Genomic DNA, 576,716 nt, shown 5'->3' with positions numbered 1-576,716 from the left:
ACGATAGGATAGGATAGAGGATAGGATAGGATAGAGGATAGGATAGACGATAGGATAGGATAGAGGATTGGATAGGATAGAGGATAGATGATAGGATAGGATAGAGGATTGGATAGGTTACAGGATAGGATAGGATAGAGGATAGGATAGGGGATTTGATAGGATAGAGGATAGGATAGGATAGAGGATAGGATAGGATGGAGGATAGGATAGGATAGAGGATAGGATAGGATAGAGGATAGGATAGACGATAGGATAGGATAGAGGATAGGATAGGATAGAGGATAGGATAGGTTAGAGGATAGGATAGACGATAGGATAGGATAGAGGATTGGATAGGATAGAGGATAGATGATAGGATAGGATAGAGGATTGGATAGGTTACAGGATAGGATAGGATAGAGGATAGGATAGGGGATTTGATAGGATAGAGGATAGGATAGGATAGAGGATAGGATAGGATAGAGGATCTGATAGGATAGAGGATAGGATGGGATAGAGGATAGGATAGGATAGAGGATAGGATAGGATAGTGGATAGGATAGGTCAGAGGATAGGGTAGGGGATTTGATAGGATAGAGGATAGGATAGGATAGAAGATAGGATAGGATAGAGGATAGGATAGGATAGAGGATAGGATAGGATAGAGGATAGGATAGGATAGAGGACAGGATAGGATACAGGATTGGATAGGATATAGGAAAGGATAGGATTGAGGATAGGATAGGATGGAGGATAGGATAGTATAGAGGATAGGATAGGATAGAGGATAGGATAGACGATAGGATAGGATAGGGGATAGGATAGGATAGAGGATAGGATAGGATAGAGGATAGGATAGACGATAGGATAGGATAGAGGATTGGATAGGATAGAGGATAGATGATAGGATAGGATAGAGGATTGGATAGGTTACAGGATAGGATAGGATAGAGGATAGGATAGGGGATTTGATAGGATAGAGGATAGGATAGGATAGAGGATAGGATAGGATAGAGGATAGGATAGGATAGAGGATAGGATAGGATAGAGGATAGGATAGGATAGAGGATAGGATAGGAAAGAGGAATAGGATAGGACAGAGGATAGGATAGACGATAGGATAGGATAGAGCATAGGATAGGATAGAAGATAGTATAGGATAGAGGATAGGATAGTATAGAGGATAGGATAGTATAGAGGATAGGATAGACGATAGGATAGGATAGAGGATATGATAGGATAGAGGATAGGATAGGACAGAGGATAGGATAGGGGATTTGATTGGATAGGATAGAGGATAGGATAGACGATAGGATAGGGTAGAGCATAGGATAGGAGAGAGGATAGGATAGGATAGAGGATATGATAGGATAGAGGATAGGATAGGATAGAGGATAGGATAGGATAGAGGATAGGATAGGATAGGATAGAGGATAGGATAGGATAGAGGATAGGATAGGATAGAGGATAGGATAGGATAGAGGATAGGATAGAATAGAGGATAGGATAGGATAGAGGATAGGATAGGATAGAGGATAGGATAGGAAAGAGGATAGGATAGGATACAGGATTGGATAGGATACAGGAAATGATAGGATAGACGATAGGATAGGATGGAGGATAGGATAGGATAGAGGATAGGATAGGATAGAGGATAGGATAGCCGATAGGATAGGATAGAGGATAGGATAGGATAGAGGATAGGATAGGATAGAGGATAGGATAGGAAAGAGGATAGGATAGGATAGAGGATAGGATAGGATAGAGGATAAGATAGGATAGAGGAATAGGACAGGATAGAGCATAGGATAGACGATAGGATAGGATAGAGGATAGGATAGGATAGAGGATAGGATAGTATAGAGGACAGGATAGGATACAGGATTGGATAGGATAGAGGACAGGATAGGATACAGGATTGGATAGGAAACAGGAAACGATAGGATTGAGGATAGGATAGGATGGAGGATAGGATAGGATAGAGGATAGGATAGGATAGAGGATAGGTTACACGATAGGATAGGATAGAGGATAGGATAGGATGGAGGATAGGATAGGATAGAGGATTGGATAGGATAGAGGATAGATGATAGGATAGAATAGAGGATAGGATAGGGGATTTGATAGGATAGAGGATAGGATAGGATAGAAGATAGGAGAGGATAGAGGATAGGATAGGATAGAGGATAGGATAGGATAGAGGATAGGATAGGATAGAGGATAGGATAGGATAGAGGATAGGATAGGATAGAAGATAGGATAGGATAGAGGATAGGATAGGATAGAGGATAGGATAGGATAGAGGATAGAGGATAGGATAGGATAGGATAGGATAGGATAGAGGATAGGATAGGATAGAGGATAGGATAGGATAGAGGATAGAGGATAGGATAGGATAGGATAGGATAGAGGATAGGATAGCCGATAGGATAGGATAGAGGATAGGATAGGATAGCGGATAGGATAGGACAGAGGATAGGATAGGGGATTTGATAGGATAGAGGATAGGATAGGACAGAGGATAGGATAGGGGATTTGATAGGATAGAGGATAGGATAGGATAGAGGATTGGATACGATAGAGGATAGGATAGGATAGAGGATAGGATAGGAAAGAGGATAGGATAGGATAGAGGATAGGATAGGATAGAGGATAAGATAGGATAGAGGAATAGGATAGGATAGAGGATTGGATAGACGATAGGATAGGATAGAGGATAGGATAGGATAGAGGATAGGATAGGATAGAGGATAGGATAGGATAGAGGATAGGATAGGATAGAGGATAGGATAGGAAAGAGGATAGGATAGGATAGAGGATAGGATAGGATAGAGGATAAGATAGGATAGAGGCATAGGATAGGATAGAGGATAGGATAGACGATAGGATAGGATAGAGGATAGGATAGGATAGAGGATAGGATAGGATAGAGGATAGGATAGGATAGAGGATAGGATAGGATAGAGGATAGGATAGGATAGACGATAGGATAGGAAAGAGGATAGGATAGGATAGAGGATAGGAAAGGATAGAGGATAGGATAGGACAGGGGATAGGATAGGGGATAGGATAGGATAGGATAGAGGATAGGATAGGATAGAGGATAGGATAGGATAGAGGATAGGATAGGATAGAGGATAGGATAGAATAGAGGATAGGATAGGATAGAGGATAGGATAGGAAAGAGGATAGGATAGGATAGAGGATAGGATAGGATAGAGGATAAGATAGGATAGAGGAATAGGATAGGATAGAGGATTGGATAGACGATAGGATAGGATAGAGGATAGGATAGGATAGAGGATAGGATAGGATAGAGGATAGGATAGGATAGAGGATAGGATAGTATAGAGGACAGGATAGGATACAGGATTGGATAGGATAGAGGACAGGATAGGATACAGGATTGGATAGGAAACAGGAAAGGATAGGATTGAGGATAGGATAGGATGGAGGATAGGATAGGATAGAGGATAGGATAGGATAGAGGATAGGATAGACGATAGGATAGGATAGAGGATAGGATAGGATAGAGGATAGGATAGACGATAGGATAGGATAGAGGATTGGATAGGATAGAGGATAGATGATAGGATAGGATAGAGGATTGGATAGGTTACAGGATAGGATAGGATAGAGGATAGGATAGGGGATTTGATAGGATAGAGGATAGGATAGGATAGAAGATAGGATAGGATAGAGGATAGGATAGGATAGAGGATAGGATAGGATAGAGGATAGGATAGGATAGAGGACAGGATAGGATACAGGATTGGATAGGATATAGGAAAGGATAGGATTGAGGATAGGATAGGATGGAGGATAGGATAGTATAGAGGATAGGATAGGATAGAGGATAGGATAGACGATAGGATAGGATAGGGGATAGGATAGGATAGAGGATAGGATAGGATAGAGGATAGGATAGACGATAGGATAGGATAGAGGATTGGATAGGATAGAGGATAGATGATAGGATAGGATAGAGGATTGGATAGGTTACAGGATAGGATAGGATAGAGGATAGGATAGGGGATTTGATAGGATAGAGGATAGGATAGGATAGAGGATAGGATAGGATAGAGGATAGGATAGGATAGAGGATAGGATAGGATAGAGGATAGGATAGGAAAGAGGAATAGGATAGGACAGAGGATAGGATAGACGATAGGATAGGATAGAGCATAGGATAGGATAGAAGATAGTATAGGATAGAGGATAGGATAGTATAGAGGATAGGATAGTATAGAGGATAGGATAGACGATAGGATAGGATAGAGGATATGATAGGATAGAGGATAGGATAGGATAGAGGATAGGATAGGATAGAGGATAGGATAGGATAGAGGATAGGATAGGATAGAGGATAGTATAGGATAGAGGAATAGGATAGGATAGAGGATTGGATAGACGATAGGATAGGATAGAGCATAGGATAGGATAGAAGATAGTATAGGATAGAGGATAGGATAGGATAGAGGATAGGATAGGATAGAGGATAGGATAGACGATAGGATAGGATAGAGGATATGATAGGATAGAGGATAGGATAGGATAGAGGATAGGATAGGATAGAGGATAGGATAGGATAGACGATAGGATAGGATAGAGGATAGGATAGGATAGAGGATAGGGTAGGATAGAGGATAGAGGATAGGATAGGATAGAGGATAGGATAGGATAGAGGATAGGATAGGATAGAGGATAGGATAGGACAGAGGATAGGGTGGGGGATTTGATAGGATAGAGGATAGGATAGGATAGAAGATAGGATAGGATAGAGGATAGGATAGGATGGAGGATAGGATGGGATAGAGGATAGGATAGACGATAGAGGATAGGATAGACGATAGAGGATAGGATAGACGATAGGATAGGATATAGGATAGGATAGGATAGAGGATAGGATAGGACAGAGGATAGGATAGGGGATTTGATAGGATAGAGGATAGGATAGGATAGAGGATTGGATAGGATAGAAGATAGGATAGGATAGAGGATAGGATAGGACAGAGGATAGGATAGGATAGAGGATAGGATAGGATAGAGGATAGGATAGACGATAGGATAGGATAGAGGATAGGATAGGATAGAGGATAGGATAGGACAGAGGATAGGATAGGACAGAGGATAGGATAGGGGATTTGATAGGATAGAGGATAGGATAGGATAGAGGATTGGATAGGATAGAGGATAGATGAAAGGATAGGATAGAGGATAGGATAGGGGATTTGATAGGATAGAGGATAGGATAGGATAGAAGATAGGATAGGATAGAGGATAGATGATAGGATAGGATAGAGGATAGGATAGGATAGAAGATAGGATAGGATAGAGGATAGGATAGAGGATAGGATAGGATAGAGGATAGGATAGACGATAGGATAGGATAGAGGATAAAATAGGATAGAGGATAGGATAGGAAAGAGGATAGGATAGGATAGAGGATAGGAGAGGATAGGAGAGGATAGGATAGGATAGAGGATAGAGGATAGAGGATAGAGGATAGAGGATAGAGGATAGAATAGGATAAAAGGATAGGATAGGATAGAGGATAGGATAGGATAGAGGATAGGATAGGACAGAGGATAGGGTAGGGGACTTGATAGGATAGAGGATAGGATAGGATAGAAGATAGGATAGGATAGAGGATAGGATAGGATAGAGGATAGGATAGGATAGAGGATAGGATAGGATAGAGGATAGGATAGGATAGAGGAATAGGATAGGATAGAGGATAGGATAGACGATAGGATAGGATAGAGCATAGGATAGGATAGACGATAGGATAGGATAGAGGATAGGATAGGATAGAGGATAGGATAGGACAGAGGATAGGATAGGACAGAGGATAGGATAGGGGATTTGATAGGATAGAGGATAGGATAGGATAGAGGATTGGATAGGATAGAGGATAGATGAAAGGATAGGATAGAGGATAGGATAGGGGATTTGATAGGATAGAGGATAGGATAGGATAGAAGATAGGATAGCATAGAGGATAGATGATAGGATAGGATAGAGGATAGGATAGGATAGAAGATAGGATAGGATAGAGGATTGGATAGGTTACAGGATAGGATAGGATAGAGGATAGGATAGGGGATTTGATAGGATAGAGGATAGGATAGGATAGAGGATAGGATAGGATAGAGGATAGGATAGGATAGAGGATAGGATAGGATAGAGGATAGGATAGGAAAGAGGAATAGGATAGGACAGAGGATAGGATAGACGATAGGATAGGATAGAGCATAGGATAGGATAGAAGATAGTATAGGATAGAGGATAGGATAGTATAGAGGATAGGATAGTATAGAGGATAGGATAGACGATAGGATAGGATAGAGGATATGATAGGATAGAGGATAGGATAGGATAGAGGATAGGATAGGATAGAGGATAGGATAGGATAGAGGATAGGATAGGATAGAGGATAGGATAGACGATAGGATAGGATAGAGGATTGGATAGGATAGAGGATAGATGATAGGATAGGATAGAGGATTGGATAGGTTACAGGATAGGATAGGATAGAGGATAGGATAGGGGATTTGATAGGATAGAGGATAGGATAGGATACAGGATAGGATAGGATGGAGGATAGGATAGGATAGAGGATAGGATAGGATAGAGGATAGGATAGACGATAGGATAGGATAGAGGATAGGATAGGATAGAGGATAGGATAGGATAGAGGATAGGATAGACGATAGGATAGGATAGAGGATTGGATAGGATAGAGGATAGATGATAGGATAGCATAGAGGATTGGATAGGTCACAGGATAGGATAGGATAGAGGATAGGATAGGGGATTTGATAGGATAGAGGATAGGATAGGATAGAGGATAGGATAGGATAGAGGATAGGATGGGATAGAGGATAGGATAGGATAGAGGATAGGATGGGATAGTGGATAGGATAGGTCAGAGGATAGGGTAGGGGATTTGATAGGATAGAGGATAGGATAGGATAGAAGATAGGATAGGATAGAGGATAGGATAGGATAGAGGATAGGATAGGATAGAGGATAGGATAGGATAGAGGACAGGATAGGATACAGGATTGGATAGGATATAGGAAAGGATAGGATTGAGGATAGGATAGGATGGAGGATAGGATAGTATAGAGGATAGGATAGGATAGAGGATAGGATAGACGATAGGATAGGATAGAGGATAGGATAGGATAGAGGATAGGATAGGATAGAGGATAGGATAGACGATAGGATAGGATAGAGGATTGGATAGGATAGAGGATAGATGATAGGATAGGATAGAGGATTGGATAGGTTACAGGATAGGATAGGATAGAGGATAGGATAGGGGAATTGATAGGATAGAGGATAGGATAGGATAGAGGATAGGATAGGATAGAGGATAGGATAGGATAGAGGATAGGATAGGATAGAGGATAGGATAGGATAGAGGATAGGATAGGATAGAGGATAGGATAGGACAGAGGATAGGGTGGGGGATTTGATAGGATAGAGGATAGGATAGGATAGAAGATAGGATAGGATAGAGGATAGGATAGGATGGAGGATAGGATAGGATAGAGGATAGGATAGACGATAGAGGATAGGATAGACGATAGAGGATAGGATAGACGATAGGATAGGATATAGGATAGGATAGGATAGAGGATAGGATAGGACAGAGGATAGGATAGGGGATTTGATAGGATAGAGGATAGGATAGGATAGAGGATTGGATAGGATAGAAGATAGGATAGGATAGAGGATAGGATAGGACAGAGGATAGGATAGGGGATTTGATAGGATAGAGGATAGGATAGGATAGAGGATTGGATAGGATAGAGGATAGATGAAAGGATAGGATAGAGGATAGGATAGGGGATTTGATAGGATAGAGGATAGGATAGGATAGAAGATAGGATAGGATAGAGGATAGATGATAGGATAGGATAGAGGATAGGATAGGATAGAAGATAGGATAGGATAGAGGATAGGATAGGATAGAGGATAGGATAGGATAGAGGATAGAGGATAGGATAGGATAGAGGATAGGATAGGATAGAGGATAGGATAGGACAGAGGATAGGGTAGGGGATTTGATAGGATAGAGGATAGGATAGGATAGAAGATAGGATAGGATAGAGGATAGGATAGGATAGAGGATGGGATAGACGATAGGATAGGATAGAGGATAAAATAGGATAGAGGATAGGATAGGAAACAGGATAGGATAGGATAGAGGATAGGAGAGGATAGGAGAGGATAGGATAGGATAGAGGATAGAGGATAGAGGATAGAGGATAGAGGATAGAGGATAGAGGATAGAGGATAGAGGATAGGATAGGATAAAAGGATAGGATAGGATAGAGGATAGGATAGGATAGAGGATAGGATAGGACAGAGGATAGGGTAGGGGATTTGATAGGATAGAGGATAGGATAGGATAGAAGATAGGATAGGATAGAGGATAGGATAGGATAGAGGATAGGATAGGATAGAGGATAGGATAGGATAGAGGATAGGATAGGATAGAGGAATAGGATAGGATAGAGGATAGGATAGACGATAGGATAGGATAGAGCATAGGATAGGATAGAAGATAGTATAGGATAGAGGATAGGATAGAGGATAGGATAGGACAGAGGATAGGGTAGGGGATTTGATAGGATAGAGGATAGGATAGTATAGAAGATAGAATAGGATAGAGGATAGGATAGGATAGAGGATAGGATAGACGATACGATAGGATAGAGGATACGATAGGATAGAGGATAGGATAGGATAGAGGACAGGATAGGATACAGGATTGTATAGGATACAGGAAAGGATAGGATTGAGGATAGGATAGGATGGAGGATAGGATAGGATAGAGGATAGGATAGGATAGAGGATAGGATAGACGATTGGATAGACGATAGGATAGGATAGAGGATAGGATAGGATAGAGGATAGGATAGGATAGAGGATAGGATAGGATAGAGGATAGGATAGGATAGAGGATAGGATAGGATAGAGGATAGGATAGGATAGAGGATAGGATAGGATAGAGGATAGGATAGGATAGAGGATAGGATAGGATAGAGGATAGGATAGGATAGAGGATAGGATAGAGGATAGGATAGGATAGAGGATAGGATAGGATGGAGGATAGGATAGGATAGAGGATAGGATAGGACAGAGGAAAGGGTAGGGGATTTGATAGGATAGAGGATAGGATAGGATAGAAGATAGGATAGGATAGAGGATAGATGATAGGATAGGATAGAGGATAGGATAGACGATCGGATAGGATAGAGGATAGGATAGGATAGGATAGGATAGAGGATAGGATAGGATAGAGGATAGGATAGGACAGAGGATAGGATAGGGTATTTGATAGGATAGGATAGAGGATAGGATAGACGATAGGATAGGATAGAGCATAGGATAGGATAGAGGATAGGATAGGATAGAGGATAGGATAGGACAGAGGATAGGGTGGGGGATTTGATAGGATACAGGATAGGATAGGATAGAAGATAGGATAGGATAGAGGATAGGATAGAGGATAGGATAGGATAGAGGATAGGATAGGATAGAGGATAGGATAGGATAGAGGATAGGATAGGATAGAGGATAGGATAGTATAGAGGACAGGATAGGATACAGGATTGGATAGGATAGAGGACAGGATAGGATACAGGATTGGATAGGAAACAGGAAAGGATAGGATTGAGGATAGGATAGGATGGAGGATAGGATAGGATAGAGGATAGGATAGGATAGAGGATAGGATAGACGATAGGATAGGATAGAGGATAGGATAGTATAGAGGACAGGATAGGATAGAGGATAGGATAGGATAGAGGATAGGATGGGATAGAGGATAGGATAGGATAGAGGATAGGATAGGATAGTGGATAGGATAGGTCAGAGGATAGGGTAGGGGATTTGATAGGATAGAGGATAGGATAGGATAGAAGATAGGATAGGATAGAGGATAGGATAGGATAGAGGATAGGATAGGATAGAGGATAGGATAGGATAGAGGACAGGATAGGATACAGGATTGGATAGGATATAGGAAAGGATAGGATTGAGGATAGGATAGGATGGAGGATAGGATAGTATAGAGGATAGGATAGGATAGAGGATAGGATAGACGATAGGATAGGATAGAGGATAGGATAGGATAGAGGATAGGATAGGATAGAGGATAGGATAGACGATAGGATAGGATAGAGGATTGGATAGGATAGAGGATAGATGATAGGATAGGATAGAGGATTGGATAGGTTACAGGATAGGATAGGATAGAGGATAGGATAGGGGATTTGATAGGATAGAGGATAGGATAGGATAGAGGATAGGATAGGATAGAGGATAGGATAGGATAGAGGATAGATTAGGATAGATGATAGGATAGGATAGAGGATAGGATAGGAAAGAGGAATAGGATAGAACAGAGGATAGGATAGACGATAGGATAGGATAGAGCATAGGATAGGATAGAAGATAGTATAGGATAGAGGATAGGATAGTATAGAGGATAGGATAGTATAGAGGATAGGATAGACGATAGGATAGGATAGAGGATAGGATAGGATAGAGGATAGGATAGGATAGAGGATAGGATAGGATAGAGGATAGGATAGGATAGAGGATAGGATAGGATAGAAGATAGGATAGACGTTAGGATAGGATAGAGGATTGGATAGGATAGAGGATAGATGATAGGATAGGATAGAGGATTGGATAGGTTACAGGATAGGATAGGATAGAGGATAGGATAGGGGATTTGATAGGATAGAGGATAGGATAGGATAGAGGATAGGATAGGATAGAGGATAGGATAGGATAGAGGATAGGATAGGATAGAGGATAGGATAGGATAGAGGATAGGATAGGATAGAGGATAGGATAGGATAGAGGATAGGATAGGATAGAGGATAGGATAGAGGATAGGATAGGATAGAGGATAGGATAGGATAGAGGATAGGATAGGATAGAGGATTGGATAGACGATAGGATAGGATAGAGGATAGGATAGGATAGAGGATAGGATAGGATAGAGGATAGGATAGGATAGAGGATAGGATAGGATAGAGGATAGGATAGGATAGAGGATAGGATAGGATAGAGGATATGATAGGATAGAGGATAGGATAGGATAGAGGATAGGATAGGATAGAGGATAGGATAGGATAGAGGAATAGGATAGGATAGAGGATAGGATAGACGATAGGATAGGATAGAGCATAGGATAGGATAGAAGATAGTATAGGATAGAGGATAGGATAGGATAGAGGATAGGATAGGATAGAGGATAGGATAGACGATAGGATAGGATAGAGGATAGGATAGGATAGAGGATAGGGTAGGATAGAGGATAGAGGATAGGATAGGATAGGATAGAGGATAGGATAGGATAGAGGATAGGATAGGATAGAGGATAGGATAGGATAGAGGATAGGATAGGACAGAGGATAGGGTGGGGGATTTGATAGGATAGAGGATAGGATAGGATAGAAGATAGGATAGGATAGAGGATAGGATAGGATGGAGGATAGGATAGGATAGAGGATAGGATAGACGATAGAGGATAGGATAGACGATAGAGGATAGGATAGACGATAGGATAGGATATAGGATAGGATAGGATAGAGGATAGGATAGGACAGAGGATAGGATAGGGGATTTGATAGGATAGAGGATAGGATAGGATAGAAGATAGGATAGGATAGAGGATAGGATAGGATAGAGGATAGGATAGACGATAGGATAGGATAGAGGATAAAATAGGATAGAGGATAGGATAGGAAAGAGGATAGGATAGGATAGAGGATAGGAGAGGATAGGAGAGGATAGGATAGGATAGAGGATAGAGGATAGAGGATAGAGGATAGAGGATAGAGGATAGAGGATAGAGGATAGGATAGGATAAAAGGATAGGATAGGATAGAGGATAGGATAGGATAGAGGATAGGATAGGACAGAGGATAGGGTAGGGGATTTGATAGGATAGAGGATAGGATAGGATAGAAGATAGGATAGGATAGAGGATAGGATAGGATAGAGGATAGGATAGGATAGAGGATAGGATAGGATAGAGGATAGGATAGGATAGAGGAATAGGATAGGATAGAGGATAGGATAGACGATAGGATAGGAAAGAGCATAGGATAGGATAGAAGATAGTATAGGATAGAGGATAGGATAGAGGATAGGATAGGACAGAGGATAGGGTAGGGGATTTGATAGGATAGAGGATAGGATAGTATAGAAGATAGAATAGGATAGAGGATAGGATAGGATAGAGGATAGGATAGACGATACGATAGGATAGAGGATACGATAGGATAGAGGATAGGATAGGATAGAGGACAGGATAGGATACAGGATTGTATAGGATACAGGAAAGGATAGGATTGAGGATAGGATAGGATGGAGGATAGGATAGGATAGAGGATAGGATAGGATAGAGGATAGGATAGACGATAGGATAGACGATAGGATAGGATAGAGGATTGGATAGGATAGAGGATAGATGATAGGATAGGATAGAGGATTGGATAGGTTACAGGATAGGATAGGATAGAGGATAGGATAGGGGATTTGATAGGATAGAGGATAGGATAGGATAGAGGATAGGATAGGATAGAGGATAGGATAGGATAGAGGATAGGATAGGATAGAGGATAGGATAGGATAGAGGATAGGATAGGATAGAGGATAGGATAGAGGATAGGATAGGATAGAGGATAGGATAGGATAGAGGATAGGATAGGATAGAGGATTGGATAGACGATAGGATAGGATAGAGGATAGGATAGGATAGAGGATAGGATAGGATAGAGGATAGGATAGGATAGAGGATAGGATAGGATAGAGGATAGGATAGGATAGATGATAGGATAGGATAGAGGATAGGATAGGATAGAGGATAGGATAGGATAGAGGATAGGATAGGATAGAGGATAGGATAGGATAGAGGAATAGGATAGGATAGAGGATAGGATAGACGATAGGATAGGATAGAGCATAGGATAGGATAGAAGATAGTATAGGATAGAGGATAGGATAGGATAGAGGATAGGATAGGATAGAGGATAGGATAGACGATAGGATAGGATAGAGGATAGGATAGGATAGAGGATAGGGTAGGATAGAGGATAGAGGATAGGATAGGATAGAGGATAGGATAGGATAGAGGATAGGATAGGATAGAGGATAGGATAGGATAGAGGATAGGATAGGACAGAGGATAGGGTGGGGGATTTGATAGGATAGAGGATAGGATAGGATAGAAGATAGGATAGGATAGAGGATAGGATAGGATGGAGGATAGGATAGGATAGAGGATAGGATAGACGATAGAGGATAGGATAGACGATAGAGGATAGGATAGACGATAGGATAGGATATAGGATAGGATAGGATAGAGGATAGGATAGGACAGAGGATAGGATAGGGGATTTGATAGGATAGAGGATAGGATAGGATAGAAGATAGGATAGGATAGAGGATAGGATAGGATAGAGGATAGGATAGACGATAGGATAGGATAGAGGATAAAATAGGATAGAGGATAGGATAGGAAAGAGGATAGGATAGGATAGAGGATAGGAGAGGATAGGAGAGGATAGGATAGGATAGAGGATAGAGGATAGAGGATAGAGGATAGAGGATAGAGGATAGAGGATAGAGGATAGAGGATAGAGGATAGGATAGGATAAAAGGATAGGATAGGATAGAGGATAGGATAGGATAGAGGATAGGATAGGACAGAGGATAGGGTAGGGGATTTGATAGGATAGAGGATAGGATAGGATAGAAGATAGGATAGGATAGAGGATAGGATAGGATAGAGGATAGGATAGGATAGAGGATAGGATAGGATAGAGGATAGGATAGGATAGAGGAATAGGATAGGATAGAGGATAGGATAGACGATAGGATAGGATAGAGCATAGGATAGGATAGAAGATAGTATAGGATAGAGGATAGGATAGAGGATAGGATAGGACAGAGGATAGGGTAGGGGATTTGATAGGATAGAGGATAGGATAGTATAGAAGATAGAATAGGATAGAGGATAGGATAGGATAGAGGATAGGATAGACGATACGATAGGATAGAGGATACGATAGGATAGAGGATAGGATAGGATAGAGGACAGGATAGGATACAGGATTGTATAGGATACAGGAAAGGATAGGATTGAGGATAGGATAGGATGGAGGATAGGATAGGATAGAGGATAGGATAGGATAGAGGATAGGATAGGATAGAGGATAGGATAGGATAGAGGATAGGATAGGATAGAGGATAGGATAGGATAGAGGATAGGATAGGATAGAAGATAGGATAGGATAGAGGATAGGATAGGATAGAGGATAGGATAGGACAGAGGATAGGGTAGGGGATTTGATAGGATAGAGGATAGGATAGTATAGAAGATAGGATAGGATAGAGGATAGGATAGGATAGAGGATAGGATAGACGATACGATAGGATAGAGGATACGATAGGATAGAGGATAGGATAGGATAGAGGACAGGATAGGATACAGGATTGTATAGGATACAGGAAAGGATAGGATTGAGGATAGGATAGGATGGAGGATAGGATAGGATAGAGGATAGGATAGGATAGAGGATAGGATAGACGATAGGATAGACGATAGGATAGGATAGAGGATAGGATAGGATAGAGGATAGGATAGGATAGAGGATAGGATAGGATAGAGGATAGGATAGGATAGAGGATAGGATAGAGGATAGGATAGGATAGAGGATAGGATAGGATGGAGGATAGGATAGGATAGAGGATAGGATAGGACAGAGGAAAGGGTAGGGGATTTGATAGGATAGAGGATAGGATAGGATAGAAGATAGGATAGGATAGAGGATAGATGATAGGATAGGATAGAGGATAGGATAGACGATCGGATAGGATAGAGGATAGGATAGGATAGGATAGGATAGAGGATAGGATAGGATAGAGGATAGGATAGGACAGAGGATAGGATAGGGTATTTGATAGGATAGGATAGAGGATAGGATAGACGATAGGATAGGATAGAGCATAGGATAGGATAGAGGATAGGATAGGATAGAGGATAGGATAGGACAGAGGATAGGGTGGGGGATTTGATAGGATACAGGATAGGATAGGATAGAAGATAGGATAGGATAGAGGATAGGATAGAGGATAGGATAGGATAGAGGATAGGATAGGATAGAGGATAGGATAGGATAGAGGATAGGATAGGATAGAGGATAGGATAGTATAGAGGACAGGATAGGATACAGGATTGGATAGGATAGAGGACAGGATAGGATACAGGATTGGATAGGAAACAGGAAAGGATAGGATTGAGGATAGGATAGGATGGAGGATAGGATAGGATAGAGGATAGGATAGGATAGAGGATAGGATAGACGATAGGATAGGATAGAGGATAGGATAGTATAGAGGACAGGATAGGATAGAGGATAGGATAGGATAGAGGATAGGATGGGATAGAGGATAGGATAGGATAGAGGATAGGATAGGATAGTGGATAGGATAGGTCAGAGGATAGGGTAGGGGATTTGATAGGATAGAGGATAGGATAGGATAGAAGATAGGATAGGATAGAGGATAGGATAGGATAGAGGATAGGATAGGATAGAGGATAGGATAGGATAGAGGACAGGATAGGATACAGGATTGGATAGGATATAGGAAAGGATAGGATTGAGGATAGGATAGGATGGAGGATAGGATAGTATAGAGGATAGGATAGGATAGAGGATAGGATAGACGATAGGATAGGATAGAGGATAGGATAGGATAGAGGATAGGATAGGATAGAGGATAGGATAGACGATAGGATAGGATAGAGGATTGGATAGGATAGAGGATAGATGATAGGATAGGATAGAGGATTGGATAGGTTACAGGATAGGATAGGATAGAGGATAGGATAGGGGATTTGATAGGATAGAGGATAGGATAGGATAGAGGATAGGATAGGATAGAGGATAGGATAGGATAGAGGATAGATTAGGATAGATGATAGGATAGGATAGAGGATAGGATAGGAAAGAGGAATAGGATAGAACAGAGGATAGGATAGACGATAGGATAGGATAGAGCATAGGATAGGATAGAAGATAGTATAGGATAGAGGATAGGATAGTATAGAGGATAGGATAGTATAGAGGATAGGATAGACGATAGGATAGGATAGAGGATAGGATAGGATAGAGGATAGGATAGGATAGAGGATAGGATAGGATAGAGGATAGGATAGGATAGAGGATAGGATAGGATAGAAGATAGGATAGACGTTAGGATAGGATAGAGGATTGGATAGGATAGAGGATAGATGATAGGATAGGATAGAGGATTGGATAGGTTACAGGATAGGATAGGATAGAGGATAGGATAGGGGATTTGATAGGATAGAGGATAGGATAGGATAGAGGATAGGATAGGATAGAGGATAGGATAGGATAGAGGATAGGATAGGATAGAGGATAGGATAGGATAGAGGATAGGATAGGATAGAGGATAGGATAGGATAGAGGATAGGATAGAGGATAGGATAGGATAGAGGATAGGATAGGATAGAGGATAGGATAGGATAGAGGATTGGATAGACGATAGGATAGGATAGAGGATAGGATAGGATAGAGGATAGGATAGGATAGAGGATAGGATAGGATAGAAGATAGTATAGGATAGAGGATAGGATAGGATAGAGGATAGGATAGGATAGAGGATAGGATAGACGATAGGATAGGATAGAGGGTAGGATAGGATAGAGGATAGGGTAGGATAGAGGATAGAGGATAGGATAGCATAGAGGATAGGATAGGATAGAGGATAGGATAGGATAGAGGATAGGATAGGACAGAGGATAGGGTGGGGGATTTGATAGGATAGAGGATAGGATAGGATAGAAGATAGGATAGGATAGAGGATAGGATAGGATAGAGGATAGGATAGGATAGAGGATAGGATAGACGATAGAGGATAGGATAGACGATAGGATAGGATAGAGGATAGGATAGGATAGAGGATAGGATAGGACAGAGGATAGGATAGGGGATTTGATAGGATAGAGGATAGGATAGGATAGAGGATTGGATAGGATAGAAGATAGGATAGGATAGAGGATAGATGATAGGATAGGATAGAGGATAGGATATGATAGAAGATAGGATAGGATAGAGGATAGGATAGGATAGAGGATAGGATAGGATAGAGGATAGAGGATAGGATAGGATAGGATAGAGGATAGGATAATATAGAGGATAGGATAGGACAGAGGATAGGGTAGGGGATTTGATAGGATAGAGGATAGGATAGTATAGAAGATAGGATAGGATAGAGGATAGGATAGGATAGAGGATAGGATAGACGATAGGATGGGATAGAGGACAGGATAGGATAGAAGATAGGATAGGATAGAGGATAGGATAGGATAGAGGATAGGATAGGACAGAGGATAGGGTAGGGCATTTGATAGGATAGAGGATAGGATAGGATAGAAGATAGGATAGGATAGAGGATAGGATAGGATAGAGGATAGGATAGGATAGAGGATAGGATAGACGATAGGATAGGATAGAGGATTGGATAGGATAGAGGATAGATGATAGGATAGGATAGAGGATTGGATAGGTTACAGGATAGGATAGGATAGAGGATAGGATAGGGGATTTGATAGGATAGAGGATAGGATAGGATAGAGGATAGGATAGGATAGAGGATAGGATAGGATAGAGGATAGGATAGGATAGAGGATAGGATAGGAAAGAGGAATAGGATAGGACAGAGGATAGGATAGACGATAGGATAGGATAGAGCATAGGATAGGATAGAAGATAGTATAGGATAGAGGATAGGATAGTATAGAGGATAGGATAGTATAGAGGATAGGATAGACGATAGGATAGGATAGAGGATAGGATAGGATAGAGGATAGGATAGGATAGAGGATAGGATAGGATAAAGGATAGGATAGGATAGAGGATAGGATAGGATAGAGGATAGGATAGGATAGAAGATAGGATAGACGTTAGGATAGGATAGAGGATTGGATAGGATAGAGGATAGATGATAGGATAGGATAGAGGATTGGTTAGGTTACAGGATAGGATAGGATAGAGGATAGGATAGGGGATTTGATAGGATAGAGGATAGGATAGGATAGAGGATAGGATAGGATAGAGGATAGGATAGGATAGAGGATAGGATAGGATAGAGGATAGGATAGGATAGAGGATAGGATAGGATAGAGGATAGGATAGGATAGAGGATAGGATAGGATAGAGGATAGGATAGGATAGAGGATAGGATAGGATAGAGGATAGGATAGGATAGAGGATAGGATAGGATAGAGGATTGGATAGACGATAGGATAGGATAGAGGATAGGATAGGATAGAGGATAGGATAGGATAGAGGATTGGATAGGATAGAAGATAGTATAGGATAGAGGATAGGATAGGATAGAGGATAGGATAGGATAGAGGATAGGATAGACGATAGGATAGGATAGAGGGTAGGATAGGATAGAGGATAGGGTAGGATAGAGGATAGAGGATAGGATAGCATAGAGGATAGGATAGGATAGAGGATAGGATAGGATAGAGGATAGGATAGGACAGAGGATAGGGTGGGGGATTTGATAGGATAGAGGATAGGATAGGATAGAAGATAGGATAGGATAGAGGATAGGATAGGATAGAGGATAGGATAGGATAGAGGATAGGATAGACGATAGAGGATAGGATAGACGATAGAGGATAGGATAGACGATAGGATAGGATAGAGCATAGGATAGGATAGAAGATAGTATAGGATAGAGGATAGGATAGTATAGAGGATAGGATAGTATAGAGGATAGGATAGACGATAGGATAGGATAGAGGATAGGATAGGATAGAGGATAGGATAGGATAGAGGATAGGATAGGATAGAGGATAGGATAGGATAGAGGATAGGATAGGATAGAAGATAGGATAGACGTTAGGATAGGATAGAGGATTGGATAGGATAGAGGATAGATGATAGGATAGGATAGAGGATTGGATAGGTTACAGGATAGGATAGGATAGAGGATAGGATAGGGGATTTGATAGGATAGAGGATAGGATAGGATAGAGGATAGGATAGGATAGAGGATAGGATAGGATAGAGGATAGGATAGGATAGAGGATAGGATAGGATAGAGGATAGGATAGGATAGAGGATAGGATAGGATAGAGGATAGGATAGGATAGAGGATAGGATAGAGGATAGGATAGGATAGAGGATAGGATAGGATAGAGGATAGGATAGGATAGAGGATTGGATAGACGATAGGATAGGATAGAGGATAGGATAGGATAGAGGATAGGATAGGATAGAGGATAGGATAGGATAGAAGATAGTATAGGATAGAGGATAGGATAGGATAGAGGATAGGATAGGATAGAGGATAGGATAGACGATAGGATAGGATAGAGGGTAGGATAGGATAGAGGATAGGGTAGGATAGAGGATAGAGGATAGGATAGCATAGAGGATAGGATAGGATAGAGGATAGGATAGGATAGAGGATAGGATAGGACAGAGGATAGGGTGGGGGATTTGATAGGATAGAGGATAGGATAGGATAGAAGATAGGATAGGATAGAGGATAGGATAGGATAGAGGATAGGATAGGATAGAGGATAGGATAGACGATAGAGGATAGGATAGACGATAGGATAGGATAGAGGATAGGATAGGATAGAGGATAGGATAGGACAGAGGATAGGATAGGGGATTTGATAGGATAGAGGATAGGATAGGATAGAGGATTGGATAGGATAGAAGATAGGATAGGATAGAGGATAGATGATAGGATAGGATAGAGGATAGGATAGGATAGAAGATAGGATAGGATAGAGGATAGGATAGGATAGAGGATAGGATAGGATAGAGGATAGAGGATAGGATAGGATAGGATAGAGGATAGGATAATATAGAGGATAGGATAGGACAGAGGATAGGGTAGGGGATTTGATAGGATAGAGGATAGGATAGTATAGAAGATAGGATAGGATAGAGGATAGGATAGGATAGAGGATAGGATAGACGATAGGATGGGATAGAGGACAGGATAGGATAGAAGATAGGATAGGATAGAGGATAGGATAGGATAGAGGATAGGATAGGACAGAGGATAGGGTAGGGCATTTGATAGGATAGAGGATAGGATAGGATAGAAGATAGGATAGGATAGAGGATAGGATAGGATAGAGGATAGGATAGGATAGAGGATAGGATAGACGATAGGATAGGATAGAGGATTGGATAGGATAGAGGATAGATGATAGGATAGGATAGAGGATTGGATAGGTTACAGGATAGGATAGGATAGAGGATAGGATAGGGGATTTGATAGGATAGAGGATAGGATAGGATAGAGGATAGGATAGGATAGAGGATAGGATAGGATAGAGGATAGGATAGGATAGAGGATAGGATAGGATAGAGGATAGGATAGGAAAGAGGAATAGGATAGGACAGAGGATAGGATAGACGATAGGATAGGATAGAGCATAGGATAGGATAGAAGATAGTATAGGATAGAGGATAGGATAGTATAGAGGATAGGATAGTATAGAGGATAGGATAGACGATAGGATAGGATAGAGGATAGGATAGGATAGAGGATAGGATAGGATAGAGGATAGGATAGGATAAAGGATAGGATAGGATAGAGGATAGGATAGGATAGAGGATAGGATAGGATAGAAGATAGGATAGTCGTTAGGATAGGATAGAGGATTGGATAGGATAGAGGATAGATGATAGGATAGGATAGAGGATTGGTTAGGTTACAGGATAGGATAGGATAGAGGATAGGATAGGGGATTTGATAGGATAGAGGATAGGATAGGATAGAGGATAGGATAGGATAGAGGATAGGATAGGATAGAGGATAGGATAGGATAGAGGATAGGATAGGATAGAGGATAGGATAGGATAGAGGATAGGATAGGATAGAGGATAGGATAGGATAGAGGATAGGATAGGATAGAGGATAGGATAGGATAGAGGATAGGATAGGATAGAGGATTGGATAGACGATAGGATAGGATAGAGGATAGGATAGGATAGAGGATAGGATAGGATAGAGGATTGGATAGGATAGAAGATAGTATAGGATAGAGGATAGGATAGGATAGAGGATAGGATAGGATAGAGGATAGGATAGACGATAGGATAGGATAGAGGGTAGGATAGGATAGAGGATAGGGTAGGATAGAGGATAGAGGATAGGATAGCATAGAGGATAGGATAGGATAGAGGATAGGATAGGATAGAGGATAGGATAGGACAGAGGATAGGGTGGGGGATTTGATAGGATAGAGGATAGGATAGAATAGAAGATAGGATAGGATAGAGGATAGGATAGGATAGAGGATAGGATAGGATAGAGGATAGGATAGACGATAGAGGATAGGATAGACGATAGAGGATAGGATAGACGATAGGATAGGATAGAGGATAGGATAGGATAGAGGATAGGATAGGACAGAGGATAGGATAGGGGATTTGATAGGATAGAGGATAGGATAGGATAGAGGATTGGATAGGATAGAAGATAGGATAGGATAGAGGATAGATGATAGGATAGGATAGAGGATAGGATAGGATAGAAGATAGGATAGGATAGAGGATAGGATAGGATAGAGGATAGGATAGGATAGAGGATAGAGGATAGGATAGGATAGAGGATAGGATAATATAGAGGATAGGATAGGACAGAGGATAGGGTAGGGGATTTGATAGGATAGAGGATAGGATAGTATAGAAGATAGGATAGGATAGAGGATAGGATAGGATAGAGGATAGGATAGACGATAGGATGGGATAGAGGACAGGATAGGATAGAAGATAGGATAGGATAGAGGATAGGATAGGATAGAGGATAGGATAGGACAGAGGATAGGGTAGGGCATTTGATAGGATAGAGGATAGGATAGGATAGAAGATAGGATAGGATAGAGGATAGGATAGGATAGAGGATAGGATAGGATAGAGGATAGGATAGGATAGAGGACAGGATAGGATACAGGATTGGATAGGATACAGGAAAAGATAGGATTGAGGATAGGATAGGATGGAGGATAGGATAGGATAGAGGATAGGATAGGATAGAGGATAGGATAGGATAGAGGATAGAGGATAGGATAGGATAAAAGGATAGGATAGGATAGAGGATAGGATAGGATAGAGGATAGGATAGGACAGAGGATAGGGTAGGGGATTTGATAGGATAGAGGATAGGATAGGATAGAAGATAGGATAGGATAGAGGATAGGATAGGATAGAGGATAGGATAGGATAGAGGATAGGATAGGATAGAGGACAGGATGGGATACAGGATTGGATAGGATACAGGAAAGGATAGGATTGAGGATAGGATAGGATGGAGGATAGGATAGGATAGAGGATAGGATAGGATAGAGGATAGGATAGACGATAGGATAGGATAGAGGATAGGATAGGATAGAGGATAGGATAGGATAGAGGATAGGATAGACGATAGGATAGGATAGAGGATTGGATAGGATAGAGGATAGATGATAGGATAGAGGATAGATGATAGGATAGGATAGAGGATTGGATAGGTTACAGGATAGGATAGGATAGAGGATAGGATAGGGGATTTGATAGGATAGAGGATAGGATAGGATAGAGGATAGGATAGGATGGAGGATAGGATAGGATAGAGCATAGGATAGGATAGAAGATAGTATAGGATAGAGGATAGGATAGGATAGAGGATAGGATAGGATAGAGGATAGGATAGACGATAGGATAGGATAGAGGATAGGATAGGATAGAGGATAGGGTAGGATAGAGGATAGAGGATAGGATAGGATAGAGGATAGGATAGGATAGAGGATAGGATAGGATAGAGGATAGGATAGGATAGAGGATAGGATAGGACAGAGGATAGGGTGGGGGATTTGATAGGATAGAGGATAGGATAGGATAGAAGATAGGATAGGATAGAGGATAGGATAGGATGGAGGATAGGATAGGATAGAGGATAGGATAGACGATAGAGGATAGGATAGACGATAGAGGATAGGATAGACGATAGGATAGGATATAGGATAGGATAGGATAGAGGATAGGATAGGACAGAGGATAGGATAGGGGATTTGATAGGATAGAGGATAGGATAGGATAGAGGATTGGATAGGATAGAAGATAGGATAGGATAGAGGATAGGATAGGACAGAGGATAGGATAGGATAGAGGATAGGATAGGATAGAGGATAGGATAGACGATAGGATAGGATAGAGGATAGGATAGGATAGAGGATAGGATAGGACAGAGGATAGGATAGGACAGAGGATAGGATAGGGGATTTGATAGGATAGAGGATAGGATAGGATAGAGGATTGGATAGGATAGAGGATAGATGAAAGGATAGGATAGAGGATAGGATAGGGGATTTGATAGGATAGAGGATAGGATAGGATAGAGGATAGGATAGGATAGAAGATAGTATAGGATAGAGGATAGGATAGGATAGAGGATAGGATAGGATAGAGGATAGGATAGACGATAGGATAGGATAGAGGGTAGGATAGGATAGAGGATAGGGTAGGATAGAGGATAGAGGATAGGATAGCATAGAGGATAGGATAGGATAGAGGATAGGATAGGATAGAGGATAGGATAGGACACAGTATAGGGTGGGGGATTTGATAGGATAGAGGATAGGATAGGATAGAAGATAGGATAGGATAGAGGATAGGATAGGATAGAGGATAGGATAGGATAGAGGATAGGATAGGATAGAGGATAGGATAGGACAGAGGATAGGATAGGGGATTTGATAGGATAGAGGATAGGATAGGATAGAGGATTGGATAGGATAGAAGATAGGATAGGATAGAGGATAGATGATAGGATAGGATAGAGGATAGGATAGGATAGAAGATAGGATAGGATAGAGGATAGGATAGGATAGAGGATAGGATAGACGATAGGATGGGATAGAGGACAGGATAGGATAGAAGATAGGATAGGATAGAGGATAGGATAGGATAGAGGATAGGATAGGACAGAGGATAGGGTAGGGCATTTGATAGGATAGAGGATAGGATAGGATAGAAGATAGGATAGGATAGAGGATAGGATAGGATAGAGGATAGGATAGGATAGAGGATAGGATAGACGATAGGATAGGATAGAGGATTGGATAGGATAGAGGATAGATGATAGGATAGGATAGAGGATTGGATAGGTTACAGGATAGGATAGGATAGAGGATAGGATAGGGGATTTGATAGGATAGAGGATAGGATAGGATAGAGGATAGGATAGGATAGAGGATAGGATAGGATAGAGGATAGGATAGGATAGAGGATAGGATAGGAAAGAGGAATAGGATAGGACAGAGGATAGGATAGACGATAGGATAGGATAGAGCATAGGATAGGATAGAAGATAGTATAGGATAGAGGATAGGATAGTATAGAGGATAGGATAGTATAGAGGATAGGATAGACGATAGAATAGGATAGAGGATAGGATAGGATAGAGGATAGGATAGGATAGAGGATAGGATAGGATAGAGGATAGGATAGGATAGAGGATAGGATAGGATAGAAGATAGGATAGACGTTAGGATAGGATAGAGGATTGGATAGGATAGAGGATAGATGATAGGATAGGATAGAGGATTGGATAGGTTACAGGATAGGATAGGATAGAGGATAGGATAGGGGATTTGATAGGATAGAGGATAGGATAGGATAGAGGATAGGATAGGATAGAGGATAGGATAGGATAGAGGATAGGATAGGATAGAGGATAGGATAGGATAGAGGATAGGATAGGATAGAGGATAGGATAGGATAGAGGATAGGATAGGATAGAGGATAGGATAGGATAGAGGATAGGATAGGATAGAGGATTGGATAGACGATAGGATAGGATAGAGGATAGGATAGGATAGAGGATAGGATAGGATAGAGGATTGGATAGGATAGAAGATAGTATAGGATAGAGGATAGGATAGGATAGAGGATAGGATAGGATAGAGGATAGGATAGACGATAGGATAGGATAGAGGGTAGGATAGGATAGAGGATAGGGTAGGATAGAGGATAGAGGATAGGATAGCATAGAGGATAGGATAGGATAGAGGATAGGATAGGATAGAGGATAGGATAGGACAGAGGATAGGGTGGGGGATTTGATAGGATAGAGGATAGGATAGGATAGAAGATAGGATAGGATAGAGGATAGGATAGGATAGAGGATAGGATAGGATAGAGGATAGGATAGACGATAGAGGATAGGATAGACGATAGGATAGGATAGAGGATAGGATAGGATAGAGGATAGGATAGGACAGAGGATAGGATAGGGGATTTGATAGGATAGAGGATAGGATAGGATAGAGGATTGGATAGGATAGAAGATAGGATAGGATAGAGGATAGATGATAGGATAGGATAGAGGATAGGATAGGATAGAAGATAGGATAGGATAGAGGATAGGATAGGATAGAGGATAGGATAGGATAGAGGATAGAGGATAGGATAGGATAGAGGATAGGATAGGATAGAGGATAGGATAATATAGAGGATAGGATAGGACAGAGGATAGGGTAGGGGATTTGATAGGATAGAGGATAGGATAGTATAGAAGATAGGATAGGATAGAGGATAGGATAGGATAGAGGATAGGATAGACGATAGGATGGGATAGAGGACAGGATAGGATAGAAGATAGGATAGGATAGAGGATAGGATAGGATAGAGGATAGGATAGGACAGAGGATAGGGTAGGGCATTTGATAGGATAGAGGATAGGATAGGATAGAAGATAGGATAGGATAGAGGATAGGATAGGATAGAGGATAGGATAGGATAGAGGATAGGATAGGATAGAGGACAGGATAGGATACAGGATTGGATAGGATACAGGAAAAGATAGGATTGAGGATAGGATAGGATGGAGGATAGGATAGGATAGAGGATAGGATAGGATAGAAGATAGGATAGGATAGAGGATAGAGGATAGGATAGGATAAAAGGATAGGATAGGATAGAGGATAGGATAGGATAGAGGATAGGATAGGACAGAGGATAGGGTAGGGGATTTGATAGGATAGAGGATAGGATAGGATAGAAGATAGGATAGGATAGAGGATAGGATAGGATAGAGGATAGGATAGGATAGAGGATAGGATAGGATAGAGGACAGGATAGGATACAGGATTGGATAGGATACAGGAAAGGATAGGATTGAGGATAGGATAGGATGGAGGATAGGATAGGATAGAGGATAGGATAGGATAGAGGATAGGATATACGATAGGATAGGATAGAGGATAGGATAGGATAGAGGTTAGGATAGGATAGAGGATAGGATAGACGATAGGATAGGATAGAGGATTGGATAGGATAGAGGATAGATGATAGGATAGGATAGAGGATTGGATAGGTTACAGGATAGGATAGGATAGAGGATAGGATAGGGGATTTGATAGGATAGAGGATAGGATAGGATAGAGGATAGGATAGGATAGAGGACAGGATAGGATACAGGATTGGATAGGATACAGGAAAGGATAGGATTGAGGATAGGATAGGATGGAGGATAGGATAGGATAGAGGATAGGATAGGATAGAGGATAGGATAGACGATAGGATAGGATAGAGGATAGGATAGGATAGAGGTTAGGATAGGATAGAGGATAGGATAGACGATAGGATAGGATAGAGGATTGGATAGGATAGAGGATAGATGATAGGATAGGATAGAGGATTGGATAGGTTACAGGATAGGATAGGATAGAGGATAGGATAGGGGATTTGATAGGATAGAGGATAGGATAGGATAGAGGATAGGATAGGATGGAGGATAGGATAGGATAGAGCATAGGATAGGATAGAAGATAGTATAGGATAGAGGATAGGATAGGATAGAGGATAGGATAGGATAGAGGATAGGATAGACGATAGGATAGGATAGAGGATAGGATAGGATAGAGGATAGGGTAGGATAGAGGATAGAGGATAGGATAGGATAGAGGATAGGATAGGATAGAGGATAGGATAGGATAGAGGATAGGATAGGATAGAGGATAGGATAGGACAGAGGATAGGGTGGGGGATTTGATAGGATAGAGGATAGGATAGGATAGAAGATAGGATAGGATAGAGGATAGGATAGGATGGAGGATAGGATAGGATAGAGGATAGGATAGACGATAGAGGATAGGATAGACGATAGAGGATAGGATAGACGATAGGATAGGATATAGGATAGGATAGGATAGAGGATAGGATAGGACAGAGGATAGGATAGGGGATTTGATAGGATAGAGGATAGGATAGGATAGAGGATTGGATAGGATAGAAGATAGGATAGGATAGAGGATAGGATAGGACAGAGGATAGGATAGGATAGAGGATAGGATAGGATAGAGGATAGGATAGACGATAGGATAGGATAGAGGATAGGATAGGATAGAGGATAGGATAGGACAGAAGATAGGATAGGACAGAGGATAGGATAGGGGATTTGATAGGATAGAGGATAGGATAGGATAGAGGATTGGATAGGATAGAGGATAGATGAAAGGATAGGATAGAGGATAGGATAGGGGATTTGATAGGATAGAGGATAGGATAGGATAGAAGATAGGATAGGATAGAGGATAGATGATAGGATAGGATAGAGGATAGGATAGGATAGAAGATAGGATAGGATAGAGGATAGGATAGGATAGAGGATAGGATAGGATAGAGGATAGAGGATAGGATAGGATAGAGGATAGGATAGGATAGAGGATAGGATAGGACAGAGGATAGGATAGGATAGAGGATAGGATAGACGATAGGATAGGATAGAGGATAAAATAGCATAGAGGATAGGATAGGAAAGAGGATAGGATAGGATAGAGGATAGGAGAGGATAGGAGAGGATAGGATAGGATAGAGGATAGAGGATAGAGGATAGAGGATAGAGGATAGAGGATAGAGGATAGAGGATAGGATAGGATAAAAGGATAGGATAGGATAGAGGATAGGATAGGATAGAGGATAGGATAGGACAGAGCATAGGATAGGACAGAGGATAGGATAGGGGATTTGATAGGATAGAGGATAGGATAGGATAGAGGATTGGATAGGATAGAGGATAGATGAAAGGATAGGATAGAGGATAGGATAGGGGATTTGATAGGATAGAGGATAGGATAGGATAGAAGATAGGATAGCATAGAGGATAGATGATAGGCTAGGATAGAGGATAGGATAGGACAGAGCATAGGATAGGACAGAGGATAGGATAGGGGATTTGATAGGATAGAGGATAGGATAGGATAGAGGATTGGATAGGATAGAGGATAGATGAAAGGATAGGATAGAGGATAGGATAGGGGATTTGATAGGATAGAGGATAGGATAGGATAGAAGATAGGATAGCATAGAGGATAGATGATAGGCTAGGATAGAGGATAGGATAGGATAGAAGATAGGATAGGATAGAGGATAGGATAGGATAGAGGATAGGATAGGATAGAGGATAGGATAGGATAGAGGATAGGATAGGATAGAGGAATAGGATAGGATAGAGGATAGGATAGACGATATGATAGGATAGAGGATAGGATAGGATAGAGGATAGGATAGGATAGAAGATAGGATAGACGTTAGGATAGGATAGAGGATTGGATAGGATAGAGGATAGATGATAGGATAGGATAGAGGATTGGATAGGTTACAGGATAGGATAGGATAGAGGATAGGATAGGGGATTTGATAGGATAGAGGGTAGGATAGGATAGAGGATAGGATAGGATAGAGAATAGGATAGGATAGAGGATAGGATAGGATAGGATAGAGGATAGGATAGGATAGAGGATAGGATAGGATAGAGGATAGGATAGGATAGAGGATAGGATAGGATAGAGGATTGGATAGACGATAGGATAGGATAGAGGATAGGATAGGATAGAGGATAGGATAGGATAGAGGATAGGATAGGATAGAAGATAGTATAGGATAGAGGATAGGATAGGATAGAGGATAGGATAGGATAGAGGATAGGATAGACGATAGGATAGGATAGAGGGTAGGATAGGATAGAGGATAGGGTAGGATAGAGGATAGAGGATAGGATAGCATAGAGGATAGGATAGGATAGAGGATAGGATAGGATAGAGGATAGGATAGGACAGAGGATAGGGTGGGGGATTTGATAGGATAGAGGATAGGATAGGATAGAAGATAGGATAGGATAGAGGATAGGATAGGATAGAGGATAGGATAGGATAGAGGATAGGATAGACGATAGAGGATAGGATAGACGATAGGATAGGATAGAGGATAGGATAGGATAGAGGATAGGATAGGACAGAGGATAGGATAGGGGATTTGATAGGATAGAGGATAGGATAGGATAGAGGATTGGATAGGATAGAAGATAGGATAGGATAGAGGATAGATGATAGGATAGGATAGAGGATAGGATAGGATAGAAGATAGGATAGGATAGAGGATAGGATAGGATAGAGGATAGGATAGGATAGAGGATAGAGGATAGGATAGGATAGAGGATAGGATAATATAGAGGATAGGATAGGATAGAAGATAGGATAGGATAGAGGATAGGATAGGATAGAGGATAGGATAGGATAGAGGATAGAGGATAGGATAGGATAGAGGATAGGATAATATAGAGGATAGGATAGGACAGAGGATAGGGTAGGGGATTTGATAGGATAGAGGATAGGATAGTATAGAAGATAGGATAGGATAGAGGATAGGATAGGATAGAGGATAGGATAGACGATAGGATGGGATAGAGGACAGGATAGGATAGAAGATAGGATAGGATAGAGGATAGGATAGGATAGAGGATAGGATGGGGCCCGGCCCTCCCAGGGAGGGGACTCTGCAGAGCCCATGTTAGAGTAGGTACTTTTAATCCTATTCCGGTTCTGCAGGCGAACCTCAACCACTCGCGCGCGGCACAGGACCTGTTTGTCCAAGCCGTGCGCGAGTGGGGGGCTGGGCTGGCAGTTGCGGCGGAGCCGTACGCAATCCCCGAACACCCCTTCTGGGTGGGGGACGAGATCGGCTCCGTAGTAATAGTGGCGGGAAGCCGCCCCGGGTCCCCGTCGGTCGCCCTTCTGGAGCGGGGCGAGGGATTCGTGGCGGTGCAATGGGGGGACATCGCGGTTGTCGGGATCTACATCTCGCCGAGCTGTGGCCTCGATCAATTTCGGGGGTTCCTGGGTGGGCTGAACAGCTGCATCGCGCGGTGCAGCGCCCGCCCGGTTCTCGTTTTGGGAGACTTCAATGCCCACGCGGTATCGTGGGGGAGTCCCAGGACGACCACTAGGGGTAGCGAGGTGTTAACCTGGGCGGCCGGCCTGGATCTCCGGTTGATTAACCGGGGATCCACGCCGACGTGCGTGCGTCCGCAGGGGGTCTCGATAGTCGACCTGACATGGGGGACTCCCTCGGCCGTGCGCCGGGTGTCGGGATGGAGGGTGGCCGAGGAGATAGAGATTGCGTCAGACCATACGCCCATCGTCATGGACGTGTGGCCCACCCTCCACGCGCGGGATTCCCGGCCGGGCCGGGGGGACCGACGGCCGCGATGGGCCTTGAAGCGGCTAGACGCGGACGCGTTCGGGGCCGCTGTAGCCGCGGCGACATGGACGGGGCCGGCCCTGTCCGAGCTGGCGCCTGCGCAAGGGGCGAGGCGGCTGCGGGAGGTAATGACGGCGGTGTGCGACACCGCCATGCCCCGCAGCCGGTTCGCCCCCAGGAGGGCGGCGTACTGGTGGTCCGCCGGCATTGCGGAGCTCCGGCGTGCCTGCAATGCCGCGCGGCGTCGGTACGGCCGAGCGCGTAGGAGGCGCGACGACGAGGAGACGACGGCGAGGCTCGGCGGGGAGTACCGAGCCGCGCTCGGGGTTCTCCGCAGGGCTATCGCGCGGGCCAGGGCCGACGCGTGGTCGGAGCTCGTCGGCATGGTGGACTCCGATCCATGGGGGCGCCCGTACAAGCTTGTCATGAACAAGCTGCGCGCGTGGGCGCCTCCGGTGACGGAGTCGATGGACCCCCACCTGCTCGAGGGAGTGGTGGCGTCCCTCTTCCCGCGAGAGGGGGGACAACTGCGCCGCTCCCATTGGGAACAGGAGCCTCTCTCCTGGTCCGCAGAGTGGGAGGTGTCGGCCGGCGAGCTGGGTGAGGCGATGGCCAGGGCGCGGCGGGTGGGCCGCAAGGCCCCGGGCCCGGACGGGGTGCCGGGCCGCGCGTTGGTCTTGGCCCTGGAGGGGGGACTCGCCGCCGAACTCCGGCAGCTGTATAACGGCTGTCTGAGGGAGGGGGTGTTCCCCACGGAGTGGAAGTCGGGCAGGTTGGTCCTCCTTCCGAAGGGGGGCAAGTCCCGGGACTGGCCATCAGGGTACCGGCCAATTTGTCTGCTGGACGAGGCGGGGAAGTTGTTCGAGCGCGTACTCGTTGGACGCCTCGTCCGGCACCTGTCGGCGGGAGGGGTCCCCGATCTGAGCGGGGTTCAATTCGGCTTCCGGGAGGGTCTCTCCACCGTCGACGCTATTCGGCGGGTGAGGGCTCTCTCGGAGGCCTGTACGAGGGGGGGCGGTGTTGCGTTGGCGATATCCTTGGATATCGCTAACGCGTTCAACACCGTCCCCTGGGATCGGATAATGGAGGCCCTGGTCTTCCACCGGGTGCCTCTGTATCTCAGAAGGGTGATCGGGAGCTATCTCTCCGACAGGGGTATAGAGTATCCCGGCCGGTACGGGATGGTGCGCAGGGGCGTCGTGCGCGGGGTTCCGCAGGGCTCGGTGTTGGGCCCGTTGCTGTGGAATCTTGCGTACGATCGCGTCCTGCGGGAGGAGATGCCTCCCGGGGTCAGCCTGACGTGTTACGCCGACGACACGCTGGTATTGGCCACCGGGAGGTATGCGAAGGAGGCCATCTGCCTGGCGGAGCGCGGCGCGTGGCGCGCGGTGCGCGCGATCCGGTCGCTGGGCCTAGAGGTGTCCGTCGAGAAAACCAGGGCCATGTGGTTTCTCCGCTCGGCCCGGTTGGCGGCGCCTCCCCAGTGCTGGATCTGCGTGGGGGAGGGGATGGTCAAGGTCGGGTCCCAGATGCGGTACCTGGGACTCGAGCTTGACGGCCGGTGGCGTTTTGACCGCCACCTTGAGTCGCTGGCGCCCCGGGCGGAGAGGGCGACCGCTGCGCTCGGTCGCCTTCTCCCGAATCTCGGGGGACCCTGTGGACGGGTGCGTCGTCTGTTCGCGGTGGTGGTGCGAGTTTTGGTCCTGTACGGAGCCCCTGTGTGGGCGCGCGATGTCTTGGCTAGGGGGCGCAGTGGCGGCACACGGTCGCTGCTGCGTCGCATCGAGCGCAGGCTGGCCATAGGCATCGTGCGGGGGTACCGCACCATTTCATACGCGACGGCGATGGTGATGTCGGGGCTGATCCCCCTCGAGCTGGAGGCCCGCGTGTTGGCGGATGTGCATACGCACTCCAGGGAACTCCGGCTCCGGGGGGTGGCCCCGGATCAGGCGCGGCTCATGGTGGATGAGCTCAGGCGACATGCTCGGCGGCACGCAGCCCGGGAGTGGCGCGATAGCCTTCCCGGGACGAGGGAGGGCGAGAGGCGGGCCGTTCGGGCCATCCTCCCGGTGTTCGATCAATGGAACGGGGGATGGATGGGGCATAGGGTCTCCTACCGTGTGACGCAGGTGATGAGCGGGCACGGGTGCTTCGGCGACTACCTGTGTCGCATCGGGAGGGAGACCGAGGAGGCGTGTCACCACTGCGGCGAGCCGCGGGACACGGCGCAACACACTCTGGAGGAGTGTCCGGCATGGGGGGGAGAGCGCCGTGCCCTGCGGCGCGCGGTGGGCCACGACCTCTCGCTCCCGGCTGTCGTCGCTGCGGCAGCCGGTGGCGAGGAGGCGTGGAGGGGGTTCGCTTCCTTCTGCGAGCGGGTTATGCTGCGGAAGGAGGCTGCGGAACGGGATCGGGAGCGTAATCACGATCCCGGCCGAAGGGGGGGGAGGCGGCGCAGGGTACGCCCCGGGGGCGTACCCCCGTTGCGACGCCTCTGACGCGAGCGGGGACGCCCTTGATGATCTCGAGGCGGGGGATCGGATATCCCCTTACACTCGGTCACCAACGGCGTCCCCGGAGGCCGCCGGGCATCTCGAGCGGGGGCTCGGATGCTCATCGGGCGGCCTAACAGGGGGGAAGGCGCCACGTCGTCCGTTGCGTGGTGCCTTCGGATAGAGTAGGTACGGGAGGGGGCCGCGTCCCCCCCTGGGTGGTATGCTAAGGCGGGGGCACACCGGATTGACATGCGCGCGCAGAGCACGGGTGCCCCCAGGAGTCTAGGGACGGACGGGGAGGAGTTAGTGGGTATACTCGGCGTTGCACCAACCAGCCGAGGAGTCCCACATAACCCGGACCACCCCCCCCGGGGGGGTTCGGGTATCCGTAACGAGATTACCTCCTCGGAAAAAAAAAAAAAAAAAAAAAAAAAAAATAGGATAGAGGATAGGATAGGACAGAGGATAGGGTAGGGCATTTGATAGGATAGAGGATAGGATAGGATAGAAGATAGGATAGGATAGAGGATAGGATAGGATAGAGGATAGGATAGGATAGAGGATAGGATAGGATAGAGGACAGGATAGGATACAGGATTGGATAGGATACAGGAAAAGATAGGATTGAGGATAGGATAGGATGGAGGATAGGATAGGATAGAGGATAGGATAGGATAGAGGATAGGATAGGATAGAGGATAGAGGATAGGATAGGATAAAAGGATAGGATAGGATAGAGGATAGGATAGGATAGAGGATAGGATAGGACAGAGTATAGGGTAGGGGATTTGATAGGATAGAGGATAGGATAGGATAGAAGATAGGATAGGATAGAGGATAGGATAGGATAGAGGATAGGATAGGATAGAGGATAGGATAGGATAGAGGACAGGATAGGATACAGGATTGGATAGGATACAGGAAAGGATAGGATTGAGGATAGGATAGGATGGAGGATAGGATAGGATAGAGGATAGGATAGGATAGAGGATAGGATAGACGATAGGATAGGATAGAGGATAGGATAGGATAGAGGATAGGATAGGATAGAGGATAGGATAGGCGATAGGATAGGATAGAGGATTGGATAGGATAGAGGATAGATGATAGGATAGGATAGAGGATTGGATAGGTTACAGGATAGGATAGGATAGAGGATAGGATAGGATAGAGGACAGGATAGGATACAGGATTGGATAGGATACAGGACAGGATAGGATTGAGGATAGGATAGGATGGAGGATAGGATAGGATAGAGGATAGGATAGGATAGAGGATAGGATAGACGATAGGATAGGATAGAGGATAGGATAGGATAGAGGATAGGATAGGATAGAGGATAGGATAGGCGATAGGATAGGATAGAGGATTGGATAGGATAGAGGATAGATGATAGGATAGGATAGAGGATTGGATAGGTTACAGGATAGGATAGGATAGAGGATAGGATAGGGGATTTGATAGGATAGAGGATAGGATAGGATAGAGGATAGGATAGGATGGAGGATAGGATAGGATAGAGGATAGGATAGGATAGAGGATAGGATAGACGATAGGATAGGATAGAGGATAGGATAGGATAGAGGATAGGATAGGATAGAGGATAGGATAGACGATAGGATAGGATAGAGGATTGGATAGAATAGAGGATAGATGATAGGATAGGATAGAGGATTGGATAGGTCACAGGATAGGATAGGATAGAGGATAGGATAGGGGATTTGATAGGATAGAGGATAGGCTAGGATAGAGGATAGGATAGGATAGAGGATAGGATAGGATAGAGGATAGGATGGGATAGAGGATAGGATAGGATAGAGGATAGGATAGGATAGTGGATAGGATAGGTCAGAGGATAGGGTAGGGGATTTGATAGGATAGAGGATAGGATAGGATAGAAGATAGGATAGGATAGAGGATAGGATAGGATAGAGGATAGGATAGGATAGAGGATAGGATAGGATAGAGGACAGGATAGGATACAGGATTGGATAGGATATAGGAAAGGATAGGATTGAGGATAGGATAGGATGGAGGATAGGATAGTATAGAGGATAGGATAGGATAGAGGATAGGATAGACGATAGGATAGGATAGAGGATAGGATAGGATAGAGGATAGGATAGGATAGAGGATAGGATAGACGATAGGATAGGATAGAGGATTGGATAGGATAGAGGATAGATGATAGGATAGGATAGAGGATTGGATAGGTTACAGGATAGGATAGGATAGAGGATAGGATAGGGGAATTGATAGGATAGAGGATAGGATAGGATAGAGGATAGGATAGGATAGAGGATAGGATAGGATAGAGGATAGGATAGGATAGAGGATAGGATAGGAAAGAGGAATAGGATAGGACAGAGGATAGGATAGACGATAGGATAGGATAGAGCATAGGATAGGATAGAAGATAGTATAGGATAGAGGATAGGATAGTATAGAGGATAGGATAGTATAGAGGATAGGATAGACGATAGGATAGGATAGAGGATAGGATAGGATAGAGGATAGGATAGGATAGAGGATAGGATAGGATAGAGGATAGGATAGGATAGAGGATAGGATAGGATAGAGGATAGGATAGGATAGAGGAATAGGATAGGATAGACGATAGGATAGGATAGAGCATAGGATAGGATAGAAGATAGTATAGGATAGAGGATAGGATAGGATAGAGGATAGGATAGGATAGAGGATAGGATAGACGATAGGATAGGATAGAGGATAGGATAGGATAGAGGATAGGGTAGGATAGAGGATAGAGGATAGGATAGGATAGAGGATAGGATAGGATAGAGGATAGGATAGGATAGAGGATAGGATAGGATAGAGGATAGGATAGGACAGAGGATAGGGTGGGGGATTTGATAGGATAGAGGATAGGATAGGATAGAAGATAGGATAGGATAGAGGATAGGATAGGATGGAGGATAGGATAGGATAGAGGATAGGATAGACGATAGAGGATAGGATAGACGATAGAGGATAGGATAGACGATAGGATAGGATATAGGATAGGATAGGATAGAGGATAGGATAGGACAGAGGATAGGATAGGGGATTTGATAGGATAGAGGATAGGATAGGATAGAGGATTGGATAGGATAGAAGATAGGATAGGATAGAGGATAGGATAGGACAGAGGATAGGATAGGATAGAGGATAGGATAGGATAGAGGATAGGATAGACGATAGGATAGGATAGAGGATAGGATAGGATAGAGGATAGGATAGGACAGAGGATAGGATAGGACAGAGGATAGGATAGGGGATTTGATAGGATAGAGGATAGGATAGGATAGAGGATTGGATAGGATAGAGGATAGATGAAAGGATAGGATAGAGGATAGGATAGGGGATTTGATAGGATAGAGGATAGGATAGGATAGAAGATAGGATAGGATAGAGGATAGATGATAGGATAGGATAGTGGATAGGATAGGATAGAAGCTAGGATAGGATAGAGGATAGGATAGGATAGAGGATAGGATAGGATAGAGGATAGAGGATAGGATAGGATAGAGGATAGGATAGGATAGAGGATAGGATAGGACAGAGGATAGGGTAGGGGATTTGATAGGATAGAGGATAGGATAGGATAGAAGATAGGATAGGATAGAGGATAGGATAGGATAGAGGATAGGATAGACGATAGGATAGGATAGAGGATAAAATAGGATAGAGGATAGGATAGGATAGAGGATAGGATAGGATAGAGGATAGGATAGACGATAGGATAGGATAGAGGATAGGATAGGATAGAGGATAGGGTAGGATAGAGGATAGAGGATAGGATAGGATAGAGGATAGGATAGGATAGAGGATAGGATAGGATAGAGGATAGGATAGGATAGAGGATAGGATAGGACAGAGGATAGGGTGGGGGATTTGATAGGATAGAGGATAGGATAGGATAGAAGATAGGATAGGATAGAGGATAGGATAGGATGGAGGATAGGATAGGATAGAGGATAGGATAGACGATAGAGGATAGGATAGACGATAGAGGATAGGATAGACGATAGGATAGGATATAGGATAGGATAGGATAGAGGATAGGATAGGACAGAGGATAGGATAGGGGATTTGATAGGATAGAGGATAGGATAGGATAGAGGATTGGATAGGATAGAAGATAGGATAGGATAGAGGATAGGATAGGACAGAGGATAGGATAGGATAGAGGATAGGATAGGATAGAGGATAGGATAGACGATAGGATAGGATAGAGGATAGGATAGGATAGAGGATAGGATAGGACAGAGGATAGGATAGGACAGAGGATAGGATAGGGGATTTGATAGGATAGAGGATAGGATAGGATAGAGGATTGGATAGGATAGAGGATAGATGAAAGGATAGGATAGAGGATAGGATAGGGGATTTGATAGGATAGAGGATAGGATAGGATAGAAGATAGGATAGGATAGAGGATAGATGATAGGATAGGATAGTGGATAGGATAGGATAGAAGATAGGATAGGATAGAGGATAGGATAGGATAGAGGATAGGATAGGATAGAGGATAGAGGATAGGATAGGATAGAGGATAGGATAGGATAGAGGATAGGATAGGACAGAGGATAGGGTAGGGGATTTGATAGGATAGAGGATAGGATAGGATAGAAGATAGGATAGGATAGAGGATAGGATAGGATAGAGGATAGGATAGACGATAGGATAGGATAGAGGATAAAATAGGATAGAGGATAGGATAGGAAAGATGATAGGATAGGATAGAGGATAGGAGAGGATAGGAGAGGATAGGATAGGATAGAGGATAGAGGATAGAGGATAGAGGATAGAGGATAGAGGATAGGATAGGATAAAAGGATAGGATAGGATAGAGGATAGGATAGGATAGAGGATAGGATAGGACAGAGGATAGGGTAGGGGATTTGATAGGATAGAGGATAGGATAGGATAGAAGATAGGATAGGATAGAGGATAGGATAGGATAGAGGATAGGATAGGATAGAGGATAGGATAGGATAGAGGATAGGATAGGATAGAGGAATAGGATAGGATAGAGGATAGGATAGACGATAGGATAGGATAGAGCATAGGATAGGATAGAAGATAGTATAGGATAGAGGATAGGATAGGATAGAGGATAGGATAGGACAGAGGATAGGGTAGGGGATTTGATAGGATAGAGGATAGGATAGTATAGAAGATAGGATAGGATAGAGGATAGGATAGGATAGAGGATAGGATAGACGATACGATAGGATAGAGGATACGATAGGATAGAGGATAGGATAGGATAGAGGACAGGATAGGATACAGGATTGTATAGGATACAGGAAAGGATAGGATTGAGGATAGGATAGGATGGAGGATAGGATAGGATAGAGGATAGGATAGGATAGAGGATAGGATAGACGATAGGATAGACGATAGGATAGGATAGAGGATAGGATAGGATAGAGGATAGGATAGGATAGAGGATAGGATAGGATAGAGGATAGGATAGAGGATAGGATAGGATAGAGGATAGGATAGGATAGAGGATAGGATAGGATAGAGGATAGGATAGGATAGAGGATAGGATAGGATAGAGGATAGGATAGGACAGAGGATAGGGTAGGGGATTTGATAGGATAGAGGATAGGATAGGATAGAGGATAGGATAGACGATAGGATAGGATAGAGGATAGGGTAGGATAGAGGATAGAGGATAGGATAGGATAGAGGATAGGATAGGATAGAGGATAGGATAGGATAGAGGATAGGATAGGATAGAGGATAGGATAGGATAGAGGATAGGATAGGATAGAGGATAGGATAGGATAGAGGATAGGATAGACGATAGGATAGGATAGAGGATAGGATAGGATAGAGGATAGGATAGGACAGAGGATAGGATAGGACAGAGGATAGGATAGGGGATTTGATAGGATAGAGGATAGGATAGGATAGAGGATTGGATAGGATAGAGGATAGATGAAAGGATAGGATAGAGGATAGGATAGGGGATTTGATAGGATAGAGGATAGGATAGGATAGAAGATAGGATAGGATAGAGGATAGATGATAGGATAGGATAGAGGATAGGATAGGATAGAAGATAGGATAGGATAGAGGATAGGATAGGATAGAGGATAGGATAGGATAGAGGATAGAGGATAGGATAGGATAGAGGATAGGATAGGATAGAGGATAGGATAGGACAGAGGATAGGGTAGGGGATTTGATAGGATAGAGGATAGGATAGGATAGAAGATAGGATAGGATAGAGGATAGGATAGGATAGAGGATAGGATAGGATAGAGGATAGGATAGACGATAGGATAGGATAGAGGATAAAATAGGATAGAGGATAGGATAGGAAAGAGGATAGGATAGGATAGAGGATAGGAGAGGATAGGAGAGGATAGGATAGGATAGAGGATAGAGGATAGAGGATAGAGGATAGAGGATAGAGGATAGAGGATAGGATAAAAGGATAGGATAGGATAGAGGATAGGATAGGATAGAGGATAGGATAGGACAGAGGATAGGGTAGGGGATTTGATAGGATAGAGGATAGGATAGGATAGAAGATAGGATAGGATAGAGGATAGGATAGGATAGAGGATAGGATAGGATAGAGGATAGGATAGGATAGAGGATAGGATAGGATAGAGGAATAGGATAGGATAGAGGATAGGATAGACGATAGGATAGGATAGAGCATAGGATAGGATAGAAGATAGTATAGGATAGAGGATAGGATAGGATAGAGGATAGGATAGGACAGAGGATAGGGTAGGGGATTTGATAGGATAGAGGATAGGATAGTATAGAAGATAGGATAGGATAGAGGATAGGATAGGATAGAGGATAGGATAGACGATACGATAGGATAGAGGATACGATAGGATAGAGGATAGGATAGGATAGAGGACAGGATAGGATACAGGATTGTATAGGATACAGGAAAGGATAGGATTGAGGATAGGATAGGATGGAGGATAGGATAGGATAGAGGATAGGATAGGATAGAGGATAGGATAGACGATAGGATAGACGATAGGATAGGATAGAGGATAGGATAGGATAGAGGATAGGATAGGATAGAGGATAGGATAGGATAGAGGATAGGATAGGATAGAGGATAGGATAGGATAGAGGAATAGGATAGGATAGAGGATAGGATAGACGATAGGATAGGATAGAGCATAGGATAGGATAGAAGATAGTATAGGATAGAGGATAGGATAGGATAGAGGATAGGATAGGACAGAGGATAGGGTAGGGGATTTGATAGGATAGAGGATAGGATAGTATAGAAGATAGGATAGGATAGAGGATAGGATAGGATAGAGGATAGGATAGACGATACGATAGGATAGAGGATACGATAGGATAGAGGATAGGATAGGATAGAGGACAGGATAGGATACAGGATTGTATAGGATACAGGAAAGGATAGGATTGAGGATAGGATAGGATGGAGGATAGGATAGGATAGAGGATAGGATAGGATAGAGGATAGGATAGACGATAGGATAGACGATAGGATAGGATAGAGGATAGGATAGGATAGAGGATAGGATAGGATAGAGGATAGGATAGGATAGAGGATAGGATAGGATAGAGGATAGGATAGGATAGAGGATAGGATAGGATGGAGGATAGGATAGGATAGAGGATAGGATAGGACAGAGGATAGGGTAGGGGATTTGATAGGATAGAGGATAGGATAGGATAGAAGATAGGATAGGATAGAGGATAGATGATATGATAGGATAGAGGATAGGATAGACGATCGGATAGGATAGAGGATAGGATAGGATAGGATAGGATAGAGGATAGGATAGGATAGAGGATAGGATAGGACAGAGGATAGGATAGGGTATTTGATAGGATAGGATAGAGGATAGGATAGACGATAGGATAGGATAGAGCATAGGATAGGATAGAGGATAGGATAGGATAGAGGATAGGATAGGACAGAGGATAGGGTGGGGGATTTGATAGGATACAGGATAGGATAGGATAGAAGATAGGATAGGATAGAGGATAGGATAGAGGATAGGATAGAGGATAGGATAGGATAGAGGATAGGATAGGATAGAGGATAGGATAGGATAGAGGATAGGATAGTATAGAGGACAGGATAGGATACAGGATTGGATAGGATAGAGGACAGGATAGGATACAGGATTGGATAGGAAACAGGAAAGGATAGGATTGAGGATAGGATAGGATGGAGGATAGGATAGGATAGAGGATAGGATAGGATAGAGGATAGGATAGACGATAGGATAGGATAGAGGATAGGATAGTATAGAGGACAGGATAGGATACAGGATAGGATAGGATAGAGGATAGGATAGGATGGAGGATAGGATAGGATAGAGGATAGGATAGGATAGAGGATAGGATAGGATAGAGGATAGAGGATAGGATAGGATAAAAGGATAGGATAAGATAGAGGATAGGATAGGATAGAGGATAGAATAGGATAGAGGATAGGATAGGACAGAAGATAGGGTAGGGGGTTTGATGGGATAGAGGATAGGATAGGATAGAAGATAGGATAGGATAGAGGATAGGATAGGATAGAGGATAGGATAGGATAGAGGATAGGATAGGATAGAGGATAGGATAGGATAGAGGATAGGATAGAATAGAGGATAGGATAGGATAGAGGATAGGATAGGATAGAGGATAGGATAGGATACAGGATTGGATAGGATACAGGAAAGATAGGATTGAGGATAGGATAGGATGGAGGATAGGATAGGATAGAGGATAGGATAGAGGATAGGATAGGATAGAGGATAGGATAGACGATAATATGGATAGAGGATTGGTTAGGATAGAGGATAGATGATAGGATAGGATAGAGGATTGGATAGGATAGAGGATAAGATAGAGGATAGGATAGGATACAGGGTAGGATAGGATAGAGGATAGAGGATAGGATAGGATAGACGATAGGATAGGATAGAGGATAGGATAGGATAGAGGATAGGATAGGATAGAGGATAGGATAGGATAGAGGATAGGATAGGATAGAGGATAGGATAGGATAGAGGATAGGATAGGATAGAGGATAGGATAGGATAGAGGACAGGATAGGATACAGGATTGGATAGGATACAGGAAAGATAGGATTGAGGATAGGATAGGATGGAGGATAGGATAGGATAGAGGATAGGATAGGATAGAAGATAGGATAGGATAGAGGATAGATGATAGGATAGGATAGAGGATAGGATAGACGATCGGATAGGATAGAGGATAGGATAGGATAGGATAGGATAGAGGATAGGATAGGATAGAGGATAGGATAGGACAGAGGATAGGATAGGGTATTTGATAGGATAGGATAGAGGATAGGATAGACGATAGGATAGGATAGAGCATAGGATAGGATAGAGGATAGGATAGGATAGAGGATAGGATAGGACAGAGGATAGGGTGGGGGATTTGATAGGATACAGGATAGGATAGGATAGAAGATAGGATAGGATAGAGGATAGGATAGAGGATAGGATAGAGGATAGGATAGGATAGAGGATAGGATAGGATAGAGGATAGGATAGGATAGAGGATAGGATAGGATAGAGGATAGGATAGTATAGAGGACAGGATAGGATACAGGATTGGATAGGATAGAGGACAGGATAGGATACAGGATTGGATAGGAAACAGGAAAGGATAGGATTGAGGATAGGATAGGATGGAGGATAGGATAGGATAGAGGATAGGATAGGATAGAGGATAGGATAGACGATAGGATAGGATAGAGGATAGGATAGTATAGAGGACAGGATAGGATACAGGATAGGATAGGATAGAGGATAGGATAGGATGGAGGATAGGATAGGATAGAGGATAGGATAGGATAGAGGATAGGATAGGATAGAGGATAGAGGATAGGATAGGATAAAAGGATAGGATAAGATAGAGGATAGGATAGGATAGAGGATAGAATAGGATAGAGGATAGGATAGGACAGAAGATAGTTTAGGGGGTTTGATGGGATAGAGGATAGGATAGGATAGAAGATAGGATAGGATAGAGGATAGGATAGGATAGAGGATAGGATAGGATAGAGGATAGGATAGGATAGAGGATAGGATAGGATAGAGGATAGGATAGAATAGAGGATAGGATAGGATAGAGGATAGGATAGGATAGAGGATAGGATAGGATACAGGATTGGATAGGATACAGGAAAGATAGGATTGAGGATAGGATAGGATGGAGGATAGGATAGGATAGAGGATAGGATAGACGATAGGATAGGATAGAGGATAGGATAGGATAGAGGATAGGATGGACGATAATATGGATAGAGGATTGGTTAGGATAGAGGATAGATGATAGGATAGGATAGAGGATTGGATAGGATAGAGGATAAGATAGAGGATAGGATAGGATACAGGGTAGGATAGGATAGAGGATAGAGGATAGGATAGGATAGACGATAGGATAGGATAGAGGATAGGATAGGATAGAGGATAGGATAGGATAGAGGATAGGATAGGATAGAGGATAGGATAGGATAGAGGATAGGATAGGATAGAGGATAGGATAGGATAGAGGACAGGATAGGATACAGGATTGGATAGGATACAGGAAAGATAGGATTGAGGATAGGATAGGATGGAGGATAGGATAGGATAGAGGATAGGATAGAATAGAGGATAGGATAGACGATAGGATAGGATAGAGGATAGGATAGGATAGAGGATAGGATAGACGATAATATGGATGGAGGATTGGATAGGATAGAGGATAGATGATTGGATAGGATAGAGGATTGGATAGGATAGAGGATAGGATAGGGGATTTGATAGGATAGAGGATAGGATAGGTTAGAGGATAGGATAGGATAGAGGATAGGATAGGATACAGGATAGGATAGGATAGAGGATAAAGGATAGGATAGAGGATAGGATAGGATAGAGGATAGGATAGGATAGAGGATAGGATAGGATAGAGGATAGGATAGGATAGAGGACAGGATAGGATACAGGATTGGATAGGATACAGGAAAAGATAGGATTGAGGATAGGATAGGATGGAGGATAGGGTAGGGGATTTGATAGGATAGAGGATAGGATAGTATAGAGAATAGGACAGGATAGAGGATAGGATAGGATAGAGGATAGGATAGACGATAGGATGGGATAGAGGACAGGATAGGATAGAAGATAGGATAGGATAGAGGATAGGATAGGATAGAGGATAGGATAGGACAGAGGATAGGGTAGGGCATTTGATAGGATAGAGGATAGGATAGGATAGAAGATAGGATAGGATAGAGGATAGGATAGGATAGAGGATAGGATAGGATAGAGGATAGGATAGGATAGAGGACAGGATAGGATACAGGATTGGATAGGATATAGGAAAGGATAGGATTGAGGATAGGATAGGATGGAGGATAGGATAGGATAGAGGATAGGATAGGATAGAGGATAGGATAGGATAGAGGATAGAGGATAGGATAGGATAAAAGGATAGGATAGGATAGAGGATAGGATAGGATAGAGGATAGGATAGGACAGAGGATAGGGTAGGGGATTTGATAGGATAGAGGATAGGATAAGATAGAAGATAGGATAGGATAGAGGATAGGATAGGATAGAGGAAAGGATAGGATTGAGGATAGGATAGGATGGAGGATAGGATAGGATAGAGGATAGGATAGGATAGAGGATAGGATAGACGATAGGATAGGATAGAGGATAGGATAGGATAGAGGATAGGATAGGATAGAGGATAGGATAGGATAGAGGATAGGATAGACGATAGGATAGGATAGAGGATTGGATAGGATAGAGGATAGATGATAGGATAGGATAGAGGATAGGATAGGATAGAGGATAGGATAGGATAGAGGATAGGATAGGATAGAGGATAGGATAGGATAGAGGATAGGATAGGATAGAGGATAGGATAGGATGGAGGATAGGATAGGATAGAGGATAGGATAGGATAGAGGATAGGATAGACGATAGGATAGGATAGAGGATAGGATAGGATAGAGGATAGGATAGGATAGAGGATAGGATAGACGATAGGATAGGATAGAGGATTGGATAGGATAGAGGATAGATGATAGGATAGGATAGAGGATTGGATAGGTTACAGGATAGGATAGGATAGAGGATAGGATAGGGGATTTGATAGGATAGAGGATAGGATAGGATAGAGGATAGGATAGGATAGAGGATAGGATAGGATAGAGGATAGGATGGGATAGAGGATAGGATAGGATAGAGGATAGGATAGGATAGTGGATAGGATAGGTCAGAGGATAGGGTAGGGGATTTGATAGGATAGAGGATAGGATAGGATAGAAGATAGGATAGGATAGAGGATAGGATAGGATAGAGGATAGGATAGGATAGAGGATAGGATAGGATAGAGGACAGGATAGGATACAGGATTGGATAGGATATAGGAAAGGATAGGATTGAGGATAGGATAGGATGGAGGATAGGATAGTATAGAGGATAGGATAGGATAGAGGATAGGATAGACGATAGGATAGGATAGAGGATTGGATAGGATAGAGGATAGATGATAGGATAGGATAGAGGATTGGATAGGTTACAGGATAGGATAGGATAGAGGATAGGATAGGGGATTTGATAGGATAGAGGATAGGATAGGATAGAGGATAGGATAGGATAGAGGATAGGATAGGATAGAGGATAGGATAGGATAGAGGATAGGATAGGATAGAGGATAGGATAGGATAGAGGATAGGATAGGATAGAGGATAGGATAGGATAGAGGATAGGATAGGAAAGAGGAATAGGATAGGACAGAGGATAGGATAGACGATAGGATAGGATAGAGCATAGGATAGGATAGAAGATAGTATAGGATAGAGGATAGGATAGTATAGAGGATAGGATAGACGATAGGATAGACGATAGGATAGGATAGAGGATAGGATAGGATAGAGGATAGGATAGGATAGAGGATAGGATAGGATAGAGGATAGGATAGGATAGAGGATAGGATAGGATAGAGGATAGGATAGGATAGAGGAATAGGATAGGATAGAGGATAGGATAGACGATAGGATAGGATAGAGCATAGGATAGGATAGAAGATAGTATAGGATAGAGGATAGGATAGGATAGAGGATAGGATAGGATAGAGGATAGGATAGACGATATGATAGGATAGAGGATAGGATAGGATAGAGGATAGGATAGGATAGAAGATAGGATAGACGTTAGGATAGGATAGAGGATTGGATAGGATAGAGGATAGATGATAGGATAGGATAGAGGATTGGATAGGTTACAGGATAGGATAGGATAGAGGATAGGATAGGGGATTTGATAGGATAGAGGATAGGATAGGATAGAGGATAGGATAGGATAGAGGATAGGATAGGATAGAGGATAGGATAGGATAGAGGATAGGATAGGATAGAGGATAGGATAGGATAGAGGATAGGATAGGATAGAGGATAGGATAGGATAGAGGATAGGATAGGATAGAGGATAGGATAGGATAGAGGATAGGATAGGATAGAGGATAGGATAGGATAGAGGATAGGATAGGATAGAGGATAGGATAGGATAGAGGATAGGATAGGATAGAGGATAGGATAGGATAGAGGATTGGATAGACGATAGGATAGGATAGAGGATAGGATAGGATAGAGGATAGGATAGGATAGAGGATAGGATAGGATAGAAGATAGTATAGGATAGAGGATAGGATAGGATAGAGGATAGGATAGGATAGAGGTTAGGATAGACGATAGGATAGGATAGAGGGTAGGATAGGATAGAGGATAGGGTAGGATAGAGGATAGAGGATAGGATAGCATAGAGGATAGGATAGGATAGAGGATAGGATAGGATAGAGGATAGGATAGGACAGAGGATAGGGTGGGGGATTTGATAGGATAGAGGATAGGATAGGATAGAAGATAGGATAGGATAGAGGATAGGATAGGATAGAGGATAGGATAGGATAGGGGATAGGATAGACGATAGAGGATAGGATAGACGATAGGATAGGATAGAGGATAGGATAGGATAGAGGATAGGATAGGACAGAGGATAGGATAGGGGATTTGATAGGATAGAGGATAGGATAGGATAGAGGATTGGATAGGATAGAAGATAGGATAGGATAGAGGATAGATGATAGGATAGGATAGAGGATAGGATAGGATAGAAGATAGGATAGGATAGAGGATAGGATAGGATAGAGGATAGGATAGGATAGAGGATAGAGGATAGGATAGGATAGAGGATAGGATAATATAGAGGATAGGATAGGACAGAGGATAGGGTAGGGGATTTGATAGGATAGAGGATAGGATAGTATAGAGAATAGGACAGGATAGAGGATAGGATAGGATAGAGGATAGGATAGACGATAGGATGGGATAGAGGACAGGATACGATAGAAGATAGGATAGGATAGAGGATAGGATAGGATAGAGGATAGGATAGGACAGAGGATAGGGTAGGGCATTTGATAGGATAGAGGATAGGATAGGATAGAAGATAGGATAGGATAGAGGATAGGATAGGATAGAGGATAGGATAGGATAGAGGATAGGATAGGATAGAGGACAGGATAGGATACAGGATTGGATAGGATACAGGAAAAGATAGGATTGAGGATAGGATAGGATGGAGGATAGGATAGGATAGAGGATAGGATAGGATAGAGGATAGAGGATAGGATAGGATAAAAGGATAGGATAGGATAGAGGATAGGATAGGATAGAGGATAGGATAGGACAGAGGATAGGGTAGGGGATTTGATAGGATAGAGGATAGGATAGGATAGAAGATAGGATAGGATAGAGGATAGGATAGGATAGAGGATAGGATAGGATAGAGGATAGGATAGGATAGAGGACAGGATAGGATACAGGATTGGATAGGATACAGGAAAGGATAGGATTGAGGATAGGATAGGATGGAGGATAGGATAGGATAGAGGATAGGATAGGATAGAGGATAGGATAGACGATAGGATAGGATAGAGGATAGGATAGGATAGAGGATAGGATAGGATAGAGGATAGGATAGACGATAGGATAGGATAGAGGATTGGATAGGATAGAGGATAGATGATAGGATAGGATAGAGGATTGGATAGGTTACAGGATAGGATAGGATAGAGGATAGGATAGGGGATTTGATAGGATAGAGGATAGGATAGGATAGAGGATAGGATAGGATGGAGGATAGGATAGGATAGAGGATAGGATAGGATAGAGGATAGGATAGACGATAGGATAGGATAGAGGATAGGATAGGATAGAGGATAGGATAGGATAGAGGATAGGATAGGATAGAGGATAGGATAGGATAGAGGATAGGATAGGATAGAGGATAGGATAGGATAGAGGATAGGATAGGATAGAGGAATAGGATAGGATAGAGGATAGGATAGACGATAGGATAGGATAGAGCATAGGATAGGATAGAAGATAGTAATGGATAGAGGATAGGATAGGATAGAGGATAGGATAGGATAGAGGATAGGATAGACGATAGGATAGGATAGAGGATAGGATAGGATAGAGGATAGGATAGGATAGAGGATAGGATAGACGATAGGATAGGATAGAGGATTGGATAGGATAGAGGATAGATGATAGGATAGGATAGAGGATTGGATAGGTTACAGGATAGGATAGGATAGAGGATAGGATAGGGGATTTGATAGGATAGAGGATAGGATAGGATAGAGGATAGGATAGGATAGAGGATAGGATAGGATAGAGGATAGGATAGGATAGAGGATAGGATAGGATAGAGGATAGGATAGGATAGAGGATAGGATAGGATAGAGGATTGGATAGACGATAGGATAGGATAGAGGATAGGATAGGATAGAGGATAGGATAGGATAGAGGATAGGATAGGATAGAAGATAGTATAGGATAGAGGATAGGATAGGATAGAGGATAGGATAGGATAGAGGTTAGGATAGACGATAGGATAGGATAGAGGGTAGGATAGGATAGAGGATAGGGTAGGATAGAGGATAGAGGATAGGATAGCATAGAGGATAGGATAGGATAGAGGATAGGATAGGATAGAGGATAGGATAGGACAGAGGATAGGGTGGGGGATTTGATAGGATAGAGGATAGGATAGGATAGAAGATAGGATAGGATAGAGGATAGGATAGGATAGAGGATAGGATAGGATAGAGGATAGGATAGACGATAGAGGATAGGATAGACGATAGGATAGGATAGAGGATAGGATAGGATAGAGGATAGGATAGGACAGAGGATAGGATAGGGGATTTGATAGGATAGAGGATAGGATAGGATAGAGGATTGGATAGGATAGAAGATAGGATAGGATAGAGGATAGGATACGATAGAGGATAGGATAGGATAGAGGATAGAGGATAGGATAGGATAGAGGATAGGATAATATAGAGGATAGGATAGGACAGAGGATAGGGTAGGGGATTTGATAGGATAGAGGATAGGATAGTATAGAGAATAGGACAGGATAGAGGATAGGATAGGATAGAGGATAGGATAGACGATAGGATGGGATAGAGGACAGGATACGATAGAAGATAGGATAGGATAGAGGATAGGATAGGATAGAGGATAGGATAGGACAGAGGATAGGGTAGGGCATTTGATAGGATAGAGGATAGGATAGGATAGAAGATATAATAGGATAGAGGATAGGATAGGATAGAGGATAGGATAGGATAGAGGATAGGATAGGATAGAGGACAGGATAGGATACAGGATTGGATAGGATACAGGAAAAGATAGGATTGAGGATAGGATAGGATGGAGGATAGGATAGGATAGAGGATAGGATAGGATAGAGGATAGGATAGGATAGAGGATAGGATAGGATAGAGGATAGGATAGGACAGAGGATAGGGTAGGGGATTTGATAGGATAGAGGATAGGATAGGATAGAAGATAGGATAGGATAGAGGATAGGATAGGATAGAGGATACGATAGGATAGAGGATAGGATAGGATAGAGGACAGGATAGGATACAGGATTGGATAGGATACAGGAAAGGATAGGATTGAGGATAGGATAGGATGGAGGATAGGATAGGATAGAGGATAGGATAGGACAGAGGATAGGATAGACGATAGGATAGGATAGAGGATAGGATAGGATAGAGGATAGGATAGGATAGAGGATAGGATAGACGATAGGATAGGATAGAGGATTGGATAGGATAGAGGATAGATGATAGGATAGGATAGAGGATTGGATAGGTTACAGGATAGGATAGGATAGAGGATAGGATAGGGGATTTGATAGGATAGAGGATAGGATAGGATAGAGGATAGGATAGGATGGAGGATAGGATAGGATAGAGGATAGGATAGGATAGAGGATAGGATAGACGATAGGATAGGATAGAGGATAGGATAGGATAGAGGATAGGATAGGATAGAGGATAGGATAGACGATAGGATAGGTTAGAGGATTGGATAGGATAGAGGATAGATGATAGGATAGGATAGAGGATTGGATAGGTTACAGGATAGGATAGGATAGAGGATAGGATAGGGGATTTGATAGGATAGAGGATAGGATAGGATAGAGGATAGGATAGGATAGAGGATAGGATAGGATAGAGGATAGGATGGGATAGAGGATAGGATAGGATAGAGGATAGGATAGGATAGTGGATAGGATAGGTCAGAGGATAGGGTAGGGGATTTGATAGGATAGAGGATAGGATAGGATAGAAGATAGGATAGGATAGAGGATCGGATAGGATAGAGGATAGGATAGGATAGAGGATAGGATAGGATAGAGGACAGGATAGGATACAGGATTGGATAGGATATAGGAAAGGATAGGATTGAGGATAGGATAGGATGGAGGATAGGATAGTATAGAGGATAGGATAGGATAGAGGATAGGATAGACGATAGGATAGGATAGAGGATAGGATAGGATAGAGGATAGGATAGGATAGAGGATAGGATAGACGATAGGATAGGATAGAGGATTGGATAGGATAGAGGATAGATGATAGGATAGGATAGAGGATTGGATAGGTTACAGGATAGGATAGGATAGAGGATAGGATAGGGGATTTGATAGGATAGAGGATAGGATAGGATAGAGGATAGGATAGGATAGAGGATAGGATAGGATAGAGGATAGGATAGGATAGAGGATAGGATAGGATAGAGGATAGGATAGGAAAGAGGAATAGGGTAGGACAGAGGATAGGATAGACGATAGGATAGGATAGAGCATAGGATAGGATAGAAGATAGTATAGGATAGAGGATAGGATAGTATAGAGGATAGGATAGTATAGAGGATAGGATAGACGATAGGATAGGATAGAGGATAGGATAGGATAGAGGATAGGATACGATAGAGGATAGGATAGGATAGAGGATAGGATAGGATAGAGGATAGGATAGGATAGAGGATAGGATAGGATAGAGGAATAGGATAGGATAGAGGATAGGATAGACGATAGGATAGGATAGAGCATAGGATAGGATAGAAGATAGTATAGGATAGAGGATAGGATAGGATAGAGGATAGGATAGGATAGAGGATAGGATAGACGATAGGATAGGATAGAGGATAGGATAGGATAGAGGATAGGGTAGGATAGAGGATAGAGTATAGGATAGGATAGAGGATAGGATAGGATAGAGGATAGGATAGGATAGAGGATAGGATAGGATAGAGGATAGGATAGGACAGAGGATAGGGTGGGGGATTTGATAGGATAGAGGATAGGATAGGATAGAAGATAGGATAGGATAGAGGATAGGATAGGATGGAGGATAGGATAGGATAGAGGATAGGATAGACGATAGAGGATAGGATAGACGATAGAGGATAGGATAGACGATAGGATAGGATATAGGATAGGATAGGATAGAGGATAGGATAGGACAGAGGATAGGATAGGGGATTTGATAGGATAGAGGATAGGATAGGATAGAGGATTGGATAGGATAGAAGATAGGATAGGATAGAGGATAGGATAGGACAGAGGATAGGATAGGATAGAGGATAGGATAGGATAGAGGATAGGATAGACGATAGGATAGGATAGAGGATAGGATAGGATAGAGGATAGGATAGGACAGAGGATAGGATAGGACAGAGGATAGGATAGGGGATTTGATAGGATAGAGGATAGGATAGGATAGAGGATTGGATAGGATAGAGGATAGATGAAAGGATAGGATAGAGGATAGGATAGGGGATTTGATAGGATAGAGGATAGGATAGGATAGAAGATAGGATAGGATAGAGGATAGATGATAGGATAGGATAGAGGATAGGATAGGATAGATGATAGGATAGGATAGAGGATAGGATAGGATAGAGGATAGGATAGGATAGAGGATAGAGGATAGGATAGGATAGAGGATAGGATAGGATAGAGGATAGGATAGGACAGAGGATAGGGTAGGGGATTTGATAGGATAGAGGATAGGATAGGATAGAAGATAGGATAGGATAGAGGATAGGATAGGATAGAGGATAGGATAGACGATAGGATAGGATAGAGGATAAAATAGGATAGAGGATAGGATAGGAAAGAGGATAGGATAGGATAGAGGATAGGAGAGGATAGGAGAGGATAGGATAGGATAGAGGATAGAGGATAGAGGATAGAGGATAGAGGATAGAGGATAGGATAGGATAAAAGGATAGGATAGGATAGAGGATAGGATAGGATAGAGGATAGGATAGGACAGAGGATAGGGTAGGGGATTTGATAGGATAGAGGATAGGATAGGATAGAAGATAGGATAGGATAGAGGATAGGATAGGATAGAGGATAGGATAGGATAGAGGATAGGATAGGATAGAGGATAGGATAGGATAGAGGAATAGGATAGGATAGAGGATAGGATAGACGATAGGATAGGATAGAGCATAGGATAGGATAGAAGATAGTATAGGATAGATGATAGGATAGGATAGAGGATAGGATAGGACAGAGGATAGGGTAGGGGATTTGATAGGATAGAGGATAGGATAGTATAGAAGATAGGATAGGATAGAGGATAGGATAGGATAGAGGATAGGATAGACGATACGATAGGATAGAGGATACGATAGGATAGAGGATAGGATAGGATAGAGGATAGGATAGGATAGAGGATAGGATAGGATAGAGGATAGGATAGGATAGAGGATAGGATAGGATAGAGGATAGGATAGGATAGAGGATAGGATAGGATAGAGGATAGGATAGGACAGAGGATAGGGTAGGGGATTTGATAGGATAGAGGATAGGATAGGATAGAGGATAGGATAGACGATAGGATGGGATAGAGGATAGGGTAGGATAGAGGATAGAGGATAGGATAGGATAGAGGATAGGATAGGATAGAGGATAGGATAGGATAGAGGATAGGATAGGATAGAGGATAGGATAGGATAGAGGATAGGATAGGATAGAGGATAGGATAGGATAGAGGATAGGATAGGATAGAGGATAGGATAGGATAGAGGATAGGATAGGATAGAGGATAGGATAGGATAGAGGATAGGATAGACGATAGGATAGGATAGAGGATAGGATAGGATAGAGGATAGGATAGGACAGAGGATAGGATAGGACAGAGGATAGGATAGGGGATTTGATAGGATAGAGGATAGGATAGGATAGAGGATTGGATAGGATAGAGGATAGATGAAAGGATAGGATAGAGGATAGGATAGGGGATTTGATAGGATAGAGGATAGGATAGGATAGAAGATAGGATAGGATAGAGGATAGATGATAGGATAGGATAGAGGATAGGATAGGATAGAAGATAGGATAGGATAGAGGATAGGATAGGATAGAGGATAGGATAGGATAGAGGATAGAGGATAGGATAGGATAGAGGATAGGATAGGATAGAGGATAGGATAGGACAGAGGATAGGGTAGGGGATTTGATAGGATAGAGGATAGGATAGGATAGAAGATAGGATAGGATAGAGGATAGGATAGGATAGAGGATAGGATAGGATAGAGGATAGGATAGACGATAGGATAGGATAGAGGATAAAATAGGATAGAGGATAGGATAGGAAAGAGGATAGGATAGGATAGAGGATAGGAGAGGATAGGAGAGGATAGGATAGGATAGAGGATAGAGGATAGAGGATAGAGGATAGAGGATAGAGGATAGGATAAAAGGATAGGATAGGATAGAGGATAGGATAGGATAGAGGATAGGATAGGACAGAGGATAGGGTAGGGGATTTGATAGGATAGAGGATAGGATAGGATAGAAGATAGGATAGGATAGAGGATAGGATAGGATAGAGGATAGGATAGGATAGAGGATAGGATAGGATAGAGGATAGGATAGGATAGAGGATAGGATAGGATAGAGGAATAGGATAGGATAGAGGATAGGATAGACGATAGGATAGGATAGAGCATAGGATCTGATAGAAGATAGTATAGGATAGAGGATAGGATAGGATAGAGGATAGGATAGGACAGAGGATAGGGTAGGGGATTTGATAGGATAGAGGATAGGATAGTATAGAAGATAGGATAGGATAGAGGATAGGATAGGATAGAGGATAGGATAGACGATACGATAGGATAGAGGATACGATAGGATAGAGGATAGGATAGGATAGAGGACAGGATAGGATACAGGATTGTATAGGATACAGGAAAGGATAGGATTGAGGATAGGATAGGATGGAGGATAGGATAGGATAGAGGATAGGATAGGATAGAGGATAGGATAGGATAGAGGATAGGATAGGATAGAGGATAGGATAGGATAGAGGATAGGATAGGATAGAGGATAGGATAGGATGGAGGATAGGGTAGGGGATTTGATAGGATAGAGGATAGGATAGGATAGAAGATAGGATAGGATAGAGGATAGATGATAGGATAGGATAGAGGATAGGATAGACGATCGGATAGGATAGAGGATAGGATAGGATAGGATAGGATAGAGGATAGGATAGGATAGAGGATAGGATAGGACAGAGGATAGGATAGGGTATTTGATAGGATAGGATAGAGGATAGGATAGACGATAGGATAGGATAGAGCATAGGATAGGATAGAGGATAGGATAGGATAGAGGATAGGATAGGACAGAGGATAGGGTGGGGGATTTGATAGGATACAGGATAGGATAGGATAGAAGATAGGATAGGATAGGGGATAGGATAGGATAGAGGATAGGATAGACGATAGGATAGGATAGAGGATAGGATAGGATAGAAGATAGGATAGGATAGAGGATAGGATAGGATAGAGGATAGGATAGGATAGAGGATAGGATAGACGATAGGATAGGATAGAGGATAGGATATGATAGAGGATAGGACAGGACAGAGGATAGGGTAGGGGATTTGATAGGATAGAGGATAGAATAGGATAGAAGATAGGATAGGATAGAGGATAGGATAGGATAGAGGATAGGATAGGATAGAAGATAGGATAGACGATAGGATAGGATAGAGGATAGGATAGGATAGAGGATAGTATAGGACAGAGGATAGGATAGGGGATTGATAGGATAGAGGATAGGATAGGATATAAGATAGGATAGGATAGAGGATAGGATAGGATAGAGGATAGGATAGGATAGAGGATAGGATAGGATAGAGGATAGGATAGGATAGAGGATAGAGGATAGGATAGGATAGAGGATAGGATAGGATAGAGGATAGGATAGGATAGAGGATAGGATAGGATAGAGGATAGGATAGGATAGAGGATAGAGGATAGGATAGGATAGAGGATAGGATAGGATAGAGGATAGCATAGGATAGAGGATAGGATAGGATAGAGGATAGGATAGAATAGAGGATAGATGATAGGATAGGATGGAGGATAGGATAGGATAGGATAGAAGATAGGATAGGATAGAGGATAGGATAGGATAGAGGATAGGATAGGATAGAGGATAGAGGATAGGATAGGATAGAGGATAGGATAGGATAGAGGATAGGATAGGATAGAGGATAGGATAGGATAGAGGATAGGATAGACGATAGGATAGGATAGAGGATAGGATAGGATAGAGGATAGGATAGGATAGAGGATAGGATAGGACAGAGGATAGGGTGGGGGATTTGATAGGATACAGGATAGGATAGGATAGAAGATAGGATAGGATAGAGGATAGGATAGGATAGAGGATAGGATAGACGATAGGATAGGATAGAGGATAGGATAGGATAGAAGATAGGATAGGATAGAGGATAGGATAGGATAGAGGATAGGATAGGATAGAGGATAGGATAGGATAGAGGATAGATGATAGGATAGGATGGAGGATAGGATAGGATAGAAGATAGGATAGGATAGAGGATAGGATAGGATAGAGGATAGGATAGGATAGAGGATAGGATAGGATAGAGGATAGGATAGGATAGAGGATAGGATAGGATAGAGGATAGGATAGGATAGAGGATAGGATAGGATAGTGGATAGGATAGGATAGAGGATAGGATAGGATAGAGGATAGGATAGACGATAGGATAGGATAGAGGATAGGATAGGATAGAGGATAGGATAGGACAGAGGATAGGGTGGGGGATTTGATAGGATACAGGATAGGATAGGATAGAAGATAGGATAGGATAGAGGATAGGATAGGATAGAGGATAGGATAGACGATAGGATAGGATAGAGGATAGGATAGGATAGAAGATAGGATAGGATAGAGGATAGGATAGGATAGAGGATAGGATAGGATAGAGGATAGGATAGGATAGAGGATAGGATAGGATAGAGGATAGGATAGGATAGAGGATAGATGATAGGATAGGATGGAGGATAGGATAGGATAGAAGATAGGATAGGATAGAGGATAGGATAGGATAGAGGATAGGATAGGATAGAGGATAGGATAGGATAGAGGATAGGATAGGATAGAGGATAGGATAGGATAGAGGATAGGATAGGATAGAGGATAGGATAGGATAGTGGATAGGATAGGATAGAGGATAGGATAGGATAGAGGATAGAATAGGACAGAGGATAGGGTAGGATAGAGGATAGGATAGGATAGAGGATAGAGGATAGGATAGGATAGAGGATAGGATAGGATAGAGGATAGCATAGGATAGAGGATAGGATATGATAGAGGATAGGATAGAATAGAGGATAGATGATAGGATAGGATGGAGGATAGGATAGGATAGAAGATAGGATAGGATAGAGGATAGGATAGGATAGAGGATAGGATAGGATAGAGGATAGAGGATAGGATAGGATAGAGGATAGGATAGGATAGAGGATAGGATAGGACAGAGGATAGGGTAGGGGATTTGATAGGATAGAGGATAGGATAGGATAGAAGATAGGATAGGATAGAGGATAGATGATAGGATAGGATAGAGGATAGGATAGACGATCGGATAGGATAGAGCATAGGATAGGATAGAGGATAGGATAGGATAGAGGATAGGATAGGATAGAGGATAGGATAGGGGATTTGATAGGATAGAGGATAGGATAGGATAGAAGATAGGATAGGATAGAGGATAGATGATAGGATAGGATGGAGGATAGGATAGGATAGAAGATAGGATAGGATAGAGGATAGGATAGGATAGAGGATAGGATAGGATAGAGGATAGAGGATAGGATAGGATAGAGGATAGGATAGGATAGAGGATAGGATAGGACAGAGGATAGGGTAGGGGATTTGATAGGATAGAGGATAGGATAGGATAGAAGATAGGATAGGGTAGAGGATAGATGATAGGATAGGATGGAGGATAGGATAGGATAGGATAGAAGATAGGATAGGATAGAGGATAGGATAGGATAGAGGATAGGATAGGATAGAGGATAGGATAGACGATAGGATAGGATAGAGGATAGGATAGGATAGAGGATAGGATAGGAAAGAGGATAGAGGATAGGATAGGATAAAAGGATAGGATAGGATAGAGGATAGGATATGATAGAGGATAGGATAGGACAGAGGATAGGGTAGGGGATTTGATAGGATAGAGGATAGAATAGGATAGAAGATAGGATAGGATAGAGGGTAGGATAGGATAGAGGATAGGATAGGATAGAGGATAGGATAGGATAGAAGATAGGATAGACGATAGGATAGGATAGAGGATAGGATAGGATAGAGGATAGTATAGGACAGAGGATAGGATAGGGGATTGATAGGATAGAGGATAGGATAGGATAGAAGATAGGATAGGATAGAGGATAGGATAGGATAGAGGATAGGATAGGATAGAGGATAGAGGATAGGATAGGATAGAGGATAGGATAGGATAGAGGATAGGATAGGTTAGAGGATAGGATAGGACAGAGGATAGGGTAGGATAGAGGATAGGATAGGATAGAGGATAGAGGATAGGATAGGATAGAGGATAGGATAGGATAGAGGATAGGATAGGATAGAGGATAGGATAGGATAGAGGATAGGATAGGATAGAGGATAGGATAGGATAGAGGATAGGATAGGATAGAGGATAGATGATAGGATAGAGGATAGATGATAGGATAGGATGGAGGATAGGATAGGATAGAAGATAGGATAGGATAGAGGATAGGATAGGATAGAGGATAGGATAGGATAGAGGATAGGATAGGATAGAGGATAGGATAGGACAGAGGATAGGGTGGGGGATTTGATAGGATACAGGATAGGATAGGATAGAAGATAGGATAGGATAGAGGATAGGATAGGATAGAGGATAGGATAGACGATAGGATAGGATAGAGGATAGGATAGGATAGAAGATAGGATAGGATAGAGGATAGGATAGGATAGAGGATAGGATAGGATAGAGGATAGGATAGGATAGAGGATAGGATAGGATAGAGGATAGGATAGGATAGAGGATAGATGATAGGATAGGATGGAGGATAGGATAGGATAGAAGATAGGATAGGATAGAGGATAGGATAGGATAGAGGATAGGATAGGATAGAGGATAGGATAGGATAGAGGATAGGATAGGATAGAGGATAGGATATGATTGAGGATAGATGATAGGATAGGATGGAGGATAGGATAGGATAGAAGATAGGATAGGATAGAGGATAGGATAGGATAGAGGATAGGATAGGATAGAGGATAGAGGATAGGATAGGATAGAGGATAGGATAGGATAGAGGATAGGATAGGACAGAGGATAGGGCAGGGGATTTGATAGGATAGAGGATAGGATAGGATAGAAGATAGTATAGGATAGAGGATAGATGATAGGATAGGATAGAGGATAGGATAGACGATAGGATAGGATAGAGGATAGGATAGGATAGAAGATAGGATAGGATAGAGGATAGGATAGGATAGAGGATAGGATAGGATAGAGGATAGGATAGGATAGAGGATAGGATAGGATAGAGGATAGGATAGGATAGAGGATAGATGATAGGATAGGATGGAGGATAGGATAGGATAGAAGATAGGATAGGATAGAGGATAGGATAGGATAGAGGATAGGATAGGATAGAGGATAGGATAGGATAGAGGATAGGATAGGATAGAGGATAGGATAGGATAGAGGATAGGATAGGATAGAGGATAGGATAGGATAGTGGATAGGATAGGATAGAGGATAGGATAGGATAGAGGATAGAATAGGACAGAGGATAGGGTAGGATAGAGGATAGGATAGGATAGAGGATAGAGGATAGGATAGGATAGAGGATAGGATAGGATAGAGGATAGGATAGGTTAGAGGATAGGATAGGACAGAGGATAGGGTAGGATAGAGGATAGGATAGGATAGAGGATAGAGGATAGGATAGGATAGAGGATAGGATAGGATAGAGGATAGGATAGGATAGAGGATAGGATAGGATAGAGGATAGGATAGGATAGAGGATAGGATAGGATAGAGGATAGGATAGGATAGAGGATAGATGATAGGATAGAGGATAGATGATAGGATAGGATGGAGGATAGGATAGGATAGAAGATAGGATAGGATAGAGGATAGGATAGGATAGAGGATAGGATAGGATAGAGGATAGGATAGGATAGAGGATAGGATAGGACAGAGGATAGGGTGGGGGATTTGATAGGATACAGGATAGGATAGGATAGAAGATAGGATAGGATAGAGGATAGGATAGGATAGAGGATAGGATAGACGATAGGATAGGATAGAGGATAGGATAGGATAGAAGATAGGATAGGATAGAGGATAGGATAGGATAGAGGATAGGATAGGATAGAGGATAGGATAGGATAGAGGATAGGATAGGATAGAGGATAGGATAGGATAGAGGATAGATGATAGGATAGGATGGAGGATAGGATAGGATAGAAGATAGGATAGGATAGAGGATAGGATAGGATAGAGGATAGGATAGGATAGAGGATAGGATAGGATAGAGGATAGGATAGGATAGAGGATAGGATATGATTGAGGATAGATGATAGGATAGGATGGAGGATAGGATAGGATAGAAGATAGGATAGGATAGAGGATAGGATAGGATAGAGGATAGGATAGGATAGAGGATAGAGGATAGGATAGGATAGAGGATAGGATAGGATAGAGGATAGGATAGGACAGAGGATAGGGCAGGGGATTTGATAGGATAGAGGATAGGATAGGATAGAAGATAGTATAGGATAGAGGATAGATGATAGGATAGGATAGAGGATAGGATAGACGATAGGATAGGATAGAGGATAGGATAGGATAGAAGATAGGATAGGATAGAGGATAGGATAGGATAGAGGATAGGATAGGATAGAGGATAGGATAGGATAGAGGATAGGATAGGATAGAGGATAGGATAGGATAGAGGATAGATGATAGGATAGGATGGAGGATAGGATAGGATAGAAGATAGGATAGGATAGAGGATAGGATAGGATAGAGGATAGGATAGGATAGAGGATAGGATAGGATAGAGGATAGGATAGGATAGAGGATAGGATAGGATAGAGGATAGGATAGGATAGAGGATAGGATAGGATAGTGGATAGGATAGGATAGAGGATAGGATAGGATAGAGGATAGAATAGGACAGAGGATAGGGTAGGATAGAGGATAGGATAGGATAGAGGATAGAGGATAGGATAGGATAGAGGATAGGATAGGATAGAGGATAGCATAGGATAGAGGATAGGATATGATAGAGGATAGGATAGAATAGAGGATAGATGATAGGATAGGATGGAGGATAGGATAGGATAGAAGATAGGATAGGATAGAGGATAGGATAGGATAGAGGATAGGATAGGATAGAGGATAGAGGATAGGATAGGATAGAGGATAGGATAGGATAGAGGATAGGATAGGACAGAGGATAGGGTAGGGGATTTGATAGGATAGAGGATAGGATAGGATAGAAGATAGGATAGGATAGAGGATAGATGATAGGATAGGATAGAGGATAGGATAGACGATCGGATAGGATAGAGCATAGGATAGGATAGAGGATAGGATAGGATAGAGGATAGGATAGGATAGAGGATAGGATAGGGGATTTGATAGGATAGAGGATAGGATAGGATAGAAGATAGGATAGGATAGAGGATAGATGATAGGATAGGATGGAGGATAGGATAGGATAGAAGATAGGATAGGATAGAGGATAGGATAGGATAGAGGATAGGATAGGATAGAGGATAGAGGATAGGATAGGATAGAGGATAGGATAGGATAGAGGATAGGATAGGACAGAGGATAGGGTAGGGGATTTGATAGGATAGAGGATAGGATAGGATAGAAGATAGGATAGGGTAGAGGATAGATGATAGGATAGGATGGAGGATAGGATAGGATAGAAGATAGGATAGGATAGAAGATAGGATAGGATAGAGGATAGGATAGGATAGAGGATAGGATAGGATAGAGGATAGGATAGACGATAGGATAGGATAGAGGATAGGATAGGATAGAGGATAGGATAGGAAAGAGGATAGAGGATAGGATAGGATAAAAGGATAGGATAGGATAGAGGATAGGATATGATAGAGGATAGGATAGGACAGAGGATAGGGTAGGGGATTTGATAGGATAGAGGATAGAATAGGATAGAAGATAGGATAGGATAGAGGATAGGATAGGATAGAGGATAGGATAGGATAGAGGATAGGATAGGATAGAAGATAGGATAGACGATAGGATAGGATAGAGGATAGGATAGGATAGAGGATAGTATAGGACAGAGGATAGGATAGGGGATTGATAGGATAGAGGATAGGATAGGATAGAAGATAGGATAGGATAGAGGATAGGATAGGATAGAGGATAGGATAGGATAGAGGATAGAGGATAGGATAGGATAGAGGATAGGATAGGATAGAGGATAGGATAGGATAGAGGATAGGATAGGACAGAGGATAGGGTAGGATAGAGGATAGGATAGGATAGAGGATAGAGGATAGGATAGGATAGAGGATAGGATAGGATAGAGGATAGGATAGGATAGAGGATAGGATAGGATAGAGGATAGGATAGGATAGAGGATAGGATAGGATAGAGGATAGGATAGGATAGAGGATAGATGATAGGATAGAGGATAGATGATAGGATAGGATGGAGGATAGGATAGGATAGAAGATAGGATAGGATAGAGGATAGGATAGGATAGAGGATAGGATAGGATAGAGGATAGGATAGGATAGAGGATAGGATAGGACAGAGGATAGGGTGGGGGATTTGATAGGATACAGGATAGGATAGGATAGAAGATAGGATAGGATAGAGGATAGGATAGGATAGAGGATAGGATAGACGATAGGATAGGATAGAGGATAGGATAGGATAGAAGATAGGATAGGATAGAGGATAGGATAGGATAGAGGATAGGATAGGATAGAGGATAGGATAGGATAGAGGATAGGATAGGATAGAGGATAGGATAGGATAGAGGATAGATGATAGGATAGGATGGAGGATAGGATAGGATAGAAGATAGGATAGGATAGAGGATAGGATAGGATAGAGGATAGGATAGGATAGAGGATAGGATAGGATAGAGGATAGGATAGGATAGAGGATAGGATATGATTGAGGATAGATGATAGGATAGGATGGAGGATAGGATAGGATAGAAGATAGGATAGGATAGAGGATAGGATAGGATAGAGGATAGGATAGGATAGAGGATAGAGGATAGGATAGGATAGAGGATAGGATAGGATAGAGGATAGGATAGGACAGAGGATAGGGCAGGGGATTTGATAGGATAGAGGATAGGATAGGATAGAAGATAGTATAGGATAGAGGATAGATGATAGGATAGGATAGAGGATAGGATAGACGATCGGATAGGATAGAGCATAGGATAGGATAGAGGATAGGATAGGATAGAGGATAGGATAGGATAGAGGATAGGATAGGATAGAGGATAGGATAGGATAGAGGATAGGATAGGACAGAGGATAGGGCAGGGGATTTGATAGGATAGAGGATAGGATAGGATAGAAGATAGTATAGGATAGAGGATAGATGATAGGATAGGATAGAGGATAGGATAGACGATCGGATAGGATAGAGCATAGGATAGGATAGAGGATAGGATAGGATAGAGGATAGGATAGGATAGAGGATAGGATAGGATAGAGGATAGGATAGGATAGAGGATAGGATAGGGGATTTGATAGGATAGAGGATAGGATAGGATAGAAGATAGGATAGGATAGAGGATAGATGATATGATAGGATGGAGGATAGGATAGGATAGAAGATAGGATAGGATAGAGGATAGGATAGGATAGAGGATAGGATAGGATAGAGGATAGAGGATAGGATAGAATAGAGGATAGGATAGGATAGAGGATAGGATAGGACAGAGGATAGGGTAGGGGATTTGATAGGATAGAGGATAGGATAGGATAGAAGATAGGATAGGATAGAGGATAGGATAGGATAGAGGATAGGATAGGATAGAGGATAGGATAGACGATAGGATAGGATAGAGGATAAAATAGGATAGAGGATAGGATAGGAAAGAGGATAGGATAGGATAGAGGATAGGAAAGGATAGAGGATAGGATAGGACAGAGGATAGGATAGGGTATTTGATAGGATAGGATAGAGGATAGGATAGACAATAGGATAGGATAGAGCATAGGATAGGATAGAGGATAGGATAGGATAGAGGATAGGATAGGACAGAGGATAGGGTGGGGGATATGATAGGATACAGGATAGGATAGGATAGAAGATAGGATAGGATAGAGGATAGGATAGGATAGAGGATAGGATAGACGATAGGATAGGATAGAGGATAGGATAGGATAGAAGATAGGATAGGATAGAGGATAGGATAGCATAGAGGATAGGATAGGATAGAGGATAGGATAGACGATAGGATAGGATAGCGGATAGGATAGGATAGAGGATAGTATAGGACAGAGGATAGGATAGGGGATTGATAGGATAGAGGATAGGATAGTATAGAAGATAGGATAGAATAGAGGATAGGATAGGATAGAGGATAGGATAGGATAGAGGATAGAGGATAGAATAGGATAGAGGATAGGATAGGATAGAGGATAGGATAGGATAGAGGATAGGATAGGATAGAGGATAGGATAGGACAGAGGATAGGGTAGGGGATTTAATAGGATAGAGGATAGGATAGGATAGAAGATAGGATAGGATAGAGGGTAGGATAGGATAGAGGATAGGATAGGATAGAGGATAGGATAGACGATAGGATAGGATAGATTATAGGATAGGATAGAGGATAGAGGATAGATGATAGGATAGGATAGAGGATAGGATAGGATAGAAGATAGGATAGGATAGGATAGAGGATAGGATAGGACAGAGGATAGGGTAGGGGATTTAATAGGATAGAGGATAGGATAGGATAGAAGATAGGATAGGATAGAGGATAGGATAGGATAGAGGATAGGATAGGATAGAGGATACGATAGGATAGAGGATAGGATAGGATAGAGGACAGGATAGGATACAGGATTGTATAGGATACAGGAAAGGATAGGATTGAGGATAGGATAGGATGGAGGATAGGATAGGGGATTTGATAGGATAGAGGATAGGATAGGATAGAGGATAGGATAGGATAGAGGATAGGATAGGATAGAGGATAGGATAGGATAGATGATAGGATAGGATAGAGGATAGGATAGGACAGAGGATAGGGTAGGGGTTTTGATAGGATAGAGGATAGGATAGGATAGAAGATAGGATAGGACAGAGGATAGGATAGGGGATTTGATAGGTTAGAGGATAGGATAGGATAGAGGATTGGATAGGATAGAGGATAGATGATAGGATAGGATAGAGGATAGGATAGGGGATTTGATAGGATAGAGGATAGGATAGGATAGAGGATTGGATAGGATAGAGGATAGATGATAAGATAGGATAGAGGATAGAGGATAGGATAGGATAGAGGATAGGATAGGATAGAGGATAGGATAGGACAGAGGATAGGATAGGGGATTTGATAGGATAGAGGATAGGATAGGATAGAAGATAGGATAGGAAAGAGGATAGGATAGGATAGAGGATAGGATAGGAGAGAGGATAGGGTAGGATAGAGGACAGGATAGGATACAGGATTGGATAGGATACAGGAAAGGATAGGATTGAGGATAGGATAGCATGGAGGATAGGATAGGATAGAGGATAGGATAGGATAGAGGATAGGATAGACGATAGGATAGGATAGAGGATAGGATCGGATAGAGGATAGGATAGGATAGAGGATAGGATAGGATAGAGGACAGGATAGGATACAGGATTTGATAGGATACAGGAAAGGATAGGATTGAGGATAGGATAGGATGGAGGATAGGATAGGATAGAGGACAGGATAGGATAGAGGATAAGATAGGATAGAGGATAGAGGATAGGATAGGATAGAGGATAGGATCGGACAGAGGATAGGATAGGGGATTTGATAGGATAGATAGGATAGGATAGAAGATAGGATAGGATAGAGGATATGATAGGATAGAGGATAGGATAGGATAGAGGATAGGGTAGGATAGAGGATTGGATAGAGGATAGGATAGGATAGAGGATATTATAGGATAGAGGATATGATAGGATAGAGGATAGGATAGGATAGAGGATTGGATAGGATAGACGATACGATAGGATAGAGGATACGATAGGATAGATGATAGGATAGGATACAGGACAGGATAGGATACAGGATTGTATAGGATACAGGAAAGGATAGGATACAGGAAAGGATAGGATTGAGGATAGGATAGGATGGAGGATAGGATAGGATACAGGATAGGATAGGATAGAGGATAGGATAGACGATAGGATAGGACAGAGGATAGGATAAGGGATTTGATAGGATAGAGGACGGGATAGGATAAAGGATTGGATAGCATAGAGGATAGATGATAGGATAGGATAGAGGACAGGATAGGGGATTTGATAGGATAGAGAATAGGATAAGATAGAGGATAGGATAGGATAGAGGATAGAGGATAGGATAGGATAGAGGATAGGATAGGATAGAGGATAGGATAGGATAGAGGATAGGATAGGATAGAGGACAGGATATAATACAGGATTGGATAGGATACATGAAAGGATAGGATTGAGGATAGGGTAGGGGATTTGATAGGATAGAGGATAGGATAGGATACAGGATAGGATAGGATAGAGGATAGAGGATAGGATAGGATGGAGGATAGGATAGGATAGAGGATAGGATAGGATAGAGGATAGGATAGACGATAAGATAGACGATTGGATAGGATAGAGGATAGGATAGGGTAGAGGATAGGATAGGATAGAGGATAGGATAGGATAGAGGATAGGATAGGATAGAGGATAGGATAGGATACAGGATTGGATAGGATACAGGAAAGGATAGGATTGAGGATAGAATAATATGGAGGATAGGATAGGATAGAGTATAGTATAGGATAGAGCATAGGATAGACGATAGGATAGTATAGATAATAGGATAGGATAGAGGATAGGATAGGATAGAGGATAGGATAGGACAGAGGATAGGGTATGGGATTTGATAGGATAGAGGATTTGATAGGATAGAGGATAGGATAGGATAGAGGACAGGATAGGATACAGGATTGGATAGGATACAGGAAAGGATAGGATTGAGGATAGGATAGGATGGAGGATCGGATAGGATAGGATAGAGGATAGGATAGACGATAGGATACGATAGAGCATAGGATATGATAGAGGATAGAGGATAGGATAGTATAGGATAGGACAGAGGATAGGATAGGGTAGAGGATAGGATAGGATAGAGGATAGCATAGGACAGAGGATAGGATAGGATAGAGGATAGGATAGGATAGAGGATAGGATAGGACAGAGGATAGGGTAGGGGTTTTGATAGGATAGAGGATAGGATAGGATAGAAGATAGGATAGGATAGAGGATAGGATATGATAGAGGATAGGATAGAGGATAGGATAGGATAGAGGATAGGATAGGATAGAGGATAGGATAGGACAGAGGATAGGGTAGGGGTTTTGATAGGATAGAGGATAGGATAGGATAGAAGATAGGATAGGACAGAGGATAGGATAGGGGATTTGATAGGATAGAGGATAGGATAGGATAGAGGATTGGATAGGATAGAGGATAGATGATAGGATCGGATAGAGGATAGGATAGGGGATTTGATAGGATAGAGGATAGGATAGGATAGAAGATAGGATAGGATAGAGGATAGATGATAGGATAGGATAGAGGATAGCATAGGGGATAGGATAGGATAGAGGATAGGATAGGATAGAAGATAGGATAGGATAGAGGATAGGATAGGATAGAGGATAGGATAGGATAGAGGATAGAGGATAGAATAGGATAGAGGATAGGATAGGATAGAGGATAGGATAGGATAGAGGATAGGATAGGATAGAGGATAGGATAGGACAGAGGATAGGGTAGGGGATTTAATAGGATAGAGGATAGGATAGGATAGAAGATAGGATAGGATAGAGGGTAGGATAGGATAGAGGATAGGATAGGATAGAGGATAGGATAGACGATAGGATAGGATAGATTATAGGATAGGATAGAGGATAGAGGATAGATGATAGGATAGGATAGAGGATAGGATAGGATAGAAGATAGGATAGGATAGAGGATAGGATAGGATAGAGGATAGGATAGGATAGAGGATAGGATAGACGATAGGATAGGATAGAGGATAAAATAGGATAGAGGATAGGATAGGAAAGAGGATAGGATAGGATAGAGGATAGGAAAGGATAGAGGATAGGATAGGACAGAGGATAGGATAGGGTATTTGATAGGATAGGATAGAGGATAGGATAGACAATAGGATAGGATAGAGCATAGGATAGGATAGAGGATAGGATAGGATAGAGGATAGGATAGGACAGAGGATAGGGTGGGGGATTTGATAGGATACAGGATAGGATAGGATAGAAGATAGGATAGGATAGAGGATAGGATAGGATAGAGGATAGGATAGACGATAGGATAGGATAGAGGATAGGATAGGATAGAAGATAGGATAGGATAGAGGATAGGATAGCATAGAGGATAGGATAGGATAGAGGATAGGATAGACGATAGGATAGGATAGAGGATAGGATAGGATAGAGGATAGTATAGGACAGAGGATAGGATAGGGGATTGATAGGATAGAGGATAGGATAGGATAGAAGATAGGATAGGATAGAGGATAGGATAGGATAGAGGATAGGATAGGATAGAGGATAGAGGATAGAATAGGATAGAGGATAGGATAGGATAGAGGATAGGATAGGATAGAGGATAGGATAGGACAGAGGATAGGGTAGGGGATTTAATAGGATAGAGGATAGGATAGGATAGAAGATAGGATAGGATAGAGGGTAGGATAGGATAGAGGATAGGATAGGATAGAGGATAGGATAGACGATAGGATAGGATAGATTATAGGATAGGATAGAGGATAGAGGATAGATGATAGGATAGGATAGAGGATAGGATAGGATAGAAGATAGGATAGGATAGGATAGAGGATAGGATAGGACAGAGGATAGGGTAGGGGATTTAATAGGATAGAGGATAGGATAGGATAGAAGATAGGATAGGATAGAGGATAGGATAGGATAGAGGATAGGATAGGATAGAGGATACGATAGGATAGAGGATAGGATAGGATAGAGGACAGGATAGGATACAGGATTGTATAGGATACAGGAAAGGATAGGATTGAGGATAGGATAGGATGGAGGATAGGATAGGGGATTTGATAGGATAGAGGATAGGATAGGATAGAGGATAGGATAGGATAGAGGATAGGATAGGATAGAGGATAGGATAGGATAGATGATAGGATAGGATAGAGGATAGGATCGGATAGAGGATAGGATAGGATAGAGGATAGGATAGGGGATTTGATAGGATAGATAGGATAGGATAGAAGATAGGATAGGATAGAGGATATGATAGGATAGAGGATAGGATAGGATAGAGGATAGGGTAGGATAGAGGATTGGATAGAGGATAGGATAGGATAGAGGATATTATAGGATAGAGGATATGATAGGATAGAGGATAGGATAGGATAGAGGATTGGATAGGATAGACGATACGATAGGATAGAGGATACGATAGGATAGATGATAGGATAGGATAGAGGACAGGATAGGATACAGGATTGTATAGGATACAGGAAAGGATAGGATACAGGAAAGGATAGGATTGAGGATAGGATAGGATGGAGGATAGGATAGGATACAGGATAGGATAGGATAGAGGATAGGATAGACGATAGGATAGGACAGAGGATAGGATAAGGGATTTGATAGGATAGAGGACGGGATAGGATAAAGGATTGGATAGCATAGAGGATAGATGATAGGATAGGATAGAGGACAGGATAGGGGATTTGATAGGATAGAGAATAGGATAAGATAGAGGATAGGATAGGATAGAGGATAGAGGATAGGATAGGATAGAGGATTGGATAGGATAGACGATACGATAGGATAGAGGATACGATAGGATAGATGATAGGATAGGATAGAGGACAGGATAGGATACAGGATTGTATAGGATACAGGAAAGGATAGGATACAGGAAAGGATAGGATTGAGGATAGGATAGGATGGAGGATAGGATAGGATACAGGATAGGATAGGATAGAGGATAGGATAGACGATAGGATAGGACAGAGGATAGGATAAGGGATTTGATAGGATAGAGGACGGGATAGGATAAAGGATTGGATAGCATAGAGGATAGATGATAGGATAGGATAGAGGACAGGATAGGGGATTTGATAGGATAGAGAATAGGATAAGATAGAGGATAGGATAGGATAGAGGATAGAGGATAGGATAGGATAGAGGATAGGATAGGATAGAGGATAGGATAGGATAGAGGATAGGATAGGATACAGGATAGGATAGGATAGAGGATAGAGGATAGGATAGGATGGAGGATAGGATAGGATAGAGGATAGGATAGGATAGAGGATAGGATAGACGATAAGATAGACGATTGGATAGGATAGAGGATAGGATAGGGTAGAGGATAGGATAGGATAGAGGATAGGATAGGATAGAGGATAGGATAGGATAGAGGATAGGATAGGATACAGGATTGGATAGGATACAGGAAAGGATAGGATTGAGGATAGAATAGGATGGAGGATAGGATAGGATAGAGTATAGTATAGGATAGAGCATAGGATAGACGATAGGATAGTATAGATAATAGGATAGGATAGAGGATAGGATAGGATAGAGGATAGGATAGGACAGAGGATAGGGTATGGGATTTGATAGGATAGAGGATTTGATAGGATAGAGGATAGGATAGGATAGAGGACAGGATAGGATACAGGATTGGATAGGATACAGGAAAGGATAGGATTGAGGATAGGATAGGATGGAGGATCGGATAGGATAGGATAGAGGATAGGATAGACGATAGGATACGATAGAGCATAGGATATGATAGAGGATAGAGGATAGGATAGTATAGGATAGGACAGAGGATAGGATAGGATAGAGGATAGGATAGGATAGAGGATAGCATAGGACAGAGGATAGGATAGGATAGAGGATAGGATAGGATAGAGGATAGGATAGGACAGAGGATAGGGTAGGGGTTTTGATAGGATAGAGGATAGGATAGGATAGAAGATAGGATAGGATAGAGGATAGGATATGATAGAGGATAGGATAGAGGATAGGATAGGATAGAGGATAGGATAGGATAGAGGATAGGATAGGACAGAGGATAGGGTAGGGGTTTTGATAGGATAGAGGATAGGATAGGATAGAAGATAGGATAGGACAGAGGATAGGATAGGGGATTTGATAGGATAGAGGATAGGATAGGATAGAGGATTGGATAGGATAGAGGATAGATGATAGGATCGGATAGAGGATAGGATAGGGGATTTGATAGGATAGAGGATAGGATAGGATAGAAGATAGGATAGGATAGAGGATAGATGATAGGATAGGATAGAGGATAGCATAGGGGATAGGATAGGATAGAGGATAGGATAGGATAGAAGATAGGATAGGAAAGAGGATAGGATAGGATAGAGGATAGGAACGGATAGAGGATAGGATAGGACAGAAGATGGGATAGGGGATTTGATAGGATAGGATAGAGGATAGGATAGACGATAGGATAGGATAGAGCATAGGATAGAATAGAGGATAGGATAGGATAGAGGATAGGATAGGATAGAGGATAGATGATAGGATAGGATGGAGGATAGGATAGGATAGAAGATAGGATAGGATAGAGGATAGGATAGGATAGAGGATAGGATAGGATAGAGGATAGAGGATAGGATAGGATAGAGGATAGGATAGGATAGAGGATAGGATAGGACAGAGGATAGGGTAGGGGATTTGATAGGATAGAGGATAGGATAGGATAGAGGATAGAGGATAGGATAGGATAGAGGATAGGATAGGATAGAGGATAGGATAGGATAGAGGACAGGATATAATACAGGATTGGATAGGATACAGGAAAGGATAGGATTGAGGATAGGGTAGGGGATTTGATAGGATAGAGGATAGGATAGGATACAGGATAGGATAGGATAGAGGATAGAGGATAGGATAGGATGGAGGATAGGATAGGATAGAGGATAGGATAGGATAGAGGATAGGATAGACGATAAGATAGACGATAGGATAGGATAGAGGATAGGATAGGGTAGAGGATAGGATAGGATAGAGGATAGGATAGGATAGAGGATAGGATAGGATAGAGGATAGGATAGGATAGAGGACAGGATAGGATACAGGATTGGATAGGATACAGGAAAGGATAGGATTGAGGATAGGATAGGATGGAGGATAGGATAGGATAGAGGACAGGATAGGATAGAGGATAGGATAGGATAGAGGATAGAGGATAGGATAGGATAGAGGATAGGATCGGACAGAGGATAGGATAGGGGATTTGATAGGATAGATAGGATAGGATAGAAGATAGGATAGGATAGAGGATAGGATAGGATAGAGGATAGGATAGGATAGAGGATAGGGTAGGATAGAGGATTGGATAGAGGATAGGATAGGATAGAGGATATTATAGGATAGAGGATATGATAGGATAGAGGATAGGATAGGATAGAGGATAGGATAGACGATCGGATAGGATAGAGCATAGGATAGGATAGAGGATAGGATAGGATAGAGGATAGGATAGGATAGAGGATAGGATAGGATAGAGGGTAGGATAGAATAGAGGACAGGATAGGATACAGGATTGGATAGGATACAGGAAAGGATAGGATTGAGGATAGAATAGGATGGAGGATAGGATAGGATAGAGTATAGTATAGGATAGAGCATAGGATAGACGATAGGATAGTATAGATAATAGGATAGGATAGAGGATAGGATAGGATAGAGGATAGGATAGGACAGAGGATAGGGTATGGGATTTGATAGGATAGAGGATTTGATAGGATAGAGGATAGGATAGGATAGAGGACAGGATAGGATACAGGATTGGATTGGATACAGGAAAGGATTGGATTGAGGATAGGATAGGATGGAGGATCGGATAGGATAGGATAGAGGATAGGATAGACGATAGGATACGATAGAGCATAGGATATGATAGAGGATAGAGGATAGGATAGGACAGAGGATAGGGTAGGGGTTTTGATAGGATAGAGGATAGGATAGGATAGAAGATAGGATAGGATAGAGGATAGGATATGATAGAGGATAGGATAGGATAGAGGATAGGATAGGATAGAGGATAGGATAGGACAGAGGATAGGGTAGGGGTTTTGATAGGATAGAGGATAGGATAGGATAGAAGATAGGATAGGACAGAGGATAGGATAGGGGATTTGATAGGATAGAGGATAGGATAGGATAGAGGATTGGATAGGATAGAGGATAGATGATAGGATAGGATAGAGGATAGCATAGGGGATAGGATAGGATAGAGGATAGGATAGGATAGAAGATAGGATAGGAAAGAGGATAGGATAGGATAGAGGATAGGAACGGATAGAGGATAGGATAGGACAGAAGATGGGATAGGGGATTTGATAGGATAGGATAGAGGATAGGATAGACGATAGGATAGGATAGAGCATAGGATAGAATAGAGGATAGGATAGGATAGAGGATAGGATAGGATAGAGGATAGATGATAGGATAGGATGGAGGATAGGATAGGATAGAAGATAGGAGAGGATAGAGGATAGGATAGGATAGAGGATAGGATAGGATAGGATAGAGGATAGAGGATAGGATAGGATAGAGGATAGGATAGGATAGAGGATAGGATAGGACAGAGGATAGGGTAGGGGATTTGATAGGATAGAGGATAGGATAAGATAGAAGATAGGATAGGATAGAGGATAGATGATAGGATAGGATAGAGGATAGGATAGACGATCGGATAGGATAGAGCATAGGATAGGATAGAGGATAGGATAGGATAGAGGATAGGATAGGATAGAGGATAGGATAGGATAAAGGATTGGATAGCATAGAGGATAGATGATAGGATAGGATAGAGGACAGGATAGGGGATTTGATAGGATAGAGGATAGGATAGGATAGAGGATAGGATAGGATAGAGGAAAGAGGATAGGATAGGATAGAGGATAGGATAGGATAGAGGATAGGATAGGATAGAGGACAGGATATAACACAGGATTGGATAGGATACAGGAAAGGATAGGATTGAGGATAGGGTAGGGGATTTGATAGGGTAGATGATAGGATACGATAGAGGATAGGATAGGATAGAGGATAGAGGATAGGATAGGATAGAGGATAGGATCGGACAGAGGATAGGATAGGGGATTTGATAGGATAGATAGGATAGGATAGAAGATAGGATAGGATAGAGGATAGGATAGGATAGAGGATAGGATAGGATAGAGGATAGGATAGGATAGAGGATAGGATAGGAAAGAGGATAGAGGATAGGATAGGATAAAAGGATAGGATAGGATAGAGGATAGGATATGATAGAGGATAGGATAGGATAGAGGATAGAGGATAGGATAGGATAGTGGATAGGATAGGATAGAGGATAGGATAGGATAGAGGATAGGATAGAGGATAGGATAGGATAGAGGATAGGATAGGACAGAGAATAGGGTAGGATAGAGGATAGTATAGGACAGAGGATAGGATAGGGGATTGATAGGATAGAGGATAGGATAGGATATAAGATAGGATAGGATAGAGGATAGGATAGGATAGAGGATAGGATAGGATAGAGGATAGAGGATAGGATAGGATAGTGGATAGGATAGGATAGAGGATAGGATAGGATAGAGGATAGGATAGGATAGAGGATAGGATAGGATAGAGGATAGGATAGGACAGAGAATAGGGTAGGATAGAGGATAGGATAGGATAGAGGATAGAGGATAGGATAGGATAGAGGATAGGATAGGATAGAGGATAGGATAGGATAGAGGATAGGATAGGATAGAGGATAGGATAGGATAGAGGATAGGATAGGATAGAGGATAGGATAGGATAGAGGATAGGATAGGATAGAGGATAGGATAGGATAGAGGATAGATGATAGGATAGGATGGAGGATAGGATAGGATAGAAGATAGGATAGGATAGGATAGAGGATAGGATAGGATAGAGGATAGGATAGGATAGAGGATAGAGGATAGGATAGGATAGAGGATAGGATAGGATAGAGGATAGGATAGGACAGAGGATAGGGTAGGGGATTTGATAGGATAGAGGATAGGATAGGATAGAGGATAGAGGATAGGATAGGATAGAGGATAGGATAGGATAGAGGACAGGATATAATACAGGATTGGATAGGATACAGGAAAGGATAGGATTGAGGATAGGGTAGGGGATTTGATAGGATAGAGGATAGGATAGGATACAGGATAGGATAGGATAGAGGATAGAGGATAGGATAGGATGGAGGATAGGATAGGATAGAGGATAGGATAGGATAGAGGATAGGATAGACGATAAGATAGACGATAGGATAGGATAGAGGATAGGATAGGGTAGAGGATAGGATAGGATAGAGGATAGGATAGGATAGAGGATAGGATAGGATAGAGGATAGGATAGGATAGAGGACAGGATAGGATACAGGATTGGATAGGATACAGGAAAGGATAGGATTGAGGATAGGATAGGATGGAGGATAGGATAGGATAGAGGACAGGATAGGATAGAGGATAGGATAGGATAGAGGATAGAGGATAGGATAGGATAGAGGATAGGATCGGACAGAGGATAGGATAGGGGATTTGATAGGATAGATAGGATAGGATAGAAGATAGGATAGGATAGAGGATAGGATAGGATAGAGGATAGGATAGGATAGAGGATAGGGTAGGATAGAGGATTGGATAGAGGATAGGATAGGATAGAGGATATTATAGGATAGAGGATATGATAGGATAGAGGATAGGATAGGATAGAGGATAGGATAGACGATCGGATAGGATAGAGCATAGGATAGGATAGAGGATAGGATAGGATAGAGGATAGGATAGGATAGAGGATAGGATAGGATAGAGGGTAGGATAGAATAGAGGACAGGATAGGATACAGGATTGGATAGGATACAGGAAAGGATAGGATTGAGGATAGAATAGGATGGAGGATAGGATAGGATAGAGTATAGTATAGGATAGAGCATAGGATAGACGATAGGATAGTATAGATAATAGGATAGGATAGAGGATAGGATAGGATAGAGGATAGGATAGGACAGAGGATAGGGTATGGGATTTGATAGGATAGAGGATTTGATAGGATAGAGGATAGGATAGGATAGAGGACAGGATAGGATACAGGATTGGATTGGATACAGGAAAGGATTGGATTGAGGATAGGATAGGATGGAGGATCGGATAGGATAGGATAGAGGATAGGATAGACGATAGGATACGATAGAGCATAGGATATGATAGAGGATAGAGGATAGGATAGGACAGAGGATAGGGTAGGGGTTTTGATAGGATAGAGGATAGGATAGGATAGAAGATAGGATAGGATAGAGGATAGGATATGATAGAGGATAGGATAGGATAGAGGATAGGATAGGATAGAGGATAGGATAGGACAGAGGATAGGGTAGGGGTTTTGATAGGATAGAGGATAGGATAGGATAGAAGATAGGATAGGACAGAGGATAGGATAGGGGATTTGATAGGATAGAGGATAGGATAGGATAGAGGATTGGATAGGATAGAGGATAGATGATAGGATAGGATAGAGGATAGCATAGGGGATAGGATAGGATAGAGGATAGGATAGGATAGAAGATAGGATAGGAAAGAGGATAGGATAGGATAGAGGATAGGAACGGATAGAGGATAGGATAGGACAGAAGATGGGATAGGGGATTTGATAGGATAGGATAGAGGATAGGATAGACGATAGGATAGGATAGAGCATAGGATAGAATAGAGGATAGGATAGGATAGAGGATAGGATAGGATAGAGGATAGATGATAGGATAGGATGGAGGATAGGATAGGATAGAAGATAGGATAGGATAGAGGATAGGATAGGATAGAGGATAGGATAGGATAGGATAGAGGATAGAGGATAGGATAGGATAGAGGATAGGATAGGATAGAGGATAGGATAGGACAGAGGATAGGGTAGGGGATTTGATAGGATAGAGGATAGGATAAGATAGAAGATAGGATAGGATAGAGGATAGATGATAGGATAGGATAGAGGATAGGATAGACGATCGGATAGGATAGAGCATAGGATAGGATAGAGGATAGGATAGGATAGAGGATAGGATAGGATAGAGGATAGGATAGGATAGAGGATAGGATAGGATAAAGGATTGGATAGCATAGAGGATAGATGATAGGATAGGATAGAGGACAGGATAGGGGATTTGATAGGATAGAGGATAGGATAGGATAGAGGATAGGATAGGATAGAGGATAGAGGATAGGATAGGATAGAGGATAGGATAGGATAGAGGATAGGATAGGATAGAGGACAGGATATAACACAGGATTGGATAGGATACAGGAAAGGATAGGATTGAGGATAGGGTAGGGGATTTGATAGGGTAGAGGATAGGATACGATAGAGGATAGGATAGGATAGAGGATAGAGGATAGGATAGGATAGAGGATAGGATCGGACAGAGGATAGGATAGGGGATTTGATAGGATAGATAGGATAGGATAGAAGATAGGATAGGATAGAGGATAGGATAGGATAGAGGATAGGATAGGATAGAGGATAGGATAGGATAGAGGATAGGATAGGAAAGAGGATAGAGGATAGGATAGGATAAAAGGATAGGATAGGATAGAGGATAGGATATGATAGAGGATAGGACAGGACAGAGGATAGGGTAGGGGATTTGATAGGATAGAGGATAGAATAGGATAGAAGATAGGATAGGATAGAGGATAGGATAGGATAGAGGATAGGATAGGATAGAAGATAGGATAGACGATAGGATAGGATAGAGGATAGGATAGGATAGAGGATAGTATAGGACAGAGGATAGGATAGGGGATTGATAGGATAGAGGATAGGATAGGATATAAGATAGGATAGGATAGAGGATAGGATAGGATAGAGGATAGGATAGGATAGAGGATAGAGGATAAGATAGGATAGTGGATAGGATAGGATAGAGGATAGGATAGGATAGAGGATAGGATAGAGGATAGGATAGGATAGAGGATAGGATAGGATAGAGGATAGGATAGGACAGAGAATAGGGTAGGATAGAGGATAGGATAGGATAGAGGATAGAGGATAGGATAGGATAGAGGATAGGATAGGATAGAGGATAGGATAGGATAGAGGATAGGATAGGATAGAGGATAGGATAGGATAGAGGATAGGATAGGATAGAGGATAGGATAGGATAGAGGATAGGATAGGATAGAGGATAGGATAGGATAGAGGATAGATGATAGGATAGGATGGAGGATAGGATAGGATAGAAGATAGGATAGGATAGAGGATAGGATAGGATAGAGGATAGGATAGGATAGAGGATAGAGGATAGGATAGGATAGAGGATAGGATAGGATAGAGGATAGGATAGGACAGAGGATAGGGTAGGGGATTTGATAGGATAGAGGATAGGATAGGATAGAAGATAGGATAGGATAGAGGATAGATGATAGGATAGGATAGAGGATAGGATAGACGATCGGATAGGATAGAGCATAGGTTAGGATGGAGGATAGGATAGGATAGAGGATAGGATAGGATAGAGGATAGGATAGGATAGAGGATAGGATAGGGGATTTGATAGGATAGAGGATAGGATAGGATAGAAGATAGGATAGGATAGAGGATAGATGATAGGATAGGATGGAGGATAGGATAGGATAGAAGATAGGATAGGATAGAGGATAGGATAGGATAGAGGATAGGATAGGATAGAGGATAGAGGATAGGATAGGATAGAGGATAGGATAGGATAGAGGATAGGATAGGACAGAGGATAGGGTAGGGAATTTGATAGGATAGGGGATAGGATAGGATAGAAGATAGGATAGGATAGAGGATAGGATAGGATAGAGGATAGGATAGGATAGAGGATAGGATAGACGATAGGATAGGATAGAGGATAGGATAGGATAGAGGATAGGATAGGAAAGAGGATAGAGGATAGGATAGGATAAAAGGATAGGATAGGATAGAGGATAGGATATTATAGAGGATAGGATAGAGGATAGGATAGGATAGAGGATAGAGGATAGGATAGGATAGAGGATAGGATAGGATAGAGGATAGGATAGGACAGAGGATAGGGCAGGGGATTTGATAGGATAGAGGATAGGATAGGATAGAAGATAGGATAGGATAGAGGATAGATGATAGGATAGGATAGAGGATAGGGTAGACGATCGGATAGGATAGAGCATAGGATAGGATAGAGGATAGGATAGGATAGAGGATAGGATAGGATAGAGGATAGGATAGGATAGAGGATAGGATAGGGGATTTGATAGGATAGAGGATAGGATAGGATAGAAGATAGGATAGGATAGAGGATAGATGATAGGATAGGATGGAGGATAGGATAGGATAGAAGATAGGATAGGATAGAGGATAGGATAGGATAGAGGATAGGATAGGATAGAGGATAGAGGATAGGATAGGATAGAGGATAGGATAGGATAGAGGATAGGATAGGACAGAGGATAGGGTAGGGGATTTGATAGGATAGAGGATAGGATAGGATAGAAGATAGGATAGGATAGAGGATAGGATAGGATAGAGGATAGGATAGGATAGAGGATAGGATAGACGATAGGATAGGATAGAGGATAAAATAGGATAGAGGATAGGATAGGAAAGAGGATAGGATAGGATAGAGGATAGGAAAGGATAGAGGATAGGATAGGACAGAGGATAGGATGGGGTATTTGATAGGATAGGATAGAGGATAGGATAGACGATAGGATAGGATAGAGCATAGGATAGGATAGAGGATAGGATAGGATAGAGGATAGGATAGGACAGAGGATAGGGTGGGGGATTTGATAGGATACAGGATAGGATAGGATAGAAGATAGGATAGGATAGAGGATAGGATAGGATAGAAGATAGGATAGGATAGAGGATAGGATAGGATAGAGGATAGGATAGGATAGAGGATAGAGGATAGGATAGGATAGAGGATAGGATAGGATAGAGGATAGGATAGGACAGAGGATAGGGCAGGGGATTTGATAGGATAGAGGATAGGATAGGATAGAAGATAGGATAGGATAGAGGATAGGATAGGATAGAGGATAGAGGATAGGATAGGATAGAGGATAGGATAGGATAGAGGATAGGATAGGACAGAGGATAGGGCAGGGGATTTGATAGGATAGATGATAGGATAGGATAGAAGATATGATAGGATAGAGGATAGATGATAGGATAGGATAGAGGATAGGATAGACGATCGGATAGGATAGAGCATAGGATAGGATAGAGGATAGGATAGGACAGAGGATAGGGTGGGGGATTTGATCGGATACAGGATAGGATAGGATAGAAGATAGGATAGGATAGAGGATAGGATAGGATAGAGGATAGGATAGACGATAGGATAGGATAGAGGATAGGATAGGATAGAAGATAGGATAGGATAGAGGATAGGATAGGATAGAGGATAGGATAGGATAGAGGATAGGATAGGATAGAGGATAGGATAGGATAGAGGATAGGATAGGATAGAGGATAGGATAGGATAGAGGATAGGATAGGATAGAGGATAGGATAGGATAGAGGATAGATGATAGGATAGGATGGAGGATAGGATAGGATAGAAGATAGGATAGGATAGAGGATAGGATAGGATAGAGGATAGGATAGGATAGAGGATAGAGGATAGGATAGGATAGAGGATAGGATAGGATAGAGGATAGGATAGGACAGAGGATAGGGCAGGGGATTTGATAGGATAGAGGATAGGATAGGATAGAAGATAGGATAGGATAGAGGATAGATGATAGGATAGGATAGAGGATAGGATAGACGATCGGATAGGATAGAGCATAGGATAGGATAGAGGATAGGATAGGATAGAGGATAGGATAGGATAGAGGATAGGATAGGATAGAGGATAGGATAGGGGATTTGATAGGATAGAGGATAGGATAGGATAGAAGATAGGATAGGATAGAGGATAGATGATAGGATAGGATGGAGGATAGGATAGGATAGAAGATAGGATAGGATAGAGGATAGGATAGGATAGAGGATAGGATAGGATAGAGGATAGAGGATAGGATAGGATAGAGGATAGGATAGGATAGAGGATAGGATAGGACAGAGGATAGGGTAGGGGATTTGATAGGATAGAGGATAGGATAGGATAGAAGATAGGATAGGATAGCGGATAGGATAGGATAGAGGATAGGATAGGATAGAGGATAGGATAGACGATAGGATAGGATAGAGGATAAAATAGGATAGAGGATAGGATAGGAAAGAGGATAGGATAGGATAGAGGATAGGAAAGGATAGAGGATAGGATAGGACAGAGGATAGGATGGGGTATTTGATAGGATAGGATAGAGGATAGGATAGACGATAGGATAGGATAGAGCATAGGATAGGATAGAGGATAGGATAGGATAGAGGATAGGATAGGACAGAGGATAGGGTGGGGGATTTGATAGGATACAGGATAGGATAGGATAGAAGATAGGATAGGATAGAGGATAGGATAGGATAGAGGATAGGATAGACGATAGGATAGGATAGAGGATAGGATAGGATAGAAGATAGGATAGGATAGAGGATAGGATAGGATAGAGGATAGGATAGGATAGAGGATAGGATAGACGATAGGATAGGATAGAGGATAGGATAGGATAGAGGATAGTATAGGACAGAGGATAGGATAGGGGATTGATAGGATAGAGGATAGGATAGGATAGAAGATAGGATAGGATAGAGGATAGGATAGGATAGAGGATAGGATAGGATAGAGGATAGGATAGGACAGAGGATAGGGTAGGGGATTTAATAGGATAGAGGATAGGATAGGATAGAAGATAGGATAGGATAGAGGGTAGGATAGGATAGAGGATAGGATAGGATAGAGGGTAGGGTAGGATAGAAGATAGGATAGACGATAGGATAGGATAGAGGATAGGATAGGATAGAGGATAGTATAGGACAGAGGATAGGATAGGGGATTGATAGGATAGAGGATAGGATAGGATATAAGATAGGATAGGATAGAGGATAGGATAGGATAGAGGATAGGATAGGATAGAGGATAGAGGATAGGATAGGATAGAGGATAGGATAGGATAGAGGATAGGATAGGATAGAGGATAGGATAGGATAGAGGATAGGATAGGATAGAGGATAGGATAGGACAGAGGATAGGATAGAGGATAGAGGATAGGATAGGATAGAGGATAGGATAGGATAGAGGATAGGATAGGATAGAAGATAGGATAGGATAGAGGATAGGATAGGATAGGGGATAGGATAGGACAGAGGATAGGGTAGGATAGAGGATAGGATAGGATAGAGGATAGATGATAGGATAGGATGGAGGATAGGATAGGATAGAAGATAGGATAGGATAGAGGATAGGATAGGACAGAGGATAGGGTAGGATAGAGGATAGAGGATAGGATAGGATAGAGGATAGGATAGGATAGAGGATAGGATAGGACAGAGGATAGGGTAGGGGATTTGATAGGATAGAGGATAGGATAGGATAGAAGATAGGATAGGATAGAGGATAGGATAGGATAGAGGATAGGATAGGATAGAGGATAGGATAGACGATAGGATATGATAGAGGATAGGATAGGATAGAGGATAGGATAGGAAAGAGGATAGAGGATAGGATAGGATAAAAGGATAGGATAGGATAGAGGATAGGATATGATAGAGGATAGGATAGGACAGAGGATAGGGTAGGGGATTTGATAGGATAGAGGATAGAATAGGATAGAAGATAGGATAGGATAGAGGATAGGATAGGATAGAGGATGAGAGCGATTTGAACTTCCAGCCGAGTCACATCGATTAGTAAAGTTTCAAGTAGCATCACGGAATTTTTTCTACGGATTTTCACTAGTTGTTTCGAGCGTGCTAACAGGGAAACCTGAAGTAAAAAAAAAAAAACAAAAATTAGAAGTTATATTAAATTATAAATATACTTACCTGAGAGAAAGATCGGGAATATACCGCGGAGTGCCGGGCGTGAACCGTCGCGTTCAGGGACAAGACCGTTAGCCTCCGCGTAAAAAAAAAAAAATCTGAAAAAGTGTTTGGAAAGACTGTGAATTTAACTTAACCGGAATCCAAGCAGAATTAAATTAGTTTGGGTTTGGGTTAGATTTAAAAAAAAAAAAAAAAAAAAAAAATTTAGCTACGAACAATTAGACAAGTGAGTGAATAATTGAACTGAGCTGAATATTAGTGAGAACTGTGGAAAGAACGGAAAAAACAGTACGAATAATTGGAAGAAGCTTGGGAAGAGACCGGGAAAAGAAAAGGATTCGATTAACACAAGGGGTCGGTCGAGTCCGCTACTTTTTTCGCACCTCTAAGGGACAGTAACTAGAATAAGGTAGGACAAGGTGAAAATCTCTGCTGAGTGTCATAGCATTCCTTCCTTTTCTCATGTTAAACCCTGCACAAGCTTGCGGAACCTAAAAATAGAAATAGAGAATTAAAATAGTGAAAATTAGGCTTACTAGAAGAGATTACGAAAAAGTACCTTGGCGAAATTGTAGGGCTAGGCCGTGGCTTCCGAATGAGCCGTAACACGTCTTTACCGGACCATCGATTTTGTTAGGCGATTTCGTGGTTATGGCAGTAGGCCAAAGTTAACCGATCGAAGCGAAATTTAGAACCCAACTATTATCGAGGACGGCGAGTATTTTAGGGTGGAAACGGAGAAGTATTCTCCCCCCTAAAAAACTTCTTTCGATTTGCCCACCCATTTCGGAGATACAGAGAAAATTACCCTAATTTTCAAGAAATTCGAAAAAGTAACACGGTGAAAATTCTACACGGATCAAGACCTTTCCAACGAGCCGTCGCTCGGCTAAATCGGATAAAGTTTAGTTTTCAAAATATACCGGGTGTCGAAAAAGTTTTAGAGAAGAAAAAAAATTCTGAGCACGTGGGGGGGCAGGGGGGGTAGCCCGTAAGCTACATTGGTCTCCGAAGCCGTGCTTCGGAGGTTGTCACAAACTCGCGCCCCCCGGCAACAGCCGAGATAGCAGCATCTACAGGTAGATAGGTGCATGCTACGAAAAAGAGGTACACAGGAAAGGTGCTAGGTATCCTCACCTCTATCCATCCCGGCTATAAAAAATAGGGGTCAACTAGGCTAAAACACCTAGTTTACTCTTGGGTTCAAGGTCAAATTTTCAATTTCCTTGAATTTCGAGAGACCCTAAGAGTTCGCTAGGCCCTTAGAGGTCCATCCGTTAGGTTAAATAGTTTGAGTTGAATAATAGGGAATAATAGTAGATTAGGTGTACTTAGGTTAATTTTTGATAAGCGTGCGATATAATACTTGCGAAATAGATCTAGACTTAGAGTAGTTTTATATGTGTTATATATGTGATGTATGTTTTATACGTGTTATAAGATTAGAATACAACGTAATTGATATATGTATAATAGAACATAACTGCGGAGAATTGCTGTAAACACCAGTATCTAAAATATAGGCAAATTTCCATTAAAAAAAAAAAAAAAAAAAAAGGATAGGATAGAGGATAGGATAGGATAGAAGATAGGATAGACGATAGGATAGGATAGAGGATAGGATAGGATAGAGGATAGTATAGGACAGAGGATAGGATAGGGGATTGATAGGATAGAGGATAGGATAGGATAGAAGATAGGATAGGATAGAGGATAGGATAGGATAGAGGATAGGATAGGATAGAGGATAGATGATAGGATAGGATAGAGGATAGGATAGGATAGAGGATAGGATAGGATAGAGGATAGGATAGGATAGAGGATAGGATAGGATAGAGGATAGGATAGGACAGAGGATAGGGTAGGATAGAGGATAGGATAGGATAGAGGATAGAGGATAGGATAGGATAGAGGATAGGATAGGATAGAGGATAGGATAGGATAGAGGATAGGATAGGATAGAGGATAGGATAGGATAGAGGATAGGATAGGATAGAGGATAGATGATAGGATAGGATAGAGGATAGGATAGACGATCGGATAGGATAGAGCATAGGATAGGATAGAGGATAGGATAGGATAGAGGATAGGATAGGATAGAGGATAGGATAGGATAGAGGATAGGATAGGGGATTTGATAGGATAGAGGATAGGATAGGATAGAAGATAGGATAGGATAGAGGATAGAGGATAGATGATAGGATAGGATGGAGGATAGGATAGGATAGAAGATAGGATAGGATAGAGGATAGGATAGGATAGAGGATAGGATAGGATAGAGGATAGAGGATAGGATAGGATAGAGGATAGGATAGGATAGAGGATAGGATAGGACAGAGGATAGGGTAGGGGATTTGATAGGATAGAGGATAGGATAGGATAGAAGATAGGATAGGATAGAGGATAGGATAGGATAGAGGATAGGATAGGATAGAGGATAGGATAGACGATAGGATAGGATAGAGGATAAAATAGGATAGAGGATAGGATAGGAAAGAGGATAGGATAGGATAGAGGATAGGATAGACGATAGGATAGGATAGAGGATTGGATAGGATAGAGGATAGATGATAGGATAGGATAGAGGATTGGATAGGTTACAGGATAGGATAGGATAGAGGATAGGATAGGGGATTTGATAGGATAGAGGATAGGATAGGATAGGATAGAGGATAGGATAGGATAGAGGATAGGATAGGATAGAGGATAGGATAGGATAGAGGATAGGATATGATAGAGGATAGGATAGGACAGAGGATAGGGTAGGGGATTTGATAGCATAGAGGATAGAATAGGATAGAAGATAGGATAGGATAGAGGATAGGATAGGATAGAGGATAGGATAGGACAGAGGATAAATGATAGGATAGGATGGAGGATAGGATAGGATAGAAGATAGGATAGGATAGAGGATAGGATAGGATAGAGGATAGGATAGGATAGAGGATAGGATAGGATAGAGGATAGAGGATAGGATAGGATAGAGGATAGGATAGGATAGAGGATAGGATAGGACAGAGGATAGGGCAGGGGATTTGATAGGATAGAGGATAGGATAGGATAGAAGATAGGATAGGGTAGAGGATAGATGATAGGATAGGATAGAGGATAGGATAGACGATCGGATAGGATAGAGCATAGGATAGGATAGAGGATAGGATAGGATAGAGGATAGGATAGGATAGAGGATAGGATAGGATAGAGGATAGGATAGGGGATTTGATAGGATAGAGGATAGGATAGGATAGAAGATAGGATAGGATAGAGGATAGATGATAGGATAGGATGGAGGATAGGATAGGATAGAAGATAGGATAGGATAGAGGATAGGATAGGATAGAGGATAGGATAGGATAGAGGATAGAGGATAGGATAGAATAGAGGATAGGATAGGATAGAGGATAGGATAGGACAGAGGATAGGGTAGGGGATTTGATAGGATAGAGGATAGGATAGGATAGAAGATAGGATAGGATAGAGGATAGGATAGGATAGAGGATAGGATAGGGGATTTGATAGGATAGAGGATAGGATAGGATAGAAGATAGGATAGGATAGAGGATAGGATAGGATAGAGGATAGGATAGGGGATTTGATAGGATAGAGGATAGGATAGGATAGAAGATAGGATAGGATAGAGGATAGATGATAGGATAGGATGGAGGATAGGATAGGATAGAAGATAGGATAGGATAGAGGATAGGATAGGATAGAGGATAGGATAGGATAGAGGATAGAGGATAGGATAGAATAGAGGATAGGATAGGATAGAGGATAGGATAGGACAAAGGATAGGGTAGGGGATTTGATAGGATAGAGGATAGGATAGGATAGAAGATAGGATAGGATAGAGGATAGGATAGGATAGAGGATAGGATAGGATAGAGGATAGGATAGACGATAGGATAGGATAGAGGATAAAATAGGATAGAGGATAGGATAGGAAAGAGGATAGGATAGGATAGAGGATAGGAAAGGATAGAGGATAGGATAGGACAGAGGATAGGATAGGGTATTTGATAGGATAGGATAGAGGATAGGATAGACGATAGGATAGGATAGAGCATAGGACAGGATAGAGGATAGCATAGGATAGAGGATAGGATATGACAGAGGATAGGGTGGGGGATTTGATAGGATACAGGATAGGATAGGATAGAAGATAGGATAGGATAGAGGATAGGATAGGATAGAGGATAGGATAGACGATAGGTTAGGATAGAGGATAGGATAGGATAGAAGATAGGATAGGATAGAGGATAGGATAGGATAGAGGATAGGATAGGATAGAGGATAGGATAGACGATAGGATAGGATAGAGGATAGGATAGGATAGAGGATAGTATAGGACAGAGGATAGGATAGGGGATTGATAGGATAGAGGATAGGATAGGATAGAAGATAGGATAGGATAGAGGATAGGATAGGATAGAGGATAGGATAGGATAGAGGATAGAGGATAGAATAGGATAGAGGATAGGATAGAGGATAGGATAGACGATAGGATAGGATAGAGGATAGGATAGGATAGAAGATAGGATAGGATAGAGGATAGAGGATAGGATAGGATAGAGGATAGGATAGGATAGAGGATAGGATAGGACAGAGGATAGGGTAGGGGATTTGATAGGATAGAGGATAGGATAGGATAGAAGATAGGATAGGATAGAGGATAGGATAGGATAGAGGATAGGATAGGATAGAGGATAGGATAGACGATAGGATAGGATAGAGGATAAAATAGGATAGAGGATAGGATAGGAAAGAGGATAGGATAGGATAGAGGATAGGAAAGGATAGAGAATAGGATAGGACAGAGGATAGGATAGGGTATTTGATAGGATAGGATAGAGGATAGGAGAGACGATAGGATAGGATAGAGCATAGGATAGGATAGAGGATATGATAGGATAGTGGATAGGATAGGACAGAGGATAGGGTGGGGGATTTGATAGGATAGAGGATAGGATAGGATAGAAGATAGGATAGGATAGAGGATAGGATAGGATAGAGGATAGGATAGAGGATAGGATAGAGGATAGGATAGACGATAGGATAGGATAGAGGATAGGATAGGATAGAAGATAGGATAGGATAGAGGATAGGATAGGATAGAGGATAGGATATAATAGAGGATAGGATAGACGATAGGATAGGATACAGGATAGGATAGGATAGAGGATAGGATAGGACAGAGGATAGGATTGGGTATTTGATAGGATAGGATAGAGGATAGGATAGACGATAAGATAGGATAGAGCATAGGATAGGATAGAGGATAGGATAGGATAGACGATAGGATAGGACAGAGGATAGGGTGGGGGATTTGATAGGATACAGGATAGGATAGGATAGAAGATAGGATAGGATAGAGGATAGGATAGGATAGAGGATAGGATAGGATAGAGGATAGGATAGGATAGAGGATAGGATAGGACAGAGGATAGGATAGGGGATTGATAGGATAGAGGATAGGATAGGATAGAGGATTGGATAGGATAGAGGATAGGATAGGATAGAGGATAGGATAGGATAGAGGATAGGATAGACGATAGGATAGGATAGAGGATAGATGATAGGATAGGATAGAGGATTGGATAGGATAGAGGATTGGATAGGTTACAGGATAGGATAGGATAGAGGATAGGATAGGGGATTTGATAGGATAGAGGATAGGATAGTATAGAGGATAAGATAGGATAGCGGATAGGATAGGATAGAGGATAGGATATGATAGAGGATAGGATAGGACAGAGGATAGGGTAGGGGATTTGATAGCATAGAGGATAGAATAGGATAGAAGATAGGATAGGATAGAGGATAGGATAGGATAGAGGATAGGATAGGATAGAGGATAGGATAGACGATAGGAAAGGATAGAGGATAGGATAGGATAGAAGATAGGATAGGATAGAGGATAGGATAGGATAGAGGATAGGATAGGATAGAGGATAGGATAGACGATAGGATAGGATAGAGGATAGGATAGGATAGAGGATAGGATAGGATAGAGGATAGGATAGGACAGAGGATAGGATAGGGGATTGATAGGATAGAGGATAGGATAGGATAGAGGATAGGATAGGACAGAGGATAGGATAGGGGATTGATAGGATAGAGGATAGGATAGGATAGAGGATTGGATAGGATAGAGGATAGGATAGGATAGAGGATAGGATAGGATAGAGGATAGGATAGACGATAGGATAGGATAGAGGATAAAATAGGATAGAGGATAGGATAGGAAAGAGGATAGGATAGGATAGAGGATAGGAAAGGATAGAGGATTGGATAGGACAGAGGATAGGATAGGGTATTTGATAGGATAGGATAGAGGATAGGGGAGACGATAGGATAGGATAGAGCATAGGATAGGATAGAGGATATGATAGGATAGTGGATAGGATAGGACAGAGGATAGGGTGGGGGATTTGATAGGATAGAGGATAGGATAGGATAGAAGATAGGATAGGATAGAGGATAGGATAGGATAGAGGATAGGATAGAGGATAGGATAGACGATAGGATAGGATAGAGGATAGGATAGGATAGAAGATAGGATAGGATAGAGGATAGGATAGGGGATTGATAGGATAGAGGATAGGATAGGATAGAGGATTGGATAGGATAGAGGATAGGATAGGATAGAGGATAGGATAGGATAGAGGATAGGATAGACGATAGGATAGGATAGAGGATTGGATAGGATAGAGGATAGATAATAGGATAGGATAGAGGATTGGATAGGTTACAGGATAGGATAGGATAGAGGATAGGATAGGGGATTTGATAGGATAGAGGATAGGATAGGATAGAGGATAGGATAGTCGACAGGATAGGATAGAGCATAGGATAGGATAGAAGATAGTATAGGATAGAGGATAGGATAGGATAGAGGATAGGATAGGATAGAGGACAGGATAGGATACAGGATTGGATAGGATACAGGAAAGGATAGGATTGAGGATAGGATAGGATAGAGGACGGGATAGGATACAGGATTGGATAGGATACAGGAAAGGATAGGATTGAGGATAGGAAAGAGGATAGAGGATAGGATAGGATAAAAGGATAGGATAGGATAGAGGATAGGATAGGATAGAAGATAGGATAGGATAGAGGATAGGATAGGATAGAGGATAGGATAGGATAGAGGATAGGATAGACGATAGGATAGGATAGAGGATAGGATAGGATAGAGGATAGGATAGGGGATTTAATAGGATAGAGGATAGGATAGGGGATTTAATAGGATAGAGGATAGGATAGGATACAAGATAGGATAGGATAGAGGATAGGATTTGATAGAGGATAGGATAGGATAGAGGATAGGATAGAGGATAGGATAGGATAGAGGATAGAGGATAGGATAGGATAGAGGATAGGATAGACGATAGGATAGGATAGAGGATAAAATAGGATAGAGGATAGGATAGGAAAGAGGATAGGATAGGATAGAGGATAGGAAAGGATAGAGGATAGGATAGGACAGAGGATAGGATAGGGTATTTGATAGGATAGGATAGAGGATAGGAGAGACGATAGGATAGGATAGAGCATAGGATAGGATAGAGGATATGATAGGATAGCGGATAGGATAGGACAGAGGATAGGGTGGGGGATTTGATAGGATAGAGGATAGGATAGGATAGAAGATAGGATAGGATAGAGGATAGGATAGGATAGAGGATAGGATAGAGGATAGGATAGACGATAGGATAGGATAGAGGATAGGATAGGATAGAAGATAGGATAGGATAGAGGATAGGATAGGATAGAGGATAGGATATAATAGAGGATAGGATAGACGATAGGATAGGATACAGGATAGGATAGGATAGAGGATAGGATAGGACAGAGGATAGGATAGGGTATTTGATAGGATAGGATAGAGGATAGGATAGACGATAAGATAGGATAGAGCATAGGATAGGATAGAGGATAGGATAGGATAGACGATAGGATAGGACAGAGGATAGGGTGGGGGATTTGATAGGATACAGGATAGGATAGGATAGAAGATAGGATAGGATAGAGGATAGGATAGGATAGAGGATAGGATAGGATAGAGGATAGGATAGGATAGAGGGTAGGATAGGATAGAGGATAGGATAGGATAGAGGATAGGATAGACGATAGGATAGGATAGATTATAGGATAGGATAGAGGATAGAGGATAGATGATAGGATAGGATAGAGGATAGTATAGGATAGAAGATAGGATAGGATAGGATAGAGGATAGGATAGGACAGAGGATAGGGTAGGGGATTTAATAGGATAGAGGATAGGATAGGATAGAAGATAGGATAGGATAGAGGATAGGATAGGATAGAGGATAGGATAGGATAGAGGATAGGATAGACGATAGGATAGGATAGATTATAGGATAGGATAGAGGATAGAGGATAGATGATAGGATAGGATAGAGGATAGGATAGGATAGAAGATAGGATAGGATAGGATAGGATAGAGGATAGAGGATAGGATAGGATAGAGGATAGGATAGGATAGAGGATAGGATAGGACAGAGGATAGGGTAGGGGATTTGATAGGATAGAGGATAGGATAGGATAGAAGATAGGATAGGATAGAGGATAGGATAGGATAGAGGATAGGATAGACGACAGGATAGGATAGAGCATAGGATAGGATAGAAGATAGTATAGGATAGAGGATACGATAGGATAGAGGATAGGATAGGATAGAGGACAGGATAGGATACAGGATTGGATAGGATACAGGAAAGGATAGGATTGAGGATAGGATAGGATAGAGGACGGGATAGGATACAGGATTGGATAGGATACAGGAAAGGATAGGATTGAGGATAGGAAAGAGGATAGAGGATAGGATAGGATAAAAGGATAGGATAGGATAGAGGATAGGATAGGATAGAAGATAGGATAGGATAGAGGATAGGATAGGATAGAGGATAGGATAGGATAGAGGATAGGATAGACGATAGGATAGGATAGAGGATAGGATATAATAGAGGATAGGATAGACGATAGGATAGGATAGAGGATAGGATAGGATAGAGGATAGGATAGGACAGAGGATAGGATGGGGTATTTAATAGGATAGGATAGAGGATAGGATAGACGATAGGATAGGATAGAGCATAGGATAGGATAGAGGATAGGATAGGATAGAGGATAGGATAGGACAGAGGATAGGGTGGGGGATTTGATAGGATACAGGATAGCATAGGATAGAAAATAGGATAGGATAGAGGATAGGATAGGATAGGGGATAGGATAGACGATAGGATAGGATAGAGGATAGGATAGGCTGGAAGATAGGATAGGATAGAGGATAGGATAGGATAGAGGATAGGATAGGATAGAGGATAGGATAGACGATAGGATAGAGGATAGGATAGGATAGAGGGTAGGATAGGAAAGAGGATAGAGGATAGGATAGGATAAAAGGATAGGATCGGATAGAGGATAGGATATGATAGAGGATAGGATAGGACAGAGGATAGGGTAGGGGATTTGATAGGATAGAGGATAGGATAGGATAGAAGATAGGATAGGATAGAGGATATCATAGGATAGAGGATAGGATAGGATAGAGGATAGGATAGACGATAGGATAGGATAGAGGATAGGATAGGATAGAGGATAGGATAGGATAGAGGATAGTATAGGACAGAGGATAGGATAGGGGATTGATAGGATAGAGGATAGGATAGGATAGGATAGAAGATAGGATAGGATAGAGGATAGGATAGGATAGAGGATAGGATAGGATAGAGGATAGAGGATAGAGGATAGGATAGGATAGAGGATAGGATAGGATAGAGGATAGGATAGGATAGAGGATAGGATAGGATAGAGGATAGGATAAGACAGAGGATAGGGTAGGGGATTTAATAGGATAGAGGATAGGATAGGATAGAAGATAGGATAGGATAGAGGATAGGATAGGATAGAGGATAGGATAGGATAGAGGATAGGATAGACGATAGGATAGGATAGATTATAGGATAGGATAGAGGATAGAGGATAGATGATAGGATAGGATAGAGGATAGGATAGGATAGAGGACAGGATAGGATAGAGGACAGGATAGGATACAGGATTGGATAGGATACAGGAAAGGATAGGATTGAGGATAGGATAGGATAGAGGACAGGATAGGATACAGGATTGGATAGGATACAGGAAAGGATAGGATTGAGGATAGGATAGGATGGAGGATAGGATAGGATAGAGGATAGGATAGGATAGAGGATAGGATAGACGATAGGATAGGATAGAGGATAGGATAGGATAGAGGATAGGGTAGGATAGAGGATAGAGGATAGGATAGGATAGAGGATAGGATAGGATAGAGGATAGGATAGGATAGGATAGAGGATAGGATAGGACAGAGGATAGGGTGGGGGATTTGATAGGATAGAGGATAGGATAGGATAGAAGATAGGATAGGATAGAGGATAGGATAGGATAGAGGATAGGATAGGACATAGGATAGGGTAGGGGATTTAATAGGATAGAGGATAGGATCGGATAGAGGATGGGATAGAATAGAGGATAGGATAGGATAGAGGATAGGATAGGATAGAGGATAGGATAGGATAGAGGATAGGATAGAATAGAGGAATAGGATAGGATAGAGGATAGGATAGACGACAGGATAGGATAGAGCATAGGATAGGATAGAAGATAGTATAGGATAGAGGATAGGATAGGATAGAGGATAGGATAGGATAGAGGACAGGATAGGATACAGGATTGGATAGGATACAGGAAAGGATAGGATTGAGGATAGGATAGGATAGAGGACAGGATAGGATACAGGATTGGATAGGATACAGGAAAGGATAGGATTGAGGATAGGATAGGATGGAGGATAGGATAGGATAGAGGATAGGATAGGATAGAGGATAGGATTGGATAGAGGATAGGATAGGATAGAGGATAGGATAGGACAGAGGATAGGATAGGATAGAGGATAGGATAGGATAGAGGAATAGGATAGGATAGAGGATAGGATAGACGACAGGATAGGATAGAGCATAGAATAGGATAGAAGATAGTATAGGATAGAGGATAGGATAGGATAGAGGATAGGATAGGATAGAGGATAGGATAGGGGATTTGATAGGATAGAGGATAGGATAGGATAGAGGATAGGATAGGATAGAGGATAGGATAGGATAGAGGATAGGATAGGATAGAGGATAGGATAGGATAGAGGATAGGATAGGATAGAGGATAGGATAGGATAGAGGATAGGATAGGATAGAGGATAGGATAGGATAGAGGATAGGATAGGGGATTTGATAGGATAGAGGATAGGATAGGATAGAGGATAGGATAGGATAGAGGATAGGATAGGATAGAGGATAGGATAGGATAGAGGATAGGATAGGATAGAGGAATAGGATTGGATAGAGGATAGGATAGGATAGAGGACAGGATAGGATACAGGATTGGATAGGATACAGGAAAGGATAGGATTGAGGATAGGATAGGATGGAGGATAGGATAGGATAGAGGATAGGATAGGATAGAGGATAGGATAGACGATAGGATAGGATAGAGGATAGGATAGGATAGAGGATAGGGTAGGATAGAGGATAGAGGATAGGATAGGATAGAGGATAGGATAGGATAGAGGATAGGATAGGATAGAGGATAGGATAGGACAGAGGATAGGGTGGGCGATTTGATAGGATAGAGGATAGGATAGGATAGAATAGGATAGGATAGAGGATAGGATAGGATAGAGGATAGGATAGGATAGAGGATAGGATAGGATAGAGGATAGGATAGGATAGAGGATAGGATAGGATAGAGGATAGGATAGGATAGAGGATAGGATAGGATAGAGGATAGGATAGGATAGAGGATAGGATAGGATAGAGGATAGGATAGACGATGGGATAGGATAGAGGATAGGATAGGATAGAGGATAGGATAGGATAGAGGATAGGATAGGACAGAGGATAGGATAGGGGATTTGATAGGATAGAGGATAGGACAGGATAGAGGATTGGATAGGATAGAGGATAGAAGAAAGGATAGGATAGAGGATAGGATAGGGGATTTGATAGGATAGAGGATAGGATAGGATAGAGGACAGGATAGGATACAGGATTGGATAGGATACAGGAAAGGATAGGATTGAGGATAGGATAGGATGGAGGATAGGATAGGATAGAGGATAGGATAGGATAGAGAATAGGATAGACGATAGGATAGGGGATTGATAGGATAGAGGATAGGATAGGATAGAGGATTGGATAGGATAGAGGATAGATGATAAAATAGGATAGAGGATAGGATAGAGGATAGGATAGGATAGAGGATAGGGTAGGATAGAGGATAGAGGATAGGATAGGATAGTGGATAGGATAGAGGATAGGATAGGATAGAGGATAGGATAGGATAGAGGATAGGATAGGACAGAGGATAGGGTGGGGGATTTGATAGGATAGAGGATAGGATAGGATAGAATAGGATAGGATAGAGGATAGGATAGGATAGAATAGGATAGGATAGAGGATAGGATAGGATAGAGGATAGGATAGGATAGAGGATAGGGTAGGATAGAGGATAGAGGATAGGATAGGATAGTGGATAGGATAGAGGATAGGATAGGATAGAGGATAGGATAGGATAGAGGATAGGATAGGACAGAGGATAGGGTGGGGGATTTGATAGGATAGAGGATAGGATAGGATAGAATAGGAGAGGATAGAGGATAGGATAGGATAGAATAGGATAGGATAGAGGATAGGATAGGATAGAGGATAGGATAGACGATAGGATATGATAGAGGATAGGATAGGATAGAGGATAGGGTAGGATAGAGGATAGAGGATAGGATAGCGTAGAGGATAGGATAGGATAGAGGATAGGATAGGATAGAGGATAGGATAGGACAGAGGATAGGATAGGATAGAGGATAGGATAGGATAGAGGAATAGGATAGGATAGAGGATAGGATAGACGACAGGATAGGATAGAGCATAGGATAGGATAGAAGATAGTATAGGATAGAGGATAGGATAGGATAGAGGATAGGATAGGATAGAGGACAGGATAGGATACAGGATTGGATAGGATACAGGAAAGGATAGGATTGAGGATAGGATAGGATGGAGGATAGGATAGGATAGAGGATAGGATAGGATAGAGGATAGGATAGGATAGAGGATAGGATAGACGATAGGATAGGATAGAGGATAGGATAGGATAGAGGATAGGATAGGATAGAAGATAGGATAGGACAGAGGATAGGATAGGGGATTTGATAGGTTAGAGGATAGGATAGGATAGAGGATTGGATAGGATAGAGGATAGATGATAGGATAGGATAGAGGATAGGATAGGGGATTTGATAGGATAGAGGATAGGATAGGATAGAAGATAGGATAGGATAGAGGATAGATGATAGGATAGGATAGAGGATAGGATAGGATAGAGGATAGGATAGAGGATAGGATAGGATAGAGGATAGGATAGAGGATAGGATAGGATAGAGGATAGGATAGACGACAGGATAGGATAGAGCATAGGATAGGATAGATGATAGTATAGGATAGAGGATAGGATAGGATAGAGGATAGTATAGGATAGAGGACAGGATAGGATACAGGATGGGTTAGGATACAGGAAAGGATAGGATTGAGGATAGGATAGGATAGAGGACAGGATAGGATACAGGATTGGATAGGATACAGGAAAGGATAGGATTGAGGATAGGATAGGATGGAGGATAGGATAGGATAGAGGATAGGATAGGGGATTTGATAGGATAGAGGATAGGATAGGATAGAGAATAGGATAGGATAGAGGATAGGATAGGATAGAGGATAGGATAGGATAGAGGATAGGATAGACGATAGGATAGGATAGAGGATAGGATAGGATAGAGGATAGGGTAGGATAGAGGATAGAGGATAGGATAGGATAGTGGATAGGATAGAGGATAGGATAGGATAGAGGATAGGATAGGATAGAGGATAGGATAGGACAGAGGATAGGGTGGGGGATTTGATAGGATAGAGGATAGGATAGGATAGAATAGGATAGGATAGAGGATAGGATAGGATAGAATAGGATAGGATAGAGGATAGGATAGGATAGAGGATAGGATAGGATAGAGGATAGGGTAGGATAGAGGATAGAGGATAGGATAGGATAGTGGATAGGATAGAGGATAGGATAGGATAGAGGATAGGATAGGATAGAGGATAGGATAGGACAGAGGATAGGGTGGGGGATTTGATAGGATAGAGGATAGGATAGGATAGAATAGGATAGGATAGAGGATAGGATAGGATAGAATAGGATAGGATAGAGGATAGGATAGGATAGAGGATAGGATAGACGATAGGATATGATAGAGGATAGGATAGGATAGAGGATAGGGTAGGATAGAGGATAGCGGATAGGATAGCGTAGAGGATAGGATAGGATAGAGGATAGGATAGGATAGAGGATAGGATAGGACAGAGGATAGGATAGGATAGAGGATAGGATAGGATAGAGGAATAGGATAGGATAGAGGATAGGATAGACGACAGGATAGGATAGAGCATAGGATAGGATAGAAGATAGTATAGGATAGAGGATAGGATAGGATAGAGGATAGGATAGGATAGAGGACAGGATAGGATACAGGATTGGATAGGATACAGGAAAGGATAGGATTGAGGATAGGATAGGATGGAGGATAGGATAGGATAGAGGATAGGATAGGATAGAGGATAGGATAGACGATAAGATAGGATAGAGGATAGGATAGGATGGAGGATATGATAGGATAGAGGATAGGATAGGATAGAGGATAGGATAGGATAGAGGATAGAGGATAGGATAGGATAAAAGGATAGGATAGGATAGAGGATAGGATAGGATAGAGGATAGAATAGGATAGAGGATAGGATAGGACAGAAGATAGGGTAGGATAGAAGATAGGATAGACGACAGGATAGGATAGAGCATAGGATAGGATAGAAGATAGTATAGGATAGAGGATAGGATAGGATAGAGGATAGGATAGGATAGAGGATAGGATAGACGATAAGATAGGATAGAGGATAGGATAGGATAGAGGGTAGGATAGGATAGAGGATAGGATAGGACAGAGGATAGGATAGGGGATTTGATAGGATAGAGGATAGGACAGGATAGAGGATTGGATAGGATAGAGGATAGATGAAAGGATAGGATAGAGGATAGGATAGGGGATTTGATAGGATAGAGGATAGGATAGGATAGAAGATAGGATAGGATAGGATAGAGGATAGGATAGGATAGAAGATAGGATAGGATAGAGGATAGGATAGGATAGAGGATAGGATAGGATAGAGGATAGGATAGGATAGAGGATAGGATAGGATAGAGGATAGGATAGGATAGAAGATAGGATAGGATGGAGGATAGGATAGGATAGAGGATAGGATAGGACAGAGGATAGGATAGGGGATTGATAGGATAGAGGATATGATAGGATAGAGGATAGGATAGGATAGAGGATTGGATAGGATAGAGGATAGGATAGGATAGAGGATAGGATAGGATAGAGGATAGGATAGGATAGATGATAGGATAGGATAGAGGATAGGATAGGACAGAGGATAGGATAGGATAGAGGATAGGATAGGATAGAAGATAGGATAGGATGGAGGATAGGATAGGATAGAGGATAGGATAGGACAGAGGATAGGATAGGGGATTGATAGGATAGAGGATATGATAGGATAGAGGATAGGATAGGATAGAGGATTGGATAGGATAGAGGATAGGATAGGATAGAGGATAGGATAGGATAGAGGATAGGATAGGATAGATGATAGGATAGGATAGAGGATAGGATAGGACAGAGGATAGGGTAGGGGTTTTGATAGGATAGAGGATAGGATAGGATAGAAGATAGGATAGGACAGAGGATAGGATAGGGGATTTGATAGGGTAGAGGATATGATAGGATAGAGGATAGGATAGGATAGAGGATTGGATAGGATAGAGGATAGGATAGACGATAGGATAGGATAGAGGATACGATAGGATAGAGGATAGGATAGGATAGAGGACAGGATAGGATACAGGAAAGGATAGGATTGAGGATAGGATAGGATGGAGGATAGGATAGGATAGAGGATAGGGTAGACGATAGGATAGACGATAGGATAGGATAGAGGATAGGATAGGATAGAGGATAGGATAGGATGGAGGATAGGATAGGATAGAGGATAGGATAGGACAGAGGATACGGTAGGGGTTTTGATAGGATAGAGGATAGGATAGGATAGAAGATAGGATAGGACAGAGGATAGGGTAGGATAGAGGACAGGATAGGATACAGGATTGGATAGGATACAGGAAAGGATAGGATTGAGTATAGGATAGGATGGAGGATAGGATAGGATAGAGGATAGGATAGGATAGAGGATAGGATAGGATAGAGGATAGAGGATAGGATAGGATAGAGGATAGGATAGGATAGGATAGAGGATAGGATAGGATAGAGGATAGGATAGACGATAGGATAGACGATATGATAGGACAGAGGATAGGATAAGGGATTTGATAGGATAGAGGACGGGATAGGATAAAGGATTGGATAGCATAGAGGATAGATGATAGGATAGGATAGAGGATAGGATAGGATAGAAGATAGGATAGGATAGAGGATTGGATAGGATAGAGGATAGAAGATAGGATAGGATAGAGGATAGGATAGAGGATAGGATAGGGGATTTGATAGGTTAGAGGATAGGATTGGATAGAAGATAGGATAGGATAGAGGATAGGATAGGATAGAGGATAGGATAGGATAGAGGATAGGATAGGATAGAGGATAGGATAGGATAGAGGATAGGATAGGATAGAAGATAGGATAGGATGGAGGATAGGATAGGATAGAGGATAGGATAGGACAGAGGATAGGATAGGGGATTGATAGGATAGAGGATATGATAGGATAGAGGATAGGATAGGATAGAGGATTGGATAGGATAGAGGATAGGATAGGATAGAGGATAGGATAGGATAGAGGATAGGATAGGATAGATGATAGGATAGGATAGAGGATAGGATAGGACAGAGGATAGGGTAGGGGTTTTGATAGGATAGAGGATAGGATAGGATAGAAGATAGGATAGGACAGAGGATAGGATAGGGGATTTGATAGGATAGAGGATATGATAGGATAGAGGAAAGGATAGGATAGAGGATTGGATAGGATAGAGGATAGGATAGACGATAGGATAGGATAGAGGATACGATAGGATAGAGGATAGGATAGGATAGAGGACAGGATAGGATACAGGAAAGGATAGGATTGAGGATAGGATAGGATGGAGGATAGGATAGGATAGAGGATAGGGTAGACGATAGGATAGACGATAGGATAGGATAGAGGATAGGATAGGATAGAGGATAGGATAGAGGATAGGATAGGATAGAGGATAGGATAGGATGGAGGATAGGATAGGATAGAGGATAGGATAGGACAGAGGATACGGTAGGGGTTTTGATAGGATAGAGGATAGGATAGGATAGAAGATAGGATAGGATAGATGATAGATGATAGGATAGGATAGAGGATAGGATAGGATAGAGGATAGGATAGAGGATAGGATAGAGGATAGGATAGGATAGAGGATAGGATAGGATAGAGGATAGGGTAGGATAGAGGACAGGATAGGATACAGGATTGGATAGGATACAGGAAAGGATAGGATTGAGGATAGGATAGGATGGAGGATAGGATAGGATAGAGGATAGGATAGGATAGAGGATAGGATAGGATAGAGGATTGGATAGGATAGAGGATAGGATAGACGATAGGATACGATAGAGGATACGATAGGATAGAGGATATAATAGGATAGAGGACAGGATAGGATACAGGATTGGATAGGATACAGGAAAGGATAGGATTGAGGATAGGATAGGATGGAGGATAGGATAGGATAGAGGATAGGATAGGATAGAGGATAGGATAGACGATAGGATAGACGATAGGATAGGACAGAGGATAGGATAAGGGATTTGATAGGATAGAGGACGGGATAGGATAAAGGATTGGATAGCATAGAGGATAGATGATAGGATAGGATAGAGGACGGGATAGGGGATTTGATAGGATAGAGGATAGAGGAATGGATAGGATAGAGGATAGGATAGGATAGAGGATAGGATAGGATAGAGGATAGGATAGGATAGAGGACAGGATAGGATACAGGATTGGATAGGATACAGGAAAGGATAGGATTGAGGATAGGGTAGGGGATTTGATAGGATAGAGGATAGGATAGGATAGAGGATAGGATAGGATAGAGTATAGGATAGGATAGAGGATAGGATAGGATAGAGGATAGGATGGGATAGAGGACAGGATAGGATACAGAATTGGATAGGATACAGGAAAGGATAGGATTGAGGATAGGATACGATGGAGGATAGGATAGGATAGAGGATAGGATAGGATAGAGGATAGGATAGACGATAGGATAGGATAGAGGATAGGATAGGATAGAGGATAGGATAGGATAGAGGATAGGATAGGATAGAGGACAAGATAGGATACAGGATTGGTTAGGATACAGGAAAGGATAGGATTGAGGATAGGATAGGATGGAGGATAGGATAGGATAGAGGACAGGATAGGATAGAGGATAGGATAGGATAGAGGATAGAGGATAGGATAGGATAGAGGATAGGATCGGACAGAGGATAGGATAGGGGATTTGATAGGATAGATAGGATAGGATAGAAGATAGGATAGGATAGAGGATAGGATAGGATAGAGGATAGGATAGGATAGAGGATAGGGTAGGATAGAGGATTGGATAGAGGATAGGATAGGATAGAGGATATTATAGGATAGAGGATAGGGTAGGATAGAGGATTGGATAGAGGATAGGATAGGATAGAGGATATTATAGGATAGAGGATATGATAGGATAGAGGATAGGATAGGATAGAGGATAGGATAGGATAGAGGATAGGATAGGATAGAGGACAGGATAGGATACAGGAAAGGATAGGATTGAGGATAGGATAGGATGGAGGATAGGATAGGATAGAGGATAGGATAGGATAGAGGACAGGATAGGATAGAGGATAGGATAGGATAGAGGATAGAGGATAGGATAGAGGATAGGATAGGATGGAGGGTAGGATAGGATAGAGGATAGGATAGGACAGAGGATACGGTAGGGGTTTTGATAGGATAGAGGATAGGATAGGATAGAAGATAGGATAGGACAGAGGATAGGATAGAGGATTTGATAGGATAGAGGATAGGATAGGATAGAGGATTGGATAGGATAGAGGATTGATGATAGCATACGATAGAGGATAGGATAGGGGATTTGATAGGATAGAGGATAGGATAGGATAGAAGATAGGATAGGATAGAGGATAGATGATAGGATAGGATAGAGGATAGGATAGGATAGAGGATAGGATAGAGGATAGGATAGAGGATAGGATAGGATAGAGGATAGGATAGGATAGAGGATAGGGTAGGATAGAGGACAGGATAGGATACAGGATTGGATAGGATACAGGAAAGGATAGGATTGAGGATAGGATAGGATGGAGGATAGGATAGGATAGAGGATAGGATAGGATAGAGGATAGGATAGGATAGAGGATAGAGGATAGGATAGGATAGAGGATAGGATAGGATAGGATAGAGGATAGGATAGGACAGAGGATAGGATAGGGGATTTGATAGGATACAGGATTGGATAGGATACAGGAAAGGATAGGATTGAGGATAGGATAGGATGGAGGATAGGATAGGATAGAGGATAGGATAGGATAGAGGATAGGATAGGATAGAGGATAGGATAGGATAGAGGATAGGGTAGGATAGAGGATTGGATAGAGGATAGGATAGGATAGAGGATATTATAGGATAGAGGATATGATAGGATAGAGGATAGGATAGGATAGAGGATTGGATAGGATAGAGGATAGGATAGACGATAGGATACGATAGAGGATACGATAGGATAGAGGATATAATAGGATAGAGGACAGGATAGGATACAGGATTGGATAGGATACAGGAAAGGATAGGATTGAGGATAGGATAGGATGGAGGATAGGATAGGATAGAGGATAGGATAGGATAGAGGATAGGATAGACGATAGGATAGACGATAGGATAGGACAGAGGATAGGATAAGGGATTTGATAGGATAGAGGACGGGATAGGATAAAGGATTGGATAGCATAGAGGATAGATGATAGGATAGGATAGAGGACGGGATAGGGGATTTGATAGGATAGAGGATAGAGGAATGGATAGGATAGAGGATAGGATAGGATAGAGGATAGGATAGGATAGAGGATAGGATAGGATAGAGGACAGGATAGGATACAGGATTGGATAGGATACAGGAAAGGATAGGATTGAGGATAGGGTAGGGGATTTGATAGGATAGAGGATAGGATAGACGATAGGATAGGATAGAGGATAGGATAGGATAGAGGATAGGATAGGATAGAGGATAGGGTAGGATAGAGGATTGGATAGAGGATAGGATAGGATAGAGGATATTATAGGATAGAGGATATGATAGGATAGAGGATAGGATAGGATAGAGGATTGGATAGGATAGAGGATAGGATAGACGATAGGATACGATAGAGGATACGATAGGATAGAGGATATAATAGGATAGAGGACAGGATAGGATACAGGATTGGATAGGATACAGGAAAGGATAGGATTGAGGATAGGATAGGATGGAGGATAGGATAGGATAGAGGATAGGATAGGATAGAGGATAGGATAGACGATAGGATAGACGATAGGATAGGACAGAGGATAGGATAAGGGATTTGATAGGATAGAGGACGGGATAGGATAAAGGATTGGATAGCATAGAGGATAGATGATAGGATAGGATAGAGGACGGGATAGGGGATTTGATAGGATAGAGGATAGAGGAATGGATAGGATAGAGGATAGGATAGGATAGAGGATAGGATAGGATAGAGGATAGGATAGGATAGAGGACAGGATAGGATACAGGATTGGATAGGATACAGGAAAGGATAGGATTGAGGATAGGGTAGGGGATTTGATAGGATAGAGGATAGGATAGGATAGAGGATAGGATAGGATAGGATAGGATAGGATAGAGGATAGGATAGGATAGAGGATAGGATAGGATAGAGGATAGAGGATAGGATAGGATGGAGGATAGGATAGGATAGAGGATAGGATAGGATAGAGGATAGGATAGACGATAAGATAGACGATAGGATAGGATAGAGGATAGGATAGGATAGAGGATAGGATAGGATAGAGGATAGGATAGGATAGAGGATAGGATAGGATAGAGGACAGGATAGGATACAGAATTGGATAGGATACAGGAAAGGATAGGATTGAGGATAGGATACGATGGAGGATAGGATAGGATAGAGGATAGGATAGGATAGAGGATAGGATAGACGATAGGATAGGATAGAGGATAGGATAGGATAGAGGATAGGATAGGATAGAGGATAGGATAGGATAGAGGACAGGATAGGATACAGGATTGGATAGGATACAGGAAAGGATAGGATTGAGGATAGGATAGGATGGAGGATAGGATAGGATAGAGGATAGGATAGGATAGAGGATAGGATAGGATAGAGGATAGGATAGGATAGAGGATAGGATAGGATAGAGGATAGGATAGGATAGAGGATAGGATAGGATAGAAGATAGGATAGGATAGAGGATAGGATAGGATAGAGGATAGGATAGGATAGAAGATAGGATAGGATACAGGATAGGATAGGATAGAGGATAGGATAGGATAGAGGATAGGATAGGATAGAGGACAGGATAGGATACAGGATTGGATAGGATACAGGAAAGGATAGGATTGAGGATAGGATAGGATGGAGGATAGGATAGGATAGAGGATAGGATAGGACAGAGGATAGGATAGGGGATTGATAGGATAGAGGATAGGATAGGATAGAGGATTGGATAGGATAGAGGATAGGATAGGATAGAGGATAGAGGATAGGATAGGATGGAGGATATGATAGGATAGAGGATAGGATAGGATAGAGGATAGGATAGACGATAAGATAGACGATAGGATAGGATAGAGGATAGGATAGGATAGAGGATAGGATAGGATAGAGGATAGGATAGGATAGAGGATAGGATAGGATAGAGGATAGGATGGGATAGAGGACAGGATAGGATACAGAATTGGATAGGATACAGGAAAGGATAGGATTGAGGATAGGATACGATGGAGGATAGGATAGGATAGAGGATAGGATAGGATAGAGGATAGGATAGACGATAGGATAGGATAGAGGATAGGATAGGATAGAGGATAGGATAGGATAGAGGATAGGATAGGATAGAGGACAGGATAGGATACAGGATTGGATAGGATACAGGAAAGGATAGGATTGAGGATAGGATAGGATGGAGGATAGGATAGGATAGAGGACAGGATAGGATAGAGGATAGGATAGGATAGAGGATAGAGGATAGGATAGGATAGAGGATAGGGTCGGACAGAGGATAGGATAGGGGATTTGATAGGATAGATAGGATAGGATAGAAGATAGGATAGGATAGAGGATAGGATAGGATAGAGGATAGGATAGGATAGAGGATAGGGTAGGATAGAGGATTGGATAGAGGATAGGATAGGATAGAGGATATTATAGTATAGAGGATATGATAGGGTAGAGGATAGGATAGGATAGAGGATTGGATAGGATAGAGGATAGGATAGACGATAGGATAGACGATAGGATAGGATAGAGGATAGGATAGGATAGAGGATAGGATAGGATAGAGGATAGGATAGGATAGAGGATAGGATAGGATAGAGGATAGGATAGGATAGAGGATAGGATAGGATAGAGGATAGGATAGGATAGAGGATAGGATAGGATAGAGGATAGGATAGGATAGAAGATAGGATAGGATAGAGGATAGGATAGGATAGAGGATAGGATAGGATAGAAGATAGGATAGGATAGAGGATAGGATAGGATAGAGGATAGGATAGGATAGAGGACAGGATAGGATACAGGATTGGATAGGATACAGGAAAGGATAGGATTGAGGATAGGATAGGATGGAGGATAGGATAGGATAGAGGATAGGATAGGACAGAGGATAGGATAGGGGATTGATAGGATAGAGGATAGGATAGGATAGAGGATTGGATAGGATAGAGGATAGATGATAGGATAGGATAGAGGATAGGATAGGGGATTTGATAGGATAGAGGATTGGATAGGATAGAGGATAGATGATAAGATAGGATAGAGGATAGAGGATAGGATAGGATAGAGGATAGGATAGGACAGAGGATAGGATAGGGGATTTGATAGGATAGAGGATAGGATAGGATAGAAGATAGGATAGGATAGAGGATAGGATAGGATAGAGGATAGGATAGGATAGAGGATAGGGTAGGATAGAGGATTGGATAGAGGATAGGATAGGATAGAAGATAGTATAGGATAGAGGATAGGATAGGATGGAGGATAGGATAGGATAGAGGATAGGATAGGATAGAGGATAGGATAGACGATAGGATAGAGGACAGGATAGGGGATTTGATAGGATAGAGGATAGGATAGGATAGAGGATAGGATAGGATAGAGGATAGAGGATAGAGCATAGGATAGGATGGAGGATAGGATAGGATAGAGGATAGGATAGGATAGAGGATAGGATAGACGATAAGATAGACGATAGGATAGGATAGAGGATAGGATAGACGATAAGATAGACGATAGGATAGGATAGAGGATAGGATAGGGTAGAGGATAGGATAGGATAGAGGATAGGATAGGATAGAGGATAGGATAGGATAGAGGACAGGATAGGATACAGGATTTGATAGGATACAGGAAAGGATAGGATTGAGGATAGGATAGGATAGGATAGAGGACAGGATAGGATAGAGGATAGGATAGGATAGAGGATAGAGGATAGGATAGGATAGAGGATAGGATCGGACAGAGGATAGGATAGGGGATTTGATACGATAGATAGGATAGGATAGAAGATAGGATAGGATAGAGGATAGGATAGGATAGAGGATAGGATAGGATAGAGGATAGGGTAGGATAGAGGATTGGATAGAGGATAGGATAGGATAGAGGATATTATGGGATAGAGGATAGGATAGGATAGAGGACAGGATAGGATACAGGATTGGATAGGATACAGGAAAGGATAGGATTGAGGATAGGATAGGATGGAGGACAGGATAGGATACAGGATTGGATAGGATACAGGAAAGGATAGGATTGAGGATAGGATAGGATAGAGGACAGGATATAATACAGGATTGGATAGGATACAGGAAAGTATAGGATTGAGGATAGGGTAGGGGATTTGATAGGATAGAGGATAGGATAGGATAGGATAGAGGATAGAGGATAGGATAGGATGGAGGATAGGATAGGATAGAGGATAGGATAGGATAGAGGATAGGATAGACGATAAGATAGACGATAGGATAGGATAGAGGATAGGATAGAGTAGAGGATAGGATAGGATAGAGGATAGGATAGGATAGAGGATAGGATAGGATAGAGGATAGGATAGGATAGAGGACAGGATAGGATACAGGATTGGATAGGATACAGGAAAGGATAGGATTGAGGATAGGATAGGATGGAGGATAGGATAGGATAGAGGACAGGATAGGATAGAGGAAAGGATAGGATAGAGGATAGAGGATAGGATAGGATAGAGGATAGGATCGGACAGAGGATAGGATATGGGATTTGATAGGATAGATAGGATAGGATAGAAGATAGGATAGGATAGAGGATAGGATAGGATAGAGGATAGGATATTATAGAGGATAGGGTAGGATAGAGGATTGGATAGAGGATAGCATAGGATAGAGGATATTATAGGATAGAGGATATGATAGGATAGAGGATAGGATAGGATAGAGGATTGGATAGGATAGAGGATAGGATAGACGATAGGATAGACGATAAGATAGGATAGCTGATAGGATAGGATAGAGGATAGGATAGGATAGAGGATAGGATAGGATAGAGGATAGGATAGGATAGAGGATAGGATAGGATAGAGGATAGGATAGGATAGAGGATTGGATAGGATAGAGGATAGATGATAGGATAGAATAGAGAATAGGATAGCGGATTGGATAGGATAGAGGATAGGATAGACGATAGGATAGGATAGAGGATAGGATAGGATAGAGGATAGGATAGGATAGAGGATAGGATAGGATAGAGGATAGGATAGGACAGAAGATAGGGTAGGGGTTTTGATAGGATAGAGGATAGGATAGGATAGAAGATAGGATAGGACAGAGGATAGGATAGGGGATTTGATAGGATAGAGGATAGGATAGGATAGAGGATTGGATAGGATAGAGGATAGATGACAGGATAGGATAGAGGATAGGATAGGGGATTTGATAGGATAGAGGATAGGATAGGATAGAAGATAGGATAGGATAGAGGATAGATGATAGGATAGGATAGAGGATAGGATAGGGGATAGGATAGGATAGAGGATAGGATAGGATAGAAGATAGGATAGGAAAGAGGATAGGATAGGATAGAGGATAGGAAAGGATAGAGGATAGGATAGGACAGAAGATAGGATAGGGGATTTGATAGGATAGGATAGAGGATAGGATAGACGATAGGATAGGATAGAGCATAGGATAGAATAGAGGATAGGATAGGATAGAGGATAGGATAGGATAGGGGGTAGGATAGAATAGAAGATAGGATAGGATAGAGGATAGATGATAGGATAGGATAGAGGATAGGATAGACGATCGGATAGGATAGAGCATAGGATAGGATAGAGGATAGGATAGGATAGAGGATAGGATAGGCTAGAGGATAGGATAGGATAGAGGGTAGGATAGAATAGAGGACAGGATAGGATACAGGAAAGGATAGGATTGAGGATAGAATAGGATGGAGGATAGGATAGGATAGAGTATAGTATAGGATAGAGCATAGGATAGACGATAGGATAGACGATAGGATAGGATAGAGGACAGGATAGGGGATTTGATAGGATAGAGGATAGGATAGGATAGAGGATAGGATAGGATAGAGGATAGAGGATAGGATAGGATAGAGGATAGGATAGAGGATAGGATAGGATAGAGGATAGGATAGGATAGAGGATAGGATAGGATAGAGGACAGGATAGGATACAGGATTGGATAGGATACAGGAAAGGATAGGATTGGGGATAGGGTAGGGGATTTGATAGGATAGAGGATAGGATAGGATAGAGGATAGGATAGGATAGAGGATAGAGGATAGGATAGGATGGAGGATAGGATAGGATAGAGGATAGGATAGGATAGAGGATAGGATAGACGATAAGATAGACGATAGGATAGGATAGAGGATAGGATAGGGTAGAGGATAGGATAGGATAGAGGATAGGATGGGATAGAGGATAGGATAGGATAGAGGACAGGATAGGATACAGGAAAGGATAGGATTGAGGATAGGATAGGATGGAGGATAGGATAGGATAGAGGATAGGATAGGATAGAGGATAGGATAGGATAGAGGATAGGGTCGGATAGAGGATAGGATAGGATAGAGGATAGGATAGGATAGAGGACAGGATAGGATACAGGATTTGATAGGATACAGGAAAGGATAGGATTGAGGATAGGATAGGATGGAGGATAGGATAGGATAGAGGACAGGATAGGATAGAGGATAGGATAGGATAGAGGATAGAGGATAGAGGATAGGATAGGATAGAGGATAGGATCGGACAGAGGATAGGATAGGGGATTTGATAGGATAGATAGGATAGTATAGAAGATAGGATAGAATAGAGGATAGGATAGGATAGAGGATAGGATAGGATAGAGGATAGGGTAGGATAGAGGATTGGATAGAGGATAGGATAGGATAGAGGATATTATAGGATAGAGGATATGATAGGATAGAGGATAGGATAGGATAGAGGATTGGATAGGATAGACGATACGATAGGATAGAGGATACGATAGGATAGAGGATAGGATAGGATAGAGGACAGGATAGGATACAGGATTGTATAGGATACAGGAAAGGATAGGATTGAGGATAGGATAGGATGGAGGATAGGATAGGATAGAGGATAGGATAGGATAGAGGATAGGATAGACGATAGGATAGACGATAGGATAGACGATAGAGGATAGGATAGGATAGAGGATAGGATAGGATAGAGGATAGGATAGGATAGAGGATAGGATAGGATAGAGGATAGGATAGGATAGAGGATAGGATAGGATAGAGGATAGGATAGGATAGAGGATAGGATAGGATAGAGGATAGAATAGGATAGAGGATAGGATAGGATAAAGGATAGGATAGGGGATTTGATAGGATAGAGGATAGGATAGGATAGAGGATAGGATAGGATAGAGGATAGGATAGGATAGAGCATAGGATAGAATAGAGGATAGGATAGGATAGAGGATAGGATAGGATAGGGGGTAGGATAGAATAGAAGATAGGATAGGATAGAGGATAGATGATAGGATAGGATAGAGGATAGGATAGACGATCGGATAGGATAGAGCATAGGATAGGATAGAGGATAGGATAGGATAGAGGATAGGATAGGCTAGAGGATAGGATAGGAGAGAGGGTAGGATAGAATAGAGGACAGGATAGGATACAGGAAAGGATAGGATTGAGGATAGAATAGGATGGAGGATAGGATAGGATAGAGTATAGTATAGGATAGAGCATAGGATAGACGATAGGATAGACGATAGGATAGGATAGAGGACAGGATAGGGGATTTGATAGGATAGAGGATAGGATAGGATAGAGGATAGGATAGGATAGAGGATAGAGGATAGGATAGGATAGAGGATAGGATAGGATAGAGGATAGGATAGGATAGAGGATAGGATAGGATAGAGGATAGGATAGGATAGAGGATAGAGGATAGGATAGGATGGAGGATAGGATAGGATAGAGGATAGGATAGGATAGAGGATAGGATAGACGATAAGATAGACGATAGGATAGGATAGAGGATAGGATAGGGTAGAGGATAGGATAGGATAGAGGATAGGATGGGATAGAGGATAGGATAGGATAGAGGACAGGATAGGATACAGGAAAGGATAGGATTGAGGATAGGATAGGATGGAGGATAGGATAGGATAGAGGATAGGATAGGATAGAGGATAGGATAGACGATAGGATAGGATAGAGGATAGGGTCGGATAGAGGATAGGATAGGATAGAGGATAGGATAGGATAGAGGACAGGATAGGATACAGGATTTGATAGGATACAGGAAAGGATAGGATTGAGGATAGGATAGGATGGAGGATAGGATAGGATAGAGGACAGAATAGGATAGAGGATAGGATAGGATAGAGGATAGAGGATAGGATAGGATAGAGGATAGGATCGGACAGAGGATAGGATAGGGGATTTGATAGGATAGATAGGATAGTATAGAAGATAGGATAGAATAGAGGATAGGATAGGATAGAGGATAGGATAGGATAGAGGATAGGGTAGGATAGAGGATTGGATAGAGGATAGGATAGGATAGAGGATATTATAGGATAGAGGATATGATAGGATAGAGGATAGGATAGGATAGAGGATTGGATAGGATAGACGATACGATAGGATAGAGGATACGATAGGATAGAGGATAGGATAGGATAGAGGACAGGATAGGATACAGGATTGTATAGGATACAGGAAAGGATAGGATTGAGGATAGGATAGGATGGAGGATAGGATAGGATAGAGGATAGGATAGGATAGAGGATAGGATAGACGATAGGATAGACGATAGGATAGGATAGAGGATAGGATAGAGGATAGAGGATAGGATAGGATAGAGGATAGGATAGGATAGAGGATAGGATAGGATAGAGGATAGGATAGGATAGAGGATAGGATAGGATAGAGGATAGGATAGGATAGAGGATAGGATAGGATAGAGGATAGGATAGGATAGAGGATAGGATAGGATAGAGGATAGGATAGGATAGAGGATAGGATAGGATAGAGGATAGGATAGGATAGAGGATAGAGGATAGGATAAGATAGAGGATAGGATAGGATAGAGGATAGTATAGGATAGAGGATAGGATAGGATAGAGGATAGAGGATAGGATAGGATAGAGGATAGGATAGAATAGAGGATAGGATAGGATAGAGGATACGATAGGATAGAGGAGAGGATAGGACAGGGGATAGAATAGGGGATTTGATAGGATAGAGGATAGGATAGGATTGAAGATAGGATAGGATAGAGGATAGGATAGGATAGAGGATAGGATAGGATAGAGGATAGGATAGGATAGAGGATTGGATAGAGGATAGCATAGGATAGAGGATATTATAGGATAGAGGATATGATAGGATAGAGGATAGGATAGGATAAAGGATTGGATGGGATAGAGGATAGGATAGACGATAGGATAGTATAAAGGATAGGATAGGATAGAGGATAGGATAGGATAGAGGATAGGATAGGATAGAGGATAGGATAGGATAGAGGATAGGATAGGACACAGGATAGGGAAGGGGATTTGATAGGATAGAGGATAGGATAGGATAGAAGATAGGATAGGATAGAGGATAGGAAAGGATAGAGGATAGGATAGGATAGATGGTAGGATAGAATAGAGGACAGGATAGGATAGGACAGAGGATAGGGTAGGGGATTTGATAGGATAGAGGATCGGATAGGATAGAGGATAGATGATAGGATAGGATAGAAGATAGTATAGGATAGAGGATAGGATAGGATAGAGGATAGGATAGGATAGAGGATAGGATAGGATAGAGGATAGAGGATAGGATAGGATAGAGGATAGGATAGGATAGATTATAGGATAGGATAGAGGATAGGATAGGATAGAGGATAGGATAGGATAAAGGATAGGATAGGATAGAGGATAGGATAGGATAGAGGATAGGATAGGATAGATGGTAGGATAGAATAGAGGACAGGATAGGATACAGGATTGGATAGGATACAGGAAAGGATAGGATAGAGGATTGGATAGGATAGAGGATAGAGGATAGGATAGGATAGAGGATAGGATAGGACACAGGATAGGGTAGGGGATTTGATAGGATAGAGGATAGGATAGACGATAGGATGGGATAGAGGATAGGATAGGATAGAGGATAGGATAGGATAGAGGGTAGGATAGAATAGAGGACAGGATAGGATACAAGATTGGATAGGATACAGGAAAGGATAGGATTGAGGATAGGGTAGGATGGAGGATAGGATAGGACAGAGTATAGGATAGGATAGAGGATAGGATAGACGATAGGATAGTATAGAGGATAGGATAGGATAGAGGATAGGATAGGATAGAAGATAGGATAGGATAGAGGATAGGATAGGATAGAGGATAGGATAGGATAGAGGATAGGATAGGATAGAGCATAGGATAGGATAGAGGATAGGATAGACGATAGGATAGGATAGAGGATTGGATAGACGATAGGATAGGATAGAGGATTGGATAGGATAGAGGATAGAGGATAGGATAGGATAGAGAATAGGATAGGATAGAGGATAGGATAGGATAGAGGATAGGATAGGACACAGGATAGGGAAGGGGATTTGATAGGATAGAGGATAGGATAGGATAGAAGATAGGATAGGATAGAGGATAGGATAGGGATAGAGGATAGGATAGGGGATTTGATAGGATAGAGGATAGGATAGGATAGAGGATTGGATAGGATAGAGGATAGATGATAGGATAGGATAGAGGATAGGATAGGGGATTTGATAGGATAGAGGATAGGATAGGATAGAGGATTGGATAGGATAGAGGATAGATGATAGGATAGGATAGAGGATAGGATAGGGGATTTGATAGGATAGAGGATAGGATAGGATAGAAGATAGGATAGGATAGAGGATAGGATAGGATAGAGGATAGGATAGGATAGAGGATAGGATAGGATAGAGGATAGAGGATAGGATAGAGGATAGAGGATAGGATAGGATAGAGGATAGGATAGGATAGAGGAAAGGATAGACGATAGGATAGGATAGAGGATAGGATAGGATAGAGGATTGGATAGGATAGAGGATAGATGATAGGATAGGATAGAAGATAGGATAGGATAGAGGATAGGATAGGATAGAGGATAGGATAGGATAGAGGATAGGATAGGATAGAGGATAGAGGATAGAGGATAGGATAGGATAGAGGATAGGATAGGATAGAGGATAGAGGATAGGATAGGATAGAGGATAGGATAGACGATAGGATAGGATAGAGGATAGGATAGGATAGAGGATAGGATAGGATAGAGGATAGGATAGGATAGAGGATAGAGGATAGAGGATAGAGGATAGAGGATAGAGGATAGAGGATAGGATAGAGGATAGGATAGGATAGAGGATAGAGGATAGGATAGAGGATAGAGGATAGGATAGGATAGAGGATAGGATAGGATAGAGGAAAGGATAGACGATAGGATAGGATAGAGGATAGGATAGGATAGAGGTTACGATAGGATAGAGGATAGGATAGGACAGAGGATAGGATAGGGGATTTGATAGGATAGAGGATAGGATAGGATAGAGGATTGGATAGGATAGAGGATAGATGATAGAATAGGATAGAAGATAGGATAGGATAGAGGATAGGATAGGATAGAGGATAGGATAGGATAGAGGATAGGATAGGATAGATTATAGGATAGGATAGAGGATGGGATAGGATAGAGGATAGGATAGGATAGAGGATAGGATAGACGATAGGATAGGATAGAGGATAGGATAGGATAGAGGTTACGATAGGATAGAGGATAGGATAGGACAGAGGATAGGATAGGGGATTTGATAGGATAGAGGATAGGATAGGATAGAGGATTGGATAGGATAGAGGATAGATGATAGGATAGGATAGATGATAGGATAGGGGATTTGATAGGATAGAGGATAGGATAGGATAGAAGATAGGATAGGATAGAGGATAGGATAGGATAGAGGATAGGATAGGATAGAGGATAGGATAGGATAGAGGATAGAGGATAGGATAGAGGATAGAGGATAGGATAGGATAGAGGATAGGATAGGATAGAGGAAAGGATAGACGATAGGATAGGATAGAGGATAGGATAGGATAGAGGATAGATGATAGGATAGGATAGATGATAGGATAGGGGATTTGATAGGATAGAGGATAGGATAGGATAGAAGATAGGATAGGATAGAGGATAGGATAGGATAGAGGATAGGATAGGATAGAGGATAGGATAGGATAGAGGATAGAGGATAGGATAGAGGATAGAGGATAGGATAGGATAGAGGATAGGATAGGATAGAGGAAAGGATAGACGATAGGATAGGATAGAGGATAGGATAGGATAGAGGTTACGATAGGATAGAGGATAGGATAGGACAGAGGATAGGATAGGGGATTTGATAGGATAGAGGATAGGATAGGATAGAGGATTAGATAGGATAGAGGATAGATGATAGGATAGGATAGAAGATAGGATAGGATAGAGGATAGGATAGGATAGAGGATAGGATAGGATAGAGGATAGGATAGGATAGATTATAGGATAGGATAGAGGATAGGATAGGATAGAGGATTGGATAGGATAGAGGATAGAGGATAGGATAGGATAGAGGATAGGATAGAGGATAGGATAGGATAGAGGATAGGATAGGATAGAGGATAGGATAGGACACAGGATAGGGTAGGGGATTTGATAGGAAAGCGGATAGGATAGACGATAGGATGGGATAGAGGATAGGATAGGATAGAGGATAGGATAGGATAGAGGGTAGGATAGAATAGAGGACAGGATAGGATACAGGAAAGGATAGGATTGAGGATAGGGTAGGATGGAGGATAGGATAGGATAGAGTATAGGATAGGATAGAGGATAGGATAGACGATAGGATAGTATAGAGGATAGGATAGGATAGAGGATAGGATAGGATAGAGTATGGGGACCGAGGGGATATGGGCTTAGTAGTGGTGACTCGGATCCACTACTAGGTATGCCACAGTGGTGGCGGTCATATCCCTAAAATCCTCTACGGTCCACCTCCTCGTGGTGGTCCCTGGGAACACACATAGTTGTGTGTTGCTAACGGAGCGAGGGGTATTCCGCGGAAAGTAGTCCCAATGATGTATGAGGCGATGCCGGCGGGATCTTCGGATCCTGGCAGGGCCTCCCTTGCCGGTAAGGCTCACACGGAGGGATAAAAAACCGCGGAATGGGTCCTGCGATAACGACCGGGGAGGTCGCCGCAGGGCCCTTGCCGTAAACAGGTGGTCATGTTTTACCGGAACGGTGGTCTTGCCTTAATCGGCCGGGCCGCGAGGATGATAACCTCTATAAAAATCCCTAATGCCCTAAGCTTAGGTGCGCGGTGAGAGGGTACGCCCTGGCTACAGGGCGCGGCTGGTGGGGTACATCAGCCACTAGCGCACCATCTCTGGATACCTGGCGAACTCCAGTTGAAATTAGCCTTACCCGGGCAAGGAGGCTCTGCCCGGGCGGACGTGTTTTTTCCTGCCAATCTCGTGGGACCAGATATGGAATCGTATAATAAAAACCTTGATGTTGTGGGGGAGGCTGCCGATACGGCAGCAGCTGCGGCGGGGGAAGAGACGGCAGCGGTCACTGACGGGGAGGGGATGGCAACGATTACTGCCGGGGAGGACGCGGTCGTGGTCATCGCGGACGAGGACTCGGATGGGGATGAAACAATCATCTCAATCTCGAGCTCCGTCGGCTCGATCGTGACGCGCGGGGGCGCGGAGAAGCGGGGCGCGACATCTGGGGTCTCTGACCCCAAGCGTGCCCGGTTAGAGGGGGGGCAGCACACCCGCGGCGGGTCGGTGTCGCGGACGGACCCCGGGGAGGGCTCGTCGGGGACGCCCACCATGGATCTGGCCCTCGGCGGCCGCGCCGAGAGGAGTCAGACGAGGAGGGTGGATGACCTCATCGAGCTGGGTGGGAGGATGCCGACAGCGCAGCTAGTAGGGGAGGTGGAGGAGGCGATGTTGAGGGTGGAGAGAGTCTCCACCGTCTCAAAGGGCCTCAAGGGGGACCTGGCTAAAGACTTGCGGGATTGTTCTGCAGTCGCCAGGGCCCACTGCACCACCTTGATGCAGCGGTGCTTTACCGGGATGGCGTGGCAGGGTAGCCAGGAGGTGGCCCGCCTCCGCGAGCAGAACGCGGCCCTCGCGAAGGAGGCGGGTGACCTCCGGGCGAGGCTCCGGTCAATGGAGGCCGGGCGGCGGGCGAACACCGACAGCGGTCGCCGGGCGGGACATGCGCCAATAGGGGAAGCGCCCCCCGCCTCCTCGACAGCGGGGGTCCGTACGCGGGGGATGGAGGCGATGGGACCGTCGGGGGAGGGAGCGGGAGTTTTGGACTCCGAAGCCCTGCTTCTCCGGGTCGGCGCGCTGATAACGGCCAGGAACCGGGAGCTAGAGGCCCGGATGGAGGAGCGGTTCCGGACGATTCTGGCCGGGTTGGCCCCGGCCCTCCGGGCGGAGGGTAAATCGGCGCGCGAGGCGACGCCGGTGGCTTCTCTGCCGGCGACGTCTGTCACCAAGGGGACTGGACCGGTGGTCGTGTCCAACGTGAGGGTGGTGCCCCCCGTTATCATTCCGCCACCGGTCGTCCCGGCCTCGTGGATGGAGGTGACGAGCAAGGCGGCGAAGAGGGCCAAGAAGAAGATGGCCGCGGAGGAGGCTGCGGCGAGAGCAGCCGCGGCCGAGGCAGCTGCCGCCGCTTCACGGCTGCAGGCTGCGAGGGAGCCGAGGGCGGCGGGCGGCGCACGAGTGCAGGGCGGCGCGAGCGCGGCGAAGCCCGCCGCCGGGAGGGACGGTGGCCTGGGACGCACCCCCAGAACGGGAGCAGTGGCCATCACCATCCCCGAGAGCTGCAAGCTCACTTATTCGGAGGTGATGGCCAGGGCAAAAGAGAGGGTGGACCTCAAGGCTATCGGGATCGAGTCGGGGGTGCTTCCCAGGCGGTCGAAAACCGGCGGGATCCTCCTGGAGGTCAGGGGCACGGGGTGCCAGGAGAAGGCACGGGCCCTCTCCGGGAGGATCGCCGAGGCGCTTGGGGGGACCGGGGTTAAGGTCTCCCAGGCGGTCAAGCGCGGCGAGGTGCGCGTGGCGGGCCTGGACGACTCGGTGTCGCCCGGGGACGTAGCGGCGGCGCTGGCGGCGGCGGGGGGGTGTTCCGCGGCGGAGTTCCGGGTCGGCGAGATCCGCAGACCCGCCTCGGAGCAGGCGCTGGGCTCCTGTTGGGCCCAGGGCCCCCTCGCGGCCGTCAAGAAAGTGTTGGCGGGAGGCCGGCTGCTGGTCGGCTGGTCCTCGGCCCGCGTCGAGGCGCTGAGGGAGCGGCCCCTCCAATGCTTCCGTTGTTTGGAGACGGGGCACACGCGGGCGACATGCAAGAGCGCGGTCGACAGAGGCGCGATGTGCTACCGCTGCGGGGCGGCGGAGCACCGGGCTTCGGCCTGTAAGGCCGCCCCCAGGTGTCCGCTCTGCGCGGACCTGGGGAGACCATCGGGCCATAGATTCGGGGCCAAAGCGTGTGCCCCGGCTCCCAAGAGGGGCCGCGCGGCGACGAAAGAGAAGGGCGCGTCTGGGGCTGCATCCGCGCAGCGGCCGCAGACGGCGCCGGGGGCCCGGACCTCCCAGGGAGGGGACTCTGCAGAGCCCATGTTAGAGTAGGTACTTTTAATCCTACTCCGGTTCTGCAGGCGAACCTCAACCACTCGCGCGCGGCACAGGACCTGTTTGTCCAAGCCGTGCGCGAGTGGGGGGCTGGGCTGGCAGTTGCGGCGGAGCCGTACGCAATCCCCGATCACCCCTTCTGGGTGGGGGACGAGATCGGCTCCGTAGTAATAGTGGCGGGAAGCCGCCCCGGGTCCCCGTCGGTCTCCCTTCTGGAGCGGGGCGAGGGATTCGTGGCGGTGCAATGGGGGGACATCGCGGTTGTCGGGATCTACATCTCGCCGAGCGGTGGCCTCGGTCAATTTCGGGGGTTCCTGGGTGGGCTGAACAGCTGCATCGCGCGGTGCAGCGCCCGCCCGGTTCTCGTTTTGGGAGACTTCAATGCCCACGCGGTATCGTGGGGGAGTCCCAGGACGACCACTAGGGGTAGCGAGGTGTTAACCTGGGCGGCCGGCCTGGATCTCCGGTTGATTAACCGGGGATCCACGCCGACGTGCGTGCGTCCGCAGGGGGTCTCGATTGTCGACCTGACATGGGGGACTCCCTCGGCCGTGCGCCGGGTGTCGGGATGGAGGGTGGCCGAGGAGATAGAGATTGCGTCAGACCATACGCCCATCGTCATGGACGTGTGGCCCACCCTCCACGCGCGGGATTCCCGGCCGGGCCGGGGGGACCGACGGCCGCGATGGGCCTTGAAGCGGCTGGACGCGGACGCGTTCGGGGCCGCGGTAGCCGCGGCGACATGGACGGGGCCGGCCCTGTCCGAGCTGGCGCCTGCGCAAGGGGCGAGGCGGCTGCGGGAGGTAATGACGGCGGTGTGCGACACCGCCATGCCCCGCAGCCGGTTCGCCCCCAGGAGGGCGGCGTACTGGTGGTCCGCCGGCATTGCGGAGCTCCGGCGTGCCTGCAATGCCGCGCGGCGTCGGTACGGCCGAGCGCGTAGGAGGCGCGACGACGAGGAGGCGACGGCGAGGCTCGGCGGGGAGTACCGAGCCGCGCTCGGGGTTCTCCGCAGGGCTATCGCGCGGGCCAAGGCCGACGCGTGGTCGGAGCTCGTCGGCATGGTGGACTCCGATCCATGGGGGCGCCCGTACAAGCTTGTCATGAACAAGCTGCGCGCGTGGGCGCCTCCGGTGACGGAGTCGATGGACCCCCACCTGCTCGAGGGAGTGGTGGCGTCCCTCTTCCCGCGAGAGGGGGGACAACTGCGCCGCTCCCATTGGGAACAGGAGCCTCTCTCCTGGTCCGCAGAGTGGGAGGTGTCGGCCGGCGAGCTGGGTGAGGCGATGGCCAGGGCGCGGCGGGTGGGCCGCAAGGCCCCGGGCCCGGACGGGGTGCCGGGCCGCGCGTTGGTCTTGGCCCTGGAGGGGGGACTCGCCGCCGAACTCCGGCAGCTGTATAACGGCTGTCTGAGGGAGGGGGTGTTCCCCACGGAGTGGAAGTCGGGCAGGTTGGTCCTCCTTCCGAAGGGGGGCAAGTCCCGGGACTCGCCCTCAGGGTACCGGCCAATTTGTCTGCTGGACGAGGCGGGGAAGTTGTTCGAGCGCGTACTCGTTGGACGCCTCGTCCGGCACCTGTCGGCGGGAGGGGTCCCCGATCTGAGCGGTGTTCAATTCGGCTTCCGGGAGGGTCTCTCCACCGTCGACGCTATTCGGCGGGTGAGGGCTCTCTCGGAGGCCTGTACGAGGGGGGGGCGGTGTTGCGTTGGCGATATCCTTGGATATCGCTAACGCGTTCAACACCGTCCCCTGGGATCGGATAATGGAGGCCCTGGTCTTCCACCGGGTGCCTCTGTATCTCAGAAGGGTGATCGGGAGCTATCTCTCCGACAGGGGTATAGAGTATCCCGGCCGGTACGGGATGGTGCGCAGGGGCGTCGTGCGCGGGGTTCCGCAGGGCTCGGTGTTGGGCCCGTTGCTGTGGAATCTTGCGTACGATCGCGTCCTGCGGGAGGAGATGCCTCCCGGGGTCAGCCTGACGTGTTACGCCGACGACACGCTGGTATTGGCCACCGGGAGGTATGCGAAGGAGGCCATCTGCCTGGCGGAGCGCGGCGCGTGGCGCGCGGTGCGCGCGATCCGGTCGCTGGGCCTAGAGGTGTCCGTCGAGAAAACCAGGGCCATGTGGTTTCTCCGCTCGGCCCGGTTGGCGGCGCCTCCCCAGTGCTGGATCTGCGTGGGGGAGGGGATGGTCAAGGTCGGGTCCCAGATGCGGTACCTGGGACTCGAGCTTGACGGCCGGTGGCGTTTTGACCGCCACCTTGAGTCGCTGGCGCCCCGGGCGGAGAGGGCGACCGCTGCGCTCGGTCGCCTTCTCCCGAATCTCGGGGGACCCTGTGGACGGGTGCGTCGTCTGTTCGCGGTGGTGGTGCGAGTTTTGGTCCTGTACGGAGCCCCTGTATGGGCGCGCGATGTCTTGGCTAGGGGGCGCAGTGGCGGCACACGGTCGCTGCTGCGTCGCATCGAGCGCAGGCTGGCCATAGGCATCGTGCGGGGGTACCGCACCATTTCATACGCGACGGCGATGGTGATGTCGGGGCTGATCCCCCTCGAGCTGGAGGCCCGCGTGTTGGCGGATGTGCATACGCACTCCAGGGAACTCCGGCTCCGGGGGGTGGCCCCGGATCAGGCGCGGCTCATGGTGGATGAGCTCAGGCGACATGCTCGGCGGCACGCAGCCCGGGAGTGGCGCGATAGCCTTCCCGGGACGAGGGAGGGCGAGAGGCGGGCCGTTCGGGCCATCCTCCCGGTGTTCGATCAATGGAACAGGGGATGGATGGGGCATAGGGTCTCCTACCGTGTGACGCAGGTGATGAGCGGGCACGGGTGCTTCGGCGACTACCTGTGTCGCATCGGGAGGGAGACCGAGGAGGCGTGTCACCACTGCGGCGAGCCGCGGGACACGGCGCAACACACTCTGGAGGAGTGTCCGGCATGGGGGGGAGAGCGCCGTGCCCTGCGGCGCGCGGTGGGCCACGACCTCTCGCTCCCGGCTGTCGTCGCTGCGGCAGCCGGTGGCGAGGAGGCGTGGAGGGGGTTCGCTTCCTTCTGCGAGCGGGTTATGCTGCGGAAGGAGGCTGCGGAACGGGATCGGGAGCGTAATCACGATCCCGGCCGAAGGGGGGGGGAGGCGCCGCAGGGTACGCCCCGGGGGCGTACCCCCGTTGCGACGCCTCTGACGCGAGCGGGGACGCCCTTGATGATCTCGAGGCGGGGGATCGGATATCCCCTTACACTCGGTCACCAACGGCGTCCCCGGAGGCCGCCGGGCATCTCGAGCGGGGGCTCGGATGCTCATCGGGCGGCCTAACAGGGGGGAAGGCGCCACGTCGTCCGTTGCGTGGTGCCTTCGGATAGAGTAGGTACGGGAGGGGGCCGCGTCCCCCCCTGGGTGGTATGCTAAGGCGGGGGCACACCGGATTGACATGCGCGCGCAGAGCACGGGTGCCCCCAGGAGTCTAGGGACGGACGGGGAGGAGTTAGTGGGTATACTCGGCGTTGCACCAACCAGCCGAGGAGTCCCACATAACCCGGACCACCCCCCCCCCCCGGGGGGGTTCGGGTATCCGTAACGAGATTACCTCCTCGGAAAAAAAAAAAAAAAAAATAGGATAGGATAGAGGATAGGATAGGATAGAGGATAGGATAGGATAGAGGATAGGATAGGATAGAGGATAGGATAGGATAGAGGATAGGATAGGACAGGGGATAGGATAGGGGATTTGATAGGATAGAGGATAGGATAGGATAGAGGATTGGATAGGATAGAGGATTGGATAGGATAGAGGATAGATGATAGGATAGGATAGAGGATAGGTATGGGGATTTGATTGGATAGAGGATAGGATAGGATAGAAGATAGGATAGGATAGAGGATAAATGATAGGATAGGGGATAGGATAGGATAGAGGATAGGATAGGATAGAAGATAGGATAGGATAGAGGATAGGATAGGATAGAGGATAGGATAGGATAGAGGATAGGATAGGATAGAGGATAGGATAGGATAGAGGATAGGATAGACGATAGGATAGGATAGAGGATAGGATAGGGTAGAGGATAGGATAGGAAAGAGGATAGGATAGGATAGAGGATAGGAAAGGATAGAGGATAGGATAGGACAGAGGATAGGATAGGGGATTTGATAGGATAGGATACAGGATACGATAGACGATAGGATAGGATAGAGCATAGGATAGGATAGAGGATAGGATAGGATAGAGGATAGGATAGGATAGAGGGTAGGATAGAATAGAGGACAGGATAGGATACAGGATTGGATAGGATACAGGAAAGGATAGGATTGAGGATAGGATAGGATGGAGGATAGGATAGGATAGAGTATAGGATAGGATAGAGGATAGGATAGACGATAGGATAGTATAGAGGATAGGATAGGATAGAGGATAGGATAGGATAGAGTATAGAGGATAAGATAGGATAGAGGATAGGATAGGATAGAGGATAGGATAGGACAGAGGATAGGGTAGGGGATTTGATAGGATAGAGCATAGGATAGGATAGAAGATAGGATAGGATAGAGGATAGGATAGGATAGAGGATAGGATAGGATAGAGGATAGGATAGACGATAGGATAGTATAGAGGATACGATAGGATAGAGGATAGGATAGGATAGAGGATAGGATAGGATACAGGACAGGATAGGATACAGGATTGGATAGGATGCAGGAAAGGATAGGATTGAGGATAGGATAGGATGGAGGATAGGATAGTATAGAGGATAGGATAGGATAGAGGATAGGATAGACGATAGGATAGGATAGAGGATAGGATAGGATAGAGGATAGGATAGGACAGAGGATAGGGTAGGGGTTTTGATAGGATAGAGGATAGGATAGCATAGAGGATAGGATAGGATAGAGGATAGGATAGACGATAGGATAGGATAAAGGATAGGATAGGAAAGAGGATAGGATAGGATAGAGGATAGTATAGGACAAAGGATACGATAGGGGATTTGATAGGATAGAGGATAGGATAGGATAGAGGATTGGATAGGATAGAGGATAGATGATAGGATAATATAGAGGATAGGATAGGGGATTTGATAGGATAGAGGATAGGATAGGATAGAAGAGAGGATGGGATAGAGGATAGGATAGGATAGAGGATAGGATAGGATAGAGGATAGGATAGACGATAGGATAGGATAGAGGATAGGATAGGATAGAGGATAGGATAGGATAGAGGATAGGATAGGACAGGGGATAGGATAGGGGATTTGATAGGATAGAGGATAGGATAGGATAGAGGATTGGATAGGATAGAGGATAGATGATAGGATAGGATAGAGGATAGGTATGGGGATTTGATTGGATAGAGGATAGGATAGGATAGAAGATAGGATAGGATAGAGGATAAATGATAGGATAGGATAGAGGATAGGATAGGGGGATAGGATAGGATAGAGGATAGGATAGGATAGAAGATAGGATAGGATAGAGGATAGGATAGGATAGAGGATAGGATAGGATAGAGGATAGGATAGGATAGAGGATAGGATAGACGATAGGATAGGATAGAGGATAGGATAGGGTAGAGGATAGGATAGGAAAGAGGATAGGATAGGATAGAGGATAGGAAAGGATAGAGGATAGGATAGGACAGAGGATAGGATAGGGGATTTGATAGGATAGGATACAGGATACGATAGACGATAGGATAGGATAGAGCATAGGATAGGATAGAGGATAGGATAGGATAGAGGATAGGATAGGATAGAGGGTAGGATAGAATAGAGGACAGGATAGGATACAGGATTGGATAGGATACAGGAAAGGATAGGATTGAGGATAGGATAGGATGGAGGATAGGATAGGATGGAGGATAGGATAGGATAGAGTATAGGATAGGATAGAGGATAGGATAGACGATAGGATAGTATAGAGGATAGGATAGGATAGAGGATAGGATAGGATAGAGTATAGAGGATAAGATAGGATAGAGGATAGGATAGGATAGAGGATAGGATAGGACAGAGGATAGGGTAGGGGATTTGATAGGATAGAGCATAGGATAGGATAGAAGATAGGATAGGATAGAGGATAGATGATAGGATAGGATAGAGGTTAGGATAGGATAGAGGATAGGATAGACGATAGGATAGGATAGAGGATAGGATAGGATAGAGGTTACGATAGGATAGAGGATAGGATAGGACAGAGGATAGGATAGGGGATTTGATAGGATAGAGGATAGGATAGGATAGAGGATAGGATAGGATAGAGGATTGGATAGGATAGAGGATAGATGATAGGATAGGATAGAGGATAGGAGAGGTGATTTGATAGGATAGAGGATAGGATAGGATAGAAGATAGGATAGGATAGAGGATAGGATAGGATAGGGGATAGGATAGGATAAAGGATATTATAGGATAGAGGATTGGATAGAGGATAGGATAGGATAGAGGATATTATAGGATAGGATAGGATAGAGGATATTATAGGATAGAGGATATGATAGGATAGAGGATAGGATATTATAAAGGATTGGATGGGATAGAGGATAGGATAGACGATAGGATAGGATAGAGGATACGATAGGATAGAGGATAGGATAGGATAGAGGATAGGATAGGATAGAGGACAGGATAGGATACAGGATTGGATAGGATGCAGGAAAGGATAGGATTGAGGATAGGATAGGATGGAGGATAGGATAGTATAGAGGATAGGATAGGATAGAGGATAGGATAGACGATAGGATAGGATAGAGGATAGAATAGGATAGAGGATAGGATAGGATAGAGGATAGAGGATAGGATAGGATAGGATAGAGGATAGGATAGGATAGAGGATAGGATAGGATAGAGGATAGGATAGGATAGAGGATAGGATAGGACAGAGGATAGGGTAGGGGTTTTGATAGGATAGAGGATAGGATAGCATAGAGGATAGGATAGGATAGAGGATAGGATAGACGATAGGATAGGATAAAGGATAGGATAGGATAGAGGATAGGATAGGATAGAAGATAGGATAGGATAGAGGATAGAGGATAGAGGATAGGATAGGATAGAGGATAGGATAGGATAGAGGATAGGATAGGATAGAGGATAGGATAGGATAGAGGATAGGATAGGATAGAGGATAGGATAGGATAGAGGATAGGATAGGGGATTTGATAGGATAGAGGATAGGATAGGATAGAGGATAGGATAGGATAGAGGATTGGATAGGATAGAGGATAGATGATAGGATAGGATAGAGGATAGGAGAGGTGATTTGATAGGATAGAGGATAGGATAGGATAGAAGATAGGATAGGATAGAGGATAGGATAGGATAGGGGATAGGATAGGATAGAGGATAGGATAGGATAGAGGATTGGATAGAGGATAGGATAGGATAGAGGATAGGATAGGATAGAGGATAGGATAGGGGATTTGATAGGATAGAGGATAGGATAGGATAGAGGATAGGATAGACGATAGGATAGGATAGAGGATAGAATAGGATAGAGGATAGGATAGGATAGAGGATAGAGGATAGGATAGGATAGGATAGAGGATAGGATAGGATAGAGGATAGGAAAGGATAGAGGATAGGATAGGACAGAGGATAGGATAGGGGATTTGATAGGATAGGATACAGGATACGATAGACGATAGGATAGGATAGAGCATAGGATAGGATAGAGGATAGGATAGGATAGAGGATAGGATAGGATAGAGGGTAGGATAGAATAGAGGACAGGATAGGATACAGGATTGGATAGGATACAGGAAAGGATAGGATTGAGGATAGGATAGGATGGAGGATAGGATAGGATGGAGGATAGGATAGGATAGAGTATAGGATAGGATAGAGGATAGGATAGACGATAGGATAGTATAGAGGATAGGATAGGATAGAGGATAGGATAGGATAGAGTATAGAGGATAAGATAGGATAGAGGATAGGATAGGATAGAGGATAGGATAGGACAGAGGATAGGGTAGGGGATTTGATAGGATAGAGCATAGGATAGGATAGAAGATAGGATAGGATAGAGGATAGATGATAGGATAGGATAGAGGTTAGGATAGGATAGAGGATAGGATAGACGATAGGATAGGATAGAGGATAGGATAGGATAGAGGATAGGATAGGATAGAGGATAGGATAGGATAGAGGATAGGATAGGATAGAGGATAGGATAGGGGATTTGATAGGATAGAGGATAGGATAGGATAGAGGATAGGATAGGATAGAGGATTGGATAGGATAGAGGATAGATGATAGGATAGGATAGAGGATAGGAGAGGTGATTTGATAGGATAGAGGATAGGATAGGATAGAAGATAGGATAGGATAGAGGATAGGATAGGATAGGGGATAGGATAGGATAGAGGATAGGATAGGATAGAGGATTGGATAGAGGATAGGATAGGATAGAGGATAGGATAGGATAGAGGATAGGATAGGGGATTTGATAGGATAGAGGATAGGATAGGATAGAGGATAGGATAGGATAGAGGATTGGATAGGATAGAGGATAGATGATAGGATAGGATAGAGGATAGGAGAGGTGATTTGATAGGATAGAGGATAGGATAGGATAGAAGATAGGATAGGATAGAGGATAGGATAGGATAGGGGATAGGATAGGATAGAGGATTGGATAGAGGATAGGATAGGATAGAGGATATTATAGGATAGAGGATATTATAGGATAGAGGATATGATAGGATAGAGGATAGGATATTATAAAGGATTGGATGGGATAGAGGATAGGATAGACGATAGGATAGGATAGAGGATACGATAGGATAGAGGATAGGATAGGATAGAGGATAGGATAGGATAGAGGACAGGATAGGATACAGGATTGGATAGGATGCAGGAAAGGATAGGATTGAGGATAGGATAGGATGGAGGATAGGATAGTATAGAGGATAGGATAGGATAGGATAGAGGGTAGGATAGGATAGAGGATAGGATAGGATAGAGGATAGGATAGGATAGAGGATAGGATAGGATAGAGGATAGGATAGGACAGAGGATAGGGTAGGGGTTTTGATAGGATAGAGGATAGGATAGCATAGAGGATAGGATAGGATAGAGGATAGGATAGACGATAGGATAGGATAAAGGATAGGATAGGATAGAGGATAGGATAGGATAGAGGATAGTATAGGGCAAAGGATACGATAGGGGATTTGATAGGATAGAGGATAGGATAGGATAGAGGATTGGATAGGATAGAGGATAGATGATAGGATAAGATAGAGGATAGGATAGGGGATTTGATAGGATAGAGGATAGGATAGGATAGAAGATAGGATAGGATAGAGGATAGATGATAGGATAGGATAGAGGATAGGATAGGGGATAGGATAGGATAGAGGATAGGATAGGATAGAAGATAGGATAGGATAGAGGATAGAGGATAGAGGATAGAGGATAGGATAGGATAGAGGATAGGATAGGATAGAGGATAGGATAGGATAGAGGATGGGATAGGATAGAGGATAGGATAGGATACAGGATAGCATAGGATACAGGATAGGATAGGATGGAGGATAGGATAGGATAGAGGATAGGATAGGACAGAGGATAGGGTAGTGGTTTTGATAGGATAGAGGATAGGATAGGATAGAAGAGAGGATAGGATAGAGGATAGGATAGGATAGAGGATAGGATAGGATAGAGGATAGGATAGACGATAGGATAGGATAGAGGATAGGATAGGATAGAGGATAGGATAGGATAGAGGATAGGATAGGACAGGTAATAGGATAGGGGATTTGATAGGATAGAGGATAGGATAGGATAGAGGATTGGATAGGATAGAGGATAGGATAGGGGATAGGATAGGATAGAGGATAGGATAGGATAGAAGATAGGATAGGATAGAGGATAGGATAGGATAGAGGATAGGGTACGATAGAGGATTGGATAGAGGATAGGATAGGATAGAGGATATTATAGGATAGAGGATATGATAGGATAGAGGATAGGATAGGATAGAGGATTGGATAGGATAGACGATACGATAGGATAGAGGATACGATAGGATAGAGGATAGGATAGGATAGAGGACAGGATAGGATACAGGATTGTATAGGATACAGGAAAGGATAGGATTGAGGATAGGATAGGATGGAGGATAGGATAGGATAGAGGATAGGATAGGATAGAGGATAGGATAGACGATAGGATAGACGATAGGATAGGATAGAGGATAGGATAGAGGATAGAGGATAGGATAGGATAGAGGATAGGATAGGATAGAGGATAGGATAGGATAGAGGATAGGATAGGATAGAGGATAGGATAGGATAGAGGATAGGATAGGATAGAGGATAGGATAGGATAGAGGATAGGATAGGATAGAGGATAGGATAGGATAGAGGATAGGATAGGATAGAGGATAGGATAGGATAGAGGATAGGATAGGATAGAGGATAGGATAGGATAGAGGATAGGATAGGATAGAGGATAGGATAGGATAGAGGATAGAGGATAGGATAAGATAGAGGATAGGATAGGATAGAGGATAGTATAGGATAGAGGATAGGATAGGATAGAGGATAGAGGATAGGATAGGATAGAGGATAGGATAGAATAGAGGATAGGATAGGATAGAGGATACGATAGGATAGAGGAGAGGATAGGACAGGGGATAGAATAGGGGATTTGATAGGATAGAGGATAGGATAGGATTGAAGATAGGATAGGATAGAGGATAGGATAGGATAGAGGATAGGATAGGATAGAGGATAGGATAGGATAGAGGATTGGATAGAGGATAGCATAGGATAGAGGATATTATAGGATAGAGGATATGATAGGATAGAGGATAGGATAGGATAAAGGATTGGATGGGATAGAGGATAGGATAGACGATAGGATAGTATAAAGGATAGGATAGGATAGAGGATAGGATAGGATAGAGGATAGGATAGGATAGAGGATAGGATAGGATAGAGGATAGGATAGGACACAGGATAGGGAAGGGGATTTGATAGGATAGAGGATAGGATAGGATAGAAGATAGGATAGGATAGAGGATAGGAAAGGATAGAGGATAGGATAGGATAGATGGTAGGATAGAATAGAGGACAGGATAGGATAGGACAGAGGATAGGGTAGGGGATTTGATAGGATAGAGGATCGGATAGGATAGAAGATAGGATAGGATAGAGGATAGGATAGGACAGAGGATAGGATAGGGGATTTGATAGGATAGAGGATAGGATAGGATAGAGGATTGGATAGGATAGAGGATAGATGATAGGATAGGATAGAAGATAGTATAGGATAGAGGATAGGATAGGATAGAGGATAGGATAGGATAGAGGATAGGATAGGATAGAGGATAGAGGATAGGATAGGATAGAGGATAGGATAGGATAGATTATAGGATAGGATAGAGGATAGGATAGGATAGAGGATAGGATAGGATAAAGGATAGGATAGGATAGAGGATAGGATAGGATAGAGGATAGGATAGGATAGATGGTAGGATAGAATAGAGGACAGGATAGGATACAGGATTGGATAGGATACAGGAAAGGATAGGATAGAGGATTGGATAGGATAGAGGATAGAGGATAGGATAGGATAGAGGATAGGATAGGACACAGGATAGGGTAGGGGATTTGATAGGATAGAGGATAGGATAGACGATAGGATGGGATAGAGGATAGGATAGGATAGGATAGAGGGTAGGATAGAATAGAGGACAGGATAGGATACAAGATTGGATAGGATACAGGAAAGGATAGGATTGAGGATAGGGTAGGATGGAGGATAGGATAGGATAGAGTATACGATAGGATAGAGGATAGGATAGACGATAGGATAGTATAGAGGATAGGATAGGATAGAGGATAGGATAGGATAGAAGATAGGATAGGATAGAGGATAGGATAGGATAGAGGATAGGATAGGATAGAGGATAGGATAGGATAGAGCATAGGATAGGATAGAGGATAGGATAGACGATAGGATAGGATAGAGGATTGGATAGGATAGAGGATAGAGGATAGGATAGGATAGAGAATAGGATAGGATAGAGGATAGGATAGGATAGAGGATAGGATAGGACACAGGATAGGGAAGGGGATTTGATAGGATAGAGGATAGGATAGGATAGAAGATAGGATAGGATAGAGGATAGGATAGGGATAGAGGATAGGATAGGGGATTTGATAGGATAGAGGATAGGATAGGATAGAGGATTGGATAGGATAGAGGATAGATGATAGGATAGGATAGAGGATAGGATAGGGGATTTGATAGGATAGAGGATAGGATAGGATAGAGGATTGGATAGGATAGAGGATAGATGATAGGATAGGATAGAGGATAGGATAGGGGATTTGATAGGATAGAGGATAGGATAGGATAGAAGATAGGATAGGATAGAGGATAGGATAGGATAGAGGATAGGATAGGATAGAGGATAGGATAGGATAGAGGATAGAGGATAGGATAGAGGATAGAGGATAGGATAGGATAGAGGATAGGATAGGATAGAGGAAAGGATAGACGATAGGATAGGATAGAGGATAGGATAGGATAGAGGATTGGATAGGATAGAGGATAGATGATAGGATAGGATAGAAGATAGGATAGGATAGAGGATAGGATAGGATAGAGGATAGGATAGGATAGAGGATAGGATAGGATAGAGGATAGAGGATAGGATAGGATAGAGGATAGGATAGGATAGAGGATAGAGGATAGGATAGGATAGAGGATAGGATAGACGATAGGATAGGATAGAGGATAGGATAGGATAGAGGATAGGATAGGATAGAGGATAGGATAGGATAGAGGATAGAGGATAGAGGATAGAGGATAGAGGATAGAGGATAGAGGATAGGATAGAGGATAGGATAGGATAGAGGATAGAGGATAGGATAGAGGATAGAGGATAGGATAGGATAGAGGATAGGATAGGATAGAGGAAAGGATAGACGATAGGATAGGATAGAGGATAGGATAGGATAGAGGTTACGATAGGATAGAGGATAGGATAGGACAGAGGATAGGATAGGGGATTTGATAGGATAGAGGATAGGATAGGATAGAGGATTGGATAGGATAGAGGATAGATGATAGAATAGGATAGAAGATAGGATAGGATAGAGGATAGGATAGGATAGAGGATAGGATAGGATAGAGGATAGGATAGGATAGATTATAGGATAGGATAGAGGATGGGATAGGATAGAGGATAGGATAGGATAGAGGATAGGATAGACGATAGGATAGGATAGAGGATAGGATAGGATAGAGGTTACGATAGGATAGAGGATAGGATAGGACAGAGGATAGGATAGGGGATTTGATAGGATAGAGGATAGGATAGGATAGAGGATTGGATAGGATAGAGGATAGATGATAGGATAGGATAGATGATAGGATAGGGGATTTGATAGGATAGAGGATAGGATAGGATAGAAGATAGGATAGGATAGAGGATAGGATAGGATAGAGGATAGGATAGGATAGAGGATAGGATAGGATAGAGGATAGAGGATAGGATAGAGGATAGAGGATAGGATAGGATAGAGGATAGGATAGGATAGAGGAAAGGATAGACGATAGGATAGGATAGAGGATAGGATAGGATAGAGGATAGATGATAGGATAGGATAGATGATAGGATAGGGGATTTGATAGGATAGAGGATAGGATAGGATAGAAGATAGGATAGGATAGAGGATAGGATAGGATAGAGGATAGGATAGGATAGAGGATAGGATAGGATAGAGGATAGAGGATAGAGGATAGGATAGAGGATAGAGGATAGGATAGGATAGAGGATAGGATAGGATAGAGGAAAGGATAGACGATAGGATAGGATAGAGGATAGGATAGGATAGAGGTTACGATAGGATAGAGGATAGGATAGGACAGAGGATAGGATAGGGGATTTGATAGGATAGAGGATAGGATAGGATAGAGGATTAGATAGGATAGAGGATAGATGATAGGATAGGATAGAAGATAGGATAGGATAGAGGATAGGATAGGATAGAGGATAGGATAGGATAGAGGATAGGATAGGATAGATTATAGGATAGGATAGAGGATAGGATAGGATAGAGGATTGGATAGGATAGAGGATAGAGGATAGGATAGGATAGAGGATAGGATAGAGGATAGGATAGGATAGAGGATAGGATAGGATAGAGGATAGGATAGGACACAGGATAGGGTAGGGGATTTGATAGGAAAGCGGATAGGATAGACGATAGGATGGGATAGAGGATAGGATAGGATAGAGGATAGGATAGGATAGAGGGTAGGATAGAATAGAGGACAGGATAGGATACAGGAAAGGATAGGATTGAGGATAGGGTAGGATGGAGGATAGGATAGGATAGAGTATAGGATAGGATAGAGGATAGGATAGACGATAGGATAGTATAGAGGATAGGATAGGATAGAGGATAGGATAGGATAGAGTATGGGGACCGAGGGGATATGGGCTTAGTAGTGGTGACTCGGATCCACTACTAGGTATGCCACAGTGGTGGCGGTCATATCCCTAAAATCCTCTACGCTCCACCTCCTCGTGGTGGTCCCTGGGAACACACATAGTTGTGTGTTGCTAACGGAGCGAGGGGTATTCCGCGGAAAGTAGTCCCAATGATGTATGAGGCGATGCCGGCGGGATCTTCGGATCCTGGCAGGGCCTCCCTTGCCGGTAAGGCTCACACGGAGGGATAAAAAACCGCGGAATGGGTCCTGCGATAACGACCGGGGAGGTCGCCGCAGGGCCCTTGCCGTAAACCGGTGGTCATGTTTTACCGGAACGGTGGTCTTGCCTTAATCGGCCGGGCCGCGAGGATGATAACCTCTATAAAAATCCCTAATGCCCTAAGCTTAGGTGCGCGGTGAGAGGGTACGCCCTGGCTACAGGGCGCGGCTGGTGGGGTACATCAGCCACTAGCGCACCATCTCTGGATACCTGGCGAACTCCAGTTGAAATTAGCCTTACCCGGGCAAGGAGGCTCTGCCCGGGCGGACGTGTTTTTTCCTGCCAATCTCGTGGGACCAGATATGGAATCGTATAATAAAAACCTTGATGTTGTGGGGGAGGCTGCCGATACGGCAGCAGCTGCGGCGGGGGAAGAGACGGCAGCGGTCACTGACGGGGAGGGGATGGCAACGATTACTGCCGGGGAGGACGCGGTCGTGGTCATCGCGGACGAGGACTCGGATGGGGATGAAACAATCATCTCCATCTCGAGCTCCGTCGGCTCGATCGTGACGCGCGGGGGCGCGGAGAAGCGGGGCGCGACATCTGGGGTCTCTGACCCCAAGCGTGCCCGGTTAGAGGGGGGGCAGCACACCCGCGGCGGGTCGGTGTCGCGGACGGACCCCGGGGAGGGCTCGTCGGGGACGCCCACCATGGATCTGGCCCTCGGCGGCCGCGCCGAGAGGAGTCAGACGAGGAGGGTGGATGACCTCATCGAGCTGGGTGGGAGGATGCCGACAGCGCAGCTAGTAGGGGAGGTGGAGGAGGCGATGTTGAGGGTGGAGAGAGTCTCCACCGTCTCAAAGGGCCTCAAGGGGGACCTGGCTAAAGACTTGCGGGATTGTTCTGCAGTCGCCAGGGCCCACTGCACCACCTTGATGCAGCGGTGCTTTACCGGGATGGCGTGGCAGGGTAGCCAGGAGGTGGCCCGCCTCCGCGAGCAGAACGCGGCCCTCGCGAAGGAGGCGGGTGACCTCCGGGCGAGGCTCCGGTCAATGGAGGCCGGGCGGCGGGCGAACACCGACAGCGGTCGCCGGGCGGGACATGCGCCAATAGGGGAAGCGCCCCCCGCCTCCTCGACAGCGGGGGTCCGTACGCGGGGGATGGAGGCGATGGGACCGTCGGGGGAGGGAGCGGGAGTTTTGGACTCCGAAGCCCTGCTTCTCCGGGTCGGCGCGCTGATAACGGCCAGGAACCGGGAGCTAGAGGCCCGGATGGAGGAGCGGTTCCGGACGATTCTGGCCGGGTTGGCCCCGGCCCTCCGGGCGGAGGGTAAATCGGCGCGCGAGGCGACGCCGGTGGCTTCTCTGCCGGCGACGTCTGTCACCAAGGGGACTGGACCGGTGGTCGTGTCCAACGTGAGGGTGGTGCCCCCCGTTATCATTCCGCCACCGGTCGTCCCGGCCTCGTGGATGGAGGTGACGAGCAAGGCGGCGAAGAGGGCCAAGAAGAAGATGGCCGCGGAGGAGGCTGCGGCGAGAGCAGCCGCGGCCGAGGCAGCTGCCGCCGCTTCACGGCTGCAGGCTGCGAGGGAGCCGAGGGCGGCGGGCGGCGCACGAGTGCAGGGCGGCGCGAGCGCGGCGAAGCCCGCCGCCGGGAGGGACGGTGGCCTGGGACGCACCCCCAGAACGGGAGCAGTGGCCATCACCATCCCCGAGAGCTGCAAGCTCACTTATTCGGAGGTGATGGCCAGGGCAAAAGAGAGGGTGGACCTCAAGGCTATCGGGATCGAGTCGGGGGTGCTTCCCAGGCGGTCGAAAACCGGCGGGATCCTCCTGGAGGTCAGGGGCACGGGGTGCCAGGAGAAGGCACGGGCCCTCTCCGGGAGGATCGCCGAGGCGCTTGGGGGGACCGGGGTTAAGGTCTCCCAGGCGGTCAAGCGCGGCGAGGTGCGCGTGGCGGGCCTGGACGACTCGGTGTCGCCCGGGGACGTAGCGGCGGCGCTGGCGGCGGCGGGGGGGTGTTCCGCGGCGGAGTTCCGGGTCGGCGAGATCCGCAGACCCGCCTCGGAGCAGGCGCTGGGCTCCTGTTGGGCCCAGGGCCCCCTCGCGGCCGTCAAGAAAGTGTTGGCGGGAGGCCGGCTGCTGGTCGGCTGGTCCTCGGCCCGCGTCGAGGCGCTGAGGGAGCGGCCCCTCCAATGCTTCCGTTGTTTGGAGACGGGGCACACGCGGGCGACATGCAAGAGCGCGGTCGACAGAGGCGCGATGTGCTACCGCTGCGGGGCGGCGGAGCACCGGGCTTCGGCCTGTAAGGCCGCCCCCAGGTGTCCGCTCTGCGCGGACCTGGGGAGACCATCGGGCCATAGATTCGGGGCCAAAGCGTGTGCCCCGGCTCCCAAGAGGGGCCGCGCGGCGACGAAAGAGAAGGGCGCGTCTGGGGCTGCATCCGCGCAGCGGCCGCAGACGGCGCCGGGGGCCCGGACCTCCCAGGGAGGGGACTCTGCAGAGCCCATGTTAGAGTAGGTACTTTTAATCCTACTCCGGTTCTGCAGGCGAACCTCAACCACTCGCGCGCGGCACAGGACCTGTTTGTCCAAGCCGTGCGCGAGTGGGGGGCTGGGCTGGCAGTTGCGGCGGAGCCGTACGCAATCCCCGATCACCCCTTCTGGGTGGGGGACGAGATCGGCTCCGTAGTAATAGTGGCGGGAAGCCGCCCCGGGTCCCCGTCGGTCTCCCTTCTGGAGCGGGGCGAGGGATTCGTGGCGGTGCAATGGGGGGACATCGCGGTTGTCGGGATCTACATCTCGCCGAGCGGTGGCCTCGGTCAATTTCGGGGGTTCCTGGGTGGGCTGAACAGCTGCATCGCGCGGTGCAGCGCCCGCCCGGTTCTCGTTTTGGGAGACTTCAATGCCCACGCGGTATCGTGGGGGAGTCCCAGGACGACCACTAGGGGTAGCGAGGTGTTAACCTGGGCGGCCGGCCTGGATCTCCGGTTGATTAACCGGGGATCCACGCCGACGTGCGTGCGTCCGCAGGGGGTCTCGATTGTCGACCTGACATGGGGGACTCCCTCGGCCGTGCGCCGGGTGTCGGGATGGAGGGTGGCCGAGGAGATAGAGATTGCGTCAGACCATACGCCCATCGTCATGGACGTGTGGCCCACCCTCCACGCGCGGGATTCCCGGCCGGGCCGGGGGGACCGACGGCCGCGATGGGCCTTGAAGCGGCTGGACGCGGACGCGTTCGGGGCCGCGGTAGCCGCGGCGACATGGACGGGGCCGGCCCTGTCCGAGCTGGCGCCTGCGCAAGGGGCGAGGCGGCTGCGGGAGGTAATGACGGCGGTGTGCGACACCGCCATGCCCCGCAGCCGGTTCGCCCCCAGGAGGGCGGCGTACTGGTGGTCCGCCGGCATTGCGGAGCTCCGGCGTGCCTGCAATGCCGCGCGGCGTCGGTACGGCCGAGCGCGTAGGAGGCGCGACGACGAGGAGGCGACGGCGAGGCTCGGCGGGGAGTACCGAGCCGCGCTCGGGGTTCTCCGCAGGGCTATCGCGCGGGCCAAGGCCGACGCGTGGTCGGAGCTCGTCGGCATGGTGGACTCCGATCCATGGGGGCGCCCGTACAAGCTTGTCATGAACAAGCTGCGCGCGTGGGCGCCTCCGGTGACGGAGTCGATGGACCCCCACCTGCTCGAGGGAGTGGTGGCGTCCCTCTTCCCGCGAGAGGGGGGACAACTGCGCCGCTCCCATTGGGAACAGGAGCCTCTCTCCTGGTCCGCAGAGTGGGAGGTGTCGGCCGGCGAGCTGGGTGAGGCGATGGCCAGGGCGCGGCGGGTGGGCCGCAAGGCCCCGGGCCCGGACGGGGTGCCGGGCCGCGCGTTGGTCTTGGCCCTGGAGGGGGGACTCGCCGCCGAACTCCGGCAGCTGTATAACGGCTGTCTGAGGGAGGGGGTGTTCCCCACGGAGTGGAAGTCGGGCAGGTTGGTCCTCCTTCCGAAGGGGGGCAAGTCCCGGGACTCGCCCTCAGGGTACCGGCCAATTTGTCTGCTGGACGAGGCGGGGAAGTTGTTCGAGCGCGTACTCGTTGGACGCCTCGTCCGGCACCTGTCGGCGGGAGGGGTCCCCGATCTGAGCGGTGTTCAATTCGGCTTCCGGGAGGGTCTCTCCACCGTCGACGCTATTCGGCGGGTGAGGGCTCTCTCGGAGGCCTGTACGAGGGGGGGGGGCGGTGTTGCGTTGGCGATATCCTTGGATATCGCTAACGCGTTCAACACCGTCCCCTGGGATCGGATAATGGAGGCCCTGGTCTTCCACCGGGTGCCTCTGTATCTCAGAAGGGTGATCGGGAGCTATCTCTCCGACAGGGGTATAGAGTATCCCGGCCGGTACGGGATGGTGCGCAGGGGCGTCGTGCGCGGGGTTCCGCAGGGCTCGGTGTTGGGCCCGTTGCTGTGGAATCTTGCGTACGATCGCGTCCTGCGGGAGGAGATGCCTCCCGGGGTCAGCCTGACGTGTTACGCCGACGACACGCTGGTATTGGCCACCGGGAGGTATGCGAAGGAGGCCATCTGCCTGGCGGAGCGCGGCGCGTGGCGCGCGGTGCGCGCGATCCGGTCGCTGGGCCTAGAGGTGTCCGTCGAGAAAACCAGGGCCATGTGGTTTCTCCGCTCGGCCCGGTTGGCGGCGCCTCCCCAGTGCTGGATCTGCGTGGGGGAGGGGATGGTCAAGGTCGGGTCCCAGATGCGGTACCTGGGACTCGAGCTTGACGGCCGGTGGCGTTTTGACCGCCACCTTGAGTCGCTGGCGCCCCGGGCGGAGAGGGCGACCGCTGCGCTCGGTCGCCTTCTCCCGAATCTCGGGGGACCCTGTGGACGGGTGCGTCGTCTGTTCGCGGTGGTGGTGCGAGTTTTGGTCCTGTACGGAGCCCCTGTATGGGCGCGCGATGTCTTGGCTAGGGGGCGCAGTGGCGGCACACGGTCGCTGCTGCGTCGCATCGAGCGCAGGCTGGCCATAGGCATCGTGCGGGGGTACCGCACCATTTCATACGCGACGGCGATGGTGATGTCGGGGCTGATCCCCCTCGAGCTGGAGGCCCGCGTGTTGGCGGATGTGCATACGCACTCCAGGGAACTCCGGCTCCGGGGGGTGGCCCCGGATCAGGCGCGGCTCATGGCGGATGAGCTCAGGCGACATGCTCGGCGGCACGCAGCCCGGGAGTGGCGCGATAGCCTTCCCGGGACGAGGGAGGGCGAGAGGCGGGCCGTTCGGGCCATCCTCCCGGTGTTCGATCAATGGAACAGGGGATGGATGGGGCATAGGGTCTCCTACCGTGTGACGCAGGTGATGAGCGGGCACGGGTGCTTCGGCGACTACCTGTGTCGCATCGGGAGGGAGACCGAGGAGGCGTGTCACCACTGCGGCGAGCCGCGGGACACGGCGCAACACACTCTGGAGGAGTGTCCGGCATGGGGGGGAGAGCGCCGTGCCCTGCGGCGCGCGGTGGGCCACGACCTCTCGCTCCCGGCTGTCGTCGCTGCGGCAGCCGGTGGCGAGGAGGCGTGGAGGGGGTTCGCTTCCTTCTGCGAGCGGGTTATGCTGCGGAAGGAGGCTGCGGAACGGGATCGGGAGCGTAATCACGATCCCGGCCGAAGGGGGGGGAGGCGCCGCAGGGTACGCCCCGGGGGCGTACCCCCGTTGCGACGCCTCTGACGCGAGCGGGGACGCCCTTGATGATCTCGAGGCGGGGGATCGGATATCCCCTTACACTCGGTCACCAACGGCGTCCCCGGAGGCCGCCGGGCATCTCGAGCGGGGGATCGGATGCTCATCGGGCGGCCTAACAGGGGGGAAGGCGCCACGTCGTCCGTTGCGTGGTGCCTTCGGATAGAGTAGGTACGGGAGGGGGCCGCGTCCCCCCCTGGGTGGTATGCTAAGGCGGGGGCACACCGGATTGACATGCGCGCGCAGAGCACGGGTGCCACCAGGAGTCTAGGGACGGACGGGGAGGAGTTAGTGGGTATACTCGGCGTTGCACCAACCAGCCGAGGAGTCCCACATAACCCGGACCACCCCCCCCCCGGGGGGGTTCGGGTATCCGTAACGAGATTACCTCCTCGGAAAAAAAAAAAAAAAAATAGGATAGGATAGAGGATAGGATAGGATAGAGGATAGGATAGGATAGAGGATAGGATAGGACAGGGGATAGGATAGGGGATTTGATAGGATAGAGGATAGGATAGGATAGAGGATTGGATAGGATAGAGGATAGATGATAGGATAGGATAGAGGATAGGTATGGGGATTTGATTGGATAGAGGATAGGATAGGATAGAAGATAGGATAGGATAGAGGATAAATGATAGGATAGGATAGAGGATAGGATAGGGGATAGGATAGGATAGAGGATAGGATAGGATAGAAGATAGGATAGGATAGAGGATAGGATAGGATAGAGGATAGGATAGGATAGAGGATAGGATAGAGGATAGGATAGAGGATAGGATAGGGTAGAGGATAGGGTAGGAAAGAGGATAGGATAGGATAGAGGATAGGAAAGGATAGAGGATAGGATAGGACAGAGGATAGGATAGGGGATTTGATAGGATAGGATACAGGATACGATAGACGATAGGATAGGATAGAGCATAGGATAGGATAGAGGATAGGATAGGATAGAGGATAGGATAGGATAGAGGGTAGGATAGAATAGAGGACAGGATAGGATACAGGATTGGATAGGATACAGGAAAGGATAGGATTGAGGATAGGATAGGATGGAGGATAGGATAGGATAGAGTATAGGATAGGATAGAGGATAGGATAGACGATAGGATAGTATAGAGGATAGGATAGGATAGAGGATAGGATAGGATAGAGTATAGAGGATAAGATAGGATAGAGGATAGGATAGGATAGAGGATAGGATAGGACAGAGGATAGGGTAGGGGATTTGATAGGATAGAGCATAGGATAGGATAGAAGATAGGATAGGATAGAGGATAGGATAGGATAGAGGATAGGATAGGATAGAGGATAGGATAGACGATAGGATAGTATAGAGGATACGATAGGATAGAGGATAGGATAGGATAGAGGATAGGATAGGATACAGGACAGGATAGGATACAGGATTGGATAGGATGCAGGAAAGGATAGGATTGAGGATAGGATAGGATGGAGGATAGGATAGTATAGAGGATAGGATAGGATAGAGGATAGGATAGACGATAGGATAGGATAGAGGATAGAATAGGATAGAGGATAGGATAGGATAGAGGATAGAGGATAGGATAGGATAGGATAGAGGATAGAGGATAGGATAGGATAGGATAGAGGATAGGATAGGATAGAGGATAGGATAGGATAGAGGATAGGATAGGACAGAGGATAGGGTAGGGGTTTTGATAGGATAGAGGATAGGATAGCATAGAGGATAGGATAGGATAGAGGATAGGATAGACGATAGGATAGGATAAAGGATAGGATAGGAAAGAGGATAGGATAGGATAGAGGATAGTATAGGACAAAGGATACGATAGGGGATTTGATAGGATAGAGGATAGGATAGGATAGAGGATTGGATAGGATAGAGGATAGATGATAGGATAATATAGAGGATAGGATAGGGGATTTGATAGGATAGAGGATAGGATAGGATAGAAGAGAGGATAGGATAGAGGATAGGATAGGATAGAGGATAGGATAGACGATAGGATAGGATAGAGGATAGGATAGGATAGAGGATAGGATAGGATAGAGGATAGGATAGGACAGGGGATAGGATAGGGGATTTGATAGGATAGAGGATAGGATAGGATAGAGGATTGGATAGGATAGAGGATAGATGATAGGATAGGATAGAGGATAGGTATGGGGATTTGATTGGATAGAGGATAGGATAGGATAGAAGATAGGATAGGATAGAGGATAAATGATAGGATAGGATAGAGGATAGGATAGGGGATAGGATAGGATAGAGGATAGGATAGGATAGAAGATAGGATAGGATAGAGGATAGGATAGGATAGTGGATAGGATAGGATAGAGGATAGGATAGGATAGAGGATAGGGTAGACGATAGGATAGGATAGAGGATAGGATAGGGTAGAGGATAGGATAGGAAAGAGGATAGGATAGGATAGAGGATAGGAAAGGATAGAGGATAGGATAGGACAGAGGATAGGATAGGGGATTTGATAGGATAGGATACAGGATACGATAGACGATAGGATAGGATAGAGCATAGGATAGGATAGAGGATAGGATAGGATAGAGGATAGGATAGGATAGAGGGTAGGATAGAATAGAGGACAGGATAGGATACAGGATTGGATAGGATACAGGAAAGGATAGGATTGAGGATAGGATAGGATGGAGGATAGGATAGGATAGAGTATAGGATAGGATAGAGGATAGGATAGACGATAGGATAGTATAGAGGATAGGATAGGATAGAGGATAGGATAGGATAGAGTATAGAGGATAAGATAGGATAGAGGATAGGATAGGATAGAGGATAGGATAGGACAGAGGATAGGGTAGGGGATTTGATAGGATAGAGCATAGGATAGGATAGAAGATAGGATAGGATAGAGGATAGGATAGGATAGAGGATAGGATAGGATACAGGACAGGATAGGATACAGGATTGGATAGGATGCAGGAAAGGATAGGATTGAGGATAGGATAGGATGGAGGATAGGATAGTATAGAGGATAGGATAGGATAGAGGATAGGATAGACGATAGGATAGGATAGAGGATAGAATAGGATAGAGCATAGGATAGGATAGAGGATAGAGGATAGGATAGGATAGGATAGAGGATAGGATAGGATAGAGGATAGGATAGGATAGAGGATAGGATAGGACAGAGGATAGGGTAGGGGTTTTGATAGGATAGAGGATAGGATAGCATAGAGGATAGGATAGGATAGAGGATAGGATAGACGATAGGATAGGATAAAGGATAGGATAGGAAAGAGGATAGGATAGGATAGAGGATAGTATAGGACAAAGGATACGATAGGGGATTTGATAGGATAGAGGATAGGATAGGATAGAGGATTGGATAGGATAGAGGATAGATGATAGGATAATATAGAGGATAGGATAGGGGATTTGATAGGATAGAGGATAGGATAGGATAGAAGAGAGGATAGGATAGAGGATAGGATAGGATAGAGGATAGGATAGGATAGAGGATAGGATAGACGATAGGATAGGATAGAGGATAGGATAGGATAGAGGATAGGATAGGATAGAGGATAGGATAGGACAGGGGATAGGATAGGGGATTTGATAGGATAGAGGATAGGATAGGATAGAGGATTGGATAGGATAGAGGATTGGATAGGATAGAGGATAGATGATAGGATAGGATAGAGGATAGGTATGGGGATTTGATTGGATAGAGGATAGGATAGGATAGAAGATAGGATAGGATAGAGGATAAATGATAGGATAGGATAGAGGATAGGATAGGGGATAGGATAGGATAGAGGATAGGATAGGATAGAAGATAGGATAGGATAGAGGATAGGATAGGATAGAGGATAGGATAGGATAGAGGATAGGATAGGATAGAGGATAGGATAGACGATAGGATAGGATAGAGGATAGGATAGGGTAGAGGATAGGATAGGAAAGAGGATAGGATAGGATAGAGGATAGGAAAGGATAGAGGATAGGATAGGACAGAGGATAGGATAGGGGATTTGATAGGATAGGATACAGGATACGATAGACGATAGGATAGGATAGAGCATAGGATAGGATAGAGGATAGGATAGGATAGAGGATAGGATAGGATAGAGGGTAGGATAGAATAGAGGACAGGATAGGATACAGGATTGGATAGGATACAGGAAAGGATAGGATTGAGGATAGGATAGGATGGAGGATAGGATAGGATAGAGTATAGGATAGGATAGAGGATAGGATAGACGATAGGATAGTATAGAGGATAGGATAGGATAGAGGATAGGATAGGATAGAGTATAGAGGATAAGATAGGATAGAGGATAGGATAGGATAGAGGATAGGATAGGACAGAGGATAGGGTAGGGGATTTGATAGGATAGAGCATAGGATAGGATAGAAGATAGGATAGGATAGAGGATAGGATAGGATAGAGGATAGGATAGGATAGAGGATAGGATAGACGATAGGATAGTATAGAGGATACGATAGGATAGAGGATAGGATAGGATAGAGGATAGGATAGGATACAGGACAGGATAGGATACAGGATTGGATAGGATGCAGGAAAGGATAGGATTGAGGATAGGATAGGATGGAGGATAGGATAGTATAGAGGATAGGATAGGATAGAGGATAGGATAGACGATAGGATAGGATAGAGGATAGGATAGGATAGAGGATAGGATAGGACAGAGGATAGGGTAGGGGTTTTGATAGGATAGAGGATAGGATAGCATAGAGGATAGGATAGGATAGAGGATAGGATAGACGATAGGATAGGATAAAGGATAGGATAGGAAAGACGATAGGATAGGATAGAGGATAGTATAGGACAAAGGATACGATAGGGGATTTGATAGGATAGAGGATAGGATAGGATAGAGGATTGGATAGGATAGAGGATAGATGATAGGATAATATAGAGGATAGGATAGGGGATTTGATAGGATAGAGGATAGGATAGGATAGAAGAGAGGATGGGATAGAGGATAGGATAGGATAGAGGATAGGATAGGATAGAGGATAGGATAGACGATAGGATAGGATAGAGGATAGGATAGGATAGAGGATAGGATAGGATAGAGGATAGGATAGGACAGGGGATAGGATAGGGGATTTGATAGGATAGAGGATAGGATAGGATAGAGGATTGGATAGGATAGAGGATAGATGATAGGATAGGATAGAGGATAGGTATGGGGATTTGATTGGATAGAGGATAGGATAGGATAGAAGATAGGATAGGATAGAGGATAAATGATAGGATAGGATAGAGGATAGGATAGGGGATAGGATAGGATAGAGGATAGGATAGGATAGAAGATAGGATAGGATAGAGGATAGGATAGGATAGAGGATAGGATAGGATAGAGGATAGGATAGGATAGAGGATAGGATAGACGATAGGATAGGATAGAGGATAGGATAGGGTAGAGGATAGGATAGGAAAGAGGATAGGATAGGATAGAGGATAGGAAAGGACAGAGGATAGGATAGGGGATTTGATAGGATAGGATACAGGATACGATAGACGATAGGATAGGATAGAGCATAGGATAGGATAGAGGATAGGATAGGATAGAGGATAGGATAGGATAGAGGGTAGGATAGAATAGAGGACAGGATAGGATACAGGATTGGATAGGATACAGGAAAGGATAGGATTGAGGATAGGATAGGATGGAGGATAGGATAGGATGGAGGATAGGATAGGATAGAGTATAGGATAGGATAGAGGATAGGATAGACGATAGGATAGTATAGAGGATAGGATAGGATAGAGGATAGGATAGGATAGAGTATAGAGGATAAGATAGGATAGAGGATAGGATAGGATAGAGGATAGGATAGGACAGAGGATAGGGTAGGGGATTTGATAGGATAGAGCATAGGATAGGATAGAAGATAGGATAGGATAGAGGATAGATGATAGGATAGGATAGAGGTTAGGATAGGATAGAGGATAGGATAGACGATAGGATAGGATAGAGGATAGGATAGGATAGAGGTTACGATAGGATAGAGGATAGGATAGGACAGAGGATAGGATAGGGGATTTGATAGGATAGAGGATAGGATAGGATAGAGGATAGGATAGGATAGAGGATTGGATAGGATAGAGGATAGATGATAGGATAGGATAGAGGATAGGAGAGGTGATTTGATAGGATAGAGGATAGGATAGGATAGAAGATAGGATAGGATAGAGGATAGGATAGGATAGGGGATAGGATAGGATAAAGGATATTATAGGATAGAGGATTGGATAGAGGATAGGATAGGATAGAGGATATTATAGGATAGGATAGGATAGAGGATATTATAGGATAGAGGATATGATAGGATAGAGGATAGGATATTATAAAGGATTGGATGGGATAGAGGATAGGATAGACGATAGGATAGGATAGAGGATACGATAGGATAGAGGATAGGATAGGATAGAGGATAGGATAGGATAGAGGACAGGATAGGATACAGGATTGGATAGGATGCAGGAAAGGATAGGATTGAGGATAGGATAGGATGGAGGATAGGATAGTATAGAGGATAGGATAGGATAGAGGATAGGATAGACGATAGGATAGGATAGAGGATAGAATAGGATAGAGGATAGGATAGGATAGAGGATAGAGGATAGGATAGGATAGGATAGAGGATAGGATAGGATAGAGGATAGGATAGGATAGAGGATAGGATAGGATAGAGGATAGGATAGGACAGAGGATAGGGTAGGGGTTTTGATAGGATAGAGGATAGGATAGCATAGAGGATAGGATAGGATAGAGGATAGGATAGACGATAGGATAGGATAAAGGATAGGATAGGATAGAGGATAGGATAGGATAGAAGATAGGATAGGATAGAGGATAGAGGATAGAATAGGATAGAGGATAGGATAGGATAGAGGATAGAGGATAGGATAGGATAGGATAGAGGATAGGATAGGATAGAGGATAGGAAAGGATAGAGGATAGGATAGGACAGAGGATAGGATAGGGGATTTGATAGGATAGGATACAGGATACGATAGACGATAGGATAGGATAGAGCATAGGATAGGATAGAGGATAGGATAGGATAGAGGATAGGATAGGATAGAGGGTAGGATAGAATAGAGGACAGGATAGGATACAGGATTGGATAGGATACAGGAAAGGATAGGATTGAGGATAGGATAGGATGGAGGATAGGATAGGATGGAGGATAGGATAGGATAGAGTATAGGATAGGATAGAGGATAGGATAGACGATAGGATAGTATAGAGGATAGGATAGGATAGAGGATAGGATAGGATAGAGTATAGAGGATAAGATAGGATAGAGGATAGGATAGGATAGAGGATAGGATAGGACAGAGGATAGGGTAGGGGATTTGATAGGATAGAGCATAGGATAGGATAGAAGATAGGATAGGATAGAGGATAGATGATAGGATAGGATAGAGGTTAGGATAGGATAGAGGATAGGATAGACGATAGGATAGGATAGAGGATAGGATAGGATAGAGGTTACGATAGGATAGAGGATAGGATAGGACAGAGGATAGGATAGGGGATTTGATAGGATAGAGGATAGGATAGGATAGAGGATAGGATAGGATAGAGGATTGGATAGGATAGAGGATAGATGATAGGATAGGATACAGGATAGGAGAGGTGATTTGATAGGATAGAGGATAGGATAGGATAGAAGATAGGATAGGATAGAGGATAGGATAGGATAGGGGATAGGATAGGATAAAGGATATTATAGGATAGAGGATTGGATAGAGGATAGGATAGGATAGAGGATATTATAGGATAGGATAGGATAGAGGATATTATAGGATAGAGGATATGATAGGATAGAGGATAGGATATTATAAAGGATTGGATGGGATAGAGGATAGGATAGACGATAGGATAGGATAGAGGATACGATAGGATAGAGGATAGGATAGGATAGAGGATAGGATAGGATAGAGGACAGAATAGGATACAGGATTGGATAGGATGCAGGAAAGGATAGGATTGAGGATAGGATAGGATGGAGGATAGGATAGTATAGAGGATAGGATAGGATAGAGGATAGGATAGACGATAGGATAGGATAGAGGATAGAATAGGATAGAGGATAGGATAGGATAGAGGATAGAGGATAGGATAGGATAGGATAGAGGATAGGATAGGATAGAGGATAGGATAGGATAGAGGATAGGATAGGATAGAGGATAGGATAGGACAGAGGATAGGGTAGGGGTTTTGATAGGATAGAGGATAGGATAGCATAGAGGATAGGATAGGATAGAGGATAGGATAGACGATAGGATAGGATAAAGGATAGGATAGGATAGAGGATAGGATAGGATAGAAGATAGGATAGGATAGAGGATAGAGGATAGAGGATAGGATAGGATAGAGGATAGGATAGGATAGAGGATAGGATAGGATAGAGGATAGGATAGGATAGAGGATAGGATAGGATAGAGGATAGGATAGGATAGAGGATAGGATAGGGGATTTGATAGGATAGAGGATAGGATAGGATAGAGGATAGGATAGGATAGAGGATTGGATAGGATAGAGGATAGATGATAGGATAGGATAGAGGATAGGAGAGGTGATTTGATAGGATAGAGGATAGGATAGGATAGAAGATAGGATAGGATAGAGGATAGGATAGGATAGGGGATAGGATAGGATAGAGGATAGGATAGGATAGAGGATTGGATAGAGGATAGGATAGGATAGAGGATAGGATAGGATAGAGGATAGGATAGGGGATTTGATAGGATAGAGGATAGGATAGGATAGAGGATAGGATAGGATAGAGGATTGGATAGGATAGAGGATAGATGATAGGATAGGATAGAGGATAGGAGAGGTGATTTGATAGGATAGAGGATAGGATAGGATAGAAGATAGGATAGGATAGAGGATAGGATAGGATAGGGGATAGGATAGGATAGAGGATAGGATAGGATAGAGGATTGGATAGAGGATAGGATAGGATAGAGGATATTATAGGATAGAGGATATGATAGGATAGAGGATAGGATATTATAAAGGATTGGATGGGATAGAGGATAGGATAGACGATAGGATAGGATAGAGGATACGATAGGATAGAGGATAGGATAGGATAGAGGATAGGATAGGATAGAGGACAGGATAGGATACAGGATTGGATAGGATGCAGGAAAGGATAGGATTGAGGATAGGATAGGATGGAGGATAGGATAGTATAGAGGATAGGATAGGATAGAGGATAGGATAGACGATAGGATAGGATAGAGGATAGAATAGGATAGAGGATAGGATAGGATAGAGGATAGAGGATAGGATAGGATAGGATAGAGGGTAGGATAGGATAGAGGATAGGATAGGATAGAGGATAGGATAGGATAGAGGATAGGATAGGATAGAGGATAGGATAGGACAGAGGATAGGGTAGGGGTTTTGATAGGATAGAGGATAGGATAGCATAGAGGATAGGATAGGATAGAGGATAGGATAGACGATAGGATAGGATAAAGGATAGGATAGGATAGAGGATAGGATAGGATAGAGGATAGTATAGGACAAAGGATACGATAGGGGATTTGATAGGATAGAGGATAGGATAGGATAGAGGATTGGATAGGATAGAGGATAGATGATAGGATAAGATAGAGGATAGGATAGGGGATTTGATAGGATAGAGGATAGGATAGGATAGAAGATAGGATAGGATAGAGGATAGATGATAGGATAGGATAGAGGATAGGATAGGGGATAGGATAGGATAGAGGATAGGATAGGATAGAAGATAGGATAGGATAGAGGATAGAGGATAGAGGATAGAGGATAGGATAGGATAGAGGATAGGATAGGATAGAGGATAGGATAGGATAGAGGATGGGATAGGATAGAGGATAGGATAGGATAGAGGATAGCATAGGATAGAGGATAGGATAGGATGGAGGATAGGATAGGATAGAGGATAGGATAGGACAGAGGATAGGGTAGTGGTTTTGATAGGATAGAGGATAGGATAGGATAGAAGAGAGGATAGGATAGAGGATAGGATAGGATAGAGGATAGGATAGGATAGAGGATAGGATAGACGATAGGATAGGATAGAGGATAGGATAGGATAGAGGATAGGATAGGATAGAGGATAGGATAGGACAGGGGATAGGATAGGGGATTTGATAGGATAGAGGATAGGATAGGATAGAGGATTGGATAGGATAGAGGATAGGATAGGGGATAGGATAGGATAGAGGATAGGATAGGATAGAAGATAGGATAGGATAGAGGATAGGATAGGATAGAGGATAGGATAGGATAGAGGATAGGATAGGATAGAGGATAGGATAGACGATAGGATAGGATAGAGGACAGGATAGGGTAGAGGATAGGCTAGGAAAGAGGATAGGATAGGATAGAGGATAGGAAAGGAGAGAGGATAGGATAGGACAGAGGATAGGATAGGGGATTTGATAGGATAGGATACAGGATACGATAGACGATAGGATAGGATAGAGCATAGGATAGGATAGAGGATAGGATAGGATAGAGGATAGGATAGGATAGAGGGTAGGATAGAATAGAGGACAGGATAGGATACAGGATTGGATAGGATACAGGAAAGGATAGGATTGAGGATAGGATAGGATGGAGGATAGGATAGGATAGAGTATAGGATAGGATAGAGGATAGGATAGACGATAGGATAGTATAGAGGATAGGATAGGATAGAGGATAGGATAGGATAGAGTATAGAGGATAAGATAGGATAGAGGATAGGATAGGATAGAGGATAGGATAGGACAGAGGATAGGGTAGGGGATTTGATAGGATAGAGCATAGGATAGGATAGAAGATAGGATAGGATAGAGGATAGGATAGGATAGAGGATAGGATAGGATAGAGGATAGGATAGACGACAGGATAGGATAGAGGATAGGATAGGATAGAGGTTACGATAGGATAGAGGATAGGATAGGACAGAGGATAGGATAGGGGATTTGATAGGATAGAGGATAGGATAGGATAGAGGATAGGATAGGATAGAGGATTGGATAGGATAGAGGATAGATGATAGGATAGGATAGAGGATAGGAGAGGTGATTTGATAGGATAGAGGATAGGATAGGATAGAAGATAGGATAGGATAGAGGATAGGATAGGATAGGGGATAGGATAGGATAGAGGATAGGATAGGATAGAGGATTGGATAGAGGATAGGATAGGATAGAGGATATTATAGGATAGAGGATATGATAGGATAGAGGATAGGATAGGATACAGGATTGGATAGGATGCAGGAAAGGATAGGATTGAGGATAGGATAGGATGGAGGATAGGATAGTATAGAGGATAGGATAGGACAGAGGATAGGGTAGGGGTTTTGATAGGATAGAGGATAGGATAGCATAGAGGATAGGATAGAGGATAGGATAGACGATAGGATAGGATAAAGGATAGGATAGGATAGAGGATAGGATAGGATAGAGGATAGTATAGGACAAAGGATACGATAGGGGATTTGATAGGATAGAGGATAGGATAGGATAGAGGATTGGATAGGATAGAGGATAGATGATAGGATAAGATAGAGGATAGGATAGGGGATTTGATAGGATAGAGGATAGGATAGGATAGAAGATAGGATAGGATAGAGGATAGATGATAGGATAGGATAGAGGATAGGATAGGGGATAGGATAGGATAGAGGATAGGATAGGATAGAAGATAGGATAGGATAGAGGATAGGATAGGATAGAGTATAGAGGATAAGATAGGATAGAGGATAGGATAGGATAGAGGATAGGATAGGACAGAGGATAGGGTAGGGGATTTGATAGGATAGAGAATAGGATAGGATAGAAGATAGGATAGGATAGAGGATAGGATAGGATAGAGGATAGGATAGGATAGAGGATAGGATAGACGATAGGAATAGGATAAAGGATAGGATAGGATAGAGGATAGGATAGGATAGAGGATAGTATAGGATAGAGGATAGGATAGGATAGAGGATAGGAAGGGATAGAGGTTAGGATAGGATAGAGGATAGGATAGGATAGAGGATAGGATAGGATAGAGGATAGGATAGGACAGAGGATAGGATAGGATGGAGGATAGGATAGGATAGAGGATAGGATAGGACAGAGGATAGGGTAGTGGTTTTGATAGGATAGAGGATAGGATAGGATAGAAGAGAGGATAGGATAGAGGATAGGATAGGATAGAGGATAGGATAGGATAGAGGATAGGATAGACGATAGGATAGGATAGAGGATAGGATAGGATAGAGGATAGGATAGGATAGAGGATAGGATAGGACAGGGGATAGGATAGGGGATTTGATAGGATAGAGGATAGGATAGGATAGAGGATTGGATAGGATAGAGGATAGATGATAGAATAGGATAGAGGATAGGATAGGGGATTTGATTGGATAGAGGATAGGATAGGATAGAAGATAGGATAGGATAGAGGATAAATGATAGGATAGGATAGAGGATAGGATAGGGGATAGGATAGGATAGACGATAGGATAGGATAGAAGATAGGATAGGATAGAGGATAGGATAGGATAGAGGATAGAGGATAGGATAGGATAGAGGATAGGATAGGATAGAGGATAGGATAGGATAGAGGATAGGATAGACGATAGGATAGGATAGAGGATAGGATAGGGTAGAGGATAGGATAGGAAAGAGGATAGGATAGGATAGAGGATAGGAAAGGATAGAGGATAGGATAGGACAGAGGATAGGATAGGGGATTTGATAGGATAGGATACAGGATAGGATAGACGATAGGATAGGATAGAGCATAGGATAGGATAGAGGATAGGATAGGATAGAGGATAGGATAGGATAGAGGGTAGGATAGAATAGAGGACAGGATAGGATACAGGATTGGATAGGATACAGGAAAGGATAGGATTGAGGATAGGATAGGATGGAGGATAGGATAGGATGGAGGATAGGATAGGATAGAGTATAGGATAGGATAGAGGATAGGATAGACGATAGGATAGTATAGAGGATAGGATAGGATAGAGGATAGGATAGGATAGAGTATAGAGGATAAGATAGGATAGAGGATAGGATAGGATAGAGGATAGGATAGGACAGAGGATAGGGTAGGGGATTTGATAGGATAGAGCATAGGATAGGATAGAAGATAGGATAGGATAGAGGATAGGATAGGATAGAGGATAGGATAGGATAGAGGATAGGATAGACGACAGGATAGGATAGAGGATAGGATAGGATAGAGGTTACGATAGGATAGAGGATAGGATAGGACAGAGGATAGGATAGGGGATTTGATAGGATAGAGGATAGGATAGGATAGAGGATAGGATAGGATAGAGGATTGGATAGGATAGAGGATAGATGATAGGATAGGATAGAGGATAGGAGAGGTGATTTGATAGGATAGAGGATAGGATAGGATAGAAGATAGGATAGGATAGAGGATAGGATAGGATAGGGGATAGGATAGGATAGAGGATAGGATAGGATAGAGGATTGGATAGAGGATAGGATAGGATAGAGGATATTATAGGATAGAGGATATGATAGGATAGAGGATAGGATAGGATACAGGATTGGATAGGATGCAGGAAAGGATAGGATTGAGGATAGGATAGGATGGAGGATAGGATAGTATAGAGGATAGGATAGGACAGAGGATAGGGTAGGGGTTTTGATAGGATAGAGGATAGGATAGCATAGAGGATAGGATAGAGGATAGGATAGACGATAGGATAGGATAAAGGATAGGATAGGATAGAGGATAGGATAGGATAGAGGATAGTATAGGACAAAGGATACGATAGGGGATTTGATAGGATAGAGGATAGGATAGGATAGAGGATTGGATAGGATAGAGGATAGATGATAGGATAAGATAGAGGATAGGATAGGGGATTTGATAGGATAGAGGATAGGATAGGATAGAAGATAGGATAGGATAGAGGATAGATGATAGGATAGGATAGAGGATAGGATAGGGGATAGGATAGGATAGAGGATAGGATAGGATAGAAGATAGGATAGGATAGAGGATAGGATAGGATAGAGTATAGAGGATAAGATAGGATAGAGGATAGGATAGGATAGAGGATAGGATAGGACAGAGGATAGGGTAGGGGATTTGATAGGATAGAGAATAGGATAGGATAGAAGATAGGATAGGATAGAGGATAGGATAGGATAGAGGATAGGATAGGATAGAGGATAGGATAGACGATAGGATAGGATAGAGGATAGGATAGGATAGAGGTTACGATAGTATAGAGGATAGGATAGGACAGAGGATAGGATAGGGGATTTGATAGGATAGAGGATAGGATAGGATAGAGGATAGGATAGGATAGAGGATAGGATAGGATAGAGGATTGGATAGGATAGAGGATAGATGATAGGATAGGATAGAGGATAGGAGAGGTGATTTGATAGGATAGAGGATAGGATAGGATAGAAGATAGGATAGGATAGAGGATAGGATAGGATAGAGGATAGGATAGGATAGAGGATAGGATAGGATAGAGGATAGAGGATAGAGGATAGGATAGGATAGAGGATAGGATAGGATAGAGGATAGAGGATAGGATAGGATAGGATAGGATAGAGGATAGGATAGGATAGAGGATAGGATAGGATAGAGGATAGGATAGGATAGAGGATAGGATAGGACAGAGGATAGGGTAGGGGTTTTGATAGGATAGAGGATAGGATAGCATAGAGGATAGGATAGGATAGAGGATAGGATAGACGATAGGAATAGGATAAAGGATAGGATAGGATAGAGGATAGGATAGGATAGAGGATAGTATAGGATAGAGGATAGGATAGGATAGAGGATAGGAAGGGATAGAGGTTAGGATAGGATAGAGGATAGGATAGGATAGAGGATAGGATAGGATAGAGGATAGGATAGGACAGAGGATAGGATAGGATGGAGGATAGGATAGGATAGAGGATAGGATAGGACAGAGGATAGGGTAGTGGTTTTGATAGGATAGAGGATAGGATAGGATAGAAGAGAGGATAGGATAGAGGATAGGATAGGATAGAGGATAGGATAGGATAGAGGATAGGATAGACGATAGGATAGGATAGAGGATAGGATAGGATAGAGGATAGGATAGGATAGAGGATAGGATAGGACAGGGGATAGGATAGGGGATTTGATAGGATAGAGGATAGGATAGGATAGAGGATTGGATAGGATAGAGGATAGATGATAGAATAGGATAGAGGATAGGATAGGGGATTTGATTGGATAGAGGATAGGATAGGATAGAAGATAGGATAGGATAGAGGATAAATGATAGGATAGGATAGAGGATAGGATAGGGGATAGGATAGGATAGACGATAGGATAGGATAGAAGATAGGATAGGATAGAGGATAGGATAGGATAGAGGATAGGATAGGATAGAGGATAGGATAGACGATAGGATAGGATAGAGGATAGGATAGGGTAGAGGATAGGATAGGAAAGAGGATAGGATAGGATAGAGGATAGGAAAGGATAGAGGATAGGATAGGACAGAGGATAGGATAGGGGATTTGATAGGATAGGATACAGGATAGGATAGACGATAGGATAGGATAGAGCATAGGATAGGATAGAGGATAGGATAGGATAGAGGATAGGATAGGATAGAGGGTAGGATAGAATAGAGGACAGGATAGGATACAGGATTGGATAGGATACAGGAAAGGATAGGATTGAGGATAGGATAGGATGGAGGATAGGATAGGATGGAGGATAGGATAGGATAGAGTATAGGATAGGATAGAGGATAGGATAGACGATAGGATAGTATAGAGGATAGGATAGGATAGAGGATAGGATAGGATAGAGTATAGAGGATAAGATAGGATAGAGGATAGGATAGGATAGAGGATAGGATAGGACAGAGGATAGGGTAGGGGATTTGATAGGATAGAGAATAGGATAGGATAGAAGATAGGATAGGATAGAGGATAGGATAGGATAGAGGATAGGATAGGATAGAGGATAGGATAGACGATAGGATAGGATAGAGGATAGGATAGGATAGAGGTTACGATAGTATAGAGGATAGGATAGGACAGAGGATAGGATAGGGGATTTGATAGGATAGAGGATAGGATAGGATAGAGGATAGGATAGGATAGAGGATAGGATAGGATAGAGGATTGGATAGGATAGAGGATAGATGATAGGATAGGATAGAGGATAGGAGAGGTGATTTGATAGGATAGAGGATAGGATAGGATAGAAGATAGGATAGGATAGAGGATAGGATAGGATAGAGGATAGGATAGGATAGAGGATAGGATAGGATAGAGGATAGAGGATAGAGGATAGGATAGGATAGAGGATAGGATAGGATAGAGGATAGAGGATAGGATAGGATAGGATAGGATAGAGGATAGGATAGGATAGAGGATAGGATAGGATAGGATAGAGGATAGGATAGGACAGAGGATAGGGTAGGGGTTTTGATAGGATAGAGGATAGGATAGCATAGAGGATAGGATAGGATAGAGGATAGGATAGACGATAGGAATAGGATAAAGGATAGGATAGGATAGAGGATAGGATAGGATAGAGGATAGTATAGGATAGAGGATAGGATAGGATAGAGGATAGGAAGGGATAGAGGTTAGGATAGGATAGAGGATAGGATAGGATAGAGGATAGGATAGGATAGAGGATAGGATAGGACAGAGGATAGGGTAGGGGATTTGATAGGATAGAGGATATGATAGGATAGAAGATAGGATAGGATAGAGGACATCATAGGATAGGATAGAGGATAGGATAGACGATAGGATAGGATAGAGGATAGGATAGACGATAGGATAGGATAGAGGATAGGATAGGATAGAGGATAGGATAGGATAGAGGATAGGATAGGATAGAGGATAGGATAGGATAGAATATAGGATAGGATAGAGGATAGGATAGGATAGACGATACGATAGGATAGAGGATAGGATAGGATAGAGGAATGGATAGGATTGAGGATAGGATAGGATGGAGGATAGGATAGGATAGAGTATAGGATAGGATAGAGGATAGGATAGACGATAGGATAGTATAGAGGATAGGATAGGATAGAGGATAGGATAGGATAGAGTATAGAGGATAAGATAGGATAGAGGATAGGATAGGATAGAGGATAGGATGGGACAGAGGATAGGGTAGGGGATTTGATAGGATAGAGGATAGGATAGGATAGAAGATAGGATAGGATAGAGGATAGGATAGGATAGAGGATAGGATAGGATAGAGGATAGGATAGACGATAGGAATAGGATAAAGGATAGGATAGGATAGAGGATAGGATAGGATAGAGGATAGTATAGGATAGAGGATAGGATAGGATAGAGGATACGAAGGGATAGAGGTTAGGATAGGATAGAGGATAGGATAGGATAGAGGATAGGATAGGATAGAGGATAGGATAGGACAGAGGATAGGGTAGGGGATTTGATAGGATAGAGGATATGATAGGATAGAAGATAGGATAGGATAGAGGATAGGATAGGATAGAGGATAGGATAGGATAGAGGATAGGATAGGATAGAGGATAGAGGATAGAGGATAGGATAGGATAGAGGATAGGATAGGATAGAGGATAGAGGATAGGATAGGATAGGATAGGATAGAGGATAGGATAGGATAGAGGATAGGATAGGATAGAGGATAGGATAGGATAGAGGATAGGATAGGACAGAGGATAGGGTAGGGGTTTTGATAGGATAGAGGATAGGATAGCATAGAGGATAGGATAGGATAGAGGATAGGATAGACGATAGGAATAGGATAAAGGATAGGATAGGATAGAGGATAGGATAGGATAGAGGATAGTATAGGATAGAGGATAGGATAGGATAGAGGATAGGAAGGGATAGAGGTTAGGATAGGATAGAGGATAGGATAGGATAGAGGATAGGATAGGATAGAGGATAGGATAGGACAGAGGATAGGGTAGGGGATTTGATAGGATAGAGGATATGATAGGATAGAAGATAGGATAGGATAGAGGACATCATAGGATAGGATAGAGGATAGGATAGACGATAGGATAGGATAGAGGATAGGATAGGATAGAGGATAGGATAGGATAGAGGATAGGATAGGATAGAGGATAGGATAGGATAGAATATAGGATAGGATAGAGGATAGGATAGGATAGACGATACGATAGGATAGAGGATAGGATAGGATAGAGGAATGGATAGGATTGAGGATAGGATAGGATGGAGGATAGGATAGGATAGAGTATAGGATAGGATAGAGGATAGGATAGACGATAGGATAGTATAGAGGATAGGATAGGATAGAGGATAGGATAGGATAGAGTATAGAGGATAAGATAGGATAGAGGATAGGATAGGATAGAGGATAGGAGGGACAGAGGATAGGGTAGGGGATTTGATAGGATAGAGGATAGGATAGGATAGAAGATAGGATAGGATAGAGGATAGGATAGGATAGAGGATAGGATAGGATAGAGGATAGGATAGACGATAGGAATAGGATAAAGGATAGGATAGGATAGAGGATAGGATAGGATAGAGGATAGTATAGGATAGAGGATAGGATAGGATAGAGGATAGGAAGGGATAGAGGTTAGGATAGGATAGAGGATAGGATAGGATAGAGGATAGGATAGGATAGAGGATAGGATAGGACAGAGGATAGGGTAGGGGATTTGATAGGATAGAGGATATGATAGGATAGAAGATAGGATAGGATAGAGGATAGGATAGGATAGGATAGAGGATAGGATAGACGATAGGATAGGATAGAGGATAGGATAGGATAGAGGATAGGATAGGATAGAGGATAGAGGATAGGATAGGATAGAGGATAGGATAGGATAGAATATAGGATAGGATAGAGGATAGGATAGGATAGACGATAGGATAGGATAGAGGATAGGATAGGATAGAGGAAAGGATAGGATTGAGGATAGGATAGGATGGAGGATAGGATAGGATAGAGTATAGGATAGGATAGAGGATAGGATAGACGATAGGATAGTATAGAGGATAGGATAGGATAGAGGATAGGATAGGATAGAGTATAGAGGATAAGATAGGATAGAGGATAGGATAGGATAGAGGATAGGATAGGACAGAGGATAGGGTAGGGGATTTGATAGGATAGAGGATAGGATAGGATAGAAGATAGGATAGGATAGAGGATAGATAGGATAGAGGATAGGATAGGATAGAGGATAGGATAGACGATAGGATAGGATAGAGGATAGGATAGGATAGAGGTTACGATAGGATAGAGGATAGGATAGGACAGAGGATAGGATAGCGGATTTGATAGGAAAGAGGATAGGATAGGATAGAGGATAGGATAGGATAGAGGATTGGATAGGATAGAGGATAGATGATAGGATAGGATAGAGGATAGGAGAGGTGATTTGATAGGATAGAGGATAGGATAGGATAGAAGATAGGATAGGATAGAGGATAGGATAGGATAGAGGATAGGATAGGATAGAGGATAGGATAGGATAGAGGATAGAGGATAGGATAGGATAGAGGATAGGATAGGATAGAGGATAGAGGACAGGATAGGATAGGATAGGATAGGATAGAGGATAGGATAGGATAGAGGATAGGATAGGATAGAGGATAGGATAGGATAGAGGATAGGATAGGACAGAGGATAGGGTAGGGGTTTTGATAGGATAGAGGATATGATAGCATAGAGGATAGGATAGGATAGAGAATAGGATAGACGATAGGAATAGGATAAAGGATAGGATAGGATAGAGGATAGGATAGGATAGAGGAATGGATAGGATTGAGGATAGGATAGGATGGAGGATAGGATAGGATAGAGTATAGGATAGGATAGAGGATAGGATAGACGATAGGATAGTATAGAGGATAGGATAGGATAGAGGATAGGATAGGATAGAGTATAGAGGATAAGATAGGATAGAGGATAGGATAGGATAGAGGATAGGATAGGACAGAGGATAGGGTAGGGGATTTGATAGGATAGAGGATAGGATAGGATAGAAGATAGGATAGGATAGAGGATAGGATAGGATAGAGGATAGGATAGGATAGAGGATAGGATAGACGATAGGAATAGGATAAAGGATAGGATAGGATAGAGGATAGGATAGGATAGAGGATAGTATAGGATAGAGGATAGGATAGGATAGAGGATAGGAAGGGATAGAGGTTAGGATAGGATAGAGGATAGGATAGGATAGAGGATAGGATAGGATAGAGGATAGGATAGACGATAGGATAGGATAGAGGATAGGATAGGATAGAGGATAGGATAGGATAGAGGATAGAGGATAGGATAGGATAGAGGATAGGATAGGATAGAATATAGGATAGGATAGAGGATAGGATAGGATAGACGATAGGATAGGATAGAGGATAGGATAGGATAGAGGAAAGGATAGGATTGAGGATAGGATAGGATGGAGGATAGGATAGGATAGAGTATAGGATAGGATAGAGGATAGGATAGACGATAGGATAGTATAGAGGATAGGATAGGATAGAGGATAGGATAGGATAGAGTATAGAGGATAAGATAGGATAGAGGGTAGGATAGGATAGAGGATAGGATAGGACAGAGGATAGGGTAGGGGATTTGATAGGATAGAGGATAGGATAGGATAGAAGATAGGATAGGATAGAGGATAGATAGGATAGAGGATAGGATAGGATAGAGGATAGATAGGATAGAGGATAGGATAGGATAGAGGATAGGATAGACGATAGGATAGGATAGAAGATAGGATTGGATAGAGGATAGGATAGGATAGAGGATAGGATAGGATAGAGGATAGGATAGGATAGAGGATAGAGGATAGGATTGAGGATAGGATAGGATGGAGGATAGGATAGGATAGAGTATAGGATAGGATAGAGGATAGGATAGACGATAGGATAGTATAGAGGATAGGATAGGATAGAGGATAGGATAGGATAGAGTATAGAGGATAAGATAGGATAGAGGATAGGATAGGATAGAGGATAGGATAGGACAGAGGATAGGGTAGGGGATTTGATAGGATAGAGGATAGGATAGGATAGAAGATAGGATAGGATAGAGGATAGATAGGATAGAGGATAGGATAGGATAGAGGATAGGATAGACGATAGGATAGGATAGAGGATAGGATAGGATAGAGGTTACGATAGGATAGAGGATAGGATAGGACAGAGGATAGGATAGGGGATTTGATAGGAAAGAGGATAGGATAGGATAGAGGATAGGATAGGATAGAGGATTGGATAGGATAGAGGATAGATGATAGGATAGGATAGAGGATAGGAGAGGTGATTTGATAGGATAGAGGATAGGATAGGATAGAAGATAGGATAGGATAGAGGATAGGATAGGATAGAGGATAGGATAGGATAGAGGATAGGATAGGATAGAGGATAGAGGATAGGATAGTATAGAGGATAGGATAGGATAGAGGATAGAGGACAGGATAGGATAGGATAGGATAGGATAGAGGATAGGATAGGATAGAGGATAGGATAGGATAGAGGATAGGATAGGATAGAGGATAGGATAGGACAGAGGATAGGGTAGGGGTTTTGATAGGATAGAGGATATGATAGCATAGAGGATAGGATAGGATAGAGAATAGGATAGACGATAGGAATAGGATAAAGGATAGGATAGGATAGAGGATAGGATAGGATAGAGGATAGTATAGGATAGGATACAGGATAGGATAGGGGATAGGATAGGATAGAGGATAGGATAGGATAGAGGATAGGATAGAATAGAGGATAGGATAGGATAGAGTATAGGATAGGATAGAGGATAGGATAGACGATAGGATAGTATAGAGGATAGGATATGATAGAGGATAGGATAGGATAGAGTATAGAGGATAAGATAGGATAGAGGATAGGATAGGATAGAGGATAGGATAGGATAGAAGATAGGATAGGATAGAGGATAGGATAGGATAGAGGATAGGATAGGATAGAGGATAGGATTGACGATAGGATAGGATAGAGGATAGGATAGGATAGAGGATAGGATAGGACAGGGGATAGGATAAGGGGTTTGATAGGATAGAGGATAGGATAGGATAGAGGATAGGATAGGATAGAGGACAGGATAGGATAGAGGATAGGATAGGATAGAGGATAGCATAGGATAGAGGATAGGATAGGATGGAGGATAGGATAGGATAGAGGATAGGATAGGATAGAGGATAGGATAGGATAGAGGATAGGATAGGATAGAGGATAGGATAGGACAGAGGATAGGGTAGGGGTTTTGATAGGATAGAGGATAGGATAGCATAGATGATAGGATAGGATAGAGGATAGGATAGGATAGAGGATAGGATAGGATAGAGGATAGGATAGGATAGAGGATAGGATAGGATAGAGGATAGCATAGGATAGAGGATAGGATAGGATGGAGGATAGGATAGGATAGAGGATAGGATAGGACAGAGGATAGGGTAGTGGTTTTGATAGGATAGAGGATAGGATAGGATAGAAGAGAGGATAGGATAGAGGATAGGATAGGATAGAGGATAGGATAGGATAGAGGATAGGATAGACGATAGGATAGGATAGAGGATAGGATAGGATAGAGGATAGGATAGGATAGAGGATAGGATAGGACAGGGGATAGGATAGGGGATTTGATAGGATAGAGGATAGGATAGGATAGAGGATTGGATAGGATAGAGGATAGATGATAGGATAGGATAGAGGATAGGATAGGGGATTTGATTGGATAGAGGATAGGATAGGATAGAAGATAGGATAGGATAGAGGATAAATGATAGGATAGGATAGAGGATAGGATAGGGGATAGGATAGGATAGACGATAGGATAGGATAGAAGATAGGATAGGATAGAGGATAGGATAGGATAGAGGATAGGATAGGATAGAGGATAGGATAGGATAGAGGATAGGATAGGATAGAGGATAGGATAGGATAGAGGATAGGATAGGATACAGGAAAGGATAGGATTGAGGATAGGGTAGGATGGAGGATAGGATAGGATAGAGTATAGGATAGGATAGAGGATAGGATAGACGATAGGATAGTATAGAGGATAGGATAGGATAGAGGATAGGATAGGATAGAGTATAGAGGATAAGATAGGATAGAGGATAGGATAGGATAGAGGATAGAATAGGACAGAGGATAGGGTAGGGGATTTGATAGGATAGAGGATAGGATAGGATAGAAGATAGGATAGGATAGAGGATAGGATAGGATAGAAGATAGGATAGACGATAGGATAGGATAGAGGATAGGAAGGATAGAGGTTACGATAGGATAGAGGATAGGATAGGACAGAGGATAGGATAGAGGATAGGATAGGATAGAGGATAGGATAGGATAGAGGATAGGATAGGATAGAGGATATGATAGGATAGAGGATAGAGGATAGGATAGGATAGAGGATAGGATAGGATAGAGGATAGGATAGGATAGAGGATAGGATAGGATAGAGGATAGAGGATAGGATAGGATAGAGGATAGGATAGGATAGAGGATAGGATAGGATAGAGGATAGGATAGGATAGAGGATAGGATAGGATAGAGGATAGGATAGGATAGAGGATAGGATAGGATAGAGGATAGGATAGGATAGAGGATAGGATAGGATAGAGGATAGGATAGGATAGAGGATAGGATAGGATAGAGGATAGGATAGGATAGAGGATAGGATAGGATAGCGGATAGGATAGGATAGAGGATAGGATAGGATAGAGGATAGGATAGGATAAAGGATTGGATGGGATAGAGGATAGGATAGACGATAGGATAGGATAGAGGATACGATAGGATAGAGGATAGGATAGGATAGAGGATAGGATAGGATAGAGGATAGGATAGGATGGAGGATAGGATAGGATAGAGTATAGGATAGGATAGAGGATAGGATAGACGATATGATAGTATAGAGGATAGGATAGGATAGAGGATAGGATAGGATAGAGTATAGAGGATAAGATAGGATAGAGGATAGGATAGGATAGAGGATAGGATAGGACAGAGGATAGGGTAGGGGATTTGATAGGATAGAGCATAGGATAGGATAGAAGATAGGATAGGATAGAGGATAGGATAGGATAGAGGATAGGATAGGATAGAGGATAGGATAGACGATAGGATAGGATAGAGGATAGGATAGGATAGAGGTTACGATAGGATAGAGGATAGGATAGGACAGAGGATAGGATAGGGGATTTGATAGGATAGAGGATAGGATAGGATAGAGGATAGGATAGGATAGAGGATTGGATAGGATAGAGGATAGATGATTGGATAGGATAGAGGATAGGAGAGGTGATTTGATAGGATAGAGGATAGGATAGGATAGAAGATAGGATAGGATAGAGGATAGGATAGGATAGGGGATAGGATAGGATAGAGGATATTATAGGATAGAGGATTGGATAGAGGATAGGATAGGATAGAGGATATTATAGGATAGGATAGGATAGAGGATATTATAGGATAGAGGATATGATAGGATAGAGGATAGGATATTATAAAGGATTGGATGGGATAGAGGATAGGATAGACGATAGGATAGGATAGAGGATACGATAGGATAGAGGATAGGATAGGATAGAGGATAGGATAGGATAGAGGACAGGATAGGATACAGGATTGGATAGGATGCAGGAAAGGATAGGATTGAGGATAGGATAGGATGGAGGATAGGATAGTATAGAGGATAGGATAGGATAGAGGATAGGATAGACGATAGGATAGGATAGAGGATAGAATAGGATAGAGGATAGGATAGGATAGAGGATAGAGGATAGGATAGGATAGGATAGAGGATAGGATAGGATAGAGGATAGGATAGAGGATAGGATAGGATAGAGGATAGGATAGGATAGAGGATAGGATAGGACAGAGGATAGGGTAGGGGTTTTGATAGGATAGAGGATAGGATAGCATAGAGGATAGGATAGGATAGAGGATAGGATAGGATACAGGACAGGATAGGATACAGGATTGGATAGGATGCAGGAAAGGATAGGATTGAGGATAGGATAGGATGGAGGATAGGATAGTATAGAGGATAGGATAGGATAGAGGATAGGATAGACGATAGGATAGGATAGAGGATAGAATAGGATAGAGGATAGGATAGGATAGAGGATAGAGGATAGAGGATAGGATAGGATAGGATAGAGGATAGGATAGGATAGAGGATAGGATAGGATAGAGGATAGGATACGACAGAGGATAGGGTAGGGGTTTTGATAGGATAGAGGATAGGATAGCATAGAGGATAGGATAGGATAGAGGATAGGATAGACGATAGGATAGGATAAAGGATAGGATAGGAAAGAGGATAGGATAGGATAGAGGATAGTATAGGACAAAGGATACGATAGGGGATTTGATAGGATAGAGGATAGGATAGGATAGAGGATTGGATAGGATAGAGGATAGAGGATTGGATAGGATAGAGGATAGATGATAGGATAATATAGAGGATAGGATAGGGGATTTGATAGGATAGAGGATAGGATAGGATAGAAGAGAGGATAGGATAGAGGATAGGATAGGATAGAGGATAGGATAGGATAGAGGATAGGATAGACGATAGGATAGGATAGAGGATAGGATAGGATAGAGGATAGGATAGGATAGAGGATAGGATAGGACAGGGGATAGGATAGGGGATTTGATAGGATAGAGGATAGGATAGGATAGAGGATTGGATAGGATAGAGGATAGATGATAGGATAGGATAGAGGATAGGTATGGGGATTTGATTGGATAGAGGATAGGATAGGATAGAAGATAGGATAGGATAGAGGATAAATGATAGGATAGGATAGAGGATAGGATAGGATAGAAGATAGGATAGGATAGAGGATAGGATAGGATAGAGGATAGGATAGGATAGAGGATAGGATAGGATAGAGGATAGGATAGACGATAGGATAGGATAGAGGATAGGATAGGGTAGAGGATAGGATAGGAAAGAGGATAGGATAGGATAGAGGATAGGAAAGGATAGAGGATAGGATAGGACAGAGGATAGGATAGGGGATTTGATAGGATAGGATACAGGATACGATAGACGATAGGATAGGATAGAGCATAGGATAGGATAGAGGATAGGATAGGATAGAGGATAGGATAGGATAGAGGGTAGGATAGAATAGAGGACAGGATAGGATACAGGATTGGATAGGATACAGGAAAGGATAGGATTGAGGATAGGATAGGATGGAGGATAGGATAGGATAGAGTATAGGATAGGATAGAGGATAGGATAGACGATAGGATAGTATAGAGGATAGGATAGGATAGAGGATAGGATAGGATAGAGTATAGAGGATAAGATAGGATAGAGGATAGGATAGGATAGAGGATAGGATAGGACAGAGGATAGGGTAGGGGATTTGATAGGATAGAGCATAGGATAGGATAGAAGATAGGATAGGATAGAGGATAGGATAGGATAGAGGATAGGATAGGATAGAGGATAGGATAGACGATAGGATAGTATAGAGGATACGATAGGATAGAGGATAGGATAGGATAGAGGATAGGATAGGATACAGGACAGGATAGGATACAGGATTGGATAGGATGCAGGAAAGGATAGGATTGAGGATAGGATAGGATGGAGGAGAGGATAGTATAGAGGATAGGATAGGATAGAGGATAGGATAGACGATAGGATAGGATAGAGGATAGAATAGGATAGAGGATAGGATAGGATAGAGGATAGGATAGGATAGAGGATAGGATAGGATAGAGGATAGGATAGGATAGAGGATAGGATAGGACAGAGGATAGGGTAGGGGTTTTGATAGGATAGAGGATAGGATAGCATAGAGGATAGGATAAGATAGAGGATAGGATAGACGATAGGATAGGATAAAGGATAGGATAGGATAGAGGATAGGATAGGATAGAGGATAGTATAGGACAAAGGATACGATAGGGGATTTGATAGGATAGAGGATAGGATAGGATAGAGGATTGGATAGGATAGAGGATAGATGATAGGATAAGATAGAGGATAGGATAGGGGATTTGATAGGATAGAGGATAGGATAGGATAGAAGATAGGATAGGATAGAGGATAGATGATAGGATAGGATAGAGGATAGGATAGGGGATAGGATAGGATAGAGGATAGGATAGGATAGAAGATAGGATAGGATAGAGGATAGAGGATAGAGGATAGGATAGGATAGAGGATAGGATAGGATAGAGGATAGGATAGGATAGAGGATGGGATAGGATAGAGGATAGGATGGAGGATAGCATAGGATGGAGGGTAGGATAGGATGGAGGATAGGATAGGATAGAGGATAGGATAGGACAGAGGATAGGGTAGTGGTTTTGATAGGATAGAGGATAGGATAGGATAGAAGAGAGGATAGGATAGAGGATAGGATAGGATAGAGGATAGGATAGGATAGAGGATAGGATAGACGATAGGATAGGATAGAGGATAGGATAGGATAGAGGATAGGATAGGATAGAGGATAGGATAGGACAGGGGATAGGATAGGGGATTTGATAGGATAGAGGATAGGATAGGATAGAGGATTGGATAGGATAGAGGATAGGATAGGGGATAGGATAGGATAGAGGATAGGATAGGATAGAAGATAGGATAGGATAGAGGATAGGATAGGATAGAGGATAGGATAGGATAGAGGATACGATAGGATAGAGGATAGGATAGACGATAGGATAGGAGAGAGGATAGGATAGGGTAGAGGATAGGATAGGAAAGAGGATAGGATAGGATAGAGGATAGGAAAGGAGAGAGGATAGGATAGGACAGAGGATAGGATAGGGGATTTGATAGGATAGGATACAGGATACGATAGACGATAGGATAGGATAGGACAGAGGATAGGATAGGGGATTTGATAGGATAGAGGATAGGATAGGATAGAGGATAGGATAGGATAGAGGATTGGATAGGATAGAGGATAGATGATAGGATAGGATAGAGGATAGGAGAGGTGATTTGATAGGATAGAGGATAGGATAGGATAGAAGATAGGATAGGATAGAGGATAGGATAGGATAGGGGATAGGATAGGATAGAGGATAGGATAGGATAGAGGATTGGATAGAGGATAGGATAGGATAGAGGATATTATAGGATAGAGGATATGATAGGATAGAGGATAGGATATTATAAAGGATTGGATGGGATAGAGGATAGGATAGACGATAGGATAGGATAGAGGATACGATAGGATAGAGGATAGGATAGGATAGAGGATAGGATAGGATAGAGGACAGGATAGGATACAGGATTGGATAGGATGCAGGAAAGGATAGGATTGAGGATAGGATAGGATGGAGGATAGGATAGTATAGAGGATAGGATAGGACAGAGGATAGGGTAGGGGTTTTGATAGGATAGAGGATAGGATAGCATAGAGGATAGGATAGAGGATAGGATAGACGATAGGATAGGATAAAGGATAGGATAGGATAGAGGATAGGATAGGATAGAGGATAGTATAGGACAAAGGATACGATAGGGGATTTGATAGGATAGAGGATAGGATAGGATAGAGGATTGGATAGGATAGAGGATAGATGATAGGATAAGATAGAGGATAGGATAGGGGATTTGATAGGATAGAGGATAGGATAGGATAGAAGATAGGATAGGATAGAGGATAGATGATAGGATAGGATAGAGGATAGGATAGGGGATAGGATAGGATAGAGGATAGGATAGGATAGAAGATAGGATAGGATAGAGGATAGAGGATAGAGGATAGGATAGGATAGAGGATAGGATAGGATAGAGGATAGGATAGGATAGAGGATAGGATAGGATAGAGGATAGGATAGGATAGAGGATAGCATAGGATAGAGGATAGGATAGGATGGAGGATAGGATAGGATAGAGGATAGGATAGGACAGAGGATAGGGTAGTGGTTTTGATAGGATAGAGGATAGGATAGGATAGAAGAGAGGATAGGATAGAGGATAGGATAGGATAGAGGATAGGAAAGGATAGAGGATAGGATAGGACAGAGGATAGGATAGGGGATTTGATAGGATAGGATACAGGATAGGATAGACGATAGGATAGGATAGAGCATAGGATAGGATAGAGGATAGGATAGGATAGAGGATAGGATAGGATAGAGGGTAGGATAGAATAGAGGACAGGATAGGATACAGGATTGGATAGGATACAGGAAAGGATAGGATTGAGGATAGGATAGGATGGAGGATAGGATAGGATGGAGGATAGGATAGGATAGAGTATAGGATAGGATAGAGGATAGGATAGACGATAGGATAGTATAGAGGATAGGATAGGATAGAGGATAGGATAGGATAGAGTATAGAGGATAAGATAGGATAGAGGATAGGATAGGATAGAGGATAGGATAGGACAGAGGATAGGGTAGGGGATTTGATAGGATAGAGAATAGGATAGGATAGAAGATAGGATAGGATAGAGGATAGGATAGGATAGAGGATAGGATAGGATAGAGGATAGGATAGACGATAGGATAGGATAGAGGATAGGATAGGATAGAGGTTACGATAGGATAGAGGATAGGATAGGACAGAGGATAGGATAGGGGATTTGATAGGATAGAGGATAGGATAGGATAGAGGATAGGATAGGATAGAGGATAGGATAGGATAGAGGATTGGATAGGATAGAGGATAGATGATAGGATAGGATAGAGGATAGGAGAGGTGATTTGATAGGATAGAGGATAGGATAGGATAGAAGATAGGATAGGATAGAGGATAGGATAGGATAGAGGATAGGATAGGATAGAGGATAGGATAGGATAGAGGATAGAGGATAGAGGATAGGATAGGATAGAGGATAGGATAGGATAGAGGATAGAGGATAGGATAGGATAGGATAGGATAGAGGATAGGATAGGATAGAGGATAGGATAGGATAGAGGATAGGATAGGATAGAGGATAGGATAGGACAGAGGATAGGGTAGGGGTTTTGATAGGATAGAGGATAGGATAGCATAGAGGATAGGATAGGATAGAGGATAGGATACACGATAGGAATAGGATAAAGGATAGGATAGGATAGAGGATAGGATAGGATAGAGGATAGTATAGGATAGAGGATAGGATAGGATAGAGGATAGGAAGGGATAGAGGTTAGGATAGGATAGAGGATAGGATAGGATAGAGGATAGGATAGGATAGAGGATAGGATAGGACAGAGGATAGGGTAGGGGATTTGATAGGATAGAGGATATGATAGGATAGAAGATAGGATAGGATAGAGGATATCATAGGATAGGATAGAGGATAGGATAGACGATAGGATAGGATAGAGGATAGGATAGGATAGAGGATAGGATAGTATAGAGGATAGGATAGGATAGAGGATAGGATAGACGATAGGATAGGATAGAGGATAGAATAGGATAGAGGATAGGATAGGATAGAGGATAGAGGATAGAGGATAGAGGATAGGATAGGATAGAGGATAGGATAGGATAGAGGATAGGATAGGATAGAGGATAGGATAGGATAGAGGATAGGATAGGATAGAGGATAGGATAGGATAGAGGATAGGATAGGATAGAGGATAGGATAGGATAGAGGATAGGATAGACGATAGGATAGGATAGAGGATAGAATAGGATAGAGGATAGGATAGGATAGAGGATAGAGGATAGGATAGGATAGGATAGAGGATAGGATAGGATAGAGGATAGGATTGGATAGAGGATATGATAGGATAGAGGATAGGATAGGACAGAGGATAGGGTAGGGGTTTTGATAGGATAGAGGATAGGATAGCATAGAGGATAGGATAGGATAGAGGATAGGATAGACGATAGGATAGGATAAAGGATAGGATAGGATAGAGGACAGGATAGGATAGAGGATAGTATAGGACAAAAGATACGATAGGGGATTTGATAGGATAGAGGATAGGATAGGATAGAGGATTGGATAGGATAGAGGATAGATGATAGGATAAGATAGAGGATAGGATAGGGGATTTGATAGGATAGAGGATAGGATAGGATAGAAGATAGGATAGGATAGAGGATAGATGATAGGATAGGATAGAGGATAGGATAGGGGATAGGATAGGATAGAGGATAGGATAGGATAGAAGATAGGATAGGATAGAGGATAGAGGATAGAGGATAGAGGATAGGATAGGATAGAGGATAGGATAGGATAGAGGATAGGATAGGATAGAGGATAGGATAGGATAGAGGATAGGATAGGATAGAGGATAGGATAGGATAGAGGATAGGATAGGATAGAGGATAGGATAGGATAGAGGATAGGATAGGATAGAGGATAGGATAGACGATAGGATAGGATAGAGGATAGGATAGGGTAGAGGATAGGATAGGAAAGAGGATAGGATAGGATAGAGGATAGGAAAGGATAGAGGATAGGATAGGACAGAGGATAGGATAGGGGATTTGATAGGATAGGATACAGGATAGGATAGACGATAGGATAGGATAGAGCATAGGATAGGATAGAGGATAGGATAGGATAGAGGATAGGATAGGATAGAGGGTAGGATAGAATAGAGGACAGGATAGGATACAGGATTGGATAGGATACAGGAAAGGATAGGATTGAGGATAGGATAGGATGGAGGATAGGATAGGATGGAGGATAGGATAGGATAGAGTATAGGATAGGATAGAGGATAGGATAGACGATAGGATAGTATAGAGGATAGGATAGGATAGAGGATAAGGTAGGATAGAGTATAGAGGATAAGATAGGATAGAGGATAGGATAGGATAGAGGATAGGATAGGACAGAGGATAGGGTAGGGGATTTGATAGGATAGAGAATAGGATAGGATAGAAGATAGGATAGGATAGAGGATAGGATAGGATAGAGGATAGGATACGATAGAGGATAGGATAGACGATAGGATAGGATAGAGGATAGGATAGGATAGAGGGTAGGATAGAATAGAGGACAGGATAGGATACAGGATTGGATAGGATACAGGAAAGGATAGGATTGAGGATAGGATAGGATGGAGGATAGGATAGGATAGAGTATAGGATAGGATAGAGGATAGGATAGACGATAGGATAGTATAGAGGATAGGATAGGATAGAGGATAGGATAGGATAGAGTATAGAGGATAAGATAGGATAGAGGATAGGATAGGATAGAGGATAGGATAGGACAGAGGATAGGGTAGGGGATTTGATAGGATAGAGCATAGGATAGGATAGAAGATAGGATAGGATAGAGGATAGGATAGGATAGAGGATAGGATAGGATAGAGGATAGGATAGACGACAGGATAGGATAGAGGATAGGATAGGATAGAGGTTACGATAGGATAGAGGATAGGATAGGACAGAGGATAGGATAGGGGATTTGATAGGATAGAGGATAGGATAGGATAGAGGATAGGATAGGATAGAGGATTGGATAGGATAGAGGATAGATGATAGGATAGGATAGAGGATAGGAGAGGTGATTTGATAGGATAGAGGATAGGATAGGATAGAAGATAGGATAGGATAGAGGATAGGATAGACGATAGGATAGGATAGAGGATAGAATAGGATAGAGGATAGGATAGGATAGAGGATAGAGGATAGGATAGGATAGGATAGAGGATAGGATAGGATAGAGGATAGGATAGGATAGAGGATAGGATAGGATAGAGGATAGGATAGGACAGAGGATAGGGTAGGGGTTTTGATAGGATAGAGGATAGGATAGCATAGAGGATAGGATAGGATAGAGGATAGGATAGACGATAGGATAGGATAAAGGATAGGATAGGATAGAGGACAGGATAGGATAGAGGATAGTATAGGACAAAGGATACGATAGGGGATTTGATAGGATAGAGGATAGGATAGGATAGAGGATTTGATAGGATAGAGGATAGATGATAGGATAAGATAGAGGATAGGATAGGGGATTTGATAGGTTAGAGGATAGGGTAGGATAGAAGATAGGATAGGATAGAGGATATATGATAGGATAGGATAGAGGATAGGATAGGGGATAGGATAGGATAGAGGATAGGATAGGATAGAAGATAGGATAGGATAGAGGATAGAGGATAGAGGATAGAGGATAGGATAGGATAGAGGATAGGATAGGATAGAGGATAGGATAGGATAGAGGATAGGATAGGATAGAGGATAGGATAGGATAGAGGATAGGATAGGATAGAGGATAGCATAGGATAGAGGATAGGATAGGATGGAGGATAGGATAGGATAGAGGATAGGATAGGACAGAGGATAGGGTAGTGGTTTTGATAGGATAGAGGATAGGATAGGATAGAAGAGAGGATAGGATAGAGGATAGGATAGGATAGAGGATAGGATAGGATAGAGGATAGGATAGACGATAGGATAGGATAGAGGATAGGATAGGATAGAGGATAGGATAGGATAGAGGATAGGATAGACGATAGGATAGGATAGAGGATAGGATAGGATAGAGGATAGGATAGGATAGAGGATAGGATAGGACAGGGGATAGGATAGGGGATTTGATAGGATAGAGGATAGGATAGGATAGAGGATTGGATAGGATAGAGGATAGATGATAGGATAGGATAGAGGATAGGATAGGGCATTTGATTGGATAGAGGATAGGATAGGATAGAAGATAGGATAGGATAGAGGATAAATGATAGGATATTATAGAGGATAGGATAGGGGATAGGATAGGATAGACGATAGGATAGGATAGAAGATAGGATAGGATAGAGGATAGGATAGGATAGAGGATAGGATAGGATAGAGGATAGGATAGGATAGAGGATAGGATAGACGATAGGATAGGATAGAGGATAGGATAGGGTAGAGGATAGGATAGGAAAGAGGATAGGATAGGATAGAGGATAGGAAAGGATAGAGGATAGGATAGGACAGAGGATAGGATAGGGGATTTGATAGGATAGGATACAGGATAGGATAGACGATAGGATAGGATAGAGCATAGGATAGGATAGAGGATAGGATAGGATAGAGGATAGGATAGGATAGAGGGTAGGATAGAATAGAGGACAGGATAGGATACAGGATTGGATAGGATACAGGAAAGGATAGGATTGAGGATAGGATAGGATGGAGGATAGGATAGGATGGAGGATAGGATAGGATAGAGTATAGGATAGGATAGAGGATAGGATAGACGATAGGATAGTATAGAGGATAGGATAGGATAGAGGATAGGATAGGATAGAGTATAGAGGATAAGATAGGATAGAGGATAGGATAGGATAGAGGATAGGATAGGACAGAGGATAGGGTAGGGGATTTGATAGGATAGAGAATAGGATAGGATAGAAGATAGGATAGGACAGAGGATAGGATAGGGGATTTGATAGGATAGAGGATAGGATAGGATAGAGGATAGGATAGGATAGAGGATTGGATAGGATAGAGGATAGATGATAGGATAGGATAGAGGATAGGAGAGGTGATTTGATAGGATAGAGGATAGGATAGGATAGAAGATAGGATAGGATAGAGGATAAGATAGGATAGAAGATAGGATAGGATAGAGGATAGGATAGGATAGAGGATAGGGTAGGATAGAGGATAGGATAGGATAGAGGATAGAGGATAGAGGATAGGATAGGATAGAGGATAGGATAGGATAGGATAGAGGATAGGATAGGATAGAGGATAGGATAGGATAGAGGATAGGATAGGATAGAGGATAGGATAGGACAGAGGATAGGGTAGGGGTTTTGATAGGATAGAGGATAGGATAGCATAGAGGATAGGATAGGATAGAGGATAGGATAGACGATAGGAATAGGATAAAGGATAGGATAGGATAGAGGATAGGATAGGATAGAGGATAGTATAGGATAGAGGATAGGATAGGATAGAGGATAGGAAGGGATAGAGGTTAGGATAGGATAGAGGATAGGATAGGATAGAGGATAGGATAGGACAGAGGATAGGGTAGGGGATTTGATAGGATAGAGGATAGGATAGGATAGAGGATAGGATAGGATAGAGGATAGGATAGGACAGAGGATAGGGTAGGGGATTTGATAGGATAGAGGATATGATAGGATAGAAGATAGGATAGGATAGAGGATAGGATAGGATAGGATAGAGGATAGGATAGACGATAGGATAGGATAGAGGATAGGATAGGATAGAGGATAGGATAGGATAGAGGATAGGATAGGATAGAGGATAGGATAGGATAGAGGATAGGATAGGATAGAATATAGGATAGGATAGAGGATAGGATAGGATAGACGATAGGATAGGATAGAGGATAGGATAGGATAGAGGAAAGGATAGGATTGAGGATAGCATAGGATGGAGGATAGGATAGGATAGAGTATAGGATAGGATAGAGGATAGGATAGACGATAGGATAGTATAGAGGATAGGATAGGATAGAGGATAGGATAGGATAGAGTATAGAGGATAAGATAGGATAGAGGATAGGATAGGATAGAGGATAGGATAGGACAGAGGATAGGGTAGGGGATTTGATAGGATAGAGGATAGGATAGGATAGAAGATAGGATAGGATAGAGGATAGGATAGGATAGAGGATAGGATAGGATAGAGGATAGGATAGACGATAGGAATAGGATAAAGGATAGGATAGGATAGAGGATAGGATAGGATAGAGGATAGTATAGGATAGAGGATAGGATAGGATAGAGGATAGGAAGGGATAGAGGTTAGGATAGGATAGAGGATAGGATAGGATAGAGGATAGGATAGGATAGAGGATAGGATAGGACAGAGGATAGGGTAGGGGATTTGATAGGATAGAGGATATGATAGGATAGAAGATAGGATAGGATAGAGGATAGGATAGACGATAGGATAGGATAAAGGATAGGATAGGATAGAGGACAGGATAGGATAGAGGATAGTATAGGACAAAGGATACGATAGGGGATTTGATAGGATAGAGGATAGGATAGGATAGAGGATTTGATAGGATAGAGGATAGATGATAGGATAAGATAGAGGATAGGATAGGGGATTTGATAGGATAGAGGATAGGATAGGATAGAAGATAGGATAGGATAGAGGATATATGATAGGATAGGATAGAGGATAGGATAGGGGATAGGATAGGATAGAGGATAGGATAGGATAGAAGATAGGATAGGATAGAGGATAGAGGATAGAGGATAGAGGATAGGATAGGATAGAGGATAGGATAGGATAGAGGATAGGATAGGATAGAGGATAGGATAGGATAGAGGATAGGATAGGATAGAGGATAGCATAGGATAGAGGATAGGATAGGATGGAGGATAGGATAGGATAGAGGATAGGATAGGACAGAGGATAGGGTAGTGGTTTTGATAGGATAGAGGATAGGATAGGATAGAAGAGAGGATAGGATAGAGGATAGGATAGGATAGAGGATAGGATAGGATAGAGGATAGGATAGACGATAGGATAGGATAGAGGATAGGATAGACGATAGGATAGGATAGAGGATAGGATAGGATAGAGGATAGGATAGGATAGAGGATAGGATAGACGATAGGATAGGATAGAGGATAGGATAGGATAGAGGATAGGATAGGATAGAGGATAGGATAGGACAGGGGATAGGATAGGGGATTTGATAGGATAGAGGATAGGATAGGATAGAGGATTGGATAGGATAGAGGATAGATGATAGGATAGGATAGAGGATAGGATAGGGCATTTGATTGGATAGAGGATAGGATAGGATAGAAGATAGGATAGGATAGAGGATAAATGATAGGATATTATAGAGGATAGGATAGGGGATAGGATAGGATAGACGATAGGATAGGATAGAAGATAGGATAGGATAGAGGATAGGATAGGATAGAGGATAGGATAGGATAGAGGATAGGATAGGATAGAGGATAGGATAGACGATAGGATAGGATAGAGGATAGGATAGGACAGAGGATAGGGTAGGGGATTTGATAGGATAGAGGATATGATAGGATAGAAGATAGGATAGGATAGAGGATAGGATAGGATAGGATAGAGGATAGGATAGACGATAGGATAGGATAGAGGATAGGATAGGATAGGGGATAGGATAGGATAGAGGATAGGATAGGATAGAGGATAGGATAGGATAGAATATAGGATAGGATAGAGGATAGGATAGGATAGACGATAGGATAGGATAGAGGATAGGATAGGATAGAGGAAAGGATAGGATTGAGGATAGCATAGGATGGAGGATAGGATAGGATAGAGTATAGGATAGGATAGAGGATAGGATAGACGATAGGATAGTATAGAGGATAGGATAGGATAGAGGATAGGATAGGATAGAGTATAGAGGATAAGATAGGATAGAGGATAGGATAGGATAGAGGATAGGATAGGACAGAGGATAGGGTAGGGGATTTGATAGGATAGAGGATAGGATAGGATAGAAGATAGGATAGGATAGAGGATAGGATAGGATAGAGGATAGGATAGGATAGAGGATAGGATAGACGATAGGAATAGGATAAAGGATAGGATAGGATAGAGGATAGGATAGGATAGAGGATAGTATAGGATAGAGGATAGGATAGGATAGAGGATAGGAAGGGATAGAGGTTAGGATAGGATAGAGGATAGGATAGGATAGAGGATAGGATAGGATAGAGGATAGGATAGGACAGAGGATAGGGTAGGGGATTTGATAGGATAGAGGATATGATAGGATAGAAGATAGGATAGGATAGAGGATAGGATAGGATAGGATAGAGGATAGGATAGACGATAGGATAGGATAGAGGATAGGATAGGATAGAGGATAGGATAGGATAGAGGATAGGATAGGATAGAGGATAGGATAGGATAGAGGATAGGATAGGATAGAATATAGGATAGGATAGAGGATAGGATAGGATAGACGATAGGATAGGATAGAGGATAGGATAGGATAGAGGATAGGATAGGATAGAGTATAGAGGATAAGATAGGATAGAGGATAGGATAGGATAGAGGATAGGATAGGACAGAGGATAGGGTAGGGGATTTGATAGGATAGAGGATAGGATAGGATAGAAGATAGGATAGGATAGAGGATAGGATAGGATAGAGGATAGGATAGGATAGAGGATAGGATAGACGATAGGATAGGATAGAGGATAGGATAGGATAGAGGTTACGATAGGATAGAGGATAGGATAGGACAGAGGATAGGATAGGGGATTTGATAGGAAAGAGGATAGGATAGGATAGAGGATAGGATAGGATAGAGGATTGGATAGGATAGAGGATAGATGATAGGATAGGATAGAGGATAGGAGAGGTGATTTGATAGGATAGAGGATAGGATAGGATAGAAGATAGGATAGGATAGAGGATAGGATAGGATAGAGGATAGGATAGGATAGAGGATAGGATAGGATAGAGGATAGAGGATAGGATAGGATAGAGGATAGGATAGGATAGAGGATAGAGGACAGGATAGGATAGTATAGGATAGGATACAGGATAGGATAGGGGATAGGATAGGATAGAGGATAGGATAGGATAGAGGATAGGATAGAATAGAGGATAGGATAGGATAGAGTATAGGATAGGATAGAGGATAGGATAGACGATAGGATAGTATAGAGGATAGGATATGATAGAGGATAGGATAGGATAGAGTATAGAGGATAAGATAGGATAGAGGATAGGATAGGATAGAGGATAGGATAGGATAGAAGATAGGATAGGATAGAGGATAGGATAGAGGATAGGATAGGATAGAGGATAGGATTGACGATAGGATAGGATAGAGGATAGGATAGGATAGAGGATAGGATAGGATAGAGGATTGGATAGGATAGAGGATAGATGATAGGATAGGATAGAGGATAGGAGAGGTGATTTGATAGGATAGAGGATAGGATAGGATAGAAGATAGGATAGGATAGAGGATAGGATAGGATAGGGGATAGGATAGGATAGAGGATAGGATAGGATAGAGGATTGGATAGAGGATAGGATAGGATAGAGGATATTATAGGATAGAGGATATGATAGGATAGAGGATAGGATATTATAAAGGATTGGATGGGATAGAGGATAGGATAGACGATAGGATAGGATAGAGGATACGATAGGATAGAGGATAGGATAGGATAGAGGATAGGATAGGATAGAGGACAGGATAGGATACAGGATTGGATAGGATGCAGGAAAGGATAGGATTGAGGATAGGATAGGATGGAGGATAGGATAGTATAGAGGATAGGATAGGATAGAGGATAGGATAGACGATAGGATAGGATAGAGGATAGAATAGGATAGAGGATAGGATAGGATAGAGGATAGAGGATAGGATAGGATAGGATAGAGGATAGGATAGGATAGAGGATAGGATTGGATAGAGGATATGATAGGATAGAGGATAGGATAGGACAGAGGATAGGGTAGGGGTTTTGATAGGATAGAGGATAGGATAGCATAGAGGATAGGATAGGATAGAGGATAGGATAGACGATAGGATAGGATAAAGGATAGGATAGGATAGAGGACAGGATAGGATAGAGGATAGTATAGGACAAAAGATACGATAGGGGATTTGATAGGATAGAGGATAGGATAGGATAGAGGATTGGATAGGATAGAGGATAGATGATAGGATAAGATAGAGGATAGGATAGGGGATTTGATAGGATAGAGGATAGGATAGGATAGAAGATAGGATAGGATAGAGGATAGATGATAGGATAGGATAGAGGATAGGATAGGGGATAGGATAGGATAGACGATAGGATAGGATAGAAGATAGGATAGGATAGAGGATAGGATAGGATAGAGGATAGGATAGGATAGAGGATAGGATAGGATAGAGGATAGGATAGACGATAGGATAGGATAGAGGATAGGATAGGGTAGAGGATAGGATAGGAAAGAGGATAGGATAGGATAGAGGATAGGAAAGGATAGAGGATAGGATAGGACAGAGGATAGGATAGGGGATTTGATAGGATAGGATACAGGATAGGATAGACGATAGGATAGGATAGAGCATAGGATAGGATAGAGGATAGGATAGGATAGAGGATAGGATAGGATAGAGGGTAGGATAGAATAGAGGACAGGATAGGATACAGGATTGGATAGGATACAGGAAAGGATAGGATTGAGGATAGGATAGGATGGAGGATAGGATAGGATGGAGGATAGGATAGGATAGAGTATAGGATAGGATAGAGGATAGGATAGACGATAGGATAGTATAGAGGATAGGATAGGATAGAGGATAAGGTAGGATAGAGTATAGAGGATAAGATAGGATAGAGGATAGGATAGGATAGAGGATAGGATAGGACAGAGGATAGGGTAGGGGATTTGATAGGATAGAGAATAGGATAGGATAGAAGATAGGATAGGATAGAGGATAGGATAGGATAGAGGATAGGATACGATAGAGGATAGGATAGACGATAGGATAGGATAGAGGATAGGATAGGATAGAGGGTAGGATAGAATAGAGGACAGGATAGGATACAGGATTGGATAGGATACAGGAAAGGATAGGATTGAGGATAGGATAGGATGGAGGATAGGATAGGATAGAGTATAGGATAGGATAGAGGATAGGATAGACGATAGGATAGTATAGAGGATAGGATAGGATAGAGGATAGGATAGGATAGAGTATAGAGGATAAGATAGGATAGAGGATAGGATAGGATAGAGGATAGGATAGGACAGAGGATAGGGTAGGGGATTTGATAGGATAGAGCATAGGATAGGATAGAAGATAGAGGATAGGATAGGATAGGATAGAGGATAGGATAGGATAGAGGATAGGATTGGATAGAGGATATGATAGGATAGAGGATAGGATAGGACAGAGGATAGGGTAGGGGTTTTGATAGGATAGAGGATAGGATAGCATAGAGGATAGGATAGGATAGAGGATAGGATAGACGATAGGATAGGATAAAGGATAGGATAGGATAGAGGACAGGATAGGATAGAGGATAGTATAGGACAAAAGATACGATAGGGGATTTGATAGGATAGAGGATAGGATAGGATAGAGGATTGGATAGGATAGAGGATAGATGATAGGATAAGATAGAGGATAGGATAGGGGATTTGATAGGATAGAGGATAGGATAGGATAGAAGATAGGATAGGATAGAGGATAGATGATAGGATAGGATAGAGGATAGGATAGGGGATAGGATAGGATAGACGATAGGATAGGATAGAAGATAGGATAGGATAGAGGATAGGATAGGATAGAGGATAGGATAGGATAGAGGATAGGATAGGATAGAGGATAGGATAGACGATAGGATAGGATAGAGGATAGGATAGGGTAGAGGATAGGATAGGAAAGAGGATAGGATAGGATAGAGGATAGGAAAGGATAGAGGATAGGATAGGACAGAGGATAGGATAGGGGATTTGATAGGATAGGATACAGGATAGGATAGACGATAGGATAGGATAGAGCATAGGATAGGATAGAGGATAGGATAGGATAGAGGATAGGATAGGATAGAGGGTAGGATAGAATAGAGGACAGGATAGGATACAGGATTGGATAGGATACAGGAAAGGATAGGATTGAGGATAGGATAGGATGGAGGATAGGATAGGATGGAGGATAGGATAGGATAGAGTATAGGATAGGATAGAGGATAGGATAGACGATAGGATAGTATAGAGGATAGGATAGGATAGAGGATAAGGTAGGATAGAGTATAGAGGATAAGATAGGATAGAGGATAGGATAGGATAGAGGATAGGATAGGACAGAGGATAGGGTAGGGGATTTGATAGGATAGAGAATAGGATAGGATAGAAGATAGGATAGGATAGAGGATAGGATAGGATAGAGGATAGGATACGATAGAGGATAGGATAGACGATAGGATAGGATAGAGGATAGGATAGGATAGAGGGTAGGATAGAATAGAGGACAGGATAGGATACAGGATTGGATAGGATACAGGAAAGGATAGGATTGAGGATAGGATAGGATGGAGGATAGGATAGGATAGAGTATAGGATAGGATAGAGGATAGGATAGACGATAGGATAGTATAGAGGATAGGATAGGATAGAGGATAGGATAGGATAGAGTATAGAGGATAAGATAGGATAGAGGATAGGATAGGACAGAGGATAGGATAGGGGATTTGATAGGATAGAGGATAGGATAGGATAGAGGATAGGATAGGATAGAGGATTGGATAGGATAGAGGATAGATGATAGGATAGGATAGAGGATAGGATAGGATAGAGGATAGGATAGGATAGAGGATAGGATAGACGACAGGATAGGATAGAGGATAGGATAGGATAGAGGTTACGATAGGATAGAGGATAGGATAGGACAGAGGATAGGATAGGGGATTTGATAGGATAGAGGATAGGATAGGATAGAGGATAGGATAGGATAGAGGATTGGATAGGATAGAGGATAGATGATAGGATAGGATAGAGGATAGGAGAGGTGATTTGATAGGATAGAGGATAGGATAGGATAGAAGATAGGATAGGATAGAGGATAGGATAGACGATAGGATAGGATAGAGGATAGAATAGGATAGAGGATAGGATAGGATAGAGGATAGAGGATAGGATAGGATAGGATAGAGGATAGGATAGGATAGAGGATAGGATAGGATAGAGGATAGGATAGGATAGAGGATAGGATAGGACAGAGGATAGGGTAGGGGTTTTGATAGGATAGAGGATAGGATAGCATAGAGGATAGGATAGGATAGAGGATAGGATAGACGATAGGATAGGATAAAGGATAGGATAGGATAGAGGACAGGATAGGATAGAGGATAGTATAGGACAAAGGATACGATAGGGGATTTGATAGGATAGAGGATAGGATAGGATAGAGGATTGGATAGGATAGAGGATAGATGATAGGATAAGATAGAGGATAGGATAGGGGATTTGATAGGATAGAGGATAGGATAGGATAGAAGATAGGATAGGATAGAGGATATATGATAGGATAGGATAGAGGATAGGATAGGGCATAGGATAGGATAGAGGATAGGATAGGATAGAAGATAGGATAGGATAGAGGATAGAGGATAGAGGATAGAGGATAGGATAGGATAGAGGATAGGATAGGATAGAGGATAGGATAGGATAGAGGATAGGATAGGATAGAGGATAGGATAGGATAGAGGATAGGATAGGATAGAGGATAGCATAGGATAGAGGATAGGATAGGATGGAGGATAGGATAGGATAGAGGATAGGATAGGACAGAGGATAGGGTAGTGGTTTTGATAGGATAGAGGATAGGATAGGATAGAAGAGAGGATAGGATAGAGGATAGGACAGGATAGAGGATAGGATAGGATAGAGGATAGGATAGACGATAGGATAGGATAGAGGATAGGATAGGATAGAGGATAGGATAGGATAGAGGATAGGATAGACGATAGGATAGGATAGAGGATAGGATAGGATAGAGGATAGGATAGGATAGAGGATAGGATAGGACAGGGGATAGGATAGGGGATTTGATAGGATAGAGGATAGGATAGGATAGAGGATTGGATAGGATAGAGGATAGATGATAGGATAGGATAGAGGATAGGATAGGGGATTTGATTGGATAGAGGATAGGATAGGATAGAAGATAGGATAGGATAGAGGATAAATGATAGGATATTATAGAGGATAGGATAGGGGATAGGATAGGATAGACGATAGGATAGGATAGAAGATAGGATAGGATAGAGGATAGGATAGGATAGAGGGTAGGATAGAATAGAGGACAGGATAGGATACAGGATTGGATAGGATACAGGAAAGGATAGGATTGAGGATAGGATAGGATGGAGGATATGATAGGATGGAGGATAGGATAGGATAGAGTATAGGATAGGATAGAGGATAGGATAGACGATAGGATAGTATAGAGGATAGGATAGGATAGAGGATAGGATAGGATAGAGTATAGAGGATAAGATAGGATAGAGGATAGGATAGGATAGAGGATAGGATAGGACAGAGGATAGGGTAGGGGATTTGATAGGATAGAGAATAGGATAGGATAGAAGATAGGATAGGACAGAGGATAGGATAGGGGATTTGATAGGATAGAGGATAGGATAGGATAGAGGATAGGATAGGATAGAGGATTGGATAGGATAGAGGATAGATGATAGGATAGGATAGAGGATAGGAGAGGTGATTTGATAGGATAGAGGATAGGATAGGATAGAAGATAGGATAGGATAGAGGATAGGATAGGATAGAAGATAGGATTGGATAGAATATAGGATAGGATAGAGGATAGGATAGGATAGAGGATAGGATAGGATAGAGGATAGAGGATAGAGGATAGGATAGGATAGAGGATAGGATAGGATAGAGGATAGAGGATAGGATAGGATAGGATAGGATAGAGGATAGGATAGGATAGAGGATAGGATAGGATAGAGGATAGGATAGGACAGAGGATAGGGTAGGGGATTTGATAGGATAGAGGATAGGATAGGATAGAAGATAGGATAGGATAGAGGATAGGATAGGATAGAGGATAGGATAGGATAGAGGATAGGATAGGATAGAGGATCGGATAGGACAGAGGATAGGATACGGGGATTTGATAGGATAGAGGATAGGATAGGCTAGAGGATTGGATAGGATAGAGGATAGATGATAGGAAAGGATAGAGGATAGGATAGGGGATTTGATAGGATAGAGGATAGGATAGGATAGAAGATAGGATAGGATAGAGGATAGATGATAGGATAGGATAGAGGTTAGGATAGGGGATAGGATAGGATAGATGATAGGATAGGATAGAAGATAGGATAGGATAGAGGATAGGATAGGATAGAGGATAGGATAGGATAGAGGATAGAGGGTAGGATAGGATAGAGGATAGGATAGGATAGAGGATAGGATAGGATAGAGGATAGGATAGGACAGAGGATAGGGTTAGGGATTTGATAGGATAGAGGATAGGATAGGGTAGAAGATAGGATAGGATAGAGGATAGGATAGGATAGAGCATAGGATAGGATAGAGGATAGGATAGGATAGAGGATAGGATAGGATAGAGTATAGGATAGGATAGAGGATAGGATAGACGATAGGATAGTATAGAGGATAGGATATGATAGAGGATAGGATAGGATAGAGTATAGAGGATAAGATAGGATAGAGGATAGGATAGGATAGAGGATAGGATAGGGCAGAGGATAGGGTAGGGGATTTGATAGGATAGAGGATAGGATAGGATAGAAGATAGGATAGGATAGAGGATAGGATAGGATAGAAGATAGGATTGGATAGAGGATAGGATAGGATAGAGGATAGGATAGGATAGAGGATAGGATAGGATAGAGGATAGAGGATAGAGGATAGGATAGGATAGAGGATAGGATAGGATAGAGGATAGGATAGGATAGAGGATAGAGGATAGGATAGGATAGGATAGGATAGAGGATAGGATAGGATAGAGGATAGGATAGGATAGAGGATAGGATAGGATAGAGGATAGGATAGGACAGAGGATAGGGTAGGGGTTTTGATAGGATAGAGGATAGGATAGCATAGAGGATAGGATAGGATAGAGGATAGGATAGACGATAGGAATAGGATAAAGGATAGGATAGGATAGAGGATAGGATAGGATAGAGGATAGTATAGGATAGAGGATAGGATAGGATAGAGGATAGGAAGGGATAGAGGTTAGGATAGGATAGAGGATAGGATAGGATAGAGGATAGGATAGGATAGAGGATAGGATAGGACAGAGGATAGGGTAGGGGATTTGATAGGATAGAGGATAGGATAGGATAGAGGATAGGATAGGATAGAGGATAGGATAGGACAGAGGATAGGGTAGGGGATTTGATAGGATAGAGGATAGGATAGGATAGAATATAGGATAGGATAGAGGATAGGATAGGATAGACGATAGGATAGGATAGAGGATAGGATAGGATAGAGGAAAGGATAGGATTGAGGATAGCATAGGATGGAGGATAGGATAGGATAGAGGATAGGATAGGATAGAATATAGGATAGGATAGAGGATAGGATAGGATAGACGATAGGATAGGATAGAGGATAGGATAGGATAGAGGATAGGATAGGATAGAATATAGGATAGGATAGAGGATAGGATAGGATAGACGATAGGATAGGATAGAGGATAGGATAGGATAGAGGAAAGGATAGGATTGAGGATAGCATAGGATGGAGGATAGGATAGGATAGAGTATAGGATAGGATAGAGGATAGGATAGACGATAGGATAGTATAGAGGATAGGATAGGATAGAGGATAGGATAGGATAGAGTATAGAGGATAAGATAGGATAGAGGATAGGATAGGATAGAGGATAGGATAGGACAGAGGATAGGGTACGGGATTTGATAGGATAGAGGATAGGATAGGATAGAAGATAGGATAGGATAGAGGATAGGATAGGATAGAGGATAGGATAGGATAGAGGATAGGATAGACGATAGGAATAGGATAAAGGATAGGATAGGATAGAGGATAGGATAGGATAGAGGATAGTATAGGATAGAGGATAGGATAGGATAGAGGATAGGAAGGGATAGAGGTTAGGATAGGATAGAGGATAGGATAGGATAGAGGATAGGATAGGATAGAGGATAGGATAGGACAGAGGATAGGGTAGGGGATTTGATAGGATAGAGGATATGATAGGATAGAAGATAGGATAGGATAGAGGATAGGATAGGATAGGATAGAGGATAGGATAGACGATAGGATAGGATAGAGGATAGGATAGGATAGAGGATAGGATAGGATAGAGGATAGGATAGGATAGAGGATAGGATAGGATAGAATATAGGATAGGATATAGGATAGGATAGGATAGACGATAGGATAGGATAGAGGATAGGATAGGATAGAGGAAAGGATATGATTGAGGATAGGATAGGATGGAGGATAGGATAGGATAGAGTATAGGATAGGATAGAGGATAGGATAGACGATAGGATAGTATAGAGGATAGGATAGGATAGAGGTTACGATAGGATAGAGGATAGGATAGGACAGAGGATAGGATAGGGGATTTGATAGGAAAGAGGATAGGATAGGATAGAGGATAGGATAGGATAGAGGTTTGGATAGGATAGAGGATAGATGATAGGATAGGATAGAGGATAGGAGAGGTGATTTGATAGGATAGAGGATAGGATAGGATAGAAGATAGGATAGGATAGAGGATAGGATAGGATAGAGGATAGGATAGGATAGAGGATAGGATAGGATAGAGGATAGAGGATAGGATAGGATAGAGGATAGGATAGGATAGAGGATAGAGGACAGGATAGGATAGGATAGGATAGGATAGAGGATAGGATAGGATAGAGGATAGGATAGGATAGAGGATAGGATAGGACAGAGGATAGGGTACGGGTTTTGATAGGATAGAGGACAGGATAGCATAGAGGATAGGATAGGATAGAGAATAGGATAGACGATAGGAATAGGATAAAGGATAGGATAGGATAGAGGATAGGATAGGATAGAGGATAGTATAGGATAGGATACAGGATAGGATAGGGGATAGGATAGGATAGAGGATAGGATAGGATAGAGGATAGGATAGAATAGAGGATACGATAGGATAGAGGATAGGATAGGATAGAGGATAGGATAGGATAGAGGATAGGATAGGATAGAGGATAGGATAGGATAGAGGATAGGATAGGATAAAGGATAGGATAGGATAGAGGATCGGATAGGACAGAGGATAGGATAGGGGATTTGATAGGATAGAGGATAGGATAGGCTAGAGGATTGGATAGGATAGAGGATAGATGATAGGAAAGGATAGAGGATAGGATAGGGGATTTGATAGGATAGAGGATAGGATAGGATAGAAGATAGGATAGGATAGAGGATAGATGATAGGATAGGATAGAGGTTAGGATAGATGATAGGATAGGATAGAAGATAGGATAGGATAGAGGATAGGATAGGATAGAGGATAGGATAGGATAGAGGATAGAGGGTAGGATAGGATAGAGGATAGGATAGGATAGAGGATAGGATAGGATAGAGGATAGGATAGGATGGAGGATAGGATAGGATAGAGGATAGGATAGGACAGAGGATAGGGTAGGGGTTTTGATAGGATAGAGGATAGGATAGCATAGAGGATAGGATAGGATAGAGAATAGGATAGACGATAGGATAGGATAGAGAATAGGATAGACGATAGGAATAGGATAAAGGATAGGATAGGATAGAGGATAGGATAGGATAGAGGATAGTATAGGATAGGATACAGGATAGGATAGGGGATAGGATAGGATAGAGGATAGGATAGGATAGAGGATAGGATAGAATAGAGGATACGATAGGATAGAGGATAGGATAGGATAGAGGATAGGATAGGATAGAGGATAGGATAGGACAGAGGATAGGGTAGGGGATTTGATAGGATAGAGGATAGGATAGGATAGAAGATAGGATAGGATAGAGGATAGGATAGGATAGAGGATAGGATAGGATAGAGGATAGGATAGGATAGAGGATCGGATAGGACAGAGGATAGGATACGGGGATTTGATAGGATAGAGGATAGGATAGGCTAGAGGATTGGATAGGATAGAGGATAGATGATAGGAAAGGATAGAGGATAGGATAGGGGATTTGATAGGATAGAGGATAGGATAGGATAGAAGATAGGATAGGATAGAGGATAGATGATAGGATAGGATAGAGGTTAGGATAGGGGATAGGATAGGATAGATGATAGGATAGGATAGAAGATAGGATAGGATAGAGGATAGGATAGGATAGAGGATAGGATAGGATAGAGGATAGAGGGTAGGATAGGATAGAGGATAGGATAGGATAGAGGATAGGATAGGATAGAGGATAGGATAGGACAGAGGATAGGGTTAGGGATTTGATAGGATAGAGGATAGGATAGGGTAGAAGATAGGATAGGATAGAGGATAGGATAGGATAGAGCATAGGATAGGATAGAGGATAGGATAGGATAGAGGATAGGATAGGATAGAGTATAGGATAGGATAGAGGATAGGATTGGATAGAGGATAGGATAGGATAGAGGATAGGATAGGATAGAGGATAGGATAGGATAGAGGATAGAGGATAGAGGATAGGATAGGATAGAGGATAGGATAGGATAGAGGATAGAGGATAGGATAGGATAGGATAGGATAGAGGATAGGATAGGATAGAGGATAGGATAGGATAGAGGATAGGATAGGATAGAGGATAGGATAGGACAGAGGATAGGGTAGGGGTTTTGATAGGATAGAGGATAGGATAGCATAGAGGATAGGATAGGATAGAGGATAGGATAGACGATAGGAATAGGATAAAGGATAGGATAGGATAGAGGATAGGATAGGATAGAGGATAGTATAGGATAGAGGATAGGATAGGATAGAGGATAGGAAGGGATAGAGGTTAGGATAGGATAGAGGATAGGATAGGATAGAGGATAGGATAGGATAGAGGATAGGATAGGACAGAGGATAGGGTAGGGGATTTGATAGGATAGAGGATAGGATAGGATAGAGGATAGGATAGGATAGAGGATAGGATAGGACAGAGGATAGGGTAGGGGATTTGATAGGATAGAGGATAGGATAGGATAGAATATAGGATAGGATAGAGGATAGGATAGGATAGACGATAGGATAGGATAGAGGATAGGATAGGATAGAGGAAAGGATAGGATTGAGGATAGCATAGGATGGAGGATAGGATAGGATAGAGGATAGGATAGGATAGAATATAGGATAGGATAGAGGATAGGATAGGATAGACGATAGGATAGGATAGAGGATAGGATAGGATAGAGGATAGGATAGGATAGAATATAGGATAGGATAGAGGATAGGATAGGATAGACGATAGGATAGGATAGAGGATAGGATAGGATAGAGGAAAGGATAGGATTGAGGATAGCATAGGATGGAGGATAGGATAGGATAGAGTATAGGATAGGATAGAGGATAGGATAGACGATAGGATAGTATAGAGGATAGGATAGGATAGAGGATAGGATAGGATAGAGTATAGAGGATAGGATAGGATAGAGGATAGGATAGGATAGAGGATAGGATAGGACAGAGGATAGGGTAGGGGATTTGATAGGATAGAGGATAGGATAGGATAGAAGATAGGATAGGATAGAGGATAGGATAGGATAGAGGATAGGATAGGATAGAGGATAGGATAGACGATAGGAATAGGATAAAGGATAGGATAGGATAGAGGATAGGATAGGATAGAGGATAGTATAGGATAGAGGATAGGATAGGATAGAGGATAGGAAGGGATAGAGGTTAGGATAGGATAGAGGATAGGATAGGATAGAGGATAGGATAGGATAGAGGATAGGATAGGACAGAGGATAGGGTAGGGGATTTGATAGGATAGAGGATATGATAGGATAGAAGATAGGATAGGATAGAGGATAGGATAGGATAGGATAGAGGATAGGATAGACGATAGGATAGGATAGAGGATAGGATAGGATAGAGGATAGGATAGGATAGAGGATAGGATAGGATAGAGGATAGGATAGGATAGAATATAGGATAGGATATAGGATAGGATAGGATAGACGATAGGATAGGATAGAGGATAGGATAGGATAGAGGAAAGGATATGATTGAGGATAGGATAGGATGGAGGATAGGATAGGATAGAGTATAGGATAGGATAGAGGATAGGATAGACGATAGGATAGTATAGAGGATAGGATAGGATAGAGGTTACGATAGGATAGAGGATAGGATAGGACAGAGGATAGGATAGGGGATTTGATAGGAAAGAGGATAGGATAGGATAGAGGATAGGATAGGATAGAGGTTTTGATAGGATAGAGGATAGATGATAGGATAGGATAGAGGATAGGAGAGGTGATTTGATAGGATAGAGGATAGGATAGGATAGAAGATAGGATAGGATAGAGGATAGGATAGGATAGAGGATAGGATAGGATAGAGGATAGGATAGGATAGAGGATAGAGGATAGGATAGGATAGAGGATAGGATAGGATAGAGGATAGAGGACAGGATAGGATAGGATAGGATAGGATAGAGGATAGGATAGGATAGAGGATAGGATAGGATAGAGGATAGGATAGGATAGAGGATAGGATAGGACAGAGGATAGGGTACGGGTTTTGATAGGATAGAGGACAGGATAGCATAGAGGATAGGATAGGATAGAGAATAGGATAGACGATAGGAATAGGATAAAGGATAGGATAGGATAGAGGATAGGATAGGATAGAGGATAGTATAGGATAGGATACAGGATAGGATAGGGGATAGGATAGGATAGAGGATAGGATAGGATAGAGGATAGGATAGAATAGAGGATACGATAGGATAGAGGATAGGATAGGATAGAGGATAGGATAGGATAGAGGATAGGATAGGATAGAGGATAGGATAGGATAGAGGATAGGATAGGATAAAGGATAGGATAGGATAGAGGATCGGATAGGACAGAGGATAGGATAGGGGATTTGATAGGATAGAGGATAGGATAGGCTAGAGGATTGGATAGGATAGAGGATAGATGATAGGAAAGGATAGAGGATAGGATAGGGGATTTGATAGGATAGAGGATAGGATAGGATAGAAGATAGGATAGGATAGAGGATAGATGATAGGATAGGATAGAGGTTAGGATAGATGATAGGATAGGATAGAAGATAGGATAGGATAGAGGATAGGATAGGATAGAGGATAGGATAGGATAGAGGATAGAGGGTAGGATAGGATAGAGGATAGGATAGGATAGAGGATAGGATAGGATAGAGGATAGGATAGGATGGAGGATAGGATAGGATAGAGGATAGGATAGGACAGAGGATAGGGTAGGGGTTTTGATAGGATAGAGGATAGGATAGCATAGAGGATAGGATAGGATAGAGAATAGGATAGACGATAGGATAGGATAGAGAATAGGATAGACGATAGGAATAGGATAAAGGATAGGATAGGATAGAGGATAGGATAGGATAGAGGATAGTATAGGATAGGATACAGGATAGGATAGGGGATAGGATAGGATAGAGGATAGGATAGGATAGAGGATAGGATAGGACAGAGGATAGGGTAGGGGATTTGATAGGATAGAGGATAGGATAGGATAGAAGATAGGATAGGATAGAGGATAGGATAGGATAGAGGATAGGATAGGATAGAGGATAGGATAGGATAGAGGATCGGATAGGACAGAGGATAGGATACGGGGATTTGATAGGATAGAGGATAGGATAGGCTAGAGGATTGGATAGGATAGAGGATAGATGATAGGAAAGGATAGAGGATAGGATAGGGGATTTGATAGGATAGAGGATAGGATAGGATAGAAGATAGGATAGGATAGAGGATAGATGATAGGATAGGATAGAGGTTAGGATAGGGGATAGGATAGGATAGATGATAGGATAGGATAGAAGATAGGATAGGATAGAGGATAGGATAGGATAGAGGATAGGATAGGATAGAGGATAGAGGGTAGGATAGGATAGAGGATAGGATAGGATAGAGGATAGGATAGGATAGAGGATAGGATAGGACAGAGGATAGGGTTAGGGATTTGATAGGATAGAGGATAGGATAGGGTAGAAGATAGGATAGGATAGAGGATAGGATAGGATAGAGCATAGGATAGGATAGAGGATAGGATAGGATAGAGGATAGGATAGGATAGAGTATAGGATAGGATAGAGGATAGGATAGACGATAGGATAGTATAGAGGATAGGATATGATAGAGGATAGGATAGGATAGAGTATAGAGGATAAGATAGGATAGAGGATAGGATAGGATAGAGGATAGGATAGGGCAGAGGATAGGGTAGGGGATTTGATAGGATAGAGGATAGGATAGGATAGAAGATAGGATAGGATAGAGGATAGGATAGGATAGAGGATAGGATAGACGATAGGATAGGATAGAGGATAGGATAGGATAGAGGTTACGATAGGATAGAGGATAGGATAGGACAGAGGATAGGATAGGGGATTTGATAGGATAGAGGATAGGATAGGATAGAGGATAGGATAGGATAGAGGATTGGATAGGATAGAGGATAGATGATAGGATAGGATAGAGGATAGGAGAGGTGATTTGATAGGATAGAGGATAGGATAGGGTAGAAGATAGGAGAGGACAGAGGATAGAATAGGGGATTTGATAGGATAGAGGATAGGATAGGATTGAAGGTAGGATAGGATAGAGGATAGGATAGGATAGAGGATAGGATAGGATAGAGGATAGGATAGGATAGAGGATAGGATAGGATAGTGGATTGGATAGAGGATAGGATAGGATAGAGGATATTATAGGATAGAGGATATGATAGGATAGAGGATAGGATAGGATAGAGGATAGGATAGGACAGAGGATAGGGTAGGGGTTTTGATAGGATAGCGGATAGGATAGGATAGAAGATAGGATAGGATAGAGGATAGGATAGGATAGAGGATAGGATAGGATAGAGGATAGGATTGACGATAGGATAGGATAGAGGATAGGATAGGATAGAGGATAGGATAGGATAGAGGATAGGATAGGACAGGGGATAGGATAAGGGGTTTGATAGGATAGAGGATAGGATAGGATAGAGGATAGGATAGGATAGAGGACAGGATAGGATAGAGGATAGGATAGGATAGAGGATAGCATAGGATAGAGGATAGGATAGGTTGGAGGATAGGATAGGATAGAGGATAGGATAGGACAGAGGATAGGGTAGTGGTTTTGATAGGATAGAGGATAGGATAGGATAGAAGATAGGATAGGATAGAGGATAGGATAAGATAGAGGATAGGATAGGATAGAGGATAGGATAGACGACGCGGCTAACTTCTCGGTTTTATATATTGTATACATATATAAAACTTTGGAAAATGCTATAAACTTTTATATATGTATATGATATTATTCAAGTTTATTTTACGTTTAGTCTTTAGTTGTAAATTTGTATTTGTTTGTTTCTTGTCTTCAGATTTGACATCTAAAGTAAAAAAAATATGATAAATTTTGTTTAATTTTTTATGGGCTTCGTGGCATAAAATTTCATTTTGAATATAATTTTCTTTCTGACAGGAAGTAAATTCTGGCTCATTTTCTTTTTAAAAGAAGTCCTGGTAATATATGTATAAAATTATTATAATGTTAAGAATAAACTGATTCAATTTAATATAAATCAAATGATTTCCCCAGCTTTTGCATACACGTGACCGCCGTTCGAGTTTCATTTGAGAGATATTAGCGAAACACTGCAAAGGTAATGTGACAACGAGTCTTGCACATATCTACGCGCCCGTGGCAATGTACGTGTTAGCTTATGTTGGTCGGCTGAATCGGGCTCATGCAGAAATCAGTTTCACGAAACGCTTGTACATTTACGGGATTGATGACTTGGCAACAGTGAGGCGAAGGATGATATGTGGCAACCATGTCTAGTCGCTAGCTTTCTCTCTCAATTTTCGTTTCTCTCTTCCGCTACTACTCAAGTCGGCATTTTCCAAAGTTTTATATATGTATACAATATATAAAACCGAGAAGTTAGCCGCGTCGTCTTAGTGACGACGATACAACGAAGACCATCCGGCGCGATGTCTCGATATCGTAACATATCGATACTCGTAACACTATATTTGACAAAGTGACGAAGTTTCTGTCAAACTCAAAGAACTTTCGATAGAAATGAGATAGAGCTATGATTTTTTTTTTAGAAGTTAAAATATTGCAAAATAAGGGAAAAATAGAGAGACTATGGTACAAACATGTTTTAACTTTGAAAATAAACTTGGAATATTTAACTAAAATTGTGATTTATCCAATGCCATGCCCGGTTAGATTTTTCTTGACTTTCTGTACATCTTTTCTCGTAGACTTTATCACGCTGACTTCAAATCCGATCAAAAAATTTGTCTGTTACCTCAGGATTTTGGAAAAAATCGATTTATGCGAAAAGAGACTAATGAAATCACAATTTTTCCGTTGAAATGATTTCATAACCCTCTAGTTATTTTGATTCAGAGGCCAAAATGTGAATTTCGCGAGGCGTTCGAAACAAGCGTGGCGTCACAAGACGCTCATGCTCCTACAGGCCTCTCTGGCGGACAACATGCTGCCGAATATTGCTAATCATTTCTCGATGATGGAAAAGTAGGACTGCTGAGGAACTTTCCCGCCTAGATTGAACTTTTATCTAGCTCTTTTCACTATGGAAAAGTCCCGTCTCTGCATTATTGGGAAATATTTCCAGGCATCCCGGACCCTTGCGATCCGCGTAGGCACACGTACACGCCGACCAGGCGGTGTGTGAGTGTGCCGCGGCACGGCTATTCGAATGAAGCTACGACAGCGCCATCCACGCTGTCGCGCCGCGCATGCTCCTATAGGCCTCTGTTTTACCGATACAGTAACTGCTGACGATGAGAGAGATCGGGAACAGAGTACAGCGCTCGTAACGAAAAATGCCGAAACTATATTTTGATGAAATATCCAATTTTCCTCAATGATGCAATGTTTGTGGGTTCCCGTAATTATTTGATTAATACGTAAGCATACAACGTGATTGGCGTTGCATTGAGATCCTATATGTTCCCGCTAGGCGGGAAAGGTCCTACGAACTCCATACGAGCTCTAAATCTTTCGATATTTACGATAATGTCACTCGAGAACACACGAAATCAGCATGCTGCTGATATTGCAAATTACGGAAAAAAACGCAAAAGTAGGACTTCTGAGGACCTTTGCCGCCTAGATTGAACCTTTATCTAACGCTTTTGACTACAAAACAGTATTATCTTTGCATTATTAAGAAATGAGAGCGGGACTCCCGTACCCTTGCAAATCTCGTGTACGGTGTGCGGAACTAGGGAGGGGATGCGCGCCGGGGCTACCGCCTTAAGATATAGCATTGGACTGTTTAGGTTAAGATACAGCATTGGACTGTTTAGGTTAAGATAGAGCATTAGACTGTTTAGCTTTAAGGAACTGTATGTGTGTGTTTGTGTGTATGTGCGTGTGTGCGTAGAGTGCGAGCTTGACGCGTTTTCTTTTAGCGAAGACGATGCAGTCAAGAGAAAAGCGCACGTGAGAGAACTTCGGCCTGCGAGTTGCGGTCAGAGTTAAGAGAACAGAATATCGCGTTGAGTTTTGACCTGCGAGGTACGGTCAATCGCGTTGTGTACGATTGTTTTGTCTCTTTTCTATTTTCAAATATATATATATACTGTTTTATTCATTTTCCCGCACGTAGTCAGTCATATTTTATCCCACAAACTTTGGGGGCTCGTCCGGGATTGGGGGAACACCGATCGCCGCACGATGGCGCTGTGAGAAAAAAACTGTGAATTTGTGAGTTGTGTTACGAGTTGTTACGAGTTGACGAGAAATTGCGAGTTGTGTTTGGTGGCTCTGTGTATGGCCACAACACGAAAATAGACGATGAGACGACGCTGTGACGGACATTCGAGGGCGAATGTCGTTGCAGGATGGCCGAGTGTGGGATCAGGACCCCCAGATCAAAAGTATGTAGGAGATCGGGAAGAATGGGAGGGTTCCGGGGAGGGTTCCGTGGGTGAGCGCGTTAGTCGATCGGCTACTACCAGTGAGGCCGGGGTTCGATTCCCGAGGCGGCGGTGCCCTCATTTTTCCTGAGATCCTAAACTACCCTACCGCAAGCGATTTGGCGACACGTTCCGACTCGCGATAACCCCGCGGATTTAAATTCTCGAGGCGCGAATGCGGAGGACTTACTCTCTTCGCAATTTTGGATTGAGGGACCGTCGGGGCTCCGCGACAGCGAAGAGCATTGGCCAGTGCAAAAAATCGTTGACACAAATGAGGAATACAGGTCGAGCGCGTCTCACGTTGCCACAAATGTCGAAATTTGGGATGTATGTAAGCTTTGTGTATAGGCTGGTGAGTTACACATAAATACTCGAGAGAGGTCAGGGCTAGACAGGATAAAGTAAACAGAGATTGAGATAGAGAGAGTGACACGGGAAGCAATTAATTTAATAATTAATTACCTTGATAATTCGTGAGAAACGAATTAATGAAATATTAAAGTTCAGAAATCCACTAGATCAGGTTTCCATAAAGAAGATTGTACGGGGAGAGAATATAGGGAAGCACAAACATTTAATTGTTGATTCTCTATATTTTAGACGAATCAACCTTGTGTTTTTGCTTAAGAAGGAGCCCGAAATAATATTATAAATCAACAATTATCACGTTTGGGCAAGAAACGCGCACGAGAAGAGACATTGGATAGGCAACATTATGGAGAGGTTACAATTCCATTTTGAAGTCGTTGCAGCGGAAGACCTCAAATCAAATGTTATAGCCATTAAATCGATAACAAATGAAAAAGAAAAAGAATTTCATATCCCAAGTAACTTGTGGTCGCTAAAACATCATGCAGACCTCACAGCTCTGCCCGAGTTCAAAAAAGTTACAACGACTCTCAAGAAACGCGGACATATACGAAGGGTATGGTTTAATCTAAGTGAAAAAGTATTAGGTAATTACAAAGACGAGAGTGGAAATATGGTAATGGGAGACTATCTATTAGAAGAAAGTCAAACATCCCAAAAAAAACAAATCACGGCTCAAACAACGCAAATAGATGAAAACGTACTAAAGATCTTGGAAAAGTTGGCTGAACATAAAGAGGATAATCAAACTTTGGAGAATCGAAACTTGAATAAAATCTCCGGAAAATTTGTAATTGAGAAATTCAATGGTAAGAATGTCAGTGTAAATCTGTGGTTATTGACATATGAGAACGAATGTAACAGATTAAATATTACAAAAGACGTCGAAAAAATTGAAATTTTAAGATTGTTTTTAGAAGATAATTGCAGAGACTGGCATAGTTCTATGTTGATAAGACATACACTAAATTCAGAATGGAAAATTTGGAGAGAAAATTTCTTAGGAACTTTTGCAGATAAAGGATGGTCACCGGTAATGCACGCAATAAATTACAAGTTTCTGAATGGCTCTCTTTTAGATTATGCTTTAAGAAAAGAACGTCTATTGTTAGAAACAAACAAAGAAATAGATAGAATAACTTTGATAAATCTGATTGCTGCAGGATTACCGGCATTTGTGAGAGAAAAAATCGATAGGGAAGATTTAAAAAATTCAGAAGACTTATTTAATGAATTAAGAAGATACGAAAAAACAACGAATAAAAAGATTATAGAGGATAACAAAGATGTAAGAAGAATTACAAAATCAGAAACAAGAAGTAGTGAAAAAAAGCCATGCAAGATTTGTGAAGAAAAAGGTAAGAATAACCGATACCATCCAGAAAACCTATGCTGGTATAAAGCAGAAAAAAATAGAACTCAAAATAGAAATATATCTACAAATTCAATATTAGAAGTTGAACTTAATACAGAGGATCAAAAAAACTGAATTTCCCGCCATTAATCAAAATTGACGTTCTATTAAACAACGCATTGAAAGTTAAAGGAATTTATGATCCTGGTTCAAACGTGACCGTGATAAATTCCAAATTAATAAAATTAAAAAACATAGAAAAAGATCAACAAAGTAGCACGTTAAAATCGATTAATGGCAGGGGAAAAACTGATGGATTGATAACTCTAAAAGCAAGAATACTGGACGAGGAAAAAAATATAAATGCATTTATATTGGAAAGTAAAGATTTTGATAATGACATGATATTGGGACTAGATACAATAAAAAATTTTGGATTGACTCACGACGAAAATTTAGATATAAAAAAGCTAAAAGAAAATATGAAAGAGAATAAAAAAAAAGAACAGGACACAGGAAAATTAATTCAGGAATATGAAGTAAATTTCAATGAAGGAATAGACACAAACCGATTTACTACTGACACGGAACACTTAGATTCAGATCAAAGAGAAGAAATAAATGTCCTAATAAATGAATATAAACAGATTTTCGCCAAAGATAAATATGACGTAGGCAAAGTAAAAAATTATGAAGCATTCATTGACCTACAAACGGAGAAATATTGCTATAAAAGACCATATAGATGTTCAATCACAGATAGAATTGAGATAGAAAGACAGATCGCGGAACTATTAAAACATAATTTGATTGAGGAGTCATATAGTCCTTTTGCAGCGCCAGTGACACTAGCCTTTAAAAGAGATGAAGGAAAAAGAAGTCGTTTATGTATAGACTTTAGAGAATTAAATAAGATAATAGTTCCTCAATGCCAACCATTTCCTTTAATAGAAGACCTAATGACTGAGACCATTGACTGTAAATATTTTACAACTCTGGACATAAACTCAGCTTTTTGGTCCATACCCTTAAGAATTCGAGATAGACCAAAAACAGGATTTGTGACGCAAGAAGGACATTATCAGTGGACGTGTCTTCCTTTTGGCCTAAAAACGTCTCCAGCAATTTTTCAACGAATTTTAAGAGGTATTATAAAAAAATATAGACTATCTGGATTTGCAGTAAATTATATCGACGATATATTAATTTTCTCAAGAACATTTGCTGAACATATAGTACATATTAAAAGATTGCTGGACGCTATCAAAAAAGAAGGACTTAGACTAAAATTCACAAAGTGCAAATTTGCATCTAATTCAGTAAAATACTTAGGACACGTAATAAAAGATAATACAATTACACCTCTAAAAGATAACTTAAAATCAATAAGAGAATTTCCAACTCCACAAACCAAAAAACACGTAAGACAGTTTTTAGGGAAAATTAATTTTCATGGAAAATATATTCCAAATGTTACAATAATACTTGAGCCGCTACACAATCTACTCCGTAAAGATACAAAATTTTATTGGTCAAATGAATGCCAAGAAGCATTTGAAATAATAAAAAATCATCTCTGTTCTAGACCAAATCTCGCAATTTTTGATCCGAAGTTACCGACAGTTATTTATACGGATGCTAGCATACACGGTTTGGGGGCGGTTTTGAAACAAACCCAATTAAATGGAGACCTGAAAACTGTAGCTTACTTTTCAAAAAAGCTAAATGAATCTCAAAAAAAGAAGAAAGCGATCTTTTTAGAATGTTTAGCCATAAAAGAAAGTCTGAAATTCTGGCAACATTGGTTACTGGGAAACTCCTTCATGGTATATACAGACCATAAACCGCTAGAAAAATTAAATGTTAAAAACAGAACAGATGATGAACTAGGGGATATGATTCACTATTTGTCCCAATACAACTTTACAATAAAGTACAATCCAGGAAAGACGAATATAGAAGCAGACTGTCTGAGCAGACATCCAGTTTTAGAAAATCACGAAAATAACGAAGATAACCTGAAGACGGTAAATATTATTAGTCTAGAAGATATAAAAAGTGACCAAGCACAAAACAAACAGTTAAGAGAGAATGTAAAATTTACTATGCAAGATGGGATCTACTACAGAGAAGATAAAAGAAAAAGAAAAAAAATAATACTAAGTGAAGAATATAGTAAAATTGTGCTGAAGAAAATTCACGAAAACTACTGTCACATAGGAATAAATCAGATGGAAGCTAAGGTAAAACCCTTTTACACGGCACAGAATATAATGAAAAACATCAAAATAATGTGTAAAAACTGTGAAGTTTGCATAAAAAATAAAACAAGAGCAAACAGAAAATATGGTCTAATGTCACAATTAGGTCCAGCCGAGAAACCCTTCCAAATAATGTCTTTGGACACAGTTGGTGGATTTGGGAGTCGAAGATCAACAAAGAAATACCTGCATCTATTAGTGGACCATTTTACAAGATTTACATACAGCTCATGCTCGAAAAATCAAAACGCTCAAGACTTCATAAAACTGATTGAGAAGGTTTCCAAAGATAACACGATTGAAATACTGCTCTCAGATCAATATCCGGCCTTAAATTCAAGCGAATTCAAAAATTACCTTGAAAATCGAAATGTACAACTGATTTTTACAGCCGTAGATGCACCTTTCTCAAACGGTTTAAACGAAAGATTAAATCAGACGTTGGTAAATAGAATACGCTGTAAACTGAATGAGAAAGAAAAAAAAATCAGCATGGTCCAAAATAGCAGAAGAATGTACAAACAAATATAACGAAACAAATCACACAATTACAGGATTTTCACCAAAATACCTGCTAAGTGGAGAATCTACTGACTTATTACCACCCGAATTAAAAGAAAAAAATAAGGATACAAGAAGTTTGGAACAAGATAGAAGAATAGCACTGCTTAGAACAAAAAAATCCCATGATTATAACAAATCTAGATTCGATAAAAACAGAACACAGTATAACTTCAAAGAAGGAGATTTAGTTTACGTAGTTAATGGAAATAAATTAAACAGGAAAAAAATGGATGAAATCAGGATAGGTCCCTTTGAAATATTGGAGAAATTATCAGATTCAATTTATAAAATAAACACTGGCCATAAAAAAAGATCACTTGGTTTGTATCATATAACAAAGCTCACACCTGTGTCGACTGATCTATGGTAAGATTAACGCTGAATTTGCATCTTCGGATGAAAATTAAGCATCTTGCGGAGGGGAGATGTAAGCTTTGTGTATAGGCTGGTGAGTTACACATAAATACTCGAGAGAGGTCAGGGCTAGACAGGATAAAGTAAACAGAGATTGAGATAGAGAGAGTGACACGGGAAGCAATTAATTTAATAATTAATTACCTTGATAATTCGTGAGAAACGAATTAATGAAATATTAAAGTTCAGAAATCCACTAGATCAGGTTTCCATAAAGAAGATTGTACGGGGAGAGAATATAGGGAAGCACAAACATTTAATTGTTGATTCTCTATATTTTAGACGAATCAACCTTGTGTTTTTGCTTAAGAAGGAGCCCGAAATAATATTATATGTATTTTCGAGAATTTCGCGATGGACCACGCTAGTACGGGTAATCGCTTACTTCAAACGGTTTATAAACAAACTACGTTCGAAACCCGGGTCAGTGCATTCTTACCTTACCGCGTTAGAATTAAGAGACGCGGAACAAGTTATATTTCGCTATATACAACACCAATTCTTCGCGGCGGAAATTAGCATGCTATTAAAGGGTAAGCCCATTAACAAGCGCTCCCCTCTCCTACCGCTCAACCCTTTTATCGACGCAGAAGGGATTCTACGAGTGGGCGGTAGGCTTCAAAATTCCTTCCTCGCGTGGGATACGAAACATCCCATAATTTTACCGAAGACCATTGTATCCGATCTAATAATCGCGTATACGCATCGCATAACGTTGCATGGCGGCATGCAGCTTACGATCCATACCGTACGTCAACGATTCTGGATACTCGGGATTCGAAACACCACGCGAAAATTAATACATAAATGCGTCCAATGCGCGCGTTGGCGAGCAAAACTGCAACTCAGCTGATGCAGAACCTTGTACCGTCTCGATGCCGACCATCGCGACCCTTCGAGAACATCGGCGTGGACTACGCGGGACCGTACCAAGTTCGAGAAGCTGTGGGTCGAGGGAAACGAGCTCACAAGACGTATATCGCCGTCTTCATTTGCTTTGCGACTCATGCGATAAACATTGAACTCGTCCATTCCTATTCGACGGAAGGATTTTTGGCAACCTTCGACAGATTCATTTCCCGACGCGGGACAACGGGACGAATTTCGTTGGAGCTGCTCGAGAACTCGCGCGCGACTTTGTCACGGCTTGCCAATCTCCGGAACTACGCGACCGATGTGCAGACCTGAAGATCAACTGGTCTTTTTATCCACCGGGCGCACCGCATCTCGGAGGAATGCAAGAAGCAGCCGTTCGCTCCGTCAAACACCATCTTCGTCGGATTATAGGTACCTTCACACCTACCGCCGAAGAAATGGAGACGCTGCTGTGCAAAGTCGAGGCAACGTTAAATTCGCGACCGCTTACACGTATTCGAGACGATGCCGACTGTCTCGAAATACTGACTCCAGGACACTTTTTAACGGGTAGTCCTTTAAACACGCGACCAACCTCTTCAGTCGCGGACGTACCGATATCGCGTCTCACTCGTTGGAGAACGTTGCAGAAATTCCACGAACTGCTCTGGAAACACTGGTCTCGCGAATACTTGCAGGAATTGCAGACCCGATAGAAGTGGAATACGGAAAAGCAGCAGATAACGAAAAACGACATTGTACTCGTCGAAAATCCCTTGTTACCGCCTAATCGTTGGGAATTAGGTCGAATTATCGCAACTTATCCAGGAAAGGACGAGAACACACGAGTGGTGGACGTGCGTACGAAGTCATCGACATACCGACGGCCCATCACCCGTATTTGTAAATTACCTATCGATGAATGATGTCGACTTGCATATAGTTATAAGCGTTAAACAGTTATTGTAAATTACAGATTTAATTTCTCTATTGTTCTTTTTTACGCGTGATCATACGGTTGCGTGTTCTCGCAAGGCGGGCGGTGTTGTTAGACACACTGTGTATGTAGTGTAGGACACGGACGTAACGGGTTTGACACGGAATCCTTGGGGAACTGAAAACTGTTTGTTTGGTGTGCTCCGTGTACGTTCTGCCGTTGGAGACGTTTTGAATTCGACGAAACGGACAAATTCGGTAGTCACCGAATTCGTCACTTCGCCGGCGACGCGTGTGCTCGCGCGTTACCGCGAAGACGAGTCGTGTATTAGACGTAGATTGAACCGCACGCGTTAGGCCAAGCGAGGCGCATAACTTAGCTTTCGGTCATTTTCGATTCCGTGCATTCTGTCTCGTTTCTCCGTCACTCTCGATTCCGATAGAGATTTTCGTAACACTTGCGGTTCGTTATTTGAGACTGCGTAACCGCCGCGTGCGTGTACCGCTTTGTTATCGCGAAGGTGAAAATCTCCCGTGCGTTCTTTTGTACCGTGTTTCATTGAGAATATATTTAGACTGCTCAATCGAGCTATTTAATACAAATCTCAACTTTCTTCAACAAATACCGTCTATTCTACCGATTCTCCCACTAAGGAAGGAATTCCTAGAGCATCTCTCGACCACCTTACGAATCAACGACATTCAGTTGATCCCCCTAAATTTCACGTGAGGCTCCAGGTTGAACAATGTATATTCTAGTATATTCTGGCATACTCTAGTATATTTTGGTACATTCTGGTATATTCTAGTATATTGTGGTATATTCTGTTATATTCTGTTATGTAATGGTATATTCTTTATAGTCATGTATATTCTGGTATATTCTGGTATATTTTAGGATATTCTAGAATATTCTAGTATATTCTGGTATGTTCTGGTATATTTTGTTGTATTATGGTGTATTTTGGTATATTCTAGTATATTGTGGAATATTCTAGTACATTTTGGCATATTCTAGTTTATTTTGGTACATTCTGGTGTATTCTAGTGTATTCTAGTAAGTTCAGGTATATTCTGACATATTCTGGTATATTCTGGTATATTTTAAGATATTCTAGTATATTCTAGTATATTCTGGTATATTCTTTTATATTCTGTTATATTATGGCATATTGTAGTTTATTTTGGTACATTCTGGTATATTCTGTTATATTATGGTATATTCTGATTGTTACGGATTGGGACGGAAAATAAACTATGCTGTACGAGACGAGCACTTTATTACCGTCTAGCGGATCGTCACTTACGAACTTTACAAAGAGTATGTACAGGGTGAAGCCAACTGCACGGTTGGACTTCAAATCGCAATAAATGTATGAAACAAATGAATTATGATTATTCTCAGCTGAGCTGAGGAGAATCCCGAAACCGAATCGATGTAGCTAGACCGGTCTCACGACGCGCGACGTCTGAACTAGTAATTAACGATTTTAGAGAGAACTGTTTCGCCATGCTAACGGTTTGAGATGAACAGACGATCTGATCGTTGGCGAGTCGCGAGCGGTTTTTCTACCACCGCCGGAACGATGATTTGCAGAATTTGAACCCGGGCCAATAGGATTCTAGTAGCGGCGTCGATAATCGATCCGGCGGCGACAGCCTATGGCACGATTCGTCATCGATCGACCGTCGATCTCGCGGCGACAACAGCACCTGCCAATAGTGGGGCGGCGCGGTGGATCTCGCGTTCGAGATCTGACGCCACGCGCAGCCAATCCCAAACACTGGTATATTCTATTATTTTGTGGTATATTCTAGTATATTCTGGCATACTCTAGTATATTTTGGTACATTCTGGTACATTCTAGTATATTGTGGTATACTCTTTATAGTCATGTATATTCTAGTATATTCTGGTATATTTTAGGATATTCTAGAATATTCTAGTATATTCTGGTATGTTCTGGTATATTCTGTTATATTATGGTATGTTCTGGTATATTCTATTATTTTGTGGTATATTCTAGTATATTCAGGTATATTTTAGGATATTCTAGTTTATTCTAATATATTCTGGTATATTCTGGTATATTCTGTTGTATTATGGTGTATTTTGGTATATTCTAGTATATTGTGGAATATTCTAGTATATTCTGGCATATTCTAGTTTATTTTGGTACATTCTGGTGTATTCTAGTATATTCTAGTATATTCGGATATATTCTGACATATTCTGGTATATTCTCGTATATTCTTGTATATTTTAAGATATTCTAGTATATTCTAGTATATTCTGGTATATTCTTTTATATTCTGTTATAGTACGGTATATTCTGGTATATTCTAGTATATTGTGGTATATTCTAGTATATTCTGGTATATTTTAGGATATTCTGGTATATTCAGGTACATTCTGATATATTCTCGTATATTATGGTATATTCTGGTATATAATAATAATAATAATAATAATATTGCTTTATTCAGCCTTACGGCCAAGAATTGGACTCGGTTTACAATAACTTATGATTACAAAAAATAACTATCTTATCCACTGTGACGTGGCAAAGTTGTCCACGTCCCTCAGGTCTTAGATCGAAAGACCGGGCCGCCCTTTGGCAGCACCCCCGCGATAACGGTGGTCGTGATCAACCTCCCTGGGAGCGTCCGAGATCCCAGATTGGATATTGACGCGGTTTGAATGCCGCGCCACTTGGCGCGACACGAAGTTGCAGGACCGTGGCCGGGTCCCAGGGGGACCCGGATCCTTTTCCCAGCTCCCAGGAACGCGGAAAATCCGGAGGGAAAATGTTCAGGGGACGGCTACGGAGGACGCCCTGCAGGAAGCCAACGAGAAGGACACCGAGCCCGGGCCTACCAACCCGGAGGCGCCGCCGAGGAATTACGGGTCTGAGGCGTACATCCTCCTGACCTCGTCGCCGCCTCGTCCCGAAAAGCTACACGCACCCGTCGAGGGAATGGCACGCTGTCTGTCTCCAAGGGAAGCGGCCAATCAACGCGGGTCACCAAGAAAGCGTTAGCCGATAGATCCGTAGCCGAGGGCCCCGTACCGCCGGACGCGGCCCTGACGCGCGAAATCTAGCGATAGCTTCGAGCGTCGCGCGGGAGCAGGGAAGAGTAGGATAGTGGGGGACGCCTCGCTTCCGCGTTGGCGAGTCTTCGCGAAGTAGGGCACTGTGCTGCCGAAACGAGTCCGGGTTAGTCGCTTTACCAGTGCGTCAATCATAAAGTAATTTCGAACATCGTCACCGCTGCCGAGGGTAGGCATTGAAAGAGCTGCCGAATTCCGGAGAATCCAAGCCGCTAGGGAGCCCAGAGCTGCCGTCAAGAGAGACCGAAGCGACTAGGAAGCCACGTGCCGCGTGGTAAGTGCCGACCAGGTTTTTTCCGCACCCTTATAATTTTCGCGTTGGCTCGGTAGCGTTTTTGCGAATCGGCCGGACTTCGAGTCGAATTTAAGACGTGACCTCGCTCGCCGTGAATCGCGATCCGAATAGAATCGAGAAGGGGGTGAGGCCATCGGTCGGTGAACGGACGGGGGGCCCGTATCGTTACCGATTTTTGGCGAATCCAATCTGGGGACGTCCCACGGTGGGACGATGCAACGAAAACCGTATCGCTGTTTCCGGCTAATTCCGACGGCCACAGTCATTTCGAATTTGCTGCCGCGTATACCATCGGAACCCGGTCGCTTCTCGACCGGCTAATTGCCACTCGTAGCTGCCGTACATCGCGCCCACGATCGGGTTCGACGCGTAGGAAAGTAGAATCGGGAGAAATAAGCGCGAGCGACCGTCCAACTGTCGAACCATTGTACAATACCGCGCGGGCTTCGTTTCCATCGCTGCCGGGTCGTCCCAGCAGCCTTCTGTAATCAGCAAGATTAATAAATGTAAAGTCGAAGCCCAGTCTCGTCTATCTTTCTTTCGTGAGAAACCTTTCCGCCGCGGGAAACGTCCCGCATTCCCTCCGCGTAGAATCCTGGCCCAGGCTGCCGCTATTCAGGCCCTCGCACGGCTCTCGTAGGCTCGATTTCGGAATTAGCGTCTCGCGTTATCTTCGAAATTGTTCGTGTGACACTTGCGAGTGTCTGGCGCCCGTTTCGAGTCCCGAACCCGGTAAAGTCTTCCGTCGGGGAAAAAGTCGAACCTACGGGATACCGTTTGTCACCGGGCGAAACACGTTCCGCGCGGCCGAACGTACCTAACCCGTGGTGGCCCCGGTTTTCGTCCGTCGGACGGGTCGGAAAACGCGGGTCCCGTGACACCACGCATTGATTCTCTCTCTCTCTCTCTCTCTCTCTCTCTCTCTCTCTCTCTCTCTCTCTCTCTCTCTCTCTCCCCTTCTCTCTTCGACTCACCCATCCCTACCCTGACTACTCTACCTATATTCTGCCTGTTCCTATTCTTATTCCGATTATTGCACCATTTCCTACTCTGTTATCTTTGGTTTACGCTTCCTTATATTACCTTTATATTTCTGCTCGCTTATCTCTCTTCTTTCTGAGCTTTTGAAGCCACGCTTCAACATTTGAATCTATCCTCCCACTCACTATGTCCTCCATCCTGATCCTTCCCTCCATTTCCCTGCATTCTCTTGTTAGATGCTCCAGATTGCCATACCTGTCCCCACACAGGTCGCATCCTCTTGCTTTGTCTCCCAGCCAGTATTTGTTCCAATTTTCTGCATTTCCGCATCTTACTTGGGCTACTAACTTTTGACTTTCCCCTCTTCCCTCCTTACTTAGGTATTCTGGTAACTCTGCCACTCTTATAAACTTGTACCTTTTGTTATATTTTGACTGCTCTATCCTTGTATATTGTTCTTGCCGTTGTACCTCAATGTCTCTCTCCTTTAGCCTCTCCGCTACCTCCATCTCTAGCCTTATCATCTCTTCCACCCCTGCTTGGCTCCATCCGTTTGTCTTTAAGTATTCCTCCCTTTCTTTCCCGCTTTCGCCCTGAACTTTCCCTGATTCCTTTTCCTTCAGACATTCCTTGACTATCTTCCTCCCTGCTCTGTTTCTTACTCCTTCCGTGTATTTCCATGCCCTAATTCCTGCCTTTACTCTAAGCCTCGCCCTTTTTGTTTCTTCCAGTACCAAGTATCCTGGAGTACGCACGTCCAAACCAAGTGTCCACTTTATATATTTCAGCTGAATCCTTTCTACTTCTGTTCTCTCCTTAAAGCCCCATAGCTCTACCCCGTATAGGAGTACCCCCAGTACCAACGTATCAAAGAGAAACATTCTCATTTTAAAATTATTTTTAAATTTCCTTTCGCCGATTCCCCATACTTGATTTAGGACCACGTTCGCTCTCTTTATCCTTTCCTTTACGTGACCTGCTATCTTTCCGTTGCTTTCAAACTTTATTCCTAAATAACAGAATTCCTTGACTTCCTCTACCGTTTCCCTCTTCCAGTTCCATGCAGCTTTCTTCTTTTTTTCTCTCCCTCTCTTAAAAATCATTATTTTAGTCTTCTCCGTGTTTAGCGTCAATTCCTTTTTGTCTAAGTACCTTTCCAGCCTCTTCATCATGCATTTCAAATCTCCCTCTTTACTTGCTACTGCCACCACATTGTCTGCATAGGCTAGGGACCAGAATCTTTCTTCACCCACTCTTATTCCTCCCACCAGTCCTTTCCTGAATTCTTCCTCCATGTCGGCTATATATATTGTGAACAGGGTCGGACTGAGCGGGCAACCCTGCCTGAGTGCCTCTCCCGTCCAGAATTCCCCTGATTCCCCCTTACTTGTCCTCACAACGTTCACCGTTTCCTCATACACCTCCTTTACTCTTTCAGTTAACCCCTTTCTTACTCCACACTTCTCCATCACTTCCCACATATTTCTCCTTTTTACCGTGTCGAATGCCGCTTTTAGGTCCACGAACATGGCGTAAACCTTACCTTCCCTCTTTTTAAGCTCCCTCTCCACCACATGTTGCAGGATGTATGCGTTATCTATTGTCCCTCTGTGTCTCCGAAATCCGGCTTGCGTATCTGGTAAAATTCCTTTGTCCTCTATGTCCTTTTTCAATCTTTCATTGAGCAGTGAAACATATATCTTATAAGCCGTGCATAGTAAACTTATCCCTCTGTAATTTCCAGGATTGTTCTCATCTCCCTTTTTGTACAGGGGGGTTATTACCGCCTTCTTCCAGTCCTCCGGGAAGCCTTCCCCTGCCCATACTTTCCTAATTACCTCTTTTAATTTCATCCTTGTCCCTCCCTCACTATACCCCCATGCCTCGTTCGGGATGCTGTCTCCTCCCGGGGCTTTTTTCTTTTTCAGTTTTCCTATTTGTTCCTCCAGCTCCTTCTCTGACAAGCTCTCTTCATCTTCTACCGCTGGTACGTGCTCTCTCTTTTCCCCTGTTAGTCTTTCATCTGCTCCCCCCAATAGTTCTTTGAAATGTTTTCTCCATACTTCTATTTGTATCTTGTTTTCGTTACTCGATTTCCTTTTCCTTTCTTTATTGATGTATTTCCAAATTTGCCTCTCTTCTTTTGCCTTCCTAATTTTTTCTTTCTCTTCCTGTTTTCTCATTGCTTCCTTACTTTCGCAAAATTTTTTGAAGTCCGCTTTTTCTTTCAGGTAAACTTCCTTATCCACTTTACCCTCTTTCCACCTTCTGTAGCATCTACTCACTTTCCTCTTCTCTCTAGTACAATCCCTGTCCCACCAATATTTGCATCCTATCTTCCATTTCTTCCTTCTTACTCTTCTTGATTCCATCGACTCCTTCACCGCTGTCTTCAGCTCTTCCCAGTTCTCTGTTGTCCTTTCATTCTGTGTATATACCTTTTCGCCTGTTCTCTCTTTATATCTCTCAATCGCTCCTATATCCCAGTTTATTACCTCTTTTTCCACTTGCTCCTCCTCTCGATACTTTCCTCCTCCTGCTGTAACCTCTACTTCTAGCGGAAGGTGGTCGGACTCCGTCCTACTTCCTACCACCAGTTTTTCTATCCTATCCCACCCTTTTGAGTTGGCTACTACATAATCGACAACCGACACCCCTTTCCTGTCTATATAGGTGAGCTCTCCCCCTTTATCGCCTCTTTTATTCCCATTCAAAATATGTAACCCTCTTTCTTCTGTCATTCGTAACATTTCTTCTCCCTGTCCGTTTTTCACCTTGTCTTTCGATTTCCTCCTTTCCTGCTCTTCTTCCCACTCTCCATTATATAAACTTCCCTGTTCTCCTATCCTCGCATTGAAGTCCCTGCCCATAATAACCACTTCGCCTGCTGTTTGATCCACTTGTTCTTCTACCGCTTTTGCTATTCTGTCCATCTCCTGGTTGCTATACACCGCCCATACATTCCATATTTCCTCTCCCACACCTATTTTCCTTCCTACCAGGCCCTGTACTTTATCATTCACCTCCAATGTCTTCCAACACTCTCTTGCTCCTGTTATTATTCCCCCCCCCCCTGCGGCCTCCCCTTCTTTTTTTCCTTAATCGCCGCTTGACACTTCCATTCGTACCCTTTTGGCAGATTTTTCCTTAGTGTTTCCCATTTCCTCTGATCCACCCAGGTTTCTAGTAATCCTACGTAGTCAAATCCTTGCACAAATTTCCAAAATTCTCTATCCTTTTTTACTATACCTGCTACGTTCCAGAATAAAATTTTCCCTTTGTTATTCTCTGTACCTTTGTCTTCGTTTTTCCTATATTCTGTCTCCTCTCCCCCCATGCGTTGCCACGTTTCTGTGTTTTGTTTGTTTCTACTTATTTTGGCATTCTTCTCTTTTCCCTTCCCTTTTCCAAGCCTACCTTTTTCTACCCGTAAGGCTATTCTCGAAAAACCTTGCTCTCGTGTAGCTCCTCCCTCTCCTCGTTCCAACTATACCATTTTCCCTGAATGCAGATCTTCCTGTAACCTACCTTCACTATCCTCCCCTCTTCTCTTTCCTTCCATGCTCTCTTTCTTATCATACTCTGCACCTTCCTCTCCTCTTCCGTCAGGTCTTGGTCTATGTATATTTTCTTGTTTCTTATCTTACTCTTCTTCTTCATTATCTCCTGTTTTATCTCCCAGTTTTTCATTTCCACTATTAGAATTTTGGACTCCTCTTTTCCTCTGGACTCCACTGTATTCACCCCTCCTTCTATCTGAAATTCTTCTTTTAAATATGTTTCGACTCCTCCCTTTACATCCTCCTCCCTTACTTTTAACCCTCTAATGACTACATTATTTTTCCTTGCTCTCCTATCTTGCTCTGACATTTTCCTTTTAATTTTCTTTATTTCTTCCCACGTCGTCGCGTTCTCGTTCTTTGATTTAAATTCCTTTCCCTGTTCTGCCACTTTCTCTATCCTTTCTTCCACTCTTCTTAAGACTTCCCCCATGAATTCTGCCTTTTCTTTTTCCCTTCTCTGCCTTTCTTCCCGCTCTTGTTCCTCCCATTTTTGCAGCATTTCCTCCATCTTCATACATATATCTTCTTCCTTATTTTTCCAGCGGCATTCCATTGCTTCTATTCTGTTGGCCAGACCCTTTATCTCCTTCTTGATTTCTTTTTCCAGTCCTTCTCTTCCTTGTATTATTTCATTTTTCAGGCTCTCCATTCTCATCACTATTATATTCACCATTCCTTGTGTTTGTTCTCCCTCCCCTTTTTCTATTTCCTTCTGTGGTGTTTTTTTCAAGTCTATCCTTTTTATAGCCTGATTCTCCTCGTTATCTTCCTTTTCTGGCTCTTTATGATTTCCTTTCCCCCATAACTCAGTTATCTTTCTAATACTGTGTTTTTCTCCCATGGCTCTATCCCTTTTTCTCTTCTCTATTTTCTGTATCTCGTCTGTCTTGTCTCCTGTTTTCTTTTCCCTGCCTGGGTCTTCTTCCTTTTCCCCAAATTTCCTCACCCCTCCTTCTCCAGTTTCCATATGTTTTCCCTTTCCGTTTCCGTTTCACTTTTCTTTCTTCTCCTGCGCTGCTTTCCTTACCGACCTTCCTTACCACTCACTTTTACTCTTTCTCTTTCACTTTTTTTCTCTGTGCTGCCTTCTTTACCGACCGGCCTTACCTGTCACGTTGTCGCGCGTCCTAATCTCAATCCTCTCTGCCTCTTTACTACCGCTCTGGCTTCGCTTAACTTACCGTTTGTTTCGAAATCTTTATTCGCACTCTAACTGCTCAATCTCTAAATCCTACCTACCCTAATATTTACCTATTTAAACAACACCTCTCTGTATTAAACGCAAAAATTCTTACACTATATCTCACACCTTCCACACACATCCACGCCCTCTAACCGAGTCCTATATTCTGGTATATTCTAGTATATTTTGGTATATTATGGTGTATTCTGGTATATTATGGTATATTCTGGTATATTTTAGTTTATTCTAGTATATTCTAGTATATTCTGGGATATTGTGGTATATACTGTTATATTATGGTACATTCTAGTGTATTCTACTATATTCTAGTATATTTAAGTACATTCTGATATATTCTGGTATGTTATGGTATGTTCTGGCATATTCTAGTATATTGTGGTTTATTCTAGTATATTTAGGTATATTCTTATAGTCTTATAGTGTAGGCAATGGGGTGGGGGGGGGGGGGGTATGATGATAGCTGTGATGTGTCCTGTTGAGTACTCGCGTTTTCCAGGCACCTCCTATAGATATATGTACAGAAATTGTATATAATACGGCTCCAGGAACTGTTGTATATGTATCTCGCTACATTGTATCTCTCGGTATCTTTAGGTATCGAATCAAAGACAGAGCCGCGCTTCTTTTGATCCGCCGACGTGACCCATTGAGATGTTTATCGTTCTCAAAACGTATCGACGAGCTGCCGAAGTCAGTCAGTCTAAGCCTAGCCTTAGTAGAGGAAACATCGATTAAATATCGTACAAAATCATATCTGTGTTTTATTCTTTCTAAATAAATACCTTGCTTCCCATAACCAATAGGTTATGGGCCCAGGCACATAGTTAAAGTAATTTTTGTGAGAGTTTCTAAATAAAAGAAATATATATATAAATCATAGAGAGACTGTTAGTGAAGTGGCAATTGTAAATTAAAATAAGTTTGATGAAAAGTGAACGTGAAAGAGATGAGGTGGTAGGTACGATAATGAAATAACCACGGAAACCTCACCACGATCTATTGTTTAATGCGAAGTTTATTCTGCAAAGATATTATTTACAAAGACTATTTACAGGGCTATTTACACGGACGTATGGAAAAACGTACATCGGTGATCACGGATCGTAGAAAAGATGACGGAGACCGAACGACTACTCTCGTCGGCGTTATGCGAAGTAATGAATGCCTCCGACGCCTTCGGAGGTCTATTTATTGGGTCCTTAAGAAAGGACAGAGTGTCCCGCGGAAAAAGGGATAGACGAAGGCTAGCGGGAAAACCCGCTAGCCACGAAAATGTGCGACGAAAAAAGGCCCTTGGTCGTGCGAGGCCAGCTATCAGGTATGTACAAGTACCTGAGGTAGCTGGGCTCGTCACGGACCAAGGACACTCGCTGGCGGGACGATATCGGCCCGGAAAAGTCTGGCTGCCAGATGAGTCGGGGGGCTCATTATGAGCAGGCACGTACCGGGCCCAGGTAAAAATTCTGACAATCGCTTTTATGAAAATGGGATGCGAAATTCCCCGGAACGTGGTAGCGACGACGTCGCTACAGAGACGTGTGATACTGTGAAAATGAGTGCAGACACGAAGAAGACAAAGCGAAACATCAACCCCTTCGATGGGGAAAAGTATTGCGTCTGGAAATACAGAATTCGGGCATTAATAGCAGAAGAGGATGCACTGAAAGTTTTGGACTTGGATCGCCCAGAGACCCCGGGAAAAGATTGGATGTGTTGCGAGAGAATTGCTACGGGATTAATTATTCAATACTTAACAGATTCAATGTTATGTTTCGCAACGGAGACAGATACGGCTAGGGATATAATTAACAAATTGGATGCGATATACCAAACAAAAAGCCTCGCAACTCAAATTTCTGTCGAGAAGAAGTTATTGTGTTTTAAATTTAAGGAAGATATACCACTTTCAAAACATTTCATACTTTTCGACGAAATGATAGTGGAATTACACTCTGCGGGAGAAACACTGTCTGAGATGAGTAAAGTAGCCAGATTATTATTAACATTACCAAATTCATACGATCCACTTGTCACCGCAATCCAAACCCAATCAGACGAAAATCTAAGCCTCGCATTTGTAAAAATTAAATTGCTAGATTATGAAGTGAAACTACGAAACGAGAAAAGTGAAACAAGTGCAAAAGTATTGCATATAGAAACAAAAAGGGATAATGAGAGGATAAAGAAAGATAAAAAATTTAAGACAAGTTTTAAAAGAAATAAAGGATTTAACAAAAACTATTATAAAAAATGTGATTATTGTGGCAGAAGAAACCACGAAAAGAAAGACTGCTACTATTACAAAAAGAATTCTACGGCTGAAGAGCGACAGGAGTTGACAGGAGTTCAAATAAAAAATAATAAAAGATCAAATGATTCTGCTGAAATAGACTTTATATTGGACTCAGGTGCTACAGATCACTTGGTTAATGAAATGGATTTTTTCGTGATTTTATCAACATTGAAGAAGCCCATTCATGTGTCAATTGCAAAGAAAGGAGAAGTTATCACGGCAACGAAGATTGGTTCGATTAAAATAACGACAAATCTAGGAGTTACCGGAGTTCTGGAGAATGTATTATACGTACCCGATGTCCCAAACAACCTACTATCCGTTCGCCGAATCCAGGAAGCCGGAATGAGAGTCATTTTTAGCGAAACTGGCAATGTTACAGTAACGAAAGGTGGTAAGACCATACTCACTGGTAAGTCAGCACAAAATTTAATATGTGTAACATTTACTATTGATAAAACTATGTGTGATAAAACATATGCAAATAATATCGTAGTACCAAACACATACAAATTGTGGCATGGACGTTTGGGTCATATTGAGAGTTCTAAATTCGTTAAAGTGAAACAGAATGATTTAATCGTTGGTAAGAAATTAATAGACAGAATTAATCCTACACAGGATTTATGTGAAGCTTGTGTGTACGGAAAACAAGCGCGTCTGCCTTTCTCAAAAGGAAGGGACAGGACTCACATAACTAGACCTCTGTTTACCGTCCACTCTGATGTATATGGGAATAAGAACGGCGATACAATGTAGGGACCGATGAGCGCAGCGCAGAGCGAGCGTACCTGTGTGCGTGTGTGCGTATGTGTGTATGCGTGCGTGCGTGTGCACGATGGAAAAACTGACAATCGCCGAAGGTTCGAAACAGAAAGACACGCGACTGAGCGGGCAGTATTCATTGAGAAGTCGAGTGGATCAGTACACAGCCTTATACATATTGTTATATTTCTGTATCTCGTTAAATATACTTAATTTGTTTGATTAAATACGTCGCGTCTATCTGTTCGGTTTGATTCTGATAACCCATCCTACATCTTGGGGGCTCAGCTGCGGGAGTCAGAAAATATATTCGAGAAGATAAACGCGAAAAAGAAAAGTTAATCCGGTCGTGGTCGAATAAAGCTACAGGGCAACGCGCAATAAGAAAAGTCAAAGTGAAAGTGATAAAGCGAGTGTTAGCCAGTAGAATTCGATAGATTGTGGTAAAAAGTGAATAAACAAGGGGAAATTTGACGAGATGCAGAAAAATATGTGTCCAAGTAATGCAGGTGAAGGGAGTGCACTATCCGAAGAAGAGTACAGCGAGAACGAAAGAACCGTAGTCACTGTCGAAAATATAATGAGAATGAAAGTGCACGAACTTCGCGAAAAGTTAAAGGAAATAAACGTGGACTCGACAGGGAGAAAAAGTGAATTACAAGAGAGATTAAAATATCATATCAGACAAGAGGAAGAGAGCGGAAGCGAAGAACCAGACGAATCTGAAGACGATGAATACGACTACGAATCAAGAAAAACCGCCAGAAAATCACCAATCGCTAACGCTAGTCCGTTTACAATCAAGGATGTCGAAGATTCAATGGCATATTTCACGGGCGACGATAACGCATCTATTAAAAAATGGATTGCAGATTTTGAAGATCTGAGCATGTTACTGCAATGGAATGAACTACAGAAACTGATATATGCAAAACGGATGCTGAAAGGTTCTGCAAAACAATTCATAGCGGCGGAAAGAGGCATTCTCTCATGGAAAGATTTGCAACGAAGGTTAAAAAATGAATTTGCAAGTGAAACAAATAGCGCGACAGTTCATTCGCGACTGTTCCGAAGAAGAAAATTACCTCATGAAACCAGTCGTCAATATCTTTATGCGATGCGCGAAATAGCCAGTGAAGGCAATGTCGAAAATGAAGCCCTTATCGAATACATCATCAATGGCATACAGGACAATGAATATAACAAATCGATTTTGTATCAATCTCGTACGTTGGCAGAAATTAAGAAAAACCTAAAATTATACGATAAAATGCGGGAGAAATCAGAAAGAAAAACAAGCGTGAAAAAAGAAGAAACTAAAGAAAAGAAAGACACATCGCGCAAAGCCAAAATTCCTCGCTGCAACACGTGCGGATCGCCAGAACACGACGCAAGAACCTGCCCAGAGAAAGGAAAAGGACCCAAATGCTTCAAGTGTAATAATTTTGGACACATAGCGAATAAATGTGACAGTGCAAAAAGTGAACGCGATAATAAAACCGCGGGTGTAAATTGTGTTTCAAAATCAGTGTACCCGATTAAAGTAAATAACGTAGAATGCCGTGCGTTAATCGATTCGGGAAGTGACATCTCGCTGATGAAGAAAAATCAGCACGAAGAAATTGGCAGTCCACCGTTAACAACGACGGCAATGAGCATCACGGGCGCTGGCAATGCAACGACAAGGGTCATAGGATTTTTCAACACTGCTGCCCAGATAGCCGAGGACATCTACGGTATCAAATTTTTCATCGTTCCATCACAGTCGATTCCATACAACGTAATTTTGGGACAAGACTTCCTAGAGAACGTTGAATTACGACTGGACAAAGGTAACATAGTTGCAATACGCAAAGCACCAACGACCGTAAGCGACGAAAGGCACGTTCCAAATTCAGACAGCAAGGACATCGCGGAAGCAGGTGAAGAGAATACAACGAACACCACCGATGCTGCATTTAGGGAATTACGTGAAATTATGTGCGTCGAAGTAGGTGAGTTAAATGTGAAAGAACAATACAAGGATAAGATCAAAATGTTAGTTGACGAATATAAACCAGCGGAAAAAGTTAATATTAAGATAGAGACAGTAATAACATTAAAAGATAATACTCCGATTAATATAAGACCGCGACGATTAGCGCCTAAGGAAAAGACAGTTCTAGATAATCAGATTGATGAATGGCTAAGGGAAGGGGTAATTCAACCAAGCACGAGTGAGTACGCGAGTCCAATAGTAATTGTACCGAAAAAGAACGGATCCTATAGAGTTTGCATTGACTATAGAGAACTAAATAAAAAAATTGAACGTGACCACTTCCCGATGCCTCTCATTGAAGAAAAAATAGACGAATTAAGAAATGCACGCGTATTTTCTGTAATAGATTTAAAAAATAGCTATTTACATGTACCAATTGCAAAAGAAAGTGTTAAGTATACCGCATTTGTTACACCGGATGCACAATATGAATTTTTAAAGACACCATTTGGACTTTGTATTAGCGCCACTAGTTTTTTAAGATATATAGATGAAATTTTTCGCGATCTCATCCAACAAAAGGTAATTTTTACGTATGTCGACGATATAATAATACCGGGATCAGACGATGAAGGCGCATTAGAGAAATTAACAAGAGTATTAAGAATAGCAGCCGCAAACGGGTTAACAATTAGTTGGAATAAATGTCAATTCCTACGCACGCGAATAGAATATTTGGGTCACGAAATAGAAAACGGAAACGTTTATCCAGGAAATGCAAAAATTAAAGCAGTGCAAAAATTTCCACAACCTAAAAATAGGAAACAATTACAATCTCTTCTCGGATTAACCGGATACTTTCGTAAATTTATCAAAGATTATGCTAAAATCGCGATACCGTTATCAGATTTGCTCAAACAAAATCGACCATTTATATGGAAACAAGAACAACAAGCAGCGTTTTTAACTTTGAAATCCATTTTATCCACGAATCCAGTACTACGAATCTACAATCCGAAAGCCGAAACAGAAATACATACCGACGCGAGTCAAGAAGGATTCGGTGCGGTCTTGTTACAAAAAGCGGAAAAAGAAAATGCATTTCATCCCGTGTATTATTATAGCAAGAAGACAACAGACGCAGAACAAAAATATCACTCATACGAACTCGAAGTATTAGCCGTGATAAATGCCGTAAAGAAATTCCGTGTTTATGTATTAGGTATACCGTTTAAATTAGTAACAGATTGCGAAGCGTTCAAAAAGACATTGTCGAAAAAAGATTTGTGCCCTAAAGTTGCGCGTTGGGCATTGAGCCTCGAAGAGTTCGAATACAATGTCGAACATAGAAAAGGCGCACGAGTCAAACACGTTGACGCGCTCAGCCGATTCCCAGTATTAGTCATAGAAGATACAATGTTAGCGATGCTAAAGAAAAAGCAGGGCGAAGAAGAAAGATTGCGCTTAATCAAACATACTCTAGAAACCGAGAAATACGACGACTACTTTGTAGAGAGCGGAATTTTAATGAAACAGAAAAACAGTAAAAAGTTAGTGGTTGTACCTTCGTGCATGTACTTAGAAATAATAAGAAACACACACGAAAACGGTCATATTGGAGTGCGGAAAATGAAAGAACGTATAGAAACAGAATATTATATCCCTAATTTAGAAGAAAAATTGAAGAAATTTATTAGCTGTTGTATTCAATGTGTCGTATCAGAAAGAAAGCTAGGGAAACGTGAGGGTGAATTAACGCCAATTCCGAAAGGGTCAAGACCCTTAGAAACGTATCACATCGACCACGTAGGTCCAATGACCGCAACGGGAAAAGCTTATCGCTATATTTTTGTGGTGATAGACGGATTTTCAAAATTCACATGGTTGTATCCGACGAAAACAACTAACGCCAAAGAAGTAATAAACAAGTTAGATAGTCAACAAAAAATCTTCGGAAATCCAGACCGTATTATTTCCGATAGAGGCGCCGCATTCACATCATTAGATTTTCAGAACTATTGCGAAGAGGAAAACATAAAAACGATAAAAATCACAACCGGAATTCCACGAGGTAACGGACAAGCAGAAAGAACCATCCGCACAATAATACCAATTTTAACGAAATTATCATTAAATAATCCAGAGCAATGGTATAAACATATAGGCAGGGTCCAAAAATGTATGAATAGTACGTTTCACAGATCAATAGGAATGTCACCTTTTGAAGTTTTATTCGGAATATCAATGAAAAACAAACAAGACCACGATATTATTAAATTGATAGAACAAGAAGCGATCCAATTATATGACGAAGACCGCGATAAGTTAAGAATGTTAGCCAAAGAAAGTATAATGAAAATACAAGAAGAAAATAAGCGACATTACGATAAACAAAGTAAACCGGCGCGACAATACAAAGAAGGCGACTGGGTACTCATTAAAAGAACTCAGTTTGGACCAGCATTAAAAATCAAGCAAAAATACCTAGGTCCGTATTCGGTAACGAAAGTGAAACGAAACAATAGGTACGAAGTCGCGCGAGTCGGAGATAGCGAAGGCCCTATGATGACAAGCACAGCTGCCGACTTCATGAAAGCATACCAAGTTAATGAATAAACAAGCGACGTTATCTTCGGGGACCGAAGACCCCGGACGAACCCCCAGATATGGGAATAAGAACGGCGATACAATGTAGGGACCGATGAGCGCAGCGCAGAGCGAGCGTACCTGTGTGCGTGTGTGCGTATGTGTGTATGCGTGCGTGCGTGTGCACGATGGAAAAACTGACAATCGCCGAAGGTTCGAAACAGAAAGACACGCGACTGAGCGGGCAGTATTCATTGAGAAGTCGAGTGGATCAGTACACAGCCTTATACATATTGTTATATTTCTGTATCTCGTTAAATATACTTAATTTGTTTGATTAAATACGTCGCGTCTATCTGTTCGGTTTGATTCTGATAACCCATCCTACATGTATGTGGACCAATTAAACCAAAAACAATCGACGATAAAAGTTATTTTGTTACATTCATTGACGAATTTACACATTACACGGTCGTTTATCTCATCGCGTTTAAATCTGAAGTGTTCAAAGTTTTTCAAGACTTTGTAGCTAAATCTGAATCACACTTCAGTTTACAAATCGCAAATTTGAATTGCGATAATGGGACAGAATACTTATCAAATGAATTCAAAGCTTTTTGCGTACAAAAGGGTATTCAATATCAATTGACAGTTCCGCATACGCCCCAGGAAAATCCCATAGCAGAACGAATGAACAGAACTCTATTAGAAAAAGCTCGCGCCATGATTCATGGTGCTGTTTTAAACAAAGAGCTATGGGGAGAGGCAATATTAACAGCAGCCCACTTAATTAATATGTCTCCAAGTAAAGCCATCGCGGAGAAAAAAACTCCTTTTGAACTATGGCATAATAGGAAACCAAAATTAAATCGTTTAAGAATTTTTGGTAGCACCGTCTACGTGCACGACAAAAATAGAGAAAGTAAATTTGATAAGAAATCGTTTAAAGGGATATTTATAGGCTATGAGAAAAACGGGTATAAAATATTAAACGCGAATACAGGAAAATTCATGATAGCCCGTGATGTCATTTTTTATGAGATTAATTTAAAAAATTCAAGACCTTTTGTACACACAAATAACTTTGAAGAAAAAAGTATCGTAGCAATAAAATCACAAGAAGCTGATGAAGAAAAAGAAATCAGCAAAAGTCAAAGGAGCGAAACAATAGTGTCTGATAAAAGGAATATCGAAAACACTAATGCTCAAATTGACTCTATTGAAAGTGGTTCGCGAAGAAGTGCAAGAATTAAAGTCAAACCTCATATAAATTATAATGATTATCATGCTTATGCACTCGTAACAACTTGTGAAGTTCCCAAATCGTATAGTGAGATAAAAGACCGTGATGATAAGATTCAGTGGGAGAAAGCGATAAAAGATGAAATCGACTCCCTAATATATAACAATACGTGGAACCTAGTTCCCCGTCCAAATAATAAAAATATAGTTGATTGCAAATGGGTTTTTAGCATTAAAATGGATGAAAAAGGAAATCCATGCAAATTTAAAGCGAGATTGGTTGCAAGAGGTTTTAGTCAACAACATTTATTAGACTATAATGAGACCTTTGCGCCTGTAGCTCGCATTGCAACTTTTCGAATGCTTTTGGCCTTTGCAAATCAGTATAATTTATTAATTCACCAAATGGACGTTAAGACAGCCTTTTTGAATGGTCTACTGAAAGAGGAGATTTATATGCGTGTACCAGAAGGTATTCAAGCGCAAGAAAATCAAGTATGCAAGTTGAATAAAGCATTATATGGCTTAAAACAATCGGCCAGAGGCTGGTTTCAACTTTTTGAAGTCACTCTCAAAAACCATGGTTTTCAAAACTCTTCTGTAGATCGCTGTTTATATTTCCTCGATAGGAATCATATTTGTAAAAATATATATGTCATTTTGTACGTTGACGATCTTTTAATAGTTACATACGATAGAAGCACATTAAAAAACTTTAAAGATTATTTAAAAAAGAATTTTTCAATGACAGATATGAACGAAATGAGATTATTCCTAGGAATAAACATTGAAAGAAAAGACGATATAATCACTCTAGATCAAAGTATCTATTTACAGAATGTTTTGCAGAAGTACAAAATGAGTGAGTGTAATAGTGTAAGTACTCCATTGCCTGCAAAATTAGACTACACAGCCTTAGATTCGGATGAATATTTTGATGTACCATGTAGGAACCTTATTGGCTGCTTAATGTATGCTATGCTATGCACGCGACCTGATTTATGTTTCGCTGTGAACTTGCTTAGCAGATATCAAAATAAAAATAATAAGGCACTCTGGCAGAATCTAAAAAGGGTCTTAAGATATGTGAAAGGATCGTTAAGATACCGTTTAATTTATAAAAGAAATGATTACAAAACTATATTGACTGGTTGTGTAGACTCTGATTGGGCAGGTAATGAAATCGACAGGAAGAGTACGACTGGATACACAATTTTTAAAATGTTTGAGATGAATACGATCTGTTGGAATACAAGGAAACAAAACTCAGTTGCAACTTCCTCAACTGAAACTGAGTATATGGCGTTATATGAAGGGATTAAAGAAGCTTGTTGGATAAAATCTTTGTTATCGAGTATAAAAATAGACATAAAGGAACCAATTACTATTTTCGAGGATGTTACGTATGGAGACGTTCTCCACGTTTATTTCGATTAGAATTTCTAATCTCTTTTCTGAGAACGAAAAGCGTCCCAACAGGCCCCTTTTATTAACGAAAGATACTGTATGCCTTCTTTATATCAAAATCTCTAGACACTCCCTTCTGGCATCCGTTAATCAATATTCTGATAGGAAATAGCCCGGATAACCTTCATTAACCCCTTTCAACGAAAATCTAACTGAGGCCTGCTTTTCATTAGAAGTGACAAAAAATGTGACTGTGACCCTACGCGACATCAAATCTTAAACAGAGTACCCCTTTCATTTTCAAGGTATATAAACCCATTCGTTTTCATCCTCTTTGGTTCAGTTGAGAAGCGGTTCAGTCAAGATTCAGACGCGGTTCAGTACTCGTGCAGTCACGTCGTGTCAATTCTAGTGAGATCGGGTTAAAGTCCCTTTCGAATCAATTCGTAACCTTATAGATTCCGTTAGTTCGGTATATATTCTATTTGGCATTCAACAATCGCTATCTAGCCCCGCATTGCCAGTGCGTCAACACCATGCATCATAGGTAACAAATTCTCAAATTGTACATTCACTCGCGACACAAACAACAACATTTGTAATTATCTTAAATCAGAATATATTTGTCTTGTTTGTTAACTCGCGTAATACACAACCCTTAATTATTGCCTAATATCCTAATCTAAAAATTGAACGTTCCCACATGATACAATCTTACCGCTCGGATTGCATCAATTAAAATATATAAGTTACGAGGCTTACTAATCTTAAATTCAAATCAACGAAGATTTCTCCCACCTAGTGGCTCCCCGGTTCCGCATTGGGTGCTTCCACGAAAACTATACCATCCTAGCGGATCCCCGATTTCGCATTGGGTTCTTCCGTATCCTAGCAGCTCCCTGATTTTGCATCAGGTGCGTCTGTGAGTTTTCCACCTTCCTTTCATATCGGGTTCGCCGCGTGTCCAACCTAGTGACTCCCCGATTTCGCATTGGGTGCGTTCGCGAAGTTTCATCCTCCTAGTAGCTTCTCGGTTTCGCATCGGGTGCGTCTGCGTTTGACTCCAACCTCCCAGAGGTTCCCTGATTTAGAAAACTACCTGGAGGCGTCGGACTTCATCGCAGAGGTACTTAAAACCACCACAAGCGCCGATGCGGCATCCAGCAAAGGAGTAAGTACCTCTCCAATACCAACGTCCAGGCCGACCGCGCATCTACCGCGAATCCAGCTGCCGTCGTTCGACGGATCGTTCGAGGCTTGGGAAAGCTTTCGCGACCGCTTTACGTCAGTGGTTATCGACGAACCCTCTCTAGCCAACGTTGACCGGTTACATTTTTTATGCTCGTCGTTAAAGGGCGAAGCGAGCAACGCGATCGCTCATCTACCGATTACCGACAATAATTTCGCAGTCGCGTGGAAGTTAATTACGTCGCGGTACGAGAATAAGCGCCGCTTGATCACGACGCACCTTACCACGTTATTCTCGCTCCCGAAAGTAACCTCCGAATCCGCGCCGGAATTACGTAATCTACGCGACCGAATCAATGCCTCCACGCAAGCGCTCAAAAATCTAAACCGTCCCGTCGATCAGTGGAGCGACATTATTGTATTCCTCGGCGTTCAAAATTTAGATCGATCGTCCCGGAAAGCGTGGGAGCTCAAACTCGAAACCGCGAGCGAGTTTCCCACGTACGCCGAATTCGACACGTTCCTCGAATCGCGATCGCGAGCGCTCGAAGCAATGGCGCCTATTCAAATTGGCGCTCCAACCGAAACTTTGACCGTTAAACGACCGAAAGCAAAGTCACTCGCGACGCACGTAACCGCTGTTTCGACCGTGACCTGCCCTGTTTGTCGACAGAACCACCTTATTTATCGGTGCCCGGCGTTCGTCGCCCAATCGCCGTCCGATCGCTACAACATCATAAAAACACGACGACGTTGTATTAACTGTTTTTCGGCAAAACACGCGAACGTGCAATGCCCGAGCCAACACCATTGTAAGGAATGCAAGCAGCGGCATCACACGCTCCTGCATTTTCCACGCGTTTCCGAAGATCCGCGCGCCGCCAACCCAAGCCCGGCCGTCGCTTCCGAAAACAAGCCCACGATCAGTGCCAATCTGGTCTCCGACTCGCCAACTCGTTACGGCGTGCACTTATCAACTGCCCATGTACAGGTCCATTCACAACACGGGCGGCGGACCACCGTCCAAGCGCTCCTGGACCAGGGCTCCGCGGCGACGTTGATTTCGGAGAGGACCGCTCAGTTGCTGCGCCTCAACCGAACGCGGCAACTTATTCGAGTCACCGGTATCGGCGAAGCGCAATCCGTCGCACACTCCACGGTCCGGATCACCGTTTCTCCAGCGATGAAGGATCGACCTGCGTACTCGACGACCGCGGTGATCTTGAAAACGCTCACTAATTACGTCCCACGTAGAAAACGAACCGAAATTAATTGGTCTCATATTTCAGACCTGGAGCTGGCCGACAGCAACCCCATGAGCTCGGAGCCGATCGACCTGATTATCGGGGCCGATCTATACAGCCAACTCATCGTCGGAGGCATACGAAGGGGCTTACCTGCAACTCCGGTTGCCCAGAATACCACTCTCGGGTGGATCCTATCCGGTCCCATCGCATCCTCTCAAACCCTACCTTCCATCGGTGTCCATCACTGCGCCAGTATTGAGCCGCTCGACCAAGCCCTCAGACGGTTCTGGGAAATTGAAGAAATCTCAACATGTAGTCTCCTGTCAAAGGACGACGAACGGTGCGAGCACCACTTCCGTAATACACATACCTGTGATCCAGCTGGACGCTACATCGTCCGCCTACCATTTCGACAAACGCCACCTCTCGATCCCGATCCTCGGGATCGCGTGGATCCCAGCGCTCGACCGCTTCCAGGTTCGGCTCCATCATCCCACCGAGCCGACCAACACCAAGAGAGCAGTCCTGTCAGTCCTGGCACGTCTCTTCGACCCGCTGGGCTGGATCGCTCCGGTCGTTGTCACGGCCAAGCTGATCATGCAGCGACTGTGGGCGGCACGGTGCGACTGGGACGAACCTATCCCGGATAAGCTTCACCTCGAGTGGCAGACGTATCTCGGTCAGCTTCCGGATCTCGCCGCCACCCAGATCCCTCGTCCAATAGCGTCTGGCCCGGTCCGAAGTCGAAGTCTTCACGGCTTCGCCGACGCCTCCTCTATGGCCTACGCTGCAGCCGTTTATATCCGCAGCGTGCTTCGGGACGGACGCGTCGAAGTTGCCCTCCTCGTGGCGAAGTCACGGGTGGCCCCTGTGAAGACCATCAGTGTGCCTCGCCTGGAGCTGAGTGCCACGCTCTTGCTAGCCAACCTCGTTGCATTCGTACGCCTATCGCTCCGATGCGAACAGTGCGAAACCCACTGTTGGACCGACTCGAGCATCGTCCTCACCTGGCTCAGCCAATCTCCGGCGAAATGGAAGACTTTCTTCGCCAACCGGGTCGCCAAAATTCAGACCACTCTCCCTGACGTGTACTGGCACCATGTCCCCACGCAGGACAATCCCGCCGACTGTGCTTCACGAGGCATTTCTCCACGCCAACTCCAGAGTCGCCCACTCTGGTGGCATGGGCCAGCATGGCTCAAAGAAACCCCCGAGGTTTGGCCGATTCGCACCTTCGACTCAACCTACCACACCGAATGCGAAGCGCGTCCCGTCTCAGTCGCCAGCATGGTCTCAACCCCTGACCCGTTCGATTTGGCATCGCGCTACTCCTCGTGGCCGAAGTTGATCCGCGTAACCGCGTATGTACAGCGATTCATTAAAAGGCTGCGGTCACAACCTTGCGGCTACGAAATGACGGCGTTCCTTCCCGACGAGGTCGCCAGCGCAAAAAGCCACTGGCTCAAGCGGATCCAAGCCGACACCTTTCCGCAAGAACTGCGCACACTCGGCGCTCACGGAACCGTCCCAAAATCGAGTCCGTTATCATCCTTGAACCCGTACCTCGATTCTGACGGGCTCATCCGAGCCAAAGGACGGCTGTCGAAGGCGCAGCTCCCTGAAACCGCAAAAGAACCTATCATCCTCCGCTCCCATCCTCTCCTATCCCTCCTAATACACCTCACCCATCTCACTCACCTTCATGCAGGCCCGCAGCTCACCCTCGCGTGCCTCCGACACGAATATTGGATCTTGCGAGCACGCGCAACAGTGCGAGCCGTCTTGTACGGGTGCGTTCCATGCACCCGGGAGAAGGCCGCCATCCCACACCAGCTCATGGGGGATCTGCCGGCCTCGCGCACCACTAAAACCGAAAGAGCGCTCGGTCACACAGGCGTCGACTACGCAGGCCCAATCCAAGTTCGCACCGCCCGTGGAAGGGGGCACAAATCAAAAAAGGCGTACATAGCCGTATTTGTATGCCTCACCACAAAGGCAATTCACTTGGAAGTGGTTTCCGACTATTCGTCTGCAGCATTTCTTGCCGCTTATCACCGGTTCGTTTCCCGAAGAGGCATACCGCGCTCCATGGCCTCCGATAACGGCACCACCTTCCAAGGGGCGAACCGCGAACTAACCGCAGCGTACCGCGCCGCCACTCGCGACACCAATTTCCGAAATAAATTCGCGATCGACGGCGTATCGTGGCACTTTCTACCCCCCGCAGCCCCTCATTTTGGAGGACTGTGGGAGGCAGCGATCAAAAGTGTCAAGCACCACCTTAGACGGTGCATCGGGGCACATACCCTCACCTTTGAGGAGCTGTCGACCTTCCTCTGCCGCGTCGAGGCTTGCCTCAACTCCCGCCCGATAGCATCGACGTCCGACTGCTTCGACGATTATTCCGTCCTCACACCGGGGCATTTCCTAATCGGTGCCGCTCTCGTCGCGAGTCCGGAAGCCAGCGTCCTCCACCTGGCGGAAAACCGGCTGTCCCGATGGCAGCTCATCCACCGCCTTACGGAAAACTTCTGGAAAGCCTGTACGCGATATAATCACTACGACACAAAATGTCAACGCATCTACGCAGTTCGTCGTGTGACAGCGGGCGACCGACCGCACCCGAATACCCGCGACACCAGCCGATTCCGCCGATCACCCGTTCCGGCCACCGAGAAGACACGCACGCGCGAACATCGCCACGCTTGCGCCACGGCAATTCCGTGTTGAACGTATCCGTTCAACGGGGGGGGGGGGGGTGTTTGGGAATCGGCGCCGAAATTCAATCTGCGCGCGCTCGAGCGCGGCGCTAATTAGTTCCCGAACACGTTCCTCTCCGCGAATCAGCCCACGGCACACCAGCCAATCGTCGCACTCGCGAGTGACGACATCCGCGAGCGATGCCCGGAATCGGCCTTCTTTTTCCGCGAACCGTCGGCGCACAACCACGTGTCTTGAGAATCGATTCCGTCGTTTTAACAGTTTATCTGTACCGCATCGCGCGTAAATCGCAAACTCAGTCAAGTGGATCACACGTGTCATTTATTTTCGACTGTGTACCTTGCTGTTACCAAATACAAGAGTGATTCAACAAAGTGTTACATGAATTCTCGTACAAACTAACCGACCACGTGCTCTCTCCTACCTTTCCGCACGTATCGTATCGTCGCGCACGGAGTTTTCGCCCGAACCGTTTCCGAACATCCGCCTAGAATTTCCAAGCCTTCCGATAAGGCTGTCCCAGCCACCCATTCCCAAACACTTACAAAATTTATTAAACCATACGGCAACCCGCTTATTACTATATTTAAAAGAGGTAGTAAGTAATTTAAATAATAGCAATACATTTGAATTGGTAAGTAAGTGGGGGTGTGACGGTTCACAGCAGTCACTATATAAACAAAAATTTGAAAATAGCTCTGATACTGATGCGAGTATATTTCAATGTTCGTTAGTACCATTACAATTAATCAATTCCACTGATAAAGGAGTCGCGTGGAAAAATCCGGTACCATCATCCCCGGGATATTGCAGGCCAATAAGAATAAGATTCGTGAAGGAAACTACTAATATTATAAATGAAGAAGTAAATTATATACAAACGAAGATAAGGAGTTTACAAGAAACGAAAACTACAGAAAATAACAGATCCATATCTGTCAAGCATAATTTGATATTCACTATGCTTGGTGGTTGTTTGTTGCTCGTGATTATCCCGAAGGATGTTCGAGCCTATGATGTTGATTTACACGCGATGTGTCGACTAATGGTAGGAGTTTTCCTTGTGTAATAAAGGAAGACCAAATATAGCAAACTAAGAAAGTGGACTGTATTTACAATGATTGAGTCGGTCGAATACGAACGACTAGCGTACAAGAGAGCAGCTAGAGAACGTCGTTTTCCCTAGCGTGCTTGGAGTCGAATTGATTGGGAGGATCGAGTCAAGAACCCACGTAAGGGTAGATCCTCCCTCTACTTCGGGATTTTCCTCCCTTCCCTGGGTGATAAGAAATATCCAGGATTGGCCAAGACGAGGACCAATTGGGGGTGGACGGTTGGAAAGTGTAAAACAGTGGTAAAATATGAAATGCTGTTACAAGCACTTCTTCAACAATGAGATGCTACATTTGCGGAGCTACTGGTAGAAAATTAAATAATTTAATAGTGAAAAACGAAGTGAATCCGAAATCACTGGAATTAGGTTTATCAATTTTACATGCTCGAATACGGTTATTTGAACATATACTACATGTATCCTACAAACTACCAATCATGAAGTGGCAAGTAAGATCTGAAAATTAAAAATATTTAACAAAGGCTATAGCCGGTTTTGGGGGCCAAATCGGCCCTGGAAGGGATTTTATTCCAATTTGCGCCATTCGATAGCCTACCAAAAAAGATACCTTTCAGCCAAGTTTTAGCCCTATAGCTCATCTGTACGGGTAGTTATAGAGGAAAAACGGAAATCCAGTTTTTGGCCCATTTTCCCCATTTAATGACAATTTAAAATTCTGAAAAAAATCTGACACATTTCGGACACCAAATCACATACTTTGAGTCGTTTTCAGATTTTTCCGTTGTAAACTCTGGCTGTAAAAATCGAAAAACACGAAAAAAATCGAAAAAATGCAGATTTCATATGAAAATCTAAGAGTGACCCAATCAGAATTAATTTAGCAATAAGATATTGTCCTAAGTATTATGCTCAATTTTTTTCAAATTCCTGCGATTGGTGCGTCATAGTAGGAAAAAATAAAAACCACTTTTTTCGGCGTTTTTTCCGTGAAAAACTAAGTTATAATTATCGTAAAAATATATTATGTAATATTAAACATCTCTAAGTTCAGGGAAACATCGTCCAGACTTTAAAAATTGCGTAATACAAAAAACAACAATTATACTACGCAGGATATATCCCAATATTTCGAAGGTATTTTCAACGGCGCCGGTTGGTGCAGTAGCTATGGTCTCCAAGTGCGGAACCGCTGAAGACTTTTTGGTCCAGGTTCGGATCTCGCCCCGGTCCAATTTTTTTTTTCTTTTGTTCGGAATTCTGCACGAATTCCGGCAAGGAGACGGATGACGGTTCCCCCAAACACTACATGCGCTATTTAATTCAGACGCCTAGTTGGTACCTGTCGCGCTATCTATGAGTGCGACACGATACAGTTTACCTGTCGCTAATTAGCAGGATTAACGTGCTCACGTGTGGTGTCGTGAGCCGTCATCCGCCCTCCCCACTCTCAATCTTCTCGCGCCGAGGAAGATTTCCGGTGTTCTTCTCCGTTCTTCGCCACGTGCACGCGTCGTTCTTTTGCTTCCTGCCCGTTTTCGGCAAGTCTAACGCCACGAAGAAAACGTGAATTGAGTAACGTGTAAGGACGTCCCGTAAGGGAGAATTAAAACTACCAATTTTGACTTCATTATCAAAACGAGGACGTGCTCCTTTTCGGTGTACGGCTGTTTCTCCGACCTCACGTTTTTTTCCAACCACGTTGTGTTTTCCGCTCCCGATCGGCATAGCACGGAGTGGACTGGAACCACTCAAAGCCACCTCCAGTATTTAATTACTAGGCAATTGAATAATTCGCAACATCTTTAATCACATGTTTTTTCTATTTCTAACCGTATGATTGTTGTTACGCTGTTGTAAAAACATTTTTTAACTATGTTTAAACTATTTTTTAATAATTTTCCGGAAAAATATTTTTGGAGTACTTTCGGCCTTTAGTCATCTACGGGCTGTATTACTTATCTACTTAAAATTTTTTACATGGAATAAGGGATTGATTATTTTTGTGACAGAAAATATATACATGAAGTATTATTAGGAATAATCTGTAATAATTATAGGTGGATTGGTATGCAGTGGAATCATGTATGGCGTTTTCAGTCTTCGTCGCTATCTTCGTCAATTGTCGGTGTTATTTGGTCGTTATTGAAAATTCTGGTGAGCAACTCTGCTGGCCGAACTATGTCTGTGTCGTATCGAGCATAAAATAAATATTAAATGATAGCAGCTACATGTGAGCAACATCCAATAGTGCGATTACCATTGGCACATTCACAACAATACCGTTTTATACCGGAATGACCAGTTGTGTTTGGTATATAATCTATGTAGCATTTGTACGTTTTGCGGTTGATATGTCGCGATTTTACTTAGAATTTTACAATATTATTATTTTCTATTAAATAACGGACATTAATTTTATTATCGTGTTCACCCATTATCTCGGCCAAATACGAAACAGCTTAAGATAATTGGTATGATCCCGTGAAAAGTATCTTCAAATCGTCTTCTGTCATTTCCGGAAAATCAAAAATATCGGTGGAAGATATGTTTTTAAACGACGTTTTTCTGCGACAGCTGCTCGTTGCTTGTAAAAGATATAATAAAAAACGGCAAAGACTATTGGAACACCTCAATAAAGCAATGTCTACGGCTCGATTGTTTCAGTTAAATGCCCAAAGTCCTGAATCGAAAACGTCCTTCATCAGGAATTTTTCCAGACAACAATGGTTATAGTTGTCCGAAGCATAAACCTCGTTTTCATAATATCCATAATAATATTTTTACTTGACAGAAACAGATACAACAATACCTCCTGACCCCAATATAACACTAGATTTATTATTAACAATAAGTAATGTACCGACTAAAGATAAAAGATTTAATAGACAAGTCGATGCACTTATTCCATGTAAAAAAATGTTAAGTAGATAAGTAATACAGCCCGTAGATGACTAAAGGCCAAAAATATGGCGTATGGCGTATGGCGTTTTTGGCGTACTCCAAAAATATTTTTCCGGAAAATTATTAAAAAATAGTTTAAACATAGTTAAAAAATGTTTTTACAACAGCGTAACAACAATCACACGGTTAGAAATCGAAAAAACATGTGATTACCGAAAAAAAAAATTGGAGCGGGGCGAGATCCGAACCTGGACCAAAAAGTCTTCAGCGGTTCCGCAGTTGGTGACCATAGCTACTGCACCAACCGGCGCCGTTGAAAATAATTTCGAAATATTGGGATATATTCTGCGTAGTATAATTGTTGTTTTTTGTATTACGCAATTATTAAAGTCTGGACGAGGTTTCCCTGAACTTAGAGATGTTTAATATTACATAATATATTTTTACGATAATTATAACTTAGTTTTTCACGGAAAAAACGCCGAAAAAAGTGGTTTTTATTTTTTCCTACTATGACGCACCAATCGCAGGAATTTGAAAAAAATTGAGCATAATACTTAGGACAATATCTTATTGCTAAATTAATTCTGATTGGGTCACTCTTAGATTTTCATATGAAATCTGCATTTTTTCGATTTTTTTCGTGTTTTTCGATTTTTACAGCCAGAGTTTACAACGGAAAAATCTGAAAACGACTCAAAGTATGTGGTTTGGTGACCGAAATGTGTCAGATTTTTTTCAGAATTTTAAATTGTCATTAAATGGGGAAAATGGGCCAAAAACTGGATTTTCGTTTTTCCTCTATAACTACCCTTACAGATGAGCTATAGGGCTAAAACTTGGCTGAAAGGTATCTTTTTTGGTAGGCTATCGAATGGCGCGAATTGGAATAAAATCCCTTCCCGGGGCCGATTTGGCCTCCAAAACCGGCTATAGCCTTTAAACAAAAATTATAAACAAAAATTTGCAACGTATACAACAGAGACAGCAGAAATGTACGTTTGATTATATGGGTGGTATCCCATGTCACCCACAACACACAAAATATTAATTCACGGACCAAAAGTCATAGAAAATACAATTTTGCCTATTGGGCAATTATCAGAAGCAGCCGAGGCGAGAAACAAACATTTTCGCCAGTATAGACGGAGTTATGTCAGAAAGTTTTCCAGGAAGGCATGTAATGTGGATGTCATCAACAGACTCTTACTTCTGATCCCCTTTGAACAAGTTTAAGACAACCTAGAAGAAAAAAGACAATGGCGTTCCTGAAAGAAAGTTTGGATTTATTTCTCCCCTTTGAGCCTATAAATTCTACAAATGAAAGCGAGACCGAATATGCAGAAGAAGAAATATCTGAAGAAGAAACTTCGAACGCATTGTCTGACGAAAATTGATTTTATTCATTGAAAAATATTATTTATATATATTCTTATTAAAATGTTATTTCTATATATATATATATACATTCTGCATTACAATTATATTCTACCACATTTGAAAATGGTTTCCATGTAAAAGTAATTTTTTCCGACTTTCCGGTGTAAATACCCCACTGTGCGTCGCAAAGAATTATTTGCGCGTAATTTTTCGCATTAACGTTTTTATTTATCGCATGCACAAATTTCATAAATTTCTCCGCAATCTCTGGTACTATGTCTGTTAGCCATGAATAAATATTCTCGATACAAAATTCTAATTTGTATAAATTTCTCATCGTCTTTTCTGTAATGTAAATCGCAGTAAGAGAATCGACAAATTTTAACAAATTCATCCCCTCGACGTTAACCGCATACAACATTACAGATTCATTGATCGGCTTACCCTATCTCGGTTAATTAGTTACATACTCTTTGGTGCTCATCAGCTCTTTCCAAGCTGACATCAAAAATGAAATTTCGTTACCTCTGTTAACACCAATAGTTATTTCTACGAATAGACTGTCATCGACGCGTATACCAATTTCGAGATATTTAAAATTGAAGGGAATTATATGTGTTCGGCAACCACAGCGATTTATTCTTTATTAAGAGAGGTATCCCTTTGAGGAGTTACACACAAGAAGCCCTTAGCGCGCGTCCGCTCGCGTTTATATACTTGCGCTGGGTCGAACATTCTAGATGTCTGACGTGTGAACTCTTTATTGGAATCGCAACCATCAGATGTTTTGCTGACGGATTAATGACCGTTGGGTGATGCGTCTACGTCCTCGCACGTCGATGAGTCCTCGCGGATTTGCTTACGCGAATACATGTTCTCGGTTTCTTTCCTAGCCTTCGCTGTCAGCTGTTTTTGCTGACGGGTTAACGGCCGCCACAAAATAATTGCCAGCGATCGAATACCTCCGACAAAGGATTCGCGTTCGAATATTGCGTGGCGGTGGCGGCGGCGGCGGCATCAGACTTTTGTTCGGAACTACGGAGATCTGCGGTCGGTGTTCTTGTTGCGACTCCTGCGGATGAACTCTACAAAGATATTTTCACAATAGCTGAATGCTTTCGAACAAACCTTATTCATTTTTTTCTACTTACGAGTCAGCTTTCCTTTTTTCACATACATGCGCGCACCTTCGGCGTTATTAAATAAATTTTTATGCGCAGAACCAGCATTCGACATAATGAGACGGAGTACTGCTAAAACAGGCAACAGCGGTAAATGGATAAAGTGGCAAACAGAACGCACACGCGGTTGTAGTTATACAGTTTACATATCTATACGACCGCTTTCGTTTGATTTCACTACTTAAAACGAAACTTGAAATACGCGTAGCGATGAATCGCCACCTATTTAAATGCGTCTCGAGCGATAAAATGTATCCGCTCGCAAATTTACAAGAGCGAGAGAAAAAACAACCTCTCTCGATCTCGCCGCGAAAAGCATGAATGCAATTAACGAAGGGATGTGGTGCTGTAGAATAAAAAACAGCGCGATAATGAAAAAACCGTTGACGCGATCGCAACTGGCAAAAGGATGTGGTTCTATGAGAGAGACGTCGTCTCACGAAAAATGAACAAGAAGATGCAAGGGCGAGAGAAAAAAACGACCTCTCTCTATCTCCCGCGGAAAGCGCGATTGCAATTAACGATGGGATGTGGTTCTATGGAATAAAAAACAGCATGATAATGAAAAAACCGTTGGCGCGATCGCAACTGGCAAAAGGATGCGGTTCTGCGAGAGAGACGCCGTCTCGCCAAAATGCAACGGCCTCGCGACATGAAACCGCGAGAGAGAAACGACCTCTCTCTCTATCTCCCGCGAAATATTATAAAAATTGCCGCGCGGCAAGATTGAGAGAGAGACCCCTCTCTCCCGCGAAATATTATAAAAAATGGCCGCGCGCCAAGAAGACGCAAGAGTGAGAGAGAAACGACCTCTCTCTATCTCCCAGCGAAATATATCGCAACCTTCAAGGTCAAATCATATTGCAGAATACGGTTGCAACGATAATGAGCTACTTCGGCGTCGACGAAATCCGGATGCAGCGATAAGAAACGCTATCCCGATAATGGATGTGCCGAAACCGCAAGGCGATAACCCCCACCACCGCACCTCGGCGCCAGAGCGATAGCGCCGGAGCGTTCCCCTCTCGCCCCGCAAGAGAATAACCCCCCTCGCAACTGAGTTAGAAACCGCCTTATATACCTACTTAGGTTATACCAGAATTAGGTTATCCTAGAAAATACAAAAATATACAAGAATATACAAGAGAATACCAAAATACACTGGAATATACCAGATCATGCTTGAATATACCGGAATATAACAGAAAATGACAGAATATACTAGAGTATACAGGAAAATACAATAATATACAAGAATGTATAAGATTATACCCGAATATACTTAAATATAACAGAACATACTAGAATATGCACGGATATAATACAAAGAATATACAAGAATATACCAGACTTTACTTCAATACACCTGAATATACCAAAACATAACAGAAGACACCAGAATAGCAGCATATGGGCTCCATGTTCTATCTGAGGCCCAACCGTCTACAGGCAAGGCGGCTCTTCGAGGGAAGGACATGGCAATGAGGGGAGTCCTTCGCCGATTACCTCCACCAGAAGGTGATCCTGGCAACCCGCGGCTCCATAGAGGAAGAGGAGCTAATAGACTGTATCATAAACGGGCTACCCGATCCCGTCCTCCAAGACCAGGCCCGGCTACAGCGGTTCCGGACCATGACGGATCTGCTGGAGGCATTCGAGAAGATCGCGATCCGGACGACGGCTACGAACGCGCCGCCCAAGAGAGCAACTGCAGCGCCAGCACCCCGGCCCGCCAGCGCAGCGACCGCCACGCCGAGGCGATGCACCAACTGCGGCAACCGAGGACACCCCGCAGCGAGCTGCCCCGCCCAAAGGTCGTAAGTGCTTCAACTGCAACGACTACGGTCACATCTCGCGCGAATGCCCCAAGAAAACGCCCGCGAAAGACGTCCTCGCCGTCGCGGCGTCCACCGCGAACAAATACCGCAAAAACGTTCGCGTCAACGGATGCGCCGCGGTCGCCGTGCTCGACACCGGTAGTGACGTGTCGCTGATCCGCGAGGATATATACCGCGAAGTCGGGGCACCCACGTTAACACGCGAAGAACTGTACTTACGCGGGATAGGCGCGGAACGCTGCAGGTCGTTGGGGAAATTCAGGGCCGAAATAATCGTCGACGGGGAAATACGAGAGGCAACGCTGCGCGTCGTGGAGAACACGGTCTTGGAATACGGTGTGTTGCTCGGCTTCGACGTCAATGACGTTGGCAACGCGGTCACGAGTCGTAGATAGCATCCCCGAAATCCTACACATACGGCACGAACCCTCACGCGACACGATCGACGTCTCACACATCGATAATACGGAATTACGCGACGAGATAGAAACGGCCGTACGCGATTATAAGCCAAACGCAATTCGGGAGTTCGGAGTCACGATGCGGATAATCTTAAAAGATAACGAGCCGGTTTACCAGCGGCCGAGAAGGCTCTCTCCCTCCGAAAGGGGCGAGGTCAACCGACAGATCAGCGAGTGGGAATGCGACGGTGTCGCGCAACCCTCTCTTTCGGAGTACGCGAGCCCAGTCGTCCTGGTCAAGAAGAAGGACAATACCACCCGCCTGTGCGTAGACTATCGGCAACTGAACGCGAAGATAGTTCGAGATCGGTACCCCCTCCCGCTAATCGAGGACCAGCTCGATTTGCTGCAAGGTGCCTCGGTGTACAGCACGATCGACCTGCGGAACGCGTTTTTCCACGTACCGGTCGAGCAGTAAAGCCGGAAATACACGTCTTTTATCATACCCGACGGGCAAAACGAATTCCTGAAGGGTCCCGTTCGGCCTTTGCAATTCGCCGGCGGTCTTTCAGCGATTCATAAACGTTGCGTTCAGGTACCTGATCACGGAAAAAACGGTACTAACGTACATAGACGATTCAGTCATACCCGTAACGGATCACGAGAACGGCACACGACGGCTCATAGCGGTTCTCAAGCGCACGGCAGAATGCGAGCTACGAATTAACTGGACCAAATGCGGGTTCCTTAAGGGCCCGGGTCAGTCACGTGACTTTTCAAGATTCGGTGGTCGGTATCTGCCGTACAGTTTCCTTTACAGAAATGGTATTACGTACAAATGTGTAGCTGACTGATGAATACGAGATGGAGCTATCGTCGTATTCTATTATGAATCAGAAAGAGAACTCGATTGACGTTGCAACACAAGAGGTGTGTGACGAGGAAGCTAGATTTTACTGCGTTGTCAGCTTTTAAAAGGGCAATGTTGCCGTATCATATTCATATAAACACCGTCGATGATCGCATGGAAAGTGTTCGAGCTGGTTCGAGCGGTTTCTTTTCTTCCTTTCGGATCTGTCGAAATTTGGAGGCTTATTCCTTCTTAATTTAAAATATGGAATTTTCAATTGTAAATAATTGTATTAAACGATCATTGAATATGGACTTGTTTAAAAATCTTCTTAATTTTTTAAACTTTCTATACAAATATAACACGAATATATGTATATGTAAAATTTACAGAACAAAAGTATAGTTTTAAAAATTACGTTTTTTATATATTGTTAACAAATGGTGGTTGGGATCGAGCCTTTAATATAGAAGGGTCGAAGGACCACTGTGTAGGCGGGCACGGTTAGAGGAAAACTCGGAACTGCACGAGAACACTTTATTTTACCGGCTCGCGGTTCGTCAACACGAACGTTCTCTACACAGAATGCATACGTACACAAAATAAACAGTATGAATTATACCAGCTAATTTGATTATTCCCGGTATCGAGAATAGAATCACGCTAAGATTAACCCCTTCTAAGGACGGGTCACACGACGCACGAAGCCCTTAGAAAACAGAGAAACCGAACCGAACCGAACTGCTTGCGAGAGCGTTGAAGAACGATAGAGTAATAATCGTTTCGGAGATCGGCGAGCGGTTTCCTAGCACCGCCGGAACGATGACTTGCCGAATTTGAACACGGGCCAATAGAAGATCTATTATCGCGTCGATAATCGATCCGACGGTGACGGCCTATCACGCGGGGCGCTGAGAATCGACCCGCGATCTCGCGAAGACGAGCTAAGAACCAATGACCGTGCGGCGTTCGCACGTCACGCTCCGCCAATCCCAAACAAATGGTAACACATCAATATAATTGATTTGAATTTTAATACGAAGAGTATTATTTTTCGACGTGGAAATGAAACGTATAAACAATTACGGCATGATTAAAATATTAAAAATATTAAAAGATATTAAAAAGATAAAAATAAGAAATATTATAAAAAAACAAAAAACCCGACTGCGAAAAGAATTAAAAAGAGAAGAAACAAAAAACTAATTTATCAAATAAAATATTGATAATAAATAAAATAAAAAATAAAAAAATAAATAGAAAGTATAAATTATCAATAATTCTTTTCGCAGCAAGATTTTTTGTTTTATTAATAATATTTTTTATTTTTATCTCTTTAGCGTATGTCGCGGTCAGGTTTTTTGTTTGTTTTGTTTGAAACGTGCGTAAATCGCCTCATCTGGATAAGCTCTAAAGAGTCACAAGGATAGCGAAGAGCCATCCCGAGAGTGAACAAGATAGACATACTACGACGAGCGACCGCGATCGAGCTCTAGCACTTGAAAGCAGAGTTGGGCAAAATATTCATCTAACAATAAATAAAAATTTCGAATAACCAATAAAAGATAAAAAAGTCTTTACTCGTCGAGAATCGAACAAATAATTTATTCGACGAGAATTTATCCGACGAATAAAGATAATTTTTTTTATTCGAAGCGGATTTATTCGAACTTCGAATAATTTTTCCATCTTTGATCTGTATCTTTTATTCGAAGGCTTCGAATAAATCTTCGAATAACTTTTGCCAGCTCGAATAAACAGTGACGAGGTCCGACGAGCTCCGAACTTCAAAGACCCAGCGACTGACAAATGGCATACAATGTAAGCAGATAAAGAATCGCGCACGAATGAAAGTTTAAACTTTTAGATTTTTCAATATACCTTCATGAAATTGTGACGAGTGAATTGATGGGATTTTCCTGATGAAAATGAGTTCAAATTCGAGTGTAATCGAACAATTTTCATTGATACGTAATGTTACGATAAAAATTACAATCTCATTGAAGATAGTTCAAATGATGTCGTGTTTGGACTCATTTTCATCGGAATAAGCTCTTTTCTTTTCTGATAAAAATTACACCGAACATGATATAATTAGCATCACATTTAATTGACGATTACAAATTCTATCAAGTACAAGCTTGCTGCACACAAGTTCTCGTACAATCGACCGAAGCAAGGATGTTTTGTGTGAGTTCTGGGCCAAGGTCGAATATTTTCATTTTATTCATACGAAACTGATCCGATTTCCACATAGAATATTTAAATGTTTAGTAATCTGTTAAATTCAAATTTTGTAATGTAACAAATACATTGTAATATTTGTTGTAATTTCTTTGAAATAATGCCACAACAATTTCTAGTGGTGGTTCAGAGTCACCACTCGAGTGCAAAGGGTTAACAATTTCTTTTTCTCTTTTGTATAATGTGGTACTGTATGTAAGCTCATCGGTATACAAATGTGATCGCAATTTCATATGATACATGAAGCTACAGCTACGACTATGCTATATGCGTATATGGACAACTGCACATTGCTTGCATGAGTCCGAAACATCAAACTAGCGAAGTATTTGGATGTATAGGAAAATTATATACATATACACACATATGCAGACGCACGTTGCCGATGAGCGAATAGGCATCGAACATAACCACAATCTACGCTTGCAGTTTCCTCCAATCCCACTTCGACAGTCCTTCTACTTAGGCGCCACCTGATGAGCTCCAGCTCAACTAAACTTGTCACATTTTTTGCTCTATATTAGCGATATCATGAATTCTGACGCTAGAAAGCCATGCCGAAACGGGAAACAAGTTTTCGCCTTTATTTCGCAACAGAATCAAGACAAATTATAGCTCAATTTGTAGCTGGAGATATTTTCTATTGCGGGCTGGTCTCGACATCATCCAGAAAACTCATCCAATGGCATAAAAATGCTTGAATTCCACGGCACGTGCATAATCAATGTTTGGCCTACTTCTAACGCTCATATTTCTAAATATCTCCATAATCTCGTCAGCTCATGACCAGCCCGCATTAGATTGAACCTTCCTCTTTCGAATGAGCCCTTTACCAGCGACAAAATATTCCTTTTTAAGGACGAAAACTTGATCCCCGTAAAACCATATTTTGTCGGTAATGTAGTCACTCTACTTTTGGCGCTCCGGGCCCTTAAGACACGCGTGAAGTATCTCGGGCACATAGTGGAGGGAGGCACCGTGCGCCCCTCAGAAAGTAAAACCAAAGCGGTAGCTCGGTTTCCGACACCGACCACGATTAGGCAGGTGCAGAGCTTCCTCGGGTCGCGCGCTGGGCACTGCTGCTGGAGGAATTCCAGTACTCGATCGAGCATCGTCCAGGGAGCACGATGCAACACGTCGACGCGCTCAGTTGCATCCCCGGGTCAACATGCCTCGCAATTGAGAGCGAGGAAAGCGTTACAGCGCGAGTCCGCCGGGCGCAGGAACGCGACGACGCCTTGCAAAAAATAATAACGGGCATCAAGGAACGAGGGGTCGACGGATACGTGATACGACGGGGGCTGCTAATGCGGGAAGTAGACGGTGACCTGCGTATCGTCGTGATCCGGGAAATGCAAACGCAGGTCACACGGAAAGCACACGAAAACGGGCACTTTTCGGCCGTAAAAACCGAGGCGCTGCTCAAACGCGACTACTGGTTCCCTTCCATGCGAGCGAAAGTCGACAGGGTAATCGATAATTGCATCGACTGTATCCTCGCAGAACGGGAAAAAGGGCGGCAAGAAGGGTTCCTACACGCGATCGAGAAGGGAGATCGGCCGCTCGAGACGTACCACGTCGACCTCCTCGGTCCTCTTACGTCGACGCGCAAACAGTACCGGCACATCTTCGTCGTGGTGGACGCGTTCACGAAATTTGTATGGCTATATGCCACGAAGACCACGAGCGCGGAAGAGGTCATGGACAGCCTGCGTAAGCAGGCAGAGGTCTTCGGGAACCTCCGGAGGATAATCTCCGATAGAGGCACGGCCTTCATGTCTCACGCCTTCAGGGACTACTGCAGCGACGAAGGAATCGATCATTCCCTCATCACCACCGGCGTACCACGAGGTAACGGGCAGGTGGACCGAGTGAATCGAACGCTGATCCCGTTGCTAACGAAAATATCCGCACCAAATGCCACCGAATGGTACAAGCATCTCAAGAGGGCCCAGATGCTGCTCAACGCCACACTCCACCGAAGCACAGAGGTATCACCGTTCACGCTGCTCTTCGGAACGCAGATGCATCTGAAAGACGACGCTCAGGTGCGTGATATCCTCGAGTCCGAGCTGTCAGTTATGTTTCAGACAAACCGGGACGAAATGCGCCAGCAAGCCAAGGAAAGGCTGCAACGTAACCAGCAGAAGAACCAACGGCAGTACGACCGGCGAGGGAAAAAGGCCACCGTGTACCAGGAGGGAGACTTGGTCTCCGTGCAACGCACCCAGGCTGGACCAGGGCTGAAACTGGCCGGGAAGTTCCTGGGACTGTACGAGGTGACGCGCGTACTACGAAACGGCCGTTACCTAGTGACAAAAGTCGGAGAGCACGAAGGACCCCGGCAAACCTCAACTTCGACGGACCACATGAAAAGATGGATCAGCGCAGACGACGAAAGCGGAGAGGATGAGGGCGAAGTGGAGGAAGATAGCTGAGGGCAGCTATCGATGCAGGACGGCCGAGTGTGAGCATGACTGCACCGCGAAGGCCACCAACCGGCCGAGTCACTGCCCGCGCGCCAAAAATAAACGCCGCGCGCCCGACCGTCTAATGTCGCACCTTTCTTGACACAATGTAAACGGCTGGGGACCGGGGGAATGAACTGGCCTATAAACATAGGCCAGTGTCATCGCCCGTACCCCAACCGGGTCACGGAAAAAACCCATGTAGGTGCATTCGATCGCACCTGTGTGTACAGCAATAAAGACAGGCCGCGCAAGACGCGGAACAGCTTTTTTGGTGAAACGCGACGATACGAACAGCACCACGGAAACACGATTAACGATTACGTCTCATGGCTTACGATTAAGGATTTACGATTGCGAATACGACTTACGGCACACGTTTAAGGATTACGAATACGGACACGTTTTATTATACTTTTCGCGATATCATTGTAGCTTCCGCCGCTATTCAGAATAAAGGGCACATACTTTTTATACTAAGAATCTTGTTCCTACATCTACATGAATATACCAGAATATACGAGAATATACTGCAATATACAGGGTGGCCCACATAACTCTGAACAGCTCAATATCTCGAAAACTATGCCATCGATTTTAAAGTTCTTAGCCTTAAATTGCATGGAACTGAAGGGCCTTACTGCTACATACACGTGAAGTGGCCTCCCTTCCCCTTTAACGGGGGAGGGGAGGTACCTTTGTAATTTTAAATGGAACCCTCTATAAAATGTTACATATTTAGATTCTACAGGAAAAAACAAGTCAATTTTGTCTGAAACATTTTTTTGTCAGATACTTCCATGATGAGATATAACAGTTTGAAGTTTCGAGTTGTAGGTACTTGAAGCGCTCGGAAATAGCGTTATGGAATTATACGCGCTTGAGTCCTTTGCTTATTCGTGAAGAAATAAAATGTACTTTAAATTAAATGTTCAAAATGTCCACCACGGGCTTGTAAACATTTATTTACTCGAAACATCAAAGTTGTTCTAACATTTTTTAACATTTCGGGAGTTACTGAAGCGCAAGCGTCACGTATTCTTTGTTTCATATCCTCTTTTGTCGTCGGTGGTTCAAACATAACTTTGTCCTTTACATATCCCCATAAGAAAAAATCTAATGGTGTTAGATCGGGGGATCGAGGAAGCCATTGACGAGGTCCCCCACGACTTATCCATTCGTTCCCAAATTTTTCGTTCAAAAATTGCCTGGTGATGATTGCAAAATGTGGAGGAGCGCCGTCTTGTTGGAACCACATTTCTCTTCTAACGTGCAGTGGCACATATTCCAAAAGCGCAGGCAAATGATTTTTTAAGAAATCACAATAACTTGCAGATGTTACAGTTTCTTGAAAAAAATAAGGTCCAATCACAAAATCTCCTATTAGGCCACGCCAAACATTTAAAGACCATCGATATTGAAAGGGAACACATCGCATCCAATTTGGGTTTTCCACGGCCCAATAATGCAGATTATGTCTATTTACATGCCCTGAATTCATAAAAGTAGCCTCATTGGAAAAAGTATTTTGCACAAAAAGTCGTTTTCCACAACACCCTGCAGCCACTCACAAAATCTTACGCGGTGATCGTAATCTGCTATCGAAAGCTCTTGTGATAAAACCATGTGATATGGATAATAATTTTGGCGTTTCAAAATTCGTTGAATTGATGAAGGACTAATATGTGATGTTTGTGCAAGTGTACGTTGACTAATATGAGGATTTAATGTAACTGCAGCAAGAATACTGGCACTATTATTTTCATTAGTGACAGCTTTACTAAGCCGCTTTTCTAAATTATCAAATGTTGCATGACATTTTTTGATTCCATAACGTTCAAAAAACATCACTGCTGCGCGCCGATAATTTTTTTGGCATTCACCTAACGTTAATAACATATTCACTTCTGTGTCCAAAGTAGCCATAATCACAATGTTACTGCTTGAATAACAGCTCTAAACTGAAAACGTTTTCATAGATAAGTGAGTCAAACTTGTAACAGACCTGGCTGCGCCAGGCCCGTTCCTAGCCGTGCTCACCCCGAACGCAAACCGCGCCGAACACGACCGACGGATACCGAGATCCGCCGGTACCCGCGAACGCCGCCCCGCGATCCCCGCGCCACCGAACCGATCTTGGCGGGAACCGGAACCCGCCATGATGCGATACCGTCCCGCCGGATGCGTGACGCCACCGGAAAAACCGCCCGCGAACCGCACCGCACCGCACCCCTCGCCTAGCGAGACGAGAGAGACGAGCCGGAAAACGGCCTCTTTGGATTTCCGCCGTCATCGCGAGTAGACCGTCCGAAAAGATCTCTAGCCGCCGATAACGACCGCACCGATCCGACAACGGAACCGTTCGACGCGAAGTCAGGAGACCGAAAACCGATACGAGCCACGCGAGTTTGTGCGAGAAATTGTCGAACCGTTTTCACCGTATCTTCGCGATCCGCGAAAACCCGCACACGCCGCCGCGTGCAAGACTGCCTGGAGGTGCCGACCCGAACGCCGAGCGATCGAGGACCGGAACCCGAGTCGCGACCGCCGTAAACCGAAACGCGAACGTCGGGACAGTGAGCGATACTCGCAAAACCCGTGTTGTCGACCGCCCGTTCCCGACCGCCCGTATCCCGCCGCGAACATCGCGTTATCCCGCCGCGAACCTTGGCACGGCGAGCCAAATCCGGCCGCGAGGACCCGTTGTACGAGATCCGCCGGGAAACGGAGTCGTTACAAACTCAAGAATTGTAAATATTATTGTTTGTGTTTCTTCATGTATAAGCAAAGGACTCAAGCGCGTATAATTCCATAACGCTATTTCCGAGCGCTTCAAGTACCTACAACTCGAAACTTCAAACTTGCAACGAGACGTATGTGCCTCGTTGCGAGTCGTTCTGTACCTTAACCCGCACCAATCACCGGTGCGGGATAGCCGCGCGCCAATCCGCGGAATCCAGCCCGAGCGCGGACCAATCGCTGTGTGCCGAAGATTCGCGAATGAGCACACGAGGTCCGCGTTCGGGCTATAAAGATCGCGACGGAACCAGCCGAAGCCGGAGTTGGTCTGGAGCAGCTCTCGGGTGATCACCCGGGCCCAGATCCTCTCGCAGCCGCGCCAACTCGTACTAGCCGCGGTATACTATCGGGCGAATACGACGAGGCGCTGGAATCGGCAGAGCGTAAGTGGGTCTACGTCCCCTACGCGAAACCGAGACCGCGACCAGGATCCTGGGAGGCAGTCGATCACCGGCTTGCTCTTTTCAGAGCACCGAGGATACGACACTCCGGACCGTCATCCCTACCACCTGGACCTGTTCCCGCGTCCCGCTCTCCCCTCAGGGATCCAGCGTCGCGCTCCGCACGTTAGTCGTCGATCGGCCGCAGCAGCGTGTGGAGCTCGCCTCTCGGTATACTACCGGAGACGAGCGCCCTCGCCGGTTTCGGGCCGTAGGCATTAGGTTTACGTCTGTGCCTACGTGCTCGAGCCGCGGTCGGGCGGGGACGACGGGTGGGGGGTTCCGCGGATTCCGTACCCTCTCCTCTCCGCGCCCCGCGTGTCCAGCCACCAGGAAACAACCGATTCACTATCGTTCGCTGGGCCGCGGTGGGTATACCACCTCGAGGATCGGGAGAGCTCGGGATCGCGCCGAGAGCGCCCGAATCAGGACCACATTAGCGAGCACGGCTCGCCCGCGCTCCCCGCACACCGCGTTCTCTACACGCGTCGCGACCGTACCCGAACCGCGCCGAGGGCGTCCGACGGCAGGCACCGTTCCAGCGAGCGCGTCTCGCCCGCGTCGTGTATTTCCCGCGTATACCGTCGAAATCGAAAACCGTGCCGGCGTCCCGCGGTTACCGTAGTTTATTTTTCCGCGTAGAATAAGTCGAATAATTAGTAGTAAGCCAGCCGCGTCAGACTCCACCGTTACGGTCCACTGATTGCTCGTTATTAAATTGTCAATAGGCCCGGGGAGAGGCAACCGGCCTTCACCAGCCCATCGCCGGACCGTCGGGAAATCCGGGCGGATAGCCCACGGACCGCTCCGCGTTCTTTGTAACTTATCTTTTCGTTTATTTCATATTCATTAGCACTTCATAATTGATTAATTTTGTTTGGTTTTTATTAAGCGTTCTCTTTAAGAATAAATTAGTTTATTTACCACGAAACGCAGCGTACCTTATTAAACCATTTCCTTCTCCCTCCCCGACGAACCCTGGTCGCTGAGCGAATCCAGGGGAGGGACCGCGCGCCTCGCTTACGCCTCCACGCAAGCGAGACGCTACCGTTACAAACTGTTATATCTCATCATGGAAGTATCTGACAAAAAAATGTTTCAGACAAAATTGACTTGTTTTTCCGGTAGAATCTAAATATGTAACATTTTATAGGGGGTTCCATTTAAAATTACAAAGGTACCTCCCCTCCCCCGTTAAAGGGGAAGGGAGGCCACTTCACGTTTATGTAGTCAGAAAGTTTTCGAGATATTGAGCTGTTCAGAGTTATGTGGGCCACCCTGTGTATTAGAATGTACCAGACTATGCTTGAAGATACCTGAAACTATCAAAATATAACAGAATATACTTGAATATTCCAGAATATAACAGAATATACTAGAATATTCCAAAATATAACAGAATATACTAGAATATAATAGAATATAACAGAATATAATAGAATACATAAAAATATAGAAGAACATACAAGAATATACACGAATATATGATATATACCAGAATGTACTAGAATATACTAGCATATGCCAGACTATGCTTGAATACACCTGAATATACATGAACATACCAGGAAGTCACAGAATATAATTCAATATATCAGACTATACTGGAATATTCCGACTATATCAGAATATATCAAACTATATTCGGACATACCGATTTTACTATAATATATTAGACTATAATTTAATACACCTGAATATACCGGAATATAACTGAATATACTAGAATATTCCAGAATTTAATATGATATACCAGAATATACTAGAATATACAAGAATACACAAGAGTATACCGGAATATACCAGACCATACTAGAATATAGCTGAATATATCAGAAAATAACAGAATATAATAGAATGTACCGGAATATAATTGATCCTACAAGAATATATGTACCAGAATATACGACTGTTACGAGCCAGGGCTGCGAGCAACGCGAGAGGCCGTCGAGTGGTTATTAACCCAGGAATATGGTTTCAATTTGTTAGTTAGGTACGCGGACGCACCCAATGCTAAACCGGGGAGCCACTAGGTTTGAGAAATCTCTGTTGATTTAAGTTTAAGTTTAGTAAGCCTCGTAACTTATATATAATTCAATTGATACAATCCGAGCGGTAAGATTTTATCGTGTGGGAACGGTCAATTATTAGATTAGAATATTAGGCAATAATTAAGGGTTGTAGATTACGCGAGTTAACATACAAGACAAATATATTCTGAATGGAAATTATTACAAGTGTAAAATTGAAGGAATTGTTATCTATGATGCACGGTTTTGACGCGATGGCTATGCGGGGTCAGAGAACAATTGTTGAATGAAAAATAGAATATATACCGAACTAACTGAATCTATAAGGTAACGATTTGATTCGAAAGGGACTTTAACCCGATCTCACTAGAATTGACTCTTGTGCGTATAACGCGACGTGACTGCACGATTACTGATCGACTACTGAACCGCTACTGAACCAAAGATGATAAAAATGTACGGGTTTATATACCTTGAAAATGAAGGGGATACTCTGTTTAAGATTTAATGTCACGTAGGGTCACAATCACAATGCGCACGCATCGATCTCCACTCGATACCGATCGAAGGAGGTCGATGCGTGCCGCAGATAGATCACTCTACGTCTTTTTTTTTAAAGTCGTATTTGTCTCTATTTTTCTTTTTTGCTTACAAAGACAAGATGCCACCTTATCTTTTCTTTTCTGTCGGGCCTTCGCCCCCGCACGCTGTATTCCTTATACAGGGTGAGTCACCAAACGTTAGCACCTCAAATATCTTTGTTGTTTCTAAAGATACGTAAAATATGGTAAGGACAAAGTTGAATGGTACAATGGGGCTGACACGATGCAAAAAAAATTTTGTTTTTATGTCATTTTTTTGGAGATATCAAGGTCACCTTGACTTTTTTAAATGGAACCACCCTTTTTTAAACACCTACAATGATAGTCCCTTTCATTAGGAATTCAGTGACTATAATTAGTCCAAGGTCATTCAAGGTCAAGGACAGAAAAAACGTATAAAACTAAAATATGGAAGCAGAATACGTTTATCACGATTGAGACTTGTAGGAAATAGTAAACATACTATGGTCGTAGTTAAAGTAAACATGCTAAGGTCCTTCAATGTTATTCAACATTCTTATTTACTATCAGAATGTTTCCAAACGCGATTCCGCTATGTTATATTCGATGACTGAAAAGTGTGATATGATCACGATTTACTGTGAATGTAGAAAAAATGCAGTGCAGGCCCGACTACTTTATGAAGAACGGTACCCCGAGCGAAACACTCCTTCTAGACATACTTTCACTAATACGTACAGGTTGTTTCAAAGTACTGGAAGTGTACATGCAAGACAGTACAAACGGAAGAATCCCACGACTAATGAAGACAATGAAATTAATATTTTAGCAGCTATAGCTGTCAATCCTCACGTGAGTACGAGAAAAATTGCCCGGGAAGCAGGCATAAGTCAAAGTAGCGTAATACGAATTCTGGCCCGACATAAATTTCATCCGTTCCACATATCGCTCCATCAAGAATTGCACGGGAGTGATTTTCAAAATAGAATTAACTTTTGTCAATGGGGATTGCTTCAAAATCATTCATTTTTTTCTAATGTCTTGTTTACGGACGAAGCAACATTTACTAATCATGGCTCAATTAATCTACGGAACGCCCATTATTGGTCTGTGGATAATCCGCACTGGCTGCGAGAAATTTATCATCAAAGACAATGGAGCGTAAACGTGTGGTGTGGTATTTTGAACGACAAAGTAATTGGACCATATTTTATTAACGGAATGATGACGGGACCGGGAAGATCTGCCAATTTTGTTAGAAGATGTCCCTTTACAAAATCGCTACGATATGTGGTACCAACATGACGGTTGTCCTGCTCATTATGCACGAGTAGCAAGAGAAACGTTGGATTCTCGATATCCAAACCGATGGATTGGACGAGGCGGAACAGTTTCATGGCCAGCACGTTCGCCTGATTTAAATCCACTGGATTTCTTTTTATGGGGTCTGCTAAAAGAAACCGTGTACACGGATGCTCCAACAACAGTTGAAGATATGCGTCAGCGTATGATCACAGCATGTACGAATATCACGTCGGATACACTTATCAGAGTTCAACATTCCTTCAGAGCTCGTTTACAACAATGTATCGACGCAGACGGCCATCATTTCGAACATTTATAAAATACAGGTATTCTGCTTCCATATATTTGTTTTATACGTTTTTTCTGTCCTTGACCTTGAATGACCAAAGACTAATTATAGTCACTGAATTCCTAATGAAAGGGACTATCATTGTAGGTGTTTAAAAAAGGGTGGTTCCATTTAAAAAAGTCAAGGTGACCTTGATATCTCCAAAAAAATTACATAAAAACAAAATTTTTTTGCATCGTGTCAGCCCCATTGTACCATTCAACTTTGTCCTTACCATATTTTACGTATCTTTAGAAACAACAAAGATATTTGAGGTGCTAACGTTTGGTGACTCACCCTGTATATGTGTAACGAGTCCGTTTCCGCGGATCTCGTACAACCGGTCCTCGCGGCCGGATTTGGCTCGCCGTGCCAAGGTTCGCGGCGGGATAACGCGAGGTTCGCGGCGGGATACGGACGGTCGGGAACGGGCGATCAACAACACGTCTTTTTCATGCGGCTCACTGTCTTCTCGCGGTCTTTCGGGGTTGGCGGCGGTCGCGGTTCACGGGTCACGGCTCGCGGAGCGGCGGCTCGCGGATTGCGGGTTTCCGCGGATCGCGACGGGTTTCGAAACTGCGCGGCAGTAAATGAAAACAAACGCACACGCGTACTGGGCGCAACTTGCGCGTCGGACGGCGAAGGCGAATCGGTCGGTTTAGTACTCCGGTGTGTTCGGCGGGACTCTATTGTCACACGTACGGCAGGTCCGGAAAAGAGAAGGACTCCTGCGCGCCGGTTCCCTATATCCTCTATCGACTCGCTAGGCGAGAGATGCGGTGCGGGGTGGTTCGCGGCGGATTTTCCGGCTACGTCACGCATCCGACGGGGCGGTTTCCGTTTGCCGCCACGATCGGTTCGGTGACGCGGGGGTCGCGGAGAACGTTCGCGGGTACCGGCGGATCTCGGTATCCGTCGGTCGTGGTCGGGGAGTTCGGGTTCGGCGGCGATCGTGGCTAGTAACAGGCCTGGCGCAGCCTGGTCTGTTCCATATGTACTCGTTTAATTTAACACTAGTAATACTATCACTACCTTATTTTATTCTTACACTCTATCTTACTTATCGTTACTATATTTTAAAATTATTTATCTTTTAATTTCTATTCTAAAATCCTTATATGGTCTAACTTATTCCCTACGGTCTTTTATTACTAATAATCGCAAATTATTCTACTCGTAGTTTTCGGTTCGTTTCCCTTTACTCGAGGGTGGCCCCCTATTTTGGTTCGCCCTATACACTCGCTGTACGGTTATCGATTCCAGTGATTCGACGCACCGTTGCTCTCTGTCTTTGTTTCGCCCGCACCGCTCGCCTATGCCAAACAAAGTTGTCCTTGGTCACGCCGTTCGGGCACTATTACAATTTTCACGACGCGCGGTCCTTTCTTTTCGTTATTACTTCCCTACTAATTTATTGAAAGTCTTACTTTTCTTTCTTAATCTAACTTATAAATTTAACTTATATATATTCCTTATGCTATACCTACTCTTAGATTTTATCTTTTCGCTGATTTTAAACGCTACAATGTATATTTTTGTTTTGTTTTTTAACAACTATCCTATTTTATTCTTCTTTATGTCTAATATTTTTTATTTTATTTCCTACACTTATTTCTAACTATTTTTCTCTTAAACCTATCTAATTTGTCCCCAAAATAGCCCTTTTTGGGGTTCGGAGCAGGGGTAAAGTGGGGGTTTTTTGATAATAACACCCCACTTTTTTCTGCCGAATTGAATAGCCCTGGGGCTACCCACCAAACGGCGTATCTTGCGTTTTTTCTTAAATCGTTTCCTTCACCTAGCAAATGCGTATACCTCGCGAACGGGGGGGGGGGGGTAGAGGAGTGATTCTTTCACGACGGGGAACTATTAGTTGCCCACCCCGGGCTGCTTGCCCAAAATCCCCTACCTAAACGACCCACGCCCTCAGAATTTTTTTCCTTCCGGGTTACTTTTTGGACACCCGATGCAACGAGACGTATGTGTCTCGTTGCGAGTCGTTTTTTACCTTAGCCCGCACCAATCACCGGTGCGGGCTAGCCGCGCGCCAATCCGCGTGTGCCGAAGATTCGCGAACGAGCACACGAGGTCCGCGTTCGGGCTATAAAGATCGCGACGGAACCAGCCGAAGACGGAGTTGGTCTGGAGCAGCTCTCGGGTGAACACCCGAGCCCAGATCCTCTCGCAGCCGCGCCAAATCGTGCTAGCCGCGGTATACTATCGGGCGAACACGACGAGGCGCTGGAATCGGCAGAGCGTAAGTGGGTCTACGTCCCCTACGTGAAACCGAGACCGCGACCGGATCCTGGGAGGCAGTCGATCGCCGGCTTGCTCTTGTCAGAGCACCGAAGATACGACACTCCGGACCGTCATCCCCACCGCCCGGACCTGTTCCCGCGTCCCGCTCCCCCCTCTGGGACCCTGCGTCGCGCTCCGCACGTTTAGTCGTCGACCAGCCGCAGCAGCGTGTGGAACTCGCCTCTCGGTCTACTACCGGAGACGAGTGACCACGCCGGTTTCGGGCCGTAGGCATTAGGTTTACGTCTGTGCCTACGTGCTCGAGCCGCGGTCGGGCGGGGACGACGGGTGGGGCGTTCCGCGGATCCCATATCCCTTCCTCTCCGCGCCCCGCGTGCCCAGCCCACGGAGGAAACCGGGTCCGAACCGCGCCGAGGGCGTCCGAAGACGAGCACCGTTCCAGCGAGCCCGGCTTGCTCGCGTCCAGCACGTATTATTTTTCGCGTACCGCACCGAACCTCCGCGAAGTCTACCAGAACCGAAAACCGTACCGGCGCCCCGCGGTTAATCTAGGCTAGTTCACGCGTCATTAGGATAATTAAGTTAATTAGATTAAGTTACCCGCGTCGGGCATAGTTCATTTATTTGTTTGTTTGTTTGATTATTGCTAGGCCGGTGGAGAGGCAAACGGCCATCGCCAGCCCGTCGCCGGACCGTCCGGGAATCCGGGCGAGTAACGAGCGGACCGCTCCCCGGTTCTTTTCTGTTTCTTTTCGCACTGCTATCAACAATCATCTATTATTTCTTTTATATACACCAGTTAATACCATTAAGATAATAAATTAGTTTTGTTCACCATTAACGCAGATTAAGTTATTAAACCACCTCATCCTCCCTCCCCGACGAACCCTGGTCGCTGAGCGAATCCAGGGGAGGGAACGCGCGCCTCGCTCGCGCCTCAACGCAATCGAGACGCTACCGTTACACCGTTATACGATTATCCTAAAAGTACTCCGATTTGCTTATGCGTCGGCTCGTTGTAAAGCCCTAGCCGAACCCTACGTGTTCCTCCGGTCTCTTTCCCAATTTCCCTCCAAAACTGCCCTCCTATCGCCAATATCTCGCGAGGGAGTGGGGATTTTCAAATTTTTTTCGCAGGGGCGAGAAAATTTCTCCCAATTCCCCCTTATTTGTTCCTTACCCTCGGAAATAGTCCGTTATAAATTTTTGGCCCGATCGGAGAATTTTTTCGCTTTTCTATATTCTCTTATTATGCTATTTATATTTTTAATTCTACTCTAAACTACTCTAATTCTAGTCTAAACTACTCTAATTTATAACTAAATTAAATTGCCTCGGAGTTCTTCTCCTTTTCGGTCCTAAGCGGAGTGGTATATTCTTGTCTAATTCCACTTATAGTTAATTAATTATTTATTATTCTATTCCTATCTTTAATCTTCTACGGATCAATTTCTAATCTATATTTTTATTTTTATTTTCAGGTATGCTGCCCGTTGCCGTTCTCGACGACTACCCAGGAAGTTTTTTCAAGAGTGTACGCGAAGTTATTTATTTATTACATACTTAAACTATTCATTTATTCATTCATTTATTTATCTATTTATTTATTTATTTATTCCTCTATGTATTTATACTACTGTTGTGTAATGTACTGTAATAAAATGTCATGCAATGTAATGTGAGACTATTATAATAAAATTTTTGTAAATTTTTTCCCTTATTTTCTGCTTTATATTCACCCTGCATATATCATTATCATAAATATCTTTGTCAATGTATATGTAAATGCAAATGTATATGTAAATGCTAATGTAAATTTAAATTTAAATGTAAATGTAAATGTAACTGTGACTGTGACTGTGAATGTGAATGTGCAGTGTTTAATTGCTCGTGATTATCCCGAAGGATGTTCGAGCTTATGATGTTGATTTACACGCGATGTGTCGACTAATGGTAGGAGTTTTCCTTGTGTAATAAAGGAAGACCAAATATAGCAAACTAAGAAAGTGGACTGTATTTACAATGATTGAGTCGGTCGAATACAAACGACTAGCGTACAAGAGAGCAGCTAGAGAACGTCGTTTTCCCTAGCGTGCTTGGAGTCGAATTGATTGGGAGGATCGAGTCAAGAACCCACGTAAGGGTAGATCCTCCCTCTACTTCGGGATTTGCCTCCCTTCCCTGGATGACGAGAGATATCCCGGATTGGCCAAGACGAGGACCAATTGGGGGGTGGACGGTTGGAAAGTGGAAGATGGGACCGAGGAACATCCTGATGGCCCCACGGCCATCCTGATGAACCAAGGGCCATCAACCACTCACCACGGGTGAAGAGTTGCCAGAGCCTGGGAAAGACCCAGGGCGTCTGGCAATCGTCAAGTGCGAAACTAGAGAAGGGCAGGATGGGACCTCCGGCAGATTTATGGCATGGGCCTAGAAAACTATATACAAGTGCTGCGCCCTGGGAACGGACACGAATGGGACATTAGCTAAAACGGTGACAAGGCCACTCCGTACCTAATTTCTAAAAATCCCCAAAGTCACGTTCCAAGAGCATAAAGCAGTACCCATGAAATAACCAGATGTCCCAGGCTGGCCGCTACATGCAGTTTTCTACCCTTTTCAGAATTTCCCCGTGAAATTATTTTATTACAAAATTTTCCGTTATTTCGAGGGCGAATCCGGTGGATAAACGCGTTTAGGAAGAGTGTCTGTTCGACGAAACACGGTACGCGTTAGAGGAGTCAAACCGACTCGGCAGAGCAAGGCAAACCGTCCTTCCTGCTCTCAACACGTACGCGCCTCAAACCGAGGAGTCACGAGCACAAACCGCGCCGTGGCACTGTCGTAACATTTTATATAAAGCTCCGTGACTCTCGGACGTGACCGCGTAGTAGTCAAACGAAATCATAGAATTTTCACTCGCTCAAAGATTGATCGGGAAATGTTTAACTATCAATTACGAAGTAAAGTGTTACTATTGTCAGTGTAGATCACTTGCAGCGAGCAAGTCACGAGTACTAGGAGCGACGGCGAGTGGAAAGCGCCGTGTGTCCGCATGACACAAAGGCTATAGCCGGTTTTGGGGGCCAAATCGGCCCTGGAAGGGATTTTATTCCAATTTGCGCCATTCGATAGCCTACCAAAAAAGATACCTTTCAGCCAAGTTTTAGCCCTATAGCTCATCTGTAAGGGTAGTTACAGAGGAAAAACGAAAATCCAGTTTTTGGCCCATTTTCCCCATTTAATGACAATTTAAAATTCTGAAAAAAATCTGACACATTTCGGACACCAAACCACATACTTTGAGTCGTTTTCAGATTTTTCCGTTGTAAACTCTGGCTGTAAAAATCGAAAAACACGAAAAAAATCGAAAAAATGCAGATTTCATATGGAAATCTAAGAGTGACCCAATCAGAATTAATTTAGCAATAAGATATTGTCCTAAGTATTATGCTCAATTTTTTTCAAATTCCTGCGATTGGTGCGTCATAGTAGGAAAAAATAAAAACCACTTTTTTCGGCGTTTTTTCCGTGAAAAACTAAGTTATAATTATCGTAAAAATATATTATGTAATATTAAACATCTCTAAGTTCAGGGAAACATCGTCCAGACTTTAAAAATTGCGTAATACAAAAAACGACAATTATACTACGCCGGATATATCCCAATATTTCAAAGGTATTTTCAACGGCGCCGGTTGGTGCAGTAGCTATGGTCTCCGACTGCGGAACCGCTGAAGACTTTTTGGACCAGGTTCGGATCTCGCCCCGGTCCAATTTTTTTTTTTCTTTAATCACATGTTTTTTCGATTTCTAACCGTATGATTGTTGTTACGCTGTTGTAAAAACATTTTTTAACTATGTTTAAACTATTTTTTAATAATTTTCCGGAAAAATATTTTTGGAGTACTTTCGGCCTTTAGTCATCTACGGGCTGTATTACTTATCTACTTAACATTTTTTTACATAGAATAAGTGCATCGACTTGTCTATTAAATCTTTTACCTTTAGTCGGTACTTTACTTATTGTTAATAATAAATCTAGTGTTATATTGGGGTCGGGAGGTATTGTTGTATCTGTTTCTGTCAAGTAAAAATATTATTAGAGATATTATGAAAACGATGTTTATGCTTCGGAAAACTGTAACCACTGTTGTCTGAAAAAATTCCTGATGAAGGACATTTTCGATTCAGGACTTTGGGCATTTAACTGAAACAATCGAGCCGTGGACATTGCTTTATTGAGGTGTTCCAATAGTCTTTGCTGTTTTTTATTATATCTTTTACAAGCAACGAGCAGCTGTCGCAGAAAAACGCCGTTTAAAAACATATCTTCCACCGATATTTTTGATTTTCCGGAAATGACAGAAGACGATTTGAAGATACTTTTCACGGGATCATACCAATTATCTTAAGCTGTTTCGTATTTGGCCAAGATAATGGATGAACACGATAATAAAATTAATGTCCGTTATTTAATAGAAAATAATAATATTGTAAAATTGGAAGTAAAATCGCGACATATCAACCGCAAAACGTACAAATGCTACATAGATTATATACCAAACACAACTGGTCATTCCGGTATAAAACGGTATTGTTGTGAATGTGCCAATGGTAATCGCACTATTGGATGTTGCTCACATGTAGCTGCTATCATTTAATATTTATTTTCTGCTCGATACGACACAGACATAGTTCGGCCAGCAGAGTTGCTCACCAGAATTTTCAATAACGACCAAATAACACCGACAATTGACGAAGATAGCGACGAAGACTGAAAACGCCATACATGATTCCACTGCATACCAATCCACCTATAATTATTACAGATTATTCCTAATAATACTTCATGTATATATTTTCTGTCACAAAAATAATCAATCCCTTATTCCATGTAAAAAAATGTTAAGTAGATAAGTAATACAGCCCGTAGATGACTAAAGGCCGAAAGTACTCCAAAAATATTTTTCCGGAAAATTATTAAAAAATAGTTTAAACATAGTTAAAAAATGTTTTTACAACAGCGTAACAACAATCATACGGTTAGAAATCGAAAAAACATGTGATTAAAGAAAAAAAAAAATTGGACCGGGGCGAGATCCGAACCTGGTCCAAAAAGTCTTCAGCGGTTCCGCAGTCGGAGACCATAGCTACTGCACCAACCGGCGCCGTTGAAAATACCTTTGAAATATTGGGATATATCCGGCGTAGTATAATTGTCGTTTTTTGTATTACGCAATTTTTAAAGTCTGGACGATGTTTCCCTGAACTTAGAGATGTTTAATATTACATAATATATTTTTACGATAATTATAACTTAGTTTTTCACGGAAAAAACGCCGAAAAAAGTGGTTTTTATTTTTTCCTACTATGACGCACCAATCGCAGGAATTTGAAAAAAATTGAGCATAATACTTAGGACAATATCTTATTGCTAAATTAATTCTGATTGGGTCACTCTTAGATTTCCATATGAAATCTGCATTTTTTCGATTTTTTTCGTGTTTTTCGATTTTTACAGCCAGAGTTTACAACGGAAAAATCTGAAAACGACTCAAAGTATGTGGTTTGGTGTCCGAAATGTGTCAGATTTTTTTCAGAATTTTAAATTGTCATTAAATGGGGAAAATGGGCCAAAAACTGGATTTTCGTTTTTCCTCTGTAACTACCCTTACAGATGAGCTATAGGGCTAAAACTTGGCTGAAAGGTATCTTTTTTGGTAGGCTATCGAATGGCGCAAATTGGAATAAAATCCCTTCCAGGGCCGATTTGGCCCCCAAAACCGGCTATAGCCTTTGTAAAATTTAGAGAACTGCGTCGCGCAGAGATAGAAACGCGTCGCGAAGCGTGCGAGAATCGCGTCGAACAGACACAGTAGGTTCGCTTCGTCTTTCAAAGTATAAATATTATTATAGGGTACGTAGAAGTATCGTTTCAAAGATACTGTACGTACTATACGGGTCGAAGCGAGACAGTCAATCATCGCATGATCGCGGTGGTTCTTCCGAAACCTCGACAGAGCGTACTCTGAGGCTACGAAACGTACCAAAGGGTAAACTCCTGGGTTCCGAGGAACTGCCGAGGTTTTCTGTGAGTCTCGTCTGGATCGGGACTATTTCATTTCACACAATCATGGTTTTTCTGCCGTGACCTTAATCGAGGGTACTCCGAGGCCACGCACCGTGCCAGAGGGTACACTTCTGGGTCCCGTGGAATTACCGAGATCTTGGTGTGGGCCTCGACCAGATTCGAGGCGATTGTACTTCGTACGATCGCGGATACTCTGCCGTGACCTTATCAGAGATTGCTCCGAGGCCACGTATCGTGCCGAAGGGTAGACTCCTGGGTCCCGTCGAGCGATCAAGGTTTAGTGCGAGTATCCCCCGAGACGGTACGAAAGAGCATCGCACGATCCCGAGTATTCTGTCGTGACCTTTGTCCGAGATCACTCCTAGGCCACGTATCGTGCCAAAGGGTGCACTTATAGGTTCCGTGGAATAATCGAGGTTTAGTGTACGGCTCTACTGAATCGAGACGATCGTGCCTTGCACGATCGTGGACACTCTGCCGTGACCAATACCCGAGAATACTCCGAGGCCATGTATCATGCCAAAGGGTAGACTCGTGCGTTCCGTGGAGTGACCAAGGTTTAGTGTGCGTCTCCACCCAGGCCACTTCTACGAACATCGTCCAGGTGCCTGGATGGTCTGACGGGTACGACGTCGTTTGATCGCGGATTTCGGGTCAGATAGGAGCGATCGGACTTTGCACGGTCACTGACACTCTGCCGCCGCCTCGTCCGAGATTGCTTAGAGGCCACGATTACGTGCCGAAGGGCAGACTCATTGGAAGTGTGGAGTGACTGCGATTTCGTGTTTGTCTCCATCCTGATCACTCGTACGATTATCCGGCCGAGAGTAGGGACGGTCAGACGGGTCACGAACTGCTCATCGCGGGGCGCGATCCGTGCTGAGTGAATTTTCCAAACCGATTCTGAAAACCGGACGTAGAGTCGGGCGAGCGTTTTTCACGCGTTCATTATACTTTGTGTACGCGTCGCGAGCCGTCGGCACGGGAGGCCGACCTATTGTTCCACACGGTACAATTAATATTTATTAATACAATTATAACGGTAATTAACTGTATACAAACACACACATAACGGTTCTTACGAGAATACATCATCTTTTGTTACTTTATCTGGGCTTCGAATATCTCATTTAACTCGTCCATACCTCGCCGCTTTCCAGTGCCTGGAGGCACGAATCCATCCCATCTCGCGAACTTGCGAGCTTCGAGAAATTAGGGTAGTAACCGGCCCTGCGAGACGGTAAGGGATAGTCTCGAGACGCGAAGTAGAGATACTGGTAACAACGTATTCGGATAGAAAGAAAAGGTAGGAAAGAACGGTTACACTACCTTTAGTCGACTGTCTTACCCTTGGGGGGTTCCCGGCGACCTCGGGGTTGCCGTTGCTCCCGGTCTTTTTATTACTTTCGTGTTTATATAGAGGTTATTCCCCCCTTTTTAAACTTTGTTCGTTAGCCAAGCTCCTTGTCATGGGAAACGGTTCTTATTCTGCTATATCTCTTTAATGCACTTACACACGTACATAGTCTGTGCGTACGTGCCGTACCCCTTATTATTTGATTATTCATTTCCTAATCTCTCAGATTAATCTCTATCGTTTTATTTTTGAACTGGATTCTATCGCGTTTATTATCTAACTTACAATCTTAATTGCCTTTTTTTTATTTCCTCTCTTCGCCGATTCTTTTTCTTTCTTGTATATAAGTATTTAAACATTTACTTCTCTCTCGGATTTCGAACCCTTTTCCATGACAGTTCTTAGCTGCGTCTTATTTCTTATTTCTATTTATTCCTATCAGTTTGTTTAAACTATCTACTGACACAGTGCAAATGGTTCCGCTTATCTTAAAAGGTAATTCTCCTATCTCCTTTTCTTTTTCTTTTTCTTTTCTTTTTATTCTCTGTTTCTTTTTACGTTTTACCTTTTTCTATGTTTCCCTTTCTGGTGCCCTCCGATTCCCTTTTATCCATAAGTCTACCTTTTGCACTGTGTCCCCTAGTCTCCTTTGCCTAGATGTAAAGATATTCTCTTTAGTTACAAGCTTTTTCCGGATTTTAATTTTACTTGTCCCTTCTTTATCTTTGGTCTTATTTCTTCTTCTTTCCTTACATCCTCTCAGCTTCCGCTATGAGGATATCTTTACATTCTTTTTCTTTTATTATTATTTTACTTCTAATTTCACCTCTTTCTCCTTTTCTTACCCTTCTATCTTTTCTTTTTGCATTACGTGTGCTTCTAAGGCAATTCCCCATTGTTAAAGGCTTATCACTGTTTCGGCTACTGATGTTCCGTACCGTATATCTCACCTAGTACTTTAATTCTTAACTAATTTTGTCTAGTAAATTACCTTTACTACTTCCCCTAAGTTGTTATTTTATTTTACTGTTATTCTTTTTTCTTTTAATTCTTTTACTAAACTAAATTAATTTACCGTTTTGTACATTTACTGTTCCTTGTACCATTTCGTTCTGTACTTCTCTTTATTTTTGCTTTAATTTTTATTGCTCCTGCCTTTAACATTGGGAAGAGGTCTTTTATATATTTCTTTTAAAATATTACTTATCTCTTATTCCGCTTTTTCTTATCTTTCTATTCTTACTATTTGCTTGCACTAGTTATACTTTCTATTCTTTTTACCCTTTGTTTCTGTTTCTGCTTACTTCGCCTTTTTCTGTATCATTCTTTAATTTTTCTTTTCTAGCTGAATTTCTCTCGGGAAGGCGACTAGCTTTGTACTCTCTCGTGGCGTTCCCTACGCTCTAACTAGTACCTCGCGCTCCCGTTTTCCCTCTTTTCCTCCTTAATTACTGATATTTTTCCTTACTGTTTTTTGCATACCCCTTTATTCTTTTCTTCTCTACCTATTGCACCTTTAAAAATTTATCTATTGTTTCATCAAAATTTTTAGTTAGAAGTAATCCCCTGTACCGATTTTGGTGCCTTTTCGTGCCCGCAATAGTTGTTAAAATTATAACAATCTATTTGCTCTCTCGGCTCGATTTCGTTCCGCCATTTTGTGCTGCTTCCTCGTTCGGGCGTTCGCTAGCCCCTACTTCTCCCGCAACCTGTCTTACGCTAATTTCCTTACGCCAGTTTCTCTAGTCTTGCTGGGAGCCCCTACCTATATGCAACCTTCCATACTCTGTACTTTCCTTTGCTCTTATCTAACTGCTATTTTAGATCTTTTAACATTCTTCAGATTCTAAGTTACTTTATTACAGTTTTCTCGTTGTATTCACTCAATCTAATCTTTGTTACTTTTTTATTCTGTCTACTCTCTCTTCTTTCTACCTCTTCTATTCTCGTGTCTCGTGAGAGTTACTTTCTTTTTACTACATTTGTTACTTTACTAGCGACTATTAATACCAGTAAATACTAGTAAATACCTATATAACTATACGCATACCTGCATATATCCCTAGTTATACCTCCTTATATTCCCAGTTCATAACATTTTTGTCTTTCTTCTATCATTCTAATTGATTTTCTTTCTATTATTCTCTTACTTTTAATTTTTATATTACTCGCTTTCAACTACTTTATGCTGACTTCCTATTCTCTTTGCTTCTAACCCCCTTTTCTTTTCTACTACTCGACCTGTTTTCTTTCGCTTAATCCTACTTTATTTCTATATGTCGCCGCTTCTTCGTGCTCTGTCTAAATTCTTCTCTCTTCTTTCTTCCTTCTTCTTTGTTCTATTCATGTCAGTCTTCCCCGGTTCTGGGGGAAGGAAGGAAGCTTCGGTGAGGGGAGGGGCGGCCGCTGTGTGCCGGGGGAGTTTATACGGCATCTCGGAGTGGCATTCCTGGATTCCGCTGTCCTCCCGGGAATGATCTTTTTCGGGTTCGATCCTCTCGTCTCACTCCTCTCGTTCAACAGCCTAGTCCGGCCCTGCAGAATCTGCTTCTCCTCAGGCTTCTCGTTCCCGCTTCCCTTTTCTTTTTCTTTTGCGCCTCTCCCTCTACCTCGTCCCCCTCCTCCTTCTCCAAGATCACTCTACGTCTGGAAGCGGGTCTACCCGCACGCGTTCGCGAAGTGTTCGGTCGGCGAAACACGGTACGCGATCGAGGGGTCAAACCGACCCGATAGAACAGACAAACCGGCTGTTCTATCCTCGACGCGTAAGCGCCTCAAACCGAGGAGTCACAGGGTGCAAACTGCGCCGTGGCATTGCCGACAGTTAAGACGCAGTTTGTGCTCTGCGGACGCGATCGCATAATTGTCGTAAACTATCGCAAAATTATAAATCGTTTTTCGAAATCGTGGTACCGAGCGGACACTTCGTTATAGTTAAATTCGTGATTCTCGTTCGAAATGCCTATGACTGCTCCGGTAGGATTTGCACAGTCGCGATCATTCTGCCGCTATCTGTAAAGAATGTGTTCAGAGGCCACGTATCGTGCCGAAGAGCATAGTCCTTGGTAGCGTGGCGTGACCGACGGCTTAGTGTGCGTCTCCATCCATATCACTTATACGAGTATTCGGACGAGTGCATGGATGGTCTGACAAGTCCACAACCGTGAAGTGCGTAATACGCGGACGGATTGTGTTCAAACGAACTCACGATGTCCCTTCGGGTCGAATCGATACGACCGAACTCTGCACGATCGCTGATATTCTGCCGCTACCTCCACGGAGATTGCTCGGAGGCCACGTACCGTGCCGAAGAGTAAACTTCTTGGTTGCGTGGAGTGCCAGGGGTTTTTAGTGTGTGTCTCCACCTGGGCTATTTGTACGAGAATTCGGCCAAGTACCTGAGTGGTCTGACAGGTTCGACTTCGATCGATTACGAAGTCGAAACGAGTTGTTCAATCGTCACTACGTCGGGCACACGGGTCGGATTAGAGCGATCGGACTGTGCACGATCATTGTCGTTCTGCCGCTACCTATACGGAGATTGCTCGGAGGCCTCGTATCGTGCCGAAGAGTAAACTTCTTGGTTGCGTGGAGTGCCAGTGGTTTTTATTGTGTGTCTCCAACCGGACCACTCGTACGTTTTTGCGGCCGAGTGCACGGTTGGTTAGACAGGTCACGAACTCGCATATCGCGGAGCGCGATCAGATTGAAAATCGTTTAAATCGGTTCTTGAAAACCAGGAGTAGCGACAAAGCGAGGGAGCCGCGTGCGTCGTAACACGGTATACGCTGTGTGTTTACGTGTTACGAGAATTCGGTACGGATTACTGATACTCGGTATTCCACGCGTCATCACAACTGAATTTATTGCCCTGAACGTCGGGAAAGATCACGGGCCGTCCTGTATACAAACAGCTCTCCTGCGAGCACATTATATAAATAGTTCTTCCAAGAATATACTGTCCTTTTACCAGAAATTTGTCTACAAAGCTTTATTCGTCTCGTCCAAACCTCGCCGCTTTCCAGTGCCTGGAGGTACAAACCCATCTCCTTCACGAATTGACACGCGTAGGGAATCGGGGTAGTAACCGGCCCCCGCGAGATCGTATAGATTACTCTTGAGTAGCCGAGACAGAGATAGAATTAATTTAAATAAACGAGCATAGAGAATGTGCGGTTACAATACATGAGAATACCAGAATATAACAGAATGAACTAGAATATACTAGAATATACCAGACCATACTTGAATACATATGAATATACAAAAATATAACAGAATATACTACAATATACAAGAATATACCAGAATATACCAGAATATATAAGAATATAACAGTATATACTGGAAGATATAAGAATATACTACAATATACGAGTATATACAACGATATACAAGAATATACCAGAATTTACTAAAGTATACTGGACTATACTTGAATACATCTGAATATACTGTGACGTTGCAAATTTTGCGACGTCTCTTCTCGGCCCAATGCAATCTATCGCAAGGACCGGACTGCCGATTATCGCGCTAAACGGATGCTCCAAAGGTTAGGAAGCGCTCCCCGAGGAACTTCCGTATCGATCGTAGATCGACTTCCGACGAATTTCGCGCGCGCCGAGCATGGACGAGTTTCAGGGACGTGGTGGACGCACCCAACAAGTTTCCCGACTACATCGAAGGGCGCCTCGCTTCGTGGGACCGCCCGTCGACAAACCCATGGCCATTACGAGAAAAGTTATGTGCACATGCATTTGGAAAATGGACCCACTGCATACGGGTCAGACAACCCGGAGGCGACGACGCGAGACGAAGGCCTCTGTCGCACACCACACATCCCCTTTCGCGGCCCTGCCCTGCCGTCTCATCCAGCCACTTGAAGTGGGGCCTCGGCGATGGTGGTGCACTCGTACCATGGGGAGATATCGGACCTCCCCCGGCCGCGAAACGCGGTCGTGATAATTTTTCGCGTATGGTCCGGGGCCCGAGGACCAATTGAGGACACGGTTCTGCATTCCAGGATTTCGCGTACGTAGCGCGCCCCATTATGAAAAGTTGGAACTAAGGCTTCGAGTAAGGGTAACGAGGACGCTCTCGTCGCTCTCTCTTGGTTAATTGTTTTAGCGAGTTGGTTCGCGAGAGATTTTCGAGGGAGAACGACGCGTGCGTCCGACGTCGACCTCGCGCCCTCGCGGTCTCGCGAGCTAGCGTATCATTCGTCGTACGCGTCAACATCCTGTCTCGTTCTCCAGACTTCGCGTGCCGAGGCGTTCAACGCCGCGTACAATCGCTCACGCCTGAACAGTCGGCGTTTTGAGCTTTTCCGCAGTTTCCAGTCGGAATAGAATTCGGAAGTCTTCCTCGGAGGAGTCGCGGTCGTAGGGAATTGTAGTCGATCCCGTCTTTTTCGCGTTTCTCAAAGCGAATTCAGCCGTGCAGAAAATATCATATCACGTGCGTTCGACGTCGATCTCGCGCCCTCACGGTCCCGCGAGCTCGCGTATCGTTAATCGAAAGCGTTAACCTCCATATCGTTTCGGGAACTATCGCGGCAGTGTGTTTGTAATTGCGCCGTACATCTGCGTTCCGCGAAGTTCCGCCTCGGCGAATGTTTACCTCGTGCCCAAGTACCCCATGAGCGCGGCGATCTTTTATAGTATCTTTTAGACTAGCGACCACTACGCGCTGCGAAACCCACCTATTCGCTAACTTCGTATGAAGAGCGCGGGCTCACAGGTGCGGCCACGTGGCCGCGCATTTTGTACACCCTGACTTGTAATAAACAACTGGAGCCAATTCCGTAATTCGTTATGTAGCGGTACGCGATTCGCATCGCAAGATGTTAGAGTTGACCGCCTGCAGATGTTAGGGTGTAAGGTAATAGAACCTATCCTGACGTTTGCAGGATGGCAAAATTATTTTATTTGCCAAATGACTTTACGGGTGTAGAAAATTTAACTACCCCATCATAAACGTGGCCAGACCGGTACCGCTGAGGCCTGTCCGACCGCGCGGCACGCGCGGTCCCGACAAGCCCTTTTTCCAACATTTGGCGACCACCTTTGCCGGTGACCATAAACAATAGATGCGAAAGGTAATGCCTTTCCGAAGATCAGTATATAAAGGGAGGAAATCCACAAAACCCCTTCTTGCTCTCCTTGCCTATCGGTCTGGGTATTTTGTCTGTCGGTCTCTCTGTCTCCAATATAAGTTTGCGACCGCCCGTTGTATTTTGAACACGCTAATAAAACAAAGTTCCTATTAAACTAACGCAGTTTTTGTGGTAACACAACCACAGTTATTTCGTCTTGCGAGATGCGGCATGCCGTGAGAGCTGTCTCCGTTATTCCCGTGTCCGAACATTGGACCCATCCGCGTCTCCCTTCCGTTTCGCGGTTCTGGAAGGCACGACTTCCGGCCGTCCGCTTCGCGCGAGGGCGAGAAGTCTTTTCGTTTTGCGTGGAACTTTTCCGGTGCCTTGCGATCGAGCAATTAGGCTCTCTTTTTCGATTCTGACTTTCGAGAACTCGTTTGTACCGGGAGGATCGCGTATTCACGGCCATACAAGGTCCGGCCTCAGGCCCCGTAGATTCCCGGAGTTGGACCCGTTCCCGTCTTCCTATGCGGCGATAAGGGCCAACGTTACAATACCAAAACATAACAGAAAATACTAGAATATACAAGAATATGTAACGTTGCGTTTCGTTGTGGAGGCGCTCTCGCTGTATGCTCGACCATACCAGTGTTCTTTGAGAGGGCAGAGAGGTAGAAATGGGCGGAATGCCAGGGTCTGTTGATAATACTATTTATTTAAACGTGGATTGCCAGCTGGACTTGCGGTGGTCCCCGGGTTGTCCCTGTTGGTGGACGCGGGTTTCGCTGGCGGCTGAAGACAAAACGTCGGTGGACGACGTGGTATTATGAACAGAGCGACGGCAGAAAAAACTTACAACTAGCGCGATTCTTATACCTAGAGCTTATAACTAACCTCGCGGTGCGCGGGCGCAGAGCTGGCGCGGAACGGATGCGGAACAGACGCGGAACGGCCGCGGAACGGTCGCGGAACGCAAAATGGTGGGACGGATAATGCACAGAGTGGAAAAAGAAATTACAAAAGGCATTGGGAAAAATTGCAAAGGGAAAAGGAAGAGTGGAAGATGGTGTGGAAAGATTCAAAGAAGAGAGGAAACAGTACAAGGAAATGTGCAAACGAAAGAAAAGAGAGCGGACAGAGGAAGAAGAAAAATGGATACAAGAAATCTGAGAACAGGGAGAGCCATGGAAATTCATAAATAGAGAAAAAAAGGAAAAAAGTGAGGGTGAGCGATAAAATAACCATGGAACAATGGAGGAAACATTTCATGAAGGCCCTGGGGGAGCGGAGAAAGGCAGGATTAGAGAAAACGTTACACAGGAAGACGAAGAAATACGTACAAAGGCGGAAGTGCTGGAGAAAATAAAGAGTTTGAAGAAAGGAAAATCGGAGGGTGTAGACCAGATAAAGAATGAGGCATGGATAGCAGGGAGAAGAAGGGCAGGAAAAAAAACTAGGTGAGATTATATGGAAGATATGGAAAGGAGAGGGATACATAGATGATTGGAGGGAGGGGATAGTAGTTCCCATCCACAAAAAAGGTGACACAGACACAGTGGAGAACTACAGAGGAGCGATCCTGACGATAACAACGTACAAAATTTACGCCATGGTGCTGAATGATAGGCTGATAAAAAGCTTAGAAGAAAGAAAAGGACTGGATGAGACACAATCGGGATTCAGGAAAAGGAGAGACAGAATGGATAACGTGGAAAAGGCTCAAGGAAAAGAGAGGAAACGTATGCATGGCTTGCGTCGATCTAAGAGCTACTTTTGCCTTGATGGATACAGGTGTACTTTGGAAAGCAATGGAAAAAGAGATATAGAAGAGAAGATCGTAGAAAAGGTAAAAGAAATATAGAAGGAGACGAGATACAGAGTGAGGATAGGGGCAGAAGTGTCGGCGGCATTCTGGTGGAGAAAGGAGTGAGACAGGGGTGCCCGATGAGCCCGAAAGGCAAGACGGAGGTGTGGTAATAGGGAGAGAGATAATCTGGTCACTAGGATATGCAGATGACATAGTGCTGCTGGCGGAGGACGAGAGGGGTTGGAAGAGATGATAAAGAGGACAAGCAGGTACTTCGAGAAGAAAAAATTACAGGTGAATAGTGAGAAAACAAAAATAATGATATGTAACAACGAAAAAGGAAGAAGGAAGAGTGAGATCTGAAAATGGGGAGGTAAGGGTGTGAGGTAAGGAGGTATAGAGGAGAAAAATAGTGAAACGGCACATATAAAAGAATGCGTAGGAAAGGCCAGGAAAGTAATGTTAGGATTATGGGGGATAGGAGAATGGAATTCAAAGCAGATGTGACGTGGAGGTTGAAGCTATTCGAAGTAGTGGTAAAAGGAATACCACTGTATGGCGCGGAGATATGGAGTTGGAAAGAAAGGGAGGAGATGGAGAGACAACAAGAGAGATACTTGAGACAACAACACCAGTCTATACCTATATCTTGACTTTCGCCAGGACACGGGTGGCCGGTCCAAGGACACGAACTTTCTCCAAGGGGCACGTACAGGAAAGAGACATCCCCACTCCAGAAGTTTCCTTGTTTGAAGGAAATTTCTGGAGGCACGGGGGATAGATATAAGCGCGGATTCTGACGGATGACAGGATCAGTTGTTGTCTGTTGTTGGTAGTCATCTGTCCGCGCATAGCACGTTCCGTATCGTCGGCAATTTGTTTCATCGTTATTTCGTTTCTTTTGTTATTGTTACGTTGTTGAGTTTGTTTTGTTAATAAATTGTTATTGTAGTAAAAGGGTGAATCTTACTTAATACACGAACACCTAAACTACCAAACAAGAATATAACATAATATAGAAGCATATTCCAGAATGCAACAGAATATACAAGAATATACGAGAATATACACGAAAATACACGAAAATATCAGAATATACCGGAATATACTAAAATATACCAGAGTATACTAGAATATAGAATAATATACCACAATATACTAGAATATACCAGAATATACCATACTATAACAGAATATACCAGAATATACCAGAATATACCAGAATATACCAGCATATACTAGAATATACAAGAATGTACTAGAATGTACCAGACTATACTTGAATAAACATGAACATACTATGTTTGGCGTCGACCGACGGTCGGAATGCCTGGGGGCCGGGACCACTCAGAAATGAGCGCGCGAGGAGGCACGGAGAAAACGGGAGAGTCGAACTCTGGTCCTTTCGGTTAAAATGCACTTTATTCACTCGATAAAGACCGGAGTCTCTGCTATAAATCGCGCCGGAAATCTTGAGCGGCACCTTGACGAGGGCCGCCGCGATCGGAAAATCTTCAACGCGAGCGTCGGAAAATCTTGTCGCGAGCAGAGTCGCGCAACGCGAAGCGGAAATATCGGCTGGCCGAAGAACAAAATATTAAAGTCGCGAGAGGATAGAATTTGAATGAAGCTGATAGATACTGAATTTGACTCGAGCGAGAACTGAGAAAGAAGAGAGCTCCTCCGCCAGGGGAGAGCCTTAAATGTTCTTCGACCGGCAGACGTGTACGCTATCAGTTTTGATCGATCGTATGATACCGGTAAACAACTTGGTCGAAATTAGAATAGAGGAGGTTTACCGGCAATGAGCTCTGACAAATATTATGCGACCTCGCCCATCGATAACGAGCGAACACTCGACGGTTGCCGTAACGGTTGGCAGAACATACTAGAATATAACAGAATATATTAGAAAATAACAAAATATACTATATATACCGTTCCGTTCTGAACGGAATTTCAAAAATGCCCTTTTCTAGCATTCATCGAAACAGCTTAGGTAGACTCTTTCAATAAAACCTAGCTACAATTTCGAATAATCGTTTTAGTTCAGCATTACGCCCCATTCTTCAAATGGATGTTGCCCCCTTAATAACATCAGGTTTTATTATGCAGAAAATTAAATTATCCAAGTCAATGCCGTCGAACCGACCGGTAATAATACAAATAGTACTCGTGCGCTCAATGGGACACCGGGCCTCTGCTCTGCGACCCAAGGTTTATGACGGACCGCCTATTCACGTCCACTTCGGTCGCCAGCTCGGGGTACCTGTTGTACCAACATTTGTTTTTTTTCGCATCTCTCGCACCATCTGCCCACTAGCCAATCAGCCCCTAATCATTCATGTCCAAAAGTATATAAAGGTCAGACATCATATAATTTGGTCAGTTAGCTCAGTCCTATCGACAGGTAACTCTCCGCTCGTCAACTCCATCTTTCTGTCTCGGCCTTTCGACTTTCGTATCGATCCGCCGCTTAAAACAATTTGCGAGATACACTGAATCAATTGCCATGTATTTTCGTGATTAGTGTGAAATAAACGTTTCAAATAAAAAATAGCTGTCCTTCATTAATTTGACGCACAGCGGTACCCTAATATCGTCAACGCGTAACCAGCCTTACAACCCGGTTAAATTCCAAGGAGTCGCGATATTTCGGTATCACTAGCACAGCGAGCCAGCTAACATATACCAGACTAGAACAGAATATACCACTCTATACTTGAATACACCTTCAAATACCGGTATATAACAAAATATACTAGAATACTACAGAATATAAGAGAATATACGAGACTATACCAGAATATTCTAGAATAGACCAGAAATTCACGGATATGCTAGAATATACTAGTAGGTAGCATAGGCGGGTTCTAACTCAATATGCGAGAGGGGTCATTCTCTTGCGGGGCGATGGGAGGGATCGCCCGGCCGCCGCCGAGGTGTCACCTTGCGGTCTTTGTTACCAGGATGGCGTTTCTTATCGCTGCATCGGGATTTCGGATTTCTGCTGAAGTAGCTCATTATCGTTGCAGTCGTATTCTGCAATGTGATTTGGCCTTGAAGGTTGCGATATATTTCGCGGGAGATAGAGAGAGAGGTTGTTTCTCTCTCTCTCTCGCTCTTGCGTCTTCTTGCCGCGCGACCATTTATTCGCTCTTGCTGCGCGGCCATTTTTTATTATACTTCGCGGGAGATAAAGAGGTTGTTTCTCTCTCTCGCTCTTGCGTCTTCTCGCCGTGCGGCCATTTATTCGCTCTTGCCGCGCGACCATTTATTCGCTCTTGCCGCGCGGCCATCTTTTTATTATATTTCGCGGGAGAAGGCTGTTTCTCTCTCGCTCTCGCGGTTTCATGTCGCGAGATCGCTGCATTTTGGCGAGACGGCGTCTTTTCTCATAGAACCGTATACTTTTGTCAGTTGCGATCGCGTCAACGGTTTTTTCATTATCACGTCTACACCTTGTATTCGCGAAATATGAATTCTCTTGGGCGAGTTGGCATGCAGTTTTTCATTATCGCGTCTACATCACGTCAAAGGTTTTTTATTCCACATCCTTCGATAAATTTTATCGTTCGAGACGCCTTTAAATAGGAGGCGATTCGCCGCTACGCGCATTTCTGAATACGGGACGTAGACGCGAAATAGGAGTTGTCTCGGGCGAATTGATATGCAGTTTGCGAAGGTACCCTCCTTACAAGCCTTTACCGTTCAAAGTTATTCGAACGTGATATTCGAAATTACTACGAGATCGACTACTACTACGGTAACAACAACGACGAGGAAAAATGCTAGTTTTATCCTTAAAAAACTTGGCTTGGGTTCACGTTTTAAATTTGTATTTGAACGGTAGTTTCTCCGACGACGAGCATCAGAAAACGTTGATAGAACATTTAATGTGAATCGACACGACGAGTCGCATATGTTTTTTCTACACGAAAAGATTCAGCCAAGATATTGGATATCCTCGAAACGGACGAACAGCGCATCGTGATGCCGGTTGGATGCGAAGTATAATCATATTTCTGAGAACTGGAAATTTAGCGGATGAGGTAAAATTAAAGCTTGAAAAATTGTTTCGTTACAACAAAAATGGAGGGGAACAAGATGATTCGGATTTAAAAAAATACATTAAAGTGCCTGACACGCATGTCAATGGCTATTAAAACTATCAACGAGTATCGCGAATGGTGTGGATCGTATATGGAATGTTTGCAATACTGTACGAGATATTTGGCTTGCGCGAAGGACGACCTGCCGGTGGGTGTAAAATTTAGTTTAACATCGATAATGTGCCGTATGAAAAGAACGGGCACCATTCGTCATCTACGCCGATTTGGAATGTCTGCTGGAGAAACAGGAAGGACAGAGCCGCGGGGCGCGCACGCAGTATCAACATCACCATGCGTTCAGCATAGGTTATTGCGTGCATTGCCGAGACGATGCTTCTTTGTGCGAGTATCAGGCTTGTTCCAGAGAAGAGGGATGCTCGACATGGTTCGCGACAAAGTTGTACGAGTTAAGTTGTAAATTACAGCCGATACTCGATAAAAACGTGCCGATGAATGCGTTAACCGAAGCAGAAAAATTAGATTTTCTTACGGCCATGCGCTGCCACGTGTGCGAAAGACCGTCCAACGACTGCGACGAAAAAGTGCGCGATCATTGTCATATCACGGGCGCGTATCGCGGTCCGGCGCATAATGTTTGCAATTTGAATTACCAATCTTCGTACGTGATACCGGTGGTTTTTCACAATTTGTCTGGTTACGACGCGCATTTTATCATCAAAGATTTGGCAAACGCGTTTAAGGGGAAGATGGACGTGTTACCGTTGACGAAAGAGCGGTACATCTCGTTCACGAAACACGTTCACGTCGAGAAGGAGGAGGGGATAAAAAGAGATTACAGGAAGTTGATAAAGTTTCGATTCATCGATTCATTCAAATTCCTGAATTCTAGTCTGGACAAGTTATCATCGTATTTGGGCAAGAGTAAATTGCGCGTCGTATCTTTTAACCAGAAAAGGTGTTTTTTCGTACGACTATTTAACGTCGTACGATAAACTAAAAGAGGAGCGATTGCCTCCGCGCGAAGCATTTTATAATCGGTTATGCGCCAGCGAGATATCCGACACCGATTATCTTCACGCGAATACGGTTTGGTCGCGTTTCGCTATAAAGACGTTAGGACAGTACAGCGATTTGTATTTGAAATTGGACGTACTGTTGCTGGCGAATGTTTTTGAAAATTTCCGCGAAGACTGTCTCGAGAACTATAAACTCGATCCGGCGCATTATTACACGCTCCCCGGTTTCGCGTGGGACGTGATTCTAAAAATGACAAAGATCGAACTGGAGCTGTTCACCGACGTGGACATGCTATTGTTCGTGGAGCGTGGAATATGCGGCGGACTGAGTCAATGTTCTCACAGGTATGCGGGCACCAATAACAAGTATTTACCAACAACGTACGATTCGAGCGAACCGTCCACCTATCTAATGTATTTCGACGTTACTAATTTGTATGGTTGGGCCATGTCACAACCTCTACCGCACAGCGGTTTTCGCTGGGTGGACGATCAGACGCGTATAGATAATTGTAGCATCGAATCTATTCCAATCGACAGTCCCGTAGGCTACATTTTGGAGGTGGTTTTGGAGTATCCGCGCGAAATTCATGACGCTCACGTGGATCTTACGTTTTGTCCGAGTCATGACACAGCGACGGCCGGCTCGAGCCAAAGGAAGTTGTTGGCAACGCTTCGCGATAAGGAGCGATATGTTCTGCATTATCGATATCTGCAACAAAGTTTGAAACACGGTTTGAAATTGAGGAAAATTTACCGAATTCTAGAGTTTCGGCAGTCGCGATGGCTGTGCAGCTACATCGATTTGAACACAAAATGGCGTGCCAACGCGAGCAACGATTTTTCGAAAAATTTGTTCAAACTAATGAATATCGCGGTGTTTGGAAAGACTATGGAGAACGTTCGAAATCACGCGAGCGTGAAATTACTCTCTCGATGGGAGGGTCGACACGGTGTCGAGCGATTGATAGCTAGGTCGAATTTTCACAGTTGCACGGTGTTCTCGGAGGATTTCGTTGCGATTCAGTTGAGAAAAACGCTTATTAAATTTTATAAACCTGTCTACATAGGCATGTTCGTATTGGATATATCTAAATGCCATTTGTACGACTTTCATTACGGTTATATGTACCCAAATTTAAAAGAAAACTGCAAGATTTTATACACGGACACGGACAGTTTGATATACGAGATCGTTTGCGACGATGCGTACGAGCTGTTGAAACGCGATATCAATCGATACGACACAAGCAATTATGCCGAGAACAACGCGTACGGCGTTCCGATCGCGAACAAAAAGATGCTGGGATTGATGAAGGACGAGAACGGTGGCAAAATTATGCCGGAATTCGTAGGGCTCCGCTCGAAAATGTATGCGATTCGCGTGCACGATAACGAGGACGCGTGCTGCGAATTCAAAAAGATAAAAGGTATCAGAACGAATGCCACGGCTAGGGATATAAGTTTCGAAGACTATATCGAGTGCCTTCGTAATTACACGGAGAAGAACGTTAACAATAACCGTATAATGTCCGTACAGCATCGGGTGTATTCGGTATCCGAAATGAAATTGGCGCCGAGTCCGTACGACGATAAACGACACATTTGCGATAATTTGATCAATACTCTTCCTTGGGGACATTATAGTATCACCGACGGCGACGACTTCCGTTGAAATAGGAAGCGGTAAAGTTATTAGCGAAAAGACCGCTGCAACTGTAGAAATCAGATCCTTCAGATTATCTCCGCGGTTGGGGTTACATCAGCGTTGTCAGCGAAAGCGAAGTGATAAGACGATTAATGCATTCTACAAAACAAGGTGTTTCGAGCGTTCCGCTTCAGAAAGTATCGCACACGCGGAGCAGTAACGATGCGACACAACCGATTGAACATGGACGAGTCGCGAGCAGCCACGACTGCGAAAAGGCAAAGAAACGCAACGTAAGTATAAGAAAGATAAAAACAAAATATGAAAACGTTCAACTGTTAAAAATATAAAATTGATTGCAGGATTTTTCAACAATCGTCGCAGCCACCGCCGCAGCCACCGTCGCAGCCACCACCGCCGCCAATGCTGCAGCCGCCGTCGGTGTCGAGTAGTTTGCGCGGTACGCGGATCCTGAGCCGAAGATATTCTCTTGCCGGCAATTACTTCAAATGGCTGGAAATTGGCGTGCGCGTCAACGCGGATATTGCCGTGGAAGTGGCTATAGGGGATAACCTTGGCAACGAGATCACGATCTCCCCGAACGCATGGATCGAGTTGATGCGCGTGAAGGAGTGTTTGTCCAATCTGCTTTTGTCCGCGAGGAACGGGGAAGAAGAAGACCAATATCGAAAGATTGGGGACAATTTAACGCTGCGTATAGTGGACCCTGGGTGGAATGCGTCTCGTGAAATTATCGAGACCGACGGTATCTTTGTTCGTGATGGAAAAAACTATGTACAACTTATACAATCTAGAGTTCTGTGTGCGCAATATGTATTCGCAGTTTACGAATGAAGTTCCCATGATCGTGCAAAAATTCGTAAATTTTGCTGTTGCGGCGCAAACCGTCCCCGTCCGGAACCAATCTTTCGATCGTAGTTCATTGATCGAATGCGAACTGGTGGCTTTGTGCGCGGAGGCGATCGAAGCGCATAGACGAAATTAGAAAATTTTAAAAATAATGTGTGTGCGTATGTGTGTGCGCGCGACACGTATTCCCTTCAAATTTAAAAATACTGCATGTGTTTGCGTGTGTGAGATGGATGTTTTTTCTGTACAACATTTTTTCGGCAATAAATTATTGGCTTTTTCATCAATTATTTTTATTCGATAAATACATGTAAAGAAAGTGTACTCTCTTTAATCCGAATTACGCGCACTAATCACTCAGCGCGCTCTGTAAGGAGGAGTGAAAACTAGAGAGATATGTAGCGGCCCGGCTGCCGCCACACCGCTCCCTTTTGTATACCGAAAGGTACCAGGGTTTTTCCCGAGACACCGGCGTGACCTCGGTATGGACATACCTGGTACCTTCCTCTACGCGGTTAGACTATTATAAATAGCGCCCAAAAAGTCTACCGAGTTCAGTTGGTCGCTCGCTGCCGATCAGGACCACTCCTGTCAAACGTTGTATCACAACCGAAATAATAAACACCGTATATACATCCCAAGCGACTTTCCTACCGCGTGTTATTGAACCAGACTCTACAGATAGAGAACACGTGCATAAGTTGCTTTACAGGAGCGAATATAAAAGATAAAATACAATAGAGAGAATAGACCCATATTGTCGTTCCTCTATTTTCAGGTAAAACCATGCTGTAAATATTGTAAATAGCAAACATAAGGTATAATAATCAAATAAAAACTCTATTCTCAGAGTAACATATATTGGTCTATTTCCTTATATCAACTGGCGATATAACCTCCTTATATACATTTTTTTATACAGGGTGGCCCACATAACTCTGAACAGCTTGTGACGTTGCACAAATCGCGTCGCCCCTTTGGCGCCCCAGACAACCGAGCGAAGGGACCGGACTGCCCGAAAACAACGCTATCGCGAATAGAACAACGGCTCGATAAGTTAGGAAGCGCTCCCCGAGGAACTCCCGAATCGACGGGAAACTCGCATCTTTACACCTTTCGCGCGCGCCGAGCCCGGCAAGTTTCAGGTAGGCGAACGGCACCCCTGTATCCAGCCGACCTGAGGAAAGGGCACAGCGCTTCGCGGGACCACCTACGCCAAACCATGGCCAGTACGAAAATCCGGTGCACCGGTAATGTCGAGGAATGGGCGACGCCACACACGGGCCAGACAACCCGGAGGTGACGAAGCAGGACGAAGGCCCCTGTCGACCAACTGACAACATATTTCGCGGTCCTGCCGCCGCCTCACCTAGCCACTTGCAAGGGGGCCTCGGCGAGGGTGGTGTAGGCGCTCCGCCGCCCCTCCATACCAGGGGAGATCGCAGATCTGCCCCGTGTTCCAATTTTGGGACGATTTTCGCGTAAGGTCTGGGGCCCAAGGACCCGATGTAGGCACGGTCCTGCGTGTTACGAGTTTCGCGCCAGTCGCGCGCCCAATTAGGGTCTCTGTATACTTGCCGGAGCCGGCGTTAGTATGAATACTACCGCGTTTTCCTGCTTCATGTTAGCCGGGACCGTCGCTGGCAACCTGAGAAGGCGCTCGAGATGCTCGCAACAAAAGCTAAGACCCGCACACAGCGGGGGTTCGCTACCTAACTCCCGAACAGTTTACTCCCCTCTACACCCCGGGGATGCCTATGCATCCGCTGAGAGCTGGGCAAGCCGTTGGGCATCCGTTTTCGGCCGCCCGACACGGGTCGCCGGCACCGGCGGCCGCCAACTGGCAGAGGCCGCGTGGCATCGGCCGCCGGTGCCACCACAGCATCCGCCTCACAATCCATGTTCGAAGTAGAGAAAAGAATATTGTTCATCTGAGTTGTAATGTTAAGAAGTAATGGTTCAAACTATAATCTAATTTAACGATGGAACGATGAAAATCAGCTTCACAAATCAATTTTAGCATAGTTAAATTATATCTTATATCTTATAAGTGATTATATAAGTCAAAACTCCGGAGAACAAGTTTAAAATGATTAGAATTCATTGGTTTGCAAGGTGTGTTCGAAAGCTGGTGGAAATAGTGGAAAATTGGAAAAGTGGAAATATACGTATAACATTTGGTTCGCAAGCATCCACGGTTGTAAATCTTAGTACGCTAACGGTGTACAAGGTTCCGCATGTGCTGCATTCGGCTGGCTTAAAAATTACGAAAGTGCTGGGTACAATCGGAAGGATTTTTGATTTATGACGTCCATGGTCGGTAGGTCGTCGACGGGGATTTTCATACCTGGCCTTGGTCGCGTGCTTGTCGCGTCGTACGTAAGGTCTTACGACGCAACCCAAAAAAAACCATTTTAATGTCGCCATTCTTTCAGTGCCACCATTTTTGGGGAGTCTATCGTTAGATCTGCCTATGCTCATCTCCGCCGCGCCCACAGACCCAGTAGCTTGGCTTCGACGTCACACGCTACATAGTATGTATATGTGACCGCTGTAGCCAATATCTCGACTATAGCCGAAAGTACGTGTGAAACGAGGCCTGTCCCTTGCACTCTGATCCAATCGGCCGCGCATTCGTACCTATGCTCTGACCAACGAGACCGAGGCAATGAAGCACCCAGCGTGCGTCCTTTGCTAATTGTCTTGCAAGGGTAACTTCAACTCTGTCGCACTCGAGCGCCTATGTTAACGTCTACTGTCTCGTCTCATTGGACAAGATATAGATACGCCATCGCATTCCTGCCCGGGAACCTTGCATCTAATCATCTTTAAGTCATTATGGACAAGAATTCAGAAGTTTTCCATGTACATTTTTTCGTGTCGTAAGACAAAACGATGCAATTTATGTGGAATTAATTCTTCTTATTCTACAAATTATCATGTGATTGAGTCCTGAGGATTTCTTCCACTTTCACTTGGACCACAACATATTTCAATGTCATCAAAATTCGAGACATAGTCCCCCAAAAATGATCGAATTCACAAGGCATGATCCCCTTCCTAACGTGGATACTTCCTTAAAAGAAAACAACTATTCTCGTTTTTACAATATATGTACAATTTAGGTTAATATATAAGGATGTGTGATGCTGTTTCACGAAGAGGCAGGTACGGTTCCTATTTCCATAATGTTGTAGAGGAGGGATACCGATAGTTTACCTAAGGAGCTGTAGAGCCCCGAGAAACCTTTTTTTTTTGTGCCACGCACAGCAGGGAACTGTCAACGCGGTCTCGAAAGGCCATCTGGTAATGATCAGCCGCTTGCTCGGCCGACGGGCAACGGCGGCCGGTGGGATCGCTCTAACGCCGGGACGGCGGCGCCCGTTTTACGACAGATAATCGGTAACACGGCATTTGGACCTATAGTCCCTACGTAAAACCCTCCGGTCCCGGCAAGTATACAGAGACCCTTAGAGGGAAGCCGGACTAGGGCACGGAGTGGGGATACGAGGACCCTGCCGTAACGCGAACGGACCAGGACGAATTACTGTCGCGGTGACTTCCGTACTGAATCGCCACACGAAAATACCGAGCCAGCGCAGACTGTCGTGCAGCTTGCGATACCGCGCCGTTAGTACCGATTGCCGTAAACGCGAAGTGCGTGCACTCTATTACTGGGCTGCAGCGGTCCCAGGACCTCGATTCCGTCCCGAGCCGAAAGCCGGAAGCCGGAGACCATCCCGTGCGAGACGGACAGTACCGCGACCGAAGGCGGGATTATATCGAGAGGAACGGTGAGTCCCCAAAGTGACCGTATTCGTTCGTTTTTCGCGAGTTGGTTCGCCAGGCTCTACCGGGGAACCGACGAGGTCGGCCGACGACGATTCCGTGCCCTCGCGGCAACGCGAGCTCGCGGATCGCCCGTCGGGCGCATAATATCGCGTCTCGTTCCCCGAGTTTTCGCGTGCCGAGGCGCTTCTCGCCTCGGACATTTCGCTCGTACCGTATCCAGCGGTACTTTGAGCCGCGGCATCGGGTTCCCGGAAAAATATCGTGCGGAAGTCTTCCTCGGAGGAGCTGCCGCTGTTAACGTTTGCAACCGTCCGTCCGTTACGTTACTTCTCGCGTTATTCCTATCGAGCTGTCGCATAGCCTATCGTGAAGTATTCGCCGAGCGTTCGCCGTCCGTCGGAACCGAAACCGCGCCGCGACAGTCATACCGTAATCGCGCCGACCACCTGCGTGCCGCGAACCTCTCGCTTCGGCGAGGGGCAATTCTCGTGCCGATCTACCGCACCCCCACGGCGTATTTTACCGATCGACAACAGCGCGTTGCGAACCCTCCACCTTATCGCAAACTTTGTACGAAGAGCGCGGGCTCTCGGGTGCGGCCACGTGGCCGCGGCTTTGTAAGAACCGACGCCAATAAAATTGTAGAGCCCAGCCCGACTATCGATCTTTTCACCTGCGCGATCCGTCCTGCCGTGAGGGCTGTCCTCGCTGCCTTCCGTGTCCGAACCCCCGACCCTTTTCGCCGAAGGTTCACCTCCCGCCCCCAGCTTCGGCTAAGGGCGGACTTCGTCCGCGTTTCGCGTGGCACCCTTCCGGTGCCTGGCGCCCGAGCAGCAGGCTCTTTTCGATTTCCGAGAACCTTCGGGAATCTGTTAGTACCGGGAGGACCGCGTATTCACGGCCGTACGCGGCCCGGCCTCTGAGCCCATAAATTCCCGGAGTGGAACCCGCTCCCGCCTTCCCACGCGGCGAGTGGAGGTCCACGTTACAAGCTCAATATCTCGAAAACTATGCCATCGATTTTAAAGTTCTTAGCCTTAAATTGCATGGAACTGAAGGGCCTTACTGCTACATACACGTGAAGTGGCCTCCCTTCCCCTTTAACGGGGGAGGGTAGGTACCTTTGTAATTTTAAATGGAACCCCCTATAAAATGTTACGTATTTAGATTCTACCGGAAAAAACAAGTCAATTTTGTCTGAAACATTTTTTTGTCAGATACTTCCATGATGAGATATAACAGTTTGAAGTTTCGAGTTGTAGGTACTTGAAGCGCTCGGAAATAGCGTTATGGAATTATACGCGCTTGAGTCCTTTGCTTATTCGTGAAGAAATAAAATGTACTTTAAATTAAATGTTCAAAATGTCCACCACGGGCTTGTAAACATTTATTTACTCGAAGCATCAAAGTTGTTCTAACATTTTTTAACATTTCGGGACTCACTGAAGCGCAAGCGTCACGTATTCTTTGTTTCGTATCCTCTTTTGTCGTCGGTGGTTCAAACATAACTTTGTCCTTTACATATCCCCATAAGAAAAAATTTAATGGTGTTAGATCGGGGGATCGAGGAGGCCATTGACGAGGTCCCCCACGACTTATCCATTTGTTCCCAAATTTTTCGTTCAAAAATTGCCTGGTGATGATGGCAAAATGTGGAGGAGCGCCGTCTTGTTGGAACCACATTTCTCTTCTAACGTGCAGTGGCACATATTCCAAAAGCGCAAGCAAATGATTTTTTAAGAAATCACAATAACTTGCAGATGTTACAGTTTCTTGAAAAAAATAAGGTCCAATCACAAAATCTCCTATTAGGCCACACCAAACATTTAAAGACCATCGATGTTGAAAGGGAACACATCGCATCCAATTTGGGTTTTCCACGGCCCAATAATGCAGATTATGTCTATTTACATGCCCTGAATTCATAAAAGTGGCCTCATCGGAAAAAAGTATTTTGCACAAAAAGTAGTTTTCACAACACCCTGCAGCCACTCACAAAATCTTACGCGGTGATCGTAATCTGCTATCGAAAGCTCTTGTGATAAAACCATGTGATATGGATGATACTTTTGCCGTTTCAAAATTCGTTGAATTGATGAACGACTAATATGTGATGTTTGTGCAAGTGTACGTTGACTAATATGAGGATTTAATGTAATTGCAGCAAGAATACTGGCACTATTATTTTCATTAGTGACAGCTTTACTAAGCCGCTTTTCTAAATTATGAAATGTTGCATGACATTTTTTGATCCCATAACGTTCAAAAAACATCACTGCTGCACGCCGATAATTTTTTTGGCATTCACCTAACGTTAATAACATATTCACTTCTGTGTCAAAAGTATCCATAATCACAATGTTACTGCTTGAATAACAGCTCTAAACTGAAAACGTTTTCATAGATAAGTGAGTCAAACTCAAGAATTGTAAATATTATTGTTTGTGTTTCTTCACGAATAAGCAAAGGACTCAAGCGCGTATAATTCCATAACGCTATTTCCGAGCGCTTCAAGTACCTACAACTCGAAACTTCAAACTGTTATATCTCATCATGGAAGTATCTGACAAAAAAATGTTTCAGACAAAATTGACTTGTTCTTTCCTGTAGAATCTAAATATGTAACATTTTATAGGGGGTTCCATTTAAAATTACAAAGGTACCTCCCCTCCCCCGTTAAAGGGGAAGGGAGGCCACTTCACGTTTACGTAGTCAGAAAGGCCCTTCAATTCCATGCAATTTAAGGCTAAGAACTTTAAAATCGATGGCATAGTTTTCGAGATATTGAGCTGTTCAGAGTTATGTGGGCCACCCTGTATAAGTGAGATGATTTTTCGAACGATATTCGTCAGTGGGTTGTACTCCACGATGCTGTCATGTATTATCAAGCAGTATGCGGTCGTTGATGGAGGGACATCGGCTCGACATTCGAATTCGATTCATACTTCGATCGTGGCGTTTTTAAGCGCTTCGTTTTGTCGGGAACAATCGAGAACGACGAGCGGGGCGCACAGCAGCAAATTCGCAACGCCGAGTAGCGCTTCGCCGTTTCCATAGTACGATTCTTGGAATTTTGCATACATATCGTAGAGCAACGCGTACTTACCGTTCTTGAAATCAATGTTCATATCGTCGTACGGATAGGTTTCTGAGTTCAAGTAAAGTCGAATATTGGCTAACGCGCAATGATCGAATCGCGTAGCCTTTTTTGTTCTGCTGTTCCGCCGATCGGTTTGCAAAGCGAATATCACGTATCGCAGTTTTTCCATTTGCGGAGCTGTTTTGTCGCCCATGTATGTTTCGTGGTTGCCTGCAGTAGAGGATACTCGTACAGATCCCACGATCGAAAGCTCATGCTGATCGGTCTGCCGCTGTCTAAAATACGTAACATCGACATACAGTCACCCCGCATTGGACAAGGCGACGCTTTTCGTCTTAGACAGACTCACATAATTCTTCAGGGTCGTCGTTGTGCCGGGATTTCTGGACCGATCGATTTCCACTCCGTTCAATTCGTAGCGTATTTCCCCGAACATGAACGGGGCGGTATTGTTATCGAGACTCACCGTGTCGATGCGAGATTCTTCGGTCGATAATTCAAGTTTTCCAGGTAAACTAAGTTTTCCCTCGACGTATAGAAAGCTTCTGCAGGGGAGCGTGTACAGATCTTGCTGTTGACGCAAAATGATGGGGGAAACCTTAAAGCGGAAAATAAAAGACGAGGCGGATGTAACGCCCTAAAAGTCCCCGAGCTATACCAGATCATATTCCATTCGACACCACAGCATTTCCCGAGTCATTTGCACAAGTCAGCATTCCCCGAGCATTCACCTCGACACCACAGCATTTCTCGATACACGCGTACGCAACAGCATTAGTCAAATCACATCCGCCTGGTTTCGAAAGCCCCCCAAAAAATGCATTACTAATGAATAAGGCCAAGCTATAAGTATGGGAACATTCCCAGGGCAGTCAATCTTGGCTGAACCTCCGTTTTGTAACTCTGTCTTAAATAAACTTATACTTTTTGTCAGTAAAGAACGGGATAAAGAGCTGGGTAACTCCCACTCTCCTTTTTTCAAGTATTTTTACCCAGTTTACGTCACACGGACAACGTCGTCGACGTTCGGCTGGCGAATTTCGGAATAAGCTAACAGGACAGAATTAAAAATTAATTCGCGAACACGTCGATCAGCTATGAGAAAGTACCGTACCTCTACCGTACCTGTACCTGTACCTGTACCTGTAGCTGTACCTGTACCTGTGTTATCCGTATTATCGATACGATGGCATTCGTCGTTAAAATGACATCAATCGTGCCAACCTTGAAAATCTGTTTTTAAAACGGTGGAATGGTATCGTTGTATCGAGCTTGAAAATTTGCAAAACAATTCTATTTAGTCGACGACGACGATGAGCAAAGAAGATGTGGTGGAGGAGCTGCATGCCCCGGCGAGACGATTCTTCTCCCGTAGACGGGTGATCGTGCGAGGATTCGCCGATCTTTGGCAAGCCGATATCGTCGAAGTTCAGCAATATGCGCGAGACAACCGGGGACATCGATACATTCTCACGATAATCGAAGTATTCAGCAAATATGCGTGGGCGGTTCCTTTGAAGAGTAAAAACGCGAGCGACGTGTGCAAAGCTTTCGCGTCGGCGTTAAAGAAGGATGGCAGGGCGCCGAACGACTTGCAGACCGACATGGGAAAAGAGTTCTACAACGCAACGTTTCAAGAATATCTGAAGAAACGTAACATCAACCATTATTCGACGTACAGCACCATGAAGGCTTCCGTCGTGGAACGTTTCAATCGCACGCTGAAGAACCGCATGTGGAAATTCTTCTCGTTGAGCGGAAAATATCGCTGGAGGCTTCCCACGCGTATCGATGGTTACAACAATCGAAAACATCGTACCATCGGTATGCGCCCCACGGACGTGAATCGCAAAAATGCCAAGCATCTTTTGTCCACTGTGTACAACAACGTGAAGATCGCTGGTCCTGCCAAGTTCAAGGTTGGCGATCGCGTACGCGTCAGCAAATTCAAAACGGTATTCGACAAGGGATACACACCGAACTGGTCAACGGAAATATTCAAAATTGTTGCGGTGAAGCGAACGAATCCTGTTGCATACCTCTTGGCCGACTCGAAGGACAACCCGATCGCCGGTGGATTTTACGAGCATCAGATACGCGCTGTCAAATATCCCGACATATACTTGGTGGAAAAAATATTGCGTAGAAAAGGAAATAAAATATACGTTAAATGGCTAGGGCTGGACGCGTCGCATAACTCATGGATATCGAAAACCGCTATACTTTAATCGTATTTCCGCTCTTATATTTATGTTATTTTTAAAGTAGGGATACAACTTTCAAAATAAATTTTTAAATATGCATAATCGTTACACCAAATTTATTAATATCCAATCCCACATTTCTAATTCAACGTTTTTTCTTTATCCCAACTATGCGATATGCTTATCGCTCATCCTGAGCCACATTTTTCGTGAGAGGGGAGAGAGGTTGTTTCATCTCTCTTCCTCTCCCGCATTCTTATAAATTATCGCCGCAAGTTTCGTGAGAAGAACCACATTTTGCGAGAGGGGGGGGGGGGCGTCGTCTCATCTCTCTCGCATTCTTATAAATTAACCTCGATAGTTCGTGACAAGTTACATCGCAAACACGTCACGTACGAAGCGCATCGCGAGTCTTTTTGTTCTCGACAGTTTTGCCGCATCCTTCTAACTCGCGGTAAGTGTAGTAACCTTTTAGAATTTGTATTTAGATGAATCGCATCATTGACACGAACGGATTTGTTTGCATATTTAGATGAATCATACACATCATTGACATGGACGAATTTGCTTGTGTATTTAGATGAATCATATCACACACATCATTGACTAATTCGCCGAATTTCGTTTAGACAGAAAATTTTATAGTTTATCCAGCGTCGACAAACGGGCGGCATGGTTCGTCAGCAATTCGGTGCATGGAATCCCATTCAGAGATTTCGGCTATGAAGCTTACCGACAAACAGATATACCCAACATTATTAAAAATTTTGTTCGCGGCTACGCGGATCCAGTGGTAGCCTACAAAGGTGGATATTACGAGAAAAATTGTCTTCAAAATTTGAATATACCATCGATAAATTTGGAAACTTTTGGTTGTCCAAAGTATGATAACCTGATTCGCGATCCCGTGTACCAAATTGACCACGACGACGCATCCTGCCGGCTTCATCGTTGGAAAAACGCTGTCGGAAAAACGTATCATTGCTGTCTAAACGAAGTTCGAACATTTCGCGCATGGCTGATTGTTCAAAATCATTGCAGGCGTTACCGGGAACCCCGGTAACGCAAGAAACAGTTCGACACAAATAGATCCATCATAAAGTTTTTGCGCTAATCCGCAGGCGAGGGGCCTCGGTTCTCGGGCGACAATAGACAGCCGATCGAGCTCGGCGCCGAAACCGGGTCAACGCACGCAGACGTAAACTTTATGTTTACGTCTGACGGATTACTTGTCGCGTGGGCCACCGATTCCCATACTCCAAAATATCAAATCCGTTACCCATCGTCCTTGTTTCCTGTGCAGCAGCGGCCGTTAGGGCATTGCCCTCGTACGCTAACTAACGATCGACACTGCCAAATCCTTTGTCATTTTCAAAAACCCCACTCCTTATTCCGTCCGCTGTCGGTGGCCCCGCACAGTATAAATAACCCGCGACAACCCCAGCGCGGGGTCCTTTGGCAACTTTCTGATCGACTGATCACCATAGTTCACGCGTCTTATCATACGATCGACTGATCGCTGTATTGTACAATTCTGTACTCGCGGGCTTCGCATATAGTACGTATTTTCGTGACGACGTCTCATCTCATTGTACGTGCCTTTGTATCCACCTATTGTTTTAATATATTTAAGTGTCCATTATATTCATAATTTACTCTACCCGCATCTTTCTTACATTCATTCTCCAGTCACCTGCCTATCTCACTTTCCTACCGATCCTGAGCCACTCCGTGCCTCAGTCTCCTGCCTATATTTTCAACACTGATCAATTCTAAGAAACAGGTATCGTACGGAATACTCTTATAAGCACTTCTTCGCAATTGATTCTTACGTAAACTTTTTTCTTTCCAACAACATGATTCGAGGAATATGCAAAGAAAAAATTGATTCTCCCGACTACCGCCTCGAACGCGACAGACTAAAAAGTTTTCAAAAGTTTTCACTGGCAGTATTCTCACGTCGTCAAACCCGAAGATCTCGCGGCCGCAGGATTCTACTGCTTGAACGAAACGGATCGCGTCGAATGTTTCGACTGTGGCATAGGGCTGTATCTATGGGAACAGGGCGACGATCCCATGACGGAGCATCGCACCTGGTCATGCTTCTGTCGACACGTTTGCGGGCTAGATTGTGGTAACGTACCGATCGGAGTCGATCCCGCTGCTATCGCAAAATCATCGCCCCCCCCCCCCCCCTCGCGACGTAGACGTGCGAATAATTATATACGCGTGTTATAGGGAAACGATCGAAGATTGGAAACAGGAACTAATCATGGTTAAAGTCTAAAATACAGACTATGATACACGATGGCGTTCGACGCGATATCGAAAAACTGACGGAAGAGCCGAAAACCACCGAAGAGACGTTAAAGTCTGAAATAGAGACTAAGATACATGACGTTCCACACGATGTTAACACGAGTATGAGATTATACGATTCCATCATCGGCGAGATCAACGCGAAAATCGATAATTTGGATGCGTCGCAAACGCAAAATGACGGGAGAAACCTTGAAACAGAAAATAAAAGACGAGGCGGTCAACGTCGTCGAGATCGGCTAGCGAATTTCGGAATAAGCTTACACGACAGAATTAAAAATTAGTTCGCGAACACGTCGATCAGCTTTGAGAGAGTACCGTACCTCTACCGTACCTGTACCTGTACCTGTAATTTGTTACCAATACATAAAATATTTATTTATTTGTTATTGTTCGAGCAATCAGCTGTTCGGTGCCACTGTGCGTCCGCACGCACACACAGCAAATTAGCGACTGCCGAACTTTGTTTGTATCGAGGACTCGGCCGTCGTCGCGGTTCGTCTCTCTCTCTCTCCCCGCACACTTCGGGCGGACTGAGTAGTTCGGGGTGCGCGGCGAGGGGAGAGAGCCCCGTCAATATACACGGCAATCCGTCGAGACCTCGCTCTCTTTTCCGAGAATCGCAGTGACGGTGATAATGAACCAGTTAGCTCTCCCACAAATTCCGACTTTATTTCTTGAACATTTCGCGATCGTAAGTTAAAGGTTCCAACGTTACGGAACCCAACGAAGATCCAAAACATTTGGTGCCGAAACCCGGGAATAGTGTGCCGATTTCTCTATTCCACTCGATCCACCGCAGAATTACGAAGAATTCTGAGCATCACCGCGAGTTCTGTTGTGCTCTTCCGTTGTCTCCTCGAGTGATCCGCGAGTGCATCGAGCATCTTCCGAGGCTCCGTCGCAGACAATCAGGAAGCACCTGAAAGGAAAGGAGCAAAAGTGAATTCTTCGAGTAGAATTCGTGAAACCGTTCTCGAAAAACGGTACCTAGACCGCGTGGCGAACCGTTACGGATTCGAAAATTCCGTGACCTTCCACCGGGACACCAACCGTTCTCGAACCGACCGAGGCAAGGTGTTTACCGCGATACGCGTAAAGTCCCTTGTCTTTCGCGTCTCGATCAGTTTGTTTTTACGTTTCGTTTGAATTTTAACTGCCGAAACAATGCCGCAAACGTTCAGCGATGTAGTGGTCGCTCAGGAGGAGATCGCTGGCCGCATCAAGAACTGCATCACCAATACCGACAAATTGGGGGCAGCGAAACTCTCCGCGGTCGTATTGCAGAAAAGAATCGAGTTGCTGGAGAGTTACTGGCGCAACTTCACCGCAAATCATAACGCTATGAGACCGATGCCAGATTACGCCGCCAGTAACTACAGGAAGAGAGGCCTATACGACGAAGTCGAGGAAGCCTACATCCAGAACTCCTCTGAATTGGTGGAGAGGCTAGAAAATCTGAAGCCCGTCGCCTCAGCAATTCCGGCTGAAGCCGAGTCTCACGAGTGCAACGCCGGACCCAGATTGCCGACTCTGACCATCGAGAAGTTTTCGGGCGATCTCCTACGGTGGGAGGAGTTTCGCGATTCGTTTCGCGCTACGATCCACAATTCGAAACGATTGCAGGACGTCCAACGCATACAATATTTGAAGGCGAGCCTCACCGGTGCGGCTGCGAAGGTTATCGCGCGTACATCCCTGACAGATGCGAACTATTCGACGGCGTGGGCGGCACTCGAACGTCGTTATGGAGGCATCCGTGTACTGACCACCGCTCACCTCGGAAGACTTTTGGACTGCCCGGCAGTAAAACGAGCGTCGAAGGAGGAATTGACCAGAGTCCTCGACGAGTTCTGTCAAGCTCGAGATGCTCTGGCCGCGCTGAAAAAATCAGTCGACACATGGGACGACTGGTTTGTAACACTCCTCGTCAGGAAGCTGGACTCGACGACGCGCCTGGACTGGGAGAAAATGTTCCCGGATCCGACGATCATGCCGTCTTTCTTGGAGATTCGAGACTTCCTCGAATCACGAATCCATGCCTTGGCCTCGACCCAAGAGCCAACGTGTTCGTCAACCACGACCAAGCGAGAGGAGACGCGAAAATCCGAGCAGAGGACGGCCATGACTGTGCAAATGACCAAAGGGCCATCCGCGAAGGCCAGCAACATTCGGAAGTGCCCGCTGTGCTCGGACAATCACCAGCTAGGGCACTGCAGCCAGTTTAAAACCCTTAGCGCGCCGGAACGCAAGGAATTTGTGTATCGGAATAAACTGTGCGTTTCGTGTTTCTCGGGAACCCACTTGCTCGCGGCGTGCACGTCTTCCTATCGGTGTATGGTGTGCGGCGGTCATCACCACACTTCGCTTCACGAGGCGTTCCGGAAGAGTGAAGCTCCCGCGCAGCCAAGCACAAGTTCGGTGAACACGTTCAGGTCGAATCGCATTGTTTTACTGGCCACCGCGCGCGTCCAGTTGAAGTCCCCGAACGGTCGCAGTGTCTTCGCTCGCGGGTTACTCGATCCCGGGTCCGAAATTTCATTCCTGACGGACGATGTCGTGCAAGCGTTACGACTTCCGCGCCGGAACGTGGAGGTTCATTTAACCGGATACCAGGAGATAAACGTGGGCACGGTACGTCACGAAGTGTCCGTGTTACTCGCGTCTAGTCGCGACTCCAAGTTCCGACTCGCGTTAAACGCGCTGGTGACGCGAAAAATTACCGCTCCGACTCCAGCGGTAGAAATTAATGACGAGAAGTGGACTCACCTCCACGGACTTCCGTTGGCCGACGAGGACTTCCGCTCTCCGAATAGGGTGGAATTACTTCTCGGGGCAGATGCGTGTGGTCACCTCCTCCTCGAGAATCGAATCGGACCAATGGGTACTCCTCCAATTGTTCGAACGCCCTTCGGCTGGGCGCCGATGGGCACAACCTCATCCACGAAGAACGACAGCGCTGGACCTCGGGTGCGATCCTTGTTAGTTCAGCCTGCACGAGACCTCCGAGACGATTGGCAGAGGTTCTGGGAACTGGAGGAAGTACCAACGAGTGCAATAAGCACGCCTCAGGACGAAGCATGCGAAAAGCACTTCCAGGATACGCACCGCAGAGATCAGGAAGGACGCTACGTTGTGCGCTTACCGTTCGTTGCCACCCCAGGCACCGATGTCGGAGTTCCGCGATCGGCTGCCGTTCGCTTGCTCTTATCGTCCGAAAGGAGACGAGAAAAGGACGAGACGCTCCGACAGAAATACTCCGAATTTCTGGAGGAGTACGAACGGCTCGGGCACATGGAGTTTGTCTCGCGGCACTCGACTGGCGGGGGGGGGGGGGGGGAATTACCTTCCGCATCACGCCGTGTGGCGGGAAAAACCACCCGGGAAGAAAATAAGAGTAGGTTTTAATGGCTCTTACGTTTCAGGCAGAGGCAGTACCATTAACGATTACCTGGCTGCCGGACCGAAGCTCCAAACTGACCTCTGGGCCGTAATAACGAGGTGGCGATTCCATCGGCATGCCTTTTCGACGGACATTGTAAAAATGTTTCGCCAGATCAAGGTGCACCCAGAGGACAGAGACTAGCAGAGGATCGTCTGGAGGAACGATACAAGCGAGGAAGTACGGGACTTCCGTTTGACGACGGTGACCTACGGCACGACGTCGGCTCCGTACCTCGCCTCGAGAGTACTGCTTCAACTTGCCGACGACGAAAAGGCTCGATTTCCGAGGGGTGCAGCGATTCTCCGAGCGAATTCGTATGTCGATGACATTCTGACCGGAGGAGATGACATCGACGACACCGAGGAGGCTCGACGTCAACTCACGGACATCCTGACGGCGGGCGGATTCCCGCTGGATAAGTGGGCGACCAATTACTTGTCGTCGAGCTCCGGTCTCATTTAATTGTTGCAGGGTCACCAAGAGGCAGGAGCACTGGGACTCAAATGGAGCACAGCGAACGACACTCTGTCTCTTGCGGCTCCGAAGCTCAGGACTGCCACACCAGGTCAACGATGGACCAAACGATCGGTTTTGTCTGAGACGGCCAGGCTTTTCGATCCATTGGGGTGGTTGTCTCCGATCAGCATTGCTGCGAAGATCTTGCTGCAGGACCTCTGGTTGTCTGGGTATTCGTATTCTCCTCATTTCGGCGGTCTGTGGGAAGCGGCCGTGAAATCCGCGAAGAGGCATCTACGACGCACAATAGGGGAACAACAGCTCACCTTCGAAGAGCTTTCCACCTTGCTGTGTCAAGTGGAAGCTTGCATGAACTCTCGACCCCTCTCCGCCTTGTCCGACGATCCAAATGATCCTCCCTTCCTCACGCCGAATCATTTGGTTAACGCTTCTTCATTGTGCGTAGTTCCAGAACCGGGTGACGAAATCACGTACGATGCAGGCCGACGGAGATGGAACCTTATATCCAGACTTCTGGAAGGTTTCTGGCAGCGGTGGCGTACCGAATACCTGAGCCAGTTGCAGACTCTTCCGAAATGGCAAAGGGCACGGGAGAATCTTGCTGTCGGAGCGGTCGTGCTCCTGAAGGACGATCTCGCGCCGCCTACGAAATGGCCTCTCGGACGAGTCGTCGAAGTGCATCAGGGATCCGACGGACGAGTGCGTGTGGCTGCCGTGAAGACCGCTACCCGTACCACCACCAGAGCCATCCAGCGCCTTGTACCGCTCATTTCCTCAGAGCATTCCACCAGCGAGGAAACGTGACTCCTTTCACGGCGGGCGGTGCTTAGACGCACATTGTATATATTGTAAATAACTGTAAATATCTGTAGTTCACTTTGTTCACTTTCCTCACTTCGTTCACGCCGTTCACTCTGTTCACTTCTTTGTAAAATATCCGAAAACCATTGTATTATTTCGTTGCCGACCCGACAACGAGGCGGGCGGTATGTTCGAGCAAACAGCTGTTCGGTGCCGCTGTGCGTCCGCACGCACACACAGAAAATTAGCGACTGCCGAACTTTGTTTGTATCGAGGACTCGGCCGTCGTCGCGGTTCGTCTCTCTCTCTCTCCCCGCACACTTCGGGCGGACCGAGTAGTTCGGGGTGCGCGGCGAGGGGAGAGAGCCCCGTCAATATACACGGCAATCCGTCGAGCCATCGGTCTCTTTTCCGAGAATCGCAGTGACGGTGATAATAAACCAGTTAGCTCTCCCACAAATTCCGACTTTATTTCTTGAACATTTCGCGATCGTAAGTTAAAGGTTCCAACGTTACAGAACCCAACGAAGATCCAAAACAGTTATCAATACATAAAATATATATTTGTTAGCAATTCATAAAATATTTATTTGTTAGCAATACAAAAAATATTTATTTATTTGTTAGCAATACATAAAAGCGAGCACGTCGAACACTTCACTATCGCTCACCAGTCTGCGGTAGAAAATGTTGATACCGGCAATCTGAAAAAAACATTTCTAGTTTTAAATCTTATGTGCATGTAAAACTTTATATTCAAATAAATTTATTTCACCAAAAACTTACCATTCAAATCGGTTTGAAGCACCGTGCGATAATGAGGATAGGAAGAGAAACGCTCCGAGTTTTTCTCAATCGGATAGAGACCCGCCACGACTGCCCAAAAGAAACATGCCTCGTCGTTACTTTTCACGTTGATGACCGCTCTCTTGAGTTGTATCTCTCGAGGTACAGAGACGTTGCAACCGGCTTGCAACGGCTGGTACTTGTTGCAATTCACTATTAGATGCAATATCTTCGATAGCGCCCACCCGCTGTCCCGTTCCTGAAACTCTTGCATCGATGCCAAAATTGTTGGCATAATGTCTTTGAGGTACGAGCGACGTAAATCACTCGTTCGAAACAGTTCGAAATTTCGCGTACCGAAACTTTTCACCGAAACCATGTCGCGCAACATAAATTCCGCCTCCAACGTAATGTTTACTTTCAGCGATGAATGTTCGTTCAGAGATTCCATAACGAGCGCCGTAATCATCCGTTTCGCATGTTGTAAAAATTGGCGAGGATCGATGTGCTCGACGTTGATAACAAGGCCGGTCAATATGCGATCTCGAAACGCCGACTCGACGTCCTCCCAACGAAGAGACGTTGCTCTCCCGCCGGCGCGACTCCTCTCGTATAAACCTCTGCCGACGCGAGAAAAACGGTGGTCCAACGATACATTCAAACTTTTCATACGGCACATTATGGATGTTAAACTAAAGGGCCTAGCCGAATAAGATGGTCAAAACTGCCCTTAGACGTTTTTCAATAATTAATGAACCATTCGAAAGCTGACCAAGAAAAACCCCTCTGAGCCAAATTTCAACCCCCTATCTTGCTCGTGAGGGTAGTTACAGGGTAAATTAGATTTTGAGCTTTTCCGTGCATTTTCCGCACTCTGATGCTTCCCAAAATTCTGAAAAAAATGTGGCATATTTTGGATCCTAAGACAGATTTTTGAGAATTTTTTCAGATTTTTTGGATACAAACTGTGGTCGTAAAAAATGAAAAACCTCAAAAAAATCGGAAAAATGCAGGTTTCTCAAAAATATGAAAACATGCTATTGAGCTGTTTAGTGCCCCAATAAAGTACCATAACAGGCAGTGTCCTCAATTTTTTTTAGATTTTTTGTTGTTGGAAGTCTCTGTCAAAAACAAGAAAAACCGAATTTTTTCGACGTTTCTGCTATTAGGAGGAAAGTTACACTTGTTGATTTTATCGCAAGTATATATTAAGGCATTTTTAACGTTATTACATTGAAACAAGTAAGTGTTTGACCTCAGAAATATGTTTTAAGAGAAAAATAAATTCTATTTCGTGCGATATATACCGGAATGTTCGCAACGTTTACAACATCGCCGGTTGGCCGAGCAGTCAAGGTGTCGGACTACATTCGCACAGTGACCGTCGAGCATGTAACATCGGAGAGTCAAAGTAGCCGAATCGGCTCGGCAGCCCAGGCAAATTCGAACATTGTGCGTGCTTTTCCACAACCTACAGTTCAGTTCAGTGCGGAAAAATTAAACTGCAAGTATTAATTGTTGCTAACAACGAAAATAAAATTCAGGAGACTACCTCTCCTAAGCCATGCGGCTCCGCCGCAGACAGCCAAGTCGCGATGGACCTCGCCGATACCATACAGAAACTGATTAAAAAAGAAAAAAACGGAAAACTCAGTAATACGGACGTAGAAACACTTCTGCAGAAGCCCGGGCTAATAAACGCCAAAAGAAAGATGCTAACGCCACAAAAAGTATCATCAAAAATTCCAAGAAATGACAACGGAACGAAGGATAAAATCAACTTAATCGTCCCACACGCAAAAGAGACGCAAGCCACAGCATCTAGGAATGTAGATATACTAGCTGAGCTTACAAAACAAAATGCCCTACTCCGACAACAAAACGAACAGCAAACATTACAAATACAGGTCCTACAAAACAGACTAGATACGTTAGAAGCAAATTCATCGTATGCTTCGGCATCAAAAATAAGCAACAGCGGTGAAAAAACGCTAACACCAGGTATGCCCGTACCTACAAGGAACAATGGTCACTCAGCGCAAGGGACCCCCCACCACGACGAGTCACGCAGCAAGGCGAGCAATATGCAGCCCGGAAGGAAAATCCAGGAAAATCGGCCAACGGGCCCAATAAAAGGAGACCCAAACATCCCAACAACACAGGGTAATAAACAGAATCCGTCGCCCATCATCACCCAGGAACAGAAGACCCAGCAACCCCCAAGGCCCACACCACGCGGCAATGAACACAACGCTTCAAACAAAAGGCCACCACCAATAAACATCCTACTACAGGACCCCAAGGACACCATCAATTTATTAAAAGGCATCGCAGGTACCGAAAATCGTTTGTAACGGTTGCGTCTCGCCTGCGTGGAGGCGCGAGCGAGGCGCGCGGTCCCTCCCCTGGATTCGCTCAGCGACCAGGGTTCGGCGGGGAGGGAGAAGGAAGTGGTCTAATAACTCAGGCCGTGTTGGTGAAAACAAAACTGATTTATTAATTGAACGACGTGGTTGAAAGAAACAAAAGGAATAAGCTTGAGTAAATATAAAATGAACCGCGACGCGGTCTGCTGGTTATCCGCCCGGATTCCCAGACGGTCCGGCGTTGAGCTGGCGATGGCCGGTGGCCTAATAACCAAAAAAATAAATAGACCGTAACGGTGGAGTCCGACGCGAGTATCTTATATTAATTATCTACGAGAACTAGCCTATAGTAACCGCGGGACGCCGGCACGGTCTTCGGTCTCGTTCGTACGCGGGAAATATTCGACGCGGGCGAGACGCGCTCGCGGGAACGGTGCCTGCCGTCGGACGTCCTCGGCGCGGTTCGGGTACGGTCGCGGCGCGTATCGAGAACGCGGTGCGCGGGGAGCGCGGGTGAGCTGTGCTCGCTAACGCGGTCCTGAGTCGGGCGCTCTCGGCGCGATCCCGAGCTCTCCCGATCCTCGAGATGGTATATCCACCGCGGCCCAGCGAACGAGAGTGGATCGGCTTCGTTTCCTGGTGGCTAGGCACGCGGGCCCGGAGAGGAGAGGGTTAGGAATCCGCGGAACCCCCCACCCATCGTCCCCGCCCGACCGCGGCTCGGGCACGTAGGCACAGACGTAAACCTAATGCCTACGGCCCGAAACCGGCGAGGGCGCTCGTCTCCGGTAGTATACCGAGAGGCGAGCTCCACACGCTGCTGCGGCCGATCGACGACTAACGTGCGGAGCGCGACGCTGGATCCCTGAGGGGAGAGCGGGACGCGGGAACAGGTCCAGGTGGTGGGGATGACGGTCCGGAGTGTCGTATCCTCGGTGCTCTGAAAAGAGCAGGCCGGTGATCGACTGCCTCCCAGGATCCTGGTCGCGGTCTCGGTTTCGCGTAGGGGACGTAAACCCACTTACGCTCTGCCGATTCCAGCGCCTCGTCGTGTTCGCCCGATAGTATACCGCGGCTAGCACGAGTTGGCGCGGCTGCGAGAGGATCTGGGCCCGGGTGTTCACCCGAGAGCTGCTCCAGACCAACTCCGGCTTCGGCTGGTTCCGTCGCGATCTTTATAGCCCGAGCGCGGACCTCGTGTGCTCGTTCGCGAGCCTTCGGCGCACGTCGATTGGTCCGCGCCCGGGCCGGTTTCGCGGATTGGCGCGCGGCTGGCCCGCACCGGTGATTGGTGCGGGCTAAGGTACAACTCGGCTCGCAACGAGACACATGTGTCTCGTTGCACGTTTTTATATCAAGCGAATAAACCATAACAAACACAGAGTACAACTTGACAACTCCGAACACCTAGATAGAATTAAAGATATTTTAAACAAAGCGAGTACGCAATATTATACGTACACGCCAAAATGGTTAACAAATCATAATTTCTTAATAAAAGGATTGCCCCCATCTTTCTCGGAAGAGGAAGTAATGGAGGAGCTGAAAAGAACCGCCGGTGATAAAATTAAATTCACTAAAGTAAGTAGGTTTACTACAAACAAATCTGTAAGGGAACAACGGGTATTACCGTTATTCCTAACACAAATTGAAGCAAATAGCGATCTTTCAATATTAAAAGACATAAAATATATATTACATCACAAAATCACTTGGGACAAGCTAAAAGGCCATTCAATTAAACAATGTAAGCGCTGCCAACGTTTCGATCACAGCGCAACAAATTGTAACTTAAAATATAGATGCGTCAAATGCAACGTGAATCACGCTCCTGGGGAATGCGCAGTCAAAAAAGCTACCGCTGACCCCTCCGACCCCGCTAGTACCCTCCCTTACTGTGTTAACTGTGAGACCTTCGGACACCCAGCCTCGTACAGAGGCTGTCCAAAGGTTAAAGAATTAATAAGACAAAGAAAACACGTGATCGCAGAGCCACAGAACAAAACACCGGTCAGACAATTTAAGCAGTCCTTGACACAACCAGGGATTTCCTACGCTTCTATGGCCTCAGGTCGATTAAGCGATGGACGCCCTCCAGTATCGCCACCAAACCCCCAAATCACCAACCACACCGAAGACAACACGAAAATCTCCCTGTTAGAATCCCGAACAAAGAGCCTTGAACACACACTCTCGGATCTTACAAATAAGTTTGAGCTTCTCAGCACACAACTGAACCATATAATTGTAGCACTCAGTAATGGCCCTTAACCCATATGCCAGAAATCCAATCAACTGCCATATAAAGGTTATCTCCTTAAACACAAACTCACTCATAAGCAATTTTAAAAGAATAGCACTCCTAAAACTAATAGAAGAAAATAATCCCGATATTCTACTTCTAAACGAAACTCACCTCAAACAAAAACACACATTCTACCTTAAAGACTACCATATAATTAGAAATGATAGACAGACTGACAAGGGCGGAGGAACCGCAATAATAATAAGAAAAAACATACGTTTCAAAACAATAGAGTTTAAAAGACAGTCTGAATTAATAGAGAGGACCGCTATCCAACTAAACCTAAATAACGGCAACACCCTCCTGCTGGCTGCTATTTACGGAAGAAAAGGCAACACATCAACATTCATAAATGAACTTAACAATCTTTGTACACATCTGAAATTAGACTCACCTGAGACGTATTACATAATAGCGGGCGACTGGAATGCCAAACACACAACTTGGAACAATAAATTCAATGACGAGAGAGGGATCGCACTTAACACATGGATTCACGACCACGACATTGAATACAGATTAAAACTACTCCATACTACAACACCGTCATTCCCAAGATATGAATCATTTATTGACCTAATGCTGACTGACTCTAGAATAACACTAACAGACTCTTACACAGACCAATTACAAATTATTAATTTTCCCAGCGATCACGAAGCCTGCTTGGCGACCTTCGAAATCACAAATACACAATTGTTTCTTACAGACACAGACACACTCTCCAGAAAGAATTACGCGAAATTTAATACAGAAAAATTCCAGAAACTTCTCAGCAAAATCCAAATAGACATAAATCCAAACTGTAACCTCACCACAGAACAAATTAACACACAACTAAACTACATCAGTAACGAAATAATCAAAGCAACCGAAACCGCAACCCCAAAACACAAACCTCTAAATTCAACAGACAAATACGTAAACCGTAAAATCAAAAGTCTACAACATACAGAACGGAAATACATTACACTACTAAGAAAACTGCGCAAACAAATCACTACAAATCCATACACACAGCACACTATACATAATCTGCAACAGATGATAGCAGCCACCAGAAGGAAACTTAAACTAGAAATCGAAAAGCAAGTCAACTCATACTGGTTTGACCGCGTTAGAGCCATAGACCCAAAAAAGTCAGACAAAATGTTTCCAGAGGTAAACAGAATCTTCAGAATTAGAGACAAGCACACCATACCACAACTCAAAATACAGCGGGACAAAATAGAACTCGTAAATCTCGCAAACATAAACCCAAATTCTGTAGAAAGAGATGACAATGATCGCTTCCTCATACAAGAAGACGAGCAAAAATCAAACGTTCTAGCTGCACATTACGCCATAACTTCCAATAAAAATCAAAATATAAACCACCCTAGTTTCAGAAACCTAATCAAATCAGAAACAGAAACATTATTCGATGAAATAGCCACTTCAGTGCCAAACACCGTCTGCACCTTCGACGAAACAAACTCTTCCTTATCTCCCAAACAACCAGACACCATGTCAACATATTTCACAAACTGTTACGAAATTAAAAACAAATTTAAATACCTGAACAACAAAAAATCAGCCGGAAATGACCAAATCCCAAATTTCGTATTGAAAAAACTACCGGGTAACATCATACGGGCATACACCATTTTATTTAACAATCTATTAAATTACTGCATATTTCCGGAAGACTGGAAAGCAGCCAAGGTCATCCCGATTATAAAAAAAGGCAAAGACCCCTCCTTGCCGGACAGCTACCGCCCGATTAGCTTACTCCCGAACATCGGAAAAGTCTACGAACGAGTAATCAATGATAGGATCCTTGACATCTGCAATAGCAAGAACATCATCCCCGAAAACCAATATGGATTCAGGAAACAACACTCCACAATACACGCTATTAATAAACTTGCCTCCGATGTCAATTTTGCACTAAATGGTGGCTACTGTGTGGGCGCCTGTCTGGTCGACCTTGAGAAAGCCTTTGATACAGTTTGGATAGACGGACTACTATGCAAACTAAAGCGGAAGGAATTCCCTTTAGTCTTAATAAAACTAATCCACGCCATGATAAAGGACAGAATATTTAGAGTCTACCTGACCAACGACGCCACGTCCCACCCATTCAAACTATCGAATGGTCTCCAACAAGGCACAATAAACTCCCCAATCCTTTTTAATATATTTACAAGCGACATACTAAACCTATTTGGCCCGGATCGAACAGAATGCTCCCTATTAGCCTACGCGGATGACTTAATAGTATATCATACAGGTGCAAACCCAGCTCAAGTACAAAAAGTCCTTCAAAATGCCATAAATAGTATATTCACATACTACAGATCATGGAAATTAAAAGTAAACACAGAGAAATGCGAAACCGTCTTATTTAGACCCACCCTCAAAGCAGGAAAAAGCTACCAACTCAAGAATTTTAAATCATTCCACCTAATTGGCGACCTGAAATCCGGTTCAAAGATCCCACATAAAGATTCAGTTAAATATTTAGGATTAACATTAGACAACAGATTCCTATTAAATACCCACCCCCTAGTACAGCTACAAAAAGCGAGAAAAGCTTTCGGGGCATGCGGTAGACTTTTCCACTCTCGAGCTCTCAGCCGAAAGGCAAAATTAATATGTTACCAGCTACTAATCAGACCCATTCTAACTTACGGTTGCGAGATATGGTACAATATCAGTGCGTCTATAATGGAAACAATCCGAGTCTTCGAAAGGCGATGCCTCAGGGCTTGCCTGGGCTCGTACAGATCAGCCCACTCAAATTACAAACGACACATAAACAACGACACCATATACAACAAAGCCAACATCAACAGAATTGATAATTTTATAATTAAAATAATACGTAACTACTTTGCCAACTTAATAACCGTAACAGACAATAGCTTAATTTTCCCAATAGCATACCCAGACGATAATCACATCAGGAAAACTTTAACAACCGATTTTATCCCACCCGAGGCATTCATATTTTTGGATAAACACGGATACATACAGAACAAAGAGGCCATCCCAATATTGTACCATATCCCACGCCACAGAGCTAGAAAACGCATACTCTTCACCCCCCCAGGAGCCTGATCAACCCGCTTCAGTGCAAGTGTACCGTTACAGCACAGCGATACCACGAAGGGATTTCCTCGAAATTCGTGATATAGACTATAAGAAATACTGGTGGTTAGCCGATAGATTTAAGCCGCCATAACGCACGGAAAGTAGCGAAATTAGGTATAGCATAGTATTAAAACAATAAGAGACCCGAGACTATAACTCAAACAGTTGACAAACGTGCAATTACGCATCAACGTGCAATAAATAATTAGCATTACCTCCCCTGTCCCACATTCCCCGCTCACCTCATTCTCATCACTCCATATTTGTAAATAACATCATCACCACCTCATTTTACGGCATCAATACTCATCACTCATCACAATTCATCCCCCCCCCCCCCATCGCTCATATGTATATATGTATATTTAGCACGTAGGTCTTAGAATTTAAGGATTAAAATAACAATGCGAGTTCCTGTTTTGTTAAGAGCGTTTTCGGGAACAAGAATCAACAACCAAATACTTGCGGCTGTGAACTGCACAAATGTATTCAGTGCAATACAACCAAAAATTACGAGGGGGAAGGCTCACGCCACCCCTCTGGCCAAAAACCGTAATCGTATGACTGTAATGTGCCTATATACATTACTACCTTTAGAAATAAATATTGTTGTAGCTCTCTAAATAAACAATGAATAAAAAAAAAAAAAAGGTGTCGGACTACGGAGCGGAAACGCTGGGTTCGTATCCCGTCGAGGGTAAAGTTTTTTTTTCCATACATCATCTTTCTTTTTTCAATTTTTTATTACATGGTTTATTCATGTGATTTTAACAATATTTTTTAAATGTTTTTAAAAAATATTGAGGTAACATTTTTAACTAACTTTTATTTATATTACTCCGATTTGACTTCGAATTTAATGATATTATTTTCTTGGATTAGGCAATAAATTAATATTTATATTATTGTGTTCGTCCACGATTTCCGCCAGATATAGAAATTGCTTGCGAAAATTGGTAAGATTCCGTGAAAAGAATTTTTAAATCTACTTCTGTCATTTCCGGAAAATCTAGAGTATCTACCGAGGATACTGTTTGAAATGGAGTCGTTTTGCAGTTCCAATTATGTCCAATTTTTGGAAAGGTTTCGTTGTCTACTTGTTTGTGTAGAAGCTGGTACTTTTGACCTTGTATACTATACATTGCCTCTACAACCCAATGAATTTTCGTGACTTTTCGGGAATAATTCGACACTTTCGTCGAAAGTTGAGAACGATTACCTTTTAAAGCAGGCATGAGAACTCTGAATCCAAGACCTGTTAAATGAGATGTAACATCTCGAAAACCTCTGTCGACAATACAAAAGTCTCCCCTCTTCATGCTGGTTTTCAATCAAGTAACTATAAACGGAAATACATCCTCATGTACGTTACAATAAAGAGGAATGGCTAAGGCTTATTTGTACCTGATACCCCACTTTAAAAATAGTGGTAGTATGTAGCCCTTTTCTTTCAATTGGACAAAAACCAATACTTTGCTGCGTGTTATTTATTCAGAATTCTTCTCATTTCCTCCCTAATTTATGAAGACGCAAGGCTTAGAAACCAGATTAATGAATTTTAATATTAAGAATGTTAGAGAGGACCGTAATGAAGATCATATACAATTAGAGAATCGAGGAAGTGATAGATACTCTAAAACTATATTTACATATATTTTATTCAAAAATGTTTCTTAAATATTTTTAAAATATTAAAAAAATATTGTTAAAATCACATGAATAAACCATGTAATAGAAAATTGAAAATATAAAGATGATGTATGGAAAAAAAAAACTTTACCCTCGACGGGATACGAACCCAGCGTTTCCGCTCCGTAGTCCGACACCTTGACTGCTCGGCCAACCGGCGATGTTGTGAACGTTGCGAACATTCCGGTATATATCGCACGAAATAGAATTCATTTTTCTCTTAAAACATATTTCTGAGGTCAAACACTTACTTGTTTCAATGTAATAACGTTAAAAATGACTTAATATATACTTGCGATAAAATCAACAAGTGTAACTTTCCTCCTAATAGCAGAAACGTCGAAAAAATTCGGTTTTTCTTGTCTGGACAAAAAGTGCCCACAAGAAAAATCTAAAAAAAATTGAGGACACTGCCTGTTATGGTACTTTATGGGGGCACTAAACAGCTCAATAGCATGTTTTCATATTTTTGAGAAACCTGCATTTTTCCGATTTTTTTGAGGTTTTTCATTTTTTACGACCACAGTTTGCATCCAAAAAATCGGAAAAAATTCTCAAAAATCCGCCTTAGGGTCCAAAATATGTCACATGTTTTTTCAGAATTTTGGGAAGCATCAGAGTGCGGAAAATGCACGGAAAAGCTCAAAATCTAATTTACCCTGTAACTACCCTCACGAGCAAGATAGGGGGTTGAAATTTGGCTCAGAGGGGTTTTTCTTGGTCAGCTTACGAATGGTCCATTAATTATTGAAAAACGTCTAAGGGCAGTTTTGACCATCTTATTCGGCTAGGCCCTTTGACGTAACGATTATGCGTATTTTAAAATTTATTTTGAAAGCTGTATCCTTACATAAAATAAGAGTGGAAATACGATTAAAGTATAGCGGTTTTCGATATCCATGAGTTATGCGACGCGTCCAGCCCTAACCATTTAACGTATATTTTATTTCCTTTTCTACGTAATATTTTTTCCACCAAGTATATGTCAGGATATTTGACAGCGCGTATCTCGTGCTCGTAAAATCCGCCGGCGATCGGGTTGTCCTTCGAGTCGGCCAAGAGCTACGCTACGGGATTCGTTCGTTTCACCGCGGTAATCTTAAATATTTCCGTTGACCAGTTCGGTGTGTATCCCTTGTCGAATACCGTTTTGAACTTGCTGACGCGTACGCGATCGCCAACCTTGAACTTGGCAGGACCAGCGATCTTCACGTTGCTGTACACGGTGGATAAAAGATGCTTGGCATTTTTGCGGTTTACGTCCGCGGGTCGCATACGGATGGTGCGATGTTTTCGATTGTTGTAGTCATCGATCAGCGTGGGAAGCGTATCGATCCAACGATATTTTCCGCTCAACGAGAAGAATTTCCACATGCGGTTCTTCAGCGTGCGATTGAAACGTTCCACGACGGAAGCCTTCATGGTGCTGTACGTCGAATAATGCTTGATGTTACGTTTCTTCAGATATTCTTGAAACGTTGCGTTGTAGAACTCTTTTCCCATATCGGTCTGCAAGTTGTTCGGCACCCTGCCATCCCTCTTTAACGCCGCCGCAAAAGCTTTGCACACGTCGCTCGCGTTTTTGCTCTTCAAAGGAACCGCCCACGCATATTTGCTGAATACATCGATTATCGTGAGAATGTATCGATGTCCCCGGTTGTCACGCGCATATTGTTGAACTTCGACGATATCGGCTTGCCAAAGATCGTCGAATCCTCGCACGATCACCCGTCTACGGGGGAAGAATCGTCTCGCCGGAGCGTGCAGCTCCTTCACCACGTCTTCTTTGCTCATAGTCGTCGACTAAATCGGATTGTTTTTCGCGTATATCCCGCACGGTTTCTTCGAGAAGCGACAACCTTCCTCGATCCAACTTGTTGGCATTCACCGTTTCCCTCACGTCATCGATTTTACCGAGCAGCAGATTCTTCGCGGTTAGGAATTTTCTTTCCCAGTTTTCATGGATTTCGTGTTCCACGATCGAAAGTCTTTCGCTGAGTTTATCGGCAAGAGTCCCTATGGCACTTATTTTGTCGCGATCCGATCTCCGATCGCGTTTCATCATTTCTACCAAATTGTCCTCGATTTCGATGAATTTATCGCGACAGTACGTGTGATAATTAAAAGATATCTCCATTTTGTCTTCTTCTTCCTCCTCGAGCTTGTTCAGCTTCTCTTCATGCTGTTTCACACGTTTCTCGATATCCTTCAACTCATTGAGGATGCGTTTCCCGATATCGAGAGCCAGATTTTTACGAATACGATCGATCTCGTCCTTGACGTTCTGGCGGAATTCGTTCGCGAGCGCGGTTTTCACCAAATCGATGCACGCGTCGACGTACAGTTTCGTCGCCGAGTCGTTGACGGCGATCGGTGTTCCGGTATTTCCGATACGCAGATGCTTCGCATCGAAAAATTCATCGATACCGCCGGTACGTGTTATCGCTTTCTTGTCGACGAGATCGTCCGCATAGCCCTTCGTCGCAGCATCGTTTCTCTTGGCAGGAGCTTTCAGATTTTCTATGGGTCGAGACTCGGCGTCGAAGTACGAGTCTTCTCTGTTCAGGATGCGTCGACTGAGCGAATTTATGATGTCCCCAAAGTTTCGGTCGAACTGAATGGCTTTACGCTCGCCGCCACCGCCACTGTTATCCTCGTGCGTCGGTGTCGCCGCGATAGGATCGTCTTTCTCGCGATCAAAAATTCGATCCGTTGTCCCCGCCGCTTTCGGATTCACCATGATGACTGTTACTGTTCGAACGATTGAGAGTAGATCCTTTTCAAAGACCGTGAACGCGCACGCAATGACACGATTCTCGCGAAGCGGGATTTTTATATTCGGAAATCATAATTTTTAAAAGTTGTGGTGGGGAGAAGATGACATCATTTTTAAAAATAGATAGATTTTCAAGGTTGGTACAGCGGTACCATTCCACCGTTTTTAGAAACAGATTTTCAAGGTTGGTACGATTGATGTCATTTTAGCAACGAATGCTATCGTATCGATAATACGGATAGCACAGGTACAGGTACAGGTACAGGTACAGGTACGGTACTCTCTCAAAGCTGATCGGTGTGTTCGCGGATTAATTTTTTAATTCTCTCCTGTAAGCTTATTCCGAAATTTGTCAGTCGATCCTCGACCATGTCGTTCACCTCGTCTTTTATTTTCTGCTTCAAGGTTTCCCTCATTTGCGTTTGCAACGCATCCAAATTATCGATTTTCGCGTTGATCTCATCGATGCTGGAATCGTATAATCTCATATTCGAGTTAACATCGTGTCGAACGCCATGTATCTTAGTCTGTATTTCAGACTTTAACGTTTCTTCAGCGGTTTTCAGCTCTTCCGACAGTTTTTCGATATCGCGTTGAACGCTATCGTGTATCTCAGTCTGTATTTCAGACTTTGTTGTCTCTTCAACGGTTTTCAGCTCTTCCACCATTTTTCCAAGGATCTCGGACTTTAGGCTCGCGTTGAGCGTATCCACGTATACTTTGCTAGTCGCATCCTCATTGTTTAGGGGTTCACTCAAGTAGCATATGCGACAACGCTTGGCATCGAAGTAGTTATCATAATTCCCAATACGTTTGTTCCATCTTTTCACTATGTATATGGCGTCCTTCTGAACCGTCAGCATGGTTTTTAGGATGCGTGAGTTGACGTACGATTTGTTGGCGGCGTCGTTCAGATTTACCGGCGGGCCAACATTCTGAATGCTTTTCTTTTCAGCATTAAATGCTCCTGCATGTCCATTGTCATAGATCGTATGACTCATTACATATTTCTTAAGCGAGGACGCGATTTCTTCGTTGTCCCGTTTCGAAACGAGGTCGACGTACGATTTGGTAGTCGCGTGGTCGTTCGCACGGGGCTCCGCAACGCGTCCGATCCGCCCACCTTTCGCATCGTACGATTTAACGCCATCCCCGCCAACATCGTTGTTCAAACATATAGCGTTGTCGCGCACGAAACTTTTAAACGTCGGATAGAAAATCGAATGAACGTTCGTCGCGTCGCGTTTGTTCGCTTCGCGAAACGTTATGCCAAATTTGTCGATAGACATTTTTCCCGTACGAGCCGTAACCATGCAGCGGACATTTCACTCGCCACTGATTCGACGAGCGCGCCTACGCGTTAATTTATAATTATACCGGCTTCGCGAAGTTCTTCGATTATCGACATTACTTCGTTGTTGTGACCGGAATGGCCGGCACTCGTCGAAGACGTTAACAATTTCAGACGATCGACGAGCTCGTTCGGATCGTCCCAATGCACGTAATCGATCGGATTGTTGGTCACACGCATACGAGTTGGAACTTTCATTCCCCTTCCGCTTTGCGACCTCGAAAACATTGGTCCTATAATCTTTTTATACTTGTAGCCTTTGTTCCCCATTATCTGATTCCCCCGCCGGTGCGCATGCGTGATAATGAGAATTCTTTTGTAAGCTTTCTTATCGTCCTCGGTGTACAGCCTCTCGTCGGGTATTCTATTGAATATCAATTCGTAAAGACCGCGAGTTCCTCGATACTTTACCCCGTTAACGATGATATCGTCATTACTGTTCACATCGAACGTGCTATTTCCGAGCATCAGTTTGTCATCTCGGAGATACACTCCGTACACGCTGTCGGAATTTTTCGTCGGCCCGGTAAAAAATTTATGCAAGTATTCACGCGCCAAAGGTCCGAGATTCTCGGACAGATGTTCGCTTTCCTCCCGATGAGTTTCCGGATCCTCAAAAATATTACGCATCGACGATTCCAAAGATACCGCGCTCGTTGCGGGCGACTCGAAGATATGCTGCTGCTGCTGCTGTACCATCGGTTCATCTTCATCTTCGTTAACATCTTCATCATCATCGTCATCATCATCCTCCTCGAAAAAACTAATTTTTTTCTTCAGATGTCTCGGTGGTAGTGGCGTTAAATCAGCTTCGTCGCTCGTTCTCTTCTTCTTCGTCCCCTTCTTCCCCTTCTTCTTATTTAATTCATGTCCTCGTTTTTTCGCGGTTGCAGGTGTTTCCATGATACTCGAGAGCGCATCATCGGTTGATTCTGTAGTAGTAGGAGCAGCATTTTGTACCAGCTGTTTCAACGGTTCAACGATTGGCCGTAAAGTCGTTTGCAAATTCGTCTCGGTGGCCATTTTTCCAAGTTTTAACGCGCGATACTTTTTACGTATAATATCACCGGTCTTTGCTATTTCTTTCGCGATCGAAGCTCGTTGCTTCTTGTTCGCACCGTCCTTCGAGGACATATCGTTCTCCAGAGAGAGATTTACAATCAGCACACACGATGCAACTTTCTCGACTCTTACCGAGCAACTGTGAGCGTTACAGTACGACAAACTCGTTAAATCCGCGTCTATAACGACCACCGTTCACAGGACTGTCTTTATCTATTACGAGAAATCCATACTTTTTTCGCCAGCAATTCGCGCACAACGCGCAGAACGTTTCGAACGACATATCGGTGTTTACGTGATCCCGATGAACGTGTTGCAGGTTCGTAACATCTTGTTTGAACAGAATCAACAAATTGGCGTTGTCGCGAATCAAATGTTTAGGTATTCTCGCGTACGGCTGACCCAGGTAGAAGCAATCGACGCGAGAATGTCTACCCATCGCGAAATACTCTCTCATTATATCCTGTTCGTCGCACGCCACGTCGTCGAAGATGAATATCGAATTGGGCAGCGCTTCCGCGGGAGGGATTACATCGGCGTTGTCGGCGAAAGCGAAGTAGCCGATGTCCTCCCCCATGGACGAGAACAGTTTGTCCAAGTATCGATACTTTGACTGATTCAACGATTTCGAGTACACGTAAACATTCGCGAATCGTAGTCCGTTCGCGCTCTCGAGCAGGCTGATCATAACGTTTGTTTTACCGCATCCCGATGGTCCGCTTATCACGCATCGTACGTCGCGAGGTAGCAACGAGCCATGTTTTCTCATCGTCTCGTCGTCGTCGTCGTCGTCGGCAAGCTCGCCGTGACACGTTGGAACAACACGAATATTTAAAGATTGTCTCACGAAACGCATACTCCGATCAATTTGATGGAGGGGAGGGGCGTGTAGTATTTATACCAGAGCACGAACGCCTTCGGTATCATTCGTTGTTCCCCTCCCTCCCTGCGAAAAAATCTATTTTTAAAGGTGGGACTGGAAAATAGTCTATGCGTGCGAAACGTCGTCCGTGTACTACTACTGCGGGCAAGGGACTCTTCAACAGAGCTGTAGACGCGTTGCCGATCGAATTGCACATCCCCGGTTATCAGTTCTGCGGTCCTGGTACGAAACTGCGTAAGCGATTAGCCCGCGGCGATAGGGGAGTCAATCCTTTGGATGCGGCCTGTCGCGAACACGACGTAGCGTATTCGCGGCGCAAAGATCTCGACGATCGTCACGCGGCAGATAACGTTTTAGCGGATCGAGCGCTCCAGCGTATAGCGACCAAAGACGCGAGGTTCGGAGAAAAAGTCGCCGCGGCCGCCGTGTTGACCGCCATGAAAGCTAAAACGAAATTAGGTATGGGTCTGAGGGGACAGCGGAGACGACGGCAGGAGAAGAAGCAGAAACAGAAGAAGAAAATGCGAATTCTCCCGACCGCCAAACGCGGTGGTTTTCTACCGCTGCTGTTGCCCGCTTTGTCGGCTATAGGAGCATTAACAGGTGGCGCTGCGGGGGTAGTCAAAGCGCTAAACGCCGCGAAAACCGCGAAGAAACAATTGGAGGAAGCCCGGCGACACAATCGCGCCATGGAGGGTCGCGGGGTGCGTCTCGCACCGTACAGGCATGGGAAAGGCTTGAGGAGAGCTAAGAAAAAAAAAAACTCTAAGAAAGACGACGCGACAACGACAGATATCGAATTAACCGCCATCTGTAAAGCATTGCCACATTTTCGTGGAGTTTTCATGCGCGACAATTTACCGACGCGACCTTGGATAAACGAGCGAGGTATCGTTAATCTTGACGATAGTCGCGGGCCGGGAACGCATTGGGTCGCGTACGTGAAACGCGGCTCGCGCGTCGACTATTTCGATAGTTTTGGCAATCTTCGTCCGCCGATCGAGTTGATTAGTTACTTCGGATCGAACGCGACGATCTCGTATAATCACGAACGTTTTCAGAACTACGACGAAAGCCGGTGTGGACAATTGTGCGTGAAATTTCTTCGAGAAACTTAAATTTCCTCGAACTCCTCTCCGCTGCCGCCGCCGCCACATCCGATGGATGGGAAAAAGTCGCTTACGTTCACGTTGTCGGGAAGAAGCAGCACATTGTCGTCCAAGTACTTTCCCCCCATAGATCTGAGCAACGGCGAGTACGAGCTGGGATTGCTCAACTTGCAAACTTATTACACGATACCGAACATCAGCGCCAACATCGGGAACAATCGATTCTACTTTGGCGAGAAGGACGAGGAGATCGTTATTCCGGACGGTTCGTACGAATTAGAGGCGATCAACGAGTACCTGAGACGCGAGATACGCGCGCGATATCCTCGTCCTCCCAAAAATGTCAGCGAATCGTCCCCCGATAACGAATATCCGCTGATACTACGGGCGAACAACAATACCATGAAAAGCGAAATCGTTAGTAGGTATCGGATAAATTTCGAGAAGCCTCGCAACGTAGGATCCATCCTAGGATTTTCCACGAACCGCGTTCTATCGCCGAACGCGTGGCACACGTCGGACGCTCCCGTGAACATTGTCAACGTGAATATCATTCGAGTGGAATGCAACGTAACCACCGGATCGTACGACAATGGCAAACTCGTTCACACGATACACGAGTTCGCGCCTCAGGTACCGCCGGGGTATAAATTATCGGAAACGCCCGCGCGAGTCATTTACCTTCCGATCGTCGCGCGAGTCATTTACCTTCCGATCGTCGCGCGAGTAATCGACGATTTAACGATTCGTATAGTTGACCAATCCGGACGTTTGATTGATTTTCGAGGCGAAGAAATCACGGTGCGACTACACGTTCGACGAAGCAATGCTAATTCATAACAATACGGCATTTCACACGTTGAACGAGGACAACTAGGTAGGAAGGTAGGAAACTAATCGTGAAGGAAAACGCGTCGATTCGCAAGAAATTAACCGCGGAGAACGCACGGTATCTACGATCTTTGGGATTCGTCGTTAAACAGTGAGTGAGGCAGAGAGAACCATGTTCGAGGACATTTTGGGCATCTCCAAAGCACCGATCTTTGACAATCGTATAACGAAGATCGAGCTGCACACGTACAATCCCTATGCCAACACAACGTTCGGAAACAACGATGAGATAAGGATACCTATTCAACAGCAAGATCTGTACACGCTTCCCTGCAGAAGCTTCTTATACGTCGAGGGAAAACTTAGTTTACCAGGAAAACTCGAATTACCGACCGGAGAATCTCGCATCGACACGGCGAGTCTCGACAACAATGCCGTCCCGTTCATGTTCGAGGAAATACGCTACGAATTGAACGGAGTGGAAATCGATCGGTCCAGAAATCCTGGTACAACCACGACCCTGAAGAATTATGCGAGTCTGTCCAAGACGAGAAGCAACGCGTTGTCCAATGCAGGGTGGTTGTACGGCAACGACGATTCGAAGCCAACGGCCACGGCCACGGCGGCGATCAATTTCAATTTTTGCGTACCTATGAGCATGTTATTGGGCTTCTGCGAAGACTACAAACGCGTCGTAATAAATGCTCGACACGAGTTGATTCTGATACGCTCGCGTACCGACGCGAACGCGTTGCGCGGCTCTTCCGACAACGCGAAGCCCGTTCTAGATCTGTACAAAATTCAATGGCGAATGCCACACGTCACGCTGGACGAAATACATAAACTATCAATGTTACGTATCCTAGACAGTGACAGGTCGATCGGCATGAGCTTCCGATCGTGGGATATGTACGAGTATCCTCTACTGCAAGCAACCACGAAGCATACATGGGCGATAAAAACAGCTCCGCAAATGGAAAAACCGCGATACGTGATATTCGCTTTGCAAACCGATCGACGGAACAGCTTAATGAAAACGGTTACGCGATTCGATCATTGTCAGTTAGCCAATATTCGACTTTACTTGAACTCGGAAACCTATCCGTACGATGATTTAAACATCGATTTCGAGAAAGGTAAATACGCGTTGCTCTACGATATGTATGCGAAATCCCAAGAATCGTACTATGGAAACGACGAAGCGCTACTCGACGTCGCGAATTTTCTAAAGTATGCCCCACTCGTCGTTCTCCATTGTTCCCGTCAAAACGAAGCGCTTAAAAACGCCACGATCGATGTACGAATCGAATTCGAATGTCGAGCCGATGTCCCTCCATCAACGACCGCCTACTGTTTGATAATACACGACTGCATCGTGGAATACAACCCATTGACGAATATCGTTCGAAAAATTGTCTGAAACTGCTTGTATAAAAATTATCTTATCGAATATAAATAATTATTGAGACATATGAAAAAGACAATAGTTTTATTTATGAGAAAAAACATCATCTCACACATACATTATTTAAATTTGAAGGAATACACGTTGCGCGCGAAATCATAGATGTTTTTCCACAACGGACGTTGAAAAGAGGTCATATTAAAAAGTGAGTTGGATCGGTTATGTTAAAACACAGATGGATGAAACTTTCGAGGATTGGATTAGATCGTTGAACGCTCCAAAGCCAACTTGTAAGAATTTACGAATGCCGGCAAATTCCTGCATCTAGAAGAGGAGTATGGACAATATACGAGTATTCGTTAAAGAATATATTGACGTTACAGCCAATAGAAAGCTTGCATAAAGCCGTGAGTCGGATTGGCTACGCGAAATTACTGATGGGCCCCATTACTCATTCCGTATAACCAACCAGACTCATGGTTTTATATGCAAGCTTTCTATTGTTTCTAATATCAATATATTTTTTGACTGATACTTGCATATTGTTCATACCGTCTTCAAAATGTTGGAATTTACCGACATCCGCAATTTCTTTCAAGTCGAGATTTGGAGTGTTCAACGATTTAAATCAAATCCTCGAAAGTTTATCTGACTGTGATTTTTAACGTAGCCGACCCGACTCACTTTTAAACGTATAACCTCTTTTCAACGTCCGTTGCCGAAACGTTGCATGGAAAAACATCTCTCGCTTTTTCGAAATATGACAGGATGTTCGATTTTCTCAACACGACGCGTTGAATCTATTAACACAGAGGTTTACCCGTGTGTTCTGGAATAAACTAGAATTGATTCTAGTTTATTCCAGAATACACGGGTAAACCGCTATGCGTTTATAGATTTCATCGCGTTATGCCAGAAAATCAAACATCCCACCATTTTTCGTCGTATCACGATGAAACGTTGCATGGAAAAAAACATCGCGCGCGCACACACACACACAATATTTTCTAAAATTATTTAATTCCGCCTATGCGCTTCGATCGCGTCCACGCAAAAAGCCACCAGTTCGCACTCGATCAGCGAACTCCGATCGAAAGATAGGTTCCGGACGGGGACGGTTTGCGCCGCAACAGCAAAATTTACGAATTTTTCTATGACCATGGGAACTTGGTCTAATAACCGCGTATACATATTTTGCACGCAAAACTCCAGATTATACAAATTCTGCATGGTGTTCTCAGTCACGTACAATGCTACTGTTGGACTCGATAATTTTATGAGATACGTCCCGTCGAGGTCCCCCATACGTAATGATAAATTTTCGCCGATCTTTACATATTGTTCTCCTTGTTGTTGTTGTTGTTGCTGTGCCACGTTTTTCGCCGATGACAGCATGTTGTTCAAACACCCCTTTGTACGCATCAGCTCCATCCATGCGTTCTGAGGGATCACAATTTCGTTTCCTCGGTTATCTCCAATAACCAGTTCGGTAGCAATATCCACGTTGACGCACACGCCAATTTCCAGCCATTTAAAGTAATTTCCGGCAAGCGAATATCTTCGGGTGAGAATCCTCGTACCTGGTGAACTACTCGTCACCAACGAGGACTGTGATGATTGTGGTGGTGGTGGTGGTAGCAGTGTCCGCGACGATCGTGGAAAAATCCTGCAATCAATTTTATATTTTTAAAAAGTTGAACGTATTCACTTTTTTTCTGTTTTATCTTCACTATACTTACACTACGTTTCTTCGCCTTTTCGCCACTATGGCGGCTCTCGTCTCGTCCATGCTCGGTTGGTTGCGACGCATCGTGACTATGTACTGCTCCGCGGGTGTGATACTTTCTGAAGCGTAACGCTCGAAACACCTCGTTTTGTACAATACCTTAATCGCCTTATCACTTCCTTAACCGATAAAAATAATTGATATTTCTACAGTTGCAACGGTCTTCTCGCTAACGGCTTCACCGCTTCCTTTTTCAAAAGGAAGTTGTCCCCCTCCTCCAATCAGAACGCAGTTGCAACGACCTTCGTGCTAATAGTTTCACCACTTCCTATTTTCATAGGAAATCAACGTCATCGTTGATACTATAATGACCCCAAGGAAGAGTATTGATCAAATTATTGCAAATGTATCGTTTATCGTCGTACGGACTCAGCGCCAATTTCATTTCGGATACCGAATACACCTGATGCTGTACGGACATTATACGATTATTGCTAACACTTTTCTCCGTATAATTATGAAGGCACTCGATATAGTCTTTGAAACTTATATCCCTAGCCGTGGCATTCGTTCTAATGCCTTTTATCTTTTTGGTTTCACAGCACGCGTCCTCGCTGTCGCGCACGCGAGTCGCGTACATTTTCGAGCGAAGTCCTACGAATTCCGTCATAATTTTGCCACCGTTCTCGTCCTTCATCAAACCCAGTATCTTTTTGTTCGCGATCGGAACGCCGTACACGTTGTTCTCAGCATAATTGCTCGTGTCGTATCGATTGATATCGCGTTTCAACAGCTCATACGCGTCGTCGCAAACGATCTCGTATATCAAGCTGTCCGTGTCCGTGTATAAAATCTTACAGTTTTCTTTTAAATTTGGATACATATAGCCATAATGAAAGTCGTACAAACAGCATTTAGATATATCCAATACGGACATGCCTATGTATACGGGTTTATAAAATTTAATATTCGTTTTTTTCAGTTGAATCGCAACGAAGTCCTCCGAGAACACCGTGCAACTGTGAAAATTCGGTCTAGCTATCAATCTTTCGACACCGTGTCGACCGTCCCACCGAGAGAGTAATTTCACGCTCGCGTGATTCCGAACGTTCTCCATAGTCTTTCCGAACACCGCGTTATTCATTAGCTTGAACAAATTTTTTGAAAAATCGTTGTTCGCGTTGGTGCGTAATTTAGTGTTCAAATCGATGTAGCTGTACAGCCATCGAGACTGTCGAAACTCTAAAATTCGATAAATTTTCCCTAATTTCAAACCGTGTCGCAAACTTTGCTGCAGATATCGATAATGCAGAACGTTAAAAGATGCCTTTTCTCGTTAAAAGATTGAAATCGCTGTCGGAAAGATGTGCAAATTCGCCTCGTACGACGCGCAATTTACTCTTGTCCAAATACGAGGATAACTTGTCCAGACTAGAATTCAGGAATTTGAATGAATCGATGAATCGAAACTTTATCAACTTCCTGTAATCTCTTCCCATCCCCCCGTCGTTCTCAACGTGTTTCGTGAACGAGATGTACCGCTCTTTCGTCAGCGGTAACACGTCTATCTTCCCCTTGAACGCGTTTGCCAATTCCTTAATGATAAAATGCGCGTCGTAACCGGACAAATTGTGGAAAACCACTGGTATCACGTACGAAGATTGATAATTCAAATTACAAGCGTTATGCGCCGGACCGCGATACGCGCCCGTGATATGACAATGATCATGCACTTTTTCGTCGCAGTCGTTGAACGGTTTTTCACATACGTGGCAACACGTGGCTGTAAGAAAATCTAATTTTTCTGCTTCGGTCAATGTCCTCATCGACACGTTTTTATCAAGTATCTTCTGTAATTTACAACTTAACTCGTGCAACTTTGTCGCGAACCATGTCGAGCATCCCTCTTCTCTGGAACAAGCCCGATACTCGCACAGGGAAGCATTGTATCCACAATGCATGTAATAACCAATACTGAACGCGTGGTGATGTTGATACTGCGTGCGCGCCCCGCGGCTCTGTCCTTCATGTTTCTCCAGCAAACATTCCAAATCGGCGTAAATAACGAACGGCGCCCGTTCTTTGTACGCGTAGTTGGTCCGAGGTCGGAAGCGTCAGAGCGCATTCGTTCATTCGTTCGCAATCGACCGTATGAGCGTCTAATCTCTCTTGCGACGGGAAATATTGTAAGCATCTGAGAAGGAAAAAAATATACCATGGTCTTTAACTGGAAAAGGAAAAAAAAATGCTCTCAACTTACCGGTCACAAATATACATGCGATGGCTATCCTTGCTAAGCTGCGACGAAACCAATCGCGACAAATTTCTTATGCACGTGTAATGATGGCGCGAATCATTCCTCCCCCGTAGAAGCAACAAATTGGCGTGCTTGCTCCGCTTCTTCTCAGTCAGATGAAGCGCCCCACACTTCTTGCGAACCCATTCGAACACGTTCACGGAAACGTCGTTTACCCGTTCAAATTTTCGAATATCCTTAAACGACATAGGCAGTTGAAATCCTTCGGTTCGAAGCACCGTGCGGTAATGTGGATAAGAAGAGAAACGCTCCGAGTTTTTCTCGACCGGATAGAGACCCGCCACGACTGCCCAAAAGAAACAGGCCTCGTCGTTACTCTTCACGTTGACGATCGCTCTCTTCAGTTGTATCTCTCGAGGTACAGAGACGTTGCAACCGGCTTGCAACGGCTGGTACTTGTTGCAATTCACTATTAGATGCAGTATCTTCGATAGCGCCCACCCGCTGTCGCGTTCTTGAAACTCCCCCATCGATGTCAGAATCGTTGGCATAACGTCTTTCAGATACCAGCAGCGTAAATCACTCGTTCGAAACAGAGGGAAATTTCGCGTACCGAAACTTTTCACTGAAACCGTATCGCGCAACACAAATTCCGCCTCCAACGTAATGTTCACTTTCAACGATGAATGTTTGTTCAGAGATTCCGTAACGCGTCTCGTAATCATCCGCTTCGCATGTTGCAAAAACTGACGAGGATCGATGTGCTCAACGTTGATAACGAGACCGGTCGATATGCGATCTCGAAACGCTGACTCGACTTCCTCCCAACGAAGAGACGTTGCGCTCCCGCCGACGCGACTCCTGTCGTATAAACCTCTTCCAACGCGTGAAAAACGGTGGCCCAACGATACGATCAAACTTTTCATACGACACATCACCGATGTTAAGCTAAATTTCACGCCCACCGACAGTTCGTCCTTCGCACATGACAAATATCTCGTACAGTATTGCAAACATTCCATATACGATCGGCTCCATTCGCGATACTCATCGATAGTTTTAATAATCATTGACATGTGTGTCAGGTACTTTAACGCATTTTTTAAAATCCGAATCATCTTGTTCCCCTCCATTTTCTTTTTTGTTCTAACGAAACAATTTTTCAAGCTTTAATTTCACCTCATCCGTTAAATTTCCAGTTCTCAGAAATACGATTATACTTCGTATCCAACAGGCACCACGATGCGTCGTTCGCCCGTTTCGAGGATATTCAATATCTTTGACCGTGAATCGATCGCGGGCCATGGTGCCACGACTTGGCTAAATCTTTTCGTGTAGAAAAAACATATGCGACTCGTCGCGTCGATTCGCATTAACCGTTCTATCAACGTTTTCCGAGGCTCCTCGTCGGAGAAACTACCGTTCAAATACAAATTTAAAACGTGAACCCAAGCCAAGTTTTTCAATGATAAAACTGCCATTTTTACTCGTCGTCGTTGTTGTTGTTGTTGTTGTTATCATAGTGGTAGTAGTCGATGTCCTCGTCCTCGTCATCCGTTAAAAATAATTTACGTTTTCTGATCGGTAAGAAAGGAGGAGTTAAGATGATAAGAGGCATGGATCGTTCATTCAATGATAGCGTTCCCTCGTAAACGTAATCGGTTCTACGATATCGACGCACTGCCTTGTCCAAGTATGCCCTCAATCTCCATTTAGGTTTTAAGAAAACAAACACTTGTAAAAGATCTATATACTCGTTTCTCACTTCATGCAACAAATCCAACGGTTTATACGCGAAAGCTGTTACGTATGGAACACCGGTGAATGGAAATTTTACGCGAAAAACACAATAAATATTGCACGATAGAAGGCGAAAATATCGATCGAAAATCCGTTGATACACCTTGGAGTAATTTCGAATATCGCGCTCGAATAACTTTGTCACGGCTAAAGCTTGTAAGGAGGGCACCTCTGCAAACTTCATGGTGAATCGCCCGAGACAATTCCAATTTCGCGTCTACGTCTCGTATTCATTGCCACTTACACATACGTAATATTATGAAAAAATACATTCACACACATACACACATACAAAACATAAATAGCGTAAGGAAGTGGTCTAAAAACATTGTGATAATGAAAAAACCGTTGACACGTGATAATGAAAAACCGTTGACGCGATTGCAAAAGGATGTGGTTCTACGAGAGACGTCATCTCGCGAAAATTAGTAAGAAGATGCAAGAGCGAGAGAGAAACAGTCTCTCTATCTCCCGCCAAATATAATAAAAATGACCGGTCAAATATAATAAAAATGACCGGTCAAATATAATAAAAATGGTCGCTGGCATAATAAAAATGGTCGACCAAATATAATAAAAGTGGCCGGCGGCCAGAGCGAATAAATGGCTGTGCGGTAAGAAGACGTAAGAGCGAGAGAAACAGTCCCTCTATCTCCCGCCAAATATAATAAAAATGACCGGTCAAATATAATACAAATGGTCGCCGGCATAATAAAAATGACCGGTCAAATATAATAAAAATGGTCGCCGGCATAATAAAAATGGTCGGCCAAATATAATAAAAGTGGCCGGCAGCAAGAGCGAATAAATGGCTGTGCGGTAAGAAGACGTAAGAGCGGGAAAAACAGTCTCTCTATCTCCCGTCCAAATACTATAATAAAAATGGCGGTCGGGAAAAATGGCCGTCCGCAAGAGCTAAACAATCTCCCGCCAAATATAATAAAAATGGCCGACGGCATAATGGCCGCCGGCGGAAATGATAAGGCAGCGATAACGCCAAATATAATAAAAATGGCCGACGGCAAGAGTTAAACAATCTCCCGCCAAATATAATAAAAATGGCCGACGACATAATGGCCGCCGGCGGAAATGATAAGGCAGCGATAACGCCAAATATAATAAAAATGGCCGACGGCATAATGGCCGCCGGCGGAAATGATAAGGCAGCGATAACGTCACGCCCCGCCCGATAAGGCAGCGATGACGCCACGCCCCGCGCAATTACCCCCCCCCCCCTAAACCCGCTAGAAAATGACCACCCTCGCTTATTGAGTTAGAACCGGCATAGACTACCTACTCGCGCGGATACTTCGGCACCACTCGCGGTTATAATTCCGCGGACAGAATATACGCTAGCGGCTCGGGTTAACGTTCGGCTTCTCGGCGTCGCGGAGAACGGTTCCGGTCGTGATCGGGCGATCAGTATCGGCGGCTAGCGATCTTATCGGAAAAGCACGTCTGTACGCGAACGTGGCGGAAAGCCAAAGAGAGCGTTTTCCGGCTCGTATCTCTCGTCTTGCTAGGCGAGGGGGTGCGGTGCGGTACGGTTCGCGGCCGGTTTTTCCGGTGTCGTCACGCATCCGGCGCGACGGTATCGCATCATGGCGGGTTCCGGTTCCCACCAAGATCGGTTCGGTGGTGCGGGGATCGCGGGGGGGGGGGGCGCTCGCGGGTACCGACGGATCTCGGTATCCGTCGGTCGTATTCGGGGCGGTTCGAGTTCGGGGCGCGTACGGCTAGGAACAGGCCTGGCGCGGCCAGGTCTGTTACAAAGTTTTAGAAATACAAGTTTTATAAAAATTCAGTAGTTAGATATTATTTTCAAAATGACGAAACTGTTGGGAGTCATGTTGATATATTGAAACATAGGGCAAATAAAATATTTTATATTGCATTTTTAAGTTTGTGCATTATTTTTCCGAATATAAAAACGTTTATTATCTCATAATACGCTTGTAAACAGGAAAGAAGGCAACGAAAAAATTCATTTTCATGCAATTTACAAAAATTCTGATAAGAATTAAAAACAACTGTTTCAATAATATCCAACTACTAAATTTTTATAAAACCGGTATCTCTGAAACTTATAAGGGGGTCAACCGAGAAGTTTGATATAAAATCGGGCATTTTATGCTTTCGGATTTGTGTAAAAATCGATTTCTCCACCTAAAATTCGGAAAAAAATCTCACTCATGTATGCTAGTAAGTAGAATATCCATGAATTTTATCGTAATTTTTTGTTCGGCACGGTGTGACTACAAATCAATTTGATTCGGGGGTTACTTTTGAACATCGTAGGTGGCTATACCGAAAAAATTAAAAAAATTGTTTAAAAAATACAACACATATTTCAGTATACACAGATAAACAAATCAATAGCGAAAGACCAACGGAACGTTGGTGCACCAACGGAATCAGTGGGGTAGGTTCAAGCGTCGCCAAGTCACATTTGATGGTAGCGGGGGGGGGGGGGGGCGATGACGCAACTGGCAACAGCTAATTGAGGCGTTGTTTGTTTCGTTCAGTTTACTGATGGACAGGAACGCATTCGTATCGCGTGCGAATCACTCCTGTTTCATTTGTTAAACAATTTATACACAGCGCGGAAAGATAAGTGTACGGACTTGTGGTGACGCGAGTGTGTGTAGTTTTTTTTTTTTATTTATTACGCTTTATGCCAGAACTGGCCTGTCAGCGGGAGTGTGTATAGTTTGGAGTTTTTGTGAAAAAGTGTGAAAACTGTGGAAAAATGGAGTCTGGTATTTCGTCTTCTGCTAAGCACGCGGGAAAAACGGCGGCCAAGCGAGCATTCAAGGCGACTGCATCGTCCAAAAAGCTTCGCATCTCAACGAAAAGATACAACAGAAGAAGATTACAGCTGAATAGGTAAGTGACAAACAATCCATATACCGTGTGAACTTTTCAAATAAATAAGAAACCAAACAATCATCATTTAGCGACAAACTATTTTCGAAGTCGTGTTCTGTTCTAATTTACATTTAAATGAATTATTTACTATAAACACATTATAATAAATTATAAGACTACAACTAACAAACTGATGAAAATGAGAGAAATTTGAAAAAATAAGGAGATAGCTCCAAATATCCCTTTCATGGTCCAGTTGTCGAAAAAGCACTTTAACACTTTAACATTGACAAAATTAAAATTATTTGAAGTAAATGCTGCACCGCGATATATGTACAGCCTCGGACGGCCGGCGTGCGTTACCAGCAGCGACCGGATGGCTAACATAGTCACCTTTCTATTTATTTTTTAAATACATAAGTGATGATGAAGGTTTGGTTTCTTAATTATCAGCTGAATTTTACTTTACTAAAAATTATAGACTTTTATATACAGTCAGTGTTACGAACTCTTCGGATCTTTCACGGTGTTGAAAGATTACCGTCAGTTCGCAGAAACAGAGTGTCAGGAAAAAGTCCGACGAAACGAGGATCGCAAGGAATACAGAGATAAACACGCTTGAGACCTGTCGATTGTCGATAATACAGAAAGACTGCGTTGATCGGCCGTTAGATCGATCGCTCCTGACGCCCGTCCCCCGCGCGGCCCGCGAGGGCCATCGAGCTGCTCGATCCACCCGGGACTCGCGGGGCGCGGGAGGGGACGCAGGAACGACGTCGCGCACGCGCCGTTGATCCACTCCTCTGAGTCGTGTATTTACAGTTTTGTACAGTGTTGTTCGTTACCGAACATGGTTAAAAATACAGAGATATATATAAAAAGGTTAGATTTGAGTTCGAAGTTTGCGAACCCCGTCCGCCTCCTCTCGATTCCTCGATAAATCTCTAACAGTCAGTCAAAAATGTCTCCGTACACCGTACAAGAATTTATTTAAAGTTGCATAATTTTAAAGGAAATGGTAATAAATAAATAATTCTTGCGTTATTATGTTCACAAACATAACATTTATTAACAGTGCAAAAAAAGCTATATTACATTTATTTGTTAACAAATAAACAAAGGCAAAAGTAAAACTCAACGAAAACGAGGTCAAAAAAATCTCCGTACATGTAACACTATTATTCATAATTTGTTAATTAGTGATCAGCTGGAAGATAAACGACTCTTCAAGATGTAATTTTCTGGCATTGGTTTTTAAATTTTCTTTCAAAATGTTCAAATATTTATGCTGATCCATTATACCCTCAATAAAGACTAAATTTCCCACTCCTGCTGCACTCATACACCCCCACACCATTACGCTGCCGCCTCCGTGTTTAAACGATGGGAATAAATTTTTGAGTTTCATCTGTTCATTTGGTTTTCTCCACACTTTAACATTTCCATCCGAAGTAAAAATAGTAAATTTACATTCATCACTAAATATAACATTATTCCAAAAGCTTTGATCCTTATTAACGTGTGCCTTTGCAAATCCAAACGTTTTCTTTTATTACCTTTGCAACGAGACGTATTCGGAGTCTCGTTGCGACTCCGCAGTTACGGACCAGGCGCCAATCAGCGTCGGGAACCCGCCGCACGCCAATTCGCGAATTCGGCCCGAGCTCGGACCAAACGGCGAATGCCGACGATTCGCGAACGAGCACACGAGGTCCGCGATCGGGCTATAAAGATCGCGACGAAATCCACCGAGAGCGGAGTTGGCCTGGAGCAGCTCTCGGGGTAACACCCCAGGCCAGGACTTCTCGCAGCCGCGTGGATACGTGCGAGCCACGGTTTACGACCGAGCAAACACGAGGAAGCGCCGGGATCGGCCGTAAGCGTAAGCGGGTCTACGTCCCGTACGAAGAAAGCCGAAACCGCGAGCAAGCCCTGGGAGGCGGTCGCGGAGGCGGCAGTACTTTTCAGTGCACCGTCGTTGCGACACTCCGCCCCGTTCTCCCCACTCCTCGTGACCCGCTCCCGAATCTAGTATTCCTGTCTTCCGATCCGCGATCGTGCCTCGCGCACCGCGAGTTTAGTCTTCGACCCGCCGCAGCAGCGTGCGGAGCTCGTCCCGCGGTGTACTACCGAGGACGAGTAACCACGCTGGCATCGAGCGGTACGTATTGGGTCTACGTCCGTACGTACGAATTCGTGCCGCGGTGGATCGGGGACGACAAACGGGGCGTCCCGCCGATCCGTAGACGAAATTCTCTGCGCCCCGCGAGCTCAGCCGACAAAGGAACACGACACAATTCACGAACACCTGCTGAGCCGCGGAGGTTCCCGAACACCATCGCCGAGAATTCGGCGCTCCGCGTGCCGTAGCCACGAGGCATTTCGGAGCCACGTTGCTCGCGACCGAACCGCACACCGTTCATTTACTCCGTCGTCCACCGGTGGGCGACGCTCCGTCGGGATTCCGTCCCCGTTACGAGAACCTGTCTCGCTCCGCCGATTCGGAGCTCCGTTGCTCCTCACGTATAGGTTAAGTTTCCGTAATTATTAAGGTAAATCGCTTAGGTTAATTATTCTATTGTATCACTCTTTGGGGTTATTCTGTCGGGTTATTGATCGGGTATCCACCCTCATTTGTTACTATAGACCAGCCGAGAGGCGGACCGACAGCCGCCCTACGGGAAATCCCGAGCAACCTTAGAATAAAATAAACTCTTTTCATTTTTACTAAGAGCACGCGTACTTTATTAACCACCTTATCCCCTCCCCAAAGAACCCTGGCCGCCGAGCCAATCCGGGGAGGGCTCGCACGCCTCCGAACGCCTACGAACGGTTTTGTCCTGGTTGTACAAGACCGTTGTTGTATCCAGCCTTTCTTATAACATTTCGAATAGTTTCGGGCACTACTTTTATATTATAATCATTTTCTCTCATACTGGCCAATTTTGGTGCACTCGTTTGTGGATCACAACGAATTGTTCGTAGGATTGCACGTTTATGATTAGTTTCTAATTTCTGTGGTCGACCTGTACGTTGTAAACTTTTAATAGATTTAGTTTTTGCGTATTTCTCAAGAATATATTGTACTGAAGAATTTGTCCTTTTTACTATTTGACCCATTTTTCTAATAGATAATCCATCTTCTCTTAATTTTATAGTTAAATCTCTGGTCGCAAGTGGTACTTCCATTTCGGAGAAATTATTTCGCGAAAACGTCTTTTATTCTTGCTAACAGCCAAGCAACTAAATTGTACTTAACCATAGAGTGTTTCCTTGAGAGTTATTTGTAAACATTCAGCTGAACCGTTAACAAAGGAAATAAATTTACACGCTCACAGTCTCTGTACGGAGACTTTTTTGACTGACTGTATTTTGTGGTAGTTGTTGACCAGATCCGAATAACGATGTCATAAAAATCAGATTGGGTTAGGTTTGGATTGCATTTAGATTAATTTTTGAGTTAGGTTTGGGTTGGGTTTTGAGTTTGGTTTAGATTTCGGTTAATAAATAATGGTTTTTGTTTTGTTTTTTAATAACACATAATGACGTCAAAAAGTACTCAAAACCTAACCCAACAATAGTTGTCTACTTCAAACACAGACGAACACTAGTATTCTGCTAACTTTGCACTAGTATTCTGCTGCACCACACAGAAAAAGAAACAAAACAAATATAGTCGCTCACAGTAATATTGGGACACTCAGAGCGAGAGGCCTTCAGTTGCGCTCAATACGATTGCGCACGTACACATTGCGCACATATCTTTTGGACACAGTATGATTGGACACAAGAAGAATTGGTCACGTTTCAATTGCGCACACGAAGAATCGGACACATCTCAATTGCGCATAAATAGAATTGGAAACATATTTATTGCGCACAGATAAAACTGGACACAAGCGAATTGCGAACAAATAACCCTAACAACTAACCCTAACCCTAACCCTAACATTTACTACAGACTCTAAAAATCATTCATTTTAACACTTCAAATATTAATTAGTTTCGGTTAATTTTACAGATTCATCACAGGAAATCCTAAACATGGATTTGATACTTAACATCAAGCGCACATAATCCGAAATTAATCACGACTTGGCCGCATTTCCATCACTGTCTAAAATTAGTGTGCGCATTTCTATTTGTTCGCGATTCGCTTGTGTCCAGTTTTATGTGTGCGCAATAAATATGTTTCCAATTCTATTTGTGCGCAATTGAGATGTGTCCGATTTTTCGTGTGCGCAATTGAAACGTTTCCGATTCTTCTTGTGTCCAATCATACTGTGTCCAAAAGATATGTGCGCAATGTGTACGTGCGCAATCGTATTGTGCGCAACTGAGCGCCTCCCACTCAGAGCGATAACTATTTTAACCCTTTTAGTGCCAGAGCCGATATATCGACCCGCACCTTGTAGCTCTTTACTATTCGAATTGCGAGAGAACTCTATCTCAAAATAAATTTATAATACGTTATAAATGGTCTAATTTCATTACGAGAGAATTAAAATAAATAGTTTTTCGGTTTAACTTTCCCTTATATTTTATATGTTATATGACCTATAACAATTACTTTTTTCGGATGAGATAATCCGTCCGGATCCTACCATGTACCTTGGAGTTATTCTTTATGTTTGTATCCATCGGAGCTTCCAAGCTTCGATCTGTGGTGGCGAGGACCCGAATAGCTCACCCGGCCACCCTCTTGTCTCAGCGGACCAGGAGGCTAGCGACGAAGGAACTGAGCTCGCAGTGCACCACGTGGTTCGCAGGTTAGAGAGCCCTTCCGGTTCCTTGATCGAGCGGTTCTCTAACCTGTCTCGCCTGCTCCGAGTTCTGGCCTGGTGTCGTCGTTGGATTCCTGGGAGAAAAAACGGAGAGTCAACCCTCACAGCCTCGGAAGTACGCGCGTGCCAACTCACCCTCTTGCGGCTGAAGCAGGCTTCACACTTCGAGGAGGATATTCGGGCGCTCCGGAAGAGCCAACCAGTCCCAGCCAAGAGCCGGTTGGCCAGACTCAGCCCGTTCCTGGATGCAGACGGAGTGCTGCGCGTTGGGGGCCGCCTTCAGGTTTCCAACCTTGCCTATGACAGGAAGCATACCGCCATCCTACCCGATGACTCACCCTTGGCCAGGTTGTGGGTCGACACTGCGCACAAGCGATGTCTCCATGGGGGGAATCATCTGACGCTCGCCACTCTGCGTCAGGAGTGCTGGATACTAAAGGGTCGTCCAATGGTCAAGTCCTGTATCAGACGATGCACCACCTGCAGACGCTGGAGAGGGCAAACCGCCCTACCCAAAATGGGAAATCTTCCGGTAAATCGAGTGACTCCATGTCGTCCCTTTTTCAGGTCTGGGATTGACTACGCGGGACCAATCCAGCTCCGAGCCGGTCGTGGACGTGGTCAGCGTACCTCGAAGGGGTACATCGCTGTCTTTATCTGCCTCTCCACGAAGGCTGTGCATCTGGAGGCTGCGTCCGACGGGTCCAACGACGCATTCCTGGGCGCTCTACGGCGATTCACGGCACGGCGAGGTCGTTGCGCCGAGTTGTACAGCGACTGCGGGCGGAACTTCGTCGGCGCCAATCACGAACTTCGGGCACTTCTTCGAGAATCAGAGAACCAGGGGGGAGGCCCATTTGTCGCAGCCTCTCGTGAGGGCATCATCTGGAGATTTAATCCCCCATCGGCTCCACACTTCGGCGGAATCTGGGAGGCTGCCGTAGAATCCGTGAAGCATTACCTCCGCAGGATCATCGGCGAGCAGCGACTGACCTTCGAGAAGCTGACCACGCTCCTGACCGGTATCGAGGCTTGCCTCAATTCCCAACCCTTAATGCCTTTGTCCGACGACCCCGATGGCCCAGTGGCTCTAACACCTGGTCACTTCTTGATCGGGGAACCGCTCACGGCGATTCCGAATCCCAGCCTCGCGGACCTTCCCGCATCTCGCTTATCCCGGTGGCAACTAGTCCAGCAGATGCAGCGACACTTCTGGAAGCGCTGGTCTCGGGAATACTTAAACTTGCTGCAACCTCGAGTCAAATGGCTCAAGTATAAGGCTCGGATCAAGGCCGGAGCCCTTTGCCTAATCAAAAGCGAAATCCTTCCGCCTACGCAATGGCCACTTGCTCGCGTCGTAAACGTGCACCCGGGATCAGACGCTTCCGTTCGAGTCGCGACAGTTCGCACTGCCACGTCGCAATTTCGTCGGCCGGTGCACAAACTAATTCCTCTGCTGCCACCGGACGATGGGGAAAAGGATGCTGGTGAGGCCTCCGAGACTGATCAGATGAGCGGTACTCCCGATCCGCGCCTATAAAATTAATACTTTTCAAATTGCGTTCAAATTGTAGGTTAAGTACACAATAGGTTTAATGGTTCACCTCATACACTCATTTGTAATTAGACTTCACCTCATTAAGGCACTTCATCCTCATTGTATCTTCACCCCATCGTCATTTGGTTCACTGTACATTTCCATTTATTCACTCACGACACATAGTTCACTTTACTACGCCACACGTTGCCGATCCATTCATTCTGTCTCAATTTCGTCAATAAATGACGAGGCGGGTGGAATGTTTGGGATTGGCTGCGCGTGGCGTCAGATCTCGAACGCGAGATCCACCGCGCCGCCGTACTATTGGCGGGTGCTCGGGTCGCCGCGAGATCGACGGTCGATCGACGGCGAGTCGTGCCATAGGTTGTCACCGCCGGATCGATGAACGACGCCGCTAATAGAATTTCTATTGGCCCAGGATTCAAATTCGGCAAGTCGTCGTTCCGGCGGTGATAGAAAACCGCTCGCGACTCGCCTACGATCAGATCGTCAGTTCATCTACACGTTAACAGTTCTAAATCGTTTTCTCTGCAATCGTTCATAAGTAGCTAAGACGTCGCACGTCGTGGGACCGGTCTTGTACTACGGCGATTCAGTTATCTGGATTCCCAGCAACTCCGCTGAGAATAATTGCACAGTCCTTTCGGGTTAATACATTTATTGACAACTAAAGCTAACCTACCAGTTGGCTTCACCTTGTATATAAATTTTGTAAAGTTCGTCAGTGACGATCCGTTAGACGGGAATAAAGTGCTCGTTCCGTACCGAAAAGTTTATTTTGTAACATTTTCCGCAAATCCGTAATTTCATGATTAATTTATGTCGTCGGCAAGGCAAGTAATAATGTAAAGATAATACTTGATGAAGTGGAGAATTATGTACGATGATATATTGAACTAAATTATTTGTCATGCCTTATTAAATTTTCTTTTTATCATTGATGTCCTATTGAATTGCGTTGAATGATATTGAAATGAAATTGACAATATGATATTGAAACGTACCATGTATTTAATATGTTATATGTAATTTATGTGTGTAATTTACGGTGATGGAAGGGACGTTCTAAAGAATGCCTCGTAGAATTTGGGTCGTCGGGAACCACGTGCCGTCTTTGTAATCGTTAAACGTACGAAAGTAATATTCGCGAACGCGAAACGACAAATTGGCGCAATTATGACGCGAGAGAAAAAAAAAGCGAGAACGATTAGCGAGACAACTCGGACTTAGCGACAAATTATAATTAACGTTGTAAAAATTGCTGGGAAAAGCCGCGCGTAGCGGAGGTGTCACGGCCCGATAAGGCCAAGACAACAGCCCTCTCAACACGTCACCAGGCCCAAGTCCACAACCGATTCAGCACCCAACACTTTGAACCATGAAACAGTCCCAAACCTTTGTACCCCAAACAAGATTACCCATTAATATATAAGACCCCAAACTCGTGTACCCGACAGTCGACGATCACCTCTGCTACGGCACGTCTCGCCGATCCAACTTTCAAAATAAAAAGCAACTTCGAATTCCCGAAATCTTCAAGTATTCAATCGCGAAAGTGAAATACGGCGTTCTTTCGCGAAAACCAGCCATTTCACCGTAACAGAGGATAAATTCGTGCTGCCGGGATACAATTTCGAAACACGCGAACACACCCGATACATTAGCGAGGAATTTAGAGATAGTTTTTCAGTTGCCGATTGGGGACAAGGCATCTATTGTTCGTACGCGTACCGCGGCAAGGCCATCAGCCGGGGTCGCCTCGCCCGAGCGAGGTAACCAAAACACAAACAGACCGGGAATTTATGGCCTTGCCTGCAAAACCAAACGAAGCGATAGTAAGCGACTCGGGAAATACCAAACAGATGAGCGAGATGCTCAAACCGGAACGTGACGAGGGGGACGAGGGGGAAACAAAGTCGGTCTACGGGGAAGCGTCGGATGAATGGCCTTTGTCCGACGTAGAACCCAATATTGAAAATAATGCTTGGACGGAAAGATCACCGCCGAAAAACATTATTTTACCGGTGCCGGATTTTCGCGCGGAAGAGCCGATGCCGGAATATCGTGGAAATGAACCGATGCAATACCCCTCACACCTCGTATCCGGAATAAATCCGAGTCATTCTAGACCGATGCCGGCGAACGTATCACGTGAATTATTTTACCGGGGGACGCCAACCGCAGAAATAATGCGTAAATGGCGAAAAAAATGTTCCGGGGCACCAGGAGAGGATTCGGAATCCTTCCTGGATTGCCTAATGAAACAACGGAAATATTGCAATATCGTGGATAAAAATTTATTACGTTGCCTACCGGTATGTTTAGACGGAATCGCGGCCCATTGGTACGAGACGCGGGAAAATAAATGGACGTCATGGGATAAATTTGTGGCCGAATATAGGAAATTTTTCGGGGATCCCAAGTATCGCGAAACGTTAGAGAGAAATATTAAAGATCGGTATCAGGGAGAAAACGAACCGTTGCGCGATTACATTGTCATAATGCGGGCAATGTTTAATAAATTGAACCCGTCGTGGCCGGAAGACAAAAAGATTAGGAAAGCATACTGGGGCACGAAACCAATTATTAGGTAGGCAATAGCACTAACGACAATAATGACACTAGAACAATTAGAAGACGAACTGTTAGAAGCAGAACGACAGACGGACATGACCCATAAGACATAACCCAAGAGCGTCCGAAATGGCCCATCCAAGTTTTGCGTACGACCCTTATCGGTACCCCCGCCAAAAACAACAGGACAAGGGGAAACTAAATAATTATAAATGCGCGTATGCAATGGCCGCCGTAACGAGCGTGGATAGCGAGGGTTCGAGCGAAAAATCCTCTAGCCCCACTCGCGAAAATCAGAATTTTAAATCAGAAAGGAAAGCGATACGGCCACGAGATACCGCGACGCACCGAAGGAAATCGCCCGAAAATGACAACAATCGACAAATACCACCGCGCGATAAACAACGCGCGAGCGGAAGAATGTCACTAATGTGTTGGAATTTCCGTAAGACCGGGCACATGGCGCGAGATTGTCGCGAAGAGCTGCGGCTACATTGTTACCGGTGCGGAGCAGAGGGAATCATGATAAACAGATGCCGTAAATGCAATAAAGGCACGGGAAACGAGGAGAGAAGTCGCTCGAAAGGTCCGAAGACACTTCACCCGAATTAACCACTTCGTTCTCATGGACGTGTTATCACGCGACGTCGATACCGTTCGTATAAGGTCACACACGTGTTATGACGCGCCGCCGATACTGTTCGTACAGATCACAGACGCGTTATCACGCGACGCAATTTCGCTTCCGCGGTACCACGGACGTGTAAACACGCGTGCTTGTCTTTGTTCCGTCTGAGGACACCGCTTATTTCTATGTCGTTTCAGTTAGTTCTCGTTTAAGTGTGCGTGTGTTTAAGTGTGCGTTGTGTATGGTGCAAAATAAAATGTATCCGCAAAGAAACAAGATACTATTGTGAAAATTGTGATGTTGCGTTATGTGTAGTTCCATGTTTCGAATTATATCACACACAGAAACAATAAATGTAAAATATCCTGAAATCAATATTTTTATTTAACTATACCGTTCCCAGAATTAATAATTTTTCGAATTAAAGCACTTAATCTAATAAAGAAAAACGCGAGATATGTCGTGTGTAGCATCGTACGAACGGCATTGCGTCGCGTGATAACGCGTCAGTGATCTGTACGAACAGTATCGGCGGCGCGTCATAACACGTCTGTGACCTTATACGAACGGTATCGACATCGCGTGATAACACGTCCGTGAGAACGAAGTGGTTAATATCGGCCCGCGTCGCAATAAAAGAAACACCAGAAACACCGCCGTTACTAACAGTAAAAGCATTCATCGGAAAGATGCCGGTTCGCGCATTAGTAGGCTCGGAGTCCACGGTAACATTTATAAGCCGTGCAGTAGTCACTTAGATAGATGCCGGAGAAATAAAATTAAAAAGGACAGAGCGTCCATGCTATTTCCTTTTAACGACAGCTGCCGTAGATCGTGCAACAGAAGAAGCACAATTCAAATTACGTATCGGGAACAAAGTATGCCAAATATTAGCGCGCGTGTTAGATAACCTTGTAACTCCGGTATTATTAGGGATAGATGCAATAGCATCATTCGGAATTGTCGCGGAATACCACCGAGCCATTTGGTACTTTGCAGAACAGCCGGAGGAAACGTTTCGGTTCAACGATACCCCCCACGCGACAGTGTGCTGCGGGTTACAAAAATTATCCGATGTAGAGAAGGTTAAATTAGAGAAATTTCTAGAGACTTCGCTGCCGGAATTCGAGAAAATGACCAGATTGACCGACTTGATTAGCCGCAAAATTGACATCGGCGACCATCCGCCTATAAAACAGAAATATTATGCCGTCTCTCCTAAAGTACAGGAGGCGATATATAAGGAAGTAGATACCTTATTAGCGGACGGCATAATCGAACCGTCACAAAGCGGCTGGTCAAGTCCGATACTCATGGTCAAGAAAGCAAATGGCAAATACAGATTTTGTCTCGATTTCAGAAATGTAAACGAAGTCTCTAGGAAAGACGCGTACCCCTTACCACTCATGACGCAGATACTGGACAAACTGCGCGCCGCGAAATACATCTCGACTCTTGACCTCAGTCACGCGTACTTCCAAATCCCGTTAGAACCCAGAAGTCGCGAAATCACGGCGTTCACGGTACCGGGAAAAGGATTGTTTCATTTCAGTCGCATGCCGTATGGGCTCACGGGAGCACCGGCCACCTTCCAACGCTTGCTAGATCGTTTAATAGGGCCAGAAATGGAACCACACGCGTTCGCATATCTAGACGATATAATTATCGTGACGAAAACATTCGACGAACAACTCGAATGGCTAGATCGCATACTAAAACGAATAAAAGATGCCGGATTATTAATCAACCCCGAAAAATGCGAATTTTGCTGACAGCAAGTCCGTTACCTTGGATTCGTGGTCAGTCACGAGGGGTTAAAAATCGATGTCGATAAGATAAAACCAATCTTAACATATCCTCCCCCGAAAAACGTGAAACAGGTGCGGCGATTCCTAGGAATGGCATCCTGGTATAGGAGGTTCATTCCGGGATTCGCAACACTTGCAGAACCGCTGAACAACTTATTGCGGAAAAATCGGGAATGGGAATGGAAGGACGGACAACAAACTGCCTTCGAAACCCTTAGGGATGCGATCGCGACTGCACCGACTCTTTCGTTTCCTGATTTCGAAATCCCGTTCACCTTGCAGACGGATGCGAGCACGGTAGGATTAGGCGCCGTTTTAACACAAGAGGTCGAGGGAATAGAAAAAGTAATCGCGTTCGCAAGCAGATCTCTCACGATGCCGGAGAGGAAATATTCCGCGACGGAACTAGAATGTCTAGAGGTAGGGGATAGGGTTTTAAAACAGCAACGCGTTTTATCGTCGGCGGCGCAGCATGTTGCGGCGAAATTAGTTCCGAAGTACGTAGGGCCCGTAATCGTAACGAAGAAGATCTCGCCGGTAGTATATCGCGTAGCCACGGAAGCCGGCAAGGATTTGGGCAAAGTCCACGTGAGCGATCTGAAAGCGTTCCTTCCATCACGGGAATGAAACACCTAGGCCTAAATTGAGAGGTTTTATTTCAGTACCGTTGTGGACTCACGTTAAAATGGATGCCGAGAGCGGAAGAGTCGAGCCCCGCAGCCCCCTCGACAACCTGATCGAGGCCTTAAGGGCCGTAGATTCCCCGGAATATCGGCTCCCCGTGGGACAGATCCTCCGTGTATATTTAACCAAGGGAGGCCATCTAAAACAACGGACAATGACGACGCAGACGTGGCAACAAATTATCACGGTACCCCGCAGGATGCCGACTTGCCCACCGGAAGCGGAGGCCATCGTCATTGCTCCCATGAGCGACTCGGACGCCGACTGTTCCTACGAGTCCGCGGACGACGGGAATAACTCTACACCGCTGCCGGACCGTCCCCCCCAGGGGTTGGATGACACCCTGGACGAGAACCTCGAAGAGTTGCAACTCGACGAGGAATCCGACCCGGCCGGGTTGAGTGTCCCTTCAGAGGAGGAAACATCCACCGAGCTGCCGGCGGACGATAGGTCCGGACACCCCGCGAATTGCTGCCGGATGAGGGGCTCGGAGTCCCCACAAGAGACGGGTCGTCAGATGAGGAGACGATGCGACCCTTCCCCGACTTGCCGAAGGGTGTGGAGTGCGGGACCCGTTCTCCGACCGACCCATTGGAACGGGAAACCCTACCGTCCGCGTCCGAGCTGCCGGAACGAGAGGCGTCATCGGCACCGAGGAAGGACACGGAGGCCTCAGTCGCAACCCTCTTGGTGCACACCATGACGGGTGCTCCAAGGACCCACCCGGCCGTGACCAAGACCTATTTGGAGGAGACAGCTGCCGAATCCTCTACTTCCGCCAACCAAGGGAGTTCGCGCGCCGAGCAATTTGAGGAGCTGCACCGGTTCGCCCTGGATCGCTTCCGACGCAGGCAGGCCGAAGAAGAGGCGGAGGAGAAACGCCGGAAGATCTTGGTGGAGCCACCGAGGAAGCCACTCCCCTACGTCCTCCCCGCGGAGCCGCGCCGAGGGGCCACCATCTGGGAGCTGCCAAAAGTAGCTCCCCCACCCGCTGCCGAGCAGAAGAAGACCGGCCCGTGGACCGCCAACTTGAAGGACCGGCAGAACGGCTGCTGGCGATGTGGCGCCCGCGACCATAAGCATCGATTCTGCCCGGGCCCGGAAACGACCTACTGTTTCCGGTGTGGCCGCTTGGGCTACACGATAAAATCGTGTCCCATGTGTGGCCAGACCTGGAAGGCGGGCGGGCCGTCACCCTTGGTGGTACCAACCACCCCGGGCGTAAAGCCCCACTTTACCGAGCTGCCGTAGGACGTACCCGCCCTCGCTCTCCCCCAACCGCGGAGAATCACGGTCCAATATGACCAAAAATTTAATATTTCTTTTGTGTTATCGTGCGGCCGACACCGCGCGCCCGAATGTGTATCTCCGCTGCCGACATACGGCCTATGGCGTTAGGCCAAGGACTAGTTAATAGGTCCCAAAGATCAAAATACATTAATTTCCACTATAAGTATAGAAGAAGAGCGCGAGTGACAGAGCGTATATTTTATTTTGTTCAAATTTTGGTTGTGTGCGTGTGTTGTTGTTGCCGTATGTGAGGGGGGTGTAAGGACAGCGGACGAGGGGGATCAGAGTGAGCGGATGACTGCGACTTACGTTAGGTTAAAAAAGTTAAATAAGTTGCCGTTGCGAAAAAAAAAGAAACCCAAAGAGAGAATATAAGGCTGCCGGGGACGCAAACGTCCCCCGGAATAACAAATACTATATTTCACTCAAAACCAAAATCCGGTTATCTATTTCGCGTTACCACAACCCCTCCCCCATCGCGCGATCAAATCTCTCGCGAACAAAAGTAAGTTGGTGCCGGCCGGAAGCGGGTGTCTCGCCCGAATCTTTGTGACTCGTTCCGTAAGTATTGGTCGTAGATAATATTGGTGATGGGTATTTGTCTGTGACAATTCATTTTTTTTTTTGTGAACCTACGGACACTCCCAGCTTGAGCGACCGCTGCCGAGCCCGCGGAAGCCTGGTCGGTGGCTGCCACCGGCAGGGACCGGTCCCACCCCCCCCGGGGGGGGGGGGGACTTGTGACGTGGCAAAATTTGTCCACGTCCCTCAGATCTTAGATCGAAAGACCGGGCCGCCCTTTGGCAGCGGCGCCGCGATAACGGCTGTCATGATCGATCTCCCTGGGAGCATCCAAGATCCCAGGTTGGAGTTTAACGCGGTTTAAACGCCGCGCATCTTGGCGCGACGAGAAGTTGCAGGTCCGTGGCCGGGCCCCAGGGGGGCCGGATTCTTTTCCCTTCTCCCAGGAGCGCGGAAAATCCGAGGAGAAAAGCTCAGGGGACAGCTACAAGGGACACCCTGCAGGAGAATATCGAGGAGAACACCGAGCCCGGGTTTGTCAACCCGGAGGCGCTGCCGAGGAATTACGGACCTGGGGAGTACATCATCTCGACCTCGTCGCCGTCTCGTCCCGGAAAGCTGCAAGAGTCCGTCGAGGGAATGGCTCGGTGTCTTCCTCCGTGGGAATCGGCCAATCAACGCGTGTCATCGGGAAAGCGTTAGCCGATAAATCCGTTGCCGAGGGCCCCGGACCGCCGGGCGCGGCCCTGCCGCGCGAGAGCTAGCGATAGGTCCAAACGTCGCGCGGGAGCAGGGAAAACTAGGATAGTGGGGGACGCCTCGCTTCCGCGTTGGCGAGTCTTCGCGAAGTAGGTCACTGTGCTGCCGAAATTCGTACGGGGTAGTTGCTTTACTATTGCGTCGGTCTTATAGTTATTTTGGGAAACCTAGTGCTGCCGAGGCGTACGAGTCGAGGAGAAGCTGCCGAACAGAAAAAGAGATAAGCAGCTAAGAAACCACGTTGCCGAGTGGTAAGTGCCGACCAGGCTTCCGCAGTATTGTGATTTTCGCGTTGGCTCGGTGGCGTTTTGGTGAATCGGTCGCACTTTGCGTCGCGAAAAGACGTAACCAAGCCCGCCGTAAATCGCGATCCGGATAGAAACGCGTAGGGGGTGAGGCCGTCGGTCGGTCAACGGGCGGGGGGCTCGTTCTGTTGCCGATTTTTCGTGAATGTGGCCAACCTGGGAATGTCCCACGGTAGGACGACGCGACGAAAACCGTATCGCCGTTTCCGACTACTTCCGACGGCCACAGTCGATTAGAATTTGCTGCCGCGTATTCTATCAGAACTCGGTCGCTTCTCGGCCGGCTAATTGTTGATAGAGGCTGCCGTACATCGCGCCCGCGATCGAGTTCGACGCGTAGGAAAGCATATCCGGGTGCAAAAAGCGCGTGCGACCGTCTACCTGTCGTACAAGTTTGTAAAATCGCGCGGGCTTCGACTACACCGCTGCCGGGCGATCCCGGCAGCTCCTTGTAAAAACCGGAACAAATAAATCTTAACTCGACGCCCACACTCGTGTACGCTTCATTATGAGAAACCTTTCCGCCGCGGGAAACGTCCCGTATTCCCTCCGCGTAGAATCCTGGCCCAGGCTGCTGCTATTCAGGCCCTCGCGGGGTTCTCGTAGGTTCGGTATTATAATTCGCGTCTCGCGTTCGTTACGAATTGTTCGTGTGACACTTGCGAGTGTCTGGCGCCCGTTTCACGTCCAGAACCTTGTAAGATCCGTCGGGAAAATCGAGACTACGAGATACCGTTTGTCACGGGTGGACCACGTATCTCACGGCCTGTAAAAACCCGCCGTTGCCCAGGTTTTCTCTCGTCGGACGGGCCCGAAAATCAGGGCAACGTGACAATGCATAAAAATAATTTTTTTTCAACTTATTAATTTTATTGTTAAATTTAATTTTTTGTGTCTAATTACCATTGCATATGCATTAGTAACCAAATTTAGATTTTTGTAAAAAAATTTTGCCATGGAGGCACTCTCTAAAGTGCCAAAAATCGAAAAATGTTATATTAACTGTAAATGAGTGTGCAATAATAATTCTGTGTAATGGAAAGTTCTTACCAAGGAATATGCATTCTTTACACATTTAATAAAGTAGATTTATTTTTTGTACAAATTCTCAACGGTGGTTTTATTTGTTAATTGCATATAAAACTTCAAATTAACATAAAACAAAAACGGCAAAATATATCCTGAGATTCATGCATATTCGGATACATTACTTATTATAGTTTAAGAATTTCATAGTTTTGTCTGCGACTTTTTGCAACTCTCAATTTTATAAACTTTTTAAGAAGTGTCCATACCTTTCCTTTAGGATTTATCGTGGAAAATTTGTTATTTTCTTTTTAAATATATTAGTTATATTGTTAAATTTCATTTTCTGTGAATAATTAACAATAAGTATACATTTGTAAACAAATTTGGTTGTAAAAAATGTTGCCATTTGTTCGCCACAGTTACAGTGGGGAATCTACTGGGAAAGTTCAATATTCTTGTGTATCACGATATGAAATACATTTCTTTTGCAAAACATGCGTATTAGGATGGAAATTGTTAATAATAATCATATAATAACCATTTTTATGCATAATACTGTGGCGGCCTTGGCGACGCCTGTACGCCTTATGCCGCGGAAATCCCCGAAAGCTTTCCAAACTCTCTCTGTCCCTTTCCCATTGTTTTGTATTTCCGCTCTGTGCGGGTCTAGGCAGTCCTCATCCACATCTGACGACCAGACCCACGCGGGCCTAACCGTACGATTTTATGATCCCTGGGTCTCGCTGGGGTCTGTTCAAGATCCAAGAGCAGACCCTGGCGAACCTTCCCGTTTTCTCCTTATTTATGACTTCCTTCTCCTATTGCCTTTTTCCGCACGTGCGGACTTTCCTCTCCTTAATTTCCTCTCCTTAACTTCCTCCCCCACGAAGTTTCCATTACCTTTCCGCCTAGGTTTTGGGCAGTCTGACGAAGTCTGTCAACGGGAAAGGACAGAGAGAGAGAGAGAGCGAGTCGCGAACGTTTGAGAGACAACAAGTCTCCCGCACGAGGACACGTCTAAATATATTTACGTGAGGAAACCACCACGGAGTCATTCCTTTCACCTTTCTTCCATTACCCACAATACAATTTTGCAATAATTATATATCAATCATTTTTATGTATTTTTAATTTGTTTTAATACCATTGTAATATACGTTTTTTGTAATATATGTGTTACGGCGTAACAACCCATCATAAACACGGACCCCTATTAAGGTACACCAGAAAATGTAAAATTTTGAAACTTCCCAAACGCCGGTCAAATAAATCACTTGCGACGAAACGGGGAAACTCGCGTTCCGTCGCGAGCTCGCACAAGTGACCCAAGTGCGAGCCAATCCGCAACTCGCCCAAGCGCGAACCAATCAGAGCACGCCGCCGCTTCGCGAACTTTTCGCGAGACGGCGCACTCTTCGTAGTCCGCGCCTTCCCCATAAATATCGGGACAAACCACGACCAAACCGGAGTTGGCTGGGACCATAGGTAATTCCAATCCTACTCTATTAGCCGATAAGGAGGCAAAGGCCTCCAGGTGCGGCTCATATAGGCATAGAAGTGTCTCACCCGGCGAGCCTCCGGCTCGCCGGATAGAGGCCCTCTCCTTCTCTGTCCTAAAAACTCCTTTTACTAAGAAAAAAAAAAAGACCAAACCGGAGTTGGCTGGGAGCTGCTCACCGGGAATCATCCCAAGCTCCTGACCACTCGCAGCCGCGTGTGAACACGCATACTACGGCTTCTTCCGTGTATGTGTGCGAGCACGCTGGTACCAGGTGGAACGCGTACTACGGCTTCTTCCGTGTGCGTGCGAGACCAGTACCGCGAGGAAGTCTCGAGCGAGCAGTCGGACGGGAGCAATGCCGCTAAGCACTGCTGCTCGTCGCGCGCTCCGGCTCTCTCCCCACCACCCGATTCCTTTCCGTCGATCCTGCGAAATTCGCTCATCGGCCTGCGACCAGACGCCGCGTCACATTCGTGGCAGTCCTCGTCCGATCGCAGCCGCGTTCGGAGCTCGTCCTGTACGAGTGACGACGCTGGTGACGGGAGCTCGTTCTCTGGGAACGTCCGGGTGCGAGCGACCCCCACCGCGATCTGACCGAAGGCGACGGGTGGGGCGTTCCGTCGGTCCGGAGTCGGAGTGGATTCGCGGCCACCGTGCGCTCGGCCGTCAGCGAGGAAACACGAATTCACTATTATCTCGCCGTGCCGCGGTGGTTCCCACCGACCAGCCGTCGATCCGGAATCCCGTGAATCCACCGAATCGGGGAAACGCCGTCTCCTCGCTCCGTATTCCCGCCGTAAGAGCGAGTCCCGATCGCTCCGCGTTCCCGCCGTAATAGCGAGTCCTAATCGCTCCGCGTTCCGCCGTTTACTATTTCGAGTATATTAGAGTTAAGGTAGTACGTAAGAGTAGAACTGTAGTAACGTGTCGCCTCCTCGTGCTGTTTGCAGCCAGCCGTCTCACCGGAACCCGCCAGCCCGGACACATCGTCTCAATCCGGGGCGAACCGCCGCCGGCAATGAAACATATCTTTTCGTAAAACAGCCTCCGTTTATTTCACCTGCTGTCCTCTCCGCCGACCCTGGCCGCTGAGCAAATCCAGGAGAGGACAGAACGAACCTTCCTTTCGCGGTTAGACGCTCGCGTAGGAAAACGCTCCCGTTATACACTTTATTACCCCGACGTGACGAAAACGAACATTAGGAGCTTAAAAATCACTTTTACAATACGCTAAATTGCTAAAAGACCGAAACCCTGCAGATGGTCAATTTTATGTCCGTAACGGACCATACCGTCGCGTTACCTGCGTAAGGCACCCCACGCGGTCTTGAGCCGTTCCAAGGAAGTCTTAGCCCAATCAAACTCCTTCAAAAACCGACCGCCTACAATCCCCATTGACCAATCACGATCCATCAACCAGCAAACCATCCCCCAACTCAAAACTCCAAGTCCACAAAAAAATCATTCCACGACATCAGAACCGATCAGTCCGTCCACCGGAAAACACATACTTTAAATCACATTCACTCGCTCTGTAAACCTAACACCTAGTCGTTCGTATTTTTATAATAAATTTAAGTTATTAGTTCTTCGAGTGCACTTTATTCATCATGACCTTAATTAAAAATAAATATTCCCTCGCCGTTAATTCAGCGAGTGAAGCGGAGCATGCAGTGAGAGTTTCTCTCAAAATTAGACAACCTTTTTGCTCACGCCAAAACAATATGTTTTATAACCATTGAAAAAGTAATAAGAATGTAAGGATAGATCGAAATGTGCAAGATCACGAGAGTCAATGATTTTAAGTCGCAATCAAAGTACTGAGAATGACTCGGATAGCGAAGCAGCAACAGCATGCTCGGATAGCATTTTGTTGAGTTTACTCATTTTAATCACTAGTATTATAATTTGTTTAAGTTTATTATTGTTAATTGTACATATGGTTCATTTATTATTAATTTTGTTCCAAACTTGTTAGTTTTTAAAAATAAATTTGTTAATTTTTAATAATAAATTTTTTTTTCTAAACATTTTTTTTTGTTAAAATTATAAACTATATTGGTAAATATAATTGTGTGTAAAAAATTTCCTCTATATATGCATTAATAACCGAACTACGAGAAGTGCCGAAAACATTTCCTCCGTCATTTCCAGGTCATTGCCTCCGATATTATGGGCCCGCTTCCTCCGAGTCGAGCCGGATACCAATACCTCCTGGTCGTGCAGGATTTATTCACAAAATGGGTCGAATGTTGTCCCCTCCAGCGCGCTACCGGGGTGAAAATTCCGAGGCTCTGGAAAACCACGTATTTTCGCGTTGGGGTACTCCCGAGGTTATTCTCGGAATAAGAATAAGACACCCGATTTCGCGGTCCTGCCGCCGCCTCACCTAGCCACTTGCAAAGAGGGCCTCGGCGAGGGTGGTGTAGGCGCCCCCCATACCAGGGGAGATCGGAGATCTGCCCCTCTTCCCCGGTCGCGAAGCGCGGCCGGGATGATTTTCGCGTATGATCTGGGGCCCAACGACCAGGCGTGGACACGGTCGTGCCGGCTACGATTTTCGCGCGAGTAGCGCGCCCAATTAGGGAATAGCCAGACTAGGGCGTAGAGGGGGATACGACGACCCTGCCGTCGCGCGAACGTGCCGTAAAGGATCACTGTCGCGGTAGCTCTCGTCCCGAAAAGCCACGTAGGTCTCCTAAGCAGTCTTTCCGAGTCCCGAATCCCGAGGGTTTGTGCCTGATCCCGCTAACGGCGGATTATCGACGACCGACGTCCGTCCCGCGTGAGTCCACCCAGTGGTCCTTATTCGTTTCGATTATCGCGAGTTGGTTCCCGGTATTCCATAGGGGGAACGACGAGTACGGCCGACGGCGATCCCGTGCCCTCGCGATCTCGCGAGCTCACGGACTGTCCGTCGGACGGGTAATACCGCGTACCGTTCCCCACGTTTTCGCGTGCCGAGGCGCTTCTCGCCACGTCAATTTCGCTCGCAACGAACTCATCGGTGCTTTGAGCCGAGCCGCCGTATTCCCGTCGAAGTAGAATCCGGAAGTCTTCCTCGGAGGAGCCGCGATCGTTAGCCGTTGCAATCGTCCGTTCGTCGCGTTCTTCCCCGCGTTATTTCAATCGAACCGTAGCGTAGCGTACTGCGAGTTTTCCGCCGAGAGTTTGCCATCCGTCGGTACCGAAACCGCGCCGCGACAGTCGTACCGTAATCGCGCCGACCACCGGCGCGCCGCGAAACTCCCGCTCCGGCGAGAGTGAATTCCCGTGCCAATTTACCGCACACGCGGGGATTATTTTACCGATCGACAACTGCGCGCTGCGAACCCTCCACCTTCTCACCAATATTGTATAAAGAGCGCGGGCTCTCGGGTGCGGCCACGTGGCCGCGGCATTGTAATATCTGACGCCAATAAATATTGTAGAGCCCACTTTGTTTTTCCGATGTTTTCAGTCTGCCCGATCCGCCCTGCCATGAGGGCTGTCCTCGCTATTTCCGTGTCTGAACCCCCGACCCCTTTCGCGCCTCTCGTTCTTCTCGCGGTTCTCGAAGGTTCGACTACCGCCCTCCGCCTCGGCCGAGGGCGAAAGTCTCTCGCGTTTCGCGTGGCACTCTTCCGGTGGCTGGCGCCCGAGCAGAAGGCTCTTTTTCGGCTTCGGAAAATCTTCGAGAACGCGTTAGTACCGGGAGGACCGCGTATTCACGGCCGTACACGGCACGGCCTCAGTGCCCGTAAATTCCCGGAGTTGGCCCCGCTCCCGTCTCACTACGCGGTGAAAAGGGCCAACGTTACATAATCTACTAAAATAGATAAAATAACACGATAATCGTTTATATTAGTGTTAGAAGACCGAACGCGTTTGCTTACAGAGAATGTTGCATGAAATTGTAACGGACACCACCTAAACGTGACCACCTTATCTCTGAAGACCGTAGACGACTGTAACATCGATCAAGTTGTTACGAAGACTGAAGATGTATACATTCAGCTACTACAACTATCGGATTACAGCTACGCAGACATCATCCAGTGCAAGGTCGTAATAGCTAGAACAGTCAGCTATTGCGGTATGCATTCTCATATATCAGCAGTACAGAAAGGGATAAGCGAATACTTAGAATCGATAACAGAAGAACAGTGCAGACGAATGGACCTGTACGACACAATGCCCGTAGGAAGAAACACTTATCTCAGCAGTTTAAAGGTCAATGGTACGGTTACCAGACCGTTCATGTGTGCAGGAAAATTAAATGTCGACGGCAAATGCCAAGGAGCCCAATTTTCAGACCCATATGGATCTTGGAATAATGTCATCGTACAGGCCGCAGCAATAATAACATTACGAACAGCTTCTGTACCTGTACAATTAGAAGCAAATAAGATAATGTTACAATCAGGAACCATATGCACTTTCCAAAGTGGAACCTGTTTAGATGACGATGACGGGTATACTTATTGGAAGCCTTACCCAAAAACTACTTGTAAATTCGAACAATATGATGTCCTATATGAGGCACTAGCATCAAGACTTACAGACAGCATAAATGAAGAAGAATTCCCAGCAGTATTCGCTTTAACCCAAGGAGAAATAACATTTGCATTAACAAAAATGGGTGAAACGCCAATATGTGGATACACCCTATTCCAAACAGAACACCCAAAACTGTTCATTCTCGAAACAATTATGGAAGAACATTCATTGGGGAACGGAAAATGCGAGTAGAAAATCTCGACATTTTTACCAACATAAATTCAAAGTTTGTCTACATAGAAAGACACATAAAAAGCCAAGTAAATAGTCTCTACAAAAACATGCTGACACAGAAATGCAATTTGGAAAAACAGGTATTGACTAATGCCTTGACATTAGCAACTGTAAAACCCGATGAATTTGCCAGAATAATAACAAAAAAGGCAGGACATATGGCTCTTGTTGCCGGAGAAGTAATACACATTATTAAATGTGTGCCAATCGATGTAAAAATTCGACACACTGAAACCTGCTTCACTGAATTGCCAGTCCAGCATGGAAATAAGTCACAGTTCTTAACACCCGTGACTCGCATCATCACCAATCATGGAACACATAGAGATTGTAATCAAATATTACCAGTAATGTATGAAATTGATCAAACTTGGCACAGAATTACACCAAAACCCACAGAAGCCGTACCATCTCAAGTATTACAGCCAGTTAAAGAACCATTTTTGGCTATCAGTGGAATCTAGTCTAGTGGAATCTAGAATCAGTGGAATCTACGCTCAAGACGATCTCAATAACTTGAGAAACCACATCATGTTCCCAGCTGAATAATCAGCCATACTAAACTCTGTGGCTCGAAGCATAACTGGTAAAACCTTACCAGACGAATCAACATCCATAATGAATATGATAAATGAAGAAACACTCGACAAAATAGCGGAAAACACAGCCGAAAAATTAGGGCATGGATTCATTACATTTGGATCCTTCAGTGCAGGAGTGTTAGCAGTCTTTATAATCTTCAAATTTATAAAGATAATTGCTGACACAATGATACACGGCTATCAGCTGCACTCGCTATACGGATGCAGTTTCACCTTGTGCGGAGCTGCAACTTGAGAAGGTCATTACAAGCCTACAACAAAGGGCCTAGCCGATTAAGATGGTCAAAACTGCCCTTAGAGATTTTTCAATGATTAATGAACCATTCGAAAGCTGACCCAGAAAAACCCCTCCGAGCAAAATTTCAACCCTCTATCTTGCCCGTGAGGGTAGTTACAGGGTAAATTAGATTTCGCGCTTTTCCACGCATTTTCCACACTCTGATGCTTCCTAAAATTCTGAAAAAAAATGTGGCATATTTTGGATCCTAAGACAGATTTTTGAGAATTTTTTCAGATTTTTTTCTTGCAAACTGTGGTCGCAAAAAATGAAAAACCTCAAAAAATCGGAAAAATGTACATTTCTCAAAAATATGAAAACATGCTATTTTGCTGTTTAGTGCCCCGATAAAGTACCACAACAGGCAGTGTCCTCAATTTTTTAGATTTTGTGTTGTGGGCACTTTTTGTCAAAACAAGAAAAACCGAATTTTTTCGCCGTTTCTGCTATTAGGAGGAAAGTTACACTTGTTGGTTTTATCGCAGGTATATATTAAGTCATTTTAAACATTATTACATTGAAACAAGTAAGTGTTTGACCTAAAAAATGTTTTAAGAGAAAAAATGGATTGTATTTTGTGCGGTATATACCAGAATGTTCGTAACGTTTACAACATCGCCGGTTGGCACAGCGGCCACTCGCCCTCGAACCCTCGAAGAGGTAAGACGTGCCCTTGTGCAGCCTTCCGACTCAGGCACCCGCGCGGTAATGAGTTTCCAAAAGTGAGTGACCCCCAGGGGGGTAAAGTCCAAGTGAATCATAGGGTCACACCCAAATTACAGTGCAACGCGTCAGTGAGTGCTAAAACATCATACAAGCCTCCCAATAGAGCGTGAGTGCCAGGACAACGTGAGGGCGGGAGCCCCTTCAAATGTGGAGGGCACTGTGATTGCGGACCCAAGCACGTCATCAAATGCGAGCAGCACACAGGAATCGAACAAGATTGTTCACCAGGACTCGACACAATCACTAATAACGAAATGCAGCTTTCCAGCGAGCATTCTGGAAGATCCGCAGGCATCCGGACTCTTAAGACACTTAATCAAAAATAATAAAATAACAAGGAGGCTCAACCCCACGCCCAACTTCACGAAAAGGAAAACAATTCATCCCAACTCAACATTAGCAAACCAAGAGATGGGCAAAATAAAAAAGCCGCCCACCCCCACACTGCCGTCGAACACCGAAGAGAATGCAACGAACTCCAGCAACAAGTTGGATGACTTGCTAAAGCTCATTGCAAATTTAAACGCAACTATTGAAAACCTGTCCAAACAATTGGAAATAGAACGTAGTAAAAACAAAGCAGGAAGCCAGAGTAGGTTTGCTAATACAAATAAATTTGCAATCCTGGATCCGGACATCGAACAGGAAACATTTCCGGCTATACCTGGAAAAAACGTCCCCAACAAACAAAAGGACGGAACCGTAGCCGGCCAAAAAAGACCTTGGCCAAGTACCGACCCCCCAAAGGCAACAAAAAAATCGGAAAGGGACTCACAACCAACGCCAGAGAAGCAAATCAATGGACCGTCACAAACATCGGATGCATCCAGGACACCTATTAAGGCAACGACAGCAGGGACCAGCACCAGCACCAGCCAGGCCCTAACAACACAACCACAGCCAAAGTACCCAGGTCAGCAGCCGCCCACAATAGGAACATCAGACCCCAGGCCACCCCACTCAACTCATAAACCAGGTAGCTTCGCGCAAATCACGCCCTCAATTATAAATACAACCCACAATGTAAACTCTCGCACCCCCAAACCGCCCCCAATCACACTACACATAAACTCAGTTAAACTATTAATCGACACACTGAAACAAAAAATAGCCGGCTTCTCATTAAAAAGAATTAACAACAATAAACACATCCTAAACACACTCACACTAGACAACCACAAAACAGCATGTGAAATTTTAAAACAGGACAAGATACAATTTTTTATATACACCCCAAAATCAGACAAAAACATCACAGTCATGTTGAAAAACATAGAAGGAAACTTCGAACCCGCGGAAATATTAGAAGCATTAAATAACAAAAGCGTACCAGGGGTTACATTCCTCGCCGTAAAACGCTTCACTACAAAGCGAGCCATAGTAGAGGGCAGAGCCCTTCCGTTATTCTTAGTTCAACTGTCAGCGGACAGCGCGTTAAATAACCTGAGCCAGGTAAAAACCATTCTACACACTTGCGTAAAATGGGAAAAACTAGTAAAGAAGGACCGCATCCAATGCAAAAGATGCCAGCGCATTGGACATGCGGCATCAAACTGTAATATGGATTACAGCTGCGTCAAATGCGATCAACCACACAACCCGGGCGAGTGTAAAAGATCCTCTGCGTCCCCCACAGAAATATCAGAGACACCCCCATATTGCACAAATTGTAAAAGCCATGGGCACCCTGCCTCATACAGAGGCTGCCCCAAACTTAAAGAAATGAGGAAGGCAATCGCGGCCAAAAAATATGCACAAAAAACAATAAGCGAAAAAAAGAACAAATAAAGTCCAACTTTGTAAAAACTGGATTATCATTCAGCTCCGTAACAGCCAATATCAACACAAAAAAACCACCCACCCAGGCGCACATAGTTCGAACACACAACACAGACACCGCACCCACCAGTCAACCCCAGAACAACTTACTCGAACAAATTAAATCTATAATTGACGCCGCAGTCAACACACAAACAGCTCACTTACGCACACTAATTCACGACAACAGCAACAAAATTAACATAATAGCACAAGCTCTAGACCTGGAACCCTAAATGGCCCATAACACAACACACAACACACAACACCACAGCCACAGCAACAACCACAAACACCACCACACTTCATGAATTAAAAATAATAGAAATAAACGTAAACTCCCTCATTTCAAACGAAAAAAGAGCAGCACTCACCGACTTCCTCCGCACACACGATTCGGATGCGGTCCTTCTGTGCGAAACGAAACTAAATCATAAGCACCGCGTTAATTTTAAGAATTACACAACAATAAGAAATGACAGGCCCAACTCGAAACAGGGTGGGGGAACCGCAATCCTAATAAAACGGAATTTCAACGTCAGGACCATCCAGCTAAATAACATCCACTCCTCTTCGCTTTATGCAACAGCAGTTAAAATCAAAATCAGACAAAAAAACCTGTACCTAATTGCAGCATACGCCCCCAGCAGTAACAAAAAAGAATTCACATCAGACCTGAACACAATCTTTGAAAAATTAGAATTACATAAAATAGACAACTATTATATACTGGCAGGAGAGTTAAACGCAAAACACACGGACTGGCATAACATATCGAACAACAATAGAGGCGTCACCCTAAAGAAATGGCTACAACACAACGAAATACAGTACAAAGTGACTCTCCTTAACACCCTACTACCATCCTTCCCTAACAGCGGATCATTTATAGATATCTGCCTGACAGACAACAGAATTAAATTCCTCAGACTACCTGCACCCGGAAGACTTAACACACATGACTATGACAGTGACCACAGGGCTACCGAAATGATTGCTCCGATATTTATTGGGAAAGCGCGGACTACGAAGAGCGCGCCGCCTCGCGAAATGTTCGCGAAGCGGCGGCGTGCTCTGATTGGTTCGCGCTCGGGACTGTTGCGGATTGGCTCGCACTTGGGTCCGTTGTGCGAGCTCGCGACACACTAATAATAGACGAACAAACCCATAGCACGAAATACAATTACAACAAAACCAACTGGCAAGACTTTCAAGAAAATCTATTAAACACAGACAACACAATAATTCCAAACACAAGAAACTTAACAATAGACGAAATCGACAATTACATAGAAAAACTTAACACAAGCATCATCTCCGCCATAGACAACACAATACCGCGCATCTCAAACGACTACAACTCGACAGACAGATACATCACACCGAACATAAAAAAATTAAAAAAACTAAAAAGCACACTAATAACCAGATTAAACAGAATAACAGCAATCACCAACTACACCACAGCGAACGACACACCAATAGCACTAGACAAATACACACTAGAAATAATTAAAAAAGAAATAAAAAAAGCCTTCCAACGATCAGTAAGTGATTACTGGAGAAAGAAAATAGAAAACATCTCTACACACAACACTAAAGACTTATTCCCGTCAATAAACAAAATATTCCGAGCAAAAGAACACAACACCATTAACACGCTAAAAATACACAACAACAACACAAATTTGATAGCAAACGCAAACATAGACAGCATAAACACACAAACAGACGACTCAGGCAACCTACTAATCACGGACATAAACGACAAACTGAATGTATTACTGGCGCACTTCGAGAGCGCACACACACAGAACAACAGCATGGGTAAACCCGAGCTGACAGACATAATCACGCAAAAAATAAACACTCTAAAAGCAGAAATAAACGAGGACAGACCAAACGACTCAACAGTATGCACCTTCTCTGACACAAACAAAGCAGACAACCCAAACTCAGACGAAACTCCGACAGACTTCTTCACCTCCACGTACGAACTCAGCATCATTCTTAAAAAACTGAACAACCAAAAATCATCAAGCTTTGACAATATCCCGAACATCATTTTAAAACACCTACCCCCACGATTCATCTATAACTACGCCATAATCTTTAACAACTGCCTTAATAGAGCACACTTCCCGGCTGCCTGGAAAACGGCCAAAACAATCTGTCTAAAAAAAAACGACAAAGACGATAGCAACCCCGCCAGCTATCGCCCAATAAGTCTCCTGCCAAATATTAGCAAAATATTCGAAATCACAATAAACATTGCAATAGAAGCAGTTTGCGCAGAAAAAAAACTTATCCCTGACACACAATTCGGTTTTAGAAGAGGTCACTCAACGGTACATGCAATTTCGAAATTTACATCTGACATCTGCTGGGCAAGAAACGCGGGTGACTGCGTAGGTGCAGTGTTTATTGACCTCGAAAAAGCATTCGGCACGGTTTGGCTGGATGGTCTCTTCTTCAAGCTATTAAAGAAAAACTTCCCTCCACACCTCATAAAAATTCTCTGGAACATGGTTCACAATAAGAATTTTCAGGTAGTGGAGGGAACAAACACCTCACCAAGTAAATTCGAAGTCCGCAACGGACCACAACAAGGCGCGGTCAATTCCCCCATCCTGTTTAGCCTGTATATAAGCGACCTGCTAAACCTGTACGACCTAAATGACGACAACAAAAGAGGGGCAATAGCTTACGCAGACGGCCTACTAATATACATTAGCGACAATAAACCCTCCATATTACAGACTAAACTACAAGACCTATTCGACAAAATACAGAACTACTTCGATTCCTGGAAATTAAAAATTAACACTAACAAATGCGAGACAATCCTTTTCAGACCGTACATTTCAACAATCTCAGACGCAAACGGAGACGTACGAAAGAACGCCAGACACTTTCACCTACGCACAGTGTGTCGTCCAATGGAAAAAAGTCCGAAAATCAAAGTGTAAGATCTGCAAATTTATGTATCCTAAAATGTTCGTAACAAAACGTAGTTTCTAAAACTGCCTTAAATTTTAACTGAATAAATCAATTTGTTATTAAAATTGAGGCTGAAACTTCACTGTCAAATTCCGCGCATTTTTGAAAACATGCGTCCCTCGCAAGCTATTTGGTTTTTTAATTTGATTTTTACAGGGTGTGTTTAGCATTATTAGACCTTCAATCTCCCAGAAAGTTTTTTTAAATTATCGCAGTTTGTCCTCATTTCTTATGTTTAACATTTATCAACTTTGATTAGAGTTTTAAAAAAAGTACATCAAAGTACACCCGTGAATTTTTTTACAGTAATTGGTGGCACATTAAACTTTAATTTCGCATTGGTTTAAATCTGCTCACATTTGCTCAAGCGGAGAAAATAATAAAAAACCATATTAAGACGCTCGCGCACGGCGGCTTTCTGCGTAGTCTTTCGAAGAAATTTGCTGCAATTATTTTTAGACGCATGCCGTTTGATAAGTACTTACATATGTGTTCAATTTTATTCTTATAAATGATATATTTAGTTTTAAAATTGTTTAAATATTTACAATCTTTCAATTCAGTATTAAAGAAAGTACCCCAAAAGGTTCCTTTGAGATTTCGTATTATACGTATTATACTTCAACAATAACTGGACTTAACTGTGAACTAATAAAGAAATTAGGTATTATTCTGAGAGTCATATCATGCGGAGAAAATATAAATATTATTAAATTCCAAGAAATAATTCAAGAAGCTAGAGAATTATATTTAAAACATTATAATTGGTATGTGATGCCGGTAACTACGCATAAATTACTTTTCCATGCAGTTGAAATTATTAAAAATACAATTGTTCCTATTGGCAAATTATCCGAAGAAGCTCTAGAGGCTCAACATAAAAATATAAAATATTTTCGGGAACATAATACCCGCAAGACATCAAGAGAAAATTCAAATAAAGACCTATTAAATCGTCTTCTACTGGAGTCGGATCCAATTATTGCCCATTATAAAAAAAAAACATACGAAAAAAGAAAAAAAGGATTTTGTAGATATAAGAGACTATTTATTATTAAATGAAACATCCTACTTATCAGATTCCAACTCAAACACTTGTTCTGATGATAGTGAAGCTGAAGTAGTATAGTACGTACACATATTATTTAATAACATATTATCTATGTTAATTTATTAATTAATTAATTTATTCATTTTATTTATTTCTAGGTAAAATAAAGGAATTCTCTTAAGGATTCCTAAGTTTTAATTCCTCCTTGTGAAGATTTGAATAAGTAATGTATACAGTATTGTACTTTTTTTTTAATTTTCGTTAAAATTGTAAACTACGTTTTATGCAGTAAAAAAACATAAGAATTTATTAAAACATAAGAGTTATCGCAATTAAAAAAAATTTTTTTTTTAATAATTAAAAAAAAAATTTTTTTATATACCAATCGATTCGCCTTTGCATTTTATTTCAAAAAGTATTAAGGTACTTTACTCGAAAATTTCATAATTTAAGAGTTATGACTTTTTTCCCGAATTCCCATATACTCGACACACTGTGCTACGGGACAACAGAGACGCTAACATCCAAATCCCCCACAAAAAGGTTGTTCGTTATTTAGGCGTACACCTAGACTTTAAGCTAAATTACAACGATCACGTCAACACGCAAATTGTCAAGGCGCAAAAAGCCTTCGCAGCCAATAAAAGATTATTTTACTCAAAAGACCTCGACGCAGGAGTCAAAATCCTATGCTACAAAATGTTAATAAAACCAATAATCTTCTACGGCTTCCCCATCTGGTTTAACATAAGCGCCAGCACCATGGAGAAAATCAGACTCATGGAGAGAAAGTGCCTTAGAGCATGCTTAAACACATATAGAACGCCCGAATCCAACTATACGAAATATATAAGTAACCACAACCTTCTGCTCAAAGCCCAAATACCCAGGATAGATATACATTTATTAAAACTAGCCAGAAACCACTGGGCCAACACACGTAAAATACACAATAACAGCTTAATATTCAGTTCTACATACCCCAACCCACTATACCACGAATACACGAGACACACAGGCTACATACCGCCAGAAGCATTCTTACACCTAGACAGCACAGGACTCATACAAAACACACACGGACACCCAATAATATATCACTACAACAGAAAAACCTACAACAAAACATTAACATACAACAACAACTGCAGCATAAACGACACAAACATGCGTTTCCGACACAAACTTACAAAATACGATACAGAAGACGACCACAGAGAAGACACAGAAAAATACTGGTGGCTTGACGAACCACCATAATTAGTGCAATAGTGACGCCAAAGCCCGATAGATTAAGAAATCCAAGTAGTATTAGCAGTAACTGTAAGCGTAAGATTAAGTTAAATGTAAGTTCGGACCTGGCTCAGGTTTAACACTAAAAAGCGTTAAACAAATCAGTAATTACACAACAAAGTGTAATTCATTACCCTAAATAACGAAATCCCCACACACCAAAGATTTATGTACAGACTATTCACCTGTGCCCGCTGTACATAAACATCCCCGCTAGCTTTTAAGAAGATTTATATCTTAGCAATACGCATCATTCGTGCAATAAGTGCAAAAAAAAAGCATGCCAACCCCGCAAACAGCGCGTGACCGGACCGCCGGTCCTTTTGTTTAGTCTTTAAAGTTATTATTCCGTTATACTTTTTTTTTAGCGTTTAAGTTTATTGTTCCGCACTGTAAATATGTATATATGTTTGTTTGTTTGTTATCTGGCACAATAAACGCTTTGTTGAAAAAAAAAAGTTGGCACAGCGGTTAGGGCGTCGGACTATGGAGCGGATACGCTGGTGTTCGAATCCCGTCGGTGGGAAAGTTTTTTTTCCATACGTCATCTTTATTTTTTCAATTTCTTATATGGTTTATTCATGTGATTTTAACAATATTTTTTTAATGTTTTAAAAATATTGAGATAAAATTTTTAACTAAAATACATTATCTATTGCAGTATCTATTATTTCCTCTATTCTCTAATTGTATATGTTCATCATTGCGGTCCGGTTTAACATTGTTAATATTAAAATTCATTAATCTAGTGTCTAAGCCTTGCGTCTTCAGAAATTAGGGAGGAAATAAGAAGAACTCTGAATAAATAACACGCAGCAAAGTATTGGTTTTTGTCAAATTGAGAGAAAAGGGCTACATACTACCACTATTTTGAAAGTGAGGTATCAGGTACAAATAAGCCTAAGCCATTCCTCTTTATGGTAAGGTACATGAGGAAGTAATTCCCGTTTATAGTTACTTGAATGAAAGACTTGTTCTGTGGACATTTATGATACGGATCAGGAAGTTCATTATTTTTGGTGGGATGCAGAGGCAATTCATAGTATACTAGGTCAAAAGTACCAGCTCCTACACAAACAAGTAGACAACAAAACCTTTCCAAAAATTGGAAACAATTGGAACTGCAAAAAGACTCCATTTCAAACAGTATCCTCGGTAGATACTCTTGATTTTCCGGAAATGACAGAAGTAGATTTAAAAATTCTTTTCACGGAATCTTACCAATTTTCACAAGCAATTTCATATCTGGCAGAAATCGTGGACGAACACAATAATATAAATATTAATTTATTGCCTAATCCAAGAAAATAGTATCATTAAATTCGAAGTAAAATCGGAGTGATATAAATAAAAGTTAGTTAAAAATGTTACCTCAATATTTTTAAAACATTAAAACTGTAGGATTAAATTCTGAATCGGTTGGGAACTAAAATAATTTATTCGAACTAATGTTACACGCGTTAAAATAATAAACTAAAACGGTTACAACTTCCGCTCGCTACGACACGCTCCGCTCGCTTCGACGTCAACTCTACAACTCTGGGCATTTTTTGATGAGTCCTCCCGCCCCTACCGACCTTTCCCGAACACCCTCGACTTTCGCCAAATGTCCCAAATGCTCTCACTTTTATGACCCTTTCAGGCCCCACGCTCGGTCCCTAAAAATACGTGCTCAGGTAAAGCACTAAAACTACCCTAAACTATAAACCTACGCCTGGCAAGGTTAGCATGAATAACTGCGATACTACAAAACAATATAATTAAAATCACATGAATAAACCATATAAGAAATTGAAAAAATAAAGATGACGTATGGAAAAAAAACTTTCCCACCGACGGGATTCGAACACCAGCGTATCCGCTCCGTAGTCCGACGCCCTAACCGCTGTGCCAACCGGCGATGTTGTAAACGTTACGAACATTCGGGTATATACCGCACAAAATACAATCCATTTTTTCTCTTAAAACATTTTTTAGGTCAAACACTTACTTGTTTCAATGTAATAATGTTTAAAATGACTTAATATATACCTGCGATAAAACCAACAAGTGTAACTTTCCTCCTAATAGCAGAAACGGCGAAAAAATTCGGTTTTTATTGTTTTTTGACGATGATGTCCCACAACAAAAAATCTAAAAAAAATTGACGACACTGCCTGTTATAGTACTTTAACAAGGAACTAAACAGTAGAATAGCATGTTTTCACATTTTTGAGAAATCTGCATTTTTCCGATTTTTTGGAGGTTTTTCATTTTTTTACGACCACAGTTTGTAACAAAAAAGTCTGAAAAAATTATCAAAAGTCTGCCTTAGAATCCAAAATATGTGACATTTTTTCAGAATTTTAGGGAGCATCAGAGTGCGGAAAATACGCGGAGAAGCGCGAAATCTAATTTTACCCTGTAACTAACCTCATGGGCAAGATAGGGGGTTGAAATTTTACTCAGAGGGGTTTTTCTTAGTCAGTTTTTGAATTGTTCATTAATCATTGAAAAACCTCTAAGGGCAGTTTTGACCATAAATCGGATAGGCCCTTTTAAAAGGATCTGATGTCTACGTTCAACACTCGTCATACTTTCTGTTTAGTTAATATTTTAATGTTTGTAAAAAGTTTACCGATTTTCATCTCGAAATCTTTTTTCAATTTGCAATTGTTGGCTCTTCTCCGTGGATAACAGTCGATCTTTTATACGATGGTCCAAAATCATGCTAACTACCAAATAATTCGTAGTGGCAGCAAAGTTAAATCTACTTCCTAGCTCGACAATTAACGCAATTATATAACGCAATTTTTCCTGAGTTTTCATTACATGTCATCTAGTAGCTGTCTAGAAGCTGAAGTCGTTTGGTCGATTTATAAAAAAAGTTATTCTGATTTAAAGTGTCTGCCATCAATTATGAGACTGACTGCATAATGTATAACGAGAAGCGGCCGCACGTTTCTCGCTAAGCAACCTGCGCTATCTCCATGTTTATAATTGTGTAGTGTGAAAATGGTTTACTGCCTTTTTGGTTCGTTATCTCGACCATTTCTTCTAAAAAGTGTACTTCCGTACAATGGGACAGTAGGGCTCTCATCAGCGAGCTAAGGTTTATGACCGGCTCGCCTGCACGCGCCCACTTAGGTCACCCGCTCTGAGTATTTGATCTACCTGCACGCGTATGCGGTTTGCTCTTCCCTCCCCATCGAGCCCTCGAGTTATTCATTATCGAAAAATATAAAAGTCTAAGACAATCTATTCTCAGGTTAGTTAGCTCAGATTCTGTCAAACAGTTTTTCTCAGCTTACCAGAATTCAGTCTTTTGACCTTTGGTGCGAGTACCAGTGTAGCGGCCTGTGCAAAGAGCACGCCGACGAACCGCCAGCATACACTGTAGACGCGGCGGCGACCGTCCTCAGAGAGCCGCAGAGAAACACGCGGAGATCGGTTCCGAGGGCGGTCGTGGTTTGTTAAACAATCGACTGACGAGAATGAGAATTGGTCAGCCGAATGTATTCGATCATTCATTCGCTCGCGAACATCGGTCCGGTACGGTCGACAGTTCACAACCAGCAAACTGAACACAATGGAAGTAGGCAACGTAGAGATAGGTGCAGTCGTTGCGTGTAATGAGAATTCTCCTTCGGTGGAAGTGGACAATATTCGCAGAAGTACCGTTTGGAAATGGTTTACCAAAACTGGTAAAGAGGAGTGCCTTTGCAATCTTTGCAAGAAGATATTCAAATGCAAAAGATCAAGTACGACATCACTGAAACGGCACGTGGAATGCCAGCATAGTGATGCATATTTTACGGACAGAGATGAAAGACTTGACGATCAGGAACAAGTCAAGGAACAAATAGTAATGCTGCAAAGTAATTCTCCAAGGGCGAAAGAAATTACGACAGCTATTGCCGAGATGATGAGCTCCGATTGTCAGCCATTCTGCGTAGTAAATGATAGCGGATTCAGGAAAGTTGTGAAAGTACTAGAGCCGCGGTACAATTTGCCAAGTCGTACAACTTTCTCAGAAAACATCGTACCCGCAATGTACGAAAATGAAAAGAAAAGGTTGGAGACGCAACTAGAAAAAGATATGGAAAATGTAAGTAAAAATATTTTGTTTGAATGATAATAGTGAAATATGCTTTTTTTTTTAAATCTGTAACTAATCTTTGTAATTTTTTTAGACGGAATCCTTTGCTTTCACGACGGATGGGTGGACTTCGAGATCGAATGAAAATTACCTGTCCGTTACGGTGCATTATTTGGATGGAACCTTCAACATCCAAAATTTTACGTTAAAAATATCTAACGTCACCGAAGCGCACACCAGCAAACACTTAATTCTTTTCTGAAGAACACGCTGGCAGAGTGGAATTTGGACAACGCTAAATTTCAAACGTATTTTGTGACAGACAATGCTGCGAACATCGTGAAGGCTGTACGATTAAGCCCTACATGGCAGCGAATTCCATGTTTCGCTCATACTTTACAGGTAAAAAAATGTTAATAAGCAATTATTTAACGAAGTAGAAATTATCTCAATGAACAATACGTTTTAACGCCTAAATGTAACAACTTCTTTTTTAATTAGTTATCAAAGATGCCATCAATCGAATCGATCGAAGAAGCAATCGAATCATTGCATGCATTTGCAATTAAATATGGAAAACCTAAAGAAAGAAGAACATCACTATTGTCGGAAAAAGTAGAACAGATGTGTTTCTTATCAGCCAATAAGAAACCATAGTTTGTACTGCAAAATCTCGTATCACTTTTATCATTTATATTGTTATTATTTTTAGAGCATTATTATTATTGTTATTATTATTAAAATTATTATTATTATTTTCCAGAATACGAGAAAAGAGGAGGCGCCGACTCCAGCGTACTACGCTAACGATAACCTTGCGGCGAAGACCAAACGGACTCGGCCGGAAATAGCGCCAAAGACAACGGAGGAACGAGAGAACGTTTTCCACCTGCACGCAAAAAAAAAATTATTAGTATTTTTGCGTAGAGTTAAATTATTGTAATAATTGTGACTGCTTTTTCTGTTTGCGAGGTTGTGTGCACGTATCATTAAGATTAGTGTATTATTGTTATTGTTATTGTTATTTTTATTGTTATTTTTGTTATTACAATTGTTATCATCATCATTGTTATTTATCTATTTGTCGCGCCGGATACAGGACGACGCCGGAAAAGTCGGCCGCGATCCGTACCGCACCGCACCCCCTCGCCTGGCAAGACGAGAGAGACGAGCCGGAAAACGCTCTCTTCGGTTCTCCGCCGTCATAGCGATAAGACGTACTTTCTCTAGCCGCCGATACCGACCGCCCGATCACGACCGGAATCGTCCTTCGCGACGCCGAGAAGCCGCACGTAAGCTACGACTCGCGAGAGTATATTTTACCCGCGGAAATTGTAACCGCGAGTGTGCCGAAATTTCCGCGCGACCCGCGAATCCAGAATACGCCGCTGCGTACGGCCATGACCCCGCCGTGATACGACACGCGCGCGAGACGCGAATCGCGACCGCCGACCACCGAGATGCGAAGCCGGGACGGTGACGAACACTTGAGAGACTCGTGCCGTTAATCTCTCGTTCCCGACCGCCCGTATCCTGCCGTAACCCTCGCGTTATCCCGCCGCGAACCTTGGCACGGCGAGCCAAATCCGGCCGCGAGGAACCGTTGTACGAGATCCGCCGGGAAACGGACTCGTTACAATTATATTGTAATTAAATGTGTCACTTTTCATTAATTACCTTCATTTACCTAAATAGTCGGCTAACTCTGGTTTTAGTATACAGTAAGGAGCATATACAGCAATAACTTTTTAAAAATTAGATCAAATGACTTGAATGTTTTTGAGAAGTTAGAAGGATCAGTTTATTAGACGAGGTGTCAAAAATTTTTGAAAAAAATTTGAATTGGTCGGAATCGTGAAAGAAATAGGAAAAATTAGTTTTTTCAGCTTTTTTATCTGAGCCTGTATTGAAAAATTAAAAAATGTGTTCTATTGATTCGAATAAATTATATTCGTGCTGAAAATTTCATAGATATTGGTTACTTCGTTTACGAGTTATAAACGGTTAAAAGTGGGAAACTTGCCATTTTTCACGATTTTCTACTAAAAATCGCACTTTTAATCGTTTATAACTCGTAAACGAAGTAACCAATATCCATGAAATTTTCAGTATGAATATAATTTATTGGAGTCAATAGAACACATTTTTTAATTTTTCAATACAGGCTCAGATAATAAAGCTGAAAAAACCAATTTTTCCTATTTCTTTCACGATTCCGAACAATTAAAATTTTTTTCAAAAATTGTTTACACCTCGTCTAATAAACTAATCCTTCTAACCTCTCAATAACATTAAAGTCATTTGATCTAATTTTAAAAAAGTTATGTTGTTTCAAATAGTGTGTAATCAGTTTTGCTGCTTACTGTATAAATAAACATGCAAATAGTGCATAAATGGTAAACAGTTAATACGTATATGCATATGTATATTATAGTTTGTACTATTAGTATACTTCAGTGAATAATAAAATTGTGCAAGAATTTTGATCTAAATATATCTTCTTGTGTTTTCGTGAAATCTTCTACAAGTATTTGTGCTTCTCATTGAAATAAATCACATAAGGAATTGTAATATTTAATTAAGTATGTGACGGGTATCCGTCGGGGTGGAGGAAGTGCCGACTCAGCCGGCTGCCAGGGGTCGGTAGTGCCTCGAGGAGGAATGAATAGTAGTCGGTTTCTGGTATAATAACTCGTGTCTTTATTGTCGGTGCTCTGGTTATGTACAATGGTCGCCAGCAGGTGGTGTGATCGCGGCGGTATCGCGGCGGATCGGTAGCACGGCGGTGTGATATCGCGGCGGCGGTTCGGTATCGCGGCGCGCGGTGGCGGCGCGGGCTCGCGACGGTCCGGCTGCAGTATCGCCTCGGTGTCGGGGGCGTCGGTCGGGTTAGCAGGAAGGTCCCGTAGGCTTGCGCCCCTCGGGGGAGGGATTCCGGCCCGTTTGCACGGTGCCGGCTCGGATGCGGATACGGGGGTGTCTGGCGGGAACGGTGGTTTCGGTAGGAACGGGGTGCGGTCTGGTCGGAGGTACAGTGGAGGTCTTACGTGGCGGTAGCGGTGCTCTGCGGAGATCGGTTCTCTGGTTCGCATCGGACGCCTTGCCTCGACTGCCTCGTTTGGCTGTTCTTGTGGCCTATTTATTCCTCCCACCGCCCACTAAAATAATATTGTTTTTTGTGTCAGTTATGCACCGAATTTACATACTACTTCAACATTTGCAAATTGAAGAAAGATTTCGAGATGAAAATCGGTGAACTTTTTACAAACATTAAAATAAATATTAACTAAACAGAAAGTATGACGAGTGTTGAACGTAGATCTCAGATCTTTGCCAGCGTGTTCTACACGCAAAAGTAAGAAAAAAATGTTATATGAACATATGCTCTTCAATGTTTTATTAAGGAGTTATAACTATAATACAAAATGATAATGAACTGGCATTTCGTCGACGCAGCGTACGAACGTATTATGAATACCTCTATTTGTGTTTACATAAACTCTTATGTTTACTTGCTGAAGCAGTTAATATCGACAGTTTTTATTAACGTTTTATTAACGAGTTAATATTTCAAAATGACGTCTATTATTACGAAAACAAGATTGGCATCTAACAAAAATTGACCCTATCGTATTACTAATTTCTTCTTCATTTTCTCTAATCGCAGCAAATTGCGTCTGTAATCCTCTGTACTAACTGCTCACGAGTGTTATTTTGTGCTTCACAAACTCTTGTTAGTTAATTATAATAGTTATAAACTTTTATTAGTTATAACTCCTTAATAAAACATTGAAGAGCATATGTTCATATAACATTTCTTCTTACTTTTGCATGTAGAACACGCTGGCAAAGTTTGGCCGGAAAAAACTGGGACACCCTGTATATTTGCACAGTACCGAATGACAGGCTGTTGGTATAAAATACATATCAATATAAATACATATCAATATTGTACAATATTTATATATCCATTCTTTTCAAAAACTATTTAACGAAGTTTAACGTTAATTTTCAACATTATAAACAATTTTGCGACAACACATTTTTACGGCTGTACACTGAACCGGAGTATAATATAAAGAAATATATAAAATACCGTTCTTTACAGATCACATCTAGTTATTTACATAAATCTGGGAAATAGTTGTTATTGCATAATTATTTTCAATAAGGATTATACAAATTCTGAATCAACATTTCACTAACAAAATATATAATAAAACATCGCAAACATTTAGCATTGTCAATGTACTAAAATGCTTGATAATATCGATGTGCTGATCTTCCCGCTGTAACTCGCATCATGTCATTTTACGCCTGATTTTATTTCGAGCCGTTCGCTTCGTTGCGAGCAGCTCGCATCGGTGCGGATAGCTCGTATCGGTGCGGGTAGCTCGCATCGTGCGAGTACTCGACTCGACTCGAAAAGCGAGTCCCGGCTCGACTCGACCCGAGCTCGGCTCGCATATGCGAGCTTGGCTGCAGGCCTAGTAGCAATCCGTGCGTGCCAGCGACATCTGTAGTTGGTAAAATTATATTCTATTTTACCGACGTATTAGATGAAGATCACATATGCATAAAACACCTTGGACTCTTCGATTTTTGAACAATCGTTTTCTACATTCGTATCTGCGTTGATTAATTGATATTTCTGACACAATAGAAATTATTCCAATAAAAAGTCTTTTTTTACAAGAATTCCAAAAAAACAACTATAGGTATAATCGTCGTCTAATTTAATTTGATTAATAAAACTTTAGGTTATATTTTTATCCGAAACTTGTTCGTAGATTTTAAAACATTTTTGGCCCTTTACAGAATGTTTAGTGCAAACAAAAGTATCAGAAACGGATTAACTGACTCGGAAAATGACGAGAATTGTGAAAATGAAAATAATTTCAATCGGCGTAAAAGGCGAAGAATAAATGTGATATACAGGGTGGCCCACAGAACTCTGAACAGCTCAATATCTCGAAAACTATGCCATCGATTTTAAAGTTCTTAGTCTTAAATTGCATGGAACTGAAGTGCCTTTCTGACTACATAAACGTGAAGTGGCCTCCCTTCCCCTTTAATGGGAGAGGGGAGGTACCTTTATAATTTTAAATGTAACCCCCTATAAAATGTTACATATTTAGATTCTACCGGAAAAAACAAGTCAATTTTGTCTGAAACATTTTTTTGTCAGATACTTCCATGATGAGATATAACAGTTTGAAGTTTCGAGTTGTAGGTACTTGAAGCGCTCGGAAATAGCGTTATGGAATTATACGCGCTTGAGTCCTTTGCTTATTCATGAAGAATCACAAACAATAATATTTACAATTCTTGAGTTTGACTCACTTATCTATGAAAACGTTTTCAGTTTAGAGCTGTTATTCAAGCAGTAACATTGTGATTAAGGCTACTTTTGACACAGAAGTGAATATGTTATTAACGTTAGGTGTTTTTTGAACGTTATGGGATCAAAAAATGTCATGCAACATTTCATAATTTAGAAAAGCGGCTTCGCGAGCACGGTGAATTGTGTAAAAAAAACTCGCAATAAACCTAAAGCTGTCACTAATGAAAATAATAGTGCCAGTATTCTTGCTGCAATTACATTAAATCCTCATATTAGTTAACGTACACTTGCACAAACATCACATATTAGTCGTTCATCAATTCAACGAATTTTGAAACGGCAAAAGTATCATCCATATCACATGGTTTTATCACAAGAGCTTTCGATAGCAGATTACGATCACCGCGTAAGATTTTGTGAGTGGCTGCAGGCTGTTGTGGAAAATGACTTTTTGTGCAAAATACTTTTTTCCGATGAGGCCACTTTTATGAATTCAGGGCATGTAAATAGACATAATCTGCATTATTGGGCCGTGGAAAACCCAAATTAGATGCGATGTGTTCCCTTTCAACATCGATGGTCTTTAAATGTTTGGTGTGGCCTAATAGGAGATTTTGTGATTGGACCTTATTTTTTTCAAGAAACTGTAACATCTGCAAGTTATTGTGATTTCTTAAAAAATCATTTGCCTGCGCTTTTGGAAGATGTGCCACTGCACGTTAGAAGAGAAATGTGGTTCCAACAAGACGGCGCTCCTCCACATTTTGCAATCATCACCAGGCAATTTTTGAACGAAAAATTTGGGAACAAATGGATAGGTCGTGGGGGACCTCGTCATTGGCTCCTCGATCCCCCGATCTAACACCATTAGATTTTTTCTTATGGGGATATGTAAAGGACAAAGTTATGTTTGAACCACCGACGACAAAAGAGGATATGAAACAAAGAATACGTGACGCTTGCGCTTCAGTGACTCCCGAAATGTTAAAAAATGTTAGAACAACTTTGATGTTTCGAGTAAATAAATGTTTACAAGCCCGTGGTGGACATTTTGAACATTTAATTTAAAGTACATTTTATTTCTTCACGAATAAGCAAAGGGCTCAAGCGCGTATAATTCCATAACGCTATTTCCGAGCGCTTCAAGTACCTACAACTCGAAACTTCAAACTGTTATATCTCATCATGGAAGTATCTGACAAAAAAATGTTTCAGACAAAATTGACTTGTTTTTTCCGGTAGAATCTAAATATGTAACATTTTATAGGGGGTTCCATTTAAAATTATAAAGGTACCTCCCCTCCCCCGTTAAAAGGGAAGGGATGCCACTTCACGTTTATGTAGTCAGAAAGGCCCTTCAGTTCCATGCAATTTAAGACTAAGAACTTTAAAATCGATGGCATAGTTTTCGAGATATTGAGCTGTTCAGTGTTATGTGGGACACCCTGTATAGTAGTTCTGAGTCGGAAACAGAATTGATCCAAGACTTTAATGGCACGAATTGTGAAATAACATGGACAAAAAATCATTTTGTACCAAAAATTTATAGATTTAATTCAAAACATTCGGGAATCACCAAAGAAATACGCATGTGAGAAATGCACCTTCATTTACAAGCGGCACAGATGGCCCCTCGACTACCTAGCATATTTTTTCGAACAGGCCTTCCCTTTTTTCCGCCGTTTTCCAAATGACTACGGAAAAGGGGGCCATAAAATGGTAAGCGAGGGCCCCGAACGGACAGAGTGGGTCCTAGTACATGTGCAGGCCATCCGTGCAATTGGCACTACCCTTGGCCTGCGCCAGTCGATGGGGCCATAAATTAAGAGGCCCACTTGAGGGGTACCGTGAACGCGCTGCTCCGGGAGTCATAGTTTTTAGAAGTGCACAAAAACGACTTGAGGGAGTGACTTTCTCCTCCACGGATCAAGAAGACCCTCCTCCCCCAAGTCGTCTAGCGAATAGGGATGATTTTTCCCCCGTTAGCGGATACCTCCGCCCAGTCGATTTTAGTTTAAATAGAGCTGACCCCGTCGCAGAAAGTTAGGATTCAAGTATTAAGATTTTTACGGATTCAGACTGTAGAGTGTTTTCGGTGTGTCGAGATTTTTAGTTCTCGAGTATACGCGACACGCTGACATTGTATTTAGCGGAAATCGTACAAGTGTGACGGTTTCATGTCTGTCTAAATATAATTAATAAAGCATAGTTTCTTGTCTTTTCGGAATCCTCGACTGTTTTGTGAAGTGTCCCTTTTACCCTCACCGTTCCTTTAATAAAAATAACAACGCAGGTCATCATAATTCATTGATTATTTTCAATTATTTATGTTTGAAGAATTCGTAGATATAATTGTAGACGAGTCCAACTATTATGGGGCCCAACAAAACAATAACAATGCAAATAATCTGGAAACAACGACGCGGAACTAATTGTATTGTTTTTTGGCCATGTCCTTACTGATGACGCGCAATAAAAAACTATCACTCAAGGAGTACTGGAGCACGGACGACTATCTACGCAGCGACATTTTTGGAAAAATAATGACTGAAGACAGGTACTACTTCCTGCTTCTCCGAATGCTGCATTTCTCCCATGAACCTAGATGCATTGGCGACCGCTTGTTAAAAATAAGAAAAATAGTCGATATGCTGCGAAAATGATTCACTGCGGCGTTTTAGCCATACTAAGAACTATGTATAGATGAAAGCTTGCTGTTATACAAAGGCCGCTTATGTTTCAAACAATATCCGACCAAAAGGAATAGGTTCGAGATAAAATCATTCATTCTGTGCGTTTGCAAAACCGGATTCGTACAGGATATGATAGTTTATACCGGAGCACCTACAGTTCCGACTAGTCCTATCAAGGGCATTGGGAAATCAGGAGCAATAGTCTTGGAACTCTTAAAGCCATATTTAGGAAAGGGCCATACGCTTTATGTAGACAACGTTTACTCAAGTCCCGCATTATTCAACCTATTACACGACAATCGCACAAATGCATGCGGGACAGCAACAAGAAGACGGCTAGGAATGCCCAAGATCGATGATAAATTGAAGAAAGGGGAAGCGTCATTTCGTACCTCGAAAAATTTACTAGTGTCACGTCCGGTGGTTCGATCGCTCATGAATAAGACAAATAAAACTTCAAATAAAAATTATGCCACGCGAGGAGAGAAGAATAAATAAGATTAAGATAAGCCTTAAGATTCTAGGAAGTAAGACGGTGTCATGTCCGGTGATTCGACCGCTTAAGAATCAAACGAATGAAACTTCAGACAAAGAATTATTATGAACTATTGTTGAAACCCAATAATGTCACGCAAGGAGAAGGAAATAAATAGGATTAGGATAGGCGTTAAAATTTCTAGAAAATTAGATAGCGAACAAAACAATTCCAATTATCCTCCTGCGAGAGACGCAGCAAAGATCGATGTCACCCCGAAAAATAAACAGAAAGTGTGTCCAGTTGCGCCAAGTTCCAAGAAGGCACACTAATCCCATGGTAAGAATGACGCGTATTAGATAAAAAAGTCAAATCAATATCCTATTGAAACAATGGACTGTCCATCCTATAAAAGGGAACCAATACTTCAAAGACCAATCATTCTGTCATAAAGTTTGGACCAGACCAGTCCATCATTGAAGTGAAGTTCAAAGTTCAGTAAAAGTTTAAGGTTTAACAAAAGTTCAGTGTAAGTGGTGAATTAGAATTGGCGACCTGCGACTGCGATTATTGGAATTGGCGACCCGCGGCTGCGATTATTGGACTTGCGATCTGCAACAACTACATTTGCGAAGCGATACTAACCCAGCGACTCGGTAAAAATTAACATTATTATTATACGAAATATAATATTGAATAAATCAATAATTTTGTTTGTTTTTGGAAAATAAGAATACAAATTATTTAAATAATCCTCAATTTCCCGAACCGTAGCCGGTGAATGCAGGTAGGTTCAAAACTGCGTCCTATCTCATAGAAATCATAATCCGTCCTACCTGGGACGTAACAGTGCACGACTAATTCACAAAAATGCCAAGTCTTCCTCCAGATCATCTCGAATCTGGACTAATTCATTTCTTCCCATTCTATCGCATTGCAATGGCTTTACTACCACATATTATGACCTGGAACGCCGAATCTGTATTTCCGAGGCGTAACGAAATTATTGCACACCTTGTCAACCTTGAATGCGACATCTTTCTTGTCACAGAAACTTGGCTCACGCCGCAAACTAACTTCTTTATCCCTGGTTACTCGGTAATCCGAAAGGATCGGCCCACCGGCAGTGGAGGCGTTGCTATTATTATCAACAACAATATTAAATTTGCAGTTGTCCGAGACCATACCGATCTGGAATTCCTGGCCATCCGACTTGACCATCCCTCCATTCTGGTCGGAGTTGTCTACTTCAAACCTCAATGCCCCCCCCCCCCCCCCCGAGGCTGACCTGAGACTAATCACACACTTCAGTTCTCCCTATATAATTGGCGGAGACTGGAACGCGAAGCACCGACTTTGGAACAATGTTCGAGCTAATCAGGCCGGTACCACCCTTTATAAATGCAAGACTGAGTCAAACTTCACAATAATAGCTCCAGACTCGCCCACCTTCACCAGGCCACGGTGTGTCCCGTCAATAATCGACTTCTTTATCACAGATTTGCCGTATTCCTTCAAGTGTGCTACCTTGGACCACTTTGGTACGCTGCATAGGCCAGTATCTCTTACGAAAGCCTCTTCTACTGATCCCTCTTCCGGATCTCTATTCTATATGTCCACCGACTGGGACAAGTACAGGGAGTGTACCCTTGCCTGGAACACTGTCTCAAGATTCAATACAACAGCTGACATTGACCAATGTATCGAAACATTAAATGCATTCCTGCTTAGATCCCTTCGGGACACTACGATGAGGGACTCAACTCTTGCCAACTCCCCGAGTGCCACTCGGAGAAAAGCAGTGGCAAATGATGATTATTTGACCTCTCTTATAAAAACTAGGAGAAGGATGCGCAAGTTATACCAGATCTCTAATGATCTGTACTTTTGCTATCAAGCCAAAGAATATACCAGACAGATTCGATCCCGAATATCTGCGATCAGACAGCAAGCCTGGGCCAAAATGCTCCAGTGCTTTAGTAGACCGGACCCTGGCAAAAGGTATTGGACCAGAATGGACAATATATAATTCAATAAAATATTTATTCGCTATAAAAAAATCGTCAATCATTTTCATAAAACAAAACGAAATTACTTTCCGAACAACCCAATAAAAGAAGCCAATCTATTGAACACTATCATCACATCAACACTAGATTACAACCATGGGACAAATTCTACACAATAGCCTAACCTGTTAAACAGGAGAAACACATTCCTATCGAACCTGAAAACATTGTCAACTGCATCACCCATTATTAGATGTAGTTGAAGAAATGAACTTGAATTCATTCAGCATAAGGAAGTCTAATAACATAGAAGACGTACCTTGGAAATACATCGTAAACAAATTAAAGGAAGCATTCCAGAATAAACCGATAAAGATGTAACGGGTATATAGAAGGCCCGCGACTTCCCCGCCTAACACCGCGCCTTCCACCGCCCCACTCCCAGCGAGCGCGCCGAGACCGCGGCCGAGCACAGCCTCCCGTCGCGGCCGCGAGGTGGCCGCCGCGACGAGCCGGCTGCTCGCGAGTGGAAGTGGGCGGTGGGAAGGATAAATAGGCCGCGAGAAGCAGCAATCGGGGCAGTTGAGGCCAGGCATGCGAGACCGAGAGCTACCGCCGAATAAGACCTCCGCTGTACCGCCAACCCGACCGCACCCCGTTCCGACCGAAACCAACGTTTCCGCCAGACACCCTCGTTCCCGTATCTGAGCCTGCACCGTGCAAACGGGCAGGAATCCCTCCCCCGAGGGGCGCAAGCCTACGGGAAACTCGTCCGAGCCGGCACCGTGCAAACGGGCCGGAATCCCTCCCCCGAGGGGCGCAAGCCTGCGGGACCGTCCTGCGACCCCTGACCGACTCCCCGACGTCGAGGCAATACCACCGCCGCCGCGATACCGCGCCGCCGCGCTACCGATCCGCCGCATCCGCCGCGATACCACCGCGATACCGCCGCAATCACGCCACCTGTGGGCACCCACTGTACATAGAGAGAATACGGACAATAAACACGAGTATTCTACCAGAAAACGACTACCAGTTATTCCTCCTCGAGGCGCTACCGACCCCTGGCAGCCGGCTGAGTCGGCACTCCCTCCACCCCGACGGATACCCGTCACAAATGGCGCCCGAACAGTCGAGATAAGGAGGAACCTCGAGGAAGGACAGAGTAAAGGAAAAGGCAGATGAGCCAACCAACCGGGTGGATATACGCGCTAAGAAAAAACGAAGCAATCTACGAAGCCAGCCAACGAGGATTATCAACGACAGGAACGCTGGACGAACTAAGGACGCGTATAGTTGAAAAAATAAAAACAATGAAGGAGGATCCACCGACCAAAGAAGAACTACCGAGCGCAATGGAGCAGATCCGCCGGTGGGGCGCTCACTTCGACGGGAAGAATGCAGAAGATTTCCTGGACCGACTAAGAGACCTAGAAAGGAGCTATAAGGTCGCACCGGAACAAATCCTGGGGTGCCTCTCGGAAATATTCCGGGGACCTGCTCTACAATGGCTCCACAACGAGCAGGAAAATTGGAACACATGGAACGACTTCCAGAAGGCCTTCGAAGCACAATACCTCCCGCGAAACCGTCGAAGAAACCTCGAAGAGGCTATACGCGATCGCCTGCAGAAGCCAGGAGAACGGGCGAGAGACTATATAACTGAAATGCAAACGATGATGAGACGCCATGGAGGCTTCTCGACGGAAGAGAAACTAGAGAGACTCTACGTCAATCTCCGGGTAGAGTACCAACGGTACTTCAGACAAACCGAGGTCCGGGACATGGCAGAACTCCTAAGCCATACGGACGAGTACGAAGAGCTCCTGGAACGAGAAAAACGCCGTAAGGCACCGGTAGAGAACCAGATATACCAGAGCCCACGCACAAAGAACCTAACCGCCTACAACAGAGAAACCTGCTGTTGGCGATGCGGGCAACGAGGCCACCACCGGCAAGAATTCCAACGTGCGCCCCGGCTCTTCTGCTCATATTGCGGAACCGAAGGACGAACCACCGCCCAATGCACATGCAATCCCGTGGCGGGAAACGCCAACTGGATCGGTGGAAGAGGCACCGACCGATCGAACACCCAGCCAACGCCTCCGAGGGAACACACCTCGATAACCGGCTCTTCATCAGGCTGGAAACCTACGGACGGCGGTTCCCGGCGCTAGTGGACACAGGGGCCACACGCACCTACATTCGGCAGGATGTAGCCGACTGGTGCCAAAAACAAGGAGCCCACGTCAAACGAGGGAACCCATCAGTCCGTGTCGCCGACGGTTCATCCGCGAGGCTACAGGGAGAAATGGAAATACCGGCAATAATCTGCGAAAGAAAAATTCAATTAGCCTGCGCGATCCTGCCCACACTCTCACAGGCAGTCATTCTGGGGGTAGACGCACTCCACACACTAGGAGTTACAATCACCCTTGGGCCACATAGCTGGACCTTCGAACCGTGGGAGGAGAACGATACTCTGGAGGACAAGCAGGGCCTCACAGAGTGCACAGAGGAGGAGGAGGACCGACTCCTAGAACTCCTAGACGAGGAGCTACCACGGTTCGAGAAAATAACGGGCACGACACACCTCATCGAACACCACATACGCACAGGCAACGCCGAACCGGTAAAACAACGGTACACACCACGAAACCCAGCGACCCAAGCAATCATCAACGAGGAAGTAGACCGGATGCTCCAAGAGGGGATTATCGAGCCATCGGCCAGCCCCTGGAGCTCACCCATCGTCATCGTCCGTAAAGCCAACGGAAAACCCCGCTTCTGCATCGACTTCCGACGGGTAAACAACGTAACGGAGAAGGATGCATATCCCCTACCCCAAGTCCAGGCGACACTAGAAAAACTCAGGGGGGCAAAATACCTGTCAACAATCGATTTAGCAAACGGATACTGGCAGGTACCACTGGCAAAAAAGAGCAGACCGGTCACCGCATTCACCGTTCCCGGGCGCGGGCTGTTCCAATTTAAAGTAATGCCATTCGGGCTACATTCAGCGCCAGCAACATTCCAACGGCTACTGGACACAATAATCGGCCCGCAACTCGAGCCTCGGGCGTTCGCATACCTCGATGATATAATAGTACTCGGGGCTACATTCGAGGAACACCTGACAAACCTACGAGAGGTACTACAACGCCTACAGCAAGCAAACCTACGAGTAAACACAGAGAAATGCCGGTTTTGCCGCACTGAGCTCCGCTACCTCGGACACCTGGTCACACGAGAAGGGGTCAGAACCGATCCGGACAAGGTGGAAGCTATCCGAAGCGTACCAGCCCCAACAAACATCAAAGGACTACGGAGATTCCTGGGGATGGTCTCCTGGTACCGACGATACGTGCCACGCTTCGCAGACACGGCCGAACCGCTACACCGTTTACTGCAGAAGCGTCAGAAATGGCACTGGGGAGAAACCGAGAACCAGGCGTTCGAGACCTTGAGAACGCAACTGGCCACCGCACCGGTCCTAGCCTGTCCGGACTTCAATCAACCGTTCTGCCTACAAACCGACGCAAGCCAGAACGGCCTAGGAGTAGTCCTCACCCAGGAGGTGAACAAAGAGGAACGGGTGATCGCGTATGCAAGCAGGACACTAAACAAGGCCGAAAGAAACTACTCGGTCACTGAACAAGAGTGTCTTGCAGTAGTATGGGGCATACGGAAAATGAGACCATACCTGGAGGGGTACAAGTTCACGGTCATCACCGATCACCAGGCACTCAAATGGCTGCAGCAGATGGATAACCCATCAGGAAGACTAGCCCGCTGGGGCCTGGAACTGCAGCAATACGACTTCGACATCCGTTACCGCAAGGGAGAGCAAAACTTGGTGGCCGATACCCTCTCCCGCCAACCAGAAGTGGCGAACACACTCGAACCACCCAAACTGCCGTGGTATGAAAGGGTAAAAGCCACCGTAAGGGAAGATCCCAAGAAACTCCCAGAATATAAAATACACCAGGGAAACCTGTACCGCCACATACCGGACAATGCGGGACTCAGCACCGAATGGGAGTGGAAGCGCTGCATCCCGACAGCCGAAAGGAACGAAATATTAAGGAAAATGCATGACGATCCCAAGGCAGGACACCTCGGAAGGGCAAAAACACTGGCCAGACTCGGCCAGCGATACTTCTGGCCGGGAATGAGACGCGACGCAGCAACGTACGTCCGTCGCTGCCTCAGCTGCCTAAAATACAAGGCACTGCAACAGGCACCAGCCGGGGAAATGTTCTCCACCCCGGCAATAGCTCCGGGGGACGTCATAACAGTTGACCTGGTAGGCCCGCTCCCCCGAACCAGCCAAGGATACAGCACGATCATCATGCTGCAGGATAAATTCTCGAAGTGGACCGAAGCAAGGCCACTCCGACAGGCAACCGCCCCAGCAGTCACCAGAGCACTCGAGGAACTCATATTCCTCAGACATGGATGCCCCCGGGTAGTCATAACGGACAACGGACGGCAATTCGAAAGCCATGAGTTCCGTAAACTCCTCCAACAATATGGAGTAGAACACAAGAAAACGCCGCCGTATACACCACAGTGTAACCCGGTAGAGCGGACAAACCGGGTAGTAAAATAGTAATAGCCCAAACCACAGACGGCAATCACCGAGCCTGGGATCGCAGCCTAGCAACCGCAGTGTTTGCGTACAACACGGCCCGACACGAAGCAACCGGATTAACACCAGCATACCTAACGTACGGCCGGGAATTACCGAGCGAGGGAACAGACCGCCCTCCCGCCGAAACATACCGAGAAAACACCACCTTCAAAGACCTTCAAACACGAGTCGACGCCATAAGGCGATTACACGAAGGTCTAAAAATGGCACGAACTGCGCAGGCTCAGGCGACCGTAACACAACAGAAAAACTATAACCGGCACCGACGGAAATGGGCGCCACAAATCGGCGACACAGTAATGCGACGAGAGCACCCTCTGTCGGCAGCAGCAGACGGCTTCTGCGCGAAACTTGCGCCAAAATTCTCGGGCCCGTATCGCGTCCGCGCAATCCTCGGCCCAACGGTAGTGGTAGTCCAAGCCGGTAGAGGGACACGCCACCGCGCCCACATCCAGGATCTTAAACCATGCGACCTGGAGGGGGATTTCCGGGAAGAAAGCCTAAGTCGCGGAGAAGCGAGCAGAGGAGTCAGTCTGCAGCAAGATGCCAAAGCAAAAGGACGTCCCACCGGCAGCATGCCGAGCAGCAGCTATACAGATGCGAAGGGATCCAAACAGCCGACCAACGGAGGCCCGAATTCGCCAGAGGTTGAGAGACGGGACGGTGCAATGGCCGAACCCCGCACACCGGCCAACACCAACAGGGCCACCGACCAGACGAGGACCGCCACCACGGATGAGACCGCCGCGGAGAACATCAGGCGAGCTGACAGCGGTCACGGAAAGACCACCGGGCCCGGGGCAACAGCCCACCAACGTTGCAGGGGCCACCCTGGGAAAAGACGGGACGGAGGAAGCAACGGCCACAACGTCCGGAGGGCCACCACCAGCGGTGGGCCATGCAGTAGGCCCCACCAGTCACCACGTGGGGACAACACTGGCGGTCGCCGACACGGACGACACCCTCCGGGAGCTGGAAGAACTTCTAGCACAATACACGGTAACGGTACCGACACCACCAGCCGTACCCGCACCACCAACCGGGCCAGCTCCACCGACCGGAACACCAGCGCCGCCAACCGGGCCAGGCACGCAGTCAGCCAGGCCACCAACCGGAACACCAGCGCCGCCAACCGGGTCAGGCACGCAGACAGCCAGGCCACCGGCCGGACAGCAGCCAAGGGCGACGGCCCAGCAGCCCGCACCAGGAGTGCAACCACCCGGAGACAGCCAACGAGAGGGACGACGCTTGCCTGCCTCGGTGATGGAGGACGCAGGCCGGCCCTACAGTTACAACCTCCGCCTGGACCAGCTACCGCCGGGAGAACGTCACCGCCTACCGATCCCAGGGGGATGGGTCTACCTCCGCCTCTCCCGTGGGGGGGGGGTACTAAATATGACCTTTAAATGGCCGTCCAACCAGCCTCCCGGACCCACCCCATAGGTCGCACGGGAACCGTAGAGAGTACGGTGTAAATAGCGATAGTTATAAGTAACCGTAGTTCGTAAGTTGTAAATAACCGTAGGTATAAGGTGTAGTTATAAGTAACCGTAGTTCGTAAGTTGTAAATAACCGTAGGTATAAGGTGTAGCTATAAGTCCGTAGATGGTAAGTTGTAAATAACGATAGATATAAAACGTAGGGTTAAGTAGTATATAAGCCGATAACCGTTAGCGAGTAAGCCGTTAGTATATAAGCCGATAACCGTTAGCTTGTAAACCGTTAAAACCGATAACCATTAGCGAGTAAGCCGGTAGTATATAAGCCAACAACCAGTATTCTGAAAAAAAAATGAAAATGTAAATAGTTACCGGCGAGGAAGTCTCGCGCCCCGAAGTAGGAGGGGGATGTAACGGGTATATAGAAGGCCCGCGACTTCCCCGCCTAACACCGCGCCTTCCACCGCCCCACTCCCAGCGAGCGCGCCGAGACCGCGGCCGAGCACAGCCTCCCGTCGCGGCCGCGAGGTGGCCGCCGCGACGAGCCGGCTGCTCGCGAGTGGAAGTGGGCGGTGGGAAGGATAAATAGGCCGCGAGAAGCAGCAATCGGGGCAGTTGAGGCCAGGCATGCGAGACCGAGAGCTACCGCCGAATAAGACCTCCGCTGTACCGCCAACCCAACCGCACCCCGTTCCGACCGAAACCAACGTTTCCGCCAGACACCCTCGTTCCCGTATCCGAGCCTGCACCGTGCAAACGGGCAGGAATCCCTCCCCCGAGGGGCGCAAGCCTACGGGAAACTCGTCCGAGCCGGCACCGTGCAAACGGGCCGGAATCCCTCCCCCGAGGGGCGCAAGCCTACGGGAAATTCATCCGAGCCGGCACCGTGCAAACGGGCCGGAATCCCTCCCCCCGAGGGGCGCAAGCCTACGGGTAACTCGTCCGAGCCGGCACCGTGCAAACGGGCCGGAATCCCTCCCCCGAGGGGCGCAAGCCTGCGGGACCGTCCTGCGACCCCTGACCGACTCCCCGACGTCGAGGCAATACCACCGCCGCCGCGATACCGATCCGCCGCATCCGCCGCGATACCGCCGCAATCACGCCACCTGTGGGCACCCACTGTACATAGAGAGAATACGGACAATAAACACGAGTATTCTACCAGAAAACGACTACCAGTTATTCCTCCTCGCGGCGCTACCGACCCCTGGCAGCCGGCTGAGTCGGCACTCCCTCCACCCCGACGGATACCCGTCACAAAGATAATCATATGCACAGGCCGAATAACTATACCACCTGAAGGTAATAGATTAAACTTAATCGAAGAAAAGCATATGTCTGCCGCCGGTGGACATAAGGGCGTAACGAAGACTTATTACCGTAATTCGACAGTTGTACTATTGGGAAGGAATGAAGAAAGACATTCAAAATTTCACATCCGCACATGTAGCGAATGTCGGTTAAGAAAGCCGACAAGAATTAAAACAAAACAACCAATGGTGCTAATAGACACTCAAGGAAAAGCTTTCGACAATGTCAGCCTGGACATCGTAGGACCTCTACCAGAAACAAGAAAGGGAAATAAATATATTCTAACTATGTAAGACTTATTGACTAAATACTCTGTAGCAGAGGCTTTGGAACTAACCACAACTGCAGATATCGCGGATGCCTTCATTAAAAATCTCATTTGTCGATTTGGAGCCCCTAAAAGCAATTTTAACGGATCTAGGAACTAATTTCACCTCAAACTTAATGAAACAAGTGGCAAGAAAATTTAGAATTAAACATTACAAGACTACAGCTTATCGCCCACAAAGCAATGGCTCAATTGAAACATCACACCATGTACTAATGGAATACCTTGCAACGAGACACATACGTCTCGTTGCGAACACATAGTTTTCGACCAGGCCTGCGCCAATCGGCGACGAGGACCAGCCGCGCGCCAATACGCGAATCCGGCCCGAGCACGAACCAATCGACGAGTGCCGAAGATTCGCGAATGAGCACACGAGGTCCGCGCTCGGGCTATAAAGATCGCGAAGAAGCGCCGGGATCAGCCAAGGCGTATGCGGGTATACGTCCCGTGCGCCGAAACCGAGACCGCGAGTAAGCTCTGGGAGGCGGTCGATCGGCGGCCTGTACTCCCCACTCCTCGGACCCGCTCCCGAATCCAGCATTCCTGTTCCGCGATCTCGGTTCGCGCTCCGCGAGTTTAGTCGTCGACCGGTCGCAGCAGCGTGTGGAGCTCTCCCCGCGGTAGACTACCGAGGACGAGTAACCACGCCGGCACCGAGCCGTACGTATTAGGTTTACGTCTGTACGTGCGACCTCGTGCCGCGGTTGATCGGTGACAGCGAACGGGGCGTCCCACCGATCCGGAGACGAACTCCTCCGCGCCCCGCGAGCTCAGCCAACGCAGGGAACGTCGCCAATTCACTACCACCTGCTGAGCCGCGGCGGTTTCCGAACACCTCGCCGAACAGACCGCGTTAGAAGGAATCGTTGGTAGTCGGGTCCGCGACGGAGAGAGCCGACCGCCGCGCCGGGCTCTCTCTCGTACCGATACAAGGCGAGCCCCGCTTGTCCCGCGCTCCGCGTGCCACCGTCCTTGCGCGTTACCGAAATTCGTGATCCGCGACCGAACCGCGTACCGATTCGCTTTCTGCCGTCGTCCACCGGTGGACGACGCTCCACCACAATTTTCCAGACACCGACGTAAGACCCAGTCTTGCACGCCGAGTCGGAGCCCCGTCGCTCCGCGCATTTGATTAAGTATTTAGATTAAGTCTCCGGTTAATCACCTAGGATGGTTAATAGTTAAGATAGATAAATTTGTTCAAGTATTAGGTTAACGCACCGTTCATTACCGGGTGTCCACGCACATTTCTTTTTGTTATAATAGGCCGGCCGAGAGGCGGACTCCCGCGTTGGACCGATCGTGACCGGACCCACGGGGAATCCGGAAACACCGTATAATCAATAAACGTTTTCTCTTTTCTTTATTACTCCGTTAATCGAGTGTATTCATTGAATTACCTTATCCCCCCTCCCCAAAGAACCCTGGTCGCTGAGCCAATCCGGGGAGGGCTCGCACGTCTCGTCGCGGTTCCCGCACGAGACGCGCACTGTTACAACTTAAAGCAGTATGTGAACAATGCAAACAATTGGGATGACTGACTAGACTTCGCCATGTTCTCATATAATACATCAGTACATGAAGAAACTAAGTTTTCTCCGCATGAATTAGTTTATGGAAAAATTGCTCGTGAACCAACCAGCAGTGATCCAGTAAAAGAAAACCTAGAACCCACATATGCGGATCACCTCCGAGATTTGCATATGACCATTAAGGAATTACAACTGTCGGCATCTAAAAATCTGAACGCCGCTAAAGCAAAATCGAAATACTACTATGATCAGAAAATTAACCCACAAAACTTCAAGGTAACGGATCTCGTATATTTGTTAAAGGAACCGGTGAAAGGCAAATTCAGCGATCAGTATACTGGAGCTCACAAAGTTATAGAAATGCTACCTAATCAAAATGTAAAGATTCTAATCAAAGGAAATCCTTGTACGCTACACATAAATAAACTAAAATTAGCACACCGTAGACCCGACTAACGATACGATACGACGGAAGACGACAGGACAGACGATGACAAACCATGCCCATTCCAAGGCCAAGTTTGTAACCGTGTCGGTTACATACACATATACCGCACGTATCGATCGGCGATACGACCCCACCACCGTACCATACTACGTTGTTCGCGAGTCCGGAGATAGTGAGGGATCGCGAGATATCGCGATCCTTGTCGAGTTGCGCACGCATCGATCCCCACTCGATAATGATCGAAGGAGGTCGATGCGAGCCAGCGATCCAGCACTCTACGTCTGGAAGCGGTCCGAGAAACACGCGTTTAAGAATAGTGTCTGTTCGACGAAACACGGTACCCGTTCGAGGAGTCAAACCGACTCGGCAGAGCAAGGCAAACCGTCCTTCCTGCTCTCAACGCGTACGCGCCTCAAACCGAGGAGTCACGAGCGCAAACCGCGCCGTGGCACTGTCGCAACATTTTATATAAAGCTCCGTGACTCTCGGACGTGACCGCGTAGTAGTCAAACGAAATTATACAATTTTCACTCGCTTAAAGATTGATCGAGAAATGTTTAATTATCAATTCCGAAGTGAAGCGTTACTATTGTTAGTGTAGATCACTTTCAGCGAGCAAGTCGCGAGTACTATTTAGGAGCGACGGCGAGTGGAAAGCGCCGCGTGTCGGCACGACACAATTTTATAAAATTTAGAGAAATGCGTCGCGCAGAGATAGAAACGCGTCGCGAAGCGTGCGATAATCGCGTCGAACAGACACAGTAGATTCGCTTCGTCCTTCAAATATAAATATTATTATAGGGTACGTATAAGTATCGTTTCAAAGATACGGTACATACTATACGGGTCGAAGCGAGACAGTCAATCATCGCATGATCGCGGTGGTTCTTCCGAAACCGCAACAGAGCGTACTCTGAGGCTACGAAACGTACCAAATGGTAAACTCCTGGGTTCCGAGGGACTACCGAGGTTTTCTGTGAGTCTCGTCTGGATCGAGACTATTTCATGTCGCACAATCAGGGTTCTTCTGCCGTGACCTTAATCGAGGGTACTCCGAGGCCACGCACCGTGCCAGAGGGTACTCTTCTGGGTCCCGTGGAATTACCGAGGTTTGGTGTGGGTCTCGACCAGATTCGAGGCGATTGTACTTCGTACGATCGCGGCTACTCTGTCGTGACCTTATCAGAGCTTGCTCCGAGGCCACGTATCGTGCCGGAGGGTAGACTCCTGGGTCCCGTCGAGCGACCGAGGTTTAGTGCGAGTCTCCCCCGAATCGGTACGAAAGAGCATCGCACGATCCCGAGTATTCTGTCGTGACCTTTGTCCGAGATCACTCCGAGGCCACGTATCTTGCCAAAGGGTGAACTTATAGGTCCCGTGGAATAATCGAGGTTAAGTGCACGTCTCTACTGAATCGAGACGATCGGGCCTTGCACGATCGTGGATACTCTGCCGTGACCAATATCCGAGAATACTCCGAGGCCATGTATCATGCCAAAGGGTAGACTCGTGCGTTCCGTGGAGTGACCAAGGTTTAGTGTGCGTCTCCACCCAGGCCACTTGTACGAACATCGTGCAGGTGCCTGGATGGTCTGACGGGTACGACGTCGTTCGATCGCGGATTTCGGGTCAGATAGGAGCGATCGGACTTTGCACGGTCACTGACACTCTGCCGCCGCCTCGCCCGAGATTGCTTAGAGGCCACGATTACGTGCCGAAAAGCAGAATCATTGGAAGCGTGGAGTGACGGCGATTTCGTGTTTGTCTCCATCCTGATCACTCGTACGATTACCCGGCCGAGTGTAGGGACGGTCAGACGGGTCACGAACTGCTTGTCGCGGGGCGCGATCCGTGCTGAGTGATTTTCTAAACCGATTCCGAAAACCGGGCGTAGAGTCGAGCGAGCGTACCGCGAGCGTTTTTCACGCGTTCATAATACTTTGTTTATGCGTCGCGAGCCGTCGGCACGGGAGGCCGACCTATTGTTCCACACGGTACCTTGAATTAACTGTATCCAAACACACACGACGGTTCTTACGAGAGTATATCATCTTTTGTTACCTTATCTGGGCTTCGAATATCTCATTTAACTCGTCCATACCTCGCCGCTTTCCAGTGCCTGGAGGTACGAATCCATTCCAGCTCGCGAACGTGCAAGCTTCGAGAAATTAGGGTAGTAACCGGTCCTGCGAGACGGTTAGGGATAGTCACGAGACGCGAAGTAGAGATACGGGTAACAGCGTATGCGAGTAGAAAGAATAGGTAGGAAAGAACGGTTACAAGTTACCGCCCAGAAGAGGAAGAACTGGAAGAGTTTTACGGGCCAATAGACGGGGTGGTGCCAACCGACTACCCCGAAACATACCGGAACTTGCTAAATCTGTATTGCGTGGTCGTACTCTTGCAAGAGCCGTCATACATCTACCATCAGCATACGCTGTGTAGGACCTGCTATGGCCGCCTGACGCAGTGAGAGCAGTGGTATTACGAACAAGGGGGCTGGCATATTATGTGCCAGCTAGACACGGCACAATCATTCGCAAGATGCGAGACTGCGGCCTACAACTAGGAAGAGTCCGCCAGGCATACGACTGTACGGAGTGCATAGAGGAGCACTTCGAGATGAATGCAGACGAGTGGTGGTTAATTCATACGGGCTACGCCCAGGAAGTGATCACCCGATGGTGACAAGGACACCCACCACCATATATACTGTGACGTGGCACATTTGTCCACGTCCCGCCGATCAAGGTTCGAAAGACCGGGCCACCCTTTGGCAGCACCGCGGCAACAACGGCTGCCGTGATCGATCTCCCTGGGAGCACCCGAGATCCCAGATCGAGAAATTGACGCGGTTTAAACGCCGCGCCACTTGGCGCGACGAGAAGTTGCAGGACCGTGGCCGGGACCCTGGGGGCCCGGATACTTTTCCCTTCTCCCAGGAGCGCGGAAAATCCGGAAAGGAACGCTGAGGGGCCGGCTACTAAGGACGCCCGCAAGGATACATCGAGGACTCCGTCTCACGCAGGTGCTCTCCGGCCACGGTTGCTTCGGAGAGTACCTGCATAGAATGGGGCGGGAGCCGACTGCACACTCTGGAGGAGTGCCCAGCTTGGGCTGAACCGCGCCGTGTCCTTAGAGCCGCGGTGGAAGGGTAGGACCTCTCGCTGTCGACCGTGGTCGACCACATGGTCGACAGCGTGAGGTCGTGGAAGGCGGTGGCCTCCTTCTGCGATGATGGTATCAAGCAGAAGGAGGCCGCCGAGCGGGCCCGGGAACGGGACCCGGGCTCCGCGAGGAGTATTTGGGCGCGGGGACGACCCCCGCGCCGACGTGTGCCCCCCAGGAGGGGGGCGGAGAGGGTAGGGATGGCGCGGGGTCTCCCCCGCGCCAACGTGTGCCCCCGGTGGTGGGGGGGCGGAGTGGGGCTGGCGCGGGGAGTTTCCCCGCGCCCTGTTATGCCCCCACAACTGGGGGCGGTGAACTTGAGGGCCCGGGGCGTGAGCTGACCCGGGCCCCCGGGGGGGAGCATAGCTCCCCCCGTGATAGGACGACACCCCCCGGGTTAATTTCCCGGTTTGGGGGGTGTCGGTCCGTCCCTCCCTTAGGGGAGGGGGATTCGTGGGGGGATTTGGGTGAGGAAGGGTCGGGGCGTGCCGGATCGCGCCTCCGACGGCCCTTCCTTCCGGTGGCGGCGTCTTCTTGCCTCGGCCGGGGCTGGTTCCTTCGGGATACCGGCTCCGAGCGGGGCACGAAGACTCTGGGAGCTGTGGGTGGACCGAGCTGGGGCTCGGGAAGCCCAATCCGAAGGCTCCAGGGATGGGGACACCGGGCGGGTCCCTCCGCCCGGGGTCTTATAGCGTCGGCAGTGGGGGAGGTTAACCCCTCCCCCGGGGTATGATGATAGCTGGGAGGTGTCCTGTTGAGTACTCGCGTGATCCAGGCACCTCCCGTGTAGCTTAGGTGGGCGTGAGGTTTTAGTGGGTAGTCTCCGGGGGCTCCGCCCTCCGGGGAGAGTCCCACATAACCCCGGCTTCCCCCAGGGAGTCGGGGTATGTATAAAACATTTCCTCACGATAAAAAAAAAAGGATACATCGAGGACGACACCGAGCCCGGGTTTGCCAACCCGGAGGCGCCGCCGAGGAATTACGGATCAGAGAAGGCCTTCGTCTCGACCTCGTCGTCGCCTCGCCCCGAAAAATTGAACGGATCCGTGAAGGGATAGGCCCGATGTCTTCCTCAGCGGGAGTTAGCCAATCGACGCGTGTCATCGGAAGAGCGTTAGCCAATAAGTTCGTTGCCGGAGGCCCCGGACCGCTGGGTGCGGCCCTGCCGCGTGCGAGCGTGTAATAGGTCCGAGCGTCGCGCGGGAGCGGGAAAAATGAGGAAAGTGGGGGACGCCTCGCTTCCGCGTTTGCGAGGCTTCGCGAAATGGGGCACTGTGCCGCCAGATCTAGTCGGGTTTAGACGTTTCACAATTGGTTAAGAGAGTCAGTTTTTGTACAACCTGTTGCTGCCGGAAGGACGTGGTAACGCTGCAGACCACCGAGCGAGCGACACAGCTTAAAAATCACGCTGCCGAGTGGTAAGTGCCGACTAGGCTTTTCGTGTATTTATTATTTTCGCGTTGGCTCGGTAAGCGTTTTGCGAATCGGCCGGACTTCCCGTCGAAATAAAGACGGAATCTCGCTCGCCGGGAATCGCGGTTCGAGGGAATTCGCGAAGGGGGTGAGACCGTCGGTTGGTCATCGGGCGAGGGACTCGTTCCGATATCGATTTTTGGCGATATTTGCGAATCTGGGGTTGTCCCACGGTGGGACGACGCGACGTACGCCGTACCGCCGTTTCCGGCTGTTTCCGACGGTCACAGTCTTTAGAATTTGCTGCCGCGTATTCTATCGGAATCCGGTCGCTTCTCGACCGGCTAATTGCCACTCGTAGCTGCCGTACATCGCGCCCACGATCGGGTTCGACGCGTAGGAAAGTAGAACCGGGAGAAATAAGCGCGAGCGACCGTCCAACTGTCGAACCATTGTACAATACCGCGCGGGCTTCGTTTCCATCGCTGCCGGGTCGTCCCGGCAGCCTTCTGTAATCGGCAAGATTAATAAATGTAAAGTCGAAGCCCATTCTCGTCTATCTTTCTTTCGTGAGAAACCTTTCCGCCGCGGGAAACGTCCCGCATTCCCTCCGCGTAGTACCCTGGCCCGGACTGTCGCTATTCAGGCCCTCGCGCGGTTCTCGTAGGTTCGGTAGAATAATTAGCGTCTCGCGTTATATTCGAAATTGTTCGTGTGACACTTGCGAGTGTCTGGCGCCCGTTTCGAGTCCCGAACCCGGTAACGTCCTCCGTCGGGGAAAAAGTCGAACCTACGAGATACCGTTTGTCACCCGTTGACTAACCGTTGAGTAACCCGTCGTGGCCCCGGTTTTCTTCCGTCGGACGGGTCGGAAAGCCTGGGCCCCGTGACAATACATTTTCTTCAACGTAGTATATTATCTAACATACACATACCTCATGAAATAAGCACTCATACATATCCATACAAATGCCTAAAAAAATAATTACCCCAATAAAAATCATAGGACATTCCTTTTACTAGAAGGATACTGCTGCAACAATATGAGAAGCATGCTAATCCATCGGACCATGGCCCTATCTAAATAAAAATATCTAAAATTTCATAGCAGAATGTTTCTGCCACTATTGTCACAACTAACACACCGATAGTATTATTCATAGAAATAACTAAGCGAAGAACCTTACTCCAAACTAACGGATGCAAAATAGATAACAAGATGAAATGCTTCTTCACTCACATAATAATTCAGAATACCTTCAACAGGCACTCTTTCGTTATCATCATGCTAATTCCTATAACTCTACTATAACAACTTAAAAGATAACGCGATAATCATTTGTATAAGCATTAGAAGAACGATGCGTTTGCTTACAGAAAATGTTAAACGTGACTACCTTATCTCTCAAGACCGTTGACGACTGTAACATTGACCACGTCGCTACAAGGGCGGAAGAATTCTACATTCAGCCACTACAGCTATCAGATTACAGTTACGCGGACATCATCCAATGCAAGGTCGTAATATCTAGAACAGTCAGCTACTGCGGGATGCATTCTCATATATCGGCAGTACAAAACGGGATAAACGAATATTTAGAACTGATAACAGAAGAAGAGTGCAGAAGAATGCACCTGTACGGCACTATGTCCGTGGGAAGAAACACATATCTCAGCGGTTTAAAGGTCAACTCCACGGTAACCAGGCCCTTCACTTAGCAGGAGAACTAAACATCAATGGCAAATGCCAAGGAGTCCAATTCTCAGACCCATAGGATCTTGGGATAACGTCATCGTACAGGCCGTAGCAACGATAACATTACGAACAGCTTCTCTACCTGTACAATTAGAAGCAAACAAGATAATGTTAAAATCGGGAACCATATGCGTTTTCCAAAGCGGAACCTGCTTAGATGACGACGACGGGTACACTTACTGGAAGCCTTACCCAAAATCCACTTGTAAATTCGAACAATACGATGTCCTGTATGAGGGATTGGCATCAAGACTTACAGACAGTATGAACCAAGAAGAATTCCCATCAGTATTCGCTTTAACCGAAGGAGAAATAACCCAGTAAGCAAAATGCTTTGAATCTGCCACTAAAATTTGACTCGGAAGTGCCATCTATCTGCCTCCGCATTACCATATGTATTCCAGTAGAAAATCTGCCACGCCATATTCGTGCCAAACTTTCGCTTCGATCAGCCTTCGTTATAGAGGGCAGGTCCGTCGCAATAAGAACGGGCGTAACCTTGTTCTGAAAGTAAATATCGGGAAAAATCGGAATAAACGATGAGAGGGAAAATTGAATTTACAAACGTATTTATTTTAATCTTAATCTATTTTTATTTTACATATATTTGTATTATATTATTTATTTGTTTCATATTTATAATCTTAAGAAAGAATACGAATAGACAATGAAATTTTTAAAAACTACCCAGTAAGCAAAATGCTTTGAATCTGCCACTAAAATTTGACTCGGAAGTGCCATCTATCTGCCGCCGCATTGCCATATGTATTCCAGTAGAAAATCTGCCACGCCATATTCGTGCCAAACTTTCGCTTCGATCAGCCTTCGTTATAGAGGGCAGGTCCGTCGCAATAAGAACGGGGTAACCTTGTTCTGAAAGATAATATCGGGAAAAATCGGAATAAACGACGAGAGGGAAAATTTAATTTACAAACGTATTTATTTTAATCTTAATCTATTTTTATTTTACATATATTTGTATTATATTATTTATTTGTTCCATATTTATAATCTTAAGAAAGAATACGAATAGACAATAAAAAAATGAACTGTACAAGTTACATGAAGGAAATAAAAATGATATAAAATTTAATTATCATAACAAAACTGTTATAAAATAAAAAAAAATATTCAAATCTTAAAATAATGGAAATAAAACCCTCGAATGGAAAATAAGGTGTAGGGATGCTTAAGAAGAGTTAATTAACAATATATTTATTTATTTATTTTTGCTATGCTTCCTCTCATCAGCGGACACGGACAGCACACCACTCTTGAAGTTTCTCCTTCCTACAAACAAAAAGGGCCTTACATTAGAACGTGATATGGATATGTGTTCTGTTCTCATTGTACAATCGATATATTTCGAAGAAAAAAAAATTTTTTTAATTCTCGGATAATGTATATACTCACTTTGCCATTTCCACTTATGAGATGAAATGTCTTCAATTATAACTACACAGCACAGTGCAGACAGGATCTCGAAGTAAATACAGATGATAGGCATCCAACCAAGCCTGTGTTCCTAACTGTTCATGTTCTGTTATTAAGAATATAATATCCTTTTGTTTACCTTTTTTTTCTTTTTTGTTTACCTTTTGTTCTTGGAATAGATATATTAATGAAAAATTATGTATGTAGACATCTAATTGAAGCTGATTTAATTTAGCTGCTAGCCAAGGATACAGCATTGTATCGGGATAACATTTCATTTCATTAATCAACTCATAATAATACTGTTTTGACATTTGTTCCAAATTACTTTCGGTGGTAATCCTGGTAGTAAAGCATTCTCGGAAAAATAGGTATCTGAAATAATTAAAAATATTTGTGAGTACTATATAAAGTTTAGAGTACGAAAATAATACTATACACTACTGCACGGAAGATATTATTAATTATAACATAAAGTTATTTGTTTTCCATGCGTATCTTATTTCTCTCGTATCTATATATAATAACATTACAATTTATCATAACACGAGAAATATGTAATGTACGATGTGCAACTTGGAATAAATTATACTGTTTCAAAATGAACCAGCACAGCGATAACCCACTGGGACATTCCCAATATGTTATCGTCTTCTTCATCCGTCGACGATTCGTTGGAAACGTTCATGGCCTCCAATGGCATTCGGTAACATTTTGCCCTAACATCTTCCTGGCTAACATATGTTATTTCAGTGCTCAAAGTATTGCATTTAAAAATTTCTAGTGCTGGAGATAACAAGGCGATATCATAGAATGCATCAACTTGTAGAAATCTTTGTACACCTAAGCGAAAAGAATTTTCATGGGGACTAATAGATGAAATTATACAAACTGTGCCATCGTGTAAAATGCAGCAATTATCGCGCTCGTATGTGCCAAGCAATAAGCTTTGAATTTGAAGTTTGCGGTAAGAAATAGCACCACTACTATTATGAAACATCATAGATGCCTGAATGGTGGTTGTAGAATCACCACCTCCCTTATTACTGCCATGATGTTCTATCTCTCTCATTCTATTAGAAAATTGTTGAAGGGGTTGTCCTGGCTTTCTGCTGTAGCGGCTAGCTGGGCGCCGGAAGAGAAATCTTCAGCGCACCGGCACCAAAAAAGATTTATGGTTTGCACAGTATAAGACGCTATTTGTGAGAAAACGTCTTTAACGTTTTTGGCTACTTAGCGGACAGATGTGTCCTTGTAGTTCCTAGCGACGAACTCAATAGCGCAAGTGGACGCCATAAATTTTGGGTAGTCGAAGGGTCTCCAGCCTAGAGTGTCCCAGCGACGCGTGCCTGGTTTCTATCACCCGGGAAAGCTGGGCCCGTTGACGTAAGCCAGCAGTCACGTACCGCACTTAGCACTGGGCCCGGAAGACACCCCGCTGCATCACCAAAATTAGTTTCTAACAAAACGACGCGCTCACCCTTCTCACGCACGAGAGGCGTGGAACGTGGGCGTGTTATGCGAAATGCACGGATTGGTGGAAGTTCCTCGCAAGGACTTCAACCAATCAGTCGACGAGCGTTATTGAGATTTAAGGCAGCAGACTACCGACGCGAAGAGAGTCAAGGCAGTCTAGACATAGCCGAAGCTCCGCCGAGTTATTGCTACAGTTATACTCTACCGCTTACGCATAAAAGTTCAGTCGCGTTGAGTTCTAGTCCACTCGTAGATTTGCAGTCGCGCTATCGATCAACCTCGGACACTATCGCGACATCACTTTTACGAATAAACGACTCGGTCACAAAAACCTGGTTTGAACATTATTTGAAGGCACCCGCCTCCGATAACCCTGTTCCTACACTGCAATATTTTCTAAAAATGAACATGTCGATTTTGTTACGTTCCGACCATTATTATTAGTTTCTAAAACCATTTTGGTTTTGTCCGTCGGTAGGACTGTGGTTGATAATTCTTGTAATTGTGGGATTTCCCTAATTGATCACAGTGTGGCCTTTGACGTTGTATAGCATTCTAGATTATTCCGCGTTAAATGTATTTATGTAACGAATACCCTTCTTGGAATCAACGCCGTTCGAAAATATTTAATCTTAACCTAAGCGAAGCGTTTTTCTATAAATAGTTAGTTGGGACAAAGGGAGAGGTACGACGCACAGTGGGCAATTTGGACGAAATCGTATTAAAAATCAAGGAACTTTCGATAGGACTGAGGTAGAGCGATGAAATTTTTTTTAAATGAAAGCTGAAACTTAGTAGAATATGTGTAATTCTAAGACGACTAGAGAGATCCCGCGTTCTCGGTTTAGGATTGTGTCCTTCCGAGAGGCCGCGTAGTCGTCACAAAGAATTTGGTGTCAGAAGTGGGATATCCTTCAAAAATATTTCGTTGCTTTCGGTGGCGAAAATTTTGATGAATATCTCGTTAAAAATCCTGATTTTCTTTTATGAGATGTTCTCGGAAGAGGATCTCTTTTCAAATTTCACTTATAAAGTTATTCCGAAATTACGTGTAACATAATTTGGTATTAGAAATTAGTTATTAAAATTTTACTGTATAACCCCGTTTCTTAAAAATTTTCCTCTTAACTGCGTATTGGTTGTTGTTGAATGGAAGAGAAAATATATAGAATAGGAATTTTTTTTTTTTTTATTTTAATCGGAAATATTTTCAATAATTTCTTTGAGATTCTAATCGAGTGAATGTATATATGTATATAGCTATATGACTTAACTATCTATTTATTTCTTATTTATTTATTTATTTATTTATTTATTTACTTATCTATTTATTTATTCTTGTACATTTTTATCCTTTTACTGAGCATACATATGTTCGAATTTATATTATATGTTGTTTGTTAAAAATTGTTTTGCAAAATTCCAACGATTCTAGGTTCGGAAAATTGATTTGTTACTATTTTTCGATCACCAATATTTTATGGTTATTGCTATTATTGTGCTATTATTATTGCTATTATTGTGCTATTTATTGTACTATTATTGTTTTACCTGAAACTTTTATTATTATTGACATTAAGTTATAGAATCCGGTACTGAAATCAAAGTATTTTAATGATGCTACATCTGAGGCGATGGCTGAGACTCTCGCGATGCAACAAGCAACTGCGTTAATACCATATTTTGACGGAAATAATATTTCGATTTCGGATTTTTTGGTCGATATCCAAAATGCCGCGTTTTGTCTTCCGCAATCCTGCGAGAAAATGTTTATTCGCGCGGTAATTTCAAAATTGCGAGGGGAAGCTCGAGATTGCATTTACGATTTATCGTTTGTTTCGATTGATAATTTAATCAAACATTTAAAAAGACGATTTTCACAAGAAAAATCACACGAATATTACCAGCAGGAGATATCAAAAATTCGTATGAACAAACATGAATCGATATATAGTTTTTACGACAGACTAAAAATTTTAATCGGAAAATTTCATAGTTCGATCAAAGACAAATACGTAGACGAGGCAGATAGCATAGTCGTTTATGCGAAAGCGACCGCGTTAAATTCATTTATCCGCGGTTTGCCAAATGAGCTCGCCAGAGCGGTGGCTGCTCGAGATCCATCTACGTTGGATAGCGCGTTAGAATTTGCGTTAAAAACAGAAGATCAAATGAGTACGGGATTGATACCGTCCTACGATAATCGAAGGCGGGTAGATCACTCGGAAAGTTATTCTCCGCGCGAATCACGTAGAGATAGCTACAGGGAATTTCAAAGTTACCCGCTCTATCGAGATCATCGGTCAAGATCGCCGAGTCCGCGAAGTTTTTCTCCACCTAGATCGCAAAATTACCGTTATAATGATTCTGGACATTCTAAATATAATAAACCATTAAATTCACATTGTCGTTGCACATGTAGAATTCCGCCGTGTTGTTCTTCTTATCATATGGAATATAAACAAAATAGTTATTCAGAACAACCTCGAAATGACTATCGGTACACAGATAATAATAGTAAATTTCAAACTCAACAAGATTTTCGATATAGGTCGCGGTCACCGCAACCTTCAACTTCAAAACAGTCAGATCAAACACACTACCAACCGACAATAGCTAGGTCTCGTTCACCTTCACCGTATGGTGTTCGTTTTCAAACACACAATAATCAAAATTTAAACTCACAAGCGACTCGCCGTGTCGACGCGACGGAGAGTCCAGCTCTAGGAACACAGCGTCAACCGTTAGTAAAAACATTAGAGAAGAACAGCCAGTGCATACAATAGAAATTAAACGTGATGCACCGATAATAAAAATGACTTCACCAGATCTGCGCACGGGTGCAGCACACTTTCTAGTCGACACCGGTGCAAAAATTAATATCATAAAATTAAATTTGTTGAATGAGGAATTACGGGTGTCCATAGACGAATCTGTTATAATGTCGGGAATAACTACCGAAAAGGTAAAAACAATAGGAACAGTCGTGATTAAACTGCAAAATAGACCAGTGAAATTTCATGTAGTAGGAAAAACTTTTCCACTACAATGCGACGGTATATTAGGTAGAGAATACCTGCGTAACGAGCAAGCGGAAATTTCATTTACAAATAATACAATAGTAACAATGAGCGACCCGATCCGACCAATTTCATTTGTAGACGGAAACACCTTAAGAAATCCGGAACGCAGAAATTTAAAACCGCGAATTTTAACAATAAAAGCTAGAAGTCGACAAGCGATCGCCATAGATGTAATAAATGAAGATTTAAGAGAGGGATATTTACCGAGATTTCAATGTACAGACGGTTTATATATTGGGGAAGCACCCGTATCGGTTAACGATTGCGGCGTGTGCCATGTCTTAGCCATAAATACTCTAGATAAAGACGTACAAATAGAGATTCCACCTCAGGAATTGATTCCTTTCGAACTGCATAATTTTCCTGAAGAACAGGAATACTTCGAAACAGATTCAGACGTAGAAATACCAGAAACCACTGATAGAGTCGCAGAAATAGTGAATAGGTTACATCTAGACCACCTGAGCGTAGAAGAAAAGGATCACGTTATAGATATCGTTGAGGAGTTTCCAAATATTTTCCACCTACCTACTGACATATTGCCTGTTACTTCTTACATTAAACATCACATTCACACAACAGATGACATTCCTATTAATACCAGACAATACAGATTTCCAATAGTTCATAAACAGGAAATAGACAGACAAATTGCAAAAAGACTAGAAGACGGTATCATTAAGCCATCTAAGTCTCCATATAACTCTCCATTATGGATAGTTCCGAAGAAACCCGATTCAAAAGGCAATCCTAGATGGAGGATGGTGGTAGATTTTAGGAAATTAAATGAGAAGACGATAGGGGATGCTTATCCGTTACCCAATATTTCTGAGATTCTAGACCATTTGGGTCAAGCTCAATATTTTTCGACCTTTGATTTAGCCAGTGGTTTCCAGCAGATAAAAATGAACGAAAAAGATAGGCCTAAAACAGCCTTTACTACACCTAATGGGCATTACGAATTTGTGCGAATGCCCGAAGGCTTGAAAAATGCACCAGCAACCTTTCAAAGGTTGATGGATCAATTGCTGAGAGGTTTACAAGGAATCGAAGTATTTGTGTATCTAGATGATATAGTCGTGTATGCAAAGAATCTAAAAGAACATGAGAAGAAAGTAAGGCGTTTATTTTCGCGATTGGCAGATGCAAATTTAACATTACAGCCAGATAAATGCGAATTTTTGAAAACAGAAGTAGGTTATCTCGGACACATCATTAGTAGAAAAGGGCTGAAGCCAGATCCGAAAAAGATAGTAGCTGTTAAGCATTTTCCGCGTCCCAAAAAGTCGTATATGGAACGACTTGCCAATAGCATATTTATCGCGAACATTAACAAAACCGGAACAAAACTATTTCACTACTGAGAAAGAGTGTCTAGCTGTATTATACGCAATTATCCATTTTAGACCCTATTTATATGGACGGAAGTTCACATTATTTAGCGATCACGAGCCATTACGATGGATAGATTCTATAAAGGACCCAGGACAGAGATTAGTTTGTTGGAGACTGAAATTGAGGGATTATGAATACGATTTTGTACATAAAGCTGGGAAATTAAACACCAATGCTGATGCATTATCCCGAAATCCAGTAATAGTCAATGAATTGATCTCATCTGACGATTTTTCACTGTCGTCATCGTCAGATATCGACGATGAAGAGCCGTCACCGAAACGGGTATTTCCTTTAGCAGAATCAACATCGGAAGTAGGAAAGCGAGGCCGTGGTAGACCGAAAGGATCTAAAACAACTAGAGTTAGATTTAGAACTCCCGATCCAGAATCCATAGCAACCAGGACTAGATCTAAAAAATCAGAAAATGCGCAACAACAAATTGACTCTGACAGCACTGATACGGACATACACAGTGACACTACAGATGACGAACAGACAGACACACCGATACTTCGACGACGTAGAAGTGTCTTGCCGTGTCTGGAGCCTAATTCAAAGCAATTGTGGGGTAACCCTAAGGCTTCAAGCACGGACGACACCTCGTTGAGCGACGAGTCGGAATCAGAAACAGACAATAATATTTCAATAGAATTGCCAGAGATACTAGACAGTGACGACACGGATGATACTTTCTTAACACCAAATCAGACACAACAGACACTTACAGACTATTCATCAGAAGACACAACTATTCTTGAACAAACATATAATCACACACAGTCAGACAGTGATGACATAGACAGCCAGAGTTTATACCATAGACTAGGAAACCTAATACGAGGACCGAACTCTAAGGAGGGAGGTACGCGTAGGGGCCAACACATACATCAAACACAGGGCATACGTCCATCTAACATCCAAATAAAAGAAACAATAGTACCAAAACCAACCTTACAGCAATTCAATAGAAAAACCTTAGCAACACTAGAGAAAACTTAACGTATAGACCAGGAAATTATGTGCATTTTATTTCAACAGATTGTAAACTAGCTACACCATTAAACAGACTACTGTTAGATTTAGGAATACTAAATACAGAGTCCCTCAAAAACAATAGACTAAAAATAGGTCAAATTCTGGTTAGCAAAAAGGGTAAACACATGATATTCAGCGTAGTAATTAAAAAGAACTATTTTGATGAGCCGACAATAGAGAACTTGGAGGTATCGTTGGAAAATTTGAAACATAAATTGTTACAATTAAATCTTAAGTCATTCCGGATATCGCAAGCGGATGAGATGTTAGGGAAAGTACTGCAAAATAAGTTAAAGCGAATACTAGCAGATCTTTTAGACGGAAGCGAAATAACAGCAACCTTTTGTCAAGGAAACATCCAAATACCACCTAGGGAATATAGGAAGCAAATAATAACAGAAATGCATTCGAGCCTAATAGGGGGACACAAGGGTGTCACTAAAACATACAATAGAATTAGGGAGAGATTTTATTGGTCAAATATGCGCGAAGAAATAAAACGATTTATTCGTTCGTGCGACAGTTGTCAGAATAAAAAATTGGTACGTTCCAAAACACGCGAACCCATGTTAATAACGGATACTTCCGCAGAACCTTTTGAGAGGGTAGCGTTAGATACAGTAGGACCATTACCGACAACTCCCAACGGAAATAGGCATATATTAACGATGCAAGATAATTTAACAAAATACTGCATAGCAGTTCCCGTTCCTGACATAAGAGCCGAGACAATCGCGCATGCTTTAACGACCCATTTGATATTACAATATGGTACTCCTCAGGCAATATTAACAGACAGAGGTACAAGTTTTCTAAATAAAGTTATTCAAAAATTGACAAAGGTTTTCAAAATCCGACATTTTATGACATCTGGTTATAGACCACAAACGAATGGAGTATTGGAAAGAAGTCATATAGTGTTAACGGAATATATCAGCCATTATGTAGATAGATATGACGATTGGGATAGGCTAGTACCGTTCGCAATGTTTTCATATAACACTTCGGTACACGAAACAACCAACTTCACACCTTATGAATTGGTGTTCGGAAAAGTTGCTCGTTGTCCAAGTTCGTTCCCGGGGAACGAAAATTTACCCACATACAACACTTATCTTTCTGATCTGATTGTACGACTAAACGAAATTCATACAATAGCCGCGAGAAATCAGAATAAGGCTAAGGAAAGATCCAAGGTTTATTATGATAAAAGGGCGCGACCGTTCCGCGGAAAAATAGGGGACATGGTACGCGTCGTAGTCGAGCCGCGAGCTGGAAAGTTTAGTAGCCGTTATCAGGGACCATACAAAATTGTTGGAATTTTGGCAAAGAACAATGTTATTTTAGAAGGTGATAACGGAAAACAATTCACCAAACATGTAAATAAATTGAAATTATAAACCTTGTTAACGCTGGAAGAGAGAGACATATTAATGCTTAAAGATTTACCGCTATTCACTTTGCAAATCTTAACGGATGAGACGCATCGATACGGTCGGCGCTTGTGCAACGATGGGCCCGACTGGCGAATTGCGCAAACTATTTAAGGGGGGCGGACCGACCGAACCTGACTCCGAAAAATAATGATTGTCACGCTATGAAAGAACGGCCGCTAGAAGAAGCTAAATAGTAACATTTCTGTCCAGTAGGGGAGCTAGGAACGTTTTCCACAGTTCAGTATCGAGCAACAAACTGTATTGGTAAAACAGAGGAAGAGATAATGTACGAACGTACGACAGCGTGGACAGCGCTGTCGTAGCTTTGTTCGAATAGCCGTGCCGCGGCACACTCACACACCGCCTGGTCGGCGTGCACGTGTGCCTACGCGGATCGCAAGGGTCCGGTTCAGAGTTGGGCAAAATATTTATCTAAATAAAAATTTCGAATAACGCATAAAAGATAAAAATATTTTTATTCGTTATTCGAAGGTTCGAATAAAAAAAGTATCTTTATCCGACGAGTATCGGATAAATACTTTTATCCGACGAGAATTTATCCGACGAATAAAGATAATTTTTTTTATTCGAAGCGGATTTATTCGAACTTCGAATAATTTTTTCATCTTTTATCTGTATCTTTTATTCGAAGGCTTCGAATAAATCTTCGAATAACTTTTGCCGAGCGCCGAGCATCAAAGACCCAGCGACGACAGACGACATACAATGTAAGCGGATGGAGAATCGCGCACGAATGAAAGTTTAAACTTTTAGATTTTTCAACATATCCTCATAAAATTTTGACGAGCGTTTGGAGGGGATTTTCCTGATGAAAATGAGGTCAAATTCGAGTGTAATCGAACAAGTTTCATTGATACGTAATGTTACGATAAAAATTACAGTCTCATTAAAGACAGTCCAAATGATTAAAAACATACAAGCATAAATTGCCAATGTGGCGGATAACAAGGCTCGGGTTTAATCAATAATAACGCCTATTATCTTCTAGTCCCTTAGTTGCGTTTTGTATTTTATCCTCTCAGTTATTACCTCGCACGTGGTCACGCTCAGTCTACAGTTTTTCGAAACCGCTCTCTCTCTCTGCGCGCACTTCACGCACACACTTGTTACGTATGGAGACGTGTCTCCACGTTCATTTCGATTAGAAGTTCTAATCTCTTTTCTGAGAACGAAAAGCGTCCCAACAGGCCCCTTGTCTAATGATTGTACTCCGGCTGGACGCAGCTGGCACGAAGCATGATTCAGTAACAGCACCGTACGATTTCCTAATATGGAAATCTTCAAAACATCCCCTTCTGGAATGTTTTGTCAAGATAGTCTTTGATAGGAAACATCCTGGCTAACCCTTCGTTTTACCCCTATAAACAAAAGATCCAGCTGCAAACCTTAAACTCACTAGAAACGACAAATACGAGTATGCGACCGTAAAATAAAACAGATACATTCCCCTCTCATTTTTAGGGTATATAAACCCATGCATTTTCATCCTCTTTGGTTCAGTCGAGAAGCGGTTCAGTAGAGATTCAGAAGTGATTCGGTCGCGGTATAGTAATCGTGCAGTCACGTCGCGTTACACGCGTAAGAGTCAGTTCTAGTGAGATCGGGTAAAAGTCCCTTTCGAATCAAACGTAACCTTATAGAATCCGTTAGTTCGTGTATATTCTATTTGGCTTTCAACAATCGCTCTCCGACCCCGCATTGCCAGTGCGTCAACACCGTGCATCACTAGGTAACAATTTCTCTAATTGTACACTTACCACATTCACTCGCGACACAGACAATTACACTTGTAACTATTCCAATTCAGAATAAATTGTCTTGTTTGTTAACTCGCGTAATCTACAACCCTTAATTATTGCCTAATATCCTAATCTAATAATTGAACGTTCCCACATGATACAATCTTACCGCTCGGATTGTATCAATTAAATTATATATAAGTTACGAGGCTTACTAATCTTAGATTCAATTCAACAAAGATTTCAATATTAACTAATAATAGAAACCATATTCAAGGAGTAATAACCCCCTCGCCGGCCTCTCGCGTTGCTCGCAGCCCTGGCTCGTAACACACTCATACCAACTTTCACTCATCGTCAGTCGTGCCACACGCTTATAACCAAACACTCTTCGTCAGTCGTGCCACACCAATAATGCACGATTCTCCATCTGCTTACATTGTAGGCTGTTGGTCGGTCGCTGGTATTTGAAGTTCCGAGCTCGTAGAGTCACGAGATATCGGTGTGAAACAACTACCAATCTATGTGATTAAAATGACACTAAACGCGGTACAAATTGGACTGCATTTAGTATTTTGCCAGCTCGACAAATAAACGGCGACGACGCCCGACGAAGACCGACGAGCGCCAAACGTCGAAGACCCAGCGACTCCCAAACGGCATACAATGTAAGCGGATGGAGAATCGTGCATTATTGGCAATTTACGCTTTTATGTTTTTCATCAGGACAATATTGTTAATACGAATGAGTTGTAGAGCTTATCCCGATCAAAATGAGTCCAAACACGACATCATTTGGATTGTCTTTGTAATTTTTATCGTAACATTACGTATCAGTAAAACATGTTCGATTACACTCGAATTTGACCTCATTTTCATCAGGAAAATCCCCTCCAATCGCTCGTCAAAATTTTATGAGGATATATTGAAAAATCTAAAAATTTAAACTTTCATTCGTGCGCGATTCTCCATCCGCTTACATTGTGTGCCGTTTGGCAGTCGCTGGGTCTTGGACGTTCGGCGCTCGTCGGTCCTCGTCGGCCGTCGTCGCCGTTCATTCGTCGAGCTGGCAAAAGTTATCCGAAGATTTATTCGAAGCCTTCGAATAAATCTACGGATAAAAATGCTAAATACAGTCCAATTTGTACCGTGTTTAGTGTCATTTTAATCAGAAGAATGCCACGAATTAGTTGGCGCAAGTGCCATAAAAAAATAATGAAAAACAATGAAGTTTTGCAATTGGATTGGTAGTTGTTTCACACCGATATCTCGCGCTCAGCGAGCTCGGAACTTCAAAGACCAGCGACCGACCAACAGCCTACAATGTAAGCAGATGGAGAATCGTGCATTATTGGCAATTTATGCTTGTATGTTTTTAATCAGAACAATATTGTTAAGACGAATGAGTTGTAGAGCTTGTTCCGATCGAAATGAGTCCAAACACGACATCATTTGGACTGTCTTTGTAATTTTTATCGTAACATTACGTATCAGTAAAACATGTTCGATTACACTCGAATTTGACCTCATTTTCATCAGGAAAATCCCCTCCAATCGCTCGTCAAAATTTTATGAGGATATATTGAAAAATCTAAAAATTTAAACTTTCATTAGTGCGCGATTCTCCATCCGCTTACATTGTATGCCGTGGGCAGTCGCCGGGTCTTTGAAGCTCGGCGCTCGCAAAAGTTATTCGAAGATTTATTCGAAGCCTTCGAATAAAAAATACAGATCAAAGATGAAAAAATTATTCGAAGTTCGAATAAATCCGCTTCGAATAAAAAAAAGTAGCTTTATTCGTCGGATAAAGATACTTTTTTTATTCGAACCTTCGAATAACGAATAAAGGTAAAGTATCTTTTATTCGAATCGTTATTTAAATAATTTTTTATCTAAATAATGCCCAACTCTGGTTGTGGTCTCTCTCTCTCTCTCTCTCTCTCTCTCTCTCTCTCTCTCTCTCTCTCTCTCTCTCTCTCTCTCTCTCCTAAAACTACCCTCTCCTTCGTCTCTGCATTATGGGGAAATTTTTCGAGGCATACCGGACCCTTGCGATCCGCGTAGGCACACGTACACGCCGACCAGGCGGTGTGTGAGTGTGCCGCGGCACGGCTATTCGAATAAAGCTACGACAGCGCCATCCACGCTGTCGCGCCGCGCATGCTCCTATAGGCCTCTGTTTTACCGATACAGTAACTGCTGACGATGAGAGAGACCGGGAACAGAGTACAGCGCTCGTAGCGAAAAATGCCCGAACTATATTCTGCTGAAATATCCAATTTTCCTCAATGATGCAATGTTTGTGGGTTCCCGCAATTATTTGATTAATACGTAAGCATTCAACGTGATTGGCGTTGCATTGAGATCCTATATGTTCCCGCTAGGCGGGAAAGGTACTACGAACTCCATACGAGCTCTAAATCTCTCGATATTTACGATAATGTCACTCGACAACACACGAAATCAGCATGCTGCTGATATTGCAAATTACGACAAAAAACGCAAAAGTAGGACTTCTGAGGACCTTTGCCGCCTAGATTGAACCTTTATCTAACGCTTTTGACCACAAAACAGTATTATCTTTGCATTATTAAGAAATGAGAGCGGGCCTCCCGTACCCTTGCAAATCTCGTGTACGCGTACGGAGTTAGGGAGGGGATGCCTTAAGCAGATATTAATAAAATATTGTAAATAAGTTGCAGAACAACCTAAGCTAAGCCACATCTTCGGATGTTACAAGCAATTGTAAGGTTAACCAAACCAGACCGTGGACATGACTGACATGCGACATAAACAGCCAGTCATTGGGACACAAACGATGTGATACGAATGCGAACCGCTGCCATGATTGGCGCGAAAGGAGAAACATTATTATTTATGTGTTGTGCTGTCTCCGATTATATTTACACGAACTTATACAAGCATTGTAACCATAGGATTATAAATTAACCATGGAGCCGCAACCAGGATGCAGTTCAGGGACAGCAGGAGAAGGAAGGAGGCTATTAATACTGCGATTAGCCAATCATACCAAGAAGGAGGACTTACTGAAAGTTTTCCGACCCCACGGAGCGGAACACGCAGTAGTATTGAGAAAACCCACGGGCAATCAGGCGTTCATCACGTTTGAAAAAACGGAACAAGCAAAGAAACTGGTAGGACAAAATTTCGTTGTCCACAAGCGGAAGCTAAGGATCCGTCCTGCAAACGCGACCGTCGGTTAATGCGTTTCCGGGCCTAGACCTTGCGGATAAGGTACTCCTACCGGTGGAGTGTATTGCGAAGATTGCGACGTATTTACAATTTCAGGATAGAGTAGCACTAGAATTAGTCTCGACAAGGTGGCGAGAGGGGACGTTGGCGTCGTATAGTACGATTAAGCGTTTAGATATAACTGATTGGGGTTGGCCGCATGGCTGGCATGGGAAAATAGTCACCATGGATGCGTTGCATTGGTTGCTACAAAGAACAAAACAACACATAACGACAATAGTGGTGAATGACAAAAGCATTTCAAAGTTCCTGCAACCACAGATAATTGCAATAGCAGCGAGAACTTGTCCAAACTTAGTACATGTAGATTTTACAGCAGCAACCATTCGGCCATCATCGTTCAGAAATCTAGTAGATGAAGCTAGCAAGTTAGAGTATATAGCATTAGGTAAGGTGCAGCCACCTATAGAACCTGAATTGTCTCAGGTGCTCGAAGGAGCTAGGAATTTGAAAACATTGGAGTTAACAACCACTGCATTAAGTGGGTGGGCATTGCTCTGCCTAAACCCGAATATGCAACATCTTAAAATAGACCGATGTGTGGGAATTTCAGTAGTACACTTGGTTAACATATTAAAAATGTTACGGAACTTGGATTCTTTAGATTTAACACTGCAACAGACATTGACGGACGATACTATATTGTACGCATTATCGAACAATAGGAACCTGCAACAAATGCTAAGAACTCTTAAAATCCATGCACTGACCTTTGGCGTGGCCCAGGAGAACCGGGACGAGGAGGATAATCAGCTTCAAATGGAGGAAGCAGATTTTGTGGAAATGGACTTGGGACCAGTAGACCAGGCCCTACCGATATTCCAGGACTACCGGCAAATCACACATCTGGCATTGACGTTTTGTGGATGGGTGACAAGGGATACGGTGCAGGAGATTAGCGCAAACCTTACTCAGGTCAAGCATCTAGATCTAAGTGGCTGCACTAACATCAGAGGAGAGTCATCCCTCGATGCGTTATCTAATCTGGAGGAATTGAAAGTCCTGGAGTTAAACAACATGTACCCGGAGCTCCCAGGGTATGCGTTGGGGTTACTACATGGATTGAAGGAGTTGCACTGTAGGTCAAATCCGTCGTTACATAGCGAGCATATTTGTAGTGTGATTAGAAATTGTCCATAGATAGAGGTAGTAGATGTAGAAGGGTGCGTAGGAATAGACAAGGCGGTACTGACGTGTGCGTATAATACCGTTAGATCGGCGAATAGGATACAAACATTGCACATATATATGGCGGGTACTGCAGTAAGTAGGTATGCTAAATATAAAAAGAATTCGCGCATACAAGTCTTTTTCGACCGCCGTTTCGAGCCATTGTTTTGTTAGTCTGGGTTCCGATTAAGCGCAAAATGTATATTAGCCGTGTTAACATCATCGGGGACGACGATGACTTTAAGGAGGGAGGACTGTTACGTTCCGAACAATTATTATTAGTTTCTAAAACCATTTTGGCTTTGTCCGTCGGTAGCACTGTGATTGATAATTCTTGTAATTGTGGGGCTTCCCTAATTGATCACAGTGTGGCCTTTGACGAGGTTTAATATTTTAGATTATTCCGCGGTGAATGTATTAATGTAACGAATACCCTTCTTGGAGTCAACGCCGTTCGAAAATATTTAGTTTTATTTAGCAAAGCGTTTCTGTGAATAGTAGATAGACAAAGGGAGAGGTAGCGACGCCCTGCTCGTCACCTTGTTTAGTATTAAGCGACCTCGTCAGTCGGGCCGTAACATAAGGCGTGTTGCACCAACGGTCGGGGGAGAGGCTGGCTTATGTGGTGTTGAGTATGGGAGCGTGAGGGTGTTCGGTAATTCTTTGCAATTGTGGGGCCACCCTAACCGAACGCACCGAGCGTCGTCTCAGGTATGTTGACCGTTGAAGGTTTTCCTTTGTTTACACGAGCTACGCCGTTCGGCGACCGTTGGTGTAGGCATGGGTGTGTGAGAGAGAAGGAAGTCGCAAGAGTGAGAGAGGAATGCGTGACGCGCGTGATTGGGCTGTCAAACTGAGACCCAAATTTTATTGGCTAGGCGCGTAGAGAGGGGAGCTGGCCAGCGGGCCGAGCTAGCCGAAACGCGGCACGGAGCGATCCTTCTTCGATGTACAAGCGCGAGGTGCGTGTCGTCGAATCCGTGAGATCCGTATTAGGCAGAGTTTCGTCTTAGGGTTTCAATAGCGCCCGGGCGGGAAGTCCTAGATCTCTCGTTAAATAGTTGTAATTTGTTTTAAACATTAACTCGTCTTGCCGAGCCCGTTGTGCTCGTAGTTTTAGTTCCGTATCAGTTTTACAGTAGCTCGTTAGCCCCGCGGTATCGTTATTCGCGTGGCGGAGTGTTTAACGAGTTAACCGTTTTAATTTTAGCTTTTAGATACATTACTCAACGGCATATTGTATTCTCTCTTTGCGAGTTATTTCCACCGCTGTATTGTGTGGAGAGAGATATTGTATTGGTGAGTGGTTTTCGTTATGTTTTTATATTGTTTATATTCATGTGTGATATATTGCTAAACTGTTGCCTTGCCGGTCCCTGTACAGCCGTGCGGATTATGTTAACCGATTTCACTCGATTGTTTTCTCTCCGCATTTGCGTAAATATATTCATACGTAGTTCGTTCATCTACTCGAACCCATAGTTGGTCATTCAAATCCTCCTGTTCCTTCATGCTTTAACCGTCGGGAGAGCAGCGGTACACTGGGTAGTAAATCTGGACGATTAGAGAGATCTGTGAGTGGTGATTGTTTGTATTGTATGCGTGAGTGATGATTGTTTGTATTGTGTGTGTGAGCGCGCGTGCGCGAGAGAGACGCGGGAAGGAGGTTAGGTTCGTAGCGTGCGTGTGCGCGGTGTGCCGGTATGTATGCCATGTGATTGCGAGTGCAATATAAAAAGCCATGTTACCCATAAGTTTAAATATATATTATTCCACACATATTACATTCTGAAATCGTGGTTATCACCCATTCCTCTACCACAGATGGTAGCAGAGCGTTGAAAAACTCAAAATTGATAGTTCGTGATTTTTGAGGTTCGTGGTTCGTGGTTCGAGGTTAGGAAAACCACGTGCGAATTTTTTGTGAGAAAAATAGAATTACGAGTATAATTAATAAAGTGGTAAAAAATGGCAGAAGGATGGAATTTTACGAGTGTCGAACCACTTAATGACGCAAACTATTTTCTATGGAAGGAAAAAATTGAAGGAATATTGAGAGCAAGGAAATTATGGAAAAGAGTGATAGAAAAGAAAGAACCAGTGAAACCTCAAGAGGGAGAACAAGATTACGAACAAAAATTTAGAACGTGGGATGAGTGGGATGATGGAAACCATGCAGCGAGAGCAATAATGATAAACACTCTGTCACCTGCGCACGTGCTAAAATATTCCAGAGAAAAGAATGCTGGTAAATTATGGAATCTGATCAAACACAACATGGCGGAAGAATCTGAATCTATAAAGGTAAAAGCTCTAAGTGAGCTAACAAATTTAAAAATGACGAAGGATGAAAATGTGGACACATATATCAAGAGGGCTGAAGCGTTAACAAATAAATGCGCACAATTGGGAAAAGTCATAGAGGAATATGAATTAAAGATGTATGTGATGAGAGGTTTGAGAATTGAATTCGACCAAAATGTTAGAATATTAGAAAATCAAAGAGAAGTAACTTTGAATGAAATTAGGTATGCGTTGAAACAAGAAGAAGAGAGAAATGAAAGAAGAAGAGGTGAGCGAACCCAGAGAGATCAAGAAGGAATAAGAAGAGCAAAGGAAAAAAACAAACGAGATAAACTGTTTCAATTGTGGGAAAAAGGGCCACATGTCAAGCGAGTGCTATGGGAAGGTAAAATGTTTCAATTGCCAAGGGTATGGACATAAATCAAACGAGTGTAAGGAAACAAGGAACAGTAAACCTACTCAGGGAAGAGGACAAAGAGGCAGATTCCAAAGAAGAGGTCATCAAGAAAGGTATGGATATGGACGTGGAAGAGGAGAAGCGATGATGAGAACAAGCGAAGAGAATGTAATGAATGTGAGTGACCGAATACAAACAAATATAACAGTGAGAAATAAAAAGGATATAGGAGAAGTGTGTGTTAAAAATGTGGAATGGCTGTTGGATTCTGGATCAACGAGTCATATGATTAACGACACAAAAATGTTTGATCGTTTGGAACATGACGTGAGGGAAATATCACTAGCAGATAAAGAAGGAAGGAAGCTGACCTCCAGTGGTATTGGTGACGTTGTAATCAAACAACAGGAAATTAAAAATAGAGTAAGACTTACTAATGTCCTATTTGTACCAGATCTAAACGCTAATTTATTATCAGTTGCAAAGTTCACAGATCTTGGATATACTGTGAAATTTAACAAACATGGTGCTGAAATGTATACAGAAAAAGACAAAGTACAGATGAGAGCAGTCAGAAAAGGAAATGGATACTACGTGGATTCAATAAAAATAAATATAAAAGGAGTGACAATGACAAAAGAAAACGATATTTGGCACCAAAGACTGGGACACATAAATAAAAATATAATAGAAGAGATGAAAAATAAAAACCTGGTAATAGGTATGAAGGAGCAGAATAAAATAAATATACAATGTGAGAGCTGTGTCGAAGGAAAAACATGTAGAAAAGTGCATCCCAGATTGATAAATAGGAGAGCAAAAGAAATTTTGCAATTATGGCACATTGATCTGATTGGACCAATAAACCCAGTATCAAAAGGTGGAAAGAGATACATATTTACAATTGTCGATGATTATTCAAGAATGATTTTTATCATATTGCTAAAAGAAAAAAACGAAGCAGCAGATGAACTAAAAAAATTGATAACATTAAAAGAAAATCAGAGTAAGAAAACACTCAAAGCAATACGGTCTGATAATGGAGGAGAATTCATTGGAAAGGACTTGAATAGATGGTTAACAATGAAAGGGATCAAACATGAGTTAAGCCCAGCTAGAACACCTCAGTGTAATGGTGTAGCTGAGAGGGCAAATAGATCCATAATAGAAATGACGAGGACATTAATGTAAGACTCAAGTCTACCAATGGATTTTTGGGGATGAAGCAGTGTGTGGTTCTGCGCACACGAGAAACCGTGTAAAGTCAACGGTTCACGAGGCGACCCCATACGAAATGTGGAATGAAAGAAAGCCAAACATAGGCTACATGAAGAGGTTTGGCTGTCTCGCATTTGTTTTAAATAAAAAGCATAAAAATAGTAACTTTGACCCAAAAACGGAAAAGGGAATTTTTATAGGATATGCAGAAAATAACACATACAGAGTGTATGTACCTGAAACAGGAAAGGTCAGAAATGACAATGACGTAAAATTCGATGAAAGCAGAAAGGGAATAGAACTTTTAAAAATAAAAAAAATTGAAAATAAGAAGAATGGAGAATTATCAATCATGGGTATGGATATACAAAACATTTATGAAGAAAGCGAACCATGTGTGGAAGATGTTGAAGAGACTGAACAGGATGAAAATAGCATTTATTTAGATTGTGACGTGAAATATTTGTCCACGTCCCGCCGATCAAGGTCGAAAGACCGGGCCACCCTTTGGCAGCACCGCGGCAACAACGGCTGCCGTGATCGATCTCCCTGGGAGCACCCGAGACCCCAGATCGAGAAATTGACGCGGTTTAAACGCCGCGCCACTTGGCGCGACGAGAAGTTGCAGGACCGTGGCCGGGTCCCTGGGGGGCCCGGATACTTTTCACTTCTCCCAGGAGCGCGGAAAATCCGGAAAGGAACGCTGAGGGGACGGCTACAAAGGACGCCCGCAAGGATACATCGAGGACGACACCGAGCCCGGGTTTGCCAACCCGGAGGCGGCGCCGAGGAATTACGGATCAGAGAAGGCCTTCGTCTCGACCTCGTCGTCGCCTCGCCCGGAAAAATTGAAGAGGATCCGTGAAGGGATAGGCCCGAGGTCTTCCTCAGCGGGAGTTAGCCAATCGACGCGTGTCATCGGAAGAGCGTTAACCAATAAGTTTGTTGCCGGAGGCCCCGGACCGCTAGGTGCGGCCCTGCCGCGTGCGAGCGAGTAATAGGTCCGAGCGTCGCGCGGGAGCGGGAAAAATGAGGAAAGTGGGGGACGCCTCGCTTCCGCGTTTGCGAGGCTTCGCGAAATGGGTCACTGTGCCGCCAGATCTAGTCGGGTTTAGACTTTTTACTATTGCCTAAGAGAGTCAGTTTTTGTACGACCTATTGCTGCCGGAAGGACGTGGTAACGCTGCAGACCACCGAGCGAGCGACACAGCTTATTAACCACGCTGCCGGGTGGTAAGTGCCGACTAGGCTTTTCGTGCCCTTATTATTTTCGCGTTGGCTCGGTAAGCGTTTTGCGAATCGGCCGGACTTCCCGTCGAAATAAAGACGGAATCTCGCCCGCCGGGAATCGCGGTTCGAGGGAATTCGCGAAGGGGGTGAGACCGTCCGTCGGTCATCGGGCGAGAGATTCGTTCCGATACCGACCTTTGGCGATATTTGCGAATCTGGGGGTGTCCCACGGTGGGACGACGCGACGTAGGCCGTACCGCCGTTTCCGGCTGTTTCCGACGGTCACAGTCTTTAGAACTTTGCTGCCGCGTATTCTATCGGAATCCGGTCGCTTCTCGACCGGCTAAATGCCACTCGTAGCTGCCGTACATCGCGCCCACGATCGGATTCGACGCGTAGGAGAGTAGCATCGGGAGAAATAAGCGCGAGCGACCGTCCAACTGTCGAACTATTGTACTATACCGCGCAGGCTTCGTTTCCATCGCTGCCGGGTCGCCCCGGCAGCCTTCTGTAATCAGCAAGATTAATAAATGTAAAGTCGAAGCCCATTCTCGTCTATCTTTCTTTCGTGAGAAACCTTTCCGCCGCGGGAAACGTCCCGCATTCCTTCCGCGTAGTACCCTGGCCCGGACTGTCGCTATTCAGGCCCTCGCGCGGTCCTCGTAGGTTCGGCAGAATAGTTAGCGTCTCGCGTAATCTCCGAAATTGTTCGTGTGACACTTGCGAGTGTCTGGCGCCCGTTTCGAGTCCCGAACCTGGTAAAGTCTTCCGTCGGGGAAAGAGTCGAACCTACGGGATACCGTTTGTCACCGGGCGAAACACGTTCCGCGCGGCCGAACGTGCCTAACCCGTCGTGGCCCCGGTTTTCGTCCGTCGGACGGGTCGGAAAACACGGGCCCCGTGACAAATTCGCGCCCGAACATCCGGATATCTCGCCGGGAAAGTAAACTGAGAAAGGGCTTTTCCATAGAAAAGAGATACGCGAAGAGTGCGGGACTCTCACGTAAATTCTATCGTGTGGCCGGAAATAAAGTCGGAACGCGATCGGTGCCGTCGCGTCGTGAAGACGAATACCTGCGTCGCGAATAAATAGAGAAACGCTACAAAACGAGCCAACGTTACCGAGATTGTAAATTGATTGATAATTTTATGATGTTATATTATTTATGAAATGCAATTTATGGTGACATGCTGTGATATTATTGATGAAATGTTATTTCCGTATGATATTATTGATGAAATGTTATTTTGATGACATACTATTTTTGCAACTCTATTAATGATGATATATTAATCATGAAAGTCTATTTACGAGGATGATTTATTGATGCACGAAAGATTTCAAGTAATATTTCATGAAGGATGTAAAACTCCACGAAATCAAGTATAGATTTGGAAAAAAAAAGGAAAGAATAGTACAAGTTGATTCAAGTAGCTGCCGAGTTAATTATACAAAAATTCATATATTTATTCGTTATTTCATTACGTCGTAATTTATTCCGTTATTTCTTAATTTATTTTGTGATTTCCTAATTTATTCCGTTACGTTTTCGTTATATTTTGTTAGCCAATAATTTATTACGTTATGTTTTGATTTTAATTTGTTGATTACGTATTTATTCCATTATCCCTTATTTATTTTGTTAATCCCTTACTTATTTTGTACATACTTCATTAATTTTATTAACCCCCTATTTAGTTTGTTACTTCCTTATTTATTTTGTTAAACCCCTATTAAGTTTGTGACTTCAATATTTATTTGCCTATCTCCTAATTTCATTTTGTTGTTTTCAGTAGGAAATTTATTACCTCCGTATTTATTTCTATGTCCCGTAATTTATTCTGTAACGTCCACAAATACATGTCAACCCACTATTTATTAAAGTAAATATTTCGGAAAATGCTAAATTGAAAATACACTCAATAATTCGGCCACTAAATGAAAATAGAATAAAAATACTTGATGAAGTGGAGAATATGATGATGATAAATGAAATGGAATTATTTTTTTTTATGATGATCAATTGAATATGTTCTGTATAATGATGTTTTAAATGATTTTCTTGTTTATGCCATTATGAGTATTATTGAATTGCAATGTTTAATATGATTGTATGATGTATTGTATATTTAATATGTCAGGGCATAATATATGTACGTAATTTACGGTGATGGAAGGGACGTTCGGAAGAACGCCTCGTAGACTTTGTGCCTTCGAGAAAAACGTGCCGTCTTTGTAAGTCGTTGTATTTGCGATACGCGAACGCAAAACCGAAAATTAGCGAAATAGTCTCGCGAAAATAACGAAACAAATTAGCGACAGGACGAGGAATTTGCGAAAAAGTGTAAGGATCGTGTAAAAATTGCTGGGGAAAGCCGTGCGTATAGGAAAATCAATTCATGCTGCCGGAATAGAATTTTGAAACACGCGAAGACACCCGATAGAGTTGGTGAGGAATTTAGAGATAGTTTTTCTGTTGCCGATTGGGACAAGGTACCTATTGTTCGTACGCGTACCGCGGCAAGGCCATCGGCCGAGGTCGCCTCGCCCGAGCGAGGTAACCAAAACATAAACAGACCGGGAATTTATAGCCTTGCCTGAAATGCGAAGTAACGCGATACAAAGGGACTCGGGAAATAATAAACAGATGAGCGACATGCTCAAGCCGGAACTCGACGAGGGGGACGAGGGGGAAGCGAAGTCGGTCTACGGGGAAGCATCGGATGAATGGCCTTTGTCCGACGCAGAAACAAACACCGAAAACAATAATTGGGCGGAAAGATCACCGCCGAAAAATTTTACGTTGCCGGTACCGAACTTTAACAGTAAAGAACCGATGCCGGAATTTCGCGATGATGAACCGAGATCGAACCCCTTACACCTCGTATCCGGAATAAATCCAAGCCATTCTAGAGCGATGCCGTCGAGCGTATCACGCGAGTTATTTTACCGAGGCACGCCAACCGCAGAAATAATGCGTAAATGGCGAATAAAATTTTCAGGAGCACCAGGAGAGGATTCGGAATCCTTCCTGGATGGCCTAATGAAACAACGTAAATATTGTAGTATCGCGGACGAAAATTTATTACGCTGTCTGCCGGTATGTTTAGACGGGATAGCGGCCCATTGGTACGAAACACGAGAAAATAAATGGACGTCGTGGAATAAATTTGTTACCGAATTTAGGAAATTCTTCGGGGATCCCGAGTATCGCGAAACGCTGGAAAGGAATATTAATGATCGTTATCAGGGGGAAAATGAGCCAATACGCGATTACATGGTAATAATGCGGGCAATGTTTAACAAATTAAATCCATCGTGGCCGGAAGACAAAAAGGTTCGGAAGGTATATTGGGGCGCGAAACCAATTATAAGACAGGCAATAACACTGACGACAATATTAACACTGGAACAATTAGAAGACGAATTATTAGAAGCAGACCGACAGACGAACATGGCGACAAGACATAACCCAAGAGCGTCCGAAATGGCCCACCCAAGTTTCGCATACGACCCATACCGATACCCCCGCCAAAAACAACAGGGCAAAGGGAAATGGAATAATAACGAATACGCGTATGCAATGACTGCCGTTACAAACGTTGATAGCGAGGGATCCAGCGAAAAATCCTCCAGCCCCACCCTTGAGAATCGAAACGTAAAATCAGAAAGGAAAATGATACGGCCACGTAACACCTCGACGCAACGAACAGAAACCTCCGAAAAAGACAACAAGCGTCAAGTACCGCTGCGCGACAAACAACGCACGAGCGGGAAAACATCGCTAATATGCTGGAACTGCCGTAAGACCGGGCATATGTCGCGAGATTGTCGCGAAGAGCCTCGGCTGCATTGCTACAGCTGCGGAGCTGAGGGAGTCACTATAAAAAGATGCCGTAAATGTAATAGATTCACGGGAAACGAGAAGAGAAGTCGCTCGGAGGGGCCGGAGAGACTTCACCCGAACTAATATCGGCCCGCGTCGAGTTAAAAGAAAAATTAAAAACATCGCCGGTACTAACAATAAAAGCATATATCGGAAAGCTGCCGGTTCGCGTATTAGTAGACTCGGGGTCTACGATAACATTTATAAGCCGGGCCGTAATTACTAAAATAGATGCCGGAGGAATAAAGTTAAAAAGAACGGAACGTCCATGCTATTTCCTTTTAGCAACAGCTGCCGTAGATCGAGCAACGGAAGAAGCGAAATTCAAATTACGAATCGGGAGTAAAGAATGCCAAATATTAGCGCGCGTGTTAGACAACCTAGTAACACCGGTATTATTAGGGATAGATGCAATAGCAAAATTCGGAATTGTCGCGGAATACCACCGGACTATTTGGTATTTTGCAGAACGGCCGGAGGAAACGTTCAGTTTCAGCGATACCCCCCACGCGACAATTTGCTGCGGGTTACAAAAATTAACCGACGTAGAGAAGGTTAAATTGGAAAAATTTCTAGAGACTTCGCTGCCGGAGTTCGAAAAGATGACCGGATTGACCGACTTGATTAGCCACAAAATTGACGTTGGCGACCACCCGCCTATAAAACAGAGATATTATGCCGTCTCTCCTAAAGTGCAGGAAGCGATATACAAGGAAGTAGATACCTTATTAGCGGATGGCATAATCGAACCGTCGCAAAGTGGCTGGTCAAGTCCAATAGTTATGGTCAAGAAACCAAACGGGAAATATCGATTTTGTCTCGATTTTAGAAAAGTAAACGAGGTCTCTAGAAAAGACGCGTACCCCTTACCACTCATGACGCAGATACTAGACAAGCTGCGCGCCGCGAAATACATTTCGACACTTGACCTCAGCTAGGCGTACTTCCAAATCCCCTTAGAACCGGGAAGTCGCGAAATCACGGCGTTCACGGTACCGGGCAAAGGATTCTTTCATTTCCGCCGCATGCCGTACGGGCTCACGGGAGCACCGGCCACCTTCCAACGTTTACTAGATCGTTTAATAGGGCCAGAAATGGAACCCCACGCGTTCGCATATTTAGACTGTTTGGGATCGAGCCTTTAATATAGAAGGGTTGAAGGACCACTGTGTAGGCGGGCACGGTTAGAGGAAAACTCGGAACTGCACGAGAACACTTTATTTTACCGGCTCGCGGTTCGTCAACACGAACGTTCTCTACACAGAATGTATACGTACACAAAATAAACAGTATGAATTATACAGCTAATCTGATTATTCCCTGTATCGAGAATAGAATAACTCTAAGATTAACCCCTTCTAAGGACGGGTCACACGACGCACGAAGCCCTTAGAAACCAGAGAAACCGAACCGAACCGAACTGCTTGTGAGAGCGTTGAAGAACGATAGAGTAATGAATACTTCGGAGATCGGCGAGCGGTTTCCTAGCACCGCCGGAACGATTACTTGCCGAATTTGAACACGGGCCAATAGAATATCTATTATCGCGTCGATAATCGATCCGACGGTGACGGCCTATCACGCGGGGCGCTGAGAATCGACCCGCGATCTCGCGAAGACGAGCTAAGAACCAATGACCGCGCGGCGTTCGCACGTCACGCTCCGCCAATCCCAAACAAGACGATATCATTATCGTGACGAAAACGTTCGACGAACATCTCGAATGGCTGAACCGCGTACTAGAACGTATGAAAGCTGCCGGACTAACAATCAACCCCGAAAAATGCGAATTTTGTCGCCAACAAGTCCGTTACTTGGGATTCGTGGTCAGTCACGAAGGGTTAAAAGTCGATGCCGAAAAGATAAGACCAATCTTAACGTATCCTCCCCCGAAAAACGTGAAACAGGTGCGACGATTCCTAGGAATGGCATCCTGGTATAGGAGGTTCATTCCGGGATTCGCAACACTTGCAGAACCGCTGAACAACTTATTGCGGAAAAATCGGGAATGGGAATGGAAGGACGGACAACAAACCGCCTTCGAAACCCTTAGAGATACGATCGCAACTGCACCGACTCTTTGGTGCCCGAACTTCGAAATCCCTTTCACCTTGCAGACGGATGCGAGCACGGTAGGATTAGGCGCCGTTTTAACGCAAGAGGTCGAGGGAATAGAAAAAGTAATCGCGTTCGCCAGCAGGTCTCTCACGCTGCCGGAGAGAAAATATTCCGCAACGGAATTAGAATGTCTAGCTATAGTCTGGGCGGTACAGAAATTTAGGGCATATCTGGAAGGGTACACATTTACCGTAATAACCGATCACAACAGCTTGCGATGGTTACGAAAATTACAAAACCCGTCGGGGAGACTGGCGCGCTGGGCGCTACAACTGCTGGAATATGATTTCCAAGTAGTCTACCGCCAAGGCGCATTAAATAAGGTGCCGGATGCACTCTCGCGCGTTTTTGAGGGGGGGGTGTCGTTGGGGGGGGGGAGGAAACTCCGATAGCTGCCGTAGTACGCGCGAGTTGGTACGAGGGAAAATTCGCGGAGGTCGAGAAAAACCCGGAAAAATTTAAAGACTGGTCCATCCGTAGCGGGGAGTTATATTGCCGAAGAACCGATCCTTTGATCGCAGAAACGCTAGGGCAAGACGGGGACGAATGGAAATTAGTTGTCCCCGAGGAGCGCAGAACCGAGATCCTGCAGGAGGCGCACGATAGTCCGCAGGCGGGACACTTAGGCATAGAAAAGACCTACTATCGAATCGCGGCTCGCTACTACTGGCCCGGCATGTATCGTACCGCGGTAGAATACGTAAGACGCTGTACCACCTGCCAACTTACGAAAGTGGAGCAGACACTCCCTTCCGGATTGATGGGTCGGCGCCGTATTGACACGCCGTGGTCAGTGATAGCTGCCGACATAATGGGCCCGTTCCCCCCTAGCAGGTCCGGTAACGCGTACCTCCTAGTAATCCAAGATCTGTTCACGAAGTGGATTGAATGCGCCCCGCTACGACGTGCGACCGGTCCAAAAATTGCCGAGGTTCTAGAGGGGTTAGTTTTCTCCTGGTGGGGAACCCCTGACGTGCTCGTGACGGACAACGGCACCGAATTTGTGAACAAATGTTTGCGCGACCTTGCCGAAGACTACGGGATTCGGCTCACTACGACTCCCCCGTACCACCCGCAAGCGAACCCGGTAGAACGCGTCAACAGGGTTCTGAAAACGATGATAGTAGCGTATATTGGAAGGGATCATAGGGACTGGGACGTGAATCTACCCCAGTTCCGTTTCGCGTACAACACAGCAAGACACTCAGTAATACAGGCTTCCCCAGCCTTTTTAAATTTCGGGCGAGAACCGCGACCGGCCAAATGCGTGCGAGCGGAGGCAGAGCCGCCTATAGATCTCGAATTAGGATCCACCGCGAAGTGGAAAGAGCGGGTTGCCCAACTGCCGTTATTGAGGAGCTGGGTGATAGAAAACCTGGAGGATGCGTATAATCGACAGGCGCGACACTACAATTTGCGACACCGCGATCGGGAGTTCGAGGTAGGGGACAGGGTTTTAAAACGGCAACGCGTATTATCGTCGGCAGCGCAACACGTAGCGGCGAAATTAGTACCGAAGTATACAGGGCCCGTAGTTATCACGAAAAAGATTTCGCCGGTCGTATATTGCGTAGCGACCGAGACCGGCAAGGGCTTAGGCAAAGTCCACGTCAGCGATCTGAAAACGTTCCTTCCATCACGAGAACGAGAGAGCCAGAACTAAAGGGAAGAGTTTCATTTCAGTATCGTGACGACTCTCTGAAACAAAACAATTAGCTGCCGGAAGAAGAAGGATGGAGCCGAACACTACGATCGCCAGATTGGACGAGGCGTTGAGGGCCGTGAAAACCCAGGCAGACCGCCGCGCCGCGATCCAGCTCCTCCGGGAATACCTCAACGAGGAAGAGTATTCGGGGCGGCGAACGGTGAGCACCCAAACGTGGAGGAAAACCGTCACCATCTCCTGCAGCTTGCCGGATTGCGCGCCGAATGTGGAGGTAGCCGTGGGCGAGTCCTCGACCGACTCAGACACGCAATATGAGTCCGCCGACGACGACGAGCCAAGGTCCTGCCGGTCGCAGGGCGGCTCGGCGAATGGACTGGACGAGACCCTGGACGGCCAAATAGAAGAGCTGCCGGTGGACCCAGAGCCCATGGCCCAAGAGGAAGCCGAAACGGTTGACCAGCTGCCGGTGGAAGAGACGGAGACGGGGAGGCCGGAGGGGACCGGCCGAACCGAGAATGAGGTACCCGACGACTCTGACCAACCGCCAGTCGAAGAGGGACAGCCGGAGGCCTCGGAGGAAACCGGCATACCCGTGGACGACCATACCTGTGAGCTGCCGGTCGAGGGGGAAGAGCCGGACGCACCGGAGGGGGACGACACCTCAGAGGACGAGACCTTGCGGCCTGCATCCGAGCCGCAGACCCCGGACGTGCCCCGGAGTACCGGAAGCTCCGCTCCAGGGTTACTAGTAAACCCGATGACAGGCGAACCCCGCAACCGCCCTGGAACCTCCACGGTGGGACCCTACAAGACCGCTGCCGGGTCCTGGGAACCTCCCTCTCCAGGCCAATCACGAGCGACCGCGTTCGAGGAGGCACACCGAGTCGCATTGGACTTATTTAGACGTCGGCGAGCGGAGGAGGAAGCGGAAGAGGAAGCGGAGAAGCTGCGTCGGGAAGCTCTGTCGCGGACCCGATGGACCCCCGCCAACCCCACCTTCTACCCAGAAGAGAGACGGGAGCCCACGTTATGGGTGTTGCCCAAGGTGGCCCCTCCACCTGCTGCCGTACAACCGGTAACCCGCCTAGAGGTGGTAACCCTCCGGGATAGACAAAATTGGTGCTCGAGATGCGGGGCTCCCGACCACAAGCACCGATTCTGCCCGGGCCCCGAAACCACCTATTGCTTCCGGTGTGGCCGCATGGGCTACACACTCAAGTCCTGCCCGAAGTGTGGACCAACTTGGAAGGCGGGAGGGCCTCCTCATCCTTGGGACCTAAAACAGCTTCGGCCCTAGGAAGCTTCCATACCGCGCTGCCGTGAGGCTCGAACGCCCTCGCTCCCCTGGCCGCGGGAATTTGCGACCCAAATAGAACAGACTGTTTCTTTTCTCGCCTTATGTTTTTTTTTCTGTTTGCTGCCGACCCGCGCCAAAATAATATTTAATTTCGCTGCCGACAGAGGGTCTATGATCTCTTATTGCCGTTTCGATAGAATGCGTGGGTGACTGAGCGCACACTATTTTGTTAAGATTCTTTTTTTTTGTAAGCTGCCGAGTGTGAATGAGTGTGGGTGAAAGCGAGCGGACGATTGTGAAGCGAATGTGGACAAGTAGGGTAAGACGCTGCCGTAGTTAATAAGGAAAAGGACCAAGTTTTTTTTTGTTGTTTTTTTTTTGTTGAGAATACAAGGCTGCCGGGGACAGTAACGTCCCCCGAACTAGTAAATGTTATATTCAGTACCAAACCCGGAGTCCGGTTATTTATTCCGCGCTATAACAACCCCTCGAACTCCCTACGCGTGCGGACCCCGCTTTAGTGAATAGCGATAAGTTGGTGCCGGCCGGAAGAAAGTGTCTCGCCCGAACCTTTGTGACTCGTCCAGTAAGTATTTGTCGTAGATTATATTGGTGATGGGTATTCGTCTAATACTATGATTCATTTTTGCGTAAACCTAAGGGCATCCCCAGGGTGAGAGTTCGCTGCCGAGCCCGCGGAAGCCTAGTCGGTGTCTGCCACCGGTGGGGCCCGGTCCCCCCCCCCCCCCGGGGGGGAGGAGTTGTGACTTGCATATTTGTCCACGTCCCGCCGATCAAGGTCGAAAGACCGGGCCACCCTTTGGCAGCACCGCGGCAACAACGGCTGCCGTGATCGATCTCCCTGGGAGCACCCGAGACCCCAGATCGAGAAATTGACGCGGTTTAAACGCCGCGCCACTTGGCGCGACGAGAAGTTGCAGGACCGTGGCCGGGTCCCTGGGGGGCCCGGATACTTTTCACTTCTCCCAGGAGCGCGGAAAATCCGGAAAGGAACGCTGAGGGGCCGGCTACAAAGGACGCCCGCAAGGATACATCGAGGACGACACCGAGCCCGGGTTTGCCAACCCGGAGGCGCCGCCGAGGAACTACGGATCAGAGAAGGCCTTCGTCTCGACCTCGTCGTCGCCTCGCCCGGAAAAATTGAAGAGGATCCGTGAAGGGATAGGCCCGAGGTCTTCCTCAGCGGGAGTTAGCCAATCGACGCGTGTCATCGGAAGAGCGTTAACCAATAAGTTTGTTGCCGGAGGCCCCGGACCGCTAGGTGCGGCCCTGCCGCGTGCGAGCGAGTAATAGGTCCGAGCGTCGCGCGGGAGCGGGAAAAATGAGGAAAGTGGGGGACGCCTCGCTTCCGCGTTTGCGAGGCTTCGCGAAATGGGTCACTGTGCCGCCAGATCTAGTCGGGTTTAGACTTTTTACTATTGCCTAAGAGAGTCAGTTTTTGTACGACCTATTGCTGCCGGAAGGACGTGGTAACGCTGCAGACCACCGAGCGAGCGACACAGCTTATTAACCACGCTGCCGGGTGGTAAGTGCCGACTAGGCTTTTCGTGCCCTTATTATTTTCGCGTTGGCTCGGTAAGCGTTTTGCGAATCGGCCGGACTTCCCGTCGAAATAAAGACGGAATCTCGCCCGCCGGGAATCGCGGTTCGAGGGAATTCGCGAAGGGGGTGAGACCGTCCGTCGGTCATCGGGCGAGAGATTCGTTCCGATACCGACCTTTGGCGATATTTGCGAATCTGGGGGTGTCCCACGGTGGGACGACGCGACGTAGGCCGTACCGCCGTTTCCGGCTGTTTCCGACGGTCACAGTCTTTAGAACTTTGCTGCCGCGTATTCTATCGGAATCCGGTCGCTTCTCGACCGGCTAAATGCCACTCGTAGCTGCCGTACATCGCGCCCACGATCGGATTCGACGCGTAGGAGAGTAGCATCGGGAGAAATAAGCGCGAGCGACCGTCCAACTGTCGAACTATTGTACTATACCGCGCAGGCTTCGTTTCCATCGCTGCCGGGTCGCCCCGGCAGCCTTCTGTAATCAGCAAGATTAATAAATGTAAAGTCGAAGCCCATTCTCGTCTATCTTTCTTTCGTGAGAAACCTTTCCGCCGCGGGAAACGTCCCGCATTCCTTCCGCGTAGTACCCTGGCCCGGACTGTCGCTATTCAGGCCCTCGCGCGGTCCTCGTAGGTTCGGCAGAATAGTGTTACGTCCCAGGTAGGACGGATTATGATTTTTATGAGATAGGACGCAGTTTTGAACCTACCTGCATTCACCGGCTACGGTTCGGGAAATTGAGGATTGTTTAAATAACTTGTATTCTTATTTTCCAAAACAAACAAAATTATTGATTTATTCAAAATTAGGTGCTGAATCAGAAGTTTTAAACATGATTTGACAAATAGAGATTATGTGTAGTTAACGCATAAACTAGATAGCTTACAAATATTTCGTTCAATAATAGTAATGTTAATTTACCGAGTTGTTGGGTTCGCTTCGCTAAGTGGACACCGCAAGTCCACAAGTCGCAGGTTCCGCTAATTGGAGTTGCCGCAGATCGGAAATACCGCTAATCGCGGTTGCTGCAGGTCGCAGGTCGCAGGTTGCAGGTTGCGGGTTGCGCCAATTCCAATTATCGCACTCACTGAACTTTGTTAAAACCTTCACTAACGGTCCCAGAATCCTTTTGTGAACTTTATTGAGAAAGCACTCTATGATGATGGTTACACCTTTTGATTGATAATGAATCATCTTTGTTATGTTGGTTCCCTTTTATAGGATGGACAGTCCTTTGTTTCAATAGGATATTGATTTGATCTTTTATCTAATGCGCGTCATTCTTACCATGGGATTAGTGTGCCTTCTTGGAACTTGGTGCAACTAGACACACTTTCTGTTTATTTTTCGGGGTGACATCGATCTTTGCTGCGTCTCTCGCAGGAGGATAATTGGAATTGTTTTGTTCGCTATCTAATTTTCTAGAAATTTTAACGCCTATCCTAATCCTATTTATTTCCTTCTCCTTGCGTGACATTATTGGGTTTCAACAATAGTTCATAATAATTCTTTGTCTCAAGTTTTATTCGTTTGATTCTTAAGCGGTCGAATCACCGGACATGACACCGTCTTACTTCCTAGAATCTTAAGGCTTATCTTAATCTTATTTATTCTTCTCTCCTCGCGTGGCATAATTTTTATTTGAAGTTTTATTTGTCTTATTCATGAGCGATCGAACCACCGGACGTGACAATAGTTAGCGTCTCGCGTAATCTCCGAAATTGTTCGTGACACTTGCGAGTGTCTGGCGCCCGTTTCGAGTCCCGAACCTGGTAAAGTCTTCCGTCGGGGAAAGAGTCGAACCTACGGGATACCGTTTGTCACCGGGCGAAACACGTTCCGCGCGGCCGAACGTGCCTAACCCGTCGTGGCCCCGGTTTTCGTCCGTCGGACGGGTCGGAAAACACGGGCCCCGTGACAAGATACATACGAAGAAGAAAACGATGAACAAAACGAAGAACAAAGTGAAGATGGAAGAGAAGAGGATGTAATAGAAGTAGAAGAAGAGGAACCAAGAAATAGAAGTATGGGAAGACCAAGTGGTACCACAAGAGAGGTGATGGAGGTAAGGAAACATTTACAGCAGGAGGAAGAAAAACAGAGAGCTGAAGAAGTGGGATTGCGAAGGTCGGAAAGAATAAAAGAAAGGAACTACGCAATGGCGTTAATAGATGAAGAAATTCCAAAACATCTGAAACAAGCAAAAGAGTCTGAGAATTGGGAGAAATGGAGACAAGCCATGAACGAAGAAATAAAGTCGATGCAAAAACATAAAGTTTGGAATGTGGTTTCACACCCGAAAGGAAGAAAAGTAATCAGCAGCAAGTGGGTGTACAATATCAAGGAGGATCCTACGACTAAGGAAAGGAGGTACAAGGCTCGTTTGGTTGCGCTTGGATGTGGGCAGCGACCAGGACAAGATTATGGTGAAACATGTGCACCTGTGGTACGTATTGAAACAATTAGATTGTTGTTCAGCATAGGTGCGGAAATGAGGAAAAAAATAAAATTGTATGACGTGAAGACAGCATTTTTGCATGGAAAATTAAAAGAAGAGATATTCATGGAAATGCCTAAGGGTTATGAAGAAGATAACAAAGTGTGTCAACTGAACAAGAGTATATATGGGCTCAAGCAGGCTGGTAGATGTTGGAATCAATTTTTGGTAGAAGTTGTAATCAAAAATGGATTGAAACAGAGCAGAGAAGATCCATGTTTGTTTTACCGGAAAGAAGGTGAGAATTTTCTGTACTGTGCAATACATGTTGATGATATAGTAGTAGTATCTAGTAGTGATAAGTTTGAGAAACAATATATGGAAAAGATAGGCAGAGGAATAGAATTAAAAAGCTTAGGCGAAGCAAAGAGTGTTTTAGGTTTGCAGGTTGAACAAGAGGGAGGAAAGATTACTGTACATTTGAAAGAATACATAAAAAAATTACTAGAAATGTATGGTATGAGTGAATGCAATGCCGTTACATCACCAATTGATGTCAATGTTAAGATGCAAAATACTGAGACGAGTCCAACATGTAACATAGAGAAGTATCAGGAATTATTAGGTAGACTAATGTACTTGAGTGTGTATGCAAGACCTGATATATCGTTTGCGTTAAGTTGTCTGTCACAATTTAGTAAAAGTCCTAAAGCAATGCACATGATGGCATTAAAGAGAATTTTAAGATACTTAAAGGGGACAATCAACTACTGTCTAGTGTTTGGAAATAAAAATCGTACAAGAGGGATAGAATGTGAATCAGATGCTTCATGGGATAGCACGGAAGATGCGAAATCGTACAGTGGTATGTTGTTGTACCGAAATGGCGATTTGATTCATTGGAGGAGCAGGAAACAGAGAACGGTTGCGTTATCTTCAACTGGCAGTGAACTTGAATCTGTATTAGAATGTGTAAAAGAACTGATATGGTGTGATAGAATATTAAATGAGATAGATTGCAAAAACATTGTAAAGAAAGTGATCAAATGCGATAATTTAAATGTCGTCAAATTAGCCAATGGGGGGAATTTTAAAACCAAGTCAAAATTGTTAAACCGTAAATGTTGGTATGTGAGGGAAGCCGTGATGAAAGAAAATTTGGAAATAATACATGTACCGAGCGTAGTAATGACAGCAGATTGTATGACAAAACCATTGACTGGGCCGAATCTGTTGAGAAATGTAAGAAACGTTTTACAGATCGAAAAACAATAAAAACAAGGGGCGTATGTGTGAGTGGTGATTGTTTGTATTGTGTGTGTGAGTGATGATTGTTTGTATTGTGTGTGTGAGCGCGCGTGCGCGAGAGAGACGCGGGAAGGAGGTTAGGTTCGTAGTGTGCGTGTGCGCGGTGTGCCGGTATGTATGCCATGTGATTGCGAGTGCAATATAAAAAGCCATGTTACCCATAAATTTAAATATATATTATTCCACACATATTACATTCTGAAATCGTGGTTATCACCCATTCCTCTACCACAAGATCCCGCTCTCTCGGTTTAGGCTTATGCCCTTACGGGAGTTCGCGTAGTCGTCACACCTAGTAGCACAAAATATTGTATACACATTCATATAATATTAAAAAGAGATTCAATCTTTTTTTAATATTCGAATATACTGTAACCGTACAGGTTACATATTGATACACCCCATATATCGAACGTCGATGTCGACCCCACCATAACGCTCCGTGACGTAACCCGCGAGTTCTGACGGAGAAAAGGACCGCGAGATATCGCGACACTTGTCGCAATGCGCACGCATCGATCCCCACTCGATACCGATCGAAGGAGGTCGATGCGTGCCGCAGATAGATCACTCTACATCTGGAAGCGGTTCTAGCCGCACGCGTTCGCGAAGTGTCCCGTCGGCGAAACACGGTACGTGATCGAGGGGTCAAACCGACCCGATAGAACAGGCAAACCGACTGTTCTATCCTCGACGCGTAAGCGCCTCAAACCGAGGAGTCACAGGCGCAAACTGCGCTGTGGCACTGCCGACGATTAAGACGCAGTTTGTGTTCTGTGGAATTATCACGGGTAATTTAAAATTCATAAATCTTTCGTCGTAATCGTGGTACCGAGTGGACACTTCGTCATCGTAATTTTCGTGGTTCTCGTTCGAAATGCCCAGCACTGCTTCGGTGGGATTTGCATGGTCGTGATCATTCTGCCGCTATCAACAAGGAAGACGTTCGGAGGCCACGTATCGTGCTGAAGAGCGTAGTCCTTGGTAGCGTGGCGTGACCTACGGCTTGGTGTGCGTCTCCATCCAGACCACTCGTACGAGCATTCGGACGAGTGTATGGACGGTCTGACAAGTCCACAATCGTGCAGTGCGTCGTACGCATACGGATTGTTCGAACGAACTCACAATTTCCCTTCGGGTCGATTCGATACGACCGAACCTTGCACAATCCTTGTCATTCTGCCGCTACTTACACGGAGATTGCTCGGAGGCCACGCATCGTGCTGAAGAGTAAACTTCTTAGTTGCGTGGAGTGCCAGGGGTTTTTAGTGTGTGTCTCCACTTGGGCTATTTGTACGAGAATTCGGCCAAATACTTGGGTGGTCTGACGGGTTCGCCTTCGATCGGTTACGAGGTCGAAACGAGTCGTCCAACCGTCACTGCGTCAGGCACACGGGTCGGATTAGAGCGAGCGGACTGTGCACAATTCTTGTCATTCTGCCGCTACCGATACGGAAATTGCTCGGAGGCCACGTATCGTGCTGAAGAGTAAACTCCTCGGTCGCGTGGAGTGCCAGGGGTTTTTAGTGTGTGTCTCCAACCGGACTACTCGTACGCATTCGCGGCCGAGTGCACGGTTGGTTAGACAGGTCACGAATTCGCATATAGTGAGGCGCGATACACATTCACATCGTTAGAATCGTTTATAAAAAAGAACCAGGTGTAGAGGCAAAGCGAGCGAACTGCGTGCGTCGTAACACGGCGTACATTGCGTGTTTACGTGTTGCGAGAACTCGGTACGGATTACCGTTACGCGGTATTCAGCGCGTCGTCATAGAGGAATTTATTGCCCCGTGCGTCGGGACAGATCACGAGTCGTCCTGTAAACAAATAGCTCATCTCCGAGCATACCGGAGAGATTGCTCGTCAAAACAAAAATAGTTCTTCCAAGAATATACTGCCAATTTTACCAGTAATTTGTCTACAAGCTTTATTTGTCTCGTCCAAACCTCGCCGCTTTCCAGTGCCTGGAGGCACGATCCATCTCCTTCGCGAATTTACACGCGTAGGGAATTGGGGGTAGTAACCGGCCCCCGTGTCTTAATATAAATAACCCTTGAGTCGTCGGGACAGGGAAAAATCCAATCAACACAGTCGAAAGAGGAATGTACGGTTACATAATTGGCGCCCAACGTGGGGCGGTCTGGTCTGGACGAGAAACAAAGTAGAGAGACAAATCATGAGTAAGTCCCGAACACGCGGAAATAGAGCAATATTAAAAAACGATAATATTCCAAACGCGAGCGACACTCAGGAAGACGTCTGTGACGTTGCACAAACCCCGCCGCCCTTAAGGGTCCCTAACAACCGACCGGAGGAACCGGACTGCCGTAAAACATGTTGTCGCGAACAGAACCACGGCTCGATAGGTTAAGAAGCGCTCCCCGAGGAACTCCCGAATCGAAAGGAAACGCGTACTTTCACCCTTTCGCGCACGCCGAGCCCGGCAAGTTTCAGGTACGTGAACGGCACCCCGGCCTCCGGCCGACCGGAAGAAAGAGAGCAGAGCTTCGCGGGACCACCTACGCCAAACCATGGCCATTACGCAAGTCCGGTGCACCGGTGCTAACGAGGAATGGGCGACGCCACACACGGGCCAGACAACCCGGAGGTGACGAAGCGGGACGAAGGCCCCTGTCCACCACCCGACAACCTATTTCGCGGTCCTGCCGTCGCCTCGCCTCAGCCAATTGCAAGGGGCCTCGGCGAGGGTGGTGTAGGCGCCCCCCCCCCTCTCCATGCCGGGGTAGGTCACCGATCTGCCCCGCGTGTCGATTTCGGAATGAATTTCGCGTAAGGTCTGGGGCCCAAGGACCCGGCGTAGGCACGATCCTGCGAGTTCCGAATTTCGCGCCAGACGCGCGCCCTATTAGAAGAAAAGCCGGACTACGGTCAGGAGTGGGGATGCGAGGACTCTGCCGTAACGCGAACGGACTAGGCCGAATTACTGTCGCGGTGACTTCCGAGTTGTATCGTACCGAACACAAAACCTCTCGAATTGCCCGGACCGCGGTGTTAGATAAAGTTACCGAACTCCGTCCGCCTACCGTACACGCGACGTGCGTGCTGTGATCATCCCGAACTACAGCGGGACCGCCACACGGTTAACGTTGCAAGGCAGGAGCCGAATTCCCGCCGGACCATCCCGAGCGAGACGGGCAATACCGCGACAGGCGGCGGAGAAAAATTACCGGCAGGAACGGTGAGTCCCTTAAGTGACCCTTTTCGTGTATTTTTCGCGAGTTGGTTCGCCAGGCTAAGTCGGGGAACAGACGAGGCCGGCCGACGACGATTCCGTGCCCTCGCGGCAACGCGAGCTCGCGGATCGCCCGTCGGACGCGTAATATCGCGCCTCGTTCCCCGAGTTTTCGCGCGCCGAGGCGCTTCTCGCCTCGGACATTCCGCTAGTACCGAATTCACCGGTACCTTGAGTCTCGGCTGCGAGTTCCCGGAAAAATATCGCGCGGAAGTCTGCCTCGGAGGAGCTGCCGCCGTTATCGTTTGCAACCATCTGTTTGTTACGTTACATTTCGCGTTATTCCTATCGAGCCGTCGCGTAGTCTATCGCGCAGTTTTCGCCGAGCGTTCGCCGTCCGTCGGAACCGAAACCGCGCCGCGACAGTCATACCGTGATTGCGCCGACCACCTGCGTGCCGCGAAACCCTCGCTTCGGCGAGGGGCTATTCTTGTGCCGATCTACCGCACCCCCGCGGCGTATTTTACCGATCGACCACAGCGCGTTGCGAACCCTTCAACTTACCGCAAACTCTGTACGAAGAGCGCGGGCTCTCGGGTGCGACCACGTGGCCGCGACTTTGTAAAACAACCGACGCCAATAAAATTGTAGAGCCCAGTCTGAATATCGATATCTTTACCTGCGCGATCCGCCCTGCCGTGAGGGCTGTCCTCGTTCCCTTCCGTGCCCGAACCCCCGACCCTTCTCGCGCCTCTCGACCTTCTCGCGGTTCCCGAAGGTTCGCCTCCCGCCCTCAGCTTCGGCTAAGGGCGGACTTCGTTCTCGTTTCGCGTGGCACCCTTCCGGTGCCTGGCGCCCGAGCAGTAGGCTCTTCCCGATTTCCGAGAACCTTCGAGAATCGGTTAGTACCGGGAGGACCGCGTATTCACGGCCGTACGCGGCCCGGCCTCTGAGCCCATAAATTCCCGGAGTGGACCCCGCCCCCGCCTTCCTACGCGGCGAGTGGAGGTCCGCGTTACAAATTGGCGCCCGAACAGGGACGTCTCTCTCGAAAAGGACTTCTTTTCCTTGTAATTAATAACGAAGAGAGACACGGAGGTAGCGAAGGACTCGCGCAGATAAAATCACGTTCCGCGCTTTCGGGAAAGTCGGTGCGACGCGTATTACGCGGAAACAGATGGTTGCAAATCACCGGCGAATTTGGAAGGACACGCTTGACCGCGTTTCGTGCGTCTTGCGAATTTCCCGGGCGGATTTCTCGAGGAGAAACCCCGGAACCGAACCAACTCGCTATTTTGCGCATGTTTTTCAATTGTACTATAGTTTGATATTATATTTCGTATTATTGGAATTACCGATCCGGGGAGTGTACGTCTTGGAGGTGGGGCGAACGTGTTCCGTACCTAACGTCGTCACCCGGTCCCTTGTCCGTGTAATCCTTAGTCTAGTTTGTTATTTTTTTTTGTGTTTGTTTGTCGCGCGATCATTGATTTCGCGCCTGTTCCGCTTCGTCGCGCGATAAACCCCGCGACCTTCGCTTAAGTAAACAATAAACTTCGGTAAGAGAGGGAGACGATTGGAGTGCGGGGCGAGGGGAGAAATCCTAATATCGAGAACAATAGTTGTTTGTCGGGTAACGCGAGAAACGCTCAAGGCCAACCGTTAACGTTAGGTATCGTTCGGGCCTGTAACCGAAGATTCTCGAGGCCGTACGCTGAGCAGACTATAAAAACAGCCAGCCCGCTCGCGTAAACATCCCGGTTCGTCGAGAGGCCTTGCCGGCGCGTGTTTACCGTCCTTCGATAGAGGACGAAACGATCCGTACCGTACGTCGGAATGGATTCCGAGAAACCCTCGAAGCTACACTGGGTTTGGCGGGGAGAGGGGGACGACCGGTCTATTTACGAGGAGTGTGCGGGGGACACCGGGGAACGAACCCCTCGGCCGTACCGTGAGGGCGATCCGGGGGGGGACTCCTTCGGAAAACCCGACACTCCCGAGGACAACCGTAAGCCGGGGAGAAATTTATTAGGAGACGGGCGGTTTAAGACAGAACTGACCCTACCCGTACCCCAACCGCGTCGCGTCCTCGACCCGAACAAAACGCGTCCGATGCAAACGACCAAGGACGAGTCGAGTCAGGCCTCGCTGCGGGGGATCCGGCGACCGGCCGCGTACGAGGTCCTGCGCGAGTGGCGCATCCGCTTTTCCGGTGCCCCAGGGGAGGACCCAGAAACGTTTCTCTCCCGGTTAGAGGGCATGCGGAAATGCGCGAACTTAGACGATACCGACCTCCTACGCTGTCTGCCGATCTGCCTCTCCGGCGTGGCCGCCCTCTGGTACGACACTTGCGACGATTTCGCGACTTGGCGCGAATTCGTGTGCGCGTGGCGAGAGAACTTCGGGGATCCCGATTATGAGGAACGCCTCGAAAGGGATCTTAGATTATGGAGACAGGGCCCCGACGAACCCGTACGCGACTACCTCACGTACATGAAAACGATGTTGAATCGTCTCGCGACCCCGTGGCCGGAGGAAAAATGCATGGAATATATTTTCTGGGGCGCTAGGGCGGAATTACGGGCCGTGGTCCCCTTGGGATTAGTATCGTGTCTTAAGGAACTCGAAAACGGGTTGCGAAAAGCCGAAAATAAAATATCCCCCGCGAACGCGGAAGCCTACCGTTATCATGGGCTATCAAATAAAGAATTCGCGTACGATCCGCGGCGCTACAGTAAGAGGGCAGGGGGGTATGGAAGAGAACCCGACTTAGCCGCGGCCCGATACGAGCGCGTGAATATGTTGCGAAGAGAGGAAGAGGGGGAATACGCGGAGCCGCGCTACGACGCTGGTCCCTCCCGTCCCCGCGATCACCGATCCACCGTACCGAACGCTCCGCTAGGGCGAAGAACCGTACCGACAGCCAGCTGTTCTCGCGGAGAAACGAATCCCGACGGCCGAGCCCGACCGCGGACAAACCAGCCGCGCGTCGGGACCGACCGAACGGACACGACCGCGTCCGGAGACCGCCGAGCCGACGCGCCGACGGGAAAACACCCGACGGCCGACGACACGTGCTGGAATTGTCGGAAAATCGGGCACAGATCGCGAAATTGTACCGCGACCCCTCGGGTGCACTGCTATCGCTGTGGCGAACCGAACGTACGGACGCCCCAGTGCACTCGATGCAACCCGGGGGCGGGAAACCAGCAGCGGAGCCGCTCGGAGGAACCGAAGCGGCTCCCGACTCGTTAACTAACACCCGAATTACCGAACAACCTAATGAGAGCAATTTTGCGTCGCGTCCCGCGTTATTGGTCCTCGACGCGCATATCGGAACTCACGTATTTCGCGCCTTGATAGATTCCGGATCCTCGATATCGTTTATCAGTCGCGAAGTAATCGATGTTCTCGGCGATTCCGTGCAAATTTTCGCGGCCCCACGCCCCTGCTTATTCCTGCTGGCCACGGGAGCGGTCGACCGAGCAACCGAACAAGCAAGCGTTACCTTAAAGATTCGCGACGAAACCCGTCACATTCTCGCGTACGTTCTCGACAATCTCGTGAATCCGTTACTACTAGGGATCGACGTAATCGCGGAATTTGGTATCGTTGTTGAGTACCACAGAGCGGTGTGGTATTTTGCGTCGCGATCCCAGGTCGAATTTCCATTCGATTCCTTATCGCGTTCCCCACTCTGCTGTGGCCTCCGTATCTTAACGGACAACGAACAGGAGCGGCTCCGTAAATTCTTGGAAACTGCACTCACTGACTTTGCCGCTTCGCCGGGCATTACCAACTTGACCAAGCATCGGATTGATGTCGGGGAAAACCGACCAATAAAGCAGCGATATTATCCGGTCTCGCCGAAAGTACAAGAGGCGATATATCGCGAAGTCGACGCCTTACTCGCGGATGATATTATCGAGCCTTCCATCAGCGAATGGTCAAGCCCTATCGTAATGGTCAAGAAACCGAACGGCAAATACCGATTCTGTTTAGATTTTCGGAAAGTTAACGAGGTTTCCAAGAAGGACGCGTACCCGCTCCCAATTATGTCAAGCATTCTCGATAAATTACGAGCCGCGCGATACATTTCCACTCTCGACTTGAGTCAGGCATACTTCCAGATCCCGCTCGAAGACGCGAGTAAACCAATTACCGCCTTTACCGTTCCGGGTAAAGGGTTATTCCAATTTAAAAGGATGCCGTACGGGCTCACGGGAGCTCCCGCGACGTTTCAGCGATTATTAGATCGACTTATCGGCCCGGAAATGGAGCCGAACGCATTCGCGTATTTGGACGATATTATTATCGCGACCACGACCTTCGAAGATCATCTCGCGTGGCTCGCGAAGATTTTCGAACGAATTAAATCCGCGGGACTGCTCGTTAACCCGGAAAAATGCGAATTTTGTCGGGAGGAGGTGCGTTATCTCGGATTCGTGGTGAGTAGGGAAGGGTTGAAAGTCGATGTCGAAAAAGTCGCGCCGGTCCTGTCCTTTCCCGCCCCGCGGAATATAAGACAACTGCGGCGATTTCTCGGCATGGCTTCGTGGTATCGAAGATTCATCCCGGACTTCGCTACAGTCGCGGAGCCGCTAAACATCCTGCTTCGGAAAGGACAGGCGTGGAGATGGGAAGACGGCCAACAATCCGCCTTCGAAAAAGTTCGAGAATTAATCGCGACTGCCCCGACCCTGGCTTGTCCACATTTCGATATTCCGTTCGTCCTCCAGACCGATGCGAGCACCGTAGGGCTGGGGGCCGTCCTGGCCCAGGAATTCGAGGGGGTGGAAAGGGTTATCGCGTTCGCGAGCAGAGCCTTAACCGAGGCCGAACGAAAATACTCCGCTACCGAATTGGAATGCCTCGCGATCGTCTGGGCCGTACAGAAGTTCCGCCCCTACTTAGAAGGTTACCGCTTCACGGTAATTACGGACCACCATAGTCTACGTTGGTTGCGGACCCTGAAGAACCCTTCCGGGAGACTGGCGCGCTGGGCATTACAATTGTTGGAGTACGATTTCGCGATCGCGTATCGACAGGGCGCACTAAACCACGTGCCGGATGCACTCTCGCGAATGTACGAGGTCGCGGCTGAGGGGGAGGGGGAATTACCGATTGTCGCCGCGACTAAAAGGGGGTGGTACGAAGAGAAATTTCGCGCGGTAGAGGGCGACCCGAAGGGGCACCCCGGGTGGGCGATTCGAGGGGGACAACTGTATTACCGAAGAAACGATCCCTTGATTACCGAAATGCTCGGGAGCGATCTCGACGAGTGGAAGCTCGTAATACCCGAGGAGCGCGTTACCGAAATTTTGCGAGAGGCCCATGACGAGGAGCAAGCGGGCCACTTGGGAGTTGAGAAAACTTACCATCGAATCGCGACCCGTTATTTTTGGCAGGGCATGTTCCGTACCGTGGTGGAGTACGTGCGACGTTGTCCCACATGCCAGTTGACGAAGGTGGAACAAAAACTCCCCTCCGGGCTGATGGGACGACGTCGTGTCGGGGCCCCGTGGGTGGTAATTGCCGCCGATATTATGGGCCCGCTTCCCCCAAGTAAAGCCGGACACCAATACCTCCTGGTAGTGCAGGATTTATTTACCAAATGGATCGAATGTTGTCCCCTCCGGCGCGCAACCGGGGTAAAAATTTCCGAGGCCCTCGAGAACCACGTATTTTCGCGGTGGGGTACCCCCGAGGTGATCCACACCGATAACGGGACCGAGTTCGTAAATAAAGCGATACACGAATTGGCGAAAACCTACGGGATTACCATTTCGACCACGCCCCCATACCACCCGCAGGCGAATCCCGTAGAACGAGTCAATCGGGTATTAAAAACGATGATAGTATCGTATATCGGCCGCGATCATCGCGATTGGGACGTGAATCTCCCGAGCTTCCGCTTCGCGTACAATACCGCGTACCACACAGCACTCCAATCCTCACCCGCGTTTTTGAATTTTGGCCGGGAACCAAGACCGAAAATATGCCGACGAGGGGACGGAGAACCGACGGCCGATGCCGAACTCGCCAATACCGGCGATTGGAAAAATCGCGTCTCGCGACTATCCACCCTACGTCACTGGGTGGGGGAAAATCTCGACAGGGCATACGAATCCCAGGCGAAATATTATAACCTTCGCCGGAGAGAAGTACAATTCGCGGTCGGCGACTTGGTTTTGCGACGCCAACGCGTGTTATCATCCGCCGCCCAGAATATCGCCGCGAAACTGTGCCCCAAGTATGGCGGACCCTTCCGCGTCCGCGAAAAACTCTCGTCGGTGGTCTATCGACTGACAACATTAGACGGGAAAGAGGTCGGAAAAGCCCACGTAGCCGACCTCAAGACGTACACATCACCGAGTAACGGACTCGCATGATCAGGGATCCTAAATGTAACCCCAACCCACAGATGGCACAGAGTATCGCAGAGGCGCTGAATAAACGGAGGCGCTTGGAGCTACAGGTCGAGGCGATGACAAGCCACCTTTTCCAGGTGGCAAAACATCAGAAGCAGCTCACCCAGGAAATCCGGGAGCTGGACGAGACCATTCTCGCCCAACCGGAGGCAACCCCCGAAGTACCGACCACTCCCGCCCGGCCCGAGGTACCCGTAGGGGACCTCCTGGGGCCTATCGAGGGGATGACCCCCCCTCTACCGCTGCCGCTACGGCCCACGCCGCAGCCGCTACCGCAGCCGGTCCAGCGGGTGGACCAGGAACCCCGAGCCCCGGAGAAGCCCGCAACCTCCCGTACCGCAGCCACGGTGCCCTGCGCCGCGATCCCGCCCGCGCGGCGCCGGCCGAAGAACGCCCGCCATGACAAGTGGGAACAATATTGGCGACAGGCCCAGGACGGGAAACAAAACCCTCCGGTGCGGCCAAACGAGTGTTGGAACTGCGGCCAAGCCGGGCACCGGAGGGACCGGTGCCCTAACCCCCCGGCGCCGCACTGCTACCGTTGCGGCCGGCAGGGGTGCTCCGTGCGCACCTGCCCAAGATGCGGCCCGTCATGGGAAAAAGAGATCCGTCCCGTCACCCACTAAGGGAGGACTGAAGACCCCCCCCCCAAACGATCACGACGCCGCCGTGACTAAGGGCACGGCACTACCGTACCGCGCCGAGGGGGAATCCCGGATAAGGGATCCAGTAATATTCTTTTTTTGTATTCGTGTGACATTTGTTGTTTTTTTTTCATTATCGTTTATATCGTATCGTGGTACCGCCCAACATATTATCGCGGTAGCACCATCACAGGTGTTTCGAGCCCCTACCCAGAAGGGCCAACCTTATCGAAAAAAAAAAAGGAAATAAATAGAATTACCGTGTGATTGGCTGCGTCAAAATTAATTATACCACCTAGTCCCGTTGTTCCCCATTCCAGGATCTGGTTATTCGTTTGTCGAGTCCGAGTGTTCGTCCGCCGGTGAAGGCCCCGCGAATGTAAAGGGAGACTTCCGAAGGGAACCGCGCCAGAACCAATCGAGCGAGGGGTCACGAGGGGGGGATACCGTAGCAGTCCGGTCCGGTTTAAGGGGGGGGGAGTTGTGACGTTGCACAAACCCCGCCGCCCTTAAGGGTCCCTAACAACCGACCGGAGGAACCGGACTGCCGTAAAACATGTTGTCGCGAACAGAACCACGGCTCGATAGGTTAAGAAGCGCTCCCCGAGGAACTCCCGAATCGAAAGGAAACGCGTACTTTCACCCTTTCGCGCACGCCGAGCCCGGCAAGTTTCAGGTACGTGAACGGCACCCCGGCCTCCGGCCGACCGGAAGAAAGAGAGCAGAGCTTCGCGGGACCACCTACGCCAAACCATGGCCATTACGCAAGTCCGGTGCACCGGTGCTAACGAGGAATGGGCGACGCCACACACGGGCCAGACAACCCGGAGGTGACGAAGCGGGACGAAGGCCCCTGTCCACCACCCGACAACCTATTTCGCGGTCCTGCCGTCGCCTCGCCTCAGCCAATTGCAAGGGGCCTCGGCGAGGGTGGTGTAGGCGCCCCCCCCCCCCTCTCCATGCCGGGGTAGGTCACCGATCTGCCCCGCGTGTCGATTTCGGAATGAATTTCGCGTAAGGTCTGGGGCCCAAGGACCCGGCGTAGGCACGATCCTGCGAGTTCCGAATTTCGCGCCAGACGCGCGCCCTATTAGAAGAAAAGCCGGACTACGGTCAGGAGTGGGGATGCGAGGACTCTGCCGTAACGCGAACGGACTAGGCCGAATTACTGTCGCGGTGACTTCCGAGTTGTATCGTACCGAACACAAAACCTCTCGAATTGCCCGGACCGCGGTGTTAGATAAAGTTACCGAACTCCGTCCGCCTACCGTACACGCGACGTGCGTGCTGTGATCATCCCGAACTACAGCGGGACCGCCACACGGTTAACGTTGCAAGGCAGGAGCCGAATTCCCGCCGGACCATCCCGAGCGAGACGGGCAATACCGCGACAGGCGGCGGAGAAAAATTACCGGCAGGAACGGTGAGTCCCTTAAGTGACCCTTTTCGTGTATTTTTCGCGAGTTGGTTCGCCAGGCTAAGTCGGGGAACAGACGAGGCCGGCCGACGACGATTCCGTGCCCTCGCGGCAACGCGAGCTCGCGGATCGCCCGTCGGACGCGTAATATCGCGCCTCGTTCCCCGAGTTTTCGCGCGCCGAGGCGCTTCTCGCCTCGGACATTCCGCTAGTACCGAATTCACCGGTACCTTGAGTCTCGGCTGCGAGTTCCCGGAAAAATATCGCGCGGAAGTCTGCCTCGGAGGAGCTGCCGCCGTTATCGTTTGCAACCATCTGTTTGTTACGTTACATTTCGCGTTATTCCTATCGAGCCGTCGCGTAGTCTATCGCGCAGTTTTCGCCGAGCGTTCGCCGTCCGTCGGAACCGAAACCGCGCCGCGACAGTCATACCGTGATTGCGCCGACCACCTGCGTGCCGCGAAACCCTCGCTTCGGCGAGGGGCTATTCTTGTGCCGATCTACCGCACCCCCGCGGCGTATTTTACCGATCGACCACAGCGCGTTGCGAACCCTTCAACTTACCGCAAACTCTGTACGAAGAGCGCGGGCTCTCGGGTGCGACCACGTGGCCGCGACTTTGTAAAACAACCGACGCCAATAAAATTGTAGAGCCCAGTCTGAATATCGATATCTTTACCTGCGCGATCCGCCCTGCCGTGAGGGCTGTCCTCGTTCCCTTCCGTGCCCGAACCCCCGACCCTTCTCGCGCCTCTCGACCTTCTCGCGGTTCCCGAAGGTTCGCCTCCCGCCCTCAGCTTCGGCTAAGGGCGGACTTCGTTCTCGTTTCGCGTGGCACCCTTCCGGTGCCTGGCGCCCGAGCAGTAGGCTCTTCCCGATTTCCGAGAACCTTCGAGAATCGGTTAGTACCGGGAGGACCGCGTATTCACGGCCGTACGCGGCCCGGCCTCTGAGCCCATAAATTCCCGGAGTGGACCCCGCCCCCGCCTTCCTACGCGGCGAGTGGAGGTCCGCGTTACACGTCATGTCGGTGACCCCGCGCGTCGTGAGAACACCGCCTCCGGGTACGGCGAACAATGAAATTGGGGGGGTCCCCCAGTCGAAAGAGGAATGAACGGTTACAATACATACAATATTTATTTCATATTAAGTAAAAAATATTTCTTTTTTAATATTCAGGAAATATGTATTTCATGTTACGAGAAAAATATTTTTTTCTAAATATTAAATAAATCTTTATTTCATATTAGAAGTAGAATATTTTTTCCTAATATAAAAATAATATTAATTTAATATCAGGAAAAAAATATTTTTTTCTCATTATAAAATGAATCTTTATGTAATATTAGAAATAGATTATTTTTTTAACTATGCAGGAAATATTTTATGTTTATCATGGAAAAATATTTGTTCCCGAATATGATGCGAAGTAAAATGTTTACTTTTAATTTACTTTGAATTCGTGTTTGTCACTTAATTGACATGTATTTATATTATAATAACATTAATGCGACAAAGTTCCCTAGTAGCACAAAAATATTAGATAGATATTTTTTTCAAATATTGGAAAAATATTTTTTGAGCCACATTTTTTCATATGAGAAAAATAATGTATCTAAATATTGTATACATGTACAAGAAATATAAATTGAATGTTTAAAAAATGTGAATTTAATATTTGAAAAATATAAATTTAATATTTAAATAACATTCAATAAAATTTTCAAACTTAATAAAAAGTTATAACAAAAATTAGAAAATATGAATATGTATTACTTCTTGTGCGCTGCTTGAGGGAATATTGATGGCACTTTGTCTTCGAAAGGACCTTATTACATTTAAGAAATTTTTTATGCAGTTGGCGGGATTCGAACTCGGGACTTACCGTTTACTTGATGATGTGCTTTTTTTTTGAAAATACGTTTATTGGTTTATTTTATGTACAGTGTCTTATGTGTATGGTACCTCTAATAAACATATAAAAAAACTTAACCAATATCTCTACGGGGTTTGGAATATATTTCCCTTGTAGCGCAAAAATATTGGATATATATTTTTTTCGAATATTGGAAAAATATTTTTTGAGCCACACTTTTTAATATTAGATAAATATTAGATCTAATATTGTATACATGATCAAGAAATGCAAATTGAACGTTTAGAAAATATTAGCTAAATATTCAGAGAATATAAAATAGATATTTAAAAAATATTAGCTAAATATTCAGAGAATATAAACTAGATATTTAAAAAATATAAAGTAAATATTTAAAAAAAGTGAATATAACATTTGAAAAATATAAATTCAATATTCAAATAATATTTAATAAAATCTTCAAATTGAAGAAAAAGTTATAACAAAAATTAAATACTATCCATACATATACAGGGTGGCCCACATAACTCTGAACAGCTCAATATTTCGAAAACTATGCCATCGATTTTAAAGTTCTTAGTCTTAAATTGCATGGAATTGAAGGGCCTTTCTGACTACATAAACGTGAAGTGGCCTCCCTTCCCTTTTAACGGGGGAGGGGAGGTACCTTTGTAATTTTAAATGGAACCCCCTATAAAATGTTACATATTTAGATTCTACAGGAAAAAACAAGTCAATTTTGTCTGAAACATTTTTTTGTCAGATACTTCCATGATGAGATATAACAGTTTGAAGTTTCGAGTTGTAGGTACTTGAAGCGCTCGGAAATAGCGTTATGGAATTATACGCGCTTGAGTCCTTTGCTTATTCATGAAGAAACACAAACAATAATATTTACAATTCTTGAGTTTGACTCACTTATCTATGAAAACGTTTTCAGTTTAGAGCTGTTATTCAAGCAGTAACATTGTGATTAAGGCTACTTTTGACACAGAAGTGAATATGTTATTAACGTTAGGTGTTTTTTGAACGTTATGGGATCAAAAAATGTCATGCAACATTTCATAATTTAGAAAAGCGGCTTCGCGAGCACGGTGAATTGTGTAAAAAAAACTCGCAATAAACCTAAAGCTGTCACTAATGACAATAATAGTGCCAGTATTCTTGCTGCAATTACATTAAATCCTCATATTAGTTAACGTACACTTGCACAAACATCACATATTAGTCGTTCATCAATTCAACGAATTTTGAAACGGCAAAAGTATCATCCATATCACATGGTTTTATCACAAGAGCTTTCGATAGCAGATTACGATCAACGCGTAAGATTTTGTGAGTGGCTGCAGGGTGTTGTGGAAAATGACTTTTTGTGCAAAATACTTTTTTCCGATGAGGCCACTTTTATGAATTCAGGGCATGTAAATAGACATAATCTGCATTATTGGGCCGTGGAAAACCCAAATTGAATGCGATGTGTTCCCTTTCAACATCGATAGTCTTTAAATGTTTGGTGTGGCCTAATAGGAGATTTTGTGATTGGACCTCATTTTTTTCAAGAAACTGTAACATCTGCAAGTTATTGTGATTTCTTAAAAAATCATTTGCCTGCGCTTTTGGAAGATGTGCCACTGTACGTTAGAAGAGAAATGTGGTTCCAACAAGACGGCTCCTACATGTGGCTCCTCCACATTTTGCAATCATCACCAGGCAATTTTTGAACGAAAAATTTGGGAACAAATGGATAGGTCGTGGGGGACCTCGTCAATGGCCTCCTCGATCCCCCGATCTAACACCATTAGATTTTTTCTTATGGGAAATTGTAAAGGACAAAGTTATGTTTGAACCACCGACGACAAAAGAGGATATGAAACAAAGAATACCTGACGCTTGCGCTTCAGTGACTCCCGAAATGTTAAAAAATGTTAGAACAACTTTGATGTTTCGAGTAAATAAATGTTTACAAGCCTGTGGTGGACATTTTGAACATTTAATTTAAAGTGCATGTTATTTCTTCACGAATAAGCAAAGGACTCAAGCGCGTATAATTCCATAACGTTATTTCTCAAACTGTTATATCTCATCATGAAAGTGACAAAAAAATGTTTCAGACAAAATTGACTTGTTTTTTCCTGTAGAATCTGAATATGTAACATTTTATAGGGGGTTCCATTTAAAATTATAAAGGTACCTCCCCTCCGCCGTTAAAAGGGAAGGGAGGCCACTTCACGTTTATGTAGTCAGAAAGGCCCTTCAGTTCCATGCAATTTAAGACTAAGAATTTTAAAATCGATGGCATAGTTTTCGAGATATTGAGCTGTTCAGAGTTATGTGGGCCACCCTGTATATCCCTTTGCGGTCGGAAGGCGACTCTCAGTCGCCACGGCGTTTCGCGCGACAGGTCGGATGGCGAGTGAGAGGCGCCAATCGGTGTTTATGTTAGATTACGTTAGCTCCAAGCTATAGGAACGCAGCATTGGTACTTGGAAAGGTTTCTTAGCTGTTTATATTCTTTCGTATTTAGTATTAAATGACACATCTTAACGGAGATAAGATAAAAGTGGTAAAAGGTTCTTCTAAGACTGTGGCTCTGAAAATGTCTCCGAAGTCAGTTGAGACTCTACGATCGTGGCGGAAGCATCGGGAAAAGTTGTATAAAGTGATTTTGTTCGAACCCCGACAAAAATGGATATTAGGAGCGAAATCAGTTCTAGCGAAGATTAATTTCGTTTTGAAATACTCCGGGATGAAATCGATCGCATTGATCAAGAGATTAATAATGAAGACTATGAAAGCAGTGATGAAGATGATGATGTGGTCTTGGGTGTAAGGAAACGAAAAATAAGGATAATAGACAGCGAATCTGAAGATGACAGTGATGCCTCACACACCTTTGATGAATCGGAATGGACACTTTGTGACGAGTCTACAGATATACCACCCAGGATAAATTTCATTCCCGGCGAAAGACCTGCAGGGCCACAGGTACCCTCGAGTGTTGTAGAGCCTCTTGATTTTTTCAAGTTATTTTTTACCGACGAGCTAGTGGATCAGGTAGTAGCAGACACAAACCGCTATGCTGCAAGAAAGTTAGAGGAAACAGCGTTATCCTCGCGATCAATTTGGCACACGTGGTATAATGTCACGAATGCAGAATTTTTGGCGTTTATCGCAGTTATAGTAAATATGGGGACAATAACAGCGGCCAATTTGAAGGAATATTGGTCAAAAGATCCTACAAGTCATATTCCATTTTACCCGAATACATTTTCGAGAGAGCGGTTTACACAAATTTTTTGGATGCTACATGCAGAGATAGTTTCAGCGCAAGGTAGCAACACCAGAACACGTTTGCAACTGATAACTGGCTACCTTGATTACATAAACTCTAGACTTTTGAATCATTTCACACCGGACAAAGAAATTTGTGTTGATGAATCTGTCGTCAAATTCAAAGGACGGGTTTCATTTATTACATATAACCCAAAAAAACCGACTAAATGGGGCATTCGAATATATACACTGGCAGATTCTGATACGGGATATGTTTGCGGAATTCTACCGTATTATGGCAGCCTTACAACACAAAAATTGATAAGACCGGACCTTCCAGTTTCAACAAGAATTCCGTTGCATTTATACACAATGCTGTTGAATAGAGTTCCAGGTGCGCAGGGACATCACATGTTTACCGACCGGTATTACACCAGCTATATCTTGGCGATCAAATTACGTAAACTGAAGTGCCATTTGACTGGGACAATCATGCCTAATAGAAAACAGTTGCCAGATGCAATTAGAAAAACACAACTTCCAAAAGAAAAATCGATGGTAGCTTACCGCAAAATTGATAATTTTGTTGTAGCGTGGAAAGATAAGCGAATTGTTACGCTATTCACAAATTTTCATAATGCGGCGATGGGTAACGTAGAACGAACACTCCGCCATGGTGTTCAAACTGTTGTTAGAAAGCCCGATGTTGTCGTAAATTATATAAAATTCATGGGCGGCGTTGACCTAGCGGATCAGTATGCCTCGACCTACTGCTTTATGCGAAAATCATTGAAGTGGTGGCGCAAATTATTTTTTTGGGGATTAGAAATTTCCTTAATCAATTCCTATATTCTCTACAAATTAGTCAAAAAGCAGAGAAACGAGCGGCCACTTAACCACTTACAATTCCGGAAAATCTTAGTGAAGCAGTTGAAAGGAGATTTTCGACAGCAGCGACGACCTTCAACATCGACCTCCAACTCGGATGAGATTCGGCTCAATGGAAAACTTCACGTAATGCTTTGTGGTACAAAAAGTGATTGTAAAGTTTGTTCCATCCGAAACAAACCAGGTGGAAGACACGAGACCACTTACTACTGTGATACATGTCCAGAAAAACCAAGAATGCATCTTGGTCAATGTTTTCTAAATTACCATACCAAAGAAAAATACAGAAATTAAGTTTGCGAAATTACATTGTTAAAGGTGTAAATATATATAAACTCTTAAAATATAACGTTTTTGTAAGATAATTTATGTATAAGATCATTTTATTTGTACCTGTAAGGCGCCCGACACCTTCGCGAAAATCGCTCCGACCTGCCACCTCGCTCGGCCGAAAAAGCCGCCGACCGCAAAGGGATATATATATCTTTCTATGCACTGCTTGAGGGAATATTCCATTTTATCTTCGAAAGGACCTCATTACAATTCAGAAATTTTTATGCAGTTGACGGGATTCGAACTCGGGACTTACCGTTTACTTCATGATGTGCTTCCTTTTTTTTGGGGGGGAAATATGTTTATTGGATTTAATATGTACATTGTTTTGTTTTGTGGTTCCGCTGTAAACATATAAAAACTTACCCAGTAATTCTTTGGTCTTGTTACATAATTGATTGCAGTTTGCGATGCTCTTATATAATCTATTTGTTTATGTTTTCAACTTATTATACTATTTTATGCTAGGAGTATTGCACTTCGTTAGTTCTTTGGTGCTAAGGCGTTGTTGTATTTTTAGATTGGGGGAGAAAAATCCTCTGCTCGGCAGCAGAGTGTAAAACCCTGAAATAGGTCTTAGGTCTTAATCTAATTACTTACTAGCTAACTTAACTAAACTTACGACTAGGGTCTATGTACAAGGCGCGGCTATTTACATCTTAGGCTAGGTTTATGGTTGTTTGTGCGGCATGGGCCAACGTTCTCGTTGTTGTGTAGGTGTCCCCTTTTTGTTCAAGGTAAGGGGTCCGTCTATTGTGTTGGATGCCTGCGGGGTTCGTTTGTTTTGCGGGTACGGAGGGCCTGCAAGTGGGGGCTATTGCTTGAGAGCCACCAATATTTTTTGAGTTGTAGGCGGTCAAAGTTGTGTCTATCTCGGAGCGGAAGTGCGGTTGAAAATTTGAAACGTTCTGGGTGTTCGGAGTATTCTTGGTTGGTGTACGCGATTCTTTTGTCTGCCTTGTTACGGCGCCAATGGTATATTATGGGTGTGTTGTTGTGGTCTTGTATTAGTCCGTTTGCGTCACATATGGTAAATGCTTGTGGGGGTAGGTAACCTGTGCTAAGTTGTCGGTGTGTGGTTGTTGAGTCTGGTTTTGCTAGATCATTGTTATATTGTTTTCGATGTGTGGTAATTTGCTGAAGTAGTCTCTTGTTAGTTTTAATAGGAATGTGTCTATTCGGGGTATGTCGGCTGTGTTGTACAGTGTTGTGTTGTTTGTGTAATGTTGACAGTTGGTGTTTGCGGATCTGTAAATTTGGTTGCAGGCTCGAAGGCACTTCCGCTCGAAGATCCTTATTCTTTCCATCATGGTGTGGTTAGTATTTCACCAGATGGGGGCTGCGTACGTTAGTGTTACGTATGGAGACGTTTCAACGTTCATTTTCGATTAGAAGTTTTAGGGTCTCTTCATACTTGCCGGAGGCGAACGTTAGTATGGATACTACCACGATTTTCTAATCCAGACGCACCGGAACCATAAAAAGCAACCTGAGAAGGCGCTCGAGATGCTCGCAACAAAAGCTAAGACCCGCACACAGCGGGGGTTCGCTACCTAACTCCCGAACAGTTTACTCCCCTCTACACCCCGGGGATGCCTATGCATCCGCTGAGAGCTGGGCAAGCCGTTGGGCATCCGTTTTCTGCCGCCTGACACAGACTCGCCTGGCACCGGCGGCCGCCACCTGGCACAGACCGCGTGGCATCGGCCGCCGATGCCACGACAGCATCCGCACACAATCCATGTTCGAAGTAGAGAAAAGAATATTGTTCATCTAAGTTGTAATGTTAAGAAGTAGTGGTTCAAACTATAATCTAATTTAACGATGGAACGATGAAAATCAGCTTCACAAATCTTATAAAATATCTTATATCTTATAAGTGATTATAAGCCAAAACTCCGGAGAACAAATTTAAAATGATTAGAATTCATTGGTTGCAAGGTGTGTACGAAAGGTGGTGGGAATAGTGGAAAATTGGAAAAGTGGAAGTATACGTACAACATTTGGTTCGCAAGCATCTACGGTTAGAAATCTGAGTACGCTAACGGTGAACAAGGTTCAGCATATGCTGCTTTTAGCTGGCTTAAAAATTACGAAAGTGGTAGGTACATTCGGAAGGATTTTTGATTTATGACGTCAATGGTCGGTACGTCGTCAATGGGAATTGTTATACCTGGCCTTGGTCGCACGCTTGTCGCGTCGTTCGTAAGGTCTTACGACGCAATAAAAACCAAACAAAAACCATTTTAATTTCGCCATTTTTTAAGTGCCACCATTTTTGGGGGTCTATCGTTAGGTCCGCCAATGCCCATATCAGCCGCGCCCGTAGTCCTAGTGTTTTGGCTTCGACGTCACACGCTACATAGTATATGTGACCGCTGTAGCCAATATCTCGACTATAGCCGAAAGTACGTGTGAAACGAGGCCTGTCCCTTGCACTCTGATCCAATCGGCCGCGCATTCGTACCTATGCTCTGACCAACGAGACCGAGGCAGTGAAGCACCCAGCGTGCGTCCTTTGCTAATCGTCTTGCAAGGGTAACTTCAACTCTGTCGCACTCGAGCGCCTATGTTTACGTCTACTGTCTCGTCTCATTGGACAAGATATAGATACGCCATCGCATTCCTGCCAGGGAACCTTCCATCTAATCATTTTTAGGTCATTATGGACAAGAATTCAGAAGTTTCCATGTACATTTTTTCGTGTCGTAAGACAAAACGATGCAATTTTTATGTGGAATTAATTCTTCTTATTCTACAAGTTACCATGTGATTGAGTCATTACACACGATATCGGACACTTTTGGGTGTATTGTTTCGGATTTCTTCCAGTTTCACTTGGACCACAACACATTTCAATGTCATCAAAAGTCGAGACATAGTCCCCCAAAAATGATCGAATTCACAAGGCATGATCTCCTTCCTAACGTGAATACTTCCTATAAAAAAAAACAACTATTCTCGTTTTTACAATATATGTATAATTTACGTTAATATATAAGGATGTGTGATGCTGTTTCACGAAGAGGTAGGAACGATTCCTATTTCCATAATGTTCTAGAGGAGAGATACCGATAGTTTACCTAAGGACCTGTAGAGCCCCGAGAAACCTTTTTTTTTGTGTCACGCACAGCAGGTAACTGTCAACGCGGTCTCGAAAGGCCATGTGGTAATGATCAGCCGCTTGTTCTGCCGCCGGACAACGGCGGTCTCTGGGAATAGTCCAATGGCCGGAACGAAGGCGCTCGAGCTTCGACAGAATATCGGTAACATGGCATTTGGACCTATAGTCCGTACGTAAAACCCTCCGGTCCCGGCAAGTATGCAGAGACCCTTAATCTCCTTTCTGAGAACGAAAAGCGTTCCAACAGGCCCCTTTGTTTAATGATTGTACTCCGGCTGGACGCAGCTGGCACGAAGCATGATTCAGTAGCAGCACCGTACGATTTCTTAATATGGAAATCTTCAAAACATCCCCTTCTGGAATGTTTTATCAAGATAGTCTTTGATAGGAAACATCCTGGCTAACCCTTCGTTTTACCCCTTTAAACAAAAGATCCAGATGCAAACCTTAAACTCACTCGAAATGACAAATACGAGTATGTGACCGTAGAATAAAACAGACTCATTTCCCCTCTCATTTTTAGGGTATATAAACCCATTCATTTTCATTCTCTTTGGTTCAGTCGAGTTTCAGAAGTTATTCGGTAACGTCGCGTTACGCGTAAGAGTCATTTCTAGTGAGATCGGGTTAAGGCCCCTTTCGAATCAACGTAACCTTATAGATTCCGTTAGTTCGCGTATTCTATTTGGCATTCAACAATCGCTCTCCGACCCCGCATTGCCAGTGCGTCAACACCGTGCACCATAGGTAATAATTTCTATAATTGTACACTTATTAAATTCACTCGCGACACAACAACTACAATTGTAATTATTCCAATTCAGAATAAATTGTCTTGTTTGTTAACTCGCGTAATTTACAACCTTTAATTATTGCCTAAAATCCTAATCTAATAATTGAACGTTCCCATACGATACAATCTTACCGCTCGGATTGTATCAATTAAATTATATAAGTTACGAGGCTTACTAATCTTAAAATCAGATCAACAAAGATTTCCAAATTGAAAACAAATTGAAACCATATTCCTGTGGTAAAAATCCCCTCGCCGGCCTCTCGCGTTGCTCATAGCCCTGGCTCGTAACATTAGTATAGGTCTAATTAGTAACATATATAGTATTGATTTGGTTTTTCCGGGGAGGTGTTTGTTGTAAAACAGTCGGCTGTTAGCTTTAAAGGCTGTGGTTGCTTTTGTAAGTTGTTTCTATGTGAACTCCGAGGTACTTAACCGATTTTTTGTGCGGTATTTTGCAATTGGATGTTGTTCCCGGTACTGTGGTGTTAATATGGAATTTGTTGCCGCCAGCTTTGATTTTGGTGGATAGATAATGGAGGGGTTTGCGGAATAGGATCGTTTCACATTTTTGGTGGTTAAGTCGGAGGTTCCAGGCACTGTAGTAATTGTTGATCTTGTTGACGGTTGTTTCGAGTTCCGTTTGTACTGTGTTTACGCGGTTGCTTGAGGAGCAAGTAACAAGATCGTCCGCGAATGCCAGTACAGCTGCCTTATTTGGTTTATTGAATTCGAACGCCTTCAGGAGATCGCTAGTGTAAATGTTAAATAGTATTGGGGAGTTTACTGTGCCTTGTTGCAGTCCTTCTATGATGTGGAATGTCTGTGTCGATGTTGTCTTTCCGTCCCATGTTACAAATTTTTTGTCGGTTGTCATGTCCAGTATTGTGTGGATTAGCCATTTGGGGAATTCTTTCCGATGTAGTTTGTATAGGGGTCCGTTGAGCCAGACCGAATCGAAGGCTTTTTCTAAGTCTAGTAGGGCAGCGCCTACTAGTTGGTTGTTGCTGATTTTGTTGTTTACGTCGGATATGAATTTGTGGATTGCGTGGGTCCTTGAGTGTTTGTGTCTGAATCCGAATTGACAGTCTGGTATGATATTGTGTGATGTGCAGTGTTGTGTAATTTTGTTATTGATGACGGCTTCGTATACTTTACTTAGGCTTGGGGTTAGGCTGATTGGCCTGTAGCTGGAGGGGTCATTCGGGTTCTTGTTTCTTTTCAGTATGGGGAGAACTTTGGCCGTTTTCCAGATTTTTGGGAAATAGCTGTTATTTATGGCGTTGTTAAATAGGATTGCGAGGTGCGTTATTATTTTGTCAGGTAAGTGTTTTAGTACTATCGGGGGTATTCGGTCTGTTTGGGATTGGCTGCGCGTGGCGTCAGATCTCGAACGCGAGATCCACCGCGCCGCCCCACTATTGGCCGGTGCTCTTGTCGCCGCGAGATCGACGGTCGATCGACGACGAGTCGTGCCATAGGCTGTCGCCGCCGGATCGATTATCGACGCCGCTAATAGAATTCTATTGGCTCGGGTTCAAAATTCTGCAAATCATCATTCCGGCGGTGATAGAAAACCGCTCGCGACTCGTCAACGATCAGATCGTTAGTTCATCTCTAACCGTTAACATCGCGAAATAGTTCCTCTCTTAAAATCGTTATCAGTAGTTAAGACGTCGCGCGTCGTGGGACCGGTCTGTCTACAGCGATTCGGTATCGGGTTCTCAGCCGCTAAACTGAGAATAATCATACGTTTAATTCAGTTTCATACATTTATTGTTATTTTGAAGTCCAACCGGGCAGTTGGCTTCACCCTGTACATATTCGGTGTAAAGTTTGTAAGTGACGAACCGCTAGACGGAAATAAAGTGCTCGTCCCGCACAGCAGAGTTTATTTTCCGTCCCAATCCGTAACACGGTCTGTCCCAACGGAGGTTTTGTTTGGGAGTCTTTTGAGTATGCTGTTCACTGTGAAGGTTACGTCGTCAGTGTCTTCGGGGTCTTTGGCGTTGTTAAGATTTGAGAATTGCGTGATGGTGGTCATGTTGTGTCTGTTCGTTGCAAATTCGTGTGTTAGAGTGCGAGCCGTGTTGTCTATTGTTTCTTTCAGTCTTGTTCCGTCGTTTAGGTGTCGGGGGGAGTTGACTGTTTCGTAATAGGCTCCTATGGCGTTAAGTTTGTCTGTCGGGGTAGTTAGGATGTAGCTGTCGTTCGTTTTTTGGGGGGTTGTTGTGTTGCATTTGCCTTTGTCTAGTATGTGGCTGTCGCTTTGTTTTATATGGATGTCGTGTATTGTGGAAGGAGGTTTTCGGCTGAAGATTGAGTTGATTTTAGGGAAGAAGGTGTCGTTATTTTTGTGGTCGATTTGTTTGATTACGTTTGTCCAGTATTTGTTTATGGCTTTGGTGAATTCGGTCTGTAGTTTTTTTTTTAGGAGTTTGTGGGTGTTTATAGCTGTTTTTGTTATGGTTAGATGCGAGTTAGGATCTGTTAGGTGTAGTTTGTGAAGTAATTTTGTTAGTTTTTTTTTGTGTTTTTGGAGTTTGGTGATTTTTCGGTTGATGTATATTGTGGTGTTGTTGCGCGCCTTGAATTGGGGTGTGTGTGTGTTTATTGCGTTCATGATTACGTCTGTGATGGTTAGCAGGTTGTTGTCGATGTCCGTGATTGTTAGGTTACGGTCGGTAGGTATCGTGTTTGTATAGTTTCGGTCTATTTCTTTTGTAAAGGCCTTCCATTTAGTGGCCTCGTAATTTAGATTTATGGTCTCTGGGTAGTTTGCTGTCGGGATGTTGGAGGGGAGTTCGAAGCTCATTGATACGGCCAAGTGGTCGCTATCGTAGGGCAGCGTACTGGCTTTCCCGGTGGTGCTGTTTGTTAGGTGTAGCCTGGAATCTGCGAGGCATATGTCCAGGAAAGACAGGCCCGGTTTGAATGTGGGGGTGGAGGTTGTGATGGTGTGTAGTCTGTATGTCAGGTCGTGTTTGTTTTCCCACTTTTTAAAGTAGCGTCCTCTCTGATTGTTTGTTATGTCTCCCCAGTCTTTTCTTTTTGTGTTTAAGTCTCCGGCGATTATGTAGTAATTGTTGGCGTCGTGTAAATTTAGGGTTTGGAATAGGTGTTCAAGTTCTGTGTTATATAATGTTCTATTGTCGTTCGTCGCGTATGCACTTATTATGAATAGTGTTGTAACCGTACATTCCTCTTTCGACTGTGTTGATTGGATTTTTCCCTGTCCCGACGACTCAAGGGTTATTTATATTAAGACACGGGGGCCGGTTACTACCCCCAATTCCCTACGCGTGTAAATTCGCGAAGGAGATGGATTCGTGCCTCCAGGCACTGGAAAGCGGCGAGGTTTGGACGAGACAAATAAAGCTTGTAGACAAATTACTGGTAAAATTGGCAGTATATTCTTGGAAGAACTATTTTTGTTTTGACGAGCAATCTCTCCGGTATGCTCGGAGATGAGCTATTTGTTTACAGGACGACTCGTGATCTGTCCCGACGCACGGGGCAATAAATTCCTCTATGACGACGCGCTGAATACCGCGTAACGGTAATCCGTACCGAGTTCTCGCAACACGTAAACACGCAATGTACGCCGTGTTACGACGCACGCAGTTCGCTCGCTTTGCCTCTACACCTGGTTCTTTTTTATAAACGATTCTAACGATTTGAATGTGTATCGCGCCTCACGATATGCGAATTCGTGACCTGTCTAACCAACCGTGCACTCAGCCGCGAATGCGTACGAGTAGTCCGGTTGGAGACACACACTAAAAACCCCTGGCACTCCACGCGACCGAGGAGTTTACTCTTCAGCACGATACGTGGCCTCCGAGCAATCTCCGTATCGGTAGCGGCAGAATGACAAGAATTGTGCACAGTCCGCTCGCTCTAATCCGACCCGTGTGCCTGACGCAGTGACGGTTGGACGACTCGTTTCGACCTCGTAACCGATCGAAGGCGAACCCGTCAGACCACCCAAGTATTTGGCCGAATTCTCGTACAAATAGCCCAAGTGGAGACACACACTAAAAACCCCTGGCACTCCACGCAACTAAGAAGTTTACTCTTCAGCACGATGCGTGGCCTCCGAGCAATCTCCGTGTAAGCAGCGGCAGAATGACAAGGATTGTGCAAGGTTCGGTCGTATCGAATCGACCCGAAGGGAAATTGTGAGTTCGTTCGAACAATCCGTATGCGTACGACGCACTGCACGATTGTGGACTTGTCAGACCGTCCATACACTCGTCCGAATGCTCGTACGAGTGGTCTGGATGGAGACGCACACCAAGCCGTAGGTCACGCCACGCTACCAAGGACTACGCTCTTCAGCACGATACGTGGCCTCCGAACGTGTTCCTGATTGATAGCGGCAGAATGATCACGACCATGCAAATCCTACCGAAGCAGTGATGGGCATTTCGAACAAGAACCCCGAAAGTTACGATGACGAAGTGTCCACTCGGTACCACGATTACGACGAAAGATTTATGAATTTTAAATAACCCGTGATAATTACACAGAACACAAACTGCGTCTTAACGGTCGGCAATGCCACAGCGCAGTTTGCACCTGTGACTCCTCGGTTTGAGGCGCGTACGTGTCGAGGATAGAACAGTCGGTTTGCCTGTTCTATCGGGTCGGTTTGACCCCTCGATCGCGTACCGTGTTTCGCCGACGGGACACTTCGCGAGACGCGTGCGGCTAGAACCGCTTCCAGATGTAGAGTAATCTATCTGCGGCACGCATCGACCTCCTTCGATCGGTATCGAGTGGGGATCGATGCGTGCGCATTACGACAAGTGTCGTGATATCTCGCGGTCCTTTTCTCCGTCCGAACTCGCGGGCTACGTCACGGAGCGTTATGGTGGGGTCGACATCGACGTTCGATCTATGGGGTGTATCAATATGCAACCTGTACGGTTACAGTGTGTTGTTGTTTTCGGTTTTTGTCTTTATGATCGTGTATTCTAAAATTTTGTTGATGGTTGATGAGGGAGTGTGTATCTGTTCGCAGGGGATGTTATTTTTTATTAGAATTGCGGTTCCGCCGACTTGGGTTGCGTTGGGCCTGTCTGTCCCATATAGTTTGTAATTTTTGAAGCTGAGGGTGTGTTTGGGTTGAGCTTTGTCTCGGATAGAAGTATTATATCGTGGTTATGGTCTTGGAGGAATTGTTTCAAGTCGAGTCTGCGTGGGCGGGTGATTATAGAGTTTACGTTGATTGAAGCTATATTTATGGTGGGGGGGGGGCGTTACTATTCATTGTGCTTTTCGAATAATGTATTGAGGACGAATTCTATTTTCTCGGAGTTGATAGATACCTGTGTGGCTATTTGGTTTAGTTGTGTGACGATGAGCGCGGCTATTTCGGTTTTTAAATTTTCTATCCAGTTGGCCGGGGGTTGTAGGGTGGGTGGCTTCTCGGTGTTGTGCTGGCTGGGTGTTCCGGTGTTCTTCTGGATGTTGGTGGTGTGGGTTGGTTGTGGCGGTGTCGGGCGTTCTTGTGGTGGTTGGACGTGTTGCATTGTTCCTCTGGCCATTTGTGCGTATGTTAGGCTGGGCGTTACCGCTGTGGCGATTTTCTGTATTCTTCTGTTTGTAGTTTGATGGTTGTGGGTTTGCGTGTCTCTTTTTAATTTGATTGCAAACTTGATGTATGGGCAGCCTTTATACGAGGCGGGGTGCCCGGTTTGCCCGCAGTTGGTAAATTGTGTGATTTTCCTTATCGTTTTCCTTCACGATGAAATCCTGTTTTTTAATGTTTAGAGAGTGTGCGATGCGGATTATATCCCCTATGTTGGAGTTGAGGGTGTATATTGGTGGTGGAGCGTAGGTTTTGGTTCTAGGTTGCGCGCTAGTTGGCTACGTTTTTGGGGTGTTCTCATCTAGTTCCTTGTCGCTATTGTCCGAGAGCGTTTGGAATTGGTTGCTGAATTCCACTAGGGATGTGGTGTCGGTGGTGCCGGGTGCGGCTTTCTGTGTTTTTTCGGGGGTTTCCCATTGGTCCGTTGGGGCGTTTTCCGTGTCTGTGGCGGTCGAGTTCTTTCCTGACCCGGAGGATGGCGCTGCGGTGTTTTTTGATCTGGCTGCCTTTAGGTTCGGCTGGATTGCGTGTTTGGGGGCTGTTGTTCTGTTGTTTTCTTTTAGAATGCTCTTGAACAGCTTGTCCATTTGTAGAGATGTTAGTTTAGGTATTTTTGATGTGCCAGGTTTGTTGGTTAGGTCCTCCGTGCTGTTTTCTTTGTTTTCTCCCTCGTTGGTGTGGCGTCTTTAGGGACGCGGAAGCGGAGTGGGCGCCATTGGGCCCGATACGGGACGAGCGTTCCTCGTCGGGTATCGGGGCCTGGCTTCTTTTTGTTGTTGGGGTCCCTTATGTGGATTGCTGCTTCACTATTAATTATCACGCACTTGAGGGCTGCAAGAGCCTCACGATAACTATATGCACTTTGTTGGAATATGCACTGTTCACTGTTATTCTGTTCGCTAAGGGTTGTTCGATGTGCCTCTGTCGGCGTCTCGGGCACGACTTGATGATGTGCTTCCTCGCTGAGCCATGTGAACCTACATTGTTTCATTCATTACTTTTTATTCTTATAAAGGCTCAAATCACATCAAATCATGTAATTATTCGAAGAGATAGACTCTTGTTAAAAAATATTTAGGTAACAATAAAACTACTTTTTTTAAATGATTATTAGTATATTAACGACAAAGAGATATATATATATATATATTTTTTCTTAAGTATTTGAATCGTACGTAAACATAGGAACACATACAATATATTTGCTAAATAAACAAAAACATTACAAACAATAACATGATATTATATATTTATTGCGAAAAAATATATTGTTGTAATATAGTATAAAAATAATATAGCATAAAATAATAAATAGTAAAAACAATAAAATAATCTAGCATAGTATATTGCGTGCGCCCGTCTATGACGTTGAACATCGGTAATAATCTGAATTTAACGGTGTGTTTCAATTCCTTCCAAACATAGAATGAAATGGTTGTGCCACCACCATTTCAATTTTGTCTGATAATATAAGTTGCGCAAAATAGATATACTACACTTCAAAAGTTTGGAAGAAGATGAACAGAATCTTATAGAACTTTAGTGTTCACGATTTTTTATTATAATCGAAGTATGTGACTTAGTATGAAAATTGAATTTAGGAAAGTGCAAGAAGCTGGGGAAAAAAGGCAACGGGTCAAATGATACATAATAATGAATACGCATTTATATATATATACAGGGTGGCCCACATAACTCTGAACAGCTCAATATCTCGAAAACTATGCCATCGATTTTAAAGTTCTTAGTCTTAAATTGCATGGAACTGAAGGGCCTTTCTGACTACATAAACGTGAAATGGCCTCCCTTCCCCTTTAACGGGGGAGGGGAGGTACCTTTGTAATTTTAAATGGAACCCCCTATAAAATGTTACATATTTAGATTCTACCGGAAAAAACAAGTCAATTTTGTCTGAAACATTTTTTTGTCAGATACATCCATGATGAGACATAACAGTTTGAAGTTTCGAGTTGTAGGTACTTGAAGCGCTCGGAAATAGCGTTATGGAATTATAGGCGCTTGAGTCTTTTGCTTATTCGTGAAGAAATCAAATGTAATTTAAATTAAATGTTCAAAATGTCCACCACGGGCTTGTAAACATTTATTTACTCGAAACATCAAAGTTGTTCTAACATTTTTTAACATTTCGGGTGTCACTGAAGCGCAAGCGTCACGTATTCTTTGTTTCATATCCTCTTTTGTCGTCGGTGGTTCAAACATAACTTTGCCCTTTACATATCCCCATAAGAAAAAATCTAATGGTGTTAGATCGGGGGATCGAGGAGGCCATTAACGAGGTCCCCCACGACCTATCCATTTGTTCCCAAATTTTTCGTTCAAAAATTGCCTGGTGATGATTGCAAAATGTGGAGGAGCGCCGTCTTGTTGGAACCACATTTCTCTTCTAACGTGCAGTGGCACATCTTCCAAAAGCGCAGGCAAATGATTTTTTAAGAAATCACAATAACTTGCAGATGTTACAGTTTCTTGAAAAAAAAATAAGGTGCAATCACAAAATCTCCTATTAGGCCACACCAAACATTTAAAGGCCATCGATGTTGAAAGGGAACACATCGCATCCGATTTGGGTTTTCCACGGCCCAATAATGCAGATTATGTCTATTTACATGCCCTGAATTCATAAAAGTGGCCTCATCGGAAAAAAGTATTTTGCACAAAAAGTCGTTTTCCACAACACCCTGCAGCCACTCACAAAATCTTACGCGGTGATCGTAATCTGCTATCGAAAGCTCTTGTGATAAAACCATGTGATATGGATGATACTTTTGCCGTTTCAAAATTCTTGACTAATATGAGGATTTAATGTAATTGCAGCAAGAATACTGGCACTATTATTTTCATTAGTGACAGCTTTACTAAGCCGCTTTTCTAAATTATGAAATGTTGCATGACATTTTTTGATCCCATAACGTTCAAAAAACATCACTGCTGCACGCCGATAATTTTTTTGGCATTCACCTAACGTTAATAACATATTCACTTCTATGTCAAAAGTACCCATAATCACAATGTTACTGCTTGAATAACAGCTCTAAACTGAAAACGTTTTCATAGATAAGTGAGTCAAACTCAAGAATTGTAAATATTATTGTTTGTGTTTCTTCATGAATAAGCAAAGGACTCAAGCGCGTATAATTCCATAACGCTATTTCCGAGCGCTTCAAGTACCTACAACTCGAAACTTCAAACTGTTATATCTCATCATGGAAGTATCTGACAAAAAAATGTTTCAGACAAAATTGACTTGTTTTTTCCGGTAGAATCTAAATATGTAACATTTTATAGGGGGTTCCATTTAAAATTACAAAGGTACCTCCCCTCCCCCGTTAAAGGGGAAGGGAGGCCACTTCACGTTTATGTAGTCAGAAAGGCCCTTCAATTCCATGCAATTTAAGACTAAGAACTTTAAAATCGATGGCATAGTTTTCGAGATATTGAGCTGTTCAGAGTTATGTGGGCCACCCTGTATATATCCGTTTATACGCGGAGAGATACCGGGAAAGACGTCATCCTTCTCGAAGGAGCTTTGATGTAGAGTAGTTCAATCAAACCAATTAGTGTAGTAATCACTGATAATACCTATAATGTTTTTGGATGTTTCATACCAAGGTCATACGAAGGTCATTGTATAATATGTCATTGAAGAGGTCTTTACCCCTACTATTACGTCACGATAAGGAAAATATATAGTTCCATTAAAAAAAAATGTATGACCTTGATATATAGAAAAAAATTACCTTGAAAAAAGTTTTTTCCGAATCATTATATTGCCCCTTCGGTCAGTATAATATTGTGCTATAACGTTTTTTTGTATTACTAACACTAAGCGAATGATCAAGTTAGCTGGGACACCATGCATATATTTCTTTCTAAAAGGCTATAGCCGGGTTTGGAGGTCTCATCTGCCCTGGAAGGTATTTTATTCTAATTTGCACCATTCGATAGCCTACCAAAAAAGATACCTTTCAGCCAAGTTTTAGCCCGATAGCTCATATGCTCATCTAATTATAGAGGAAAATCGAAAAAAATTTGACACATTTCGGATACCAAACCACATACTTTGAATCGTTTTCAGATTTTTCCGTTGCAAACTCTGGTTGTAGAAATCGAAGAGACACTAGAACAGAATTAATTTAGCAATGAGATATTGGCTTAGTATTATATTCAATTTGTTTCAAATTCCTGCGTTCGGTGCGTCATAGTAGGAAAAAATAAAAACCACTTTTTCCGGCGTTTTTTCCGTGAAGAACTAAGTTATAATTATCGTAAAAATATATTATTGTAGCATGTATAGAAAATTCGAGACGAAGGAGTAAAACAAAACGCGGAACGACAAGCTTCTAGAAGTTTCGCGAAGGGAGTTTGTAGGCAATCACGCGGGGAAGCGACGCGAGGGGAGCGCTCGAAAAGTCGAATCACGCTTAACGACCGGGTGTTGATTTCACGTTCGCGGATAGCAACGAATTTATATAAATAGAGGGATCACGGAGGGACTCGGCCTATTTGCTATTCCGAGAGAGAGGACGAGGTAAGGACCACGGCCGCTCTTGGTTAGCATTAGCACCCCGGCAGGAGAGTACGGCGATAATACCTGGACGCCTGTCGGGAGAACGGGAGAGGACGGGAGTCTGTTCCTGGTCGCTCGTTCGACATGGAGAGTACGGCGATAATACCTGGACGCCTGTCGAACGAGAGAGAACGGGTCAACTCCTGGCCGCCCAGGGCTCGGCAGGAGAGTACGGCGACAATACCTGGACGCCTGCCGAGAGGGAACGGAAGAGTGTTCCTGGCCGCTCGTATCGACAAGGAGAGTACGGCGATAATACCTGGACGCCTTGTCGAGCGAGAGAGGACAGAGCATCTTCGGATCGGTTGCGAAAATACCACGGAACCTAGCTAGAGTATACGTGTGATGAGAGAAAGTTTGCATGATTGTGATTTATAATGCGAGCAATTGAATGAATTTATACATATACCTCACTTTCCTGTACCCCTGTTCCTAACCCAAAAATAAATTCTTTTATCCAGCATATCCTGATTAAATCCTTACTCATGGCTACATTATGTAATATTAAACATTCCTAAGTTCAGGGAAACATCATCTAGACTTTAAAAATTGCGTAGTACAAAAACAAAAATTATACTATGCAGGATATATCTGAATATTTCGAAAGTATTATAGTCTCCGACTGCGGAACCGCTGAAGACTTTTTGGACCAGGTGCGAATCCCGCCCCGGGCCAATTTTTTTTTTTTCGTTAATCAGATGTCTTTTCGATTTCTAACCGTATGATTGTTGTTACGCTGTTGTAAAAACACTTTTTAACTATGTTTGAACTTTTTAATAATTTTTCGGAAAAATATTTTTGGAGTACTTTCGGCCTTTAGTCATCTACGTTTTTCGATTAACAATTTCCATCCTAATACGCATGTTTTGCAAAAGAAACGTATTTCATATCGTGATATACACGAATATTGAACTTTCCCAGTAAATTCCCCACTGTAACTGTGGCGAACAAATGGCAAAATTTTTTACAACCAAAGGGCCTAGCCGAATAAGATGGTCAAAACTGCCCTTAGACGTTTTTCAATAATTAATGAATCATTCGAAAGCTGACCAAGAAAAACCCCTCTGAGCCAAATTTCAACCCCCTATCTTGCTCGTGAGGGTAGTTACAGGGTAAATTAGATTTTGAGCTTTTCCGTGCATTTTCCGCACTCTGATGCTTCCCAAAATTCTGAAAAAAATGTGACATATTTTGGACCCTAAGGCGGATTTTTGAGAATTTTTTCCGATTTTTTGGATGCAAACTGTGGTCGTAAAAAATGAAAAACCTCAAAAAATCGGAAAAATGCAGGTTTCTCAAAAATATGAAATCATGCTATTGAGCTGTTTAGTGCCCCAATAAAGTACCATAACAGGCAGTGTCCTCAATTTTTTTTAGATTTTTTCTTGTGGGCACTTTTTGTCCAGACAAGAAAAACCGAATTTTTTCGACGTTTCTGCTATTAGGAGGAAAGTTACACTTGTTGATTTTATCGCAAGTATATATTAAGTCATTTTTAACGTTATTACATTGAAACAAGTAAGTGTTTAACCTCAGAAATGTTTTAAGAGAAAAATAAATTCTATTTCGTGCGATATATACCAGAATATTCGCAACGTTTACAACGTCGCCGGTTAGCCGAGCAGTCAAGGTGTCGGACTACGGAGCGGATACGCTGGGTTCGAATCCCGTCGAGGGTAAAGTTTTTTTTTCCATACATCATCTTTATTTTTTCAATTTTTTATTACATGGTTTATTCATGTGATTTTTAAAATATTTTTTTAATGTTTTAAAAATATTTAAGAAACATTTTTGAGTAAAATATATGTAAATATAGTTTTAGAGTATCTATCACTTCCTCGATTCTCTAATTGTATATGATCTTCATTACGGTCCTCTCTAACATTCTTAATATTAAAATTCATTAATCTGGCTTCTAAGCCTTGCGTCTTCATAAATTAGGGAGGAAATGAGAAGAATTCTGAATAAATAACACGCAGCAAAGTATTGGTTTTTGTCAAATTGAAAGAATAGGGCTACATACTACCACTATTTTTAAAGTGAGGTATCAGGTACAAATAAGCCTTAGCCATTCCTCTTTATTGTAACGTACATGAGGATGTATTTCCGTTTATAGTTACTTGATTGAAAACCATCATGAAGAGGGGAGACTTTTGTATTGTCGACAGAGGTTTTCGAGATATTACATCTCATTTAACAGGTCTTGGTTTCAGAGTTCTCATGCCTGCTTTAAAAGGTAATCGTTCTCAACTTTCGACGAAAGAGTCGAATTATTCCTGAAAAGTCACGAAAATTCATTGGGTTGTAGAGGCAATGTATAGTATACAAGGTCAAAAGTACCAGCTTCTACACAAACAAGTAGACAACGAAACCTTTCCAAAAATTGGACATAATTGGAACTGCAAAACGACTCCATTTCAAACAGTATCCTCGGTAGATACTCTGGATTTTCCGGAAATGACAGAAGTAGATTTAAAAATTCTTTTCACGGAATCTTACCAATTTTCGCAAGCAATTTATAATCTGGCGGAAATCGTGGACGAACACAATAATATAAATATTAATTTATTGCCTAATCCAAGAAAATAATATCATTAAATTCGAAGTCAAATCGGAGTAATATAAATAAAAGTTAGTTAAAAATGTTACCTCAATATTTTTTAAAAATATTGTTAAAATCACATGAATAAACTATATAAGAAATTGAAAAAATAAAGATGATGTATGGAAAAAAAAACTTTACCCTCGACGGGATTCGAACCCAGCGTTTCCGCTCCGTAGTCCGACACCTTGACTGCTCGGCGAACCGGCGATGTTGTAAACGTTGCGAACATTCTGGTATATATCGCACGAAATAGAATTTATTTTTCTCTTAAAACATATTTCTGAGGTCAAACACTTACTTGTTTCAATGTAATAACGTTAAAAATGACTTAATATATACTTGCGATAAAATCAACAAGTGTAACTTTCCTCGTAATAGCAGAAACGTCGAAAAAATTCGGTTTTTCTTGTCTGGACAAAAAGTGCCCACAAGAAAAAATCTAAAAAAAATTGAGGACACTGCCTGTTATGGTACTTTATTGGGGCACTAAACAGCTCAATAGCATGATTTCATATTTTTGAGAAACCTGCATTTTTCCGATTTTTTGAGGTTTTTCATTTTTTACGACCACAGTTTGCATCCAAAAAATCGGAAAAAATTCTCAAAAATCCGCCTTAGGGTCCAAAATATGTCACATTTTTTTCAGAATTTTGGGAAGCATCAGAGTGCGGAAAATGCACGGAAAAGCTCAAAATCTAATTTACCCTGTAACTACCCTCACGAGCAAGATAGGGGGTTGAAATTTGGCTCAGAGGGGTTTTTCTTGGTCAGCTTTCGAATGATTCATTAATTATTGAAAAACGTCTAAGGGCAGTTTTGACCATCTTATTCGGCTAGGCCCTTTGTTTACAAATGTATACTTATTGTTAATTATTCACAGAAAATGAAATTTAACAATATAACTAATACATTTAAAAAGAAAATAACAAATTTTCCACGATAGATCCTAAAGGAAAGGTATGGACACTTCTTAAAAAGTTTATAAAATTGAGAGTCGGAAAAAGTCGCAGACAAAACTATGAAATTCTTAAACTATAATAAGTAATGTATCCGAATATGCATGAATCTCAGGATATATTTTGCCGTTTTTGTTTTATGTTAATTTGAAGTTTTATATGCAATTAACAAATAAAACCACCGTTGAAAATTTGTACAAAAAATAAATCTACTTTATTGAATGTATAAAGAATGCATATTCCTTGGTAAGAACTTTCCATTACACAGAATTATTATTGCACACTCATTTACAGTTAATATAACATTTTTCGATTTTTGGCACTTTAGAGAGTGCCTCTGTTCGCGACGTACTTTCGCGTTTGTTGCCCGCCAACTTAATCTTGGGCAACTATTTCAACGGATACGGAAGACTGGATTGGAACAGGAAAGGAATCGCGTTTCGTCCCGAACCTGTCGGAGGACTCGTCAGTAAGGCTATTCCGACAGGTCCTGCCTTAGACGCGCGCGGATCCGAGTGATCCGTATTGTATTCGCCTTGCCGTGTGCAAGGCGATTTGACTCTCGGTATAATTGACTGTAAGTGTCACGGGTTCAAGATCTTGTATGGACTTTTTGCAAGCTAGACTTCCAGACTCAACGCGAAGTTGTAAGGTTCGGATGAGACCTGTGGTGTTGCTCGTCCAAAGATCTATATGAACTGTATTTGAAGCTCGACGACTTTTCAGAATTAACTCGAGGTCATAGGCTCCCCATGGCTGAGAGGTTGGCCTTAGGTGGTTATAGGCTCCTCGTGGCTGAGAGGTTGGCCTTAGGTGTAGGAGAGGTATGTGTCGCTCGTTGCGACGAGAAAGGAAGCTCTCCGGATTGGTTAGGGAAAACTTGTATTTTCCAATCAGCATGCCCTTAATTGTTCAAACTCCCTTCCACAGGCTCAGGCGGAGGCCTGGTTGGAAGGAAGAGTGGGGCGATGCATAACTTGGGAAAAACCGAGTGTTTCGGTAATTCGACGCTGTCGAAAGGTCGATTGTCATAGACCCTTGAACCGTGTCATGAATTTATGGCCTGACCGTACTTAGTGGCCGCGAGCGAAGGATACATATATCCTTGGGCCGTATCTAAAGAACGCGAAGGTTCTGCAGACCCGTCTTGTGTATACAAACATCGTTCGGTCGGTCCGATTGTAAACAGCTTCGAGATTATGAGGGGCCAAAGTTGCTATTTGGTTACGTCTCTAAATCACGAATGTTTTGAAATAAAAGGAGATACGAACAAAGACCCTCTGTAAGACCCTTTCGTTTATCGATAGCATGAAGAAACGATTCATGCTTAAAATGACAGTTCTGTTGCGACGGAACAGCCTCCATGGCTAAATTTTTTTTGCAAAAATCTAAATTTGGTTACTAATGCATATGCAATGGTAATTAGTCACAAAAAATTAAATTTAACAATAAAATTAATAAGTTGAAAAAAAATTATTTTTATGCATAAAAAAAGTTGTTAAATGATTTTTAAATGAATAATAATATGCATTTCCTGTGACATAGCGATGCTGGCGGAGGATGAGGAGGGGATGACAGGGATGATGGGGAAGATGCAGAGGTACCTGGATGGGAAAAAGCTGCAGTTAAACGCGGAGAAATCTAAAATAATGAGATGTAGGAAGGGCGGGGGGAGATGGAAAAAGATGAAGTGGAGGTGGAAGGACAGGTAGATTGAGGAAGTAAGGGAGTACAAGTACCTGGGATACGTGATAGCGAGGAATGGTGGGCAGGAAGCGCAAGTGGAGAAAAGAGTGAGGAAAGGAGCAGCAATAATGGGGAAGGTGTGGGGGATAGGAAAAAGGAGGTTTGGCAAAGATTGGGGTAGGAGAGTATGGTTTTTTGACAAATTGGTATGGTCGGTAATAAGTTATGGGGTGGAAATCTGGGGATGGAAAGAGAGGGAAGGCATGGAAAAGCTGCAGGAGAGATATTTAAGGTGGGTCCTGGGAGTGGAAAGGACAACGCCGGGATACATGGTGAGGGAGGAAATGCAAAGGGAATTATTGAGGGGAAAGGCAGGACTGAGGGCGTGGGGATACGAGAAAAAATTAGCGAAAGGGAAAGGGGGAAAGCTGGCACGATTATGTTGGGAAGAAATAAGAAGAAGGGATAGGGTGGGAGGGCTAAGAGATGGGTGGGAAAAGGAGAGGTGGGAGTTCTTTAAGGAGAGGGGATGGTCGGGTGAGATAATAAATGAAATGATTGAGGAAAGAAGGTAGAGAATGAGCGAGGAAATAATTAAAAAGGAAAAGGAAAGACAAACAAAGGAAAGAAGGAGTAAGATAGAGGAGTTAAAGTCAAACAAGTGGTATGGGCTGGTGAAAGGGGAGGGACTGCCGGGGTACCTTAAGAAAGGATGGGGGAAAAGTAGATGGAAAAGAGTGGCGAGATTTAGGTTAGGATGCGAGATGAGGGGAGAGTGGTATTGGATGAATGAGGAGCAGAAAGCGTGCAGAGTGTGCGGATGGGAGAATGAGACGTGGGAGCATGTGTGGGAAGTATGCATGAGAATGGATGAGGAAAAAGGGTGGCAGTAGAGAATGTGGGAGGTGTTGGAAGATGAGGGAGGAGGTGAGGAATGGATGAGAAGGGTGGAAGAGTGGAGAGAGGGGAGAAAGGAAAAGAGAGGAGTGGGAGATGAGCGAATGGAAGGGGAGGTCCAAAGGGTAGGGGGGTAAATGTAAGACTAGCAATATAAGGTCATTTGTATATACAATTCTCTCTCTGTCTCTCTACATAGCTCTACATAGTTCATAAGCATAGTTAAGTTATGTATAAGCTAGGTTAAGTCATAAATATAAGGTCTATTGTAAATAAACTCTCTCTTTTCTCGCTATATAGTATATAAGTCTAGTTTAAGCTAACAAGGGAATATATTCAGATGCGAAAATCCGATTTTGATGAAACTTATGGGAGCTTATAGTTCTTTGAAAAATATTTGACACGTGTTTTTTTTTGATCGGCAGACATCCACTTTGAAGGGGTGAAAACAGCCCTCAAAGTTGGGGGTCAAAACCGTATTTTTTGAGATATCTCGGAAACCAGAGGTCGACAAAATTTGAATTTTTTTTAAATTGTGTGTTTTTCAATGGGAAATGTAGTCGCGAAGAAAATTTTAACAAAAGTTTTTTGTTTAAACAATATATTAAAATTTTGATTTTTTTGCAGTTTCTTTTATTTATTGTTAGTTCATTTTAATGTAAACTTGGGTGTGTGATCTTTGACCCAAAATAGGGGATACATGTTTCAGGATTTTCTTTTTTTTTGCCATTTAACAATAATTATGCATAATAGAAGATAGTCTTGCACCTGGCGTGCGTAGGAAGGAATTCTGGCTTGTTTCATCGAAATATAAGCATTTAATATAAACGTGTATAGTATTTTAAACAATACCACTGGGTTATGTGTCGTTTATTGTTTTATTAGTAGCTAAAGAAGGTCTAAGTTAGGGTAAGCGAAGATGGAAAGACGGCGATAGAAGGAGGTGGTGTAAGGGAAAAGGAATTGTAACCCTTAGGGGAGACAAAATAAAAAAAAAATGCATTTCCTGCTAATAAAGTTCTGCCAAAGGAAATTTTCGTGCATCGTCAAATAAAAATGTAGTGAGATGCGCCCCACTTGTCTGCACTGTGCGCCGCACACTAGACGTTTGTATCAGGATGTACGAAAAATTCTATTGGCAAAACTGCATATTAGGAGCATATTAAAACTGCATATAACAATTATTTTTATGCATAAATATTCTGAATTTTTTAAAATGTTTTAATTTTATTGTTAAATTTCAATTTTTGTGACTAATTAACGATATGTATATATTTGTAAACAAATTTGGATTTTTGTCCAAAATTTTTCCATTTGTTCGCCTCAGTCACAGTGCGGAATTTACTGTTCAGAATTTACTTTGTGAAATTCAATGTTCGTGTATATCACGATACGAAATACATTCCTTTTGCAAAAAATGGATATTAGGATGAAAATTGGTAATTTTTCCTTAAATTTGAATTATAATTCCGTTGAATTATAATCTTCTAAACCATTTTTTACTTTCTAAATATGTATTTTAAATTTTATCTTTTAAATAATTTTTAAATAAGAAAAATAATGACCCCCCCCCCCTTCAATTACATATGAACTACAGCATATTTCAATTTCATCAAAATTCCTGACATCGAGGTCAAAAAAGTAATCGATTTGACGTAGAATCGCCCGTATGAATTATGTAGGCATAGTTGTGCTAATTCAGTTATGTTGTAATTCAATTGCACATTTGAATTACATTGTATTTCAATTATATAGTAATTCAACTCTACGTTCTAACTGAATTACATAATTCAAACCTTTCAATTACTTACTAATTATTGTAATCAGATGTGTAATTGAACTACAATATAAGCTTTATATATACGTAATGCGTCAAATTGATCCTATTATTGGTTAGTGGCAAGCTAAAAACGTTCCTTTTTTCAGTTTTTTGTTATTAGATAATGTATATCATTTTACTTACATATAGTATTAACGTTTGTTTAATGAGTCTCATTAGATAATTGTCGTTATTTTTTCCTGTATTCCTTATATTCATGTTTGGAATTTGAAAAATTTGTAACGCAGAAGTTATTTCTGTTCAGATATTATAAATTTATAAATAATAAATTCCTTCTGTTTGAAACCTTCGCATGGATTGTTCAACGTCTTATTACTTATTACATTATTATTTTTTAATTTTTAATTATAATTTGATTACATCGTAATTCGTAATTGATGTAATTTAATTACAAAGTATTTTGTAATTGTACTCCATTGCAATTCGAAGATCTGAATTATAAATTACAATATAATTTAATTACAATGTAATTCAATTACTTTGTAATTATAATTCCTGGAAGACTTCAATTGTAATTCAGCACAACTCTGTATGTAGGTCATGTGAAAAATAAAACATGCAAATGATTCCGTGCGAACGGATTCGGTTTCTTTTATCATTGCAACGAGACACGTACGTCTCGTTGCCGTCGAGTTTCCGACCAGGCCCGCGCCAATCAGCGGCGAGAACCAACCGCGCGCCAATCCGCGAATCCGGCCCGGGCGCGGACCAATCGACGTGTGCCGAAGATTCGCGAACGAGCACACGTGGTCCGCGCTCGGGCTATAAAGATCGCGACGAAACCACACGAGAGCGGAGTTGGTCTGGCGAACACCCGAGCCCAGGTCCTCTCGCAGCCGCGCAGAATCGTGCGAACCTCGGTATACTACCGGACGAACACGCCGAAGCGCCGGGATCGGCCGAGGCGTACGTGGGTCTACGTCCCATACGCCAAAACCGAGACCGCGAGTAGGTTCTGGGAGGCGGTCGATCGACGGCCTGCCCTTTTCAGAGCACCGTCGTTTCGACACTCCGGACCGTCATCCCCACTTCTCGGACCCGCTCCCGCATCCCGCGTTCCTGACCGGAGATTCCGCGCCGCGCTCCAGGAGTCTAGTCTCCAACCGACCGCAGCAGCGTGTGGAGCTCGCCTCGCGGTGTACCACCGGGGACGAGCGACCTCGCCGGTTTCAAGTCGTAAGCACGAGGTTTACGTCTGCGCCTACGAACTCGAGCCGCGGCCGCACGGGGACGACGAACGGAGCGTTCCGCGAATCCTCTCCGCGCTCCGCGCGCCCAGCCGACGTAGGAAACGTCGCCGACCCACCACCACGAGCTGGGCCGCGGCCATTTCCGATCACCTAGCCGAGGCGACCGCGCCAGCGGGAATCGTGAGGATTCGGGCCCGCGCCGAGAACACCCGATCGCCGTGCCGACATTAAGCGAGCCCGGCTCGCTCCGCGCTCTCCGCGCCACCGTACCGCGTGCCGTACCGAATATTCCTCCGTTTTCTGCCGCCGTCCACCGGCGGACGGCGCCCGCCGCGAAACCTGAGAAACCGCCGCGAGGTTCAAACCGCATCCGCCGATACGGAGCCCTGCCGCTCCCGCGTAGCATTAATTAGTTGTAGGAAACCGATCGTTCGGTTAGGGGTCGTTAATTAGGTTATTAATTAGTTTAAGGGTTGACTGGGACATAGATTTAAGCCGTCGTTACGCATCGAGCGTCCACCGTACATTTGTTTTCTTTTCTTTGTACCAGAACGGTCGAGGGACGGGCCAGATCACCGGACCGCCCCGGGCCGGGTCTACCGGTAATCCAGAAACCGGCAAAGTTGCCGCGGATACAATAAATCTTGTTTAGTTTATTTTACCTCAACCGGGTGTTTCATTTAATTACCTGTCCCCCCCCCCCCCCCCCCCCACCCCAAAGAACCCTGGCCGCTGAGCCAATCCGGGGAGGGCTTACCCGTCTCGATTCGCATCCCGTACGAGACGTATACCGTTACATCATGCCTGTCTTCTTTCTCTACTACATATTTTTCCTGTTTCTATCTATGCGTGTGTCCCTCCTTAAACAAACTATATGTTCAGGCGACGACGATTGAATGCAGCAGCATGCAACAGCGAAGCAGGCAACAACAAGATGTAAGTAGATTCCTGTGGGCATAGTTTTCTTGAAATGCTGCCAGCTACGTCGTCGTACAATCCCGAAGAAATACAAATTATAGAAGAAATTGTAGAAGAAATCGAGGGTGATATAGAAGAATCACACAGTGCCAACAACATACAAGGAGCAGCAACGAATGAAGGAACAGATCAAGATGTCGAAGATGGCACTAATTTCTCCTGGATCATAGAGAATGAAGAATCGGAAACAGTGGAACCAGCAATATCGCAAGAAATAAACTTTGTTGACTTCAGCTATGTCTTCAATCAGATTGTAAAGCTTGAAGAACATTCAGTCATAAATTGCGGTATCAAGAATTTAAAGATAGTTGGATGTCAAAAAAACGGACTAGAGAAAATCTATCACGTACAATGCCAGATGTGCAATCACAAGGAGCGCATACGATGTATTCCACAAAATAATGACGTCATGGATATCAATCGCAGCGCAGTTTCCGCAACAATACTGACAGGAGGCGGATATAGACAGCTGGAAGAAATGATATGTGGCATGAATATGTCGTGCGTGTCTAAGCAGTTACACCGAAAATGCCACGACGAAATAATAAATGCCTTCGAAGTGGCTGCACAACGAGAGATGGAAGATGCTGGAAGACAGGAGAGGGAATTGGCCATAGCAAGAGGCGACGTACATCCAGGATGTAATATACCGTTCATTCCGGTAGTTGCAGATGGCAGCTGGATGAAGAGATGATATCGTGGCGGCGATTATAATTCCCTTTCTGGTGTCGGAGCCATCGTTGGATATTACACGAAGAAGGTTCTATACCTCAATGTAGAAAAATAAATTCTGCTTTATTTGCCACGCAGCAGCTAAAAAGAAGGAAGTGGCACGCGAGCATCGCTGCTACAAAAACTGGGGTCGCGATCAGAGTTCGACGGGCATGGAAAGTGCTGCTGTTGTGGAAGGATTCCAATGTAGCGTAGAAATGCACGGCCTAATATACAATATTTTGGTTGCCGACGGTGATAGCAGCGTCTATAAAAAGATCTTCGATAACGATCCGTATAAAGAGTACATGCTACAAGTGCGGAAAATTGAATGCACCAACCATCTTTTGCGGAATTTCAGCAGAAAGATAAATGAGATCGTTGCAAAAGGCCGCTACAAAAATCTAAGAGGTATCGTGAAGCAAAATGCCCTCCGTCTGCGCACTGGTGTAAAGAAAGCTGCAGAACACCGCTTCAAAGAAAAGCTGAGATTATCAGACCAAATAAAAAATTTGAAAATATATCTGAGAAACGTGCCAAGTCACGTGTTCGGTGAACACAAAGAGTGTCAGAAATTGGCTTACTTTTGTAGCAAATACTCTGACCCCGAACAAATCAATAATGTCCCGCAATTAAAAGAAACGGGTATTTATCAAAACATCGAAGAGGCAATGCAGCCGCTCTTCGTTCATGCTGAAAGTTTATTACATACATTGAATAATAACGCCGTAGAGTGCTTTAATAATATAATTGCGAAATTCATCGCAGGGAAACGAGTAAACTATGGACAAAGAGGTTCTTATCAAGGTAGAGCTTCTGCTGCTGTTGTCCAATTCAACACAAAAGAAACGTTTAGTCGATTGAGTGCTGTAATGAACAAAGAACCGACAACCATCGTAAAACAGTTGGAAAATCGACGTAAGCGTGAAGCGGAAAAGGAAATTGAATATAGAGCACGAAAGAAAGCATCCTCCTTCCGACAGGAGAAACAACAATGCGACAAGGATTATGGTCCCAGTGCGGCAAAACCAGACATGGAGGAGACAGTATATGTGTCTGAATGTGAGAGACACATGACAACGCTCCTCGAGTGGCAATCGATTCGACACACGATCGAGGCTGAAACTCGTAATCAAGGGAACAGCGAAAGATGGATGGCCTATAGGAAGAAATTATTAACAGCATCCAATTTCGGCCCAGTATGCCGATTACGAAAGACTACATCACGAGCAAGTTGTTTGAAAGCTGTGATGTACCCACAAATCGAAAGTCTGCCAGCCGTACAATACGGAAGAGAAAGCGAGATGAACGCCCTAAGACAAATGGAAGTAGAATTAGGAATCTCTATTCTACCGTGTGGGCTGTTCATCGATTCTGTCGTGCCTTACTTAGGTGCGACACCAGATGGACTTGTACAGGACGATACAATCGTCGAAATAAAGTGTCCATATTCGGCGAGGGATTTAACTCCCGATGAAGCAATGGAGAAGATTTATGCGATACGACGCATTTTTCAGGGTGATAAAATGAATAAAACTCACCATTACTATCATCAAGTGCAAGGACAATTGCACATAACAAATAGACAAAATGCTCTATTCTGTTTATGGACGCCAAAAGGAATGAAGATAATACAAGTGAAAAGAGACGATGCATTCTGGGCAGCAGAGATGGAAGAAAAATTAAAAAGATTCTACGAGGACTACATGCTGCCTGAAATAATAGACAGTAGATACAATAGAGGCCAGCCGTTTAGGGAACCATTGCACGCACAGAAAGAAAATGCATGTGCAGTAGAACCAGGTACATCTAGTCAAAGATAAAAGGCCTATATTGCACCGGCGAGTGCAATACAGCGCATATGAAGAGCTGTTCTAATAGATTCATGAGCACAAATATCCGTACGTATATTAATTCTAATTTTTCATTTTGTATTTATCTTACGTTTTATAATTTTAATATAATAATATTTTTGCATGTGTTCAGGAAGAATCTGAAGTAATGACTAGATTGCGGATCATTATGCACCTACTCATTCTTGTCATAAATGCATAAAATCCGCAGTCTAGTAATTACCACCATGGAGGAGTCAAGTGTTGGGAGAAGGTTTAGTGGGTAGGCCAACAGTACCATCTGATGGAGAATCCCACACTCCCGGGGGTTGGAATGGCCCCTGGACATAGTGTATAAAACATTTTACCTCCCGCACTCAAAACACTAAAAAAAAAAAAAAAAAAAAAATAAAACGATGCTGATAATTTTCAATAGTTTTAGATTGTAATATGTTTTGACTTGACTTTTTGTTGTTGTAGACCCCTGTGGGAAGGAAAAGTGACACTTGAGTGTGCCATAAATTAGTCCTCCCTCGCTACTGCCCCGCCGATGACGAAAGGACTGTCCTGCGACCTTGGCGCAGAACTCAGACAAAACATCTTTGCTTCGGTCGATTGTATGAGAGCTTGTGTGCAGCAAGCGTGTACTTCATAGAATTTTTAATCGTCAATTAAATGTGATGCTAATTATATCATGTTCGGTGTCATTTTTATCAGAAAGACGCCAAGATTGTATTGGTGAAAGTTTCAAGAAAAATAATAAAAACAAAAAAATATTGACACTGCATTAGTGTTGTCTCCCCGATAAACCTGACCCCGTATCACGTTACAGTCTCGTCTTATTGTGACGAGTGAATTGATGGGATTTTCCTGATGAAAATGAGTTCAAATTCGAGTGTAATCGAACAATTTTCATTGATACGTAATGTTACGATAAAAATTACAATCTCATTGAAGATAGTCCAAATGATGTCGTGTTTGGACTCATTTTCATCGCAATAAGCTCGACAACTTATTTGTATTAACAATATTATTCTGATTAAAAATATAAAAGCTTAAATTGCCAGTAATGCTCGATTCTCCATCTGTTTACATTGTAGGCTGTTGGTCGGTCGCTGGGTCTTCGACGTTCGGCGCTCGTCGGGTGTCGTCGGATCTCGTCGCCGTTTATTCGTCGAGCTGGCCAAAGTTATCCGAAGATTTATTCGAAGCATTCGGATAAATCTACGAATAAAAATACTAGATACAGTCCAATTTGTACCGTGTTTAGTGTCATTTTAATCAGAAGAATGCCACAAATTATTCGGTACAAGTTCCGTTAAAAAATAATGAAAAATAAAGAAGTTTTGCAATTGGATTGGTAGTTGTTTCACACCGATACTTCGTGACTCTTCGAGCTCGGAACGTCAAAGACCAGCGACCGACCAACAGCCTACAATGTAAACAGATGGAGAATGGAGCATTACTGGCAATTTAAACATTTATATTTTTGTTGGGTTATGTTCAAAAAGAAATGCGTGGACATCGGTGATGGTCGCAAACAGACCGAATAGAGAAATTTATTTTAACATAAAATATAACCTGCATAATCACTACTGTTGATTAGCACCATAATAACTGAATATACTCAATGTGTTTTTACATTTTGATCCTTTCACAAAAATATGTCGAAACGATAACGACGCCAAAGTCAAGAACGAAGAACGCAGAGAGATCTGCAAGACACATCATTTAAGAACAGAGAAAAACGGTTCGCGAGAACAAAGACGGCGGCGAGAGCCGACAACACCCGATAATACCCGACATCGACGATTCGTCTATAAAAACGCGCTACATTTGAAAAGCGACCTGTAACGCAGCAAACGAATGTAACCTCTCACATACAGCCCCACAATCGTTTGCAGCATTATTTACAAAATATTTGATTCGCAAAATAGTCGTGTTTATTCTGCAATAGAGGTTTAGTTAATGAATCCGCCATATTTGATTTGCTCTGTATAAACCTCAACTCGAACCTTCCCTTACTTATCCAATCTCTTACAAATTGTAATTTAATATCAATATGTTTAGTTTTTAGATTCTCTATGCTATTTTTACTGAAATATATGGCGGATTGGTTAACACAATATTGGATCGGTTTTTCAATATCCGAGTATATTTCTAATTCTTTTAAAATATCTGAATACCAAACTAAGTCTTTTACGCTCTCTGTTAGTGCAATAAATTCGGATTCCATTGAACTTAAGGCTATACATTTTTGTTTGTTTGATTTCCACATAAATGGAACATTGTTGAAGTACATAGTATATCCGCTTGTCGAGTGCCTTTGCATGAGATCGCACCCCCAGTTCGCATCCGAATATGACACGAGTCCTGTGTTTTTAATACTTGACAAATTTAATTTATATTCCTTGGTATTGAATGCGTAGTTAATTATGTCGACAACCATCTTCCAATGCTGAAAATTATAACGATTACAATACTGCGACATTAAATTTACTGAGAAAGCTATATCTGGCCTACTTCTATCAGCCAAGAACGATAAACATCCTATCAGTGATCTGTAAGGAAACTTTTTCATTAAATCGTTTTCAACTAGCTCGTTTCCCTCCTTGGGTGGTAAACTACCTATTTTTAATGGCAGTTTTACATGTGTTTTTGGTAATTCTTTAAATCTCTCCATTAATTTCTCAATATAGGTTTGTTGATGCAGGTAATAGTCAGTCTTATCTTTTTCAAAATTTACACCCAATATATATTTTACCTCACCAAGCTCCTTAATACCTACCTTTGACTTTATTCGTGTTACAATTTCTTCAATTAATGCTTCATCTTTTGCAAATAATACTATATCGTCAACATAAAGTAATAAGAATGCTTCATTATTTAGACTATATACGCAGTTACACCTCAATAACTTGTTAAAGCCCAATAACTTTAGAATGTTTTCGAACTCATTATTCCATGCTCTACCGCTTTGGTGTAACCCATAAACTGCTTTTTGTAATAAACAAACCTTATTTTCTTTTCCTACTACCTCGAATCCCTTCGGTTGCTTCATGTATATTCTTTGTTTTAACTTTCCATACAAATATGTCGACTTTACGTCTAACTGCGTATGACACCATGACAATGTTGATACTAGCAAAATAAAGAAAAATCTAAGTAAGGAAAAACTTACAACTGGCGAGAATATTTCAGTATAATCAATCCCATATCTCTGGTTAAATCCTTGAGCTACCAATCTAGCCTTGTACCCCTTGGTGTCATTCTTGGTATCGATTTTTATTGTATAGACCCATCTATTCCCAATTGCTTTTTGATTTGGCGGCAAATCTACTAACGTCCAGACTTCTCTATCCTCCATAATCTTCATCTCTTTTTGCATGGCTTCGTCCCATTGCTCTTTCTCGGGATGCATCTGTGCTTCTTCAAAATTCCTCGGGATTTCTGCAGAGTACACTTCATCTTGAAATATGTAATCTAATGGATCATCTTGAATATTGAGACACCTGCTCAAGTGAATTTCCTTCTTGTCTTCTTCTTTTCCTTTTTGATCATTAGCTTTTGGTTCAAATGAAAAATGTTTTGGATCGAACCTCATTTTATTTGTTGCACAATATCTTTTAATGTCACCCAATGATCTTAATCTTGTGTTATTTCCGGGTGGACAGTAGTATACGTCGATTTTTTCTTCCTTTTCTCTTTCTTTCCTTCTCCTTTCAATTCTTTCCCACTCAGAAATATCAATATACTTCAATGCTTCGTTAGACACTTCCTCTTTTATCCCTTTTTCAGGTTTCATCGTTTTCTCCTCTTCTGCATGTGTATCATCGTGTCACATTGATTCTTCGTCATGTATAATAATATTGTAATTCTTATCTAATCTTCCTTTTCCGAATAGCATTTCAACTCCATTTTTACTTTCGTCAACCTTTACATGTGTTGTCTCTACTATCTTCCTAGTTTTTGGTAACCATACTCTATATCCTTTTGTTTTTAATGCATATCCCACAATAATTCCGAGATCTGCTTTCGCCTGCAGCTTATTCCTTCTTACGCTCGGTATTTGAACATATGCCAATGAGCCGAAAATTCTTAGATGACCGATCGATGGCTTGTGTCCCCACCATCTCTCATCTGGTGTAACATCTTTTAAAGATTTATGCACGCATCTGTTTTTCACATGAACAAATGCATGTAGTGCCTCAGCCCAGAAATTTGCTTTTAATCCACTGTCTTGCAGCATGGCTCTTACTCCTTCCATGGCTGTCCTATTGAATCTCTCAGCAACCCCATTTTGTTCTGGTGTATACGTAGACGTCCTCTCTGCATGTATTCCTTTCTGTCTCAATGCATCAAATTCTGAATGACAGAATTCCTTTCCATTGTCTGTTCTAATAATTTTCAATTTCTTGTCGTGTTGTCTTTCAACTTTAGCTACAAATTGTTTAAAATATGTGAAAACATCGGATTTATTTTTCATGGTGTAAATGAATACCTTTCTGGAGTAATCGTCTATTATTGACAAAAAATATCTGCATCCGCCTAATGATGTTACCGGGGATGGTCCCCATACGTCCATATACAGGGTGAGTCACCAAACGTTAGCACCTCAAATATCGTTGTTGTTTCTAAAGATACGTAAAATATGGTAAGGACAAGGTTGAATGGTACAATGGGGCTGACACGATGCAAAAAAAAATTTTGTTTTTATGTCATTTTTTTGGAGATATCAAAGTCACCTTGACTTTTTTAAATGGAACCACCCTTTTTTAAACACCTACAATGATAGTCCCTTTCATTAGGAATTCAGTGACTATAATTAGTCCAAGGTCATTCAAGGTCAAGGACAGAAAAAACGTATAAAACTAAAATATGGAAGCAGAATACGTTTATCACGGTTGAGACTTGTAGGAAATAGTAAACATACTATGGTCGTAGTTAAAGTAAACATACTAAGGTCCTTCAATGTTATTCAGCATTCTTATTTACTATCAGTATGTTTCCAAACGCGATTCCGCTATGTTATATTCGATGACTGAAAAGTGTGATATGATCACGATTTACGTTGAATGTAGAAAAAATGCAGTGCAAGCCCGACTACTTTATGAAGAAAGGTACCCCGAGCGAAACACTCCTTCTAGACATACTTTCACTAATACGTACCGGTTGTTTCGAAGTACTGGAAGTGTACATGCAAGACAGTACAAACGGAAGAATCCCACGACTAATGAAGACAATGAAATTAATATTTTAGCAGCTATAGCTGTCAATCCTCACGTGAGTACGAGAAAAATTGCCCGGGAAGCAGGCATAAGTCAAAGTAGCATAATACGAATTCTGGCCCGACATAAATTTCATCCGTTCCACATATCGCTCCATCAAGAATTGCACGGGAATGATTTTCAAAATAGAATTAACTTTTGTCAATGGGGATTGCTTCAAAATCATTCATTTTTTTCTAATGTCTTGTTTACGGACGAAGTAACATTTACTAATCATGGCTCAATTAATCTACGGAATGCCCATTATTGGTGTGTGGATAATCCGCACTGGCTGCGAGAAATTGATCATCAAAGACGTGTGGTGTGGTATTTTGAACGACAAAGTAATTGGACCATATTTCGTTAACGGAATGATGACGGGACAGAAATACGCTCAATTTTTGCAAGAAGATCTGCCAATTTTGTTAGAAGATGTCTCTTTACAAAATCGCTACGATATGTGGTACCAACATGACGGTTGTCCTGCTCAGTATGCACGAGTAGCAAGAGAAACGTTGGATTCTCGATATCCAAACCGATGGATTGGACGAGGCGGAACAGTTTCATGGCCAGCACGTTCGCCTGATTTAAATCCACTGGATTTCTTTTTATGGGGTCTGCTAAAAGAGACCGTGTACACGGATGCTCCAACAACAGTTGAAGATATGCGTCAGCGTATCATCACAGCATGTACGAATATCACGTCGGATACACTTATCAGATTTCAACATTCCTTCAGATCTCGTTTACAACAATGTATCGACGCAGACGGCCATCATTTCGAACATTTATAAAATACAGGTATTCTGCTTCCATATTTTAGTTTTATACGTTTTTTCTGTCCTTGACCTTGAATGACCTTGGACTAATTATAGTCACTGAATTCCTAATGAAAGGGACTATCATTGTAGGTGTTTAAAAAAGGGTGGTTCCATTTAAAAAAGTCAAGGTGACCTTGATATCTCCAAAAAAATGACATAAAAACAAAATTTTTTTTTGCATTGTGTCAGCCCCATTGCACCATTCAACTTTGTCCTTACCATATTTTACGTATCTTTAGAAACAACAACGATATTTGAGGTGCTAACGTTTGGTGACTCACCCTGTATACTCTTTCTAATATTTTATTGGACATTATTCTTGGTATTGATTTGAATGACGACCTTGTTGCCTTTGCTATTTGACACACGTTGTGTTAGAGATTTATCGAGGAATCGAGAGGAGGCGGACGGGGTTCGCAAACTCCGAACTCATAGCCAACCTTTATATATATCTCTGTATTTTTAACCATGTTCGGTAACGAACAACACTGTACAAAACTGTAAATACACGACTCAGAGGACTGGATCAACGGCGCGTGCGCGACGTCGTTCCTGCGTCCCCTCCCGCGCCCCGCGAGTCACGGGTGGATCGAGCAGCTCGGTGGCCCTCGCGGGCCGCGCGGGGGACGGGCGTCAGGAGCGATCGATCTAACGGCCGATCGACGCAGTCTTCTATATTATCGACAATCGACAGGTCTCAAGCGTGTTTCTCTCTGTATTCCTTGCGATCCTCGTTTCGTCGGACTTTTTCCTGCCACCCCGTTTCTGCGAACTGACGGAAATCTTTCAGCACCGTGAAAGATCCGAAGAGTTCGCAACACGTTGCATAAGTCCATGTCTCCATTTATCTTCTCGAGACCTCTTACAACGTTTTTCTTTTCCATGTAGTTAATAATGTTTTTATTTATATGACACAGTCTCCTATGTATCGTATTCATATTAATCTTGTCCATTTGGCATCTTCCAGACATGTATGTTTCATCCTTTCTTCCCTCATGCCTTCCATATAATATATAAAGTCTCTCTTTTCTATAAACTGTAAAGTAGTATTCATTTTCTTCTGTGTACACTACCATTTTATTGTTTTTCCAATTTATGCGAAAACCTACTATGTCCATGCATGATCCACTTATCAAATTCCTCCTCATATTCGGTGCATACAGAACATCCTTCAATTTTATTTCTACGAATTTGTTTTTATCCCTGGCATAAAATATAATATCTCCTTTCCCTAAGACTTGTGATTTGGCATTTTTATCTCCTACCAAAATATCAGTAGGTGGCAATTCTTTGAAATTTCTGAACCAACTCCTTTCTTTACAAAAATGAGACGTGGCTGCGCTGTCTATTAACCATTCATCGAGAGGCTTTTCTGGAATAGCCACAGCTAATGCCTCGTGATCACTATCACCTCGTATCGCTATAGTAGTTTCAATGTAAAACGCCCTTTTGTCTCCGCGATAATTTTCTCTTATATTGTTTTGTTGTTTTCTTCTTACAAGGAGAGGCCACGACCTTCGGGTCACCGATTCGGTTGAAACTTTGCACACTTGTAGATCTCGTTCTCCTGGTAACGAATATATACCATTATAGGGGCAGATACCCAATAGTTTTCGAAATATTGACGATTCAAGTTTCATTATTTCCTATGTAATACCGTATTTTTTCAATTTTTTAACAAGAGTCGGTGTGGCGCGACGGTAGCGTGCCAAGTTTTCAGCCGGACGACCAGGGTTCAAATCCTGTCGACTATATGCGTTTTTTTTTTAACTTCATTATGTTTTATCATTGCATATTTATATTATTAATTTCAATCGAAAATGCAGTTCGGAACTTCGTTGGTTGCATTATCATCCCCAATATAAACAGTCAATAAACAGTGATATCGGTGACGCTCTTGGGATCGAGGAAACTCTTGAGAACGCGACACAGTTTGAAAACGGCGGGTCACATTACTTAACATTTTGTACTCGCAGTGATACAGTTTGAATTTTCCTCTAATGATTAGTTTTAAATTCTTTTTCTTCAATGCATATAAGGATAAGTACCGGTTTCATTTTGATAAAATATAGCAGGCCGCCGAAAATGATCGGAAAGCAGTAAAATATATCACCTCACAATTCCATTTAAAATATATAATCAACACGGATCAGACAGGTTGTCAGTATTAATCAACGTTCGAAAGGACAATAACATATAAGGGAGAAAAGACCGCACTTGTTCAAGAAAAGGTAGATGAACTTATGTCACATCACACAAACATAATAGTAACTTGTTCGAAATCCGGAAAGTTAACACAAGGTATTTATAAAGAATTCTTAAAATTTAATATATATATTTAATATATAAATTACTATTACTATTTAATTACTATTAATTATCATTTAATATATAATAATAGTAAATAATCCTGTTGTTAGTAAAGAAATACATGTACTTGTAATTCAAAATGCAATTTTATGCGTGAAATTAATATAAAACATAATGAAATTAAAAAGAATGCGTTAGTTGGCAGGATTGGAACCCTGGTCGTCCGGTTGAAAACTTGGCACGCTACCGTCGCGCCACACCGACTCTTGTAGCCTAGATAAAATACAGCATTACATAGACAATAATGAAACTTTAATCGTCAATATCTCGAAAACTATTGGGTATCTGCCCCTATAATGGTATATATTCATGAACAGGAGAACGAGATCTATAAGTGTGCAAAGTTTCAACCGAATCGGTGACCCGAAGGTCCTGGCCTCTCCTTGTTAGTGTGTGTCACGTCGGCTGACGACGTGTTGACGGTGACGTCATCCATGACGCACCTTAGGTTAAGTTAATATTAAGATCTTATATATATACATATACATAATATTCATACTTATATCATTACATATTCATAGCCTGTAGTCATATTTCATATCGTTATATTTTTAATATTGTTCATTTCGCTTCTAGCATCATATATGTATATATCCGCTTGTAAAATATTCTAAGTCCAATATTCCGCCTCACGACGCTCGAAAAGCGCTCGCTAGTACGTCATCGCGTCCTAGCGAGCCCCACTCACGCGCCACGCGCCCCACCACCGCGCTAGCTGCGTCATCCGCCCCTTCCACTCACGCCCCGAGCGAAGGAGGTCCGTGCAGCTCCTGCAGCATTCAATCGTGCTCGCGCCTTAGTCGCGCCTACATCTCGTTCTTACCAGTTCTACTATATCTCGCGTTACTATTCCTAGCTCTTCTATTTCTTGCGTCTTCTATATCTTGTATTATACCGCGTACTTTAAACCGTTTTGTATTCATTCAGTATTATTATTAAATAAATCTAGTTGTTATATTAAATGTGCTTTAATTATTCCAACGCCTAACCAACGCGAAGTGAAGTGACTCGCGATTCGACATATTACGATTATTCTAACTATTTCCCTCGTTGCACGCCAGAGCCCACCAGGCAGTCTCGGTGTTTCGACGGAAATACGCGCGGTAAAATCAAGTCTTCCCTTTTCACGTGTGTCTGAGCCCACCAGGTAGTCTCGACACGTGAAACGGAAGATCACCAGCTTGCATAATACCATTTCATCTAACCGTGCTTGTTAATATCAGTACACTTCATGCCGCGCCGCGCAGGTCGCAAGTATCAGTTAAGACGCCTTGCCCGCGAATACGCTTCTGACGTAAAATCATATCGCTTCAGTCCGTACATCGGTATTAGATCCGCGTCGCGCATAATACGCGAAACCGCATGCGTCGCGAATATCCGTATCGTGACCGGTCTAGCTCCAGCCCAGCAGCAGCATCCACGACAGGAAGCCAGGCTTCCCTTGAGGGAGATCAACCACGCCAACCCTTTGAGGCCACGATACGCGCTGGTGCCTATCACGCTCCAGCCAGTCATTCACCAGGTCGACCGTATACCTGAGGGAGACCCGAGGCGAGAATTGTACGCGAGGACGAGGACCTCCAGCGTAAACAAGGTCATAAATCCTCCTTCCGTCAGCAGGGCGCCAAGACAACAAAGGTAAGTGCCTACGATAGTTACATCGCGAAACCCGGTAATACGTCGGACGTACGTGCCGCGTGGACCAAAGTCAGGTCTCTAACGTCTTTATCCGCGGTATCCCTCGCGATCCTTTTTAAAAAGCCAATCGCGAACCGCGGGACGTAACATTTTGGTGGCAGCGGTGGGATTATCCTGACGTTCGCGATGACTACCCCGGCCGATAACACGCGCTCTCGCGCCCTGACGCAAGATGAACTCGCCGCGTTACAGATACAGTTGGAAAATAAAGAAAGTCGCCTCCGCCGAGAAGCCGCCGCGGCAGAAAAAGCTCGCGTCCGCCTCGAGGGCGAATACAAAGCCGCAGAACGCGAAATCGAACGCGCACGCGAAGAAGCGCAAATTCAAGCCGAGAAGGACCGCGAAATAGCCCAGAGAGAGATCGAAGCCCTTCGTAACGAGCTCTCAGCTCTTAAGAACGAAGGAGGAAACTTGCCGGGACCTTCAAGAGAAAATTCAAATCTGTCACGATCGCTATTATTCGGGAATAATCGTCCCCGTAACACATATTCTCAGGATAGACACGTCGCGTACGATAACGAAAACGCGAATGTTTTAATTAAAGCTGCAATAGACGCCGTACCGAGTTACGACGGCAATAACTTACCAGTCCTCCAGTTCACACGAGCGTGTAACAGAGCTCGCGATCTAATCCCTTCAACCGCCGAGAGAACGCTCTCAAAATTAATTATTAGCAAACTTCGCGGCGCCGCGTATTCCGCCGTCGAAGATAAAATACTAAATTCCGTAAATGATATTTGCAATAGGTTGAAAACCGTGTTCGGGTCGGACCACACCGTCGATCATTATCGCGGTGAAATGACAAACGTTTCAATGAAGCCGAACGAACACATCCTACATTACATCAGCCGTGTTAGAGACCTACGAACCGCAATAATCGACTGTGATCGCCACGCCGATATAGACAATATCAATAGCCTCACGCGACGAAGTTTTATCCGTGGATTAACGCCGGAATTGCGTACCGAAATACGCCATATGAGAAACGACGCGCTTGACGATGTTTTCGACGAAGCAATATCGTTCTATAAAGAATTTGAACAGGACAAATTAAGATTCGGGAGTAAACAAGTTAGATTCTCGGGACGCGATAACCCAGTATCGAACCGGGATGTTTACTTCGCTCCTCGATCACCTTCACCGTATCGCCCAAGCGGCTATTCGAATGGGCAGACCGCAATAAACAATGACTCACGCCTGTACGAGTCACCGCGCGCGGATACCCAGAACCTCTCAGCTTACCGAGGCGCCGCGTATACAAACAGGCCGCGCGATGAAAGGCAGACCGAGCCGCCTCGCTATAACTCTTATCGCGATGCCGTGAATAATAACAGTCCGCAACAAAGTCGAGATACGTATACACCGCCTCAACGCCGCGAAGATAATCGGGCTACACCACGCGTACCGCCGAAAGTTTGTAACTATTGTAAGACTCCCGGGCACGATATTCATGAACGCCGTAAACGTGAATATAATAATCGCGCGCGTGAACAGCCGGGAAACGAGCAGTCCCTCCCGTCCGCCCCAAACCATCGACGGGAGGCAAGCCCATCAAACCGCCCGACCCGAACAATGTCAACTCAGCCGGAACAAATCGAACGCGAAGAATCTCAAGAGTAACGATTCGACCGGGTGACGATATTTTAATAATCAAGCTCAAGATTCCCGAGCTACGATCCGAAGCAGACCTCCTCGTTGACACGGGGGCCTGCACTAATATAATTAAGCTATCGTATTTAAAACCGAATATTTTAATCGACCGAACCAAACGCGTAACGATAGAAGGTATTGGCGAAGGAACGACGTCATCATTAGGCACGGTGAACCTGACCTGCCTCAAAAAATCGATCGAATTCCAAGTCGTTCCCGATGCCTTCCCTATTCCAACGGACGGACTAGCCGGTTCCGTATTCTTCTCCTATCCAGACAATTCAATGACCTGGCGCGGGAACCGTCTCCCCTTTCTCTCGATGGACCGTGTGTCATTGAAGGCTCGCACGTCCGCATACGTGGCGATAACGGCCACCGGACCCGAGTGCGGCTATATCTCACGAAGAGAATTAGCACCCGGCGTGCTAATTCCGCATTGCGTCACGCGAATCTCCGACGGTAGAGCCATTCTAAAAGTCGTTAACACGACTGAAACTGACGTCGACCTCCCCATGCCGATCATGGAGCTGGAGGAGGTTGAAAAGATCATGGATGCCGCGGAAGCCGACGTAACTTCTATCTTTTCAATTTCAAATTCCAATTCAAATTCCATTTCTAATTCGAGCAATAATGCTTATTCCAATTCGAGCCAAGATGCTCATTCTAACTTCAATTTCAATCTCAGCTCTCACAATTCCCGCATAGATGAGATCAGCGGCATAATTAGCACGGATCATCTATGCGAGGAAGAGAGACATCATGTGCGCGAAATAATCCAAGCGCACCATGATCTTTTTCACCTCCCAGGCGACTACCTGGGCCAAACAACCACCGTGCGCCATAAGATTATCACCACGGACCCGATGCCCGTGCATGTAAAGCAGTACCGTTATCCGCCAATCCACAGAGAGGAGATAAACAGTCAAATGAAGGAATTGTTAGCCAGCAACGTGGTCGTGCCTTCCGATTCTCCATATAATAGTCCTCTGTGGATTGTGCCCAAGAAACCCGACGAACACGGTAATAAGCGATGGCGCATGGTTATCGATTTTCGCGCGCTGAACGAAAAGACTATTCCCGACGCGTATCCGCTGCCGAGTATCCTGGAAATTCTTGACCAGCTCGGCAGTGCTAAATATTTCAGCGTGTTCGATTTGGCCAGTGGGTTCCACCAGATCGGTATGGAACCCGAGGACGCGGCCAAGACGGCCTTTTCTACGCCATACGGCCATTACCAATATCAGAGGATGCCATTTGGTTTGCGGAATGCTCCCGCAACCTTCCAGAGATTAATGGACAACATTCTCTCAGGTCTCCAGGGTACAGAACTCTTTGTATACCTGGATGACATCGTAATTTACGCTCGAAGTCTTTCCGAGCACCGGTCAAAATTTGAAAAGTTGGCTGGAAGACTGCGGAAAGCAAACCTCAAGCTACAACCCTCTAAATGCGGTTTCCTACACCGCGAAGTGGCGTATCTTGGCCACGTCATCGGGGAGGACGGCGTCAAACCGTGCCCCAAGAAAATCATAGCGGTACAGGAGTTTCCGCGTCCAAAGAACGTGAAATCGGTTCGCGAGTTTCTCGGCCTTGCGGGTTATTACCGCCGGTTTATCGATAAGTTTTCAAAAATCTCTAAGCCTTTGACCAATTTACTGAAGAAAGATAAGAAGTTTGAATGGAACTCGGAACAAGAAGTAGCTTTCACCACTCTCCACGAAATTCTCACGACGTCTCCACTCCTACAATATCCTGATTTCGCGCGAGAATTCAATGTTACTACAGACGCATCCGGCTATGCCATCGGCGGCGTCCTGAGCCAAGGAGTCCCCGGACAGGACAAACCTATCGCATACGCGTCGCGTCTCTTACACGGAGCCCAGTTGAATTATTCCACCATTGAGAAGGAATGCCTCGCGATCATTTATTGTGTGCAATACTTCCGACCTTATGTCTATGGGCATAAATTTAACTTGATAACAGACCATCAGCCGTTAGTATGGGTTAACTCTGTGAAGGACCCTACATCGCGACTCTTGCGCTGGCGTTTAAAGCTCGCAGAGTACGACTACAGGGTGACGTATAAAACAGGGAAAACGAACCTAAACGCTGACGCACTATCGCGTAATCCGGTCTCCGTGTTACCATTTTCCGCCGCCTCAGACTCCTCCGATTCGCTTATTTTTGACTCTATCCGCCAATCCGCTGCATCTTCTTCCACTCCGCCGTTCCTATCCGCCAATGACGGCATCCCGCGAACCAGCGTCCAAGCTCCGCCCCTCTCCCGCGATAGCGCCGCTTCGCAACCAATGCAAGCAAATCCGTGTTCTGATAGGCCAGCCGCTTCATCCCGCGATCACGCCTCCTCGCCCGCTTCGTCCAATCACCTCCCATCCTTTACCGACAACATGGCCGACGAGATGGACTCAGACGACAGTGTCACGTAATAATCAAGAAGAAAATATAAAAAAAACTTTATTGCTCAACCGGAATTGAGTACCACTGAGTTAGTTACAAAGATTATTACAATGATTGAAATACACGGAGAACGTACGTAGGCGATACTAAAACAAAACTGAACGCTCGTGCCCTGGGGCGGCGGCCTCTTATACCGTCGGAGACAACTGACCGCTGAGGATATTTGATCCCTTCTTATCAACAGGACTTCTCCGAAGGTGGTGCCGTGTGCAACGAAGGTGTTGCCGTGTGCAACGGGCCATAATCAGGTGTGGTCCCTGTCACATTCCCCCCTTCTTGGATTGAACTTAGTCCCTTAAGTTCTTTTTGAGGATGCTCTTCTTGAAGCGGACCCGTTGGGGCTGTATCAAGACTCTTCCTCCCTCATTGTCTTCGATTGCCAAAGGGCGGCTTACAGTGGTGTACAGGCTGATTGGCGCACTCGGTTGCGTTGGTTGGAAGTCGTTGTGGATTTGTGGCCCTTTCTTGATCTTACAACAGAGCAGGTGGAAACAGAGTTTTCTGGGGACGCAGTTCTTCAGACAGTCGAGTAATCCTAGTTTGTTGAGCACGTACAAACCTATCAATCCTACCGATACATATCCTATTATTTGTAATGTACTCATACCATACGATCGCAAAGTCTCTATTCTATGTTCGAAATTTAGCTTTGATATTTCGCTATCGAGTTGATCCGCGGAAGTTCGGTACGAGGCAATGTTGCTTATAATTTTCGGCGTGTTTTTGATCTTCTCCAAAATGTGAATGTAACTATCATTGTTATTGAGTTCTATGGTTTTCATTTTCATGTCGTAAGCTAGTTCGGTTTTGCTTTCGCCTATTCGCATGTACTCGTTATTAAACAATAAATCGCATGAATCGTTAGAGCTAATTATAGATGGTCTGTCAATGGTCTGAATATTATGTTTTGTGGAACATATCGCGTCAATTTCTACTGGTTTAGAGGGTATCGCTAGGAATTGATTTTCGGCGTGCAGCGGTATGAAACTGATGTAGTCGATCTTATAAATGGATATCTCGCAATTGTTGATGTTCTTCTTGTAGTTAATAATTTCGCTGTGACAGTCGTTGTCGGAATTACTGTTGTGGATCGGCTGCGTTTGTTTACAAATCATGACTATCTTTCGTTTACAATGTTTGGTGATATAGTCGAGATCAGTGTTTATGTAAAGGAGGTTTGAAGTTAGAAATACTGGATTTTCTATCACGGGTGCCATAAATATGTTGTTTCTTTTATGCGGGATGGGGTATACGCGCATTATATCCCACTCTTGTTCGAGCACTAGAGGTATCGAAATCTTGAAAAATAATTTGTCATTATACGTGAAAACGGTTAAGTCACTGATGTCGAGTATGAATTGAAAGTGTTCGATTTTGGGCGCAATGGCAATGTTATAAGTGTGATGTCCTATGATCTCTTCGCGTAGTTGCTTACAAGCTTTTCGGGTTCTATAATCTGTGGGCTAATGATACCTTGTTTACCTAAAATGATCGCGTTTAATATTTCGTCAAGTTGGAAGTGCGAATCCTGTATGGCATTATCGATTTTCATTATGAGTTTAGTAAATATGCTTTCTGTATTCAATTGCTGCGTTAATTGGTTATATGAACGTTCTAAATTCTCGAAACTCTTTGTGTTAAGCATTTTCTTTATAAGCGAAGTCTGGTTAGCTAGTATGATTTTAATCTGTTTGTCGTCGTCGAATAAGGTGTCAATGTTTTTATTTATCAAATCCAAATCGTCTGTGTCTAGTGTTCCGAATAAGCTTTTAGAGATTGATCCGACAAAGTTCAATAATCCTCGCTTCGTTCTCTGGTGTATGAGGGTTCTTACGTGACTGGCTAATTGTCTAATATTATTAATACGTATGTCTAAAGTATCTAATGCTTCGGTATAGTCGAAGTTAGTAGCTGATTTACTGATTTCGTTCTTATATTGTGCTATGTTTTCGATTTGCTTAAACATCTCGCTCGTGTCTAGACCTATTATCACATTGGCGGTACTACTGTATAAATAACCCTTATTTATCTTTTCTAAAAATATGTTATTCTGGGTATCTAATGGTGTTATAGTGACGTGTGCGCAAGTTAATCCCGCGAAGAGGATTGTCGTCCTGGAAAATAAGATTTTAGTCTGTTACCGTGTACTTTCTTATCGTTAATGACATAATACGGTGTGCATACTTTATCAATCGTGAATGGTCCTAACCATTCTATGTCTAATTTGTGTTCCTTATGATCATTGTGTATCAAAACTTGATCTCCTTCTTTGAAAATTGATTGCGGTTTAATAATTTTACGTCGCTGGTCTCTTTGATATCTTTGTTTACTCTTTAGCAAGGTGTCTCGGGCTCTTTTCAATCGTGAGTCCCATTCTTTTTTTCGAAAGGATACTTCGTCTTCGTAACTTCGCTGAGGATTTTTGGAAATGGTTGAAGGTAGGTTAGCTTTGTGTCCAAACGTTAGTTCAAAAGGTGTGTAGCCTGTGGCGTCGTGTGTCATTGTGTTATACGCTAAGCAAACAAAGTTCAATTGTTCGTCCCATTCGTCGGTGGATGTTTGTTGTATTGATTTTAACATGTCAGTGACAACTGCGTGCGTTCTTTCTAGGGATCCGTTGCTTTGCGGGTGGAATGCGGTAGTTTTGATATGTTTTATGTTAAAAGCTTCCTCGTATCTTTGCATTAGTTCGGAAATGAAATTCTGTCCTCTGTCTGTTAGTATTTTCTTGGGTGCGGAGAATATATAAATGTAGTGGTTCAGTAGGGCGTCCCATATGGATTCGGTTCGTTGCGTCTTGAGGGGTACTAGTATAAGATATTTAGTCAGTTCGTCATGAATCGAGAGTATGTACTGATTACCGTTCTTCGTTTTTTGTAACGGTCCTAACAAATCCATAGCTATTTTTTCGTTCGAGTCTATCGGGGTGTCGGTTATGCATGGTTCTTCTCTTGGGCGAATTCGCGTGAGTTTAGCTCGTTGGCAAGTGTCGCATGTCTCAATGTATTCCTGAATTAGTTTAAACAAGTTCGGTATTTTGTAGTTAATTTTGATTCTGTCATAGGTTTTCTGTATTCCGGGGTGTCCGATTAATTCGTGATTTTCTTTGATAATTTGTTTAATTTCGTCGTCGGTCAATTCTTTTACTGGTTCCCATGCAAATTCTATCTCTTTGTCCGTGTCGTTAAAGAACATGAGCATTCTCTTGATCGTATTTCTATCCTGAATTGAAATATCATTGTCTCCTATACCAATTCGATTCGTGTTCCTGATGATTTTATTCAACATGTTTAGCCATTTTTCTTTACTTTCGTACGCGCCTAATTGGTCTGAAGTTAGTTGGAAGAAGTTCTTTTTATTAGGTACGATCTTTAGTGGTTTCGGAAGTTCGTCTGAGGTTTCCCAGGTTTGGTATCTGGACAGTAAGTCTGTCGGTTCGTCTTGTGCTGTAATCGCGTGAATTCGGGATAAACAGTCGGCAGCGGTATTGTCTTTTCCTTTAGTGTACTGTATTTCGTATTCGTATTCCTCTAGTCGTAGTCTCCATCTGATCAGTCGAGATGAGGGGTCTTTGCAATTTTTTAACCATGTCAAGGCTTGGTGATCGGTTCTAATAATGAATTTTCTTCCTAACAGGTATTGTCGAAGTCTTTTAGTTGCCCATACAATTGCTAACAGCTCCTTTTCGGTAGTCGAGTAATTTCGTTCGGGCGGATTGAGAGTTCGTGAAATATAGCAACAGGGGTGTCCGTCTTGCGAAAGGATGGCTCCTATTCCTAAATTACTTGCGTCAGTCGTTAGGGTGAATTGTTTTTCAAAGTCAGGGAATTTGAGAACTGGTGCGGTACATAATTTCTTTTTTTAGTGTGTCAAAGCTGGTCTGCGTCTGTTCGTTCCAGTGAAACGGTACGGTCTTTTTCGTCAGTTCAGTCAATGGTTTCGCGATTTTGCTAAAGTTTCGTATAAATTTTCGATAGTATCCCGCGAGTCCTAAGAATGATTTTACGTCGGTCGGTGTTTTAGGGATTTTGAAATTTTGAACGGCTTCTAGTTTCTTTGGATTGGGCTTTATTCCTTCAGAGGTTACTATGTGGCCTAAGTACTCTAGTTCTGACTTTAGAAATTCACATTTGTCCGGTTGCAGTTTCAATCCTAATTCTCTTAATCTTTGTAACACGATTGCTAAATTTCTGTTATGTTCTTCGATGGATTGTCCGAATATTACAATATCGTCTAGATACACGAAGCAATGTTTGTTTATAAGTCCACGTAGGGCGGTATCCATCATTCTCTGGAAAGTTGCTGGGGCGTTCTTCAGTCCAAATGGCATTCTATTATAGTGATAGTGTCCTTGGGGAGTAGAAAAGGCGGTGTATTTTTTGGATTTCTCTTCCATCGGGATTTGATGGAAACCCGAGGATAAGTCTAAAGCTGAGAAGAATTTCGCGTTTCCGAGTTGTGATAAAATGTCGTCTATGTCGGGTAAGGGGTATGCGTCCTGGTCAGTCAATTCGTTCAGTTTTCTAAAGTCAATAACTATCCTCCACTTTTGTTTGCCTGATGCGTCTGATTTTTTCGGTACCACCCAGACTGGTGAATTGTAAGGGGAATCGCTGGGTTCAATTATTCCTTTTTCTAACATCTCGTCCATTTGCTTGCTAATTTCTGCTTTGTGGCATTCAGGTGGTTTGTACGATTTTGTGTTAATGACCTTGTTTTCTTTTAGTGTTATCGTGTGTTTAGTGAGGTTGGTGCAAGGTAGGAATTCTTTTTCTAAATTGAAAACATCGATATAAAAGAGAAGCAATTTTTCTATAGGTTGTTTCAAACTGTTTTCTATATGTGAAAGTCTAATTATTTCTTTAAAGGTGGATATTTGATCGTAGGTGTTAGAATTTTCAATATTGTTAGTAATTTGTTTTTCTGACTCACCACAATTGATAAAGCATACCGTGGTAGGTTTTCCCTCGAGGTACACAAGTTCGTGGATTCTCTCGCCTGGTTTGATAGTTTGATTCTGAAATGTTAATATCGTGTCGTTTAATTTCAAATGATCGTTAGTGATGCTGAAGTTAAATTGTTTCATGGCTGGTAACCCGAATATGCCGTCTTCAATGATAGGAAAAGTTTCGTCTACGATATAAAATTTTATAAATTGACCGGCTATTCTAAAATTAGTGAATTCGTTCGTTCGGAATTTAGAATGTCCCATAGCAAACTGTTTGGTTTCGTGGTCGGTATAGATCTTCATTCCTGCAAGTCTTCGTCTGACAAGGTTGACTCCTGCTCCTGAATCGACGAGAAATCTCCATTGTTGTCCGGATGGGGATCGTAATAGGATTGTTGGTAGTTGCCCGGTGACGGTGTTGATTCGTAATAGTTCGTTTCTTCCTCGGTTGATACCACAGTGTTGTTCACTCGCGGTGGTCCGCGTTCCTGTGGGGCTCGCACTTGAAAATTTGAGCACTGGTTGGCGGTGTGGCCGATTTTTCCACATTTGAAGCATTTAACCTGTTGTCGGTCGATGAGCGGTCTTCTCTCCATCTGGTTGAACGGGCTGGGTCTGGTAACAGCGGTCGGCTGAATCTGCGGCGTGCGCGGCGGTACGTAGCTCTGGTATCTCTTGTTTGGAATAACGGGTGGTCTGACCATCGCTGGGCGTTGGCGACGGAATGAGTCGTGGCGTTCTTCTCGGAGGTATCTCTCCACATCGGCAGCTTCCTTTTCAGCTTCGATCAGAGTCGTGGGTTTGCTGGAGAATATCATGTGTCCGATCTCTCTTTTGAGACCGTTTATGTAGATTTTCGTAACTCTCTTCATGGTTGCCTCCATCATTACTCTTCTGGTTATGGGTTGTGGATACTCGTTAGTAATGGCGTACGTTAGTTTATTCAAAGTTTTACGGAATCGAATGTTGAAATTCTGCACGGTTTCGGTAGCTCCTTGCTTTATTTCCCGAAGTTGTTCGTTAAATTCGTCTGCAGAAGCCTGTGTGGCTACATTAGTACGCAGTGCTTCGTAAAGCTCGGCATACGTTTCAATATTCATGTTACGAATGCTTTGTGCTGCTTTGCCTACTATCTTTTCTACTTTAATTGCTTTCAACAATAGCATCTGTTCCATACACATGCTTCGAAGTGATTTGACTTCTTTAATAAAATCTTCAACTCCTACATCATCATCTCCGTTGAGCGTCGGGATGTAACGTATAGCATCCTTGGCTCTCAGGTTAGAGCTCTGCGAGCTCGTTTCGCCAGGTGCATTTTCTCGCGTTGGGGCAGGTGGTGCAGTGGTTTTGATTTTAGATCTAATCGCGGAATCGTCTTCGGTCATGACGGAAGTATAATCCGCATCGTCATCTTCAGTCATGCTCAAGCCTGTTAGATTTCTGCCTAATATCTCAATTTCTTTAACGCGTTTCTTATTCTCTTTGTCTACCGATTGTAAAGCGGCTTCTAGCGTGGAAATTCTTTGGCTGTACATATCTTGTTGGCGAGTAATAGTCTCATTCTGTTTTCTAATTGTCTCCAATAATTCTTTCACTTGAGCGTCAGAGGTGCTCGGTTGTGGTTTACTCATGATTCTAACTGAACCTACACTGTCTCTTGAACTGTTGCTAGAGAAGCTATCTCTCCTATCACGGTATTGAGAATAAGAAGCCAGGGCTCACCTTTCGTAGAAATCCGTATCGTCTCCAAAATCTTCCGTTGATCTTAGGTTCCCGTAGGCCGAAGTCGTAGCTCCGTTTTACACAAGATTCTTCCGGTTCGTTGATCCTCGTGCTTGTGGATTCCCGTAGGCCGAAATCGTAATTTCGTTTATCACAAGACTCGATGGATCCTGGCAGGATCGCCAAAATGTCACGTAATAATCAAGAAGAAAATATAAAAAAAACTTTATTGCTCAACCGGAGTTGAGTACCACTGAGTTAGTTACAAAGATTATTACAATGATTGAAATACACGGAGAACGTACGTAGGCGATACTAAAACAAAACTGAACGCTCGTGCCCTGGGGCGGCGGCCTCTTATACCGTCGGAGACAACTGACCGCTGAGGATATTTGATCCCTTCTTATCAACAGGACTTCTCCGAAGGTGGTGCCGTGTGCAACGAAGGTGTTGCCGTGTGAAACGGGCCATAATCAGGTGTGGTCCCTGTCACAACAGCAGCGACGAAAACATGATTGAACCAGCGACTTACCCTATGACAGACACACCGAGACGTACAATCATTCATACACGAGATAGACTAATAATGCGTAATGATAACCTAGTTGGGTTTATTACGATTGACGGCCATCCGCTCGACACAGGAACAGTAGACCTTGTCCTAAACAATAAAATTCCAGTTCTTCAAAATCTTACACTCCATCGCGCCAAAGTATTAAATTATAACTCAAAGAAATTGATACTATTACCTATTAAACAGTCTCTTCTCCACATCGCATCTCATGAAGACGTAGTTGAGTGTCTTCGCTCACTACTCGACGTAGTTAACGAACTTCAATTACAGTCATTCAGCATCTCAAAATCCGCAGTGGAAGACGTCTCGTGGCCATCGTTACAGAATCTTTTATTAGAGTCTTTCTCCCCCACGAATATCCAAATCTTCGGTTGTTCCCATGAGGTCACCATTCCTACAGCCGACAGACGAAACGATATCCTCATTGAAAATCATGTTTCAGCCTTCTCCGGGCACAAAGGCATAACGAAGACATACAGACGCATACGTGAAAAATATTTCTGGCCGACATTAAAACGCGACGTACAAAACTTCGTAAACTCCTGCATACCTTGCCAAAAGAGAAAACTTGTTAGAGTCAAGACACGACAGCCAATGATTTTAACTGACACACCTGGACGAGCCTTCGACAAAGTCTCGATGGACATTGTCGGTCCTCTCCCTACCTCTCCTAACGGCTATACCAACATCCTCACAATACAAGATCTCCTCACGAAATATTCCCTTGCTATTCCCTTGACAAACACGACCGCTACCAATGTCGCCGATGCGTTCATCTTAAACCTGATTTGTCGATTCGGCGCACCGAAAGCAGTATTAACCGATCAAGGTACAAACTTCCTTAGTGCTCTTATGAAGAGCGTAGCAAAGAAATTCAAAATCACACAATTTAAGACAACGGCATTCCGACCTCAAAGTAATGGCTCCCTGGAGAGATCGCATCACGTGTTAACAGAATACCTCAAACAATTCATAGAAAAAGGAAATTGGGACGAGTGGCTACCGTACGCCACAATCAGTTATAATACAGGCGTACACGAGGGCACACTTTTTACCCCTCACGAACTAGTATTCGGCAATATAGCACGAACGCCTTCTGCGGACATCGAGAAATGCAATTCTTCCGACGAGTCCTATTCTCATTATCTGTCTGATCTTCAGAACAAAATAGCCGAAACCACCGTAAAGGCCCGTGAAAATTTAAACGCAGCGAAAGAACGATCGAAAACGTATTATGACCGTAAGCTCCGTACCGAAACCTTTGCCGTCGGAGATAAAGTATATTTACTCAAGGAACCGAAAAAGGGTAAATTTGATGACGAATACACCGGTCCTTACCAGGTCGTCGAATTGCTGCCGAATAACAATGCGAAAATTAGTTTTAAGAACCGTACGCGCATTGTCCACGTAAACAAACTTAAACATGCGCCGCCCCTCCGAGTCCAAAGGGCAATAGCGATACCGATAACCCCCACCAAGGTCTCTGCTGATAACGATCAGTATATATCCGCGAGCGAACTCCAAGAAGCTCAGTCCACATTCGACACTTCAGCTATGAAGACTTCTACAGCCACTCTAGCCGCCGTGAGCATTTTCCACATCGCATCAGTCATAATCGGCTATGACTGCGGTGGATCCACGCTGAACATCACGACCTTCTCAACGGTCGATAAACCGAATTGCGACATCGCCGACGCCAAACTAGAAAACAAGGAAACCAAAATCCAGTTACTCCAACTCACTGAATTTGAGGACACTCCAGCCATTCAATGCAGAGTTGAGATTGACCGAACCATCTACCACTGTGGAATGTATTCACACATTTCGATCGTGCAAAACGGAAGGCAACAATACATAATGCACACATCCCAGGAGACCTGCCGACAAATGCATTCTACCGGCACTCTCTTCCTGCCGCCGTTTGCCCAGATCACCGGACTCGCATCCAACCACACCTCTACACGAAGCATCGCCTTGGCCGGCGGTATTCAAAACGATGGTACATGCAGCGGCGCTACGTACAGTGACCCGTTCGGTACCTGGAACAATGTCGTAGTCCAGGCCATCATACGAATTACTCTGAAGGATTTCTCTGCCTCCATCAAATTGACGTCAAACGAAATCTACCTGCCCTCGGGACAACGATGCAGCCTCCAACGTGAATCCTGCATGGATTCAGAAGATGGTTATACCTTTTGGACCAGCCTTCCCAGGGACAGCTGTCATTTCAACAGGTACCAGGTGCTTTATGACGGCAAGTCCATACGCACCCGGATGCCAGGATCAACGGCAACTACAATATATACAGTAACGGCAGACGAAACTGCTTTTTCATTAACGAGCGCAGGCCGCACGTCAATATGCGGCTACACGCTCATTCGAACTGAACATCCTAAATTGCTCATTCTGGAAACAGAAAAATCAGGAAGATTTAAAGATATTAAACCGATCCAGGTGAACAATCTTGACATATTTACGTATGTCAACACGAAATTCGTCTACCTGGAGCGTCACATCAAGAACCAGGTAGTTTCCATGTATCGCGACATCCTCCAACAGAAATGTAAATTGGAGAGGCAGATACTGAAAAACGCCATCGCCATGATTCACACCGAACCAGCAGAAGTTGCGACGACCCTCGCCAGGGAACACGGCTTCATGGCAGTCCAGGCAGGAGAAGTCATCCACCTGATTAAATGTATTCCGGTAGAAGCCACGCTGAGGAAGACGGAGGACTGCTACGAGGAGCTCCCCGTCACCTGTCGCAACTCTTCATATTTCCTAACGGCTCGCAATCACATACTTACCACTGTGGGAACTAGAAGGAAGTGCAACGAGCTGATTCCAGCAGCGTATCGGCTTCATGGCACGTGGTATAAGTTGCTGCCCAATCCGGTCGAGAGTATGCCGTTCCCGTCAATTCAGCCTCTCACCAAATCATCCTGGAGATATGTGGATCCAAAGAATATCGCCAACGGAGGCATATACTCTGCGGGAGATATTTCCAAACTCAACGAACATATAATGTTCCCGATCGAGAAAACAGCAGTGATCGACTCGCTAGCCCAAGGAGCATCTGGGAGGAGCTACGCCGAAGGATCGGCCTCGTTATGCAATCTCCTGGATAAGGAAACCTTGGAAAAGATAGCCGAATCTACAGGCCAAAGAATCTGGGCTCGTTTCACAGAATTCGGATCCGTAATAGCTGGGTTAATTGGCATCTACATTGCAATTCGGTTTGTCAAGATCTGCATCAACGTCGTACTGAACGGGATTGCCCTACATGCAGCTTACGGGTGGAGCATTCAACTCTTGGCAGCCTCATGGAGTGCGCTGGCCCACTTCTGCCTGTACCTGAAGAAGAAAGACAGTGACGTGAAGAGTGAGCAATCCCCCTCGAAAACAATAAACCGTGAGTGCATCCCCAGTGTGTTACCGACGAACATTGTCCGCGACGAATTTCATACAGTCGTTGTAGATAGTCCCGTAACAGATAAAAACCATGTAAATTTAACTAGCTTTAGATTTAACCCACCCGCTAATCCGCCCGCAAAACCAATTCGAAGGACCCTCACCTATGACTCTGAGGAAGAGAAATAATTTTTCCCCGAGCGAAAAATTATTTTTCCCAGGGGGGGAGGTGTCACGTCGGCTGACGACGTGTTGACGGTGACGTCATCCATGACGCACCTTAGGTTAAGTTAATATTAAGATCTTATATATATACATATACGTAATATTCATACTTATATCATTACATATTCATAGCCTGTAGTCATATTTCATATCGTTATATTTTTAATATTGTTCATTTCGCTTCTAGCATCATATATGTATATATCCGCTTGTAAAATATTCTAAGTCCAATATTCCGCCTCACGACGCTCGAAAAGCGCTCGCTAGTACGTCATCGCGTCCTAGCGAGCCCCACTCACGCGCCACGCGCCCCACCGCCGCGCCAGCTGCGTTATCCGCCCCTTCCACTCACGCCCCGAGCGAAGGAGGTCCGTGCAGCTCCTGCAGCATTCAATCGTGCTCGCGCCTTAGTCGCGCCTACATCTCGTTCTTACCAGTTCTACTATATCTCGCGTTACTATTCCTAGCTCTTCTATTTCTTGCGTCTTCTATATCTTGTATTATACCGCATACTTTAAACCGTTTTGTATTCATTCAGTATTATTATTAAATAAATCTAGTTGTTATATTAAATGTGCTTTAATTATTCCAACGCCTAATCAACGCGAAGTGAAGTGACTCGCGATTCGACATATTACGATTATTCTAACTATTTCCCTCGTTGCACGCCAGAGCCCACCAGGCAGTCTCGGTGTTTCGACGGAAATACGCGCGGTAAAACCAAGTCTTCCCTTTTTACGTGTGTCTGAGCCCACCAGGTAGTCTCGACACGTGAAACGGAAGATCACCAGCTTGCATAATACCATTTCATCTAACCGTGCTTGTTAATATCAGTACACTTCATGCCGCGCCGCGCAGGTCGCAAGTATCAGTTAAGACGCCTTGCCCGCGAATACGCTTCTGACGTAAAATCATATCGCTTCAGTCCGTACATCGGTATTAGATCCGCGCCGCGCATAATACGCGAAACCGCGTGCGTCGCGAATATCCGTATCGTGACCGGTCCAGCTCCAGCCCAGCAGCAGCATTCACGACAGGAAGCCAGGCTTCCCTTGAGGGAGATCAACCACGCCAACCCTTTGAGGCCACGATACGCGCTGGTACCTATCACGCTCCAGCCAGTCATTCACCAGGTCGACCGTATACCTGAGGGAGACCCGAGGCGAGAATTGTACGCGAGGACGAGGACCTCCAGCGTAAACAAGGTCATAAATCCTCCTTCCGTCAGCAGGACGCCAAGACAACAAAGGTAAGTGCTGTGACGTTGCACAAACCCCGCCGCCCTTAGGCGCCCCTAACAACCGAACGAAGGGACCGGACTGCCGTAAAACAAGTTGTCGCGAATAGAACCACGGCTCGATAGGTTAGGAAGCGCTCCCCGAGGAACTCCCGAATCGACAGGAAACTCGTACTTTCACCCTTTCGCGCACGCCGAGCCCGGCAAGTTTCAGGTAGGCGAACGGCACCCCGGTATCCAGCCGACCTGAAGAAAGGGCACAGCGCTTCGCGGGACCACCTACGCCAAACCATGGCCATTACGCAAATCCGGTGCACCGGTAATAACGAGGAATGGGCGACGCCACACACGGGCCAGACAACCCGGAGGTGACGAAGCGGGACGAAGGCCCCTGTCGACCACCCGACAACCTATTTCGCGGTCCTGCCGTCGCCTCACCTAGCCAATTGCAAGGGGCCTCGGCGAGGGTGGTGTAGGCGCCCCCCCCCCCCTCTCCATACCGGGGTAGGTCACCGATCTGCCCCGCGTTTCAATTTCGGAATGATTTTCGCGTAAGGTCTGGGGCCCAAGGACCCGACGTAGGCACGATCCTGCGAGTTCCGAATTTCGCGCCAGACGCGCGCCCTATTAGAAGAAAAGCCGGACTACGGCAAGGAGTGGGGGGATGCGAGGACCCTGCCGTAACGCGAACGGACTAGGCCGAATTACTGTCGCGGTGACTTCCGTATCGAATGAGACCCGAAAATATCGAGCCAGAGTAGACCGCCGGGTAGCTTGCGATACCGCGTGAACGATACCGATTGCCGTAAACGCGAAGTGCGTGCATTCCACTACCGAGCTGCAGCGGTCCCAAGATCTCGATCCCGTCACGAGGCAAGCGCAGAAAACCGGAGACCATCCCGAGCGAGACGGGCAGAACCGCGACCGAAGGCGGAATCCTATCGGGAGGAACGGTGAGTCCCCTAAGTGACCGTTTTCGTGTATTTTTCGCGAGTTGGTTCGCCAGGCTCTGTCGGGGAACCGACGAGGTCGGCCGACGACGATTCCGTGCCCTCGCGGCAACGCGAGCTCGCGGATCGCCCGTCCGACGCGTAATATCGCGTCTCGTTCCCCGAGTTTTCGCGCGCCGAGGCGCTTCTCGCCTCGTACATTCCGCTAGTACCAAATTCACCGGTACCTTGAGCCTCGGCAGCGAGTTCCCGGAAAATTATCGTGCGGAAGTCTTCCTCGGAGGAGCTGCCGCCGTTACCGTTTGCAACCATCGGTTTGTTACGTTACATTTCGCGTTATTCCTATCGAGCCGTCGCGTAGTCTATCGCGAGGTTTTCGCCGAGCGTTCGCCGTCCGTCGGAACCGAAACCGCGCCGCGACAGTCATACCGTGATCGCGCCGACCACCTGCGTGCCGCGAATCCCTCGCTTCGGCGAGGGGCTATTCTCGTGCCGACCTACCGCACCCCCGCGGCGTATTTTACCGATCGACAACAGCGCGTTGCGAACCCTCCACCTTACCGCAAACTTTGTACGAAGAGCGCGGGCTCTCGGGTGCGGCCACATGGCCGCGGCTTTGTAAAAACCGACGCCAATAAAATTGTAGAGCCCAGCCCGACTATCGATCTTTTCACCTGCGCGACCCGCCCTGCCGTGAGGGCTGTCCTCGCTCCCTTCCGTGTCCGAACCCCCGACCCTTTTCGCGCCTCTCGACATTCTCGCGGTTCCCGAAAGTTCACCTCCCGCCCTCAGCTTCGGCTAAGGGCGGACTTCGTCCACGTTTCGCGCCCGAGCAGCAGGCTCTTTTCGACTTCCGAGAACCTTCGAGAATCGGTTAGTACCGGGAGGACCGCGTATTCACGGCCGTACGCGGCCCGGCCTCTGAGCCCATAAATTCCCGGAGTGGACCCCGCCCCCGCCTTCCCACGCGGCGAGTGGAGGTCCACGTTACAGTGCCTACGATAGTTACATCGCGAAACCCGGTAATACGTCGGACGTACGTGCCGCGTGGACCAAAGTCAGGTCTCTAACGTCTTTATCCGCGGTATCCCTCGCGATCCTTTTTAAAAAGCCAATCGCGAACCGCGGGACGTAGCATGTGTAACAGACCTGGCCGCGCCAGGCCTGTTCCTAGCCGTACGCGCCCCGAACTCGAACCGCCCCGAACACGGCCGACGGATACCGAGATCCGTCGGTACCCGCGAACGCCCCCCGCGATCCCCGCACCACCGAACCTATCTTGGCGGGAACCGGAAACCGCCATGATGCGATACCGTCCCGCCGGATGCGTGACGCCACCGGAAAAACCGCCCGCGAACCGCACCGCACTGCACCCCCTCGCCTAGCCAGGAGAGAGAGACGAGCCGGAAAACGTCCTCTTTCGGATGTCCGACGCCGTGGTGAACAGACCGTTTTGTTGAGTTTCCTAGCCGCCGATACCGATCACGCGATTATTCAACGAAACCGTTCTCCGCGATTCGTCAACGAAACCGAGAGTCGACCCGAGCCGCGCGAGTAATATTTTTGCCCGCGGAATTATCATCGCCGAGTTCGCCGAAGTGTCCTCGCGACCCGCGAACCCCGAACACGCCGCTGCGTGCAGGATTACCTGAGAGTGCCGACCCGAACGCCGAGCGATCGAGGACCGGAACCAGGGTAAGTAACCTTCTTTTCCGTCAACCCCGACATCTCCGCCTCCGCCCCACACCCTCGTAGAGCGAACCACCCGCGACCGGCGGAACGCCGGTCGTCCTGGGGCACGGGCTCTCCGTCCACCGAGGTTGCCGCTGCGTACGGCCATGACCCCGCCGTGATACGACCCGCGCGCGGGACCTGAATCGCGACCGCCGAAAACCGAGACGCGAACGCCGGGACAGTGACGAACACTTGAGAAACACGTGTCGTTAATCTCCCGTTCCCGACCGCCCGTATTCCGCCGTAACCCTCGCGTTATCCCGCCGCGAACCTTGGCACGGCGAGCCAAATCCGGCCGCGAGGAACCGCTGTACGAGATCCGCCGGGAAACGGACTCGTTACAAGTGTATAGCAGTCCTCCATCAAATGTCCAGGCTTTTTACAGTACCTGCATTGTTGATTTCTTTTACTCTCATAGGATTGTGGAATATTTCTTACTTTAGTTGTTATATTTCCATTATTTCCAAAACGTGTATTTGGATTTTTGTTCTCTCTCCTGAAGTTTTTCATTTCTTTCCCTGTTCCAGTCTGATAGGCATTTATCGCGGTGTCCAGGCCTTCATCTTTCCTCTTTTGTTTTATTCTTCCTTCTTCAGTAATCAGCTGCTTTTCTATTTCTTTGAAAGTAAAAACTTTATCATCTAGTCTGTAAATAGTTTGTACTAGATTATCATATTCGATAGGTAATTTTCTTATTAATTGAAAACATGTGAGTATTTCTGGAATTTCAAACCCTGCTTCTTGGATTAATTACATTTTCTCATTCACTCTTCGAGAAAATATTCCTATCGTCTCTTCATCTTGATTCAATTTGAGATCATAAAACTCATCTACAAGACCAGCTAAGCTTGCGCGTGATGTTGGTTCAAAATTAGTTTTTAAATTCTCCCAAGCTTCTCTGCCATCTAGAGTATTTGCAATTAGATTTTGAAATTGTCTTTCTATACCTTGATATATCGTTGTGTATGCTTTATCTTTCCTTCTTTGATAGTCGCGCTTTTCTCGACCCGGCGCGTCGTCCTCTGGTGGCTCTGTGACTCCCGTTATGAATTCCCATGATCCTCGATCGATCAGCAGCACTTTCATGTCCACCTTCCAACTATTATAGTTGTTCGAATTTAGTTTCGGAAAACTAGGGAACGATACTGTATGTTCCTCCATTTCAATTTCACTTATTTTCAAGAAGCCTTTCACGTTTCATACCTTATATTCCACGGCCCCAGAATTTATAATTTCTAACCTCACTCGAAGCCACGTGTGCCTGGGCCCATAACCAAATTGTTGGGTTATGTTCAAAAAGAAATGCGTGGACATCGGTGATGGTCGCAAACAGACCGAATAGAGAAATTTATTTCAACATAAAATATAACCTGCATAATCACTACTGTTGATTAGCACCATAATAACTGAATATACTCAATGTGTTTTTACATTTTGATCCTTTCACAAAAATATGTCGAAACGATAACGACGCCAAAGTCAAGAACGAAGAACGCAGAGAGATCTGCAAGACACATCATTTAAGAACAGAGAAAAACGGTTCGCGAGAACAAAGACGGCGGCGAGAGCCGACAACACCCGATAATACCCGACATCGACGATTCGTCTATAAAAACGCAGTACATTTGAAAAGCGACCTGTAACGCAGCAAACGAATGTAACCTCTCACAATTTTTAATCAGAATAATATTGTTAATACAAATAAGTTGTCGAGCTTATTCCGACGAAAATGAGTCCAAACACGACATCATTTGGACTATCTTCAATGAGATTGTAATTTTTATCGTAACATTACGTATCAATGAAAATTGTTCGGTTACACTCGAATTTGAACTCATTTTCATCAGGAAAATCCCATCAATTCACTCGTCACAATTTCGTGAAGGTACATTGAAAAATCTAAAAGTTCAAACTTTCATTCGTGCGCGATTCATCATCTGCTTACATTGTATGCCGTTTGTCAGGCGCTGGGTCTTCGACGTTCGGCGCTCCTCGGGTGTCGTCGGATCTCGTCGCCGTTTATTCGTCGAGCTGGCCAAAGTTATCCGAAGATTTATTCGAAGCATTCGGATAAATCTACGAATAAAAATACTAGATACAGTCCAATTTGTACCGTGTTTAGTGTCATTTTAGTCAGAAGAATGCCACGAATTAGTCGGTGCAAGTTCCGTTAAAAAATAATTAAAAATAAAGAAGTTTTGCAATTGGATTTGTAGTTGTTTCACACCGATACTTCGTGACTCTTCGAGCTCGGAACGTCAAAGACCAGCGACCAACCAACAGCCTACAATGTAAACAGATGAAGAACCGAGTATTATCGACAATTTAAAGTTTTATATTTTGAATACGGATAATGTTATTAATACGAATAAGTTGTAGAGCTTATCCTGATGAAAACGAATCGAAATACATCGTTTGGACTATCTTCAATAAGATTACAATTTTTATCGGCAAAAATTGGGACACCCCCCCCCCCCCCACCCGACCCTCCTTTCGATAGATGACCAACGTCATTCTATTAGGTTTGACATGCTGAACACGAAATGTACGTTTCATTTTTGGCGCAAATGAATAGTTTTCGAGATATTCGTGAAAATCTACCGCTACTGTTAAAGCAAACAGTTAACTGGTCCGCCTTCCACACACGAGCATTACAGTAAGAGTGGGGAGGAGATACGCGAGTGGTGCGATAGATGGCACGCGTGCATAAGCAGGTCTGTTTGACTGGGTAGCGTGGGGTTTTGCGCCTGTCTCTCGCCCCCCCCCCCTCTCTTCTTGGTGTGATCTCGTCGTGCATGGACGTGTTTTGCGTATCGCAGTTTATTGCGAGGTATACTGTATTTCCTTTTGCCTTTTGTTTAAAGCGTTTTATCATTGCATCACCGTGTTCTGTGAGTTGGTGTGAAGCGAGCGAGGTTGACTACCTTTGTAACGTGCGAACTGGCGTTGAGCCGTGTGGCACATACGTCTGGTTAATCAAAACTGAAAACATTAACAGCTACTACTACATGGATCCTGCGTATACCTATGCATCCGTGATCGCACGCCGCAACGTGTATACAGCTTAGGTCCCCAACTTTTCTACTCCTCAGTGAAGCGGTGAGCAAGTAACGTACACTCTGGCTCACGAAAGTGTTCGTACGCCCTTTAAAACAGTATAACTCTTTTCAAATTAGACCAAACCACTTGACTTTCTTGATAAATTAGAAGAATTGGTTTTCCGAATGACGTGTAAAAAAGGTTTTGGAAAAATTGCAATTGCTGAGAATTATAAGAGCAAATAAAAAAGGCACTTTCAAAAATTGTTCTTTTTCAAGCCTGTAATGAAAATTTAAAATATGCGTTTTGTAGATGTATGCTATACACATACTGAAAGTTTCATCCAAATCGGTTGACACAGATAAAAACGGCACGCATCGAAAGATGTTAAAATTCTGGATTTTAAACACAAACTGACCAACAGTCGTTAAAAACTGCAATTTTCGCCACTTTAACTATTTGTAGCTCGTGTCTCTATTAATCGATTTCGATGGAATTTTCAGCATACAAAATGCATATTTTAAATTTTCATTACAGGCTTGAAAATGAACAATTTTTGAAAGTGTCTTTTTAGTTGCTCTTATAATTCCTAGCAATCGCAATTTTTAATCGCAATATTCGAATAACGAATAAAGATAAAGTATCTTTTATTCGAATCGATATTTAAATAATTTTTTATCAAAGTAATGCCCAACTCTGCTTGGAAGACATTTGAGCAAAGACGCGTCGCGCAGTGAGATTGACGGCTTTGAACATTAATCATTTCTGTGGTGGGACGAGGAGGGAAATGATTCTTGCACAATTACGTAAGGAAAACTTGCTTAAACCGTTCCAATTTGTTAGAAAGCTTGCAAAATTGAAAAATTGAATAATTGCTTGAAAAATGCTTGAAAAATTTTGCCAAATACTTTACGTCGTTGAATACATAGTAATTTTTGAACATAATGTGAACAATAGCATTTGTTGTTGGTGTTCACTTTTAACACAAAAGAGTGGATTCGTCAGGGGATCTCAAAAAAGAGAAGCAATTTTTTTTATGAAAAGTGCTATCTTTAAAATGTCTGACTTTAATGTTGATGGTCATTTAGGAAGCAATACAAATTTACGAATTTCTCGTCCTAATCCACTGTGCGCCGTGGTCGCGACCAAGCTCGACTGAGCTCGCCGCAAATTCTTCAAGAGCACGAGCGCGAAAGTCGACGAAATTCGACTGCGTTTCAAACGATACACGGTGGTTCGAAACCGTGAAACACGAACTGAAGTCAAATTTTCAATGTCGTTGAAATTTTAACTATTCTATCCTCTAAGTGACACCGAATTTTTTTCTAGACTGCTATAAAGAACGAAAAAAGAAGGATGAAGCTGAAATGGGCGTAGTTGGCCTCACTATATTTTGTGATGGATTAGAAATAGTTAAAATCTACTCATTTAGTATTACGGCGTCGCTGGTAAGCTCATCGAGAAGCGACATAATGAAAGACGGAGTGTAATCGTAGACCTCCTCCTTGGTCGGCGGAAAAGTACGGGATCTTCGTCCTGCCTGTCGGAGGGATGGTCGCGAAAAGTCGGGCGTATCCGGCCTCGATGGGTGGATTTGGTCCACTTGCTCTTCCCCAGCTTCTCTTTAATGCACTCACTTGATATCTTCTAAGTTGCGCGGTTTCTGCCGTCGGATCGCGACGGAAATCGCGACGCGGAAAAAGACGCGGCAAGAAACTTTAACGAGAAGAAAGCACGGAGCGACGGAGCGTGGAACGTATGCAGAAGAGGCTCTCTCCGCCAGGGAAGGGCCCTTAAATAGTCGTCAAACGGCAGACGTGGTCTTACGTGATTGGATTAGGATCGATCACATGATCCTAGGAAAGACGCACTTAGGGATTCATACTGTGGATATTTACTAGTAATTAGCACGAACAAGGACTCCGCGGCGACAACAACGTATGATCTCAACGTGACTCTAAACATGAGAGAAAAAACCGTAGAAACAATTTTTTTTTGTATTCTGTTTGCAGAATGAAGCGGATAGCGAAGCTTGCCATGGAGAATACGTCAAGCCGTCTCCAAATATATGAAGAGGCAGGGGCAGCAGAAAATGTGCAACTTGTCGAAGAAAAGCAAACAACGCTCGAGCCATCCACGATGGAAAATGTAACGCCGTCGTCAAGTGGACAAGAAAAGGAAATATTACGGAATACCTCTTCTGACGCAGGGCATAGTCAAGAAATGACAAAAAAAAAATAGCTACACGTGAAAAAACCATCAAAGAAATTCTCAAGGACGAAGAGGAGGTGCAGGCCCACCAGCTCGTCGTGGAAAGAGAAACGACGGTCGACCCACAGGAAGGAATGTGTCTTCCGGACGGATCTCTCAGCATTGTGGACATTCGTCATATTTTTCAAGAAATGAAGCGCATAAGCGAACATTCCGAAACATTAGATTGTTCGATGGAACATTTGAACATAATACGTATGAAGAGAACGGGGTTGGAGACCACCCTGACCATGAAATGCATGATGTGCGATTATAAAGCCGATATGCATAGTCAACCTGATGATCCTCAGGTCATGGGTATCAATCGGAATGCAGTGGCAGGAACAATTCTCAACGGAGGCGGCTACGCACAAATGGAAGGATTCATCACTGCCATTCATGTCCCCGGTATGTCAACGAACAGATATAGCAAATGCCATGACGACATCGTGGAGAAATTAATCCGTACTGCGGAAGCGGAAATGGTAGCAGCGGCTGAAGAGGAGAAAAGACTAACCGTTGAAAGAGGCGACGTGTTAGCATGTGGAATTCCACACATTCCCGTCGTGGCTGACGGAAGTTGGATGAAGCGGTCCTACCGTACAGGAAAGTACAATTCAATGTCTGGTGTCGGCGTGATAGTAGGCTATCACACGAGGAAAGTTCTATTCATTGGAGTACGAAACAAAACGTGCTCCATTTGTTTGAACGCGGCGAAAAAGGAAGAAGAGCCGCGGCAACACCCATGCTTCAAAAACTGGGGCAGAAACCAGCCGTCCACCAGAATGGAGAGTGACGCCATCGCAGAAGGTTACAATACCAGCGTGGAAAAACGTGGATTGATTTATTCGACATTAATTGCTGACGGCGACAGCAGTGTCTACAAACAAAATGAAAGATGTTGCGAAAAAGGCTCCGCCCGGTCACTACAGGCAAGCCGTAGAAAATAATATTCGGCGGATGCGCTCGGGGATGATGAAAGCTGCGGAGTATAGATTCGAAGAGAATCTGCCGATGGTACAAAAAATAAAAAATTTAGGCGACGATATAATGAATATGCCCAGCCACGTGTTTGGAGAGCACAAACACTGTAGTAAAATAGGATACTTCTGCGATGGAACCGTGAAGAAGGATGAGCAGGATATTGTTCCAGAATTATTGAACCTTGGAGTTTACCAGAACATCCAAGATATCATCCGGTCACTGTCAGCGCACGGAGAAAGCATCCTCTATCGAAGCAACAACAACACAGTGGAGAGTTTCAATAATATTGTTGCAAAATATATTGCTGGAAAAAGATTAAATTTCGGCCAAAGAGGATCTTACGCGGCAAGATGTGCTGCTGCTGTGATCCAGTACAATACGCAAGAAGTATTATCTCGTCTACAACGGTCCATGGAAAAGAAGCCGCCTCTACTTTTAACACAGATGGAAGAACGGCACAAAAAGAAACGACAACTCGAGCAACAAGCTCAACAAAACAGGACGACGAGAAACACAAGAAAGCAGTTCGGCGCAACACAAGATTCCGATTACGGACCAAATGCCCACAAGGCAGATATGGACGAATGCATGTTTAATCTGCAAAAGGAAAAGCATATGGAAATGCTAAGCGATTGGCAGAAAGATAGAGAGACGATTGAACAAGAAACTATTGGACAGGCCAAGAACAGAAAGTGGATGGCGTACAGAACTAAACTTTTGACAGTGTCCAACTTCCGCGCCGTGTGCCAAAGAAGGAAGACAACGCTATGTTCGAAATTAGTGCGGACATTGCTATATCCACGCCTGCTAGACGTTTCTGCTGTAGCGTATGGAAAGCAGAATGAAGACATAGCTCGCGAAGAATTGTCCAGAAAGGAAAACATCGAAATTAGACCATGTGGTCTTTTTATCGATGCATCGATTCCCTATTTGGGAGCATCGCCAGATGGTGTAATCGATGACGACGGCATTGTGGAGATAAAGTGCCCACAAACTGCGGAAAATGTTACACCAGAAGAGGCAATATCAACAATAGAAGCAGTAAGTAAAATATTTACAGACAGTACTGGCAGCGTTATGAATAAAAGCCACGCGTACTTCTACCAAGTACAAGGGCAATTACATATCACTGCCAGAAAGTACTGCCTCTTCTGTAAATGGACGAGGAAAGGTATAAAGTCCATTAAAGTTGACAGAGACGACAAAATTTGGCAACATAAAATGGAGCCAAAATTGACGCGCTTTTATATCGATTGTATGCTGCCGGAAATAGTCGACAGCAGACATACAAGAGGCATGCCCATTCGGGAACCTCAATATATTCTCGAAGCCAGAGAAAGTACAGAGATAGAAGAGTGGAAAAAATATTAAAGTATTATGCCACGTCGGGATACACCCAGTAAGCAAAATGCTATGAATCTGCCACTAAAATTTGACTGGGAAGTGCCATCTATCTGCCGCCGCATTACCATATGTATTCCAGTAGAAAGTCTGCCACGCCATATTCGTGCCAAACTTTCGCTTCGATCAGCCTTCGTTATAGAGGGCAGGTCCGTCGCAATAAGAACGGGGTAACCTTGTTCTGAAAGTAAATATCAGGAAAAATCGGAATAAACGACAAGAGGGAAAATTGAATTTACAAACGTATTTATTTTAATCTTAATCTATTTTTATTTTACATATATTTGTATCATATTATTTATTTGTTTCATATTTATAATCTTAAGAAAGAATACGAATAGACAATAAAATTAAAAAAAATGAACTGTACAAGTTACATGAAGGAAATAAAAATGATATAAAATTCAATTATCATAACAAAACTGTTATAAAATAAAAAAAAAATATTCAAATCTTAAAATAATGTGCAACGAGACGTATGTGTCTCGTTGCGAGCGAGTTTGTACCTTGGCCCGCACCAATCACCGGCTAGGACCAGCCGCGTGCCAATCCGCGAATCCAGCCCGGGCGCGGACCAATCGCCGTGTGCCGAAGATTCGCGAACGAGCACACGAGGTCCGCGTTCGGGCTATAAAGATCGCGACGAAACCACCCGAGAGCGGAGTTGGTCTGGAGCAGCTCTCGGGCGAACACCCGAGCCCAGATCCTCTCGCAGCCGCGCAGAATCGTGCTAGCCTCGGTTTACTATCGGGCGAACACGCCGAAGCGCTGGGATCGGCCGAGGCTTACGTGGGTTTACGTCCCATACGTCGAAACCGAGACCGCGATCAGGTTCTGGGAGGCAGTCGATCGACGGCCTGCTCTTTTCAGAGCACCGTAGATTCGACACTCCGGACCGTCATCCCCACTCCTCGGACCCGTTCCCGCATCCCGCGCTCCCGTCCGAGATTCCGCGTCGCGCTCCAGACGTTCAGTCTCCAACCGACCGCAGCAGCGTGTGGAGCTCGCCTCACGGTATACTACCGGAGACGAGCGACCTCGCCGGTTTCGAGTCGTAGGCATTAGGTCTACGTCTGTGCCTACGTACTCGGGCCGCGGCCGCGCGGGGAATCCGGCCTCCGGCAATATTTAAAATAAAGTATAGTTATTTTCTTTTCCTTAAACCGAGCATTTTCATTTAACCACCTCGTTCCCCTCCCCAAAGAACCCTGGTCGCTGAGCCAATCCGGGGAGGGCTCGCACGCCTCGCGGCGCTTCCCGCGACGAGGCGTGTACCGTTACAAATGGAAATAAAACCATCGAATGGAAAATAAGGTGTAGGGATGCTTAAGAAGAGTTTAATTAATATATATTATATAATGTAGGTCATAGGTTATTAACAATATATTTATTTATTTATTTTTGCTATGCTTCCTCTTATCAGCGGACACGGACAGCACACCACTCTTGAAGTTTCTACTTCCTACAAACAAAAAGGGCCTTACATTAGGACGTGATATGGATATGTGTTCTGTTCTCATTGTACAATCGATATATTTCCAAGAAAAAAAATTTTTTTAATTCTAGGATAATGTATATACTCACTTTGCCATTTCCACTTATGAGATGAAATGTCTTCAATTATAACTACCCAGTTAGCCAAATGCCCACTCGACCAAATCGAGTGGAATGTGTGCTGCACACATTGCGAGCATAAGACATGTATTTTGTACCAAACCCTGCTCGAAGCTGAATTTGGTCCTCATGTGATATGATTTTGGCACTGAAATTTGTCGCCAAATTCCTAGTCGAATGCGGATACAGATGGATTTCACAATCCATGCGAAGTCTCCACGTAAAATTCCATGCGGAATCATGTGGTCTTTTCGAGCCAAACTGTGCCTTCGATATAGAGGGCAGGTCTGTCGCATTAAGAACGGACGTAACCTTGTTCTAACAGTAAATATCGGTAAAAATTGAAGTAAATCTTCCTGTGTAGGGTGGGAAAAGGTATTTTATATAAGTTTCAATGCGTAATAAAGATAAAGGGATGCGTAAACACCACAATGTGTCGTGAAAGACAAAGTGCCGTGTTGTGGAAGGCGAAGAGCGTACATGCGAGAAAGAGAGAGAGAGAATGAGCGCGAAGACTGTGCTTGCGAGAGAGAGAGCGCGAAGAGTGTGCGAGACAGAGAGAGCACGAGGAGTGTGCGAGAGAGAGAGAAAAGAGCGCGAAGAGTGTGCGTGCGAGAGGAAGGACTAAACGTCCGGAGCGCGACGCAGGATCCCGGGGGGGAGTGCGGGACGCGGGAACAGGTCCGAGCGGTGGGGATGACGGTCCGGAGTGTCGTACCTACGGTGCTCTGACAAGAGCAGGCCGGCGATCGACTGCCTCCCAGAATCCGGTCGCGGTCTCGGTTTCACGTATGGGACGTAAACCCACTTACGCTTCGGCCGATCCCAGCGCTTCGTCGTGTTCGCCCGATAGTATACCGCGGCTAGCACGATTCAGCGCGGCTGCGAGAGGATCTGGGCTCGGGTGTTCGCCCGAGAGCTGCTTCAGACCAACTCCGGTTTTGGCTGGTTTCGGCGCGATCTTTATAGCCCGAGCGCGGACCTCGTGTGCTCGTTCGCGAGTCTTCGGCACACGTCGATTGGTCCGCGCCCGGGCCGGTTTCGCGGATTGGCGCGCGGCTGGCCCGCACCGGTGATTGGTGCGGGCTAAGGTACAACTTGGCTCGCAACGAGACACACGCGTCTCGTTGCAATATGTTAGCCAGGAAGATGTTAGGGCAAAATGTTACCGAATGCCATTGGAGGCCATGAACGTTTCCAACGAATCGTCGACGGATGAAGAAGACGATAACATATTGGGAATGTCCCAGTGGGTTATCGCTGTGCTGGTTCATTTTGAAACAGTATAATTTATTCCAAGTTGCACATCGTACATTACATATTTCTCGTGTTATGATAAATTGTAATGTTATTATAGCAGACAGGATCTCGAAGTAAATACAGATGATAGATGATAGGCATCCAACCAAGCCTGTGATCCTAACTGTTCATGTTCTGTTATTAAGAATATAATATCCTTTTGTTTACCTTTTGTTCTTGGAATGGATATATTAATGAAAAATTATGTATGCAGACATCTAATTGAAGCTGATTTACTTTAGCTGCTAGCCAAGGATACGGCATTGTATCGGGATAACATTTCATTTCATTAATCAACTCATAATAATACTTTCATACGGGAAAGCTGAAAATGAATCTAATGTACCAAAACGTCTGACGTCAGCCGCCAAGTGGAGAAGACCGTGGACATTATAAGAATTAAAAGTTGGGCCATAGAACTTTTCACAACGACGAACAAATTGTTGCAAAGCTCCTTCTGCAAACTTTAAATATTTGCTAACAAAAACCTGTGAAACCATTATTCTTATGGCACTGTGCAGAAACAAGAAGTGTCGATATACATTATCCTTCAGTACTCCATAGGTGACAACTGGACCAGTATACAAAAGAAATTGCAGAAATTCTATTGCTTTAAATTTGGAAAATAAATCTATTGATCTTGGACGCCTTGCAAACTCGGATGGACAATATTTATTGATCCTTCTCATTCTCTCTGAGATTGTGAAAATTTGTCGAGAAGATAATTTTGAAAATGGGGAATATTTGCCACACACCCAGGCAGATAACAATTTTTTAATGACACCTAGACATACGAGATGCATATACTCGAATGGCACCTGTGATACCATTCCTGTTGGCATCAAAGCTAATGGACTTTGACCATCTTTATGATGATCCTCATCGGAACACCTGGTATATTCTTCATCACTTCGTAAAGGATATGTAATACAATTGAAAACGTGACGACCTCTTTCCTATGTACCACAAACTTTGCACTTGGAATAAGGTCGATGAGACATATGGCCTCTGTGATGAAGTATAAAGGCTCGAGCTGGTGCATCAGCAATAAATCACCTTAATACGACTGGAACTTTTTTCTCGTGGAACGTAATGCCTCCATTTGACATTATCAAGTTTATGTCAGAGACAAATTTTTGAAGATAACTGTTACAATGCTTGGGTTTTTGGGTGCCTTTATAAATCCCTACTACAATGGGTTTACTATTTAAGATATTTACAATTCTGACTTGAATAGGCCAAATTTGAATTGTATTGGAATTATCTAAACTACATCCGTCCACATGAAAATCCAATTGCAACTTTTCAGGAATTACTGAAGAACATTGAGATGACTGTTTAACGATTTTCAACTCTACATCAAAATGAACATACTCTCCTGGTTCTACCACAGAGGTGACCACACTGGTACAAGGTGTACCAATGAGCGTTCTTATATCTTTCGGCAAACCAGAAGAACACGAATGGGTACGTAGAAGAGATAAGATGTTGTTCCCCTGAGTGTGCGTTAAATTATTGTCCACAAAGCAAGATGCCTGTTAAATAAAAGAAGCGTTGGTTGTGTATTTTATTAACAACTGGTTTATTACAATGTATTTTACTAAACATCCAGGTTTTACACGAGGCTCACGTATATAGTGTTTCTATAAGACTGCACACACACATTTAGTAACAGATGGCGCTGTTGCAACATGGTAGCGTTCTCATGTCTCATGTCTCATTGCGAATGTAAATGTACCCTAATACTCAACACGCCTCCTTACATTTACATTCAACTCTACATTTCTAACATTTTGTACCATTATCATTTTATCCTTAATCTGTCTCTAAACATTTCGAACTTTGTTTTACCCAACGGTTTCGTGAATACATCAGCGACATTTTTCTCCGATTCTATTTTTACTATATCAACAACACCGTCCAAATAGTTTTCATTTACATAGTGATATTGCACTTCGATATGTTTGGAATTTTTGGTGTAGTTTCCATACTTGGCTATACACATTGCACCCGAATTGTCTTCATACACCTGAATTGGTTTGTTTATTATTATTTTAAATGATTTTAATACTCCGCGCATAAAATTTATTTCCGTTACCGCCTCTGATAACGCTACGTATTCCGCAAATGTAGACGACTTGGTTACAGTACTCTGTTTTCGCGTTTTCCAAAAAACTACATTTCCAAATAATCTTATTACAAAACCCGATGTTGACTTTCTGTCGGTGACATCGCCTGCCCAATCGGCATCCACAAAACAATCCATTGTGTCTACATTGTAATTATTTTTATAAGTTAACTTTAGATCTCTAGTCAGAAATAGATATTTTAAAACTCTCATCGCATATTTGAAATGTTCTTCTCCATAATCATTTTGGAATCTACTAAGATAATTTACGCTGAACGCTATGTCTGGTCGCGTACCAGAGCTTACATACAACAGTGCGCCTATTAAATTTCTATACTTTACATTTTCATTTAATGCTTTCGCAGGTTCTAATTTTAGATTCATCTCCATTGGTGTGTTATATAGTTTCGCATTTTCTATAGCATATTTGCGCGCTAATGACTCTATATATGTTCTTTGACTTAAGGTCATTACATTTTCATTTTTGCTATACTTATATTCAACATCTATTCCAATATAATTCTTGATTCTACCCATATCTTTCATTTTAAACTTGCTTGACAATTTATTTTTTACATTTATTATTTCCTGTTTATTTTTACCACAAATCAGTAGATCATCAACAAAAACTAAAATATATATTGGTTCAGTGTTATCAAATTTTGTATAGAGACAATAATCATACTCACTCCTACGAAAACCCAATTTCGAAACACATTTGTTAAAGCATTCATACCACAAGCGAGGGCTTTCCTTCAGTCCATATAATGATTTAGCCAGTTTGTAGACTTTGTCGCTATCATCCTCATAGCCAAGCGGTTGTTTCACATAGACCTCTGAATACACATTTCCATTTAGAAATGCCGCTTCTACATCCATCTGTTCAATTTCCAAACCATGTTGACAGCAAAATGATAGTAATATTCTCAATGTTTGCATCTTCGCTACTGGTGAGTATGTGTCTTCGACTTCTTCTTTCTGCTGGAATCCTCTGACGACCAGTCTCGCTTTGTAGGTATTCTCCGACTTCCTTTTATAAATCCATTTCACATCCAAGGCAATTTTATCCTTTGGTTTATTTACTAACGTCCAGGTTTTGTTGCTATTGATACTGCCCATCTCACGATCCATAGCTTCCATCCAATATTTGGCTTCATTGCTCGTGACCGCCTCCTTAAATGTAACAGGTACGTTTGCATTGCAATAATTTACGTATACAAATTTACACGATCCTTCGCTTCCATATCGAGTAGGTGGTCTTCTTTCTCTTGCGGATCTTCTGAGTTTCAGCTCTTCACCCTTTTCTTCTTCCGTGTCGCACTGTTCTTCTCTCAAGTCTATATCTTTATTATCTTGTTCTTCTTCGTCACTTTTGTTATTCCATTGACGTTCATCATCAGTTTCATCGATATCCTTAAATCCAATACACTTTATGTCTTCTTCAATGACATCTACGTGTCGGGCTGTTACTATTTTATTCTTTATGAGAATCCTGTATCCAACATCCGTGTATCCTAGGAGAATTCCAGATTCTGCTTTCTTATCCCACTTTGATTTTCTCTTGACTTCTGGTACTCGAACAAATACTGTACTCCCATATAATCGTAAGTTGTTAACGCATGGCCTTTTACCAAAAAATATTTCGAATGGTGTCTTTCTTTCAATGGTATTAGCCAGTGTTCTGTTTTTCAGATAAGCCGCTGCTCTTACAATTTCCGGCCAATAGCATCTATTTACCTTTGATTCATCTAGCAAACATCGTGCCATGTCCATTATTGATCTATTATACCTTTCTGCTGTGCCATTCAGTTCATGGACATATGGAGGGCACGGATTTATACGAATTCCCTTTTCTCGTGTAAAACGATAAACGTTAGAATTTAAATATTCCTTTCCATTATCGCACCTTAACGTTTTGATACACTTGCCAGTTATATTGTGGACTTCATTTACGTACTCTATGAAGCAGTCAAACACTTGTTCCTTGGATTTAATACAGTAGACCTTTGCCAATTTGCTGAAATCATCAATGAATGACAAAAAATATTTTTCTCCACCATTTCCTGTAGTCGTGTGTGGCCCATTTAGATCCGTATGGACTATTTCCAATATCTCGGTTGCTCTGTTTCTACGTTTTTCAAATGACAAATTGTGCATTTTATTTTGTATGCATATAGCGCATTTCATATATTCAGTCTCCAGCTCCTTTGGTGCCCCAACTAGTAACTCATTTTTACATAAAATACTCAAATAATTGAAATTTACATGTCCCAATATGCGATGCCATTTTTCTTTTAAGGTTAAATTTATTTCGCTTACCTTGTTTATTACATTTGCTTTTCTTTCAACCTTTTCTGCATCACAATAGCTTGTCACTTTATATAGTCCATTTTCCTTTTTTGCCATTGCAACCAATTTCCTATTTTGATTGTAAATTTTGGTAATGTCTCCTTTGGATATTATCGTATTCTTGTCTGTCACTTTTGCATAGCTTATCAAATTTGCTTCCATATTTTTTACAAAGTACACGCCTGGTAGCACTACTTTCACCCTTTTATTGTACACTGCGAAGAATGTTGTTATTGTTCCTGACTTGGTTGCTTGCAGTATGCGACCATCGCCGACTTTCACGTTGACTGGAACTTTGAGTGTAATGCATTCATCGAAATACCTATCTTCATTTACAATGTGGTCAGTGCACCCACTGTCCAGCAGCCACTCCAGCTTCATTTCATTTTCTACACCTTTACAGGTTATGTTTGACACGTTTATCTCTGTTACAAAACAACTTCCTTGTGAATCTTTTTCTTGAGGCATTTTATACTCATTTCGAACACTGTGATAATTTCCTCTGTGTTGGTATCTTCCACGTCCACGACGAAACGGTCTATAATTTCCACGAAACGATTCAGATTTGAACGAACGACACTCCTTCTGAAAATGACCAGGTTTGCCACAGTTGTAGCACCTTTGCTTTTTACCGACCGCCGGTATCGAAGCTGCATTGAACACGTTTGACTTGGTAGTCGTTTCTTCTATATTTTCTGTTTCAGGTTTCCTGTCCTCTGCTTCTTTCAACTTTATTTTGCTTTTCACATAATCCACAGTTCTCTCTGCTTCGGGTACCACATCTATAATATCCCCAATATGACTGTATGCTTTCGGTAGCGCTTTCAGCATGTAATTCAATTTTTCTTGTTCACTCACTTGAGCCCCTGCACTTTTTAGTTCGTTTACAGCCTTCTCAAATTCATCAAAAAACTTTGTAACCTCAGAGAAATCTTTCAATTTAATATTTTCCAAATTGCTTCGTCGCACTATTTGTAAGGCTGTTGACTTTTTTAAATACATTTCATCGAACTTTTTCATTATTTCGTACGCAGTTTCAAGTTCGCTCACGTACTCTAATTGCTTATTTGTGATGGCACTGTAAATATAATTTGTTGCCTTTGTATCTTTGTCGTCCCAATCTGGTTGCTTGTCTGTTACTATTTTCTCTCTGACGACAACTTCCTTGCACTTTTTATATTGCAGGAATTTCAATATTCGTATCTTCCAGTTGTTGTAGTCCGATCCATCGAATATCGGAATTACTACGTCGTCAATTTTCATGTTCGCCATTGTTTCAACACGTGGTCGCTGTTTCTCGAACTTTCGATTTCTCTTCACTTGCTAAACTTCTCAACACTTCTTTTCAACTTTATACTTCTACCAACCACGCTCTGCTACCATGTTAAATAAAAGAAGCGTTGGTTGTGTATTTTATTAACAACTGGTTTATTACAATGTATTTTACTAAACATCCAGGTTTTACACGAGGCTCACGTATATAGTGTTTCTATAAGACTGCACACACACATTTAGTAACAGATGGCGCTGTTGCAACATGGTAGCGTTCTCATGTCTCATGTCTCATTGCGAATGTAAATGTACCCTAATACTCAACAATGCCAAACGATCACGAAATGATACTTCTAAAACAGTACCAGCGGACTCCCAAACCACATCATCGCATGAAGAGGTAGAACAGGAATCATGCGTGAATGAAGATGTGGTGGGAATATTAAGAAGACTTTCATTATTATTATTAATGACAGGCACGGATAAAGAAGACGTGCTGGGAATGTCCTGCAGATTATCAACATTAGGGGGACTTTGTAATTTATTGTCACGTGAAAACTTCCTCAAATTTGAGGCTATTTCGCGCCGAATACTTCGTTTCTGCATAGCGCCTAATTTATTATACGGTTTTCGCGAAACCGAATTTTTCAAAAATCTACGATCCATGGGGGTAAAAGAAAACTGAATAAAGAATATACAAAATATATAATAATGTGTTACGTGTATTGGTAACAATACCACGTGGCAATACTTATCTGGCGTCTTCTCTGCTTCTATCCTTCCTTCCTTCGAATCCACTGCTCATCCAGTCTTCACTGCTTCAGAGTTAATTCACGAACTTAATAATTTGTAATTAACTAACAAAGGAATCACTAATCAAACAAGACGGAATCAGAGCGCGTATCGAATCACCGACACCTTCGTCGTGAGAGGTGTTATTCCCGGTCTGGTGTCGCAAACTGCACTGCGCATGATCGCGTAACGCGCAACATCTAACATACGCGCATCATAAATTAAAAGTTATACATATTATAGCTTTAAAAGAAATTAGTGAATTAAAATTTAAAATTAAGAATTAAATTAATTAAATTAATAATGTGTGCATTAATATTTACGCGTATTATTGTGTTATATCCTTAAGGGCATGCGCACAGTTGGCGCGGGATTTGAATGTCATTTGTTTATAACGACCGCATGCAGAATAATGCAAATCGCTACGGTCATTCGCTATCGTGGATTCCATAAGGACGATTATTTCGAGAAGCGAATTTCGTAGACAATTGAGGCAATGGAAAAGGTAAGTTTCAGTCTCCTGTATCATATAATTAATCTAAAATATTGTATATATTATCGGTATATCATTATATTATTTTTCATATGTTTTTCAGATTCCAAACCGTCGTCCAGTGTTAGACGCGTTCAAACGGTCTATTCCTATGGCGAGCACCGAGAACACCCCCCTCCCCTTTCGTCGTCTCGGAACGAGCAGACACCGCGAAGCGAGCTCCCGTGTATGAAGGTGGTGGGGCGTCTATCAAGCATGTAAATAGGCCTCCCGAAAAATTCGAATAAGTTCCGTTGTAACATCCTCTGCGAGTACACGCGAATATTTTTCTAACGTTCCAGTAGCTTTGTAATCGGTCGGCTTTGTCTCCCCTGCGAGATAACCACGGGTTCTGTAAAGCATCTCTCCTCTGCGAGAATAATTATAGATCAAGTTAGTGCAATAAAGACAGTTTGTGAACCGCAGAAACCCGGTTGACGCCAGTGCAGCTTCCTAGTTGTAGTTCGACTCCGTACGTCTCCTTTCCACTCTCTGCACGCGATCCAGTGCATTGTCCTTTTCGCGGACTCTTAATTCAAACCAGGGTCGGTGAAACATCCAGAGAGGACAATTCAGAAGCCGGCGAGGTATAAGACCACCTCGTCGGATGGGGAGCCTCGGCGACGGAAACGCCCGTTTCAATCAACGAGTGCTCTTGACTCCGATGAGGAGCTCCGGCGACTTCTGGAGGCCAATTCGCCGGAGAGTCATGGAGCAACGTCGACATCGTTGCTCAATCCTCCTCCCATACCACCACCAACCTCCTCACCAAAAGATTTGTCCTCTTCCTCGACGTCCTATTTACCACCACGTCCTATAACACCACGTCCTATAACACCACAGACCCCCGCAACCATCACAAGATCCCAATTTGAGCAACTGATGTCGCAAAACGATAAACTGATGTCGCAGAACGAGCACCTCGCAAGAAAGCTGGACCTCCTGGAAAAGAAAATGGATCAGTATGTAATTTAAGAAATTGAAATTACAGTATGATGGCAATATTTAACAAAATTTACTTCTTCTTTCTAGAATAATAAACAAAAGGGAGCAACCTCGTAGTTATGGGAGAAAGCCGGAATGTCTACCTCTTCAAACGAGGGAAGAGGTAGACAACTTCGAAAACTGCTCCGAACAGGAGTACAATAATGTGGTAAGTGTATGCATTTATTCCATTGCTATATGCGCACACACGTGTGAGTATATATATTAATGATATAACTTATTATTTTTTAGGTTGACTTTTTTGCCCATGTTGGAGGGTACAATCTAAAAGAGGCACTGAGTGCCTCTTTTAGAGAGGCTGTCGCAGACAGCCTCCTACCCTCATACACGTGGTTTGGCACGGACAGTTGCCAACCATTGTGTCCCACGAAAATTATGCGGGCCCTTTTCGGTAAGAATTATTTATTGCTTAATACATTAACTTAATAAGCTTAATATGACCGTGTAAATAATCTTTCTTAAATAATGTTGCAGATGCAGTTTGCGAAAGCAGATCTTTCTCAAGGCCCACTCGCCTCGAATTTCAAGATTCGATGCGAGTGGTCCTGAAAGCTCGCAAGGAAAGGGTCCGGCACAAGAAGCCGTCGGGCAGTGCGGCGAGGTATATTAACCCCTGGGAGCAGGCGGAGTATCCGGGGGCGCAAGTGGAGGGAGGAGTTTTAGTGGGTAAACCCTCGCTGTCACATCGCCCCTCTGAAACGGCGGGCGATCGCTTGGGGAGTCCCACACTTTCTCGGGGTTGGAATGGCCCCGAGAAGTTGTGCGTAACGCATTTAACCTCCCTCCACTGAAAATAACAAAAATTAAAAAAAAAACACCAAACAGCACTTTTCAGTGCTCCAAACAGCACTTTTTAGTGCTAATTTTAAATTATATTAAATCATATTTTAAATTAAATTGGCTTTTTAAATTGACTTTTTAAATTAAATTATATATTCGAAATTATATTATATATTTTAAATTATATTAAATTATATTACAATTATACTAATTGTAACAATTTGAAAATAAATTCAATTGAAATAAAAAATTAATACACATTAAAAATATTCCGTCATCCCTTTCCATATTCTTCTTTCAATCTTCTTCGAATTCACTTCCTCTCGCACGCACACTCTTCGCGCTCTTTTCTCTCTCTCTCGCACGCACACTCTTCGCGCTCGTTCTCTCTCTCTCTTTCTCGCACGTACGCTCTTCGAATTATACAACACGGCGCTTTGTCTTTCACGACACATTGTGGTGTTTACGCATCACTTTATCTTTATTACGCATTGAAACTTAAATAAAATACCTTTTCCCACCCACACAGGAAGATTTACTTCAATTTTTCCCGATATTTACTGTTAGAACAAGGTTACGTCCGTTCTTAGTGCGACGGACCTGCCCTCTATAACGAAGCCAAAGTTTGGCTCCCATGCCGCATGATGCCGCATGGAATTTTACCTGTAGGCTTCGCATGGATGTGACAAACATCTGCCGCCGCATTTCATTAGGAATTTCACGACACACTTTGGTGTCACAATCAAACCAAATGAGGACCAAATTCTGCTTCGAGCAGGGTTTGGTACGAAATACATAAGTCTTTTGCTCGCAATGTGTGCAGCACACATTCCACTCGATTTGGTCGAGTAGGCATTTGGCTAACTGGGCACCTACTGGTGCAACGCCACTGACTCAATAAGTTGGAAAAAGAAAATTGCTGTCCGACGTCAGGTGCACAATTGCAGATAAGTGTCCAGGATCGCTGATTTATATCAACGATGGAAAAAGAAATATTAAAGTATTATGCCGCGTCGTGATACACCTACAGGTGCAACGCCACTGACTCGATCTGTTGGAAAAAGAAAATTGCTGTCCGACGTCAGGTGCACACATGCAGATAAGTGTGCAGGATCGCTGATGTATATCAACGATTGAATATAATGAAAAATATAAAAAATATTCCGAGACAACAATGGATGGGGCATCAGCTCCCAATGTAAGTACGGCAATGAAATTTTAGATTTTATATTCTCAAGCAGTATAAATACTAACTAAATTTTGTCGAATTTTGTTTATTTTCATGTTTCTTGAACCATGTGGGCTGTTTGTTCGTCGACACGATGATGGACGATACTGCCCGAGAGTTGTCCTACACCATGCAGATTCTAAAGCGCTAATGGACGGAGCATCACCAATGTAAGTAGATCAACACAATTTTACTTTTTATATTCCAAGGTGGATTCCAATTTTTGAACATTATGTTTATTTTCTTTTTCTCGATTCATCTGAGCTGTTTGTTCTTCGAGGCGACGATGGAGGAACACTGGCCGACTGTCATCCCACACTGCGCAGATTTCGAGCCGACAATGGATGGAACAGCAGCTCACAATGTAAGCAGAGCAATGCAATGTTACCTTTTACATTATCGAGTAAATTCCAATTTTTTTCGCATTTTGTTTATGTGTCACTTCTAGCAACGAATCATGTGGACTGAAGGAAGAGGACTGCCCTGAAACCTCCGTAACATCCGTAACAACAACAACAAAGAAAAGGAGCAGCCAAGCGAAGACGACCAAGCTCTATCTCTACGATGTCCACAACGAGGAGGACGCTCCTTCGCCACCTATCGACGCCGCCCCGCGAAAGTAAAGCATAATCCCTCCTCACGCGCCCCAAATATGTGCCCCCCCCCCCACACACACTTTGTAAAAAAACACGCTTTTCCCATATATTTGCCACTGTATTAGTTTCTGCTTATGAATAAATGCAACAGTAAAAACTCTCTCTCTCCCCCCCTGAAACTACCCTTCACCTTTCCCTGCAGCGACGTTGTACCAGTACGGCAAGAGGACCGGTTGCCGCTCGTTCGTTCTCAGTCAACGCAACAAATATCCTAATTCTACAGGCATTCTGTGCCCCTTAACTCTTTTATGCGGTGTTATATTGGGACGGCTAGTTGATGACACCCTCAAGTGTCTACCTGTCGAAAGGCCCAGAAGCTAGACCGCCGAAGGGTGTAACATTGTGGAAGGTCAGGTATATCGGTGAGACTATCCTGATGCAATGTTTTCATGAAACTTCTTTCAACACATTGGTGGCATTCTCCCGCTATAAATCATACCAAACATGCCATAATTTGAATTATATTTACTTTACAATATCACTAAAGTATCCTCACGAAGTTACAGCACTCGTCAACAAATTGTCATAATTTACCATCTTGTCATACCTTCTAGACGTATGTAAAACTTCGTAAGGATATTTTAATGATATTATCGGTACGTATGCAACTTCATTCGGAACAAATTCGTCGGAATTCCAGAAATATTTAATTTAATTTAATTTAATTTAATACAAAATTTAATACAAATAAAGATTATGCACATGTTTGCTAAATATACCTAATGTAATTATAAATGTTACGGATTGGGGACGGAGAATAAACTCTTCGCTACGGGACGAGCACTTTATTTCCGTCTAGCGGTTCGTGACTTACACTTAAGACTTAAACACGAATATGTACAATATTAAAGCCAACAGGTAGGTTGGACTTGGATTAACAATAAATGTATGCACAGAAAGAAACTGTTGAATTATTCTCAGCGGAGTTGCTGGGAACCCAGATACCGAATCGCTGTAGCTAGACCGGTCCCACGACGCGCGACGCCTTAGCTACTTATAACGATTTTGAGAAGAACGATTTCGCAAAGTTAACGCTTGGAGATGAACAGACGATCTGATCGTCGGCGAGTCGCGAGCGGTTTTCTATCACCGCCGGAACGATGACTTGCCGAATTTGAATCCCGGGCCAATAGAAATTCTATTAGCCGCGTCGATAATCGATCCGGCGGTCACAGCCTATGGCACGACTCGCCGTCAATCGACCATCGATCTCGCGGCGACACGAGCACCTGCCAATAGTGGGGCGGCGCGGTGGATCTCGCGTTCGAGATCTGACGCCACGCGCAGCCAATCCCAAACAATAAAAAAAAACCAAGTATATTAAAAGTTACGTTATAAGTTATGAATGAAGTACCGTTATTACCATTATGTATTTCATAAAAACGCAGAAACTCTCGGAACCCGCATACCGTCAGGCCGGCCCGACAATGCATACAGAAATCCATATAAAATGCGGAACATTGCAAACGTAGTCGGTCTGGCCGTTCGGTTAGCCGGTCGTTGGGTGTAACATGGGTCAGGTACATCGGTGAGACAATACTAATGCGATGACATAATTTTATTTATTTTTCATTATGTCTTCATGAAACCTCTCTCAACAGATTCGTGGAATGTTTCTGATAAAAATGACACCAAACATGATATAATTCGCATCATATTTACTAGGCAATCGTACATTCGTGCGAAGCGGCGATGTTTCAGACTTTAGAGAATGACTGTGTTTTGCACCGAGGTTACAGGAAAGTTCTTTCGTCTTCGGCGAAACAGTGTCGTGGGAGGGCTAATTTATGACACCCTTCAGTGTCAATGTCACGGCGCGGGCCATCGGCGCAAGATGCTAATTCACAACAGGTTGCTTTCGACCATTAGAGTTATAGAAATCAAATTGTCACTGAAAATATTTAGAATGCGTTCACTTCTATCTTGAGATAAAAACTAGAAAAAATCAATTGTTTAAATATAGTTTGTCAAACTATTTGTTACATTTCGCAAACAATAATTTTTACGGATTTTCGAGGGATTCAGCATGTTAGGTTGATATTTTTGTCTAGTGCGAACCATTACTGAAAATTCACATCCCTGTATTATAGAGAAATGGGTTGCGGAATTCCAGACCCTTCCAACCCTCGTAGGCACACGTACACGCCGACCAGGCGGTGTGTGAGTGTGCCGCCATGTCAGTTTCCATAGCCGCCCTAACAAACGACATGCTGCCGAATATTGCTAACCATTTCCCAATGATGCAAAAGTAGGACTGCTGAGGAACTTTCCCGCCTAGATTGAACTTTTATCTAGCTCTTTTCACTATGGAAAAGTCCCGCCTCTGCATTATTGGGAAATACTTCGAGGCATCCCGGTCCCTGAGATCGGCGTAGGCACCAGTACACGCCATCCACGCTGTCGTGCCGCGCATGCTCCTATAGGCCTCTGTTTTACCGATACAGTGACTGCTGACGACGAGAGAGATCGGGAACAGAGTACAGCCCTTGTAGCGAAAAATGCCGGAACTATATTTTTATGAAATACTCAATGATCCAATTTTTCTGGGTTCCCGCATTTATTTGTTTGATACGTAAGCATACAACGTGATTGGCGTTGCATTGAGATCCTATATGTTCCCGCTAGGCGGGAAAGGACCTACGAACTCCATACGAGCTCTAAATCTCTCGATATCTACGATAATGTCACTCGGCAAGCAGTATGCTGCTGAATATTGCAAATTACGGCTAAAAAATGCAAAAGTAGGACTTCTGAGGACCTTTGCCGCCTAGATTGAACTTTTATCTAAGGCTTTTGACTACAGAACAGTACTATCTTTGCATTATTAACAAATGAAAGCGGGCATTCCGCACCCTTGCAAATCTCATGTACGTGTACGGAACTAGGGAGGGGATGCACCCACAGAATCTTGAGCCGCGGCCCCCGCCTTAAATCATCTCTGATTCCACAGTCAAACGAGCCAAGCTCCCGCAACTTCTCGGGAAATCAAAATCCAGATTTCAACCAATTTATTAAGCTAACCGATGTTCTTCATGAACTAAAACATCTCTGCGATCTCAACGTCATGCTTAACACTGCTGAAACCCTGGCCAATAGGCTCAAGCTGTGCACTACGAATTCCCAAAAATTCCAAGCATTCCTGCAAGTCATTTCGACCTTGGATTAACCATTTCCATACACCTCTTGCTTATTACAATTGTAAGAGTAAGTTCGCGATGTTCCTTGGATCGTGGTCGTGCAACAACTGACTTGCGGTCCTCGAGAGCAGCCTTTTTATACCAAAAGACATCTGAGAAGCGATGCCGATCATCGCAACAACGTCGCGTAGGGTACTATGCCGCAAAGAACGCGGCGGCATCGGTACCACGCCGAAAAGAGCGCAACGGCTCGAGCAGCCGTCGCGGCAACGTGCCCCGATCGGCACACACACACGCACACCGTCAGCGGCAATCTCTTACACAATGGCTTCTCTACCGCATATTATCACCTGGAATGCAGGGTCTATTTATCCCAAGCATAATGAAATCATTGCCAATCTTGAAAAACTTGAATGTGATATCCTTCTGGTCACAGAAACCTGGCTCACCCCCAATATCAATTTCTCCATTCCTGGTTATACGGTGATCCGCAAGGACCAACCCACCAGGATGGGAGGCGTAGCCATTATTATTAATAACAACTTAAAATTTACAGTTGTACGCACTCACACCGATTTGGAATTCCTGGCCATCAGACTTGACCATCCCTCCATCTTGGTCGGAGTCATCTACTTCAATCCACACCGATCCCTAACCGGAGACGACCTGAGACACATTACGCACTTTGGTTCTCCCTACATAATCGGCGGAGACTGGAACGCCAAACATCGTTTCTGGAACAACGCCACAGCAAACAAGGCCGGTACCACCCTTTACAAATGCATGATTAAGTCAAACTTTGCAATTATTGCACCTGACTCGCCTACTTTCATCAGGACACGGATTCTTCCGTCAATCTTGTGCGCTGCCTTGGACCACTTTGGTACGGAACACAGACCGGTTTCACTTACAAAAATCGCCTCCGTGGATCCCTCCTCAGGATCTTTATTCTACATGTCCACCGATTGGGACAAATACAGGGAGAGTACCCTCGGCTGGAACACAGTTTCTAAATTCAATTCAACATCTGACATTGACCAGTGCATTGAGGCACTAAATGAATTTCTGCTTGAATCCCATCGGGACGCTACGGTGAGAGACCCAACTCTCGCTAACTCCCCGAGTGCCACTCGGAAAAAAGCAGTGGCAAATGATGATTACTTGACCTCTCCCATAAAGGCTAGGAGAAGGATGCGCAAGCTATATCAAATCTCAAATGATCCATTCTTTAATCACCAAGTTAAAGAATATTCTAAGCAGATTCGACATCGAATATCTGCAACTAGACAGCTAGCCTGGGCTAAAATGCTCCTGAGCTTCATAAGGCCAGATCCTACATTCTGGTCAACTTATCGTTCTGTAGCCAAAAGTCGCTCCTCCTTTACTCCAGTCTTAGAAGTCAATGGAAGTAAAATCCATAATTCTCATGAAAAATCTGATGCCTTAGCTAACTCTTTTGCAAAAGTCCATCACAAAGCCTCACGAATGGTTTCCAAGCACGAACTGAACGTCAATGCCTTCTATGACAACTTCGAATGGTTCACTCGAGACAACTGTGTTCCAGCCAAGTTACACTCCCCCAGGGAAATCTCTGAACTTGTTCGGAAGATGAAGTCCAACAAGGCTCCTGGACCCGATAAAATAACCGTACCAATGCTGGCCAACGCATCTCATAAAATCTTCTGCCAATTATATTACATATTTAAATTCTCCTTTTTACTCTGCTACTTCCCTACCGCATGGAAGGTCACTAAAGTCATTCCTATCCACAAACCTGGAAAACCTACCACCGATCCAGCCAGTTATGGATCGATAAGTCTTTTGCCTATCCCAGGGAAATTACTTGAGCGAGTCATATTCCATAATATTGATAAGTATGCTAAAACCAATAAGTTACTTATCAACCAACAATTTGGTTCTCGCCAGGGACACTCCACCATCCACCAGGTTGGCAGAATTACACAACATATAGCTCATGGGCTTAATGTATAACGTGACACTATTATGGTACTTCTAGATCTATCAAAGGCTTTTGACACCGTCTGGCATATAAACTATACAGAATGGGTCTACTCCATTCGATCTTAAGATTATTAAATTCATACCTACTCGAACGTACATGTTATGTCTGGTTCAACTCACACAAGTCCATCGTATACAACTGCCAAACTGGTGTACCTCAGGGATCTGTCCTCGGACCGTTGCTATTCATTCTCTACATTAATGACATACCTTCCATGCGATCTTGTGAAGTAGCTCTTTACGCTGACGATACCGCTATTTATTCCACCTCTGCAGGCGCCTTTGTACGGCCCTCTTCAGTAGAGTCCAGAAGTATTTAGATAACATAATAGATTATTTTAAAAGCTGGAAACTGCTGCCAAATCCATCCAAAACTGAGGCCATCCTCTTTTCTAAAGCCCCAAAAACTACCCTGAACAACTTCAAGATTGACGGAGAATCCGTGGCCTGGTCAAATCAGGTCAAATACCTTGGAGTCATCCTAGACTACAAACTAAACTGGAAACCGGCTCTTACCAATCGTACCACAAAGACTCTCCGAGCCTTTCGAGCACTATCAGCGTTTATCTCACCGTGCTCTCACCTCCCACTTAAACTTCGCATTTTAACTTACTTAATGTGTCTCAGGCCTGTCCTCACATACGGCTCGGTCATCTGGTGGAAAATCCTCCCTAAAACTACCAGGCGGAAAGCGCGAACTATCCAATCCAGAATACTGAAGTTGATACTCAACAAGGACCGTAGGTTTCCCACCAGGGAACTTCATACTCTTGCAAACGTACCTATACTGGGTAAATACATAGAAAATATGATATCCAACTTTCCACTATCATTCTAACTCCTATTCTTTACGCACGTTTCCGCCCCTCGCGGAACCCGCAATTAAAAATTTAAGCTCACGCCTTCACGTGATCTCTCCTCTTCTCCCTGGACTTGCTGATTATCTCACCTAGTCCTAAGAAGAACTAAACAATTCTTTTCCCTGCTTAAACTATTCAGGCATTTCTCTTTTCACTTACTTTTACCACTTTTACTCAATACGCCTTCTTATTTCACGGGTTTTTGCAAATTTTCCGCGACTATAAACAATTGCAATTCTATTCCGCCTACTTCCATAGGTAATACCATTACCACTCAATCAGCTGATAAGGGAGCCGAGGCTCTCAGGCGCAGCTCACACAGGGTGGGGATCTCTGCTGGCGAGCCCCTGGCTCCCCAGCTGCAAGAATTCCCCACCCTATACTCCTTGTATAAAAAAAAAAGAAAGCCAGCACCGGACTTTGCTTGGAGCAGCTCTCGGAGGCACTTCTCCGAGCTCCAGACCACTCGCAGCCGCGTGTAAGCGCGCACCCTACGGGTTACGTCCGTGCGTGTGCATGAGCACGCTGGTCTCGATGGAACGAGTACTACGGGTTACGTCCGTGTACGAGCGAGACCAACACCGCGAGCGAGTCACGAGGTGGCTAGTCGGGCGAGAGCAGTGCTCCCGAGTACTGCGACGAACCGCGCCTCCGGCTCTCTCCCTCCTTGCAATCCAATTCCCGATTCCTATAATCCCGCGATATTTGCTCACCGTCGCGCGACCGAGCCTCGAGCGCTTAGTCCCCGTCCAGCCGCAGCCGCGTACAGAGCTCGTTCTACGGGTTACTTCCGTGAGCGAGTGACGACGCCGGTGTCGGGGGAGCACGTTTTACGGGTTACGTCCGGGTGCAAGCAAACCCACACCGCGGTCGGGCCGAGGGCGGCGAGCCGGGCGTCCCGCCGGCCGGGTTACGAGGCAAATCGCGAACCCGCGAGCTCAGCACTAACGAGGGAAACACCGATTCACTATAAAATAGCTGAGCCGCGGTGGTTCCTGCTTCCATCCGCAGCCCAGGCTATCCCGATTCTCTCCACCGTCGCACGATTGAGTACCGCTCGGGCCTGTACCGTACGCGATTCACAGTCGCTCCGCGTTTCCCGCCGTCACGCGGTCCAGAACCGCTCGCGCCTGTACCGTACGGTATTTAGAATCGCTCCGCGTTTCCGCGAGCCAAGACTCGATCCGCGTCTGTACCATAGCTTTCCTGCGATTAGTCTTAAGTTTAGGTTTAGTATCAATTGTAATTGCTTAATTAACCGACGATTATCCGTAGCCGCCGGTTCCAGCGGGAACCTCTCGCCCGGACACTGCACCGATCCACGCCGGACCAACCGGCAACCCGGACCGGGAATAAAGTTTACTAAGTATCACAAAGACAACAAACCAAGTGGCAAGAAAATTTAGAATTAAACATTACAAGACTACAGCTTATCGCCCACAAAGCAATGGCTCAATTGAAACATCACATCATGTACTAATGGAATACCTAAAGCAGTATGTGAGCAATGCAAACAATTGGGATGACTGGCTAGACTTGGCCATGTTCTCATATAATACATCAGTACACGAAGAAACTAAGTTTTCTCCGCATGAATTAGTTTATGGAAAAATTGCTCGTGAACCAACCAGCAGTGATCCAGTAAAAGAAAACCTAGAATCCACATATGCGGATTACCTCCGAGATGTGCATACGACCATCAAGGAATTACAAAAGACGGCATCTAAAAATCTGAACGCCGCTAAAGCAAAATCGAAATACTACTATGATCAGAAAATTAACCCACAAAACTTCAAGGTAACGGATCTCGTATATTTGTTAAAGGAACCGGTCAAAGGCAAATTCAGCGATCAGTATACTGGACCTCACAAAGTTATAGAAATGCTACCTAATCAAAATGTAAAGATTCTAATCAAAGGAAATCCATGTACGCTACACATAAATAAATTAAAATTAGCACACCGTAGACCCCACTAACGATACGATACGACGGAAGACGACAGGACAGACGATGACAAACCATGCCCATTCCAAGGCCAAGTTACCGCCCAGAAGAGGAAGAACTGGAAGAGTTTTACGGGCCCATAGACGGGGTGGTGCCAACCGACTACCCCGAAACATACCGGAACTTGCTAAATCTGTATTGCGTGGTCGTACCGTTGCAAGAGCCGTCATACATCTACCATCACCATACGCTGTGTAGGACCTGCTATGGCCGCCTAACGCAGTGGGAGCAGTGGTATTACGAACAAGGGGGCTGGCATATTATGTGCCAGCTAGACACGGCCCAGTCATTCGCGAGATGCCGAGACTGCGGCCTACAACTAGGAAGAGTCCGCCAGGCATACGACTGTACGGAGTGCATAGAGGAGCACTTGCACGTGCTAGAGAAGCAACAGTGCAGGAGAATGCACCTGTACGGCACTATGTCCGTGGGAAGAAACGCATATCTCAGCGGTTTGAAGGTCAATTCCACGGTAACCAGGCCCTTCACGTTAGCAGGAGAACTAAACATGAATGGCAAATGCCAAGGAGTCCAATTCTCAGACCCATATGGATCTTGGAATAACGTCATCGTACAGGCCGTAGCACCGATAACATTACGAACAGCTTCTCTACCTGTACAATTAGAAGCAAACAAGATAATGTTAAAATCGGGAACCATATGCGTTTTCCAAAGCGGAACCTGCTTAGATGACGACGACGGGTACACTTACTGGAAGCCTTACCCAAAATCCACTTGTAAATTCGAACAATACGATGTCCTGTATGAGGGATTGGCATCAAGACTTACAGACAGTATGAACCAAGAAGAATTCCCATCAGCATTCGCTTTTACCGAAGGAGAAATAATAATTGCATTAACAAAAATGGGTGAAATGCCAATATGCGGATACACCCTATTTCAAACAGAACACCCAAAACTATTCATTCTTGAAACGACTAAAGGAAGAACATTTACTGGGGAAAGAAAAATGCGTGTAGAGAATCTCGATATTTTCACTTACATAGATTCAAAATTCGTCTACATAGAAAGACACATAAAGAACCAGGTAAACAATCTGCACAAGAATATGCTCACGGAAAAATGCAATTTGGAAAAACAAGTATTGACTAATGCCCTGACATTTGCAACTATAAAACCTGATGAATTTGCCCGAATAGTAACGAAAAAGCTGGACATATGGCTCGGCACATTGTGACCGAGAAAGTGATACACATCATTAAATGTGTCGCAGTCGATGTAAGAATTCGGCATACTGAAGATTGCTTCACGGAATTGCCAGTCAACCATGGAAATAAATCGCAATTCTTAACACCTATAACTCACATCCTCACCAGCCATGGAACTCACAGAGATTGTAGTCAAGTACTGCCAGTGATGTACGAAATCGATCAAATTTTGCACATTCTTACACCGAAACCCATAGAAGCCGTGCCACCTCGAATACTACAACCACTCAAGGAACCAGCATGGCACTACGTTAACCCATCGAATCTAGCTACCAGTGGAATCTATACTCAAGGCGATCTCAACAACTAGAGCGACCACATCATGATCTCAGCCGAAAAATCAACCGTACTAAACTCTGTAGCTCGAGGCATAACTGGTAAAACCATACCAGATGGATCACTTTCCGTAATGAACATGACGAATGAGGAAACACTCAACAAGATAGCGGAAAATGCAGCCGAAAAATTCTGGCACGAATCCATTACATTTGGATCCTTCAGTGCAGGAATACTAGCAGTCTTTATAATCCTCAAATTTATAAAGGCAATTGCTGACACAATAATACACGGCTATCAGCTGTACTCACTATACGGATGCAGTTTCACCTTGTGCGGAGCCGCATGGAATTCGCTGACGCACCTCCTGGTTCAACGCGCCGATAACCGAAGACACACCACCCGACCAGCTGACGACGCGACCTCCAACAATCAACCTCGGGCCAATGACCCGGATACGTCTGAACTCGGAAAAGATGTTAGAAGCTTGCAACAAATTTCCCTTGGAAATTTGCTTTCTAAGGGGGATGGTGTCACGTCCAGTGGTTGGACCGCCAACAAGTAAACCCACAGATGAAGAATTCTAATGAATTATTATGGAAGTCCGATGATGTCACGCGAGAAGTAAAAATAGGATTAAGATATATGTAAAAAATTCTACGCAGTTAGGTAGCGCAGAAAACGACTCTAACTTATCTTCCTGCAAGATACGTAGGTGAAGATCAGTTTACACCCTGAGAACAAACAGGAAGGGTGTCCAATTATGCCAAATTGTAAGAAAAGACGCCGACCGAAAGAAGCTGACTAGTCAGGAGACATCAAGAAGATTAAAAGATGCAAGGTAGAGACTCCTGAGCCAGCATCTTCGAAAAACAAAGGACTGGCCATCCTATAAAAAAAAAGGGCCAACTCCTCAACACAAGTCAAAAAGAATCAGTGAGTCAGGCAGCCATAGTCAATTAGCGATAATCCAGTTAAGTAGTCCAGTTCTTTCTTTTAAAGTCAACGTTAGTTCAGTTTTTGTTTTGAAGTTCCGCGAGTTCTTGTAGTTGTTCCGTGCCAGTGACTCCTGTACATTGCAAGCGAATCCGCAGCCCAGCAGTTACAATATATTGTAAAGGAATCCGAAGCCTAGACCTCGGTAATACTAACATTATTATTGTTATTATTATTGTCATAAACGAAGTACTTGTAAGCACTCTAGTATATGCGCTGTATAAACCATATTTGTAAAATCAAATTTGTAATCTCTGATTCAGAACCACACTTTGAATAAATCAATAATTTTGTTAGATTTAAAATAAAGGTACAAACTTATTTAAACGATCCTCAATTTCCCGAACCGTAACCGGTGTATGCAGATAGGTTCGAAACTGCGTCCTATCCTCTAAAAATCATAATTCATCCCACTTGGGACGTAACACAAGCAACCATAAACTTTCAGGTGGCGTACACTGTGTTTTTGGTATGTCAATATTGCCATGGACACTTCACCTTTTGTTGTAGGATGGCCAATTCTATTCTTCACGTAGCTGGCCGTAGTGACTGCTTCCGCCCAAAATCTCTGGGGTAAACCGAAAGATTTTAACATTGCTCTGGTTAAATTTAACAATGTTCTATTTATCCGTTCAGCCATGCCGTTCATTTGTGGTGTTTCTACGTTTGATCTCTCGTGTTTGATTTCTAAACTGTTAAAATATGCAGTTAAATCTTTATTGCAGTATTCTAATCCGTTGTCAGTGTGGAATTGTTTTACCCTCTTCCCAGTTTGGCGTTCCATTTTTGTAATGTAATCTTTAATTGCTCAGTCACCATTTGACAATGCTTTAATCGCATCATTATTGACATGACAAAAACGTTGATGCCATATTGCTTCGTCTTGAATACTCAAATTATTCACTTCTGCTGTATCTTCAAATGATGTTTGTACTTCAGCCTTTATTATGTACAAGTCGTTCTTTTCGTATGCTTCACACTTAACCTCATCTGTCAACGTGTTTCTTATTTTTACCTTTCCTTTTTTGAACACTAATTCTTTGTTCCTCTTTTCTATTTGAGAAACAGACATCAAATTCTTCCTGAGGTTTGGTACGAAGTATACATTATTCAACACGACACCCTTTGTCTCATATCCAACAAACGTCTTGATTATCACGCTGCCAATGTCCATTGCATGTAATATTGCACCTGGTCTATATGGGTCAGCCGCTGTATTTATGACTTGTGTATTAATTTCCTGGAAACTGGAAAACCAATCTCTCCTTTTGCATACATGGTGCGTACTTCCGCTGTCCAGAATCCACACATCTTCTATGTCGACTTGGTTCAACGGCACTAAGAATGCATCATACTTTACTTTTGATTTCATATCAAATTTCTCCCTGTCCTCTACTCTGGTTCGAGAGTCCCTCGCTATGCATCCTGGTTTCTTACAATTGAAACATGTATGATTTCTGAATTTGTTGAAATGTTGTACCTTATGTTCTTTCGTATCTGTTCTCTTTGAGATTTGGAATGTCTCTTTACGCGTACTTCCTTCATCCTGTTGTCTAGATACCCTTCTACCATATTCCGCTAATAGAACTCTTTTGACTTCTCCTGACGTAAACTTGTCGTCAGGCAAGCTTGCCAATGCCATATTCAGGTTCTCGTAACTATCTGGAAGACCTGCTAGTAGTACATATGCCAAATCCTCGTCTTTAACCTCTGCTCCTGCCTCCATTAGGTTATTTGCGACTCATCTGATTTCATCTGCAAATGATGTAATTCTCTTTTAAGTTGAAGAATTCTTACCCGAGACTTTGGTTGGTGTACTTGTTCGAGTGATTTCCAAGCTTCTCGTACAGTTGTACTGTCTTCAATATGAATTTGCTGTGTAGGTTCTATGTTTAGTCCAATCGCTGCGATGGCTTTATTGTCGTTGATCACAAATGTCTTTCTTTCCAATTCTGTAGTGTTCTCATTTCGATCAACGTCTCTCGATACGAGATCCCATAAACCTTTGGCTCGTAATAGCCATTTAATTTCTATTTTCCATGAGCGATAGTTTCTATCAGATAATTTTGTTATCTGCCGTTCGCATCTGCTATACATTGTTTCCCTAATAATTCACTTTGCGATTCCATTTCTGTCTTGCACTGAACACGTGGTCTTCATAGGTTATGTCTTACTTTTACACGTATCTGGGCCCATAACCATTGTTGAGATTATACGCAAAGTAAACCACACTCATTTCACTATATATATGAGGACATGTAACAAGCAACGTATATGATATATCACAATATAATGCAAAGGTACACATGTCTCGTTAATCGCCAACTACGTGTTGCACATCTGCACGCGACTATGTCTATAAGCGGGGAGATGAAAAGGGGCGCGCATCGTGGTCGCGTAGAACAAGGAACACTGGCCTAAAGCTTCATTTCCACGTTCGTTGAACGCCTATTGGCTAGTGACGGGCACCATCGACTAAAAACTTTCGACTAAATCGATAGTAGCCAACTACTATTTTCAGTCGACTGATTTTTTAAACTATCGACTGAATTTAGTAGTGGTTGTGTTACTATTTTCAATCGACTGTTTTACATGTCGCCATCTTGAAATTTCAAATGAACGTTTCACGATGAAACGAAAACGTTAGAAATACACGATTATGACAGGACATCTGTCGAATATGGAACCTCACATAACAACTGTCATTAAAATATTTTTTGACAATCTTTTGAATATTTTTTCGTCCTTTTTGAAAATTGTATTTGATAGCAAAAAGTTCAAAGAAGCCAACAACAGTTTATATGAATCAATTTCAAGATATAAATAGCGCTAAATAGGTATTTAAATTTTCAACAACAATTATTATTTTGTTTGCTATCAATAAATAAAAGTTTATTTATATAAATTGAAAAAGCATTTATTCTGCTTGAAATGAGTATAGAAACAGAAAGCATTGTATTTAAACAGAGATAAAATATTCTGCTTGAATTAATAGCTAATTCCACAAAATAATACAGTGATTATTAATAATCACATTTTTATTCATTGTCTGCAATTAAAAGATCAGTACCTAATATGAAACACAGGATGTAATAAATAGTACCATTTTATGTATTTAATATATTTATTAAAAAGTAATATGCAATACATGTAGGATTCAGAAAGTAGGGACAGTTACAAGAAAAGAAATGCACATTGATTCATATTATATGTGTACCTGTTCGTTCTCACTTCCAAAGATTATAATTACTGGCTATTTAGTCTTTGCCGCCTGCAATTATTCTTTTATGACAGGGATTGGATGGGTTCTGCAAATAGCTGTTTCAAACTGTTATATATCGGTTCTGACTGAAACAGTTATGAAGAACCGAAATGATGTTGTAACTGTTACGAGAATACAGTAAATTATCGTTGTACTTCAGTGCCAATCTCACGTTTCCAAGTCAGTGGAACATTTCACACCACCGCGGTGAGTGGCCGAATCTCGAGAGCCGTCGCGGCCACAACATTGTCTGCTATATACATGTGAGACCAGAAGACCACTACTAATCCAATTACAAAACTTCTTTATCTTTCGTTATTTTCTTATGAAACTTTTACCAACATATTCGTGGCATTTTTCTGATTAAAATAAAACCAAATATGATATAATTCCGATGATATTTACGTGTGTATGCAAGCATACAATGTTTTCTGTTGCAACCTCGCTCGCGTTCGTCTTCTAAAAACAAATTTCTATAGATTATAAAAACTAATTTATTTAAAAATTGTTTAAATAATAAATAACAATAAATAACTACTTGTAGCGACCATGGTGTGTGAGAACGTGGGAATTTTCGGACGCGGAAATTCCATCCCTCTCAAGTGCGTACCATGGGAGGTCGGGTTGAGGGCCCGGTCATTTAAGTGACGATTGCCAGAACCTCGGCCCGACCGTTACAGTATCCTTAAGAGTGAAGTCCCCGGATGCAGTTGTTTCGGGGGAGGAAACTTTCTCCATGCCCTTGTGGGGGTGGAGAACCTCCCCTTTATTCTAACGGTTTTCGGGGACCTTATTAACGCGCTCTCAGGAAGCAGAAGTCAGAAAGCTACGAATCTTCGGCATAGACGCGTCGCGTTACGTCTTCCGACCCGTCGATTCCGCGTGAGTTGGTAGCATTTTCTCATCCACGCCATAGTCTAATAAATCGTTTTATACCACCACGCGTCGTACCTATCATTGCCTACTCCCAATATCCTAAATACTTAAATAATAAATATATAAGGCCGAATACAGTACAGAATACAGAATGACAGAACCGAAACCGGAACCGAAATCCAGGATCGAAAAATAACAGTTATAAAACCGAAATAAAATCGGTTCTACAGAACCGTGACCGTAACCGATATAATCCAGAACCGATATTCTCGTGTTACGTCCCAGATGGGGCTGTTTATCATTTTCCGGGGATAAGGCGCAGTTTTGAACCTACCTGCGTTCACCGGCTTTGGTTCGGGAGATTGAGGGCTGGTTAAATAAATTGTACTTTAATTTTTATATAAAAACGGGAAATGTTTGCTTTATTTAGAGTCTAGTTCTGAATCAGCTCATACATGGGTGAATTCTTATAGCGCATAAGCTAGAGCACTTATAACAACTCGCTTAATAGTACGTTTAAATTACCGAGTCGTTGGTAGACGCTCGCAAGTCGTGGCTGTGGGGTTTTTGGGGCGCTCGCTGGTTGTGGAGTTGAAAGGGGCGCTCGCTGGTTGTGGCCGCTGGACGCTGGGGCACACGCGGACACTTCACGCAACGGGGTTTCGAAATTCGGCGACACTATCTTACTGCCGGCGCGACGCGTGTGTGGTACAAGGGTCTGTCAACGGAACTGAGCAGTAGCACTGATTTTGAACTGAGTGAAATCCGAATTGAAGAGCTGGTTTCCTTTTTATAGTGTGGGCGGTCCTTTGTTTTCTTGACGTGCTGATTTAGGCGTTTCTGCTTCCCGATCTTCTCGATGTTTCTTGCTTCGTCAGCTGTGTGTTGCCAAGATGAAGTCGTCGTCTTTTCTTATGGTTCGGCGTAATTTGATAGTTTCCTCTTTTGCGTCTAATTTGTAATCTGGTCTTCATCTGCGTGTCTTGCAGGAAGATAAGTCGGCGTATTTTTAACCGCGTCGGGTTGTCACGTATATTTCGATCTTATTTTGTTTTCCCGTGTGATAATACTAATGGTCCTTGTTTAGGCGTTTGTCGGCGAACCGCCGGACGTGACACTCGTAACAGTTACAACATCATTTCGGTTCTTCATAACTGTTGCGAGAACAAATTCCAGTCCAAATGATATCGTGTTTAGACTCATTTTCATCAGGAAAATCCCCTCCATTCGCTCGTCATAATTTTATGAAGATATATTGAAAAATCTGAAAATTTAAACTTTCATTCGTGCGCGATTCTCCGTCCGTTTTCATTGCATGCCGTTTGTCAGTCGCTGGGTCTTCGACGTTCGGCACTCGGCAAAAGTTATTCGAAGATTTATTCAAAACCTTCGAATAAAAGATACAGGTAAAAGATGAAAAAATTATTCGAAGTTCGAATAAATCCGCTTCAAATAAAAAAATTATCTTTATTCGTCGGATAAATTCTCGTCGAATAAAATTATTTACTCGATACTCGTCGAATAACGATACTTTTTTTATTCGAACCTTCGAATAACGAATAAAAATTTTTTTATCTTTTACTGCATAATGCACATATGATTTATATAACAATATAATATTTATATAATAATTATTGTTCAAAGCAATGTAGTTAATTAATAATAGGAACAAAATTATGTCATCCTATAACAATAACAATACAGTTCTGAACAATGAATTTATTCGCGTATACATTACATTTATAAAGTACATACTTGTTGACGCGTGAGCAAGTTAGAGAACTGGTTGAAAGCAGACCTTTCGGTGGATGCTCACTTCACACGCAGAATTAACGGCGAATGAATAGTTGAAGGGGTGGATAGTGACGATCACTGTGGATTTGGTTGACTAAAACAACTGTATTTTTGTAACAAATATGAGGGACACTAATAGAACTTATATTGAAGACGGCGAGTGAGAAGTAGTGTACAATATTTCGAACGGCGCGTTAGACGAGAGATGTTATCGCTTTGCCGGTTTTCGAGAGTCTGTCTTTTCTAGTCTGCATACGAGCCGAGCGTTTGCGGGTGGTTGCTTTCTCGAAGTCTAATTGGTGGAATATCCGTTTTTGGAAGACGCTCCTTGTGGGGGTGGATTAACGCTGGAAATTCCCCGGTTCGTCAGCGCAGGTAGTCGACGGTTACGGCAATGACAATTTTGAATGGTCCGCAGTTTATGATGACTTCATAAACCGCCCAACCGTTTTTTCGACAGACACATTTCCGAAGGTGGCATAAATTACGGTTTTTTATGACGTTTTACTAGTAATTCTATTGCACCCCTGGATATTTTAACTGCGGAGTTTGGGCCACGCTACCCAAAGGCATCCTGCAACGGTATGCTGCACGGCGAGGCAGGCTATACGATATTTTATTGTTTTTTTTTGTCGGTGTATAATTTAATGGTCACTGTTGTTACGCAGTAACAACACTAATATTTGGCTGTTTACAACACTTCAAACTTTGCAGTTAAACATATACTTATACATACATATTCTTTATTGTACGTACAGTTTCATTCATTTGTTATTTATACCCGACATAAAGTTTAACTAATAATAATCGAAATTAGTATTTGAAATCGTTAAAGCGTTTTAGAAAACAATATTGTATTGTATTCGCGAGACTGCAGTGACTATATATAGCTATTTTTAATTTTAATACAGGATGTGACACGAAAATGGTAATGGGGTTACGTGACCCCACAAACGTGGGACACGAAAATGCATTGGATGTTCGGTCTATCCTATACCTCGTCTGTGCAAATACATTCACTCCTTAGCGATATCGAAGAATTCGTTCAATAAGCATGTGTATTTAGCATAAATAACAATTATTATACTACAAATATTATACAATTATTAAATAACAATAAATACTTATATATTGCATTTATGGGAATAAAATATTAATCATAACCTAATGAAAAAATAGTATTTTATAATTACATCTAACGATATTAGACATTTTTTTAAAAAGTTCATTAACATTTTGCCTTTATATTGCATTATTATTAAAGGATAAATAATAATTTATATACATTTTTAAACTATTGTTTATATTTATTTATTATTTATAATTAGACTTATAGATTAAAATAATTATAAATTAATGTCGAAAAGATATTTTAAATTACAATTTTTTAACAATCTTATTAAAAAAGACATATCTAACTGAGGGAAAATATGACGATCGCGGGTTCAGTTGTTTTAGTAAAAAAGTAGATACAAACGCGTCAGTATCAGCGAATGTGGATCTGATTTTTTACAAAATCAAATAGTTCTTAAATTTTTAACTAGTATTAAAAGCATTGGCTTTCCCAGCTCTGTGTTTAAATAGGTCTACTAAACTATCATTTATATAGCATTTTAATGCATGTATAGTGTATATAGTGTATATAGTTTAATATAGTTTAATATATAGTGTAATAAAAATAAGTATATAGTATATAGTTGTTGGTATATATAATACAGTATGTACAGACAAAAGCGGTCAATAGTCTGGCAATATTTCGTGAAAAATACACCAACGAGTGCCACATGTCTCTTATGTAAAAGAGAGTATAAAAGTGCAAACAACACTACTAATTTACATGAACATATAAAGCGTAAACATTTTACAATACTTGAAGCAAATCAAAGTCCAAATGGAGAAGTAGCAGAGTTAATTGATGGAGATGATACACCTGCAACATTAACGCCGGAAGTAAGACCTGTGGCATCGACTTCTAACGCAACTGATACTAGTCAAAATGCGGACATATCCAGTAATACAGTGCAAAATCCTCAAATAAATTTTAGGCTATTTACTTTGAGGACGATTGCAAATGAACTGCCACAATCAAGAATTTTAAAATTACATAATCTGGTGGTAGCTATGGTTTGTAAAGATTTACAAACTTTAAGTATGGTAGAAGACAAAGGATTTATTGAGTTTGTGAGAGAACTAGAACCTCGGTACCAACTCCCAAACCGCAGAAGGTTAGGACGAACCATTTTGCCTAAAGTATACACTAACGTCAAATCTAGAATTTTGGAAAATCTGAAACAAACAGAACATGTCTCAATTACAACTGATATATGGACAAATTTACACACACAATCATTTCTCACAATTACTGGTCATTATTCTTTTCACAATAAGATACATTTGAATGTATTAGCAACTAGCGTTTTAAAAGAAAACCACATAAATGAGCATATAAGTTTCACAGTGCAAAAAACTTGGGGGAAGAGGAGAGCTGGGAACAAAATAGGTTTTTGGAACATGGCAGGGCTGATGAAGAAGGATGAGGAATTCTGGAAGGGGCTGAAGGACTGGGATGTCATTATACTGATGGAGACGTGGGTAGAAGAGAAAGGTTGGAGCAGGATAAAAGAAAAGTTATCGAGGGATTTTCACTGGGAAATGCAATGGGCGAGGAGAGAGGAAAAGAAGGGGAGGGCGATGGGGGGTATGGCGTTGGGGGTGAGGAAAGGGTTAGATAGAGAGAGAGAGGAGAGGGGGAAGGGAAGGAGGGGGTAATGATGGCGAGAATAAAGTTGGGGGAGAGCTGGTGGAGGGTAATAGGGGTATATGTGAACAGGGATCTGGATAAGAAATTGGAAGAGTTAGGGGAATGGATAGAGGGGAGAGAGAAAGGAACAAGGGTGATGATAGGGGGGGACTTCAACTCAAGAACGGGGCGTGAAAGGGGGAGGGGGAAGAGGGAGTAGAAATTCTAAAGATGAGAAAGTGAACGCGGAAGGAAAGAGGCTCTGTAGTTATCTAGGAGAGAGGGGGTGGGGGATTCTGAATGGAAATACGAAGGGAGATGAGGAAGGAGAATGGACGTTCATGGGGGGAAGGGGGAATTCGGTGGTAGATTGTGTTCTAGGAAACGAGGATACAAGAGAGGGGGTGGAGTGGATGGAGATAGGGGACAGAGTAGAGTCGGACCACGTACCACTGACAGTATGGGTTAAGGGGAAAAGGAGAGACAGAGATAGGAAGACAGGGGAAAGGAAGGGGGCGAAAGTAGGAAACTGGTCGGAGGAAGGGATAAGAGAGTTCAGGGAAAGATTCGGGAGGAGAAAGGAAGAGGAGAAGGGGGGGGGGGGTAGAAAAAGATTGGGAGGGGCTAAAGGAGACGATTAAGGATGCAATAAGGGGGGTAGGGAAAAAGGAAAAAAGGGAGAAGGAAAGGGTGGTGGGACGATGAATGCAGAGAGGAAAAAAGGAAGTTGAGGGAAGAAATGAGGAGATGGAGGAAGAAGGGGGAGGGGGAGAAATATAGGGAAATGAGGAAGAGCCAGGGCTGCGAGCAACGCAAGAGGCTGGCGAGGGGTTGTTACCCCAGGAATATGGTTTCAATTTGTTAGTTAGGTACGCGGACGCACCCAATGCAGAACCGGGGAGCCGCTAGGATAGTTGACGTCGAGGACGCACCTGATGCGAAATCAGGGAACCTCTGGGAGGTTGGAGTCAAACGCAGACGCACCCGATGCGAAACCGAGGAGCTACTAGGAGGATGAAACTTCGTGAACGCACCCAATGCGGAATCGGGGAGTCACTAGGAGAGACACGCGGCGAACCCGATATAAAAGGAAGGTGGATAACACGCAGACGCACCTGATGCGAGACCAGGGAGCTGCTAGGATACGGAAGAACCCAATGCGAAATCGGGGATCCGCTAGGATGGTATAGTTTTCGTGGACGCACCCAATGCGAAACCGGGGAGCCACTAGGTTGGAGAAATCTTCGTTGAATTGACTCTAAGATTAGTAAGCCTCGTAACTTATATATAATTTAATTGATACAATCCGAGCGGTAAGATTGTATCATGTGGGAACGTTCAATTATTAGATTAGGATATCAGGCAATAATTAAAGGTTGTAGATTACGCGAGTTAACAAACAAGACAAATATATTCTGATTTGGAATAGTTACAAGTGTAATTGTTTGTGTCGCGAGTGGATGTAGTAAGTGTACAATTAGAGAAATTGTTACCTAATGATGCACGGAGTTGACGCACTGGCAATGCGGGGTTAAATAGCGATTGTTGAATGCCAAATAGAATATATACCGAACTAACGGAATCTATAAGGTTACGTTTGATTCGAAAGGGACTTTAACCCGATCTCACTAGACTTGACGCGACGTGACTGCACGAGTACTGAATCGCGTCTGAATCTTGACTGAACCGCTTCTCGACTAACCGAAGAGGATGAAAATGCATGGGTTTATATACCCTAAACATGAGAGGGGAATGTATCTGTTTTATTTTACGGTCGCATACTCGTATTTGTCGTTTCTAGTGAGTTTAAGGTTTGCAGCTGGATCTTTTGTTTATAGGGGTAAAACGAAGGGTTAGCCAGGATGTTTCCTAACGCAGACTATCTTGACAAAACATTCCAGAAGGGGATGTTTTGAAGATTTCCATATTAGGAAATCGTACGGTGCTGTTACTGAATCATGCTTCGTGCCAGCTGCGTCCAGCCGGAGTACAATCATTAAACAAGGGGCCTGTTGGGACGCTTTTCGTTCTCAGAAAAGAGATTAGAACTTCTAATCGAAATGAACGTGGAGAAACGTCTCCATACGTAACATAGGAAAGGGAACTAGAGGGGGTAAAAACGGAGAAGCAGGTGTGGCACGTGGTAAACAGGGAAAGAAGAAAGAGAGCATGGGTAGATGAAGGAATAAATATGAAGGAATGGGATGAGCATTTCAGGGGGCTACTGGGTGGGGTAGAATGGAGGGTGAGGATAGAAGGGGAAAGCAGAAGGAAGTGTGTCGGCGAAAGAGAAATAGAAAGATGGGAGGTAACGAGGGTGGTAAAGGGGCTGAAGGAGAAGAAAGCGGCGGGAGGGGATGGGATCAGGAATGAGGTATGGAAGTACGGGGGGAGCGAGAAGGAGACGTGGCTGCGGAGGGTGTGCAATAGAGTATGGAGGGAGGGAGGAGGGTTGGATGGGGGAGGGTTGAATGGAAGAGTAGTCGGAGGGGATAGTGGTGCCAATTTCGAAGAAGAGGGACAGTAGGAGGGTGGGATATTACAGGGGGGTTACATTGCTACAAACAGCATATAAGGTTTACGCGGCAATCCTGGCAGAGAGGTTGAGGGAGGAGGTGGAGGGGAAGGGTCTGTTACCAGCGAGCCAGACGGGGTTCAGGAAGGGTGTCTTAAATTACTTACTGAATAGGCAAGTGAGGAGGAAGGATAGGAAGATGGTGATATTCTTCGTAGACCTGAGAGCTGCTTTTGATTCAGTAGATAGGGAAGTACTGGTGAGGGCGATGAGAGAAAGGGGTGTAAGGGAGGAGTTGGTCGAGAGGTGCGAGGAAATGTTGAAGGAGACGAGGAGTAAGGTAAGAGTAGGAGAAGAGGAGGGGGAAAGTTTTTGGACGGCAAGGGGTGTGAGACAGGGGTGCCCGTTAAGCCCGCTGTTGTTCACGCTGGTGCTGGCGGACATGGATGAGGAGCTGGAGAAGGGGGGATGGGGGTATAAAGTTGGGGAGAAGGAAAATCTACACATTGGCATACGCAGACGACGTAGCTATGGTGGCGGAGGCTGAAGAGGGGATGAGGGGAATGATGAGGGGGTTGGAAAAATATCTGGAGGAGAGGAAACTACAACTGAATGCAGAAAAATCCAAGATTACGAGGTGTAGAAGGGGGAGGGGGGGGAGGCAGGAGGAAAAAGGTAATAAAATGAAATACCTGAGGTACATCATCATGAGGGACGGGAGCCCGAGGAAGCAAGTGGAGGATAGGGTTAGGAAGGGGGCAGCGGTAATGGGGCAGGTATGGGGGATTGGGAAGAGGAGGTTCGGGAACGACTGGGGAAGGAGAATCTGGCTGTTTGACAAGCTGGTCTCGTCGGTGATCAGTTATGGGGTGGAAATTTGGGGCTGGAAGGAATGGGAAGGATTGGAAAGATTGCAGGATAGGTTTTTTAGGTGGGTGCTAGGGGTGGAGAGGTACACGCCGGGGTATATGATAAGGGAAGAGCTGCAGAGCGAGATGTTGAGGGGGTGGGCGGGTTTAAGGGCGTGGGAATACGAAAAGAAGTTGAGGGAGGGAAGAGGGGGCGAGCTGGCAAGACTGTTGGCAGCAGGTAAGAGGAAGGGGAAGGAGGGGAGGGGAGGTAGCTGGGTGGGACAAGGAGAGACGGAGTTTTTGGAAAGAAAGGGGTTGGACAGCGGAGGAGGCGGAGGTTATGATGGAGGAGAGGATAGAGATAGTGAGTGGGGATATAGTGAAGAGGGAGAAGAAGATCCAGCGGGGAGAGAAGAAAGTATGTAGGGTCTGTGGGTGGGAGGAGGAAACGTGAGAGCACGTGTGGGAAATGTGTATGGGAGGGGATGAGGGAAGAGGTTGGCATGGGATGGTGGGGGAAGTATTAGAGGATGAAGGAGAAGGAGAGGAATGGATGAGGAAGGTGGATGAATGGAGAAAGAGCATGAATGGAAGAGGTATGGGAGAGGAAGTATAAGGAGAGAATGCATAGGAATGGAGTGAAAGAGAGAGCAGCCGGAAGAGGAGGTCCTGGAGGCGGGGGAAGGATGGGTGAGGTGTAGGGAGGGGGGAGAGCAGAGAAGTATGTGTGTGTGGGAGAGGGAAAAATAAGAACGCGGCGGATAATAGTGTAAGATCGCTCTCTCTCTCTCTCTCTCTCTCTCTCTCTCTCTCTCTCTCTCTCTCTCTCTCTCTCTATGGCGTGTATTTAGGATAAGTTTAGTTAAGTTAGGATAAGTTGAAGATTAAGATTAGGGTAAGAGCGAGTGAAAATCGGGAGATGTAAATAAAATTGTAACCCCGAGGGGAACCAATAAATGATATATGTAGTGCAAAAAACTTTAGTAGAATTTAGTATAATAGAGAAAATTGTTGCAGTTGTAACTGACAATGGTGCGAATATGCGAAGTGCTGTACGTCGCTTAGGCTACTTACATCTACCATGTACAGCACATACATTAAATTTAGTTGTGAATGACTCAGTTACTGCTATTCCAGACATTGTCAGTCTATTAAAAACATGCCGATCATTAATCACACATTTTAAAGGTAGTGTTACTGCAGCAGATAAATTACAAGACCTGCAAACACAAATGGGGTTAAAAACTCTAAAATTAAAGCAAGATGTAAATACAAGATGGAACTCCTCGTTGATAATGTTAGAGAGGCTATTAGCAGTGAAAATTCCCTTATGTGCAACTATAGCATCACTAACGAGTTGTCCTACAAGCCCTAATGCTCAGCAGTGGAAAACTATGCAAGATATTATTCCTCTGCTCAAACCAATAGAGTATGTAAGCACTGAATTAGGTGGAGAGAAATACGTTGCTGCGTCAACGATTATGCCATTGATTACAGGCTTACAGAATGCTATTGACAAGATTAAACCCCAGACAATACCTGGACATGCATTGAAATGCAATATAATAAACAACTTAGAAATCAGATTCGATTACATACATACAAATAAAATTATCACAATTACAACTATAGCAGATCCAAGATTTAAAACCGCAGTTTTCAGAAATGATACAGGTATACAAACAGCCACAGAAACAGTTACATTAGAACTCATACCTTTAACACTATTCCTACCGGGACCGGTCAAATGAACGTTTTTAAAATTTCGATTAGAATTTCTTATATACAACGTAATTGAATCGCCTTTAAACTTCACGACTTTTCCTAAAATATGCGCATAATACATTTTTCAATATTCACTTCTTTTTTTATTGTTTATTTTCTGAGAAAAATTTGTAGTCTGTCTTACCTACCGCGACCGGTCATTTGACCGGTAAAACGATTTATATCTTTTTGTAATAGTATTCTTTCAAAGACTCAATTCCAAAACTATAAAGTCGTTACAAACGAAAGGTAAGGCAGTTGTGGTATGATTTTAGCCGAAAAGTGTCATCCAGGGACTGCTTTACGGCACTTCAAAGTGTTTACAGTTCTCGCTCGCCTATCGGCCTCGCGGTGTTTATTTGCCTGATTGGTATCCGAAGCGGTCCAGAACCTCGGATTTTCTTACACCGTCTTATCTACTATGACTGTAAAATAAATAAAATCATAGCCGAAGGAGATGCCTAGACGTCTTCTCACGAATTCAAATCAGTAAAGTCTTGTGAGCTGAACAGAGAGCATCAAAACGTGAAAGTTACAAGGAGCATATTCGGCAGTCTTTTACTATTTTGTATTTTTATTCTACTATTATTCTACTTTTATTTTATATTGTATTACGTGTTGTAAGTGTCATTTTCAAAAAAGTGAACAAACCAACAATACTTGGTAGTAAGTTTCACATTTTATCTTTTGTTCATTTTTTTATCCATCTTGATTTACATTTCTATATTTTAATTTTTATTTTATGCTTTGAATATTCATTCCCAAAATGTCAAGCCGTTCGAAATTTTTGATATTGAAAATGACAATACGGAAAATTATGATCTATTTGAGAACGACGATGAGGACGAAGAGAATGTTTCGAACGTACGTAGAGGACGAAAGAGAAGGAGATTTTTAGTTACTTCCGATAGTGAGAATGAGGAAGAGGTAATCGAAACTGCTGTAGACGGAACTGTTTGGCAAGAAGTAAAAGAAGGGTCTAATCCTGGAAGAGCACCTATTCATAATATTTTTAGGGGAACATCAGGCCCAACAGGATATAGTAAACGAAATATTATGCGGTGAAAACGAATAAAATATACATTATATACTCCTAAATAAAAGAAACTATATTTTTATACTGTCAAATTGGCTATTATCTTCATTCTATATTAAAAAATATATGTTGTGCTAAAGACCGGTCATTTGACCGGTCGCGGTAGGAATAGGTATACATGAAGTGTCGGTAGGAATAGTGTTAATAACTGCAGAAACAAATAGTGAGACTAGATCTGTACAGGCAGAAGAAACAGAACAAGAAACTGAAGGTTTTTGGGATTTTTATGTAAATGAAGTTTCTCACTTGACCAGACGTTACTCCAATTCTTCACCTTCGGACAGTGCAGCAAGTACAATGAAGCAGTATTTAGATATGCCATATAAAAGTATTTAACGTAACCCCGTTACATTTTGGGGTACACGCGGCCACACCGTACCTACATTAAAAAACATATTTGAAAAATATTTATGTCTACTGTGACGTGGCAAAATTGTCCACGTCCCTCAGATCGGAGATCGAAAGACCGGGCCGCCCTTTGGCAGCACCACCGCGATAACAGTGGTCGTGATCGATCTCCCTGGGAGCGTCCGAGATCCCAGATCGGATATTGACGCGGCTTGAATGCCGCGCCACTTGGCGCGACACGAAGTTGCAGGACCGTGGCCGGGTCCCAGGGGGACCCGGATCCTTTTCCCAGCTCCCAGGAACGCGGAAAATCCGGAGGGAAACTGTTCAGGGGACGGCTACGGAGGAAGCCCTGCAGAAAGCCAACGAGAAGGACACCGAGCCCGGGCCTACCAACCCGGAGGCGCCGCCGAGGAATTACGGGTCTGAGGCGTATATCTTCTCGACCTCGTCGCCGCCTCGTCCCGAAAAGCTACACGCACCCGTCGATGGAATGGCACGCGGTCTGTCTCCAAGGGAAGCGGCCAATCAACGCGCGTCACCAAGAAAGCGTTAGCCGATAGATCCGTAGCCGAGGGCCCCGTACCGCCGGACGCGGCCCTGACGCGCGAAAGCTAGCGATAGGTTAGAGCGTCGCGCGGGAGCAGGGAAGAGTAGGATAGTGGGGGACGCCTCGCTTCCGCGTCAGCGAGTCTTTGCGAAGTAGGGCACTGTGCTGCCGAATCTAGTCCGGGTTAGTCACTTTACCAGTGCGTCAATTACAAAGTATTTTCGAACACCGTCACCGCTGCCGAGGGTAGGCATTGAAAGAGCTGCCGAATTCCAGAGAGTATAAGCCGCTAGGGAGCCCAGAGCTGCCGTCAAGAGAGAGCGAAGCGACTAGGAAGCCACGTGCCGCGTGGTAAGTGCCGACCAGGTTTTTTCCGCACCATTATAATTTTCGCGTTGGCTCGGTAGCGTTTTTGCGAATCGGCCGGACTTCGAGTCGAATTTAAGACGTAACCTCGCTCGCCGTGAATCGCGATCAGAATAGAATCGAGAAGGGGGTGAGGCCGTCGGTCGGTGAACGGACGGGGGGCCCGTATCGTTACCGATTTTTGGCGAATCCAATCTGGGGACGTCCCGCGGTGAGACGGCGCGACGAAAACCGTATCGCTGTTTCCGGCTAATTCCGACGGCCACAGTCATTTCGAATTTGCTGCCGCGTATACCACCGGAACCCGGTCGCTTCTCGACCGGCTAATTGCCACTCGTAGCTGCCGTACATCGCGCCTACGATCGGGTTCGACGCGTGGGAAAGTAGAATCGGGAGAAATAAGCGCGAGCGACCGTCCAACTGTCGAATCATTGTAAAATACCGCGCGGGCTTCGTTTCCATCGCTGCCGGGTCGCCCCGGCAGCCTTCTGTAATCAGCAAGATTAATAAATGTAAAGTCGAAGCCCATTCTCGTCTATCTTTCTTTCGTGAGAAACCTTTCCGCCGCGGGAAACGTCCCGCATTCCCTCCGCGTAGAATCCTGGCCCAGGCTGCCGCTATTCAGGCCCTCGCGCGGTTCTCGTAGGTTCGGCAGAATAATTAGCGTCTCGCGTAATCTTTGAAATTGTTCGTGTGACACTTGCGAGTGTCCGGCGCCCGTTTCGAGTCCCGAACCTGGTAAAGTCTTCCGTCGGGGAAAAAGTCGAACCTACGGGATACCGTTTGTCACCGGGCGAAACACGTTCCGCGCGGCCGAACGTGCCTAACCCGTCGTGGCCCCGGTTTTCGTCCGTCGGACGGGTCGGAAAACGCGGGACCCGTGACACTACCAGCAACTTCTGTTCCATCAGAACGAATATTTTCTAAGGCCGGACAGATTATGTCAGATAAAAGAAATAGATTGTCACCTAAAAATTTAGATTACTTGATTTTTTTAAACTGCAATATGGAGTAGTTCACTATTGATCAAAATATCGGGTAATTGTATAAACTTTTTTTAGATGAAATTGTTTTACTCTTGAATTCCAGCAATATTTACATCTATCCTGCTAATATTAACAATTTACAGTGTATGAGGACGATTTGGTACTGGTAACTACAGAAGCAGTGGAATTAACGGAGATGATGAAAAACTTGGAAGCATACCTCGTTGAAAAGCAACCAATCCTAAATGTGGAAAAATCTAAAGTAATGGAATTTGGCAAAGGAACAGGAAGGATATGTAAATTCAAGTGGAAATGGATATAGAGAATTTACATATTTAGGAGTGATTGTACAGAGAAAAATAAAACAAAACACGAGGCAGAAAACGAAAACTGCAAAAGTGAGAGAAGAATACCTGATGAGGAATGGATTAAGCCAATTAGGAGTACAACAAAGGAGAGAAAGAGGAGAAGAGATATTAGAGGAACTGAGGAGACAGGACAGGGAAGTGCAACAGCAAGTGCAATACAAGAAAATACAGAGTGGAAGCTTTAACCAAAGGTGTAGAGGAAATACGCATAGAGGAAATAGATAAAAGAGTAGAGAGAAAGATAGGAGAATTGTTAGAATTATAAAGCGAGTTTTGATTTTGACCAAGAATTGACTTTAGTTGGACTTGTAAACAGAGTTTCTTTTTATGGCCGGTAGCATTCCTATTCATTAACGATTTACATTTTGATGTATAAAAAGTTAAACAATGTTATACTGTAGCAGCAACACTTATTGGAGAATAAAAAGAGAATAAAAAGAATATTTCAAAAACAAAGCAAATTATACCTCACGCATAACCTATAATTGATTTTGACACAAAAATTTTTTAAATGCCAATAATAAATAGCTTACGGTAAGTGGAAATATTAGTAATTGTTAAAATAAAAAACTTGTTCACACCTTGTATTTTTGGAATTTAAATTATGGAGTAAGAAATTTATAAAAATAATGGTGAATTCAGATTCCTGCACCACAGTCTGGTATATTTACTCCAATTTACTCTTACTGTGCCTATAATACTGAGTGAGCACTGCAGTACAGTGCTATAAGAGTGAGTGAGAAATGAGATCTATACGTAGGCATAGACTATGGCCCGCAACCTAGACGTAACCACTAAAACGAAATTTCAGTCGACTAAAAACTATCGACTAAATATTTGATAGTATGTAGTAACTAAATAGTAATTAATCGATAGTTGAATTTAGTCGATAATGCCCATTACTAAGATGGGGTTCCCGGTGGTATAACGACCTTGGCCCTAAAGGTCCTCGCCCCGGCTTTCAGGAGCGTCATGGACGCGAACCTGCGCCGGGGAGTCTTCCCCAAAGTTTGGAAAAGGACGTGCCTGGTTCTCCTTCACAAGGAGGGAAAATCCGCAGAGTCTCCCTCTGCATACCGGCCGGTGTGTTCACTCGACGAGGCGGGCAAGCTGTTAGTAGGAATAATTGCTGCCCGCCTCCTAGAGCATCTGTCTCGGGGTTGTCCCGACCGAAGTGACAGCCAGTACGGGTTCAGGAGGGGGCGCTCCATCATCAACGCCTTGGTGCATCTGTGCCTCCTCCGGGAAGCGGCTGTCGCCAGGGACAGTGTGTTGATCGCTGTTTCGTTGGACATTTCCAATGCATTCCACTCCCTGCCCTAGAAGGAGATAATGGGGGCGCTGGACTACCTCCTGGTGCCCCCTATCTCCGGGAGGTTGTCGGCGATTACCTCCGCAAGAGAGAAGTCGTGTTTACCGGTCGGTACGAGATCGTGCATACGAGGGACATTCAACGCGGTGTTCCGCAGGGGTCGGTCCTCGGGCCACTCCTGTGGAACGTGGCGTTCGACGCGTTGTCCTCCCCCCTGCATCTGCTATGCGAATGAAACTCTGGTTTACCCTGGTACCTGGTACCTGGCAGAGGCTGCCCTGGACTGCGTGGTCAGGCGAATCCGGAGGATGGGGATCACTGTGGCCGCCCCAAAAACCGAAGTGATTTGGTTGTATAGTTCGTCTCGGTCGTGGCGGCCGCCTAGTGGTCGGGACCTTCGGACTCGCGTTGTCGATGTCTCCGTCGAGATCGGGCCCAGCATGAAATACCTGGGCCTGGCCACAGACAGCCGTTGGCGTTTTGTGGAGCATTTCGAGCTTCTCGCCCCCCGGTTAGAGAGAACAGCGTCCGCCCTTGTGCGGCTGCTTCCGAATATCGGGGGGCCTTAGTTGAAAGTCCGCCGCCTCTATATGGAGGAGGTGCGGTCTATTGCCTTTTATGGGACAGAGTTGTGTTAATTCAGTTACGTTGTAATTCAATTGCACAATTGAATTACATTGTATTTCAATTATATAGTAATTCAACTTTGTAGTAACTGAATTACACAATTCAAACCTTTCAATTAATTCAATTACTAATGATTTTAGTCAGATGTGTAATTGAAGTACAATATAATTGAAATACAATATAATAGAAATATTTTACTCAGATGTGTTGTGACGTTGCAAAGGGCCTAGCCGAATAAGATGGTCAAAACTGCCCTTAGACGTTTTTCAATAATTAATGAACCATTCGAAAGCTGACCAAGAAAAACCCCTCTGAGCCAAATTTCAACCCCCTATCTTGCTCGTGAGGGTAGTTACAGGGTAAATTAGATTTTGAGCTTTTCCGTGCATTTTCCGCACTCTGATGCTTCCGAAAATTCTGAAAAAAATGTGGCATATTTTGGATCCTAAGACAGATTTTTGAGAATTTTTTCAGATTTTTTGGATGCAAACTGTGGTCGTAAAAAATGAAAAACCTCAAAAAAATCGGAAAAATGCAGGTTTCTCAAAAATATGAAAACATGCTATTGAGCTGTTTAGTGCCCCAATAAAGTACCATAACAGGCAGTGTCCTCAATTTTTTTTAGATTTTTTGTTGTGGGAAGTCTCTGTCAAAAACAAGAAAAACCGAATTTTTTCGACGTTTCTGCTATTAGGAGGAAAGTTACACTTGTTGATTTTATCGCAAGTATATATTAAGGCATTTTTAACGTTATTACATTGAAACAAGTAAGTGTTTGACCTCAGAAATATGTTTTAAGAGAAAAATAAATTCTATTTCGTGCGCTATATACCAGAATGTTCGCAACGGTTACAACATCGCCGGTTGGCCGAGCAGTCAAGGTGTCGGACTACGGAGCGGAAACGCTGGGTTCGAATCCCGTCGAGGGTAAAGTTTTTTTTTTCCATACATCCTCTTTATTTTTTCAATTTTTTATTACATGGTTTATTCATGTGATTTTTAAAATATTTTTTTAATGTTTTAAAAATATTTAAGAAACATTTTTGAATAAAATATATGTAAATATAGTTTTAGAGTATCTATCACTTCCTCGATTCTCTAATTGTATATGATCTTCATTACGGTCCTCTCTAACATTCTTAATATTAAAATTCATTAATCTGGTTTCTAAGCCTTGCGTCTTCATAAATTAGGGAGGAAATGAGAAGAACTCTGAATAAATAACACGCAGCAAAGTATTGGTTTTTGTCCAATTGAAAGAAAAGGGCTACATACTACCACTATTTTTAAAGTGGGGTATCAGGTACAAATAAGCCTTAGCCATTCCTCTTTATTGTAACGTACATGAGGATGTATTTCCGTTTATAGTTACTTGATTGAAAACCATCATGAAGAGGGGAGACTTTTGTGTTGTCGACAGAGGTTTTCGAGATGTTACATCTCATTTAACAGGTCTTGGTTTTAGAGTTCTCATGCCTGCTTTAAAAGGTAATCGTTCTCAACTTTCGACGAAAGTGTCGAATTATTCCCGAAAAGTCACGAAAATTCATTGGGTTGTAGAGGCAATGTATAGTATACAAGGTCAAAAGTACCAGCTTCCACACAAACAAGTAGACAACGAAACCTTTCCAGAAATTGGACATAATTGGAACTGCAAAACGACTCCATTTCAAACAGTATCCTCGGTAGATACTCTGGATTTTCCGGAAATGACAGAAGTAGATTTAAAAATTCTTTTCACGGAATCTTACCAATTTTCGCAAGCAATTTCTATATCTGGCGGAAATCGTGGACGAACACAATAATATAAATATTAATTTATTACCTAATCCAAGAAAATAATATCATTAAATTCGAAGTCAAATCGGAGTAATATAAATAAAAGTTAGTTAAAAATGTTACCTCAATATTTTTTAAAAACATTTAAAAAATATTGTTAAAATCACATGAATAAACCATGTAATAAAAAATTGAAAAAATAAAGAGGATGTATGGAAAAAAAAAACTTTACCCTCGACGGGATTCGAACCCAGCGTTTCCGCTCCGTAGTCCGACACCTTGACTGCTCGGCCAACCGGCGATGTTGTAAACGTTGCGAACATTCTGGTATATAGCGCACGAAATAGAATTTATTTTTCTCTTAAAACATATTTCTGAGGTCAAACACTTACTTGTTTCAATGTAATAACGTTAAAAATGCCTTAATATATACTTGCAATAAAATCAACAAGTGTAACTTTCCTCCTAATAGCAGAAACGTCGAAAAAATTCGGTTTTTCTTGTTTTTGACAGAGACTTCCCACAACAAAAAATCTAAAAAAAATTGAGGACACTGCCTGTTATGGTACTTTATTGGGGCACTAAACAGCTCAATAGCATGTTTTCATATTTTTGAGAAACCTGCATTTTTCCGATTTTTTTGAGGTTTTTCATTTTTTACGACCACAGTTTGCATCCAAAAAATCTGAAAAAATTCTCAAAAATCTGTCTTAGGATCCAAAATATGCCACATTTTTTTCAGAATTTTCGGAAGCATCAGAGTGCGGAAAATGCACGGAAAAGCTCAAAATCTAATTTACCCTGTAACTACCCTCACGAGCAAGATAGGGGGTTGAAATTTGGCTCAGAGGGGTTTTTCTTGGTCAGCTTTCGAATGGTTCATTAATTATTGAAAAACGTCTAAGGGCAGTTTTGACCATCTTATTCGGCTAGGCCCTTTTGGGAACGCCACACACGGGCCAGACAACTCGGAGGCGACGACGCAGGACGAAGGTGGACATCAGAATGTCGGACATCAGACATTTCTTTTCGCGGTTCTGCCGCCGCCTCATCCAGCCACTTGCAGTTGCGCCTCGGACAGGTTGGTGTAGGTGTCCCATAAGGGGATGGCTCTTTTGCGCACAGACGATTGCGCACGACGGCATGGCACACGGTTCTTTTGGACACGGTATTATTGGACACACGGTTTTTTTGGACACAGTAACATTGGACACAGTGGGTTTTCGCACACGCAAGGATTGCCCACATGGTTAAGGGCCAGTTTTCCCAGGTGGCCTTGAACAATCGATAGTACCGCTATAACGGCCACTAGAAGAAGCTAAATAGTAACATTTTCGTCCAGTATGGGGAGCTGGGTGCACTTTCCACATTCAGTGTCGAGTGGCATTTTCCGAGTATCCTCTCTGATTCGATCGCATGATCTCTGACAATAGAGGCGATCTGAGCATGCGTGGTCGACATCGTAAACGACGGCGCTGCCGTAGCTTCGTTCGAACAGCCACGTCGCGGCACTCTCACACACCGCCAAGTCGGCCTGTACGTGTACCGATGACACTAGCAAGGGTTCGGGAGGCCGCGATTCCTGACTCTATAATACAAAGGTGGGGCATGTCATTGGTCAAAAGCGGTAGACGAAGGATAAATCTAGATCGCTTGACCACCGGCAGGTCCTACTTTTGCGTTTTCGAGCAACATTTTCCATTATTCGGTCGCATGACGCCTGTCAGAGAGGCGATCTGGGCACGCGTGGCCGACATCGTAAACGACGGCGCTGCCGTAGCTTCGTTCGAACAGCCGTGTCGCGGCACTCTCACACACCGCCAAGTCGGCCTGTACGTGTACCGATGAGACTAGCAAGGGTTCGGGAGGCCGCGATTCCTGACTCTATAATACAAAGGTGGGGCATGTCATTGGTCAAAAGCGGTAGACGAAGGATAAATCTAGATCGCTTGACCACCGGCAGGTCCTACTTTTGCGTTTTCGAGCAACATTTTCCATTATTCGTTCGCATGACGCCTGTCAGAGAGGCGATCTGGGCACGCGTGGCCGACATCGTAAACGACGGCGCTGCCGTAGCTTCGTTCGAACAGCCGTGTCGCGGCACTCTCACACACCGCCAAGTCGGCCTGTACGTGTACCGATGAAGCTAGCAAGGTTTCGGGATGTCGTGTGGCCGACAACGTAAACACGTTGCCTCGACACACTCACATACCGCTAGGTCGGCGCGTACGTGTATCAATGAGAATAGCAAGGGTCCGGGATGACGTGTGGCCGACAACGTAAACACGTTGCCTCGACACAGTCACACACCGCTAGGTCGGCGTGTACGTGTATCTACGAGAATCTCAAGGGTTCGGAATCCGTATGTTATTTCGGGATAATGCAAAATGGCAGAGTTGGGCAAAATATTTATCTACATAAAAATTTCGATTAACTAATAAAAGATAAAAAAATTTTTATTCTTCATTGGAATGTTCGAATAAAGAAAGTATCTTTATTCGACGAGAATTTATCCGACGAATAAAGATAATTTTTTTTATTCGAAAAAAGAAAAATACAAACAATCGTACATTAACAAAAAGAATAAACATATAAACGTGAATATAATACAATATAAATATAAATAGACGAAAAAAATATATATATTATAAAATATATAAAAAATAATATAAATAAATTACAATTTTTAAATAATTAATAAATTGTAAAATTAATGATGCGGCTGCCATGGCCGCCTCTTCAGTGGGAGTTCCTTTTGATACTCCGCCTCAGCTTGTTCTGAAACATGTAAAATGTAAATTAAAAAGAAGCAATCTAACAAATATTTTGTTATTTTGTACAAACATATGTGGCTTCGGTAACTCACCAATAGTGGCTCGTCGAATACTTTCTCTTGCTTTCCACTATCGCCTCGGAATCTGGGTGAGGCGGAGAGCAGTCGGCCAGTGTGGTCCTCCTTCATCGTCTCGACGACGAAGCAGCTCAGATGATTCGTGGCTGCAACTGAAACAGAAATCAAATATACAAAAAGAGAAAAATGTTGAAATCCACGCGACAGTGTGAAAAGTAAAATTGCATTTGTCTACTTATATTAGCAGCTGATGCTGCATCCATTGTCGCCTCGGAATCTGGGTGAGGCGGAGAGCAGTCGGCCAGTGTGGTCCTCCATCGTCTCGACGACGAAGCAGCCCAGATGATTCGTGGCTGCAACTGAAACAGAAATCAAATATACAAAAAGAGAAAAATGTTGAAATCCACGCGACAGTGTGAAAAGTAAAATTGCACTTGTCTACTTATATTAGCAGCTGATGCTGCATCCATTGTCGCCTCGGAATCTGGGTGGGGCGGAGAGCTGTCGGCCATTGTTACCATGCGGGAATCTGTAATCTGACAAATGAAAAATGTCGCTGAAATGAATCAGCGATTCTGCACACTTATTTGCATGTGTGCAGTTCGACGTCGAACAGCTTTTGGATCACATACGATCCTTGGGCTGTAGTTGTAATAACTTTATAATTTCATATTACCAGCTGATCGAGTCAGTGGTACTGCACTAGTATGTGCAATTCGACGTCGAATAGTTGCAACTGTATAATGTTTGAATATTATTTTCATTCGCTGATGGAATCAGCGATTCTGCACACTTATTTGCATGTGTGCAGTTCGACGTCGAACAGCTTTTGGATCATATACGATCCTTGATCTGTAATTGTGATAACTTTAAAATTTCTTATTACTTATTACTTATTACTTATTTCTTATCAACGTCGAACAGTTGCAACTTTTCTTTTTCTTTGTGAATTTTGTATTGCTTCGATAATATATTGGGGCTCCCGAATGGACATGCCTCTCGTATATCTACTGTCAACTATTTCGGGCAACATACAATCTATATAAAAGCGCGTCAATTTTGGCTCCATTTTATGTTGCCAAAATTCGTCATCTCTGTCAACTTTAATGGACTTCATACCTTTCCTCGTCCATATACAGAAGAGGCAGTACTTTCTGGCAGTGATATGTAATTGCCCTTGTACTTGGTAGAAGTACGCGTGGCTTTTATTCATAACGCTGCCAGTACTGTCTGTAAATATTTTACTTACTGCTTCTATTGTTGATATTGCCTCTTCTGGTGTAACATTTTCCGCAGTTTGTGGGCACTTTATCTCCACAATGCCGTCGTCATCGATTACACCATCCGGCGATGCTCCCAAATAGGGAATCGATGCATCGATAAAAAGACCACATGGTCTAATTTCGATATTTTCCTTTCTGGACAATTCTTCGCGAGCTGTTTCTTCATTCTGCTTTCCATACGCTACAGCAGAAACGTCTAGCAGGCGTGGATATAGCAATGTCCGCACTAATTTCGAACATAGCGTTGTCTTCCTTCTTTGGCACACGGCGCGGAAGTTGGACGCTGTCAAAAGTTTAGATCTGTACGCCATCCACTTTCTGTTCTTGGCCTGTCCAATAGTTTCTTGTTCAATCGTCTCTCTATCTTTCTGCCAATCGCTTAGCATTTCCATATGCTTTTCCTTTTGCAGATTGAACATGTATTCGTCCATATCTGCCTTGTGGGCATTTGGTCCGTAATCGGAATCTTGTGTTGCGCCGAACTGCTTCCTTGTGTTTCTCGTCGTGCTGTTTTGTTGAACTTGTTGCTCGAGTTGTCGTTTCTTTTTGTGCCGTTCTTCCATCTGTGTTAAAAGTAGAGGCGGCTTCTTTTCCATGGACCGTTGTAGACGAGATAATACTTCTTGCGTATTGTACTGGATCACAGCAGCAGCACATCTTGCAGCGTAAGATCCTCTTTGGCCGAAATTCAATCTTTTTCCAGCAATATATTTTGCAACAATATTATTGAAACTCTCCACTGCGTTGTTGTTGCTTCGATAGAGGATGCTTTCTCCGTGCGCTGACAGTGACCGGATGATATCTTGGATGTTCTGGTAAACTCCAAGGTTCAACAATTCCGGAACAATATTCTGCTCATCCTTCTTCCTGGTTCCATCGCAGAAGTATCCTATTCTACTACAGTGTTTGTGCTCTCCAAACACGTGGCTGGGCATATTCATTATATCGTCGCATAAATTTTTTATTTTTTGTACCATCGGCAGATTCTCTTCGAATCTATACTCCGCAGCTTTCGTTATCCCCAAGCGCATCCGCCGAATATTATTTTCTACGGCTTGCCTGTAGTGACCGGGCGGAGCCTTTTTCGCAACATCTTTCATTTTGTTGCAAAAGTTGCGCAACAAATGATTTGTGCATTCAATTTTCTTCACGCGGATCATCCATGTTTTATATGGATCACAGTCGAGAATTTTCTTGTAGACACTGCTGTCGCCGTCAGCAATTAATGTCGAATAAATCAATCCACGTTTTTCCACGCTGGTATTGAAACCTTCTGCGATGGCGTCACTCTCCATTCTGGTGGACGGCTGGTTTCTGCCCCAGTTTTTGAAGCATGCGTGTTGCCGCGGCTCTTCTTTCTTTTTTGCCGCGTTAAAACAAATGGAGCACGTTTTGTTTCGTACTCCAATGAATAGAACTTTCCTCGTGTGATAGCCTATTATCACGCCGACACCAGAGATTGAATTGTACTTTCCTGTGCGGTAGGACCGCTTCATCCAACTTCCGTCAGCCACGACGGGAATGTGTGGAATTCCACATGCTAACACGTCGCCTCTTCCAACGGCTAGTCTTTTCTCCTCTTCAGCCGCTGCTACCATTTCCGCTTCCGCAGTACGGATTAATTTCTCCACGATGTCGTCATGGCATTTGCTGTATCTCTTCGTTGACATACCGGGGACATTAATGGCAGTGAGGAATTCTTCCATTTGTGCGTAGCCGCCTCCGTTGAGAATGGTTCCTGCCACTGCATTCCGATTGATATCCATGACCTGAGGATCATCAGGTTGACTGTGGATATCGGCTCTATAATCGCACATCATGCATTTCACGGTCAGGGTGGTCTCCAACCCCGTTCTCTTCATACGTATTATGTTCAAATCTTCCATCGAACAATCTAATATTTCGGAATGTTTGCTTATGCGTTTCATTTCTTGAAAAATATGAGGAATATCCACAATGCTGAGAAATCCGTCCGGAAGACACAATTCTTCCTGTGGGTCGACCGTCGTTTCTCTTTCCACGACGAGCTGGTGGGCCTGCACCTCCGCTTCTTCCTTCAGAATGTCTTTGATGGTTTTTTTACGTTTGACTATTTTTTTTTGTCATTTCTTGACTATGCTCGGCGTCAGAAGAGGTTGTCCGTAATATTTCTTTCTCTTGTCCACTTGACGACGGCGTTATACTTTCCATCGTGGATGGCTCGACCGTCGTTTCGTTTTCCTCGACGAAGTGCATTTCTTCGTCGGTGGCAGTTTGCTCCCCGAGTTCTTCAACGTTATCGGTATCTTGTGTAATTTCTTGACTACCCCCGGCGTCAGAAGAGGTTGTCCGTAATAGTTCCTTTTCTTGTCCACTTGACGACGGCGTTACATTTTTCATCGTGGATGGCTCGACCGTTGTTTTGTTTTCTTCGACGAGGTGCACATTTTCTGCTGACCCTGCCTCTTCATACAGGAGACGGCTTGACGTATCCTCCACGGCAAGATTCGCTATCTGCTTCATTCTACATACAGATTACAAAAAAAAATTGCTTTAGGTGGATACGGCCCCCCTTTACAGATGCGTTTTTAAAAATGGTAACACTTTAAAAATGGCGAAATTACAATTATTTCAAGTGAACGCTGCATCGCAATTCAGTTGTTCATCATAATCTTGCGAACTTCCAAGTGTCACAATACTTCTCATGCGGTCGGTACTTCTCGAATACTGTTGCTCTCGCGTCTTCTTCTTGACTCTTCGTTTTGGGGCTTCGATACTTTACTTCTTTCTTGAAGACGATTTGCGCACTTCTTTCTTGCCGTCTTCACGGGTGTTTTCCCCTCCAAACAACCACCGAAACTTCTTTCAGGATGCACCTCCAATTACCGCAAAAATCAATCTGCAGTAATGTGGGAGCCGGTGCATCGCTTTTTGTGGACCGGTCGGGAAAGGGGGTACCCTCCTGGGGACGTATCCCCGCGAGGATACCACTTCCTCCACCGAATACCTGGGACCGTATCTTCCACAAATGAAAGGAGTTCGATGCGTTGGTACAGAGATCACACCCTCGCCTTCTGTGACGACACGTCCTCTTCACAACGAGTCATTTCTTCCGTCTTCATTTCCGTCTGTCTTCTTCATTATTCCCTAATGGAACGTATCCTCCACTTTCTCATGATGTCCATTGAGCAATGAATAATAACTGTTTTACGATGCAGCGTCCAATTGAAATAATTTTAATTTCGCCTTATCATTTTTAAAAACAGGTCTGTAAGAGGGAAACTGTAGAGAAACACCTCCTTTGTTTAAAATAATTGCAGAAACTTAACCCTTAGCACTCGAGTGGTTACTCTGAAGCACCACTGGAGATTGTTGTGACATTATTTCAAAGAAATTACAAAAAATATTACAAAATATTTGTTCTATTGCAAAATTTGTATTTCATAGATTACTAAACATTTCAATATTATATGTGGAAATCGGATCAGTTTCGTACGAATAAAATGAAAATATTCTAAGACGGAAGAAAAATTTAGTTTTAGAATGAAAATAGCGCCAAGTGCAAAGGGTTAATTATTGCCTAATATTCTAATCTAATAATTAACAAAGATTGCAACATTGAAAACAAATTGAAACCATATTCCGGGGGTAATAACCCCCTCGCCGGCGTCCCGCGTTGCTCGCAGCCCTGGCTGATAACAACAAATTAGAGCAATTAGTTGACCACATGACGTGAAGAAAAATATTTTGAAAGAACATCCAACATCTTTGCCGCTCACACAGGCACGCACGCACACACTCACCCGCGCAAGGTCGACGTACTCAGCAGAGCCCGCCGATGTCCGTCAGCTGTTACGGTAACGACACACAGTGGTTCAGATTGGAAAATCGTGTGACATTCCCTTAAAAAATCGACTATCGCATATCAATATTTAATACTTATGTACTATTTCTTAAATGTCTATTTGATCTTTTAGTGGCAATGTACAAAATTATGGCTGGTATTACATGCCAGCGTCGATTCATAAATTACTAGTACATGGGGCGGAAATTATAAAAAATGCGTTATGTGTTTACAGAAATAAATTGTTGCTGCAATCAAAGTTAGCAAGGAATTAGGTAAGTAGGGTCCTCAATGGACCCCACGTATGCATTCATGTGCCTAGTATTTAGTATTGTAGCGGCTAGCTGGGCGCCGGAAGAGAAATCTTCAGCGCACCAGCACCAAGAAAGATTTATGGTTTGCACAGCATAAGACGCTATTTGTGAGAAAACGTCTTCAACGTTTTTGGCCACTTAGCGGACAGATGTGTCAATAGCGCAAGTGGACGCCATAAATTTTGGGTATTCGAAGGGTCTCCAGCCTAGAGTGTCCCAGCGACGCGTGCCCGGTTTCTGTCACCCGGGAAAGCTGGGACAGCAGCCCGCACAGAAAAATATGGAAAGCCGTGCTAAAATTCAGAATATGCCAAAATATGTGAAAGATGCACTTAGCAATCTACACCATCTAATCACCAACAAGAAACAAGCCTAAAAAAGCGAGGAAGATGCTACTTGTGTTCTCGAGAAGAAGACAAAAAATCGCGCATTATCTGCAAGTTTTGTGATAATTTTGTTTGCGAAAGGCACAAAAAGGTTGAAGGTTTTGTGTGCAATGTGTGCCATAATAAAGAATACAAATTTTGATTTCTGTTATGACTTTCCGATTGTATGTTTGGAGTAAAATACTTGTTTTTACTTCTACAATAAAGATCCTTAGATGTCATTTCTCTGTTTTCTCAATTAAGCTCATTTTAATGTGGAGTCCATTAGGGACCCCACTTATGCATTTACGGAATTTTTTGTTACCTATCCGTAGGTTAGCAATTCAACATTATCTGGTTCAAGTTTCACGCTAATATCACATACGGTTTAAAAGTTATACAAAAATGTCGCACGATTTTCCAATCTGAACCACTGTACGACAGTTTGCTTTCTTTTTTTTTCCGGCGATCAGCTGAGAACGTCGATCCCCCCCCCCCCACACCTGTAATGCTCGATGAATTACGTTGTACATATATGTACATACAGTGACAGTTAGCAGGTGTTAGGCGCCGACAGGAGGGCACCTAGAATTTCGTTCAAAATTTATTTTCCACGACATGTTGTTAACTAATTGTTCTAACTTGTCGACAAAATCCAAATCGTATGATGCAATATTTAGTGCCGGGCGAAAAAGAGGTGCCTATGCGAAGTTAACCGGCCGGATTTCACGATTTTACTAGGATTTGGAAAAAAGCTCATAAAAACCAAACGAAAAGCAATATTAATATAATTTAAAAAGCAGTGTATTAAGGACGAAATAGATAAGAAAACAGTGACGCTAATTTTTCTATATTCCTAACCTAACCCAATCTGAATTTTATAATATCGTTGTTCGGATCTGATCAACAACTACCACAAAATACAGTCAGTCAAAAAAGTCTCCGTACAGAGACTGTGAGCGTGTAAACTTATTTCCTTTGTTAACGGTTCAGCGGAATGTTTACAAATAACTCTCAAGGAAACACTCTATGGTCAAGTACAATTTAGTTGCTTGGCTGTTAGCAAGAATAAATAACGTTTTCGCGAAAGAATTTCTCCGAAATGGAAGTAGCACTTGCGACCAGAGATTTAACTTTAAAATTAAGAGAAGATGGATTATCTATTAGAAAAATAGGTCAAATAGTAAAAAGGACAAATTCTTCAGTACAATATATTCTTGAGAAATACGCAAAAACTAAATCTATTAAAAGTGTACAACGTACAGGTCGACCACAAAAATTAGAAACTAATCGTAAACGTGCAATCCTACGAACAAGGTTTTATTACCTTAGACCCTAACATCTGCAGGCGGTCAACTCTAACATCTTGCGATGCGAATCGCGTACCGCTACACACGCACAAATTCGAAGTATGAATATTCGAGAATTCATGATGACTCGTGTGTAAATTGTAGAATATGATCTTGTAGAATTAGTAAAAAGTAATGATGTTGAAATCGTAAATTCGGTATCATTGCAGTTCAAAATTGGTCATTGCTATTGAGTTTAGGTATACAATTAAAAATACATGTTCTAATATGTTAATATTTTTATAAGTACGCGACATTAATTACCAACCAAATTAAAATATGGCTTGATCGTCTAGTGGTAAGCAAAGGATTACATGTGGTGGCATTTGGAAAATATTCTAACATTTAATTACAGGGAACTGTTTTTGTTACTTCGAAAAAACAGTCAAATTTGCATACATTTCTAAGCCGTTTGTTATGTTCCCAGTGCTTTCTAGACAATTTTTTTTTGCAAAACGTCGAGAATTTATCTAACTGTAATGCTAAAAAAGAAAAAGTATAATTTGGTTGGTAAATAATGTCGCGTACTTATAAAAATATTAACATATTAGAACATGTATTTTTAATTGTATAACTAAACTCAATAGCAATGACCAATTTTGAACTGCAATGATACCGAATTTACGCCTTCAACATCATTACTTTTTACTAATTCCACAAGATCATATTCTACAATTTTCAAAAAGATAAACAAATTTTTATTCGTTATTCGAAGGTTCGAATAAAAAAAGTATCTTTATTCGACGAGTATCGAATGAATAATTTTATTCGACGAGAATTTATCCGACGAAGAAAGAAAATTTTTTTTATTCGAACTTCGAATAATATTTTCATCTTCTATCTGTATCTTTTATTCGAAGGCTTCGAATAACGCATAAAGATGAAGTGTCTTTTATTCGAATCGTTATTTAAACAATTTTTTATCGGAATAATGCCTAACTCTGGATTGGGACATCTGGTTATGGCATGGGTATTGCTTTACGCTCTTGGAACGTGACTTTTGGGATTTTTAGAAATTAAGTACGGAGTGGCCTTGTCACCGTAAATTTAGCTAATTTCCCAATCGTGTCCGTTCCCAAGGCGTACAGTTAGCAATTGTATGTAGTTTTCTAGGACCGTGCCATAAAGTTGCCAGAGGTCCCATCCTGCCCTTCTTTAGCTTTGCGCTTGACGATTGCCAGACGCTCTGGGTTTTTCCCAGGCTCTAGCAACTCTTTGTATTTAGCAAGTGGTTGATGACACTTAGTCGATCAGGATGGCCTTGGGGCCATCAGGATGTTCCTCAGTCCCATCTCCTACTTTCCTACCGTCCACTCCCTATTGGTCCTCGTCCTGGCCAATCCAGGGATGTTTTTTGTCATCTAGGAAGGGAGGAAAAATCCCGAAGCAATAGGGAGGATCTACGGTTCACTCGATCCTCCAAGTCAATTCGGTTCCAAACGCGCCAGAGCCAACGTCGAATTGAAATTAATCAAGAGTTTTCCTTGAAGCACCACGCAGTCGTACGTATCCAACTTGTTGTAGAATATATATTAGTGTTGATACTTCTAGTTAGTGTTGATCAGTGTTGACATTTGACTGACTGTGGCAATTCTTCAGATGGAGAATATACACTTTGCGGCGGCACCAGCACCGGCGGCGACGGCACCAGCACCGGCAGCGGCGACACCAGCACCGGCGGCGGCGACACCAGCACCGGCGGCGGCTCCAACACCGGCGGCGACGACACCGGTACCGGCGGCGGTGATGGCGGCAGTCGCCCGCCTATCTTTAAAATCTAGGCGTCAAGAAAATGTAGTGAGTAGACGGTATATTTCGTCATTCCTAAACGTTTATTTATTTCTAAAACTTTTCATTTCATTTACAGAAAATTGTAAACGGCCGCTCCGGCGAGGGGACAACAATAGACTTGAGGACCGCGCCCAACCCGCCATCCAGCCCGGTCGTACAAATGACCGAAGATATGTTCGTGAGTACAGAAACATAAAAATGTTATATACAATAAGGAGTAAAACTGAGTCCACACTATTTGAAACAACATAACTTTTTTTATAATTAGATCAAATGACTTGAATGTTATTGAGAAGCTAGAAGGATTAGTTTATTAGACGAGGTGTAAAAAATTTTTGAAAAAATTGAAATTGGTCGGAATCGCAAAGGAGATAGTAAAAGTGGGATTTTTCACCTTTTTTTTCTGAGCCTGTATTGAAAATTTATAATAAATAGCCTGTATAATAAATTATATCCATGCTGAAAATTTCACCGATATTGGTTAATTCGTTTACGAGTTATAAACGCTTAAAAGTGGGAAAATTGCCATTTTTATAACTCGTAAACGAATTAACCAATATCGATGAAATTTTCAGCATGGATATAATTTATTCGAGCCAATCAAACACATTCTTTAAATTTTAGATACAGGCTCAGATAAAAAAAGCTGAAAAAACCAACTTTTACTATTTCTTTTCCAATACAAATTTTTTTCAAAAATTTTTTATACTTCGTCTAATAAACTAATCCTTCTAGCTTCTCAATAACATTCAAGTCATTTGATCTAATTATAAAAAAAGTTATGTTGTTTCAAATAGTGTGGACTTAGTTTTGCTCCTTACTGTGCATGGTACATATAAATGTTGTATATAAATGTTGTGTATATCTTTCAGACCAAGCTAATGAAGGAAATAAAGAGAAACTCCTACCGCCGAGGAGGGTGGCAAAAAAGGCGCGGTGGCAGCGGGGGTCGTGGCGGCGGCGGGTGGCGTGGCGGCCGCGGCGGGCGTGGCGGCGGCGGGTGGCGTGGCGGCCGCGGGGGCCGCGCGGCCCCCTACATAAATATCCAATATTAAAAAAGAAATAAAGTTTATTATTTTTAATATATTTAAATATACTTTCTTCATTTATTGTTCCCCTCAGGGTTACATTTCTATTACACCTCCTTCCTTTCCCCGCTACTATCCTAACTCTAACCCTAACTTAAAAGAACAAAATAAAATAAATAAATAAAATAAAGAAAGTTGTCTTTTTTCTCACACATCTACGCCCCTCCTTCCCTAACAAGCGGAAAGTAGGACCTGCCGGTGGTCAAGCGATCTAGATTTATCCTTCGTCTACCGCTTTTGACCAATGACATGCCCCACCTTTGTATTATAGAGTCAGGAATCGCGGCATCCCGAACCCTTGCTAGTCTCATCGGTACACGTACAGGCCGACTTGGCGGTGTGTGAGAGTGCCGCGACACGGCTGTTCGAACGAAGCTACGGCAGCGCCGTCGTTTACGATGTCGGCCACGCGTGCCCAGATCGCCTCTCTGACAGGCGTCATGCGACCGAATAATGGAAAATGTTGCTCGAAAACGCAAAAGTAGGACCTGCCGGTGGTCAAGCGATCTAGATTTATCCTTCGTCTACCGCTTTTGACCAATGACATGCCCCACCTTTGTATTATAGAGTCAGGAATCGCGGCATCCCGAACCCTTGCTAGTCTCATCGGTACACGTACAGGCCGACTTGGCGGTGTGTGAGTGTGCCGCGACGTGGCTGTTCGAACGAAGCTACGGCAGCGCCGTCGTTTACGATGTCGGCCACGCGTGCCCAGATCGCCTCTCTGACAGGCATCATGCGACCGAATAATGGAAAATGTTGCTCGAAAACGCAAAAGTAGGACCTGCCGGTGGTCAAGCGATCTAGATTTATCCTTCGTCTACCGCTTTTGACCACTGACAGGCCCCACCTTTGTATTATAGAGTCAGGAATCGCCGCCTCCCGAACCCTTGCTAGTCTCATCGGTACACGTACAGGCCGACTTGGCAGTGTGTGAGAGTGCCGCGACACGGCTGTTCGAACGAAGCTACAGCAGCGCCGTCGTTTACGATGTCGGCCACGCGTGCCCAGATCGCCTCTCTGACAGGCGTCATGCGACCGAATAATGGAAAATGTTACTCGAAAACGCAAAAGTAGGACCTGCCGGTGGTCAAGCGATCTAGATTTATCCTTCGTCTACCGCTTTTGACCAATGACATGCCCCACCTTTGTATTATAGAGTCAGGAATCGCGGCATCCCGAAACCTTGCTATTCTCATCGCGGCACGGCTGTTCGAACGAAGCTACGGCAGCGCCGTCGTTTACGATGTCGGCCACGCGTGCCCAGATCGCCTCTCTGACAGGCATCATGCGACAATGATCGGAAACAGAATACAGCGCTCGTAGCGAAAAATGCCGGAACTATATTTAATTGAAATAATAGGTGCGGGATGGTTTTCGGGGGCCACGATTCCTGTGTTTAATACGTAATTATACAATACAATAAAGGTTGCATTGACATTGTATATGTCACTGCTAGGTCGCTTGAGTCCAACGGTCTCCATAAGAACCCGGTTATTTAAGAAAATTGTCCTTATGTGCAAATTTTGCCGAATTTTGCAAATTACGCCTAGAAAACGCAAAAGTAGGACCTGCCGGTAGTCAAGCGACCTAGATTTATCTTTTATCTAACGCTTTTCACCCTTGAAAAGCCCGATCTTTGCATTATCGGGCCATAAATCGTGGCCTCCCGAACCCTTGCAACCTTGTACGATCTAGCGTTGTGTGCAGCAAACCATGGCACACGCACACGGCACGCACACGGCACACACACTGTCATTTGAGCCACCCTTAAGGCGCACACGCTTAGTTACGCACATGTAAAATTGTACTCACGATAGATTGCGCACAGAATGAATTCAAACTGTTGTTTATCATCTTGTGTTGTGCTGTGTGATTACATAGTCTATGATTATATACCTTCTATGCAGAATGTGTCTAAAGTATCAAAATTTGTCAGTGATTTTAATTTTATAGGTGACTGTGTAAGATGTGCTTAAATTATGAATAGTTGATAAAAATGTGAGAAAATGCTACGGTTTTAAGTAATTTATTTTGTGTACAATCTGTGTCACAAGTGTTATGTTAAGTACTATATTTGTTAAATGATCGTAATATACGCATGTAAATAGTGAAGAACATGAAGAAGCTGTAAATAGTTGAAAAAATATTTATGTTGCAGCAGATTCAAAAGGATTGTGAATACATCATTTGGGAGCTAGAATTTGATCAGATTAAGTAAGGTAAGTATTTCTATCTATCAAAAAGGTACGGATGGAATAAACCAGATACTATGTGGCTTATTTTATTTTCTTTTTACTGATGATATAGTGATTGGCAAACAAGATTACGTACATGAATATTAAGTTGCTCTTAAAAATGCGTATATTGACCTGTTGCGGTCCTATTTACGTCGACTTAGTCTAGAAATGTTATTTTTGCACAACTGCTCGCGTATTTTACATATTTATATTCCATTCATGAATAATACCATAATTACATATTATATAAATACCATAATTACATATTACATAAATCCCATAATTAAATATTATATGAAAGCAATTCTAGTTTTCACTGTTCTAAATATATTGCTAATATACTTATTTTATCTGGATTAAAGCTAAATTGTATGATATTATAGCAAGTTCTAAAACTATATGAGATGGAACTGTGTGGACCACAAGGGATTAAGCATTCTAACAAGGTGTGATAATTTGACCAAATGTGTATATACGTTAGTGAAATAATAATAATTTTTTTATATGACAAATGATCCTTAATTATGTCTTTTATTTAAAATGTAACGACAACTCTTTGAAAAAGCATAAGCAAAAAAATATTGAATTTTCAAATTGTAATATATTTTATGTGTTCTTGATTTAAACACAGTGATTCTTGACGCTACCTATCACGATAGAACCATTGATATTAATAAACTTGTAAGTACAAGGTGTATTACCTAATTTATTTCAGAAATCCTTAAGTCATTTAATGTTATTTACAACATTAATAGTAAAAGATGCTTTCATGTTTCAGGTATTTCTTTACATTTTACTTATCTTTTTTTCAGAGCTAGTCCAGTGTATTTGTTATATATGTTACAATAATTATATTTTTATATTGAACTTTATTTATGTACATAAAATAATAGTTACATGTATTAATTCTTGAAAAATTGTTTTAGGTCATTATGTTGCCACTAAGATATGCTGCAGTATTTCTTCCGCCACTTTTGTGGAATACTTACTGTTTACGAGAAAAGCGGTGGTCCGATCTAGTCCAAGACATACATATATATCGGCAACATGTTGGAGACAATTTAATGGGCGATTCTTCAAGACAGTACGAGACGAAAATCAAGAATAAAACATGGTGATATTAATTTTTAATTTATTAGTGATTACACATCCTCCTGACTCGCCAATCCGTGTATCTATTTTATATATCTATCTCTAACGCTATTTCATTTATTAGCGTACTCTGTATTGCTGTTAAGCATTTTGTGAATACATTTTTATCAATACTTATCATTTTTGCTCTCGTAAGTTTATTATTTATACTTACCTATACGGATCTATCAGTTAATAAGTAATATGGCATAACATCTCCTGTCACAGTGTAATAGTATCACACGTCGTTACATAATTTTATTTTCTAAAGCTATGGTTTCTTGAACTTTTAACTTGCATTGTTTAAGTACAAAATGGTAATAATATTTGGTCTAAGAGCCGCTTTTGAAAAGATTCGACATTCGTACAGAATGCTTCATGGTGTAATGAATATATATATATATATATATATATGCGTAATTTTGGAGGCATTTAAGAATATCAATCTAATTTCAAGCGGTATACTCTGTACATTTATGGTGGAGTCCGAATATATACCAATTGGATGCTAAAATCTGACTAAAATATTTGAGATAAGTAAATTCTATCTGTAAATAGTTAGTTCAAATGCAATGAACATGATACTTTGTGATTTCTTTAATTATATTTTACAGGCGCAATCTGTGTCAAATAAAATTCTCTGAGGACTACCAAGGATTTGAGAACCTGTTATTGAGATACTGAAAATAAAATTCTCTGCCTCTGTGTATTGAGAAAAAAATTTTCATCATTATATTTTCCATCAATGTATCTATAATATATCCTCGTTCTAGAATACTGTATGTTGCATGTCATTTTAAAGTGTGTTGTTAAATGCAACTTATCCTAGCTTTTGTGACACCATTATGTTATAGTTTCACTACACGGCACACTATTTTGAGTATATAGGCATTTCAAACAAAATTCATAGCTTCTGAGCTAATACTTATTGAACTTAACAACTCCAGTATTTAAAAAAAAATACATATATTCATATATAGCGATCTCAATTTTCTACTAGATAGAAAATTTTTCACTAGTTTTTTCAATTTATATTTTATTCTGATCTGATTACTGACTAATTTTTCTATAAAACTTTTTATATGTATTTATATGTGTATTTGTTATATGTATTTATATATTGTGGATTTTAATTGTATTCAAATCTGATAGTATGCTGCATCTGTGAAAACATGAAAGATACATACAGAATGTACAAGTCTTATTCGTTTTTCTGTTATTATATGCTCACTTATGTTTGGAATATAGAACGTAAATGCCCAATTGTCGTGTAATAGATCTTTACTATCATTTACTCTTTATTAGTGCAAAATTGTATATACCTAATTCTGTTTTTACACGATAGATACGTTCCCGAAGAAAATTCGTGTACATTTTTTTATACGTATTCTTCGGGAACATATCTATCGTGTAAAAACAGAATTAGGTGTATATTATTTAGATGAAAATGTTCTATTTTCGTGCATGTGAAAGACTTCGGAATAAAAAAATATATATGAGTGAAGTAAGTAATAAATAAATAAATGAACCAATCCTAGCTTTACACACGGTCTCTGCAGTCATTTGTTTTGTCGTTAACTTTCGTTTGTTTCAGATACTTCTGTTCGTAACTTCATACATGTTCATTTGCTATTCAATTCTCTTATAGTGGTTTGTATCATTTATATTGTGCTACTTTCACTGTTACGTGCTGTTTTAAAAATGGAAAAACTTCCCGGAAAATCCGTCGGTAGCTTTATTTACGTATATAATAATTATACGTATAATAAAGACAATCGCACAAAAAATATTTTTCGCTGTAATACACGCCGTACTACGGGGTGTCGCGGGGCAATAATGGACGTCGGTGATGGTTGTATTAAATTGTTACACGATCACAATCATTCGAAACTTTTGCATAGGATCGATCAAGAGAAAATGAAGCACGAAATGCTTCAGCTTTGTCGAGAAACGGCGTTTCCATTAAAGCAAATATTCGACGATGTTTGTCGAAAGTAAGTATTAGTTTCTAGTATTTATTAAAAAGTGTGCACTGTAAAATGTAGTCTTTAAATTATGTATGTGTATATAAATTGTGGATTAAGTAATTTATTTTCTTTTATGAAAGATATCCTGACGCTGCATCTGTGCTTTCATATAATAGTGTGAAAGCCACACTTCTTCGTGAGAGACAGAAAAGTTGCCCTCCCATTCCACCTTGTTTAGCTGCTTTATACGAATATTTAAGAACCTCTTCTTTTATGGAAAATATTTATAAAATAATGATAAGCGATGGAGATGGTAAAGTAGCAATTTTATTTTCCACTGAATTGCTGTTGCAGACCCTTAATACCTCTCAATGTATTTATGCTGATGGTATTTTCTCTGTAAGTAACATACAGATTGGTATATGTGATTTAATTTTATGAAGTATGTAAAAATAGATAGTGTTCGAAGCAGTAGGAGCAAAATTAACATTTATTGTCAATATGTTGTTTTATTAGTACATTGTAAAACATAATTTTGATATATTTTAGATTATAAATTACAGTTAATTACAATTAATTTATTGCTCTCTGCTCAATTTGCTTTTATGAGAAATGTTGATAATGCATTTTTCTATAAACATGTCTTTGTTGAATTTTTCTCTACTACATCAAACGTTTTACAATATTGAAAAACCAATGCTTCTCATATAAATGCACCATACACATATACTATATGCTTTTGTATAAAAAAAAGTAATTTAGACAAGAAGGGAGTGATTCCAAGAAGCTGCAATCTGGTATATTACTCGGTTTCTTTATTGATGAATGTGTGGAGCTTATATTAAAGTGACATACATTTTTTAAACGGACTGCTATGTAGTTTAATGAACCAATCCACGAAGCTTGTTGCCTTTTATGCAAAAATACTAAACCATTTTAAGTAAAATTGTGATTAATTTTCCATTTTCATTCGAGACCTACATAAAATAAATATCGGTTAAACCCATTGTTATTTAATATAAACGATTTAGTACCTTTTTTCTAAAAAATGGCGAACTGCATCAAATAATGCAACAAGAAATATGTGATTCCATTTAAAAGAATGAAATTGACGATCACATGTCCTCTATGCGTTGATACGTAACAAAATGTACTTATCAGAATGTTGTTTCCAGGAGACTATACACTTGTCCAAAGTATTTTTCTATGGAACATATATTGTATGAATAATTTATATTTATATCATGATATACATAGTTATTTTATTTTTTAAGGTTTTACCTACTCGGCCACCTATAGCACAGTTATATATTATCCACATTCAGTATATGGATACTGTGAGTACAACAATTTATGTAAATATATTATTTTAATGCACTTGTGCAGTGATTACATTTGTACAACTAGTATAGAGATATGTATACATGTTTGTCCAATATTCCAATTTATACTTATGAAAGCTTTATTTTAAAAGGGAGTTGCTACTGTTTTCGTACTGTGTGAGACATTAACAAAGACTATGTATACAACACTGTGGAGCAAAATTAATGAATTATCTCCTATGCTTAATAAGAATTTAAGAATGACAATGACAGATTATGAAATTGCAGCAATGAACACATTGCAGCAACAATTTCCATTAAGCTGTGTAAAAGGCTGCTGGTTTCATTATAACCAGGTTTGTATACAGGGAGGTCCGTTTAAATAAGAAGACCTAAATGTCTCTTCAGGTTATTGCGATGCAAAAAATATTTGTTACGTAATGTGCATGGAGTCAATGGATCAAATATTTGGCACGAATATTTTTCTCCGAGGGTCAGTTTTTTCGGAGTTGTCAAGGTCATCGATGTTTTTTGATACATAACTACATTTTTATTTTATTGCATCTAGTAACTGATGGAAAAATACATTCAGATATGTATAATGACATGACCTTGATCCTCGAAAATTGGCGTTCCTTTGCGCGGACCATCTCTTTCGGCTATTGTGATGCGAAAATATTTGTTGCGTAATGTGTATATCATCAATAGACCAAATATCTGGCAAGAATATTTTTTTCCTAAGGTCATATTTTCGGAGTTATCAAGGTCGTCCATGTTTTTTGATACATAACTACATTTTTATTTTATTGCATCGAGTAACTGATCGAAAAATACATTCCGATATGTATAATAACATGACCTTGAGCTTGATCTGAAGGTAAAACTTTAATTTTCGAAGATCAAGGCCATGTTATTATACATATCTGAATGTATTTTTCGATCAGTTACCCGATGCAATAAAATAAAAATGTAGTTTTATATCAAAAAACATCGATGACCTTGATAACTTCGAAAAAAATATTCATGCCAGATATTTGGTCCATTGATGATATGCACATTACGTAACAAATATTTTTTGCATCGCAATAACCTGAAGAGATATTTAGGTCTTCTTATTTAAACGGACCTCCCTGTATAATAATATTCTAGAAAATATACAGGGTGGTCCACCTAAGTAAGGCCACCTAAATATCTCCTCTAATTGTGGGGTTACAAAAAATATTTTGTATGCTATTTGAATGGTTTTAAAAAACCATTCTATTGCAAAAAAATTTTTTTCTAGGGTAATTTTTTTCGGAGTTTACAAGGTTATCGATGTTTTTTTGCGTATAATTGTATAATTTTTTTTATTGCATCGTGTAGCTGATGTAAAAATACGTTCAGTTATGTACATTACATGACCTTGAAATGACCTTTGAGTTCAAAAATTAAACGGAAACGATAAATTGTCTATCGAAACTTTAGAGACGAAGACGTCGTTCGGGAATCTGTAAATACAACAGAGTGTAAATACAAATGTTTACTATGTGATTTGAAAATCGCCTGAATTTTTGTCAGTGGGGTTTTCAAATCGCATAGTAAACATTTGTATTTACACTCTGTTGTATTTACAGATTCCCGAACGACGTCTTCGTCTCTAAAGTTTCGATAGACAATTTATCGTTTCCGTTTAATTTTTGAACTCAAAGGTCATTTCAAGGTCATGTAATGTACATAACTGAACGTATTTTTACATCAGCTACACGATGCAATAAAAAAAATTATACAATTATACGCAAAAAAACATCGATAACCTTGTAAACTCCGAAAAAAATTACCCTAGAAAAAAATTTTTTTGCAATAGAATGGTTTTTTAAAACCATTCAAATAGCATACAAAATATTTTTTGTAACCCCACAATTAGAGGAGATATTTAGGTGGCCTTACTTAGGTGGACCACCCTGTATATACCTCTCATAGAAGATATAATCTTAATTCAATTTTTCGTGATAAAGGCTTTATTACGAAAATGGCGCTATTTAGGTCTTGCAGATGCGCCAACCAAAGTATTGTCCATGGCAATGACTTTAGCCTTGACTCCTGAAGACCTTTTTGAAAAAGGATTCTCTGAAATTCGTAATGAATCTGCTTCAATAATTCCTGAATATCCAGCAATAGAAACTTTTATTAAGTATTTACAAACTACGTGGCTACCAAAAATGAAAAAAGTTTCAGTACACGATTGTCCAATAAGAACAAACAATATATCAGAATCCTATAATAATATTGTTTCGTCAAAGTTAGGAAAAGGGAAAAAGAACGTATGGAAATTTTTGGGTAATTGTATTTTGTTTATATAAAATATTTGTATACTATTACGTATTTTCTCCTCTTCTCCTTCTCTATTACAGAATAAGAAAATGATCTGTTATTAAAGATAAATTAGTTCTTAACTTTACAGAACATTTGGAACAGCTACTAATGGACGAAGAAATTAAGGTCAAAAGATTAAGTACAGGACAATCGGTACGTCGTAAAAGCAATAACAAAACTATACTAAGGAACAATAAAATTGAAACATTACAGAAGCAGCTCGCTAATGGAAGGTTTGTAACACATAAATTTCTTAAACTGCATTTATTATAATTGTGTTCATAATTGTATTTATCAGTTTTAGCTTTAATGATATTACAAAATATTTCTTTGGGCAGTTCCACTCTAAATTACATCGAACGTGTCTGTGGATTTTTATGAAATTTTGTAATATCTCGCTAGTCGTTCCTCGGCATTGTTTTACCTTTTCGAGTTATAAGGGTCAGAAGTTGAATGTATATGTACTTCTTAAGATAATATGAGCCTGCAGCATCAAACGGTCTTCTTAATGTTGTGCAAGTTTCAGGCAAGAGCATTAATAATTGTCAAAGTTACTACAGTTCAACGTTGCATATGACTTAGAGTTTAGTATATAGCCCATAGAAAAGTGTGTTGGTTTGACTCACAGTCAAGTCATGCGTAAAGTTGAAATTTGGTACCTTTGACAATCATTAATCTACCAGCTGGAAATGTGAAGACTATTCAGAAGAATCCTGTTAAAATTCTGCTCCTCAAGGTTATTTCAAATTTTGAAAAACAAAAATATTGTTTATAATAATTAAAAAGGACATAGCCGTATGTTACATTCTCTTGGTTAAACTTTATAACTTCACACACTTAATGTTGGTATTTCTAACATTTTTTCAGTTATAATATTTTAAAAATAGTATTCATCAAATTTCGACTTTCATAACTAAAAAAGGTTAAACTGTATCGACGAACAAGTAATGGAATTTTGTTTCCACTTGGAGTGGAATTGCCCATTTATATTGTAAGAATGTTTCCTTATAAAAGATGTTTATACGTAGCCTGGTGTTTAAATAGGTTAACTTTAAAGGAATACTTATTATCTTTTTATAAGGGCAACAAGATAATAATGTACGGGAATGAAGGTAAAGTATTGCAATTATTATTAATGTAGAAAGTTAAATTATGAAAAAGGTGCAAGTCAAAATATACAAAAATTAAGTGTGTTTCTTATTTTTCAATATTTCTCTCTATATTTCAATATTATTAATAAAATTATTGAAAACAATTTTTTTATTACACCACTTTCATAATTACTGGTAAATGTATCTCCAATAATAATTTTTTAAAGACTTTCCAGACACTTATTTTGACTGTGCTAACAATTCAGTGGTTGCAACTGTAGTTGAGGAAGGCCAAGAATCGCGAAATGAAATCGCCAATAAAACGCAATGTAGGTTAATACATGGTACGATAAATATGAATAAATGGGGACTCTCCCACTTTCATAATTACTGGTAAATGTATCTCCAATAATAATTTTTTAAAGACTTTCCAGACACTTATTTTGACTGTGCTAACAATTCAGTGGTTGCAACTGTAGTTGAGGAAGGCCAAGAATCGCGAAATGAAATCGCCAATAAAACGCAATGTAGGTTAACACATGGTACGATAAATATGAATAAATGGGGACTCTCCCACTTTCATAATTACTGGTAAATGTATCTCCAATAATAATTTTTTAAAGACTTTCCAGACACTTATCTTGACTGCGTTAACAATTCAGTGGGTGCAACTGTAGTTGAGGAAGGCCAAGGATCGCGAAATGAAATCGCCAATAAAACCCAATGTAGATTAGCACAAGGTATTGTAAATACATATAGACAAATGGTGACCTAGTTCCGATTGCGTTGCCCTTGAAATATGTTGTTAAGGTCAACATTTTGAACAACTCCTTCCTATACATATAATGCTAATGAATTCTCCGGGTGATTAGGTAAAGACAGGAATAATAACAGAATTGAGTTTCTCCTGTAAAAAGAGATTTTTTAAATTTTATTTTTCATGTTCTTATTTACAACTATTTACAAAGCTTACCTGTAAAAAGAGAAACGACATTAAATGTCAATTATTCCCTATGTCCTTTCCCTAATTACAATCTCTACAATTATTGTGAGTATTTGTTTTACTAACCTAATTACCAACGCGCAGTAAGTGCGCGGGATAAGTTCGGACTATGACCTTGACAACATATGAGAAGGTGAAGGTCATTGGAGCTGGGTCCCTCTTTGTCTATATTTACCGTTAGTAAGTACATTAAAGGGATACAAACATACATGGTCAAATTGTTTGTGTTTGTTTCTGCAGGTTCTCCAGAAATATGTTCTGAATGTGCTACTAATTCAATAAATTTAAGAACAGTTCGAAAAATACAAGTCCAAGTGAGGAAAAAACGTACGAAAAAAGTAATACAAGATAAAGGTACAATTTAAATTGAACCATCTGGACATACAATATGAGAAAATTGAAGGAATACTAAATATCGATGAGAACATTTACTTTATTGATTTTATCTCAACACTAATTGTAAACAATGCCTTTCTCTCTCACATAATATTAGACATAGCTTTGAGACACCGATTTGTCTTCCAATAGCATATATGTATATGTTGCAAATACTAATATGTAGATTTTCTACTTTTAGATTTTTTTAGAATAATTAAAATTACCCTTTTCTGTCGTATGGAGCTTACAAAATGTGAAGAATTACTTGTTTTGAGATAACTTTGCAAATAGAAGTATATCCCATTTTTTCATCGTCGTATCACATTTGAAATGAAAAGTAGGCCACAATTCAGTGTTCCTTGAATTTTTTTAATAGTATATTGTTAGAAATATTTAATTCTTATTCAATCAAAAGAAAAAATTCTTTTACAGTAAAAGAACTAGTCAACAAGAACATCGACCTTCGTCAGCCGCGTATAATTTTAGAAAAACTTCGAAATTAAAGTGTAGCAGATCTTTTTTATGTGTCGGGCTGAACAACTTTTTACACATCTGCCCATCGCTCGGACTTAGTTTCCGAGATAATTGCAAAAAACCATTGTTACATTTTAGGATCGCTAAAAGAGAGAGTGAATGGAAATTGGAAGAACTGGATGAATGAGAAACGGTTGAATTTGAAAGTAAGTGGAGTGGACTGTATAAATGTTGAAACTAGAACGTATGGATCTACTAATAAATAACTGTATTTCACTGGAAAATGATAGTCAGAAACAAATGTACACTGATGTTGAATAAAGATTAGATAAAGACTATTAACTAAATCGACTGTTAACTCGACGTTAACTAAATCTCGATCCTTCTGGCGTATCCTGAGTATAAAAATACTAAAGTATATTTGTCTAAAAACTTACCGTTGCTGAGATACTTGACTGTGTTCATTCCCTTAGATTCATTCTGGGACGTATTAGAGGATATGCTCACTACGTCAAATGTGGCATAAAGGCTCATGAAAAGCGTCATTATAAGGCTTCATGAAAACAGTCAAACATCTCAGCAACGATAAGTTATATATATATGTATCATGGAAGGCGCAGTGTCACATGTGTATTAAAATTATCATTACATGTGGGACATCTATTACACTCTAGTCGCATGATGCATATCATGCAGCATGCAAGATGACCACATGGAACGCAAACTTGTGTTGCTTTCTTAACAAAGCAGATTATGCAATACCCTTCTTTATGTTCTCTAATATCTTCTTTTCGATTATTATTATCATTACTGACTTGATTTTCCGTTTTATCATACCAAAATCTATCTTCAAGAATTTCATAAATGTCATCATCTAGAAAAATATAAATTGGATTGTTAATATATAGTATACAGGACGTCCCACTCAATTGGGATGAATTATATATTGAGAATCGTTAGTGCCACATTTTATAGAAAAGAAAATTAAATAGTGTGGGAAAGTCTAATTTCCCATAGACTTTTTCCATCCAATTATACATTTAGCAATTGTGGATGCACTTTTTTAAAATGGTATGTACTATTTATTTGTGACATTTTAAAGAACACAATTTGCATGTACTATATCAAAAAATAATATAATATGATGAGCGCGGTATTTAACCTTCCTCTATAGAATGAGCCCTCACCCAGCTCAAAATATGATCTTATAAGCTCAAACAACGACATGGCGCAGACTCATGTTTCGACCTAAAATCTCATAAGATTCCAGTTCCTTTCTAGTAAAAATCTGAAGGTATACTACCCCCTTATAGGTTCTACCTGGTTATAGCAGAGAGGAATGAGAGTGCTCACGCCCGGGGTTTCGGCGTTCCCACTTTCGTGACATCGCCGCTTTAGCATGGCACAGAACCGGTCAGTCTTTCCTGGAACAGAACCGGTCAGTCTTTTAGCATGGCACAGAACCGGTCAGTCTTTTAGCATAAAACTGAACGCACATTATTTTTTTAACCAGGATTAGAACGTACAGCTTAATTGTTTTATATGAAATATGTAACTAACATGTAAATCTTGTGTACAAAATCTCTAATATTAATTGTAATGATACGTATTTTATTTTTTTTCCAAGTTTGTAGTTGCAAACTTTAGTTGTAAAAAATGGAAAATCCGGAAAAATTCGAACAAATAAAGATCTCATATCGAAGTTTAAAAGCGACCAACCTGAATATTAATTTAATAATGAGCTATTGTCATCAACACTATCTTAAATTTTTTCATATATTTAGCTACTGTTATTATTAATTTAAAAAATTTTTCTTTCATGAATAAATATTTTTCCACCTCAGCACCATAAGATTTTCACTAGATGACTTTAAAAACACATTAGAACTATTTTTAAATAATTTTACTCGAAAACATTCTAGTTTACTCTTTATTTCACCGTTCTACTAATTTTTTATGGGCTGCATTGCAGCTCTGTTTAACACCCCTTTACAACTCAATACCATGGTACCATCCATATTCAAGGAAGAACAATTTTTTGCGACGACCATTGAAAAAACAAAAGTGTTTCCTTCATTTCAGTCCTTTAGTGCGTTGGTGACGTAGCGCCCAGCACACCTACCTGTGTTCTGTGTAACATCTGGAGTTTTATGGTACGCTAACAATTGCTATTGACTCGCAAGCCAGACCGTACAAGCGAATGCATCCACAACTTCCAGAGACCTGCCTCCAAAACTAATTAAAGGAAGGCTAGACATGCAGTGTGTACTATACTCCTCAAAAGAGGCGGATTCCAGTCGCTCGTGTTATAAACCTCATTCGATACTTCATCGAAAGGGTGATCTTACATATTTCTGTAACAGTTCCAAGTGCATGCACTTTGTTCATGATACCCTCTTTGTAATTATTAAATTCAATTAAATATTAAGTAAATCTTTCACGGTGCTAACGGCCCTCGCAGAGATGGGCATTATTTGGGATAAAAAATTATTTAAATGAAAATTTGAATAAAAGATACTTTATCTTTATTTGTTATTTGAAGGTTCGAATAAAAAAAAGCATCTTTATTGGACGAGTATCGGATAAATAATTTTATTCGACGAGAATTTATCCGACGAATAAAGATAATTTTTTCTATTCGAAGCGGATTTATTCGAACTTCGAATAATTTTTTCATCTTTTATCTGTATCTTTTATTCGAAGGCTTCGAATAAATCTTGGAATAACTTTTGCCGAGCGCCGAGCTTCAAAGACCCAGCAACGACGGACGACATACAATGTAAGCAAATGGAGAATCGCGCACGTATGAAAGTTTAAACTTTTAGATTTTTCAACATATCCTCATAAAATTGTGACGAGCGAATGGAGGGGATTTTCCTGATGAAAATGGGGTCAAATTCGAGTGTAATCAAACAAGTTTCACTGATATGTAATGTTACGATAAGAATTACAATCTCATTAAAGACAGTCCAAATGATGTCGTGTTTGGACTCATTTCGATCGGAACAAGCTCTACAACTCGTTCGTCTTAACAATATTGTTCTGATTAAAAACATACAAGCATAAATTGCCAATAATGCACGATTCTCCGTCTGCTTACATTGTAGGCTGTTGCTCGGTCGCTGGTCTTTGAAGTTCCGAGCTCGCGGAGTCCCGAGATATCGGTGTGAAACAACTACCAATCCAATTGCAAAACTTCATTGTTTTTCATGATATTTTTATGGGACTTGCGCCAACTAATTCGTGGCATTCTTCTGATTAAAATGACACTAAACACGGTACAAATTGGACTGTATTTAGCATTTTTATCCGTAGATTTATTCGAAGGCTTCCCTCGAAAATCCCCTCCATTCGCTGGTCACAATTTTATGAGGATATGTTGAAAAATCTAAAAGCTTAAACTTTCATTCGTGCGCGATTCTCCATCCGCTTACATTGTATGTCTTCTGTCGTCGCCGAGTATTTGATGCTCGGCGCTCGGCAAAAGTTATTCGAAGATTTATTCAAAGCCTTCCAATAAAAGATACAGATAAAAGAGGAAAAAATTATACAAAGTTCGAATAAATCCGCTTCGAATAAAAAAAATTATCTTTATTCGTCGGATAAATTCTCGTCGAAGAAAATTATTTATCTGATACTCGTCAAATAAAGATACTTTTTTTATTCGAACCTTGGAATAACGAATAGAGATAAAGTATCTTTTATTCGAATCGTTATTTAAATAATTTTCTATCTAAATAATGCCCAACTCTGGCCACAGGTGCCTTTTGGAAGGACAGCCCACCTGTTATCTAAACATTCTTTTAAAGTCCTTTTTTTACAGTCGCAGAGGAAGAAACGCTCTGTATTTTGGATTTCAAGTAATTGTAGAAACTTGTATGATTCTGTTATATATACTACTTTCACAAAATTAGAAAATAAAAATTATGTGGCGTGTGTAATGTCGTACAAAGCAGTTTCAGATGAATGATAATGTGTTCAGGAACTGTTACAGAAATATGTAAGATCACCCTGTCGATGAAGTATCGAATGCGGTTTATGACACGAGCGACTGGAATCCACCTCTTTTGAGGAGTTTAGTACACACTGCATGTCTAGCCTTCCTTTAATTAGTTTTGGAGGCAGGTCTCTGGATGTTGTGGATGCATTCGTTTGTATGGTCTGGCTTGCGACTCAAGCGTACCATAAAACTCCAAATGTGACACAGAACACAGGTAGGTGTGCTGGGCACTACGTCACCAACGCACTAAAGGACTGAAATGAAGGAAACACTTTTATTTTTTCAATGATCGTCGCAAAAAATTGTTCTTCCTTGAATATAGATGGTACCATGGTATTGGGTTGTAAAGGGGTGTTAAACAGAGCTGCAATGCAGCCCATAAAAAATTAGTAGAACGGTGAAATAAAGAGTAAACTAGAATGTTTTCGACTAAAATTATTTAAAAATAGTTCTAATATGTTTTTAAAGTCATCTAGTAAAAATCTTATGGTGCTGAGGTGGAAAAAATATTTATTCATGAAAGAAAATTTTTTTCAATTAATAATAACAGTAGCTATATATATGAAAAAATTTAAGATAGTGTTGATGACAATGGTCGCTTTTAAACTTCGATATGAGATCTGTATTTGTTCGAATTTTTCCGGATTTTCCATTTTTTACAACTAAAGTTTGCAACTACAAACTTGGAAAAAAAATAAAATACGTATAATTACAATTAATATTATTCTTAATTTATATTAATTAGAGATTTTGTACACAAGATTTACATGTTAGTTACATATTTCATATACAACAATTAAGCTGTACGTTCTAATCCTGGTTAAAAAAATAATGTGCGTTCAGTTTTATGCTAAAAGACTGACCGGTTCTGTCCCAGGAAAGACTGACCGGTTCTGTGCCATGCTAAAAGACTGACCGGTTCTGTTCTAGGAAAGACTGACCGGTTCTGTGCCATGCTAAGGCTGAGCAGATGTCAGCACTATATCGGGAACGCCGAAAACCCGGGCGTGAGCACTCTCATTCCTCTCTGGTTATAGTACACTTTGGCTCTATATAGGATACAGATATGTAAAGTCAAATAAATTACCGTCAATATGATTGCTGTCAAATTTGTCATGGAGATTTTGTGCACTTTGTATATTTACTATGCTGCTGTGTAAAATACATTGCTGGGGTTCGTTGAGATAATTTTCTACAAATATTAAACTTTATAAATTATTTTATATCAGGAAATAGCATTGAGTTCATAAAAACGCAACAAGTGAAAAATAAATTAATTCTTTTATGCTAACAAAAAAACATATGAAATTACCTGTAACTTTTGTGTCTTTTGTTTTCAGAGAACCCGATGATGTCAAAGCCGTATTTGGTAACGTTCTTCTGTCTTTTTTATGCACTCGTTCTGCTAATAATATATATTATTTTGAATAATATGTCGTATTTATATTGCAGGTTGTACGTACTATATAATAAAGCAAATTTATTTACCTTTCTCCACCGGTCCATAACTTATATCAAAATAATTGATATCTTCAATCTCATCATTACTATCTTCATCTGTACAAGAAAAACATGTTAATTGTATGGAATATCTTCTATGCGAAGACATAAGATATATAAGCTACATACTTGCCAATGTGATAACTTTATTAATTTGAAAAGTTTTTTCATTATGAGTAAACATATTTAAAAATTCTTCTAAAGATAATCTAAAAATCATATACATTCAAATGTAAAATACACATACATATATGTATATGGACAAATAGTAAACATGTTAGTAACAAATAGTAAACAGTTGGAACTAGAGAAAAAGACACATACCTTCCAGCATTATATTCTTCTTGAGCACTTGTTATTTCTTTTCTATGATTAATATTAGCATTTGTACGACGTCTTCGAGATGCTATACCATTTTGCAATCGACTCAAGTCAAGCTCTTGGTCAATAAGCAGATCTTTTACTTTTTCTAAAAATGTAATAACATTTAATTATATATAAACCTCTGTATATGTAGAATAACATAAAGAATAAATTAAGTATAGTCACTAAATTATAAATAAATTCATGCCACTTATCAAAAATTAATTTTATGTGTATAATAAACAATAAAAGTAAAAAATACTGTACCTAAAAATGCCCAAATATTAATATTTTGTTTCCCCAGTTTTTGACATGCAATGTTGTGAAATGATTCTGCAATATTATTCATACGTACTGGACAATTGTGCACGCTGACTTGCGATGCTATGTTTAACCAAGTATGTCTCATATAGGTCATAAACAAAAGAATACCCGGAAACTTGCTGGATGCAATATCTGCTTCCTTTTGAATAATTGACAAACCTTGTTCAAATTTTATAGCAGGTATTAAAGGCAAAGACATTGCCATATGTACAACAGTATGAGGAGCACTATTTAATCCAAGCTTACGCCACTTTCGAAGAACAGCCTACAATATATAAACAGAAAACTAGAATTGTGTTAATACAAGTAAATGTATTATAAATAGCATTACAAACCTGACAATAATGGAACCAGCAGCCATGCATATCTGCACTGGGAAATAACTTGCTTAAGGTTTTAACAGCTGCTGTTTCATAATCGCTCATTATAAACTTTATAGTGTTTGGTAAATTGGGTATTATATTAATTATTTTTTCCCATATGGCAGTATATAAAGTAGCTGTTCGTTTTTCGCATAGAATAAGTAGAGTCGCAATACCCTAAAAAAATCATCTCATAATATTGAACTCATTTTAATATATAAAACTAATGCAAATTATGTTTTACATTATCCATGTAGCGTATGTGAACTGTGTACAGCTGTACTATGTGGGGTTTCTTCGGTAAGACCTAAGAAAACAAATATTACATAACGTACTATGACATATACACATTTTGGACTTACGACATATATAGTTTTCAGATGAAATTATTGGACTTGATTTCAAAAATTGATTACTAACTAAGATATGATTCTGAACAACTTTACCATTCATTTACCAAAATGTTCAGTACGACTTTAGGTATTAGTTATTAATGAAAAACTGACCAATCAGGAACAATGCATAGAATAAATGTCAGCATTATAGATTCAAGAATATAATGTGGAATTTTTAAACTTAAAGATGTTACGAGCCAGGGCTATGAGCAGCGCGAGAGGCCGGCGAGGGGATTTTTACCCCAGGAATATGGTTTCAATTGTTAGTTAGGTACGCGGACGCACCCGATGCGAAATCGAGGAGCCGCTAGGATAGTTGACGTCGAGGACGCACCTGATGCGAAATCAGGGAACCTCTGGGAGGTTGGTGTCAAACGCAGACGCACCCGATGCGAAATCGAGGAGCTACTAGGAGGATGAAACTTCGTGCACGCACCCGATGCGAAATCGAGGAGTCACTAGGGAACACGCGGCGAACCCGATACGAAAGGAGGTTGTATAAGAGCGCGGACGCACCTGATGCGAAATCAGGGAGCTGCTAGGATGCGGAAGAACCCAATGCGAAATCGGGGATCCGCCTAGGATGGTATAATTTCGTGGACGCACTCAATGCGAAATCGAGGAGCCACTAGGTTGGAGAAATCTTCGTTGAATCGAATTTAAGTATTAGTAAGCCTCGTAACTTCTATATAATTTAATTGATACAATCCGAGCGGTTAGATTGTATCGTGTGGGAACGTTCAATTATTATATTAGGATTTTAGGCAATAATTAAGGGTACGCGAGTTAACAAACAAGACAATTTATTCTGAATTGAAATTACTACAAGTGTTGTTGTTTGTGTCGCGAATGAATATAATAAATGTACAATTAGAGGAATTGTTTACCTATGTTGCACGGTGTTGACGCACTGGCAATGCGGGGTTAGATGGCGATTGTTGAATGCCAAATAGAGTATATACCGGACTAACGGAATCTATAAGGTTATGAATTGATTCGAAAGGGACTTTAACCCGATCTCACTAGACTTGACGCGACGTGACTGCACGAGTACTGAACCGCGTCTGAATCTTGACTGAACCGCTTCTCGACTAACCGAAGAGGATGAAAACGAATGGGTTTATATACCTTGAAAATGAAAGGGGTACTCTGTTTAAGATTTGATATCGCGTAGGGTCACAGTCACATTTTTTGTCACTTCTAATGAAAAGCAGGGCTCAGTTAGATTTTCGTTGAAAGGGGTTAATGAAGGTTATCCGGGCTATTTCCTATCAGAATATTGATTAACGGATGCCAGAAGGGAGTGTTTAGAGATTTTGGTATAAAGAAGGCATACAGTATCTTTCGTTAATAAAAGGGGCCTGTTGGGACGCTTTTCGTTCTCAGAAAAGAGATTAGAAATTCTAATCGAAATAAACGTGGAGAACGTCTCCATACGTAACATCTCCCCCCTTAAATGAAACATCGCGGTTCGCGTGATGCTTTCGATCTGAGAAAGAAAAACGTCCTGGAAACTATGATAAACAAAATGTCGGGTGTAGTGTAGTGTAGTGTAGTGTAGTGTACTTATTTTTAGGTGTGGTCTCGATTGTGTAGCCCATTTGAGTCCAGTGTTCCGCAACATCCAGTGGGGGTTGATCAGGTAATCGGTCCAATAGGAGGTGGCCCTCAGCGTGGCCAGTACTGGTGATGGTCACTCCGCTAGCGTCGCCGCTTCGGTCCTTCATTACTAGCCCGAAGATGATGTTTATTCGATGGATGGCTCTGTTGTTACGTGGGCGGATGCCCCTCAGCACCATTTTTACTGCCTGCCAGATTACGTATTCGGACTATGTTAGTTATTAACTCTGTTAGATAGTCTCCATATGTTTCCAAGTTCGTTCGAGTTGGGAATGAGGTTGGTTCCCGAGCTTGTTTACCAAAAATTAATTCGTATGGTGTGAAATTGGTGGCTTCATGAACTGAGGTATTGTAAGAGAACATTGCAAAAGGAATTAGCAAATCCCAGTCCTCGTAGCTATCCATGTAATGCTTGAGATACTCCGTGAGTACAATATGACTTCGTTCTAATGATCCATTGGTTTGCGGTCTGTATCCTGAGGTGGTGATCTGTTTGATTTTGAAAATCTCGGATAAATTTTTCATGAGGTTTCCGATGAAACTGGTTCCTTTGTCTGTTAGTATGG

The 576,716-nt window shown here is 43.6% G+C and overlaps 3 protein-coding genes and 1 long non-coding RNA gene across 5 annotated transcripts; 2 read left to right on the top strand and 2 right to left on the bottom strand.

Annotated features, from left to right (window-relative positions):
* Positions 1–272,485: 272,485 nt before the first annotated feature.
* On the top strand, positions 272,486–273,281 carry LOC143363100 (uncharacterized). Its single transcript, XM_076803719.1, has one exon. The coding sequence runs from the start codon at positions 272,486–272,488 to the stop codon at positions 273,266–273,268; it is 783 nt and encodes a 260-aa protein (XP_076659834.1). The 3' UTR covers positions 273,269–273,281.
* A 38,726-nt stretch (positions 273,282–312,007) lies between these two features.
* On the bottom strand, positions 312,008–312,790 carry LOC143363093 (uncharacterized). Its single transcript, XM_076803711.1, has one exon. The coding sequence runs from the start codon at positions 312,788–312,790 to the stop codon at positions 312,008–312,010; it is 783 nt and encodes a 260-aa protein (XP_076659826.1).
* Positions 312,791–564,436: 251,646 nt separating this feature from the next.
* On the top strand, positions 564,437–567,846 carry LOC143363089 (uncharacterized). 2 transcript variants are annotated; one of them, XR_013083729.1, is made up of 6 exons: positions 565,220–565,376; positions 565,508–566,060; positions 566,157–566,258; positions 566,355–566,471; positions 566,975–567,088; positions 567,545–567,846. XR_013083729.1 is itself a non-coding variant. In XM_076803709.1 (5 exons), the coding sequence occupies exons 2-5, from the start codon at positions 564,867–564,869 to the stop codon at positions 567,613–567,615; spliced, it is 309 nt and encodes a 102-aa protein (XP_076659824.1). In that variant the 5' UTR covers positions 564,437–564,604; positions 564,729–564,866; the 3' UTR covers positions 567,616–567,846. The 2 variants fall into 2 exon arrangements, 1 of the variants encoding a protein (XP_076659824.1); XM_076803709.1 differs by lacking the exons at positions 565,220–565,376; positions 565,508–566,060; positions 566,157–566,258 and adding exons at positions 564,437–564,604; positions 564,729–564,873.
* Positions 567,847–567,959: 113 nt separating this feature from the next.
* Positions 567,960–568,577, bottom strand: LOC143363090 (uncharacterized). Its single transcript, XR_013083730.1, has 2 exons — positions 568,296–568,577; positions 567,960–568,018 (listed from the first exon to the last, which is right to left on the bottom strand). It is a non-coding gene; the product is annotated as an uncharacterized LOC143363090 (long non-coding RNA).
* Between the last annotated feature and the right edge of the window lie 8,139 nt (positions 568,578–576,716).

This window comes from Halictus rubicundus, unplaced genomic scaffold, assembly GCF_050948215.1.
Source record: "Halictus rubicundus isolate RS-2024b unplaced genomic scaffold, iyHalRubi1_principal scaffold0020, whole genome shotgun sequence".
NCBI classification, from domain to species: Eukaryota; Metazoa; Arthropoda; class Insecta; order Hymenoptera; family Halictidae; genus Halictus; species Halictus rubicundus.
The sequence above is the reverse complement of the archived record's forward strand: the minus strand, read 5'-3'. Positions and strand labels throughout refer to the sequence as shown.

Excerpts from the sequence above, each read along its gene's own strand:
- LOC143363100 (XM_076803719.1), top strand. The coding sequence starts at position 272,486 with ATGGAGAACGTTCGAAATCACGCGAGCGTGAAATTACTCTCTCGATGG.
- LOC143363093 (XM_076803711.1), bottom strand. The coding sequence starts at position 312,790 with ATGGAGAACGTTCGGAATCACGCGAGCGTGAAATTACTCTCTCGGTGG.
- LOC143363089 (XM_076803709.1), top strand. Across the intron at positions 566,472-566,974 it reads CCAATGTAGATTAGCACAAG|GTTCTCCAGAAATATGTTCT; the intron begins GTATTGTAAATA and ends TTGTTTCTGCAG. Across the intron at positions 567,089-567,544 it reads AAAAGTAATACAAGATAAAG|TAAAAGAACTAGTCAACAAG; the intron begins GTACAATTTAAA and ends ATTCTTTTACAG.